This window comes from Parasteatoda tepidariorum, chromosome 2 (genome assembly GCF_982258835.1).
Source record: "Parasteatoda tepidariorum strain Cologne lab strain chromosome 2, Ptep-v5.0, whole genome shotgun sequence".
Taxonomy (NCBI): domain Eukaryota; kingdom Metazoa; phylum Arthropoda; class Arachnida; order Araneae; family Theridiidae; genus Parasteatoda; species Parasteatoda tepidariorum.
The window spans coordinates 126,453,935-127,012,380 of record NC_141756.1 but is presented as its reverse complement, the minus strand read 5'-3'; the positions used below and the strand labels follow the sequence as shown (position 1 = coordinate 127,012,380).

General features: G+C 30.0%; 4 protein-coding genes, 3 long non-coding RNA genes and 1 pseudogene across 29 annotated transcripts; 4 read left to right on the top strand and 4 right to left on the bottom strand.

Moving 5' to 3' along the window:
• Positions 1 to 93,998: 93,998 nt before the first annotated feature.
• Positions 93,999 to 372,095, top strand: LOC147816190 (calcium-dependent secretion activator 1-like). Of its 11 annotated transcripts, none has more exons than XM_087158355.1 (10): positions 93,999 to 94,242; positions 96,170 to 96,272; positions 98,225 to 98,323; positions 121,722 to 121,922; positions 129,234 to 129,381; positions 140,959 to 141,073; positions 148,261 to 148,382; positions 149,857 to 149,975; positions 151,524 to 151,679; positions 153,138 to 153,409. In XM_087158355.1, the coding sequence occupies exons 5-7, from the start codon at positions 129,350 to 129,352 to the stop codon at positions 148,291 to 148,293; spliced, it is 180 nt and encodes a 59-aa protein (XP_087014481.1). In that variant the 5' UTR covers positions 93,999 to 94,242; positions 96,170 to 96,272; positions 98,225 to 98,323; positions 121,722 to 121,922; positions 129,234 to 129,349; the 3' UTR covers positions 148,294 to 148,382; positions 149,857 to 149,975; positions 151,524 to 151,679; positions 153,138 to 153,409. The 11 variants fall into 11 exon arrangements, 10 of the variants coding, with proteins under 10 accessions (XP_087014481.1, XP_087014486.1, XP_087014487.1 ...); XM_087158353.1 differs by having other exon boundaries at positions 94,013 to 94,242; XM_087158356.1 differs by having other exon boundaries at positions 94,013 to 94,242; positions 121,722 to 121,926; positions 129,182 to 129,381.
• Positions 143,327 to 148,262, bottom strand: LOC147816194 (uncharacterized). The gene is made up of 2 exons (XM_087158352.1): positions 146,440 to 148,262; positions 143,327 to 146,378 (listed from the first exon to the last, which is right to left on the bottom strand). The coding sequence occupies exon 2, from the start codon at positions 145,812 to 145,814 to the stop codon at positions 143,820 to 143,822; it is 1,995 nt and encodes a 664-aa protein (XP_087014478.1). The 5' UTR covers positions 145,815 to 146,378; positions 146,440 to 148,262; the 3' UTR covers positions 143,327 to 143,819.
• On the bottom strand, positions 158,343 to 199,928 carry LOC147816193 (NBAS subunit of NRZ tethering complex-like). 4 transcript variants are annotated; one of them, XM_087158351.1, is made up of 9 exons: positions 199,727 to 199,928; positions 199,103 to 199,193; positions 198,660 to 198,778; positions 196,488 to 196,747; positions 195,063 to 195,118; positions 185,641 to 185,872; positions 171,882 to 171,949; positions 166,370 to 166,421; positions 158,343 to 160,168 (listed from the first exon to the last, which is right to left on the bottom strand). In XM_087158351.1, exons 5-8 carry the CDS (start codon positions 195,094 to 195,096, stop codon positions 166,390 to 166,392), a joined length of 366 nt encoding a protein of 121 aa, XP_087014477.1. In that variant the 5' UTR covers positions 195,097 to 195,118; positions 196,488 to 196,747; positions 198,660 to 198,778; positions 199,103 to 199,193; positions 199,727 to 199,928; the 3' UTR covers positions 158,343 to 160,168; positions 166,370 to 166,389. The 4 variants fall into 4 exon arrangements, 1 of the variants encoding a protein (XP_087014477.1); XR_015431867.1 differs by lacking the exons at positions 158,343 to 160,168; positions 166,370 to 166,421; positions 171,882 to 171,949; positions 185,641 to 185,872 and adding an exon at positions 189,731 to 189,990; XR_015431865.1 differs by lacking the exons at positions 158,343 to 160,168; positions 166,370 to 166,421; positions 171,882 to 171,949; positions 185,641 to 185,872; positions 198,660 to 198,778 and adding an exon at positions 189,731 to 189,990.
• Positions 209,300 to 213,985, bottom strand: LOC147816192 (uncharacterized). Its single transcript, XR_015431864.1, has 3 exons — positions 213,828 to 213,985; positions 212,650 to 212,802; positions 209,300 to 209,430 (listed from the first exon to the last, which is right to left on the bottom strand). It is a non-coding gene; the product is annotated as an uncharacterized LOC147816192 (long non-coding RNA).
• On the bottom strand, positions 215,742 to 237,649 carry LOC147816191 (uncharacterized). Its single transcript, XR_015431862.1, has 3 exons — positions 237,576 to 237,649; positions 225,284 to 225,331; positions 215,742 to 216,092 (listed from the first exon to the last, which is right to left on the bottom strand). It is a non-coding gene; the product is annotated as an uncharacterized LOC147816191 (long non-coding RNA).
• A 10,589-nt stretch (positions 372,096 to 382,684) lies between the features above and the next one.
• On the top strand, positions 382,685 to 388,156 carry LOC147816189 (uncharacterized). Its single transcript, XR_015431071.1, has 3 exons — positions 382,685 to 382,814; positions 385,538 to 385,657; positions 387,777 to 388,156. It is a non-coding gene; the product is annotated as an uncharacterized LOC147816189 (long non-coding RNA).
• Positions 388,157 to 407,259: 19,103 nt separating this feature from the next.
• Positions 407,260 to 473,802, top strand: LOC147816188 (nonsense-mediated mRNA decay factor SMG8-like; annotated as a pseudogene). Its single transcript, XR_015431869.1, has 27 exons — positions 407,260 to 407,503; positions 410,072 to 410,204; positions 410,539 to 410,565; positions 412,107 to 412,235; positions 413,794 to 413,877; positions 414,914 to 414,981; positions 418,190 to 418,356; positions 419,061 to 419,149; positions 420,179 to 420,312; positions 425,170 to 425,381; positions 426,222 to 426,361; positions 427,614 to 427,701; positions 427,785 to 427,946; positions 428,962 to 429,081; positions 433,411 to 433,618; positions 436,497 to 436,643; positions 446,512 to 446,578; positions 447,399 to 447,508; positions 451,120 to 451,313; positions 454,140 to 454,242; positions 455,935 to 455,998; positions 461,481 to 461,604; positions 464,732 to 464,860; positions 465,730 to 465,808; positions 465,891 to 465,941; positions 468,971 to 469,119; positions 473,502 to 473,802. The product of XR_015431869.1 is annotated as a nonsense-mediated mRNA decay factor SMG8-like (transcript).
• Positions 473,803 to 483,920: 10,118 nt separating this feature from the next.
• LOC147816187 (uncharacterized) lies at positions 483,921 to 556,531 on the top strand. 9 transcript variants are annotated; one of them, XM_087158346.1, is made up of 12 exons: positions 483,921 to 484,438; positions 485,422 to 485,525; positions 506,028 to 506,148; positions 514,371 to 514,459; positions 522,595 to 522,631; positions 528,643 to 528,755; positions 538,523 to 538,656; positions 542,541 to 542,652; positions 545,064 to 545,237; positions 545,347 to 545,379; positions 547,588 to 547,704; positions 556,246 to 556,531. In XM_087158346.1, exons 1-4 carry the CDS (start codon positions 484,372 to 484,374, stop codon positions 514,436 to 514,438), a joined length of 360 nt encoding a protein of 119 aa, XP_087014472.1. In that variant the 5' UTR covers positions 483,921 to 484,371; the 3' UTR covers positions 514,439 to 514,459; positions 522,595 to 522,631; positions 528,643 to 528,755; positions 538,523 to 538,656; positions 542,541 to 542,652; positions 545,064 to 545,237; positions 545,347 to 545,379; positions 547,588 to 547,704; positions 556,246 to 556,531. The 9 variants fall into 9 exon arrangements, with proteins under 9 accessions (XP_087014472.1, XP_087014471.1, XP_087014476.1 ...); XM_087158345.1 differs by having other exon boundaries at positions 545,347 to 545,532; XM_087158350.1 differs by having other exon boundaries at positions 483,921 to 484,413; positions 545,347 to 547,704; positions 547,855 to 556,531.
• Positions 556,532 to 558,446: the final 1,915 nt, after the last annotated feature.

Sequence of the window (558,446 nt, the reverse complement as noted above, 5' to 3'; positions counted from 1 at the left end):
TATATTATTTATTTAACGTGTTTATCGATGTTTTAAGGGATTCTATATATAAAAAATATTTTTTTCTGTTCGGGAAAATTCAAATAATGCTAAAAAACTGGAAAAAACCCGGAAAAGTAGTTTGTTTAAATTATATTATTTTTCTAAACTTGTTTTACGATATTTTCATGACAGTTTAGCATAGCAAAGGTGTTCTATGTATAAAACCAATTGTATTTCTTTGCAGAAGAACGCTAAATGGATTAAAAAATTAAATAAAATAAATTGGCGGGAAAAAGGCTCAAATTTCAAGACCGCCTAACTCCCTTAAATATTAAGCTATAATTTTCAAACTCGGAATGGAAGTAGGCCTCTATGAACCAAACCACCCTACTTAAGTAAATATTTATAGATAGATTAGGGAGGTCGCAGTCACCCCTCATGTCTTTTGTTTAACTAACGGGGAGAGGGTAATTAAAGCTATGTAGTAGCACGAACGTCGTATAAGCGTGGTCCAACGGCTAAGACCATGAGCTAGTAACTTACGATTGGAGCGTAGGGGACCGGGTTCGAACCTCGGCTGTTGTTGATTTTTAAATTTTTTTTTCATTTGTTTATTTTGCATTATATTATTAGTTAACGTGTTTATCGATGTTTTAAGGGACTCTATATATAAAAAATATTTTTTTCTGTTCGGGATAATTCAAATAATGCTTAAAAACTGGAAAAAACCCGGAAAAGTAGCTTGTTTAAATTATATTATTTTTCTAAACTTGTTTTACGATATTTTCACGACAGTTTTGCATAGCAAAGGTGTTCTATGTATAAAACCAATTGTCTTTCTTTGCAGAAGAACGCACAATGGATTAAAAAATTAAATAAAATAAATTGGCGGGAAAAAGGCTCAAATTTCAAGACCGCCTAACTCACTTGAATATTAAGCTATAATTTTCAAACTCGGAATGGAAGTAGGCCTCTATGAACCAAACCACCCTACTTAAGTAAATATTTATAGATAGATTAGGGTGGTCGCAGTCACCCCTCATGTCTTTTGTTTAACTAACTGGGAGAGGGCAATTAAAGCTATGCAGTAGCACGAACGTCGTATAAGCGTGGTCCAACGGCTAAGACCATGCGCTAGTAACTTACGATTGGAGCGTGGGGGACCGGGTTCGAGCCTCGGCTGTGGTCAATTTTTAATTTTTTTTCTTTTGCTTATTTTGCATTATATTATTTATTTAACGTGTTTATCGATGTTTTAAAGGATTCTATATATAAAAAATATTTTTTTCTGTTCGGGAAAATTCAAATAATGCTTAAAAACTGGAAAAAACCCGGAAAAGTAGTTTGTTTAAATTATAATATTTTTCTAACCTTTTTTTACGATATTTTCACGACAGTTTAGCATAGCAAAGGTGTTTTATGTATAAAACCAATTGTCTTTCTTTGCAGAAGAACGGACAATGGATTAAAAAATTAAATAAAATAAATTGGCGGGAAAAAGGCTCAAATTTCAAGACCGTCTAACTCCCTTGAATATTAAGCTATAATTTTCATACTCGGAATGGAAGTAGGCCTCTATGAACCAAACCACCCTACTTAAGTAAATATTTATAGATAGATTAGGGAGGTCGCAGTCACCCCTCATGTCTTTTGTTTAAATAACGGGGAGAGGGTAATTAAAGCTATGCAGTAGCACAAACGTCGTATAAGCGTGGTCCAACGTCTAAGAACATGCGCTAGTGACTTACGATTGGAGCGTGGGGGACCGGGTTCGAACCTAGGTTGTTGTCAATTTTTAAATTTTTTTTTCATTTGTTTATTTTGCATTATATTATTTATTTAACGTGTTTATCGATGTTTTAAGGGACTCTATATATAAAAAATATTTTTTTCTGTTCGGGAATTTTTAAATAATGCTTAAAAACAGGAAAAACCCCGGAAAAGTAGTTTGTTTAAATTATATTATTTTTCTAAACTTGTTTTACGATATTTTCATGACAGTTTAGCATAGCAAAGGTGTTCTATGTATAAAACCAATTGTCTTTCTTTGCAGAAGAACGCTAAATGGATTAAAAAATTAAATAAAATAAATTGGCGGGAAAAAGGCTCAAATTTCAAGACCGCCGAACTCCCTTAAATATTAAGCTATAATTTTCAAACTCGGAATGGAAGTAGGCCTCTATGAACCAAACCACCCTACTTAAGTAAATATTTATAGATAGATTAGGGAGGTCGCAGTCACCCCTAATGTCTTGTGTTTAACTAACGGGGAGAGGGTAATTAAAGCTATGTAGTAGCACGAACGTCGTATGAGCGTGGTCCAACGGCTAAGACCATGCGCTAGTAACATACGATTGGAGCGTGGGGGACCGGGTTCGAACCTCGGCTGCGGTCAATTTTAAATTTTTTTTTCTTTTGTTTATTTTGCATTATATTATTTATTTAACGTGTTTATCGATGTTTTAAGGGATTCTATATATAAAAAATATTTTTTTCTGTTCGGGAATTTTCAAATAATGCTTAAAAACTGGAAAAAACCCAGAAAAGTAGTTTGTTTAAATTATAATATTTTTCTAACCTTTTTTTACGATATTTTCACGACAGTTTAGCATAGCAAAGGTGTTTTATGTATAAAACCAATTGTCTTTCTTTGCAGAAGAACGGACAATGGATTAAAAAATTAAATAAAATAAATTGGCGGGAAAAAGGCTCAAATTTCAAGACCGTCTAACTCCCTTGAATATTAAGCTATAATTTTCATACTCGGAATGGAAGTAGGCCTCTATGAACCAAACCACCCTACTTAAGTAAATATTTATAGATAGATTAGGGAGGTCGCAGTCACCCCTCATGTCTTTTGTTTAAATAACGGGGAGAGGGTAATTAAAGCTATGCAGTAGCACAAACGTCGTATAAGCGTGGTCCAACGTCTAAGAACATGCGCTAGTGACTTACGATTGGAGCGTGGGGGACCGGGTTCGAACCTAGGTTGTTGTCAATTTTTAAATTTTTTTTTCATTTGTTTATTTTGCATTATATTATTTATTTAACGTGTTTATCGATGTTTTAAGGGACTCTATATATAAAAAATATTTTTTTCTGTTCGGGAATTTTTAAATAATGCTTAAAAACAGGAAAAACCCCGGAAAAGTAGTTTGTTTAAATTATATTATTTTTCTAAACTTGTTTTACGATAATTTCACGACAGTTTAGCATAGCAAAGGTGTTCTATGTATAAAACCAATTGTCTTTCTTTGCAGAAGAACGCACAATGGATTAAAAAATTAAATAAAATAAATTGGCGGGAAAAAGGCTCAAATTTCAAGACCGCCTATCTCCCTTGAATATTAAGCTATAATTTTCAAACTCGGAATGGAAGTAGGCCTCTATGAACCAAACCACCCTACTTAAGTAAATATTTATAGATAGATTAGGGAGGTCGCAGTCACCCCTCATGTCTTTTGTTTAACTAACGGGGAGAGGGTAATTAAAGCTATGCCGTAGCGCGAACGTCGTATAAGCGTGGTCCAACGGCTAAGACAATGCGCTAGTGACTTACGATTGGAGCGTGGGGGACCGGGTTCGAACCTCGGCTGTTGTCAAATTTTAAATTTTTTTTTCATTTCTTTATTTTGCATTATATTATTTATTTAACGTGTTTATCGATGTTTTAAGGGACTCTATATATAAAAAATATTTTTTTCTGTTCGGGAATTTTTAAATAATGCTTAAAAACTGGAAAAAACCCGGAAAAGTAGTTTGTTTAAATTATATTATTTTTCTAAACTTGTTTTACGATATTTTCATGACAGTTTAGCATAGCAAAGGTGTTCTATGTATAAAACCAATTGTCTTTCTTTACAGAAGAACGCACAATGGATTAAAAAATTAAATAAAATAAATTGGCGGGAAAAAGGCTCAAATTTCAAGACAGTCTAACTCCCTTGAATATTAAGCTATAATTTTCAAACTCGGAATGGAAGTAGGCCTCTATGATCCAAACCACCCTACTTAAGTAAATATTTATAGATAGATTAGGGAGCTCGCAGTCACCCCTCATGTCTTTTGTTTAACTAACGGGGAGAGGGTAATTAAAGCTATGTAGTAGCACGAACGTCGTATAAGCGTGGTCCAACGGCTAAGACCATGCGCTAGTAACTTACGATTGGAGCGTGGGGGACCGGGTTCGAACCTCGGCTGTTGTTAATTTTTAAATTTTTTTTTCATTTGTTTATTTTGCATTATATTATTTATTTAACGTGTTTATCGATGTTTTAAGGGACTCTATATATAAAAAATATTTTTTTCTGTTCGGGAAAATTCAAATAATGCTTAAAAACTGGAAAAAACCCGAAAAAGTAGTTTGTTTAAATTATATTATTTTTCTAAACTTGTTTTACGATATTTTCACGACAGTTTAGCATAGCAAAGGTGTTCTATGTATAAAACCAATTGTCTTTGTTTGCAGAAGAACGCACAATGGATTAAAAAATTAAATAAAATAAATTGGCGGGAAAAAGGCTCAAATTTTAAGACCGCCTAACTCCCTTAAATATTAAGCTATAATTTTCAAACTCGGAATGGAAGTAGGCCTCTATGAACCAAACCACCCTACTTAAGTAAATATTTATAGATAGATTAGGGAGGTCGCAGTCACCCCTCATGTGCTTTGTTTAACTAACGGGGAGAGGGTAATTAAAGCTACGTAGTAGCACGATCGTCGTATAAGCGTGGTCCAACGGCTAAGACCATGCGCTAGTGACTTACGATTGGAGAGTGGGGGACCGGGTTCGAGCCTCGGCTGTGGTCAATTTTTAATTTTTTTTCTTTTGTTTATTTTGCATTATATTATTTATTTAACGTGTTTATCGATGTTTTAAGGGATTCTATATATAAAAAATATTTTTTTCTGTTCGGGAAAATTCAAATAATGCTTAAAAACTGGAAAAATCCCGGAAAAGTAGTTTGTTTAAATTATATTATTTTTCTAAACTTGTTTTACGATATTTTCAGGACAGTTTAGCATAGCAAAGGTGTTCTATGTATAAAACCAATTGTCTTTCTTTACAGAAGAACGCACAATGGATTAAAAAATTAAATAAAATAAATTGGCGGGAAAAAGGCTCAAATTTCAAGACCGTCTAACTCCCTTGAATATTAAGCTATAATTTTCAAACTCGGAATGGAAGTAGGCCTCTATGAACCAAACCACCCTACTTATGTAAATATTTATAGATAGATTAGGGAGATCGCAGTCACCCCTCATGTCTTTTGTTTAAATAACGGGGAGAGGGTAATTAAAGCTATGCAGTAGCACGAACGTCGTATAAGCGTGGTCCAACGTCTAAGACCATGCGCTAGTGACTTACGATTGGAGCGTGGGGGACCGGGTTCGAACCTAGGCTGTTGTCAATTTTTAAATTTTTTTTTCATTTGTTTATTTTGCATTATATTATTTATTTAACGTGTTTATCGATGTTTTAAGGGACTCTATATATAAAAAATATTTTTTTCTGTTCGGGAATTTTTAAATAATGCTTAAAAACAGGAAAAACCCCGGAAAAGTAGTTTGTTTAAATTATATTATTTTTCTAAACTTGTTTTACGATATTTTCACGACAGTTTAGCATAGCAAAGGTGTTCTATGTATAAAACCAATTGTCTTTCTTTGCAGAAGAACGCACAATGGATTAAAAAATTAAATAAAATAAATTGGCGGGAAAAAGGCTCAAATTTCAAGACCGCCTAACTCCCTTGAATATTAAGCTATAATTTTCAAACTCGGAATGGAAGTAGGCCTCTATGAACCAAACCACCCAACTTAAGTAAATATTTATAGATAGATTAGGGAGGTCGCAGTCACCCCTCATGTCTTTTGTTTAACTAACGGGGAGAGGGTAATTAAAGCTATGTAGTAGCACGAACGTCGTACAAGCGTGGTCCAACGGCTAAGACCATGCGCTAGTAACTTACGATTGTTGCGTGGGGGACCGGGTTCGAACCTCGGCTGTGGTCAATTTTTAATTTTTTTTCTTTTGTTCATTTTGCATTATATTATTTATTTAACGTGTTTATCGATGTTTTAAGGGATTGTATATATAAAAAATATTTTTTTCTGTTCGGGAAAATACAAATAATGCTTAAAAACTGCAAAAATCCTGGAAAAGTAGTTTGTTTAAATTATATTATTTTTCTAAACTTGTTTTACGATATTTTCACGACAGTTTAGCATAGCAAAGGTGTTCTATGAATAAAACAAATTGTCTTTCTTTGCAAAAGAACGCACAATGGATTAAAAAATTAAATAAAATAAAATGGCGGGAAAAAGGCTCAAATTTCAAGACCGCCTAACTCCCTTGAATATTAAGCTATAACTTTCAAACTCGGAATGGAAGTAGGCCTCTATGAACCAAATCACCCTACTTAAGTAAATATTTATAGATAGATTAGGGAGGTCGCAGTCACCCCTCATGTCTTTTGTTTAACTAACGGGGAGAGGGTAATTAAAGCTATGTAGTAGCACGAATGTCGTATAAGCGTGGTCCAACGGCTAAGACCATGCGCTAGTGACTTACGATTGGAGCGTGGGGGACCGGGTTCGAGCCTCGGCTGTGGGGAATTTTTAATTTTTTTTCTTTTGTTTATTTTGCATTATATTATTTATTTAACGTGTTTATCGATGTTTAATTGGACTCTATATATAAAAAATATTTTTTTCTGTTCGGGAAAATTCAAATAATGCTTAAAAACTGGAAAAAACCCGAAAAAGTAGTTTGTTTAAATTATATTATTTTTCTAAACTTGTTTTACGATATTTTCACGACAGTTTAGCATAGCAAAGGTGTTCTATGTATAAAACCAATTGTCTTTCTTTGCAGAAGAACGCACAATGGATTAAAAAATTAAATAAAATAAATTGGCGGGAAAAAGGCTCAAATTTTAAGACCGCCTAACTCCCTTAAATATTAAGCTATAATTTTCAAACTCGGAATGGAAGTAGGCCTCTATGAACCAAACCACCCTACTTAAGTAAATATTTATAGATAGATTAGGGAGGTCGCAGTCACCCCTCATGTGCTTTGTTTAACTAACGGGGAGAGGGTAATTAAAGCTACGTAGTAGCACGATCGTCGTATAAGCGTGGTCCAACGGCTAAGACCATGCGCTAGTGACTTACGATTGGAGCGTGGGGGACCGGGTTCGAACCTCGGCTGGGGTTATCTTTTAAATTTTTTTTCTTTTGTTTATATTATTTATTTAACGTGTTTATCGATGTTTTAAGGGATTCTATATATAAAAAATATTTTTTTCTGTTCGGGAAAATTCAAATAATGCTAAAAACCTGGAAAAAACCCGGAAAAGTAGTTTGTTTAAATTATATTATTTTTCTAAACTTGTTTTACGATATTTTCACTTCAGTTTAGCATAGCAAAGGTGTTCTATGTATAAAACCAATTGTCTTTCTTTGCTGAAGAACGCACAATGGATTAAAAAATTAAATAAAATAAATTGGCGGGAAAAAGGCTCAAATTTCAAGACCGTCTAACTCCCTTGAATATTGAACTATAATTTTCAAACTCGGAATGGAAGTAGGCCTCTATGAACCAAACCACCCTACTTAAGTAAATATTTATAGATAGATTAGGGAGGTCGCAGTCACCCCTCATTTCTTTTGTTTAACTAACGGGGAGAGGGTAATTAAAGCTATGCCGTAGCGCGAACGTCGTAAAAGCGTGGTCCAACGGCTAAGACCATGCGCTAGTGACTTACGATTGGAGCGTGGGGGACCGGGTTCGAACCTCGGCTGTAGTAAATTTTTAATTTTTTTTTCTTTTCTTTATTTTGCATTATATTATTTATTTAACGTGTTTATCGATGTTTTAAGGGATTCTATATGTAAAAAATATTTTTTTCTGTTCGGGAAAATTCAAATAATGCTTCAAAATTGGAAAAAAACCCGGAAAAGTAGTTTGTTTAAATTATATTATTTTTCTAAACTTGTTTTACGATATTTTCAGGACATTTTATTATAGCAAAGGTGTTCTATGTATAAAACCAATTGTCTTTCTTTACAGAAGAACGCACAATGGATTAAAAAATTAAATAAAATAAATTGGCGGGAAAAAGGCGCAAATTTCAAGACCGTCTAACTCCCTGGAATATTAAGCTATAATTTTCAAACTCGGAATGGAAGTAGGCCTCTATGAACCAAACCACCCTACTTAAGTAAATATTTATAGATAGATTAGGGAGATCGCAGTCACCCCTCATGTCTTTTGTTTAAATAACGGGGAGAGGGTAATTAAAGCTATGCAGTAGCACGAACGTCGTATAAGCGTGGTCCAACGTCTAAGACCATGCGCTAGTGACTTACGATTGGAGCGTGGGGGACCGGGTTCGAACCTAGGCTGTTGTCAAATTTCAAATTTTTTTTTCATTTGTTTATTTTGCATTATATTATTTATTTAACGTGTTTATCGATGTTTTAAGGGACTCTATATATAAAAAATATTTTTTTCTGTTCGGGAATTTTTAAATAATGCTTAAAAACAGGAAAAACCCCGGAAAAGTAGTTTGTTTAAATTATATTATTTTTCTAAACTTGTTTTACGATATTTTCACGACAGTTTAGCATAGCAAAGGTGTTCTATGTATAAAACCAATTGTCTTTCTTTGCAGAAGAACGCACAATGGATTAAAAAATTAAATAAAATAAATTGGCGGGAAAAAGGCTCAAATTTCAAGACCACCTAACTCCCTTGAATATTAAGCTATAATTTTCAAACTCGGAATGGAAGTAGGCCTCTATGAACCAAATCACCCTACTTAAGTAAATATTTATAGATAGATTAGGGAGGTCGCAGTCACCCCTCATGTCTTTTGTTTAACTAACGGGGAGAGGGTAATTAAAGCTATGTAGTAGCACGAATGTCGTATAAGCGTGGTCCAACGGCTAAGACCATGCGCTAGTGACTTACGATTGGAGCGTGGGGGACCGGGTTCGAGCGTCGGCTGTGGTCAATTTTCATTTTTTTTTTATTTTGTTTATTTTGCATTATATTATTTATTTAACGTGTTTATCGATGTTTTAAGGGACTCTATATATAAAAAATATTTTTTTCTGTTCGGGAAAATTCAAATAATGCTTAAAAACTGGAAAAAACCCGAAAAAGTAGTTTGTTTAAATTATATTATTTTTCTAAACTTGTTTTACGATATTTTCACGACAGTTTAGCATAGCAAAGGTGTTCTATGTATAAAACCAATTGTCTTTCTTTGCAGAAGAACGCACAATGGATAAAAAAATTAAATAAAATAAATTGGCGGGAAAAAGGCTCAAATTTTAAGACCGCCTAACTCCCTTAAATATTAAGCTATAATTTTCAAACTCGGATTGGAAGTAGGCCTCTATGAACCAAACCACCCTACTTAAGTAAATATTTATACATAGATTAGGGAGGTCGCAGTCACCCCTCATGTGCTTTGTTTAACTAACGGGGAGAGGGTAATTAAAGCTACGTAGTAGCACGATCGTCGTATAAGCGTGGTCCAACGGCTAAGACCATGCGCTAGTGACTTACGATTGGAGCGTGGGGGACCGGGTTCGAGCCTCGGCTGTGGTCAATTTTTAATTTTTTTTCTTTTGTTTATTTTGCATTATATTATTTATTTAACGTGTTTATCGATGTTTTAAGGGATTCTATATATAAAAAATATTTTTTTCTGTTCGGGAAAATTCAAATAATGCTTTAAAACTGGAAAAATCCCGGAAAAGTAGTTTGTTTAAATTATATTATTTTTCTAAACTTGTTTTACGATATTTTCAGGACAGTTTAGCATAGCAAAGGTGTTCTATGTATAAAACCAATTGTCTTTCTTTACAGAAGAACGCACAATGGATTTAAAAATTAAATAAAATAAATTGGCGGGAAAAAGGCTCAAATTTCAAGACCGCCTAACTCCCTTAAATATTAAGCTATAATTTTCAATCTCGGAATGGAAGTAGGCCTCTATGAACCAAACCACCCTACTTATGTAAATATTTATAGATAGATTAGGGAGATCGCAGTCACCCCTCATGTCTTTTGTTTAACTAACGGGGAGAGGGTAATTAAAGCTATGCAGTAGCACGAACGTCGTATAAGCGTGGTCCAACGTCTAAGACCATGCGCTAGTGACTTACGATTGGAGCGTTGGGGACCGGGTTCGAACCTAGGCTGTTGTCAATTTTTAAATTTTTTTTTCATTTGTTTATTTTGCATTATATTATTTATTTAACGTGTTTATCGATGTTTTAAGGGACTCTATATATAAAAAATATTTTTTTCTGTTCGGGAATTTTTAAATAATGCTTAAAAACAGGAAAAACCCCGGAAAAGTAGTTTGTTTAAATTATATTATTTTTCTAAACTTGTTTTACGATATTTTCACGACAGTTTAGCATAGCAAAGGTGTTCTATGTATAAAACCAATTGTCTTTCTTTGCAGAAGAACGCACAATGGATTAAAAAATTAAATAAAATAAATTGGCGGGAAGAAGGCTCAAATTTCAAGACCGCCTAACTCCCTTGAATATTAAGCTATAATTTTCAAACTCGGAATGGAAGTAGGCCTCTATGAACCAAACCACCCAACTTAAGTAAATATTTATAGATAGATTAGGGAGGTCGCAGTCACCCCTCATGTCTTTTGTTTAACTAACGGGGAGAGGGTAATTAAAGCTATGTAGTAGCACGAACGTCGTATAAGCGTGGTCCAACGGCTAAGACCATGCGCTAGTAACTTACGATTGTTGCGTGGGGGACCGGGTTCGAACCTCGGCTGTGGTCAATTTTTAATTTTTTTTCTTTTGTTCATTTTGCATTATATTATTTATTTAACGTGTTTATCGATGTTTTAAGGGATTGTATATATAAAAAATATTTTTTTCTGTTCGGGAAAATACAAATAATGCTTAAAAACTGCAAAAATCCTGGAAAAGTAGTTTGTTTAAATTATATTATTTTTCTAAACTTGTTTTACGATATTTTCACGACAGTTTAGCATAGCAAAGGTGTTCTATGTATAAAACAAATTGTCTTTCTTTGCAAAAGAACGCACAATGGATTAAAAAATTAAATAAAATAAAATGGCGGGAAAAAGGCTCAAATTTCAAGACCGCCTAACTCCCTTGAATATTAAGCTATAACTTTCAAACTCGGAATGGAAGTAGGCCTCTATGAACCAAATCACCCTACTTAAGTAAATATTTATAGATAGATTAGGGAGATCGCAGTCACCCCTCATGTCTTTTGTTTAACTAACGGGGAGAGGGTAATTAAAGCTATGTAGTAGCACGAATGTCGTATAAGCGTGGTCCAACGGCTAAGACCATGCGCTAGTGACTTACGATTGGAGCGTGGGGGACCGGGTTCGAGCGTCGGCTGTGGTCAATTTTTAATTTTTTTTTCTTTTGTTTATTTTGCATTATATTATTTATTTAACGTGTTTATCGATGTTTTAAGGGACTCTATATATAAAAAATATTTTTTTCTGTTCGGGAAAATTCAAATAATGCTTAAAAACTGGAAAAAACCCGAAAAAGTAGTTTGTTTAAATTATATTATTTTTCTAAACTTGTTTTACGATATTTTCTCGACAGTTTAGCATAGCAAAGGTGTTCTATGTATAAAACCAATTGTCTTTCTTTGCAGAAGAACGCACAATGGATAAAAAAATTAAATAAAATAAATTGGCGGGAAAAAGGCTCAAATTTTAAGACCGCCTAACTCCCTTAAATATTAAGCTATAATTTTCAAACTCGGAATGGAAGTAGGCCTCTATGAACCAAACCACCCTACTTAAGTAAATATTTATACATAGATTAGGGAGGTCGCAGTCACCCCTCATGTGCTTTGTTTAACTAACGGGGAGAGGGTAATTAAAGCTACGTAGTAGCACGATCGTCGTATAAGCGTGGTCCAACGGCTAAGACCATGCGCTAGTGACTTACGATTGGAGCGTGGGGGACCGGGTTCGAGCCTCGGCTGTGGTCAATTTTTAATTTTTTTTCTTTTGTTTATTTTGCATTATATTATTTATTTAACGTGTTTATCGATGTTTTAAGGGATTCTATATATAAAAAATATTTTTTTCTGTTCGGGAAAATTCAAATAATGCTAAAAACCTGGAAAAAACCCGGAAAAGTAGTTTGTTGAAATTATATTATTTTTCTAAACTTGTTTTACGATATTTTCACTTCAGTTTAGCATAGCAAAGGTGTTCTATGTATAAAACCAATTGTCTTTCTTTGCTGAAGAACGCACAATGGATTAAAAAATTAAATAAAATAAATTGGCGGGAAAAAGGCTCAAATTTCAAGACCGTCTAACTCCCTTGAATATTGAACTATAATTTTCAAACTCGGAATGGAAGTAGGCCTCTATGAACCAAACCACCCTACTTAAGTAAATATTTATAGATAGATTAGGGAGGTCGCAGTCACCCCTCATTTCTTTTGTTTAACTAACGGGGAGAGGGTAATTAAAGCTATGCCGTAGCGCGAACGTCGTAAAAGCGTGGTCCAACGGCTAAGACCATGCGCTAGTGACTTACGATTGGAGCGTGGGGGACCGGGTTCGAACCTCGGCTGTAGTAAATTTTTAATTTTTTTTTCTTTTCTTTATTTTGCATTATATTATTTATTTAACGTGTTTATCGATGTTTTAAGGGATTCTATATGTAAAAAATATTTTTTTCTGTTCGGGAAAATTCAAATAATGCTTCAAAATTGGAAAAAAACCCGGAAAAGTAGTTTGTTTAAATTATATTATTTTTCTAAACTTGTTTTACGATATTTTCAGGACAGTTTAGCATAGCAAAGGTGTTCTATGTATAAAACCAATTGTCTTTCTTTACAGAAGAACGCACAATGGATTAAAAAATTAAATAAAATAAATTGGCGGGAAAAAGGCTCAAATTTCAAGACCGTCTAACTCCCTGGAATATTAAGCTATAATTTTCAAACTCGGAATGGAAGTAGGCCTCTATGAACCAAACCACCCTACTTAAGTAAATATTTATAGATAGATTAGGGAGGTCGCAGTCACCCCTCATTTCTTTTGTTTAACTAACGGGGAGAGGGTAATTAAAGCTATGCCGTAGTGCGAACGTCGTATAAGCGTGGTCCAACGGCTAAGACCATGCGCTAGTGACTTACGACTGGAGCGTGGGGGACCGGGTTCGAACCTCGGCTGTTGTCAATTTTTAATTTTTTTTTTCATTTGTTTATTTTGCATTATATTATTTATTTAACGTGTTTATCGATGTTTTAAGGGACTCTCTATATAAAAAATATTTTTTTCTGTTCGGGAAAATTCAAATAATGCTTAAAAACTGGAAAAAACCCGGAAAAGTAGTTTTTTTAAATTATATAATTTTTCTAAACTTGTTTTACGATATTTTCGCGACAGTTTAGCATAGCAAAGGTGTTTTATGTATAAAACCAATTGTCTTTCTTTGCAGAAGAACGCACAATGGATTAAAAAATTAAATAAAATAAATTGGCGGGAGAAAGGCTCAAATTTCAAGACCACCTAACTCCCTTGAATATTAAGCTATAATTTTCAAACTCGGAATGGAAGTAGGCCTCTATGAACCAAACCACCCTACTTAAGTAATTATTTATAAATAGATTAGGGAGGTCGCAGTCACCCCTCATGTCTTTTGTTTAACTAACGGGGAGAGGGTAATTAAAGCTATTTAGTAGCACGAACGTCGTATAAGCGTTGTCCAACAGCCAAGACCATGCGCTAGTGACTTACGATTGGAGCGTGGGGGACCGGGTTCGAACCTCGGCAGTTGTTAATTTTTAAATTTTTTTTTCATTTGTTTATTTTGCATTATATTATTAGTTAACGTGTTTATCGATGTTTTAAGGGACTCTATATATAAAAAATATTTTTTTCTGTTCGGGAAAATTCAAATAATGCTTAAAAACTGGAAAAAACCCGGAAAAGTAGTTTGTTTAAATTATATTATTTTTCTAAATTTGTTTTACGATATTTTCACGACAGTTTAGCATAGCAAAGGTGTTCTATGTATAAAACCAATTGTCTTTCTTTGCAGAAGAACGCACAATGGATTAAAAAATTAAATAAAATAAATTGGCGGGGAAAAGGCTCAAATTTCAAGACCGCCTAACTCCCTTGAATATTAAGCTATAATTTTCAAACTCGGAATGGAAGTAGGCCTCTATGAACCAAACCACCCAACTTAAGTAAATATTTATAGATAGATTAGGGAGGTCGCAGTCACCCCTCATGTCTTTTGATTAACTAACGGGGAGAGGGTAATTAAAGCTATGTAGTAGCACGAACGTCGTATAAGCGTGGTCCAACGGCTAAGACCATGCGCTAGTAACTTACGATTGGTGCGTGGGGGACCGTGTTCGAACCTCGGCAGTGGTCAATTTTTAATTTTTTTTCTTTTGTTCATTTTGCATTATATTATTTATTTAACGTGTTTATCGATGTTTTAAGGGATTGTATATATAAAAAATATTTTTTTCTGTTCGGGAAAATACAAATAATGCTTAAAAACTGCAAAAATCCCGGAAAAGTAGTTTGTTTAAATTATATTATTTTTCTAAACTTGTTTTACGATATTTTCACGACAGTTTAGCATAGCAAAGGTGTTCTATGTATAAAACAAATTGTCTTTCTTTGCAAAAGAACGCACAATGGATTAAAAAATTAAATAAAATAAAATGGCGGGAAAAAGGCTCAAATTTCAAGACCGCCTAACTCCCTTGAATATTAAGCTATAACTTTCAAACTCGGAATGGAAGTAGGCCTCTATGAACCAAATCACCCTACTTAAGTAAATATTTATAGATAGATTAGGGAGGTCGCAGTCACCCCTCATGTCTTTTGTTTAACTAACGGGGAGAGGGTAATTAAAGCTATGTAGTAGCACGAACGTCGTATAAGCGTGGTCCAACGGCTAAGACCATGCGCTAGTGACTTACGATTGGAGCGTGGGGGACCGGGTTCGAGCCTCGGCATTGGTCAACTTTTAATTTTTTTTTCTTTTGTTTATTTTGCATTATATTATTTATTTAACGTGTTTATCGATGTTTTAAGGGACTCTATATATAAAAAATATTTTTTTCTGTTCGGGAAAATTCAAATAATGCTTAAAAACTGGAAAAAACCCGAAAAAGTAGTTTGTTAAAATTATATTATTTTTCTAAACTTGTTTTACGATATTTTCACGACAGTTTAGCATAGCAAAGGTGTTCTATGTATAAAACCAATTGTCTTTCTTTGCAGAAGAACGCACAATGGATTAAAAAATTAAATAAAATAAATTGGCGCGAAAAAGGCTCAAATTTTAAGACCGCCTAACTCCCTTAAATATTAAGCTATAATTTTCAAACTCGGAATGGAAGTAGGCCTCTATGAACCAAACCACCCTACTTAAGTAAATATTTATAGATAGATTAGGGAGGTCGCAGTCACCCCTCATTTCTTTTGTTTAACTAACGGGGAGAGGGTAATTAAAGCTATGCCGTAGCGCGAACGTCGTAAAAGCGTGGTCCAACGGCTAAGACCATGCGCTAGTGACTTACGACTGGAGCGTGGGGGACCGGGTTCGAACCTCGGCTGTTGTCAATTTTTAATTTTTTTTTTCATTTGTTTATTTTGCATTATATTATTTATTTAACGTGTTTATCGATGTTTTAAGGGACTCTCTATATAAAAAATATTTTTTCTGTTCGGGAAAATTCAAATAATGCTTAAAAACTGGAAAAAACCCGGAAAAGTAGTTTTTTTTAAATTATATAATTTTTCTAAACTTGTTTTACGATATTTTCGCGACAGTTTAGCATAGCAAAGGTGTTCTATGTATGAAACCAATTGTCTTTCTTTGCAGAAGAACGCACAATGGATTAAAAAATTAAATAAAATAAATTGGCGGGAGAAAGGCTCAAATTTCAAGACCACCTAACTCCCTTGAATATTAAGCTATAATTTTCAAACTCGGAATGGAAGTAGGCCTCTATGAACCAAACCACCCTACTTAAGTAATTATTTATAAATAGATTAGGGAGGTCGCAGTCACCCCTCATGTCTTTTGTTTAACTAACGGGGAGAGGGTAATTAAAGCTATTTAGTAGCACGAACGTCGTATAAGCGTTGTCCAACAGCCAAGACCATGCGCTAGTGACTTACGATTGGAGCGTGGGGGACCGCATTCGAACCTCGGCTGTTGTTAATTTTTAAATTTTTTTTTCATTTGTTTATTTTGCATTATATTATTAGTTAACGTGTTTATCGATGTTTTAAGGGACTCTATATATAAAAAATATTTTTTTCTGTTCGGGAAAATTCAAATAATGCTTAAAAACTGGAAAAAACCCGAAAAAGTAGTTTGTTTAAATTATATTATTTTTCTAAACTTGTTTTACGATATTTTCACGACAGTTTAGCATAGCAAAGGTGTTCTATGTATAAAACCAATTGTCTTTCTTTGCAGAAGAACGCACAATGGATTAAAAAATTAAATAAAATAAATTGGCGCGAAAAAGGCTCAAATTTTAAGACCGCCTAACTCCCTTAAATATTAAGCTATAATTTTCAAACTCGGAATGGAAGTAGGCCTCTATGAACCAAACCACCCTACTTAAGTAAATATTTATAGATAGATTAGGGAGGTCGCAGTCACCCCTCATTTCTTTTGTTTAACTAACGGGGAGAGGGTAATTAAAGCTATGCCGTAGCGCGAACGTCGTAAAAGCGTGGTCCAACGGCTAAGACCATGCGCTAGTGACTTACGATTGGAGCGTGGGGGACCGGGTTCGAACCTCGGCTGTAGTAAATTTTTAATTTTTTTTTCTTTTCTTTATTTTGCATTATATTATTTATTTAACGTGTTTATCGATGTTTTAAGGGATTCTATATGTAAAAAATATTTTTTTCTGTTCGGGAAAATTCAAATAATGCTTCAAAACTGGAAAAAAACCCGGAAAAGTAGTTTGTTTAAATTATATTATTTTTCTAAACTTGTTTTACGATATTTTCAGGACAGTTTAGCATAGCAAAGGTGTTCTATGTATAAAACCAATTGTCTTTCTTTACAGAAGAACGCACAATGGATTAAAAAATTAAATAAAATAAATTGGCGGGAAAAAGGCTCAAATTTCAAGACCGTCTAACTCCCTGGAATATTAAGCTATAATTTTCAAACTCGGAATGGAAGTAGGCCTCTATGAACCAAACCACCCTACTTAAGTAAATATTTATAGATAGATTAGGGAGGTCGCAGTCACCCCTCATTTCTTTTGTTTAACTAACGGGGAGAGGGTAATTAAAGCTATGCAGTAGCACGAACGTCGTATAAGCGTGGTCCAACGGCTAAGACCATGCGCTAGTAACTTACGATAGGAGCGTGGGGGACCGGGTTCGAACCTCGGCTGTTGTCAATTTTTAAATTTTTTTTTCATTTGATTAATTTGCATTATATTATTTAGTTAACGTGTTTATCGATGTTTTAAGGGACTCTATATATAAAAAATATTTTTTTCTGTTCGGGAAAATTCAAATAATGCTCAAAAACTGGAAAAAACCCGGAAAAGTAGTTTGTTTAAATATATATTATTTTTCTAAACTTGTTTTACGATATTTTCACGACAGTTTAGCATAGCAAAGGTGTTTTATGTATAAAACCAATTGTCTTTCTTTGCAGAAGAACGCACAATGGATTAAAAAATTAAATAAAATAAATTGGCGGGAAAAAGGCTCAAATTTCAAGACCGCCTAACTCCCTTGAATATTAAGCTATAATTTTCAAACTCGGAATGGAAGTAGGCTTCTATGAACCAAACCACCCAACTTAAGTAAATATTTATAGATAGATTAGGGAGGTCGCAGTCACCCTCATGTCTTTTGTTTAACTAACGGGGAGAGGGTAATTAAAGCTATGTAGTAGCACGAACGTCGTATAAGCGTGGTCCAACGGCTAAGACCATGCGCTAGTAACTTACGATTGGTGCGTGGGGGACCGGGTTCGAACCTCGGCTGTGGTCAATTTTTAATTTTTTTTCTTTTGTTCATTTTGCATTATATTATTTATTTAACGTGTTTATCGATGTTTTAAGGGATTGTATGTATAAAAAATATTTTTTTCTGTTCGGGAAAATACAAATAATGCTTATAAACTGCAAAAATCCCGGAAAAGTAGTTTGTTTAAATTATATTATTTTTCTAAACTTGTTTTACGATATTTTCACGACAGTTTAGCATAGCAAAGGTGTTCTATGTATAAAACAAATTGTCTTTCTTTGCAAAAGAACGCACAATGGATTAAAAAATTAAATAAAATAAAATGGCGGGAAAAAGGCTCAAATTTCAAGACCGCCTAACTCCCTTGAATATTAAGCTATAACTTTCAAACTCGGAATGGAAGTAGGCCTCTATGAACCAAATCACCCTACTTAAGTAAATATTTATAGATAGATTAGGGAGGTCGCAGTCTCCCCTCATGTCTTTTGTTTAACTAACGGGGAGAGGGTAATTAAAGCTATGTAGTAGCACGAACGTCGTATAAGCGTGGTCCAACGGCTAAGACCATGCGCTAGTGACTTACGATTGGAGCGTGGGGGACCGGGTTCGAGCCTCGGCTGTGGTCAATTTTTAATTTTTTTTTCTTTTGTTTATTTTGCATTATATTATTTATTTAACGTGTTTATCGATGTTTTAAGGGACTCTATATATAAAAAATATTTTTTTCTGTTCGGGAAAATTCAAATAATGCTTAAAAACTGGAAAAAACCCGAAAAAGTAGTTTGTTTAAATTATATTATTTTTCTAAACTTGTTTTACGATATTTTCACGACAGTTTAGCATAGCAAAGGTGTTCTATGTATAAAACCAATTGTCTTTCTTTGCAGAAGAACGCTAAATGGATTAAAAAATTAAATAAAATAAATTGGCGGGAAAAAGGCTCAAATTTCAAGACTGTCTAACTCCCTTGAATATTGAACTATAATTTTCAAACTCGGAATAGAAGTAGGCCTCTATGAACCAAACCACCCTACTTAAGTAATTATATATAAATAGATTAGGGAGGTCGCAGTCACCCCTCATGTCTTCTGTTTAACTAACGGGGAGAGGGTAATTAAAGCTATTTAGTAGCACGAACGTCGTATAAGCGTTGTCCAACGGCCAAGACCATGCGCTAGTGACTTACGATTGGAGCGTGGGGGACCGGGTTCGAACCTCGGCTGGGGTTAACTTTTAAATTTTTTTTCTTTTGTTTATATTATTTATTTAACGTGTTTATCGATGTTTTAAGGGATTCTATATCTAAAAAATATTTTTTTCTGTTCGGGAAAATTCAAATAATGCTAAAAACCTGGAAAAAACCCGGAAAAGTAGTTTGTTTAAATTATATTATTTTTCTAAACTTGTTTTACGATATTTTCACTTCAGTTTAGCATAGCAAAGGTGTTCTATGTATAAAACCAATTGTCTTTCTTTGCTGAAGAACGCACAATGGATTAAAAAATTAAATAAAATAAATTGGCGGGAAAAAGGCTCAAATTTCAAGACCGTCTAACTCCCTTGAATATTGAACTATAATTTTCAAACTCGGAATGGAAGTAGGCCTCTATGAACCAAACCACCCTACTTAAGTAAATATTTATAGATAGATTAGGGAGGTCGCAGTCACCCCTCATTTCTTTTGTTTAACTAACGGGGAGAGGGTAATTAAAGCTATGCCGTAGCGCGAACGTCGTAAAAGCGTGGTCCAACGGCTAAGACCATGCGCTAGTGACTTACGATTGGAGCCTGGGGGACCGGGTTCGAACCTCGGCTGTAGTAAATTTTTAATTTTTTTTTCTTTTCTTTATTTTGCATTATATTATTTATTTAACGTGTTTATCGATGTTTTAAAGGATTCTATATGTAAAAAATATTTTTTTCTGTTCGGGAAAATTCAAATAATGCTTCAAAACTGGAAAAAACCCGGAAAAGTAGTTTTTTTAAATTATATAATTTTTCTAAACTTGTTTTACGATATTTTCGCGACAGTTTAGCATAGCAAAGGTGTTCTATGTATGAAACCAATTGCCTTTCTTTGCAGAAGAACGCACAATGGATTAAAAAATTAAATAAAATAAATTGGCGGGAGAAAGGCTCAAATTTCAAGACCACCTAACTCCCTTGAATATTAAGCTATAATTTTCAAACTCGGAATGGAAGTAGGCCTCTATGAACCAAACCACCCTACTTAAGTAATTATTTATAAATAGATTAGGGAGGTCGCAGTCACCCCTCATGTCTTTTGTTTAACTAACGGGGAGAGGGTAATTAAAGCTATTTAGTAGCACGAACGTCGTATAAGCGTTGTCCAACAGCCAAGACCATGCGCTAGTGACTTACGATTGGAGCGTGGGGGACCGGGTTCGAACCTCGGCTGGGGTTAATTTTTAAATTTTTTTTTCCTTTTGTTTATATTATTAATTTAACGTGTTTATCGATGTTTTAAGGGATTCTATATATAAAAAATATTTTTTTCTGTTCGGGAAAATTCAAATAATGCTTAAAAACTGGAAAAAACCCGGAAAAGTAGTTTGTTTAAATTATATTATTTTTCTAAACTTGTTTTACGATATTTTCTCTACAGTTTAGCATAGCAAAGGTGTTCTATGTATAAAACCAATTGTCTTTCTTTGCTGAAGAGCGCACAATGGATTAAAAAATTAAATAAAATAAATTGGCGGGAAAAAGACTCAAATTTCAAAACCTCCTAACTCCCTTGAATATTAAGCTATAATTTTCAAACTCGGAATGGAAGTAGGCCTCTATGAACCAAACCACCCTTCTTATGTAAATATTTATAGATAGATTAGGGAGGTCGCAGTCACCCCTCATGTCTTTTGTTTAACTAACGGGGAGAGGGTATTTAAAGCTACGTAGTAGCGCGATCGTCGTATAAGCGTGGTCCCACGGCTAAGACCATGCGCTAGAGACTTACGATTGGAGCGTGGGGGACCGGGGTCGAGCCTCGGCTGTGGTCAATTTTTAATTTTTTTTCTTTTGTTTATTTTGCATTATATTATTTATTTAACGTGTTTATCGATGTTTTAAGGGATTCTATATATAAAAAATATTTTTTTCTGTTCGGGAAAATTCAAATAATGCTAAAAAACTGGAAAAAACCCGGAAAAGTAGTTTGTTTAAATTATATTATTTTTCTAAACTTGTTTTACGATATTTTCATGGCAGTTTAGCATAGCAAAGGTGTTCTATGTGTAAAACCAATTGTCTTTCTTTGCAGAAGAACGCTAAATGGATTAAAAAATTAAATAAAATAAAATGGCGGGAAAAAGGCTCAAATTTCAAGACCGCCTAACTCCCTTGAATATTAAGCTATAACTTTCAAACTCGGAATGGAAGTAGGCCTCTATGAACCAAATCACCCTACTTAAGTAAATATTTATAGATAGATTAGGGAGGTCGCAGTCACCCCTCATGTCTTTTGTTTAACTAACGGGGAGAGGGTAATTAAAGCTATGTAGTAGCACGAACGTCGTATAAGCGTGGTCCAACGGCTAAGACCATGCGCTAGTGACTTACGATTGGAGCGTGGGGGACCGGGTTCGAGCCTCGGCTGTGGTCAATTTTTAATTTTTTTTTTCTTTTGTTTATTTTGCATTATATTATTTATTTAACGTGTTTATCGATGTTTTAAGGGACTCTATATATAAAAAATATTTTTTTCTGTTCGGGAAAATTCAAATAATGCTTAAAAACTGGAAAAAACCCGAAAAAGTAGTTTGTTTAAATTATATTATTTTTCTAAACTTGTTTTACGATATTTTCACGACAGTTTAGCATAGCAAAGGTGTTCTATGTATAAAACCAATTGTCTTTCTTTGCAGAAGAACGCACAATGGATTAAAAAATTAAATAAAATAAATTGGCGGGAAAAAGGCTCAAATTTTAAGACCGCTTAACTCCCTTAAATATTAAGCTATAATTTTCAAACTCGGAATGGAAGTAGGCCTCTATGAACCAAACCACCCTACTTAAGTAAATATTTATAGATAGATTAGGGAGGTCGCAGTCACCCCTCATGTGCTTTGTTTAACTAACGGGGAGAGGGTAATTAAAGCTACGTAGTAGCACGATCGTCGTATAAGCGTGGTCCAACGGCTAAGACCATGCGCTAGTGACTTACGATTGGTGCGTGGGGGACCGGGTTCGAGCCTCGGCTGTGGTCAATTTTTAATTTTTTTTCTTTTGTTTATTTTGCATTATATTATTTATTTAACGTGTTTATCGATGTTTTAAGGGATTCTATATATAAAAAATATTTTTTTCTGTTCGGGAAAATTCAAATAATGCTTAAAAACTGGAAAAATCCCGGAAAAGTAGTTTGTTTAAATTATATTATTTTTCTAAACTTGTTTTACGATATTTTCAGGACAGTTTAGCATAGCAAAGGTGTTCTATGTATAAAACCAATTGTCTTTCTTTACAGAAGAACGCACAATGGATTAAAAAATTAAATAAAATAAATTGGCGGGAAAAAGGCTCAAATTTCAAGACCGTCTAACTCCCTTGAATATTAAGCTATAATTTTCAAACTCGGAATGGAAGTAGGCCTCTATGAACCAAACCACCCTACTTATGTAAATATTTATAGATAGAATAGGGAGGTCGCAGTCACCCCTCATGTCTTTTGTTTAACTAACGGGGAGAGGGTATTTAAAGCTACGTAGTAGCACAATCGTCGTATAAGCGTGGTCCAACGGCTAAGACCATGCGCTAGAGACTTACGATTGGAGCGTGGGGGACCGGGTTCGAGCCTCGGCTGTGGTCAATTTTTAATTTTTTTTCTTCTGTTTATTTTGCATTATATTATTTATTTAACGTGTTTACCGATGTTTTAAGGGATTCTATATATAAAAAATATTTTTTTCTGTTCGGGAAAATTCAAATAATGCTAAAAAACTGGAAAAAACCCGGAAAAGTAGTTTGTTTAAATTATATTATTTTTCTAAACTTGTTTTACGATATTTTCATGACAGCTTAGCATGGCAAAGGTGTTCTATGTATAAAACCAACTGTCTTTCTTTGCAGAAGAACGCTAAATGGATTAAAAAATTAAATAAAATAAATTGGCGGGAAAAAGGCTCAAATTTCAAGACTGTCTAACTCCCTTGAATATTGAACTATAATTTTCAAACTCGGAATAGAAGTAGGCCTCTATGAACCAAACCACCCTACTTAAGTAATTATATATAAATAGATTAGGGAGGTCACAGTCACCCCTCATGTCTTTTGTTTAACTAACGGGGAGAGGGTAATTAAAGCTATTTAGTAGGACGAACGTCGTATAAGCGTTGTCCAACGGCCAAGACCATGCGCTAGTGACTTACGATTGGAGCGTGGGGGACCGGGTTCGAACCTCGGCTTTTAAATTTTTTTTCTTTTGTTTATATTATTTATTTAACGTGTTTATCGATGTTTTAAGGGATTCTATATATAAAAAATATTTTTTTCTGTTCGGGAAAATTCAAATAATGCTAAAAAACAGGAAAAAACCCGGAAAAGTAGTTTGTTTAAATTATATTATTTTTCTAAACTTGTTTTACGATATTTTCACTTCAGTTTAGCATAGCAAAGGTGTTCTATGTATAAAACCAAATGTCTTTCTTTGCTGAAGAACGCACAATGGATTAAAAAATTAAATTAAATAAATTGGCGGGAAAAAGGCTCAAATTTCAAGACCGTCTAACTCCCTTGAATATTGAACTATAATTTTCAAACTCGGAATGGAAGTAGGCCTCTATGAACCAAACCACCCTACTTAAGTAAATATTTATAGATAGATTAGGGAGGTCGCAGTCACCCCTCATTTCTTTTGTTTAACTAACGGGGAGAGGGTAATTAAAGCTATGCCGTAGCGCGAACGTCGTAAAAGCGTGGTCCAACGGCTTAGACCATGCGCTAGTGACTTACGATTGGAGCGTGGGGGACCGGGTTCGAACCTCGGCTGTAGTAAATTTTTAATTTTTTTTTCTTTTCTTTATTTTGCATTATATTATTTATTTAACGTGTTTATCGATGTTTTAAGGGATTCTATATGTAAAAAATATTTTTTTTTGTTCGGGAAAATTCAAATAATGCTTAAAAACTGGAAAAAACCCGGAAAAGTAGTTTGTTTAAATTATATTATTTTTCTAAACTTGTTTTACGATATTTTCAGGACAGTTTAGCATAGCAAAGGTGTTCTATGTATAAAACCAATTGTCTTTCTTTACAGAAGAACGCACAATGGATTAAAAAATTAAATAAAATAAATTGGCGGGAAAAAGGCTCAAATTTCAAGACCGTCTAACTCCCTGGAATATTAAGCTATAATTTTCAAACTCGGAATGGAAGTAGGCCTCTATGAACCAAACCACCCTACTTAAGTAAATATTTATAGATAGATTAGGGAGGTCGCAGTCACCCCTCATTTCTTTTGTTTAACTAACGGGGAGAGGGTAATTAAAGCTATGCCGTAGCGCGAACGTCGTATAAGCGTGGTCCAACGGCTAAGACCATGCGCTAGTGACTTACGACTGGAGCGTGGGGGACCGGGTTCGAACCTCGGCTGTTGTCAATTTTTAATTTTTTTTTTCATTTGTTTATTTTGCATTATATTATTTATTTAACGTGTTTATCTATGTTTTAAGGGACTCTCTATATAAAAAATATTTTTTTCTGTTCGGGAAAATTCAAATAATGCTTAAAAACTGGAAAAAACCCGGAAAAGTAGTTTTTTTAAATTATATAATTTTTCTAAACTTGTTTTACGATATTTTCGCGACAGTTTAGCATAGCAAAGGTGTTCTATGTATGAAACCAATTGTCTTTCTTTGCAGAAGAACGCACAATGGATTAAAAAATTAAATAAAATAAATTGGCGGAAGAAAGGCTCAAATTTCAAGACCACCTAACTCCCTTGAATATTAAGCTATAATTTTCAAACTCGGAATGGAAGTAGGCCTCTATGAACCAAACCACCCTACTTAAGTAATTATTTATAAATAGATTAGGGAGGTCGCAGTCACCCCTCATGTCTTTTGTTTAACTAACGGGGAGAGGGTAATTAAAGCTATTTAGTAGCACGAACGTCGTATAAGCGTTGTCCAACAGCCAAGACCATGCGCTAGTGACTTACGATTGGAGCGTGGGGGACCGGGTTCGAACCTCGGCTGGGGTTAATTTTTAAATTTTTTTTCCTTTTGTTTATATTATTTATTTAACGTGTTTATCGATGTTTTAAGGGATTCTATATATAAAAAATATTTTTTTCTGTTCGGGAAAATTCAAATAATGCTTAAAAACTGGAAAAAACCCGGAAAAGTAGTTTGTTTAAATTATATTATTTTTCTAAACTGGTTTTACGATATTTTCTCTACAGTTTAGCATAGCAAAGGTGTTCTATGTATAAAACCAATTGTCTTTCTTTGCTGAAGAGCGCACAATGGATTAAAAAATTAAATAAAATAAATTGGCGGGAAAAAGGCTCAAATTTCAAAACCTCCTAACTCCCTTGAATATTAAGCTATAATTTTCAAACTCGGAATGGAAGTAGGCCTCTATGAACCAAACCACCCTTCTTATGTAAATATTTATAGATAGATTAGGGAGGTCGCAGTCACCCCTCATGTCTTTTGTTTAACTAACGGGGAGAGGGTATTTAAAGCTACGTAGTAGCGCGATCGTCGTATAAGCGTGGTCCAACGGCTAAGACCATGCGCTAGAGACTTACGATTGGAGCGTGGGGGACCGGGGTCGAGCCTCGGCTGTGGTCAATTTTTAATTTTTTTTCTTTTGTTTATTTTGCATTATATTATTTATTTAACGTGTTTATCGATGTTTTAAGGGATTCTATATATAAAAAATATTTTTTTCTGTTCGGGAAAATTCAAATAATGCTAAAAAACTGGAAAAAACCCGGAAAAGTAGTTTGTTTAAATTATATTATTTTTCTAAACTTGTTTTACGATATTTTCATGGCAGTTTAGCATAGCAAAGGTGTTCTATGTGTAAAACCAATTGTCTTTCTTTGCAGAAGAACGCTAAACGGATTAAAAAATTAAATAAAATAAATTGGCGGGAAAAAGGCTCAAATTTCAAGACCGTCTAACTCCCTTGAATATTGAACTATAATTTTCAAACTCGGAATAGAAGTAGGCCTCTATGAACCAAACCACCCTACTTAAGTAATTATTTATAAATAGATTAGGGAGGTCGCAGTCACCCCTCATGTCTTTTGTTTAACTAACGGGGAGAGGGTAATTAAAGCTATTTAGTAGCACGAACGTCGTATAAGCGTTGTCCAACGGCCAAGACCATGCGCTAGTGACTTACGATTGGAGCGTGGGGGACCGGGTTCGAACCTCGGCTTTTAAATTTTTTTTCTTTTGTTTATATTATTTATTTAACGTGTTTATCGATGTTTTAAGGGATTCTATATATAAAAAATATTTTTTTCTGTTCGGGAAAATTCAAATAATGCTAAAAAACAGGAAAAAACCCGGAAAAGTAGTTTGTTTAAATTATATTATTTTTCTAAACTTGTTTTACGATATTTTCACTTCAGTTTAGCATAGCAAAGGTGTTCTATGTATAAAACCAAATGTCTTTCTTTGCTGAAGAACGCACAATGGATTAAAAAATTAAATAAAATAAATTGGCGGGAAAAAGGCTCAAATTTCAAGACCGTCTAACTCCCTTGAATATTGAACTATAATTTTCAAACTTGGAATGGAAGTAGGCCTCTATGAACCAAACCACCCTACTTAAGTAAATATTTATAGATAGATTAGGGAGGTCGCAGTCACCCCTCATTTCTTTTGTTTAACTAACGGGGAGAGGGTAATTAAAGCTATGCCGTAGCGCGAACGTCGTAAAAGCGTGGTCCAACGGCTTAGACCATGCGCTAGTGACTTACGATTGGAGCGTGGGGGACCGGGTTCGAACCTCGGCTGTAGTAAATTTTTAATTTTTTTTTCTTTTCTTTATTTTGCATTATATTATTTATTTAACGTGTTTATCGATGTTTTAAGGGATTCTATATGTAAAAAATATTTTTTTTTGTTCGGGAAAATTCAAATAATGCTTAAAAACTGGAAAAAACCCGGAAAAGTAGTTTGTTTAAATTATATTATTTTTCTAAACTTGTTTTACGATATTTTCAGGACAGTTTAGCATAGCAAAGGTGTTCTATGTATAAAACCAATTGTCTTTCTTTACAGAAGAACGCACAATGGATTAAAAAATTAAATAAAATAAATTGGCGGGAAAAAGGCTCAAATTTCAAGACCGTCTAACTCCCTGGAATATTAAGCTATAATTTTCAAACTCGGAATGGAAGTAGGCCTCTATGAACCAAACCACCCTACTTAAGTAAATATTTATAGATAGATTAGGGAGGTCGCAGTCACCCCTCATTTCTTTTGTTTAACTAACGGGGAGAGGGTAATTAAAGCTATGCCGTAGCGCGAACGTCGTATAAGCGTGGTCCAACGGCTAAGACCATGCGCTAGTGACTTACGATTGGAGCGTGGGGGACCGGGTTCGAACCTCGGCTGTTGTCAATTTTTAATTTTTTTTTTCATTTGTTTATTTTGCATTATATTATTTATTTAACGTGTTTATCGATGTTTTAAGGGACTCTCTATATAAAAAATATTTTTTTCTGTTAGGGAAAATTCAAATAATGCTTAAAAACTGGAAAAAACCCGGAAAAGTAGTTTTTTTAAATTATATAATTTTTCTAAACTTGTTTTACGATATTTTCGCGACAGTTTAGCATAGCAAAGGTGTTCTATGTATGAAACCAATTGTCTTTCTTTGCAGAAGAACGCACAATGGATTAAAAAATTAAATAAAATAAATTGGCGGGAGAAAGGCTCAAATTTCAAGACCGCCTAACTCCCTTGAATATTAAGCTATAATTTTCAAACTCGGAATGGAAGTAGGCCTCTATGAACCAAACCACCCTACTTAAGTAATTATTTATAAATAGATTAGGGAGGTCGCAGTCACCCCTCATGTCTTTTGTTTAACTAACGGGGAGAGGGTAATTAAAGCTATTTAGTAGCACGAACGTCGTATAAGCGTTGTCCAACGGCCAAGACCATGCGCTAGTAAATTACGATTGGAGCGTGGGGGACCGGGTTCGAACCTCGGCTGGGGTTAATTTTTAAATTTTTTTTCCTTTTGTTTATATTATTTATTTAACGTGTTTATCGATGTTTTAAGGGATTCTATATATAAAAAATATTTTTTTCTGTTCGGGAAAATTCAAATAATGCTTAAAAACTGGAAAAAACCCGGAAAAGTAGTTTGTTTAAATTATATTATTTTTCTAAACTTGTTTTACGATATTTTCTCTACAGTTTAGCATAGCAAAGGTGTTCTATGAATAAAACCAATTGTCTTTCTTTGCAGAAGAACGCACAATGGATTATAAAATTAATTAAATAAATTGGCGGGAAAAAGGCTCAAATTTCAAGACCGTCTAATTCCCTTGAATATTAAGCTATAATTTTCAAACTCGGAATGGAAGTAGGCCTCTATGATCCAAACCACCCTACTTAAGTAAATATTTATAGATAGATTAGGGAGGTTGCAGTCACCCCTCATATCTTTTGTTTAACTAACGGGGAGAGGGTAATTAAAGCTATGCAGTAGCACGAACGTCGTATAAGCGTGGTCCAGCGTCTAAGACCATGCGCTAGTGACTTACGATTGGAGCATGACGGACCGGGTTCGAACCTCGGCTGTGGTCAATTTTTAAATTTTTTTTCTTTTGTTTATTTAGCATTATATTATTTATTTAACGTGTTTATCGATGTTTTAAGGGATTCTATATATAAAAAATATTTTTTTCTGTACGGGAAAATTCAAATAATGCTTAAAAACTGGAAAAAAACCCGGAAAAGTAGTTTGTTTAAATTATATTATTTTTCTAAACTTGTTTTACGATATTTTCACGACAGTATAGCATAGCAAAGGTGTTCTATGTATAAAACCAATTGCCTTTCTTTGCAGAAGAACGCACAATGGATTAAAAAATTAAATAAAATAAATTGGCGGGAAAAAGGCTCAACTTTCAAGACCGCCTAACTCCCTTGAATATTAAGCTATAATTTTCAAACTCGGAATGGAAGTAGGCCTCTATGAACCAAACCACCCTACTTAAGTAAATATTTATAGATAGATTAGGGAGGTCGCAGTCACCCCTCATGTCTTTTGTTTAACCAACGGGGAGAAGGTAATTAAAACTATGTAGTAGCACGAACGTCGTATAAGGGTGGTCCAACGGCCAAGACCATGCGCTAGTGACTTACGATTGGAGCGTGGGGGACCGGGATCGAACCTCGGCTGGGGTCAATTTAATTTTTGTTGTTGTTTATTTTGCATTATATTATTTATTTAACGTGTTTATCGATGTCTTAAGGGATTCTATATATAAAAAATATTTTTTTCTGTACGGGAAAATTCAAATAATGCTTAAAAACTGGAAAAAACCCGGAAAAGTAGTTCGTTTAAATTATATTATTTTTCTAAACTTGTTTTACGATATTTTCACGACAGTATAGCATAGCAAAGGTGTTCTATGTATAAAACCAATTGCCTTTCTTTGCAGAAGAACGCACAATGGATTAAAAAATTAAATAAAATAAATTGGCGGAAAAGAGGCTCAAATTTCAAGACCGCCTAACTCCCTTGAATATTAAGCTATAATTTTCAAACTCGGAATGGAAGTAGGCCTCTATGAACCAAACCACCCTACTTAAGTAAATATTTATAGATAGATTAGGGAGGTCGCAGTCACCCCTCATGTCTTTTGTTTAACTAACGGGGAGAAGGTAATTAAAACTATGTAGTAGCACGAACGTCGTATAAGCGTGGTCCAGCGTCTAAGACCATGCGCTAGTGACTTACGATTGGAGCATGACGGACCGGGTTCGAACCTCGGCTGTGGTCAATTTTTAAATTTTTTTTCTTTTGTTTATTTAGCATTATATTATTTATTTAACGTGTTTATCGATGTTTTAAGGGATTCTATATATAAAAAATATTTTTTTCTGTACGGGAAAATTCAAATAATGCTTAAAAACTGGAAAAAAACCCGGAAAAGTAGTTTGTTTAAATTATATTATTTTTCTAAACTTGTTTTACGATATTTTCACGACAGTATAGCATAGCAACGGTGTTCTATGTATAAAACCAATTGCCTTTCTTTGCAGAAGAACGCACAATGGATTAAAAAATTAAATAAAATAAATTGGCGGGAAAAAGGCTCAACTTTCAAGACCGCCTAACTCCCTTGAATATTAAGCTATAATTTTCAAACTCGGAATGGAAGTAGGCCTCTATGAACCAAACCACCCTACTTAAGTAAATATTTATAGATAGATTAGGGAGGTCGCAGTCACCCCTCATGTCTTTTGTTTAACCAACGGGGAGAAGGTAATTAAAACTATGTAGTAGCACGAACGTCGTATAAGGGTGGTCCAACGGCCAAGACCATGCGCTAGTGACTTACGATTGGAGCGTGGGGGACCGGGATCGAACCTCGGCTGGGGTCAATTTAATTTTTGTTGTTGTTTATTTTGCATTATATTATTTATTTAACGTGTTTATCGATGTCTTAAGGGATTCTATATATAAAAAATATTTTTTTCTGTACGGGAAAATTCAAATAATGCTTAAAAACTGGAAAAAACCCGGAAAAGTAGTTCGTTTAAATTATATTATTTTTCTAAACTTGTTTTACGATATTTTCACGACAGTATAGCATAGCAAAGGTGTTCTATGTATAAAACCAATTGCCTTTCTTTGCAGAAGAACGCACAATGGATTAAAAAATTAAATAAAATAAATTGGCGGAAAAGAGGCTCAAATTTCAAGACCGCCTAACTCCCTTGAATATTAAGCTATAATTTTCAAACTCGGAATGGAAGTAGGCCTCTATGAACCAAACCACCCTACTTAAGTAAATATTTATAGATAGATTAGGGAGGTCGCAGTCACCCCTCATGTCTTTTGTTTAACTAACGGGGAGAAGGTAATTAAAACTATGTAGTAGCACGAACGTCGTATAAGCGTGGTCCAACGGCCAAGACCATGCGCTAGTGACTTACGATTGGAGCGTGGGGGACCGGGTTCGAACCTCGGCTGGGGTCAATTTAATTTTTGTTGTTGTTTATTTTGCATTATATTATTTATTTAACGTGTTTATCGATGTTTTGAGGGATTCTATATATAAAAAATATTTTTTTCTTTACGGGAAAATTCAAATAATGCTTAAAAACTGGAAAAAACCCGGAAAAGTAGTTTGTTCAAATTATATTATTTTTCTAAACTTGTTTTACGATATTTTCTCGACAGTTTAGCATAGCAAAGGTGTTCTATGTATAAAACCAATTGCCTTTCATTGCAGAAGAACGCACAATATATTAAAAAATTAAATAAAATAAATTGGCGGGAAAAAGGCTCAAATTTCAAGACCGTCTAACTCCCTTGAATATTGAACTATAATTTTCAAACTCGGAATAGAAGTCGGCCTCTATGAACCAAACCACCCTACTTAAGTAATTATTTATAAATAGATTAGGGAGGTCGCAGTCACCCCTCATGTCTTTTGTTTAACTAACGGGGAGAGGGTAATTGAAGCTATGTAGTAGCACGAACGTCGTATAAGCGTGGTCCAACGGCTAAGACCATGCGGTAGTGACTTACGATTGGAGCGTGGGGACCGGGTTCGAACCTCGGCTGTGATCAAGTTTTAAATTTTTTTTTCTTTTGTTTATTTTGCATTATATTATTTATTTAACGTGTTTATCGATGTTTTAAGGGATTCTATATATAAAAAATATTTTTTTCTGTTCGGGAAAATTCAAATAATGCTTAAAAACTGGAAAAAAATCCCGGAAAAGTAGTTTGTTTAAATTATATTATTTTTCTAAACTTGTTTTACGATATTTTCACGACAGTTTAGCATAGCAAAGGTGTTCTATGAATAAAACCAATTGTCTTTCATTGCAGAAGAACGCAAAATGGATTAAAAAATTAAATTAAATAAATTGGCGGGAAAAAGGCTCAAATTTCAAGACCGCCTAACTCCCTTGAATATTAAGCTATAATTTTCAAACTCGGAATGGAAGTAGGCCTCTATGAACCAAACCACCCTACTTAAGTAAATATTTATAGATAGATTAGGGAGGTCGCAGTCACACCTCATGTCTTTTGTTTAACTAACGGGGAGAGGGTGATTAAAGCTATGCAGTAGCACGAACGTCGTATAAGCGTGGTCCAACGTCTAAGACCATGCGCTAGTGACTTACGATTGGAGCGTGGGGGACCGGGTCCGAACCTCGGCTGTGGTAAATTTTTAAATTTTTTTTTCTTTTGATTATTTTGCATTATATTATTTATTTAACGTGTTTATCGATGTTTTAAGGGATTCTATATATAAAAAATATTTTTTTCTGTTCGGGAAAATTCAAATAATGCTTTAAAACTGGAAAAAACCCGGAAAAGTAGTTTGTTTAAATTATATTATATTTCTAAACTTGTTTTACGATATTTTCACGACAGTTTAGCATAGCAAAGGTGTTCTATGTATAAAACCAATTGTCTTTCTTTGCAGCAGAACGCACAATGGATTAAAAAATTAAATAACGTAAATTGGCGGGAAAAAGGCTCAAATTTCAAGACCGCCTAACTCCCTTGAATATTAAGCTATAATTATCAAACTCGGAATGGAAGTAGGCCTCAATGAACCAAATCACCCTTCTTAAGTAAATAATTATAGATAGATTAGGGAGGTCGCAGTCACCCCTCATGTCTTTCGTTTAACTAACGGGGAGAGGGTAATTAAAGCTATGTAGTAGCACGAACGTCGTATAAGCGTGGTCCAACGGCTAAGACCTTGCGCTAGTGACTTACGATTGGAGCGTGGGGGACCGGGTTCGAACCTCGACTGTGGTAAATTTTTAAATTTTTTTGTCTTTTGCTAATTTTGCATTATATAATTTATTTAACGTGTTTATCGATGTTTTAAGGGATTCTATATATAAAAAAATATTTTTTTCTGTTCGGGAAAATTCAAATAATGCTTAAAAACTGGAAAAAACCCGGAAAAGTAGTTTGTTTAAATTATATTATTGTTCTATACTTGTTTTACGATATTTTCACGACAGTTTAGCATAGCAAAGGTATAAAACCAATTTTCTTTCTTTGCAGAAGAACGCAAAATGGATTAAAAAATTAAATAAAATAAATTGGCGGGAAAAAGGCTCAAATTTTAAGACCGCCTAACTCCCTTGAATATTAAGCTATAATTTTCAAACTCGGAATGGAAGTAGGCCTCTATGAACCAAACCACCCTACTTAAGTAAATAATTATAGATAGATTAGGGAGGTCGCAGTCACCCCTCATGTCTTTTGTTTAACTAACGGGGAGAGGGTAATTAAAGCTATGTAGTAGCACAAACGGCGTATAAGCGTGGTCCAACGGCTAAGACCATGCGCTAGTGACTTACGATTGGAGCGTATGGACCGGGTTCGAACCTCGGCTGTGGTCGATTTTTAAATTTCTTTTTTTTTGGTTTATTTTGCATTATATTATTTATTTAACGTGTTTATCGATGTTTTAAGGGATTCTATATATAAAAAATATCTTTTTCTGTTCGGGAAAATTCAAATAATGCTTAAAAACTCGAAAAAAACCCGGAAAAGTAGTTTGTTTAAATTATATTATTTTTCTAAACTTGTTTTACGATATTTTCACGACAGTTTAGCATAGCAAAGGTGTTCTATGTATAAAACCAATTTTCTTTCTTTGCAGATGAACGCACAATGGATTAAAAAATTAAATAAAATAAATTGGCGGGAAAAAGGCTCAAATTTCAAGACCGCCTAACTCCCTTGAATATTAAGCTATAATTTTCAAACTCGGAATGGAAGTAGGCCTCTATGAACCAAACCACCCTACTTAAGTAAATAATTATAGATAGATTAGGGAGGTCGCAGTCACCCCTCATGTGTTTTGTTTAACTAACGGGGAGAGGGTAATTAAAGCTATGTAGTAGCACGAACGTCGTATAAGCGTGGTCCAACGGCTAAGACCTTGCGCTAGTGACTTACGATTGGAGCGTGGGGGACCGGGTTCGAACCTCGACTGTGGTAAATTTTTAAATTTTTTTTTCTTTTGCTTATTTTGCATTATATTATTTATTTAACGTGTTTATCGATGTTTTAAGGGATTCTATATATAAAAAAATATTTTTTTCTGCTCGGGAAAATTCAAGTAATGCTTAAAAACTGGAAAAAACCCGGAAAAGTAGTTTGTTTAAATTATATTATTTTTCTAAAATTGTTTTACGATATTTTCACGACAGTTTAGCATAGCAAAGGTGTTCTATGTATAAAACCAATTGTCTTTCTTTGCAGAAGAACGCACAATGGATTAAAAAATTAAATAAAATAAATTGGCGGGAAAAAGGCTCAAATTTCAAGACCGCCTAACTCCCTTGAATATTAAGCTATAATTTTAAAACTCGGAATGGAAGTAGGCCTCTATGAACCAAACCTCCCTACTTAAGTAAATATTTATAGATAGATTAGGGAGGTCGAAGTCACCCCTAATGTCTTTTGTTTAACTAACGGGGAGAGGATAATGGAAGCTATGTAGTAGCACAAACGGCGTATAAGCGTGGTCCAACGTCTAAGACCATGCGCTAGTGACTTACGATTGGAGCGTGGGGACCGGGTTCGAACCTCGGCTGTGGTTAATTTTTTAATTTTTTTTTCTTTTGTTTATTTTGCATTATATTATTTATTTAACGTGTTTATCGATGTTTTAAGGGATTCTATATATAAAAAATATTTTTTTCTGTTCGGGAAAATTCAAACAATGCTTAAAAACAGGAAAAAAACCCGGAAAAGTAGTTTGTTTAAATTATATTATTTTTCTAAACTTGTTTTGCGATATTTTCACGACAGTTTAGCATAGCAAAGGTGTTCTATGAATAAAACCAATTGTCTTTCTTTGCAGAAGAACGCACAATGGATTAAAAAATTAAATAAAATAAATTGGCGGGAAAAAGGCTCAAATTTCAAGACCGCCTAACTCCCTTGAATATTAAGCTATAATTTTCAAACTCGGAATGGAAGTAGGACTCTATGAACCAAACCACCCAACTTAAGTAAATATTTATAGATAGATTAGGGAGGTCGCAGTCACCCCTCATGTCTTTTGTTTAACTAACGGGGAGAGGGTGATTAAAGCTATGCAGTAGCACGAACGTCGTATAAGCGTGGTCCAACGTCTAAGACCATGCGCTAGTGACTTACGATTGGAGCGTGGGGGACCGGGTTCGAACCTCGGCTGTGGTCAATTTTTAATTTTTTTTCTTTTCTTTATTTTGCATTATATTATTTATTTAACGTGTTTATCGATGTTTTAAGGGATTCTATATATAAAAAATATTTTTTTTTTCGGGAAAATTCAAATAATGCTTAAAAACTGGAAAAATCCCGGAAAAGTAATTTGTTTAAATTATATTATTTTTCTAAACTTGTTTTACGATATTTTCACGACAGTTTAGCATAGCAAAGGTGTTCTATGTATAAAACCAATTGTCTTTCTTTGCAGAAGAACGCACAATGGATTAAAAAATTAAATAAAATAAATTGGAGGGAAAAAGGCTCAAATTTCAAGACCGCCTAACTCCCTTGAATATTAAGCTATAATTTTCAAACTCGGAATGGAAGTAGGCCTCTATGAACCAAACCTCCCTACTTAAGTAAATATTTATAGATAGATTAGGGAGGTCGAAGTCACCCCTAATGTCTTTTGTTTAACTAACGGGGAGAGGATAATTGAAGCTATGTAGTAGCACAAACGGCGTATAAGCGTGGTCCAACGTCTAAGACCATGCGCTAGTGACTTACGATTGGAGCGTGGGGACCGGGTTCGAACCTCGGCTGTGGTCAATTTTAAAATTTTTTTTTCTTTTGTTTATTTTGCATTATATTATTTATTTAACGTGTTTATCGATGTTTTAAGGGATTCTATATATAAAAAATATTTTTTTCTGTTCAGGAAAATTCAAACAATGCTTAAAAACTGGAAAAAAACCCGGAAAAGTAGTTTGTTTAAATTATATTATTTTTCTAAACTTGTTTTGCGATATTTTCACGACAGTTTAGCATAGCAAAGGTGTTCTATGAATAAAACCAATTGTCTTTCTTTGCAGAAGAACGCACAATGGATTAAAAAATTAAATAAAATAAATTGGCGGGAAAAAGGCTCAAATTTCAAGACCGCCTAACTCCCTTGAATATTAAGCTATAATTTTCAAACTCGGAATGGAAGTAGGACTCTATGAACCAAACCACCCTACTTAAGTAAATATTTATAGATAGATTAGGGAGGTCGCAGTCACCCCTCATGTCTTTTGTTTAACTAACGGGGAGAGGGTGATTAAAGCTATGCAGTAGCACGAACGTCGTATAAGCGTGGTCCAACGTCTAAGACCATGCGCTAGTGACTTACGATTGGAGCGTGGGGGACCGGGTTCGAAACTCGGCTGTGGTCAATTTTTTTCTTTTCTTTAATTTGCATTATATTATTTATTTAACGTGTTTATCGATGTTTTAAGGGATTCTATATATAAAAAATATTTTTTTCTTTTCGGGAAAATTCAAATAATGCTTAAAAACTGGAAAAATCCCGAAAAAGTAGTTTGTTTAAATTATTTTATTTTTCTAAACTTGTTTTACGATATTTTCACGACAGTTTAGCATAGCAAAGGTGTTCTATGTATAAAACCAATTGTCTTTCTTTGCAGAAGAACGCACAATGGATTAAAAAATTAAATAAAATAAATTGGCGGGAAAAAGGCTCAAATTTCAAGACCGCCTAACTCCCTTGAATATTAAGCTATAATTTTCAAACTCGGAATGGAAGTAGGCCTCTATGAACCAAACCTCCCTACTTAAGTAAATATTTATAGATAGATTAGGGAGGTCGAAGTCACCCCTAATGTCTTTTGTTTAACTAACGGTGAGAGGATAATTGAAGATATGTAGTAGCACAAACGGCGTATAAGCGTGGTCCAACGTCTAAGACCATGCGCTAGTGACTGACGATTGGAGCGTGGGGACCGGGTTCGAACCTCGGCTGTGGTCAATTTTAAAATTTTTTTTTCTTTTGTTTATTTTGCATTATATTATTTATTTAACGTGTTTATCGATGTTTTAAGGGATTCTATATATAAAAAATATTTTTTTCTGTTCGGGAAAATTCAAACAATGCTTAAAAACTGGAAAAAACCCGGAAAAGTAGTTTGTTTAAATTATATTATTTTTCTAAACTTGTTTTGCGATATTTTCACGACAGTTTAGCATAGCAAAGGTGTTCTATGAATAAAACCAATTGTCTTTCTTTGCAGAAGAACGCACAATGGATTAAAAAATTAAATAAAATAAATAGGCGGGAAAAAGGCTCAAATTTCAAGACCGCCTAACTCCCTTGAATATTAAGCTATAATTTTCAAACTCGGAATGGAAGTAGGATTCTATGAACCAAACCACCCTACTTAAGTAAATATTTATAGATAGATTAGGGAGGTCGCAGTCACCCCTCATGTCTTTTGTTTAACTAACGGGGAGAGGGTGATTAAAGCTATGCAGTAGCACGAACGTCGTATAAGCGTGGTCCAACGTCTAAGACCATGCTCTAGTGACTTACGATTGGAGCGTGGGGGACCGGGTTCGAACCTCGGCTGTGGTCAATTTTTAATTTCTTTTCTTTTCTTTATTTTGCATTATATTATTTATTTAACGTGTTTATCGATGTTTTAAGGGATTCTATATATAAAAAATATTTTTTTCTTTTCGGGAAAATTCAAATAATGCTTAAAAACTGGAAAAATCCCGGAAAAGTAGTTTGTTTAAATTATATTATTTTTCTAAACTTGTTTTACGATATTTTCACGACAGTTTAGCATAGCAAAGGTGTTCTATGTATAAAACCAATTGTCTTTCTTTGCAGAAGAACGCACAATGGATTAAAAAATTAAATAAAATAAATTGGCGGGAAAAAGGCTCAAATTTCAAGACCGCCTAACTCCCTTGAATATTAAGCTTTAATTTTCAAACTCGGAATGGAAGTAGGCCTCTATGAACCAAACCACCCTACTTAAGTAAATAATTATAGATAGATTAGGGAGGTCGCAGTCATCCCTCATGTCCTTTGTTTAACTAACGGGGAAAGGGTAATTAAAGCTATGTAGTATCACGAACGTCGTATAAGCGTGGTCCAACGGCTAAGACCTTGCGCTAGTGACTTGCGATTGGAACGTGGGGGACCGGGTTCGAACCTCGGCTGTGGTCAATTTTTAAATTTTTTTTTCTTTTGTTTATTTTGCATTATATTATTTATTTGACTTGTTTATCGATGTTTTAAGGGATTCTACATATAAAAAATATTTTTTTCTGTTCGGGAAAATTCAAATAATGCTTAAAAACTGAAAAAAAAACCCGGAAAAGTAGTTTGTTTAAATTATATTATTTTTCTAAACTTGTTTTACGATAATTTCACGACAGTTTAACATAGCAAAGGTGTTCTATGAATAAAACCAATTGTCTTTCTTTGCAGAAGAACGCACAATGGATTAAAAAATTAAATAAAATAAATTGGCGGGAAAAAGGCTCAAATTTCAAGACCGCCTAACTCCCTTGAATATTAAGCTATAATTTTCAAACTCGGAATGGAAGTAGGACTCTATGAACCAAACCACCCTACTTAAGTAAATATTTATAGATAGATTAGGGAGGTCGCAGTCACCCCTCATGTCTTTTGTTTAACTAACGGGGAGAGGGTGATTAAAGCTATGCAGTAGCACGAACGTCGTATAAGCGTGGTCCAACGTCTAAGACCATGCGCTAGTGACTTACGATTGGAGCGTGGGGGACCGGGTTCGAAACTCGGCTGTGGTCAATTTTTTTCTTTTCTTTATTTTGCATTATATTATTTATTTAACGTGTTTATCGATGTTTTAAGGGATTCTATATATAAAAAATATTTTTTTCTTTTCGGGAAAATTCAAATAATGCTTAAAAACTGGAAAAATCCCGAAAAAGTAGTTTGTTTAAATTATATTATTTTTCTAAACTTGTTTTACGATATTTTCACGACAGTTTAGCATAGCAAAGGTGTTCTATGTATAAAACCAATTGTCTTTCTTTGCAGAAGAACGCACAATGGATTAAAAAATTAAATAAAATAAATTGGCGGGAAAAAGGCTCAAATTTCAAGACCGCCTAACTCCCTTGAATATTAAGCTATAATTTTCAAACTCGGAATGGAAGTAGGCCTCTATGAACCAAACCTCCCTACTTAAGTAAATATTTATAGATAGATTAGGGAGGTCGAAGTCACCCCTAATGTCTTTTGTTTAACTAACGGTGAGAGGATAATTGAAGATATGTAGTAGCACAAACGGCGTATAAGCGTGTTCCAACGTCTAAGACCATGCGCTAGTGACTGACGATTGGAGCGTGGGGACCGGGTTCGAACCTCGGCTGTGGTCAATTTTAAAATTTTTTTTTCTTTTGTTTATTTTGCATTATATTATTTATTTAACGTGTTTATCGATGTTTTAAGGGATTCTATATATAAAAAATATTTTTTTCTGATCGGGAAAATTCAAACAATGCTTAAAAACTGGAAAAAAACCCGGAAAAGTAGTTTGTTTAAATTATATTATTTTTCTAAACTTGTTTTGCGATATTTTCACGACAGTTTAGCATAGCAAAGGTGTTCTATGAATAAAACCAATTGTCTTTCTTTGCAGAAGAACGCACAATGGATTAAAAAATTAAATAAAATAAATAGGCGGGAAAAAGGCTCAAATTTCAAGACCGCCTAACTCCCTTGAATATTAAGCTATAATTTTCAAACTCGGAATGGAAGTAGGATTCTATGAACCAAACCACCCTACTTAAGTAAATATTTATAGATAGATTAGGGAGGTCGCAGTCACCCCTCATGTCTTTTGTTTAACTAACGGGGAGAGGGTGATTAAAGCTATGCAGTAGCACGAACGTCGTATAAGCGTGGTCCAACGTCTAAGACCATGCGCTAGTGACTTACGATTGGAGCGTGGGGGACCGGGTTCGAACCTCGGCTGTGGTCAATTTTTAATTTCTTTTCTTTTCTTTATTTTGCATTATATTATTTATTTAACGTGTTTATCGATGTTTTAAGGGATTCTATATATAAAAAATATTTTTTTCTTTTCGGGAAAATTCAAATAATGCTTAAAAACTGGAAAAATCCCGGAAAAGTAGTTTGTTTAAATTATATTATTTTTCTAAACTTGTTTTACGATATTTTCACGACAGTTTAGCATAGCAAAGGTGTTCTATGTATAAAACCAATTGTCTTTCTTTGCAGAAGAACGCACAATGGATTAAAAAATTAAATAAAATAAATTGGCGGGAAAAAGGCTCAAATTTCAAGACCGCCTTACTCCCTTGAATATTAAGCTTTAATTTTCAAACTCGGAATGGAAGTAGGCCTCTATGAACCAAACCACCCTACTTAAGTAAATAATTATAGATAGATTAGGGAGGTCGCAGTCATCCCTCATGTCCTTTGTTTAACTAACGGGGAAAGGGCAATTAAAGCTATGTAGTATCACGAACGTCGTATAAGCGTGGTCCAACGGCTAAGACCTTGCGCTAGTGATTTGCGATTGGAACGTGGGGGACCGGGTTCGAACCTCGGCTGTGGTCAATTTTTAATTTTTTTTTTCTTTTGCTTATTTTGCATTATATTATTTATTTAACGTGTTTATCGATGTTTTAAGGGATTCTATATATAAAAAAAATATTTTTTTCTGTTCGGGAAAATTCAAATAATGCTTAAAAACTGGAAAAAACCCGGAAAAGTAGTTTGTTTAAATTATATTATTTTTCTTAACTTGTTTTACGATATTTTCACGACAGTTTAGCATAGCAAAGGTGTTCTATGTATAAAACCAATTGTCTTTCTTTGCAGAAGAACGCACAATGGATTAAAAAATTAAATAAAATAAATTGGCGGGAAAAAGGCTCAAATTTCAAGACCGCCTATCTCCCTTGAATATTAAGCTATAATTTTCAAACTCGGAATGGAAGTAGGCCTCTATGAACCAAACCTCCCTACTTAAGTAAATATTTATAGATAGATTAGGGAGGTCGAAGTCACCCCTAATGTCTTTTGTTTAACTAACGGTGAGAGGATAATTGAAGATATGTAGTAGCACAAACGGCGTATAAGCGTGTTCCAACGTCTAAGACCATGCGCTAGTGACTGACGATTGGAGCGTGGGGACCGGGTTCGAACCTCGGCTGTGGTCAATTTTAAAATTTTTTTTTCTTTTGTTTATTTTGCATTATATTATTTATTTAACGTGTTTATCGATGTTTTAAGGGATTCTATATATAAAAAATATTTTTTTCTGATCGGGAAAATTCAAACAATGCTTAAAAACTGGAAAAAAACCCGGAAAAGTAGTTTGTTTAAATTATATTATTTTTCTAAACTTGTTTTGCGATATTTTCACGACAGTTTAGCATAGCAAAGGTGTTCTATGAATAAAACCAATTGTCTTTCTTTGCAGAAGAACGCACAATGGATTAAAAAATTAAATAAAATAAATAGGCGGGAAAAAGGCTCAAATTTCAAGACCGCCTAACTCCCTTGAATATTAAGCTATAATTTTCAAACTCGGAATGGAAGTAGGATTCTATGAACCAAACCACCCTACTTAAGTAAATATTTATAGATAGATTAGGGAGGTCGCAGTCACCCCTCATGTCTTTTGTTTAACTAACGGGGAGAGGGTGATTAAAGCTATGCAGTAGCACGAACGTCGTATAAGCGTGGTCCAACGTCTAAGACCATGCGCTAGTGACTTACGATTGGAGCGTGGGGGACCGGGTTCGAACCTCGGCTGTGGTCAATTTTTAATTTCTTTTCTTTTCTTTATTTTGCATTATATTATTTATTTAACGTGTTTATCGATGTTTTAAGGGATTCTATATATAAAAAATATTTTTTTCTTTTCGGGAAAATTCAAATAATGCTTAAAAACTGGAAAAATCCCGGAAAAGTAGTTTGTTTAAATTATATTATTTTTCTAAACTTGTTTTACGATATTTTCACGACAGTTCAGCATAGCAAAGGTGTTCTATGTATAAAACCAATTGTCTTTCTTTGCAGAAGAACGCACAATGGATTAAAAAATTAAATAAAATAAATTGGCGGGAAAAAGGCTCAAATTTCAAGACCGCCTTACTCCCTTGAATATTAAGCTTTAATTTTCAAACTCGGAATGGAAGTAGGCCTCTATGAACCAAACCACCCTACTTAAGTAAATAATTATAGATAGATTAGGGAGGTCGCAGTCATCCCTCATGTCCTTTGTTTAACTAACGGGGAAAGGGCAATTAAAGCTATGTAGTATCACGAACGTCGTATAAGCGTGGTCCAACGGCTAAGACCTTGCGCTAGTGATTTGCGATTGGAACGTGGGGGACCGGGTTCGAACCTCGGCTGTGGTCAATTTTTAATTTTTTTTTTCTTTTGCTTATTTTGCATTATATTATTTATTTAACGTGTTTATCGATGTTTTAAGGGATTCTATATATAAAAAAAATATTTTTTTCTGTTCGGGAAAATTCAAATAATGCTTAAAAACTGGAAAAAACCCGGAAAAGTAGTTTGTTTAAATTATATTATTTTTCTTAACTTGTTTTACGATATTTTCACGACAGTTTAGCATAGCAAAGGTGTTCTATGTATAAAACCAATTGTCTTTCTTTGCAGAAGAACGCACAATGGATTAAAAAATTAAATAAAATAAATTGGCGGGAAAAAGGCTCAAATTTCAAGACCGCCTATCTCCCTTGAATATTAAGCTATAATTTTCAAACTCGGAATGGAAGTAGGCCTCTATGAACCAAACCTCCCTACTTAAGTAAATATTTATAGATAGATTAGGGAGGTCGCAGTCATCCCTCATGTCTTTTGTTTAACTAACGGGGAGAGGGAGATTAAAGCTATGTAGTAGCACGAACGTCGTATAAGCGTGGTCCAACGGCAAAGACCATGCGCTAGTGACTTACGATTGGAGCGTGGGGGACCGGGTTCGAACCTCGGCTGTGGTCAATTTTTAAATTTTTTTTTCTTTTGTTTATTTTGCATTATATTATTTATTTGACTTGTTTATCGATGTTTTAAGGGATTCTACATATAAAAAATATTTTTTTCTGTTCGGGAAAATTCAAATAATGCTTAAAAACTGAAAAAAAAACCCGGAAAAGTAGTTTGTTTAAATTATATTATTTTTCTAAACTTGTTTTACGATAATTTCACGACAGTTTAACATAGCAAAGGTGTTCTATGAATAAAACCAATTGTCTTTCTTTGCAGAAGAACGCACAATGGATTAAAAAATTAAATAAAATAAATTGGCGGGAAAAAGGCTCAAATTTCAAGACCGCCTAACTCCCTTGAATATTAAGGTATAATTTTCAAACTCGGAATGGCCGAAATGGCCAAGTAGGCCTCTATGAACCAAACCACCCTACTTAAGTAAATAATTATAGATAGATTAGGGAGGTCGCGGTCACCCCTCATGTCTTTTGTTTAACTAACGGGGAGAGGGTAATTAAAGCTATGTAGTAGCACGAACGTCGTATAAGCGTGTTCCAATGGTTAAGACCTTGCGCTAGTGACTTACGATAGGAGCGTGGGGGACCGGGTTCGAACCTCGGCTGTGGTCAATTTTTAAATTTTTTTTCTTTTGCTTATTTTGCATTATATTATTTATTTAACGTGTTTATCGATGTTTTAAGGGATTCTATATACAAAAAAATATTTTTTTCTGTTCGGGAAAATTCAAATAATGCTTAAAAACTGGAAAAAACCCGGAAAAGTAGTTTGTTTAAATTATATTATTTTTCTAAACTTGTTTTACGATATTTTCACGACAGTTTAGCATAGCAGAAGCATTTCTGTTAGCATTTCTTTGACAGTTTAGCATTTCTTTGCAGAAGAACGCACAAGGGATTAAAAAATTAAATAAAATAAATTGGCAGGAAAAAGGCACAAATTTCAAGACCGCCTAACTCCCTTGAATATTAAGCTATAATTTTCAAACTCGGAATGGGAGTAGGCCTCTATGAACCAAACCACCCTACTTAAGTAAATATGTATAGATAGATTAGGGAGGTCGCAGTCACCCGTCATGTCTTTTGTTTAACTAACGGGGAGAAGGTAATTAAAGCTATGTAGTAGCACGAACGTCGTATAAGCGTGGTCCAACGGCTAAGACCATGCGGTAGTGAATTACGATTGGAGCGTGGAGGACCGGGTTCGAACCTCGGCTGTGGTCAATTTTTAATTTTTTTTTCTTTTGTTTATTTTACATTATACTATTTATTTAACGTGTTTATCGATGTTTTAAGGGATTCTATATATAAAAAATATTTTTTTCTGTTCGGGAAAATTCAAATAATGCTTAAAAACTGGAAAAAACCCGGAAAAGTAGTTTGTTTAAATTATATTATTTTCTAAACTTGTTTTACGATATTTTCACGACAGTTTAGCATATCAAAGGTGTTCTATGTATAAAACCAATTGTCTTTCTTTGCAGAAGAACGCACAATGGATTAAAAAATTAAATAAAATAAATTGGCGGGAAAAAGGCTCAAATTTCAAGACCGCCTAACTCCCTTGAATATTAAGCTATAATTTTCAAACTCGGAATGGAAGTAGGCCTCTATGAACCAAACCATCCTACTTAAGTAAATATTTATAGATAGATTAGGGAGGTCGCAGTCACCCCTCATGTCTTTTGTTTAACTAACGGGGAGAGGGTAATTAAAGCTATGTAGTAGCACGAACGTCGAATAAGCGTGGTCCAACGGCTAAGACCATGCGCTAGTGACTTACGATTGGAGCGTGGGGGACCGGGTACGAACCTCGGCCGTGGTCAATTTTTAAATTTTTTTTTCTTTTGTTTATTTTGCATTATATTATTTATTTAACGTGTTTATCGATGTTTTAAGGGATTCTATATATAAAAAATATTTTTTTCTGTTCGGGAAATTTCAAATAATGCTTAAAAACTGGAAAAAACCCGGAAAAGTAGTTTGTTTAAATTATATTATTTTTCTAAACTTGTTTTACGACATTTTCACGACAGTTTAGCATAACAAAGGTGTTCTATGTATAAAACCAATTGTCTTTCTTTGCAGAAGAACGCACAATGGATTAAAAAATTAAATAAAATAAATTGGCGGGAAAAAGGCTCAAATTTCAAGACCGCCTAACTGTCTTGAATATTAAGCTATAATTTTCAAACTCGGAATGGAAGTAGGCCTCTATGAACCCAACCACCCTACTTAAGTAAATAATTATAAATAGATTAGGGAGGTCGCAGTCACAACTCATTTCTTTTGTTTAACTAACGGGGAGGGGGTAATTAAAGATATGTAGTAGCACGAACGTCGTATAAGCGTGGTCCAACGGCTAAGACCTTGCGCTAGTGACTTACGATTGGAGCGTGGGGGACCGGGTTCGAACCTCGTCGGTGGTCAATTTTTAAATTTTTTTTTCTTTTTTTTATTTTGCATTATATTATTTATTTAACGTGTTTATCGATGTTTTAAGGGATTCTATATATAAAAAATATTTTTTTCTGTTCGGGAAAATTCAAATAATGCTTAAAAACTGGAAAAAACTCGGAAAAGTAGTTTGTTTAAATTATATTATTTTTCTAAACTTGTTTTACGATATTTTCACGAAAGTTTAGCATAGCAAAGGTGTTCTATGTCGAAAATAAATAGTCTTTCTTTGCAGAAGAACGCACAATGGATTTAAAAATTAAATAAAATAAATTGGCGGGAAAAAGGCTCAAATTTCAAGACCGCCTAACTGTCTTGAATATTAAGCTATAATTTTCAAACTCGGAATGGAAGTAGGCCTCTATGAACCCAACCACCCTACTTAAGTAAATAATTATAGATAGATTAGGGAGGTCGCAGTCACCCCTCATTTCTTTTGTTTAACTAACGGGGAGGGGGTAATTAAAGATATGTAGTAGCACGAACGTCGTATAAGCGTGGTCCAACGGCTAAGACCTTGCGCTAGTGACTTACGATTGGAGCGTGGGGGACCGGGTTTGAACCTCGTCGGTGGTCAATTTTTAAATTTTTATTCTTTTGTTTATTTTGCATTATATTATTTATTTAACGTGTTTATCGATGTTTTAAGGGATTCTATATATAAAAAATATTTTTTTCTGTTCGGGAAAATTCAAATAATGCTTAAAAACTGGAAAAAAACCCGGAAAAGTAGTTTGTTTAAATTATATTATTTTTCTAAACTTGTTTTACGATATTTTCACGAAAGTTTAGCATAGCAAAGGTGTTCTATGTCGAAAATAAATAGTCTTTCTTTGCAGAAGAACGCACAATGGATTAAAAAATTAAATAAAATAAATGGGCGGGAAAAAGGCTCAAATTTCAAGACCGCCTAACTCCCTTGAATATTAAGCTATAATTTTCAAACTCGGAATGGAAGTAGGCCTCTATGAACCAAACCATCCTACTTAAGTAAATATTTATAGATAGATTAGGGAGGTCGCAGTCTCCCCTCATGTCTTTTGTTTAACTAACGGGGAGAGGGTAATTAAAGCTATGTAGTAGCACGAACGTCGTATAAGCGTGGTCCAACGACTATGACCATGCGCTAGTGACTTACGATTGGAGCGTGGGGGACCGGGTTCGAACCTCGGCTGTGGTCAATTTTTAATTTTTTTTTCTTTTGTTTATTTTGCATTATATTATTTATTTAACGTGTTTATCGATGTTTTAAGGGATTCTATATATAAAAAATATTTTTTTCTGTTCGGGAAAATTCAAATAATGCTTCAAAACTGGAAAAAAAACCGGAAAAGTAGTTTGTTTAAATTATATTATTTTTCTAAACTTGTTTTACGATATTTTCACGACAGTTTAGCATAGCAAAGGTGTTCTATGTATAAAACCAATTGTCTTTCTTTGCAGAAGAACGCACAATGGATTAAAAAATTAAATAAAATAAATTGGCGGGAAAAAGGCTCAAATTTCAAGACCGCCTAACTCCCTTGAATATTAAGCTATAATTTTCAAACTCGGAATGGAAGTAGGCCTCTATGAACCAAACCATACTACTTAAGTAAATATTTATAGATAGATTAGGGAGGTCGCAGTCACCCCTCATGTCTTTTGTTTAACTAACGGGGAGAGGGTAATTAAAGCTATGTAGTAGCACGAACGTCGAATAAGCGTGGTCCAACGGCTAAGACCATGCGCTAGTGACTTACGATTGGAGCGTGGGGGACCGGGTACGAACCTCGGCCGTGGTCAATTTTTAAATTTTTTTTTCTTTTGTTTATTTTGCATTATATTATTTATTTAACGTGTTTATCGATGTTTTAAGGGATTCTATATATAAAAAATATTTTTTTCTGTTCGGGAAATTTCAAATAATGCTTAAAAACTGGAAAAAACCCGGAAAAGTAGTTTGTTTAAATTATATTATTTTTCTAAACTTGTTTTACGACATTTTCACGACAGTTTAGCATAACAAAGGTGTTCTATGTATAAAACCAATTGTCTTTCTTTGCAGAAGAACGCACAATGGATTAAAAAATTAAATAAAATAAATTGGCGGGAAAAAGGCTCAAATTTCAAGACCGCCTAACTGTCTTGAATATTAAGCTATAATTTTCAAACTCGGAATGGAAGTAGGCCTCTATGAACCCAACCACCCTACTTAAGTAAATAATTATAGATAGATTAGGGAGGTCGCAGTCACCCCTCATTTCTTTTGTTTAACTAACGGGGAGGGGGTAATTAAAGATATGTAGTAGCACGAACGTCGTATAAGCGTGGTCCAACGGCTAAGACCTTGCGCTAGTGACTTACGATTGGAGCGTGGGGGACCGGGTTCGAACCTCGTCGGTGGTCAATTTTTAAATTTTTTTTTCTTTTTTTTATTTTGCATTATATTATTTATTTAACGTGTTTATCGATGTTTTAAGGGATTCTATATATAAAAAATATTTTTTTCTGTTCGGGAAAATTCAAATAATGCTTAAAAACTGGAAAAAACCCGGAAAAGTAGTTTGTTTAAATTATATTATTTTTCTAAACTTGTTTTACGATATTTTCACGAAAGTTTAGCATAGCAAAGGTGTTCTATGTCGAAAATAAATAGTCTTTCTTTGCAGAAGAACGCACAATGGATTTAAAAATTAAATAAAATAAATTGGCGGGAAAAAGGCTCAAATTTCAAGACCGCCTAACTCCCTTGAATATTAAGCTATAATTTTCAAACTCGGAATGGAAGTAGGCCTCTATGAACCCAACCACCCTACTTAAGTAAATAATTATAGATAGATTAGGGAGGTCGCAGTCACCCCTCATTTCTTTTGTTTAACTAACGGGGAGGGGGTAATTAAAGATATGTAGTAGCACGAACGTCGTATAAGCGTGGTCCAACGGCTAAGACCTTGCGCTAGTGACTTACGATTGGAGCGTGGGGGACCGGGTTCGAACCTCGTCGGTGGTCAATTTTTAAATTTTTATTCTTTTGTTTATTTTGCATTATATTATTTATTTAACGTGTTTATCGATGTTTTAAGGGATTCTATATATAAAAAATATTTTTTTCTGTTCGGGAAAATTCAAATAATGCTTAAAAACCGGAAAAAAACCCGGAAAAGTAGTTTGTTTAAATTATATTATTTTTCTAAACTTGTTTTACGATATTTTCACGAAAGTTTAGCATAGCAAAGGTGTTCTATGTCGAAAATAAATAGTCTTTCTTTGCAGAAGAACGCACAATGGATTAAAAAATTAAATAAAATAAATGGGCGGGAAAAAGGCTCAAATTTCAAGACCGCCTAACTCCCTTGAATATTAAGCTATAATTTTCAAACTCGGAATGGAAGTAGGCCTCTATGAACCAAACCATCCTACTTAAGTAAATATTTATAGATAGATTAGGGAGGTCGCAGTCTCCCCTCATGTCTTTTGTTTAACTAACGGGGAGAGGGTAATTAAAGCTATGTAGTAGCACGAACGTCGTATAAGCGTGGTCCAACGACTATGACCATGCGCTAGTGACTTACGATTGGAGCGTGGGGAACCGGGTTCGAACCTCGGCTGTGGTCAATTTTTAATTTTTTTTTCTTTTGTTTATTTTGCATTATATTATTTATTTAACGTGTTTATCGATGTTTTAAGGGATTCTATATATAAAAAATATTTTTTTCTGTTCGGGAAAATTCAAATAATGCTTCAAAACTGGAAAAAAAACCGGAAAAGTAGTTTGTTTAAATTATATTATTTTTCTAAACTTGTTTTACGATATTTTCACGACAGTTTAGCATAGCAAAGGTGTTCTATGTATAAAACCAATTGTCTTTCTTTGCAGAAGAACGCACAATGGATTAAAAAATTAAATAAAATAAATTGGCGGGAAAAAGGCTCAAATTTCAAGACCGCCTAACTCCCTTGAATATTAAGCTATAATTTTCAAACTCGGAATGGAAGTAGGCCTCTATGAACCAAACCATCCTACTTAAGTAAATATTTATAGATAGATTAGGGAGGTCGCAGTCACCCCTCATGTCTTTTGTTTAACTAACGGGGAGAGGGTAATTAAAGCTATGTAGTAGCACGAACGTCGAATAAGCGTGGTCCAACGGCTAAGACCATGCGCTAGTGACTTACGATTGGAGCGTGGGGGACCGGGTACGAACCTCGGCCGTGGTCAATTTTTAATTTTTTTTTTCTTTTGTTTATTTTGTATTATATTATTTATTTAACGTGTTTATCGATGTTTTAAGGGATTCTATATATAAAAAATATTTTTTTCTGTTCGGGAAATTTCAAATAATGCTTAAAAACTGGAAAAAAAACCGGAAAAGTAGTTTGTTTAAATTATATTATTTTTCTAAACTTGTTTTACGATATTTTCACGACAGTTTAGCATAGCAAAGGTGTTCTATGTATAAAACCAATTGTCTTTCTTTGCAGAAGAACGCACAATGGATTAAAAAATTAAATAAAATAAATTGGCGGGAAAAAGGCTCAAATTTCAAGACCGCCTAACTCCCTTGAATATTAAGCTATAATTTTCAAACTCGGAATGGAAGTAGGCCTCTATGAACCAAACCATACTACTTAAGTAAATATTTATAGATAGATTAGGGAGGTCGCAGTCACCCCTCATGTCTTTTGTTTAACTAACGGGGAGAGGGTAATTAAAGCTATGTAGTAGCACGAACGTCGAATAAGCGTGGTCCAACGGCTAAGACCATGCGCTAGTGACTTACGATTGGAGCGTGGGGGACCGGGTACGAACCTCGGCCGTGGTCAATTTTTAAATTTTTTTTTCTTTTGTTTATTTTGCATTATATTATTTATTTAACGTGTTTATCGATGTTTTAAGGGATTCTATATATAAAAAATATTTTTTTCTGTTCGGGAAATTTCAAATAATGCTTAAAAACTGGAAAAAACCCGGAAAAGTAGTTTGTTTAAATTATATTATTTTTCTAAACTTGTTTTACGACATTTTCACGACAGTTTAGCATAACAAAGGTGTTCTATGTATAAAACCAATTGTCTTTCTTTGCAGAAGAACGCACAATGGATTAAAAAATTAAATAAAATAAATTGGCGGGAAAAAGGCTCAAATTTCAAGACCGCCTAACTGTCTTGAATATTAAGCTATAATTTTCAAACTCGGAATGGAAGTAGGCCTCTATGAACCCAACCACCCTACTTAAGTAAATAATTATAGATAGATTAGGGAGGTCGCAGTCACCCCTCATTTCTTTTGTTTAACTAACGGGGAGGGGGTAATTAAAGCTATGTAGTAGCACGAACGTCGTATAAGCGTGGTCCAACGGCTAAGACCTTGCGCTAGTGACTTACGATTGGAGCGTGGGGGACCGGGTTCGAACCTCGTCGGTGGTCAATTTTTAAATTTTTTTTTCTTTTTTTTATTTTGCATTATATTATTTATTTAACGTGTTTATCGATGTTTTAAGGGATTCTATATATAAAAAATATTTTTTTCTGTTCGGGAAAATTCAAATAATGCTTAAAAACTGGAAAAAACCCGGAAAAGTAGTTTGTTTAAATTATATTATTTTTCTAAACTTGTTTTACGATATTTTCACGAAAGTTTAGCATAGAAAAGGTGTTCTATGTCGAAAATAAATAGTCTTTCTTTGCAGAAGAACGCACAATGGATTTAAAAATTAAATAAAATAAATTGGCGGGAAAAAGGCTCAAATTTCAAGACCGCCTAACTGTCTTGAATATTAAGCTATAATTTTCAAACTCGGAATGGAAGTAGGCCTCTATGAACCCAACCACCCTACTTAAGTAAATAATTATAGATAGATTAGGGAGGTCGCAGTCACCCCTCATTTCTTTTGTTTAACTAACGGGGAGGGGGTAATTAAAGATATGTAGTAGCACGAACGTCGTATAAGCGTGGTCCAACGGCTAAGACCTTGCGCTAGTGACTTACGATTGGAGCGTGGGGGACCGGGTTCGAACCTCGTCGGTGGTCAATTTTTAAATTTTTTTTTCTTTTTTTTATTTTGCATTATATTATTTATTTAACGTGTTTATCGATGTTTTAAGGGATTCTATATATAAAAAATATTTTTTTCTGTTCGGGAAAATTCAAATAATGCTTAAAAACTGGAAAAAACCCGGAAAAGTAGTTTGTTTAAATTATATTATTTTTCTAAACTTGTTTTACGATATTTTCACGAAAGTTTAGCATAGCAAAGGTGTTCTATGTCGAAAATAAATAGTCTTTCTTTGCAGAAGAACGCACAATGGATTTAAAAATTAAATAAAATAAATTGGCGGGAAAAAGGCTCAAATTTCAAGACCGCCTAACTGTCTTGAATATTAAGCTATAATTTTCAAACTCGGAATGGAAGTAGGCCTCTATGAACCCAACCACCCTACTTAAGTAAATAATTATAGATAGATTAGGGAGGTCGCAGTCACCTCTCATTTCTTTTGTTTAACTAACGGGGAGGGGGTAATTAAAGATATGTAGTAGCACGAACGTCGTATAAGCGTGGTCCAACGGCTAAGACCTTGCGCTAGTGACTTACGATTGGAGCGTGGGGGACCGGGTTCGAACCTCGTCGGTGGTCAATTTTTAAATTTTTTTTTCTTTTTTTTATTTTGCATTATATTATTTATTTAACGTGTTTATCGATGTTTTAAGGGATTCTATATATAAAAAATATTTTTTTCTGTTCGGGAAAATTCAAATAATGCTTAAAAACTGGAAAAAACCCGGAAAAGTAGTTTGTTTAAATTATATTATTTTTCTAAACTTGTTTTACGATATTTTCACGAAAGTTTAGCATAGCAAAGGTGTTCTATGTCGAAAATAAATAGTCTTTCTTTGCAGAAGAACGCACAATGGATTAAAAAATTAAATAAAATAAATTGGCGGGAAAAAGGCTCAAATTTCAAGACCGCCTAACTGTCTTGAATATTAAGCTATAATTTTCAAACTCGGAATGGAAGTAGGCCTCTATGAACCCAACCACCCTACTTAAGTAAATAATTATAGATAGATTAGGGAGGTCGCAGTCACCCCTCATTTCTTTTGTTTAACTAACGGGGAGGGGGTAATTAAAGCTATGTAGTAGCACGAACGTCGTATAAGCGTGGTCCAACGGCTAAGACCTTGCGCTAGTGACTTACGATTGGAGCGTGGGGGACCGGGTTCGAACCTCGTCGGTGGTCAATTTTTAAATTTTTTTTTCTTTTTTTTATTTTGCATTATATTATTTATTTAACGTGTTTATCGATGTTTTAAGGGATTCTATATATAAAAAATATTTTTTTCTGTTCGGGAAAATTCAAATAATGCTTAAAAACTGGAAAAAACCCGGAAAAGTAGTTTGTTTAAATTATATTATTTTTCTAAACTTGTTTTACGATATTTTCACGAAAGTTTAGCATAGAAAAGGTGTTCTATGTCGAAAATAAATAGTCTTTCTTTGCAGAAGAACGCACAATGGATTTAAAAATTAAATAAAATAAATTGGCGGGAAAAAGGCTCAAATTTCAAGACCGCCTAACTGTCTTGAATATTAAGCTATAATTTTCAAACTCGGAATGGAAGTAGGCCTCTATGAACCCAACCACCCTACTTAAGTAAATAATTATAGATAGATTAGGGAGGTCGCAGTCACCCCTCATTTCTTTTGTTTAACTAACGGGGAGGGGGTAATTAAAGATATGTAGTAGCACGAACGTCGTATAAGCGTGGTCCAACGGCTAAGACCTTGCGCTAGTGACTTACGATTGGAGCGTGGGGGACCGGGTTCGAACCTCGTCGGTGGTCAATTTTTAAATTTTTTTTTCTTTTTTTTATTTTGCATTATATTATTTATTTAACGTGTTTATCGATGTTTTAAGGGATTCTATATATAAAAAATATTTTTTTCTGTTCGGGAAAATTCAAATAATGCTTAAAAACTGGAAAAAACCCGGAAAAGTAGTTTGTTTAAATTATATTATTTTTCTAAACTTGTTTTACGATATTTTCACGAAAGTTTAGCATAGCAAAGGTGTTCTATGTCGAAAATAAATAGTCTTTCTTTGCAGAAGAACGCACAATGGATTTAAAAATTAAATAAAATAAATTGGCGGGAAAAAGGCTCAAATTTCAAGACCGCCTAACTCCCTTGAATATTAAGCTATAATTTTCAAACTCGGAATGGAAGTAGGCCTCTATGAACCCAACCACCCTACTTAAGTAAATAATTATAGATAGATTAGGGAGGTCGCAGTCACCCCTCATTTCTTTTGTTTAACTAACGGGGAGGGGGTAATTAAAGATATGTAGTAGCACGAACGTCGTATAAGCGTGGTCCAACGGCTAAGACCTTGCGCTAGTGACTTACGATTGGAGCGTGGGGGACCGGGTTCGAACCTCGTCGGTGGTCAATTTTTAAATTTTTATTCTTTTGTTTATTTTGCATTATATTATTTATTTAACGTGTTTATCGATGTTTTAAGGGATTCTATATATAAAAAATATTTTTTTCTGTTCGGGAAAATTCAAATAATGCTTAAAAACCGGAAAAAAACCCGGAAAAGTAGTTTGTTTAAATTATATTATTTTTCTAAACTTGTTTTACGATATTTTCACGAAAGTTTAGCATAGCAAAGGTGTTCTATGTCGAAAATAAATAGTCTTTCTTTGCAGAAGAACGCACAATGGATTAAAAAATTAAATAAAATAAATGGGCGGGAAAAAGGCTCAAATTTCAAGACCGCCTAACTCCCTTGAATATTAAGCTATAATTTTCAAACTCGGAATGGAAGTAGGCCTCTATGAACCAAACCATCCTACTTAAGTAAATATTTATAGATAGATTAGGGAGGTCGCAGTCTCCCCTCATGTCTTTTGTTTAACTAACGGGGAGAGGGTAATTAAAGCTATGTAGTAGCACGAACGTCGTATAAGCGTGGTCCAACGACTATGACCATGCGCTAGTGACTTACGATTGGAGCGTGGGGGACCGGGTTCGAACCTCGGCTGTGGTCAATTTTTAATTTTTTTTTCTTTTGTTTATTTTGCATTATATTATTTATTTAACGTGTTTATCGATGTTTTAAGGGATTCTATATATAAAAAATATTTTTTTCTGTTCGGGAAAATTCAAATAATGCTTCAAAACTGGAAAAAAAACCGGAAAAGTAGTTTGTTTAAATTATATTATTTTTCTAAACTTGTTTTACGATATTTTCACGACAGTTTAGCATAGCAAAGGTGTTCTATGTATAAAACCAATTGTCTTTCTTTGCAGAAGAACGCACAATGGATTAAAAAATTAAATAAAATAAATTGGCGGGAAAAAGGCTCAAATTTCAAGACCGCCTAACTCCCTTGAATATTAAGCTATAATTTTCAAACTCGGAATGGAAGTAGGCCTCTATGAACCAAACCATCCTACTTAAGTAAATATTTATAGATAGATTAGGGAGGTCGCAGTCACCCCTCATGTCTTTTGTTTAACTAACGGGGAGAGGGTAATTAAAGCTATGTAGTAGCACGAACGTCGAATAAGCGTGGTCCAACGGCTAAGACCATGCGCTAGTGACTTACGATTGGAGCGTGGGGGACCGGGTACGAACCTCGGCCGTGGTCAATTTTTAATTTTTTTTTTCTTTTGTTTATTTTGTATTATATTATTTATTTAACGTGTTTATCGATGTTTTAAGGGATTCTATATATAAAAAATATTTTTTTCTGTTCGGGAAATTTCAAATAATGCTTAAAAACTGGAAAAAACCCGGAAAAGTAGTTTGTTTAAATTATATTATTTTTCTAAACTTGTTTTACGACATTTTCACGACAGTTTAGCATAACAAAGGTGTTCTATGTATAAAACCAATTGTCTTTCTTTGCAGAAGAACGCACAATGGATTAAAAAATTAAATAAAATAAATTGGCGGGAAAAAGGCTCAAATTTCAAGACCGCCTAACTGTCTTGAATATTAAGCTATAATTTTCAAACTCGGAATGGAAGTAGGCCTCTATGAACCCAACCACCCTACTTAAGTAAATAATTATAGATAGATTAGGGAGGTCGCAGTCACCCCTCATTTCTTTTGTTTAACTAACGGGGAGGGGGTAATTAAAGATATGTAGTAGCACGAACGTCGTATAAGCGTGGTCCAACGGCTAAGACCTTGCGCTAGTGACTTACGATTGGAGCGTGGGGGACCGGGTTCGAACCTCGTCGGTGGTCAATTTTTAAATTTTTTTTTCTTTTGTTCATTTTGCATTATATTATTTATTTAACGTGTTTATCGATGTTTTAAGGGATTCTATATATAAAAAATATTTTTTTCTGTTCGGGAAAATTCAAATAATGCTTAAAAACTGGAAAAAACCCGGAAAAGTAGTTTGTTTAAATTATATTATTTTTCTAAACTTGTTTTACGATATTTTCACGAAAGTTTAGCATAGCAAAGGTGTTCTATGTCGAAAATAAATAGTCTTTCTTTTCAGAAGAACGCACAATGGATTTAAAAATTAAATAAAATAAATTGGCGGGAAAAAGGCTCAAATTTCAGGACCGCCTAACTGTCTTGAATATTAAGCTATAATTTTCAAACTCGGAATGGAAGTAGGCCTCTATGAACCCAACCACCCTACTTAAGTAAATAATTATAGATAGATTAGGGAGGTCGCAGTCACCCCTCATTTCTTTTGTTTAACTAACGGGGAGGGGGTAATTAAAGATATGTAGTAGCACGAACGTCGTATAAGCGTGGTCCAACGGCTAAGACCTTGCGCTAGTGACTTACGATTGGAGCGTGGGGGACCGGGTTCGAACCTCGTCGGTGGTCAATTTTTAAATTTTTTTTTCTTTTGTTTATTTTGCATTATATTATTTATTTAACGTGTTTATCGATGTTTTAAGGGATTCTATTTATAAAAAATATTTTTTTCTGTTCGGGAAAATTCAAATAATGCTTAAAAACTGGAAAAAACCCGGAAAAGTAGTTTGTTTAAATTATATTATTTTTCTAAACTTGTTTTACGATATTTTCACGAAAGTTTAGCATAGAAAAGGTGTTCTATGTCGAAAATAAATAGTCTTTCTTTGCAGAAGAACGCACAATGGATTTAAAAATTAAATAAAATAAATTGGCGGGAAAAAGGCTCAAATTTCAAGACCGCCTAACTGTCTTGAATATTAAGCTATAATTTTCAAACTCGGAATGGAAGTAGGCCTCTATGAACCCAACCACCCTACTTAAGTAAATAATTATAGATAGATTAGGGAGGTCGCAGTCACCCCTCATTTCTTTTGTTTAACTAACGGGGAGGGGGTAATTAAAGATATGTAGTAGCACGAACGTCGTATAAGCGTGGTCCAACGGCTAAGACCTTGCGCTAGTGACTTACGATTGGAGCGTGGGGGACCGGGTTCGAACCTCGTCGGTGGTCAATTTTTAAATTTTTTTTCTTTTGTTTATTTTGCATTATATTATTTATTTAACGTGTTTATCGATGTTTTAAGGGATTCTATATATAAAAAATATTTTTTTCTGTTCGGGAAAATTCAAATAATGCTTAAAAACTGGAAAAAAACCCGGAAAAGTAGTTTGTTTAAATTATATTATTTTTCTAAACTTGTTTTACGATATTTTCACGAAAGTTTAGCATAGCAAAGGTGTTCTATGTATAAAACCAATAGTCTTTCTTTGCAGAAGAACGCACAATGGATTAAAAAATTAAATAAAATAAATGGGCGGGAAAAAGGCTCAAATTTCAAGACCGCCTAACTCCCTTGAATATTAAGCTATAATTTTCAAACTCGGAATGGAAGTAGGCCTCTATGAACCAAACCACCCTACTTAAGTAAATATTTATAGATAGATTAGGGAGGTCGCAGTCACCCCTCATGTCTTTTGTTTAACTAACGGGGAGAGGGTAATTAAAGCTATGTAGTAGCACGAACGTCGAATAAGCGTGGTCCAACGGCTAAGACCATGCGCTAGTGACTTACGATTGGAGCGTGGGGGACCGGGTACAAACCTCGGCCGTGGTCAATTTTTAAATTTTTTTTTCTTTTGTTTATTTTGCATTATATTATTTATTTAACGTGTTTATCGATGTTTTAAGGGATTCTATATATAAAAAATATTTTTTTCTGTTCGGGAAATTTCAAATAATGCTTAAAAACTGGAAAAAACCCGGAAAAGTAGTTTGTTTAAATTATATTATTTTTCTAAACTTGTTTTACGACATTTTCACGACAGATTAGCATAACAAAGGTGTTCTATGTATAAAACCAATTGTCTTTCTTTGCAGAAGAACGCACAATGGATTAAAAAATTAAATGAAATAAATTGGCGGGAAAAAGGCTCAAATTTCAAGACCGCCTAACTGTCTTGAATATTAAGCTATAATTTTCAAACTCGGAATGGAAGTAGGCCTCTATGAACCCAACCACCCTACTTAAGTAAATAATTATAGATAGATTAGGGAGGTCGCAGTCACCCCTCATTTCTTTTGTTTAACTAACGGGGAGGGGGTAATTAAAGCTATGTAGTAGCACGAACGTCGTATAAGCGTGGTCCAACGGCTAAGACCTTGCGCTAATGACTTACGATTGGAGCGTGGGGGACCGGGTTCGAACCTCGTCGGTGGTCAATTTTTAAATTGTTTTTTCTTTTGTTTTTTTTGCATTATATTATTTATTTAACGTGTTTATCGATGTTTTAAGGGATTCTATATATAAAAAATATTTTTTTCTGTTCGGGAAAATTCAAATAATGCTTCAAAACTGGAAAAAAACCCGGAAAAGTAGTTTGTTGAAATTATATTATTTTTCTAAACTTGTTTTACGATATTTTCACGAAAGTTTAGCATAGCAAAGGTGTTCTACGTCGAAAATAAATAGTCTTTCTTTGCAGAAGAACGCACAAGGGATTAAAAAATTAAATAAAATAAATGGGCGGGAAAAAGGCTCAAATTTCAAGACCGCCTAACTCCCTTGATATTAAGCTATAATTTTCAAACTCGGAATGGAAGTAGGCCTCTATGAACCAAACCACCCTACTTAAGTAAATATTTATAGATAGATTAGGGAGGTCGCAGTCACCCCTCATGTCTTTTGTTTAACTAACGGGGAGAGGGTAATTAAAGCTATGTAGTAGCACGATCGTCGTATAAGCGTGGTCCAACGGCTAAGACCATGCGCTAGTGACTTACGATTGGAGCGTGGAGGACCGGGTTCGAACCTCGGCTGTGGTCAATTTTTAAATTTCTTTTTCTTTTGTTTATTTTGCATTATATTATTTATTTAACGTGTTTATCGATGTTTTAAGGGATTCTATAAATAAAAAATATTTTTTTTTCGGGAAAATTCAAATAATGCTTAAAAACTGGAAAAAAAACCGGAAAAGTAGTTTGTTTAAATTATATTATTTTTCTAAACTTGTTTTACGATATTTTCACGACAGTTTAGCATAGCAAAGGTGTTCTATGTATAAAACCAATTGTCTTTCTTTGCAGAAGAACGCACAATGGATTAAAAAATTAAATGAAATAAATTGGCTGGAAAAAGGCTCAAATTTCAAGACTGCCTAACTCCCTTGAATATTAAGCTATAATTTTCAAACTCGGAATGGAAGTAGGCCTCTATGAACCAAACCACTCTACTTAAGTAAATATTTATAGATAGATTAGGGAGGTCGCAGTCACCCTTCAAGTCTTTTGTTTAACTAACGGGGAGAGGGTAATTAAAGCTATGTAGTAGCACGATCGTCGTATAAGCGTGTTCCAACGGCTAAGACCATGCGCTAGTGACTTACGATTGGAGCGTGGAGGACCGGGTTCGAACCTCGGCTGTGGTCAATTTTTAAATCTCTTTATCTTTTGTTTATTTTGCATTATATTATTTATTTAACGTGTTTATCAATGTTTTAAGGGATTCTATAAATAAAAAATATTTTTTTTTGTTCGGGAAAATTCAAATAATGCTTAAAAACTGGAAAAAAAACCCGGAAAAGTAGTTTGTTTAAATTATATTATTCTTCTAAACTTGTTTTACGATATTTTCACGACAGTTTAGCATAGCAAAGGTGTTCTATGTATAAAACCAATTGTCTTTCTTTGCAGAAGAACGCACAATGGATTAAAAATTTAAATGAAATAAATTGGCTGGAAAAAGGCTCAAATTTCAAGACCGCCTAACTCCCTTGAATATTAAGCTATAATTTTCAAACTCGGAATGGAAGTAGGCCTCTATGAACCAAACCACTCTACTTAAGTAAATATTTATAGATAGATTAGGGAGCTCGCAGTCACCCCTCATGTCTTTTGTTTAACTAACGGGGAGAGGGTAATTAAAGCTATGTAGTAGCACGAACGTCGTATAAGCGTGGTCCAACGGCTAAGACCATGCGCTTGTGACTTACGATTGGAGCGTGGGGGGCCGGGTTCGAACCTCGGCTGGGGTCAATTTTTAAATTTTTTCTTCTTTTGTTTATTTTGCATTATATTATTTATTTAACGTGTTTATCGATGTTTTAAGGGATTCTATATATAAAAAATATTTTTTTCTGTTCGGGAAGATTCAAATAATGCTTAAAAACTGGAAAAAACCCGGAAAAGAAGTTTGTTTAAATTATATTATTTTTCTAAACTTGTTTTACGATATTTTCACGACAGTTTAGCATAGCAAAGGTGTTCTATGTATAAAACCAATTGTCTTTCTTTGCAGAAGAACGCACAATGGATTAAAAATTTAAATGAAATAAATTGGCTGGAAAAAGGCTCAAATTTCAAGACCGCCTAACTCCCTTGAATATTAAGCTATAATTTTCAAACTCGGAATGGAAGTAGGCCTCTATGAACCAAACCACTCTACTTAAGTAAATATTTATAGATAGATTAGGGAGGTCGCAGTCACCCCTCATGTCTTTTGTTTAACTATCGGGGAGAGGGTAATTAAAGCTATGTAGTAGCACGAACGTCGTATAAGCGTGGTCCAACGGCTAAGACCATGCGCTTGTGACTTACGATTGGAGCGTGGGGGGCCGGGTTCGAACCTCGGCTGGGGTCAATTTTTAAATTTTTTCTTCTTTTGTTTATTTTGCATTATATTATTTATTTAACGTGTTTATCGATGTTTTAAGGGATTCTATATATAAAAAATATTTTTTTCTGTTCGGGAAGATTCAAATAATGCTTAAAAACTGGAAAAAACCCGGAAAAGAAGTTTGTTTAAATTATATTATTTTTCTAAACTTGTTTTACGATATTTTCACGACAGTTTAGCATAGCAAAGGTGTTCTATGTATAAAACCAATTGTCTTTCTTTGCAGAAGAACGCACAATGGATTAAAAAATTAATAAAATAAATTGTCGGGAAAAAGGCTCAAATTTCAAGACCGCCTAACTCCCTTGAATATTAAGCTATAATTTTCAAACTCGGAATGGAAGTAGGCCTCTATGAACCAAACCACCCTACTTAAGTAAATATTTATAGATAGATTAGGGAGGTCACAGTCACCCCTCATGTCTTTTGTTTAACTAACGGGGAGAGGGTAATTAAAGCTATGTAGTAGCACGATCGTCGTATAAGCGTGGTCCAACGGCTAAGACCATGCGCTAGTGACTTACGATTGGAGCGTGGAGGACCGGGTTCGAACCTCGGCTGTGGTCAATTTTTAAATTTCTTTTTCTTTTGTTTATTTTGCATTATATTATTTATTTAACGTGTTTATCGATGTTTTAAGGGATTCTATAAATAAAAAATATTTTTTTTTGTTCGGTAAAATTCAAATAATGCTTAAAAACTGGAAAAAAACCCGGAAAAGTAGTTTGTTTAAATTATATTATTTTACTAAACTTGTTTTACGATATTTTCACGACAGTTTAGCATAGCAAAGGTGTTCTATGTATAAAACCAATTGTCTTTCTTTGCAGAAGAACGCACAATGTATTAAAAAATTAAATGAAATAAATTGGCTGGAAAAAGGCTCAAATTTCAAGACCGCCTAACTCCCTTGAATATTGAGCTATAATTTTCAAACTCGGAATGGAAGTAGGCCTCTATGAACCAAGCCACCCTTCATAAGTTAATATTTATAGATAGATTAGGGAGGTCGCAGTCACCCCTCATGTCTTTTGTTTAACTAACGGGGAGAGGGTAATTAAAGCTATGTAGTAGCACGAACGTCGTATAAGCGTGGTCCAACGACTAAGACCATGCGCTAGTGACTTACGATTGGAGCGTGGGGGACCGGGTTTGAACCTCGGCTGTGGTCAATTTTTAAATTTTTTTTTTTGTTTTGTTTATTTTGCATTATATTATTTATTTAACGTGTTTATCGATGTTAAGGGATTCTATATATAAAAAAAAGTTTTTTTCTGTTCGGGAAAATTCAAATAATGCTTCAAAACTGGAAAAAAAACCCGGAAAAGTAGTTTGTTTAAATTATATTATTCTTCTAAACTTGTTTTACGATATTTTCACGACAGTTTAGCATAGCAAAGGTGTTCTATGAATAAAACCAATTGTCTTTCTTTGCAGAAGAACGCACAATGGATTAAAAAATTAAATGAAATAAATTGGCTGGAAAAAGGCTCAAATTTCAAGACCGCCTAACTCCCTTGAATATTAAGCTATAATTTTCAAACTCGGAATGGAAGTAGGCCTCTATGAACCAAACCACTCTACTTAAGTAAATATTTATAGATAGATTAGGGAGGTCGCAGTCACCCTTCAAGTCTTTTGTTTAACTAACGGGGAGAGGGTAATTAAAGCTATGTAGTAGCACGATCGTCGTATAAGCGTGTTCCAACGGCTAAGACCATGCGCTAGTGACTTACGATTGGAGCGTGGAGGACCGGGTTCGAATCTCGGCTGTGGTCAATTTTTAAATCTCTTTATCTTTTGTTTATTTTGCATTATATTATTTATTTAACGTGTTTATCGATGTTTTAAGGGATTCTATAAATAAAAAATATTTTTTTTTGTTCGGGAAAATTCAAATAATGCTTAAAAACTGGAAAAAAAACCCGGAAAAGTAGTTTGTTTAAATTATATTATTTTTCTAAACTTGTTTTACGATATTTTCACGACAGTTTAGCATAGCAAAGGTGTTCTATGTATAAAACCAATTGTCTTTCTTTGCAGAAGAACGCACAATGGATTAAAAATTTAAATGAAATAAATTGGCTGGAAAAAGGCTCAAATTTCAAGACCGCCTAACTCCCTTGAATATTAAGCTATAATTTTCAAACTCGGAATGGAAGTAGGCCTCTATGAACCAAACCACTCTACTTAAGTAAATATTTATAGATAGATTAGGGAGGTCGCAGTCACCCCTCATGTCTTTTGTTTAACTAACGGGGAGAGGGTAATTAAAGCTATGTAGTAGCACGAACGTCGTATAAGCGTGGTCCAACGGCTAAGACCATGCGCTTGTGACTTACGATTGGAGCGTGGGGGGCCGGGTTCGAACCTCGGCTGGGGTCAATTTTTAAATTTTTTCTTCTTTTGTTTATTTTGCATTATATTATTTATTTAACGTGTTTATCGATGTTTTAAGGGATTCTATATATAAAAAATATTTTTTTCTGTTCGGGAAGATTCAAATAATGCTTAAAAACTGGAAAAAACCCGGAAAAGAAGTTTGTTTAAATTATATTATTTTTCTAAACTTGTTTTACGATATTTTCACGACAGTTTAGCATAGCAAAGGTGTTCTATGTATAAAACCAATTGTCTTTCTTTGCAGAAGAACGCACAATGGATTAAAAAATTAATAAAATAAATTGTCGGGAAAAAGGCTCAAATTTCAAGACCGCCTAACTCCCTTGAATATTAAGCTATAATTTTCAAACTCGGAATGGAAGTAGGCCTCTATGAACCAAACCACCCTACTTAAGTAAATATTTATAGATAGATTAGGGAGGTCACAGTCACCCCTCATGTCTTTTGTTTAACTAACGGGGAGAGGGTAATTAAAGCTATGTAGTAGCACGATCGTCGTATAAGCGTGGTCCAACGGCTAAGACCATGCGCTAGTGACTTACGATTGTAGCGTGGAGGACCGGGTTCGAACCTCGGCTGTGGTCAATTTTTAAATTTCTTTTTCTTTTGTTTATTTTGCATTATATTATTTATTTAACGTGTTTATCGATGTTTTAAGGGATTCTATAAATAAAAAATATTTTTTTTTGTTCGGGAAAATTCAAATAATGCTTAAAAACTGGAAAAAAACCCGGAAAAGTAGTTTGTTTAAATTATATTATTTTTCTAAACTTGTTTTACGATATTTTCACGACAGTTTAGCATAGCAAAGGTGTTCTATGTATAAAACCAATTGTCTTTCTTTGCAGAAGAACGCACAATGTATTAAAAAATTAAATGAAATAAATTGGCTGGAAAAAGGCTCAAATTTCAAGACCGCCTAACTCCCTTGAATATTAAGCTATAATTTTCAAACTCGGAATGGAAGTAGGCCTCTATGAACCAAACCACTCTACTTAAGTAAATATTTATAGATAGATTAGGGAGGTCGCAGTCACCCCTCATGTCTTTTGTTTAACTAACGGGGAGAGGTTAATTAAAGCTATGTAGTAGCACGAGCGTCGTATAAGCGTGGTCCAACGGCTAAGACCATGCGCTAGTGACTTACGATTGGAGCGTGGGGGGCCGGGTTCGAACCTCGGCTGGGGTCAATTTTTAAATTTTTTCTTCTTTTGTTTATTTTGCATTATATTATTTATTTAACGTGTTTATCGATGTTTTAAGGGATTCTATATATAAAAAATATTTTTTTCTGTTCGGGAAGATTCAAATAATGCTTAAAAACTGGAAAAAACCCGGAAAAGAAGTTTGTTTAAATTATATTATTTTTCTAAACTTGTTTTACGATATTTTCACGACAGTTTAGCATAGCAAAGGTGTTCTATGTATAAAACCAATTGTCTTTCTTTGCAGAAGAACGCACAATGGATTAAAAAATTAATAAAATAAATTGTCGGGAAAAAGGCTCAAATTTCAAGACCGCCTAACTCCCTTGAATATTAATCTATAATTTTCAAACTCGGAATGGAAGTAGGCCTCTATGAACCAAACCACCCTACTTAAGTAAATATTTATAGATAGATTAGGGAGGTCGCAGTCACCCCTCATGTCTTTTGTTTAACTAACGGGGAGAGGGTAATTAAAGCTATGTAGTAGCACGATCGTCGTATAAGCGTGGTCCAACGGCTAAGACCATGCGCTAGTGACTTACGATTGGAGCGTGGAGGACCGGGTTCGAACCTCGGCTGTGGTCAATTTTTAAATTTCTTTTTCTTTTGTTTATTTTGCATTATATTATTTATTTAACGTGTTTATCGATGTTTTAAGGGATTCTATAAATAAAAAATATTTTTTTTTGTTCGGGAAAATTCAAATAATGCTTAAAAACTGGAAAAAAAACCGGAAAAGTAGTTTGTTTAAATTATATTATTTTTCTAAACTTGTTTTACGATATTTTCACGACTGTTTAGCATAGCAAAGGTGTTCTATGTATAAAACCAATTGTCTTTCTTTGCAGAATAACGCACAATGGATTAAAAAATTAAATGAAATAAATTGGCTGGAAAAAGGCTCAAATTTCAAGACCGCCAAACTCCCTTGAATATTAAGCTATAATTTTCAAACTCGGAATGGAAGTAGGCCTCTATGAACCAAACCACTCTACTTAAGTAAATATTTATAGATAGATTAGGGAGGTCGCAGTCACCCTTCAAGTCTTTTGTTTAACTAACGGGGAGAGGGTAATTAAAGCTATGTAGTAGCACGATCGTCGTATAAGCGTGTTCCAACGGCTAAGACCATGCGCTAGTGACTTACGATTGGAGCGTGGAGGACCGGGTTCGAACCTCGGCTGTGGTCAATTTTTAAATTTCTTTTTCTTTTGTTTATTTTGCATTATATTATTTATTTAACGTGTTTATCGATGTTTTAAGGGATTCTATAAATAAAAAATATTTTTTTTTGTTCGGGAAAATTCAAATAATGCTTAAAAACTGGAAAAAAACCCGGAAAAGTAGTTTGTTTAAATTATATTATTTTTCTAAACTTGTTTTACGATATTTTCACGACAGTTTAGCATAGCAAAGGTGTTCTATGTATAAAACCAATTGTCTTTCTTTGCAGAAGAACGCACAATGTATTAAAAAATTAAATGAAATAAATTGGCTGGAAAAAGGCTCAAATTTCAAGATCGCCTAACTCCCTTGAATATTAAGCTATAATTTTCAAACTCGGAATGGAAGTAGGCCTCTATGAACCAAACCACTCTACTTAAGTAAATATTTATAGATAGATTAGGGAGGTCGCAGTCACCCCTCATGTCTTTTGTTTAACTAACGGGGAGAGGGTAATTAAAGCTATGTAGTAGCACGAGCGTCGTATAAGCGTGGTCCAACGGCTAAGACCATGCGCTAGTGACTTACGATTGGAGCGTGGGGGGCCGGGTTCGAACCTCGGCTGGGGTCAATTTTTAAATTTTTTCTTCTTTTGTTTATTTTGCATTATATTATTTATTTAACGTGTTTATCGATGTTTTAAGGGATTCTATATATAAAAAATATTTTTTTCTGTTCGGGAAGATTCAAATAATGCTTAAAAACTGGAAAAAACCCGGAAAAGAAGTTTGTTTAAATTATATTATTTTTCTAAACTTGTTTTACGATATTTTCACGACAGTTTAGCATAGCAAAGGTGTTCTATGTATAAAACCAATTGTCTTTCTTTGCAGAAGAACGCACAATGGATTAAAAAATTAATAAAATAAATTGTCGGGAAAAAGGCTCAAATTTCAAGACCGCCTAACTCCCTTGAATATTAATCTATAATTTTCAAACTCGGAATGGAAGTAGGCCTCTATGAACCAAACCACCCTACTTAAGTAAATATTTATAGATAGATTAGGGAGGTCGCAGTCACCCCTCATGTCTTTTGTTTAACTAACGGGGAGAGGGTAATTAAAGCTATGTAGTAGCACGATCGTCGTATAAGCGTGGTCCAACGGCTAAGACCATGCGCTAGTGACTTACGATTGGAGCGTGGAGGACCGGGTTCGAACCTCGGCTGTGGTCAATTTTTAAATTTCTTTTTCTTTTGTTTATTTTGCATTATATTATTTATTTAACGTGTTTATCGATGTTTTAAGGGATTCTATAAATAAAAAATATTTTTTTTTGTTCGGGAAAATTCAAATAATGCTTAAAAACTGGAAAAAAACCCGGAAAAGTAGTTTGTTTAAATTATATTATTTTTCTAAACTTGTTTTACGATATTTTCACGACTGTTTAGCATAGCAAAGGTGTTCTATGTATAAAACCAATTGTCTTTCTTTGCAGAAGAACGCACAATGGATTAAAAAATTAAATGAAATAAATTGGCTGGAAAAAGGCTCAAATTTCAAGACCGCCTAACTCCCTTGAATATTAAGCTATAATTTTCAAACTCGGAATGGAAGTAGGCCTCTATGAACCAAACCACTCAACTTAAGTAAATATTTATAGATAGATTAGGGAGGTCGCAGTCACCCCTCATGTCTTTTGTTTAACTAACGGGGAGAGGGTAATTAAAGCTATGTAGTAGCACGAGCGTCGTATAAGCGTGGTCCAACGGCTAAGACCATGCGCTAGTGACTTACGATTGGAGCGTGGGGGGCCGGGTTCGAACCTCGACTGGGGTCAATTTTTAAATTTTTTCTTCTTTTGTTTATTTTGCATTATATTATTTATTTAACGTGTTTATCGATGTTTTAAGGGATTCTATATATAAAAAATATTTTTTTCTGTTCGGGAAGATTCAAATAATGCTTAAAAACTGGAAAAAACCCGGAAAAGAAGTTTGTTTAAATTATATTATTTTTCTAAACTTGTTTTACGATATTTTCACGACAGTTTAGCATAGCAAAGGTGTTTGTTCTATGTTTAAAACCAATTGTCTTTCTTTGCAGAAGAACGCACAATGGATTAAAAAATTAAATAAAATAAATTGGCGGGAAAAAGGCTAAAATTTCAAGACCGCCTAACTCCCTTGAATATTAAGCTATAATTTTCAAACTCGGAATGGAAGTAGTCCTCTATGAACCAAACCACCCTACTTAAGTAAATATTTATAGATAGATTAGGGAGGTCGCAGTCTCCCCTCATGTCTTTTGTTTAACTAACGGGGAGAGGGTAATTAAAGCTATGTCGTAGCACGAACGTCGTATAAGCGTGGTCCAGCGGCTAATACCATGCGCTAGTGACTTACGATTGGAGCGTGGGGGGCCGGGTTCGAACCTCGGCTGGGGTCAATTTTTAAATTTTTTCTTCTTTTGTTTATTTTGCATTATATTATTTATTTAACGTGTTTATCGATGTTTTAAGGGATTCTATATATAAAAAATATTTTTTTCTGTTCGGGAAGATTCAAATAATGCTTAAAAACTGGAAAAAACCCGGAAAAGAAGTTTGTTTAAATTATATTATTTTTCTAAACTTGTTTTACGATATTTTCACGACAGTTTAGCATAGCAAAGGTGTTCTATGTATAAAACCAATTGTCTTTCTTTGCAGAAGAACGCACAATGGATTAAAAAATTAATAAAATAAATTGTCGGGAAAAAGGCTCAAATTTCAAGACCGCCTAACTCCCTTGAATATTAAGCTATAATTTTCAAACTCGGAATGGAAGTAGGCCTCTATGAACCAAACCACCCTACTTAAGTAAATATTTATAGATAGATTATGGAGGTCGCAGTCACCCCTCATGTCTTTTGTTTAACTAACGGGGAGAGGGTAATTAAAGCTATGTAGTAGCACGATCGTCGTATAAGCGTGGTCCAACGGCTAAGACCATGCGCTAGTGACTTACGATTGGAGCGTGGAGGACCGGGTTCGAACCTCGGCTGTGGTCAATTTTTAAATTTCTTTTTCTTTTGTTTATTTTGCATTATATTATTTATTTAACGTGTTTATCGATGTTTTAAGGGATTCTAAAAATAAAAAATAATTTTTTTTGTTCGGGAAAATTCAAATAATGCTTAAAAACTGAAAAAAAAACCCGGAAAAGTAGTTTGTTTAAATTATATTATTTTTCTAAACTTGTTTTACGATATTTTCACGACTGTTTAGCATAGCAAAGGTGTTCTATGTATAAAACCAATTGTCTTTCTTTGCAGAAGAACGCACAATGGATTAAAAAATTAAATAAAATAAATTGGCGGGAAAAAGGCTCAAATTTCAAGACCGCCTAACTCCCTTGAATATTAAGCTATAATTTTCAAACTCGGAATGGAAGTAGTCCTCTATGAACCAAACCACCCTACTTAAGTAAATATTTATAGATAGATTAGGGAGGTCGCAGTCTCCCCTCATGTCTTTTGTTTAACTAACGGGGAGAGGGTAATTAAAGCTATGTCGTAGCACGAACGTCGTATAAGCGTGGTCCAACGGCTAATACCATGCGCTAGTGACTTACGATTGGAGCGTGGGGGACAGGGTGCGAACCTCGGCTGAGGTCAATTTTTAAACTTTTTTTTCTTTTGTTTAGTTTGCATTATATTATGTATTTAACGTGTTTATCGATGTTTTAAGGGATTCTATATATAAAAAATATTTTTTTCTTTTCGGGAAAATTCAAATAATGTTTAAAAACTGGAAAAAAACCCGGAAAAGTAGTTTGTTTAAATTATATTATTTTTCTAAACTTGTTTTACGATATTTTCACGACAGTTTAGCATAGCAAAGGTGTTCTATGTATAAAACCAATTGTCTTTCTTTGCAGAAGAACGCACAATGGATTAAAAAATTAATAAAATAAATTGTCGGGAAAAAGGCTCAAATTTCAAGACCGCCTAACTCCCTTGAATATTAAGCTATAATTTTCAAACTCGGAATGGAAGTAGGCCTCTATGAACCAAACCACCCTACTTAAGTAAATATTTATAGATAGATTATGGAGGTCGCAGTCACCCCTCATGTCTTTTGTTTAACTAACGGGGAGAGGGTAATTAAAGCTATGTAGTAGCACGATCGTCGTATAAGCGTGGTCCAACGGCTAAGACCATGCGCTAGTGACTTACGATTGGAGCGTGGAGGACCGGGTTCGAACCTCGGCTGTGGTCAATTTTTAAATTTCTTTTTCTTTTGTTTATTTTGCATTATATTATTTATTTAACGTGTTTATCGATGTTTTAAGGGATTCTAAAAATAAAAAATAATTTTTTTTGTTCGGGAAAATTCAAATAATGCTTAAAAACTGAAAAAAAAACCCGGAAAAGTAGTTTGTTTAAATTATATTATTTTTCTAAACTTGTTTTACGATATTTTCACGACTGTTTAGCATAGCAAAGGTGTTCTATGTATAAAACCAATTGTCTTTCTTTGCAGAAGAACGCACAATGGATTAAAAAATTAAATAAAATAAATTGGCGGGAAAAAGGCTCAAATTTCAAGACCGCCTAACTCCCTTGAATATTAAGCTATAATTTTCAAACTCGGAATGGAAGTAGTCCTCTATGAACCAAACCACCCTACTTAAGTAAATATTTATAGATATATTAGGGAGGTCGCAGTCTCCCCTCATGTCTTTTGTTTAACTAACGGGGAGAGGGTAATTAAAGCTATGTCGTAGCACGAACGTCGTATAAGCGTGGTCCAACGGCTAATACCATGCGCTAGTGACTTACGATTGGAGCGTGGGGGACAGGGTGCGAACCTCGGCTGAGGTCAATTTTTAAACTTTTTTTTCTTTTGTTTAGTTTGCATTATATTATGTATTTAACGTGTTTATCGATGTTTTAAGGGATTCTATATATAAAAAATATTTTTTTCTTTTCGGGAAAATTCAAATAATGTTTAAAAACTGGAAAAAAACCCGGAAAAGTAGTTTGTTTAAATTATATTATTTTTCTAAACTTGTTTTACGATATTTTCACGACAGTTTAGCATAGCAAAGGCGTTCTATGTATAAAACCAATTGTCTTTCTTTGCAGAAGAACGCACAATGGATTAAAAAATTAATAAAATAAATTGTCGGGAAAAAGGCTCAAATTTCAAGACCGCCTAACTCCCTTGAATATTAAGCTATAATTTTCAAACTCGGAATGGAAATAGGCCTCTATGGACCAAACCACCCTACTTAAGTAAATATTTATAGATAGATTAGGGAGGTCGCAGTCACCCCTCATGTCTTTTGTTTAACTAACGGGGAGAGGGTAATTAAAGCTATGTAGTAGCACGAACGTCGTATAAGCGTGGTCCAACGTCTAAGACCATGCGCTAGTGACTTACGATTGGAGCGTGGGGGACCGGGTTCGAACCTCGGCATAGTCAATTTTTAAATTTTTTTTCTTTTGTTTATTTTGCATTATATTATTTATTTAACGGGTTTATCGATGTTTTAAGGGATTCTATATATAAAAAATATTTTTTTCTGTTCGAGAAAATTCAAATAATGCTAAAAAACTGGAAAAAACCCGGAAAAGTAGTTTGTTTAAATTATATTATTTTTCAAATTTTGTTTTACGATATTTTCACGACAGTTTAGCATAGGAAAGGTGTTCTATTTATAAAACCAATTGTCTTTCTTTGCAGAAGAACACACAATGGATTAAAAAATTAATAAAATAAATTGGCGGGAAAAAGGCTCAAATTTCAAGACCGCCTAACTCCCTTTAATATTAAGCTATAATTTTCAAACTCGGAATGGAAGTAGGCCTCTATGAACCAAACCACCCTACTTAAGTAAATATTTATAGATAGATTAGGGAGGTCGCAGTCACCCCTCATGTCTTTTGTTTAACTAACGGGGAGAGGGTAATTGAAGCTAAGTAGTAGCACGAAGGTCGAATAAGCGTGGTCCAACGGCTAAGACCATGCGCTAGTGACTTACGATTGGAGCGTGGGGGACCGGGTTCGAACCTCGGCTGTGGTCACTTTTTAAATTTTTTTTTCTTTTGTTTATTTTGCATTATATTATTTATTTAACGTGTTTATCGATGTTTGAAGGGATTCTATATATAAAAAAAAAATTTTTCTGTACGGGAAAATTCAAATAATGCTTCAAAACTGGAAAAAACCCCGGAAAAGTAGTTTGTTTAAATTATATTATTTTTCTAAACTTGTTTTACGATATTTTCACGACAGTTTAGCATGGCAAAGGTGTTCTATGTATAAAACCAATTGTCTTTCTTTGCAGAATAACGCACAATGGATTAAAAAATTAAATGAAATAAATTGGCTGGAAAAAGGCTCAAATTTCAAGACCGCCTAACTCCCTTGAATATTAAGCTATAATTTTCAAACTCGGAATGGAAGTAGGCCTCTATGAACCAAACCATTCTACTTAAGTAAATATTTATAGATAGATTAGGGAGGTCGCAGTCACCCCTCATGACTTTTGTTTAACTAACGGGGAGAGGGTAATTAAAGCTATGTAGTAGCACGAACGTCGTATAAGCGTGGTCCAACGTCTAAGACCATGCGCTAGTGACTTACGATTGGAGCGTGGGGGACCGGGTTCGAACCTCGGCATAGTCAATTTTTAAATTTTTTTTCTTTTGTTTATTTTGCATTATATTATTTATTTAACGGGTTTATCGATGTTTTAAGGGATTCTATATATAAAAAATATTTTTTTCTGTTCGAGAAAATTCAAATAATGCTAAAAAACTGGAAAAAACCCGGAAAAGTAGTTTGTTTAAATTATATTATTTTTCAAATTTTGTTTTACGATATTTTCACGACAGTTTAGCATAGGAAAGGTGTTCTATTTATAAAACCAATTGTCTTTCTTTGCAGAAGAACACACAATGGATTAAAAAATTAATAAAATAAATTGGCGGGAAAAAGGCTCAAATTTCAAGACCGCCTAACTCCCTTTAATATTAAGCTATAATTTTCAAACTCGGAATGGAAGTAGGCCTCTATGAACCAAACCACCCTACTTAAGTAAATATTTATAGATAGATTAGGGAGGTCGCAGTCACCCCTCATGTCTTTTGTTTAACTAACGGGGAGAGGGTAATTGAAGCTAAGTAGTAGCACGAAGGTCGAATAAACGTGGTCCAACGGCTAAGACCATGCGCTAGTGACTTACGATTGGAGCGTGGGGGACCGGGTTCGAACCTCGGCTGTGGTCAATTTTTAAATTTTTTTTTCTTTTGTTTATTTTGCATTATATTATTTATTTAACGTGTTTATCGATGTTTTAAGGGATTCTATATATAAAAAATATTTTTTTCTGTACGGGAAAATTCAAATAATGCTTAAAAACTGGAAAAAAACCCGGAAAAGTAGTTTGTTTAAATTATATTATTTTTCTAAACTTGTTTTACGATATTTTCACGACAGTTTAGCATGGCAAAGGTGTTCTATGTATAAAACCAATTGTCTTTCTTTGCAGAATAACGCACAATGGATTAAAAAATTAAATGAAATAAATTGGCTGGAAAAAGGCTCAAATTTCAAGACCGCCTAACTCCCTTAAATATTAAGCTATAATTTTCAAACTCGGAATGGAAGTAGGCCTCTATGAACCAAACCACTCTACTTAAGTAAATATTTATAGATAGATTAGGGAGGTCGCAGTCACCCCTCATGACTTTTGTTTAACTAACGGGGAGAGGGTAATTAAAGCTATGTAGTAGCACAAACGTCGTATAAGCGTGGTCCAACGGCTAAGACCATGCGCTAGTGACTTACGATTGGAGCTTAGGGGGCCGGGTTCGAACCTCGGCTGGGGTCAATTTTTAAATTTTTTCTTCTTTTGTTTATTTTGCATTATATTATTTATTTAACGTGTTTATCGATGTTTTAAGGGATTCTATATATAAAAAATATTTTTTTCTGTTCGGGAAGATTCAAATAATGTTTAAAAACTGGAAAAAAACCCGGAAAAGTAGTTTGTTTAAATTATATTATTTTTCTAAACTTGTTTTACGATATTTTCACGACTGTTTAGCATAGCAAAGGTGTTCTATGTATAAAACCAATTGTCTTTCTTTGCAGAAGAACGCACAATGGATTAAAAAATTAAATGAAATAAATTGGTTGGAAAAAGGCTCAAATTTCAAGACCGCCTAACTCCCTTGAATATTAAGCTATAATTTTCAAACTCGGAATGGAAGTAGGCCTCTATGAACCAAACCACTCTACTTAAGTAAATATTTATAGATAGATTAGGGAGGTCGCAGTCACCCCTCATGTCTTTTGTTTAACTAACGGGGAGAGGGTAATTAAAGCTATGTAGTAGCACGAGCGTCGTATAAGCGTGGTCCAACGGCTAAGACCATGCGCTAGTGACTTACGATTGGAGCGTGGGGGCCCGGGTTCGAACCTCGGCTGGGGTCAATTTTTAAATTTTTTCTTCTTTTGTTTATTTTGCATTATATTATTTATTTAACGTGTTTATCGATGTTTTAAGGGATTCTATATATAAAAAAATATTTTTTTCTGTTCGGGAAGATTCAAATAATGCTTAAAAACTGGAAAAAACCCGGAAAAGAAGTTTGTTTAAATTATATTATTTTTCTAAACTTGTTTTACGATATTTTCACGACAGTTTAGCATAGCAAAGGTGTTCTATGTATAAAACCAATTGTCTTTCTTTGCAGAAGAACGCACAATGGATTAAAAAATTAAATAAAATAAATTGGCGGGAAAAAGGCTCAAATTTCAAGACCGCCTAACTCCCTTGAATATTAAGCTATAATTTTCAAACTCGGAATGGAAGTAGTCCTCTATGAACCAAACCACCCTACTTAAGTAAATATTTATAGATAGATTAGGGAGGTCGCAGTCTCCCCTCATGTCTTTTGTTTAACTAACGGGGAGAGGGTAATTAAAGCTATGTCGTAGCACGAACGTCGTATAAGCGTGGTCCAACGGCTAATACCATGCGCTAGTGACTTACGATTGGAGCGTGGGGGACAGGGTGCGAACCTCGGCTGAGGTCAATTTTTAAACTTTTTTTTCTTTTGTTTAGTTTGCATTATATTATGTATTTAACGTGTTTATCGATGTTTTAAGGGATTCTATATATAAAAAATATTTTTTTCTTTTCGGGAAAATTCAAATAATGTTTAAAAACTGGAAAAAAACCCGGAAAAGTAGTTTGTTTAAATTATATTATTTTTCTAAACTTGTTTTACGATATTTTCACGACAGTTTAGCATAGCAAAGGCGTTCTATGTATAAAACCAATTGTCTTTCTTTGCAGAAGAACGCACAATGGATTAAAAAATTAATAAAATAAATTGTCGGGAAAAAGGCTCAAATTTCAAGACCGCCTAACTCCCTTGAATATTAAGCTATAATTTTCAAACTCGGAATGGAAATAGGCCTCTATGGACCAAACCACCCTACTTAAGTAAATATTTATAGATAGATTAGGGAGGTCGCAGTCACCCCTCATGTCTTTTGTTTAACTAACGGGGAGAGGGTAATTAAAGCTATGTAGTAGCACGAACGTCGTATAAGCGTGGTCCAACGTCTAAGACCATGCGCTAGTGACTTACGATTGGAGCGTGGGGGACCGGGTTCGAACCTCGGCATAGTCAATTTTTAAATTTTTTTTCTTTTGTTTATTTTGCATTATATTATTTATTTAACGGGTTTATCGATGTTTTAAGGGATTCTATATATAAAAAATATTTTTTTCTGTTCGAGAAAATTCAAATAATGCTAAAAAACTGGAAAAAACCCGGAAAAGTAGTTTGTTTAAATTATATTATTTTTCAAATTTTGTTTTACGATATTTTCACGACAGTTTAGCATAGGAAAGGTGTTCTATTTATAAAACCAATTGTCTTTCTTTGCAGAAGAACACACAATGGATTAAAAAATTAATAAAATAAATTGGCGGGAAAAAGGCTCAAATTTCAAGACCGCCTAACTCCCTTTAATATTAAGCTATAATTTTCAAACTCGGAATGGAAGTAGGCCTCTATGAACCAAACCACCCTACTTAAGTAAATATTTATAGATAGATTAGGGAGGTCGCAGTCACCCCTCATGTCTTTTGTTTAACTAACGGGGAGAGGGTAATTGAAGCTAAGTAGTAGCACGAAGGTCGAATAAGCGTGGTCCAACGGCTAAGACCATGCGCTAGTGACTTACGATTGGAGCGTGGGGGACCGGGTTCGAACCTCGGCTGTGGTCACTTTTTAAATTTTTTTTTCTTTTGTTTATTTTGCATTATATTATTTATTTAACGTGTTTATCGATGTTTGAAGGGATTCTATATATAAAAAAAAAATTTTTCTGTACGGGAAAATTCAAATAATGCTTCAAAACTGGAAAAAACCCCGGAAAAGTAGTTTGTTTAAATTATATTATTTTTCTAAACTTGTTTTACGATATTTTCACGACAGTTTAGCATGGCAAAGGTGTTCTATGTATAAAACCAATTGTCTTTCTTTGCAGAATAACGCACAATGGATTAAAAAATTAAATGAAATAAATTGGCTGGAAAAAGGCTCAAATTTCAAGACCGCCTAACTCCCTTGAATATTAAGCTATAATTTTCAAACTCGGAATGGAAGTAGGCCTCTATGAACCAAACCACTCTACTTAAGTAAATATTTATAGATAGATTAGGGAGGTCGCAGTCACCCCTCATGACTTTTGTTTAACTAACGGGGAGAGGGTAATTAAAGCTATGTAGTAGCACGAACGTCGTATAAGCGTGGTCCAACGTCTAAGACCATGCGCTAGTGACTTACGATTGGAGCGTGGGGGACCGGGTTCGAACCTCGGCATAGTCAATTTTTAAATTTTTTTTCTTTTGTTTATTTTGCATTATATTATTTATTTAACGGGTTTATCGATGTTTTAAGGGATTCTATATATAAAAAATATTTTTTTCTGTTCGAGAAAATTCAAATAATGCTAAAAAACTGGAAAAAACCCGGAAAAGTAGTTTGTTTAAATTATATTATTTTTCAAATTTTGTTTTACGATATTTTCACGACAGTTTAGCATAGGAAAGGTGTTCTATTTATAAAACCAATTGTCTTTCTTTGCAGAAGAACACACAATGGATTAAAAAATTAATAAAATAAATTGGCGGGAAAAAGGCTCAAATTTCAAGACCGCCTAACTCCCTTTAATATTAAGCTATAATTTTCAAACTCGGAATGGAAGTAGGCCTCTATGAACCAAACCACCCTACTTAAGTAAATATTTATAGATAGATTAGGGAGGTCGCAGTCACCCCTCATGTCTTTTGTTTAACTAACGGGGAGAGGGTAATTGAAGCTAAGTAGTAGCACGAAGGTCGAATAAACGTGGTCCAACGGCTAAGACCATGCGCTAGTGACTTACGATTGGAGCGTGGGGGACCGGGTTCGAACCTCGGCTGTGGTCAATTTTTAAATTTTTTTTTCTTTTGTTTATTTTGCATTATATTATTTATTTAACGTGTTTATCGATGTTTTAAGGGATTCTATATATAAAAAATATTTTTTTCTGTACGGGAAAATTCAAATAATGCTTAAAAACTGGAAAAAAACCCGGAAAAGTAGTTTGTTTAAATTATATTATTTTTCTAAACTTGTTTTACGATATTTTCACGACAGTTTAGCATGGCAAAGGTGTTCTATGTATAAAACCAATTGTCTTTCTTTGCAGAATAACGCACAATGGATTAAAAAATTAAATGAAATAAATTGGCTGGAAAAAGGCTCAAATTTCAAGACCGCCTAACTCCCTTAAATATTAAGCTATAATTTTCAAACTCGGAATGGAAGTAGGCCTCTATGAACCAAACCACTCTACTTAAGTAAATATTTATAGATAGATTAGGGAGGTCGCAGTCACCCCTCATGACTTTTGTTTAACTAACGGGGAGAGGGTAATTAAAGCTATGTAGTAGCACAAACGTCGTATAAGCGTGGTCCAACGGCTAAGACCATGCGCTAGTGACTTACGATTGGAGCTTAGGGGGCCGGGTTCGAACCTCGGCTGGGGTCAATTTTTAAATTTTTTCTTCTTTTGTTTATTTTGCATTATATTATTTATTTAACGTGTTTATCGATGTTTTAAGGGATTCTATATATAAAAAATATTTTTTTCTGTTCGGGAAGATTCAAATAATGTTTAAAAACTGGAAAAAAACCCGGAAAAGTAGTTTGTTTAAATTATATTATTTTTCTAAACTTGTTTTACGATATTTTCACGACTGTTTAGCATAGCAAAGGTGTTCTATGTATAAAACCAATTGTCTTTCTTTGCAGAAGAACGCACAATGGATTAAAAAATTAAATGAAATAAATTGGTTGGAAAAAGGCTCAAATTTCAAGACCGCCTAACTCCCTTGAATATTAAGCTATAATTTTCAAACTCGGAATGGAAGTAGGCCTCTATGAACCAAACCACTCTACTTAAGTAAATATTTATAGATAGATTAGGGAGGTCGCAGTCACCCCTCATGTCTTTTGTTTAACTAACGGGGAGGCGTATTGACAAAACATACCGTAGATTGTAAACGCGGCGATTGCAGGTGGAATTGGCGATGGATTACGCGTAAATGTGGAGGGAGAACGAAATTACATTAACCTAAACAGTGTAATTCGATATTCTTTTTCTCCTCCTCGTCTAGCCATAATGAATAAAAATAACTAATTAATTCTTTTTAAAAGAGAATTGAAAAAGAAAATAACCTTTTTATTATCAGGATCACTTTACAAATACACTGTATTCATATTTTATTAAATAATATAATTTATATTTTATAAAACGATCTAGTTTTTTGATATAACAGATTCAATTTTTTCACAAGAATTGTGTTTGCGAAGAAATAAAAATAATTTACTACTACTGAACCAATCACAAAAAATAACATAACATTTTAATGCTATGTTTTATTGAAACGCTATTTTGAAGAATTAATTCTATTTAACTTTTATTGTAAGAAAACATAACCTGTTTTATTTTAGTGATATTTTCTATTAAATCAATATTCTCCATAAAAGAATAATGCAAGCTTTTTTTATAAAGATTCTTTTTTTAGAAATTAGCAAAGACATATTATTTACTAGAAAAAAAATTAAGTATTCAAAAATGTTATCACGCTTTAAAGTAATAGTTTTTTGTAAACGAAATAATCAATATTTTTAAAATAAAGTTTGGAAGAGTGTTTCATTACTAGAAGCATTCCTTATAAAAAAAATATATATTAAATTACTTTTTTTTGCATAATTTTATTAAATAACTTTTTTTTTGCAATGAGATGAGATCTTAAACTTGAAAAATTGATTCAATTCCTTAATATATATAAAAGTCGGTAAATACTTCATTCACTATGGAGGTCATAGATAACTTGATACCTTTTCAATATAAGAATAATAAATGCAATTATGTAATAGAAAATGCACAATTTTAAAAATATATTTTATTTACATATATTGTTTGCAGGTTATTCTGCAACTATCATACTCATACGTAACATAAGTTTATAGATTCCTAAATACTGTTATATGAGTTTGGTAATTAAAAATATTATTAAAAAATAACACAATTAAAAAATAACATAATTAAAAAATAGCATAATTAAAAAAAATAACATAATTAAAAAAAATTTCAACCTTCAATTAAAAACTTTCTGTAGTCAAATATTAATAATAATTATAATTTTTAACAACTTTTTTGGGCACAAATTTTCAATTCTCGAACTTAATACTATCCTTCATATGAAAATATCAGAAAATTTATAAAAGAAAAACTATATTTTAAAATTGAGACATTGGCGTCAACAGAGGTTAGATGTATGTGCTGAGTTTAAATAAATTATATGTTATAAAACTCACATTTAAGATTTAGATCAATTTATTATCAGGTCATAAGATTGTTTTTTAATAAATAAATGTAGTGATTGTTTGATTTACAATTGTAAGGTCCTGGGTGTTTAATGTTAAGTTATACAACTCTTTAGAAATAATATTTGAAATATGCAAAGCAGGGCGGCATTCATTTCAACTTAAAAAACATCAACTTAACTTTCAATAACTATAGATAAATAAAAAGCAAAAGTTTGATAAGAACTTTAAAAGAAATACTTTTAGAAAAATTCTTTCTAAATAATATTTAAATAAAACACAATCACTACGCCTGAGTGATTTTGTAAGGAATTCTAAACTTTATAATTTTACAAGTTAGGTGAAAAGTAAATATCTACAATGGTGGTAGGGAATTAAGGAAATTCTTAATCTAAATTTTGAGTCCTAGAACGTAAACATCTGATCATTAGATCAAAAGTTAGTTTTAGATTTTTCGTTTATTGCTCACTGTACACTAAAACGTGATTTTTTTTTCTTTTGAAATTTTGATTTCAATGCCCTTACTTCAACCTCCTTCGAGTTATGCTTACTTTATAAATTTAATCTCTACTTTATTTTTCTTTTCACTTTTAAACTGTCGAAGACTTTTTTTCCATTTGTAAATTATGAAAAAGTTATTAATCTGATTGCAAAAACAGTTAATTTATTAAAATTGAACATTTTCAATTAATTCCTTTTAATAGCCATTTATATTATTAATAATAATTATTTGCACAAAATTATAATAAAGGAAAGTTTGATTAGAAATTTAAAAGTTCTTGCTGCAACAATTAGGGAATTTCTATTGACAAATTGAAGTAATTTTTTTTCCGGAGCAAAATGCATTTTTTTTATAAAACTATTTTTATAAAACTGTGTATAATGAACATTTCAACTAAAATAATTAGTACAAAATAGCTGCTAAAAATTCTTTTAAACATTTATAAATATTATACATTTATAAATTTCAGCATTTCGCATTATTGCTAAATAATCTCTACGTCGAAAAAATATTTAAGGAATTCCATAATAACTGAAAATTAAATAAAATTTTAAAAAAATTGTAAATGGTTATCGAGCAGAACCATTAAGTTTAATTAATGAATATAGAATTAGTAACAAAGTCCCTGCAGATCAATAAATTTTTTTTAATCTTTTAATTAAGCAAACTTTATTGTAATTAGTGGATGACTAGGTAAAGAAGTTCACTACTCGAAATACATTTAATGAAAGTTATAAAATACAGAAGGGGCTATGGTGGTAATAATATATAATTTTTTTATCTTAGTTTTATTGCGACCTTCTAAAAAACGCTAATAAACACAATTATGTTAACAAATACAAACGATTATGTCGGAGCTATAACAAAAAAATACGCTTTATATTTCATTTAATGCAGAAGAATCTAATTAAGATCAGCTTATTTGAAACTCTGAAATGTCACACCCATATGTAACTTGGTGAATGATAGATACGTGATACCAAAAACAAAACAATAACATAAGCACACAGCTGTTTGGCGATTTGCGAGACGCTCCTTTAACACCGATAGAAATTTTCGCCAAACCTTTTACAATCTACGGTATGTTTTGTCAATACGCAACGGGGAGAGGGTAATTAAAGCTATGTAGTAGCACGAGCGTCGTATAAGCGTGGTCCAACGGCTAAGACCATGCGCTAGTGACTTACGATTGGAGCGTGGGGGGCCGGGTTCGAACCTCGGCTGGGGTCAATTTTTAAATTTTTTCTTCTTTTGTTTATTTTGCATTATATTATTTATTTAACGTGTTTATCGATGTTTTAAGGGATTCTATATATAAAAAATATTTTTTTCTGTTCGGGAAGATTCAAATAATGCTTAAAAACTGGAAAAAACCCGGAAAAGAAGTTTGTTTAAATTATATTATTTTTCTAAACTTGTTTTACGATATTTTCACGACAGTTTAGCATAGCAAAGGTGTTCTATGTATAAAACCAATTGTCTTTCTTTGCAGAAGAACGCACAATGGATTAAAAAATTAAATAAAATAAATTGGCGGGAAAAAGGCTCAAATTTCAAGACCGCCTAACTCCCTTGAATATTAAGCTATAATTTTCAAACTCGGAATGGAAGTAGTCCTCTATGAACCAAACCACCCTACTTAAGTAAATATTTATAGATAGATTAGGGAGGTCGCAGTCTCCCCTCATGTCTTTTGTTTAACTAACGGGGAGAGGGTAATTAAAGCTATGTCGTAGCACGAACGTCGTATAAGCGTGGTCCAACGGCTAATACCATGCGCTAGTGACTTACGATTGGAGCGTGGGGGACAGGGTGCGAACCTCGGCTGAGGTCAATTTTTAAACTTTTTTTCTTTTGTTTAGTTTGCATTATATTATGTATTTAACGTGTTTATCGATGTTTTAAGGGATTCTATATATAAAAAATATTTTTTTCTTTTCGGGAAAATTCAAATAATGTTTAAAAACTGGAAAAAAACCCGGACAAGTAGTTTGTTTAAATTATATTATTTTTCTAAACTTGTTTTACGACATTTTCACGACAGTTTAGCATAGCAAAGGCGTTCTATGTATAAAACCAATTGTCTTTCTTTGCAGAAGAACGCACAATGGATTAAAAAATTAATAAAATAAATTGTCGGGAAAAAGGCTCAAATTTCAAGACCGCCTAACTCCCTTGAATATTAAGCTATAATTTTCAAACTCGGAATGGAAATAGGCCTCTATGGACCAAACCACCCTACTTAAGTAAATATTTATAGATAGATTAGGGAGGTCGCAGTCACCCCTCATGTCTTTTGTTTAACTAACGGGGAGAGGGTAATTAAAGCTATGTAGTAGCACGAACGTCGTATAAGCGTGGTCCAACGTCTAAGACCATGCGCTAGTGACTTACGATTGGAGCGTGGGGGACCGGGTTCGAACCTCGGCATAGTCAATTTTTAAATTTTTTTTCTTTTGTTTATTTTGCATTATATTATTTATTTAACGGGTTTATCGATGTTTTAAGGGATTCTATATATAAAAAATATTTTTTTCTGTTCGAGAAAATTCAAATAATGCTAAAAAACTGGAAAAAACCCGGAAAAGTAGTTTGTTTAAATTATATTATTTTTCAAATTTTGTTTTAAGATATTTTCACGACAGTTTAGCATAGGAAAGGTGTTCTATTTATAAAACCAATTGTCTTTCTTTGCAGAAGAACACACAATGGATTAAAAAATTAATAAAATAAATTGGCGGGAAAAAGGCTCAAATTTCAAGACCGCCTAACTCCCTTTAATATTAAGCTATAATTTTCAAACTCGGAATGGAAGTAGGCCTCTATGAACCAAACCACCCTACTTAAGTAAATATTTATAGATAGATTAGGGAGGTCGCAGTCACCCCTCATGTCTTTTGTTTAACTAACGGGGAGAGGGTAATTGAAGCTAAGTAGTAGCACGAAGGTCGAATAAGCGTGGTCCAACGGCTAAGACCATGCGCTAGTGACTTACGATTGGAGCGTGGGGGACCGGGTTCGAACCTCGGCTGTGGTCAATTTTTAAATTTTTTTTTCTTTTGTTTATTTTGCATTATATTATTTATTTAACGTGTTTATCGATGTTTTAAGGGATTCTATATATAAAAAATATTTTTTTCTGTACGGAAAAATTCAAATAATGCTTCAAAACTGGAAAAAAATCCGGAAAAGTAGTTTGTTTAAATTATATTATTTTTCTAAACTTGTTTTACGATATTTTCACGACAGTTTAGCATGGCAAAGGTGTTCTATGTATAAAACCAATTGTCTTTCTTTGCAGAATAACGCACAATGGATTAAAAAATTAAATGAAATAAATTGGCTGGAAAAAGGCTCAAATTTCAAGACCGCCTAACTCCCTTGAATATTAAGCTATAATTTTCAAACTCGGAATGGAAATAGGCCTCTATGGACCAAACCACCCTACTTAAGTAAATATTTATAGATAGATTAGGGAGGTCGCAGTCACCCCTCATGTCTTTTGTTTAACTAACGGGGAGAGGGTAATTAAAGCTATGTAGTAGCACGAACGTCGTATAAGCGTGGTCCAACGTCTAAGACCATGCGCTAGTGACTTACGATTGGAGCGTGGGGGACCGGGTTCGAACCTCGGCATAGTCAATTTTTAAATTTTTTTTCTTTTGTTTATTTTGCATTATATTATTTATTTAACGGGTTTATCGATGTTTTAAGGGATTCTATATATAAAAAATAATTTTTTCTGTTCGAGAAAATTCAAATAATGCTAAAAAACTGGAAAAAACCCGGAAAAGTAGTTTGTTTAAATTATATTATTTTTCAAAGTTTGTTTTACGATATTTTCACGACAGTTTAGCATAGGAAAGGTGTTCTATTTATAAAACCAATTGTCTTTCTTTGCAGAAGAACACACAATGGATTAAAAAATTAATAAAATAAATTGGCGGGAAAAAGGCTCAAATTTCAAGACCGCCTAACTCCCTTTAATATTAAGCTATAATTTTCAAACTCGGAATGGAAGTAGGCCTCTATGAACCAAACCACCCTACTTAAGTAAATATTTATAGATAGATTAGGGAGGTCGCAGTCACCCCTCATGTCTTTTGTTTAACTAACGGGGAGAGGGTAATTGAAGCTAAGTAGTAGCACGAAGGTCGAATAAGCGTGGTCCAACGGCTAAGACCATGCGCTAGTGACTTACGATTGGAGCGTGGGGGACCGGGTTCGAACCTCGGCTGTGGTCAATTTTTAAATTTTTTTTTCTTTTGTTTATTTTGCATTATATTATTTATTTAACGTGTTTATCGATGTTTTAAGGGATTCTATATATAAAAAATATTTTTTTCTGTACGGGAAAATTCAAATAATGCTTCAAAACTGGAAAAAAACCCGGAAAAGTAGTTTGTTTAAATTATATTATTTTTCTAAACTTGTTTTACGATATTTTCACGACAGTTTAGCATGGCAAAGGTGTTCTATGTATAAAACCAATTGTCTTTCTTTGCAGAATAACGCACAATGGATTAAAAAATTAAATGAAATAAATTGGCTGGAAAAAGGCTCAAATTTCAAGACCGCCTAACTCCCTTGAATATTAAGCTATAATTTTCAAACTCGGAATGGAAGTAGGCCTCTATGAACCAAACCACTCTACTTAAGTAAATATTTATAGATAGATTAGGGAGGTCGCAGTCACCCCTCATGATTTTTGTTTAACTAACGGGGAGAGGGTAATTAAAGCTATGTAGTAGCACAAACGTCGTATAAGCGTGGTCCAACGGCTAAGACCATGCGCTAGTGACTTACGATTGGAGCGTGGGGGGCCGGGTTCGAACCTCGGCTGGGGTCAATTTTTAAATTTTTTTTTCTTTTGTTTATTTTGCATTATATTATTTATTTAACGTGTTTATCGATGTTTCAAGGGATTCTATATATAAAAAATATTTTTTTCTGTTCGGGAAAATTCAAATAATGCTTAAAAACTGCAAAAAAACCGGAAAAGAAGTTTGTTTAAATTATATTATTTTTCTAAACTTGTTTTACAATATTTTCACGACAGTTTAGCATAGCAAAGGTGTTCTATGTATAAAACCAATTGTCTTTCTTTGCAGAAGAACGCACAATGGATTAAAAAATTAAATAAAATAAATTGGCGGGAAAAAGGCTCAAATTTCAAGACCGCCTAACTCCCTTTAATATTAAGCTATAATTTTCAAACTCGGAATGGAAGTAGGCCTCTATGAACCAAACCACCCTACTTAAGTAAATATTTATAGATAGATTAGGGAGGTCGCAGTCACCTCTCATGTCTTTTGTTTAACTAACGGGGAGAGGGTAATTAAAGCTATGCAGTAGCACGAACGTCGTATAAGCGTGGTCCAACGGCTAAGACCATGCGCTAGTGACTTACGATAGGAGCGTGGGGGACTGGATTCGAACCTCGGCTGTGGTCAATTTTTAATTTTTTTTTCTTTTGTTTATTTTGCATTATATTATTTATTTAACGTGTTTATCGATGTTTTAAGGGATTCTATATATAAAAAATACTTTTTTCTGTTCGGGAAAATTCAAATAATGCTTAAAAACTGGAAAAATCCCGGAAAAGTAGTTTGTTTAAATTATATTATTTTTCTAAACTTGTTTTACGATATTTTCACGAAAGTTTAGCATAGCAAAGGTGTTCTATTTATAAAACCAAATGTCTTTCTTTGCAGAAGAACGCGCAATGGATTAAAAAATTAAATAAAATAAATTGGCGGGAAAAAAGCTCAAATTTCAAGACCGCCTAACTCCCTTGAATATTAAGCTATTGTTTATTCATAACTCGACCTGCCCTATTTAAGGGCATACGATGAATATTAAGCTATAATTTTCAAACTCGGAATGGACGTAGGCCTCTATGAACCAAACCACCCTACTTAAGTAAATATTTATAGATAGATTAGGGAGGTCGCCGTCACCCCTCACGTCTTTTGTTTAACTAACGGGGAAAGGGTAATTAAAGCTATGCAGTAGCACGAACGTCGTATAAGCGTGGTCCAACGGCCAAGACCATGCGCTAGTGACTTACGATTGGAGCGTGGGGGACGGGTTCGAACCTCGGCTGGGGTCAATTTTTAAATTTTTTTATCTTTTGTTTATTTTGCATTATATTATTTATTTAACGTGTTTATCGATGTTTTAAGGGATTCTATATATAAAAAATATTTTTTTCTGATCGGGAAAATTCAAATAATGCTTAAAAACTGGAAAAAACCCGGAAAAGTAGTTTGTTTAAATTATATTATTTTTCTAAACTTGTTTTACGATATTTTCACGACAGTTTAGTATAGCAAAGGTGTTCTATGTATAAAACCAATTGTCTTTCTTTGCAGAAGAGCGCACAATGGATTAAAAAATTAAATAAAATAAAATGGCGAGAAAAAGGCTCAAATTTCATGACCACCTAACTCCCTTGACTATTAAGCTATAATTTTCAAACTCGGAATGGAAGTAGGCCTCTATGAACCAAACCACCCTACTTAAGTAAATATTTATAGATAGATTAGGGAGGTCGCAGTCACCCCTCATGTCTTTTGTTTAACTAACGGGGAGAGGGTGATTAAAGCTATGCAGTAGCACGAACGTCGTATAAGCGTGGTCCAACGGCTAAGACCATGCGCTAGTGACTTACGATAGGAGCGTGGGGGACCGGGTTCGAACCTCGGCTGTGGTCAATTTTTAAATTTTTTTTCTTTTGCTTATTTTGCATTATATTATTTATTTAACGTGTTTATCGATGTTTTAAGGGATTCTATATATAAAAAATATTTTTTTCTGTTCGGGAAAATTAAAATAATGCTTAAAAACTGGAAAAAACCCGGAAAAGTTGTTTGTTTAAATTATATTATTTTTCTAAACTTGTTTTACGATATTTTCACGACAGTTTAGTATAGCAAAGGTGTTCTATGTATAAAACCAATTGTCTTTCTTTGCAGAAGAACGCACAATGGATTAAAAAATTAAATAAAATAAATTGGCGGGAAAAAGGCTCAAATTTCAAGACCGCCTAACTTCCTCGAATATTAAGCTATAATTTTCAAACTCGGAATGGAAGTAGGCCTCTATGAACCAAACCACCCTACTTAAGTAAATATTTATAGATAGATTAGGGAGGTCGCAGTCACCCCTCTTGTCTTTTGTTTAACTAACGGGGAGAGGGTAATTAAAGCTATGCAGTAGGACGAACGTCGTATAAGCCTGGTCCAACGGCTAAGACCATGCGCTAGTGACTTACGATTGGAGCGTGGGAACCGGGTTCGAATATCGGCTGTGGTCAATTTTTAAATTTTTTTTTCTTTTGTTTATTTGGCATTATATTATTTATTTAACGTGTTTATCGATGTTTTAAGGGATTCTATATATAAAAAATATTTTTTTCTGTTCGGGAAAATTAAAATAATGCTTAAAAACTGGAAAAAACCCGGAAAAGTTGTTTGTTTAAATTATATTATTTTTCTAAACTTGTTTTACGATATTTTCACGACAGTTTAGCATAGCAAAGGTGTTCTATGTATAAAACAAAATGTCTTTCTTTGCAGAGGAACGCACAATGGATTAAAAAATTAAATAAAATAAATTTGCGGGAAAAAGGCTCAAATTTCAAGACCGCCTAACTCCCTTAAATATTAAGCTATAATTTTCAAACTATGAATGGAAGTAGGCCTCTATGAACCAAACCACCCTACTTACGTAAATATTTATAGATAGATTAGGGAGGTCGCAGTCACCCCTCATGTCTTTTGTTTAACTAACGGGGAAAGGGTAATTAGAGCTATGCAGTAGCACGAACGTCGTATAAGCGTGGTCCAGCGGCTAAGACCATGCGCTAGTGACTTACGATTGGAGCGTGGGGGACCGGGTTCGAACCTCGGCTGTGGTCAATTTTTAAATTTTTTTTTCTTTTGTTTATTTTGCATTATATTATTTATTTAACGTGTTTATCGATGTTTTAAGGGATTCTATGTATAAAAAATATTTTTTTCTGTTCGGGAAAATTCAAATAATTTTAAAAACTGGAAAAAACCCGGAAAAGTAGTTTGTTTAAATTATATTATTTTTCTAAACTTGTTTTACGATATTTTCACGACAGTTTAGCATAGCAAAGGTGTTCTATGTATAAAACCAATTGTCTTTCTTTGCAGAAGAACGCACAATGGATTAAAAAATTAAATAAAATAAATTGGCGGGAAAAAGGCTCAAATTTCAAGACCGCCTAACTTCCTCGAATATTAAGCTATAATTTTCAAACTCGGAATGGAAGTAGGCCTCTATGAACCAAACCACCCTACTTAAGTAAATATTTATAGATAGATTAGGGAGGTTGCAGTCACCCCTCATGTCTTTTGTTTAACTAACGGGGAAAGGGTAATTAAAGCTATGCAGTAGCACGAACGTCGTATAAGCGTGGTCCAACGGCTAAGACCATGCGCTAGTGACTTACGATTGGAGCGTGGGGGACCGGGTTCGAACATCGGCTGTGGTCAATTTTTAAATTTTTTTTTCTTTTGTTTATTTGGCATTATATTATTTATTTAACGTGTTTATCGATGTTTTAAGGGATTCTATATATAAAAAATATTTTTTTCTGTTCGGGAAAATTCAAATAATGCTTAAAAACTGGAAAAAAACCCGGAAAAGTAGTTTGTTTAAATTATATTATTTTTCTAAACTTGTTTTACGATATTTTCACGACAGTTTAGCATAGCAAAGGTGTTCTATGTATAAAACCAATTGTCTTTCTTTGCAGAAGAGGGCACAATGGATTAAAAAAATAAATAAAATAAATTGGAGGGAAAAGGGCTCAAATTTCAAGACCGCCTAACTCCCTTGAATATTAAGCTATAATTTTAAAACTCGGAATGGAAGTAGGCCTCGATGAACCAAACCACCCTACTTAAGTAAATATTTATAGATAGATTAGGGAGGTCGCAGTCACCCCTCATGTCTTTTGTTTAACTAACGGGGAGAGGGTAATTAAAGCTATGTAGTAGCACGAACGTCGTATAAGCGTGGTCCAACGGCTAAGACCATGCGCTAGTGACTTACGATTGGAGCGTGGGGGACCGGGTTCGACCCACGGCTGTGGTCAATTTTTAAATTTTTTTTTCAATTGTTTATTTTGCATTATATTATTTATTTAACGTGTTTATCGATGTTTTAAGGGATTCTATATATAAAAAATATTTTTTTCTGTTCGGGAAAATTCAAATAATGCTTAAAAACTGGAAAAAACCCGGAAAAGTAGTTTGTTTAAATTATATTATTTTTTTAAACTTGTTTTACGATATTTTCACGACAGTTTAGCATAGCAAAGGTGTTCTATGTATAAAACCAATTGTCTTTCTTTGCAGAAGAACGCACAATGGATTAAAAAATTAAATAAAATAATTTGGCGGGAAAAAGGCTCAAATTTCAAGACCCCCTAACTCCCTTGAATATTAAGCTATAATTTTCAAACTCGGAATGGAAGTAGGCCTCTATTAACCAAACCACCCTGCTTAAGTAAATATTTATAGATAGATTAGGGAGGTCGCAGTCACCCCTCATGTCTTTTGTTTAACTAACGGGGAGAGGGTAATTAAAGCTATGCAGTAGCACGAACGTCGTATAAGCGTGGTCCAACGGCTGAGACCATGCGCTAGTGATTTACGATTGGAGCGTGGAGGACCGGGATCGAACCTCAGCTGTGGTCAATTTCTACATTTTTTTTTCTTTTGTTTATTTTGCATTATATTATTTATTTAACGTGTTTATCGATGTTTTAAGGGATTCTATATATAAAAAAAAAAAATTCTGTTCGGGAAAATTCAAATAATGCTGAAAAACTGGAAAGAACCCGGAAAAGGAGTTTATTTAAATTATATTATTTTTCTAAACTTGTTTTACGATATTTTCACGAAAGTTTAGCATAGCAAAGGTGTTCTATGTATAAAACCAATTGCCTTTCTTTGCAGAAGAGCGCACAATGGATTAAAAAATTAAATAAAATAAATTGGCGGGAAAAAGGCTCAAATTTCAAGACCGCCTAACTCCCTTGAATATTAAGTTATAATTTTCAAACTCGGAATGGAAGTAGGCCTCTATGAACCAAACCACCCTACTTAAGTAAATATTTATAGATAGATTAGGGAGGTCGCAGTCACCCCTCATGTCTTTTGTTTAACTAACAGGGAGAGGGTAATTAAAGCTATGCAGTAGCACGAACGTCGTATAAGCGTGGTCCAACGGCTGAGACCATGCGCTAGTGACTTACGATTGGAGCGTGGGGGACCGGGTTCGAACCTCAGCTGTGGTCAATTTTTAAATTTTTTTTCTTTTGTTTATTTTGTATTATATTATTTATTTAACGTGTTTATCGATGTTTTAAGGGATTCTTTATATAGAAAATATTTTTTTCTGTTCGGGAAAATTCAAATAATGCTTAAAAACTGGAAAAAAACCGGAAAATTAGTTTGTTTAAATTATATTATTTTTTTAAACTCGTTTTACGATATTTTCACGACAGTTTAGCATTGAAATAGTGCTCTATGTATAAATTCGTTTGTCTACTTAGCGTCCGAGTTTGAAAATTATACCTTGATATTAAAGGGAGCTAGGGGTCTTGAAATTTGAACCTTTCTCAAGTCATTTTATTTTTTTATTCTTTTTTCTTTATTATTCCATTATGCTTTCTTTGCTGGATTTCACACACGGAAAACACCCCATGCATGCTAGATTATCCAAAATGATACAAAAGATGTCGAAAAAGAGCAAATTAACTGATTTTCCTGGATTTTTCCATTTTTTTTCCCATTTTCCCAATGAAAAAATCTATTTCCTACATGCAGAACCCTCCAGATTATCGAAAAACACATAAAAAATAATATAATTTAAAATAAACAAAAAAAGAATTTGTACGTCCCTGGGAATCGAACCCAGGACCCCTGCCTCCAGCAGCGAACTTGCATGTCTGGGGGCCTTCCTTTCAGTCCACGGTGATACAAGATATACTCTCTCCTCTCATCTTCGCAATATGCCTTTAGGGGTCCACTGTGGCCTATAAAAATTTACTTCGGCAGCCTTGTTTGGACCATAGACCCCTACTTAGGGTTCGAGTTTGAAAATTATACCTTGATATTAAAGGGAGCTAAGGGGTCTTGAAATATGAACCTTTCTCGAGCCATTTTATTCTTTAATTCTTTTTTTTGTTATTCCATTACGCTATCTTTGCTGGATTTCTCACACAGAAAACACAACATGCATGCTAGAATATCCAAAATGTTACAAAAAAAGTCAAAAATGAGCAAATGAGCTGATTTTTTTGGATTTTTCCAGTTTTTCCCCATTGCCCAATAAAAAAAATTATTTCCTACATGCAGGATCCTCTAGAATATCGAAAAACACATGAAAAAAATAATATAATTTAAAATAAACAAAAACAAAAAAAAGAAATTTTTTTGAAAATTTGTCCGTCTCGGGGATTCGAACCCAGGACCCCTCCCTCCAGCAGCGAACTTGCTTGTCTGGTGGCCTACCTTCTAGTCCACGGTGATACTTCAAGGCTACCACAGTTTCACTTCAAACGCTCTCTTCTCTCATCTTCGCAATATACCTTTAGGGGACCACTGTGACCCCCCTAATTGACCTATAAAAATTCTCTCCGGCAGCCTTGTTTGGACCATAGACGATGAAAAACCCAAAAATCGACCAAATTATACTTTTTTCAATTTTTGTTTCAAAAAATAATAGTTATATCTACCTACAATTTAAAAAAAAAAAATTTCAATTTCAGTCATTTTTTGAAAAGTTATAAGCATTTTAAGATTTGTAAACAAGGTTATGTAAACTGTCTGTTTTTATTGTTAAACTGTTTTTCTCAATGTTGTTTTTTACGATATTCAAACTTCGAAAAGTTCCTTGCGCAGCAGTTTTGAATAAATCTTTATTTTTTCTTCATATTTATGATTGGTCTAATGTTCCGTAACCAATGTGATATAAATAAAAGCTGAATACTCACTGAATATTTTTTAAATTACTTTAAATTGTTATTTAAATTTCAATTTTTAAGAATTATATAAAGACTATGATATTTTGATTTTTATTTGTTTAAAATTAAGTGCTAAGTTGTTCAAACATATCCAATTTTATTTATACTTATTCAAACAGTAATATAAATGAGTTTCATACAGCTACGATAAAAACTCATGCGCAAGAAACATTTTTAATTATTGGAACATTTAGTAATTTAACTTGCGGATAAATTTTAAAAAAATTATAACTTTTCAATAAATTAATATTTTTGCTTCAAATTTTGGGAATATCTTTCTAAATGCTTTACTCACAATCTATGAAATTTTCATTAAGCATGGTTGATATTTAAAAAAAAATCATTTTGAACCTGAAGTGTCCCCTTAAAGCAATCAGATCAATAGAACCTGAACATTTATAAATCGCAAAATGTTATACTAGATGCATTTTTTTTTTTTATCTTGAATTCAGCTTTAGTTACTTTTTTTTCTGTAGTGATGCCAATCTTTAGGGTAGATATAAAAAAAAATTATGAAAATTTTAGTTTGATGTATTGAATATGAAAAAAAATTTTCGAATCAAAATATATTTTCAGAAAATAAAGAGATGCTTTCAAAATTAAGGGAGCGTGAAGTATGATTCAAAAATGTTAAAGATTTTAACAAGCAAATAATGTTTACAAAATTTACATTTATTTTTTCTTCAGAAATTTAAATTTTAGTTAGAACACCCCTTTTGACATTTCCTTAAACCAAGTGTAAGTGTTTGGAAACTTAGAGTTAAAAGAAAAGTTTTAAATACGTTTGTAAAAGCATAAAAGAAGAGAAAGTTAAAAAAAAAAGAATAATAGTTTAATACCACTCTTTTTGTATTATTTTTAGAGAAGTCTTTCACTGCATTCGAATACAGTGAAAATTTTGAACAGGATCTTGTTCACAATTTTTAGATTTTAAGTTTCAATAGTTTTCTGCATTTTTTGTAATAATTATATTTGTGAATTTATTTGTATTAATGTTCTAAACAAGTCATGGAGTGACTCTTCAAAGGTATTTCCCTCTTCAAAGAAAAGATAAATTACAATTTAATTACGAAAAGGGATATTTATAGGTAATATATTTTTATTATTAAAAAATAAAACGTAATAATTTATGTCATTTTCTTTAATCTTTAGGTCAGCGAAATCCCCCTACTATACTCCAAACCACCTTATTTCGATAGGGCTGTCAAAAAGCACGCGAACCTATGATCCCAACCAGTGTCATGGAAGCATCTAATCCCCTCTTCAAAGGTCCAAACTGTGATGGCAAGTCTGAAAAACTTTTAAATACATATTTTCGCTGCCTCTTTTAGTACTTCTCTATACCCAAGTGTTTTGTTTTAGCCTTTCCCGCTAAAAGATTTCATTTACCAGGTTACGCTTCAAACCTCTGTCGTCCCGCAGTGGACTGATCGTTAAGACACGGTTCCCAGCAGATCACCGAAGTCAAGCATCACTGACTACGGTCAGTGTGCGGGTGGGTCACCACTTAGATCAGTCTGCGTAGGGACCGAGGGTGTGCCGTATTGGTCCTCGTTAAACTGTGCTACCGTAAAGTGCTCGACTTCGCGCGCAGGTCGTCGGGCTACCGAAGCGGGGGTGCCATCCCTTTCGCAGAGGATCAAAATTGTGATGGCATGGCTTCGGATCATCCTCCGGGATGTTTCCCAGACCGTCGCCAATAGCCCATTGTGCAGCTCTAGTGCGATGCAAAGTAACAACAACATCAAATCTCTGTCTCCCATTCGCGAATTTTTTCCAAACAGTGAGAATGGCCCTTGAGGTTAAACAACGGGTGAGCCAGTTGCTTTAGGTCAGACTGATCATGTATTTTAAAATTAAAGAACTCATGTAACAGAAATAGAAGGTCAGAAACGTCTTAATCAAAACAAATAGTTTACAAATTTGGCAAAAAATTTAATTTTTTGTTTTTTCAATAAGCTTCGAGAAATGAGATTAAAATGTTCTATTTTTAAAAGACTATGAAGAATGGACCTCATTTAAGAACTCCTTAGACTGCACCAAAACTATTGCTGATCAGTTATGAGATTTATCTATTTATATCATGATAACATCATATGCAGGTTTGAGTTTTTGTATTTTGAAATAAAAAAAGTTAATTTTAGAAGTAAATCATCTTTATAGATAAAACAACAAAAACAATTAAATTACTAAAATCAACTCTTAAATATAAAACATTTCTGACATTTATGTATAGTTTTTATGTTTTGTAAATGTATTTGATTTTAACGAATCTTTCTCAAGGTCAAAGGAAAGGAAAACGACCCTTAATACTTTTTATATTTTCTTTTTAATATAGGATGCAAAAGAAGACAATATTTGTTCAATATATGTCAACAAATAGTTCACAGCCAGTAGTACACAAATATTTATTTCACAATTTTTAAGAAATTTATTTATAATTTTTAAAATAAATGTTTATTTTACTTTATCTATTTACCTATATTTTTCTTATTTCAAAATTTTTTTTTTGTGTGTTTAAATTGGTATATTTTTATAAAAAATACTCTGAACTTTGAAAATTTTTTTAAAAGTTTTTAAATATTTTTCATAAAACTTTTTTTCAACTTTTTAGTACTTATTAGTTATTTCTTAGTGTGATCTATAATGTCATTTCATTTTTAATATATAACTGTGTTTGTTTCAGTTTTTTTCCCTTTTAATATTATAAAATGAAAAATAGGTATTGTAGCTTTTTTTTATTATATGTATTTGACGCAATTTTTCGCAACTTTAATTTGTCTCATATGACAGGGAAAACTGTTCTTTTCTAATAAATTAGATATAGAATTTTTCTTAAATTTATTTTTCTATTTCGATCCTTATGAAACATACACTTAATTGTAAAACTTATACTTAACATTTAAATTTTATTTATTTACTTTTAGTTTTTCTTTTCTTGATATTTATAATGCATATCATTATTATTAAAAAGATTTTATTTTTCATATATTATGCACACACAAAGCCACCAGAACATCATAGTGGCCCCACTCTCTTTCTTTTTGTTATCCAGCACAAAACTTGTTGAGAATAACCAAGAAAACCTTTCAGGGGCCTCAAACTAAATAGCACATTTAAATTCAGTGCCACATAATGTAATTGATATTAAGATTTTACGCTACACACAGTGCCATCTCCTTATTAGTGTGTGAAAACTTAATCATTAGATCTGAAGTTATTCAGTTTTTTATTTATTTTTTGTAAATGTTTTTCTTATTTGCAGTTACCTAAAAAACTGCATTATATTTTCTGAGACTACTAGCTTTTGGGAATTAGGTATTAAGTCTTTTTTCTTTTCTGAGTGCATTAATGTGTGGATCCATGCACACATTTTATACAACTCCCAACACTGTTTCTTCTGGATTAGCAATTTTGTAGTATGAGTGATGAATAAAAATGTCATGATGAATAAAAGCGAAAGAAATCACAATTATTTGCTAAAAATTATAGTTTGTATTTTAAAAAGTTATATAAAAATCACCTAAAATTTCCTAGAGTTAAAAAATTTATTGTAAGACATCCCACAAAGTCAAATTGTTTTTTTACTTTAAAGTTCATTAATATTTTTAATCATTAAATTGTTTCATTAATAACTGTTTTAATAATATGCCAATTTGTTCTAAGTTAAAACTTGCCAGCCATTTTTCAATAATAAAAAAAATTAATTTTAAAGTGTGTCATCAATAATTTCTACAGGAATTTGTAACTAACTTCCTAGAAAATTTTTACAAATATCTTTACGAAATCTTATGTTCCAATTTTGTTTTATAGTATTTGTGGCAATGATACTTTTTTATGCTAATATGCTTGATTTGATACTATATCAATATTCTCAAACCAATTAATATTGCACCTTAGTATGTGAAAATCTGTTCACCAGTTCACACAATTATTCACAGTCTTCTTTTTGTGCATTCTCCATAGTCTTTATGCTAATATATTCTTTTACTGAATTGTTATTTAATTGTTAGTATGAATTTTTTACAGACTTATTCTGAAGCTTTGTGTGATTTTTGGAAAAATTTGCTTAAGCTAAATGAAAGAAGAAAAGAAAACAACATAATTGTTCATTCTAATCCAGTTAACAAAGGTATTAATTCCCTTATTATTTTAAATATTATAACGGGAGAGTAGGGGGGAAACTGGGTACCTTGATTGTGTCAAAATTAATTTTGTTTTTCAGTGGGCAAACTCTGAATTACACGTCACTTGTCAAAAAGATGCACCTATCATATTGTTGGTGATTAATTCAATGCATCTGTGTAGATAAACTTGTTTTTCTGTATCAACTTTAATGTTCTTTTGTTTTTAAATCTAGCGTTATTACAATTATTTTTAGTACAGCTTAATAAAAGTAATTACTAACGATTCATAACAAACAATAAGGTTCATTAGTATCACTCTTCAGTAGAACCTTTACTCTTGGGGGTTAGACAGGGTAACACCCAATCTTTCCCTAGGCTGAGACCATGAAAGCTAGAAAACATTGAAGGAAGAAAATAACTGCATTCAAGATTGAACAAAAGTTTCATGGAACAAAGTTTATTGCTTCTATTTTCATATTTTGTGTAGTTTTTGAAGACAGCAGAATTGTAGTTTATGCTTTGATATAAAAAATTCTCTGCAATTTTCTTTTTAAAAAATGCTATAGTTTTCGTAATGAATTTTGGTCAGACCCCTAGATGTTTTGTCCCCCTCCCTTGAGTACAGTCTTGACTTCATCACATGTAAATTGCCTGCATAATTTCAGTAAATTTCCTTATAAAATGGAAATGTCTGCTACTTTTTCATTGAAATTCTAGCTTTTCTAAATTTCCCATAGAGTTAGCATTTATTCCTGGTCTTATTAATGGGGTGATTTGACTTTTTCTAGAAAAAAATCACTTATAACAAAAGTTATATATGTGTGACTTTTCATGACTGTTGTCTTGTACAAAACTAAACAAGGGATATCTGACAGCTTCTATGTTGAGCAGATCAACTCCAACACCCTTTAAATCTTAGCTAAACGATCTTTCCCCACTTTTCCTTACATCTGAGAATGAAAGACTATGATGTTGAACTAAATTTATGTATTATCTTTTTAATTATCCTTTTTTTAATAAACTTTTATAATTTAATAATATCTCACTGCCATGTATATTTTTTCCATAAAATTTTAATTCTCTATTTTGGTTGTGTTTTGTGGATAAATTTACAAATTAAGTCATTGAAATGTAACATCACAAAATTACTTATGTATGATCTTTGTGATGACTACTTGTTGTCATTCTATAATGTGGTCACTATAAAACAAAGATGGCAAACCTACGACACTCGTGGCACTAGGTTTTCAGATGTAATGGTGGTACACAACAAGTATACTATAAATTACTTTATTTGCTTACATTTACTGCAAAACGTTTTTAAAAAATCTCTAAGACTGACAGCAGCAAAGGTAGATTCAGAAACGAGCATTATTGTGTGCATAAGTTAATATGCATTTATTTTATGATCATTTGTCTATTTTAACTAGAATTCTTAAAATTTATATCTGAATGTGCTTTAAAAAATCACAAGTTCTCTGAGTTGTTACAGGAAATGGAATCTCAATAGGACAAACTTTTTACGTTGTATACAGTTTCTTCTCAAATTTGAAGAACTTTTAGATGAAATTTGATTTTTCATACCAAAAAAAGAATTTACTTAATTTATGGGTTCAATTTAACTGTGTGATTTCATGTTTTTTTTACATTTGCAGCACTATCAACAGATTTAAATTAGAAATTGAGAAGAAAAGTTTAAACTGAAAATATGTTGTTTGAGATCCCTGAAGTGCAAACTTGATATATATTCCTGAAAAGAATAGCGAGTTTCGCTGATTTATCTTCTAAAGGCAGAAAAATATTTTTAAGAGCTGTTTGGATATTACAAAATTCTGATGAAATATTATCAAAGCTATTTTCTATTTTCTCTATTTTGTAAATTTTAGAAAACATAAAAGTTTTGCTTTAAGATCTCCCTTTGCTAAAATGAATGATCATAAAATGTCACTTTTTTTAGTGGTTTGATATTTCGGAAAGGAAACTGACAGAATGGTCTTGGTAAAGCATTAGAAGAACTTGAGAATGCAGATTTGAAGAATTGAACACAAAAAATAGGGTAATTTAATCCTTAGAAAATTGAATATTTTCATACTTGTTTTTAATGTGATATTATATATTTATTTATAATGTAATATAAATGCATTTTGAAATGTAATAAGTGCATTAAGTTCTTAAATTGAATTGAACAAAATTTTTTTAGAAACTGGAAGAAAATAAAGGCAGATTAAAATAATATTTTCAGTTGTATTGATGAGTAGTATATGGGGGGGGGGGGGCTACAGGACACTTTGCCCCTTCCTCATATACTACTATTAATTTCCTATTTTATATTAAAAAAATTTAAAATATACCTATATTTTGCATTTTTATATGAAATATTAAACAAAATCAGCATATTTAAAAATTCTTATTTTTTATATTAATAATTTTTATTTTATTAATAATCCTGTATTTTATATGACTTTAGTAATCAAAATTCTTATTTTTATAGTAATAATCCCTCATTTTTTTATGAGTTTAGTAATAATCCCTTATTAATAAAATTTAAAATATCGTTTTTTATTTTACATGCAAATCATAATCGTAATATTTATTTTTACCTTTAAAATCAAAAATATATTTTCCACTATTATTTTTTCTTATAGCTTTATCAGATATTTCCCCTTGACATTTCGAGAGATAAAAATCTTTCTCATCATTGTCTACTTCTAATCTAGCTACAATAGAGTCACCGTATTTTGTATTTATTTTTCTCAGCGATATTAAATTATATTTACCTATCTCGAGTTCATTTAATTTGTATGTTTCAGGAAATCGTTTGAGGTCATTGAATTCTTCCATTTATTTAGAAACATTTTTTGCAATATAATTTCTGTAATACATACACTTGTATAACGAACATCCAGGTCCTAAAATTTTAGTACATTTAGGTACATCAATGTCAATAGATGGTATATTCAATTCATCTAATATCTCTTTTTCTAAAATACCTCCTTTATAAGCAAATGTACCACCATATAGTTGATATAGGTTATTTATATAATTTTTTACGTCTTGATGATTTATCCATAAACTATTCTTATTTCTAATAAATCTTAATCCGTGTACTTCTGAAGTGCATTTACGTACAATCTTCAATTCTTGATCATTCAATTCACAATTGGGTGTAAATACGCCAATATATTCACCGATTGGTAAATTTAAATGAACCCATCCTATCTCTCTTACAATCTTACGATTGGGAAAAATAAATCCCTGACGGTTTAGGATGACTGTAATCTTATCCATTTATTAAGAAACATTTTTTAAAAGCCAAAAGGCACAGTATCATAATTATCTAAAAGTCTACGTTTATCGTATCCAAAGGTATAACGTTTATTTGTTTTAATACTTGAATATTTCTATCTTTTTCGATTTTAAACTGATTGACTTCTACATCTAAACAATCTGTTTCACCTGTTATTATTTTAGTCCTATTATCAAAGTCTAATATGGTTTCACTCTGATAAGACATTTTAAATCCTTTTACTTTTCCATGTACAGATTTATCATTTAACTTATACCCATAATCTTTAAAGGCTCCAGCTATCGAAGATGTAATATATTTATCATTTCCCAATTCATCAGTCCATTCTCCTATCATGCATCCCGTTTCAATTTTATTGGTACCGTCGTCTATATATACTACACTATCTGTATCATAATAAAGTACTTTATCTCCTAATTTATCTAACATTTCATATAATCTAATTCTGGCAGAACTAGTTGTAAAAGCAGCTATATATACATTAGTATTGAAGTTATTTTTTTCAAATTTATCTTTCATTTTATAACTCATTTCCACACAATCGTTGTTTAAAAAATTCATATTCAAATCTTTAATAGTATCATTTAGAATAATTCTATAAAAATCTTCAATTTCCATCACATATTCAGTTTGCTTCATATTATTTCTTTAGCCAAACTTAACCCATAAAGAATTTAAACATATTTTAGCTATGAATCTCAAACCTGGATTTTCTTCAATTTTATCTAATTTAATATTTAATTTTTCCTTAACTACTTTTCTACTCTTCTTCATTTTTGAAATTATTTTTCCACTTATCACAAGTTTCTAATTTTATTTTTAAAAACATCTTGACATATTTTCTAAATAGTTTATTCGATTTATTTTCGAAATGCCACACTTCATAAATATTCAATATTTTATATCCTTTTTTAACAGCTAATCTGATCTCATTGGTAGTCCAAGTTCCAATAATGCATCGATCGCAATCATCGTGTTTACATTCCGAATTTCTTATCTCATGACACATTTCGCATTTCTTCTTTTCTAAAGTTGTTTTAAAATGATTGCATTTTATTGTTTCAGAGCAAGTTCTGCATAATGAAAATATTAATTTTTCTGCTTTATAAGGTAATACTGGATGATATAATTTTCTGGGTGGAAGTACTTTACATTTTATCAATCCATACCAATTTTCATTGTATTTTTTAGGATTAAATACTTTGATAAGATGACCTTTTGGATAGTTATCAAAATAATTTACAGTAGGATATAAAGAACATACGTCAATATATCTGCCTTTTTCATTACTTTTCATTTCATATTTTAATTTGGTAGATTCACATCTTCCACCATAAAAGGCATCTCTAGGATTTAAAGGTTCTATAAAACCTCTCTTCCATTCCTTTTTCATGTATTGTTTCATATCCTTATTATTATCAAAATCACACTCCCAGATATTTACCAATTCATAACCTGCTTTAATTATTTTTTTATTGATCTTCTTAGTTTGTTTATATAAATCTTCCATAAGCATTTGATTAACAGTGTTTACTTGTGTTACATCCATGCCAGAAACATCCATTAAATTGAAATACTGTATTTTTATAAAATCCATCTACCTTATAATATTTTTCAACTAATTGCAATTTTTTCTCTCCTCCATTCAAAGCATGACGTATATTAATATTTTCCTTTTCTGATATGTAATCTAACCAAGCTATTGATTTTTTACTGTACTGATCTTTTTGAATGACATTTTCATCAATAGCTATTGTGTTTTCTTTCAAGAATTTATCTCTGTAAATGGCCATACATAGACCAGCTAAAGTTACATATTTAAACGGATCTACATTCACAGTTTCTAAGAATAATCTTCTTAATTCTAAACAACCTTTTCTTAAAATATCTATATCAGATCTGCAGTATTTTATAAATTCCTTTTGGAAATCAAAGATTTCATGTTTAATGGAATCATACCATTTATCAAATTTTTTCTTGTCTTCATCAATCATATAATTATATCCATAGTAATATTTATCTGGATATTTACCAATATAATTTTGATTCTTTTGTTTGTTGAATAAATGAGGAAAATAACCCTTGGCCAGTTCATTTAAATTGAATGTTTTTGGAAATTTCTTGAGTGCACACATTGTAAAATTAACAGAATCAATAAACCTTATATTATACTCATCAGCTTTCATATATGCTAACTTATTTCCTTGATAAATTGTGAATATTTTTATATTTTTTTTAAAACAATACTTAGCTAAAAATTGAAAATCAAATCCTTTTCCATAATGAGCTATAACTGTATATCCAATGTGTTCCTCTCTAAATAACCACTCACAAAAATCGTTTTCATTTTTAAATTCTGTTTCGTTTCCATGAAAATCATGACATATAACTAGATTCACTTCATGAATTCCTGTATCTTGCTTGGTTTCAACATCAAAAAATAAGTATTTTTCTGTATAATCTGATTTACATTGCGTACTCCATTGTTTTTTAATACATTTATTTTTTACACAATTATCTTTACATACACCTCCTTTACTTTTTTCATGAAACACTCATGACCTTTAGTGACCCACTCCCAACAATTATTACAACGATATTCACCACATATATGTTTACCAGGGTCTCTTTCAAATCTTTTAATATTTCTTTTACATTTTAAACATTTCCATAAAACTTTACAAACACTAGGTTTCTTTGGAAATTCTTTTTTATGATTATCAAAACAATCTTCTCCTTTAAATTTACGGTTACATTTTTTACAAAATATTTCCTCTCCTTCACAATCAGATTCTTTAACAAAACACCTATCACATTTTAAAGGGCATTTATGTTGATTTGAACGTTTATAGCCCACTTTACAATAATTACAATAATTATTCTTACCTAAAAATCCTGTCATTGATGTAATGACATCGAAATGATTTCTATTCTTATATATAAAAATACATGTTGATTTATAATCACCATTATATATAATTTCATTACCATTTTCTCTGCAAACTATATTGATCTGAATGTCTAAAAAATTTTCAAATATTTTAACTTCTTCTAAACTGCACACTTCTAAAGGAACTTTGCATATATCATGTAATTTTATAGCTAATGTTTTTTGTAAAACACGACCTTTTTTAATATAAATTATATCATTACTTGATAATTTTTCAGTACATAATTTATCACTTAACAGTTCAAGATTTTGGATAGCTAAAGCTGTTACAATTGATCTAGCCAAACATATATTATCATAATTTTTTATTTGACAAATGCTTTTCTTTTTTGCTGGATCTGTTTCAGAATACATTTTTAAAGCCTTGTGTCTACCACCGTGAGGTAATTCGATGACATTAAAATCAAATATACACTCTGTTATATCGAGTTCTTTATATTCAATTTGGTTGGATAATTTATCAATGTATTCATTAAAAGCAGTTTTAGTTGACATTATTTTATCATGAAAAGGTACATTTAATTTGGGATTATGTATAATTACATCTACTTTTCCTATAATATTTCCAATAGCCCTTTTAAATATATTTCTTAAAATATTATAGTATTGTTCAGGTAAAATTTTAAATCCTACCACTCTATATTGTTTTCTATAAACTTTATATTTTTTAATATATTGACCTCTGAATTCAATAATTTTATAATCTGGTTTAAAGAAATTTTTAAGATTTACCTCTACTTTTACCTTATCTTTTATTTTTTGAGGCCTATACAAAGCATTTAAATTAGTTTCAGTTAAAATATTTTTTTCTGCTTTCGGTATAAATTTACCATCTTTATATTTTAAATTATGAGAATCAAACACTTTTTTTAATTCATTTCTTTGCTTAGGATATTTATTAAATAGTTTAGTTTCGCTTTCCATATAATAAGAAGCATCTAATCCTAAATAATCTGATAAAACAGATTTATAATTTCCTGTACTTTTGATATATGAAACTATTGATTCAATGATATTTGATTTTAATCTCTTATCAGTCAGGACAGGAATTTTAAGTTTAGTTATCAATTCTCTTAGTTTTTCAATACTGAAAGTTGAGAGTACATTACTCAAGTGTTTGAACTCCTTTGCCATGTTACTCATTTATAAGGAAGAAAATTTATAAATGCTTATTATCCAATTCCTTCATACGTTTTATATGAAAATTACTTTTAAAATGCCGTTGTTTATGTGAATAAGTATAATTTTCCCCACATTTGCATTCATAATATGTATATTTTCTTTTGAGATCACAATTTATACATCTTTTAAATAAATATTTTTTAAATTTGTAAAATTCGTCAGCTGATTTCAAAGTCTTACAATCACAACAAAATTTCTCTTCCATTTATTAGAAAACTTTTTTTTAAATATTTTCTGCAGTTAAATCTCATAGTCTTTAAGAAACGAATTCCAAATTTCATCATAAATGTTTTGCATTTTAGGACTACCTAACTTAATATTGTTAGAAATATTATAATATTCACATGTCTTTTTCATAAAATATTTATAATTTAAACTCTTTTTAAAATACATATAATCTAAAAATTTTAAAAACATTTCATCTGCTTCAACTGTAAAAACCAAGTTCAATTTTCTTTTTAACTTTTTAAAAAAACTAATTCTAGATGTGTATCTCTGTTTTAAAAAAATATCAAAATCATTTGAATCATAATAATATTTTTCTTCTTCCTTATCAAATGTAATTTTTAAATTTGAAAGGCTATTCCTTTTAATCTGATTAAATATTTCTAAATAATGACTTTCCATTTATTTACATAATAATAATTAAAACATTTTGAAACTTATCAGAGTGATGAAAATCGAAACTTTTTTCATGCCACTTTGCGGTAAAAATTGACTGCTTCGTGGGATTCTGACCGGAGAGTGGTGTGATTTTTTTATCTGATAATAATCTTCTTTATAAGCCACGTTGCTGAAAACATCTTTAGTTACGAAAAAAATGGCAGGTCAAAGTTGTGCCTCCAATGTCCATGCTCCTTCATCGTCAGAATTTATGAAAATTATGCAGGATATTCTTACTGAAACTACTGGTTCTTCTTTAAAAGATATTTGTTAGGAGAAAGATAAATTTTATTATTTGGTGATTTTAAAAATACTGGATAGAGTATTTAAATAAAAAAAAACTGGTAAAATTTTATATTAATAATTGAAAAAATAACATATGAAATTAGGGATTATAAATGGATATAGATAATAAGATTAATTTATAAAAATGTTTTGTAATAAAATGACTTCTTTAAAAGATATTTGTTATGAGCAAATTAAAGATAGTTATTATGATGGATTGTTTGGAGATTTTAAATTAATAATAGATAAAAATACTGGATATTTCAATGCTTCTAAGCTATGTAAATCAGGAGGTAAAAGATTTAAAAAGTGGTTAGAAAATAAAGAATCTAAAGAGTTAATTTTATATTTAGCTAAAATCCTAGAAGGCCCGAATTCGGGCCCTCTAGAAAATTCATTATTTTATGAAATTAAAGGTAGAAATGCAACTGAATTAAAATATAATGGGACATATGTTTCTAAGGATTTAATTACAAATATAGCTTGTTGGATTTCACCCAAATTTTTTAAAAAAGTAAACGATGTTGTAATTAATTATTATGCTAATGAATTTAATGAAAAATATAAAAATGATAATGATAAACTTCAAAAGAAATTAGATATAATAAAAATTAAAATGAATGACTTAAAAATAAAAAATGAAAAATATAAAGAAGACGTAGCACCTAAAACATCTCAACCTAGAAAATTAAACATGTTTACAATAATAGAAAATAATAAAAATGATTCTGATTATCATTATTATGTTATTAGATGTCAAAAAGGTTTATTTAATAAAACTATACGAGATTTAAAATTTAGATATCCTACTTTAAAAATAGCTCATGAAATTCAATATAATCCGAATGCTATTAATTTATTTAACAGAATAAAAGAAAATATTTCTTATATAGAAACTAAATTTAATCATTTAAAATTTAAAGATTATGATATGGAGAGACTTAAAAATGATATAAACAAATTAATTCCGAAATTAGATTAGACGATCAACTTAGTTCTTCCAACTTAGACTATATCACTTTTATTTATCCAACTATTTGACTAACACTTTATTACCTTTCTTTCTTATTATTTTTTCAATTTTAAATATTTCTTTAGTATATTTAACCAATTCTTTTTCATAATAAGTTCCTTTTATTTCTTCCCCATTTAAATCTTTAACTCTATAAGTTATAGGATCTGTTTTCAAAACTTCAGATATTATAAAAATTTCTTCTGTAAATGTAGGGTGATAACCTCTCGTAAACGTTTCTTCGTATTTTGAAATTCTTACTTTATCACCTATTTCAAATTTTGGTTTCTTAATCACTTTAGGAACATACAAATTATTATAGACTAAACTTTTATTTTCTGGTTGACTTGCTTCTGATGGTGTCATTTTGATAGATCTATGATAAGAATGATTATAGTTATAAATTAATTTATCTAGTACTTCTAAGTATTTATTTGTATTATTTGCAGCCATATATTTTCTTAATTTTCCATTTATTGTACGATTCAACTACAGAACACTTTATTTCAACATTTTCAGTTGTAAACCAGTGAATATCTTTGAATAATTTTTGAGTATCTTTATTAGTAAATTCTGTACCTTTATCTGTTTGCATTTTTTCTGGAATTCTTTCTTTAAAAATGAGTTGAAAGGCTTTCGCTACTTCTTTACCTGTTTTTCTTTTAATAGGAACACACCAAGCATATTTACTAAAAATATCTATAACTGTTAAAATGTAATTCACTCCATTATTATATTTACTGAAAGGTTTTATAAACAATAAATCCGCTTGCCATTGATCATCAATATGAGATACATATATTCGTCTTCTTTTAAATTTTCTAATGAGACGTTTATATCTAGTGTAAACATCTTGTTCATGTAAAAAAGTTGTTATTTCTTTTTGAGATAAACCTGTTTTTCTTTTTAATTCATTCATTCCACAATAGCCAGTTTCAGGTTCCTCAATAGCCATATACATGTTCTAGAACGTCGTTTTTTTAAAAAAAGAACTCTTTTTAGACCCACAAACTTCACATATTCCTTTCATCATAGATCTTCCATTTTTAGAAGTTACTTTATGAGCATCTTTAGTATTTGTAAAATTTTTACATTTTAGACAATATATAGCTCCCACACCAAATGTTCTTTTAGCTTTGATAATAGGTTTAACAATTCCTCTTTCTATTCTTTCACGAATGGTAGGATTTGGAATTGCATCTAACTCATTTATCATATTTGTATCACATACTTCATTTCTAGTTTTTGTATCTTTGTTTTTTAAATAACAAGCATTGTGTCTGTATGCAGCATCATCTACTTTATTTATAGGTTTTGACCATTCTTTATATGTTAAATCATCATTCAATCTCTTTTTTTCCTCGTAGTAATTGGATTCCAGGACCTGTAAAATTATGACCTGGTAAATGCATTTCAAAGGGTAAATTGTTAATAGCTTTATTAATTACACCCTTTCCTGTTTTACACTTGCAACTCTTTTTATTACACATTTATTTAGATGTAAAAATTATTTGTTGACATACTTGTAACCATTTAATTGAGACTTCTTTATATATCTTTCTGTAGGAAAATATTGTAAATTTTGAATATATTCAACTTCCCTCATATATACTTCTTGTTCAGTCACATTGTTTGATTTCAACAAATTTAATAGTTGTTTATAGAACTTAAAGGCTTGTTTATATTCACTTTTTTTAGCTGAAATCTTCAAAGATCTATCTATTATTTCAATTACACCAGCTGTTAAACTCAAGGCTGATAAGGGTAGAAAAACGAAACTTATTAAGCCAGAAGCACTAAATAAGAACTTTCCTACTGATAACGATAAACTCAATTTATTCATCAATTGATAAGATTTCCTGTATATATAAATTCTTTTTTCAAGATATTCTTCCACTTATATAGGATGAAATGTTTTATCTCGATATCTCATTTCAGGATTCACTAAATCCAACATTAAAAAATCATATGGTTTTACGATGTACTTTCTATACATTTTATTAAATTCTTCTTTAGTTAATCGACCATCTATTTCTCTTATTATTTGTCGAATTTCTTTTTGTTTCATCTCAAAAGGTATAAAGTAGTCACTATTACTTCTTATTGTTATAGGTATTTTATAATAATACTGACTTAAATAAATAATAGAAGCATTTTTCTTTCTTCCTCGAATTTAAAAATTCTTCAATAGAATGTTGCTCTTTTTCACAGATACAATCATCAAATACAACTAAATTCATATAGGAAGGATCCGAGTCATCTACGGTAATTTGGAAGAAAACAAAACTTGATATTTTTTAAATTTCTTATATTCTTTCAAAACTTCTTTTTTATTCTTTAAGCCTTTACATTTTTGAATATCTTCTAATTCTACATCATCAAATTGAGTATATTTTTCTTGTAATTTTACGTATTTAGATTCACATATATCTTTTGCACACACGTAAAGTCTGTCAAAGTGTAAATAGTCATATATTAAATTAACTAATAAATTTGATTTTCTGCACTTTGAGGGACCATTTATAATTACCGTATATTCCGGCGCATAACGCGCCCCGGCGTATAACGCGCATCCGTAATTTCTAATAACTTTTTTAAAATTTTAAGATATATTCTTCGTACAACGCGCACGAAAATTTGGATTGTACATGTGCAATATCTCGTCTAGTATCAATAGAAAACCAGAAAGCCTTTTAGTGTGGGAACTGTTTAGGTCCCACCTTACAGATAATGCAAAAAAATTGCTGAAAGAATGTAACACCGATATGGCAGTTATTCCGGGCGGATTGACACCATTAGTTCAGCCATTGGCTGCTTAAACAAACCATTTAAAGCCAATTAAGGAAAACAGAGGAACACTTGGATGTTGGAGGGCGAGAAAAAATTTTAAGGAAGGAGGACATATGCGTCATGCAAGTTTGGAAACAGTTTGCGAATGGATATTAAAAGTATGGGATGAAATTATGCCTGAGATGGTTAGAAAATCATTCAAAAAATGCAGCATTTCAAATAATCTGAACCGATCAGAAGATGACTGTTTATTTATGGATGAGGGTAACACAGATGATGAAGATTGTGATGACGTGCCTGAAGAAATAACGGAAGACGAATATAATGAACTATTTATGTAATACAAATATAGTAATGAACTATTTATGTAATAACGAAAATCAATAAAGTATATAGGTAAAGGTATGTTATTTCTTTAAAATAAAAATATTTTTCAATATTTAAATTTTTTTAATCTATAATTTTTTATATTCGGCGTATACCGCGCACTCGTAAATTCCAATGTTATTTTTTGAATTAAAAGTGCGCGTTATACGCCGGAATATACGGTAATCTAAAAGTCTGAATAGGTAGTAAAGGATGTTGATTTGGATCTTGAAATTCATTAGGTTCATTATAATCTCTTATTATAATTTTAGGATACATTTATTTCCTATAAAATTTTACTGCAAGCAGAAAATAATCTACTGCGAGTAAAAACTATTATTAAAACAAAAATTTCTTTAATATGTTATTTTTTAAAATAATTTATTCTTTTAATGGTTCATATAGCGATACTCGTGTATTGTGACAAATTTCAGCAAGAAGTATACAAACTATCCTTTCTTTGTTTGAATTATAAAATTCTTCTGGTAATATATTGTTTTTATTTTTTATTAAAAGACAGAAATCTATTTTAGAAACAAATTCTATTACAAAATCTTTATCAATATCTTGATATTGTATAATATAATCCCAATTTACATAATCTTGAAATCTTTTTATAAGGTTCATTGATAATTTTTGATATCTAGATGCAACATTCATATTTAAACTTTCATAATACTTTTCTATAAATTTTAAATCCAATCTTTGGAATCTTGATATTTCATACCAAGTCACTTTATCTAAATGTCTCTCAATAAAACGGATAGATAAGGTTTGATATCTACATATTTTTTCCCAATCTACATCAGAGGCATGTTTTTCAATAAAAGGTTCATTGAGTTTTTGATATTGAGAAATAATATACCAATCATCTGGTTGTGCATGCTGTTCTATTAACCTTTCAGACAATTCAGAATATTGAAACACATATTCCCATTTTAAATAATCTGCTAAACTTATAATTACATCTTCTGAAAGTTTCTTTCTAGAAAAGTCATCCCAATTTATTTCATTTGCCATTTATTAAGAAGAAAATTTTATCTTTTCAATGTGTAAATAAGGCTTTAATTTACAGCCTCCTCCTGTTAGCACTGATAATGTTAAAACTTCATTTAACTTTCCATATGCAAACATAGTTATTGCATCTTCATTAACATTTATCTCTTTATCAAGAAGTACTTCTTTCACTTTTTCTAAACGTATTTTAGGCTTTTCCCCTACTTTATCACAGGCTAAAAAAATTGTAATTTTCATATACATGTTTTGTGATAATTTAAAGTTTGAATCTAAAAGTTTTGAAGTAGTTTCGTTGAATTCAAAAGTCTTGTAACCCACACCTGTAAACTGAACAAGTCTATCTGTGGCAGCGCAAAAAGTTTTATTATCAACGTAATATTTATTAGCAACGTCGGTATCATTTGTGGGCCATTTTACACTCGATATTCTTTGGTTGTGAGCATAATAACTTCTATTACTTTTATCCCACAGTATACAATAATAATCGAGATGTTTTTTGGTAACAGCATCACTTTCTTTTTCAGGTTCTTTTACATTTGATATGATTTTATTTTTAGTTTTTAGCATCAAAATTATTTTCATCGTGTATTAAACTTTTGTCTTTTAATTCATCAACATATTTTTTAGTTGAAGCATCAATGCCCTCTAGAGGAATTGCTATATTTTTATACATTTATGTTTAGCATTAAAATAGCCGTTATTACGAATCAAACACTTATTTTTTAAATCATCTGCATATTTTTTAGTTGAAGAATCATTATCTTCTTGAGGATGTAAAACATTTTTTAAAAGTTTACTTTCCATATCATAATTACCATCATTCGTTAATTTTAATCCTACACCTGGTGGTCCTAAAGGTCCTTCTTTTATTTCATCATCGTAAAGTGGATAATAAGCAGCCATTTATTGGGATTAAGTTTTCAGAGTTTTAATCATTTTTATATCTTGAGTTGACATATTCAAGGAGCATTTGTTTCTTTCTTTCAAAATAAAGTAAAAAACATAATTTTTAGTAGTATTATTTCTCAATCTCCAATTGAATTCAATCATTAAATTACTATGTTGTTATAATTTTCATGGTTTGCCAAGTTGAAACAAATTATAGGATACTTACTGAAATTTGAATAGTTTATCATACAACCTGTTTCAGAATTTATATTATTCATTCCTCATTCTAAAAGAGCATAATATAATCGATTATAATCATTTTTATTAAAGTCCATCATATAACTTACTGTGGGAACTTTAATGTTATTAATCATTAACCAGCATTCTATCATATCCAAGTGATCAAACATCATGTTATTTTGATTCATGTTTTCATTTCTTTCATCATATTGAGGAATGACATATAAACTCAAAACTTCATCAGATGTAGCCAGAATAGAATAAGACCCACTGGCATTTTTATAAAATACATTTGATTTGATAATGTTATAATGATCCCAATTTATTTCTATAGGAGTATTTGATAATTTTAATTCATTGAATGTTACAGATGCTGAATTTTTAAATCTAACATAAGGTAACCAAAGTGATAAATCTTCAACAAGGACCTTAAAATCTGGATTTTGAATATCTGTTTACAGCATGTTTTTACTTTCATTTCTTTGAATTTCTATTTTAACTTGGAAACCTGTAATTACTTTTTTATATTCGTTAAAGAAATCAAATATATATTTTAAAGGAATCCATATTTTTACTGTTTGACTATTTTTAGTAAATTTGCATCTTTTTGAAAATCCTTCATTAAAACTTTCATTTAGTTTAAGGTTTTTAAAAAAAATCTGTTATTTTGGTAGTGTCTACCAGAGTTCCATTGTATTTCAAATCCTTTCTATCTACAGAATCAGCTGTATTTACATAAAAGAACATGTTGGTAGCTTCTGATGTTGAGTAATCAGGGGTGAAGTGTATCATCCCTAATACTTGATTCATAATGGCTTTATAATTTATAGTGGATTCAACTTCAGTATTTCCTATTGTCAACCTGTTTGAATTTAGGAGACCTCCTCCATTCACTAGGGTAACATTTTCATTACTTATTGCACGCCCATCTCCTTTTACAATTTTTAACTCTTGTTGCAGATATCCTGCAGAATATAAAATATTAGCATTTGTATCATTGATAAAGAAATTAAATGTAGCATTTTCATGAAGATAATTTCTATCTCTATTTTCACTTTTTATTTCCCTATATTCAAAACTTTCAACGTCGTTATTATAATAATAACTAGTGTCTTTCAAATCGTAAATTTTATCCATTTATTTAGGAATAAAAAGTTTCAATCCAGCACCAAGTTTCTTATTTTTGGAAAATATTTCATTCAATTTTTCTCTCACAAATTCTTTAGATTTTTCTTCTACAACTGGACTTATAAAGTCTGAAAAGAAGCCTCTTCCTTGTATTTTTTTACTCTTTCTGTACAATCTATGTTTATTCATTTATTTAGCAATAAATTTGTACTGTACTTCTTGTTTATTTAAATCAATTAGTTCACCTCTATGATTTGTAATTCTCATTCTAATTCGATTTATAGAATCAGATTTAACGGGAAAAAATATCAGTTTATCAAAATCTTTAAAATATAAACTTCCAGGTGGATTTGAAGATGTGAAAGAATAAATGACTTGAGATTGAAACTGATTTATGTAAGCACCATCCACTATATCACAGTGAATATAAATATTATCATTACCATTAGCTATATCAGCAATAAATTTACCTTCTTGCTCTTCCTCTTCATATATTTTGGGTTCGAATCCTAAAATTTTGTACAATTCACTTTTAGTTAAATCAATTTTATAATTCTTTTTAAGTTTAATACTAAATCTTTGTCTTTCTTCGATTATTCCAAATAATATTGGTGGATCATTTCCAAAGAATTTGACCATATATCGATTTAAACCTCTTATATTGTAATGACCATTTGGAATAATAAAATCTTCCCATTTGGCTCTGTCAAAGTATGAAAATTTATTGTTTTTCTCCGTAATATTATTCCATGAAATATACATTGAAAAAGACTGAAGAGCTATCTCTGTAAAATGAAAAGGTCTCGAATACTCAATGGTGAAATCTTCAGATTTATTTACGTTTTTTGAATCTAAAATAATATACTTCATTTATAAAGAACAATTTTTTCATTTTAATCACTAGGCTCTTGTGTAAATGAATATAAGACATCGATAGGAGATTTATTTTTATTTCTTTCAGTTATATATTTCATGCAGTAAAAACCACATTTTACAGAACTGGGGCTTTTTAAGACATTATTGTTATAACGTATTTCTTTTTTTGAAGTATTTAAATAATTTTGTATATTTTTAGGAAGAAAATCATTTATTATTTTTATAGTGTTATATTCATATTCTCCAAAAGGATCAAAGTATTCTATAAAAGAGTATTTAGGATCGTTATAATAACAAACCCAATGAGTGCCAGGACCTGTAGAAATATCTAAATTTATAATACCGTTTTCAAATTTTTTCATTTGTTTTGGTAATAAATCTGAAGTAAACACACCTCTGAAACTTTTTTCACCTTTCATGTTATTTTCAATCATTTCGTTGGATATTCCCAGGGTTGATAGACTCCCTTTCCACAAGTTTTTTTTTTTTTACCTGATCCAGAAATTTTGTCCAACACTTTTTTAGTACCCCAACCAGCTGCACCACTAGCTGCTCCTAATGCTAAAGTAGAAAGTAAAGGCACTAAAAATGGTAAAAACCCTCCATTCTTTTTCAGTTGAGTCTTTGATATTTTAATTCTTTTACCTTTATCAATTTGGTTAATTTGCGTAACTGTTAAAAGTAAATCAAAGTTGGGTGTTTTACTTTTATCTATTTGTAAACTAACTTCTTCACCATTTTTATAAGCTGATTTCAATTTAGAAATCTGACTGTCGCTCAAGTATACTTTTTTTACAATCATTTATTCACTAAGAAATTTCTTATAGTATTCCTTTACCTGATCGTTTGTCATAGTTCCCTCTCTTAATAGTGAATCCAACAAATCGACACTTTTATTATACAATTTTTTACTTTTAGAACCTTTACAAATTTTATCAGTCAAATCAGCTAAAATTTCCAATTTATCTTCTAAACCTTTTCCTGTGTAATATCTACCTTTTTTTAATAGCTGATAAAGCATCTATATATATTTTCATCATACTCATCTTATTATCAGCAATGTTGCTTTTTTTGATATTCAACTTTCTTTTCTTTAGTTGCAAAATTTTTATTTTTACTTTCATTTCCTTTCTCTCTTTTAAATTTATCTCTGTATTCTTTCGCCCTATAAATAACTTCATCAATTTCTTCATCAGTTTTATTCCACATTATTGAAGGTAATTCAAATTCTAATTCTTCTAGAACAGTTTTATCCACATCTCTGTCTATATCTATTTTTAAAAACATACTTCCTGCATCTTCAGTATAATCTTCCTCTGACTGATTCTCTATCTGTGGTAAAGTTTTATTAAAGTCATTCATAGTTAAAGATAAATCATCGACAGCATCTTTTATACCCATCAAATGTTGTTGTCTAGAAGTTTCTTGTTTTTCCATTTGATGAAGTACAGGTTCGTGAAATTCTGCCAATGATTTCTGTATTCCTATATCTACTTCTAATTTCATTTCATTATTTTTTAGAATTTCTGCTTGTAATTTAACCAACTTTATATCATTTTTCAATTGCTCTACCAACTTTTTATTACTCTCTTCGACTTTATCCATTTATAGGTAGTAAAAATAACTGTAAGGCTTTTTTGTCTAAAAAAAGTATTCTAAAAATGTTTCTTAATAAATGGATAAGATTACAGTCATCCTAAACATTCAGGGATTTATTTTTGCCAATCGTAAGATTGTAAGAGAGATGGGATGGGCTCATTTAAATTTACCAATCGGTGAATATATTGGCGTATTTACACCCAATTGTGAATTGAATGATCAAGAATTGAAGATTGTACGTAAATGCACTTCAGAAGTACACAGATTAAGATTTAATAGAAATAAGAATAGTTTATGGATAAATCATCAAGACGTAAAAAATTATATAAATAACCTGTATCAACTATATGGTGGTACATTTGCTTATAAAAGAGGTATTTTAGAAAAAGAGATATTAGATGAATTGAATATACCATCTATTGACATTGATGTACCTAAATGTACTAAAATTTTAGGACCTGGATGTTCGTTATACAAGTGTATGTATTACGGAAATTATATTGCAAAAAATGTTTCTAAATAAATGGAAGAATTCAATGACCTCAAACGATTTCCTGAAACATACAAATTAAATGAACTCAAGATAGGTAAATATAATTTAATATCGCTGTTAAATATAAATACAAAATACGGTGACTCTATTGTAGCTAGATTAGAAGTAGACAATGATGAGAAAGATTTTTATCTCTCGAAATGTCAAGGGGAATTATCTGATAAAGCTATAAGAAAAATTAATAGTGGAAAATATATTTTTGATTTTAAAGGTAAAAATAAATATTACGATTATGATTTGCATGTAAAATTAAAAACGATATTTTAAATTTTATTAATAATTATTACTAAATATAATTATTATTAAAGTCATATAAAAATGAGGGATTATTACTATAAAAATAAGAATTTTGATTACTAAAGTCATAAAATACAGGATTATTAATAAAATAAAAATTATTAATATAAAAAATAAGAATTTTTAAATATGCTGATTTTGTTTAATATTTCATATAAAAATGCAAATTATAGGTCTATTTTAAATTTTTTAAATATAAAAATAGGAAATTAATAGTAGTATATGAGGAAGGGGCAAAGTGTCCTGTAGCCCCCCATATACTACTTTGATGCATTTAGTTTTTTCATGTTATAAAAAATTAAAAACTTTTAACATTAACTATTTTTTTCGCTTATAACTGTCTTCTTCAGTACAATTTAAAAATCTTAATATTAAATTGAAATATTTTCAAAAAAATGTATTCAACTTATATCTGATACAATTTTATCCTTAAACAGAAAATTCAGTAATAAATCATAATTTGATAGTTTAAAATCACAGTAAGGGTTTAAATATGAGTTTTAAAACGAAATACAATTTGTGGTATACTGGACACTTTAAAATAACAAACCAGAACCATAGTTTCATTGGTAAAAAAAAGATTCATTATCCATGTTTATAGCTTAATTATGAAATATGTTTTTCATGAACCACTTTTGAAATCACCTTAACTCTATTGTTGAGATTTAAAAGTGTTTAAGTTTTAACAAAAATTTTTAACCATTCATTTTATGAATTTATAATTTTGTCATGAAAATTTCTTATTTGAAATTTTGATTAAAGGATTTAAAATAAAGAAGTTCTATAATTGCAGAAACTCTTTATTATTATTTAATAACAAATGTATAGTATATTGTACATTTACAACATCATGAGTATGCTAAGCATATTCTGTGGAATCCAATTTGCATGAAAACTATGGAAGCAGCTCTTATTCTTTGTGAGGTAAAACCCACATTTAAAATTCCTAATTGAAACCCGAAGACCATATATTGGACACTAGATGAACATTTTCAAATTCAAGAGGATTGATTCAAACAGGATACATAATGAACGAAACAATTGTTTCATTTATATTCAAATGCATATCATGCGTATTGAAATCAGTGTTATAAATTTACAACTGCATAAAATGAAGGGTTGAAAACTTTAAAATGCTTTCAAATATAATTGAAATAAGCTATGCTAGGCCAGAAACTGTAATTGCCTTATAACTAATAGATAATAAGTTGAGTGTCTACTGATAGGGACAGCTTTTTGTTCTATCTTACATCAAATACGCTGCAATTTATTGTTAACTAATTGATGATCAGTCAAGATCAGGACATACTTCCTTTATATTCTATTGAAAGTAGAATTTTTTAAAATTTTTGAATTATCATTAATAAAAGTAATGTTAATCTAGAGGGTCTGATTCAGTAGCCATTTCAGCATTCTTGCTCTTAATTCAGACGATGAAAAAATTATTTGAAGATATTATGAAATTGTAGGTTTGATGAAAAAATCCTTCCATCTCAATTTTTGAAGTGATTGATTGACTTTGACAAGAAAAACTGTTAGAAATTAGATATAATAAATATAAATTCAGTGATGATGAGTATGAAAACATTTGGTAAAAACAAAAAATCCTTTTTTATGTCCAAGTGTGTAGTATATTGATATTTCCATGAAACTATTTATTTTTAGAGAATAATTAAAACTCAACCACTAAAGGGTTTTCTTAAGGGTACTTGACTTTACATGTTTCAAAAGGATAAACAGAAATTATTGTATTTCTCTTGAAGGTGACGTTGATGAGAACAAGTAAATGAGGCATAAATACAATAAGCAGAATTTTATTTAACAACTGCAACTACTTGGAATCTCCCTCTATATTAACCACAAGTAAAGAAAGTATAGTTGTGAAAGAAGTTTTTTTTATAAAAAGAAATCCAAAAATCCTGTCTAAAAGTATATGAAAAATATCCGTTTAGATTTTTTATATACATATAATTTTTTATGTAGTAAATAAGCACATTTTGGCAATCTCTGATAATAAATCCACAACTTTCTCAATAAATTGTTTAAAAATTATTCTTACGTTAAAAATATTTTCTTGCATACAAATTGCTTATCTTTTGAGATTGTAATCTTGTTCCCAAACTGTTGAGCTGTAATGTATCTTAATTTTAAGTGAACTGATTGTTCATATTTTAGTGTTTTATCTACAAAGTGCTTACAAAATTCAATTTTTAAGCTCTATTAATTTACTATTTGTATATGAGCCCTGCTAATGTGTCTGGAATATATTTATGCTTTGAAATTAAATCGAGTGTATACCTGATAGCTCTTACTTTCATAAAACTAATATAGTCATATTTGCTTTTTGTAGTAATGATCTTTTTTTCTTTTCATCACAATCTTGTTATTTCAAAGGTTCAATATATCACAGATTTTAGATCATAACTGTTATTATAGTTTATTTCAACTGTGTGATGCAATTAATTTTATGATACATCATACATTCATAACTGCAGTTGTATAAATGTATAAGAAGGGTGCAAAAAAGTAATACAAAGTAAATTTGTAGCAACTTTTTGCAACAAACTTTTTTTAGCTAACTTTTTTCAAGCCTTTTGTGTAGTGCTAATTATGCTCTTCTTTTATGTGTACAAATCAACTGTTCTTTGAATGATATTTCAGTCCTCACATACTTGGTGGATCAACTATGTGATTTTTTTCCTCTCTATTTTTTTACATATAATGGACTAATTACTATGCATTCTCCATAATGCTATCTTACCTCTTAGTATAAACTAATTTTTGTCTCTTCAGTAATTTTTTTACTGATACTGAATGATTTTAAAATGAAAAAAATAATAATACGGTTTTTTTATTCCTTCTAATTAAAAGAAATCTTAATTTAGAAAAATATGTAAAATACTTCTAATACACTTTTCTACAATAAAAAACATAAATGAGCCATGCAAGCACATTGATTCCTATTGCCATTCTTTCCTTTGGCTTTGAAAGAATTAACTGGTTACTTCAAACTATTTAGTCAATTGCAGTCTGTGTGTTGTATCCTTTTGCTAAGTTACAAACTCACAAATAGATTTTCTATCTACAGAAGAAAAACTCAAAAGTATATTTTAAGTGTTTTATTTTGCTAATTTTGTGTTCTGATTATTTTTATTTTGTGAATTTTTAATTATTTTAAAATTTGTTTGCTGGTTTTAAAAAAAAAAACATTTCACACTATTGAAATAGTGTAATTATTAGTTGTTGTATATTATTGAATCGAGATTATATATTATTCATTTCTAAGAATATGTAAAAATAAACATTCATTATGTAACAAATGAAAGTGCTGTCAGAAACTTAAAGACTCATATCAATAAGAATATCTATGCCTTTTCAATTCAAAGAAATAAGAAATATTAGTTATTTGTACTTTTTCCTAACTTTGTCATTTGAGTAGTTGAATGATTGTTCTGGTAACTGAATCTTCTTTTTAAATTATTTTAAATACAAAAGGAAAATTTAAGACTCCTGCTTTTTATATATATTTTTTTCTAGTGTATATCATTGAGAAATATTTTAAAAAGGTATTAAATTTGTCAAAATATATATTCCAACATTTTATTAATTTTTCTAGGCAAAATTCCTTTAAATGTTTTATTTTTTTAAATTCAATCAAATTAGATTATAGATTTGTGCACATAATTTTTTTACAACTCATTCAAGTTCTTTGCTAGATTTAATTGTTATTCAACAATACTATTCACTAAGCTGGCAATATTTAATTATATATTTTTTTATTGAAATTACTGTTGTTTAAATATATTGTACATAGATTGTACAATGTTGTTTTTAGTTAATTTTTTTAAAGAAATTCTATAATATTGTATTTGAAAGAAAAATCGTATAATTCTTTGCTTAGGTGATGATAGTTCAATATTATGATTTTTACATTACATTTATCTTTTTGCATCTAGTTTAAAAACTTGTTTAAACAACTTCAACCAGCCATTACTGGCAGTACAGTTTATTTTATTTACGCTTTGAAATTTACAATATGAGTTAAATATTATAAAATAGTAACCTGAAGAAATACAATAATTTATATACATATTGAAATCAAAAGTTTTTATTTTAATTAATGTTACGAAATTTATCCTTAAAATATGAACTAAATAATGTGCCTTCACACCATAGTTACCTCTCAAACTAATTCCGAAACAATGATTTACATGATATATAAAACTATAATATGCTGGTATGATGAGCTAGCTAGGTGAGGCATTGTTTCAGACCTTGCCAGAAGTTCGAGAATGGCTTACTTAAATGTATTTTTAGGAAAGTGGGACAAGAAGATAAAAATGCCTTAAATTTGAGCTTTTTTTTCTTGAATTCTTAAAACTAGGGATTGTAAATAACCACTTTTCTCCCAAAACAATACCATTACTATCTAAGTTTTGTTCTTTTGGACTTAAGTGGAGGAGTCTATGATACCCTTATGAAAGATCAAGGCTGGCTGTCAAAAATGTATTTAATGAAATGTTAGCCAATATTTTAAAATCTATGTATTGATTTTTGAGATGTCAGACATAGAAAATTAAAAATCTGTACGTCAATAGAGCTGAAAGTGAGGTATGCAAACTGGTGGACAAAATTAAGACAACATCAGAACTGGACACAGCTTCAATGGGCTAATGTTCTCTTCACCGATGAGTCCAGATTCAGTCTACAACCTGATTCTGGACGGTTATTGATATGGAGGGAACCTGGAATCCGATACCATCCCAGCAACATTATCGAAAGAGACCATTATGCTGGTGGAGGACTCATGGTTTGGGCAGGGATCATGCAAGATACCCGCACACTGCTCCATGTGTTTGACAATGGTTCCGTGAATGCCCAGAGGTACAGGCAGGAGGTCCTAGAGCCCTATGTGCGTCTTTTCAGGGGCGCTGTTGGCCCTGAGTTCATTTTTATGGACGACAATGATCGATCACATAGGGCACTCATGGTTGATGAGTGTCTGGAAAGCGAGGATATTCAACGAATGGGTTGACCAGCCAAACACCCTGACCAGATTTACAGTTACAAATCATTCATCACTCAAAAGTTATTCCAATAATTTACTTCATTGAAAGTAAACATAAAATGTAAACTACTTTTCTTGTCGCAGTTATTTTAAAAATTTAAACAATGGTGCATCAAACTTTGAGTTTTTGTTTGATATCTCAACTTTATTAAGTAAATGAAGAAAAATTGAATAAAACTGAGTGACAAATTTTATTTATGTGTAACCATAATTTAAGTTAAATATTTTAAATTTTAACTTATGGAACTTTTGTCATTTGTTTTCAAAAGCAGATTGCTAGCTTATTTTTATTTGCTCACTCCCAATGAAATATTATCCATGTTGCTCGATGAAAATGAGAGGGAATGTTGTTTATAGGTCTTAGAATTTTGATAAAAAACTATCTGTTGTCTTTTGAAAAGAAGCATAATATTTTTATAGAAATAAAGATTTTGAAGTTATATAAATTTTGTAAATTTTGTAAAGAAAAAGTGAAATTCTAAAAACAAATAAATTATCCACTTTTTTCAATGATTTTTTTTTACTGTAAAATATGTTTTATAAAATAATTTTTTGGTAATCAAATTTACAACATCGAATTACTGTGTTTTATAGAATCAACCTCTCTTTTTTAGTAATTTATAAAATAGCAACCTCCTGTGTTTTTCACATTTTGTAATAATTATAAAGCAACAATACTGTGAATTCTGTTTTTCATTTAATTACTTAAATCAGGTTGGAAGATAAGACAAAATAATGATAAGTGGATAGTTGAAACCCTTTGAATGTAGTAATCATTGATAAAGAAAGGACAGTAAAAGAAAGTGAATTTTTATTTCTGTCTAAAAATAACCTTTTAAAGAACCTTTTCTTTTCTTTTGTTTTTTATTGTGGAAACCCTTTTTTTCTTATTTAGATAAAAGATACAAAAATTATTAAAGAGCATTATGCCAGAAAACTGAGATAAAAGCACATATATTGATAGTTATGATGTGATAAATATGTGTTCAGTTACATATTTAGATTATTTTATGGGTGAATAAACCCTTGATGCTTATTACAGTGTAGAGAATTTTAAATTTTGACTTACTGACCTCTTGGTAGACACTCTAACTGAATGTATCATTAAGAATTAATCTTCTCTATTCTGGGATTAAAGAAAAATTATATGATTATAGTCATTACATGTTTATAATCACTGTTAACTTTCCACTGCAATAAAGTTTCTCATTCAAACTTTTTATTCTTTCACAGGAATGGACAGCAGGTGAATGTATACCAGAATTTTTTCCCGATCATCTCATTTTTAATTCTATTCACTCAGACTTAAATGATCTTGGCATTCCATGGTGTGATAGTCCAGAAGATTTTGTGGCAAAGCATAGAAATGCTTTAGAATGTTCTCATGTATCTGAGCCGCTTCATCACTGGATGGATTCAACTTTTGGTTGTATAGTATGTATTCTTAATATTTCTCTTTTAAACAAATGGATTTATGTTTTTGGTGTGTTGAAAATTGTATTAATTTTCTGTACTGTGATTTTTAAGTAGCTTTTAGACTTACCATTATTTATATATATCAGTTTTTCAGGTAAAAATTTAAATAAATAATGTGAGAGTACTAATATTAACCACAAATATTTTTTTTTAAAAATTGTTTGTTACTCATTTTTTCAAAAAAAAAATTAATAAATAAATAAAATAGGAAAAAAAAGATTAAACTTCATAAAAGTAGATGTAAATTTTTTACTGATATTATAGCCTTTTTCTAACCAATGAAAAAAAATTTAAAAATATTTATAAATTTTTTCTATTAAATTTTTAAAAACATTCTGGGAAAATTTTTTCAACCATGACTTCAAAAAATTTTCTATTGTTGGGTTATTAATTTTTAAAGGGTAACCTAAATATCCTTACATATTGTTGCAGAAAATCTGGTTTTGTAAGCACTAATAACTCAAACGGTGAAAATGATACAATCTTAGTTAAAACTTGGAACTGAATTGTCTAAGTTTTTCATGTGATCAACATTTAGTTAACATATTATGTTACTTATTACTTTTTACATTTGATAAACATATTACGTTACTTTTTTAAAAAAAAAATCCATTTTTTTTAGTATTTAAATATCATTTTTAAGTTTATTTTTACTATGAATTTTAACCTTTTATTTTAAACTGCATACATCATAATCCTATGAGACAGGAGACTTAAGCTTTTTTGAAAATGTTTATTTTTTAAGGTCATTGTTCATTGGTGAGGTAGAAAAGAAGTTTTACATAATGTTGCTTAAATGTATCATACTGGTTATTTCTTATTAATTTGCTCTATGATGCAAATAATGAAGGATGTTGCCCTTAAAAATAATAGTATTGAAATTTTATTTCTAAAAGTATTGAGACCTTAATTCCTAAAAGTTGTATATTTGTAAGGAAATGAAAGAAGGGGACAAATATTTCCTTTTAAGGTGAACAATGAAATTAAAAGGAATAATGTATACATCTACTAAATATTTCATGACAATATTATTCTAGAAAACATAGAAGAGAAGAACTAAATTCTTTAAAATAGATTGAGTTTGTGCAGTAATATTGCAAAATTATATAGTACCTAATATAGTAATATTATAAAAATGGCCAAGCTGTTGTTATTCTTAATATGAAGAAATCGTAAAAAAAAGGGAGGGAGTGTAGTAAGCTAAGGAAGTAATCAACATGTATAACTTCATTCTTGAAAATTGCATGTATTTTTTTATTTGTGAACCTATCTTTATTTTTTTTTAATTTTAAAATAAATTTTTCGTATCATTATTTAAGTAATTTTTTCCATTCCAATGACAGTGCAAACACATTAACTGAAAAATAAATATGTCAAAATTAGTTTCCTTTTATTTTTAGTACTAAAGCGTTCAAAACAAATCTTTGTGAGAAAAAAAATTCAAATAATTTTTGGTTAAAGCAAAATATGGATTGAGCTAATTTTCGTTTAAATTTAGGTCTATATAGTTTTAAGGTAAAATCTAATAGTGAGCTATAAATGACTGAATTAATTTATCACTCAATCTGACTGCCTTGAATTCTGAGTTTCATAAACAGTCAATTAGCACTGCTTTATGCATATTTAGAAGTCCAGCATAGACACAATGTTCCAGATAATTGGTTTTTAACTATAGCAGTAAATATTAGAAACAAAGTAATCTTATTTTGGTTTTATTAACATTTTAAATAGGTAGGTAATTTCTTTGCTTGGAGCAATGAACTTAATATGGTTAAAAAATCAATTATGCTTTAAATATTTTTATTTTGTTCCATAGGTAATCTAATTTGTTTTTTTCAAGAGATTTTTCAGATCTCATGACTAGTTATCTTAATATGAACTCTCCCAAATAATGTCAAACACTTCAATGAAAATGAAAAATAATCTTTTTGAGTGTTAAAAATAGATAATAAAATTACGATTAAGAATAAGAATAATCAGGTAATTTTCCTTACAAATATTATTATTTTTCTGTTCTTACAGTTTCAAACTGATATTGTTTTAGTAATGTTGTAATACTAAAAAATTATAGTTAGGCAAAGAAAAAAAAAACTTAAGATAAAATTTTAAGTTCAGAAGGCGAAAGTTGATTCACATTATTTAATAAATTAATTTAAAGATTTTAAGTTATGAAAAAGTAATTTAAAGTTTAGGTGAGATTTTCGGGTGTGATTTTAAAATTCATTTAAGTTATAGAACTGCCAAAGTCTGAAATTGCTGGGGCTTAATTTTAAAAGTATAATTTTTTTATAAAAAAAAGTACTTAACAGGACATTTTCTTGATTGTAGCAGAAAAGAGAATAAACTCTTTTCGTTAAAATAATAACATTTTAAGGATCGGCATCTGAAAGCTATAAATATGACCGTGTTATTTATTTATTTATTTTTTTGTATCTTACTAATTATTTAGGAAAACTAAGTGTGAAATAAAATAAAATTTGCCTAACAAAATGCTTATTTTTCATACCTGACATGTATTATGATATTTTGTAACTAAGATTAAACATAAGAAGAAAATGATTTCCAGATCTGAAAAAAAATATAATTTGGAATTAAGTCTAGTCAGAGCTTATTCTAGGCAGTGTTAACAGGGCGCAGCACCTTGTTGCCCTTTTAGTCGAAAGGATCCACCCTGTTGCCCCCTGAAGTAAGTTAGTGCCCTGATGTAATAGACTCTATACCCTTTTTGCCTTTCTTTCCTCAACCTTTCTTTATTTTTTCCCCAAACTCTACAATGGATTTCTTAAGCTTTTGTTATTTTCATCTCTTTTTATTTAATTTGTCAGTGCTGTCAATACATAGATTTATATGGGAAAGGAAAAATAGCCATCACGCCCCCCTGTTGCACTTGTCTTTGAGTTGCCTTGAGTCCCTGTTGCAGTTACTTCCACTATCTTCCAGAGCAGAACAGTTCAATAGAGGCCTCTCAGTTGTCCATCAGGAATTCATTAGTGGGGAGAGGGATAATAAAATGCCTTTCTCTAAATCTTGGTTTACTCTTTTCCCTAAAAGAACATAAATCTTTTTTTCTCAAGCAATGTTCTATTGTAGGATTTGGAGAGTGGTCAGCAGGTGTGGAAGGGCATCCTTTTGGTATACCAGAACTATCTTTTGGAAAACTCACAGTTTTAGCAAGCAATCAAAATTCTTATGACTATACTTAAACTACCATAAATTCAGGAACACCACTTACAATTCAACTCCAAACAACGAAATATCGCTATAAAATATGTTCATTTGAGCAGATTTTAGGTTCAGGCTTATCTAAAAAATGGCGGAAATGAAATAGATCATTTTTTTTAATTGGTTTAATGTAACTATTTAAGAAAAACTTTTTATTTTATTTTAACAATATGCTTACTATAATCAAAAGCATAAATGGTAGTAAAATGCTTTATTGAATTTTGTATGTTATTTTTCAATTAATCTTAAATTTTTTTAAAAAAATTTGCATGGTATTGAAAACTGCTTTTATGAAAATATTTTTAATAATTTAAATTCTTATTTCTGTTACTGGCATAAATAGGTTTAAATTTAATATAATCAAAAAAATATAAAATGTTCTATTTTATTTTTTTTAAATTTGAACTTTACTAAATATTACTATAAAATATGTTCATTCAAGCAGATGTTAGGTTTAGACTTATCTAAACAATGCTGGAAATAAAAATAGACCATCATTAAGGCCATGTTTTGATAGTTTCTTAAATTGGTTTAATATAATATTGAAGGAGAACTGAGTAAGATGCTTCATAGAGTTTTGTATGCTATTTTTTAATTAATCTTTAGAATTTTTTTTGTTGATTTAAATGGTATTAAAAACATAAGTTTTAAATTATTTTTAATGTATAATATTTTCAATGTACATTATTTAATTTAATGTTGCATTTTTAATTATATTGTTATACTATTTAAAGCGCCTATAATAAAATTAATAACTGAAAAGTTAATTATTTATTAAATCATAACTACAGACACTTAAAAACATACATTTATTATTTTATTAATATATTAATAAAATAATATATATATTATTATTATTTATTAGCATTTTAAATAAATTATTATGCTTAATTAGCTCATTAACTTGATTTATTTGTTAATTTATTAATAAAAATTAGTAATTAATATGTTTGCTTTGCTACTTTTTGTAAAGTAAAAAGTTTTTTTTTTCTTCTGACAATGTTTTAATGACAATAGTCTGACAATGTTTAAAGAATTGACAATGTTTTTTAATAGAACTTGTAAAGTCATAGAAAGAAATTATTGCCTTTTTAGAATAATAATGCCCTTTTTTAAACTTTTGCACCCTGCCCTTTTTTCTTTTTTGCCTAGAATGAGCTCGTTGATCGACTATGATAAGTTATATGCTCTGTGTTTAGTGTGGCTTTGGGAGTTTAACGGAGAGGTTGTTTTGGCACGTTAGTGAAGCATTATTTTTTTTATTTTTTGTGGTTGGTTTTCAAAATTTTTGTTTGAATTTTTTTATGTGCGTGACTGCCAATATCTGCATATTGTGCTTATTATTTGTAAATATTTTCAATTCTATTTCATACATGGTACTACATATACTTGAATGGTATTCCGTTTTATTCCTTTTAAACTGCTATTTTATGCAATATGCCATTAATTTCTGAGAATATTGGTCAGACGCGCTGGAGCGTCAGTGGCACTGACGAAGACAGGTTGTGTCTGTGTGCCACTGACGCTCCAGAACGTCGAAGGAAAAAAAACGCTCTCTAAACAGCAAAATAATATGTTTCTTTGTTTTTCTGGTTTTCCTAGTAAAATATAAGGAACATTTGAACCATTAAAACCCTGTTTTGTAATCCGGCTTCTGAGAATGGAAACGTCATTTTTAGTGGGGATGTGTTAACGAGAAAGTGCATGGCAGTGTGTCGGCCGGAAAATGAGAGCGTTTCATTCCTTCTTGTGTATATGACAGTCAGCTCCAAACTGTTCAAGGAAGTGACTTCAGATATCTTAATTAATTAATGCATATGATTTTTTTGTTACGAAACCAGACATAAAACATACTTTCTCTGAATAAACTTACCTTTTTTGGGCAAATTTTTACCTTGTCCTCAAAATATTGGGGGTAGTTGTTATCTTAGAATAATGGTCAGGAAAGTGGTTAAAATTTTGAACCCTTTAATGTTAATTTTACTTTTTGCTTAGCTTGGAATGTTTTGAGAATTTCTGAAGTGAATGGAAAGATTTTTGCACACAATTATGGAATTGGTTTATCCAGAACTGATTTCTTGCAAAAGATAATTTTTATCCTTATTAATTGTTTTTTATTGTTTTATTTAATAATAGTTGAAAACATTTTGAATGGTAAGGTGTAAAAATTTTTTTATCTCTTTAAGAATGTAATTGTATTTAGAAACATACAAACTTGGAACAAAATCAGTTGAATTGTTCCTGAGAAATGGAATTTTAAAGAAGTCTTTTTATTTGAAATTCGAATTTCTACCGAAATATTTGACCAATTTCATTTAAATTTTGTATTTTATCATGAATTACATTTTTTAAAATGATGTAAAAATTTGTTTATCTTATATATCTAACAATGTTTATCTTATATTTCTGTATCTTATATACCTTACACTTCAGAAATTTTCAACTCTTATTAAATAAAATAATAAAAAAAGACAAATAATTATAAAAAATTATTTTTGAATTATTAAAAATTATCTTTGGAAGTTATCTTCAGTGGATCGATAAATGAGTACAAAGCATGCTTGGGAAATAAACACTGGGGGTTCTGACCACTCAACCGGAACATCTGTTCTTACACCTCAGAGCCCAAAGGTCAAGAAAACTGAGATGGGCACAGTAGGCCTTGGCCCTCTATGGGCTGCCGCGCCTCTGAGTTTATCTTTGGATATACAAATTTATTACTGTGTGCAAAAATCTTTCAATTCGCTTCAAAGAATTCTCGAGATGTAGCAAAATACGCAAAAAGAAGAATTAACATTGGACCGCTCTCCTAACTTGGACCATGCTCCAAACTTTGGACTGTTCTCATGGCAAAACTGTTGGGACCATATTTTCTAGATAGTGGCTTCTCCCTATATTCTGAAGGTCAGAATCCAAACCAATTGAGAAAAAAAAAAAAGTGTTTTTATTCAGAGGAGGTACATTTTTGTATTTGTGTCTGGTTTTATAACCTAAATTGTCATCTGCACTAACTAATTAGCATAATAGAGATCATCCCCTTGAACTAATAAGATTTAGTCCTAGTGATGAAAATATGATCATTAGGTAAGATATTCAGGGTATTTCATGTATTTGTTATGCACTGCACATAGCTTTTTCATTAATGCAATTTAAATGAAACAGCAATAGCATATTAATTAAGGACCAGCATTTATGTATAGTTAAAGCAGAAGTACTTTTAAGGCTTGTCCCATGGGAATCCTAAACTAAATTTAATTCAATGGAATAGGATCAAAAAGATAATTGTGCAACAGAAAATATTGAGCAAAAGGTTAAAACTGCAGCTTATTGGCATGAATTATTAAAAGAAAGGTTTGAAAGAAATGCCCATTCTATATAAAAGAAGATCAGAAAAACCTTAGCGAATAAATTTATTTGAATAAATAACGTATGCTATCTTTTATTAATGGATTACTACCATTAGTGTAAAATAAATTTTCATATGACACTAATTGTTACTATGTATCTATATATTAGACAAGGTTTATTCTTAAGAGAAATCATAGAAACCTTCCGTTTTATTTATCTCTCTATTATTATACTTTTTCTTATCTCTCTATTTTTCAGATTTTAGCTGTATTCTGCAATTTAATAAAGGACTATTACTACTCAATTCAATCTTAATAGATACTCTAAGTAGGAATTTTATAATGCAGTATCTTCCTTAAATAAAATTTGCAAAACTTTTTTAATTAAGCTTTTTTCTTTCAAATAGTTTTAAAAATTAAAGAGGAAAATGAAACGAGCTGCATTTATTTATCTAGGAATTTATAAAAACTTTAAAAAAAAACTAAAATTTATAATATAAAATTTTTTAAGAGTTATTATCTTATCTGAAATCCTTATCTTATTTAAAATTGATTTTTCTTTTAAGCAATACTTCTTTTTTTTTTAAATGTGAGTACTATTTATAAAACTTTTCATTATAAACTAATATCAGAACATGCTCTTTAAAGACAAAAATATTTTTGTTTATAATCAACTAATATATTTATTTTTATTATTTAGATCAAAATCTTCATCTGATCGCTCAGAATCTTGACCGGAAAACCAAATTATTGTTTTACCCAAGGATCCATTATCTTCCCATCTTGAAGCTCTGCATACTTTTCAATCTTGGTTTGATGGAGAATATCGTCATTTTAATGAATTTAAGGTCAGTCTTTAAGTACGGATTCAAACACTGAAAAGGATTTATTATATACTTTTTAAATTAAAGGTTCATTAACATTCTAAGTTTAAAAAAATATACCTTTTTATGTTTTTATGCTTCCCTTTATTGGCTCGTAAAACAGGTATGTCACTGGGAAACGTGGCTTAACATGCATTCCCTAAAAATGTTTGGTTATTGCTTAAAGATCGTTCTAGATCTGGTGTTAACTTTAAAACTAACGTAATTTCTTCTTCTTTATTGACGCTACAGCCCAGGGTGAACCTTATCCTGTTGCACAATATTTTGCCAATCAGCTCTGTCCCTGACCTTGATCTTCCAGTAGGAGATCTTGAATGTTTTTAAATCCTCCATCTTTTCTTCGGTCTCTCTCTTGGCCTAATGTAATGAAATTCAAACAATGTAATTTTATTGTTTGATAATATAATCTCTGTTATTCTGCTATACAGTTTTCCATCTAGGCATAAGCATTGTCATGAATGAAAATATTTATTTAGCAGAAAATTGTTCTCTATATTTATTTAACAGAATCATTTCGCCATGCTGTAGTTGGTTAAAATGAATTATTAAGTTTGTCTTCTTAATGTACCTTAAAAATTTTAAAGAGTTGTCCAGCTTTTGCAACCAGGTTCTTAATCTTCACCCTCTTTTTTCACTGTTCTTAAGTGCTGAATGTTGTTTTATTTCATGCTATTACTTGATTAAATCTTATTTTATATCGGATGATGTTTGGGTTATGAATGTTAAGTTTCTTGCAAAATACTCAGTTGCAGGGAACTTTTTCCGTTTTCTTCCTCTGTAGCACTCACATTACTAGCATAAATCTCCAATAGTTGTCTTGATTTAACTTCTAGTATAAAAGCACTCTGCCAAAATTTATCAAACAATTTTTCACAGTTTGTAGTGTCAAATCACTGTCTAAATAAACAGCCAAATTGCTCTCGTGTGTAGATATATATTACTCACACATTTCTGAAATTCATAGAACATTACAAATTGTAAATTAACCTTTTTATTGTCCATTTTTAGAACACCAATATTCAATCTTGTAGAGGCAAAGCACTCTTTCCAGTACTGGCAACACAACAGCCAAACAAAGAAGTGTCCACATCACCTAATAAAATATACTCTAGCGCCATCTCTGAGCACTGGACAAAAACTTTTTAAATGACCTCACACACACATACTCATATATATCTATTATATATATATATATGACAGTGGCGTGAAAATTTTCGGTAATCATTGCAATTATTTAAGCTTGTGGTGAAAAATTATTAACTCTAAAATGCAATGGTTGAATGTTCAAAAAAGAAACTTTAAATCTTACCTTCACTTATACATGAACTCCAGCCTTCTTGTTTTTGAGGCGAATTTGTTAGTGATTTTGATGTAGAAATCTTCCTTCTCCTTTAAAGACATCAACAGTTCCTTTTCAATGGACAACAAAGCCAAATTACTGAGCCTGTCTTCTGTTTGTGTGGGCTTCTTGTATGTATGAATCCTTTTAAGGGCGGAAAAACTCCTTTCTACTGGTGCTATTGTTGCAGGAATGGTCGAAATTAATTTGGAGAGTTTAAAAATTTTCTTGAAAGAACAGTGTAAATTTTTTTCTTTCAGAAATTTTATTAGTTCTTGTGGAATACAATCAGTTCATTTTTCCACACTGTCATATCAAAGGTTTGTGGATATAATTCTCCTAGATTAGTTAAAAGTCGTTCAGGGAAGCCATTTTTTTCTGAAAAATTCTTGGACTGTTTAGGATTTAGTAAATCAAAGAATGCCAGTTTTTTCAGAGAAGAATAGTTCTTGTGGAATACAATCAGTTCATTTTTCCACCCTGTCATATCAAAGGTTTGTGGATATAATTCTCCTAGATTAGTTAAAAGTCGTTCAAGGAAGCCATTTTTTTCTGAAAAATTCTTGGACTGTTTCAGAGAAGAAAACCGGCTGCTTAAGTGGCTAAGTAAATTATCTGTTGCTTCATAAAACAGCTTTCTATATTGTTGCTCTAAAATCAGAGAACTTTCGTTGTTAGCATGAACTTTTCTTATTCTTTTTGGTGTTCCTGCCACTGAAACAGTTTTTTCCCAAATTATGAGAAATCCGATAATGTCACTTTCTTGCATTCTCCAAGACTTCTTGAAAGTCTCTGATAACATTTAAGCAGGACAGTATATTGATACTGTCTGCCTGCAACATTTGAAATAATAAATCTGTTCGGGTAAACTCGAACTTCTTCAAAAACAAGGAGTACCCATTGGCAACACAGCTATCAGGACCATCCCAGGTATCATCAGAACTTTCATAAATGCTTGTAAAAAAATCAATAATTTGTTCACGGTACTGTTCTACCGTATTCACCAGTCTTGAGGTAAAGCGCCATCATGTAGGAGCAAAAGAAGGAATACTTTTTTTTAAGTATTCCTGCATTGCAAATGATCGCTTACTAGAAGGCGATGAAAATTTTGCAATAGCGCTTAGTGTTGAAAAGAATGTGTTGCATTCTAAAATATCTTTCATGCCCTGAGATAAAACCAAGTTTAATACATGAGCATAACAGTACGTGAATAGAGCTTTTGGATATATATCTGTAACCTTTTTGTGCGAACCTGACAAATGGCCTGACATTACAGCAGCACCATGGTACGTCTGAGCAACGAATTTATTAGCCAGTTTATATTCACTTACGGTTTTCTGTACGTGCTCGAGTAAACCATTAGATGTACGGTCTGCACTTACGTCGGTAAATCCAACGAACCTCTCTGTAACACTGCTGTCTCCCTTCACTACATATCTCTAAACTGTAGAGAGCTGTGACCTTCTTCTAATATCCAACGCTTCATCTAATATTAAAGCTGCAAAATCTGCTTCCTCAATTTCTCGTTTAATAGTTTCTATCAGTTCTTCACTAATAATACTAATTAGTTCGTTTTGTATATCATTTGAAGTGCCTTTAAAAACTGTAGAATTTTCAAAATGTTCTGCTAAAACTGGATCGTAGAGTTTTAAGAGATTTAAAGTTTCAACATAATTTCCTTGATTCAGAGAGGAAGTTTTTTCATTGTGCCCTCGGAAGGGTAATTCTTGTTTGGCAAGAAAACATGTCACATCTATGAGTCGCTTTAAAACTTCACAATTTTTCTTAACTGTTTGGTTATGCAAATTGCGATTAACTTTGAGGGTTTTGTCTATTCTTTCATCTATTCGTTGCTTTCCAAAATTATACAGGTCTGCTACACACTGAAGATGTGATTTAGAATTTTTGTGTTCCTTGGTTGATTTGGTTAATCCATTCAAATTACTGAAACCACTAAAATTCCAAACGTTTTTGGATTTGGAAAATAAAAGACAGGGCCAGCAAAAAAGTTTGGACAAACTTTCACTGCCACAGAGCCAAGTATGAGAATCATAATTAGAAACTGTAAAGTGTCAGGTATATTCTCTGTCTCTTTCTTTTACTTTAGACGATAAATTTTTGAGTGATGGACAAGGTCTACCATTTTGGACAATATTAAGTTTATCCTCAAATCTTAAGTTTTTTCTGGAGTTCTTGTATAATATCCAATTCAGCCATGTTTGAATCAGTAAAATGGGCATCAATGGGGAAAAAATTTCAGTTCATTTAATGAAAATACTGAATTATCACATACGAATATTCAAAGACGATGCAAAAACTTACCAAAAAATAATCAAAACACCATCTCAATTAATAAAAATATCTATGACACAGCAAGACAAAAAAATCACTGAACAACAAACCCGCCAAACAAACAGAAATATTTAAAAAAAACACGTGCACATCGGTAGTTGGCTGTTCTAACTTACGATCTAACTCCCTTGCCAAAACTTTCAATCTATTAACTAAACCATCTCAGTTAAAAAGCAGAATATACAATACAATGAAAGAGAAAAATTAATCAAAAAGTCCAGTCCTGCAAAATAAAAAAAATACCCTTTAAGAAAAGAGAAATTTTAACTGAATAACATTTCATAACAACAGGGAAGTACAGCGGATAACGGAACAGCAACGCTGTTCTAGTTTGAAATCTAACCCCTTCACTTGAAAGTGCGAGAGCTTCTTGGCTTCTGTCCAACAGAAGCGCAAAAATCTGCGGTGAGAGGCGTTACTTTTAGTTAGGTAAAAAGATATGGTGGGGACGGGGGATGAATGACTGAGGCAGGTAAAAAAACGTTATTTGGATGTGCTAAAGTTTGCGGATCGCACAAGGTTTCTCTTTGGTTTTTACAAATTTTTGATCTGGATTTTTTTTTGTTTTTTGGAAAAATCATATTTTTTAAATTATATTTAAACTCAAAATACTCTATCTAATTCTCTGAAATATTACTTGGTCATCGGACGCCACGCCACTGATATATGAGTATATGTATATATTATACAGACCTTCTAACTGCTATTTTTTGCAAAACTATGTTATAGAGTAGAGGCAATCAACATTTAAAAACTATAGCTTCCAAAATATTTTTTGGTAATTTTGCTAACATCTTAAAAGCCTCCCCATGAGAGAGTCTGAACAAAGTTACATTACGTATGAACTTTTAAATCATTTATATGTAGTAGTTTTGAAAATAACTTTGAATCAAATTTATAAAACAAAGAATCATACATAAAACTTAGCTACGATCACCATCTTTGGTGACACAACAGCCCTATGTCGCCTTCTTTAGAGTATTTTTCCATTCCACTCTTTTGCAGGCAGCTGTTCTCCAGTTCCTTACTTTAATTACAGAAATCTGAACAGCTTGTCTATTGTTGTTATTCTTATCGTAGCGTTTTATTACCGTAATTTCACAGAGAAGCGCCGCCCTGGTATATATGCCGCATTCTCAAAAATCGGCTGAAAGAAAAAAGCTTTTCACGGCGCGCCGAATTTTTAACAATTAACGAATTTTGAACTTAACGGAGGTATTGATTAAAGACTTAACACATGCTCTAAATACGCATATGTATATAATTTAAATAGTTAAACAAAAACCAATAAAAGGATATTGAATATACAGAAAAATATAAGCAATCCTAGTATATAAAATAGATTTCAATAGCTTTCTAAGTAATATTTTCTAATTTTAAAGTGAAGTAACCTTTAAAATATAAATAAAATAATTAATATATCAAAAACCATTAAAATAAGTATGAAAATATTTAAAACTAAAACGATCTTTCTTTTGAATCAACAATTCAATATCCTGTTTTAGAATTAAATGATAAATCCAAACAAATTTTGTTCATAGAAAAACTTAAGAATAATTTATTTAGATATCACCTATCACTATATATTCATATCACTGCATTTAAAAATCCCTCAAAATCAGAACTCTCTGTATCAGAGCAAATTAGGTTTACTAGTTAATTGTTTATTTCGGGTTAGTCTCCGTCACTCACACTTTCAGCCTCACTTTCGGTTTCGTTTTGTCCCAGAATGATTTCTGCTTTTTTGAAGTCATATATCACAGTTTCTTTTTCTCTTTTAATTGCTGACAGCTTAAACGCAGAAGTATAATTTTTCCTCTTTATGGGAGGCATTTAAAATGGAGAACTTAAATATAACTTATGTTAAAACGAAACGAAAATAGTATAAGCGAAACAAAATATTAACGAAAATAAAATATTAGTAAAACAAAAACTTATCAGAATTGAAGATTAAAAAAAATCATAAGTTGAGGAAGATGATCGAAATCAGACAGAAATATGAGCAATGAAAAAAAATAATAAATAAAAAGCTCTCTCCCAAGCATTTAAAACAAGTTTCTATTTTTAGAAATTTCCTCCCCCTATTTTCTCTTCTCAAATCAGGTTTCTTTTTTTAACCGACTCCGCCTAGGACGCTCTTTCTTTTATCCCTGTCTATAATTCTCACACACTTGGCTTTTTTCCCTCGTCACTGACCCTCAGTTGAATGTTGGAAATTCTTTTTCAACATTCTAATTGTAAGATTATTGAAGGTCATTCCAAGCTCATCAGCACCCTTTGTTCAACAAACATTCAAATGTTTTTAACAACCAGCTGAAAAAAAAGGGGAGTGGAGAGAGGCATCCATGACAAGTGAAAGAGACATATTTCCTGGAAAAAACAGAGTGGGCAGGGGAGTGTTTGTTTTACAGTTGAGGTTATAACTGGCTCCACCCTGATTTTCTTCATTCATTCCTTTCTGATTTATGCTTCTCCACTCCGCGCCTATTTCCTACACTCAACAGCTGTTCATATGGCAGAAGGGAGAGAGAGACTTTGTTCTCTTGTGGATAGTGGTCTCCAGAAAGTCATTCCAAGGAAGGATTGGGGAGTGTGGGGAGAGAAAAATTCCAGGTGCACTGACTATTCCTTGGAGTAACATTAGGCATGAAAAAATAAATTAAAAGCTCAGTAACAGGTGGAAAAAATGATGATGAAATTTCCAGTGGGGTTTCTAAAAAGCAAAATTTTTTAAAGGAAAAAAAGTAATACTATATAGGCTGCCCCGTTAGATACGCATTCCTACTAAATTTTCAAGCTTTATATCATAAGTGCTGCGGCCAATCTCCGTGAAATTACGGTTTATTGAGTGGCACTTAAAACTTTCAAGGCAGTTCTGTTTGAGTTCATCCTTACCATCTCCTTCTGTTTAGTCTTATTAATTTTATCATATCTTTTTCATATAACTTGTATATTTCCTAGATGTATCTTTCTCTTCAGACACCATTGTCTCCATCAAAAATAGTTCTGTGGACTCTTCTTTCAAATATCAAGATAGCATTTTCAGCTTTTCTTATGAGTAGACAGCAGATTATATGCACTAAATAAGCGACAAAATATGCATGCAAATATGCACTAAAAAACTTGAATATATGCTCTTAAAACTAGAAATATGCATTTAAAATAGAAATTAAAAGTTCAACTTATTTAAATACTACTACTTACTTTTTCCAACAAACACAGCTAAAACATTTTTTTGTTAAAAGAAAGAAAATCAAAATATTTCTTACTTGAATCTACACATTTCTGAAGAAAAAGCCTAAAACTGAAGTATGATAAATGAGAGAAGAAAAATCATTGCATTTTCAGAAAGATTTTATTAAACTGAATAATTTTTGTTGCAATACACAACTAAGTGTTTTTCCAAATTTTCAAGGGTGAATTGATGTCGTCGGTCATCAAAGATCATTTTGAAAGCAGAAAATGACCTCTCCACGTCAACCGATGTTATTGGACAAAACTTGTACAATTTCGTACTCATTGGTTTTACTTTCTCTGGAAGTTCAGTTCTGTTTCCATTGCGAAAATCTTTTATCTTCTTTACTGCTGCAAAACCTGAATTTTTGTTTTGAACGAAACACCATTTTTCTTTTACTTTCTTCCCAACTGAGTCTGGAAGAGCATTGATGCACTATTGAATTTTTTCAATTTCGAATATGGCCTCAGCCAGGGGAAAACCTCATGTTTCGAGCTTTGTTATTGCTCCACTTAAGAAAGAAAAGTGAGTGTCAATTATGGCCAAGTCCTTCTACAAAGAGATATCCTGTAGTAATTCTTTTGTGACATAAACTGAAGAAACACAGGAACTGTCAATTGCATCTACAACTGACTTTATTAAATCAAAATTATTAGCGTAAAAACGTGCAGCTTCAATCCATGTACCCCACCTAGTTATCACAGGCTGTGGAGGTAAGGGCAAATCAGGATACATTTCTTTATACAATTTTATGCGCACAGGTGCCTTGAGAAAAACTTTCTTGATACTAGAAATTAAATCATTCACAGAGGAGAATACTTCTCGAACAGTCTCAGCCAGTCTGTGAACAGCAGGAGCCAAACATGTAATACGAAGCATTCTGGGATAAAAAAATTTCCTGTGCTGCTGCAGATTTGACCATATATGGAGTGACATCACTGACAAAAATCAAAACATCTTCAGAACCATCTCTATCAGGCCTTAATAATCTGATAGAATCATTGACAAACCTTGCTATGGTTGAATGATTGACTTTTTCAAGGGCTTTGCTTGCTAGAAGATATGGTCGAGTAGGAATATTATCCATTTTTCCACAAATAAAATGAGCAATATAGCAACTGCACTTATCTGTCGTCTCATCAACTTCAATCCATATAGGGCCATCTCCAATATCTCGTCGAATATCATCCAGTACTTCGTTATATATCGGTTGAAGGTAATTCTTTCTTAAAGTCGATTCATTGGGAATGATCTGATTGTTTTTTTTTTATCTGAATATTTTTTTAAAAACTGTCTTAAGTTTGGAATATTTAACTTTTTTAAAGGAATATTGCTGCTTACTAAGGCTTTGCATAAATCACTAGAAAAATCACTTTCCTTTTTAGCTGCTTGAACAGGAATAGTTAATAAACTTTGAACAAATCCTTTTGTATTCTGCTTTTTCTTCGCTTCTTTGCGGAGTAAGCATTAGTCTTTATTGTTGATCGATTTGATACTTTTTTCACAGAAAATGTGTATTTGACAAATCACACAAAATACTATTTCCCCATCGGACGTAAAGTCCTTCCCATAGTCCGAAATCCATGTCTTTATTAAATTTGATTTAGTCGACTTAATTTTTGGCATATTATGAAATTCAGCAGTCAAAAATCACGTCCGAAGCTTCACTAACTATGTATTCAACTGATGGATGTCGAAACTATCTATCTATCGGATGGACTATCGAAATATGTTAGAATAGCAGCTCTCTACGAAAATGTATTCACTCCACCTTTTAACTAATCAGTCACAGGAAAGGGAGGTCATTTTCTACCTACCACAGAAGCCTTATTTTTCCGACACAGATTGACAATTATTAATTCCAGGAAAAGACATCCCCTCATAGAATATCTGACCATCCCTTTCTGAGGTTTCTATGACGAATGTCTGTTTGGGTGGGCCCTTTGTACCCCCCTTCCCTACACGCACCTCATTTCTACATCTTTTTCACGTGATTGCAATCACCCCCAGCAACATCAATCCAGCTGACCCTTTCAGGAGATGAAGAACGACAAAATTAAATTTAAAGAATAGTGATATGGTTTTAGGAGGGAAAAGCCATAAAATGCTGAAAATATGCATTTATAAGAGCAAACATACCTTTTTATGCATTTTTATGCACAAATGGCAAAAAGTGCTAAAATATGCAATTGCATATGCACGTATGCAATTGCATATTATCCGCTGTCTTCTTATGAGGGTCCATATTTTCGAAGCATATGTTAAAACTGGTTTTATAAGTGTTATGTAAAGTGGTACTTTAGTTTCATTTTGATAAAGTGGGATTTTAAGAGTCTTCTGAGTCCATAAACGCATTAAATAGCTGTTAAAATTCTCTTTTTTATTTCCATATTAACTTATATTTTGATAGATTAATTTTTGATTCTAAATCAGTGAATGGTATGCAGATTCAAATTTATGGTTCCAATTTCAAATTACATTTCCGATTGTACATATATATTTTTGTGACAAAAATCTAGGAGTACTTTTCATTTTGGCAAAAGAATTTATTAATATATTTTGCCAAGTTGAGTGATTTTTATGGTATTTTTCAGTTCCCTTAAAAACATTGAATTCTTTTTTATCGACACATGTTAAATTAACATACTAAAATTTGTAAGAAATTATTATTCATCAAAAAATGTCTCTACATTTTTTTTTAAATTAGGTAATTTATATGGTAATGCTGAACTCTAAAATTTTTGTTTGCATTGAGAATTTTTTTGTAATAAATTTAATTATTGCTTCTTATGAAAATAAGTTCAAGTTAATCAAGTTTAATAATTTATCATCAGTTTTTTCTTAGGTTGTTTTTAAGTTTTCAATGTAAATAAAAATTACACTTTAACGTAAAAAGATATATGTTCTATTACAATAAGTTAAGCATTGAAAGCAATGACTGTCTTTAAATCTTATACTGATTAGTAAGTATTTGTAATCAAATATTATTATTTCCAACGAGAAAATGAAGGAATCAACTTTGTTATGCTTTTGTGGGATTATTATCAGTATACAAAGTACATTTTATTATTATAAATGTATCAAGAATTATATTATTATAAATATCAAAAATTGTATCTGTTACAAATTTTGTTGCTTACATATTTATTATTGTAGTTTAAAACTCCTTCACTGTTTCTTATATGAATTTTTAAACTGTATTTGTTGTTACTTTTAAATATTATTAAACTTTTTAAACAAACAAAAACAAAAAAAAGAGGCACACAGTATTAACCAAAAAATCTGGTTTAAGCAAAAAAAATAATGTTTTTTTTTTCAACTCTGCTTTAAGAACTTCAAATAAAATGTAAATTTAAATTTTTTCTTTCTAAATTTATTTATACTGAGATGTATGGGAAATATATGAAAGATGGCTAATACATTTAACAACAAAAAGTAAGAGCAGAATTGCATATAATTCAAAATTCTTAATTAAATTGGTTGTCAGCAAATCAATGATATTTATGTTGCTTTTCAAACAAAAAACTTATTGCAGTTTGTTTTAATATTTATTTTTCATAAGTTTCTTTTTTGCAGTTTTTGAGCAGTCATAACTTCTGGCTACAAAATAAAATTAAACCTTTGAATCAAAGACAGATGTTTTACATCAGACGTTAAACCTTCCTCGAAATTGTTGACCGAATATTCTCAATAATACTCCATTTTTATTTTTGTTCTCTCCTAATAATGCTTTGTTTTCCTTTACTGAAAGCTATTTCTTTGCTAAGTTTTGACAAAAATCAATTCAACTGTTAAATATTGTATTAAAAACAAATTTATGCCATGTTCTTAAAAGCAGCCATAATTTCCAAACATAAATTATTATTTGAGGGAAGGGAACTGAATTTAAAACAGAGTTCAATAAAGAAATCATAAAATAATAATAAGTTACTTAAAAATATAAAAAATTGCTGACAGTATAGATGAAATGAATTTTTGTTTTCAATTAAGTAAACGTAAATTGATTTGACTATAATTAAACATTCCTATGCTCATCACCGTATGATCATTGATACTTTCCTAAATATTTAGTTAAATTATTATCAAAGTATTTGAAGCCAATGATATTTTTAATTTTTTTAAAAATTTTTTTATTAGTGTGGTAGTTATTTGTTTTGTTCTAAATTCTCACCCATTTTTAGAGGATTTCAGAGCTTAGAGATTTCAGAGAGATTACTGTGTACTTGGATAACAGAGATATTTTGCATCATGCTCTGTCTAGTCAACTTTTTTCATCCACTGAACTAGCTTAATTATCTACATATGGACCTGTTATCCATAATTGAGTGTTTCTTATGTACTTCTTTTTTATTTTAAATCCAATTAAATCAAAGAATTGAACTGATAGAACTCATAGTTTAGTTGTTATAAGATTTGTATGTGAAAGAAAGAAATCCATACTTATTAGAAATTTAAAAAAAGTAATAAGACTTAGATAGTTCGTTTAAATATTTTGAAATGGAACCTTTTCTACCAAAAATATTTTGAATATCATAGTTCAAATCTTAATTAATATCATTCGAATTCAATAATAATTATATCTCAAAATTAATATCAATGTTATGCTTTTTTCTAGAAATGAGGAGTCCATACAAATTGAAGAAGAAACATTTGAAAAAGGATGTCACGATACAAATGTATTAGATGGAAGTCCAACTGTTGAAAATAACAAAATAGATTTGAGTGAAGAGGTATTTTAATATCTTGGCACTGTAAAGATTATTTCATTATCCTTTCGGTCAGGGGTTTCCAACTTACATGAGGCTAGGAGCCAAAATTAAAAACGCAAATGAAATGGCGGGCTGCAACTTTATCAAAATTTTATGTAGGACTCTTTTATGTTTGAAGGAACATTAAATATTACAGTCAGATTTTAACCAAGTTGTACAAAACAAAAGTATTGAATTACAAATTAAAATAAGAAGTAGATTTTTAAAAATACTTAATTGATACTAATAATATTTTTTAAAATATTAAATAAATAATAAAAATTCGGGCTACAATAACTTTAATGTGCACCTATGTATTAAACAGTTAATGTGCAACAGATATCTAATTGTTAAGATATAAAACTTTAAAAAGGTTGGTATTAAAATTTACATAGTACCACACAAAATGTTCAATGAGAAAATTGAGGTTTGTCTGCTGAAACCACCAGAGAATAGATATTTACATTTAAAATTTACAAATGTGAATGTAAATATTTTCCTCCAAAATGAGTGGTTTCAAAAAGTTAAATCGGAGAATTTATTTGAGAAAATTTATGATACACACACGCTGAATTATATTCACAAAATACAAAAAAATGAAATAAAAAAGAGCAACATACATGATTATTTTGGTATTTGAATAAATATTTTCTTGGATGCAAAACCCAAGAAAGAAATTTTTTTGCATTGTTGGTATGTTAAATTTCACAAAAACGAAAAAATTAGGTTTCTATTAACAAGAAAACTATTTTAAACCCATGTAGATTTTTAAGAAAATTGTCTGCAAAAAAAATGACAACTAATATATTTTAGTTCGCGGGCCACAAAAAAAAAAAAAAAAAAGCGAGCCGGATGTGGCCCTTGGGCCGCCTATTGGAAACCCCTGCTTTCGGTTATTAACCTGTTAACTGATAATATACTTTTTGTTATAACTTTAACTGTCATTATAAAACCAAAAATATTATTTAATGTTATAAATATATTGTTGAATTATATTATAAGACTTTGAAATGCCTTTTTCAGAAATAGTATCATTAAACTCTTTCATTGCGACAGACAAGATAATTTGTCTTCTGAGAATAATCGCTCTGCTCCAGTGTTGTATATGGTTATTGATTGCAACTGAATATTATAATATAATATTATTTATTAAAGTAAAATAATCAAATTTTCAAGGAATATGCATTTTATTTCAATTTTAGTGCTGCAGGGGGAACTCTAAGTGCAGAGGGCGGGATGCATCATTGCCGCAGTGCAAGTGTTTAAGTTAAAACTTAACCAACACAAAAACATTATAAATGTAACCTATAAATAATATTTCAAAAACTAAAAAAATATCAGAAATATCAGTTTTAATTATAAATACTTCTTTCAGAGTGCACAGAAATAAAAACTGAACACATGTATTGCCAAGAAATATGAAAACTAAGCCAATGTCTAGTTAGCTGCTTTAACTGCTATATTAATATAACATTGTGTGTTCCATTCACATATTTTTTTCAACCATTCTGAAGTTGGAAACTAATGTTTTGTTATGAAATTCACCTATTATTTTATTTTGAACAGAGAAAAGTAGAATCTAAATAGAAAAAAGTCAAAAAAAGATATCGTAGTTTTTAAAACTAAATTTTTTACCGAAAATAGTATGTTTAAAATGTGCATTTAGTAATTACTTTGAATACCTTAGATTAACTCCAAAAGAAATAAAATAACATTTAATGCCATCATTCTAACTTTGAACTGGAAAGATATCTTAGCAAAACTGTCCATTCTAAGTCTATAGGGAAGAAATTCCATAAGTGCTTCCTGTGGTGTATTTTCACTTTCAGCTAATCATAAGTCTTTGTTTTGATGTCACTTCAGTTAGTTATGACTCTAGAACAAACAAAAGAAAATTGGAAGTGATTATAAGAATACCGGACAAGTCCATGTTTTCAGATTGTTAAAAAAGGATAACTTATTTCTTTATCTACTTCAATAGAACAGGTATCAAATAAAATGTTTCTTACCTTGTTCTTCTACCCGGGTCGGTACGTACCTAAATAAATCAAAACAGTGACCACAAACTCAATAAATATACTCCATCGAATTGGTTAACATGTGTATAGTAACAGCACTAAACACTACCAAAACAACATGATCTCTCCAACGAGAGTAACATAATCAAACTAATAAAAAATTGTTGTTCTTAGAGAGTTCTAAATCTCGTGGCGCCATCTAGTTTGTTTTCTAGCAAAGGAAAATGGTATTCTGTTTTTAACACTCCCCTTTTTGAGTTTCGGGGCATGTTGAACCGAATCTCAATACTTCATTGTCCAAATCTGGATGGTGGGCGAACAACACGTCCAACTCTGGTAGTAGCAGGAACTGAATCAGGAATGTCCGATGATGTTCTTTCTGGCTCATATTTGGAAGTCTCTGGCAACTGATCTTCGCTGTTGAGATTCTCCTCGTCCAGTTCTAATGGGCAGAGATTTTGAATTGGTCTGATCAGAATTCCGGATTTGGTCTTAACTTTGGCTCTTCTGTTCAGTCCATCTTTACTTGTGTAAACTGAGAGTATTCTTCCCAAGGGCCAATGTATTCTTTTGAGATTATCATTCCAAATCAAGATGATATCTCCAACTTTAGGGTAGTATGTTGGTTTTCGAACTGTCAGTCTATGATGTAGCTGACTCAGATATTCACTACGAAATCTTGCTCGTAAATCTGTCATCAGTCTTCTTCTCTACGCAAGTCTTTTGTTTAATTCCGTCTTGTCAGTTAGCTTCAATTTATCCAAGTCCGTAGTACTACTAGCACGAGTGTCTTTCTGGAATAAATCAGGTGTTAAAGGACATAAATCATCGGGATCATCGCTAACATATGTTAAAGGTCTTGAATTGAGTTGGCTTTCACAATCACACAAAACAGTTTCAATTTCCTGGTAATTTAAGGATGTATGACCTAGGACCTTCCTCAAAATTCTTTTCAAAAGTCCTATTAACCTCTCAAAAAATCCTCCCCACCATGGAGCAGTCGGAGGTAGGAATCTCCATAAATTTGGAGAAAAGGTTGTCTTCAGTCTTTCTAGGTTGATATTCTTCAGAGAGTTGTTAGTTTCAATAAAATTAGTACCATTGTCGGAGTAGATAATTGACGGACGTCCTCTGCGTGCGATAAATCTTCTCAGGGCAAGTATGAAATTATCTGTCGTAAGTGATGTCAATAGTTCTAAGTGTACTGCCCTATAAATCGCACAGGTGAAAATTGCGATCCACACTTTCTTGTTGTCCTTCATAAGCAACGGTCCAGCAACATCCACTCCTATAACTTCAAAAATTAAGGCGTTTTTTACTCTGTCCTCCTGGTGTATTCCTTCTGGTATTTCAGGTCTTTTCACATTAAATCGTTGACAAGTTATGCAGGTTTTCAGTACCTTTTTTACAGTTCTTCTAGCTTTTAATATCCAATAATCTTCTTTCAGAGCTACCATTAAAGATTGTACTCCAGGATGTCCGAGTTCTTGGTGTTTGTGTAAAATAAGGCTCTTAACAACATGATGATCAGATGGTAAAATAATTGGAACTTTAAAGTTTTCATTGTCTTCTCGCATAATGATTTTTGTTTTAATTCTCACAAGTCCATTAACGTCTGTAAATATCGACAGGAGTTTCACACTCTTCAATTTTTCGCCTTGGAATGAGTCTTCTTGAACCCTTTTCAAGATTTTGAGTTCAGCTTTAATAAGCTCTTCTACGGATAATTTTCCGGTTTTCTTACTGCTTGCTCTGGAATTTTCAAAAAATCTATATATCCAGCCTGTAATTCTGATTATTTTCTTGTAGGAAGATATGTTGTAGTAAAATTCGTCATTTTTCATACTTAAAGATGATATAATGATTTTCTTCTTCTCGGCATACACTATTTTTTCATCAGGAACTAGATCAAAATTAGGCCAGTTTTCTCTTGATTCTTTAAGCCAAGATGTTCCTTCGTGCCATTGTCTCTTCAATAGGGTTTTAACTGTGCAACCTCTTGAAGGCAAATCCGCTGGATTTTGGGTTCCCGGAACAAACTTCCAGTCACTAGCTTTTGAAAGTCTTCTAATTTTGTCAACTCGATTGGATACGAAAATCGTCCAAGGGCCTTCTTTCCTTATCCAATAAAGAGCGTCCATGGAGTCGCTCCAAAAAAATGTTTCAATATCTTCCAATCTTAAATCCTTTTTTACTGTATCAGCCAATCTAGCTCCAATGTTACATGCAAGTAATTCTAATCTTGGTATCGACACTTTTTTCAATGAGGCAACTCTAGATCTTGCTTGAATAAGTTGGCAAGTAACTTTTCCATCCCTTTTCGCCCTCAAAAAGATGCAAGTCGCATATGCCACCATCGAAGCGTCACAAAAGATGTGAAGTGTTAAGCTTGATTTAGAAAGATTTAAGCTTGAAAGTCTACGAGGAATTTTGAAGTTGCTCAATTCTTTTAATTCTTCTTTCCACTTTTCGAATCTTTTAATTATTTCGTCGAGCAATTTTGAATCCCAAGAAATTCCAATCTTCCAGCATTCTTGTAGAAGAAGTTTCGGGACCAACGTTATAGGACAAGTGAACCCTATAGGATCGAATAGCTGGTGTGCCATAGATAGGATTTTTCTCTTGGTAACTGGTTCACTATTGTTTTCTTCTTTAACCAACTCACAGGATAAAGTGTCATTTTGTTTGTCCCATTTTAGCCCCATACTGACACTTCCTTTTCACAGTTGGAATTATATTGACAAATATAATTCCAACTATGAACAAATAATTCATGGGCAGTAGGATTTCTTTCGCGATCATATTTCACTTCCCGCTCCCCCCTTTTGTGGTGGCGCCAACTACCTTCATTAATATTCGGATACAGCTGCGAATTTTGTTTTTCTTTCACTCTCATTAAATCAGTCTTCTCTTTTGCTATCAATTGCTTATTCAAAAAATTAATCAAATCAGTTAAAGAATATTTTTCTCCGAATTCTTTATTAAATTAAATTCAAATATTAAATCGTTTGGGATTGACTTAAGTATTACGGGAGATAATAAAGTACTAAAAGTATCTGATGAAATACCTAACGATTCTAAACTTCTTATATGGATTTGTATTTTATCAAATAATTGACGAAAATTTTTTACATCCCCAAAACGCTTTAAAGGGGAAATTTCTAATAATTGACTCATGTGGTTGTTTATCAATATTTCCTTTCTTCCGAAACGCTGTTCTAGCAAATCAATAGCTTTAACATAATTTTCTGAGGAAATAGCAAAACCTCCTATTGTTTCTAAAGCTGTTCCACATAGATGAGCTTTTAAATAGTTAAATTTACTACAGACAGATAGTAATTTTGCATACCTGCTCAGTTATTTATTATCTCTAGGTAAAAAAATTAAGTAACTTATTAATAATTTCTTATTAACTTTTCAATGATTTTCATCATCTATGCAGAAAGTAACATAATAAGCAAAAAAAAAATATTTTTCTTGGAAATATTCTTAAGATTAATACATTTTTCCTTCATTAATATTAATTGGCAAGACATAGTTTTGAGTACCTGCTCACTTTTTTTTTCTAAATCAACCAAACTTTAAGTGCTTGTGTTTGCATATTAACTTAAAGTTCATTTTTGCTTTTAGCTACAGCGAAAGAATTCCAGCTCTTATACCAAACATTTAAAACGAAACAGAAAAATATTTTTTTTAGTCGGAAGATCTTTATTTCTGTGTTTTATGTTTTGCTTTCTGTTTCAAATAATTTAAACTGTTTAAATCGTTTTGTCTCAAATTGTTGGTTTTTTGTTCAAACTATTTCTTTCTTTAATGCTATTTATCTAAGCTAAATTTTAGCATTATTTTATAGAAATTGTAGCACATTAATTAATTCCAAGCTTGGCAACAAGAATCAGATCATTGTTTTTATCCTAACTCAGTGAAGGCTCAAACTATCTGAAATTTAACTGACCAGAGTTTTTAAAATTTAAGTATTGTTATTATTTGCAAAAAATCAACCAGAATAATATGTTTTAGTAAAAACTACATTGTGAAAAATTAATCACACCAAAACTTTCAGAAATAATAAAACATGAGATCATTTTCAACATAGTGAACTTTTGTTTAGCTTTTATAACTGATAAAAATATCTGAAAACAAAAGCTTTTTTATGGTAAGTTTAAATTTTTATAGTTTGTATGTTTGTTAAGAATTTCATATTTTACTATAAAATTTTACTATGTATTTTTTATTTACAATGCACCAAAAAAAACGGACCATCCTGAATAACTTTTGATCCAATGTCAGATTTTCACATTTTAGGACTGAATTTTGATGGTTTGAAGGCATGACCTCAAATATGCTAATTAATTGGTGCAGACGATATTTTAAGCTACAATATGAGTCACAAAAACGTATCTTCTTTAAATAAACATACCTTTTGCAAATTTGGCCACATCTCAAGAACTATTCAAACAAACTAAAAAATCTTTGCAAACAATTATAAAATTCGTTTATCCTAAAATTTCTAGTACAAAGCTTATGCATTATTGGCATCAGTAATAATGCGGCGATTTTTTACGTTTCACCTAAACAAAAAAATACAACATTCCCATTAATTTTGCCTTTAAATACGTACATATTTTTTTCTGTTAAATTACTGTTGATTTTAAATTAATATTTTTTTTAGAAAAATATTTTAAAAGAAATATAAATACAATAAAAAAATGTGTGGTATCTGACAACTTTAAATTTGGTGACGTAGTCCTCGCGTGTTACCACATCATGTTGTTTATGTGGAAATGTTTTTCTGCTCTTTAGGAGGCATTAAAAAGGTTAAGAACATATGATTTAAACCAATTGAATAAAGATTCTGGATCTACATGTATTGCATCTCTTAGACATACACTTGGAGTAGTCTATCACTGTTCAAATTAAACTTCTATCAACCTGTCTCATGTGTATGCATGTAATTGCTTTTTTTTACTCTCCTTACTTTTGAAATATTCATAAATACCGTTCACAACATTTTTAGAATCATCTTGTTTAGTGAAATAACTTTTTTCTGCATAATTTTTTATGGTAGAAATATTCGTTAGATATGATTGTGATTGCTATTAAAATTGTTTGCATCCGCAAAAGAAAATAAATGTTAAATAAATTTTACAGGCTGGAGATCTTTTGATCATGGTTTGCTGTTGACATGGACAAAGTTTTAGCTGAACATTCTCCAGGTACATGGGATGGTTTTCCAGTCTTCCTAGTGCTGAATGATTATCTTCCAGTAGATGGTAATGAATTATATTCTTAACCATGTTTTTCTGTATGCACCACATGCTAAAATTCAATAGAAATGTTAACCGTTTGAATAGCATTTTACAATCATTTTGTCCTTACTATTTCTATTCAGAAAATTTGTCTTATAAACTGTATGGCTTAATGTGTTCTAAGAGGCATTATTTTCTTGTTAGAAGGGCTAGGCTAGTATGCCAACAAAAATTACTTAAAAAGGAAGCAAATTTTTGTTGTTGATATTCTTAAAATTGTTCAACATCAAAATTTGTTACTGGAGAATATTTAAAGTAACAAGATTCAATGCAAAATAATTACAAAGAAAAACTTAACTAAGAAGAAATGCTCTTAAAATCAATATTATTTACAAATACATAAAGAAATTATAAAATGGAAAAAATGACTTAAAACGTGAATAATCCTCCCATTACTTCTATCTTCAACATCCTAATCTTGCTTATTAGTATATCATGTGCATTTTTTACTTCAGCACCACTTTTCTGCAGAAAACGTATGCAGAAGGAAGTTCCATCAACATTTGCTCCCTAAGTTACGTGTATGTAATGGAATCATCTATTGATCAATCACTTCATAAAGGCTATGAAAAAGAATGATGGAAATTAAAAGGGCATTGATATTTATTTTATTTTACCACCTAATTTAGTGGCAATTTTAAATAATTAAAATATATATTATTTAAATATATTTTAATTATTTGAAATATATTATCTTATGTAGATATATACTCCACTTCAGGGGTTTGCCCAGGCCAAATTTTCTACCGTTTAGTGCTACCTTCACGAATTCAACTTTAGGGAAAACGGTAGTTTTACAAAATGCTTTTTCTTAAAATTTCCTTTTTGTATCCCGTAGGAAACAATAAACCCTTATTTTTACCATATTTTTGCATTAGTTTTTTAATATAATTTTTAATTTTCACAAATTGTGCCTAAATTTTCACAATATAGGTACCCCAGAAAAACCTAGACCAGACCTTGTTTCTATTCTTGCATAGTTTTTTATCTTAATTTCAAAGGTTTCCGCTCACTGTAGAGAAGACCTGGAATTCTTAGGATGTTTTAAAATACCAGTGGAAAAACTAAAAACCCATGAAAATTCATAATTGAATCTGGAAGTTCTTGAAGTTTTAGCATTATAATGAACGAACACAATTTTACAGTTGCAATATTGTTTGAATCTGTTATTAGGTATTAAAACCTGCTTTACATAATCTATCATAGCTTAGAAAAATATTTCCAGTGATACCATAAATTACTTTTCTTGTTATCAAATCTATTTTAATAAAAAATTCTAATTAATAATAATACCACTTTCTATTAAAAAAATAGTGCTTTCTTTTATTCAAATTATATTTCTTAAAGCATTAAGATTATACATTTTTTAAACTAACTCATATCGTGTTTCTGACTTTAATAATGAATTTAAAAAATTTTTTGTTTGTCTAATCTATAGTTTCCCAACTCTACTGGATTTTCCAGTAGACTGCTGAATTTTGCCAGTTTCTCCTGGTCTACTGGTTTAATAAAAATTCTCCTGGTTTTTGTACATTTTAGAAAATTCCCTAAAATTGAGTAAGTTTCCTTAAAAAATTGTTATTGAAATAGAATTTTTGTGCAGATTAATGCTTGTTTGAATATTTAAATAAGTGTCAATAATACATCATTTATAAAACTCAGCTAACTTCTTTGGTGAATTAAATGCCTATCACTATTTAAAATTATGAATAATACATAAAATTTTAAGATCATTTAATGTGAAATCACGTCTAAAAATATTGCATTTTTTCTATTTTGATGACTGTAAGAATTCCCTATGTGTAAAATATTTAGTATATTTTGCAACAATTATCATGAAATTTATATGATTTCATAAAATCCACTGAATTTTTTCCTATCTATGTTGGGAACTATGCTAATCATACCAAGGAGCATTTGACTTTATTAAATTTTTGTTTGACTCCATGAAACATTTCTAGGTATAAAGTAATAAATAGATTTAGAGTATAAAATTAACACTTTTAATTATAGGAAGAATTTCTGAAATTATTTATAAATTCTTAATGTGCATGTGTAATTTTTAACTTACTATTAAAAATCCACTTATTGAAATTGTGAAAATCAAAAAATTTTTCTAGTTTTACTCAGGGAAATAATATTAGTGACTTCTCAAAACCCAGCACTTGGAAAAACATAAATTGATCATTTACTGCTAGAATGTATTGAAATTTGTTGTTCTTTTTTTTCTCAAATTAAAATCTTCTGCATTAGCATTGTAAGGAAGAAACCTAAACCTTACATATGTATCCTAAAAGGTAATGCTGTGTGCAAGTGATCTCTAGTAATAAATTCAGGGGTGAATGTTCTCCGGGGGTACCCAGGAATTTCGGGGTTTTCGTATAATTTTTTCGGGTTCAAATACTAGAAACAATGCATGGACATTTTCAAACATTCTTCCGTAAATAATTGCGCCCTACGCGATTCTTTTGCCAATTTGATTGTTTTGATTTGGTTTTTGCTATTTTGAATATTTGGTAAAGCTACTGAATCTGGTAATATCTCGATTCTTATTCAGTAGATTTAAAAATCTATTATTGTGATTTGTATTTACTCTTTCTTAAAGCCCGCTATTGTAATTCATATTTACTCAAGTTTAAAATCCAAGGCTGCGATTCGTATTCACGCGTTTGTAATATCAAAAATCGATTTTTAAATTTTTTTTATGTGATTTAAAAACTATGCATTGCGATTCACATTTGAACGATTAAAAAATTCATTGTCACAAGGTGTATTTTCACTTTTTAAATTCCAATAATGCGATTAATATTAACAAGACTTTTTTTAAAATCTAATATCACAATTCTTGTTAGAGCTTCTTCTTGAATTAGTTACACTAAAGGTATGATATATTTTGCATTTGAAATTAATTTAATTATAAATGTTAATTTAAAAAAATTATTTTAAAAATGAAAGATCTATAAATTGATATCTACTTTTTTTGCAAATTAAATTTTCAGGGTTTTGCACTTTGTGCCACAATTATCCTTGTAAATTCAATTGTTGTGTTGTTATAATAGTTATTTCGTTAATCTGTGGCATTGCATCCTCATTTTTGTCTTGTAGGCATGGATGCGTTACTTTTGAAGATCCTTTTCGGAAACTAGATGCCTTGCAATCTTTCATCTGGGACTTGCATTGGCACAATGAAGTTTTTGCCAAACATTTGGAACAAAGATTAAAACTCATTGCATGTGATTTGTTGGAATCTTGTATTAACAGGTTAATATATATTATTGTTTATTTCTCTCACATTGTTAAAATTGTCACATTCTGTATTTAATCTTCATGTATTTGATCAGACCTGTTTTTTGCAGTACAAATTAGTTTTTATCATATTAGTTAATAGTCTGTGAATTTTACCTTGAAAAAGATTTACTCAATCTTGGTCTTCTGTAAAGAACTTGTTCATAGTTTGAATAATTAATTATTCTAATTATACATAATTATTCTATTAGTTATATAATTTTCTTGTTAAGGAATCCAAGTTATTTTTGTAATGCTGTAGAGAAACTGAGGGGGAAAAATGATTCAATGAAAAATATATGATTCTCTAATATAATTCAATTCTAGGTTATTGATATTTTTATTAGTTCATATCTGAAAGACGTTGATTAATTCTAATATTAAGAGAGTTACTAGTTTGTCCAACATATCTCATGTTGCAATACCCAGAGTGTAGCACATAAATAACATAATTAATTTTACAAACAGATTCATAATTTTGAATTACATGTGTTTTGTCAATATTAGGGCAAATTTTATCTATATTCTGATAAAATGAATGAACCTTAACTAACCTCCTATCGTTAACAACTATTTTCATGATATTGATAAATTCAACGTTTTTTCTGGTAGAATAATAAATGTGATCATAGATAAAAGTAAACTTAATTATTCATTTAAATTATGCTGCATATAATTTATTTAAAATGTCATGTTTAGTAAATATAAATTTTTAAAGGCATTAATTTTTTGAAATGTCAAGAAATTTTCAAGATTTTTGAGTTGGACTTACAATCATCCCAATTATTAAATGGCTCTTTATTTGCTTCTCCTAAATTAATGCATTTTTATCACCCTACATTCTAGCATGAGTGTCACAGTTTTAAGAAAGGCGAAACAAAAATTACATATTCACAATAATTTCCTAAATTCGCTCAAAAATTATAATTTTTTCTTTTAGAAGAAATTGTTCTGAGGTAACTTTTCTGTCTTCACTTGTCTTTGCATGACATATTTTTATTATAAGAATGGCTTTTTTTTTCTATAATTCCAAAACTGTCACATAAATATTCTAAATCAGGGTTCTCTGCAGGAAAACCTGAAAAATACCTGGAAATCACCTAAATCCACAGGGGAAAATGCAGGGAATTTTAAGTTTTTCCTCACAAATTGGGGAAATACAGGGAATTTTATTTCTTATTTTCTTTTAAAAGTGGTGACAACTCAAGTGGTCAGTATCAGTGGGATATATAAAAATGATATTTCATCTATACTAAGCTATTTCATTTACTATAGCATTATTTGTTTTATTGATCATTGATTTTACAATATGCATTAAATATAATTTTATGCTTTTTAAATTCGTAAAAATAATCTTTATTTTCCGGCACAGTTCTCAGTTATTAATATAATAGAAGTCTTAGATTGGATTCTGACATGATTTCTATTTTACAGCTGACTAAGCAGACTACAGTTATAACAAAGACTTTTAGCTGCTCCTTTTCTCAGGATGTTGCCACTAGTAGTGGTCATAGACCTTATATGATTGCGCCTTCATAGAGTCAAGCTGGCTTCCAATACTCTTTGTCTATTGTGAAAGAATGAAAAGAAATAGACATGCTTCAATTTTTTTTCCGATTTCATACTTCTTATATATGCTGTACTCTTACTTACCACTAAAAAATAAATAAATGAAAAGAAAAAAAATAAATATATTCAAAAGAAAACGTATCTCATTTATTTATTCTTTCTTGAAGATGTATATCATATCACTACAACTATTTCAGTTTAAATGAATCCCAAGTTAGAATTTAATGCTAATATATTTAATTAAAAACTTCTGAAAATTTAGAAAATGTCCAATAATTGATTAGTAAAAGTTATTTGACTAAAATACCGATAAGTATTGAACAAAAGCTTGTTCTTGTCTTGAGGAAAAGCCAGAGTTTCGGGACACGAAAAACAGTAGTTAACTAATTTTTATAACTGTAATTCAACATCATTTTATTTTCAACTAGCCGAATATCCGCTCTTCGAACAGGATTAATTAAATAAAAAAACAATAATTCGGTACTGAACAATGCAACGAAATTTTGGACAAAACTGAGCGGAATATACTGACATCCAAGAGAATTTTGACTCTCATGAACAAACTATCCATGATAGTTTTTGATGGTTTCACTACTCTTGCTAGTTCTCAGGAACAAACCATCAAAACAATTTGTTTTTTTTTTTAAGTTGGACCATCATAAATCAGTCCGAATTCCTACACTGGGATGGAAATTCATGATGGTTCAATGTGAACAAACCATCAAAACAAGTTGCTATTCTTTTGTTGGACCATCATAAATCAGTCCGAATTCCTACATTGAGGTGATGTTTACTGTCAAAAAATCTAATGGTTCATGATGGATGGTTACCATCACAATTATGTTGGTCCATCAATAAAAAACCATCAAAAAATTTGTATATATATATTAAATTGTATTGAAAGTAACTCTTGGTAATTTATAAGATTTGAATTAAACGTATTTAAGTCTGTTTTAAAGTTATGCTAAAAGCAGATTAATACATTTATTTTTATCGAATTCCTAAAGTATTAAAAATGATTTTTTAAATGAAAATTTTTCATACTAAATGTCTTATATTATTAAAACATGGTCTTTATCAACAGAATTGAATGCCTGATTTTGGTTTAGTTGTATCGAATAGAGTTGGATTTAGAAATCTTAGTATGCATGTAAATAACGACATAAGTTTTAAACTAAACGCAAACTAACCCATACTTATATCAACTAAGAAAATAAAACTTAATGCGAACAAAATTTACGATTTTAAATTTTTGTTACCAAACTTGACGAAAGTTTTGAGTGTTCGAACTAGTTTCGCAGCACATGGTTTTATTTTAAAATATAGAATGATTTTTGACACCAAACGATTCTGGATTAAAAAAATAAATACTGTAATTTGATCTAATATAGATTAAAAGTTTTCGAAATGTTACAGCTGTATTATGAATTTTTAAAAAAAAATCGAAATTTGTTTCTCTATCAATTAACTATGCTTCTGATTATTTATGAAATTAATCAGAGACATAGACTAAAAAGCCAAATTTATATTTTAAGGAGCGAGTTAAGCTTATTAGTAAACTTTTTTTTAAGAAACTCAGATTTTACTTTCGAATAAAGTAATGATTTTAATGCATTTGTAGTTGACAGAGGAAGAGAAATTTTTACATTTTGAATTCATAATTTCTAGTTAAAAACCTAGATTGTTGATAGTCAACCAGTCTTATCACAATTTGTTTACGTTTCAATGCATAATCTTTATCTCGAAGCCAATTTTGAATTAAAAAAAGTATTCTTTATTATTCTGAAATGCTCCGTCAGAGAATTTAAGACTTACTTTATTTTCGATGTCGTTCACTTATTATAATAAGTGATATACCTTAACGCTATAGCGTTAAGGTATCCTACTAGTTTCGACAACTTTTTTTAAAAATATTTTAATAAAATTTTAAAAACTAGTTTATTGCTAGTTACATAGTAAAACTATGTGTAAAAACATATAAAACTGGGGAAAAAATATTCTTTTTATATGGCTATTTTTAGGTTAAAATAAAGCATTTTTTCTTCATATTCGCTAAACAGTGTAAAGAAATCGCCTAAAACAAAAATCCTTTGAGGATTTTATTTAGAATGTTATAAACTGTTTTGAACTATTATCTCAGAAAGCGCATACACTACTGAATCAATGTTGTTAAAAAAGCAAAACATTTTTGAGAGAAAACATGCATAAAAAATGAACTTTTTTCTTAGTATGTAGTTCAAAACTTGCGAGATACAGTCAGACCTCGATATAAGGACATCACAAAAGTGACCTTATAAGCGGGGTGACCTTTTTACTGATTCATTAGCAGTTCGTAACTAAGCACGTAAATAGTACACATTATGATTTTTTAAAAATGGTAATGCAAATCGATCGGCCATAAATTAAATATTTAAGTCAATAAATTTTAACAGAATTAAAGAAAATTAGATTTTTAAAAAGAATTTCATTTGAATTAAAGCTGTTTCCAAATTTCCTCTAAGTGTACATACATACATTATATCTCGTTTTTGGTTTCATTTTTCGAACAATGTTTTCTAGATTTTGTAACTTCTCAAAATGTTCCTCAGCTCCCTCATGGTTTGTAAAAAAAATTCGTATGACATTTATTGCATTGAAGGCTTCCGCTTGGGTTACAGCTACAGTCTGGGGGTCCTCACTGTGAAACAATTTCTGAAATTGAGCTTGTTTGTTGGTTGCAACATTTTCATAGAACTCGAGAGGGGTAATTGCCTTGTAAAGAAGTTAAATAGGCTTTTGTCAGAAGAGAGCTCCCCTCGCCTCAGATAAAAATGACCTTATAAGCGATAACGATTTTTAAAACTTGACCATATATCCGATAATCTGTAACAAAAAATTTCCAATTCAGTGAGCCGGGACTTTGGAAAGGTGACCTTATATCGACTTAACCTTATTATATTTGACAGTATAATCATAAGCACTCATTAAAAATTAGTTTAAAAGCATGAGATATCGTGCTTAACGTGATGCTAAAACTAAACTCAGTGGCGCGACAGCCCGTAGAGGGCCAAGGCCTACTGTGCCCATCTCAGTTTTCTTGACCTTGGGCTCTGGGGTGCAGGAGCAGATGTTCCGGTCAGGTGGTCTGCCAAACGCGGAACCCCCAGTGTTTAGTTCCCAAGCATGCTTGGTACTCATTTATCGACCCACTGAAGGGATGAAAGGCTGAGTCAACCCTGCCCGAGGATCGAACCAGGGACCTGTGGCACGACAGCGCGAAGCGCTACCGCTCAGCCACCGGGCGTCGCTGTGATGTGACATGTGAAAAAAAATATCTGATTTTGAGATAAACACATGAAAGGCTTCAAATAATTAGTCTATCCACTGTTATCATCTTATACAAGCACTGCTATAATTTTTGTAAATAAGTGTAAAAGTAAAGTATTTTTAGAAAGCTAAGAGTGTAGGGATTCTAAATTACTAATAATCTAAATTTCAAAAATTTTGTCCAAAAATGTTTTTGCACTAGTCTTGCCTTAAATCCCGGCTGATCAAATGGTGATTTTTAGCAAATATTTTAAGAAAGTAGCTTAGATTATTCACAGGAAACTTTTTATGTAGTGTGCTAAATTAACTTTTAAATTCTGAGCTATTGTATCAGCATGGTTAATAAAAATGCAGGTTAATTCCATCAAAATCCTCAAATGCGAGTTAGTTCCATCGTTTCGGTCCTGCACGAAGACAAACTTTCTCCCAACGCTTGATTAAGGAGTCCCTTGTCTTGTAGAAGTTAGATAACTTATAATATTAACATTGGATTTTAAAAATTACCAAATTATATCTGATTCAAGAACCTATACAAGGTTAGTCGGTTCGAGTCAGAAGACTTATTTTTTAGAGCTGCTTAGCGGTGAGCGGTAGCACGCCCACTCTCTTTTGACCAATACTTGATCCCACTATTTTTCTATCGGTACACGAACTTGGTATTATTTGATCAGTAATCAGTTAGTAAATCAATTTGTTATCCTTCATTCAAACTCGCTATTTACCTCTTATCAGCCCCATTTGCTTTGAAATCTATGTTTCTATCAGTAATTATTTCAGCAAAACTAGTCGCGTTTATAAACTAGTCGAAAAATTAGTCAATAGTAAAACCTATTTAATTTACTTCTGTACTTCTATTCTGTGTTAAAATCCACTACTTTACTCTATGAACTTGACCATGTTATAATTTTGCCATTTTACATTACCAGACTCGTACTTACTAATTTGATTCTGTACTTTAATCTATTATTATTAAATTATTTTCTGAACTCACTCTTTTTTTAAATTTTTTCTTTATCAAGAATGGTTCTCGAGCCCGTTAAACATTGAAGAGTTTTTATAATCGAGTTATGTTTGTGTACTCCAATATCACTCATCTATACTCTCATTTTCTCAATACTTGAAACCTTAATATTTATATCGGTAGCCTAACCTACTAGCATAATCAATATTGAGGAACTCAGTTGCTTTGACAGTCCGCGAGTTAAATTTTGGTTTCGGTGCTACATATTAAAATAAATGAGATAACGGGGTATTTAATTTATTTATAATTAAAAATTTGAACTTATTTGTTTTTAGCATATGAAATTGTTACAGAATTTGTAAACTTATTTAGTTGCAGCTTACTTCCACAATTCTGTCTAAAAAATAGATTTCAACAGAAAGTAACCTGGCTGAACGAGCTGCAGTTTTCAGGGTACGGCAGTCAATCCCTATACTCAATTATTAATTTTATTTGAAATATTAAATTTATTTGCTGAGAGGAAATTCAGCATGCGATTGAATAATTTATTTACTTTGTATTTTCTATTTACCTTAAAAATTGAGAATTTATGGAATCAAGTTGAAATTTTTAAGTTTTCAACATAAGATTTCTGAAACTGTATATCTTCCTCCTTAAGCTACCTACCATCCTTTTTTAGCGAAAATATTTTTCAAATTTTATCCGAAGTAAATTTTGCACTAGAATCTAAATTAACTAAATATGTCTAACTTGATCAATCTTCTGCTCAGCTAAAATGTTATTCTTAAGTTGTAAATATGACACACACACGAAATAGTTATTTAATTACATCAGTGGCTTAGCCATATTCGTATTAAATACAATATAAATATAAGATCAGTTGAATCCATATACTTAAGAATATTTTGAGCAATCATATATGATTAATGTTAAACACATATACAGCATGTTTTTTGTATCGCATTAAAAATATACACTATATTAGACTGCAAAAAAAAAATTTCTAAAAGTATATTTTAGAAGATGTCTTGACAAGGTTCTACATTGTCCTATTTTCTCCATTTGTTCTCACTTCCATGAGTCTTTCTACTAATTTGTTCTTTTCTTCTATATCCTTGGCAATGATGATGAAGATATGAGGGGTACAAGGTTTCACCAAGAATCTTTCATCTCTCCCTGTAAAACCTCTGACGTAAAGATTTAACTGATGTTGCCCTTTCAACTCCGCTTGCGATTTCCCTCAATGTTACTCTGCGATTATTTTACGTTTTTCAAAGTTGTGACGTCTTTCTAGTCTCGAACCCTCTGCAGCACTGTCAAATTTTTGAGGTTACCAGTCTCCACCTGCTCTGCCCTTCTGTTATTAATCTGTATAGTTCAGAGGTAAAAAAGTATTAATAGCTGCTTTTCTAGTCATTCGTTCATCTGATATACCCTCAATTTTTGTCGGATCAGATTAAATTTAATATTCTCTCGGTGTTAAGTCTAGAATTAGTAAAGGAGGAGATTTGGTAGGCGAATGAAACAGATATATGCTAGTTTTCCCATTTACTTTCACTGCAGTGATACTTAATATTTAACAATTAAAGATGATTCATTGTATCAGTAAGACCTTAAGTCTGAACCATACACCTCATCTCAGGACCTTGTATTTTTCACTGATAGTAGTAAATTGCACTCCGGTAGGTTTGGCAACCTTGTCTACGCTGAATTAGAGGTTGGTTTGAATTTTCATCGCAGGTTTCACAACACAGACAACTGTTCGAATGTTCGCTCAGATCTTGCCTGAGTTTCGCCCTTCATTCTGAACTTACTGACACTTATATTCAGATGGACGGCAATTGTTGAATCAAATACTTACAAAACTGGACGGAAATTCTAGAAAAAATTGCACAAGATGTAATTTTCAAAATGTTTATACTTTCAGTCAAGCTTGCCTCCAATGAATCTCTCCCCACGTCGGGGTCTATGAAAATGAGGAGGTGGGTATGGGGAATTGTCAACCGTCTTCTATGAAAAAAGTACCCCATCATAGAATCGAGTTAACAAGTCTTATATACTAGTGAATTAGAATTGTATTTTTGTAGCGGTGGATACGCTACAGTATTCCCCCACCAGAATTACATCTGATAGAATTTGATGAACGCATACCAATACTTCACTCATTGCTGTTTTGTGAGAAGCCGGGAAAGCTGTATTAAATTCACGGTCATGGTTGCTGCTATTAGCAGTCGAGTGTATACAGGCCGACGTTGTGTGTGTAATTGAGACTGAGTGGCAATAGCGTGAAGAGGTGAAAAATGCCGCAGTCACAAGTTGCAAGTCAGATGTTCAATGTGGACCATCCATTAAAGTAGGCGTGTTCAATTCGAGGTGGGAGTTTCTGTCAAGATAGGGGTGTTCATATCAAAGTGGGAGTTTCTATCAAGGTAGGCATTTTCACATCACGTCCGGGTCACCAATGTGGGGATAGTAGTTATCAACCATGTCAACCTTCATCTATGAAAAGGCACCCCACCACACTTATCTCCGCAATTTGATGATCTGCAGCACAAACTGCATTAGCCAGTTTACGAAGCGGCTACATATAATGTTTGAAATTCGTCGTATTCACATGTATCGACAGATCCTGAAACAAGAAGTACATTTTTAATGTCTTTTCATAGCATGTTATTACAATTATAAAAATCATAACTACTGTCAAAACAACATTTCTCTCCAACAACTTACTGTAATATCTGAAAATGAGCAACGACTGACTTTGTTGTTCAAACTATTCTCTCTATCATTTGAAGGCTAAATTAAAACTTGTGGTTTTATTGTCAAAAATTATGCAAGACTTGTTTTATCCATTGCGTTTTATTTAAGGTTAAAGTAATAAAAGTTGTTGGTTGAGGGGATGACATTTTGAGGCAAAATAGTGATTACTAGATCATATCAACTAAAACTTTTCAAGACAAAATTCATTCTTGCATATGTGCTAACGGTATCGTACTATACATTAATGCTTGGAACCAAATTAAAAATTTCAGTTTGTAGGTCAAAAATGGGCTAACCTTTGTCCTAATCACGAAATGTTTTAGAGGGTTAGCTAACTAACATTTTTGATGAGTTTTTAATTTCCCAGAATGGGTCAACAAATGGCGGTGAAATTCATACTTTTGGTTTTATAGTTAAAAATTCTCGAAGTTATGTTTTGGTCGTAACTTTTTTTTCAGCGATCCAGCTAAGGAAATGGCAAAGCGAGCAAACAATTTTTTTTATTAGACTAACAAATCGGATTAAATATCTGAAACTGTTTGAAAATTGCTTTGATTTATTAAAAATTAAGAAAAATTTATTTTGAATATTATTTTTGGGATCAGGTTGCCTATTGTAGGTAAAAAACTTCTACAGTAGGGCGAATGTTAGGAGGAAAGATTTAAGCTTTTAATTTTTATTAAAATTTAAATTTCCTTTAGTCTTAATATATTTTTATTTATCTTTTGGCTAGAGGAATAGTCATTTCCTGCAACGGACTAACGCTTGGAGGCAAAATTCTAGCTTCTGTTATCCAGGTCAAAAATTAGTTAAACTTATTTTTGCCTTAACTTTTGTTTAGTTTATTATCTAACAATACTTTTTTGCGAGTGAACGAGGGCTACGTTTTAAAGCAGTTAACCGCGGGAGTTTTTTCTCACTCTGTAACACAAAGGCAGGTGAGTTCCTTCAAAACGTTTTCCACGAAGGTTTCATTTATCCAAGAGCTCAAACGCTATTTGACGCCGGCCATAATATAGAATGAGGCAAGTTTTTTTGAAGGGTGGGCTAACGAAATTTAGATAAATTTCACACCAACTAACAGTTCCGAGCAAAATTCGTTAATTTGGTTCAAAAGTTAACTGAAGCTGATAAGATGTTTTAGCCAAAAATTACTTATAAGCAGGTTAAAAACAAACATTCCCTCAACAGCATAATAGGTTCTAGGGAAATAATCATGAGAGCATCATGCATTGACCGCCTTTACTTTGAAGACGAGCTGGTACAAATGGATTTGAAGCTGGTGGACCTGAAGACTTTGGGGATCGAGCCCCGGTTCTCCCCAAACACAGCTTAGTGCCGTTACCCCTGGGTCATAGTGGCTCTTTCTTTATCGTGTCCAAGAGAAAAAAATTAAATCTTGTCGCCTAACAAGTTTTTTGGAGGAAAACATGGGCTTACGATATCAGTTTTAAAATTGTCAGTTTCTTTAAAAGCTAATAAAACGCTGTTTTAACCGTTTTTCTCATTTTGATTAAAGATTTGTTCTTACAAACGTTTGGAGGTCAAATACAGATCCTTGGTTTCTAGTTCAAAAATTAAGTGAAACTTGTAATTTTAAAATATTTTAGCCGTCTAGAATGATGGACGAAAATGAAGACAGAAATATTTTGATGGGTTATGCAGGGCTGGACAATACGTGAGACAAATTGCTTGCTTAGTAATTCTGAGTATAAAGTCACTGATGAAAATGATAAAACGTATGAATAAAGTAGTACTCATAAAGTAGTATTTATAAAGTAGCACGTTTAATGTAGTACTTCTATCCTTTTATTTTATAATGTAGTCAAAGATTATGATATATAAGAAATCAAAAGCAAAATTAAATTAATAGCAAAATACATTACATATTACTTTGTCATTTTAAGATTTCAACAAAGTAAATTGGTAAGAAGTATAAAGTCGGTACAATTGTTACATCAGTAACCAACGTGAGATCCCTTTGTATTCGATTACATTTTCCAATCTCACATTCATGGACCCAGATAGCGTTCGTAAAAAATTGGTATCAATATTTTTTTCCAAACATCTTGATAGCATAAATCGAATCCGAGTTGTTCTTGAATTGTCGATCATATCTGTAAAAGTGTCTTACTAATATCGTCCAAAGATTTTCTACCGGATTCAGATCTGGGCTACGTGATGGCCACTAAACCGCTTCCCTGATCATCCCGAGTTAACTCGGGTACGTATATATTGCAAATATTGACTATCCCGAGAAAACCCGGGAGTAGTAGAATTTGTCGGTACGTTTTATTTTATCCCGTTTTAACTCGGCCCCAAGAAAACCATAATCTACTGTGATTGGTTTGGAAGTTTGACAAGTTTTGCTGTTGGAGTGTGGAACTGCACACATCTTTTGTGCGATTGTACATACGATGGTTGGTGAATTTACATAGAAAGCCAGTCGTTTAGAAAGTATCACTTTGTGTTGTTCCATCAAAGACTAATATTTAAGTTTTTTCATTTGTCCGAGATAACTGAGGATAGTAAACTGATGGTAGATTAAATGTGTTTTAAACATTAAAAAAAAATTCAACTTAGAACTTTTGTACTATGTTTTGTTTTAGTTCCTTGCATTTATTACTGAAATAAACAATATATAGATTTTTTGCATTTAAAAAAAAATGGTTAAGGGAAGTGGGATTTAGTCTCATTTGCTTTCATCCAGTTTTTAGTTGAATATGAAGTACGGCATTGTCTTGATAAGGCTCTGTCTTCGGATGTTATAAGAGGAGCAACAGGAAATAAATTATATCCCAATATATCCTGATATATAATGGAATTCATTTTGGTTCGTATAAATATAATTTTCGTCAGCCATCTAATTCATCCAAATTAAACGTCCACGTCACTCCAATTCGTACTGTGCTTTTTTGTAAATACTAAACGAACATTTTTGTGTCATTTAACAAACGGAGTTTTTTTTTTAATATTTTTAAATTGAATGAACGGATTATTACTTAAAAATTTCTGCGGCTGCTGCGTGGTAATTTCATTTCGTTATTTATTGTGCAGATGAAATCTTTCCGTGGCAGGCAAAGGTTTTTCTTACCCATCCAGTACGCTGTTTACGGCTTTCAGGATTTCTGAGGTAACTATTCATTGTAGCCCTTCCTATTTTTCTGTCAACTTGAGAATCACTCAAGCCAATTTCTTTAAAACCTATCACGTTTGCCTCACGTTAAAAAGAGTTCCCCTTGGCATTGTATTGCGCGTGAAAGCTACCTGCTTTTATACAACTCTGATTGGCTGCTTGTACTGGAGCAAACCACTTTTTAGCATGCCTGACAATGACGGAATCAGTATCGACTTTACTTTTTTCAGAATTGTTTTTCAATGATTATACCCATTTTGCCATAATTTGAATAATATGAGAAACAAAAATAAAATTATCACGAAAAGAAATTAGGCTTAACATTTTCAAGAAGAAAATAAATTTGCCTATTCAGTCATAACAGTAGTGTTTCATATTTGGCAACTTTTTGCTCAGTTTTATATTTTTATTCAGCACGCTATAGACAACGTTGAATAATATCAAGAAATGACAAGTTTTTTTTAAAAATTTATTATAAATATTTTCCTTGTAATTTCTGTTTATGAATATTTGTTACTTACCCATTGCTGATAAACATCATTAAAAACACATACCATTGCTCACTGATGAACATTTCAAAAACCTTTATCTTCTTTCACCTTTCGATTCGCAATTATCCATTGCAGAATTGGTGAAAATTAAAACAGTCATCGGTATAAAGTTTTTCAACGTTATTATTGATAAGGAACGCGAGAGATGTAAGTAATAACTATAAATAAATCTCGATGTATTGGACGCAATGGTTTGAGGGCCAGACCAAAAATATGCATGTAAACGATATTTTAAGTTACGGAATCGGACACAAAAACGTACACTTTATGAATAAACATAAATCCTTTTCGCTTAATTCAAATTCTTTGCGGTCGAAAGTTTGGACCCGTATATGTTAATTTTACTCTTTGCGTATTTCGTTGTATCTCGCGAACTTTTAAAGCGAATCGAGAACGTTCCTTTTAATCCCAGTCTCAGCAATGGTTGGAAGAACCAGGCTCAAATCTGTTTCAAGAAGATCTTCACCGGCTGTGCCCCTAAATGCTGCCTTTTCTTTTATACACAGGTCTCGTGCCCACTTTTGGGAAAGTGGTTTGCATTATGTCTATGGAAGTTAGCCTTCTTCCCTGAATAGTTCTTTGGAAATGGAATTCTACTTCTCAGGAAGTATTCCACCCATTTCGTTCAAATTTTATATTTTGCAATATACACCGAAGAACCATTACATTATGACCACACTGCTAATAACATGTAGGACCACCTTTAGCTCTCAAAACTGCTAGCACCCGCCGTGGCATAGATTCCAGAAGGTGCTGATAGGTAGTCTGAAGTATCTGGTATTAAGCGCTCACCAACTGGTCCTGCAATTCCCTCACATTGCGAGGGGGTAGCGTGGCAACACGAATTTGGTTTTCCAAGTAGGACCACAAATGCTCTATTGGATTAAGGTCAGGTGAATTTGGGGGCCAAGACATGACTTGAAAGTCACTGCAATGTTCCTCGACGTTTCGACCCTTATGAGATGGTGTATTATCCAGTTGGTAAACACCATCCCCCGCAGGAAAAACTGTTGCCATGAATGGGTGAACCTGATCTGCAACTATGTTCTAGTAGCTTACAGACGTCAGGGATTGTTCTATGAGGATAATGGTTCCTAGGCGAGCAAATGAGGTACCACTACATAAATGCGATCATAGCACTACTGCTATAAGATGTCACAGACTACTGCGTGGCAAGGTGTGCGAGAAGAGCTTAGCTATCATCTCATAACTCATTTGCATATAGGTGTTGCTTTTTATTTATTTATTTTTTAAAAAAAACGTTCCTTCCTTTAATTGGTTTTATCAAAGTAAAGTGATATTCTTTGAAGTGACGTAGAAATTAGAATACCATACTATTAAATTTTTTTTCCCTAATCATTAAAGAAAATAAAACATGATAAATAGTTATTAAAAGTAATTTTTTGCATGGAATTATCTTCGGATAAATATATTTTATAATTATGCACAAAATATTTTCAATTCGCTTAAAAAGTTCTCTAGATATTGGGAAATACGCAAAAGGTAAAATTAACATAAAAGGGTCCAAACTTTGGGAATCATATTTTACAGATTGCTGCTATTTCTTACATTTTGAGGGTCAGAAAAAGTACGTTTATTCAGAGAAAGTACGTTTTTTTGTCTGATTTTGTAACTTTATATATCGTCTGCGCTAATTAATTAGCTTATTTAACCCTCGAACCATTAAGATCTAGACCGAATACTTGAAGATCCAATCATGAGATTAAAACTATTCAGGCTGATTTGTTTTTCTTCTTTTATGCACTGTTCATCAAAATTAAATTTTATTGCGGAAATAGCTTTAAAGAAGTCTCATTTCAGTTGAAATGCGCAGTTTTGAGAAAAAAAAGCCAACAAAAGAAATTGGTAGTAATATTAACAAAAAGGAGTGATACTTTTTAAAAAAAAGCATAAAAGTATTTCTACTGCAACTAAAATGATGAACTGGTGAAGTTGTTTCAGAAACTTTAGTGTTGTTATTATAGTTCATTCACGCCGCACTAGAGCTGCACAATGGGCTATTGGCGACGGGTCTAAGAAGCATCCCTGAGGATGATCCGACCATCAGAATTTTGATCCTCTGTAGAGGGGATGGCAACCCAACGACCTGCGCGCGAAGTCAAGCACTTCACGGTAGAACAGTTTAACGAGTACCCATACCGCACACCCTCGGGTCCCTATGCAGAGGGATCCAAGTGGTCACCCACCCGCACACTGACCACAGCCAGTGATGCCTGACTACGGTGATCTGCTGAATGATCAGTCCACTTGCGGGGCCTGAAACTTTACTGAGAAGTGAAAGTTTGAAAACTTAATTTTTGGTAAAAACATGTGTAGACATGTGTGTTACAAAAGTGATAAATCATGAGAAGGATATTCTTACCTGACATATAGTGTACGTCATTATACAGCTAATTTAAAGCCACAACTCTTCCCTATCAGAAAAATAGTTACTTTAGTAGAACCATAACTGCAAAAAAGCAGTCTAAATAATGTAATCAGAATTGAAGGGTGTGTCACAATTCCGCCCGGAATTGGAAATAAAGTTGGTTTGATCTCCAAATTTAAATCCCTGAGATATTTTTTATGGGGTTACATCAAAGATTTTATATTGATTTCATAGAATTACGAACATGGACCACATCCGCCACCATTGATAGTGATATCTTGCACCGAGTGTGTGCAAGAATTTTAATTCTGCCGCATCACCAAAGATTCTCATATTGAACATTTTTGGGGAGAAAAAAAATGTTCCTTTATCAAGTGAAAGTAAAATTTGCAGAGGTATTGATAGTATTTTGTTTGTTATAAATCTTCGAAGCACTGAATGAAATTGTGACACTCCCTGCATATAATTGTTGCCTTGAATAATAAAAGTAAGACACTAGTTAAAAAATATACATATAATAAACAGTTTATTGGGTTCATTATTGGATAAGTTTGCAAAGCGCTGTTTGAATTTGGTATAAGAAAGTTCCGCCCTACATACTCTTTAATCCCGATCATGTGCTCTTCTACAGTTCCAAAAACGCATGGTACATATGTTAGTAAGCATAAATCACCATACAATCCATGGTCCTTACGCAAGTCGCTAGAGGGTGCCTCCCAGCGACCGCCATAAAAAGGCTCTTTACAGTAACTGTTTTCATTTGCTCTGTAGATCTCCGATCAGATGGATGCGTTACTCAAATCAGGAAAAGATGCATTGCATGCACGGAACTACGTACGACAATGCAAGGGAAGTTCCAAAGATTGCACGGATATCGTTTTACAACATGTCCATGTTGTAAGAATATTTCAACGACTGAATCAACAACTATGCGAAAGGGGTTCTTTTTCAAGTTGCACGCAGTTCTTTTTCAAGTTGCATTAAATTTTGCAAGTACATAAAAGTAGTTTTGTTTTATATTTTGACATTACTTTAAATGATAAACAAACTTTATGATTTGCATTTAATCTTTTTTGTACGTAACTGTATATTTGTTAGTATTCGCCGAATTAAAATGTAGTTTTTTTTTCAATTACTTTGCTCTTTCTATAGTTCCGATAAGATTATACTAGCAATTATTCTAGAGTTATTACTGAATTCAGTGATTTTGAATGTTTTTTTACAAAGGAAAAAATTGCATTGTAAAAAGTAAACTTTTCTGAAAACTTACTCATGCCTAAACAATAAGCTGACAGAATTAATTTCTTTGTATTATTTTATTTTTAAATTGTATATTTGTCAGGATTCGCGGGATAAAAATTTGTTTTTTTTTTCCAATTACTTTGCACTTTCTATCAGGGTTCGACAAGTGGGCCCACCTTGAAAAGACCTACTTGGGACGCTAATTGGGTTTTATTAAAAAAAAAAATGTTTTTATTAAAACTTATTGATTCACATTTAATTTTATGTAACTTATTCTGTAGCATAAGTTTGTCAAATAGATTTGCATGCTTTATATGATTAAGTTTTTAATATTTGTAAAGTTGAAGAAACTTGAATCTGTAATTTTATATTACTATTAAAAACTTTAAGCGGGTTTTTTCAAAAAGTAATATTTAATGAAATTATATTAGATAGAAATTTAAATAACATAGTCTGTAAGGATCAATTTTTCAAATGCAGTTGCATGCTTTATATTATTAATAAGCAGGTTTTGAATAAATTATGAAGGAAGTTGAAAATATTTTTTTACCCGTTAAAGCACTTAACAGGTTTTTCAAGGTAATATTTTTAATAAAAAAATATTAACACACGTTTAGCTTTAAATATACTAATATGTAGGTACTTTTTATATCTGCTTTTTTCATAATTTAATAGATTAATTTATTTTTTGAAATTAAAGATAAAGTTAAAATTATTTATCTAAAAATGAAGTCTTTTTCTTACAGTTAAATATTCGAAAAAATGGGACAAGTAACTGATACTCCTAGTAATTATACATAATTTTAATTTCACTTTCTATTAATCTTATTATAAAAACATGGAAGACCATTAAAAATTTATTTCAGTTTTTACTGATTGTAAACAACTTACTCATACCTTAACAATATGCTGACAGAATTAATTGGTTGGTATTATTTTATTTTTAATGACTGTTCCTTATTGTCTGTTGCCTTAAATACACTTGCTTCACCTTTCTTAATAAATTTTTTTACTTGTATTGCAGCAAAGATGAGTCAAAATTTTGAACAAGCGCCCGTTGGGGAAACTTTTAAATTGAGTATCGAAATGGAGAGCACATTTATTGATCTCTTGAAGAAAAAAGAGAACATTTGGAATGTAACATCCAGCCACCACAGGAAACATCATTTAAGAGCTCATAAAAAATCAATCGAAACTGCTTTTACATTTCTTTTGGAATAAATTGTTCACTTTTATCAGTTCTTGTTTTTCCTAATTTTTAAATAGTTTGTGTTTATTCATGTTGAACCTTTAACAAAATAGTGCCGTTTAATAGCTTTCTTTTTTTAAAAATTCAGTTTCACATAAACTTTTAATTTTCTATAAATAGCAAAATTTTTTTCAAACTAGAGTATTTCACTAAACATATCTATGGGTCATTCTCACAAAAACAGTCATTTTTATGTCCCCAGTATATTTTATGTTTGTTTTACAGCTTACGAAAAAAGAAAATTCAGTTAAAGTGTCCTTCAGAATGCAAGCTAACAAAAGAATAAAAATAAAATTATCAATTTTTATTTTTTATTTATTTTAGGTAATTAAAATATACCAATATGTCATTCCCTCACTTGTCCCCACTGCTGATTTAAAAAAAGAAAAAAATTGTTTCTGAAATAAAATTTTTTTTTTTACAAATTCGTGTTTTTTATTTCAGAATACTGAAATATAGAATTCAGAAAATCAATTTTAAATTTAATTTCTGATAAAAATATTAACACAGCACTATTTTAAACTTTGTCCCCAGTGTTTCGCGTCATTCCCTCACAACAATGTTCTTATCACCTGCAATCTTCTTAGAATAAAAATATTTTAATAAAAACTTCAGAAGTTAACAACTGGCATCATAGAACAAAATTGCAGTATGTTTCCATCTTCAACTTAAAGAAGCTTTGCTGTGGAATAAATTTGAATGAATCAAACCAGGTAAAATTTTTTACATTTGTCATTCCCTCACTTCATTTTTTAGAGTAAAATAAAATACAACTTCATCGAGAAAGTGGATAATTATATGATGCTTTCTTGTATGCATATAATTGTATGTGATTGACTTCAGAAATTAATAAGGCCTAACTGTTATTTTTAAATTTTATTGAATTCGTCATTCCCTCACTAGTGTATAAAGTGAGGGAATGATTCAAGATGAGTATATTATTAAATTTTTTTTTTGTTTCAATTATGCCAGCCAATTTTATTTCCCAAACCTGTAAAAACTATTAAATATATAAGAGTAAATTATAATAAATATTAGATATACTTAGTATGTTATCATTTTCAAACTTTAGGTAGATGTAACTTAGATAAAAGCATGTATTAAAATAAAATATCATTCCCTCACTATTAGTGTCCTTCCCTCACTTTTTAAATAGCGAAAATAATTCATTTACTTATTAATTAATTTGAAAAATAAATTAATAAATTAATTTATTTATTAAATTAATTATTAATTATTATAAATTAATTAATTATAAATTAATTAAAAAATTAATTAATTTAAATATTAAGTATATTTTATAGGATATATACTTTCTTTATAATGCCATTACATATTTCTATTAATATAAAAAGTTTCAGAGCTTTTTATTCACTTTACTTTTTCGGGATTTTATGAACTGAAAAATGACAGTTTTCGTGAGAATGACCCATATAATAATACTTATCGAACTCTTAAAAAACTATTTTAATAATTTTTCAAAAATTTAAAGTCAACATTAAAAAAATAATTGTTATTGCATTAATTTGGTGCAAAAAATTATCAAACTCCTAAATTTTGTTCTTACTGTTTATTTTTACTTTTATATTAAATTTTGTTTTCTCCGTTGTAAAATATACATAGTAAATATAAATTGCAAAAAGCTATATTTTGTTATTAAATATATGAAAAACTTAAAGATAATTTATTTGAATGATTTAAAATAAGCATATGACTAAAGGTAAAAAATAATTTAAAAATATTTTTATTAACTAAAGATAAAAATCCACTGCGACTTATGTGTTTAATTTATGATAATAAGTGAAATTAATACAGCATGCAACGAATATATTTATAACAAAATGGTGATTTTTTTTCCTAATTTACTTTTCCAATATTAAAACTAATTATATATTTTTAACTTTTATGTCTAAGATTTCACAAATGAAAACAAACAGTTCTCTCAATTAATTTTCATAACAGCCTAATATCTGTCCTCGTAAGCGCCATGCTTTACTCCAAAGTGTCCTTCTCTTATCTGTTTTTTTTTCTTTATCAAACTGTAAATGATCAAGCTTGAAATTGCTAAGGAAGGATCCATTGCCGTCGATTAAATTAAATTTAACTAACACACGAGCTGAGTCTTTCGATGAAAAATTTTATCCGTCTATGTATAAAGTGCTAAATCGCCTAAAAAGAAAGAAATCACTCGTTTACCAATGGTCAACTCTTTTCAACCGTATGGCAACCATAGTTCAACTGTTTCAGGTGGTTGTTGAACAGAAAGTCGAAGTTGGGGTTGAGTTGATGGTTGAATTGAACGAATTTTCGCTATGTGTGATATTGCCTTAAGAATGCCATTTGTAACGGACGAAATTGTGCACCATATTTTGACGTGCGAAAATCAAGTTTCGATCGTAAAACTACGTTGTTTTAATCTCTTTTTTTTCAACCATGGTTTTTGACACTCCACTATTTTCAACCTATTACTATACTCGAATTCCGAATTGTAAAATAATCACAGTCTAACAAGCTTAATTTAGCGACTATTCTATCGTGAATCCATGTCGTTTTTTAATCATTTCCTCTTTAGTTTTTCACAATCCGATATTTTTTGTAAGAGATTAGGACGTTGAAATTCGAATTACAAAGTAAGCACATTCTGATGTATTCACTAATAAATCGACGTCGTTTACATTGTTTATTTCTGTTTCGGTTTTCTTTTAATATAAGATTCTGATATATGATATTTCGACGCGAATTATCACTTTTCTGAATTATCACTTTTTGATTCACGACGCTTTTAATACAAATTTGTTTCCGTGCATTTTTTATCAATTTATCCTTTGCTTTTCAGCCATTTCATATGATTTTCTTTAAATCTGATATTTTATACAAATATGTTTATATATTATGACGCAACTTACTAGTTTGGCAATAATAATTTCCTTAAATTAATCTTTCTTTTAAAGTCTTCTTTTTTCTGTTAATTGTAACTTTTTAGCTATTTTTTGTTAAAATAGTAGGTATAGTTACCTCTCATTGAACTTAGTAGCAAATAGTTGCCATTGCAGGCTTTCTCTTTTCTCTTACAAAAAATAAACCTAAAATTGAAATGTAAACAATTAGAAATCAAATATAATATATAGTATATAATAAGCATTACAATATATGTTAAGGACGGGGTTACATTTTAGTATTAAGAAAACACTTAAAGAGAATACAAAATAAATAATTATAGCTAGAACATCTTCCAGAGCTGTCTCCCCGTTGCCGTTTCGAGAGTGAGCGTTTGAAGGGAGTCTACTTTACTACAGATGGCGCTGCACGGCGTACGCAACATATATAATAAGTACTTTAAAGCACACAAGTTCGGAAATCAACTCAATCACAGGAAACTCAAAAGAGATGGATAAAATTCTCAATACATTTTTGTCTGATAGGCTTACAAAAAATTTGGTTGGTTAACGATTTTCTACAAAAGTTTAACGTTTCTATTCGATTTCTTTTTTGACGGTTTGGCAAACGAAAATAGCAAGTGAGCTCAGCTAATAAAGTAATTAGACTACAGTTTCAGTTTTAACAATCGTAATTGTATTTAAATGTAGTGAATATCTATAAAAAATTAGGAAAAAGTAGCCATAATGATAATTTTCTTTTCAAAAGGTTGTCTATCGCAGAATAAACTTTTCTACAATAGGTCTACGATAGGAGATAAAATTTAAACTTTAAGTTATTGTTAAAAAGTTAAACTGGTTTTAGTCATACTCTATTTTTTGACACGTGGAAAAACTATTTCACACAACAGTCTGAAGCTTGGTGATAAAATTAAAACTTGTGGTATTTAAGTCAAAAATTCGGTAGAACTTATTTTGGCCACAATTTTAGGGTGAGCGATGAGCTAACGAAAATATTTTGAGGGAGAACGTAAGTTAACGATTAATATGGATTACGTTTGTTCGCAGATTTTGAAATTGCGAGTGGAACAATTTTCGAAACATTTTTTTTTGGTACTAACAATGGGTACGATTATTTATTTAGACAATAAGAGTCGCGGGAGACAGAGGGCTTCTCGTCCTAAAGGGGTGCCCTAGGTTAAAATCTCAGAGGAGGCTGGTCTTAAATAATTCTACTCCTGGCTCTCATCACAGACGACACTGGCGACGAAAAATACCCTCGATGGCAGATGGATCATGAGTTCGAACTCCCTTGCAGTCGGACTTAATGTGAGAGGCTTTCGTGGTTTTTCTCTCCATGTTTCGCGTTTTTCCTTACCTTGTTTTCCGCTTCTGATTAGTTTCTTCAAAAAATCCTTCACGAATGCTAGTTTTATTCCAATACTTGATCCAGGAGTTTCCCTGTCTTCTGAGATGGTTTCAAAATTACAAGGCTATGGAGTTGGACATTGAGAGTCATGAACTCAGAAGTGGATTGGCTGTTCGACGCTAGCTATGAATTGGTAAACGTATTGAGACGAGACAAAGATCAAAACTATTCTTTCCTGACCAAAAATCAGTTCAAACTTGTTGTTGAGGCTCTTTTTTTTTAATGGCTGGGCTGGCGAAAGTATTTGGCGGATCAATATAAGATTAATTTCACACGTGCTAACAGTTCCAAACAAAATTCGTAAATTCGGTCCAAAAATAAGCTTAATCAGCTATGAAAGTTGTTATGGCTTCAAAATACATGCAAGCAGGTTAAAAGCAAGCATTCCTGGTATAGCCAAAACTGTTATAAACTGAGGGGGGTAATGGAGGTTAATGGTTAATTATTTCATGGACCAATGCACTGTGGGCCAGAAGACTATCATCTTTGGCCAAAAGTTAAAAATTAAATTTTCTACTAAAATAAGTGTAGGCAGTTTTAATATAGTCCAAATTAAGTATTAATAATTAAAACATTATAATTTAATTAAAACATTATTTATCATTATCATTCCAAACATTATAATTTACTTTTTGAACCGACGAGAGTACAATGTAATGAAAAATATATTAAAATTTTTTTTTTTAATTTTTATTTCAGAAACATATATGGGAATTTCACCTTACTGTTACATTTTTATCAGAATAATTAGTCTGAAATTATAGTACAACTTTTCAATTTGTTGGATTAGTTAATACTCTTGACAAACTTATAGTTTGTATCTTATCATTTGACATTTTACAATGTTTGAATGACTTTCGAAACTTAGCTAAATATCTCGTAGAACTTTTTGGAACTATTTTTTTGTTGTTGTCTTTTTTGATGTTTCTTCTTTCGAAAAAACCTGCCCATTTGGCCCCTATTGCACAGGTGAACTAAATATACCAAAAAACAAAAATAATTTTTTTTTCCTGTTTTCGTGTTATTTTGTAATATTACCTCGGAAATATAATTTGCTTTTCATTTTCAATATAAAATTACGAAAATTATTATATTTTCATTGCTATATTTAATTATTTAAACATACTATATTATTATTTTTATTTTTGCTCGCCATATTTCAGCCACCATTTTGGGGGGGGGGGGGTATTTTCAGTGTATTTCAAAATTTTAGTTATGAATTCAATTTACCTGCACATGAAAGCCCCTATATACCCCCCCCCCTCATTGCTATATATAATAATTTTGAAACAAAGTTTATCGAAATACTAATTTTGGCCACGAAACCTTGGATGCTGGTCCACTGCGCAATGGCATGATGGTGATGTAGTAGCCGATCTCATTGAAATCGATCTGAAGACTGCAAGAAGGTCATCGAACCTCAGTTCTTCCCAAAGACCCACTGAGAGACATCGGGGGATCTTTCCTTATCGTGGTAAAAAAATTTAAGCTAGTTGGCTAATGAAAAGTTCGCTGTTGTTATAAGCTTACGATATCCTCATATACACTAATTATTGCTGGTAAAAGTTTAAATTTTACTTCCAAATTATCAGAATTTTTAAAACTTAACAAAACTCTTATTTCGGCCGTAATTCTTATGTTCGAACAAAATATTTATTTTGCTAATGATATCCAATTATAAATTTAAATTTGGAGGTAAAATTCATTCTTTTGAAGTTCTCTGTCAAAAACTTATTAAAATTTGCTTTAGCTATATTTTTTTAAAATTTATTTATATATTTTTTTTGCTGTTTAGCATACGAAACTTTTTCATGGGATAAAATTTTACTAATTGGCTTAAGTTCGATAGAAAAATTCAATTTTCTCGTTTAATGATCAAAAAATATCTAGAGATTGTTTCTGAAATAACTTTTTATTGGAAAGAAAATTTTTGGTGGTCTAATATGTAGGGCTAAATAATGTAGGGCTAATAATTTCTTACAATGAGCTAATTTTTAAATACGATGCTCACTTTTTTAAACTTTGGTAATGAACTTGATTCATTTTTTATTGCGAAATTCATTTTCTTGCAAATGATTTTAGTGGTTAAAATGAAAAGGCGAATTTACACCTATCCCTAAACTAACGCAAGCTGTTTCCTGCAATGGGCTTAAACTTCGATGCAAAAATTTAAACATGCGGTTTAAAATCCGATAAATATTTGTCACCGTCATATTTTCATGACATCTTGGCCAGAAAAAACGTTAAGGGGCTAACGATTTCTTTTAATAAGCTTCTGTTTCATGGTGAATGGGCTATCAGAGGAGCGAGCTATCAAGCAATGGTTTATCAATTTTAATGGATTATCATTTCGAGTGGGCTAATATTCGTTCAACTTTTTGTTTTAAACATATCTTTGTATTATCTTTTTATTGGATTTCCGAATGAAAACTTTTGAAGGACTAAAGTAGAGAAACGAAATTTCTACGAGCAGCTAACATTTTGAATAAAAATTAAATATTGTGCTTTCTAAAATTCTAAGATTTACTTCATCTTACTATTTATGCTGTTACATCAAATATTTGTTGCATATTTTAACTTATAATCTCTGTATAACCCCCTCGACTGTGTTGCGGTTCTACTTATCTTTCTAAAATTCTAAATAAAAGATTAGTTAACACTTGTTACTGGTTTTTTAAACGGTAGGTTTATTAGATCGTTAAATTTGTAAAACCAATTTCAGCCATAACTACATTTTAGCAAGTGAGCTAACGTACAGGGTTGCCGGATTTGAGCCAGATAAAACAAAGCTGGTGCGCTTTCTGTTCAAACCACAGGGATCTGTTTAGAAGAAATTTGGGTCCGTTAACGGACCCTTCACAAAATATTTTAACTTAAAAAAGGACTCTTCACAAAATGATTTCTCTTTTAATCGAACCCTTCACAAATTTGTTTATCTTCATTATTGTTTTGTTAATCGAACAGACCCTTCCCACGGCAGAAAACAAGAAAGATGGATTAAACGAATTAAGTTTTGTCTCCAGCTGACGATTCTTCAATTATTAGTCGGAAATGAATATTCTGCTTTCAGCAGTATAGGCTAAATACCAAATATTTGTATGTATATGTTGCATCTCTAATTTAGAAGCAGCAATTGCTGTTTATTTTTGAAAAATTTATTCTTTTTTATTATAATTTCACAGTGTCGAGCATAATCTTGTATCTATCTACAATTTAAAAACTCATTGAAAAAGTTTTTTGCAATAACTGGACACTATTTGCACAAATTCGTAAAAGCGGAACCTGGTTGAAAGAATGTGAGTAATTTTTTCACAATTTCACGAAAACCGGACCTTTCACAAAATGTCTGGACAGACCCCTGAACCACTAAAATAAAATCTGCTAAAATAAATAAAATACAGGCTTTAATGAAAACAAAATATTTTCCAAAAACCCAGATAACGTAAGAACTTGATTTTAATTACATGGTACAGTGAGCAAAAAAAAAAAAAAAAAAAAAGATATCACCCTGCTGAACAACTTTTGCTCTGATGATCGTTTTTCACGTACTAAGTGTCAATCTTAATGGTTCCTGGGGTGACCTCAAATATACCAATTATTTAGTGATAACTATTAATAAAGTTACGAAATCGGACGCAAAATATGTACTTTCTCTGAATAATGATACATTTTTTTTGCATATTTGGATTTTTAACCTTCAAAATATAGGTGGTAGCCGCAGTCTGGGAAACTTGGTCCCATAGTTTGGTTAGGAGATCGCTCCAAAGTTTGAACTCCTTAATGTTTATTTTACTTTTTGCATTTTTAGTGATATTTTTAAAACTAATTAAGCAATTCAAAAAAAATCGCCCCCACTTGTAAAACCCATTTAGCCAAAGCTAATTTCATAAAAAAAATAATTTAATAATTATTTACTATTTTTTATTAAATTTAATTCTGGATTAAAAAAAATTTGAAATGTGAGGTATAATTTTTTTATAACATTTTAATCTACGTATTTTTCTACATCAAAATCTGAAGTTTCAACTGTTTTTAGTAGAAGCCGAAAAAAATTAAAATTGTTTTTAAAAAAATAATTTGTCGAAAATGAATAAATATTTAAATGGGGGTGATTAATATCTAAATGTAGATAATTTACGAGAGACTCAACTTTATTCGTAATTTAGTAAGGAAATTTGAGTAAAACATTTTATTAAATTAAGAAAGTTTCATTCAATGAATGTCGAGCTTTATAAAGGCATGTTCATGATAGAATGTGATTATTCATCAGCCTTTTTAAATTTATTTTTTTGTTTGTTTTTTTCAATAATTGATGCAATTTCAATAATGTATAATACATTGTATACGTATGTTTAACACGAATACTTTGTATTTTGTATACATAATACGTATGCATAGATTTGGAACAATTCATCTTATACATCGTCTTTATCTTAAAATAAATTTTTTACCGAACGTGTTTCGCAGAACTATTTAGCCAATTATCTAATTAATTTAAACATTTCTCAAAATCTTTTTCTTCGCGCTACCACGTATATTATTGTTTTATTAATATACCGAGAATTTTTATAAATTTTTTTAATTTAGATTTTCTTTAAAGTAAAATTCATTTTCAATTATTGTCAAGTTTTTATTAAAAGAAAATTTAGAATTATTGCTAGATAGCTGGGAATTAAATCTTGTTAAGAAATAAAATATATTCTCCTGATCAAAATTATTCTACGCTAAACAGCTGACTATTTACTAGGCATACTATTAGGGATACCTGTGAAGTAATGTCGTTTCGGTGCATTTGATATTTGTCATCACGATTTTACTTTTAATCAATGATGTATTCACCCTCGTTAGTAACAACCTTTCAATGCCGGATCGAAAATGAGTAGATGAATTGGTTTTTAAGAATAACGAATATTTAAAGAGCCAAAACGACATTACCTTCCGGTCCCCAACTTATGTTTTTTAAAAAATGAAAATAAATTATTGTTTTTTTTATTGTTTATTTATTTGCGTAATGAAAAGTAAATGCAGATATGTGCACACCAAAAAATATAACAGATTGCTTTGTTTTTTAAATGAACGAAAAATTATGCTCACACAATTTAATTTGATGCTCAAACTTATTCTCGTCAGTTAACTTTAAGAAATTGCTCCCTTAAAAAGGTTCATGATGAAAAAATTTGCTTAAAGTTAAAAACTCACCTTTAGAACAATAAAAAACAAAATTTTTTTAGAAGGAAAATGCTCGATTATGCCTTATTTTGTGAAAAAGCAAACACTAAAAATAGAAAATTGTAAAAAGATTCCAAAATCGTGATATTTTTTAAAGTAATCTTAAGAAATTGTTTTTCTAACTTTAGAATTTCCTTAACCCTTTGCGGTCGCATTAAATTTATACATGAGTGTTATGCTGGTCGGAATTTATTTTCGTTGAACGATCGTAATATGCAAGATTATGAAAGAAAAAGAAAATTTATTAATTCTTTTTTAAACTTTAGATATATGTAACACAATAATATGTTTAAATTTTGATTATAAATTATATTTTATAGTTCTTACTATATAGATATCTTTCAAAGCAGTCTCCAATATGAAGCCCTGGTTTTCGAGAACATATGTCGCAAAAATAATAAGCTTGGCCTTTAATTTTTCTGTTTAAACATTCAGAACAATCTTTACAGTACCGCATTATATGTAGTTGGCCATTAAGCTGTGGCTAACATCTTTGCTGAGAGCAGTGCGAGAGAGCTTACTTGTGGCTGAGAGCAGACATATGTTTGGAACGGTAAAAAAGCGTTGGTGGCTGAGAGTAGACATACGACAGCAAAGGATTAATACTAAAATAAGATATATCAAGGGATTTTTAGATAACAAAGTATTTTATACCTGTAATTAATATGTTCAGCAAATAATTTTAATGTACTTTTTATCGAAATCATGAATAGAAATTGTTCTTTAATTTCACCGTAAAAAAGACAAGAATTTTAATGTTTCATTTATGATCAATTGATACGTGACAATTAACCCCAGAATTGAAATTTGTTTGGAAGTAACATTTAATAGCCTGAAACAGTTAGAAACAATTAAACTTATTAAAATAATAAGATTAGAAACTAAACGTATTTCTTTATTTTGTTAAGAGCAGCAGGGAAGATGAGGAAAAGTAGTCCATTAAGATTGACACTTACGTGAAAATTATGCTGGTCATTAGAACGAAAATTATTCAGGATCATACTTTTTTTTCTTTCTTTTTTCTTGGCGCACTGTATATTACATGGTATGATTTGATATGGAGTTTTTTTTAGAATAGGCAGACTTTTGTTGCTACCCTGCTTACTATGGATTAACAGTTTGAAGACGCCATTTCTGGTGGGATAAAGGTTTACTACTGTAAGAAACTGGCCACTAGACATCGCAGAAAACTTTCTTTTAGGCTTCTTTTTTCCTGAAGAGAGAGGAGTCGAGAGTAAAAAAAAAAGATGGATGGCGGTTTCCTTTAAATGTTGTGTTTTTGCTAACATTTTTATACGTCTGTGATGTGCATCTATAGTTTTTTGAATAAATGATTTCAAGATACAGGCTACTAGTCTTACTTTCAGTTTTCGAATTTTTTTTAAAATTTCTCTAAAAATACTTAGAGGATTATTTTGTAATTTTAGAGGTGTTTAGTTCATGCGATTTTTCTTACCTTGCAATAAAGTTTCAAGCTTTCAGAGGTTTTTAAGGGACCGACAAAAAATTACGAAAGAAAACAAGTATTTTTAAATGCTCTAATTCAAGGATAAATTTGGAGCTTACTGAAAGGGAATTGAACTTCTCTCATTTCATACTTTTTAACTCAATGCTCAGAACTTTTGAGAATATATAAAAAAAAATTTAATTTGCGATCATTAAACTTATCGTACGTAAAACGATGTAATAATCTAATATAAAACCTAGTTTTAAAACCATTTTTTAACCATTGATCAAAAAGCTTCTGTTCTGGAAATTTCTCGTCCATATCATTCAGGTAAGTGCACACATCTGTGCTGAAGTGGGCTGGCGCCTCATCATGCTGACATCACACGCGGTTACGAATAGCGATCGGAACATCCTGCAGTAGTTCTGTTAACACCTGTTCTAGAAAAATACGATAACATTCGCCATTAAGTCACGTCGGTATGGACCAATCAAAAAGTCGTTGACAATACCAGCACACTTATTCTCACAGAATTGTTGATACGCATGTGGTCACCTTGCATGCTGATTCTCGATTTCCCACGCATGCGAATTGCGCGCATTAAAGACACCCTCGTGAGTAAACGTCGCTTTATCTGTAAATAGCACACGAGCTATGAAGTCCGGTTGCAGCGCACATTGCTGTACCACCCACTGGCAGAAGTTCTGGCGGAAAGGATAGTCTGCCGGATTCTAAGCTTGTAATCGCTGAAAATGGAAGGGATGTAAGTGATTTTCGTTTAACACTCTACAAGCGGTCTGATGACTCATACCTACGTGATCAGCAACAGCTCTTGTACTTGACTTGGTCTATAAGCAACAGCATTCAAGATGCTTTCTTTTAGGGTTGGATTGCGTACAGCCCTTTGTCGACTATCTTCATGACTGGTAACGTGGAACGAATCTGTTTCATGACGTTAACTATGTAACCGTTGAAAAATTCGGTGATCCGGCATACGATGATCAGGAAACTGCGCATGGTACATTCGTTGTGCAGCTCTGAATTTACCATTTGCACGGCCGTATATGTAATGCATGTCAATTTTTTCGGTATGCGTAAAGTCTCCCATCGTAGACGTCAGCACAATTGCGAATGGCTGTTTTCCCTACTGAGACGCATCATATTGAACGGCGTGTAGACATTTACTGCCCTCTACCGGCAGTACAACCAATCAATAACTCGATTTTCTTTTATTTCCCCCGCTTGCGCCCGTTGCCTGTGCAATCCTATACAATAAATGATTATTACAATGTCCTGTATCTACCCTTAAAGTTTGTTCCATGAATTCGGGATCATCTTGATGTATCTTCTCTCGTATGCCCTTAAATAGGGAGGGTCGAGATTCAAATAAACATAATATATGTACTTAACTAGAACAAAAAACATTCTTTTTTAAATAGTTGACATTTATTAATCAATAGGGGAGAGTGGGGTCAATTGTAACAGAGTGAAAATTTCTAGTGTCGGGTTCTAGATCTGGTTCCTAGGTGGCGCACAAGGTGTATTTAACAAATCTACATGTACACCCCTGATGGCAACCATTTTTATGTACTTTTGAAAGAGTTGCATCACAAAAGATATTTTCGCGCTACTTAAGTACTTTTTTTGGTATATGAATATTATATTGTAACAAAGTAATTTTGCTTAAACAAATAAAAATTAGTAACCGAATATGTTAGTGGACACCTTAATTAACATTTCAATAAAAAAAAGATTAGTTTTGCTAATTAACTAGCATTGTTTTTAACAAATGAAGCTGAAATGGCGTCTTTGGGACGATTGTAACAATAAGTAAAGGGACTATTGTAACAGCTGAAAATAAATAATCTTATGTTTACAAATCATTACTTAACTCTTTAAGAACCACCAATAGTTTCCTATATCATTTATATTATGTTGCATGTGCATTATTTTATTTGTCACCTTTCACAGCATAAATTAAATTTTTAACTCCTTAAAGTTAAAAGTTTAACGCTTTAGGTCTCTGCTCATTATTATTTTCACTTCTAAAATATCACTACTATTTTGATCAATAAAAAATATATATCACAACTATGATAATATGTATAATTAACTATGTTTTAGTTGAATTTATGAACTGTTACAATTGACCCCGTAAGTGGGGACAATTGTAACAAGTGCACGACTGTCAAAAATTGTTAATAACTAATATAATAACATTTAAAATCAGGTATTTATTTATTTTTTCTGTTAGAGGATAGTCTACTTTACTCGTCTGTCAATTAATACTAATAATATATTAGATTTCTTGTTAGTTAAAAATAGTTAAGTAAAAAATTTTACAATTGATGATCCCAAATTTTAAAACTGTAAACATTGAGATAATGTAATTTTTTTTTAAATTACTGTAAATTAAAAATAAGTTTGAATTGAATGCACTCTCTTAGTAACAAAAACATACAATCTATCATATTTTTGAGTGAATATTATGTATTTTTTTGATGAATGCTGTGATTTGTATAAAAATTATAATATATTTAAATTTTAAGATTTTGCATCAAAATTATTACATTCTGTGTATGTATACAAACATCAAAGTGATTGTAAATGAATAAATTATGTTTGAATATCGATCTAGATCTGTATATTTTTTGTTAATATTTCCATGTCATTATTTTTACATTTCTTAATTTACTTCAAATTTATTATTTCCATACGCCAATATATTTAATATTGAAATGCTTCCTTAATTAGAGATTAGAGAATGACCTATCCAATATTTGTCTACTTTTTTATATAAATCTTTACATGTGAAAGTAATATTTTCATTTTTAAATAATTTCAAAATACATTAATAAGAATTTGAATGAGCCTAAAATTAAAATTCTCTTTAAAACATTAGTGGTACTAACTCTATAGCACCTTTTGGTTCTTTGACGAATGAATTGAAAAAAATGATTTTAATTTTAGATAAATCATTTTGAAGAAAGAAAATTTTTTTTATATGAAGGACAATATTTTGAAAGCGCTAAAAAAGCAGAAAAGGTTAGCATCATTATTAAATTATTATAAAAAAAGAGACGATAATTTAAGTCAAATTCACATAAATCAAATTATAATTTAATTACTTAAATCCATAAAAATTAAAAAAAAAACTTTTAATTTTAGATGTGTTTATTTATATATATGTATATTAAATGACACATTTAAAATAAAAATAGTGTTTTGAAATTTTCATAAATTTAATTAATTAAATTATAATTTTATTTACATAAAATTTATTTATATTATCGTCTCTTTATTTTATATTAGGTTCTTTCAAAATACCCATGTTTGGTGCAACCTTCTCTCGTTGTCTGGAGCTAGTAAGAGCACTAATATATAGTAAAACTGAACACGAATTTATGTAGCCAGCAAATGAATACCAATGTTAGGCGCAACATAGCTCGAAATGTTTTACAGCGCAGCTAGGTATGATTGCTTTAGGATATTAATTTTCGATTAATAATACATGAATTAAGAAAAAGAAGCCAGTACTTCAAATATTAAGTTTCTTTCATTTTTTTTTCATCTTTGATATATGAATAAAATAATTATACACGTATTTTTAAAATTAGGCTGTATATACTCCTTTTTCTGCAATATTTACTTAAATTCTTTTATGTTGTTTTACTTGTCAATTGTAATAGCTTGTAATTATGTTAACAATTATTTTACGGTATAAAAACACTAAAATGCTTATACCGTTCTGAATATTTTTTTAACATTATAGGAGGATATATAGAATATTTTTGAAGAATAAAAAAGTTGCGAGCTTAGAATTGGCGTCATTAGTAAGATATGCATATAGTAGTGCCAATATACCATAAATCATAATCCTAAATTTATCCTAATGCATAAATAATCATATGTGAACTATCTAAGAGCAAATAACATGATTTGTTTTAAATTGTTTTGCAAATTTATCATTTTTGTTACAACGAAATGAATATTCTATTATTGTTTTTTGTTAATAATCTGAAAATTTACTCGAATCACACAAATGCTCTGAATCTTTATTACATTTTTTAATATTAGTTAAAACGTAAGGCATTAATTTTTATATTTTATTTGATGCAATCTAGCATATGGAAGGCTACTGCAAAAATTCACCAATTTTCTACAAATATTAAAAAGAACAAATTTTATGTTTTATGTAGAAAGTGAATTCTACCTGTGTTACCTCTATCACTACAAAATTCCAATAAATATTCACTAGTGTATATAAGACATATTAACTCGATTCTATGATGGGGTACCTTTTCATAGATGACCGTTGACATATTCGATAGCTACCATCCCATGTTAGAAATTTATTTTGTTATAGTTTATAATAAGCTGCCAACCTTGTTGGATTAAATAATAAATTCATTTAGGAAATCGTTATATTAACAGAAAGTTTTGTTCTCCCACCCATCAATAAAAGTATGGCCAAAACAAGTTTTAGCTAATTTAGTACAAGAAAACTGTAAATTTTTGCCAAAAGTTCTAAGAAACTGTTGGCACCACAAAATTTTTCGTTATCCCACCTAGAAAAAAATATAGCCAAAACAAGTTTATGCAAACTTTTAATCTAGAAAGAATCTCAAAACATAGGCTGACTTCACAAAATTATTCGAGCATATGGTGCTTTAACAAAGCGTATCGTTAGCTGTCCCACCAGGAAAAGTTATGGCCAATGCAAGTTTCTCAAAATGTACGACTTAATATTTATAACCATCGTTGAACAGCCGGCCCAATTTTTCGGGTTTATGACTACAAATGTTAAACTCCATAGCCTTGTAATTTGGAATCCAGTCCAGAAGAAGGGGGAACTCCTGGATCAAGTATTGGGAGAAATTTGCCTTTGTGGAAGACTTTTTGATGGAACTCACCAGCATTTGTGTTACGTGGAAAGGAAAACCATGACAATCTACCACGGTCAGCCTGGCGGCAAGGGGACCCATGATCCGTCAACCTCTCAGGGTGTTTTACGTCAGCACTGTGTTCAGTGCAACCTGGATGCGGAATTCGTTTCGACCAGATATAGCTGGGATTCGAAACCTCGTTGGAAGACGAACGCTCTATCCACCGTGGTTCTACGACTTAATATGTACGAAACCACAAGTTTGAATTTCGCGATTAAACGCTTAACTAAATACTCTTAATTTTTCTTCTTCTCAAGAACTTAAAATAATATTAGTAGATTCAGACAAAAAGCAAAAGTATAGTGTGCAAAATAAAAAAAAAATGACCACTTCTATATCTTTTGGCCTAATGATTTTATCTTCATGTGCTAAGATGCTAAATTAATAGAATTATTAAGATAACATCTTAGTGCATGAAAAATTATAAAGGTGCTCGCTTCTTTATTTTGCACATTGTACATAACACACAATTAACAAGCGCATTTAATCTATAAATTTATGAAGGATCCACAGTAGGAACTCACTTGTAATTTTTACTTTCTTTTTAAAGAACTTAGACCAATATTTGCAGCATTCCTAAAGTAACAATATTAAGAAAGCAAACACTTCAATATTTTTTTACTTAATAATTGAATCTTCATTTACTGAGATGCTATCTTAATTAGATAGCCTCATTGAGATTATCTTAATGGTTTGATTAAGATAGCTCCTTAGAGCATGAAAATCCAACCGTTAGATCAAATGTTATTAAGGTACTTGCTTCTTAATATTGCACACCGTACATAGCACACTGCTTTAACAAACATTTAATCTATAAATTTATGAGGCATTCACAATGGGAACTTACTTGTAAAGAGGTAACAGAGACTGGTAATCGGAAGGTGAAGTGGTCTCAGGAAAATAACTGCGTATTCCCAGGCGGTGGGACAATGTTTCTGCTCCCATATAAGTGAAAAGCGTTGCTACCGCTTCCCAATTAGAGTGAAAAGCAAACTGAATGGTCGCTTCCAGGCCACATTGAGATCGGGATCGTTTGAAAAACTTGGGATCAAAATGCTGTTGTGCTGCAACAGCACCACCTAGAATTATCCAGAGAACATAAAATTAGAATAACTTAAAGTTAAAAGCTTGACGATGCTCACATTCATTAATTAAAATAATAAACCACAGCAGTATCTTGCAAATTTTAGCTAAAAATTTGAAGCACCCTTAATTGATATTTTATTGTATCCTGATTGAATCCTAGGTGGTATTCCTCACTCAGATAAATCCTAGGTTTATGGTATTCTTATTGAACTATCTAGTCTAATATATTTACATACCTAGACTTATATTTTCTAACTGAATGAAAAAAAATTTCAAAATTAAAATTTTATTAAAAATTGTTTTTTTCAAATATGGGATATGCAGGGCAATTTAATTTTTAATCCTTGAAGCCCATGCGCATAAAATAGTCAGGAGTTCTTAGATGGTACAGGGCAAAATTAGGAAAATTTGGCAACAGTCAGTTGTAACATTTTCAACAGTATAAACTTTTTCAAAAATAGAAAATTTTAAATGGTTAAAAATTGTCAATAAATAATAATATCAGGCATTTCTTTTAAAGCATCTCTCAAAATATGGTAAATATTACAATTGAAAAATGCAGAAAAATTAAAAAAAAACAAGTGTGAAATAAAATAATTTCCTAAGTGTTATGACATATTCATATTAGTTCCATATTTATTTAAAAAGAAAACCAATAATAAAGTGTACATGTTTCACATTTTTAATAAAAGGTGGCAACTGGCAATTAAAGTTTTAATCACTATTTGTAGTAGTTAGCCATCCTGTGGCGATCGTTAATTTTGACGTAAGCCCTAATTCATAATCAAAGATAAAATATTATTGGCTTAATAGTTGTTAAATTTTGATGAATGAAAAAATTTGAATGAGAGATGACATCGATTGAGAACATAGTGAATCTGACAAATAATGACAGGTAATGAAACGGAATATTTTTGTGTGATATAACATGCAGTATCTGCAAAACTAGGGGTGCACAGCTTGCGGCCCGTGGGAGATCCTAAACAAAATGAAATTTTCAAAAAATTATTCAAAAAAAAAAAAAAAAAAAAAAGAGAATGTGTAAAATTTTAAATCGCATTTTTGAGTCATCACTTTTTGACGCCCTTAATTTTCACAGATTTTATAGTAAATCTATGTCATTCCTAAAATCGCATTTTCAGCAGTTATTGTATGGAATTTCACAAGGTTTAAAGAAACCCAATGTTTTAATACGATAATGATATGCTAATTTAAAATTTTGGTGATCAGTTTTTGAGACCAGCTTTATTTTTACCAATTTCATCATAAATCAAAGAGACCTTTCGATCTTACAAGTACCGATAGGTGGAGTTTTTCTTTAAAATGTTGATAGTATGAATACAAAAATATTATGAATTTCGAAGTTGAATCACAAATTTAAATAATCACATTTAAACGCACTTTCTTTAAGCCAATTCTATCGGAAATCCAAAAAAAAATTTAAACAGTAATTTCTATGCTTTTCCACATGATTTGAAAATCCTGTATTTTTACGTAGACATTATTACGCCAGTTGAGTTTCAAATTGCACATTTAAGTAATCAATTTTTGATGTACTATATTTGTGCTAATTTCCTCTAAAATCCCTAGTTATTTTTCAGCAGTGAAAACATCGTATTTTCATAAAGTTATGAAAATCTTGATATTTTTAATGTGATATGAATCTTGAAGTTGAATCCCAACATTAAATAATCACCTTTTTACACGTTTTGTGCCGATGTTAATGAAAACCTAAATGATTTTTTAAGCAGTTATTTTCGCTTTTCGAGTTGAGATATCACATATTTCAAGTTCTAATATCACATATTTTTATTACAATATTATTACCATATGCGAATTTCAAATCTCCTATTTAAATAATCATTTTTTGACACACATTTTTAATGCCGACTTCATTGTAAATCTAAGTAATTCTTTATCTTTTATTGCACTTATTTCTTTCTATTTTTCAAAAATGTTTTGAGGCAATTGTGCTATGCATTCACACGTAGTTTTAAAAATTCAAAAATGTTTAATACAGCATTCAAATTTTTTATCTTCCTTTTGACACGCTTAATTTGTGCTTATTTCATTCTAAATTTAAGTTTTTTTCCTTCTTTTTTGACATAATTATTTCTATCTTTTTCCACATGATTTTGATCCTATTATTTTTACTACTATGTTATTACGACATATGAATTTCTAAGCGTGCATTTATATAAAAGCAGCATAGCAACATTTAAACCGCAATTTCAATGCTAAAAATAATATTTCCGGAAAAACCTATTCATGAAACAAAGTTAAAAATAAAGACTATCAGAAACTCTATTAAGAATGCTGTGCTATCATAAAAACACCAATAAAACTAAATATAATATATGAAAGCGAAATAGAGAAAATAAAAATGTATCTTAATTCGCAAAAGGGAATTTTAAAGTAGAAAATCTCAGTTTTCCGATTTTCGAGAAAAAATGTTAATGAAAATCTAATGCCGAAAAACTTAACATTGCCACATTTTTAGAAAAAAAATTTGCTGCAAAATAAAGTTTATTGGAAACGTTCTTTAAAAAATGCTGTGTCATAATAAAAATGCTGATAAATGAAAAACTATTAGAAAGAACAAAAGAAAAAATTAGGAAAAAAATTATTCTTAGTTCCCAGAACAAACATTAAAAATCGCAGTTTTCTATGTTACCGTTTTATATACATTACAGTACAGGAAAAAACTGACAATAAACAAATAGTCTAACTGAAACGTTCCGTTAAAATGCCACACTATAATAAAACATGCAAAATGAAACAAAAAAAAACATCTCAATTATTTGAACTAAAAGTGTCTAAAAAATGACGAAATTGACTATAGTTAGATAATGGGGAAGAAGTACGAAAAAGTATGGTTTAACATAAAGTAATCTATTCAATCCTTCAAATTTCATTTTTCTATTAATCTTCCAGAAGATAAATTTGCAAGCACATTAATTTTAAAACTTCACAAATATGTGAAAAAACTACTATGTCTAATAGAGTTAAAAATACTATTTCAGATTTTTTATTATGTCTACACAAATTCCAAAAAAAAGAACTTAATAGAAAAATACTTTTCCAAGAAATACTCTGCTGAATATTCGGCCAATCATTCTTGCAATTACATTTTTGACAAAAGAGCATAATATTTGTTACATCCCTAGTTATATTACAATATTATTACTAAGTTGAAGGATACAATATTATAATACAATATTATCGCAAAGTGGAAGAAAACGTGAATTTTAACTGCTCACTGCTTGTAATTTTGATCTCAATTTATTGTTGCTCAAATGATTTTATAAGGGAAAAAAATAAAATATTTACTGCATGAAAAATCTAATCATTTAATAAAAAGAAATAATAACTAAAGTTTATTACCAAATGATTATTAAATCTTATTTTGAACAATAACGTTTTGTTTTTATTTTAGGCTTTAGCTTAAACCTTATGAATTTTCTTCAATTAAAATTACGCAATATGTATTTAATTTTTTTATACTTTCCATTTGTGAGCATTTTTTGTTATTAGAATTAATTTTAAATTGAGCTTTTGTATTGCGTGATAGAATAATATAAAAAAAATTTTAAACAAACATTTTTCCTCAATGCTTATTTATTTTATATTTTATTTATTTATTTTCTTTTGATAAATCTATTTTTGATATAAAAATTATTTTTTTAAAAAAAAAAGGCATTAATTTTTTTTATTTTTGAACAAATTTTAATAATTAAAAGCATTTAATTTTCTGCAAATATATTACTAAATTTACTGTGGGATGGAGAGAGGTCGCACCCCGAGAGGTTCCACTGTACATAAAAGAATACATTGTTATTACCAACATCGTTTGCAGTAACAGAGTGATCTGAAACTGAGACATCTGATGAGTTGCCTTGAGATTTGACAGATGGATTTTGTTGACTAGATGTAGAATACAATGATGACTGTGAATGAGAAACTTCACGACTAAAGGTTGTTTCTACTTTTGTATAACTTTCAAATGAAGATTGAGATATTACTTCGCAAGACTGTGATGTCATTACTTGGGCGTGGTTGAAATCAAGTTGATCAAACATGCATATGTCATCTGAAGAAGCACTTTGATTTACTAAAACATACAAAAGAAATGCATATAAAAAGCATTTGTTTAAAAGGAAAATTTTAATATTAGCTAGTAAAAAATTTGAAATTTTAGCAAATAATGCATTTTAAATTTGTTTTTATCAGGATTGGACGAGTTGAACTGAATAAAATTTGTCAACAAAAAAAAATCTCGGCAGATTTTATAGAATTTTCTGATTTTTGTATTATAAGATTTATAACATAATTTTTCAGTTAGGCCTTATTCTTAAACATAAAGTATTTTACTAAACACTTATATGTGCCATTTAAGATTGAAAATAAAAAATGTTTTTTTACAAATCCAATTTTTTTGGAAAAAAATATCAAGCTTTAAGGCACCTCAAGCATATATTTGTTCATTTTCTAAGAAATTTTGGGCATTTCAGTTGAATATACTGACATTTATCCTAATTTTACACAATGATAAAATTCCTTGACTTATTTCTTTTTGGTGGTGACCCGGGAAAAAATTACCATAATTTTACCCCACAAGTTAAATATTTTTTGAAATAATAATAATAATAAGAATGCTGATAAGAAACTATAGAAATGTTTTTTAAAACAAATTCACTAGTTTGGAAATATTATTCAGTCCTACATCATTTTCTACTAACTGATATCAGTAGGCAGTTTTTTGATATTCTTATGTGTCTAAGATGCTGAGCTAAATTGCCCTAAAATGATGACAAAAATCTTTCAAAAATTTATAAAATCCTAAATTGCCAGAAAGACTGTGAATGCAGAACACTAATTTGATTGATCATTATTATTTAAGAAACTTCTTTAACTATAAGTTGAATGGAATTATTATTAAAATTTTAAAACTAAGTAAAAATGGTGTAAAATTTAAAAAAAAAAACCTAGTTTTTAAAAAATACTTTTTTTGTAAATTATGTATGTTATATTTTAAATTGCAGTTTGCATAAATTTTAATTTAAAAAATTGAATTTCAGAATCTTGAAAATACAATGCAAGTGCGAAAATATCCATTTCATAAAAATGAACTTGAACTTAAAAACATATTTAAAAATCACATTTAGACAGCGGTTTGGCTACTGATCATATTGTTTAAAGAAATAATATAGTGAATTTTCTCAGAAAAAAACTCTAAAACTTTTACAATTTTCATTTTACTATTTAAGATAATAAGGTCTGACTTTTACATGAACAAAATATTACTAGAAATACTTTTTAGTTAAATAAAGATAAGGAACATAACAGTGGCCTCATGAACATTTTTCACCACTAATGCTTGAACTTTTTTTCTTTCATAAAAATATTTTGACAATATCCAAGGAAAGGTTATATATTGAGAAAAGAGAATGTCACATTAACAGACATACAATAATTAATAACTAAACTGCTGTTTGTAGAAAATGCAACACCATGAAGGAATCATCAGAATCAAATGAAAGTCGCAGCAAATGTTAATTATAGGATATTATGCAAATTAATAAAGTTTCAGAGCCATTGCGCGTGCGTGGCGCGCGCAGCGCCCTCTGAATTGATGCTGAAAGCGTATAAATAAAGTGCTGTAGCGGGACGTTGAAAATAGTCTATGATTATTTGTTAGTGGCAAACGTTTAGTGAGACCTGAGTATGCCTCCACGACGGAAGAATAAGAAATTCAAGCAACTTACGGAGTTTGAACGAGGGAGGATAATCGGCCTTCGAGAAGGAGGATTTTCCTATCGCGCAATAGCAGCTCGTATGCAGCGGAACAGTTCCACAGTGATGCGAGTTTGGAAGCAGTGGACCGACGAGCACCGAACAACTCGAAAAACAGGCACTGGACGACAGAAGGTGACGTCAGAGCGCGATGATCGACACCTGCTCCGCATGGCGGTGAATGATCGCACAGCTTCCTCCAGGCAGCTGGCAGCACATTGGTCTACTGCTACAGGTGTACAATTGTCGGCTTCGTCAATTCGTCGTCGTCTGCTGCGCCGTGGATTGCGTGCAAGGGTGCCATTATACAGGATTCCCCTCACGGCGGATCATCGACGGCTGCGTCGGCAGTGGGCTCTTGAGCACAGAGACTGGCGAGCTGATTGGCACCAAGTTGTCTTTTCAGATGAATCACGCTTCAATTTGTGGACCCATGATGGCCGTGTTCGTGTTAGACGTTATGCCGGTCAACGCTGCCTTCCTGAGTGTATTATTGAATGACATAGTGGTCGAACACCCGGAGTTATGGTCTGGGGTGCGATTTCGTATCATGGACGATCCAATTTGATACGAATTGAGGGTAATCTCAATAGCAACAGATACGTCCGTGAAGTGCTACAGCCCGAAGTCGTTCCTTTCCTTCAAGGCATCCCTGGAGCTATCTTTCAGCAGGATAATGCACGCCCACATGTTGCGCGGACTGTTAGAGACTTCTGTTCAGCACAACGCATGCAACTTCTTCCTTGGCCTGCTTATTCGCCGGATATGTCGCCTATTGAGCACGTGTGGGATATGGTTGGTCGGCGTCTCACTCGTGATCCGCGTCCTGCAGTTTCCAAAGACGAACTTTGGTTGCGCATACAAGCGATATGGAATTCTCTTCCTCAAGCAGATATTCAACATCTGTTTGACTCCATGACACGTCGTATAGCAGCACTTATTGCAGCGCGTGGTGGCTGCACCAAATACTGATTTCGGACGCTTAATTTGTTTCTTTTGTTTTGAAAATTTCATCATTTATTTGTATCAGTACAAGTCGTTTCTGCATTAAATTTCATTTGATTCTGATGATTCTTTCATGGTGTTGCATTTTCTACAAACAGCAGTTTATATTAAAACCATAATAAACTACAGTTTTAAAATACAGGCTGAAAGGTGTGGTTGATGACACTATACCCCTGCCACACCTGCTTCTTTTCAACCTACTTTTGTTTGATTATCTTGTGCAAACTTGCTTTCTCTACCCTGCTAATCCACTCCTTTGTTTCTTGTTATAACATGTTTGAGATTTTCTGCTGCATCTCAGTGTTTCTTTCATTCTGTGTCTAACACCGAGTAAGTACAGTATGCCTGTTAGTGGCATATTATTTGTGATATTTTCAAGTAGTTAAAACTTCATCCATTTAACAATATATTTTAGTTTCAAATTACTTGTGAGAAAGTATAAATATAACATTTAAAAAAATTGTTTTATTCTAGCACAATTTAAAAACTCAATTTTCAACTAATTATAATAAAAAAAAACAATAAAAAAGAATTTAAGAAAATTTAAATAAAGAGTAAGTACAAAAAAATATTCTTAAATATTTCAAAATAAGAAAGTAATAGTTTTACAACAAAAACTTTGAATAACATTTAATGTGTTAAAAAACTTTTTCTAAAGTCATAGATTTAAATTTATAAATTTCAAATAATAAATAAAAATACAAAGATATGTGTGCAAACAACTAGCATTTCCTAATATAATTCAATCCATTGAAAATTTTTCAATTGAAAATATTTCACTGGGAATGGTTTTAACTTAATCATTAAATAATATGGGCAAAATTTCATAAATCCGCAGTAATTTATGTAATGAATAAATCCTTAAAAATTCAATATCTTTTTTTATTAAGTGTAGAGGTAGTTTAGTGGTTAAGTATATTATGTGGGGGGGGGGATTCAAATTTTGAAAATACTCAAATCCTAAGAATAGGTTAGAATTTACTTTTACCAGTTTTCAGTAAAAAAAAAAGATGATTTGTAACCAGGTTTTAGAAATTTCCATACAATATTAAAATGCTTTTTATAAATCACATAAAATGTCACAAAATATTTTTTACAAGGCTTGTTCCTCAAAAGCAATAGGTAGCATTACAACTAATGATTAAGTTGACTTCGATATAAAAAAAAAACTTTCTAATTTGTCACATAAAAGTGTAGAGTTAATTTAATTACATAAATACGATATATTCTCAATAATAAACTGGCAAAATTATATTCGTAAACATAAACTGTCGGCCATACAAACTTAAATTATTAAAAAATAGATCAAAGTAGCTTAAAAATTAAAGGTAAAATATAAGTTACAGTAGATTTTTTAATAATCTCCTAAATAAAATAAGTAATGAATGTGGTAAATCATAAATTAATATAACCAAATCGTGTGTTTATAAGTTGTTATATTATCATACATTGATTCCGTTTCACGCAATCCAATTATATTAAATAATAATCCCAAGAAACTGAAGCGGTAAGATATTGCTTGATTAAAAACATCATTCGCTTCAGAAATAAAAGATATGAATAACTGACAAGTCCTGAAAATTGACACCTTTTTTTTGAGCACTTAAAAATGTCGAATATTATCCCCAATTTGTATACTTTTGAAGTGAAGTTTTTAATCAAGTAAAATCCAATTATGCGTTTGATATTGTTATTTTGTTGAACAATGTGACAATTATAAGAAATTACTAGCTTGTTAATTATTTTTATCAAATAATATGGAATAAAACTAATGATTTTAATATTCTAGGAATGAATTAAAAATAGTGGATTTAATGCAAAAATAGTAATTTAAACTTTTTAAAATTTTTTTTAAGGAATCTCAAAATCAAAATTAATGAGAAATGCCTTATCTGAAAATATTAAATAAATAAATGCAAAAAGATGTGAAAATGCAAAATAATTACTAAAACATTAAATTTATAAAAGTTACTTTTTTTTAAAATATTTATACAAAAAAAATTTTTTATGGTACTTTTCTGATACACGTGTGGCTTGAAATAATTTTTCCTGTTGCTTGAAATAATTATTAAATGTTAATTATAATAATTATTATAGAAATATAATGTTATTAAAATAATCATAAATATTATTAACCAAATTTGAATTCAGAAGACTACAGGAATTGTTATTTGTTTAAATATGTTATAGTTTACTTGTTTTATGATATACAAAAAAATCTAAGTACTACTACTATTAGAATAAGTTTATTATTGTACACAACAAGAAGGTTGTACTAGTTTTCATTCCTTTAATTAATTTTTATTTTTTTCAGCATGTGCTGCCTTTAAGTGTGCTTTTTGTGTGAATCAAAAGTTTAATATATGAAGCAAAACTTTTACTTACTGGAAACTTTCTTAAGGATTGATGAAGATATCATAGACAGAATTTCTATCAGGCGACTGGAAAAAATAAATCATAAAATGTAAAAATAATTATTTTAAAAAATATTAAAGAATAATTTAATGCAAGTATAAAGTAATGTGAACTCTAAGATGGATCATGTTACAGAAGTTTAACAAGATATACTTAATGTGCAGTGCACAAAAACAAAAGAAAACAGACCACCGTGAATAGCTTCAACTAAATGACTTCACATTCTGGGACTTAATCTTATTGGTTCTAGGGGGTGACTTCAAATATGATAATTATTTAGTGCAGACGATATTTTTATGTTGCAAAATCAGACACAAAAACTTACTTTCTTTGAATAAATATGCTTTTTTTTAAAAACAAATTTGGATTTCTAACCCCAAAAATACAGGGGTAGCCGCACTCTGGAAAATATGGTCCTAATAGTTTAGTCAGAACAGCGGTCCAAACTTTTGACCCCTTAATGTAAATTTAACTTTTTGCACATTCCGCCATATCACGAGAATTTTTTAAAGGTATTGAAACATTTTTGGATACAATTATAAAATCTGTTCATCTAAAGATAATCTCATGCAATATTTTTCACTATTTTACTTAATAATAGTAAAAAAAAAATTTGAATTGTAATGTATAAAATTTTTTACACCATTATAAAGTATCTAATTTTAGTTGGCAAAATACAAAATTGAGTGAAATCTCAGGAATTATTGAAACGATTGTGCTCAAATTTTGTAGTTTGCCATGTAAAATCAGATATTTTAAAATGAAGTAAAAAATTTTAAACCTTACACTTCAAAATTTTTTTGACTACTTTTAAATAAAATATTAAAAAATAATAAATATTTACTAAATTTATTTTTTGCATGGATTATCTTTAGTTAATTTTATAATTGTGTGCAAAAATCTTTCAATTTAATTTCTCGAGATATGGCGAAATACGCAATAAATAAAATGAACAGTAGGGGATCCAGACTTTGAATCACTCTCCTGACCAAACTATTAGGACCTCATTTCCCAGAATGCGGCTACCCCTTTTATTTGGGAGGGTGGCAGAATACTAAATCTGCGAGAAAAAAAGATAGGTTTATTCAGAGGAAATACATTTTTGTGCCTGATTTCGTAACTGAAAATATCATCTTCACTAAATAATAGTATATTTGAAATCATCCCGTGAACCACTAAGATAGAGTCACAGAACGCGAAGATCTGATCATTAGATCAAAAGTTATTCAGTGTAGCCGGTTTTTTTTCTTATTTTGGCACACTATACAAAAAATGAGCAAAGTATCCTCCAGAAAAATAGAAATTTGATAAATTAAGTATGAACAATTATGAATAATGAAATATATTTCAAAAACAAAATAATTATTTAAAATACTGATTACAGACATAACTTACAGAATCGGACAATGATTGATTCTTAATAGACGGGGACTGTCTGTTAGCTAAACTGCCTTTGTTTGCCAATTCAGCCTTTGCTTTAGCTGCACTTGTATCAAGTAGCTTAGTGTGAGGAACCGCTGTATCAAATAAAATTTCACAATCTGGTCGTCTTTCTAATGTGGCACGTTTATCACAATACTCATTATCCGGACTAAATGGGGACTGCAATTCACTATCTGATGTTTCACTATCAGACAGATCAAAGCACTGAACTTCTAAAAAAATAATAAATCCTTTTGAAATCAGATGTAAATTTCATTTTAGTAATTATTAAAATCATTCACAAGAAAAATATACATATAAAGTATTGTTTCTTTAAACTGGATATTTTTTTCAATAACGTTTAAATAGTTTGCTAAATACGGCGGTATTATTTAGCCTACCTCAGACTGCATCTCTTCTTGTTAGTATTAAAAGGCAGTTGCAACATTTATTTCACACTAATTACACAAAAGTTAATATATAATATATTGTACCTCTATTCTGATTAAGTATAATTTCAATTACCATAGAATAATTCTTGTAAGATTCTCAATTATGCCTTATTTTCAATATGATTCATAATAGTTCGTTATTCTAAACTAGTATACTGAAATAAGTTATTTAATGCTTTTCTTTCTTAAATAAAAATTTTTAGAATTCAAAATTTAACCTCCTACATCAAAAGAAACACATTGTTATATAACTGCAACTATATTACAGAGTGAATCATAACAGAGCTGAACTTTTGGCTATAACATTCTAACAGAACTATAACATTCTAAAAAACATTATAAAACATTAGCTAAGTACATTAATTTCAAAAATTTTATTACAAAAAATTATTTTAAAAAATGCAAAAAAAATTTCTCACTATTTCCAGTAATAAAAATAGAATTAAATTGGTTGCAAAAATAAAAAATTAATAAAAAATGGACAATATTTTATTTTTTGAAGAACATGTCATGCTATAGTTATCATTGAATTATTTCAAAATCAAAGGGAAAAAATTAGTCTTTTCTAACTAAAAATGTCTAACTGTGATGAGCAAATAACCTCAAAATAATATATATAATAAGTGCTTTAGAATAATCATTAAATATACTAGAGACTACAATTCTAATTCATTTGAACATTTTATTAAATTTTCCACAGGATAATTGGGTTGCCTTGCATAGTTTTTCCCTATTTTGATGTAAAATATAATCTATTAAAATTAAATAAAAGTTTAATATAACAAGAAAAACACATTAAATGAAGTCTACTATTAAGACAAATTTTCAAGTCATTGTCAAAATTATAATATTAAAAATACAAAACTGGAAAGTTTTTAAGAAATTAAAAATAACTAGCCCTCCCATGACAAATTTTTTTAGGGAAATCTATTTTTATGTTTAAACGAGAAATATAATACCAAAAAGTTTAAATAGAAGAAAACTTAATTATTTCCGGTATTGATAGAGAAAAGTGAAAAACTTTTTTTTTACAATCTTAACTCCTTATTTTCATAAGGCAACCATGCACTAGAAAAGAAAGTTACTTCTTTTATCACATATCTATAATGCCCCTTTTTTCTCTTCTTGCCAGCTTACTATTAAAATCAACATTTACTTATATCACTAACATTAAAACTGTTAGTGTATTTCATTTTATTTTCACTTTTCAAAAGCTTGAGGCAGTTTTCAAAAGGTACAATTATGTTACTAAAATTTAGATTCTGTTGTTCAACCAATCCTGTGTTATACATTCCTGCCCTTTCCAAAATGCAAAGCAATGTCATTCAGAATAAAATCTATATGCAAAAACAGTCTACTCTAGATACATATTTTAAATCTACATTGTTCAAAACAAAAAAAAAGAGGTTAATATGTCTAATTCATTTTAATTGCTATTTTAACATTAAATATATGTATTTGGTTATAACAAGGATTTCAGCAACTTTTCTGAATTGTTGATAGAACAGACTTTTACTATACATTAAAAATATCTTTTGATGTCAAAATTCCTATCATAGCTTTATAATTACGCAATACTACAAGATCATATTACTTGCACTACAGTGAAAATACTATGGTGGGGAGAAAAATACAGCAGCACGAGGAATGAAAGATTAATTATAAAGTGAAAAGAGAAAACTAAAAAATTTACTTAAAAATTTTGGTGGGCTGACAAGATTTCTACATTGTGGAGTGATCGGCTTTAAAGGTGTATTATAAGGAAGACCAGTTGGAAAGAGTCACCACAAGAGTCTGTTCAAGCAATATTACCTGAAAAATATTTTAAATTTCTTTTAAAATTTAACTACAAATTTATTATTAAAAAAAAGATTTTTTAATATCTAAATACAGAAACAAAGCAGTAAGATCTTATACCATAAAAAATTATAATAAATCAAAATTCTAGCACGACAGAAGTAAATAACTAAAGTAAGCTTTATAACAATAAAATACAACTAATTTATCACTTTAAATATTTTAAAAGTAAAATAAGCTATCTACGTGATAAATAAGTAAATAATTTTAAATTGAATTAAGTGTCATTATAAAAATGTATATATTATTGATTATAGTTGTAAGCAATGTAAATCATACCCTGTCCTTTAGAGCTTTTACCAAAGCATTATATTCTTTCTCTTGCAGTTGTTGAACATGATACTCTTGCCACTGAATAGGCTCTTTTTCTCTGTAAAAATAATTAATAAGCACTGAGCACGTCGTGTATAAAAATTATTAATAATGCCTTTAAAATAGACTTTTATTTTATGAGGAGAATAGACCTTAACAACATTTCAAAATAAAGAGGAAAACTATTTTCATTCTAAGACCTAAGCACTAAATGCAAGGAAAAAAATAATGTTTTTTTACCAATTCTTTCTGAAAAAATTATCAGAACTAAATAATTCACTCTACATAAAATAGTAAAATAATTAATACATTAATAAAAACTATAGTCAAAATTAGAATTTAATTAAAAAAAGCTAAGCCATTACTTATTTTAAAAAAATCCATAAAAAAACACAGCTAAAATGGATATTTAACAAGATGGTCACAAATTTCTTTAAAAAAGAAAAGAAAAACCTTTATTGAATTTAGCATAAAAAGTATATTTTTATAAGTGTTAATAGTGAATGCTATATGTTTAATCATAAAAAAAATTAACAAATATAAATAAAAAATTTAAAAAAAAATAATTTTAAAAAATTCTGTAAACTTTACCTTTTTTGAAACTCTTTTATAAATTTCTTGGCTCTGCTGTATTTCTTTTCAAGTGTTGAATATTTGCATTGTAATGCATCTAAGTCACTTTTGCTTTGCAACAGCTCTTGTTCAACATTCTGTAAACTAAGACTTAGTTCTTCAACTTGACATTGAGCCATGTCTAACCATTTTCTGTAGTCACACTCCATGTGCTCCATTGCTTGTAACTTTAACAAAAAAGTATTTAAGAATATTAAATTTCAGAAACTTTAATGGCAAGGAATACCCTAGAAGTTTCTCAGATCAAAGCGAAATTCCTTGCAAGAAAACAAATGAAAAAATTACTTAAAAGTGATGAACAGCAATTTAATTCAAAACAATGAAAACTTTCAGATAATACAATATCATTTTTATTTATTTATGTGTTAGTTCATTTCTAAAACATAGTTCTCCAAAAGACTAAAAAATACTCTTGAAATTTTTATTACTCAAAATTCTCAGATTTTCTTTAAAACCCCAAATCACTACAAACCTATAAGTCACGTATCATATAATCACCTTTCAATGTGAGTGTTCGTTAACAAAGATTTAAGCAACTAACAAATTTGCTTGAGTTACCCAGCACTTAAAAACCTAGCCATGTGACCAACATTGTTACTATAGCAAGAAAAATATATTGCAAAAGCATAAAACTGACAAACCTGAAAATTGTATTATACAGTAGTTAATTAGCAAAGAAATAATTACTAAATGTAAAATATAATTTTAACTTAAAAATGTAACTGTAGCATTTTTTTAAATAGTTTTTTTTTTGTCTGGTTAAATTTTTACCAATCTTGAATAGAACTTTGATAATCAGAAACAAAAATGTAGATTTGTAACTCAAATGTGTTGAAAAGTATATCCAATAGATTTGCCTTTTTGTAATGCAGTTTATGTAGTTCAATCTTACCTTTTCATTTGCTTTTTTCAGTTCATTTTATGTAATCACACTAGCAAAATGGGCCTAAAAAGTACTGAATCAGTTTGATAAAATAATATAACTGATATTAAATTATAAAGACAGAAACTATTTTTTAACAAAGTCAGTTTTGAAATGAACGTAAAAATTTTATTTCGCACATAAAAAAAAACCAATGCATTTAAGGAGCGATATTTTGTTTTTCCTAACTACACAATAAAGAGAGTACTAAATGAATAACTAAAATTACATTCCAAAGCACTGAACTTACGGAGCTTACCAAGTTTTAATACTAAACTTATGAAGTCTAACTTATAAGAATTAAACTTATACAGTCTGAAAAATAAGTACGATGAGGGGTTCCTCATAAGTTCTATAAGTAGCAAATAGGTAGTTACATAACTAATACTATTTTTTAACAAAGTAGTTTATATCATTTAGTAAATAAATGATATAAACACTCTGCACAAGTTGAACCAGTATTTATATTATTTTAAAGTTATGTGACGGGCGTAACTTTCAAATAATAAACTGATTAGCAACTGGTTGGTTTGAATAATAAACTGATTAGTATTAACAATAAACGAAGAGCAATAGAATCTTTTATAATAGGACAAGAATCTGATTAAAATAATAATTAGAAGAAATGCAAGAATCTGATTTTAGGAAAAAGGACAACATACCTAAACTTTAAAATAAATACCATTCTACTATATATGAATAAAAATATTTAAACTAATTAGAATTTCAAGTAATACTACTTTTCTGCTATAAGCATAGATAACCATATCTTGAATTAACAGAGTGATTTTTATATAGGGTATTTCATATTAACAACCCTAAACAGATATAACAAAACTTCTATAAGAAATCATCTTTATACATCTTCTTCATTATGACACTGATTTTTTAAACTATCAATTTAATGTTTAAATGTCTTCTAGAAGAATTTAGTCTTCTAGAAATTGTATTGTCTTTCGAATCAGTAAAGTAGACAAAGACAAATTCCAACTCACTTAGAGGAGCTTTTATCCACATTTTCAGCAACTGATCGTTAACTACAGCTAGTGTAAAGTGTTTACTTACCTTCTTCATACCTAGTGGCACATAAAGCAATCATAACTGGTGCAAGTAGAAGACAATATTATCACTGGGGCAATAAATAACAATTACGGTACAAGAGTCTGATAAAAATAATATAAACACTAATTTTAGTGCTTATTATTATCGCAAAGTTTAACTACTAATTTGAATATATTATTTGGCTAAACTTTTATCAAGAGGTGAAAATTCTAGAAATGATCTGTTATCTTAATGACCAATTTTGCACACAACAGTGAAAGGTAACTAGATGTTTCCCTGTCTTTTTAGAATCACTGTCAAAAAAAATTTACGTAGACTTTGGAGACTGCAAAGTGGTATTAAAATGGGAAAAAAGCAAAAAACCAATCAAAATCTGCCTAATAACTAATAAGAAAAGTAGAGTAAAAAACATAAAAATAAATTTGATTGCTAAATAAAACTTAGAGATGTTTCTAAAAGACACCATTTATTTCCATTTCCCTCTGACAATCAAACAGTAAGACAAATACAAGATTACAATTTAAGTTTAAACTAAAAAACTTTGCATTAACAAAATAAATAAAAAATTTATAAAATAAAAAATTATCATTTAAAACTATTTGTTTCACAAAAAGACATTAATTGAAAAATTACCTTTAATAAGATCAACAGGAAAAACATCCATTTTTTCAATTCTTTTCTCTAACTCATATTCAGCAGATGCAGATATCGGATCAACGTCTTCATTCCGTCTATCATAGTCTTCCGTAGAATGAGTGCTATAAACCTAGAAATAACAATACTTTTAAAATTAAAACTGATATGGGAATATACAATGTTAAGGGCAATAGTTTATGACATCAAGAAAAGTCTATTAGGAGTTTAAAATGTATAATATGTAATTTTTCTGTGGACAATTGCTACATTCATTACACATAATCTAAAACCTAACTGAATATTTTACAACATTTATATCATTTAATAATCAACACTTGGAGATGGATACTATTCAAAAAAGGAAAGTCAGCTAATTGGCCAAGTCCATAAGTTAACTGGTCAAGCCATAATTAATGAACCCTTTTTGTACTGACAGGACTTTTAAGTCCCACTAATAATGTTTTCTTGCAACAATGCAACAGAACAAAATATTGCATTAAAACTCGTCTGTACCTGTAATATGACTTTTCATTTAACATTATTAGTTGCAAACACATGATTATTAGAAGTTGAACATCAACATGGTACTATTTAGTTTTTGATATCGTGTTTGAGGATGCCATTTTATAACTTCTCAGTTCTCTATCTTGATCAATTCCATAAATCTTTCATACTTTTTTATTGATTCATTAAAATTTAAAACTAGTTATAAAACAAAGTGTTAAATGTTTCGCTTTAATTAAAATTTTATATTCATTATATTTATTATTTAGCATGTTAATCTTATATTTTTTTTAAAAATATTCGTCAAAAGTGCAAAATAATAATTTATTTTCAGCTAGACAAACCAAATTCTATATTGCTTTCCAAACTGAATCCCTAATCTAACAAATGAGCAATTTAATTCAGACAATAATGTGAAAATGAGCATGTTCTGACAGAATTAAAACTTAATTCTAACCAATTTTATTTTAGAAAGTTAAAAATGATGTATATATTGGATAGAAAACATCAGAAACCTTAAGTTAGTTTGAAAGAAGGTTGAAAAAATCCATTCTATATTAAATTAAAGGCGTGATATGCAATTATACTAAAGTATTTCAACTGATAACAGATACCATTACCAGCTTAAAGTTAGTTGTATAATATGCAGAACAATACAGTGCACTTTTGGAGCCTTGCCTAATATTTCAAATTTTAAAAGGAAATTCTAGTTATGCTTTGTTATATGGTTTATTACAACATTTCTTCCATTTCGCATGTTTCATTTAAACAGTAATTAGCAAACTTTACATCTAAGCTATTTAAATGAACTCAGAATACTTCAAAAGCATTAGAAAAATGATTAGACAATTTTTACACCGAAATTTTTAAATAAAACTCATAAGTTAGAAATTAATCGTAAGTTATCTTTTGCCATATAATTTTTTTCCATAAAAAATTTATAGTTTCTTTTTAAAATTTATTTTATCAATATTATTCTTGCTATATTAAAACCAATTAATCTGTGACTCAAACAAAGATAAATTTTTAAATAAGAAAATTTTATAAATATATATATTCACTACACATAGCAATAACTATAGTAAAAATGGGTAGGTACCAGGGCTTGAAAATTACATAGCATGGCATATCTCAGGGATTCTAATTGGGCATATATCCTTTTTTTACAAGCCGGGCATGTAAATATTATTTCAATAATTTGCTAAGACAGTGATTATGGGTCCCTAAAAGTTTGATTATAAATAAAAATTTATGTGAGAGCAAACATAGGAATGATATCATTATAAGAACTCTCAACTTAACATCTACTTTAAATCTTTAAGCAATTTTGCATTGCGCCCTCTTTTTTAATATGAACAAAAGTTTCCAAAGAAGTTCGAAAATTCCTCACATAACAGATAAAAGTAACCAATTAACAGAAGAAAAAAGGAAATTACTTTAATTGGATTCGTGCTAAATGATATTTTTATAGTTCGACGAATTGGGTGTTCAGGATCAGGTACGTCATTCACAGGTTCTAGTTGGCAATTATCTTCAATCTCTGGAGGAGATAAACCAGGATATTCGAAATAGTAGTGGCCATCTTCAAGAAAATGATACTCTGTACCATCATGTATGAGCGTAGAATCAAATTCGCCTTGAGTGAATGTGACATTCAATACCTCCTTCTTGCAATTATCATTTAATGTTTCTTAAGCCACATCTTAATGACTTTCATCAGATCTAGATAAAAATAATACTACTTCTCTTGCCTCCTCATCACTTAACAATGCTGGATGTTCCCTAGATAAAAAAAAAGACAGTCAAAGATATCTTAAAGAAAACAAAAATGAAAATTTATCAAGATGGGATAAAAAGTGCAAAGACTAGATTAACATATACACTATTAAAAGTAAGTTAAAATTAGATATACAAAAAAGCTGTTAATTGACTTTTTTACGTAAAAACAGTGTTTTACTTGCTACTTAATAACTCAGCAGCTCCATCTTTACTCAGTAACAACAAAAAAAAATTTACATACTTAACTACAAAAACTAGGATAAAATATACAGCTTAAAATTAAGCTAAAATTAGATATAATAAACAGTTAATTGACTTTTTTAGAAAAAAACAAGGCTTTACCTGCTACTTAATAACTTAGCAGCTTCATTTTCAGTCATTAGCTCTATATATCCAAGATTGCTATTTTTTGTTGAGCTGATATCCAAAGGCTATAAAAAATTTATTGAATTTCATTATTAGAGAAGAAATACAATTTGTAAGTAATGGCTGTTTATACTCTTAAGTTTTTAAAACTTCAGGTATTTAACCCGGAAAAAAAAATTCCAATAAATATAAGGTTTTAAATATTACAATGAAATACCACCTTTTAAAAATGGTATTCTTTACAAACAATCAAAAACTCTTAATAAGTTTAGATTTTATAAAATAAAAATATTATTTCAACTTCAAAAAAGATATTTAAACTTTCTGAAAGGGATAAAAAGGAAAGTTTAAGCTTTAAAATGAATTGATTTTATAAACAAGTAATATAAAAAAAATAAGTAAATAACTTCATCTCTTGCAAAGCTGACAAACAATTAAAAGAAAATTGTTACAAATTACATACCTGGTTTATTTAATTTTGATTTAAAAAAGTTGAATTTAAAATAACAAGTAATAAAGAGAACACTTACTTGTCAAATTCATTTTCACACCAGTCAGGCTCTCTAAGTTTTTGTTCATGCTACGGATAAAAAACCACATCTAAATCCCTGCCAAGAAAAAAAAAAGAGAATAAAAAAATTCATTTCATTTATCATTACTTTGAAGAAATAATTTAGCTCAAAAGACAAATATTTCCAAATGCTGTGAAAAGACTAAAATATCTTATAATACAAAATTAAAAAAATGTTTTTTTAAAAATTAAATTCAATAACTTTTTAAGGACTACAAGTTGCACTACCCTGGTACAAAGTTTTCTTTTTATAGAATTGATGGTAATGTAAAAAATTATTAAAGATTATAAATTTTTAAAAAAGAAATATTAAGTTCATAACATCTATCATGCCTTCTGCAATATAAAAGTTGATGCATTTGTATACAGTATGTAAAACAATAACTAACAGTCATTAGAAGCATTTTTTGTCCTGAAAGCACAAAATGATTGCCACTTGTTAAGGCAGTGAGGCTAACTTGGCCCCTGTCCTGCAGGCTGGTAGAGCCTCATAGACATGTAGTCAAGTGCAATCTTTTAGTCAATGGTCCTTTAAATCAGTAACTAAATACTCTTATTTTTTCTTCTTCTAAAGAACTTAGACTAATATTGGTAGCTTTATACAAAAAGCTACAGTTTAGTGTGTAAAATAAAAGAATGAGCACCTCAATATCCTTTGGCCTAATTATTTTATCTTCATGTGCTAAGATGCTAAATTAGTAGAATTATTAAGATAACATCTTAGTGTAGGGGTGCACAACCTGCGGCCCTTCGACTACTGAAGTGCGGCCCGTGAAAGCTTCTAAACACAATAAAAAAAATTTAAAAAATGGCAATTTTTAGTCGCACTTTTAAGTCATCACGTTTTGACACAATCAATTTTAACAGATTCTTCAGTAAATGTACGTTTAACGCGCTTACTTTAAGCCGATTTTTTTTAAAATATGAATGATTTTCTTAAAACAGTTATTATGATTTTCTTAAAACAGCTTTTCTACGCGATTTCAAAAATCCCGACTTTTTATTACGACGCAAGTTTCAGATCACCCATTTAATTAATCACTTTTTGGTGCACTTTATTTGTGACGATTTCATCTTAAATCTAAGTGATCTTTAATCTTTTTTTTTTTCGCAATTCTTTCTGTTTTTCAACAATTTTTATTGGCAGTTATTGCTATGAGTTCCCACGTATTATAAAAAATTCCAATTATTCTATTACGACATGCAAATTTTAAATTGTGCATTTGACACGCTTTCTTCATGTTGAGATCAGCATAAATATAAGTAATTTTTTGCTCCCAATTATTTCTATTTATTATGATGTTATTACGACACGTGATTGTTAAGCGCGTAAATAAATAATCACTTTTTGATACGGTATTTCGATGCAGTTTTATCGTAAATCCTAGTTATTTTTTCTTCGTTTTTTTCCGCAACGAATATGATTTGGTCGAATGTGGTAATGAATTGTGATTTGGTCAAAAACCAAATATTCGGCAAAAAAAAAAAAAAGAAAAAAAATCAACTGAACACCGTACACTTGGGGCCAAATAGCAAAATCTTTTAGCAGCATAGCAACACTAAAACTAAAATTTCAATGCTCAGAATAATATTTCCTGGAAAAACGTATTCATAAATTAACTCGAAAAAATAAGGCCAATCAAGAACGATTTTGAAAATGTCGAAAAGCGAAACAGAGAACATAAAAATCAATCTTAATTTTTGAAAGAAAATTTTGAAGCTGAGCATCTCAGTTTTCCAATTACCAGAAAAAGCCAAGAAAAATGAATTAAGTCAACAGAAATGCTATTAGAAATTACTGCGTAATAATAAAAACGTCTAAATAAAGTTTTTTTTATTTAAAGAAAATAAAAAGTTAGAAAAAACGTTCTTAATTTTTTAAATGAAAATCTTATGCTGAAAATCTCAATTTCAATTTGTCTCATTGCCATAATTTTAGAAGAAAAAAATTGCTATAAAATAAATTTTATTAGTAACTTTATTTTTAAAAAAAAAATGCTGAGCCATAATAAAAATAACTAAAAAAAGAAAAAACAAATTTTTCTTAGTTCCTGAAACAAAACTTTAATACTGAAAATCACACTTTTCTATGTTACTGGTTATTTATATTACAGTACCGGGAAAGAGTGATAATAAATCAATAGTATGAGACGTTCTGTTAAAATGCTGGGTTATAATAAAAACAGCAAAAAAATGGGAAAAAATCCTTCTCAATTTTCAAAGTATCGGAAAAATGACAAAATTGACTTGTCTGATTATAATTTAAAAAACAAAGTAATATCTATAAAAATTCAAAAATAAAAAAAACTTAAAAATGCATTTCTAAAAAATATTCTGCCGAATATTTGACTGATCATTCAACCAACTGAATTTTTTACAGAAGGGCCAAATACTCGTTGCAGCCTTAATTTAAATGCAATGTTATTGCAACTTGAGAAATCATAAAATGGCGGAAAACGAGAATTTTTATACTGCTCACTGTTTGTAGTTTAGATTTAAATTTTTTGCTGCTTAAGTGATCTTTTTCAATAAAAAAGAAGAAAAATGCTTACGATATAAAAAAAGTCTAATGATTTATAAAATGAAATAATAAAATACATTACAAAATAAGCATTGAATTTTATTTTGAACTATCACAGTTTTGTGTTTATTTTAGGCTTTTGTTTAAAACCTATAAATTTTCCTCAATTAAAATATTTAATTTGAATTTATATTACTTAATTATGACTAAATTTTTTCCTACTTTCATTCTGTGGGCATTGCAATTTTTTTATTAGAATTTAATTCTAAAATGAAGTTTCGTATTGCATGATTTGTTAAAAAAAACATTTATTTTCTTCAATATTTATTTATTTTGATAAATCTATTGTTCATATGATAAAAACAGCAATTTTTTTTTGTAAAAAAAGGTATAAGTTTGTATTATTTTTGAATTAATTCTAATAATGGAACACCTTTAATCTTTTACCAATATATTACTAAGTTTATTGATAAAAAAATATAAAGCCAATGTTTAAATAAACATCACTACATTTGTCATTAACATGTCTAAATACATGTGCGGCCTTTCCTTAGCCAACCTGCTGTGCAAGTGGCTCTTCACTCAAAAAGGTTGTGCACTCCTATCTCAGTGCATGAAAGATTATAAAGGTGCTCGCTTTCTTATTTTGCATATTATGTATAACACACTATTGAAAAACAAATTAATAAATATTTAATCTATAAATTTATGAAGGATCCACAATAGGAACTCACTTGTAATTTTTACTTTTTTTTAAAGAACTTAGACTAATGTTTGCAGCCTCATTCCTAAAAAAACAATATTAAGAAAGCAAACACTTCAATATTTTTTGACTTAATGATTGGCTCTTCATTTACTAAGATGCTGTCTTAATTCGATAGCCTCTTAGAGATTATCTTAATGACTTGATTATGATTGCTACTTAGAGCATGAAAATCCAGCTGTTAGATCATATGTTATAAAGGTACTTGCTTCTTTGTATTGCACAAATTACACAGCACACGGTATTAACAAACATTTAATCTATAAATTTATGAGGGATTCACAATAAGTACTTACTTGTAACGAGGTAACAGAGACTGGTAATCGGAAGGTGAAGTGGTCTCAGGAAAATAACTGCGTATTCCCAGGCGGTGGGACAATGTTTCTGCTCCCATATAAGTGAAAAGCGTTGCTACCGCTTCCCAATTAGAGTGAAAAGCAAACTGTATGGTCGCTTCCAGGTCACACTGGGATCGGAATTGTTTGAAAAACTAGGGATCAAAACGCTGTTGTGCTGTCACAGCACCACCTAGAATTATCTAGAGGGAAAAAAATTACTTAAACAAAGTTAAAAGCTTGACGATGCTCACATTCATTAATTAAAATAATAAACCACAGCAGCATCTTGCAAATTTTAGCTAAAAATTTGAAGCACCCTTAATTGATATTTTATTGTATCCTGATTGAGTCCTAGGTGGTATTCCTCACTCAGATAAATCCTAGGTTTATGGTATTCTTATTGAACTATCTAGTCTAATATATTTACATACCTAGACATATATTTTCTACTTAAATGGAAAAAAAATTCAAAATTGAAATTTTATTAAAAAATTAATTTTTTTTTAAATCTAGAATATGCAGGGCAATATAATTTTTAATTCTTGAGGCCCATGCTCATAAGATATTCAGGAGTTGTTGGATGGTATAGGGCAAAATTAGGAAACTTTGGCAACAGCCAGTTGTAGCATTTTTTTTTAATAGTAGAAACTTTTTCAGAAATAGAAAATTTTAAATGGTTAAAAATTGTCAAAAAATAATAATATGAGGCATTTCTTTTGAAGCATCTCTCAAAATAGGGTAAATGCTGCAATTGTAAAATGAAGAAAAATTTTATAAAACAACTGTGAAATAAAATAATTTCCTAAGTGTTATGACATATTCATATTAATTCCATATTTATTTAACAAGAAAACCAACAATAAAGTGCACATGTTTCATATTTTTAATAAAAGATGGCGACTGGCAAACAAGTTTTTAATCACTATTTGTAGTAGTTAGCCACCCTGTGGCGATCCTTAATTTTGACGTAAGTCCTAACTCATAATCAAAGATAAAATATTATTGGCTTAATAGTTGTTAAATTTTGATTAATGAAAAAATTTGAATGAGACATCGATTGAGAACATAGTGAATATTTTATCTTGCATTATAACAGCGTTGAACAGCGGACCCAATTTTGGGTTTACAATTACCAATGTTCCGTAGCCCTGTAATTTTGATCACAATCCAGAAGACAAGGGAACTCCGGGATCAAGTATTGGGAGAAATTTGCCCGGAGAACTTTTTTTGATAGAATTAACCTGAATTTGCATTACAAGAGGACGACACCACAAAATCTCCCACGGTTAGCCTGACAGCAAAGGGACTATAACCCATGATCCATCTATCACTGAGGATATTTTACATAAGCACTGTGGTCGGCGTGAGCAGGGTGCTGAATTTGCATTGACCAGCCATTACTGGGATTCAAACCCGGTTCACCTCATTGGGAAGTGAGCTCTCTATCCCCTGAGCCACTGTGGCTATCTTGAGGGCAATATTCTAAACAATAAGTGCTGAAAATATTTTAAACTGCAATATCAAACACTAAAAGGTTACAAACCAAGATTAAACATTTCTCTATGACATACAATGATGCCATCTTTGTATCATCATTATATCATAAGATATTCAAGGTGAGTAGTTTTTGTGCTCCGTACTTGAGCTTTATTTTATTTCAGAGAGCTAATTTTGCCTTTTCTTAAACTTTAAGTTGCCAACATTCTTTCAAGAAATAAATTGTTTATTTATCAAAGTAAAGCAGGAAACAATATGTATGGCTTTGATTGGAATATTGAAGCTTAGAGGCTCAAAATGAAAATGACCAGTAAAACAAAGGATAATAGAGGAATATTTAATGCAAAATTTGCTTAAACATTTTTAGTCACTTACATTTTTGCAGTAATTAAAAAAAAAATTAACTTGATTCCTCTATTCTCGAAAGGAATAAATATACATAACTCAGCTACTGTAAATATAGCTAAATCCTATAAGGGATTGGCAAGTGAAGAGTACAAATTCTTTTTATTTACTTCTTACGCTATTTTCATAGCAGTCGTATAACTAACAACAACACTTAATTAACAATTGCATCCAAAAGTATATTTCAATATTAAATTTTGACAAAATTTAATGTCTTTCAGTAGAAAAGGGCTAAATTTTATTGATCAGAGCAATCAAACAATTCAAATTTGAAAGTCAGACTAGAAAAGTTATATCATTCAACTTTGTAGTGCTAATTAAAAGATTTTTTCAAGAATTTTATATCCTTAGTTTATTTATTTTAAAATATTGACATTGATTATTCTTGAATTAGGCTCTAGACATAACATGTATCAGTATAAATACTAGTTTAAAAAAGCAGAAATAATATGTTTTGAGTAATGTAAACATGTGTTTAATTGCCTTTAAACTACAAAGAAAAAGAGAAAAAATGCTAAATGAAAACAATAAAATTTTATTTTAATCAACCATTAAATGAAATTTTAAAATTTATGAAACTCTTTACTTCTTTAGAAATACATAAATTAAGAGACAAAACATTATGAGAAAAAATTTAAGAATAAATGTAGAAATAAAAGAAAACTAATGCTACCTCATATGTAGTTAGCCTGTCAACATAATTTAGAAGCTTCTCCTCCAGATTAAGTCTGAAAATTAATAATAGATATTTTGCTACACACTGATTATGTGTGGACCCTGTTGTAAAAAGTCATAATAGTTTAGAGATAAAGCAGATTTTCCTAAAATATATATTTATTATAACATATTTCTGCAAGGAAAACTTAATTGCTTAGAAATTGCAGAACATTACTTGAGCAAAATGGATTAATCACTTTTAACCTATGTGGTCTTCATCTAATCAATTTATGTTATTTTATAGTAATTTTGAAAAATGTGAGCAAACAATGTTTTACCATGATTACTTCTACACCTTTTGAAAAATATAGCTTAGATAATTTTTATATTGTTTTAGTTAAAATGGTTACAAAATAGTAAGGATTTAAAAATTTTTTTATTTATTTAAAATTGGGCATAATAAATTTTAATGGTTTGCTTTTAAGTAAAGCAGAATATTATAAAACATTAATTACAATACAATTGTTTAAAATTTTAATGAATACTATTTTTAACTAAAACATGCAAATTTCCTCATAATGAAAATTTTAGTAGATATTAACTAATGTTACACAAAAAAGAAAACTTCAACAATCTTGTGAATTAAAAACAAATTCCTTGACCATGCCAATACAATAGTATATATTTATACAACCTATTTTTCGCACTAATTTTACTATAAACATAATTTACATTAAGCTATAATCTAAATATCAATCTTACTATCAATTCTAGCATGCATCATTTTAATCAATCCAAATATGAATTATCATATATCAATTGCTATAAGAAAGGTATGAAGAGTTAACAGCTATAATTACTTTGTAAAAATAACCTCTTTCAATAACTCAGCTCTCTTTTTCTGCTGTTTTATCCTTCTCGTCTCATAAATCTCACCAGCATCATAATTGATGTCGTAAGCAAAATTGACCATGTATTCATTATCAAACTCATCATAAAATGATAAGATAAACCTAGAAATATTTAAATGTACTTAATATATTCAACAAAGCAAACAGCAAAGGAAATTTTTTCAACTAACTCATAACAATAAGCTATATATACAATAGATATAAGCTAATGTGACATGTGTCCTTCTCAATAAGTGATTTACGAAGGGGAGTTCGCCTAACTGCTTGAATCAAGTGTTCTCTTGTCTTCTGAGTTTTCTTCAAAATTAAAAGTCTATTAGATCCGCTATAGATTTGTTATTTAATGTCAATTAGAAAATATAAAATAAATGCTTTTCCTAAAAATTGTCTAAAAAATTTTAATGCATGACTTGCCCAAGTTATGCAAAAGTTCCGAACATGGCAATATTTTTTTATACTTATATGCCGACCAGGAATGAAAAATTTATTCAGGAATTGCGTAAACTTTAATACCGAATTATTACCCCTTCCAATTTGACAAAAAATTGCAAAGATGCTGCATAAACTGTACCAAAGAGAAGGAGAGAAATCTATTGCATACAATAAAACCTAAAAGTTACTTAACAACTTAATTATATAAATGAGAAATTATAAAGTTTCTCTTTTTATTCTGCTAGTCGTGCTTATTTTTATAACAACAGTCAATCACTGTGCATAAAAAAATTATAAATATACAAGTTAAAATTGAAATGTGAAAGGAAGCATACGCATCTTAAGACAAGTAAAAATTTCTTTTGGGTATGTATTTTTTACACTAATTTGTTAGAAAGGTAAGTAAACTTAGAAAGGTAAGTAAATATTTTGAGATTTTACAAACCCCAGAGAAAATTGATATACCCTGTGATTTATAGAAGGGTAAGTAAATATTTTGAGGTTTTACAAACCCCATAGAAAAGTGACATACTATATAGTAATTTATGGGAAGGTAAGTAAATATTTTGAGGATTTTACAAACCCCAGATAAAAGTGACATATTATTTAATTCATAGAAAGGTAATAAATATTTTGAGATTTTGCAATCCCTAAAGAAAAGTCACATACTATGTGATTTAAAGTACAATTAATACCTTCCTTGATCCTCGCCTCTACCAACGGCAACGAGTGGTTTTACATCAGTGCCTCCTCTCATACCATAGTCAATAAGTTCTTTGGCAGCTTCAAAATTCTCCGACACTTTTTCTAGGCATTCATGGAGAACCCAGGATCGCTTTTTGATTTTACTCTAAAAAATTAATACAACAATGATAAAAATGATGAATAAACAAAGATAAATAAAACAATGATGCCAAAACTCTGTGTTTAAAGAAATCTTTTTTTATTTAAAAACTGTTGTAGGAGATGTAACTATATATTTTTTTTTTATAAAATTATCTAACATTCTCAACAAAAATTTATTTTTAGAACACTTTAAATGCAAAAGATTTTAACCTAAATTTATTAACAGTAACAGTATTTTAAAACATTTTTCAAATTCAAAGTAAATAATTTATTTACCAAAGCATATAATATTAAATAATATATGCTTATCAATACACTGTTTTTATTCATTAAAAACTTAGAAAACTAACAAATTTTGAAATATGATAGAGATAAAGCATTTATTAACCTCATTTTAACTATCTAAAATTTAATCATGCATTATAAATTGCAAGCTTCAAGAAAAGTCAAGAGAACGAAGAACAATAATACCAAATTTTTAAATTATTATAACTCAATCAAAATTTTAATGACATTACAGTTCAACTTAACATATAAAAATTTGATATCAAAGTATTATATTAATAATGCATATAAAAGAATGAGTTCTTCATGTGAGTCAGTTTGAAGAAAATGTCACTCTTGAACATTACTAATTAAGCATTATTAATTAATTATTAAGTGCATTTTAACGATTTATTGCTCAATAAGCATAATTAATTATTATTAACGTCTTATTAGCATAAATATTAAATACTGAAGCAATAAATAAGTTTTAGCACTAATGATTTAATAATAAATAAAGAATAAACTACTTTTTTGAAAATTATTTTTAACATAATCAAGGTTTAGCCATAACAATGCTTATAAATAATGCTAATATTACGCATTAGTGCTAATATTAAAAAATATATGCTGGCAATATAAATTGATTTGAAATATTTTTCAATCTTCCAGAATTATACTTTTTTATATAAGCATTGTATTTTGAAAACATTAGAATCATAAATAAAATAATACAGTATACATACAATAAAAATTTGTTTACACTGGTAACAGAAAAATTTTAAAAAATCTGTAAAATAAAAAACATAAAATTCAGAAAAGGACCTCTTTCCCTTGGATTGTAGAATACTGCTTGGAAATATAACTTCAAATAAACAAAGACTTGCAATTGGAGAAGAAGTGCTATATCCTGAAGAAGCGCTGTCTTACAAACACACATAGCTTCAAAAATTGTTCAAATTCATCAAAAGTTGGCTAGAAGGTGGTTTTAGTCAAAAATTGGATAAAACTTTTTCAATCTAAACTTTACGGAGTAACGAAATTTCCTAGTGCACTGCGATACTTTTTTAATTATTTATTTTGAATAAGAGATTCTATTCTTTTGAATTTTTATTTTGAAATTAAAAAAAAAAGATATATTCTCGCATTCTCCCGGTTAGTTCAAGTCTGACCATTCTAAAATTATCTTTCAATAGGACAGGTCTCATCGTTTTACAACATCTGAATTATATGATTTCCGGTATTCATAAAACTATATTATGCTGGTGTGCAAAAATTAAGGACGAAGCGGTTTTTAGAACGTAAGTTTGAACAGTAGTACTAAAAATTGATAAAAATCATCCCATAGAATCCTGAAGAATAAGGGGGAGTAAACAACTTGCCGAAAAAAAACATGTAATCCACAGGAACAATAAGGTACTTGAAAAAAAGCTAAAAACATAATTATACAAATGACAGAAACGTCAATGTTACATGGGATTGACAAGAAAATTCTAACCTTTAGTAATGATCACATCTATGCAGGATTGGCATCGTCTACACATGATGAGGACCAGGTTGTTGAGAAGCTTTTGAGAAATTGCTGCCAATCCTGATGTATTGCGTCCCACACGTGTTCATGTTCAATGGCCTTAAAATCCGGGGACCTAGTCGGCCATTCCATGCGTCCAATATCTTCTCTCTCAAACAGCTCTGTGACAGCCACTGTACGAAAAGGTGTAAACATTATCGTCCATGAAGATGCATTCACAGCACCTCTAAAAAGACGCTCTTGAGGTAGAAGAACCTTGGTACAATAGCGGGTTCCAATTACTGAAGGACCTTGGAAGGCGTGCAGATCAGTACGGGTACTGTAACGAATCAAACTACATTAAATAAACAGCTCTTTTTTATAACAACTCATTCAAACACACATCAACTAAATTATATTTTAAAAAAAACCGTAAGCAAAATAAATGGAAAAACATGTAACCGGTTTGTATGAATCTTAAATACAAAACCTTTCTGATGTTCCATAAATTCTTTTGCTCTTTTATTTTGTGTAATCTTTTTAAGTGTTTTTTTGTTTCATGCTTGTGTTAGCCAGATTTTTTTTTAAAACTGAATAACTCCTCTCCCCTTTGAAGAACTTTTCCAGAGGGGAAAAAAAAACAGTTATTTATGAACTTATTTATGAACATACATCTCCAAAATTTAGGTTGAAACCAATGCATTATGATGCAATTAAAACATATCACTTTTAAAACTTAAGTTGAACTAAAGTTTCTACTAAATTATTTTTAGACTCAAGCAGTAAGCAATGGTAAACAATTCATTTGGTATTAGATATCAAATTAAAATATTCAATAAAATATTAGAATGTAAATAAATACCATAATTTAACTTCACAAGAAATATAAACAACGAAAGCACCTATTTACAAACATATAGCCATTTCTAAAGACTGAAGCTAATTAGATCTTTTTTTTTTATAAAATCAAAATGCTTTGTTTTATCTTATCCTGATTAGTTTTGAAGCCAAACAAAATAGTACTTAACAGTTTTAAACTTCACAAAATTAGATCCAACAATCTTTTTAATTATTTATATACATAACTTAAAAATATTATTTAGAAACACAATCACTTTTCTCTACAATTAAATTCGTTTAACACCAATGTTTTTCAATTTTCAAGTACAATAGTTTTGGGTAGACTATATTTGAGGGTGCCCCTTGATTCTCGCCAAGTTGTGATCGCGGTCGATCGCTAAGCTGGGCGATGTTGAAACCCAATCGTGATTCTGATTGGTTAAGAATTTAGCGTTATTTTTAAATGTTCAACGGCATGTAATTTCAGAGGTCCGTTAGTTCTACTTTAGATACCGGCTGGTAAGGTTACTTTTGAATCTGGTCAATAAGATCGAAGGCAGTCATAAAAAGAGATTTAAGAAAAAAATGTCACCTCTAGTCCGGTATTATAGACGCCATTTTCGATTCGTATTTCGTCGAATTTATGTGGCAATGGAGATACACAGATTCTAGTCATGATAAATTTAGATAATATCCAACTGTTATTACATAATTCTGTGCACCTAAATCTGAGAATATTTAAGCTTAATGAAGAAGTGAGTTGTTTTTTTCCTTTTCTTTCTGCGACTACTCCATTAATTTTTGCTTCGATTCAAAATCCTTTTCATTGGATTTATTAATTTTGCTTACATTGGGTTCATTGCAAGCTTTATCCGATGTTTTGTTGAAATTTTTCAATATTTTACTGAAAAATCATTATGTTTTGGCAGTCATTCCTGTTACCACGGTGTTCCGCTCAAATAGGAATGGCGCTAAACATAAGATCCCAATTTCGCCAAGGGACACCCTCAAGTATATTTTTACCCTTTTGCACTTATACTTGTATTCTTTGATTCTATGATGAAAATTACATTTTGGTTCTTAATGTTTTCAGGTTAACCTTTATTCGTAAGAGTTTTAATTTTCCTCGAAATCTTTTCTGATTCAGTTTCAATCGTGTATGGATAGATTAATCATCAATCATACTATTTCGTGACTCTTTTAGATTTACTCTTTGCATAACACCAATTCTATCAAAGTATTCTTTTAGTTTTTTTTTTTTTTGAGTTGATGTTTCGCAGTCAGGTCATTTTCTTGTCTCTGCCAAATTGGTTTTTATCATGAAAGAGGTTTACTTGTTTAGCATTGACTGTCGGTTTCTTTCTTCTGTTCATTCCTACACGACAAATGAATCACTTGCTGAGTTAAAAAATTAATTTACATCTTAAAGTGGGCATAAATTTCGAGACCAATTTAAAACGATTAGTTCTTATTGACTGAAATGAGATGGTTTCACACAAATTAGTTTTTTTCTTCCCATATTGGGGAATCAATATACTTTCAAGCAGCTTAACGCAGAGGTGACAAATGCATGAATTATGAATGACATGCGAAAGTAATAAAGCTAAAAGCGAATAAATACTAATACAGAAATTTAAAAAAAGTTTTCAAAATATTTCTTCCTTTTTTTCAATCGAGGAATATGTGTTAGTTTCCTATTGCTCTTATTTAATAATCTAATTGAACCAATATCATTTATCACGGACAGATGGACATTTTGAAAGAATTTAACTGCCAACGATTTCAAATTCATCACCGTATATTTGAGAAATGGCCATAATTTTCTTTTACTTACGAAATGGCCATATTTAGGCAAACGAAAATATTTGGTGAGCTAATAATTTTCTACAATAGGCTAACATTTTGGAGACAAAGTTCAAACTTTTGGTTTTTAGATTATGAATCAACCGAAACCTCAGTTTCACTACTTTTTGACGAGTGTCATAACGATGCTCCAAAATTTGTTAACGTTTGAATCAAAATTCTAGCTAAATTCTAGCTAGTAAAATAATCAGAAATTCGATAACTTGATTTGGTCATTTTTTTAACGTTCGAAAAAACAGAAAGTTTTGATAGATTAACGATAGCCTATAATGATCTAACCTTGTGAGGGTTGTTGAAATTATCATTGTCATCACTGTATACATTAGACTCTTCTTTATCAATATCACTGTAAACTTTAGGAAATAATTTTCGATATTGTGTTCGAGTGTATACTATAAATATAGACGTATACTACAAATATAGACCAACAGATACTAAACACTTACTTTTCAAACTTAATTTCAAGGAGATAACTCAATGAAACGGAACGGCTCAAATGATGCTTCTCAAATAAATTATTCCAGTAAATTATTTATTTATCACATTTAATTCAAAAAAAATCTTGGATTCAGTAGCATAACTTACTTTAAACATTTAAACTTTTAGAACACCAAGAGCAATCGTTGCCATGAGAACATAAAATGAACTAAAGCAAGTCATTTGAACTTACGTAAAAAATAAGTATTGTTTATGCGAACCTAGAAAAAAGGTAGCAATTTTTAACATTCATTTTCATTCCTTATTTTAGAATTGCTTTTTGGCGAGTTTTTTCTTTTTGTTGCTGTACGCATAAATATTTGATGCTGAATTTAACGAAAACTCATTTTGTATAAATTGTTAATAGGAGTTATTAAATGTGTTTATTCATCAAGTTATTCATTTTGCTTCAATCCTACGCCTAAATTTCGACTACGAGAATCCTTCTAAGAGACGTTTTTAGATAGTTGTTTCGTAGACGTCTCCTAAGGTCCACCGCATATTTTATCCATATTACGTCTATCATAGTTATCCATCAGACGTCTGTGCTTAAGCCATTTTAGGTTATACATTTATAAGTTATTTGAAAATAACTAGTAGTAAAAATTCTTTAAATATTGTTTCAACAATAATTTGTTGTTGTTGCTGAGCTAACGAAAATAGCAAGTGAGTTAAGCTAATTCCTTCGTTCGATTACTGATTCAGTTTTAACAGTTATAATAGTATTTAAATGTAAGGAATAACTATGAAAAATTAGGAAAAAATAACCACAACGATAATTTTGTTGCAATAGGTTGTCTATCGCAAGTTAAATTTTTCTACTATAAACCAGCGTTTGGAGGTAAAATTTAATCTTTTAGTTATCGTTAAAAAAGTAAAGCTAGTTTCAGTCATAATCTATTTTTTTTGGCATGTTGAAAACCATTTCACAAAACAGTCTGATGACTGGAGACAAAATTATAACTTGTCAAAAATTCTGCAGATCTTACTTTGGCTACAATTTTAGTTTGAGCAATGAGCTAACGAAAATATTTTTGTGAGAGAAAGGCAGCTAACGATTAATATGGGTTACGCTTTGTTTCGGATTTTGTAAATGTAAAAAAAATTCATACCACATTTTTTTTGTTGAAGCTTGCTACCTACAATGGATAAAATTATGCATTAAGACAATAAGTCGCGCTGATTCAGGGGATAGAGGGCTTTTCCTCCCAAAAGGGTGACCTTGGCTCAAATTCCACAGGTGGCTGATCGTTAAGAATTCTACTCCTGGCTTTTACTGACGACTGTGGTGACGTAAAATATCCTTGTTGGTAGATGGGTTCGAACTCCCTTGTACTTAGTGTGAGAGGCTTTCGGGGTTTTTCTTTTCATGCTTCGCATTTCTTGTATTCTACTCCATAAGAAAAATCCTTCACGAAGGCTAGTTTATGTCAATACTCTTGATCAAAGTGTTCCCCCTGTCTTCTGGGATGTTTTCAAAGTTACAAGGCTAGGCAGTTGGACATTGGTAGACATTAACTCAAAAATAGATCGGCTGTCTGATGCCGGTTATAAAACAAAAGGAATCGGTAAACGCATTGAGAAAAAATCAAAATTATGCTTTCCTGGAGAAAACTTACTTTAAACTTCTTGCTAAAGCTTTTTTTTATGGGTGCGCTGACGAAAACTTTCGGCGGATCAATGTATGAGATTAATATTACATGACCTAACAGTTCGAAACAAAATCAGATTAAAAAAATAAGCTTAATCAGCTATAAAAGCTGTTATGGTTTCAAAAATGCATGTAAGCAGGTTAGAAGCGAGCATTTCTGCTATAGACAAAATTGTTCTTGGCTGAGGGGGGATGGAGGTTAATGGTTAGTTATTTCGTAGACCAATGGCACGATAGTGGCAATTTAGTCAGCATTCAACACAGATCGCCATTTCCGCAGACGATCGAATGGAAATCGACCTGAATCTGTATGGGTTTCATGAAGCAGCCCACACACAGTTTTTCCCAAAGATAGTTCAGTTCCTGACCCACTGAGACATCGGGACTCTTTTCTTATTGTGGTAAAAAAAAAATAAGCTAGCTGGATGATAAAAAGTTTTAAGGGCTGTTATAACTTACGATATTCTCATATAATCTAGGAATTTGTGGTCAAATGTTAAACTTCACTTCAAAAAGTTGCAGAATTTTTAAAACTTAACAAAACGCTGTTTTGCAGTAATTATTTGGCATAAGATTATATATATATATATATATATATATATATATATATATATATATATATATATATATATATATATATATATATATATATATATATATATATATATATATATTTAGCATACGAAATTACGAAATTTAGCATACGCTTAGCATACGAAACTTTTTCCTGGCATAACGTTTAACTAACTATCTAAAATTCGATGGAAAAATCTACAGATTATCTGGAACTTAAAATATCGTCCGCACAAATTACCTTGTTTGAACTCACTCCTGGAAAACATTTAGTTTGCGTCTTTGAACATCAAAAACCGATAAATGCATAAAAAGTTATTCAGAGTGGTTCGATTTTTTTGCACCACGTACTTGATATTTATAATTTAATAAAAACTTAAATTATTCATATATTTTTAAAAACCAAGTTCAATTAAAATTTAAACTTCTACAGCTTGAAGACATGAAAGTATCTATTAAATCTTCATACAACTTGCAGTGGGTAAAATAGTGATTGCTTCTGTCACATTATCTGTTATAACATAATATTTTAACATGTATTATTACAAACTGCAGCATTAGATATCATTAAGTATTATATTATAAAAAAAATAATTTGTAGTTTTTACTGAACAGCATTCAATAAATTTAATTTAAATGCAAGGCACAATACGTTTATACACACAGGTTTATTTATTCATTTATTTATAAGCGTCGTTGAATCGCCAACCCAAGACTGATAATGTTCAACTCCGTAGCCTTGTTATTTTGTACCCAATCCAGACGACAAGGGCACTCCTGGATCAAGTATTGGGAGAAATTTGTCTTCCTGGGTGACTAATTTGATGGAACTAAACCGCATTTGCGTTATTAAGAGAAGAGAATCACGAAAACCCTCCACGGTTAATCTGACTGCAAGGGGACCCTAACCCATGATCCTACTACCTCTGAGGATATTTTACGTCAGCACATAGGTCGATGCAAGAAGGATGCGAAATTAATATCGACCAGCAATCGGGATTTCACCTCATTGAATCACCTCATTGGAAGGCAAACGCTCTATGCCCTGAACTATCACGGCTCCACACACATTGGTTTAGAAAAATAAGATAAAAATAAAATTAAAACTATCCAATTAAAGTCAGCTTTTTTTTTAAATAAAAGATTGCTTCCTAAAGAAAATCCTCTTGGACTTTTTTAGAAAAGGTCAACTTTTATAGCTACCCTACTAACTAATGCTTAAAATGGACAAGCATTTCGAAACCACTATTTGTGGTGGAAGAAAAGGTTTACTGCCTTTGGGTTTATCATTTGATGGCAAAATTCAAATTTGTCATTTTAAGAACAAAATCTTTAACAGTTTGCTCTTGTTATGTTATATTATTTTGTGGGCAAGATAAAAATTTTAGTCAGGTTGATCTGTAAACTAATAATTTGCTTTTGATAATACGGATTATAGCAATTACTAATGAAGTATAACTGCCTATTTTGGTTCATTTTTTAATCATTAAATAAAGCAGCGATTGTAAAAAATATTAATTGCGATATTCATCCAAAAAAAAAATTAAGCTTTCTTATGAAATTTTTTTTTAAAATACTGAAGCGCTCAACGCTGTTGTTTAAATTGTATTGCAAAGAAAATTTCGAAAAAAATCAAAATAGCGATTAAAATAACAGCTAGTGTTTTTACTATTTTTCTAAATTTATACAATGTCAAAATAAAGAGTGGACATCCTGAATAACGTATGATCTAATGGTCGGATATTTTTTTCTGGATTCTAAGGACTCAATCTTAACAGTTTACGTCTTAGCCTATAACATTTAATTATCGGAAGATAATTATGGCTAAAAAATAATATCTGATAAATATTTATTATTTTATTGAGTAATAACCGAAAAAAACTTGATTTCTGAGGTATAAAAAAAAACCTTACATAATTTTAAAGTATCTAATTTTAGATAATCAATAAACTAATTTGATAACTTTAATTTATCAAATTTCAATACAAAAATCGAACAAAATCGTTCGAATAGTTTTTGAGAAATCAAATTTTGAATATACGATTCAAGATATAACATTAAGAAAAAGAGATTTTGAAGAGTATTTCGGTGACTAAATCTAAAACCAATATGAAAGTTTGATGATGCATTTCTTGCTAAACTTTCTAGAAAAATAACAGCGATAAAGCTGGAAATCTATTAAGTTATGAATGAAGCAAAAATAAATTCTTCTTAGCCTAACTAATTAACAGAGCCATTGGCATGTAATAAACACTAAATTACTTAATATTTTCACAAGAAATTTCAATGCATATAGAACGAAAAATTTGAAATTTCAACATTAATTGCTGTTATCATTAAGATAATTTCAACAGCAAAATAATGAACAACGACACTATTTAATTGCATTTATTTTTGATTTACCAATGCCCATATTTAAAATTGATTTGTCATAAAGGCTTGATGGAGTGCAATTTTTGAACCTAATCCAAACATTAAAATCCCAACATGCATGGAGTAATTCCAAGGATAAATAAAAATATTTTCAGAAGAGATTGCAATTAGCATCAAATTATTTTAAAAATTATGTAATAGTATTTTTAATTTCAGAAAATACTTATATTTGTATTATATTAAATTTTCAAACACAATTTTAAGAAATCTATTTTAACAAAAAATAAAAAAAAAATGTTTTCAAATCTACTAAACCAAAGGTTTTTTCAGTACGAAGTTTTTTTCATATTTTTTCAACTTAATAGTAAAAAATTAACAAAAATTATAATACTTTTAACTGAATATGGCATGCGCAATTGTAAAAATTGTTTTACTGTTGTATTAATATTTTAAGAAACGTATAGTTGTAACAAATTTTAACATATCTGACGGATGTAAACAAATCGGGTAACACTCAATGCATTTATATAAATGTTTAGAAAAAGATTACGTAGTCATTCTTACTTTTCAGGATAAAATAAAAATCCAAATTTTTCTTTTTTAAATTTTCAAACTGTAACGATATTAACTACATGCATCTTTAAACATACATCTCACATCTGTTTTTATTTTCCAGAAAAGAATGGGGTCTTAAATTGTTTGATGGCTTTAAAATAGTTGTCAAACAATAGACGTCTCCTTAGTATTTATTATAAGGATTCCTCATCTTGGCCCTCTGTGGATGTATTTTTTCTTTGTTCTCACCAATTTACAAAGGTGAGTCGTGGGGGCTCTGGGGATAAAGTGTTGGGCTCGAACCCTAGCGATGGCTGATCAATACGAATTTCGCATCCGTCTCGCATCGATCACAGTGCCGACGTAAAATATCCTCAGTGGTAGATGGATCATGGATTAGACCCTTGCCGACAGTCTAACCGTGGGAGGTTTTCGTGTTTTCCTCTCTATGAAACGAAAATGTGGGTTAGTTAAATCAAAAAATACTTCACGAAGGCAAATTTCTCCCAATACTTGATCCAGCAATTCCCTTGTCTTCTGGATTGAGTTCAAAATGACAAGGCTACGGAGTTGAACATTAGTAGTCGTAAATCCCTAAAGTTGGGTCGAATGTCCAACGACGGTTATAAAATAAAATTTACAAAGGGGTAGGAGTTAAATCAATTCTACAGATTCGGAAAAAGCTTTTTCAAAGAGATTTTCACAACTGATCAAATGGTAGTTATTTAAGCATATCCCTTGTTGTTTGATGGGCATTGGACAGGGGGACATTTAATGACCAGCGTGTAAAAATACGTACTTTTTACTTTTGTTAAGAGTAAGAAAATTGCCAAGCATGCATAAAAGCGAAAAAATTTCTTGATGGTATTTTCCCACTAACTATTTGGATAAAAAAAAGCTCTTTTTAAGTTAAGGAAAATGAAAAAGATTGTGAACATCAAAATTCAAGTTTATTGGAATCAAAGTTTAAGAAAATATTCCTCGTGTTCTGAAATCTGTTGTTTTGAGCGGAGAAAGAAAGCTAACAAAAAGAACTAGCAAAGTTATTAAGGGTTTTATATAGTATAAATAGTATTACTGTAACTAGAAAAAAAAAACTAAAAGTGTTTTTGAATCTTAATTGAGAAGTTAAAATTGATTTTTTTATGGAAACAGGTTTAGATCTTAAAATTTATGGAACATGAGAATAAAATTCTTACCTGAATTATGGAGTATCACATTATCAGAAAAGAAGGCCGCAACTTGTTCTGTAAAAATTGCAAATAAAATAATGTATAAATTTGTTAATAGGCATTTCAAACCATAAAATTCAATAAAAAAATTCATTAAAAAATTAATGATACTTATATTTTACAAAATGTAAGTGTGCACGGTGCAAAAGATCATAAGAGCAGGGAAAAACGAGACAGTAACTTATAGTTTGTCTATATAAAGAACTCCCCTTAGGACAAAGTCTAAAACCGTCTACTGTTATGGAAATCAGAAAACAGCAGAAATAATTAATCACAAGAGGGTACTTTTATTAACGTCAATGTTTCATTAAATTTGGTAATAAGCACTGCCGATATTATGGTAATTGGTGTAGTTTTAATAGGTAGCAAAAATACTAATGGTACAGTGTATTTTATTAGTCTATTTGGTACCTATTAAAACTGCATCAATTCTGCGCAGTTTTATAATAGATATTGTTATTATAGATTTGTATTACTAATGTGAATTATTTTTATACCCTCCAAAGGCTCAATTTTAAGAACTGATTGGATGGAAATTATAAGTAAATCAAACAAGCAATTTATTTCTCATTATTAGTCGTAAGTAAATTATACTTTCACAAGCTTTTAACTAATGTACTTTATTATACATGCATATACCTATAAATTAATTATATGTTTTGTACTCAAATAATCATCTCATTTTCAAGAAAGTTGAATCTCAGTGAAAATAAATTTTAATTTAGAAAATTTTATGTTTGATTGTCTGCATTTTTAACATTTTAAGACAGTAGTTTAAAAAAAATCTTAGTAAAATTTAATGAAAGTTGTTGAAAAATTCACTGAAAATTTGAAAAAAGTTCAGAGGGAATGTATTGTCTCCGATTCTATAACATAATTTAATAATATATATTAATTATTCAATTGTTAGCATTAATTAGTTAGCTCTTGAGTTCACCCTTTTGAGCTGTTAAGACCGACACTTATTAGTTTTCATAAATCCGATCATTAGAACAAAAGCTATGCAGAGTTATCTCACTTTCTCTCTCTTTTTTTTAAGTGGTCCATTTGAGCTGCTAAATTTGAATGAAATCAGAATGGGATGTTATTCATGCAAATTCATTGTTTCTACAGCAAAATTTATTCTTTTAGTTGCATTTGTTTTTGCTATTATTGTATGAAAGGTTAATACTTTACGAACTTGATATCAAAACAGTTTAAAAAGATGGTACAATCGTGTCGATTTATTTATTTTTACAAATGATTTTTTTTAAATAATAATTTAATAATAATTTAAATAATAATTTTGTTTCTTTTTGGTAATTTAGTATATTTAATGTCACATTCATCATGATGCACTTTTTTTGGATCTTGGTCCAATAGATGCGACTTTTTATATAGTAATTTTGCCAAACGTATTTCATTTTTTGTTTTAATATTTATTTTCAGCCAGATTCTTCAGAAAAAAAGAGCCAGAATGCTAATTTTTATCGAGATGATTTATAGAATACCTACTTCTCTTATTTACTAAGGAAACATGATATATACTTATTACTAAATTATATGAATAATTGATAAATTAAGTTATTAATTAATATCAGAAATTAATATTCAATTTTATTAATCAATTAACAGAATAAGATAAATCTATTTTATTAATATGAAGAGATTGAGTCGAAGAAAAATAGAACTATAGTCATGAATATTAAAAAAAATTCTTTAAATCTGAAACAAGTCTTATAGTTGGAGGTTTTAAGGCAATTGTTTCGCTTTCAAATTTCAAACTTCTTCAGACTAAACTTTCAAACTTACTCAAGTGGAAATTGGAATTTAGTTAATTTTTATATCTGAATGACAAAACTACCCATCGAATGTTTGGGGGCTATTTCTATATCATGACGCCCGGTGGCTGAGTGGAGCCACAGGTCCTTGGTTCGATCCTTGGGCCGGGCAAGGTTGACTAAGCCTTTCATCCCTTCAGTAGGATCGATGAATGAGTACCATGGGAACTAAACACTGGGGGTTTTGCGCTCGGCTGACCCCCTAACCGGAACATCTGCTCCTGCACTCCAGAGCCCAAGGTCAAGAAAACTAAGATGGGCACAGTAGGCCTTGGCCCTCTATGGGCTGCCGCGCCACTGAGTTCAGTTATTTCTATATCATCAGTCCAGAATCTTATTTTCAATCAAGATTAATAATAATGTTCTTTGTAGTCTTGGAAGTAAAGGAAATGTCTTTTAGCTGTCACCGACGTTTGTGATGCTGTAGTGTGTCTACCAATACATAAATACAATTCTAATATCACTAGTATGTAAGATATGCTAACTCGCTTCAATGTTGGGGTACCTTTTCATCATGGAGCTAGGAGTAGATGGAGGAGACACTAGCAGAAATTCGTGAAGTCGAAAGCTCGGCAATGTTAACCGCGAAATTAACCGTCGGCCATCTTACATACTTCAAAACATTGACAGTTGTAGCTCGTTTATGCTTGAATTGTCGTATGTGCGGACAGTCATTATCATTTTTATTTTATTCGTTATTCGAGTAGTCTTACTTTGTCTTATTATTTTTTCTTGGACTTCTTATTATTTTAATTATATTATTTTAATTATGACTTCTTGTATTTTAAGGTTTTATGTTACTTTATAAAAATTTCAGCTGTAGTTTTATTTATTTCCGTCGAAGTTATTCATCTAAAAATTGATATTTTTTAATTAATATTTTTGATTAAATTGATATTTTTTAAAACCAGGAAGTATCCCATTGCATTCCAAATATGAAATAGATAAAAAAAATAAAATATTTGAAAAATCTAATATTATATACAAGTGATTGCATATAGTATTAGATAATAATAAAGTACTCCATGATTATATACATATTTATTCTAAGCTTTATAGCGATGTAGTTTCTGCTCAATGTTAAGGTATTGATAGTTTTTGTTCTATATCTTCATTTAATGTATTTCTTCTAAAAAAAAAAATAATAATAATTTTTATTAAATCGTAGGGTTTTCTGATCCTTAAAGGAAGTCCTTTTTTAAATCAAAGTGATTTGATTTATTTTAAATTTAGCAATAATAAATTTCCTATTTATAGAGAATATATATATATATATATATATATATATATATATATATATATATATATATATATATATATATATATATATATATATATATATATATATATATATATATATATATATATATATATATATATATATATATATATATATATATATATATATATATTTAAGGATTTGTGAAGTTAAACCTTTTTAAAGAAATTGTTTATTGCTCTCAAGGCTAAGATATTTTGAGTTAGTCACTAGAATACTGTGATAATATTTTCTCAATCTCTAATTTTTATTTGTTTTTAAGAAATATTTTGACGCAATTAAAAAGCAATGTAAGCTTAGTAAGCAATTAAAAATGTCATATTTTAAGTACTCATAAAATTTTCATAGTATAAATTATTTAGGTATATTAATATGGATTTGTATAGACTAATTTTTAGCAAGAGAAATGAACATAAATTATGTATTGCACTCTCTGAAATTCTTTTTTTAACAAGAAACATTTTTCAATATTGTGGTATTCAATTTTATTTTCTATATTGAGCTATGAGTTAGCTCCATGGATGTGACATATTCATAACCGCTCACAGCTTGTTCTTTAAATCCTAATTTTTCTTAACGTAATAAGTTTATCTTCCTTTACTAGTATAATAATTAAGTTTGAACTCTTAAGTTTGAACTTATAAAACTCTCAGGGTGGTTGAAATTTTACAATTCTTAATAAATTTAATTATATTTTTTAAGTTGTATTGATAAATACATAGCGATTGTAAAATGAAATAGAACTATTTTTGTTTTAAAAATTCTCCAAGTTAAAGTATTTTTTTTTCTAAATGTTTTTGTTGTATACCTTCATTGAAAACATTAAATGTGTTTTTCTCTACATTTAAGAATCTTTTTCTGGATTTATAAAGTTCAATGCACCCCTCTAAGGAAATTGTTAGTTGCTTTTTGTTGTATACATTAAATGTACATACCTTCATTGAAAGCATTGAACATGTTTCTCGCTCAATGTATATATATATATATTATTATAGTTTTTTTTAATGCATAATATTTTCTAATCCCTAAGCTAATTTTTTTTCTTTCAAATTTAATAATTTTGAAAACAGCTATATTCAATTTATAAACAAAATATATGTATATATTTAAGGATCTGTTTCTAGATTTTTCAATGTGTCTTTGCTCAGGTCTAAGAATTTTTTTTTTGAATAATCACTAGAATACTGTGATAATATTTTATTAATCTGTAACATATTTTTCCTTTCTTTTAATAAACATTTCGACATATGTTTTTTAAAATTGATTTACTTTGTATGCAATTAAAAATGTCCTATTTAAGTATTCATAAAACTCTCAAAGTATAAATCTTCATATGTATAGATTTATTTTTAGCAAGAGAAATTTGTATAAATTTATGTATTTCATTTTCTGAAATCATTCTTTTACAATAAACATCTTTCAATATTGTGGTATTCAATTTATTTCTATATTCAGCTTGGAGTAGGTTCCATGGATGCAACACATTCATAACTACCTAATATTTTTTTCTTGTCTTTTCTTAAAATAATTAGTTACCTGACTTTATGGACCTATGAATTAAAACTATCAGAGTAATATAAATTTTAAATTTCTAGATAATAAACTTTTTTATCTTCTTGAAATTGTTTTGAAAAGTGCATAGTGATTGTTAAATGAACTTGACCTAATATTAACTTTACCAAGAATTCCATTTGTTTTAAAAATTCTGTCAAGTTGAAATGTTTTTTCTAAAAGTTAGAAATACGAAAATTCTAACGGCTAAATAAAAAATGGAGAAAGCTTGGATGGATGGATCTCATATTTAACTTAAAAGACTAAACTTGACATTTTAAATCAAATTAAGAACCCTTCAAAACCGCCCTCCAAGCTCCGTTAAAAAGCATGGATTAACTAGAAATAGAAAGATGTATGAGCGCACAACGACGCAGCAAGTAAGATGGCGGAAAATTGTCGCGGTTGCTTCACCTTGAAAGGAGTGGGTCAATGGGAGTGTCTTCTCCACTTACTCCTAGCTCCATGCTTTTCATAGATGAATTGTCGATATGACTCTCCCCACGATGCAATTGATATTAAACAACCTTGCAAATTTTATTTTTAAAGTTTTTCTGTTTAATAAAACTTATTTTCACTTTTGTTTTACTTTAGGTCTCATGTATTTCGTTTTTGAAGATTAAGTTATAAATAATTTTGTGCTCATCTTGTAGCTCACTCGAGAATAAATTTTTTTTTTTTTGTGGCATCTGAATTTTTTTTTACTACTAGTTATATTTCTATAATGAATTTTGTTAGGTCTGAAAGTGAAAAAAACTGTAAGCAAAAATTAATTATTCACGCATCTGCCTTGTAAAATTGTTTTTGTGAATGACCTAAAAAGAATGATCCTAAAATAAAATTTTCCTTCAAGCCTGCGCAATTTTAACAAGTTTTTATATTAACTATAAAAATGTAATAATCAAACAAAGAAAAACTATTTAGTTTCAAAAGATTAATAAAGACAAAAAAAATAAAATTCAAGTTGAGATATGTTTGGCATCTTTCTATTATAAGCTACATATCGGAAATAAATGTTTTTCAAAAATGAAATTTGTTTTATCAGTTTTAGAAAAATCTATTTCAGCGTTTATAGCATTAGCAATAGAGAGAAAACAGTTGCGAAGCCACTTTTTATTGAAATCAGTAACGAACCACTTGCATTGTTTTCCATATTGCAAGACAAAACTGGAGCCAAAGTAAAATTGTTGCTAGGGTTAGGGTATTGTTTTTGGTTATTATTTTTTATTGGTGAGGCAGCTAACCAAAGATTTTGGTGCGATAATGGTTTTTTTTATTATTATTTTTTTATACAAAAATCTGGCGCTGTCGGTAAAATCTAAATACTGCAGTTTGAGAAAAATTATATGAACTTGAAATTAATTAACTTTACATAAACTTTAGATAAATTAGACTTTGTTTGGGTGAACGGGAGGACAAAATTTTTTAAAGGGCTAACAATTTGCTAAAATGGGAGACAAAGTTCTAACTGGTGTTTTTTGATCGGAATTAAGATAAAATTCGTTTTCTGGGAAAAAGAATCGCAATATTTTGTCAAGGCCATATTGTAAGAGAAGTTTAAGTTAAACGAAACGTTTTAGTGGGGTAAGGATTGCCTACTATGGATTTTGTTTAAAAGCAAAATTCAAGCCTCGGGTTTTTTTAAGTTAAAAACTTGTATTGGCCATTAATCATTTTAATTTACAAGTGGGTTTCCCTTATATAGCTTAAATTTTAAGGCAAAAATTCAAACTTTCTGGTTGTAGATCAAAAATCGTCGCTTTGAAACTAAACCGTGGTAACTCAAAAGAGCAAGTTTTTCAGGAGAGTGATTTCAAACTTTCCGCGCTAATGCTAATCGCGGGAATGCGATGACGATTTACTGCTCTCTAAATTAACTTTATGGAACTATAAAGATAACAGTTTTTCTAAAAGGGTGACTTTTTTTTACACAAAATGACCCAAAAATCTCATTTTTTGACTTTTTTGAGTTACAACTGTTTAGTTTCAAAGCGACGAAATGATCTAAAACGTTTCTTCGTAAATACTATAATAGACTAAAAATATTTTTCTGGGGGTAATGGTTTGTTTAGTGATTTTCTATAATGCTATTAGGTTAAAAAAAATAACAAAACTTATTACACTTGATGACTTTGGAGAAGCTAATGATAATTTTTTTGATAGGATAACGATTTACAATGAGTACGCTAACGGCAAAATTACTTTAGATTAAGCGACGATGTTTGGAGGGCGGACGTGATCTAAATGCTTCTTACAATGCGTTAAATTTTAAGACAAAATTCAATTTTATATTTGCCCACTTTACAATTTAGGCTGAATTTGCTTTTTACCGAAAATTGTTTGGAGGGATAACGGCTTCCTACAATAAACTATAATTTCAGGCAGACAATGGTGCTGGTGAAATGGCTTATGGTGTTTCAGATAATAACTTAACTATATCTTAATTTGAGCCGTGGTAGTTCAGGGGATAGAGCCTTCAAATGAGGTGAACGGGGTTTGTTTCCCAGCGAAGGCCAGTCGATACGGATTCCGCACCTGGCTCGCACCGACCGCAGTGCTAACATAAAATATCCTCAGTGGTAGACCGATCATGGGTTAGAGTCTCCTTGCCATCAGTCTACCGTGAGAGGTTTTCAAAAAGTCCTTCTGGAAGGCAAATTTCTCCCAATACGTTACACAGGAGTTCCCTTGTCTTCTGGATTAGGTTCAAATTTACAAGGTTATGGAGTTGAACATTAGCTGTCGTAAACCCAAGAAAGTGGATCGGCTGTTCAACGACCGTTATAAAATTATAAAATATTTCTTAATTTGATAACTGTTTTTGGATGGAAGGCTTAACATTTATCTACAAGAAATTAATGTTAAATTGCAAAATTCAAACTATTTTTTTTAACCCAGTTAGGACCTCTTTTTGCTGTAGTTTTTTAAATTTTTGATCGACGGCTTAGTGGAAATTTTGACGAAATAACACAAAATAGTAATTTCTCACAATAAGCTAAGAGTTATGAAGAATTTTGGTTCAAAAATTAGCTTAATCAATCATAAACTGCTTTGGCTAAAAAACACTTTTGGGTAGGTTAAAATAAAACATTCCTGCAACAATAGAACAGTGGCTCATAGATATCAAAGATCTACAATTTCATGACCAATGCAATGATGTTCAGCATTTACTTTACTTTCTGGGCAAGTTCGCAAAAAATAATTTGGAGTTGGTGTGCTTCGAGTAAACATCTAAGCCAATCCATCCCAACATTATCACAGTGAGACTTTTTTAAAAATCTTTTTGTTTTAAAGAGAAATTTTTTTAAGTTGGCTGGCTAATGAAAGTTTTTGATGCCAAACAGAGGCTTACGATATACTGTTAGGGTTCAACTGAGTTGTTAAATTTGAATCTTCTAAAATCGTGAATTTTTACTTAACAAGAAAGTTAACAAGACTGCTTTCGTCATTATTTTCAGTTGGATTAATGTTTTTTTTAACTATTTATAGGTGGAGTGGGTAACAAAGTTTTAGTTGACAAATGTCTGGTAATTATTTCCCACAATGGGCCAAATTTTGAACTCAAAGTCCGATTTCTTTTTATTTTATATCTTAACCGTCGTTAAACAGCAGTACGAATTTTCAGTTTACGGCAACCAATGTTCAACTCCGTAGCCTTGTAATTTTGAGCACAATCCAGAAGACAAGGGAACTATTGGAAGAAATTCCCTTTCATGGATGACATTTTAATGGAACTAACTCTCATTTGCGTTACGTGGAGGGAAAAACCATGAAGACCTCCCACGGTTAGCCTGGCGACGAAGGGGACTCTAACCCATGATCCGTCTATCACTGAGGATATTTTAAGTCAGCACTGTGGACGGTGCGAGGCGGGTGTGGAATTCAAATTAACCAGCCTTCACCGGGATTCGAACCCAGTTCACCTTATAGAGGGGCGAGTGCTCAATCCCCTGAGCCACCACGGCTCAAGTCCAACTTCTTGTTCAATTCCATAGACAGCAAGTAGCTAAACTTGTTAAATAACTTGTGAAATAAACATATTTAGCGTTCAGGACGCAAATATAAATAACACAAATGCCATTAGAAGGTATTAAGTGGGACAGGCAACACCCGTTAGCAGTACTACGTTGAACAATGATTAACAAAGTTAAGAAAGGGAGATTTTTTATTTATTTATTATAAATCATTTTAGTTTAAGAATATGTTTCACCTACTGTCACAGTAACACTTTGTGAAATGTTAACAATTTACTCTTTTATTTAAATCTTATCTTTTAATTTTTTAATCCTTTATTTCTTTTTTATTTATGGAATTTATTTCACACGAAATTTCCCTAGTGATTTTCTTAAATTAGGGTTTTGTCTTCTCGATTTAAATGCAAATAATTTTTTTAAATATCCTGTTTGGCAAAACTTCACTTTTCTTATTATAAAGAATATTAACTTTCTGTTCTCTCCTCTTCGCTGGTCATCGCGGTTATTATACTTCCTGTGGGGAGAGATGCCCCTCTACACCCGCCTTTATTTTTTCTTCATTTATTTTTTCAGGGGGGCTTAATCAATTTGATTCGTCTGATTTTCAAACTCTTCGCTCTTTAAATTTAGTAGTCTCTCGCTTTTTTGGATCAATACCAATTAACGAATTTTTTTAAAAGATTTAACACTTTAGGTCCGAATCGAGAGAAATTTTTTTTACATCCTTTTTCTTTGCTTTTAAGTTTAATAAAATCCTCGAATCGTACATTTCTGTTAATTGAATATCTACTTTTTAAAACTTTAATTTTCTTTAACATTAAAGACCTTTTCAAATTTAAGCATTCCTTCTGCATTTATCTTAATGATCATCATTTAAATTTGTCTTTTTCTTGTATCTTATTCCGATGCGCGACACTTTATGTTAAATTCTCTTGTCCCCCATTTCTAATTCAAGGCTTTTTTTTGTTAAAATTGTGTCAAAAGATACGTTTTACTGGTAAAATTGTGAATTTGTTCTAAATACATGTTGTGCTAAACTAAAAGAATGTGGGAATACACCATTTTATTTGTGTTCATTTTTGTGATGGCTTTTCATTTTTTTTTTATTTCTGTATGCGGTGAGTAATTTGATTGTTGATTGGTTGTTATTTTGAGTAATGTTATTGATTTGAGTACAGGTTTTACTTCACTTTGGAAGCATCTCACCTTGTAAAATACTAAGCTTGTGTCTGACTATAGCACGTCATTGTCTTATTTATTTATGATCATGATTAATTTTAGTTTTTACCTTATTTCAAATTTGGTGATACCAATTTATCCAAACCTCACACTTTGTGACCTATTGGGTTATCCAACGACATCATTGTACCACTTTTACTTAATGATCACGTTCATCGTCATCATAAATGGCTCGACAGCCCAAGGCGGGTCTTGGCCTTCTGAAGAAGTTTTTTCCATGCTAAGCTTTTTCCTGCAACCGAATTTCCAGTCCTTAGTTTTTAAGACCAAAAGGTCTTTTTTTAAGCCATCTGTCCATTTCAAATTCGGCCTGCCTTTTTCTCGTGATCCAACAGGTCTGGCATTGAAGTTTCTATTTTTGGTACGATTTTCATCCATTTTGAAATAGTGGCCTGCCCATTTTATTCGTCGCTTAATAAAGTCAGTAATATCAGGCTCATTATATGAGTGATAAGGCTCTAGATTTGTCCTTCTAAGGTTTTTTAAATTCCTCCAAAAATACTTCTCAAGTCCTTTCTCTCAAAGGTACCCAACATAACCTCCTTTGTACAAGATATGGTCCAGGTTTCAGAAGCATATGCTAAAATTTACCTTAAAAGAGATTTATATCATAAAACTATCGTTTTTCTACGATTTACATTTTTTAAATTTATTTTCGAATTCCATTAAAACAACTATTGGCATATTGTTATATGATCACGTTCCCCTTAATTTAATTAATCTTGATCCTATTTCCGGCCTTAATTCGTTTGTGTGTTACATACTTATAAAACTCACTATTGCCTATTTTTAACTCAATGACTATATCCAAATGCAAGTACAAATTCCAAGATATAAATATTATTACAGTATCAAAAAAAATATGTAAAAAGGAAATCGGTGTTCAATCTAAGTCAAATGGTCAAACTTGAGTCATTTCTTTTCACTGCAAATTTTATTTCAGTTGATTTTTGAGAATAAAATGAAGTTCATTCAAAGATTTTCCCACTAAAGTAAAAATTAAAACTTGTGGGTTTTTTGACAAAAAATTAGTTTAATTGTTTTTGGAATTATTTTTTAACGGGTAATGCTAACAAAACAATTTCGATGGGTATTAGATTTCCTGCAATTTGTTTGATTTGGAACCAATGTCACTATCAACTATAACTTTTTTTAAGGGTAGTGCAATTATTTCCTACAATGGACAAATACTTGGAAACAAATTAAAACTTGTGGTTTCTAGGTTAATATTAACATGCGCCAGCCAATTTTTTTTTAAAAATTAATTAGAACTTTTGGGTGTGTTATTGATTTCCCACGATGGGTAAACATTTGAAGAAGGCTAATGTACGTTCAAACTTTTATTTCTTAGTCAAATATTAGCTAAGATATGGCTTTGCATGTCTCTTTTGGTAGGTTACCTGATTTAGCAAAACGTCTACTGAGAAATAACATTTTGAGGTCAAATTCGATATTGTGGTTACTAGCTCAAAAATTAATTAAAACTTGTTTTGGCTATTTTTATGAAGTCCGGTTTGTAGTTCATACAATAGGTCAAACCAATTTTGGCCAAAAACTACATTTGAGCAAGTGATTTAACAATGCGAATATTTTGATTCCAGGAATTCTGGGAACTGCAAAGGGTTACGTTTAAAGAAAAAATTCAAATTTGAAGATTTAAGGACAATGTATTTAGAGTGTATTTTGCCCTGCTATGATGTTTGGGTGGATGGACTAACAAAAATTCAATTCGGACTAGAATTTACTAATATTTTTCTACAATGGGTTACCGATTGGAGATAAAACTGAGCCTGTTTTTATGTTAAAATGTAGTTATAACCTATCAATCCAAAAACTTTTTGAAAATGGGTTAATCTTATGGTGGTGACTTTCTCCTACGAAGGACTTAACCAGGCATTGTAAATGGCAAAATTCATATTTGTGATTTCTTTTGTCAAAAAAAAGAGCCGACACTTGTTTATTAAAGCAATATATAACTTGTAAACTTTCCACTATTTTTTCTGAAATTAGCTGTAACTTGTTTAGGACATTTTGTTCTATAAAAATGGGCAAATAAAAATTTCTGATGGACTAAGGAGGGCTAGCAATTTCCTACATTCATTGCTGTCAGTTAAAACATATTTCATAACTTCGGTTGTGTTCATGAAAATGTATGTTTTTTTTAGTAATTAGTATACGCTTTTCAGTAATTTAATGCGAGGTTTTTAAAATATTAATTCGATTATCTTTAAATAATTTAGATATAAAATTTCATAGATTATATCACTCCAGAAAATGACATAAAAAAAACTGTGTTATACAACATTAAAGAGTATTGAAGCAATAGTTTCATTGAAAATGTGGGTTGCAATTTGCAACACGCAAAAATTTGAATGAAACAAGGGTTAAAATCTTACCAGAACTAGGTCGCTCTACATTATACAATTTACTCACTAACTTCCCTTCCAAAAACTAAGGGTCACAACTTTTCCTGCAAAAATTACGAAGAAAACATTAAGCAATGTTTAAATAAGCCTTTCAAATCACAAAATTAAATTTAAAAAAATTATATTCAAAACACTTTTAATAAAAAAAAACAAATATATGCATGGTGCAAAAGAAAGAGAAACAAGTGAGTAACATAGAAGAGGTGGCTTAAGTTTTTAATGCATTCTTATAACACTTGCTTGATTATTTCATAAAGATGTATATTGAACAATAAAAATGAATTAAGAATTATTATGCAAAAGAATTGGTTTATCTTTCCCTCACAATGCATGCATGTGATTTACCATTAAACAGATATAGACAAGCTGACTTACAGGATTGGGAGGATTTTCCTTTTATGTAAATTTCCAGCTGTCTCTTGTTTATTAAATCAAAAATTCGCTGTAACCGAGGAAAATTTTCAGTTAGCTCACGATTTTTTTCGATGGGTTAATGGAGGATTCCCAAAAGGTGCCCCGTCAATGGATCGACCTCTACAGATGTCCGTGAAAAGAAGTACCAACACTTAGAACTTTTAATTTTTTTTTTAATTTTTAAAACCTATAATTATATTTAGGTAGAATGCGCAAAAAAAACGGACCACCCTGAATAACTTTAGATCGAATAATTTTTACGTTCTAGGACTCGATCTTAATGGCTTTAAATTCAACAAAATATCGTTTTTAAAAAGTTAATAAATATATTTTTCATTAAATCTAAATAAAATTATAAATAATAAAAAAATATTTAGATAATAAAAAAATATTTAGATGGTCATAGGTCAATGAATTATTATTATTTTGTAATTTAACCACATTTGCGTTTTATGAGGGAGAAATTCTGTCAGAGAAATTCGGAAATTCTGTCAGAGAACAGAAAAGCGCCATCTATGATTTTGAACACACTTGTCAAATACATCGTGTTGCGTGATTTCAAGGCTTTTAAAATATTTCCTGTTTAATTGCTGTATACTGAAATTGTTAATTAATTTCACTTTATTGCTTAATATCTATTTATAGAGTTACAAGGCCTCCTAAAATGTTTATATTAAAAGACACTGAAAAGCTAAGACATTTAATTATATATGCAAAAATATCCCACTTTTTACACTAATAGAGAGGTTATGGAATAATTTATTTTGTTGAACTTGTTTTAATTTAGTTTTGAGTGAAGTTAACCTACAAATAGGCAAATGGAAATTATTCCGTTATAGTTTATTATAACCTACCAACATTGTTAGGTGAAATAATAAATTAATAAGTAATAAGTTAAAATCCTTCACTGGCATGAATAAATAAAATTAAAGTAATAAAATATAGAAATCAAATCTTTTACTGGAGAAGCTATTCATATAAAATGGTATAAATTACTAATAGAATTTATATGGAGTTCAAAAATTCTGATTGTGATCATTTTTAAAAATAATTTCTTCTTTAAAAAGTAGACGGGGGGGGGAGGTGAAAATCCTTTTGCACTAAGGATGATGCTTTTAAGGAGGGCATCTTTTGGGAGATCTTAAGAGAGTTAGAATCTCCAATAAGTTATTAAAAAAAACTGTTCCATGACTGGTGTGTAAAATTAAAAAATTGCAATACATAAAACAGTTAAGACAGAAAAATAAGGATGGAACTTTCTACTTACAATCTTTATCTTTCAAAAGCTGCCACTCCTCTTATGCTGCTTCACAAAAAGGAGTCAGGCAATGCTGGAATTAATCTGGCTGAATCCAATGAGTCACACTTATTCATTTATGTGGGGTAATTGAGCAAATCCTGAAAAGCTGAAATAGAATAAATTTAATAATAGAAAATAGAAACTAAATACTGCTATGAATTGGAAAAACACAATGGAAAGAAAAGAAAAAAAAACAGAATGGAAAAAACCCACAGGAAAAAAAAAAGAAAAAAACACTGAAATAATGGAAAATAGCAAATGGATAACAAATGCGAAATAGAAAATAAACGCTGCAAAGAATTGGAGAAACACAATGGAAAAACCCACACGAAAAAAACGGAAAAAAACACTGAAATAATAGAAAATACGAATGGAAAATTGCAAATAGATAACAAATGGGAAATAGAAGATAAACACTGCTAAGGATTGGAAAAACACAATGGAAAAAATAGAAAAAAAAAACAGAATGGAACAACCGAAAACAAAAAAATAGAAAAAAACACTGAAATAATGGAAAATACGAATGGAAAAAAGCAGATGAATAAAAAAATGGGAAATAGAAAATAAACACTGCTAAGAATCGGAAAAACACAATGGAAAAAATAGAAGAAAAAAGCAGAATAGAAAAACCCACTGGAAAAAATAGAAAAAAAAAACACTGAAATAATGGAAAATAGCAAATGGATACGAAATGGGAAATAGACAATGAACACTGCAAAGAATCGGAAGAACACAATGGAAAAAATAGAAAGAAAAAAAACAGAATGGAAAAAACCCACAGGAAAAAAATGGAAACACTGAAATAATAGATAATACGAATGGAAAATTGCAAATGGATAACAAATGGGAAATAGAAAATAAACACTGCAAAGAATTGGAAAAACACAATGCAAAAAATAGAAGGAAAAAAACAGAATGGAAAAAATCCACTGGAAAAAAATCGAAAAAAACACTGAAATAATGGAAAATAGGAATGGAAAACAGCAAATGGATAACAAATGGGAAATAGAAAATAAACACTGCAAAGAATCCGAAAAACACCAGGGAAAAATAGAAACAAAACAGAAAGGAAAAAAAATGGATAAAAAAAACACTGAAATAATGGAAAATACGAATGGAAAATAGAAAATGGATAACAAATGGGAAATAGAAAAAAAAACACTGCTAAGGATTGGAAAAACACAATGGAAAAATAGAAAAAAAAACAGAATGGAAAAACCCAAAACCAAAAAATGGAAAAAAAACACTGAAATAAAGGAAAATACGAATGGAAAATAGCAAAAGGATAACAAATGGGAAAGAAAAAATAAACACTGCAAAGAATCGGAAAAACACAATGGAAAAAATAGAAAAAAAACAGAATGGAAAAAACTCACTGGAAAAAAATAGAAAAAGAAACACTGAAATAATGGAAAATACGATTGGAGAATAGAATATGGATAACAAATGGGAAATGGAAAATAAACACTGCTAAGGATTGGAAAAACACAATGGAAAAAATAGAAAAAAAAACGGAATGGATAGAACCCACTGGAAAAAAATGGAAAAAAACACTGAAATAATGAAAAATACGAATGGAAAATAGCAATTGTTATCCAATAGCAAATGGATAACAATTGGGAAATAGAAAATAAACAATACAAAGAATCGGAAAAACACAATGGAAAAAATAGAAAAAAAAAACAGAATGGAAAAAACCCACAGGAAAAAAAATAGAAAAAACACTGAAATAATGGAAAATACGAATGGAAAATAGCAAATGGGAAATACAAAGTAAACACTGCTAAGGATTGGAAAAACACAATGGAAAAAATAGAAAAAAAACAGAATGAAAAAACCCACTGGAAAAAATAGAAAAAAAAACACTGAAATAATGGAAAATAGCAAATGGATACGAAATGGGAAATAGACAATGAACACTGCAAAGAATCGGAAGAACACAATGGAAAAAATAGAAAGAAAAAAAACAGAATGGAAAAAACCCACAGGAAAAAAATGGAAACACTGAAATAATAGATAATACGAATGGAAAATTGCAAATGGATAACAAATGGGAAATAGAAAATAAACACTGCAAAGAATTGGAAAAACACAATGCAAAAAATAGAAGGAAAAAAACAGAATGGAAAAAATCCACTGGAAAAAAATCGAAAAAAACACTGAAATAATGGAAAATGGGAATGGAAAACAGCAAATGGATAACAAATGGGAAATAGAAAATAAACACTGCAAAGAATCCGAAAAACACCAGGGAAAAATAGAAACAAAACAGAAAGGAAAAAAAAATGGATAAAAAAAACACTGAAATAATGGAAAATACGAATGGAAAATAGCAAATGGATAACAAATGGGAAATAGAAAAAAAAACACTGCTAAGGATTGGAAAAACACAATGGAAAAAATAGAAAAAAAAACAGAATGGAAAAACCCAAAACCAAAAAATGGAAAAAAACACTGAAATAAAGGAAAATACGAATGGAAAATAGCAAAAGGATAACAAATGGGAAAGAAAAAATAAACACTGCAAAGAATCGGAAAAACACAATGGAAAAAATAGAAAAAAAACAGAATGGAAAAAACTCACTGGAAAAAAATAGAAAAAGAAACACTGAAATAATGGAAAATACGATTGGAGAATAGAATATGGATAACAAATGGGAAATGAAAAATAAACACTGCTAAGGATTGGAAAAACACAATGGAAAAAATAGAAAAAAAAAACGGAATGGATAGAACCCACTGGAAAAAAATGGAAAAAAACACTGAAATAATGAAAAATACGAATGGAAAATAGCAATTGTTATCCAATAGCAAATGGATAACAATTGGGAAATAGAAAATAAACAATACAAAGAATCGGAAAAACACAATGGAAAAAATAGAAAAAAAAACAGAATGGAAAAAACCCACAGGAAAAAAAATAGAAAAAACACTGAAATAATGGAAAATACGAATGGAAAATAGCAAATGGGAAATAAAGTAAACACTGCTAAGGATTGGAAAAACACAATGGAAAAAATAGAAAAAAAACAGAATGGAAAAACCCAAAATAAAAAAATAGAAAAAACACTGAAATAATGGAAAATTCGAATGGAAAAAAGCAAATGAATAAAAAAATGGGAAATAGAAAATAAACACTGCAAAGAATCGGAAAAACAGAATGGAAAAAATAGGAAAAAAAACAGAATAGAAAACACCCACTGGAAAAAAGTAGAAAAAAAAAACACTGAAATAATGTAAAGTAGCAAATGGATACGAAATGGGAAATAGAAAATAAACACTGCAAAGAATCGGAAAAACACAATAGAAAAAATAGAAAAAACAGAATGGAAAAAACCCACGGGAAAAAAATAGAAAAAACACTGAAATAATGGAAAATAGGAATGGAAAACAGCAAATGGATAACAAATGGGAAATAGAAAATAAACACTGCAAAGAATCCGAAAAACACCAGGGAAAAATAGAAACAAAACAGAAAGGAAAAAAATGGATAAAAAAAACACTGAAATAATGGAAAATAGCAAAAGGATAGCAAATGGGAAAGAAAAAATAAACACTGCAAAGAATCGGAAAAACACAATGGAAAAAATAGAAAAAAAAAACAGAATGGAAAAAACTCACTGGAAAAAAAATAGAAAAAGAAACACTGAAATAATGGAAAATACGAATGGAAACTAGAATATGGATAACAAATGGGAAATAGAAAATAAACACTGCTAAGGATTGGAAAAACACAATGGAAAAAAATAGAAAAAAAAACAGAATGGAAAAACCCAAAATAAAAAACACTGAAATAATGGAAAATACAAAATGGAAAAAAGCAAATGAATAAAAAAAAGGGAAATAGAAAATAAACACTGCAAAGAATCGGAAAAACACAATGGAAAAAACCCACTGGAAAAAAATGGAAAAAAACACTGAAATAATGGAAAATACGAATGGAAAATAGCAAATGGATAACAAATGGGAAATAGAAAATAAACATTGCAAAGAATCGGAAAAACACAATGGAAAAAATAGGAAAAAAAAACAGAATAGAAAACATCCACTGGAAAAAAGTAGAAAAAAAAACACTGAAATAATGGAAAGTAGCAAATGGATACGAAATGGGAAATAGAAAATAAACACTGCAAAGAATCGGAAGAACACAATGGAAAAATCGAAAAAAAAACGGAATTGAAAAAATCCACTGGAAAAAAATCGAAAAAAACACTGAAATAATGGAAAATAGGAATGGAAAACAGCAAACGGCTGACAATTGGGAAATAGAAAATAAACACTGCAAAGAATCCGATATACACCAGGGAAAAATAGAAACAAAACAGAATGGAAGAAACCCACTGGAAAAAAAATGGAAAAAAGCACTGAAATAATGGAAAATAGGAATGGAAAATAGCAAACGGATAACAATTGGGAAATAGAAAATAAACACTGCAAAGAATTGGAAAAACACAAGGGAAAAAATAGAAAAAAAACAGAATAGAAAAACCCTAAACAAAAAAAAATAGAAAAAAAACACTGAAAAAATGGAAAATACGAATGGAAATTTATTCATTTGCTTTACGCAAATGAATAAAAAAATGGGAAATAGAAAATAAACACTGCAAAGAATCGGAAAAACACAATGGAAAAAATCCACTGGAAAAAAATCGAAAAAAACACTGAAATAATGGAAAATCGGAATGGAAAACAGCAAATGGATAACAAATGGGAAATAGAAAATAAACACTGCAAAGAATCCGAAAAGCACCAGGGAAAAATAGAAACAAAACAGAATGGAAAAAAACCCACTGGAAAAAAATGGAAAAAAACATTGAAATAATGGAAAGTAGGAAAGGAAAATAGCAAATGGATAACAAATATGAAATAGAAAATAAACACTGCAAAGAATCGGAAAATTACAATGGAAGAATAGAAAAAGAAATTGGAAACAATTAGAAAGCAATAAAAAAAAATAGAAAAAATTACGAAAAAAAAATATACGAATTGAAAAAAAAAATATAGGAAAAACATATGGAAAGAAAATGGAAAAGAAACAATGATAAGCAATTTTAAAATGCATCAATAAAAAAAATTTATAAAATAAGCTGAAAAAAGAATTGGAAAAGAAACAATGAAAAAAATAAAACGTGGAAAAAGCACAATGGGGAAAAAAGCTTAAGAAAAGTGGAGAAAAAAAGTAGTAAAAGTCTTAGAACACAAAGAAAAATTAAAAAGAAATGGAAAATACTGTGAAAAAAGAGTAACCAAAATATGAAAGCGCAAACGCAATAAGATGACGGAACGACCAAATTTCGTTGCATGTAACGCAAACGTAGTAATGATGAATTTTTCGACTTAACAAGCGGCGATGTGAGACGGGATCCCTCGAACGAAAATGTACCAAACGGGGAAAAAAAGAAGGAAAAAAAAAACCGGACAAACTGTTGCCTTTTTTTCCCGAAGAAAAACGGCAATATTAGATCAGCCACTCTGCCTTCTTACGATTACTTTGAATATCACAAGAAACAGAAATTCAGGAAAAATAAATAACTTACCTTAAAATTAAGAATTATTAGTAAGCTTACGAAGAGTATCATACTATTTCTTGAATACATAGAGCCTCCTATTTTTTAAGCTAGTAAAACTTACCTGTAGTTACCTTACCTTACTATTAATGAGTGTTAGATGGGTCTTTACAAGACTTCTTGCTCATTTTTCTTGATATCCTGAGGGAAAATTAAAGATCATTATATTAAAATCATTACATCAATGTCGTAAAAGTAATAGAATGATTGTATTTTAATAGAATATTTTTGTCCCCTTTCTTAAATTTCCTAACATTATGAAAACTAAGATGTCAGAATCGAAAATCTCTATCTAGATAATTTGCAGATTAACCGAACTGCTCCGTTAAAGAGGAGAATCAAGTGTTTTCCTCATTGTCCCAAGGTAATGAGATCATATACGGCTTCATGTGGTTAAAGTTCAAAAGTTTGTTAACTAATTGGTTGGCTATATTTACTGACTTGATTCTAAAAATAAACAAATGACATTACGATTTTCTTTCTTTAATTGTACATATTGTAATAATTAATGTGAACAAGTTTGAACATTACATTAATAATAAAAGGAAGTGTTTGTGTCCGTGTGCTCCTCTATAAATCCAGAATCGTTTGCGTAGAAGGGCTCTAAAATTTGGATAGCGGCTTCGAGGAGAAATTTTAACCTCCCTTCCTAAAAATGATTCAAGAAATTTCACTCATTTGTTGGGAAAAGACGTTTAAAAAAAGAATATTTCTTATGGGATATGCATTAGCCATTGTTAAAAATTAAACTGTTGACGATTCTGTTTTAGTACTTCAAATATTTAAAACATGCAATCATTTTCAGCTTTGCAATATTTATCACGGTGAACAACGATAATGCTTGAGTTGAAAGAACTTAATAACGAAAGGATTGAAGAAAAGTTGGACTGTGGATATTGTTTGAGTTACGTGTTTTATTTGTATGATAAAGAGTCAATATTCTGATCCTTTTACAAAACGTGAATCAGTGCGCGTTTTTTTTTTTATAAAAAAATTTATATTCAAAATCAAACTTCTCTATAACTATTTGTCTATTTCATTGAAATTTTCTACATGGTAATTTAAAATTATTTCTTTAAAATTATGTATAACTTCGCATACCTGACGATTCAAACTTTTATCAAACATTAGTAAATAAGATGATAAATAATTATTTAAAATACTTTGTTGCATGGAATTGTCTTTGGATAAATGAATTGCATAATTGAGTACAAAAATTATTCACTTTGTTTAAAAAGTTCAAGAGATCTGACAAAATACACAAAAATTAAAATAAATGCTCCAGGGTTCAAATTTCGGCCAGCTCTCCTGATCAAATTATTGAAACATTATTTTCCTGATTCTGACTATCCCCACCCCCATATTTTAAGGGTCAGGAATCCAAATCAGTAGAGGACAAAATGTTTATTCAGAGAAAATGCGTTTTTGTATCAGATTTCGTAACTGGAAATATCATCTGCACTAATTAATTAGCATATTAAAAATTTGACCCTTGAGCCATTAAGATTGAGTCATACTACGTATAAATGTGCCCATTAGTTCAGTTTTTCTTTTCATTTTGCGTATTGTACCATTTCAAAAATACTGCATTTTTCTGAATTCTAGTGGATTTCACTCAATAGTAAATAAAATATTTAATTTAGTTTTTATGTAAATGGGTCTTAAATTATTATGAATTCATCACTATACAATTGTTAAACTTACCTAACTTACAAAAAGACGAACTTGGAGAATTTTTCGAATATTTCTTGCTCTCTTCATCTATGCAAACAAAAAGCCATTCATCCATGCGAATAAGATCAGAGAACACTAAACAACGACTTCGATAAGCTAAAAAAATCTATAATATTCATTAGTTTCACCTGTAAAAAGAATTTAATATTAAAATCATAAATGAAATACTTAAAAAGTAGACAATGCACAACAATTTTTAAAGAGTAAAAAGTAGACATATGACTATCGATGTAGTAAATTTGATAGTCAATCGACAACAAATATTTTCTCTTAAATTTGGCGATTATAAAATTCTTTCAGCGTATTTTCTTTCACTAAGCGCAACCGTTTGCGGTTGATAACACAACACATTAATATCACTAATTTGTAAAATAATATACAAATTTTATAGACAAATCGCAATTCTTTGATTCGTTTTTGCTAGACGTATGTGAGAAGATGTTTGATAATCAATTTTTTGACCATTAGATCAATCAACTTATTTACATATTTACTGCATTATATACATATTTGTTTGAAACATTGAACTCAGAAGGCATTAAAAACATTCCATTATCCACATTTACTTAAAATATTACTGTCTGTTTTATGTAAAGCACAAAACAGAATAAATAAAGTTAGCTACACATACAGAAGAGTTCTTTCATAGACTAATAATATAGGTAGACTGCTCATCTATGATTGCCAATTGGCAACCAGGAAGTTTCTTCACCAAACCTAACTGAGTTTGGGTAGGGGCGGACTAAGCAATCGCTAGGGAGTGCCAAATAAAATGGGCAGAAAATTCATTCGCGATTTCTTTAAAAATATTACAAAAAAATGTTTCTTTACTTTTCATACGTGTTTCTTTTAATTTTTTTGACACTCTGTTTTCTGATAATTTCCATTAAAAAATTTCATAGGCGATTAATATTTTCTTTAATGTTAAAGCAAGGTAAAATTCGAGTGATGGTCTGTTTTTGCATCCATTGCGCATATATATTATTGCTTGTAGAACTCAACGCGAAAGTAAGATGGAAAAAAAATCAATATTTTTTAACAAAAGTTACTGTGTCAAGATGTTTTGTCTGAGATAATCACTAGACAAATCAAAATGAAGTTTTTTTTTTATATTTCACAAATTTATTTATGATTGTATAATGCATTACGAGTATTTAATAACACGTTTATGAAAAAAAAAGATTAGTGCTTTAAAGTTATTTTTAAAATTTATTTTTATATTCACTTCAATAAAATTGAATACAAAATAATTGTATCGATATTTCTTGAAAGACAATTTAAAGACTTTAAAGCTGCATTTTTAATTATCTCCTTATTGAAAAAATTATGAAAATTTGCACGAAATTATTTTGAAAACTTGTAATTTTGTGTTCAATATTTTGTCTTAATTTAGATAAAAATTTAAGATATAACCAAAACTCTCCAAGTTTATATTATAGTTTGCTTTACTTAGTTACTTTACTAGTTTAGGGTCCTTGAAATAAATGTAAGATAATGTAAGAGGAAAAAATAAAAAATGTAAGATAAATATAAGATAAATGTAAGATAAAAATAAGAAATGTAAGAGGAATTTAAACAAAAGTTCAATAGTCCCCCGGCATCAAATTTTGGTTTCACATTTAACTATTTGAACTGAAACTGTATACAAAAAATAGGGATTTCATAATAAAATATTTCTTTATTAAATTCAAAATTCAATTGAAAACAATTAGATTGAAATTAAATTTATGAAATATTTATTTGAAAGAATAATTATACTTTGTCCAAACTCTTCGCAGTTACAAATTCTTTTCAAGTACCTACATTATATTTTGCTCTGCATAAGTAAATTTTACTTTTTCTTTGCTTTAATTTTAATTTTACTTATTTTAATTTTACTAAATTTAATTTTACTTATTTTAATTTTACTCAATTTAGTTTTAATCTTTTTAATTTTACTAATTTTTATTTTACTCATTTTAAATTTACTTCCTTTCATTAAATTTTATTTTCTTTCATTTTTCTTAAAGAAAATCTTACAATTTTAATATAGACGAAACTTACCACTTAAATAAATTTGTTACTCATAAAGTTTAACATTTATAACTCAATTTAAAACTATATGAGTTGACTAGATGCAGAGAAAAAAAAATTAATAAAATCGTTGAACATTGAAAAATAACTGTCAATTTTTATTTTTATTTTATTTATTTATTTGTTTATTTTTTTTTTTTGCTTTTCAGTTTAGCTTTTCCATTTGTTTAATCCACATAAAATTATTTTAACGAAACCAACCAAAAAAATATGCTTTCTAAAAAAATATTTTAGCTGAACTTGAAAACCATTGAATCTTTCTAAAAAATTAATTATTCCCGGAGCCTGGTTTGATTAATTTAATGTGATAAGGGGGGAAAGATAATTTTTTAGGGTAAGCTTGTTTTAAGAGGAAGGGTGGTTTTTACGATTGGGGTAACAGTCTAATCCGATTTTATTTGTCTATGGGTAATTTCAAACTCCTGATTTGAATGTTAAGCTAACAATCACTTTTTCTAGAAGCTTTCTATTTCGGAAAACACATATTACAAAACATATTTGAGAGGACTAATATAAATTATAAATACTGAAGGCACATAATAATAACTCAATAGTAATAGATTTACACAATTATAAATTCTTAATTTGCATAACTTTGGTCTCAGAAGAGCACTTTAAAAGCTCTTTAGAGAACAAGTGCAATAGTATCATTAAAGCCACAAATCCGAAATTAGTTTTTTTCTATACTGGAACAAAAATTTAAGTTTTTAAAATCAAGGAATTAAAACTAAAAATAAATAAAGAAGTGCCAACTTTCTAAACTAGATATCAGTAATATACAATAATATATACAATATACAATAATATATATAACCTAAACATATATAACATATGAAATAACATATATAACTTAAATAAACTTCAAATTAACTACTTAATTCAATATAGGTATATACCTACTATTAATGATATTATGTATATTTAATACTTAATTGATACTTTTTTCGAATATTTGCTGTAAACGAAAAAAAAAAAAAAAGATAATTGTTTTCAGCAGATTATTCGGAAAATAATATCGTAAATAATACCAAGCTGTAATATCGTTATTTAGACTAAAAGAAACTTCAGTTATGGATAAATTGCAATAGTTGGCGCTTCTTTAAATAGAAGAAATAAATAGAAAGTTTCAAAATATAGAGCTAGTTTACTTCATAATTGTATCAAAGATTTATTTTTTAATTTTCCGAAGCCAAAATTTTTACATTTCTTAAATCTTAGAAAGATTTTAGGATGTTTTATTCCAGTCTAATTAAAATGAAAATAAAATTGGAAAATAGGTGCTACGAACACCTCAAACAATAGGTGCCTCCTCAACACCTTTCAAACACGCATTTAAGTTCGTAAATGCTGAAAATGTTTAAAAGTAGCGTTTCGTTGAACGCTGTAAGTTTGTCAATTATAAAATGACATCGTAAAAACTTGTGTTTAGAGCTGGAAAATATCGCCAAGATTTTTTTTTTAAATTTAAATATTTACTAACAAAAAGAATTCATTCCTATAAACAAACTAATACATTCAACAAACTTGTTTCACTCTTTTCGAAAATTTTTGCTTGTTGTTGCTGCACGTGGTTGATTATGAAACTTTTTATTTAAAACTCACGTTTTAAAACAATTTAGACAAAAACATCCTCTAATCATAAGCACATAATGAAACAAAAATTTATGTATTTACATGGCACAATATTGTAAATGCGCAAAAGTCAGAATTACAAAAAAGATTCAAAATTAAATAATAGTTTGACTCTTTTAAATCCAGGAAAGAAAGAAATATTCGATTGAATCAATTACTAAAATTTTCCTGTTGAAACGTCTTAATCTGGTAAAACGCGCGCAATACATGAAATAAAATAGAATTGTTTTTTCCTAATAATTCATTGTAACAATGTAAATACACAAATGTAACAATCAGCTTTTAATGAATAAATTTCTTAGTTATAACTTTTTAATCAAAGGAAGCAGCAGCTTTTAAATATTTTTTAATTGAGAAGATTTTGATGTTTAATTTAGTTAAAACATTAAATAAAAGAAAGTAAATTTAATGTTCTTCAAAGATACATTTTAGGCGCATAATATTCTGTATGTGCAAAATTGAAATTCGAAAATAACAGATAAGACATTTTGGCTTCCTTTTTAAGATATTCAATTTAAAACCATCTCGTGGGAGATAAAAGCCATGATTTTTATTACCAAAAAACTCAAACAATTTAGAATGACAGCGAGTTCACTGCAAGTATTTTTTTTTTGTCTACACAAGCATTCCTTTTTCATATTGTAATGTAAAGCAAATCTCTTGAACAAATCATTATTTTCAGAAAGGTATTTTGAAATAATGATCTGAATCAAGCAATTCTGAAACCATCAACTGTGATAATTAAATACTTATTCAACCATCATAATTAATATTCACAAAATGGAAACTTTCCATACTCATGTATTAAAAAACTTATAAGGAAAATTGTTTCAAATATGAAAACAATGAATACTGTGGAGAGTATTTTAATATAGAAATTAATCAAAATAGATAATCCAGGTCTTATGAAAACAAACTTGCATTTAAGTTTTCAAAGAAATTTTATTCCATTTAAGGATTTATTTTGTTTACCTTAAAAATTTCAACAACACAGTAAGGATTTGTTGAAAACTTTGCAGTTTTTCAAAGCATAGAACATAAATACATATACAAAAATTTATTAAAGGAATGTTTCTGCACTTAAGAAAGCTGTTTTTATTGCAGCTGTTTCGAAATAAAAATAGAAAGACAACTTCTTCTCTTTTTTAAAAAAAAGTAAGATGATTAATACTGTGAGATATGCATAATTTGTAAAATAAATAGAAGGATCATAACTTTTAACCGCACACATTTTTTGTGCTCGGTTTTAAAGCAAAATACAATTTTGCGAACAAATAGTTTTATATGTTGTGATTGAAAATAGCTGCAAAACTTCTTTAAATTTAGAGCAGAAACTTTCAATGTGGAAAAACAAATGCATTGGAATTTAAGTTGGGAAAACATTCTATTTTCACTCTTTAATCAAACGACTATAATAGCAGAAAGAAATTGAGGTACAAATTTTTTGGATGGATTTTTTCCAGGTAGGTTGGTTTGATTTAAAAATCAATAATCATAAAAATTCATTAAAATAACACATATTATTAATGAAACTTTTTGGAAAATATTTCCTTCTGAGGGCATTTGTTTTTCCATACATTAAAAATATCAAAAATCTAACTACATAATAAGAGTGAATAGAAAACTCTAGAATTTTAAACCCATGAAAAAACAAATATTACTGGATTTTTCTTTCAAATCAGTTTAAACTTTCCTTTTTCAAAAAAGTTTTTTCAACAATGCAAATTGAATATGTTTTTAATAATATGTCTAATAATATATTTTAAGCAATACAAATCAAATACATTAAGTAAAAATGAATAATGGAAAAAAATTTCTAATTCATTCAACTTTCCACTTATACAAAATGAATATTTTTATTTCCATTATTATTAAAAGCCAGATATTAAATTTTTTTTCAACTAGTCATATTTGTTTAATGGAGTAATAGTTTTAAGTTTTTGGGGGCCATTTTTTGTAATTGAATAAAATCTTAACTAATATCTAAAAAGTCACCGAGAATAGTTGAAAAATTAGTTAATACGAAAATACTGTGTAACGATAAGAAACCGTCCACCTTCATTTTTATGGGAGAAATCCGAATTTATTGCAGAGACATCAGACATGATGGAATTTATTCCAAAAACACTTTCGAACTATTTAAAAAAGCATAATATAAACAATAATTGAGCCTTAAAATTTCTTTTGACATTTACATATTTATCAATTATTTTCTTAAAAAGAATCAAAATTAAAATTCTAGTCATTAAAAGTAAATATTATAGAAATTTATTAAGCATGATTTACGCCAATAATTACTGATGTAAATGAAGATGGACGTCACTGGGGCACCCGGGTGCGTGGAGCCCGTATTTGCTTAACACTACAATTTAAGCCGATGAAGTAACAACTGAAGATCCATGGAAGGGACTGTTTATGTACATGAAAGCTGATTCTGAGAAAAACGAATGTCAAGGTTTGTGAATTTTTCAGGAGCTATATGATTAAAATTAGAAAAAAAATTTAAAAAAAATGTTAATTTTTGATGTTGAGAAAAGTAAATTATAAAATCTGGTTGGACAAGAATCGCTTTTTCCTCAAACTTCATTGCCATATATATTTCCTCAATAAGTATCTTGTCTTATTCACGATACTTTTCTTAGTTCTTCCCGTTCATGCATTGATATATGAACCGTTTTTTTCCAAACACAGTCCATCTTCACTGAGTAAAAACTCTCGTGAAGATTTCTCATGTTAATGATTTGTCAAAAATTAGCAACCCTCATATGGACAACATGACGATCCAATCTAAATTTTTGTAAAAAAAAATGGACATAAGCCGTTCTTCTCTTTTGATCTTCAATTTTCTTTTTCCTCTTATTGATTTGATCTTCAATTTTCATAGTTTTTTTTAATATTTAAAAGGTAAAAAATTTGACTTTTAAACTTCAAAAATTTCCTAAAAAATTTGCAAATAAATTTTAAGACTTTCTGAAATTTGAAGTACAAAAATTTTGAAACTGATAAATTAAGAAAAAAACAGAACATTTTATTTATTTTCTGATTTAAAAAAATTTATTTTCACTCTTAAATGGGAATGTTTTTTTTTTCAAGATAAGTACACATGAACAAAAGCTAAATGTGAGTATTAAAAAAAAGTGAAAATTCAGAATATAGTAAAAGAAAAATAATAAAATAGAAAATCCACATTGTAGGGTTAAGCAAACCCCCTGGGGGAAATTTTGATTTAGTTTGAAGAACAATTAGCCAAGTCGAACACACCTTCTAGTAAAAAAAAACTTAACCTTTTGAGGTTCGGATTCCAGCTTTGGAGTTTACTGTTTCGTGTGTGTTTTAAAAAATATCCCTAATAAACAAACAGATCATAACAGTCTCATCGGGATTATACAAACGGGACTTTTCTTTCATATTCCTTCTTTGATTATAGTTACTATATAGCTCTATGTAGTTGCTTTTTGCCTTCTGAGTTCCGTTCAAAATTACGAGGATTTATAGACAAAACATTAAATCTATAAAAATTGCTTTGTGAGATTCCACGTCGATTTTGCATGTCGTTCAAAATGCAGGGAAAGCAATTCGTGGAATTTGTCAATTATTCGCATTTGTAATCAAACATATATTACGAAACTCTAATTTTAACTGTAACGCTATTATACTGACTAAATATGATGATTCCAATCAGATTTCCAATCAGATTATAAGTAAAAAATATTTTTTAATATAAAATTTTAAAATGGACATTTAATTGATTATGCATTTTCAAGAAAATTTCAAGCACTGGATTAATAAGCAGAAATAATAAACTGTAAAATAACATGCATAAAATATGAATAAAAAGTAAGGTATAGGTATATAACGCGTTATTAAAATCTAGTTATTAGAAATAAGCAAAATCTATGGAGAGAAAGGTAAAAAGCAATTATGATATAAAGCTAAAGAGAAAAAAGAAATGATTATTTAAAAAAAAACAATCGAAATTAATAATATTTAATAAAACTGGAATAGCAAGTTTAAAAAAAAATAACCATAAAAAATAAATCGGGAGATTTAAGAAGAAAAAAAATATGCAAAAGGAAGTAAATATGCGGGAAAAATTTTTTAAATATACATCTAAATTAACCCCCCCTCCCATTTTGATATTATACATTAATATGAAAGTAATTCAAGAAGTAAGTTAAATTTAGTATTTTCGCAGGAAAAGGAAGGAAAAAAATTTTTAGTGCGGCCTAATGTATACTCTTTGAATATCTATCGCAGCCTCTCATCAATGGAATGTCACAGATCATACATATGAAAGCACTACTTTATGAAAGCACCATCGAGGAAACTGTGGCGGAGTGTGACACCCTATAAATTTCAGGATTCTTCAATGATCAATGATGCACTCATAGAGAAGTACGTTCATACATTTGCCTCCCCGACACACCATTGACTGAGGCAATGATGAATATTCCACACGTTACCCGGGGCATATGCAACTGGGAGCATCGCATCTGATACGCCTAGGCTACTTCTGCAAATATACAAAATTTGATTTACTTTTTGAGTTACTTCTGTTTACTTCCTTTTGCAAACAGTAACCATGAATTTTAAATTTGATTGCCCGATAAAGAAAACAAAGAAAAGGAATTTGTATTGTATTTAAGGTCTAGATATTTTTTTTTTGAGTTCATTGAGTTGACCAAGAAACTCCATAACTTCATTCATGATGGGGGAAAAATGGAATTTTTCAGGGGCGCATTCTTAATATTCGTGTTAGAAACCCTTCTTACTTTTTCTAGCATTCGAAACAAGCAATCGAACATTCTTATTTTGATTCTCCCTCACACCATCTCGAATTCTGTCATTTTCATTGTCCACCGTTGTTACATTTTTCTTTCTTTCTGTCATTGACCCACTGTTTTTATGCTAATCACTCTTTTCATTGCTATTCCTAACCTTTTCACTGATAAGAAAATGAAAGAGGGAATTTTCTTTTCAAAATAGATCGTTGGCATACACCCAGTCTTGCTTATTTAATAGTGTGACACTTCATTAATTTAAAACAAGTGTTAAGAATATATTAACCTTGTGTATTAAAATTAAACATAATTAAATTACGTCTAGTTATTCCTTTCAATCAATTTTTAAGCAATCTTGAAGCTTCCTTCCTTGGTGAAAATTAACCTGATATTACTTGTAAATACTAATTGGACACAATTTCAGTACTGCATCTCAAATCTGGAAAATATTTTCTTGTACTAATTTGATTATCACACGAGCTCAGGGGTCCAGACCAGCGCCCCAAGCAAGCATTAAGCATGTATAGTGCACACCATTTGAGCTCAGTCAACAGGTTCAAATAAATTCATTGTCAGAAACAACCTATTCTTGTATGATACATATTTAGTAGTCAGAAACTACCATATAAGTGTGATAGAGAAAGGGATAAATAAGCGAGGAAATTTTATCCAAGCGATTATGAATATTGAAGGCGAAAATATTTTCCCCTCAAATTTATGGAATTTCCCGGTTTCGCTGTATTTTACTGGCTTGTTAAGAAACAATTTGGTGAGAAAAGATTAACTCTTCTAGATCTAGCTCCCAACTTACAATATTTTCTTTTCAATCTATAAATTTCATTATATTCTAAAACATCATAAGAAATAGTTTAAAAATTTTACTAACAACATTATAGGTTTAAACAACAACTGATTACATATCGAACATTAAATTTGGAATAATATGAAGCTTTGAAATTCTTTCTCTTAGGTAACGTAAGCAACCTAACATTCACGCTGCGTTATCGATGCTTTTTTGTATCATCTTGCAAGAGAAGGCATATATCCAATACCAATCCTAGCAAAAATGTCATGTTTAATAACAAAAATTGTTGAAAAAATCCAATATTGATTTCCATACAGTTGACTCATTTGAACTGAAGAAAAATGAAAATGGTGTTTACGATATTCAGATTAACACACTCAACAATAAGAACGAGGTTGGAGAATGTTAACGGATGCAAACCATGGACGGTAAAGGGATTTACTGAACAATTAATAAAAATACTATATCTATTTTCATGAACAACCTTTCAGATATATTTTCTATAAAGAATGTCTAAAATTGTCCAAGAATTTCGAAATCTAACATTATCTAAAATTATGAGAAAAGATTTCATATTTTTGAATTTATTAAAATATTTCATTAGTAAAATAAATAGAAAATTGAACACTTTATTTTTGACCTTATCAAAAATAAAAAAAATAAAAGTATGAACTAACAAAATTAGTACATTTAAAGTTATTTGACATTTGTTATGGGTGAAGTTCACGCGATCAACCCAAATTAGACAAAACTCAGAGAAAAAACCAAATTTGACTATCCAAAATTTTTGGAAAATAATAAAAGGAATTTTTTATATTTTTTGTCAATTTTCTTTAGTTTTAAAGTTTTTAGCTAAATAAAAAAATAAGTTTTAGTTAGTTTATATATCTGCAAATTAGATCTGAACTTTAGATGAAACAAAAATTTTTGCATCTACAGAGGTAGTAATCCTCCCCCCCCCCATAGTACTTAATACTTACCCTTTTTCCAAAATTTTCTTTTTTTTTCTTCATTTCTAACATATAAAAATTGAAGTTTTCTACAATTGCAAGACATGCAAAATTATCTGAAAAATTTTTCTTTAGTTTTAATTTAGTACAGAACGAACAATTTATTTTTGCTTTTCTGTCAATTCAGCTATATATTTTTGATTGGAAATTAGTTTAAAGACGTTTTAAAAAAATAGCCTAGTTGAAAATGGATAGCTTTGGTAACAACAGTTTAATGTTGAAACATTCTATCTTTTCAAAGACAAATTTTCTATTTCACCCAAGAAGTAAAAAAAATCTGCAGTGCCCGTGATCATGCTGCACGGTTTCTGCTTACCCTGTTTGCAATATATATATATTTATATATAGCTTTTGAGACATTTTTTCCTCCTGTAGTTGCTGATTTTTTCAACGTTCATTTGCAAATTTATTTTGAATAATTTGAAACAGAAGTTTACTAAAAACTTCAGTCAAGCTTGTTTCGAGACTTAACATCTAGTTTTATTTACAATGTAATCATGAACTGAGGAATGAAATTAAAATGTATCTTACGTAGCTGTCAAATACTGAAGGTTTATCCAAGCTAGATTACTTGCAGGGCCATTTATTAATTGCTTCATTTCAAACTAAGGTAAGCCAAAAATCAAGCAACTTGAAGTTATAAAAACAAAAGAATAGGTAGAGACATCATAAGTTCAATTCTTCTCTTTTTCTGGGTCTAATCTGCTAGTTATTTATTAGTTTCTAGTGGGCCATTGTGCAGAAATCTTTGCGATGATTTTAGTGTAATTGCCGAAATCTTCCCCATTCAACGGATAGTGGTAACTGATTTTGTTAACAACGACGCAAGTAGTATTTAATACTGTTAAAGGATCTCAAAATAATTTTCAATAAATGTAGAAGAGCTGTTTATAACATGTATTAATTATTTTTTTCAAAATCAATACTGTTTATCAAAACTTTGATTTTTTAACCCTTAAACTCTTTTTAAAAAAATTATAAAACTTTATCTTAACTTTAAAAAAATGCTATTTAAAGTTATCACACCAAATACAACTGCAATTTATACTTATGAAATATTTAACTCTCTTTAGTAAAATGTATTTAAAGGAACGTCACGCTACAAACATTAGATTAAGTTTTCATAGTTCAATTAATAACCTATTATTAGAAGTAATTAGTTCAATTAGCCGGATCAATTTGGAATTTTTAGCTCAATTATTTTCCTACTAATCATGGGATTCATCATTAATAAGGATGAGCCTCTATGATAAAATTAGTAGAGATTTGTAAATAATATTCCATTTAAGTCGGTAACTAAATAGCACATTTTAATCATTCTAGTTATTTTACATGATGTCATTTAAATCAATGATTTTGAAATTCTTTCAAATTGATAATAATGTTCAATATGACTTTTTTATGACTTTGAAGATGAATATCAAAATAATATTTTACAATATTATATCAAAATAATATTTTAATTATAATTAATTAAATAATAAGAATCTTACTTGTGTACAATAAAATTTTATTTGCCGTTATCATTTGATTTTTTAAATATTTTTAAGGCCACTTTCATAAAAACAGTAATAATTTGACAAACGTAAATATCAATTATCGTATTGCTTCAAATCACTATAAATCAGAAAATATCTACTTTACAAAAATAGATGAGCAACCATTCGAAGCTTTTAACTTGTATGCTTATTTTTATCAATAAGAGTAGAATAAAAAATTATAGTAAAGTTTTCTCCTTTTGAGAAAAGAAAAACAATTTTAATTTATTTTTTAAACTTGTTTTATTGCTATTTTTATTTTCAAAATATAGAAACGGTAACTAAAATCTGTTGATAAGTTATCGTTGCTTTATTTACTTGACTATCTTATGTTTTATGACAACCTTTCTGAGAACGGATTGATAGAATAAATAAATAAAATAAAAAATAATAAAGAGTTTAAGAAAATTTGAATTAAAAAATGGCAGTTTTCTTCATTAAGAAATTTTACCTTCTAAAAAACAACTGCAAATATGTTTTGCACCAGAGATATAAATATTACCGGTCTAAAACTCTTTTCTATTAATCAAAATATTCGGAATATATTTGTTTTGAAAACTATTAATCTTTAAAAAAGATGAATCTGAAACTTTTTTTTACTAATAAGGTGCACCAATATAAAGCGTGTCAGAAGATATTTTTTCTCCTTTTAATAATGAAATATAAAACGCATAAAAAGACTCAAAATATTTAGTTTCTGGGTCTTTCAAAATATTTTTCGTTCTGATGAACGATGCCGTTAATGATCTGTATATTCCCAGTTTCTCACTTTCTACCCTTTTGCATTGAATTGTTGTGAGAAGTTTTCTCACCCATTGTGGGAGGCAGCAATCAAATTCATAAGTGAACAACACTCCAAGAAAACTGATTAAGGGGACTGGACAATGTGAATTTAAAACAAAAAAAAATTGTGTCATTTTTTTTCCAATAATTTTGAACTTTTTACAACATATTGTCATCACTAATTTGAGTTTGTTTCAGAAATTTTATAAAACTCTTAATTTGTTAAGTTATATTCTTTTTCTAAAAATAACTAATGAGTTTTAAATAATATTTTAGAAAAAATATTTGAAAGAAATAGTAAGTATATAAACACTTAATCTAAATAAGTGTTTTGAGGATAAGTGCAATTATCTAATGGAAATGTTTCACATGACAAATATTTTCAATATCACATGACAAATATGTCAATATTTGGTGAATATTTTCAAAATTAATATCGAAAATATATTTATTTCACAAGCGTTTCATATTAATAAAATTATAAATTTTTTTTACAAGAAAGTATAATCCACGCGCTTGTTTATAATTTCTAAATAGAACACTTGACATTATTGTCCTTCCAAATTTCCAAAGAAATTCTTTCTTTTAAAAAAATATTAGCGCAAAAGAAACCATTCAGTTTTATGTTATTTATAAGCTATTACTTTGCAAACTACATTAAAATATTAGACCAAGACAGTAGCTATAAATTAAAAAAAGTAGTGAACGTAGGACAAAGAATATTTAATTTGAAAAAATTAACTTTTATGTAGAAAAAAATAAAATAAATTACGCATTGAAATAAATAATCCATTCAAATTTATATTTTGCACTTAAAATGAGCCTGAGAAATAAATTATTTTGTACCTCTTATTTTCTCAAACTTGTTTTATATCACTGTATGATTTCATTGCATTGAGCACGCAGCGATGTTTGGGCTGTAAGAGTGTCTGCAGCACTTGTGCTATTAAGCCCAACATTCAACAACAACGATAAAAGAAATACTAATAAACAACATTTAATTAATCAGTAGTAGGAAAAATAGTATTAATTATGTAAGTATGGCTGAGCACATGCTACAACGTAACACCGTTAATTAACACCATTAATTTTCTTTCTTAAAAGTTAAAAAATAGTTTATACAATCATTATTACTAGTTGAGACATTTAAAGTAGTTTTCTAAAAAGATGAATTGCACAGGTCTTATGAGCTATATTTGTTGATCACTAGGTTATACTATTGATTCTTCAAAAAAAACATAATCATTGATTTTATTTATGTATGCATTTAAATTTAAAATTTTTATATATATATATTTTATATTTATATATATTTTAGGTAGGATATTATAAAACGCACCAAATTAGACTTCATACTAGAGTAGATAATTTGAAAATGCCCAATCATATTTACTAAAACTACATTGTTTTCACAAAATTATAAATTAATGGTACAAATAAGTTATTTTTCTAGCATTTACTTTCTCAAAAATTTCACCTCTTATTAGTCTTTTCCTTTTCAAATTTAATTTGGCAAATTTCATTTCATTAAATCTCTTAAGTTCTCAAACAAATCAATGAATTTGCAACTTCAAAAAGTTATTCAGAGAAGTGAAATCATTCGATCCAGCCAGATTGGGTACGCCCACTTAATATAAACTTATTAAATTTGAGGAACACAAATCTCTCCTACTTTTGTAAATTTTAAATAAGAAAAAGAATCCGAGAATTCTTTTGGAACGTTTTTTTCTTTATTACTCTAAAGGGTTCAAAACTCATGAAAACGTATTGGCAATTTCTTGGATTTTGCATTTTTATTACTTTAAAAAAGACCCTAGTACTTTAACACAATTTCGTACATCGGAAGAGTATCGAGAATTTGTATAGATTTATCACTAAATCAGTTTTATTAAGTTTAACAGTCACAAATTCAGAAAATAACACCTCATTGACAGTTCTATGGATTTTGCCTTTTCTTTATCGCTCTAAAAAAAGCAAAATACGTTTACTAGAAGGAACTTCTCACAGATATTTGCAACAACGCTGAGAGTAATATTATTTAAAATGCTTTATGCACTTACCAATTAATAATGCTTCATTTTGAAATAACATTTTTAATTTTCAGATTTCTTACACTAACAATAAGAAAAAAATATAAAGGGAGGAAAGAAACTGAAAAACCATACGTGTGGATTATTTTCGTGAATTTCAAAAAATTTGGGTAAAAATACAGCAAAAAGACTTTAAGAAAAGTTTAAATGCAAAATTTGTCGTTTTATATAATGTTGAAATGACAGTTTGCAGGTAAAGCGTCAATCACAAAGAAAAGAGATTTTACAAATTTAATATATTATTAAGTGTATTAAAATTATTTGAAATAAAGAAAATAGAAAAAAAATAGAGATAAGTCGTTTGTACTTATGTTTGATCGGTTTAGAGAAATCTATGTTGTTAAGCTCATCAATCAGTTGATAATGGTAAATATTCTTCTAGCAGTCTTTTATTAATTCAATTTCTGAATCGATATTTAATTTCTTTTATGTATTTTATATAACGGCATAAAAAAGTATTTTCCCTTAATGAAGTTTCATACTTAGTGAAATGGTTTCATGAACACAGTAAAGTATATAAAATACCAAAAAATATTGGTTTCGTTTCAGAGATGTGTGTAGATAGATTTACTAGCAGCTTAAAAATACTAAAATTTGATTGTTTAGGAACGCCCAATAAGCTTAAATTGAGCGTTAACTAGTTAAATTTTAATTATTGGTTATCAACAAACTAAAGCGTTTCTAAATTTTTTGTAAAAAGACCTGGCATTTGTAAAACATTTTTAACTCCTTTGAAAAAATGATTAATTATTAATTCGCAAGTTAAGAAAGAATTGACAGTTCCTTGTTTAAATGGAAGTGCTTTTAATTGCAATAAATTTTCATTGCATTCAAGCTCTAAAAATATTGATTAGTACACTATTAAGAGAATAAAAAGGATTTTACACAATAAGTTTTAAAAATAATACATTTATGAAATATTGGTTTCTTTTTGACGATATGATTAACCAACCAACGACATAAAACTCTAACAAATTTGCAGTAGTTTAAGGAAAATAAATTACTGTTCACCACTGTAGTTTATATACTGGTCAAATGCTAAACCATAGGGAGGACACAGATTTAAATTAAAAATATAATTATACTTGAGATATTTTTATTAAGCTGTAATAATGCCTATGTTTAGCAGAGACCATCAATTGCTGTTATAATTATTGGTTTAATAATTAAAAGCAAGCATTGAGCTCATTAACATTAAAAATTCAGGGTACTTGTTTCTTTCTGCCAGTTTTTCTAACTTGGAAATAGTTAAAAAAAAATTTATAAAAGGAACAAGCGCGAACTTTTTAATTAGTCAAAAATTCAGTTTTAATCATTGGTAAAATATAAGATCAAAGAGAGGAAGCACGTTTAAACAAGAAAAACGTTATATTTAGAATACTAATTCTCTTTAAGAAATGTGACTCTTCAATTTAAAAAGTCACATGTATAAAAGTAGTTAAAAAGTCTAAGTTAACCCATTAATTACAACCCAAAATATGATATAGATACCCATTGCCAAACTGAGAACAAACTGCTTTTTTTCGTTGGTTTTTTACACTTTGCTTTTTGAAGTGAATACCTTCCGTACATAGTCAGTAGTGTTTATTTTAATATTTTAATCTAATAATTTTAAGTAAATATATTTAACTAAAACATTTTCGAAATAAATGTCTGAGAAACTGAGTTTTAAAGTTTGAACTAAAAATAAAAAACGTAAAAATATATTTTGTATGGTAGTTACTCTTATTCACAAGTTTTGAAAAAGTAATGAATGAGTTTTGCAAAAATGTGAAAAAGAAATCAAACTATGAATAATTATCATTAATTACTGCAGATAAATTAAACATTCAACAACAATTATTTAGTAATAAAATTTTAAAAATAACAGTACATGATTAGTTCTTTCATTAAAAAATATTTTATTTCAGAAATCTCATGAATGAGTAAGGAGCCTTAAAAATTTCAAAACGATATCATAGTTTTGTGAAAATTTAATATTTTAAGTACTTTTTTGCTTAGCGAGCACCTTTTTTTAAAAAAATTTTGATTAAATATTCATTTTTCCTCTCTAAAATCATAAAAAAGTGTGCCTCAATAATACAGAAGACATGATACTTTATAAATAAAGTTAAAATAAAAAGCTTAGATTTAGAATATAAACGTTTCACCCAATTCTTGTATTTTTACCCACGGAGACTGAAACAATTTAAAGATCATTTGAGAAACTATTAATGCTTCCTGTTCATCACAAATTGAAATGAAAAACTTTTAAATGTAAAATTTGATAATAAATTTCAGTATATTTGAATTAAATGTATCAAAATTATATTCTTTTATAATTTAAAATTTGTAATGACAAAAAATGTTCCAAATATCAATATAATCAATTAATAGAACCGAATCCTGGTTCCATAGTAAGGTTTTGATTAGATTCCTTATCCTGAGTCACGTGGTATACAGGTCAGGTATAAAATTATCCCAGGAGTAGATGAATCATTATTTTAAAAGTTCATTACTTTCACATTAATGGCGAAATTTTTTTTCTAAAAAAAATCTCCGTCAATGGCACAGGTAAATGCAACTAGCTATTTAATGCACTCCTTAAAAATAAGATAGATATGTAAATGTTGTAAATCAACAAGCCTATTGCATCTTTTCTGAAATTGATAAGCATCAGTTATGGAAGAAAACTACTTCAAAAATAAACTATCTATAATAATTATTAATAAATATTAGCTTTCAAGACTTTATTTTGTTTTAGAAAAATTTATAAAATTAAATTTTTGATAATAATTCACAGCATTAGTTACAAAAACAATTTTATTTTAATCAGGGAGGCTGATAAATACACAAAGAAGAAACATTTTCTGCCAATGTCTAGTACGAATTAAGAAAAAAAAACAGACAAAAAAATAAAAAGCTCAAAACTAATAAAAACGTTCATAAAAGTTGAATTGTTAATATTATTAATATGATTATTATTATAATTAGAGGTCGCGGCAGGCACAATACCGTAACTTAGCTAAATCGAAAAAAAAATAAGTTTGTATTTTTACCTATGCCTAAACATAAGAGGTATTAATGTGATTTTTAATCAACTCATTTTCATTTTTAAATATTGATTTCTGTTATATTTTAACTTTTATGACAGAAAATGACTTTAATTAAGAAATTTTTACAAATTTTAGGTTTTTGTCAAACATTATAAAAATTTCTCATAAACATTTTTAAAAAAAAAACAATTCTGGACATTTTTTGTCAATTGGTGTTTCTGATGAAAAGTTATAAAGTTATATAGTTACTATATAGTACTATATAGTTAATTGAACAGTAAAGAGTATTTTATTAAATATTTATTTACTTTGAGACCTTCTGGAATTCATGCAAGAGGATATCGTGAAAAAGCTTTGCCATCACTTAAGTACAATCGCTTAAGCATGAGCGTGAACAACGCCACAGGAAGAAAAAAAAACAGATTAGGTTTTAGTCAAACAAAAGTTTCAAAATAGAACTTGAATAAAAGTTTAAATTTTGAAATTGTATTTCAAGGATACCAGTTAAGAAAGTCGGCGAAGAAATCTTATTGATTAATTTCCTGCGTATGGAAAAAAGTTTTCACTTCAAAACGAAACACTTTCCTTCACTCCGTGTTTAAAAGTACTTTGAATTCACAATTTCGTTTTTAGTAATTGGAACAATTAGTAAAACGAGAGGTACCGCTTCGCCCTGTTTTAAAAAGAATTTTAGTAATTTCAAAGTAAATATTTCAAATAACAGTTTCAACTTTCGAAAAACGTCCTCTTAATATCATTTTATCACCCTGTTGATCATAGTTAAATATTATGTAAATATCAATAAAAAAGCTTCACAAATCGTTCATTTGATTCAATTTTTTTAAGGGTTCCATTAACCGATTCAAATCAAACGTTCGTTCAAATAATTTTATTTTTTAAAAAAGAGGTTATAGAAAAGAAATATTTTTGTTTATAATAACAATTACAAAGACTATTTTTAATTATAATCATTAAAATACAATAATCATGCACTATTTTCCCTTCAAAAATATTTCCATACAAAAAATAGCTTTTTAAAATAATATCTCAGAGAAAATATTTTTAGTGATAAAAAAATAACCAAATTAACTAAATTTATTTTTTCTTATATTTGAAAATTAAAGAAGTGCTTTTAAACCTGAGATTGAACAGAAACATTTTTGGAATTAAAAATCTCAAAAAATTGTTTTTTAAAAATTTCATTTTTTAAAAAGGCATAAAAATTTCTTTCATGGAAAGATAATTAGCAAGTTTTAAAAAAAGAACATTTTTAGAATAAATTTCTGAAAAAAAATCAAACTATATATTAACATTAATTGCTAAAGTTAACTTAAATATTTACTTACAATCATTTACTAATGAAATTCTGAAAATAACAGCAAATATGACTAATATAAATAACAGTACATGATTAGTTCGCAAATAGATAATCAGAAAAATAATTTGCTTGATAAATCCCTGTTTTCTGATTAATAAAGCTTTAGGGATTATTTTAAAACTCCTAAACGGTGTTGTGCAAGCTTCATTTTTGTAATGCATTCTTTAAGCATAGTGTGGATTCCTTTTTATAATGAATATATTCTTTGTCATTAAAATCATAAAAAAGGTTTGCATCAAAGTAGAAACTATACGTTAATATATATAAAACTAGAGCAAAAATATTAGTTTCATGCTTATAAACTTTTCACTCATTTTTGTGCATTAATTGGCAAACACGTATAGCTGAAACAATTCGAAAACACTTTAAATAAACGATTGAAGTTTCATTCAAGAATAAATATTTCAAAACTTATATTTCTTATTCATCACAAATTGAAACAACTTAGTAAATTTAAATTTTTACAACTAAAGGCGCACTTAATTATGCTTAAAATTAATCCATAAATTACATTCTCTTTTTAATCAATAAATTTGGCAGCGTAAAAAATACTGCAAGATATAAATACCCGTTAAAAGAATCTAAAGGCAAATCCTGGTTCCATAGTAGTATTTTGATTAGATTCCTTATTTGATTAGATTTAGATTTATAGTAATTCACTTGCTCGGTCCAAGCCGGATGCGGATTCGTATTGACCAGCCATGCCATCGCTGGGATACGAACCCGGTTCACCTCAATGGAAGGCGAACGCTCTAGCCCCTGAGCCATCGCGGCGCAAGATTTCCAGTAATTCCCTGTGGTCGGTGCAAGCCGGATGCGGATTCGTATTGACCAGCCATGCCATCGCTGGGATACGAACCCGGTTCACCTCAATGGAAGGCGAGCGCTCTAGCCCCTGAGCCATCGCGGCGCAAGATTTCCAGTAATTCCCTGTGGTCGGTGCAAGCCGGATGCGGATTCGTATTGACCAGCCATGCCATCGCTGGGATACGAACCCGGTTCACCTCAATGGAAGGCGAGCGCTCTAGCCCCTGAGCCATCGCGGCGCAAGATTTCCAGTAATTCCCTGTGGTCGGTGCAAGCCGGATGCGGATTCGTATTGACCAGCCATGCCATCGCTGGGATACGAACCCGGTTCACCTCAATGGAAGGCGAACGCTCTAGCCCCTGAGCCATCGCGGTGCAAGATTTCCAGTAATTCCCTGTGGTCGGTGCAAGCCGGATGCGGATTCGTATTGACCAGCCATGCCATCGCTGGGATACGAGCCCGGTTCACCTCAATGGAAGGCGAGCGCTCTAGCCCCTGAGCCATCGCGGCGCAAGATTTCCAGTAATTCCCTGTGGTCGGTGCAAGCCGGATGCGGATTCGTATTGACCAGCCATGCCATCGCTGGGATACGAACCCGGTTCACCTCAATGGAAGGCGAGCGCTCTAGCCCCTGAGCCATCGCGGCGCAAGATTTCCAGTAATTCCCTGTGGTCGGTGCAAGCCGGATGCGGATTCGTATTGACCAGCCATGCCATCGCTGGGATACGAACCCGGTTCACCTCAATGGAAGGCGAACGCTCTAGCCCCTGAGCCATCGCGGCGCAAGATTTCCAGTAATTCCCTGTGGTCGGTCCAAGCCGGATGCGGATTCGTATTGACCAGCCATGCCATCGCTGGGATACGAACCCGGTTCACCTCAATGGAAGGCGAACGCTCTAGCCCCTGAGCCATCGCGGCGCAAGATTTCCAGTAATTCCCTGTGGTCGGTGCAAGCCGGATGCGGATTCGTATTGACCAGCCATGCCATCGCTGGGATACGAACCCGGTTCACCTCAATGGAAGGCGAGCGCTCTAGCCCCTGAGCCATCGCGGCGCAAGATTTCCAGTAATTCCCTGTGGTCGGTGCAAGCCGGATGCGGATTCGTATTGACCAGCCATGCCATCGCTGGGATACGAACCCGGTTCACCTCAATGGAAGGCGAGCGCTCTAGCCCCTGAGCCATCGCGGCGCAAGATTTCCAGTAATTCCCTGTGGTCGGTCCAAGCCGGATGCGGATTCGTATTGACCAGCCATGCCATCGCTGGGATACGAACCCGGTTCACCTCAATGGAAGGCGAGCGCTCTAGCCCCTGAGCCATCGCGGCGCAAGATTTCCAGTAATTCCCTGTGGTCGGTCCAAGCCGGATGCGGATTCGTATTGACCAGCCATGCCATCGCTGGGATACGAACCCGGTTCACCTCAATGGAAGGCGAGCGCTCTAGCCCCTGAGCCATCGCGGCGCAAGATTTCCAGTAAATCCCAGTGGTCGGTCCAAGCCGGATGCGGATTCGTATTGACCAGCCATGCCATCGCTGGGATACGAACCCGGTTCACCTCAATGGAAGGCGAGCGCTCTAGCCCCTGAGCCATCGCGGCGCAAGATTTCCAGTAATTCCCTGTGGTCGGTCCAAGCCGGATGCGGATTCGTATTGACCAGCCATGCCATCGCTGGGATACGAACCCGGTTCACCTCAATCGAAGGCGAGCGCTCTAGCCCCTGAGCCATCGCGGCGCAAGATTTCCAGTAATTCCCTGTGGTCGGTCCAAGCCGGATGCGGATTCGTATTGACCAGCCATGCCATCGCTGGGATACGAACCCGGTTCACCTCAATGGAAGGCGAGCGCTCTAGCCCCTGAGCCATCGCGGCGCAAGATTTCCAGTAATTCCCAGTGGTCGGTCCAAGCCGGATGCGGATTCGTATTGACCAGCCATGCCATCGCTGGGATACGAACCCGGTTCACCTCAATGGAAGGCGAGCGCTCTAGCCCCTGAGCCATCGCGGCGCAAGATTTCCAGTAATTCCCTGTGGTCGGTCCAAGCCGGATGCGGATTCGTATTGACCAGCCATGCCATCGCTGGGATACGAACCCGGTTCACCTCAATGGAAGGCGAGCGCTCTAGCCCCTGAGCCATCGCGGCGCAAGATTTCCAGTAATTCCCTGTGGTCGGACCAAGCCGGATGCGGATTCGTATTGACCAGCCATGCCATCGCTGGGATACGAACCCGGTTCACCTCAATGGAAGGCGAGCGCTCTAGCCCCTGAGCCATCGCGGCGCAAGATTTCCAGTAATTCCCTGTGGTCGGTCCAAGCCGGATGCGGATTCGTATTGACCAGCCATGCCATCGCTGGGATACGAACCCGGTTCACCTCAATGGATGGCGAGCGCTCTAGCCCCTGAGCCATCGCGGCGCAAGATTTCCAGTAATTCCCTGTGGTCGGTCCAAGCCGGATGCGGATTCGTATTGACCAGCCATGCCATCGCTGGGATACGAACCCGGTTCACCTCAATGGAAGGCGAGCGCTCTAGCCCCTGAGCCATCGCGGCGCAAGATTTCCAGTAATTCCCTGTGGTCGGTCCAAGCCGGATGCGGATTCGTATTGACCAGCCATGCCATCGCTGGGATACGAACCCGGTTCACCTCAATGGAAGGCGAGCGCTCTAGCCCCTGAGCCATCGCGGCGCAAGATTTCCAGTAATTCCCTGTGGTCGGACCAAGCCGGATGCGGATTCGTATTGACCAGCCATGCCAGCGCTGGGATACGAACCCGGTTCACCTCAATGGAAGGCGAGCGCTCTAGCCCCTGAGCCATCGCGGCGCAAGATTTCCAGTAATTCCCAGTGGTCGGTCCAAGCCGGATGCGGATTCGTATTGACCAGCCATGCCATCGCTGGGATACGAACCCGGTTCACCTCAATGGAAGGCGAGCGCTCTAGCCCCTGAGCCATCGCGGCGCAAGATTTCCAGTAATTCCCTGTGGTCGGTCCAAGCCGGATGCGGATTCGTATTGACCAGCCATGCCATCGCTGGGATACGAACCCGGTTCACCTCAATGGAAGGCGAGCGCTCTAGCCCCTGAGCCATCGCGGCGCAAGATTTCCAGTAATTCCCTGTGGTCGGTCCAAGCCGGATGCGGATTCGTATTGACCAGCCATGCCATCGCTGGGATACGAACCCGGTTCACCTCAATGGAAGGCGAGCGCTCTAGCCCCTGAGCCATCGCGGCGCAAGATTTCCAGTAATTCCCAGTGGTCGGTCCAAGCCGGATGCGGATTCGTATTGACCAGCCATGCCATCGCTGGGATACGAACCCGGTTCACCTCAATGGAAGGCGAGCGCTCTAGCCCCTGAGCCATCGCGGCGCAAGATTTCCAGTAATTCCCTGTGGTCGGTCCAAGCCGGATGCGGATTCGTATTGACCAGCCATGCCATCGCTGGGATACGAACCCGGTTCACCTCAATGGAAGGCGAGCGCTCTAGCCCCTGAGCCATCGCGGCGCAAGATTTCCAGTAATTCCCTGTGGTCGGTCCAAGCCGGATGCGGATTCGTATTGACCAGCCATGCCATCGCTGGGATACGAACCCGGTTCACCTCAATGGAAGGCGAGCGCTCTAGCCCCTGAGCCATCGCGGCGCAAGATTTCCAGTAATTCCCTGTGGTCACTCCAAGCCGGATGCGGATTCGTATTGACCAGCCATGCCATCGCTGGGATACGAACCCGGTTCACCTCAATGGAAGGCGAGCGCTCTAGCCCCTGAGCCATCGCGGCGCAAGATTTCCAGTAATTCCCTGTGGTCACTCCAAGCCGGATGCGGATTCGTATTGACCAGCCATGCCATCGCTGGGATACGAACCCGGTTCACCTCAATGGAAGGCGAGCGCTCTAGCCCCTGAGCCATCGCGGCGCAAGATTTCCAGTAATTCCCTGTGGTCGGTCCAAGCCGGATGCGGATTCGTATTGACCAGCCATGCCATCGCTGGGATACGAACCCGGTTCACCTCAATGGAAGGCGAGCGCTCTAGCCCCTGAGCCATCGCGGCGCAAGATTTCCAGTAATTCCCTGTGGTCGGACCAAGCCGGATGCGGATTCGTATTGACCAACCATGCCATCGCTGGGATACGAACCCGGTTCACCTCAATGGAAGGCGAGCGCTCTAGCCCCTGAGCCATCGCGGCGCAAGATTTCCAGTAATTCCCTGTGGTCGGTCCAAGCCGGATGCGGATTCGTATTGACCAGCCATGCCATCGCTGGGATACGAACCCGGTTCACCTCAATGGAAGGCGAGCGCTCTAGCCCCTGAGCCATCGCGGTGCAAGATTTACAGTAATTCCCTGTGGTCTGTCCAAGCCGGATGCGGGCTCGTATCTACCAGCCATGCCATCGCTGGGATACGAACCCGGTTCACCTCATTGGATTGTAGATTTTTCTTTTAACCACAGTTACGACAAATTAACAGAAAGTGGCAAAACATTTTCTGCCGTTCCCTCCACAAAATTGCTTTGCATAAGTGAAAAATATATTTCTCTGCGAAGACAAAAATTTTAAATATTCATTAAACGACATTGTGGTGCTACTTTTTAATAAAGCATTAAGTTGTAGACTGCGATTTTAATTTGATTAAAGCTGGTGACAAATAAAATACAAAAAATTATTCTAAAAAAGATTAACAACTTAAGAGACTTCGATATCCAAATACGATTTAAACAAAAAAGCAATTAATGCGTCATTTAGTCTTAGTATTGTTTTTGTTTTTAACAGTTTATTTCTACATTTTAATTTTACAGACAGAAAAATTAAAAATGTAATTTAGATAATTTTATAAATTTTATGCTTTTTCAAAATATTATGAAAACTTCGCACACCTAATAATCGAAACAAATATTTAAAAATCTTTAGTAAATGGTTGCCTTAATTGAAATATTTCAAAGGAAATAATTCAAGATAGTTAATTGAACTGGAAAAAATAATTATTTCCTTACTTTGAAAACATCTGGTATTCAAGTAAGAGTATTTCATGATAAAAGTTGGTATTTCAGTAAGAATATCTCACGATAAAGGCTGGTATTCATTAACCTGCATTCAATTATGCTCTAGTTTCGTCCCCCCCCCCCGAAAAAATCTGCACTGTTTAATTGAATTGAAATTTAAGTCAAGCTCAGTTTAACAAACTGAAGTCAAATTATTTTTTCAATCGAATTTACACTTGAATGGATTTGAAGAATTCCAGTTAATAATATCTGCTCATAAAATTTTTTTGCCTGGCTTCCTGTAATTGAAACGGTGCGTTAATTGAGAGGTATTACTTCGCCCTGTTTTTCTAAGGAATTTTTTGACTTGATAATACAGGTTTAAAACTATAAAATCACAGGTTCAACTTTTTAGAAAAAAGTCCTCTTAATATGATCTAATCATACTGTTGATTATAGCTAAATATTGAATGGATGATCTGAGCAGAAATACTTTACGAATCGTTCATAAATTCAATGTTTTTAGGACTTCATTAATCCATTCGACTCTATTAGTTTAAAGATATTCAAAAATTGACAAACGAAATTTTTTTTGGTTCGAATCACTTAAATTCGTTCTATCCATACTCTATTCTTCATTTAAAATTTAATTCGTAAAAATATAACCTTATGCTTTCAACATTTCCGGAATTAAAACATAATACATCACTCAATTCATAAAGTACAGCAAAAAAGTATGAAACACTGATGCAAAGATTTAATGTTTTTTAATTGAACAAAATGATTAAATAAAAAAAGTTTAAAAAAAAATTATTTAACAATAAACTATAATTAAATGAAAAAATGAAAGCTGTAAAAAATAGAAACTTTAAATGTTAAACTCTTGCTTTACATATGAAAGTACTCTAATTAAAGAAAAATTTTCAATGTTTATAGATAAATATAATGATGTAAACAATTTTTAAGTAAACAGAATACTAAACACAAAAAATGCATACATAGTATTAATTTGATAACTCTTTAGTTGAATACTACAAAACATTTTAATCATATAAATTGAAAGGTAAGTACAAAAATATTACACAAAATATTATTACCACAGTTTGCTTTTTTAAATTTTTCATATTTTTTTATATTTTCATTTTTTTACCTTTTTTTTAATTTATTTTTTTAAATTTTTTTTGTTTTATATTTTTTCTTTTATATTTTTTCTTTTATATTTTTTTCTTTCTTTTTTTTTCCCATTTATATTCTTTTTTTCTTACATTTTTTTTCCTTTTATATATCTTTCTTTTACATTTTTCTTTTTTTTTTCTTCATAATTTTTTTTTTTTTTTTTTTTTTAGAAGCAAACTGTCAGGTTGTTTACATATATATAATACAATTGATTACAGTCAAGTAAACATTAAAACCAAAATGAATTTGCAAGGTTTCATGGAGGTTGAATTGGTCAGTTATATTGTTTACATATATAATAACTGAATTTTTGAAGAAATTTTTTAATAAATCGTTTTTAAAAAAAATTGAGTTTGTTTCCACTGAAACACTGTTTTAAACTTGAAAAAAAATATTCTTAATAATAGCAAACAAAAATATGTTTCATACCAAATAATGTAATAAAAGTACCAAAAATGATTAAAAAGAGATTATCTTTCTCTAATAATAAAATAAAGCTTTCTAAAGTAATGAAAATCCCATTTAGTTCATTTTTTGACTACTCATTTAAAGAAATAAAAAACACTTTAAATAATTTGGAATAAAAGCTATATGCAAATTTTTTTATTTATTTATTTTGATGGGTTGAATTGGATTTTTATTTTCTTCAATAATAAAACAATGTTTAAGATAGGGTATGATGCAAATAATGACAAAAGATGAGAGAAATGTGAAACATTTGCAGATGATAAAAATATAAAAAGATAATGTGATTTAACTAAGTATAAAACTTTTAAAATACGAACGAAAATCCATTTAGTCCGAAATAAATTTTTTTCAAAAAAAAAAAAAGAATAATTCATATTTAGAGAAATAAAAAAAGGTAAAAAATTGTCTTTAAACCCCATCTTTTTTTTGTTACGATGAGAGGGGATGGATTTTCTTAATTACAAGAATTAACTAAATAAGTGAACTAAGTAAGCATAAAAACAAAAATTTAAGAAAACCCATTCAATCCGATAATAATTTTTAAAAAAATAAATTACATTTAAAGAAATAAAACAAATTAAAAGAATTTAGTCAAAAAAAATTTTGCCCTATCTTTATTTTTTTTTTGATGAGTTGGAATGGATTTTCTTTTACTTAAAGTAATTAAAACAACAATGAAATATTAAACACTTTTAGAACAAGCCTCCATAAAAACTGTACATATTTTACAAAGTATCCAGTACATTTACATAGAAAACACCCCAAGAAAAATAAGCAAAAATTACAAGCTTTTGAAACGAAAAGGAACATAATAAATAAACTAAAGCATATTTCTTCAGTCAATTAGTCAATTTTTTAATCACCCCCATTTTATTTACTTCCTTGCTTCAGATAATTGAAGTTCGTGGAATTTCACAAGATGCATGCATCAAATTTTAATGAAAAAATACTCCAGTCACTAAGGTATATGATCTTTCTTCTCATTAGTCTACTTTTTTCATATACTACGCAGTTTTTACACCAAGTAGATTCAGTGTCCATTATTTTGTCAGAGGGGGAATCACATTTTGGTACTGCTGTTCTCTGCAGAATTATTAAGCAACTGTCCATATGATTGTTGGTATGAGGAAATATATGCAGGAATGTTCGTGGAATTTCACAAGATGCATGCATCAAATTTTAATGAAAAAATATTCCAGTCACTTAGGTATGTGATCTTTCTTCTCATTAGTCCACTTTTTTCACATACTACGCAGTTTTCACACCAAGTAGATTCAGTGGCCATTATTTTGTCAGAGGAGGAATCACAATTTGGCACTGCTATTCTCTGCAGAATTATTAAGCAACTGTCCATAGATTGTTGGTATGAGGAAATATATGCAGGATGTTCGTGGAATTTCACAAGATGCATGCATCAAATTTTAATGAAAAAATATTCCAGTCACTTAGGTATGTGATCTTTCTTCTCATTAGTCCACTTTTTTCACATACTACGCAGTTTTCACACCAAGTAGATTCAGTGGCCATTATTTTGTCAGAGGAGGAATCACAATTTGGCACTGCTATTCTCTGCAGAATTATTAAGCAACTGTCCATAGATTGTTGGTATGAGGAAATATATGCAGGATGTTCGTGGAATTTCACAAGATGCATGCATCAAATTTTAATGAAAAAATATTCCAGTCACTTAGGTATGTGATCTTTCTTCTCATTAGTCCACTTTTTTCACATACTACGCAGTTTTCACACCAAGTAGATTCAGTGGCCATTATTTTGTCAGAGGAGGAATCACAATTTGGCACTGCTATTCTCTGCAGAATTATTAAGCAACTGTCCATAGATTGTTGGTATGAGGAAATATATGCAGGATGTTCGTGGAATTTCACAAGATGCATGCATCAAATTTTAATGAAAAAATATTCCAGTCACTTAGGTATGTGATCTTTCTTCTCATTAGTCCACTTTTTTCACATACTACGCAGTTTTCACACCAAGTAGATTCAGTGGCCATTATTTTGTCAGAGGAGGAATCACAATTTGGCACTGCTATTCTCTGCAGAATTATTAAGCAACTGTCCATAGATTGTTGGTATGAGGAAATATATGCAGGATGTTCGTGGAATTTCACAAGATGCATGCATCAAATTTTAATGAAAAAATATTCCAGTCACTTAGGTATGTGATCTTTCTTCTCATTAGTCCACTTTTTTCACATACTACGCAGTTTTCACACCAAGTAGATTCAGTGGCCATTATTTTGTCAGAGGAGGAATCACAATTTGGCACTGCTATTCTCTGCAGAATTATTAAGCAACTGTCCATAGATTGTTGGTATGAGGAAATATATGCAGGATGTTCGTGGAATTTCACAAGATGCATGCATCAAATTTTAATGAAAAAATATTCCAGTCACTTAGGTATGTGATCTTTCTTCTCATTAGTCCACTTTTTTCACATACTACGCAGTTTTCACACCAAGTAGATTCAGTGTCCATTATTTTGTCAGAGGAGGAATCACAATTTGGCACTGCTATTCTCTGCAGAATTATTAAGCAACTGTCCATAGATTGTTGGTATGAGGAAATATATGCAGGATGTTCGTGGAATTTCACAAGATGCATGCATCAAATTTTAATGAAAAAATATTCCAGTCACTTAGGTGTGTGATCTTTCTTCTCATTAGTCCACTTTTTTCACATACTACGCAGTTTTCACACCAAGTAGATTCAGTGTCCATTATTTTGTCAGAGGAGGAATCACAATTTGGCACTGCTATTGTCTGCAGAATTATTAAGCAACTGTCCATAGATTGTTGGTATGAGGAAATATATGCAGGATGTTCGTGGAATTTCACAAGATGCATGCATCAAATTTTAATGAAAAAATATTCCAGTCACTTAGGTATGTGATCTTTCTTCTCATTAGTCCACTTTTTTCACATACTACGCAGTTTTCACACCAAGTAGATTCAGTGTCCATTATTTTGTCAGAGGAGGAATCACAATTTGGCACTGCTATTCTCTGCAGAATTATTAAGCAACTGTCCATAGATTGTTGGTATGAGGAAATATATGCAGGATGTTCGTGGAATTTCACAAGATGCATGCATCAAATTTTAATGAAAAAATATTCCAGTCACTTAGGTATGTGATCTTTCTTCTCATTAGTCCACTTTTTTCACATACTACGCAGTTTTCACACCAAGTAGATTCAGTGTCCATTATTTTGTCAGAGGAGGAATCACAATTTGGCACTGCTATTCTCTGCAGAATTATTAAGCAACTGTCCATAGATTGTTGGTATGAGGAAATATATGCAGGATGTTCGTGGAATTTCACAAGATGCATGCATCAAATTTTAATGAAAAAATATTCCAGTCACTTAGGTATGTGATCTTTCTTCTCATTAGTCCACTTTTTTCACATACTACGCAGTTTTCACACCAAGTAGATTCAGTGTCCATTATTTTGTCAGAGGAGGAATCACAATTTGGCACTGCTATTCTCTGCAGAATTATTAAGCAACTGTCCATAGATTGTTGGTATGTGGAAATATATGCAGGATGTTCGTGGAATTTCACAAGATGCATGCATCAAATTTTAATGAAAAAATATTCCAGTCACTTAGGTATGTGATCTTTCTTCTCATTAGTCCACTTTTTTCACATACTACGCAGTTTTCACACCAAGTAGATTCAGTGTCCATTATTTTGTCAGAGGAGGAATCACAATTTGGCACTGCTATTCTCTGCAGAATTATTAAGCAACTGTCCATAGATTGTTGGTATGAGGAAATATATGCAGGATGTTCGTGGAATTTCACAAGATGCATGCATCAAATTTTAATGAAAAAATATTCCAGTCACTTAGGTATGTGATCTTTCTTCTCATTAGTCCACTTTTTTCACATACTACGCAGTTTTCACACCAAGTAGATTCAGTGTCCATTATTTTGTCAGCGGAGGAATCACAATTTGGCACTGCTATTCTCTGCAGAATTATTAAGCAACTGTCCATAGATTGTTGGTATGAGGAAATATATGCAGGATGTTCGTGGAATTTCACAAGATGCATGCATCAAATTTTAATGAAAAAATATTCCAGTCACTTAGGTATGTGATCTTTCTTCTCATTAGTCCACTTTTTTCACATACTACGCAGTTTTCACACCAAGTAGATTCAGTGTCCATTATTTTGTCAGAGGAGGAATCACAATTTGGCACTGCTATTCTCTGCAGAATTATTAAGCAACTGTCCATAGATTGTTGGTATGAGGAAATATATGCAGGATGTTCGTGGAATTTCACAAGATGCATGCATCAAATTTTAATGAAAAAATATTCCAGTCACTTAGGTGTGTGATCTTTCTTCTCATTAGTCCACTTTTTTCACATACTACGCAGTTTTCGCACCAAGTAGATTCAGTGTCCATTATTTTGTCAGAGGAGGAATCACAATTTGGCACTGCTATTCTCTGCAGAATTATTAAGCAACTGTCCATAGATTGTTGGTATGAGGAAATATATGCAGGATGTTCGTGGAATTTCACAAGATGCATGCATCAAATTTTAATGAAAAAATATTCCAGTCACTTAGGTATGTGATCTTTCTTCTCATTAGTCCACTTTTTTCACATACTACGCAGTTTTCACACCAAGTAGATTCAGTGTCCATTATTTTGTCAGAGGAGGAATCACAATTTGGCACTGCTATTCTCTGCAGAATTATTAAGCAACTGTCCATAGATTGTTGGTATGAGGAAATATATGCAGGATGTTCGTGGAATTTCACAAGATGCATGCATCAAATTTTAATGAAAAAATATTCCAGTCACTTAGGTATGTGATCTTTCTTCTCATTAGTCCACTTTTTTCACATACTACGCAGTTTTCACACCAAGTAGATTCAGTGTCCATTATTTTGTCAGAGGAGGAATCACAATTTGGCACTGCTATTCTCTGCAGAATTATTAAGCAACTGTCCATAGATTGTTGGTATGAGGAAATATATGCAGGATGTTCGTGGAATTTCACAAGATGCATGCATCAAATTTTAATGAAAAAATATTCCAGTCACTTAGGTATGTGATCTTTCTTCTCATTAGTCCACTTTTTTCACATACTACGCAGTTTTCACACCAAGTAGATTCAGTGTCCATTATTTTGTCAGAGGAGGAATCACAATTTGGCACTGCTATTCTCTGCAGAATTATTAAGCAACTGTCCATAGATTGTTGGTATGAGGAAATATATGCAGGATGTTCGTGGAATTTCACAAGATGCATGCATCAAATTTTAATGAAAAAATATTCCAGTCACTTAGGTATGTGATCTTTCTTCTCATTAGTCCACTTTTTTCACATACTACGCAGTTTTCACACCAAGTAGATTCAGTGTCCATTATTTTGTCAGAGGAGGAATCACAATTTGGCACTGCTATTCTCTGCAGAATTATTAAGCAACTGTCCATAGATTGTTGGTATGAGGAAATATATGCAGGATGTTCGTGGAATTTCACAAGATGCATGCATCAAATTTTAATGAAAAAATATTCCAGTCACTTAGGTAAGTGATCTTTCTTCTCATTAGTCCCCTTTTTTCATATACTACGCAGTTTTCAGACCAAGTAGATTCAGTGTCCATTATTTTGTCAGAGGAGGAATCACATTTTGGTACTGCTATTCTCTGCAGAATTATTAAGCAACTGTCCATATGATTGTTGGTATGAGGAAATATATGCAGGAATGTTCGCGGAATTTCACAAGATGCATGCATCAAATTTAACTGAAGAAATACTCCAGACACCAAACAAGCATATGATCTTGTTTCTATTAGTCCACTTTTTTTTGTATCCTTCTTAACTTTCGCATCAAGTTGCATCATTATTTTTTTCAGAAGAATAATTTCTTGGTGTTTATTTTTCTCCTCTGAACGTTTGATGTCCATTTCTCTGCTAGCTCTCAGGCAGTATTACTGGCTGTGTCGATTCTTTACCATTCCATTTATATCTTTGCAACTATTATAATCTTTTATCTGCTCAACTGAGACTATTTGTATTATTTTTAAAGACAGGCGAGACCATATCAAAATGTAAGTCCAATAGCCAGTACATAAATAAAAATGCCCTCGATCAGTGAGTACAGGACTCTTCCAAATTGGTTTCGTGCAGGTTTAAGCAACCCCTTAGATAGTCTCTTCCTTTTTAATATATAAAATGGACTCAAATTCACTTTCTTTAAAAGATAAAAATGAATTTTGCTATCCTTTTCCCTGATTTTTGTTTTAATTTATGAGTAACGAAAATTTGAGTTTTATTAGATATCGCCTAAAGTGTCTTTTCGATTTTAAAATTGAAAATCTCCATCTTATATTTAAAATTTTGAAAGTTATCTTTGAATCTTGCAATTCTTCCTCCTAAAATTGTGAAAGTTATCTTTGAATCTTGCAATTCTTCCTCCTAAAATTGTTTAACTAAGTTACTTTCTAGATGTTTATTTTGACGAACAGTTGGATTTTCCACTTGGGTTTTCTTTTTCTTTTTACGCTTCTTCTATTTTTAGAGATTCAGTATTTCCAGTTGATCCTGTATATTTTCAAACTCACTGTTCAAGAAACTACTCAATTTCGAGCTCTTGTTCAGTGAGTTTTCGAGCAGAGTCCATACTATTCTTGGAATTCCAAAAGTATGATCGTAGTTTGGTGGAAATTTAAAAAAATAGTAAAAACAGTTTTTTTTCTAAGAAAATTCAGCTTATTGACCCGACTTATTGGCTTCAAATTTTTAATCAGTTTGGGATGGGGTGCTTATGAAATTCAGATATTTTTCTAAAAATGTTCATTGATCTTCTATAGTTATCTTCCTTTTTTGTTTATAATAAAAATAAATAGGTCAGCTTTTACTTATAATGCAGAAAGTATAATAACCTATGCACTTTCCCCTTAAATTGTAAATATAACCATATTCAAATATACAAGTATAAAAACTTAGCTTTTAAATATAATATTTTAGAGAAAATTGGATAAGAACATTTTTTACACAGTTTGTTTCAAAAAGTACCGTGCTCTTAAAACTTAAAATATTTTTTTAAAGTTCAAGTATTGTTTAATAATATCAATTCATTTAGCTACAAAAGCTAGGGTATCAACGTAGAAAAGAAAAAGTTACTTTGGGAAATAAATTTTCTAGAGAAAGTTTCAAGTAATTTAAGTATGAAACATTCTAAACTTGGAAAATGCTTAAAATAATCAGAAAGAGTTTTAAAAAAATGTACTACAAAAATGTACTACAAAAAATTTACAGATACTCTGTAATTTTTATTTGTGCGAAATATTAAAGTTGAAAAGGTTTAAAGCTTCCAAAAGATTGATATTAATAACAGTTCATAATAAATTAGTTCATTTTTTTTATTTATCTATTAACATAAAACACAGCTTCATGATTTTCTTAAAAAAGGCTGTTGTTTAAAACTATTTAAAAACAAAAAAAAATAAAAAATAATAATAAAATAACTACTCAGATAATGCTTTTAAATAAAATCTATACATCATTTTCCATACTTTTTAAATATTTTTTTATATGTTTAAACAAACAAGAATTGAAATTCGTTTCTAACTATTGAGTGATAATACAAGTTTTTGAGTGATAGTACAAAAATTTTGACATAGAGATTTGATATACATGTCGGCGGAGCTGACATGCTTTGAAGTAATTGCTATGATCAACAGCATTAAGAGGACGTTAAGGGAATACCGTTGAAACCCAATCTAACCCTTAAAAAAATAATAATTTTCTAATTATTTTTTATCTTAGAAGAATTACTCGGGGCGAAGATTCATATATAGCAATAGGAGTAAAATAAAGATACTTAAAAGAGTTTGCTTTTTAATGCAAAAAGCAGGTTTACAAAACTTTCAAAGCCTTGTAAAAATAGAATTTTGTTAAGAACTTTTCTATACCACAATCGATACATACGTTCCCAAACGAGAAGCCAGCAAAAATATTATGAATATCCAAAACATAACTCTCTACAAATTGATATTTCGTATCTTTGGTATAAGATGGTATCTTTCTTAAAAAAGGCGATGAAAGTACACTCATATGAATATCGTTAGATATACCAGTCTTTATCACGAGCAATTGTTTAATACATGAATAACTGTCAAGAGTTGGCACAATATTATTCATTAAATAAGTCATCAGGGAACATTAAGGGAAAAAAAGGTTTTTCGTTAGTGATCGCTTAAAATATTGACGCAACTATTTGATACTATAAGTATTGTGTGCTATAGAAAAGGGGTTAATATTATCTAAGATATTTTAGAGCTGTAAAATATTTTTAAACTACGAAACGAAACAGGATTTTACAAAAGATTTGCCATTTTAAATTGCTTTTTACCGTTCTGCAACTTGCTCTTATGATAATTATGCTATCAAGTTTAAAACACATATCGGATTAAGAAAAACTCCTACTAATCATGTAAAATTTTAGAATAAAATATTTTCCGACAAAGATTTTAATCATAGATTATTATTTATATAACTAAGAACAGGACAGCATAAATAGTTTTTAAGCAGCTTGTTGTGGTCAATTCGAAACTAGAGAAGTCTCCTTGTGGTCGAAAATGCTTCACTTTTTGTTAAACCTTGCACTGGAAAGCATAAAAAATTTACTAGATCGTTTTATTACCGATCTTTATTAAGGATTTCTTACCGAGAAAAAAATCTGAAAATTGTCATTTTTATAATTCGACTCCCAAAATTGAGCATTCATGCACAACCCGACAATATTTTCAAAAGTATTTATTGTCCGTCAAAATGCATTTTTCTCAGTTTTTAATGCATAGTTACTAAATATATATTGCATTCAATTAATAAAGACCTAAAATTTTTTTATAATCTGTGACTGTCTATTATATACGCCAAAGTCTCAACGAAATTTCTAAAAACGTTCACTTATCTTAAATAAGTATTAAATCCCTTATATCAAACTACATTACAGTTTGAGACCAACATTTCTTTCATTGGTAAATGAAACACTTTTTCAAATAAATAAAATCTCTAAAATTCATTAATTTGATTTTCCCACAAATCAGAAACACTAAGATGAATTTCAAGCATTTATGAAGCAAGCAAAGGCTACGAAAACGTTAATTTCTGTGTGATGCACTCGGATGGCTACGAAGCTTGTTTAAATTTTAAGCATCAAATTAAGAAATGTCATTTTGTTAACAACAATCTTAGATGCAAACTTAATTTCTTTCTTTCTTAACACAGTGCATTTATTAAACACTTTTTCAAATAAATTAGCACTCAAATGACATCAACAAATTAGCTAGCAGAGAACATGGAATAGTTGACCTTCTCTGATAGTTCATAGTTGTAGAATTTTTTCATTTTTTTTCTCACGAGATTAAGGGGATGTAGGTTTTTTAAGAAAATTATAAGTTTCTCATGAAATGATTTAATGAAAAATCTAATAAATAGAAGGGTTACCTTAATTTCTTAGCTTCATCTCGAGATTTAGCTTTAAAATTACATTTGCAACAAATTTTTCTTTTCAGTTTCTTCAGGTTTTGGGACGACTAATCATGTACTGATTTATTAAAATAATGTATTACTACATAAAACTGTTGAAAAATTTCTTAAACATATCTTTTTAAATCAAAAGAGGCACTAAATGAAAAGTAAGAGAACAGTAACATTAAAACTAACTTATTTTTAAACAAAGGCCTCAAAAATTTATTGATCCCTTTCCAAATAATCAGTTAATATTTTTTTTAAATATTGCTCTAAGAAAATTTTTAAAAATTCTTTATTTTTTTAGTAATATTCAGATTTTTTTTTGTTCGAAAAATCTTTGCAAGATGATAAATTTAAACTTTTTTAACTTCTTTTATTTTTCAACCAATAAGAGCTAAAATTTAAGTTTTAAAAAATTGGCACAATTTTTGGGTGAGATCACAGGCTTTTTTTAACAATGAGATTAATATTCTAAAATTTTTACATAAGCAAATCCTTTAAACAAGCATATATATACTTTTCTGGCATTTGTCGAACAAAATATTGAGTTTAAAAATGAAATGACATAACATTATTGAATTGCTATCCAGATTGCATTATCGTAAATAAAGATACTATCGGTCAGATTATGTTAAGCAATGTAAGATACTGTGCCAATAATTTTACCGAACTATTTTTTAAACAAATTAACACCTTTAAGCAAATTGTATTCACTGCTTAATAATTTCCATGTAAAAAAACCTTTCAAAGCTTTCTCAACCGTGCATTATTGTATAAAGAGGACGTTACTCGGATGCAGTTGAAACTAGTTATAAACTTTTCAAAAAATAAATACTTTCTAACTATATTTATTCATAAAGAATTACTCGGGGCAAAGCATTCACTAAAAAAAAAACGTAATCAAAATAAAAAAGTTTAAAAAAAAAACGATTCTTAAGAGAATTTATGCCTTTTTATGCAAAAAGAATGTTTACAAAACTTTGTTTTATAATTCTAAGTTTTGTAAAATATTAAATGTTGTTAAAATTTTATTTACCTCAATCGATACAAACATTCACAAATGGGAAGGCAAGAAAGTCCAGAACTTACCAACTACTCACTACCAAGTAATACTTCATTTTCATTTAAAAAATATGTTAAAACGTGATGAGATCACTATTTTAAAAAGCAACGCAACACTTAAAATTCAATCCTTTTCTTAAAAGAAAGGATATTTATTTAAAATAAAGGATATTAATAAAATTGCCAATAAGTTACAGAAAAACCTTTTAATCGATTAATATTCAACATTAATAAATTTAAAATAACTGAATTAATTTTATTTTACTTCAGAGAAAAAATAATTTGCTAGATTAAATAAAAATGTTTCAACATGAAATTTTTCTAAATAATTTTTTTAAAGCGTTTTAATTTCCTTTTTTTTCGAATTATTGATTATGAGTTAAATTAATTAACGAAAATATAAATGTAATGCCATTATAATTCAAATGTGACATTAATTAAATGAAAATATCAGCATTTAAAGTACTTAAATGGATCGATTTTAGAAAAGGTCTCAGGTTCAAACCAAAATTAAGACATTTTAAATTACACTTTTATTACGATGCGGAAGTAAAATTTGAGATATTTAAATAATATAAGATAATTGACGTTTTTTTTTTAAATTAAAGCTCAGTCAAATGTGCAACACTCATTATTCGCGTTACTTCTTCTGACAAATTAAAAAATCGTAAATACAAGTTTTTGTAGAAACTCTTCTAGGTATAAACAATAACAAATACAAAAACAGGTTCCACACACTATTTCCAAGCAAACTTGAAAATATCTTATTTTCAATTAAACAAATTTACAGAATTAACAGAAGCGATGGACAGGAAATTTATTACAGTATAGTTATCTAGTATCATCGGGTTAACAAACAGAGGGTTTTCTGTCCTGTATAGTCAAATAAGGATTAATTATTCAAAAAGCTCCATAAAGTGGAGTTTATATGGATATCTATTTGTCCCTAAGTCCTAAACTGTGTTAAAATATAAGGTGTTAATAAATGAATAATTTGGTGCTTTGAATGTATAGTTTAACAGCGAACTGCACTAAATCTGGAAGCAGTTACTGCGTTAATCACAAGCTTTATTAATTAGTCAATGCAGCGAAATCAAACGGTTTTAAAAACTAAGTATTGACCAAAAAGGGGAGAATGTTTTTATTCTCTGGTATTTGAGTCCATAAAAAGGGAACTAATTGTATTGTGTAAGATTTTTCAATGGAAAATAAACTTGATTTCAACTATTAATGAAGTTCAAATTGAGTTTTCGAAATTAAATATTTCTTAAAGACTTATGATTGCATTTTGAAATGAATGAATAATAAAATATTCGGAGCTAAAATATACGTTAATATTCCAAGAAGAAATATTAACGTAAATGGAAATTCACTCAATATTCTAAAATAAATATGATTCTCCGTTATGATTGCTGAAAACTTACAAAAATTTATGGAACAAAAAAAAAGAGCAATTTTTTAAGAGAAGGCTTATCGCCTTTTGCAATGAAAGATAATATTAGTAATAAGGCTTTTATGATTGGTCTTAAGAATGCTATTTTAGAATTCTTAGATAAATTTAAATTCTAAAATTTCCATTGTCCATAGCTTACGGCTAGATGTAAAACTTTTTTAAAAAAAAGTGTTCAATTTTTTAAGAAATATTTTATACGCACAAGGGAGCGCTTTAACAAATTCAAGCAATTAAGAATTTGAACTTTACAAATTAAGAACTCAATTGTAATCTGCAGTATAAAATTAAAACCATAATTTTCTGAAAATAATGCGCAGTATATACAATTTGAAAATTATATCCCATATTTAAAAATAATATACCTAGTTGTGTTAAAAAGCAATTAAAATGTTAACATTTCGAGGGAAAAAAAAAGACTTAAAAAGTAAAATATATAGGTTGCTCATCATATTTGCCTGTCTGTAAAATACATTGTAGAAACAAAATTCAGTTTCAAGCATAAATGTGCAATCTGCAATCATAAATAATTACTGCAGTTGTTCATGATAAATCAAGTTCTAATTATCACAATTTTTCATTTTAATTTCTCATTGATTTTTTCGTTTTCTTGAATGCAGAAAATGTTTTGGTAATGACAATATTTTGTACTTAAAAACATCGTCAGAAAACTGCAAAAATTAGTAACTTCTGTTTAGCGCTCTTTCACAATGAGAAACATTACTGTCATTAACTATGAACTTTTTAAATATTGTTAAAGATCGTTTTCAGAAATCAACAATTATTATTGCATTTTGGAATCCTTCTTCGAAGAGAGAAAAATCGAATTTTTTTTTTTAAATACATTATGAAAAAAGGTTTTCCAAAACCGATCAATATTTTATCAGAAAACGTACCAGGTGCCACAATACTTGTTCGGGGGTGGGGGGATGTACAAATTGTTTTTAATTGCTCACTATTTTTTTTTAATTGATAACATTTTTTCGCTACATTCATAACCCAAATTTACACACAAGGCCTTTAAAATTGAAAAACATTCACTGATTAATAATTGTTTAATAAACGACATAAGAGTTTAATTGTATATAACCTCTTTTACAATAAACCAATTTCAGTGCAAGTTATCTAGCTTGGATAATACAAGTAATCTAAGCATATTACACTAAATAGAAAGCTCTGTTAATCGTTAATAAACTTAACTCTGTTAATAAACTTTTGCTAAACTCGTTTTACAATGGGAACTTTTTTTCATAGTTTTAAGCAATATCATCACATCTTAAGTAATTTGCAGGACGAAAAATGACGCCATATCTATTGTAGCTCTCTCATGACGAAATATCTCGTTATACTCAGTAAACTGATTGAATTCGATGTTTAATTTCGTTATCTATGTTCTTTTTTTTTTAAAAAAATATAACCACTCAAAAGACATTCGTTATAAACTAACTTCTGTTCGGGAGAAGCTTTACAAATGAAATTCTATTTTTGAGCATTTTTGGAGGGAGGAGAAATTAAAATAAGCAATTTTGTGTCTCAAGTATATAAAGTGTTTAGAACAAGATATTTTGATATGAGATACTACTAGTTCTAATTCGAACGAAACGATTCTACTGAATGAAATTCTTAATCAGTTGTAACTAAAGCAAACAATGAAGAACATCAATATTTAAAAAAAATTTACGTTATGTGAAATAATCCAATTTTAGCATGAATAAACATCTTATTAATTATGTGCGTTAGGTATGCAACATTTAGAAAATAAACAAAAGATTAAGTATAAGGAAGTTTAAAAGCATTCTCTCTCTTTTGAAGCTTAATTAACAAATAATAGCGTCATACTTTGCAGCAGAATTCGTGCAGCATGGTTTATTTATTTTGCCTTACAGACAAAAAATATCTAGTTTAGCAGAAAATTTTTTTTCATGGTGTTGTAAATCATTACAACATTTTCTATTGCCGTAGCCTCACAAAGCATTCAAGAGACAGTTTGAAAACTTTAAAATTAATCTCTTCAAAATTTCTTTCAAAGACTTTGAATCACTCGTAAACACCATTTTAGATTACATGAAATCGTAGCAAAATACAACTTAGAATCAATTTTAATTCAGTTCTTTTACGTAGAATAAACATCTTATTAATAAACATCTTATTAATTATGTGCGTTAGATATGCAACATTTAAAAAATAAACAAAAGATTAAGTATAAGGAAGTTTAAAAGCATTCTCTCTCTTTTGAAGCTTAATTAACAAATAATAGCGTCATACTTTGCAGCAGAATTCGTGCAGCATGGTTTATTTATTTTGCCTTACAGACAAAAAATATCTAGTTTAGCAGAAAATTTTTTTTCATGGTGTTGTAAATCATTACAACATTTTCTATTGCCGTAGCCTCACAAAGCATTCAAGAGACAGTTTGAAAACTTTAAAATTAATCTCTTCAAAATTTCTTTCAAAGGCTTTGAATCACTCGTAAACACCATTTTAGATTACATGAAATCGTAGCAAAATACAACTTAGAATCAATTTTAATTCAGTTCTTTTACGTAGAATAAACATCTTATTAATAAACATCTTATTAATTATGTGCGTTAGATATGCAACATTTAAAAAATAAACAAAATATTAAGTATAAGGAAGTTTAAAAGCATTCTCTCTCTTTTGAAGCTTAATTAACAAATAATAGCGTCATACTTTGCAGCAGAATTCGTGCAGCATGGTTTATTTATTTTGCCTTACAGACAAAAAATATCTAGTTTAGCAGATAATTTTTTTTTCATGGTGTTGTAAATCATTACAACATTTTCTATTGCCGTAGCCTCACAAAGCATTTAAGAGACAGTTTGAAAACTTTAAAATTAATCTCTTCAAAATTTCTTTAAAAGGCTTTGAATCACTCGTAAACACCATTTTAGATTACATGAAATCGTAGCAAAATACTACTTAGAATCAATTTTAATTCAGTTCTTTTACGTAGAAGCGACTACACAGCTTATATGGCATTACACATATACATGCTCATATGTTACTATATTACTCATATGGCATCCTCATGAGGCGAAACTCATATGGCATACCCTAACCCAAACAAAATCAAATAAAGTTATAACCAAAATTTTATTGAACTAGCTTTTAATCTGGAAGTTCCTATTCGTAGGGGAAAATGTACCTTCTCAAAGGGAAATATTTAATAAATTTGCAAAGGAAATACCTCATCATGGGAAAAATCGCAACTCCCACTTTCAAGTTGAACATACACAAAAGTGTTCCAAACTTTAAAAAAAAAATGTCGAATTTCTGTGAATCTTAACTCTCTATTTTAGCGTAATTATAATAAGACATTGGGTTAAATCTTTTCTCGCCAAATATTTTCCTCTAACTGCAAAACTTTCATCAACTACAGTAAAACAGAACATCTATTAGCTTTTTATCGCCGTAAATCTGGGTATTAAAATGTAAACTTTCAATCCCACCTCTGATATTTCTTCCTGCCTTTCTAACATTTCAATCTAAATGTTTGATTTGACTTGGCTTTAGCAGAGGTGCTAACTTTTCAAACTAGCTATAAAAATCAGAGGAACACAATGCATACAGTTAAGTGTTCCCGGAACTCAAATTAGAGCAATTTTAAGCTGACTATATACAACTTAATTTTTTTCATATGCATCTAATATTAATAAAATCATGCATGCATATACTATTAAATAAAATGCAACGTTTATAATGTACTAAAATAAAAATTATCCAACGAGAAAATTTTAAACTTCATTAATAGATGGTGCAATTCATTGGATTCATTAAAATCAATGTTCAATTTTTTGGTTAAACAAAAACGAGCCTTTTTATCATCATTCAGAGACTAAAAATTTTGGCTCACAGCATTTCCGATTTGAGTTTATGTTCTTTTCAATAAGGAGAGAAGATTAAGTTTCTGAGTAGTTTCTTTGGAAGGATGAGATTTATTTCCTTTTTTTTTAAATTTATTACTTCGATTAGAATATTAAATTCGATTAGAGTATTCTAGTTGTTTTAAAATCGTTTAAAGAGCAGTAAAAAAATTAGATAAGTTGTTGATAAAGTTTTACAGCTCTTGATAGTTAGGGGGAAAATAAACAGATTGAAAAAATTTACAAAAATTTTAATTTTTATTACTTAAGCGTGACAGTGAAAGCGTAATAATAACGGGTACATCTCAATACCTCTGCTTTAATAGAAAAATACCCTCTCTCCCTACGAAGAACTGACTTCAGGGTTGCCACTCAAATCAGAAAAAAACTATTCCCTATGTTTTCCCTGAACACAATATATTTAGAGGAAAAATACTGTGCTCTTGAATGAGCTAATTGCTAAGTTTTAATTGCTAGGGAAAAAAGAAACAGCTGAACATACTTGAAACAAATAATGCTATAGTAAATGAAATATATAGTATAACTGAAATATCATCGTTTAATATCCCAAATCCCGAGTGGTCACCATTTTTACAAAGACGAAAATAAAAATTTCCTACATTTTTCCAGTTTCTAAAGAAACACTCGAAATTCCCAGCTTTTTTCCTATTATTGTATGTGACTTTTAAATTTCCTGTGTTTTCCAGGTTTTCTCTATTCTCCCTGTGGAGTGGCAACCCTGTAAGTTACTTCACCTCCCGTTTTGAGTTTAAAACGTTGCTTGTTTCGAACTAGAAAAAATAAAGCATCGCACTCCCAGTGGCACCACATCATATGCGCAACTTGTGCACCATAAAAAAATTTTTATTGCTAAATGTGGTAAAAGTGTACTTTGCCTTTAAATAAATTTCTAACCTCAAAATCTTCATTTGCTTGTCTAAAACTTAAAGAAAAATACAATTTTGAGCTGTGAGAACGGTTTCACAAGTTGCACGAGGTCATTGCAGGAGCTTATTGTGAAATTTTGTCACGAGCAAATAACTTTTAATTCAGTTAAGAAATTAATTTTAGTAGTACTAATATAAGAAACCACATTTAGAAAGTTTCTTCAAAAGAAACATTTGTTCAGGTTTAGTTTTTTACCTGCATATTTGCGTCGAATTAACTCAAAAAGATCAGTAAAATACTAATATCAATCACAAAAAGTGTTAACACAATTAAGTTGACTTTCTTTCTCTCAGAGTTTGACACGGTCCGGAAGTATGTAAAGTTTACTTCCCTCCAGGTGTAGTTATAATATTTATTATAGTTAAATAATTAATTTCAATTAAATTATTTGCAAATATGGCTACCCGAAATAATAAAATTTTAGCAATCATGTTTGTGGATCCAATAAGTTTCCATGCCGCTTTAATGGTGGGCCGCCATTAAGGGTTAATTCCTCTTTTTTTCAGCTTGTTTCACAACAAGCTCCATTATTCTTAGGGTTTCTAACACGTGATTCGTAACCCCCTTTCTTCTTTACTCTTCCCAACTGCCAAATCAGTTTCATCTTCATAAACTACGGAACATATCCATTCAGTGTTAAAATCCCACCTAGTAGTAAATGGATATTTAAAATTCTTAGTAACATAATTAAAGCTACAGAAGTTGCAAAATAAATTTTTAAGCTAAATTTGTACGAATCAATCTGCAAATGTTTAAGCACCATTGACCCATACCATTATTTACTTTGATTTGTTCATTTACTTATTTCATTACACTAAATAAATTTTGAAAAATGGTGTAAAAATTCGAATTTTTTATGACTTTGTATCATTGTATATACATAAAGCGATGCGCATTGAATTAGGTCCATCATAGTTCATTCCAGAATTTAGTTGCAAATTCCTAATATTATTTTGTACATTAAATGTTGTGAAATCGATTGGAAAACTAGTTTAAAAAATCCAAGCTAAAAACTTTGGTTTATTTATAAAAATAGAAAATTGCATTACATTAAAACGCTTTGAGATTTGAGAAAAATAATAAAATTTCAAATTATGGGAAATGTCATTGTGAAAGGAAGTACAATAGATGTATTTGCTAAATTGCAAAAATATCTATTAAATGTATATCATTAATAATGAAAACCGCTTGTCATTGATAAAATTCTAGAAAAAAAATATTCTAAAAAGATTTTACGCTAATACTTATTTTCTGAATATATATCATGAAATTTTAGATAATCCATTCGTCAAAAAATAGTTTTCACTAACGTTGTATGTAAAAAATAGTACGTGGTTTCGATGACTGCAATTTCGAGTGCAAAAAAATGAGCATTGCCACTGTATAGATTTAGAATTTTTGACAGTTATACTTAAGATAATACAATATTAAAAGTCACTCATTTCGAAACATGCCTTTAAGTAAGTGACAAACCTTTCTCTGTTACTATTCGTCCAATTTAAGTTAATTTTGTATCTTTGTCTTCAGCTATACTTTGCGTAGTATTTAATCTTTTTTAATTTACGATTTAAATTCAATATTTCCCAATCGATCAAAAACTAGTTTTCAGATTGGAAATTCTGTACATAGAGTTGGCTTATTAAATTTTTTTTCTAACTGAATGTCTAAATAATAATGATGTACCTTACTAATTTTAATTCATTTTTTGTCGCCCTGAGTTGTTACCACAGAACATAGTTTTAAGTCCCTTTTGCCCCAATACAACCACCTTGTATATATGTTCCCAATCATTTTTTCATAGAACATTTTTATAGATCACCGCTGAATTTTTATTCTTTTCTTTTTTGTTATTTTTTTGTTTTGCAAAATATGTAACCTTTTAACTTAGAAAGAATAAGATTTAGTAAACAGTTAAAAAGCTTTGAAAAGTTTGCAAGTGAAATGATTATTGCTCACGGACGAAACATTCAGTAAACAATTTAATTTTTGTGTGGGTGCAATGCGCATCGCTTTAATTCGCAATAGAATTTAGTTTTAAGTAGAGCTGAAGGGGTTACGAAAAAAATATTTTTCCTCCTATCTCCCTGAAAAAATCCATTTTCCCTTAAATGATGAGATGGAGTTACAAGATCGCATCAATTACTACCAAAAAAATTATTTAGACATTAAATACTATATAAATTACCCTTAGCGCGTGCAGAAGGGCAATTTTAGTAGAGTAAACAAGTTAGAGTTAGAGTAAACAACATTCAAGAATATATAAAGGTTAAAAGATCGAGAGAGTTATTAAAGAAGAACTGAGTAAAACACAATATTTTGGATTGAAAATGCATAATCAATTAAAAAGTCATTAATTAAAAAAAAACTAAACTGTATTTTTTTTAAATGCGAAACTTCTTTACTACGATGTCTACTTTTTCAATTTAAAAATTGTCACACAAATCAGAATTGTCACACTTCACTACCTCTAATCCATTTTCAATACTTCCCTTTTCTTTTTTCTAAGAAATACATTAAGAAATACATTCCAACTAATGAATGTTTTATAATATTTTATTCAAAAAAAAAAAAAACTATTACAATATACAACATGTTCAATGCCAATCGGCAGTAGGGTGGTCAAGGAGCTGACCTAAAGACAGTAAGTCCCGGTTTGAATATCGGTTCTTTCCTTCAGTCTTTTGTATTATCTCATAGCTGCCAACTGTTCCTATGAAATCATATTTGTTCCGAATTTTTAGCTTTGTTCCGAAAATACGATTTTAGATCAAAATGTTCGGATTGTTCAATATTATAGCAACTTTACACTTCTTATGCCAATTTTCTTTCAACCCAGGAAAGGTTTAAAACCTAGAAACAGGGCATGTGATTTTTTCCTCGAATTTCGCAGATTTCCGCGTATCTCAAGACCATTAATCAGCGGACTTCCTTGAATTAAAAATTTATAATCCGACGAAACTTTGTAACTTTTGCTAAATCACGCTAAACGAGACATTTATGATTCTTACGCCCATTTGATTCCTTTGATTTAGCTGATTCTTTTATATCTCAAGAACTCCGTCAGAATCTGCTAATATCGCTATTCTTGTAAGAAGTAAGTTTTTTTTAATTAGTTACTATAAAGTTGTGTTATTCTTCATTAATAAGTAATTTAATTAAAACAGTAAACTCAAAAATTATGTTATATATGAAACGTGCATAGTCTATAAATTGATATTTTGCTACTGATATTATGATTTTTTAAATTTTGTGTCATTACTTCCCGATTGGCTTATCATGCTTTGTGTTCCTATTTTTGTTTTTAACAAGTTGGCAACTATGTTATCTGTCCATCCTTCTGTCAGAAAAAGGTTGGCCCACCTGATATGGTACTCTTGTGGCCAGCAAATCTGCTCCCCTGATGCCCGAATGACGAGAGTCAATACCCCAGTGGGTATCAGAAAAAAATTTGCTGAAATTAATTTGCTCCTTAATTTTCCTTTGATTAAAGTTCTGTCATTGATCACTACCGTATTCTATTAAATTTTCGTAAATACAATTTTATTCCGTTTGTACTGAATCGACATCCACACAATCTCATCTTGAAATTGTATATCTTTGATAAAACAATCCAAAATTTTCTAAAGTAGACCAGCTGACGTCTAAACTTTGGGGGAAGCGAAACCCTATTTCGAGGTACTCGCTGGTGTTCAATTTTTAGAGTTCTTTGTATCATTTCTAACTATCTTCCCATGTTTGCAATTCTTAAACTCCAGAATGTAATCTTTCAGCAGATTGAATCTCAGATGAATACGGATCAATACTCTACGATCCCATCTTCTCAATGCTTGATTGGCTAAAATGGGCTCAGCAGACGAGTGATTCAAAACCAAATATTATTAAGTCCTTCAATTTTTGTATGGCCAGTTAAGACTTCATTTTATTCAGCTGCCCTAGAAGTGACTTTCTTCCTGACCAGTAAAACAGTTCGATTGGAAGATTTCAATAGTTTTCTTTCGCTTCCATAACTTCAGCATGAATTACGAAGAAGGATGTTTTGGACTTTCATTAACATTTTCATGTTTTTGAGGTTTTCCAAAGGTCTCCGACAAACTCTTGATAGTTCTTTTAAGCGAATAACGAAAAATTTTTTTTAGAAAGTACTTTCCGTAAACTTTAGTTATAGAAATTTTTGCGAATTAAGAGTTTGGGGCAATACACACTTTTTTTCCTTAACTTGAACTTTTTGTTTTCCAGATACACTTTAGAAGTTTCCTGAAGTTTCACTAGATTACAACTCAATAACGTCCTATAGTCTGAATATTTAATACTAAAAAGAGTTCTCCTGGTCCATTTAAAAATTTATCTTAACTCCCCTCAACTGAGAGCTATTTTAAATTGATAGTTGTTTTCAATTAATGCAACTTGACGGAAACAAAAACTCTTGTTTGAAATGGAAACAGATTCTATCCCTTGGAAATTCTCTAACGCAGTCTTCAAGTTTCATCGTCTTCGGCAATAGCTCAGAGCGCAACACTAGTGCGATGTAAGTAAAAAATAACTATTTTCCAGTTCTGCTTGCAACATACACACATTCTCCAAATGGAACAACTTATGACAACACTCCTGTAAACGATCAAATACACTTTTCACCACAATTTTCGTTTTGTGGAAAAATTCAAAATTCGTTAGCTTACTTTTACGACCAGTGTTCAATGTGCAAAATATCATTAGGAATAACTTCGGTTCTATTGATTGGATTTCCTAGAACTAAGTACTAACCATTCAACCTCATAATGGTTTAAAGAGATGGTTTTAAGTTTACCCTAACATCTACAAGTTACAGAATTAAACACAAAAACGTATTTTCTGAAGAAAAAAAAATTTTTTTTTGATGGATTCAGATTTCTAAGTCTCAAAATATGGGGTATATTTAAATCATATTTCAATAAACACCATTTTATTTACTAGATATAAACAATATTTTTTTGTTACATATGTTTATTCGGAGAAAGTGCATTTTTGCGTCTGAATCTGTAACTTAATAGTTAATACAAGTTCAATATTTGAGGTAGCCCTTTAAACCTAGATGATTGATGTTTAGCTCGTGAAAATCTAGTAATTAGAGCAAAAGTTATTCAGGATGATATCGTTCATTTTGTGCACAGTACAACGCAAAAGTAAGCGGACTTTACAAACAGCTGCGGGACGTAATAAACTATAGCAGGTAACGCTTATTCACGATAGGTAAAATAAATGGAGATGTATTGAAAATGAGAGGTAGTGTACATAATGAAACGGCAAAAATGAATCACTTTTTGATATTTCGGGGATAACTTTTTTATATCAAATACAAATTTCTGCTATAAAAAAAGATAAGATATCCAAAGATGATATGACGTATTCGAAAGAGGTTTATTTCAAAGGACTTCATGCTGCTCTGGAGTCTGCAGCAAATGTGTGAGAGGGGAAAATTTTCGTACCTTTACGGTGCGTATGCCAAATTAATCGCCACAAATTGGTAACATACGGGAAGTAGTTCACAAGGTATTTAAAAATCCCAAATGATAACCAAATCAAAGAGTATAGCTAGCGTCGGGCAAACCTCTACTTATATACATTTTAATTGTTTTGATTTTAAAATACCTTTGCCCCCTTGCTATCGTAGTTGGCATTAACATGTGGGGACAAGTTGTTACCGTCCATGTCAACTGTCATCTATGAAAAGGTTCCCCGTCATAGAGTCGAGTTAGCATGTCTTATATACTAGTGAATTGTAGTTGTAATTTTGTAGTGGTAGATACGCTACAGTACTCCCCCACCAGAATTATAGCTGTGATAGAATTCGATGAACGGATACCACTAGTTGAGTTATTGCTGATTTGTGAGAAGCCGGGAGAGCTGTATTAAGATCACCGTACTTTTTGAGTGCTGAATGTGAGAGGTGTATTAACTTCACGGTCGTAGTCGCTCATGTGTTGCCTTAAGCAGTCGAGTGTATACGTTGTGTGTGATTGAAACTGAGAAACAACAGCGGTAGGATGTGGATGATGTAGCAGCCACAAGTAGCAAGTCTACTATTCAATGTGGACCATCCAACGAAATAGGAGTTTCCAGATCGAAGTGAGAGTTACTGTCAAGATAGGCGTGTTCATATCGAAGTAGGAGTTTCGGTCAAGGTAGGCGTGTTCACATCACGTCCAGGTCACCAATGCGGGGACTAGTTGTTACTGTCCATGTCAACTGTCATCTATGAAATGATACCCCGTCATAGAGTCGAGTTAGCGTGTCTTATATTCCAGTGAATTGTAGTTGTAATTTTTGTAGTGGTAGATACGCTACAAACAAGTACCGATGCGAAAATATTGGCCAAGTGATAGAATATAACCCAATATTCGCGTTTTTCCTATTTTCAGACGATAGATCCATGATTTCTTTACCGTGGGTCTACCTTAATGAACTTAATAATCTGTGTTATGATTCATAGAAATGAATTTAGATTTCCATCTCAAGCGATATCCGAACATATTTAGAGAAGCAGAGGCAAACGAGTTCTGGCGACAACAGTTTTGATCTTTAAAACTATAACCCTGTCAATAGCAAATCGATGGATCTGGATTCTTTTTTGAGCCAATATCAGTTGCAGAAAAATATCTCTTTAAAAATTTCGAAACGTTACACGGTAGAATGTTACACGATGTCTGACACGGTAGAACAGTTGAGAAAGTAGGCTGTAACCACAAGCTATAGCGCTTAGTTCACGTTCGTGGAAGTTCGTACTAAACTTTAAAAAAAAATACAATATGGAAGAAACAGTAAAGGCATAAAAAAAATTAATTATAACAAGAGATCCCATTAACATTTCATTTGGGGCCTTTTTATGAGAACGAACAAAATTTAAAAATATTATTAAATGTCTCTAAACACCTGTTCATTACTTTAAAGTTACTAAATATTATTTCACCAAATTTGATGTGAAAAGTTATCCCCGAAAAATCAAAGAGTGCTGTTTTTTCAGCCGCCACTAATACAACAATCACAAAACATATAAACACAGCGAATACTTACCTACAATGAACTTTTCATTTATAAAACGAATTATTTGCCCGCAACGAAAGTCTACCGAAAAATATACGATAATAAACAGCAGATTAAACTATTTAAAACAAAACTTGAAGTCGCAGAACTTATTAGTTTTATGATTCATTACTTCGGTTTTCTGACCCTCAAAATAAAGTGAATGTTTGGAAATAAAGTCTTAATAGTTTAGTCAAGAGACCGGACGAAAGCTTTGAGTCTAAAACCTATAAAATGTTGGGGGCAAAGAAAGGAGCAAATGCAGATATTTTTCTTTTACTATGAAACCCAGAATTTTAAAATAAAGTTTATTACCAGCAATGAATATTCAAAAGACTATAAATTAATTTGTATATCATTAGAGCAAAAAGTCAAATTTTTCTTCTATTGTTTTGAATCGGAGAGGTAGGTAAAATGTCAGGCCGTTGAATTTGCAGAGCTGGAGCCGATTTTAATTCTGAATTTCTTTCTGGTACACGCATTAATTGAATAAAATAAGCTGAAATATGTCTTTTCGAAGAAAAGAAAAACAGTTACAATCTTTAAGGGCGTGACATCAGAGCAACATAATTGTCGATTTTTAAATGGAAAAGTTAAATAAGAAATGCTTATGCATCATGTAAAATGAGTATTGTTGGAAAATAGTATATAATTTGGTACTTCGATATATTTTTTATTAACTGAAATTTTACAATAAAAAATTTCATAAAAATATTTGAAATATTTACGAGATTTAAAAAAATAAGCCTAACTCCCGGAACTCCAGTTATTCCACCCAAGAACCTTAGGATTCCATCCGTGAAACCAGAAGGCTAGAGCATTTTATTCCACTTTAAGCACATAGTTTCATTTCTTAATTTTAAAAAAAAATATTTACCTGTGAACAAAATACAATAGATTAATTGCTTTAAACTTCCTTGAAAAAAAGAATTGTAAATACAGATTCTAGAAATTTTATTAATCTTTTCCACTTAACAAAACTTAAAACTCAGTCATTTATTCTAATTCAGATTACTTTTTTTTACCATCTAATTTTCAATATTAATGAAATTTAATATTAAAAACATAAAAAAATTAAGTCATTTTTAGATTTTTTTAAAAAAATTTTATTTAAAAATCATCTATTTAAAAATCATCAAAAAATGGCGTATAAAACGGTTTATAAAAAAAATATTAAAGAGCGGGGGAAAAAAGAGTGTTTTGTAAAGTGGGTGGAGAGGCAAACAATTTAAAAAGCCTATGTTCGTTTTATTTTATTCTCTTTAAGTAGTTTTCCAATAAAAAACTTACTAATATTAGTATTTATCATTTAAAAATTTTGTACTCAGAAATGGTATTAAGGAATTTTTACATCGTATCAAAATTTATCTACCTGTCGATTCAATAACTAAACTTTAAAAATATGGAATTATTTTTGAGAAAACAAATTTTTTTTTGTGGGGGAGGGAAATCGCTATGAGAACAATATGTATGAGATAGGTGAAACAGCATAATCAGAAATAACATTAATGGCCTCATACTTTAGAACTGTCTTTTGCCCAAACTATTGAGACAATAATTCTATAGATATACTTCGGAATCGGTGTAATGACATCATATTTGCATCTCATAGATGCGCCTCATAATTCGAGAACCGAATTAGTCGTAAACCGAGCCTAAGCAGAACAAAATACGTGATCTGTACGTCAAGTCAGAGAACTTGCTAAATCCGAATTTCACGAAATTATCAACAAAAAAAAAGAAGAAGTTTTAATTGAACCAAAGAATGATCGATTTCAAGAAGGAAGAAAAGAGATAAGTTTACTCTTTTTTTTTCTTAAAATATTAATGCAAAGTCTTTGCATTTCACATTTTTACCAACATTATACACTATACATGGATAAGGCGAAATTTAAAAATTAATTGTGTCAAAAGGTACTTATCTATTTCCTGCTCAATCCACAGCGGGAATAGTCCTTTATGCAGCTCTAGTGGGGCATACAGCAATCCACAGCGGGAATAGTCCTTTATGCAGCTCTAGTGGGGCATACAGCAATCCACAGCGGGAATAGCCCTTTGTGCAACTCTAGCGTGACCTGAACTATTCCACAACGGCATGCTGCCCTTTCTTGTCTGCAAAGACAAAACACAAAATATAACAAGAAATCAATTAACAGAATTAAAAAGACAAAAACTATTTTTCTATCGAAATAGGTTTTTCATTTCGTTTATTTAAAACTTAGGATTAAACAAAATTTTACGTTCCGAACTTAAATAACTAAACCAGTGAGAAGTATTTCATGAAATACTCTCGTGTCTATTATGAACTAATATTTTCAATAAACAATTCAAAATAGAGTCATTTCACGTCAGATTTACTTTTTGTCCAACCCCTCTGCTTTTAATAAAATTTGATGGATGTGAACACACATGAGTAATTCCACCATGTTTTAGATTTTTTTTTACTTGAAAATCGTCAAAGTAATGAACTAAATAAAAAAAATTTCCTAGTTATAAAATCACAAACTTTTATCGATATAAATGGCTGTAACTTTTTATCTAGAGGTGTACCAGGTCTTAAACTTTTGCTGGGTCCTTCTACCAAACCGGTTCCGGGTACCCGGCAAGAATTTTCTTAACTTGTCGACTCAGACTATCCGGTGAAAATGTTATTTGTTACCTAGCCGATTCCGAGTACATGATAAAATTTAGATTTATAACCCGTTCGGTTCAGAGGACCCAGCCTGGCATTAAAGCATTTAGGTATAACATTAGAAAAATCGCGACCAGCGGTAAACTGATCATGGTTAAAAGTCTCCTTGCTGTCAGGCTAACCGTAAGAGGTTTTTGTAGTTTTACTGTCCATGTAACGTAAATGCGATTTAGTTCCATCAAAATGTCCTCCACAAAGACAAATTTCTTTCACTTCTTCAACCCATAGTTCTCTTGTCTCCTGGATTAGGCTCAAAATTACAAGTCTACGGAAACCCAAAATTGAATCAGCAGTTCAACGACGGTTATAAAAATCTTATTTTCTGTCGAATTAATATTTTACAAGATAAGAGTTCTAAGCAAGTTTATTGTGCACAGATATAAAAAAAAAGTTTTTAGATTTTCTTAAAACTTAATTTTTGAAACAAGTTACTTAAAAAGTTTGAGATGACTGGGCTATCAATCTAAATCTTTGCCATGACATAAATTCATTTGTCTTTAGTAGACTTAAGAATTAATTTTTCATTTGATTGTTTTAAATTTTCAATAGCATTTATTAACGTATCTTTAATAACGCAAAGTAATAATAACGTGAGGATATTTAAAAAAATATTCAATACTCTGAAGAATTTATTAAATGAAAAACGTTTTATTTATCAGGGTTTTAATTTTAAATCAAACTAACTATATAACATAATTTAAGTGCCATGATATCTAACTAATACAATATCAAACTTTTTGATACTCGGTGAGAAATTTTATGTGGCCCTAAGTTGAACAGTTTCTTGTGGTTTTGATATTCTTAATGTTCCGTATCATATTTTTGTGCTCTGTAATTTGAACCCCATTATTTGAATTTCAAACCCCGAAAATATAAATTCCTAGATCAAGCAACAAACAAGGAATAAGTTTACATGATTAAAAATTGATTCATTCGCTTCAAAAGTAAATAAATAAATAAGATACAAATCTGAAATAACCGTCGGCGTGATTCAAGCGCTAAAAAATAGGCGCCCATTTTGAAGACTTAACAGAAGTAAGTGCGAAGTAAAAAAAAAAAACTGATTTGAAATGATCGTCCGTGGAAATTGTCAGTGTGATTTTTCTTGTTATATTTTTCCTATATTTTCCTCTCTCAGCTACTGTGGTACTACTTTATAATTTCAACTTCTTGGGACTATTTATTTATTTAATAAAGGTCAAGTTTGTTTTCATTAAAAACTTAATCTGCGAAACTAGCATACATTTGTAAAATAAGGAGAAAAAACATTCCTAGATAGTAAGAGAATTGAATTCATTCAGCTAAATGTTCGAAAAACTTCATATATCTTGCGTTCTGCTCAATGGGTTATTGGCAGGGAAACATCCCTAAGAATGATTCGAAGACATGCCATGGCGTGCATCGATACATTCGGTCCCGTATTTTGACCGCTCAATGATTTCTGGGAACCGCGTCATATTATCAGGTGGGAGGAAACATGCTTTATTTAGTTTAAAATTATCGATGGTCTCTTCTTTCAAATATAGAAGTAAATCATTTTGTTCTGAAAATGCGATTCCGAATGAATTTTTTTGTTGAGTTATTTAACACTGGGTTGCCCGAGGAAGTCATTTTGACTGCTTTTTAATTTCAATTAGAAAAACTATAATAGCACAATTTATTAGAATTCTGTGACTTTTTGTACAACATATAATTTTTTAATGTTAATATTTACTAATAACATGTTATATAAACTGTAAATAATGTAAAAAATATTAACAATTTTAAACAAATTTCTTTACACATTAGTTATTTCTTAACAATCCAATCATTTTGACTGCTTTTGGGCAATATAGGTATTCACTAAGTTTCAGTCTTTCTGGTGTTAAAAATAATGAAGTCTTTCCATTTTTTAAAATAAAAGCTGCCATTTTGCATTTACTTATTTTCTGAAAGTAAACTTGGTATGAGTAACACAGACAGTATTTCTGTTATCTTTGAATTTCATTGGTTATGATTTCATTAACTTAAAATAAACATGAATGCAATTCCCTAAATCTAAATTTTGATTTTTTTTAAACTATCATATTAATTTTTAATTATTAACTATATTAATTACTATATTAATTACTATATTATTAACGATATTAATTTTTATTTCAACTATCATATTAATTTTTTAACTATCATATTAGTAAAAACAGATCGAATATTGTTTGTTTGAAAACTTTGGGTGGTGAGGACTTTATAATTTTGGCAAAAATAAACATGAATTGTGAAAGCTTCAGTTTGTATAGCATTCAACAAAACATAGTAGTTGGCAGCATTAGATTTTAGAATTTGCATAACAGCAGGCATCTCTCTCTCTCTACATATATATATATATATATATATATATATATAGCGAACACTTAACAAGATTTTCGCTGCATGAATATCTGCACAATAGCAAAATACGTCGTGTCTAAACCAGTTATTTTATTTATAAATTTTCTTTTAAAAAACTGTTTCTTCTGTTTCATGACTCTACTTTTCAGAATACTATTTTAGAACATATTTTTCTACTTTTTAGAACGTATTTAGCTCTGAACTTGTTAGCTCGAAAACTCGCTGTCTTGAAATTTTTTTTTAGCATCCCTTCAATTTTGAGCTATTGACAGTATACTGTAATAAAGCTTACAGATAAACAATTAAGAGAACTGAACCTTTTTTTCTAAAAAAAAAATAATCTAGTTTTTATGGATTAATAATTCACTTCTCAAAACATTTTTGCGGTAATTTTTAAAATAAAAACCCGAATAAGAAAAAATGAGAGAAATAAGGAAATTTAACCAAAGAAGGAAAAAAAGAAAATGAACAAAAAAAAAGCAAAAAAGAACAGAAAAGAAAATGAAGTTATGGTTTCAAAGTCATTGTAGGTTATTAACTTTTAAAAGCTTTGTAACAAACATACGTAAAATTTTATGAAGAGTAACAATATATTCAAGTTTTGTCAAATCCAAGTAAGTATAGCCCAAGTAATCCCGGAAAATAAAAAAACGTTTAATTACTATAGAAGAAGAAAAATAAAATCCACCATTAAAGAGAAACGAGAATGGGCAATTTATCGGATGGTCACTGACCACAAGAGGTTAGATTTTTATTAGTTGCGTCCCCTTTTCAAATGTTTTCTTTACTTTTTTCCCTCATTATAAGCACCTTAATTATGATTTTGCTTCTAAATTCTTATAAGATATTTTTCTTAATTAAAAAATTGCTTTTTAAATTATAAATAAAATGTATTATATAATTTATTATAACATGTTTTAAGGAACAAATAATTTTTTTAAAAGGAAAAAGATATACGTTCGAGTTTAGAATATTTTTTGTCATAATCAATTTGAAACTTCTCTATCAGAATGAAATAATATAACTTTTTGAAAAATTAAGCTAATTAAACATAAAATATAAAGGTTAGAATTTCTGCAACTTTTGCTCTCAGCTTTATCTCTATTCCTTCATTCTTCATTTTTACTTTTATCGTTTTCATTTGACTGAATTTTTAAATTTCCTTTTTTTAATTCCAGATAAATCTTATCGTTCCGTCATTGCCATGTTCTTTTTTATATTATTGTTTTCCTGAGGAAATTTAACTTTTGGGGGTTTATTTACTATTTTCGCTTTATTTAATTATGTCGTTGAACAGATGTCCCAATTTTGAATTTACGACAACTAATGCTCTCGTAATTTTGAGCCTAATCCACCTCGGGAGCCTAATAATTTTGAGCCTAATAACCTGGTAAGAAAATATTCATTGAATTCAGCTTTTTATATTGTGGGGGAAGAAGTTTTAGACCATCTCTACCTCCATCTACCAAAAGGTAAGTAAAAATTGAATAAATTTAGTATGTCTTATATACTAGTGATTAGATGCTTAATAATCGTAGTGGTAGTTAAGGCATAATAATCCCCACCAGAATTTTATCTGGGATAGAATTCGATGCACGGATACAACAACTTGCGAAAGACCGAGAGAGCTGTGTTAAGTTCACCGGATTTTGAGCACTTGTGGTGAGAGCTGTATTAAGTTCACAAAGTTTTGAGCATTGGTCGTGAAATATGTATAAAGTTCGCGGTTATCTGTGTGGTCTCTCTGTGTTGCTATTATCTGTCTAATGTGTGCAGGATACCATTGTGTGTAAATGATACTGCGAAGCAACAGCGCAAAGAGGACGATGACGCAATCACCAACAGCAAATCAACTTTTCAATGTGAACCATTCATCAAAGTAGGCGTGAATATTTCACGTCCGTAAGTCACCAATGTGGGGGGAAGGAATTTTAGACCATGCTAACCTGCATCTAACAAAAGGTTCCTCAAGATTGAATCACGTTAGCATGTCTAGTGAATTGACGTTTAATAATCGTAGTAGTTACGCCACACATGTTTTATTAGGATGAAAAGATTTAACAAATATTTTTTGTAAAACCAAATGGATAAAATTAAAATTGTCAAAACAAGATTATAAGACTGACGATAATATCAAGTTGGTATCATGCGATGCAACAAAAAATATTAAAGCAATTTATCCCCCCCCCCAAAAAAAAAAAATTACTTGAAAAAAAAATGAGAAAATTAATCTTTGGATTAATTTTATCATTCTTTTTCATTCTTCAATTGGTATTAAGTATAGAAACAAATATACAAAATAATTATCAAAAATTTTCAGAAGGAAGAAAAGAACAAAAATATTTCGCACTCAAACGCCGATTTTAGTTTTCCAATTACAAATGAAATTTACCAGGAGCAATTAGCTGATCTTTAACTGAATATTTTTAATGAAAAATAAAATGTTTCTTCGTGTCTTCGAATTTTAGGGTTGCTATAATTAATTTTCCCCTCGAGAAAATTGAGATTGAGTGAAACTCGCCTGCTCAGCTTCATTTCTTAATTTTTGAATTGTTATTTTTTGTTATAAATAATAAGCTTATTAATGTTTTAAAAAAAATTGATTTTACTTAACACATTGATAAATCCTAAAGTATGCTTATTTCAAAATTTACATGTAATAGATTAAATTTTACAAAAGATTATCCATGTAAATAAAAAGGTTAATGTGTTTTTAAATCAAAGAAATTTTTAAAAGACTCAGATTAGTATTCGGGCCATAATATTATTAAAGTGTCTTTTGATATTGCATCAAATAACACACTATTACGTATTTTTAATAAACACGTAATAGCTGATTGCTATAGACTTAAATCTAGACAACATTTTCTCATTAAAAAAATAAAGTGATGCTTGTCAGTAATTAAACCGATTTTCAGAGTATTAAGCAATTTCCTCATAACAAAAAGATAATTAACAAATAAATTGTTGTTCAATTTATTTACATTATTAATAGTGATCAAAATATTTTGTTAAAAATGTTTAAGTAAATAATTTTTAACGAAAAATCCAAAATATCGAAAAAAAAATTTAAAAATAAATTTAAAATTATATATGTTTTTTTTTCTCTGGAATCAACGTTGTTAAATTTTAAGATTTTGACAAACAAAATAGCATACTATTATAAAAACAACAACTTGCATTTAGATTATCAATCATATAGTTAAACTAGATAAAGAAAATATTGTATTTTTTTGCATTAAATTAAATTCTGATGTAAATATATGTTTCAATCGAAAATTTGTTTTGAATTCGTTTTTTTTTTCTTATTCGTTTGCCAAATATGTAAAAGAATTTAGGCATTCAGTCTTTCTTTTGACTTTTTAAGCCAAATTTTCCAAGTTGGAAATTTTTAAATTTAATACTTCAGTTACGCAATCATTAACAAAAAAAGGTACTTAGAAATTCTCCGAGGATTTAAAAAATACTTAGTGTTACAGTTTACATAATATAATTTAATAAGTGCATACAAAGAATGTGATTTTAGCCTTTCTAAACGTAACTTACATTTTAAACAAGAGAGATAATAAAACAAGAGAGAAAAATAAATAAATAAAAACTTACCAGAAAAATAAGATCCAATTCTATAATTGCAGCATAAGTAGAAGCTACACAATTTTCGACTGAATTCTGTAAATATAATGACTTTAGTCAGCATTGATAGCAAAAAAACACATCTCGTCAAGAAAGAATTGAAGGTTTTCAAAAATCGACGAACTAGCAATATTTCACAACAATAATATTTCATTTAAAAATGGCATTCGATTGGGTTACCACTCAATAACACAATCGTGCTAGCTATTTAATCGCCAAACTGCGCTTCACAATCACCTACCAAGAGTTATAAATTTCTTTTTTAATTCTTCGCCAAATTTATTTTACTGCGAAACTATTGTATCATTTAAATTAAAAGGTTTCTTTTTAAATTTCTCAAAAAATGCTTTACCAGAAGATTATTATTATTATTTCTTTTTACGTTAGGTAGGAGAGAACAAAAATATTTTACGTTTTAAATTAGTTACTTCAAATTTGAATACTGCAATAGAAATTCTAAATAATCTAAAATAAAGACAATTTTTGTTTAAATATACTATACTTGGACACATAAAAAGAGAATTTAACGTGAATAGAATTAAAATTTTGAAAATTACGTTTTTCAAGTCGAAGTAGCGGAAGAACAAAACAATTCTATGAAAATGAAAAATGTAGGGCCCAATATTTTTCAGTATTAACAGTTATTACAAACTAAACTACTTTCTCCTTTTAATCAATTTTAAAAACATTAAAAAAATGGTTGAAATTTCGATTGAGGATAAAAATGGAGCTAAATTATAGTTCACAAATTTAAAAACGAAAATAGTTGTTGCAGCCGAGGTCAGAGCCCCATTTGAAATCTAAGAACTCTAGCTAGGTGAAAAGTGGTCGAAATGTTTTCTTGTAATAAATTCTAATTTGCAAAAAAATTAAGGCGATAAGGCATTTTTTAGTACACGTATTATCAATTTTGTCATGAAGCTCCAGTTGAGATTTGAGTACTCCACCTAATCGGAATAATGTCGATATTTCTATTGACCATAAATGCTTCTTTTAGCGAACAGAAAAATGATCAAAACTGTCATTCAGAAAGAAGTTCGAGTTAAAGTTTGAGTGCTCTAGTTCGTCAGAGAGAGGTCAAAATTTTAAAGATTCCAACCATATACAAACGAAAACGATTTATTAAAAACGAAGTAAAGAATGCTTAGAACTAAATAATTGCCTATTTAGCGCATATTTTTTAAAGGTATCCCCCCAAAATTCATGCAAACGATTGATATCTGGATATAATTACTGACAAGTATTTCAGATGAACGGAAGCATAAAATATATATATTTTAAAGGGCATATCGATTTTTCGCATCGTTAAATTCAAGTTTAGTTTCAAAACCAACTCAATAGAAGTTACATATGAAGAAAAAAAATTATAAAAAACTTCACGTTATTTAAATTTTTATTTTAATTCTCATTATCAATTCTAATAAAAAATAAATGAATTAGTAAGCGAGTAAACAATATAAATGATTGGAAAACATTTCAAAGAATATAAATGCAAATACTAGAGATAAAACTTTTAAAAAAAATTGAGAAAACGAAATATTTTGATTTTTTTTTTTTTTTTTTGGAAAACAGTTCAACAGCGAAATAGGGTTTATACGAGGTCATTCAAATAATACGTAAGCAGCAAACGGGGGAAGGGGGTTTGTTCTTTGATAAGGGGGTAAGGATACGAGCAATTCTCACATTTAAATTCCCTTATTTTCACATTTTTTTAAAAAGCAAAAAAGAAAAATACAAAAAATATCACACATTGAAAAATTTTAACTGTAGAATAAAAGTTGAATAAAGACAAATATTGGGACAAACATTCTTTTTATCAAAAGGTAAAGTATTTTAAACACAAAAGGAAAAATACAGTTACCTATAATAACACTAAAATGATTACACTATACATTTACAGTTTACAAAATTTAGAAGATCGAGATTTTAAGGAGCATTATACTTAATTCTATATAGGTTTAGTATAAATAAAATTAAGCATGAATTATCTATACAAATAAAAAACTTAAGGTACTAAATTAACAATTATTTCACACTGAAATTTTATATTTTATTGAGAAAAAAATTTTGAAACTAAACTGAGTACTCGAATTCGCTTATATTATATTTTTATTTTTCTCTGAATTTAAAACACTAGAGTTTTTTGCTCAGAGCTTTAAAAATTTGAGTTCGATTTTTTTCGAAAAGGGAAAAAGATTACGTCACAGAAGTGCTTGTTGAAAAGAGGGAAATGTGATATTTCTTCGCTATTTTTATTTTTTGATTCTAACAAATAGTTTTTTTTTTTAATTGCTTAAGAAGTAACAAAAATTATCGCTGATTAGTTGCGTACAACAAAATTTCAGGCAGTTAAGTGAATAAAACTTTTTTTTAAACAGATTATAATAGAATTTTGACATGATGATTTTAAAGAAAATCCTTAGATATATTTTTGGCCCAGTACAGGAAAGAGGCTGTTGGCGAATCAGATTCAACTTTGAATTATATAGACTCTATGGACAGCCACAGATCGTGTAGGTTATCCGAAGCAATAGATTAAGATGGTTTGGCCATATCTGAAGATTTCCAGAAAATAATGCAGTCCGAATCGCCACCTTTAAAAATCCTTCGAGATCTGGGGCTAGAGGAAGACTTCGAACTAGATGGCTAGATGACACTGAGGTAGCCAAGACCTGTAAGGGGCTGTCGTACTGAAGAAGAAGAAGAAGATAATGGAATTTTTCAGAAGTCGTAAATTTTATTACTTAACAGCAAGACTGTAATCTTGAGTATGTATAGTGATAATTTCGAATGATTCATAATAGTTATCACTCCTGTATAAACATTGGGTTCGGTGGTTTGATTATTCTTGCTTTCAAAGAGAGGATTATGCATTTTGTATTATTTGAACAGCTCTTACCGAAAGAGAAATGATTTTCTTAGCAACATAAGAAAAAATGTCGGACAAGCTGTAAATGGAAAATGTTTAAAAAAAACTTTCAAATCATCTTGTGAACAGAAAAGCAAAGTTCAACGATGCAAGAAAGTAATAAGCAAACGTTTTAGTTTGATTGAATGAATATGTTAATGATTAAAGAGTCAGAAACGGCTTTACTGCTCACATCAATGTATCTCATATATAAGGCAAGAAATTCATATAGTGACAGAAATTACATCTGTTTAAACACTAAATAGGAAAACTAGTAAAATAAAATGATTCTTAGAGGAATTAGGGGTCGTGAGTCACGTATTAACCTGAAGATAAATCACCAACAAGTGAAAAGAATTTGTATATTCTGTATAGAATTACACTAATAACGTTTTTTAAAGTACTAACTTTCTTGAATTTCAAAAATTCTTAATTTTAGATTCTTAACTTCATTATACAATTTAAATATACGTGTTTTGTATTATAATTTGATACGACACTATCTATGTTGCGCACTTTTTGTCAAAAAAGCCTTATTCTTCATTTTGTATTAGAGCTTAACTTAACTTAGATAACAATATTCAAAATAAATAGTGAGTCTATTTGAATAAAGAAACAGTAGTTCTAAATTAAAATAGCACTGATGTTTGAATCAGTGAATTGAGCTGAATTCAAACATCACGCGCTTAGGGTAAAAAAAATCTTTGTTCTAAACTATGTCTGAAGAATAAAAATACTTCGATCGTTGAGGAACGTCTATACTTTTAGTAGAATTAATTTAGCCCTGTAGGGAAAAAAATCTAAATTTAATTTAGCACTTTTAATTTGTCGCTTTCATTTAATCAATCAACTCATAATATTTTTCAAAAATACTTCAAAACATTTGAAAAATATGGCATTAAGGATGACAATTGTTCGAAAATAGATTTTATACCAGAAAAAGAATTGTTAAAACTAAAACTTAAAGTAGATTGTTATCAGAATAATTCACAGATGCTGAAGGGGAAAAATATACTTGAGTTGGAGGGGGGAAAATCACGTCTTGGGTGTTTTGAGAAAGGGCGACTATTATAGGGCACTCGAAAAATGTCAATTTTTACCACCTTCATATTTTTGAAGCTAAAGAAGTTTTATATTATCAGGAGCTGTGATGGCTCAGGGGATAGAGCGTTCGCCTGCCAATGATGTGAACCTAGTTCGATTCCCAGCAATGGCTGGTGGATACGAATTCCGCATCCGACGAAAGTGTGGACTTAAAATATCCTCAGTGTTAGACGGATCATGGGTTAGAGTCCCCTTGCCGTCACGCTAACCGTGATAAGTTTTTGTGGTTTCCCTCTCCGTGTAGCACAAATGCGGGTTAGATCCATCAAAAAGTCTTTCACGAAGACAAATTTCTCCCAATACTTGATCCAGGAGCTTCCTTGTCTACAGGATTGGGTTTAAAATTACAAGGTATACAGAGTTGAGCATTAGTCGTCGTAAACCCGACTGTTCAACGACGATCATTAAAAAAAATCATCAAGTATAACAAAAGTGTAGTTAATTTTTTTCTTTATTTTAAAGTCTCCCCACGAGTTAGTAAAAAAAATGGCGATTTTTGTGAAGAAAATAAATTAAAATAAAATTTACTAATACAAGAATTATTAATAAAACAGTTTTGTTACCACTAGAAAAAGTCTGCCAATAAAACAGAACAAGTTAGTATCCCTAATAAACACGATAATTCAAAATGTTCATAAATAATTACAACTAGAAATATTTAAACAGTGATTGGTTGTAGCGCGCCACAAGTAGCAAAACTACTGCCGTAGTTATTTTTTCCCGTCGTTTGTAGTGTAGTGCGCTAATTTTTAAAATAAATAGAAGTGAGTAGTGTGATACAAAGTTTAAACTTTGTATCACAATTCGCGATTCATTTTAACTATTTTCAACATTAGTTAAGTATAGAAAAAAATCTAATTCAAATCTGATCGGTGCAAATACTTCGTCGGTCCATCCGCGTATGGACCGATGGTGTGCGGTATGGGTCCTCGTTAAACTGTTCTACCGTAAAGTGCTCGACTTCGCGTGCAGGTCGTCGGACTACCGAAGCGTGGGTGCTATCTCCTCCTTAGAGCATCAAAATTGTGATGGTAAGTCTTCGGATCATCCTCAGGGATGTTTCCCAGACCGTCGCCAATAGCCCATTGTGCAGCTCTAGTGTGACGTAAATGAACTACAACAACTTCGGGGGTCCATCAACGTTCGCAATGAGAATGACACTGTGGCCGAGCGTTGATCTGATGCGCGGAAAAATCGGTGTGAAATCGGTTGAATTGTTCCTAAGAAATCAAATTTTAATTATTCGGATTTCTTAAAATTTGATTTCACAGGAACTATTAAGTACGTTTTTACGTGTAATTTCGTAACTTGAAATATCATCTGCAAATAATTAATTAGAATAATTGCGGTCACTCCCTCAAACAATTAAGATTGAGTCCTAGAAGGTGAATATAAAATTATTAGATCAAAAATTATTCAGGGAGGGGATCAGTTTTTTTTTTCGCACTGTACTTAACTTCTTGGAGGATATAAAAAAGCATTGATCACTTAAATCTCAAATATTTGATAATTTCTGAGAATTTTTTAAATCACTGTAGGGAAAAGCAGAGCTTGAAAGTTTAAAGAACAAATTCCTAAAAAGTGCCTTAGAGTAAAAAACTATTTCATGTAAACATGAATTAAAACTTCTTGAAATCGCCTCATATTTAACCAAGACAATTTGTTATACAAAATCATTTTGAACATTGGTGAAAATTAAGTATTCCAGTTAAATTCATGTCTTCAAAAGGTAGCGAAGTAGTGACTAGATTTCTAAAGTTTGTAGTCGCTACATTAAAAAAAAAGTAGTTGTAGTTGAAGTTAACCACAAATATTATAATACAGTTGCAGTTAACTACAAAGAAAATGTAGTTTTTCCGACCACTACATTTGTCAGAAATGTAGTTTTTCCGACCACTACAATTTTATTAAAGATTATGGAACAAAAAAGAAAACCTAACTAATAGAAGGATTTTTCGAGAAACATTTTATAATTGTTTTGCTTAAAAGTTATGTTGAGATATTGAAAATTTATAAGGAACAAAATTATAATTTTAATGAGTTACGTTCTTCAATTTCGAAGTTCCAGAATAAGAAGAACTGAACTCCAAAATGAAAAGTTAAATATTCTTAATTTAATAAATTTCTAAAACATTTAATATTACGACTTATTAACTATTTTTCGGAAGTATAATTAGTTTTTGAAATGCCGTAAAAAAAACTCTGTATTCATTTTCATGATAAAATACATTTATTCTTTAAATTATTTGAAAACATTAAAAAAAATAATTTTTTTTTTTAAATAAACTAAAAGATTTGAAATACCTAATTCCATACTATCACATCCTCAACAAAATTTATCGCTTTTACATAAAATATATTTTTTTAAACGAACAAAATTCATGCCAAGTGAAAGGAAGAAAATGAAAGAAATAAAACTAATCCGTACAAAAACAAAAAGGGGAAGATAGCAAACCCTTAATGATCGGCTAATTTTCAAGAAAATGGTCATAAAAGTGCCTATTTTTTTATCCCGGAAAATTATATAAAAATATGTCTATGAACAATGTATATATTCATTTTTTATTTGTTTTTAGCTTGAAATTTTAAAAAAAATAAATTTTAGGAAGCGCCAACATTCAGGGATACTATGACTTAATGTTGGTTTTCCAACAAGCAAGGAAAATTTAAAAAATATGTGTTTTAAACATTAAAAAAGAATTTTAATTAGATTACGTATAATATAAATAAAGATTAGTAATTTTTTCTTGCGTGATAAATTCCAAAGCATGATATACAGAGGCCAACGCCACAATCTGGACAGTAGTACCGAGTTTCCTTCCTGCATCTCTTATTGTTTTGATCTCTTCTAATAAAACAAACTATATACAATTACCTCAAAAATATCTTGCTACTGCCATCTGATGAATAAAATGAGAAATAAAATGTCTTCCAGGCAAAAGAAATGAATTAGTTTTATTCTTATTGGCACGTTACTACTGAATTATCCAGTCCGTAAGTATCAAGGGAACGAGAAATCGAGCTCACTCCGTCATTTTCACGGAAACGAGAAGGAAGGGGTTAACAAAAATGCTCTCTCACATTCGAATTGACTTATTTGCCATAATAAGAAAAAAAGGAAATGTTTAAAATGATCTTTTATAAATATCGCCAAATCTAACTTTTACAGCGGCTCCATGCTTACGCTGAATAGGAAATGCTAAAAAAATTTTATTTTAACTGTATAGATGCTGATTTTTTATTATTGATTCTGAATAAATCAATTTTTTTATGCTGCCTATGACCTTTTCTCAACAGAACTGATATAATTTCGCATCACTGATTTCAGATCCGTAATCTGTTTTTATAATAATCCGTAATATGTCTCATAAATGTTACGAGGAACATGAAGAAGATATAGAGCATATCATCAAGATTAAAACTGCATAGAAACCCATGCCTAGAATGGTCGTCATACGCCGATAGGGGCACTTCTGTATTATGAACTGTTTCTTTGAGTACTTCTAAATAGCTCAGAAGAGGGAACAGGTCTGTATCTTCAAGCTACAGTTTGTTCTAAATTGGTTTGTATCTGCACAGAAACCCCAAGGGTAAATGGATCGTCATACGCCAATAGGGGCACTTCCGTATTATGAATCTTTCCTTGCGTACTTCTAAACAGGTCATAAGAGGGAAGCGTGCTTAGCTGCATACGACAACAATACAGGCAAGCTTTCCTATGCAGTTTTAATCCCGATGATGTGCCCCGATTCCCCTAAAAGTTCATCGTACATTAGACACTGTTATACATAAAGTTTCTAAACTTGCACATTTCGTTGAAAATTGACTAAAAATGCCCTTTTAAAACATAAACAGGATTTATAATAAAATTAGTTTTATAATAAATCCTGCATAGTGAAATTAGGTTAAGTTAATTTATTATATCTAATCACAATCCGGCGACATTAGGTAGTTTTATAATTGTAACAAAAACAGTCAGTGTAACGAATGTGTGTTAATGAATAATAAATAAAAATGTATGTTAATTAATAAAAATATAGTATGTTCATGAATAATAGATAAAAATGTATGTTTGATTCAAGCACAAAATATTTAAGGTAGAATATTATCAAACAGACGAATGTTATAAAAACATTAACTACAAAATTTTAATTTTTATAAAACTCTAAAATTTTCTTAGTAATATTAAAAAACATTTTTGAGAAAGTAATTTATTGTGTGAATGTAAGTTTATGTAAAAAATTTAGAACATATTTTAGGGTATATATGTAAACGAGTAAATGTAAACTTCAGAAATAATTTCAACATTAAAGAAGATTTAAATATGAAGAAAAAAAAATGATTCTTCAATAATTATTTCATATAAACTCGTGCAAAAACATAACCATTAAAACACTACAGCGTGCCGAATAATTTGATCTAATTATTATAATATACTAATATAATACCTGATGTAATAAATATTTATATAATTATCCCTTAATTGATCCTATCCTTAAATTTACATGATATATCGTCTAATTTAAACAATTGATACTCGCAAGTGCAAACTGATTCCAGTCTCGTAAAAATAATAAAGCTGTATACTATCACCTGATAATTAAGATTTTACATAAAATCTTACAGTGCGTCTAATAACTTGGCCAGGGATTGTACAGGTACAGCCTAATTACTCACGCAAATTAAAATCTCGAATAAAAATGAATCTTCAAGTGAAAAAAAAAAAATCATCAAAGCCACAAAATACGATAAGAACGTTACAAAACAGTAAATAAAAAATCATAGATTACTTACATTCAAACATTCTACTTTTAAAACTTCTTTACTCCTACAGCTCACGAGCAAACCTTAGAAAAAACTGAATTTTCATTTATTTAGTTATTTTTTTTAGAATACAAAACATCTAAAAGACATAAAAAAGAAGGAAGATGCAAATTAAGCTCTTTGTGGGTTTTCGATTCGCTGAGAGTTAGTGACGCAAAATCAACAGTTAGAAAATGAGACCGATTCTCTCCCCTCCTGCCCCCCCTCCCTGTTTACAATCGTAGTTGAGAGGAAGAGCTTTAAAATGTTCATTTTGAAATTCCAACTTATATAAATCTCGCCAATCTTTTTTTTTTTTAAATAAATATTATTTCAAAATTACATTTTTACTTTTGCAAAAATTACAAACTATAGTTAAAAACTTATTACTTGACGTGTGTTTTGCAAAAGTTTTATTTAATATAATAAACAAGTTTAATTATTTATTAAATGCTTAACTTATTTGTTTTTTTCCTGCGATTACAACTTATAAAATCGAAGGATTGTTTTATGTGCTTAAAAAGTAATAATTATTGAAGCCAATGTTTTTAAAATTTTATATAGAAACCTTTCTTACCTCACCCGCTACATTTTTAAGGAAATTATAACGATTCTAAGCAGAACTTCTATTACGAGTAAAATATAAATATGTATAGATTCTAATTTATTCTCGACAAATGTAGTTACGCATTTAAAGTAATTTGGTTCCTTACTTTAAGTGTGTCTTAAAATTTTTCTTTTTTTACGTACCAAAGTTTAGGTTAAGTTTAATTTGCTTCAAAGAAAAGTTTTCAATTTGAGATCCAGTAACATGTGATCAAAAGTATTCCATCTACCAGCTGTTCTAAATAAATTACATTTAAGAAAACTTAAAATTTACAGTAAAAAAATTAGCAGAACCTTTATGATTAAGATTGATGATTTGCTTTATGATTTGCTTTTACAACGCTTTTCTGAAAAGAAAGTGTTTTTTGCAACGATTTCTTATGAATCAAATTGTTTTTTGAACGATTTTGTGTTTAATAATTAGAGGAGAGAGAGAGCAAGATTACAGAAGAAAGACCCTTCAAAACATTCAGAAAAGTAACTTTTTCTTCATCCCGGGTTAAACAAAAGCGAAATTCTGAAAGACCAATTTGTAGCTGTAACATCAAAGTTTCAACGGAGCAAGGTGATTTGAAGAAAGAACCTTCTTCCAGTTCTCTAACGGAACCTATTTTCGCCCATTAAGCGTTTCCTAATTTGTCAATAAAAATTTTCTTGGGTGAAATTAAACTATAAATTCCGGCAGAGTTTGAAATTTATAGGTTCATTTTAAAAGGAATTATGGGGTTTTTACTTGCGTGGGCCGCAGCACTCCATTTTACTCTTTTATTCTCTTTTCAACAAAGAAAGATGCTTGTCTTTTACATATAGAAAACTTATTCACGCTAATCCATCGAAAATATTGAAAAAGAAGTTTAAAAAATTAATATAAAATTAAATAAATAAATATATAAATCAATAAATTATCCCGAATTTATCTGTCTTCTGCCTAGTATTCAGAGAAAAAAGTATTTATATGTATATATTAAAATATTTTTATACACTTAAATCGTGTTAAGATACCGGAAAAACATTAAAAATTTATAAAAAAGAAAAAAAAATATGTAAAAATCGACCATCCCTGCGATTTGAACTCAGTTCCTCAAGGCCTACAGATTTAACTTGGCCAGCTAATATGACGGTAAAAGGCTCAACTTTCAAGACCACGTAACTCCCTTAAATATTAAGTTATAATGTTCAAACGCGGACCGGAAGTAGGGCTCTCTGGGACCAACCACCCTGCCAAAAGAAATTTTTATAAAGCAATTAGGGGGGAACAACGGCTACCTAATCTCTCTTAGTTAGCTAACCTGTTGAGGTTACTTGAAGCCAAACAGTCGCACAATCCCCGTATAAGCGTGGTCTAGTGGTAGAACGCTGGAGTAGTAACTTACGCATGGAGTGGGGCGGAGCAGGTTCGCATCCCGACTATGGTCAATTTTTTTTTTAAAAAAAATTTGTTTATTTTACATTATTACATCGTTTATTTGTTTATTTTCATTATCTCATGTGTTTTTAGATATTTTAAAGAATCCTACATATAAAAAATAATTTTTTTTATTCGCGAAATGGCAAATAATGCTCAAAGACAGGAAAAAACCAAGAAAATTAGTTTATTTGTATTATATTACTTTTTTTAAACTCCTTTTACCATATTTTCACGATAGTTTAGCATGCGAAAGGTGTTTTATATATAAAATTAAGCAACTTTCATAATTAAAGAACGCACAATGGAATAAAAACAATAGTAAAAACGTCACGTAATGGTTCAAATTTCAAGACCGCATAACAACTTTCAAGACCGCTTTTTTACAAACCTATAAAAATTTCCGCCGGCTGGCACGTTTGGACCATGGATCCCTATGTGTTTTTCGATATTCAGGAGGGTCCTGCATGTAGGAAATAATTTTTTTTATTGGAAAAATGAAAAAAACTGGAAAAATCCAGAAAAAATTAGTTTATTTGCTCTTTTTCAACTTTTTTAGTAACATTTTGGATATTCTTTTTGGGATTCCCGGAGATTCGAACCCAGGACCCCTCCCTCCAGCACCGAACTTGCTTGTCTGGTGGCCTAAGCTCCAGTTCACGATGATAAGTGAAGCCTACCATAGCTTCGCTTCAAAAGCTCTTTCCTCTCATCTTCGCAATATACCTTTAGGGGCCCACTGACTCCCTCCTAATTGGCCTATAAAAAAAATTTCGGCAGCCATGCTTGGATCATAAACCCCTACTTAGGGGTCCCGCAGTGGACTGATCGTTAAGACACGGTTCCCAGCAGATCACCGAAGTCAAGCATCACTGGCTACGGTCAGTGTGCGGGTGGGTGATCACTTGGATCAGTCTGCGTAAGGACCGAGGGTGTGCGGTATTGGTCCTCGTTAAACTGTGCTACCGTAAAGTGCTCGACTTCGCGCGCAGGTCGTCGGGCTACCGAAGCGGAGGTACCATCCCCTCCGCAAAGGATCAAAATTGTGATGGCATGTCTTCGGATCATCCTCCGGGATGTTTCCCAGACCGTCGCCAATAGCCCATTGTGCAGCTCTAATGCGACGTAAATTAACAACAGCAACAGCAGCAACCCTACTTAGGGTCCGAGTTTGAAAATTATACCTTGATAAAGGGAGCTAGGGGGTCTCGAATTTTGAAAATTTTTACTCACGCTGAAAAATGAAATGTAAAAAAAGTTAACTAAAAGAAAAAGAAAAAAAATTAAAAATTATTGCGTGATCAGCACCGAACCTTTGACCACCGGGTCTACAAACTTCTTTACCCGTGGCGCTAACAACCACACCACAGTTAACACGTTGCTTCCACGAATATATAGCTTAAAGAACTTTCCTCTGGTTAATTAAAAAAATCTATTTTGGCCCATTACGTGCCATCTAATTAGTGTATAAATATTCCATTTGGTACGATTGTTTGGTATATAAAACTCTAACTTCAGGCACAGTTTGAAAATTATAAGTTAATAATATAGTAAGTTACGGAGTGAGTCAGGTGCGTAGCTCCGGAGTCGAAATTTATCCGTTTTTCAGCTATTATTCCCTCTTTCCAAAAGAAAAATAATTATTTTTATATATATAACACTTTAGTCAAGTTGAAATATCGAAAAATTATTTTTAAAAAATAAAATAAAGTAAATAGAAAAAAAAATTAAAATATAACCCGACACCAGGACCGATCCCCTGACCTCCGGGTCTACAAACTTCTTTACCCGTGGCTCTAACAACCACACCACAGTTCACATGTTGCTTCCACGAATATATAGCTTAAAGAACTTCATTCCGGTTAATTAACAAAATCTATTTTGGCCCATTATGTGCCCCCTAATTAGTGTATAAATATTCCCTTTGGTACGATTGTTTGGTATATAAAACTCTAATTCCTGGCGCAGTTTGAAAATTATAAGTTAATAATATAGTAAGTTACGGAGTGAGTCATGTGCGTAGCTCCGGAGTCGAAATTTATCCGTTTTTCAGCTATTATTCCCTCTTTCCCAAAGAAAAATAATTATTTTTATATATATAACACTTTAGTCAAGTTGAAATATCGAAAAATTATTTTTAAAAAATAAAATAAAGTAAATAGAAAAAAAAATTAAAATATAACCCGACACCAGAACCGATCCCCTGACCTCCGGGTTTACAAACTTCTTTACCCGTGGCTCTAACAACCACACCACAGTTCACATGTTGCTTCCACGAATATATAGCTTAAAGAACTTCATTCCGGTTAATTAACAAAATCTATTTTGGCCCATTATGTGCCCCCTAATTAGTGTATAAATATTCCCTTTGGTACGATTGTTTGGTATATAAAACTCTAATTCCTGGCACAGTTAGAAAATTATAAGTTAATAATATAGTAAGTTACGGAGTGAGTCATGTGCGTAGCTCCGGAGTCGAAATTTATCCGTTTTTCAGCTATTATTCCCTCTTTCCCAAAGAAAAATAATTATTTTTATATATATAACACTTTAGTCAAGTTGAAATATCGAAAAATTATTTTTAAAAAATAAAATAAAGTAAATAGAAAAAAAAATTAAAATATAACCCGACACCAGGACCGATCCCCTGACCTCCGGGTCTACAAACTTCTTTACCCGTGGCTCTAACAACCACACCACAGTTCACATGTTGCTTCCACGAATATATAGCTTAAAGAACTTCATTCCGGTTAATTAACAAAATCTATTTTGGCCCATTATGTGCCCCCTAATTAGTGTATAAATATTCCCTTTGGTACGATTGTTTGGTATATAAAACTCTAATTCCTGGCACAGTTTGAAAATTATAAGTTAATAATATAGTAAGTTACGGAGTGAGTCATGTGCGTAGCTCCGGAGTCGAAATTTATCCGTTTTTCAGCTATTATTCCCTCTTTCCCAAAGAAAAATAATTATTTTTATAAATATAACACTTTAGTCAAGTTGAAATATCGAAAAATTATTTTTAAAAAATAAGATAAAGTAAATAGAAAAAAAAATTAAAATATAATCCTAGACCGATCACCTGACCTCCGGGTCTACAAACTTCTTTACCCGTGGCTCTAACAACCACACCACAGTTCACATGTTGCTTCCACGAATATATAGCTTAAAGAACTTCATTCCGGTTAATTAACAAAATCTATTTTGGCCCATTATGTGCCCCCCAATTAGTGTATAAATATTCCCTTTGGTACGATTGTTTGGTATATGAAATTCTAATTCCTGGCACAGTTTGAAAATTATAAGTTAATAATATAGTAAATTACGGAGTGAGTCATGTGCGTAGCTCCGGAGTCGAAATTTATCCGTTTTTCAGCTATTATTCCCTCTTTCCCAAAGAAAAATAATTATTTTTATATATATAACACTTTAGTCAAGTTGAAATATCGAAAAATTATTTTTAAAAAATAAGATAAAAAAAAATAGAAAAAAAATTTAAAATATAATCCTAGACCAGGACCGATCCCCTGACCTCCGGGTCTACAAACTTCTTTACCCGTGGCTCTAACAACCACACCACAGTTCACATGTTGCTTCCACGAATATATAGCTTAAAGAACTTCATTCCGGATAATTAACAAAATCTATTTTGGCCCATTATGTGCACCCTAATTAGTGTATAAATATTCCCTTTGGTACGATTGTTTGGCTTATAAAACTCTAATTTCAGGCACAGTTTGAAAATTATAAGTTAATATTATAGGAAGTTACGGAGTGAGTGAAGTGCGTAGCTCCGGAGTCGAAATTTATCTGTGTTTCAGCTATTATTCCCTCTTTCCCAAAGAAAAATAATTATTTTTATATATATAACACTTTAGTCAAGTTGAAATATCGAAAAATTATTTTTAAAAAATAAAATAAAGTAAATAGAAAAAAAAATTTAAATATAATCCGAGAGCAGGACCGATCCCCTGACCTCCGGGTCTACAAACTTCTTTACTCGTGGCTCTAACAACCACACCACAGTTCACATGTTGCTTCCACGAATATATAGCTTAAAGAACTTCATTCCGGTTAATTAACAAAATCTATTTTGGCCCATTATGTGCCCCCTAATTAGTGTATAAATATTCCCTTTGGTACGATTGTTTGGTATATAAAACTCTAATTCCTGGCACAGTTTCAAAATTATAAGTTAATAATATAGGAAGTTACGGAGTGAGTCATGTGCGTAGCTCCGGAGTCGAAATTTATCCGTTTTTCAGCTATTATTCCCTCTTTCCCAAAGAAAAATAATTATTTTTATATATATAACACTTTAGTCAAGTTGAAATATCGAAAAAATTTTTTTAAAAAATAAGATAAAAAAAAATAGAAAAAAAAATTAAAATATAATCCTAGACCAGGACCGATCCCCTGACCTCCGGGTCTACAAACTTCTTTACCCGTGGCTCTAACAACCACACCACAGTTCACATGTTGCTTCCACGAATATATAGCTTAAAGAACTTCATTCCGGATAATTAACAAAATCTATTTTGGCCCATTATGTGCACCCTAATTAGTGTATAAATATTCCCTTTGGTACGATTGTTTGGCTTATAAAACTCTAATTTCAGGCACAGTTTGAAAATTATAAGTTAATATTATAGGAAGTTACGGAGTGAGTGAAGTGCGTAGCTCCGGAGTCGAAATTTATCTGTGTTTCAGCTATTATTCCCTCTTTCCCAAAGAAAAATAATTATTTTTATATATATAACACTTTAGTCAAGTTGAAATATCGAAAAATTATTTTTAAAAAATAAAATAAAGTAAATAGAAAAAAAAATTAAAATATAATCCGAGACCAGGACCGATCCCCTGACCGATCCCCTGACCTCCGGGTCTACAAACTTCTTTACTCGTGGCTCTAACAACCACACCACAGTTCACATGTTGCTTCCACGAATATATAGCTTAAAGAACTTCATTCCGGTTAATTAACAAAATCTATTTTGGCCCATTATGTGCCCCCTAATTAGTGTATAAATATTCCCTTTGGTACGATTGTTTGGTATATAAAACTCTAATTCCTGGCACAGTTTCAAAATTATAAGTTAATAATATAGGAAGTTACGGAGTGAGTCATGTGCGTAGCTCCGGAGTCGAAATTTATCCGTTTTTCAGCTATTATTCCCTCTTTCCCAAAGAAAAATAATTATTTTTATATATATAACACTTTAGTCAAGTTGAAATATCGAAAAATTATTTTTAAAAAATAAAATAAAGTAAATAGAAAAAAAAAAATTAAAATATAACCCGACACCAGGACCGATCCCCTGACCTCCGGGTCTACAAACTTCTTTACCCGTGGCTCTAACAACCACACCACAGTTCACATGTTGCTGCCACGAATATATAGCTTAAAGAACTTCATTCCGGTTAATTAACAAAATCTATTTTGGCCCATTATGTGCCCCCTAATTAGTGTATAAATATTCCCTTTGGTACGATTGTTTGGTATATAAAACTCTAATTCCTGGCACAGTTTGAAAATTATAAGTTAATAATATAGTAAGTTACGGAGTGAGTCATGTGCGTAGCTCCGGAGTGGAAATTTATCCGTTTTTCAGCTATTATTCCCTCTTTCCCAAAGAAAAATAATTATTTTTATATATATAACACTTTAGTCAAGTTGAAATATCAAAAAATTATTTTTAAAAAATAAGATAAAGTAAATAGAAAAAAAAATTAAAATATAATCCTAGACCAGGACCGATCCCCTGACCTCCGGGTCTACAAACTTCTTTTCCCGTGGCTCTAACAACCACACCACAGTTCACATGTTGCTTCCACGAATATATAGCTTAAAGAACTTCATTCCAGATAATTAACAAAATCTATTTTGGCCCATTATGTGCACCCTAATTAGTGTATAAATATTCCCTTTGGTACGATTGTTTGGCATATAAAACTCTAATTTCAGGCACAGTTTGAAAATTATAAGTTAATATTATAGGAAGTTACGGAGTGAGTGAAGTGCGTAGCTCCGGAGTCGAAATTTATCTGTGTTTCAGCTATTATTCCCTCTTTCCCAAAGAAAAATAATTATTTTTATATATATAACACTTTAGTCAAGTTGAAATATCGAAAAATTATTTTTAAAAAATAAAATAAAGTAAATAGAAAAAAAAATTAAAATATAATCTGAGACCAGGACCGATCCCCTGACCTCCGGGTCTACAAACTTCTTTACTCGTGGCTCTAACAACCACACCACAGTTCACATGTTGCTTCCACGAATATATAGCTTCAAGAACTTCATTCCGGTTAATTAACAAAATCTATTTTGGCCCATTATGTGCCCCCTAATTAGTGTATAAATATTCCCTTTGGTACGATTGTTTGGTATATAAAATTCTAATTCCTGGCACAGTTTCAAAATTATAAGTTAATAATATAGGAAGCTACGGAGTGAGTCATGTGCGTAGCTCCGGAGTCGAAATTTATCCGTTTTTCAGCTATTATTCCCTCTTTCCCAAAGAAAAATAATTATTTTTATATATATAACACTTTAGTCAAGTTGAAATATCGAAAAATTATTTTTAAAAAATAAAATAAAGTAAATAGAAAAAAAAAATTTAAATATAACCCGACACCAGGACCGATCCCCTGACCTCCGGGTCTACAAACTTCTTTACCCGTGGCTCTAACAACCACACCACAGTTCACATGTTGCTTCCACGAATATATAGCTTAAAGAACTTCATTCCGGTTAATTAACAAAATCTATTTTGGCCCATTATGTGCCCCCTAATTAGTGTATAAATATTCCCTTTGGTACGATTGTTTGGTATATAAAACTCTAATTCCTGGCACAGTTTGAAAATTATAAGTTAATAATATAGTAAGTTACGGAGTGAGTCATGTGCGTAGCTCCGAAGTGGAAATTTATCCGTTTTTCAGCTATTATTCCCTCTTTCCCAAAGAAAAATAATTATTTTTATATATATAACACTTTAGTCAAGTTGAAATATCAAAAAATTATTTTTAAAAAATAAGATAAAGTAAATAGAAAAAAAATTAAAATATATTCCTAGACCAGGACCGATCCCCTGACCTCCGGGTCTACAAACTTCTTTACCCGTGGCTCTAACAACCACACCACAGTTCACATGTTGCTTCCACGAATATATAGCTTAAAGAACTTCATTCCGGTTAATTAACAAAATCTATTTTGGCCCATTATGTGCCCCCTAATTAGTGTATAAATATTCCCTTTGGTACGATTGTTTGGTATATAAAACTCTAATTCCTGGCACAGTTTCAAAATTATAAGTTAATAATATAGGAAGTTACGGAGTGAGTCATGTGCGTAGCTCCGGAGTCGAAATTTATCCGTTTTTCAGCTATTATTCCCTCTTTCCCAAAGAAAAATAATTATTTTTATATATATAACACTTTAGTCAAGTTGAAATATCGAAAAATTATTTTTAAAAAATAAAATAAAGTAAATAGAAAAAAAAATTAAAATATAACCCGACACCAGGACCGATCCCCTGACCTCCGGGTCTACAAACTTCTTTACCCGTGGCTCTAACAACCACACCACAGTTCACATGTTGCTGCCACGAATATATAGCTTAAAGAACTTCATTCCGGTTAATTAACAAAATCTATTTTGGCCCATTATGTGCCCCCTAATTAGTGTATAAATATTCCCTTTGGTACGATTGTTTGGTATATAAAACTCTAATTCCTGGCACAGTTTGAAAATTATAAGTTAATAATATAGTAAGTTACGGAGTGAGTCATGTGCGTAGCTCCGGAGTGGAAATTTATCCGTTTTTCAGCTATTATTCCCTCTTTCCCAAAGAAAAATAATTATTTTTATATATATAACACTTTAGTCAAGTTGAAATATCAAAAAATTATTTTTAAAAAATAAGATAAAGTAAATAGAAAAAAAAATTAAAATATAAACCTAGACCAGGACCGATCCCCTGACCTCCGGGTCTACAAACTTCTTTTCCCGTGGCTCTAACAACCACACCACAGTTCACATGTTGCTTCCACGAATATATAGCTTAAAGAACTTCATTCCAGATAATTAACAAAATCTATTTTGGCCCATTATGTGCACCCTAATTAGTGTATAAATATTCCCTTTGGTACGATTGTTTGGCATATAAAACTCTAATTTCAGGCACAGTTTGAAAATTATAAGTTAATATTATAGGAAGTTACGGAGTGAGTGAAGTGCGTAGCTCCGGAGTCGAAATTTATCTGTGTTTCAGCTATTATTCCCTCTTTCCCAAAGAAAAATAATTATTTTTATATATATAACACTTTAGTCAAGTTGAAATATCGAAAAATTATTTTTAAAAAATAAAATAAAGTAAATAGAAAAAAAAATTAAAATATAATCTGAGACCAGGACCGATCCCCTGACCTCCGGGTCTACAAACTTCTTTACTCGTGGCTCTAACAACCACACCACAGTTCACATGTTGCTTCCACGAATATATAGCTTAAAGAACTTCATTCCGGTTAATTAACAAAATCTATTTTGGCCCATTATGTGCCCCCTAATTAGTGTATAAATATTCCCTTTGGTACGATTGTTTGGTATATAAAATTCTAATTCCTGGCACAGTTTCAAAATTATAAGTTAATAATATAGGAAGCTACGGAGTGAGTCATGTGCGTAGCTCCGGAGTCGAAATTTATCCGTTTTTCAGCTATTATTCCCTCTTTCCCAAAGAAAAATAATTATTTTTATATATATAACACTTTAGTCAAGTTGAAATATCGAAAAATTATTTTTAAAAAATAAAATAAAGTAAATAGAAAAAAAAAATTAAAATATAACCCGACACCAGGACCGATCCCCTGACCTCCGGGTCTACAAACTTCTTTACCCGTGGCTCTAACAACCACACCACAGTTCACATGTTGCTTCCACGAATATATAGCTTAAAGAACTTCATTCCGGTTAATTAACAAAATCTATTTTGGCCCATTATGTGCCCCCTAATTAGTGTATAAATATTCCCTTTGGTACGATTGTTTGGTATATAAAACTCTAATTCCTGGCACAGTTTGAAAATTATAAGTTAATAATATAGTAAGTTACGGAGTGAGTCATGTGCGTAGCTCCGGAGTGGAAATTTATCCGTTTTTCAGCTATTATTCCCTCTTTCCCAAAGAAAAATAATTATTTTTATATATATAACACTTTAGTCAAGTTGAAATATCAAAAAATTATTTTTAAAAAATAAGATAAAGTAAATAGAAAAAAAATTAAAATATAATCCTAGACCAGGACCGATCCCCTGACCTCCGGGTCTACAAACTTCTTTACCCGTGGCTCTAACAACCACACCACAGTTCACATGTTGCTTCCACGAATATATAGCTTAAAGAACTTCATTCCGGTTAATTAACAAAATCTATTTTGGCCCATTATGTGCCCCCTAATTAGTGTATAAATATTCCCTTTGGTACGATTGTTTGGTATATAAAACTCTAATTCCTGGCACAGTTTCAAAATTATAAGTTAATAATATAGGAAGTTACGGAGTGAGTCATGTCCGTAGCTCCGGAATCGAAATTTATCCGTTTTTCAGCTATTATTCCCTCTTTCCCAAAGAAAAATAATTATTTTTATATATATAACACTTTAGTCAAGTTGAAATATCGAAAAATTATTTTTAAAAAATAAAATAAAGTAAATAGAAAAAAAAAATTAAAATATAACCCGACACCAGGACCGATCCCCTGACCTCCGGGTCTACAAACTTCTTTACCCGTGGCTCTAACAACCACACCACAGTTCACATGTTGCTGCCACGAATATATAGCTTAAAGAACTTCATTCCGGTTAATTAACAAAATCTATTTTGGCCCATTATGTGCCCCCTAATTAGTGTATAAATATTCCCTTTGGTACGATTGTTTGGTATATAAAACTCTAATTCCTGGCACAGTTTGAAAATTATAAGTTAATAATATAGTAAGTTACGGAGTGAGTCATGTGCGTAGCTCCGGAGTGGAAATTTATCCGTTTTTCAGCTATTATTCCCTCTTTCCCAAAGAAAAATAATTATTTTTATATATATAACACTTTAGTCAAGTTGAAATATCAAAAAATTATTTTTAAAAAATAAGATAAAGTAAATAGAAAAAAAAATTAAAATATAATCCTAGACCAGGACCGATCCCCTGACCTCCGGGTCTACAAACTTCTTTACCCGTGGCTCTAACAACCACACCACAGTTCACATGTTGCTTCCACGAATATATAGCTTAAAGAACTTCATTCCAGATAATTAACAAAATCTATTTTGGCCCATTATGTGCACCCTAATTAGTGTATAAATATTCCCTTTGGTACGATTGTTTGGCATATAAAACTCTAATTTCAGGCACAGTTTGAAAATTATAAGTTAATATTATAGGAAGTTACGGAGTGAGTGAAGTGCGTAGCTCCGGAGTGGAAATTTATCCGTTTTTCAGCTATTATTCCCTCTTTCCCAAAGAAAAATAATTATTTTTATATATATAACACTTTAGTCAAGTTGAAATATCAAAAAATTATTTTTAAAAAATAAGATAAAGTAAATAGAAAAAAAAATTAAAATATAAACCTAGACCAGGACCGATCCCCTGACCTCCGGGTCTACAAACTTCTTTTCCCGTGGCTCTAACAACCACACCACAGTTCACATGTTGCTTCCACGAATATATAGCTTAAAGAACTTCATTCCAGATAATTAACAAAATCTATTTTGGCCCATTATGTGCACCCTAATTAGTGTATAAATATTCCCTTTGGTACGATTGTTTGGCATATAAAACTCTAATTTCAGGCACAGTTTGAAAATTATAAGTTAATATTATAGGAAGTTACGGAGTGAGTGAAGTGCGTAGCTCCGGAGTCGAAATTTATCTGTGTTTCAGCTATTATTCCCTCTTTCCCAAAGAAAAATAATTATTTTTATATATATAACACTTTAGTCAAGTTGAAATATCGAAAAATTATTTTTAAAAAATAAAATAAAGTAAATAGAAAAAAAAATTAAAATATAATCTGAGACCAGGACCGATCCCCTGACCTCCGGGTCTACAAACTTCTTTACTCGTGGCTCTAACAACCACACCACAGTTCACATGTTGCTTCCACGAATATATAGCTTAAAGAACTTCATTCCGGTTAATTAACAAAATCTATTTTGGCCCATTATGTGCCCCCTAATTAGTGTATAAATATTCCCTTTGGTACGATTGTTTGGTATATAAAATTCTAATTCCTGGCACAGTTTCAAAATTATAAGTTAATAATATAGGAAGTTACGGAGTGAGTCATGTGCGTAGCTCCGGAGTCGAAATTTATCCGTTTTTCAGCTATTATTCCCTCTTTCCCAAAGAAAAATAATTATTTTTATATATATAACACTTTAGTCAAGTTGAAATATCGAAAAATTATTTTTAAAAAATAAAATAAAGTAAATAGAAAAAAAAAATTAAAATATAACCCGACACCAGGACCGATCCCCTGACCTCCGGGTCTACAAACTTCTTTACCCGTGGCTCTAACAACCACACCACAGTTCACATGTTGCTTCCACGAATATATAGCTTAAAGAACTTCATTCCGGTTAATTAACAAAATCTATTTTGGCCCATTATGTGCCCCCTAATTAGTGTATAAATATTCCCTTTGGTACGATTGTTTGGTATATAAAACTCTAATTCCTGGCACAGTTTGAAAATTATAAGTTAATAATATAGTAAGTTACGGAGTGAGTCATGTGCGTAGCTCCGGAGTGGAAATTTATCCGTTTTTCAGCTATTATTCCCTCTTTCCCAAAGAAAAATAATTATTTTTATATATATAACACTTTAGTCAAGTTGAAATATCAAAAAATTATTTTTAAAAAATAAGATAAAGTAAATAGAAAAAAAATTAAAATATAATCCTAGACCAGGACCGATCCCCTGACCTCCGGGTCTACAAACTTCTTTACCCGTGGCTCTAACAACCACACCACAGTTCACATGTTGCTTCCACGAATATATAGCTTAAAGAACTTCATTCCGGTTAATTAACAAAATCTATTTTGGCCCATTATGTGCCCCCTAATTAGTGTATAAATATTCCCTTTGGTACGATTGTTTGGTATATAAAACTCTAATTCCTGGCACAGTTTGAAAATTATAAGTTAATAATATAGTAAGTTACGGAGTGAGTCATGTGCGTAGCTCCGGAGTGGAAATTTATCCGTTTTTCAGCTATTATTCCCTCTTTCCCAAAGAAAAATAATTATTTTTATATATATAACACTTTAGTCAAGTTGAAATATCAAAAAATTATTTTTAAAAAATAAGATAAAGTAAATAGAAAAAAAAATTAAAATATAATCCTAGACCAGGACCGATCCCCTGACCTCCGGGTCTACAAACTTCTTTACCCGTGGCTCTAACAACCACACCACAGTTCACATGTTGCTTCCACGAATATATAGCTTAAAGAACTTCATTCCGGATAATTAACAAAATCTATTTTGGACCATTATGTGCACCCTAATTAGTGTATAAATATTCCCTTTGGTACGATTGTTTGGTATATAAAACTCTAATTTCAGGCACAGTTTGAAAATTATAAGTTAATATTATAGGAAGTGACGGAGTGAGTGAAGTGCGTAGCTCCGGAGTCGAAATTTATCTGTGTTTCAGCTATTATTCCCTCTTTCCCAAAGAAAAATAATTATTTTCATATATATAACACTTTAGTCAAGTTGAAATATCGAAAAATTATTTTTAAAAAATAAGATAAAGTAAATAGAAAAAAAAATTAAAATATAATCCTAGACCAGGACCTATCCCCTGACCTCCGGGTCTACAAACTTCTTTACCCGTGGCTCTAACAACCACGCCACAGTTCACATGTTGCTTCCACGAATATATAGCTTAAAGAACTTCATTCCGGATAATTAACAAAATCTATTTTGGCCCATTATGTGCACCCTAATTAGTGTATAAATATTCCCTTTGGTACGATTGTTTGGTGTATAAAACTCTAATTTCAGGCACAGTTTGAAAATTATAAGTTAATAATATAGTAAGTTACGGAGTGAGTCAAGTGCGTAGCTCCGGAGTCGAAATTTATCCGTTTTTCAGCTATTATTCCCTCTTTCCCAAAGAAAAATAATTATTTTTATATATATAACACTTTAGTCAAGTTGAAATATCGAAAAATTATTTTTAAAAAATAAAATAAAGTAAATAGAAAAAAAAAATTAAAATATAACCCGACACCAGGACCGATCCCCTGACCTCCGGGTTTACAAACTTCTTTACCCGTGGCTCTAACAACCACACCACAGTTCACATGTTGCTTCCACGAATATATAGCTTAAAGAACTTCATTCCGGTTAATTAACAAAATCTATTTTGGCCCATTATGTGCCCCCTAATAAGTGTATAAATATTCCCTTTGGTACGATTGTTTGGTATATAAAACTCTAATTCCTGGCACAGTTTGAAAATTATAAGTTAATAATATAGTAAGTTACGGAGTGAGTCATGTGCGTAGCTCCGGAGTCGAAATTTATCCGTTTTTCAGCTATTATTCCCTCTTTCCCAAAGAAAAATAATTATTTTCATATATATAACACTTTAGTCAAGTTGAAATATCGAAAAATTATTTTTAAAAAATAAGATAAAGTAAATAGAAAAAAAAATTAAAATATAATCCTAGACCAGGACCGATCCCCCGACCTCCGGGTCTACAAACTTCTTTACCCGTGGCTCTAACAACCACGCCACAGTTCACATGTTGTTTCCACGAATATATAGCTTAAAGAACTTCATTCCGGATAATTAACAAAATCTATTTTGGCCCATTATGTGCACCCTAATTAGTGTATAAATATTCCCTTTGGTACGATTGTTTGGTGTATAAAACTCTAATTTCAGGCACAGTTTGAAAATTATAGGTTAATATTATAGGAAGTTACGGAGTGAGTGAAGTGCGTAGCTCCGGAGTCGAAATTTATCTGTGTTTCAGCTATTATTCCCTCTTTCCCAAAGAAAAATAATTATTTTTATATATATAACACTTTAGTCAAGTTGAAATATCGGAAAATTATTTTTAAAAAATAAAATAAAGTAAATAGAAAAAAAAATTAAAATATAATCCGAGACCTGGACCGGTCCTCTGACCTCCGGGTCTACAAACTTCTTTACCCGTGGCTCTAACATCCACACCACAGTTCACATGTTGCTTCCACGAATATATAGCTTAAAGAACTTCATTCCGGTTAATTAACAAAATCTATTTTGGCCCATTATGTGCCCCCTAATTAGTGTATAAATATTCCCTTTGGTACGATTGTTTGGTATATCAAACTCTAATTCCTGGCACAGTTTCAAAATTATAAGTTAATAATATAGGAAGTTACGGAGTGAGTCATGTGCGTAGCTCCGGAGTCGAAATTTATCCGTTTTTCAGCTATTATTCCCTCTTTCCCAAAGAAAAATAATTATTTTTATATATATAACACTTTAGTCAAGTTGAAATATCGAAAAATTATTTTTAAAAAATAAAATAAAGTAAATTGAAAAAAAAATTAAAATATAATCCGAGACCAGGACCGATCCTCTGACCTCCGGGTCTACAAACTTCTTTACCCGTGGCTCTAACATCCACACCACAGTTCACATGTTGCTTCCACGAATAAATAGCTTAAAGAACTTCATTCCAATTAATTATCAAAATCTATTTTGGCCCATTATGTGCCCCCTAATTAGTGTATAAATATTCCCTTTGGTACGATTGTTTGGCATATAAAACTCTAATTTCAGGCACAGTTTGAAAATTATAAGTTAATATTATAGGAAGTTACGGAGTGAGTGAAGTGCGTAGCTCCGGAGTGGAAATTTATCCGTTTTTCAGCTATTATTCCCTCTTTCCCAAAGAAAAATAATTATTTTTATATATATAACACTTTAGTCAAGTTGAAATATCGAAAAATTATTTTTAAAAAATAAAATAAAGTAAATAGAAAAAAAAATTAAAATATAACCCGACACCAGGACCGATCCCCTGACCTCCGGGTCTACAAACTTCTTTACCCGTGGCTCTAACAACCACACCACAGTTCACATGTTGCTTCCACGAATATATAGCTTAAAGAACTTCATTCCGGTTAATTAACAAAATCTATTTTGGCCCATTATGTGCCCCCTAATTAGTGTATAAATATTCCCTTTGGTACGATTGTTTGGTATATAAAACTCTAATTCCTGGCACAGTTTGAAAATTATAAGTTAATAATATAGTAAGTTACGGAGTGAGTCATGTGCGTAGCTCCGGAGTGGAAATTTATCCGTTTTTCAGCTATTATTCCCTCTTTCCCAAAGAAAAATAATTATTTTTATATATATAACACTTTAGTCAAGTTGAAATATCAAAAAATTATTTTTAAAAAATAAGATAAAGTAAATAGAAAAAAAATTAAAATATTATCCTAGACCAGGACCGATCCCCTGACCTCCGGGTCTACAAACTTCTTTACCCGTGGCTCTAACAACCACACCACAGTTCACATGTTGCTTCCACGAATATATAGCTTAAAGAACTTCATTCCGCTTAATTAACAAAATCTATTTTGGCCCATTATGTGCCCCCTAATTAGTGTATAAATATTCCCTTTGGTACGATTGTTTGGTATATAAAACTCTAATTCCTGGCACAGTTTGAAAATTATAAGTTAATAATATAGTAAGTTACGGAGTGAGTCATGTGCGTAGCTCCGGAGTGGAAATTTATCCGTTTTTCAGCTATTATTCCCTCTTTCCCAAAGAAAAATAATTATTTTTATATATATAACACTTTAGTCAAGTTGAAATATCAAAAAATTATTTTTAAAAAATAAGATAAAGTAAATAGAAAAAAAAATTAAAATATAATCCTAGACCAGGACCGATCCCCTGACCTCCGGGTCTACAAACTTCTTTACCCGTGGCTCTAACAACCACACCACAGTTCACATGTTGCTTCCACGAATATATAGCTTAAAGAACTTCATTCCGGATAATTAACAAAATCTATTTTGGACCATTATGTGCACCCTAATTAGTGTATAAATATTCCCTTTGGTACGATTGTTTGGTATATAAAACTCTAATTTCAGGCACAGTTTGAAAATTATAAGTTAATATTATAGGAAGTGACGGAGTGAGTGAAGTGCGTAGCTCCGGAGTCGAAATTTATCTGTGTTTCAGCTATTATTCCCTCTTTCCCAAAGAAAAATAATTATTTTCATATATATAACACTTTAGTCAAGTTGAAATATCGAAAAATTATTTTTAAAAAATAAGATAAAGTAAATAGAAAAAAAAATTAAAATATAATCCTAGACCAGGACCTATCCCCTGACCTCCGGGTCTACAAACTTCTTTACCCGTGGCTCTAACAACCACGCCACAGTTCACATGTTGCTTCCACGAATATATAGCTTAAAGAACTTCATTCCGGATAATTAACAAAATCTATTTTGGCCCATTATGTGCACCCTAATTAGTGTATAAATATTCCCTTTGGTACGATTGTTTGGTGTATAAAACTCTAATTTCAGGCACAGTTTGAAAATTATAAGTTAATAATATAGTAAGTTACGGAGTGAGTCAAGTGCGTAGCTCCGGAGTCGAAATTTATCCGTTTTTCAGCTATTATTCCCTCTTTCCCAAAGAAAAATAATTATTTTTATATATATAACACTTTAGTCAAGGTGAAATATCGAAAAATTATTTTTAAAAAATAAAATAAAGTAAATAGAAAAAAAAAATTAAAATATAACCCGACACCAGGACCGATCCCCTGACCTCCGGGTTTACAAACTTCTTTACCCGTGGCTCTAACAACCACACCACAGTTCACATGTTGCTTCCACGAATATATAGCTTAAAGAACTTCATTCCGGTTAATTAACAAAATCTATTTTGGCCCATTATGTGCCCCCTAATAAGTGTATAAATATTCCCTTTGGTACGATTGTTTGGTATATAAAACTCTAATTCCTGGCACAGTTTGAAAATTATAAGTTAATAATATAGTAAGTTACGGAGTGAGTCATGTGCGTAGCTCCGGAGTCGAAATTTATCCGTTTTTCAGCTATTATTCCCTCTTTCCCAAAGAAAAATAATTATTTTCATATATATAACACTTTAGTCAAGTTGAAATATCGAAAAATTATTTTTAAAAAATAAGATAAAGTAAATAGAAAAAAAAATTAAAATATAATCCTAGACCAGGACCGATCCCCCGACCTCCGGGTCTACAAACTTCTTTACCCGTGGCTCTAACAACCACGCCACAGTTCACATGTTGTTTCCACGAATATATAGCTTAAAGAACTTCATTCCGGATAATTAACAAAATCTATTTTGGCCCATTATGTGCACCCTAATTAGTGTATAAATATTCCCTTTGGTACGATTGTTTGGTGTATAAAACTCTAATTTCAGGCACAGTTTGAAAATTATAGGTTAATATTATAGGAAGTTACGGAGTGAGTGAAGTGCGTAGCTCCGGAGTCGAAATTTATCTGTGTTTCAGCTATTATTCCCTCTTTCCCAAAGAAAAATAATTATTTTTATATATATAACACTTTAGTCAAGTTGAAATATCGAAAAATTATTTTTAAAAAATAAAATAAAGTAAATAGAAAAAAATATTAAAATATTATCCGAGAGCAGGACCGATCCCCTGACCTCCGGGTCTACAAACTTCTTTACCCGTGGCGCTAACAACCACACCACAGTTCACATGTTGCTTCCACGAATATATAGCTTAAAGAACTTCATTCCGGTTAATTAACAAAATCTATTTTGGCCCATTATGTGCCCCCTAATTAGTGTATAAATATTCCCTTTGGTACGATTGTTTGGTATATAAAACTCTAATTCCTGGCACAGTTTCAAAATTATAAGTTAATAATATAGGAAGTTACGGAGTGAGTCATGTGCGTAGCTCCGGAGTCGAAATTTATCCGTTTTTCAGCTATTATTCCCTCTTTCCCAAAGAAAAATAATTATTTTTATATATATAACACTTTAGTCAAGTTGAAATATCGAAAAATTATTTTTAAAAAATAAAATAAAGTAAATAGAAAAAAAAAATTAAAATATAACCCGACACCAGGACCGATCCCCTGACCTCCGGGTTTACAAACTTCTTTACCCGTGGCTCTAACAACCACACCACAGTTCACATGTTGCTTCCACGAATATATAGCTTAAAGAACTTCATTCCGGTTAATTAACAAAATCTATTTTGGCCCATTATGTGCCCCCTAATAAGTGTATAAATATTCCCTTTGGTACGATTGTTTGGTATATAAAACTCTAATTCCTGGCACAGTTTGAAAATTATAAGTTAATAATATAGTAAGTTACGGAGTGAGTCATGTGCGTAGCTCCGGAGTCGAAATTTATCCGTTTTTCAGCTATTATTCCCTCTTTCCCAAAGAAAAATAATTATTTTCATATATATAACACTTTAGTCAAGTTGAAATATCGAAAAATTATTTTTAAAAAATAAGATAAAGTAAATAGAAAAAAAAATTAAAATATAATCCTAGACCAGGACCGATCCCCCGACCTCCGGGTCTACAAACTTCTTTACCCGTGGCTCTAACAACCACGCCACAGTTCACATGTTGTTTCCACGAATATATAGCTTAAAGAACTTCATTCCGGATAATTAACAAAATCTATTTTGGCCCATTATGTGCACCCTAATTAGTGTATAAATATTCCCTTTGGTACGATTGTTTGGTGTATAAAACTCTAATTTCAGGCACAGTTTGAAAATTATAGGTTAATATTATAGGAAGTTACGGAGTGAGTGAAGTGCGTAGCTCCGGAGTCGAAATTTATCTGTGTTTCAGCTATTATTCCCTCTTTCCCAAAGAAAAATAATTATTTTTATATATATAACACTTTAGTCAAGTTGAAATATCGAAAAATTATTTTTAAAAAATAAAATAAAGTAAATAGAAAAAAATATTAAAATATTATCCGAGAGCAGGACCGATCCCCTGACCTCCGGGTCTACAAACTTCTTTACCCGTGGCTCTAACAACCACACCACAGTTCACATGTTGCTTCCACGAATATATAGCTTAAAGAACTTCATTCCGGTTAATTAACAAAATCTATTTTGGCCCATTATGTGCCCCCTAATTAGTGTATAAATATTCCCTTTGGTACGATTGTTTGGTATATAAAACTCTAATTCCTGGCACAGTTTCAAAATTATAAGTTAATAATATAGGAAGTTACGGAGTGAGTCATGTGCGTAGCTCCGGAGTCGAAATTTATCCGTTTTTCAGCTATTATTCCCTCTTTCCCAAAGAAAAATAATTATTTTTATATATATAACACTTTAGTCAAGTTGAAATATCGAAAAATTATTTTTAAAAAATAAAATAAAGTAAATTGAAAAAAAAATTAAAATATAATCCGAGACCAGGACCGATCCTCTGACCTCCGGGTCTACAAACTTCTTTACCCGTGGCTCTAACATCCACACCACAGTTCACATGTTGCTTCCACGAATAAATAGCTTAAAGAACTTCATTCCAATTAATTATCAAAATCTATTTTGGCCCATTATGTGCCCCCTAATTAGTGTATAAATATTCCCTTTGGTACGATTCTTTGGTATATAAAACTCTAATTCCTGGCACAGTTTGAAAATTATAAGTTAATAATATAGTAAGTTACGGAGTGAGTCATGTGCGTAGCTCCGGAGTCGAAATTTATCCGTTTTTCAGCTATTATTCCCTCTTTCCCAAAGAAAAATAATTATTTTTATGTATATAACACTTTAGTCAAGTTGAAATATCAAAAAATTATTTTTAAAAAATATAATAAAGTAAATAGAAAAAAAAATTAAAATATAAATTGAGACCAGGACCGATCCCCCGACCTCCGGGTCTACAAACTTCTTTACCCGTGGCTCTAACAACCACGCCACAGTTCACAGGTTGCTTCCACGAATATATAGCTTAAAGAACTTCATTCCGGATAATTAACAAAATCTATTTCGGCCCATTATGTGCACCCTAATTAGTGTATAAATATTCCCTTTGGTACGATTGTTTGGTGTATAAAACTCTAATTTCAGGCACAGTTTGAAAATTATAAGTTAATATTATAGGAAGTTACGGAGTGAGTGAAGTGCGTAGCTCCGGAGTCGAAATTTATCTGTGTTTCAGCTATTATTCCCTCTTTCCCAAAGAAAAATAATTATTTTTATATATATAACACTTTAGTCAAGTTGAAATATCGAAAAATTATTTTTAAAAAATAAAATAAAGTAGATAGAAAAAAATATTAAAATATAATCCGAGCCCAGGACCGATCCCCTGACCTCCGGGTCTACAAACTTCTTTACCCGTGGCTCTAACAACCACACCACAGTTCACATGTTGCTTCCACGAATATATAGCTTAAAGAACTTCATTCCGGTTAATTAACAAAATCTATTTTGGCCCATTATGTGCCCCCTATATAGTGTATAAATATTCCCTTTGGTACGATTGTTTGGTATATAAAACTCTAATTCCTGGCACAGTTTCAAACTTATAAGTTAATAATATAGGAAGTTACGGAGTGAGTCATGTCCGTAGCTCCGGAATCGAAATTTATCCGTTTTTCAGCTATTATTCCCTCTTTCCCAAAGAAAAATAATTATTTTTATATATATAACACTTTAGTCAAGTTGAAATATCGGAAAATTATTTTTAAAAAATAAAATAAAGTAAATAGAAAAAAAAATTAAAATATAATCCGAGACCAGGACCGATCCTCTGACCTCCGGGTCTACAAACTTCTTTACCCGTGGCTCTAACATCCACACCACAGTTCACATGTTGCTTCCACGAATATATAGCTTAAAGAACTTCATTCCGGTTAATTAACAAAATCTATTTTGGCCCATTATGTGCCCCCTAATTAGTGTATAAATATTCCCTTTGGTACGAATGTTTGGTATATAAAACTCTAATTCCTGGCACAGTTTCAAAATTATAAGTTAATAATATAGGAAGTTACGGAGTGAGTCATGTGCGTAGCTCCGGAGTCGAAATTTATCCGTTTTTCAGCTATTATTCCCTCTTTCCCAAAGAAAAATAATTTTTTTTAAATATATAACCCTTTAGTCAAGTTGAAATATCGAAAAATTATTTTTAAAAAATAAAATAAAGTAAATAGAAAAAAAGATTAAAATATAACCGAACACCAGGACCGATCCCCTGACCTCCGGGTCTACAAACTTCTTTACCCGTGGCTCTAACAACCACACCACAGTTCACATGTTGCTTCCACGAATATATAGCTTAAAGAACTTCATTCCGGTTAATTAACAAAATCTATTTTGGCCCATTATGTGCCCCCTAATTAGTGTATAAATATTCCCTTTGGTACGATTGTTTGGTATATAAAACTCTAATTCCTGGCACAGTTTGAAAATTATAAGTTAATAATATAGAAAGTTACGGAGTTAGTCATGTGCGTAGCTCCGGAGTCGAAATTTATCCGTTTTTCAGCTATTATTCCCTCTTTCCCAAAGAAAAATAATTTTTTTTAAATATATAACACTTTAGTCAAATTGAAATATCGAAAAATTATTTTTAAAAAATAAAATAAAGTAAATAGAAAAAATGATTAAAATATAACCCGACACCAGGACCGATCCCCTGACCTCCGGGTCTACAAACTTCTTTACCCGTGGCTCTAACAACCACATAACAGTTCACATGTTGCTTCCACGAATATATAGCTTAAGGAACTTCATTCCGGTTAATTAACAAAATCTATTTTGGCCCATTATGTGCCCCCTAATTAGTGTATAAATATTCCCTTTGGTACGATTGTTTGGTATATAAAACTCTAATTCCTGGCACAGTTTGAAAATTATAAGTTAATATTATAGGAAGTTACGGAGTGAGTGAAGTGCGTAGCTCCGGAGTCGAAATTTATCTGTGTTTCAGCTATTATTCCCTCTTTCCCAAAGAAAAATAATTATTTTTATATATATAACACTTTAGTCAAGTTAAAATATCGAAAAATTATTTTTAAAAAATAAAATAAAGTAAATAGAAAAAGAAATTAAAATATAATCCGAGACCAGCACCGATCCCCTGACCTCCGGGTCTACAAACTTCTTTACCCGTGGCTCTAACAACCACACCACAGTTCACATGTTGCTTCCACGAATACATAGCTTAAAGAACTTCATTCCGGTTAATTAACAAAATATATTTTGGTCCATTATGTGCCCCCTAATTAGTGTATAAATATTCCCTTTGGTACGATTGTTTGGTATATAAAACTCTAATTCCTGGCACAGTTTCAAAATTATAAGTTAATAATATAGGAAGTTACGGAGTGAGTCATGTGCGTAGCTCCGGAGTCGAAATTTATCCGTTTTTCAGCTATTATTCCATCTTTCCCAAAGAAAAATAATTATTTTTATATATATAACACTTTAGTAAAGTTGAAATATCGAAAAATTATTTTTAAAAAATAAAATAAAGTAAATAGAAAAAAAAATTAAAATATAATCCGAGACCAGGACCGATCCTCTGACCTCCGGGTCTACAAACTTCTTTACCCGTGGCTCTAACATCCACACCACAGTTCACATGTTGCTTCCACGAATATATAGCTTAAAGAACTTCATTCCGGTTAATTAACAAAATCTATTTTGGCCCATTATGTGCCCCCTAATTAGTGTATAAATATTCCCTTTGGTACGAATGTTTGGTATATAAAACTCTAATTCCTGGCACAGCTTCAAAATTATAAGTTAATAATATAGGAAGTTACGGAGTGAGTCATGTGCGTAGCTCCGGAGTCGAAATTTATCCGTTTTTCAGCTATTATTCCCTCTTTCCCAAAGAAAAATAATTTTTTTTAAATATATAACACTTTAGTCAAGTTGAAATATCGAAAAATTATTTTTAAAAAATAAAATAAAGTAAATAGAAAAAAAGATTAAAATATAACCGAACACCAGGACCGATCCCCTGACCTCCGGGTCTACAAACTTCTTTACCCGTGGCTCTAACAACCACACCACAGTTCACATATTGCTTCCACGAATATATAGCTTAAAGAACTTCATTCCGGTTAATTAACAAAATCTATTTTGGCCCATTATGTGCCCCCTAATTAGTGTATAAATATTCCCTTTGTTACGATTGTTTGGTATATAAAACTCTAAATCCTGGCACAGTTTGAAAATTATAAGTTAATAATATAGAAAGTTACGGAGTTAGTCATGTGCGTAGCTCCGGAGTCGAAATTTATCCGTTTTTCAGCTATTATTCCCTCTTTCCCAAAGAAAAATAATTTTTTTTAAATATATAACACTTTAGTCAAATTGAAATATCGAAAAATTATTTTTAAAAAATAAAATAAAGTAAATAGAAAAAATGATTAAAATATAACCCGACACCAGGACCGATCCCCTGACCTCCGGGTCTACAAACTTCTTTACCCGTGGCTCTAACAACCACATAACAGTTCACATGTTGCTTCCACGAATATATAGCTTAAGGAACTTCATTCCGGTTAATTAACAAAATCTATTTTGGCCCATTATGTGCCCCCTAATTAGTGTATAAATATTCCCTTTGGTACGATTGTTTGGTATATAAAACCCTAATTCCTGGCACAGTTTGAAAATTATAAGTTAATAATATAGTAAGTTACGGAGTGAGTCATGTGCGTAGCTATGGAGTCGAAATTTATCCGTTTTTCAGCTATTATTCCCTCTTTTCCAAAGAAAAATAATTATTTTTATATGTATAACACTTTAGTCAAGTTGAAATATCGAAAAATTATTTTTAAAAAATAAAATAAAGTAAATAGAAAAAAAAATTAAAATATAACCCGACACCAGGACCGATCCCCTGACCTCCGGGTCTACAAACTTCTTTACCCGTGGCTCTAACAACCACACCACAGTTCACATGTTGCTTCCACGAATATATAGCTTAAAGAAATTCATTCCGGATAATTAACAAAATCTATTTTGGCCCATTATGTGCACCCTAATTAGTGTATAAATATTCCCTTTGGTACGATTGTTTGGTGTATAAAACTCTAATTTCAGGCACAGTTTGAAAATTATAAGTTAATATTATAGGAAGTTACGGAGTGAGTGAAGTGCGTAGCTCCGGAGTCGAAATTTATCTGTGTTTCAGCTATTATTCCCTCTTTCCCAAAGAAAAATAATTATTTTTATATATATAACACTTTAGTCAAGTTAAAATATCGAAAAATTATTTTTAAAAAAAAAAATAAAGTAAATAGAAAAAAAAAATTAAAATATAATCCGAGACCAGCACCGATCCCCTGACCTCCGGGTCTACAAACTTCTTTACCCGTGGCTCTAACATCCACACCACAGTTCACATGTTGCTTCCACGAATATATAGCTTAAAGAACTTCATTCCGGTTAATTAACAAAATCTATTTTGGCCCATTATGTGCCCCCTAATTAGTGTATAAATATTCCCTTTGGTACGATTGTTTGGTATATAAAACTCTAATTCCTGGCACAGTTTCAAAATTATAAGTTAATAATATAGGAAGTTACGGAGTGAGTCATGTGCGTAGCTCCGGAGTCGAAATTTATCCGTTTTTCAGCTATTATTCCCTCTTTCCCAAAGAAAAATAATTATTTTTATATATATAACACTTTAGTCAAGTTGAAATATCGAAAAATTATTTTTGAAAAATAAAATAAAGTAAATAGAAAAAAAAATTAAAATATAATCCGAGACCAGGACCGATCCTCTGACCTCCGGGTGTACAAACTTCTTTACCCGCGGCTCTAACATCCTCACCACAGTTCACATGTTGCTGCCACGAATAAATAGCTTAAAGAACTTCATTCCAATTAATTATCAAAATCTATTTTGGCCCATTATGTGCCCCCTAATTAGTGTATAAATATTCCCTTTGGTACGATTGTTTGGTATATAAAACTCTAATTCCTGGCACAGTTTGAAAATTATAAGTTAATAATATAGTAAGTTACGGAGTGAGTCATGTGCGTAGCTCCGGAGTCGAAATTTATCCGTTTTTCAGCTATTATTCCCTCTTTCCCAAAGAAAAATAATTTTTTTTAAATATATAACACTTTAGTCAAGCTGAAATATAGAAAAATTATTTTTAAAAAATAAAATAAAGCAAATAGAAAAAAAGATTAAAATATAACCGAACACCAGGACCGATCCCCTGACCTCCGGGTCTACAAACTTCTTTACCCGTGGCTCTAACAACCACACCACAGTTCACATGTTGCTTCCACGAATATATAGCTTAAAGAACTTCATTCCGGTTAATTAACAAAATCTATTTTGGCCCATTATGTGCCCCCTAATTAGTGTATAAATATTCCCTTTGTTACGATTGTTTGGTATATAAAACTCTAAATCCTGGCACAGTTTGAAAATTATACGTTAATAATATAGAAAGTTACGGAGTTAGTCATGTGCGTAGCTCCGGAGTCGAAATTTATCCGTTTTTCAGCTATTATTCCCTCTTTCCCAAAGAAAAATAATTTTTTTTAAATATATAACACTTTAGTCAAATTGAAATATCGAAAAATTATTTTTAAAAAATAAAATAAAGTAAATAGAAAAAATGATTAAAATATAACCCGACACCAGGACCGATCCCCTGACCTCCGGGTCTACAAACTTCTTTACCCGTGGCTCTAACAACCACATAACAGTTCACATGTTGCTTCCACGAATATATAGCTTAAGGAACTTCATTCCGGTTAATTAACAAAATCTATTTTGGCCCATTATGTGCCCCCTAATTAGTGTATAAATATTCCCTTTGGTACGATTGTTTGGTATATAAAACCCTAATTCCTGGCACAGTTTGAAAATTATAAGTTAATAATATAGTAAGTTACGGAGTGAGTCATGTGCGTAGCTATGGAGTCGAAATTTATCCGTTTTTCAGCTATTATTCCCTCTTTTCCAAAGAAAAATAATTATTTTTATATGTATAACACTTTAGTCAAGTTGAAATATCGAAAAATTATTTTTAAAAAATAAAATAAAGTAAATAGAAAAAAAAATTAAAATATAACCCGACACCAGGACCGATCCTCTGACCTCCGGGTCTACAAACTTCTTTACCCGTGGCTCTAACAACCACACCACAGTTCACATGTTGCTTCCACGAATATATAGCTTAAAGAAATTCATTCCGGATAATTAACAAAATCTATTTTGGCCCATTATGTGCACCCTAATTAGTGTATAAATATTCCCTTTGGTACGATTGTTTGGTGTATAAAACTCTAATTTCAGGCACAGTTTGAAAATTATAAGTTAATATTATAGGAAGTTACGGAGTGAGTGAAGTGCGTAGCTCCGGAGTCGAAATTTATCTGTGTTTCAGCTATTATTCCCTCTTTCCCAAAGAAAAATAATTATTTTTATATATATAACACTTTAGTCAAGTTAAAATATCGAAAAATTATTTAAAAAAAAAAAAATAAAGTAAATAGAAAAAAAAATTAAAATATAATCCGAGACCAGCACCGATCCCCTGACCTCCGGGTCTACAAACTTCTTTACCCGTGGCTCTAACATCCACACCACAGTTCACATGTTGCTTCCACGAATATATAGCTTAAAGAACTTCATTCCGGTTAATTAACAAAATCTATTTTGGCCCATTATGTGCCCCCTAATTAGTGTATAAATATTCCCTTTGGTACGATTGTTTGGTATATAAAACTTTAATTCCTGGCACAGTTTCAAAATTATAAGTTAATAATATAGGAAGTTACGGAGTGAGTCATGTGCGTAGCTCCGGAGTCGAAATTTATCCGTTTTTCAGCTATTATTCCCTCTTTCCCAAAGAAAAATAATTATTTTTATATATATAACACTTTAGTCAAGTTGAAATATCGAAAAATTATTTTTGAAAAATAAAATAAAGTAAATAGAAAAAAAATTAAAATATAATCCGAGACCAGGACCGATCCTCTGACCTCCGGGTGTACAAACTTCTTTACCCGCGGCTCTAACATCCTCACCACAGTTCACATGTTGCTGCCACGAATAAATAGCTTAAAGAACTTCATTCCAATTAATTATCAAAATCTATTTTGGCCCATTATGTGCCCCCTAATTAGTGTATAAATATTCCCTTTGGTACGATTGTTTGGTATATAAAACTCTAATTCCTGGCACAGTTTGAAAATTATAAGTTAATAATATAGTAAGTTACGGAGTGAGTCATGTGCGTAGCTCCGGAGTCGAAATTTATCCGTTTTTCAGCTATTATTCCCTCTTTCCCAAAGAAAAATAATTATTTTTAAATATATAACACTTTAGTCAAGCTGAAATATCGAAAAATTATTTTTAAAAAATAAAATAAAGTAAATAGAAAAAAAGATTAAAATATAACCGAACACCAGGACCGATCCCCTGACCTCCGGGTCTACAAACTTCTTTACCCGTGGCTCTAACAACCACACCACAGTTCACATGTTGCTTCCACGAATATATAGCTTAAAGAACTTCATTCCGGTTAATTAACAAAATCTATTTTGGCCCATTATGTGCCCCCTAATTAGTGTATAAATATTCCCTTTGTTACGATTGTTTGGTATATAAAACTTTAATTCCTGGCACAGTTTCAAAATTATAAGTTAATAATATAGGAAGTTACGGAGTTAGTCATGTGCGTAGCTCCGGAGTCGAAATTTATCCGTTTTTCAGCTATTATTCCCTCTTTCCCAAAGAAAAATAATTTTTTTTAAATATATAACACTTTAGTCAAATTGAAATATCGAAAAATTATTTTTAAAAAATAAAATAAAGTAAATAGAAAAAATGATTAAAATATAACCCGACACCAGGACCGATCCCCTGACCTCCGGGTCTACAAACTTCTTTACCCGTGGCTCTAACAACCACATAACAGTTCACATGTTGCTTCCACGAATATATAGCTTAAAGAACTTCATTCCGGTTAATTAACAAAATCTATTTTGGCCCATTATGTGCCCCCTAATTAGTGTATAAATATTCCCTTTGGTACGATTGTTTGGTATATAAAACCCTAATTCCTGGCACAGTTTGAAAATTATAAGTTAATAATATAGTAAGTTACGGAGTGAGTCATGTGCGTAGCTATGGAGTCGAAATTTATCCGTTTTTCAGCTATTATTCCCTCTTTTCCAAAGAAAAATAATTATTTTTATATGTATAACACTTTAGTCAAGTTGAAATATCGAAAAATTATTTTTAAAAAATAAAATAAAGTAAATAGAAAAAAAAATTAAAATATAACCCGACACCAGGACCGATCCCCTGACCTCCGGGTCTACAAACTTCTTTACCCGTGGCTCTAACAACCACACCACAGTTCACATGTTGCTTCCACGAATATATAGCTTAAAGAAATTCATTCCGGATAATTAACAAAATCTATTTTGGCCCATTATGTGCACCCTAATTAGTGTATAAATATTCCCTTTGGTACGATTGTTTGGTGTATAAAACTCTAATTTCAGGCACAGTTTGAAAATTATAAGTTAATATTATAGGAAGTTACGGAGTGAGTGAAGTGCGTAGCCCCGGAGTCGAAATTTATCTGTGTTTCAGCTATTATTCCCTCTTTCCCAAAGAAAAATAATTATTTTTATATATATAACACTTTAGTCAAGTTAAAATATCGAAAAATTATTTAAAAAAAAAAAAATAAAGTAAATAGAAAAAAAAATTAAAATATAATCCGAGACCAGCACCGATCCCCTGACCTCCGGGTCTACAAACTTCTTTACCCGTGGCTCTAACATCCACACCACAGTTCACATGTTGCTTCCACGAATATATAGCTTAAAGAACTTCATTCCGGTTAATTAACAAAATCTATTTTGGCCCATTATGTGCCCCCTAATTAGTGTATAAATATTCCCTTTGGTACGATTGTTTGGTATATAAAACTTTAATTCCTGGCACAGTTTCAAAATTATAAGTTAATAATATAGGAAGTTACGGAGTGAGTCATGTGCGTAGCTCCGGAGTCGAAATTTATCCGTTTTTCAGCTATTATTCCCTCTTTCCCAAAGAAAAATAATTATTTTTATATATATAACACTTTAGTCAAGTTGAAATATCGAAAAATTATTTTTGAAAAATAAAATAAAGTAAATAGAAAAAAAATTAAAATATAATCCGAGACCAGGACCGATCCTCTGACCTCCGGGTGTACAAACTTCTTTACCCGCGGCTCTAACATCCACACCACAGTTCACATGTTGCTGCCACGAATAAATAGCTTAAAGAACTTCATTCCAATTAATTATCAAAATCTATTTTGGCCCATTATGTGCCCCCTAATTAGTGTATAAATATTCCCTTTGGTACGATTGTTTGGTATATAAAACTCTAATTCCTGGCACAGTTTGAAAATTATAAGTTAATAATATAGTAACTTACGGAGTGAGTCATGTGCGTTGCTCCGGAGTCGAAATTTATCCGTTTTTCAGCTATTATTCCCTCTTTCCCAAAGAAAAATAATTATTTTTATGTATATAACACTTTAGTCAAGTTGAAATATCGAAAAATTATTTTTAAAAAATAAAATAAAGTAAATAGAAAAAAAAATTAAAATATAACCCGACACCAGGACCGATCCCCTGACCTCCGGGTCTACAAACTTCTTTACCCGTGGCTCTAACAACCACACCACAGTTCACATGTTGCTTCCACGAATATATAGCTTAAAGAACTTCATTCCGGTTAATTAAAAAAATCTATTTTGGCCCATTATGTGCCCCCTAATTAGTGTATAAATATTCCTTTTGGTACGATTGTTTGGTATATAAAACTCTAATTCCTGGCACTGTTTGAAAATTATAAGTTAATAATATAGTAAGTTACGGAGTGAGTCATGTGCGTAGCTCCGGAGTCGAAATTTATCCGTTTTTCAGCTATTATTCCCTCTTTCCCAAAGAAAAATAATTATTTTTATATGTATAACACTTTAGTCAAGTTGAAATATCGAAAAATTATTTTTAAAAAATAAAATAAAGTAAATAGAAAAAAAAATTAAAATATAACCCGACACCAGGACCGATCCCCTGACCTCCGGGTCTACAAACTTCTTTACCCGTGGCTCTAACAACCACACCACAGTTCACATGTTGCTTCCACGAATATATAGCTTAAAGAACTTCATTCCGGTTAATTAACAAAATCTATTTTGGCCCATTATGTGCCCCCTAATTAGTGTGTAAATATTCCCTTTGGCACGATTGTTTGGTATATAAAACTCTAATTCCTGGCACAGTTTGAAAATTATAAGTTAATAATATAGTAAGTTACGGAGTGAGTCATGTGCGTAGCTCCGGAGTCGAAATTTATCCGTTTTTCAGCTATTATTCCCTCTTTCCCAAAGAAAAATAATTATTTTCATATATATAACACTTTAGTCAAGTTGAAATATCGAAAAATTATTTTTAAAAAATAAGATAAAGTAAATAGAAAAAAAAATTAAAATATAATCCTAGACCAGGACCGATCCCCCGACCTCCGGGTCTACAAACTTCTTTACCCGTGGCTCTAACAACCACGGCACAGTTCACAGGTTGCTTCCACGAATATATAGCTTAAAGAACTTCATTCCGGATAATTAACAAAATCTATTTCGGCCCATTATGTGCACCCTAATTAGTGTATAAATATTCCCTTTGGTACGATTGTTTGGTGTATAAAACTCTAATTTCAGGCACAGTTTGAAAATTATAAGTTAATATTATAGGAAGTTACGGAGTGAGTGAAGTGCGTAGCTCCGGAGTCGAAATTTATCTGTGTTTCAGCTATTATTCCCTCTTTCCCAAAGAAAAATAATTATTTTTATATATATAACACTTTAGTCAAGTTGAAATATCGAAAAATTATTTTTAAAAAATAAAATAAAGTAGATAGAAAAAAATATTAAAATATAATCCGAGACCAGGACCGATCCCCTGACCTCCGGGTCTACAAACTTCTTTACCCGTGGCTCTAACAACCACACCACAGTTCACATGTTGCTTCCACGAATATATAGCTTAAAGAACTTCATTCCGGTTAATTAACAAAATCTATTTTGGCCCATTATGTGCCCCCTATATAGTGTATAAATATTCCCTTTGGTACGATTGTTTGGTATATAAAACTCTAATTCCTGGCACAGTTTCAAAATTATAAGTTAATAATATAGGAAGTTACGGAGTGAGTCATGTCCGTAGCTCCGGAATCGAAATTTATCCGTTTTTCAGCTATTATTCCCTCTTTCTCAAAGAAAAATAATTATTTTTATATATATAACACTTTAGTCAAGTTGAAATATCGGAAAATTATTTTTAAAAAATAAAATAAAGTAAATAGAAAAAAAAATTAAAATATAATCCGAGACCAGGACCGATCCTCTGACCTCCGGGTCTACAAACTTCTTTACCCGTGGCTCTAACATCCACACCACAGTTCTCATGTTGCTTCCACGAATATATAGCTTAAAGAACTTCATTCCGGTTAATTAACAAAATCTATTTTGGCCCATTATGTGCCCCCTAATTAGTGTATAAATATTCCCTTTGGTACGAATGTTTGGTATATAAAACTCTAATTCCTGGCACAGTTTCAAAATTATAAGTTAATAATATAGGAAGTTACGGAGTGAGTCATGTGCGTAGCTCCGGAGTCGAAATTTATCCGTTTTTCAGCTATTATTCCCTCTTTCCCAAAGAAAAATAATTTTTTTTAAATATATAACACTTTAGTCAAGTTGAAATATCGAAAAATTATTTTTAAAAAATAAAATAAAGTAAATAGAAAAAAAGATTAAAATATAACCGAACACCAGGACCAATCCCCTGACCTCCGGGTCTACAAACTTCTTTACCCGTGGCTCTAACAACCACACCACAGTTCACATGTTGCTTCCACGAATATATAGCTTAAAGAACTTCATTCCGGTTAATTAACAAAATCTATTTTGGCCCATTATGTGCCCCCTAATTAGTGTATAAATATTCCCTTTGGTACGATTGTTTGGTATATAAAACTCTAATTCCTGGCACAGTTTGAAAATTATAAGTTAATAATATAGAAAGTTACGGAGTTAGTCATGTGCGTAGCTCCGGAGTCGAAATTTATCCGTTTTTCAGCTATTATTCCCTCTTTCCCAAAGAAAAATAATTTTTTTTAAATATATAACACTTTAGTCAAATTGAAATATCGAAAAATTATTTTTAAAAAATAAAATAAAGTAAATAGAAAAAATGATTAAAATATAACCCGACACCAGGACCGATCCCCTGACCTCCGGGTCTACAAACTTCTTTACCCGTGGCTCTAACAACCACATAACAGTTCACATGTTGCTTCCACGAATATATAGCTTAAGGAACTTCATTCCGGTTAATTAACAAAATCTATTTTGGCCCATTATGTGCCCCCTAATTAGTGTATAAATATTCCCTTTGGTACGATTGTTTGGTATATAAAACTCTAATTCCTGGCACAGTTTCAAAATTATAAGTTAATAATATAGGAAGTTACGGAGTGAGTCATGTGCGTAGCTCCGGAGTCGAAATTTATCCGTTTTTCAGCTATTATTCCCTCTTTCCCAAAGAAAAATAATTATTTTTATATATATAACACTTTAGTCAAGTTGAAATATCGAAAAATTATTTTTAAAAAATAAAATAAAGTAAATTGAAAAAAAAATTAAAATATACTCCGAGACCAGGACCGATCCTCTGACCTCCGGGTCTACAAACTTCTTTACCCGTGGCTCTAACATCCACACCACAGTTCACATGTTGCTTCCACGAATAAATAGCTTAAAGAACTTCATTCCAATTAATTATCAAAATCTATTTTGGCCCATTATGTGCCCCCTAATTAGTGCATAAATATTCCCTTTGGTACGATTCTTTGGTATATAAAACTCTAATTCCTGGCACAGTTTGAAAATTATAAGTTAATAATATAGTAAGTTACGGAGTGAGTCATGTGCGTAGCTCCGGAGTCGAAATTTATCCGTTTTTCAGCTATTATTCCCTCTTTCCCAACGAAAAATAATTATTTTTATGTATATAACACTTTAGTCAAGTTGAAATATCAAAAAATTATTTTTAAAAAATATAATAAAGTAAATAGAAAAAAAAATTAAAATATAAATTGAGACCAGGACCGATCCCCCGACCTCCGGGTCTACAAACTTCTTTACCCGTGGCTCTAACAACCACGCCACAGTTCACAGGTTGCTTCCACGAATATATAGCTTAAAGAACTTCATTCCGGATAATTAACAAAATCTATTTCGGCCCATTATGTGCACCCTAATTAGTGTAAAAATATTCCCTTTGGTACGATTGTTTGGTGTATAAAACTCTAATTTCAGGCACAGTTTGAAAATTATAAGTTAATATTATAGGAAGTTACGGAGTGAGTGAAGTGCGTAGCTCCGGAGTCGAAATTTATCTGTGTTTCAGCTATTATTCCCTCTTTCCCAAAGAAAAATAATTATTTTTATATATATAACACTTTAGTCAAGTTGAAATATCGAAAAATTATTTTTAAAAAATAAAATAAAGTAGATAGAAAAAAATATTAAAATATAATCCGAGACCAGGACCGATCCCCTGACCTCCGGGTCTACAAACTTCTTTACCCGTGGCTCTAACAACCACACCACAGTTCACATGTTGCTTCCACGAATATATAGCTTAAAGAACTTCATTCCGGTTAATTAACAAAATCTATTTTGGCCCATTATGTGCCCCCTATATAGTGTATAAATATTCCCTTTGGTACGATTGTTTGGTATATCAAACTCTAATTCCTGGCACAGTTTCAAAATTATAAGTTAATAATATAGGAAGTTACGGAGTGAGTCATGTCCGTAGCTCCGGAATCGAAATTTATCCGTTTTTCAGCTATTATTCCCTCTTTCCCAAAGAAAAATAATTATTTTTATATATATAACACTTTAGTCAAGTTGAAATATCGGAAAATTATTTTTAAAAAATAAAATAAAGTAAATAGAAAAAAAAATTAAAATATAATCCGAGACCAGGACCGATCCTCTGACCTCCGGGTCTACAAACTTCTTTACCCGTGGCTCTAACATCCACACCACAGTTCACATGTTGCTTCCACGAATATATAGCTTAAAGAACTTCATTCCGGTTAATTAACAAAATCTATTTTGGCCCATTATGTGCCCCCTAATTAGTGTATAAATATTCCCTTTGGTACGAATGTTTGGTATATAAAACTCTAATTCCTGGCACAGTTTCAAAATTATAAGTTAATAATATAGGAAGTTACGGAGTGAGTCATGTGCGTAGCTCCGGAGTCGAAATTTATCCGTTTTTCAGCTATTATTCCCTCTTTCCCAAAGAAAAATAATTTTTTTAAATATATAACACTTTAGTCAAGTTGAAATATCGAAAAATTATTTTTAAAAAATAAAATAAAGTAAATAGAAAAAAAGATTAAAATATAACCGAACACCAGGACGGATCCCCTGACCTCCGGGTCTACAAACTTCTTTACCCGTGGCTCTAACAACCACACCACAGTTCACATGTTGCTTCCACGAATATATAGCTTAAAGAACTTCATTCCGGTTAATTAACAAAATCTATTTTGGCCCATTATGTGCCCCCTAATTCGTGTATAAATATTCCCTTTGGTACGATTGTTTGGTATATAAAACTCTAATTCCTGGCACAGTTTGAAAATTATAAGTTAATAATATAGAAAGTTACGGAGTTAGTCATGTGCGTAGCTCCGGAGTCGAAATTTATCCGTTTTTCAGCTATTATTCCCTCTTTCCCAAAGAAAAATAATTTTTTTTAAATATATAACACTTTAGTCAAATTGAAATATCGAAAAATTATTTTTAAAAAATAAAATAAAGTAAATAGAAAAAATGATTAAAATATAACCCGACACCAGGACCGATCCCCTGACCTCCGGGTCTACAAACTTCTTTACCCGTGGCTCTAACAACCACATAACAGTTCACATGTTGCTTCCACGAATATATAGCTTAAGGAACTTCATTCCGGTTAATTAACAAAATCTATTTTGGCCCATTATGTGCCCCCTAATTAGTGTATAAATATTCCCTTTGGTACGATTGTTTGGTATATAAAACTCTAATTCCTGGCACAGTTTGAAAATTATAAGTTAATAATATAGTAAGTTACGGAGTGAGTCATGTGCGTAGCTATGGAGTCGAAATTTATCCGTTTTTCAGCTATTATTCCCTCTTTTCCAAAGAAAAATAATTATTTTTATATGTATAACACTTTAGTCAAGTTGAAATATCGAAAAATTATTTTTTAAAAATAAAATAAAGTAAATAGAAAAAAAAATTAAAATATAACCCGACACCAGGACCGATCCCCTGACCTCCGGGTCTACAAACTTCTTTACCCGTGGCTCTAACAACCACACCACAGTTCACATGTTGCTTCCACGAATATATAGCTTAAAGAAATTCATTCCGGATAATTAACAAAATCTATTTTGGCCCATTATGTGCACCCTAATTAGTGTATAAATATTCCCTTTGGTACGATTGTTTGGTGTATAAAACTCTAATTTCAGGCACAGTTTGAAAATTATAAGTTAATATTATAGGAAGTTACGGAGTGAGTGAAGTGCGTAGCTCCGGAGTCGAAATTTATCTGTGTTTCAGCTATTATTCCCTCTTTCCCAAAGAAAAATAATTATTTTTATATATATAACACTTTAGTCAAGTTAAAATATCGAAAAATTATTTTTAAAAAATAAAATAAAGTAAATAGAAAAAAAAATTAAAATATAATCCGAGACCAGCACCGATCCCCTGACCTCCGGGTCTACAAACTTCTTTACCCGTGGCTCTAACAACCACACCACAGTTCACATGTTGCTTCCACGAATACATAGCTTAAAGAACTTCATTCCGGTTAATTAACAAAATATATTTTGGTCCATTATGTGCCCCCTAATTAGTGTATAAATATTCCCTTTGGTACGATTGTTTGGTATATAAAACTCTAATTCCTGGCACAGTTTCAAAATTATAAGTTAATAATATAGGAAGTTACGGAGTGAGTCATGTGCGTAGCTCCGGAGTCGAAATTTATCCGTTTTTCAGCTATTATTCCATCTTTCCCAAAGAAAAATAATTATTTTTATATATATAACACTTTAGTAAAGTTGAAATATCGAAAAATTATTTTTAAAAAATAAAATAAAGTAAATAGAAAAAAAAATTAAAATATAATCCGAGACCAGGACCGATCCTCTGACCTCCGGGTCTACAAACTTCTTTACCCGTGGCTCTAACATCCACAGCACAGTTCACATGTTGCTTCCACGAATATATAGCTTAAAGAACTTCATTCCGGTTAATTAACAAAATCTATTTTGGCCCATTATGTGCCCCCTAATTAGTGTATAAATATTCCCTTTGGTACGATTGTTTGGTATATAAAACTCTAATTCCTGGCACAGTTTCAAAATTATAAGTTAATAATATAGGAAGTTACGGAGTGAGTCATGTGCGTAGCTCCGGAGTCGAAATTTATCCGTTTTTCAGCTATTATTCCCTCTTTCCCAAAGAAAAATAATTATTTTTATATATATAACACTTTAGTCAAGTTGAAATATCGAAAAATTATTTTTGAAAAATAAAATAAAGTAAATAGAAAAAAAAATTAAAATATAATCCGAGACCAGGACCGATCCTCTGACCTCCGGGTGTACAAACTTCTTTACCCGCGGCTCTAACATCCACACCACAGTTCACAAGTTGCTGCCACGAATAAATAGCTTAAAGAACTTCATTCCAATTAATTATCAAAATCTATTTTGGCCCATTATGTGCCCCCTAATTAGTGTATAAATATTCCCTTTGGTACGATTGTTTGGTATATAAAACTCTAATTCCTGGCACAGTTTCAAAATTATAAGTTAATAATATAGGAAGTTACGGAGTGAGTCATGTCCGTAGCTCCGGAATCGAAATTTATCCGTTTTTCAGCTATTTTTCCCTCTTTCCCAAAGAAAAATAATTATTTTTATATATATAACACTTTAGTCAAGTTAAAAAATATCGGAAAATTATTTTTAAAAAATAAAATAAAGTAAATAGAAAAAAAAATTAAAATATAATCCGAGACCTGGACCGGTCCTCTGACCTCCGGGTCTACAAACTTCTTTACCCGTGGCTCTAACATCCACACTACAGTTCACATGTTGCTTCCACGAATATATAGCTTAAAGAACTTCATTCCGGTTAATTAACAAAATCTATTTTGGCCCATTATGTGCCCCCTAATTAGTGTATAAATATTCCCTTTGGTACGATTGTTTGGTATATAAAACTCTAATTCCTGGCACAGTTTGAAAATTATAAGTTAATAATATAGTAAGTTACGGAGTGAGTCATGTGCGTAGCTATGGAGTCAAAATTTATCCGTTTTTCAGCTATTATTCCCTCTTTTCCAAAGAAAAATAATTATTTTTATATGTATAACACTTTAGTCAAGTTGAAATATCGAAAAATTATTTTTAAAAAATGAAATAAAGTAAATAGAAAAAAAAAATTAAAATGTAACCCGACACCAGGACCGATCCCCTGACCTCCGGGTCTACAAACTTCTTTACCCGTGGCTCTAACAACCACACCACAGTTCACATGTTGCTTCCACGAATATATAGCTTAAAGAAATTCATTCCGGATAATTAACAAAATCTATTTTGGCCCATTATGTGCACCCTAATTAGTGTATAAATATTCCCTTTGGTACGATTGTTTGGTGTATAAAACTCTAATTTCAGGCACAGTTTGAAAATTATAACTTAATATTATAGGAAGTTACGGAGTGAGTGAAGTGCGTAGCTCCGGAGTCGAAATTTATCTGTGTTTCAGCTATTATTCCCTCTTTCCCAAAGAAAAATAATTATTTTTATATATATAACACTTTAGTCAAGTTAAAATATCGAAAAATTATTTTTAAAAAATAAAATAAAGTAAATAGAAAAAAAAATTAAAATATAATCCGAGACCAGCACCGATCCCCTGACCTCCGGGTCTACAAACTTCTTTACCCGTGGCTCTAACAACCACACCACAGTTCACATGTTGCTTCCACGAATACATAGCTTAAAGAACTTCATTCCGGTTAATTAACAAAATATATTTTGGTCCATTATGTGCCCCCTAATTAGTGTATAAATATTCCCTTTGGTACGATTGTTTGGTATATAAAACTCTAATTCCTGGCACAGTTTCAAAATTATAAGTTAATAATATAGGAAGTTACGGAGTGAGTCATGTGCGTAGCTCCGGAGTCGAAATTTATCCGTTTTTCAGCTATTATTCCATCTTTCCCAAAGAAAAATAATTATTTTTATATATATAACACTTTAGTAAAGTTGAAATATCGAAAAATTATTTTTAAAAAATAAAATAAAGTAAATAGAAAAAAAAATTAAAATATAATCCGAGACCAGGACCGATCCTCTGACCTCCGGGTCTACAAACTTCTTTACCCGTGGCTCTAACATCCACACCACAGTTCACATGTTGCTTCCACGAATATATAGCTTAAAGAACTTCATTCCGGTTAATTAACAAAATCTATTTTGGCCCATTATGTGCCCCCTAATTAGTGTATAAATATTCCCTTTGGTACGATTGTTTGGTATATAAAACTCTAATTCCTGGCACAGTTTGAAAATTATAAGTTAATAATATAGTAAGTTACGGAGTGAGTCATGTGCGTAGCTATGGAGTCGAAATTTATCCGTTTTTCAGCTATTATTCCCTCTTTTCCAAAGAAAAATAATTATTTTTATATGTATAACACTTTAGTCAAGTTGAAATATCGAAAAATTATTTTTTAAAAATAAAATAAAGTAAATAGAAAAAAAAATTAAAATATAACCCGACACCAGGACCGATCCCCTGACCTCCGGGTCTACAAACTTCTTTACCCGTGGCTCTAACAACCACACCACAGTTCACATGTTGCTTCCACGAATATATAGCTTAAAGAAATTCATTCCGGATAATTAACAAAATCTATTTTGGCCCATTATGTGCACCCTAATTAGTGTATAAATATTCCCTTTGGTACGATTGTTTGGTGTATAAAACTCTAATTTCAGGCACAGTTTGAAAATTATAAGTTAATATTATAGGAAGTTACGGAGTGAGTGAAGTGCGTAGCTCCGGAGTCGAAATTTATCTGTGTTTCAGCTATTATTCCCTCTTTCCCAAAGAAAAATAATTATTTTTATATATATAACACTTTAGTCAAGTTAAAATATCGAAAAATTATTTTTAAAAAATAAAATAAAGTAAATAGAAAAAAAAATTAAAATATAATCCGAGACCAGCACCGATCCCCTGACCTCCGGGTCTACAAACTTCTTTACCCGTGGCTCTAACAACCACACCACAGTTCACATGTTGCTTCCACGAATACATAGCTTAAAGAACTTCATTCCGGTTAATTAACAAAATATATTTTGGTCCATTATGTGCCCCCTAATTAGTGTATAAATATTCCCTTTGGTACGATTGTTTGGTATATAAAACTCTAATTCCTGGCACAGTTTCAAAATTATAAGTTAATAATATAGGAAGTTACGGAGTGAGTCATGTGCGTAGCTCCGGAGTCGAAATTTATCCGTTTTTCAGCTATTATTCCATCTTTCCCAAAGAAAAATAATTATTTTTATATATATAACACTTTAGTAAAGTTGAAATATCGAAAAATTATTTTTAAAAAATAAAATAAAGTAAATAGAAAAAAAAATTAAAATATAATCCGAGACCAGGACCGATCCTCTGACCTCCGGGTCTACAAACTTCTTTACCCGTGGCTCTAACATCCACAGCACAGTTCACATGTTGCTTCCACGAATATATAGCTTAAAGAACTTCATTCCGGTTAATTAACAAAATCTATTTTGGCCCATTATGTGCCCCCTAATTAGTGTATAAATATTCCCTTTGGTACGATTGTTTGGTATATAAAACTCTAATTCCTGGCACAGTTTCAAAATTATAAGTTAATAATATAGGAAGTTACGGAGTGAGTCATGTGCGTAGCTCCGGAGTCGAAATTTATCCGTTTTTCAGCTATTATTCCCTCTTTCCCAAAGAAAAATAATTATTTTTATATATATAACACTTTAGTCAAGTTGAAATATCGAAAAATTATTTTTGAAAAATAAAATAAAGTAAATAGAAAAAAAAATTAAAATATAATCCGAGACCAGGACCGATCCTCTGACCTCCGGGTGTACAAACTTCTTTACCCGCGGCTCTAACATCCACACCACAGTTCACAAGTTGCTGCCACGAATAAATAGCTTAAAGAACTTCATTCCAATTAATTATCAAAATCTATTTTGGCCCATTATGTGCCCCCTAATTAGTGTATAAATATTCCCTTTGGTACGATTGTTTGGTATATAAAACTCTAATTCCTGGCACAGTTTCAAAATTATAAGTTAATAATATAGGAAGTTACGGAGTGAGTCATGTCCGTAGCTCCGGAATCGAAATTTATCCGTTTTTCAGCTATTTTTCCCTCTTTCCCAAAGAAAAATAATTATTTTTATATATATAACACTTTAGTCAAGTTAAAAAATATCGGAAAATTATTTTTAAAAAATAAAATAAAGTAAATAGAAAAAAAAATTAAAATATAATCCGAGACCTGGACCGGTCCTCTGACCTCCGGGTCTACAAACTTCTTTACCCGTGGCTCTAACATCCACACTACAGTTCACATGTTGCTTCCACGAATATATAGCTTAAAGAACTTCATTCCGGTTAATTAACAAAATCTATTTTGGCCCATTATGTGCCCCCTAATTAGTGTATAAATATTCCCTTTGGTACGATTGTTTGGTATATAAAACTCTAATTCCTGGCACAGTTTGAAAATTATAAGTTAATAATATAGTAAGTTACGGAGTGAGTCATGTGCGTAGCTATGGAGTCAAAATTTATCCGTTTTTCAGCTATTATTCCCTCTTTTCCAAAGAAAAATAATTATTTTTATATGTATAACACTTTAGTCAAGTTGAAATATCGAAAAATTATTTTTAAAAAATGAAATAAAGTAAATAGAAAAAAAAAATTAAAATGTAACCCGACACCAGGACCGATCCCCTGACCTCCGGGTCTACAAACTTCTTTACCCGTGGCTCTAACAACCACACCACAGTTCACATGTTGCTTCCACGAATATATAGCTTAAAGAAATTCATTCCGGATAATTAACAAAATCTATTTTGGCCCATTATGTGCACCCTAATTAGTGTATAAATATTCCCTTTGGTACGATTGTTTGGTGTATAAAACTCTAATTTCAGGCACAGTTTGAAAATTATAACTTAATATTATAGGAAGTTACGGAGTGAGTGAAGTGCGTAGCTCCGGAGTCGAAATTTATCTGTGTTTCAGCTATTATTCCCTCTTTCCCAAAGAAAAATAATTATTTTTATATATATAACACTTTAGTCAAGTTAAAATATCGAAAAATTATTTTTAAAAAATAAAATAAAGTAAATAGAAAAAAAAATTAAAATATAATCCGAGACCAGCACCGATCCCCTGACCTCCGGGTCTACAAACTTCTTTACCCGTGGCTCTAACAACCACACCACAGTTCACATGTTGCTTCCACGAATACATAGCTTAAAGAACTTCATTCCGGTTAATTAACAAAATATATTTTGGTCCATTATGTGCCCCCTAATTAGTGTATAAATATTCCCTTTGGTACGATTGTTTGGTATATAAAACTCTAATTCCTGGCACAGTTTCAAAATTATAAGTTAATAATATAGGAAGTTACGGAGTGAGTCATGTGCGTAGCTCCGGAGTCGAAATTTATCCGTTTTTCAGCTATTATTCCATCTTTCCCAAAGAAAAATAATTATTTTTATATATATAACACTTTAGTAAAGTTGAAATATCGAAAAATTATTTTTAAAAAATAAAATAAAGTAAATAGAAAAAAAAATTAAAATATAATCCGAGACCAGGACCGATCCTCTGACCTCCGGGTCTACAAACTTCTTTACCCGTGGCTCTAACATCCACACCACAGTTCACATGTTGCTTCCACGAATATATAGCTTAAAGAACTTCATTCCGGTTAATTAACAAAATCTATTTTGGCCCATTATGTGCCCCCTAATTAGTGTATAAATATTCCCTTTGGTACGATTGTTTGGTATATAAAACTCTAATTCCTGGCACAGTTTCAAAATTATAAGTTAATAATATAGGAAGTTACGGAGTGAGTCATGTGCGTAGCTCCGGAGTCGAAATTTATCCGTTTTTCAGCTATTATTCCCTCTTTCCCAAAGAAAAATAATTATTTTTATATATATAACACTTTAGTCAAGTTGAAATATCGAAAAATTATTTTTGAAAAATAAAATAAAGTAAATAGAAAAAAAAATTAAAATGTAATCCGAGACCAGGACTGATCCTCTGACCTCCGGGTGTACAAACTTCTTTACCCGCGGCTCTAACATCCACACCACAGTTCACATGTTGCTGCCACGAATAAATAGCTTAAAGAACTTCATTCCAATTAATTATCAAAATCTATTTTGGCCCATTATGTGCCCCCTAATTAGTGTATAAATATTCCCTTTGGTACGATTGTTTGGTATATAAAACTCTAATTCCTGGCACAGTTTGAAAATTATAAGTTAATAATATAGTAAGTTACGGAGTGAGTCATGTGCGTAGCTCCGGAGTCGAAATTTATCCGTTTTTCAGCTATTATTCCCTCTTTCCCAAAGAAAAATAATTATTTTTATGTATATAACACTTTAGTCAAGTTGAAATATCGAAAAATTATTTTTAAAAAATAAAATAAAGTAAATAGAAAAAAAAATTAAAATATAACCCGACACCAGGACCGATCCCCTGACCTCCGGGTCTACAAACTTCTTTACCCGTGGCTCTAACAACCACACCACAGTTCACATGTTGCTTCCACGAATATATAGCTTAAAGAACTTCATTCCGGTTAATTAAAAAAATCTATTTTGGCCCATTATGTGCCCCCTAATTAGTGTATAAATATTCCTTTTGGTACGATTGTTTGGTATATAAAACTCTAATTCCTGGCACTGTTTGAAAATTATAAGTTAATAATATAGTAAGTTACGGAGTGAGTCATGTGCGTAGCTCCGGAGTCGAAATTTATCCGTTTTTCAGCTATTATTCCCTCTTTCCCAAAGAAAAATAATTATTTTTATATGTATAACACTTTAGTCAAGTTGAAATATCGAAAAATTATTTTTAAAAAATAAAATAAAGTAAATAGAAAAAAAAATTAAAATATAACCCGACACCAGGACCGATCCCCTGACCTCCGGGTCTACAAACTTCTTTACCCGTGGCTCTAACAACCACACCACAGTTCACATGTTGCTTCCACGAATATATAGCTTAAAGAACTTCATTCCGGTTAATTAACAAAATCTATTTTGGCCCATTATGTGCCCCCTAATTAGTGTGTAAATATTCCCTTTGGTACGATTGTTTGGTATATAAAACTCTAATTCCTGGCACAGTTTGAAAATTATAAGTTAATAATATAGTAAGTTACGGAGTGAGTCATGTGCGTAGCTCCGGAGTCGAAATTTATCCGTTTTTCAGCTATTATTCCCTCTTTCCCAAAGAAAAATAATTATTTTTATGTATATAACACTTTAGTCAAGTTGAAATATCAAAAAATTATTTTTAAAAAATATAATAAAGTAAATAGAAAAAAAAATTAAAATATAAATTGAGACCAGGACCGATCCCCCGACCTCCGGGTCTACAAACTTCTTTACCCGTGGCTCTAACAACCACGCCACAGTTCAGAGGTTGCTTCCACGAATATATAGCTTAAAGAACTTCATTCCGGATAATTAACAAAATCTATTTCGGCCCATTATGTGCACCCTAATTAGTGTATAAATATTCCCTTTGGTACGATTGTTTGGTGTATAAAACTCTAATTTCAGGCACAGTTTGAAAATTATAAGTTAATATTATAGGAAGTTACGGAGTGAGTGAAGTGCGTAGCTCCGGAGTCGAAATTTATCTGTGTTTCAGCTATTATTCCCTCTTTCCCAAAGAAAAATAATTATTTTTATATATATAACACTTTAGTCAAGTTGAAATATCGAAAAATTATTTTTAAAAAATAAAATAAAGTAGATAGAAAAAAATATTAAAATATAATCCGAGACCAGGACCGATCCCCTGACCTCCGGGTCTACAAACTTCTTTACCCGTGGCTCTAACAACCACACCACAGTTCACATGTTGCTTCCACGAATATATAGCTTAAAGAACTTCATTCCGGTTAATTAACAAAATCTATTTTGGCCCATTATGTGCCCCCTATATAGTGTATAAATATTCCCTTTGGTACGATTGTTTGGTATATAAAACTCTAATTCCTGGCACAGTTTCAAAATTATAAGTTAATAATATAGGAAGTTACGGAGTGAGTCATGTCCGTAGCTCCGGAATCGAAATTTATCCGTTTTTCAGCTATTATTCCCTCTTTCCCAAAGAAAAATAATTATTTTTATATATATAACACTTTAGTCAAGTTGAAATATCGAAAAATTATTTTTAAAAAATAAAATAAAGTAAATAGAAAAAAAGATTAAAATATAACCGAACACCAGGACCGATCCCCTGACCTCCGGGTCTACAAACTTCTTTACCCGTGGCTCTAACAACCACACCACAGTTCACATGTTGCTTCCACGAATATATAGCTTAAAGAACTTCATTCCGGTTAATTAACAAAATCTATTTTGGCCCATTATGTGCCCCCTAATTAGTGTATAAATATTCCCTTTGGTACGATTGTTTGGTATATAAAACTCTAATTCCTGGCACAGTTTGAAAATTATAAGTTAATAGTATAGAAAGTTACGGAGTTAGTCATGTGCGTAGCTCCGGAGTCGAAATTTATCCGTTTTTCAGCTATTATTCCCTCTTTCCCAAAGAAAAATAATTTTTTTTAAATATATAACACTTTAGTCAAATTGAAATATCGAAAAATTATTTTTAAAAAATAAAATAAAGTAAATAGAAAAAATGATTAAAATATAACCCGACACCAGGACCGATCCCCTGACCTCCGGGTCTACAAACTTCTTTACCCGTGGCTCTAACAACCACATAACAGTTCACATGTTGCTTCCACGAATATATAGCTTAAGGAACTTCATTCCGGTTAATTAACAAAATCTATTTTGGCCCATTATGTGCCCCCTAATTAGTGTATAAATATTCCCTTTGGTACGATTGTTTGGTATATAAAACTCTAATTCCTGGCACAGTTTGAAAATTATAAGTTAATAATATAGTACGTTACGGAGTGAGTCATGTGCGTAGCTATGGAGTCGAAATTTATCCGTTTTTCAGCTATTATTCCCTCTTTTCCAAAGAAAAATAATTATTTTTATATGTATAACACTTTAGTCAAGTTGAAATATCGAAAAATTATTTTTTAAAAATAAAATAAAGTAAATAGAAAAAAAAATTAAAATATAACCCGACACCAGGACCGATCCCCTGACCTCCGGGTCTACAAACTTCTTTACCCGTGGCTCTAACAACCACACCACAGTTCACATGTTGCTTCCACGAATATATAGCTTAAAGAAATTCATTCCGGATAATTAACAAAATCTATTTTGGCCCATTATGTGCACCCTAATTAGTGTATAAATATTCCCTTTGGTACGATTGTTTGGTGTATAAAACTCTAATTTCAGGCACAGTTTGAAAATTATAAGTTAATATTATAGGAAGTTACGGAGTGAGTGAAGTGCGTAGCTCCGGAGTCGAAATTTATCTGTGTTTCAGCTATTATTCCCTCTTTCCCAAAGAAAAATAATTATTTTTATATATATAACACTTTAGTCAAGTTAAAATATCGAAAAATTATTTTTAAAAAATAAAATAAAGTAAATAGAAAAAAAAATTAAAATATAATCCGAGACCAGCACCGATCCCCTGACCTCCGGGTCTACAAACTTCTTTACCCGTGGCTCTAACAACCACACCACAGCTCACATGTTGCTTCCACGAATACATAGCTTAAAGAACTTCATTCCGGTTAATTAACAAAATATATTTTGGTCCATTATGTGCCCCCTAATTAGTGTATAAATATTCCCTTTGGTACGATTGTTTGGTATATAAAACTCTAATTCCTGGCACAGTTTCAAAATTATAAGTTAATAATATAGGAAGTTACGGAGTGAGTCATGTGCGTAGCTCCGGAGTCGAAATTTATCCGTTTTTCAGCTATTATTCCATCTTTCCCAAAGAAAAATAATTATTTTTATATATATAACACTTTAGTAAAGTTGAAATATCGAAAAATTATTTTTAAAAAATAAAATAAGGTAAATAGAAAAAAAAATTAAAATATAATCCGAGACCAGGACCGATCCTCTGACCTCCGGGTCTACAAACTTCTTTACCCGTGGCTCTAACATCCACACCACAGTTCACATGTTGCTTCCACGAATATATAGCTTAAAGAACTTCATTCCGGTTAATTAACAAAATCTATTTTGGCCCATTATGTGCCCCCTAATTAGTGTATAAATATTCCCTTTGGTACGATTGTTTGGTATATAAAACTCTAATTCCTGGCACAGTTTCAAAATTATAAGTTAATAATATAGGAAGTTACGGAGTGAGTCATGTGCGTAGCTCCGGAGTCGAAATTTATCCGTTTTTCAGCTATTATTCCCTCTTTCCCAAAGAAAAATAGTTATTTTTATATATATAACACTTTAGTCAAGTTGAAATATCGAAAAATTATTTTTGAAAAATAAAATAAAGTAAATAGAAAAAAAAATTAAAATATAATCCGAGACCAGGACCGATCCTCTGACCTCCGGGTGTACAAACTTCTTTACCCGCGGCTCTAACATCCACACCACAGTTCACATGTTGCTGCCACGAATAAATAGCTTAAAGAACTTCATTCCAATTAATTATCAAAATCTATTTTGGCCCATTATGTGCCCCCTAATTAGTGTATAAATATTCCCTTTGGTACGATTGTTTGGTATATAAAACTCTAATTCCTGGCACAGTTTCAAAATTATAAGTTAATAATATAGGAAGTTACGGAGTGAGTCATGTCCGTAGCTCCGGAATCGAAATTTATCCGTTTTTCAGCTATTTTTCCCTCTTTCCCAAAGAAAAATAATTATTTTTATATATATAACACTTTAGTCAAGTTGAAATATCGGAAAATTATTTTTAAAAAATAAAATAAAGTAAATAGAAAAAAAAATTAAAATATAATCCGAGACCTGGACCGGTCCTCTGACCTCCGGGTCTACAAACTTCTTTACCCGTGGCTCTAACATCCACACTACAGTTCACATGTTGCTTCCACGAATATATAGCTTAAAGAACTTCATTCCGGTTAATTAACAAAATCTATTTTGGCCCATTATGTGCCCCCTAATTAGTGTATAAATATTCCCTTTGGTACGAATGTTTGGTATATAAAACTCTAATTCCTGGCACAGTTTCAAAATTATAAGTTAATAATATAGGAAGTTACGGAGTGAGTCATGTGCGTAGCTCCGGAGTCGAAATTTATCCGTTTTTCAGCTATTATTCCCTCTTTCCCAAAGAAAAATAATTTTTTTTAAATATATAACACTTTAGTCAAGTTGAAATATCGAAAAATTATTTTTAAAAAATAAAATAAAGTAAATAGAAAAAAAGATTAAAATATAACCGAACACCAGGACCGATCCCCTGACCTCCGGGTCTACAAACTTCTTTACCCGTGGCTCTAACAACCACACCACAGTTCACATGTTGCTTCCACGAATATATAGCTTAAAGAACTTCATTCCGGTTAATTAACAAAATCTATTTTGGCCCATTATGTGCCCCCTAATTAGTGTATAAATATTCCCTTTGGTACGATTGTTTGGTATATAAAACTCTAATTCCTGGCACAGTTTGAAAATTATAAGTTAATAATATAGAAAGTTACGGAGTTAGTCATGTGCGTAGCTCCGGAGTCGAAATTTATCCGTTTTTCAGCTATTATTCCCTCTTTCCCAAAGAAAAATAATTTTTTTTAAATATATAACACTTTAGTCAAATTGAAATATCGAAAAATTATTTTTAAAAAATAAAATAAAGTAAATAGAAAAAATGATTAAAATATAACCCGACACCAGGACCGATCCCCTGACCTCCGGGTCTACAAACTTCTTTACCCGTGGCTCTAACAACCACATAACAGTTCACATGTTGCTTCCACGAATATATAGCTTAAGGAACTTCATTCCGGTTAATTAACAAAATCTATTTTGGCCCATTATGTGCCCCCTAATTAGTGTATAAATATTCCCTTTGGTACGATTGTTTGGTATATAAAACTCTAATTCCTGGCACAGTTTGAAAATTATAAGTTAATAATATAGTAAGTTACGGAGTGAGTCATGTGCGTAGCTATGGAGTCGAAATTTATCCGTTTTTCAGCTATTATTCCCTCTTTTCCAAAGAAAAATAATTATTTTTATATGTATAACACTTTAGTCAAGTTGAAATATCGAAAAATTATTTTTAAAAAATGAAATAAAGTAAATAGAAAAAAAAATTAAAATATAACCCGACACCAGGACCGATCCCCTGACCTCCGGGTCTACAAACTTCTTTACCCGTGGCTCTAACAACCACACCACAGTTCACATGTTGCTTCCACGAATATATAGCTTAAAGAAATTCATTCCGGATAATTAACAAAATCTATTTTGGCCCATTATGTGCACCCTAATTAGTGTATAAATATTCCCTTTGGTACGATTGTTTGGTGTATAAAACTCTAATTTCAGGCACAGTTTGAAAATTATAACTTAATATTATAGGAAGTTACGGAGTGAGTGAAGTGCGTAGCTCCGGAGTCGAAATTTATCTGTGTTTCAGCTATTATTCCCTCTTTCCCGAAGAAAAATAATTATTTTTATATATATAACACTTTAGTCAAGTTAAAATATCGAAAAATTATTTTTAAAAAATAAAATAAAGTAAATAGAAAAAAAAATTAAAATATAATCCGAGACCAGCACCGATCCCCTGACCTCCGGGTCTACAAACTTCTTTACCCGTGGCTCTAACAACTACACCACAGTTCACATGTTGCTTCCACGAATACATAGCTTAAAGAACTTCATTCCGGTTAATTAACAAAATATATTTTGGTCCATTATGTGCCCCCTAATTAGTGTATAAATATTCCCTTTGGTACGATTGTTTGGTATATAAAACTCTAATTCCTGGCACAGTTTCAAAATTATAAGTTAATAATATAGTAAGTTACGGAGTGAGTCATGTGCGTAGCTCCGGAGTCGAAATTTATCCGTTTTTCAGCTATTATTCCCTCTTTCCCAAAGAAAAATAATTATTTTCATATATATAACACTTTAGTCAAGTTGAAATATCGAAAAATTATTTTTAAAAAATAAGATAAAGTAAATAGAAAAAAAAATTAAAATATAATCCTAGACCAGGACCGATCCCCCGACCTCCGGGTCTACAAACTTCTTTACCCGTGGCTCTAACAACCACACCACAGTTCACATGTTGCTTCCACGAATATATAGCTTAAAGAACTTCATTCCGGTTAATTAACAAAATCTATTTTGGCCCATTATGTGCCCCCTAATTAGTGTATAAATATTCCCTTTGGTACGATTGTTTGGTATATAAAACTCTAATTCCTGGCACAGTTTGAAAATTATAAGTTAATAATATAGAAAGTTACGGAGTTAGTCATGTGCGTAGCTCCGGAGTCGAAATTTATCCGTTTTTCAGCTATTATTCCCTCTTTCCCAAAGAAAAATAATTTTTTTTAAATATATAACACTTTAGTCAAATTGAAATATCGAAAAATTATTTTTAAAAAATAAAATAAAGTAAATAGAAAAAATGATTAAAATATAACCCGACACCAGGACCGATCCCCTGACCTCCGGGTCTACAAACTTCTTTACCCGTGGCTCTAACAACCACATAACAGTTCACATGTTGCTTCCACGAATATATAGCTTAAGGAACTTCATTCCGGTTAATTAACAAAATCTATTTTGGCCCATTATGTGCCCCCTAATTAGTGTATAAATATTCCCTTTGGTACGATTGTTTGGTGTATAAAACTCTAATTTCAGGCACAGTTTGAAAATTATAAGTTAATAATATAGTAAGTTACGGAGTGAGTCATGTGCGTAGCTCCGGAGTCGAAATTTATCCGTTTTTCAGCTATTATTCCCTCTTTCCCAAAGAAAAATAATTATTTTTATGTATATAACACTTTAGTCAAGTTGAAATATCGAAAAATTATTTTTAAAAAATAAAATAAAGTAAATAGAAAAAAAAATTAAAATATAACCCGACACCAGGACCGATCCCCTGACCTCCGGGTCTACAAACTTCTTTACCCGTGGCTCTAACAACCACACCACAGTTCACATGTTGCTTCCACGAATATATAGCTTAAAGAACTTCATTCCGGTTAATTAAAAAAATCTATTTTGGCCCATTATGTGCCCCCTAATTAGTGTATAAATATTCCTTTTGGTACGATTGTTTGGTATATAAAACTCTAATTCCTGGCACTGTTTGAAAATTATAAGTTAATAATATAGTAAGTTACGGAGTGAGTCATGTGCGTAGCTCCGGAGTCGAAATTTATCCGTTTTTCAGCTATTATTCCCTCTTTCCCAAAGAAAAATAATTATTTTTATATGTATAACACTTTAGTCAAGTTGAAATATCGAAAAATTATTTTTAAAAAATAAAATAAAGTAAATAGAAAAAAAAATTAAAATATAACCCGACACCAGGACCGATCCCCTGACCTCCGGGTCTACAAACTTCTTTACCCGTGGCTCTAACAACCACACCACAGTTCACATGTTGCTTCCACGAATATATAGCTTAAAGAACTTCATTCCGGTTAATTAACAAAATCTATTTTGGCCCATTATGTGCCCCCTAATTAGTGTGTAAATATTCCCTTTGGTACGATTGTTTGGTATATAAAACTCTAATTCCTGGCACAGTTTGAAAATTATAAGTTAATAATATAGAAAGTTACGGAGTTAGTCATGTGCGTAGCTCCGGAGTCGAAATTTATCCGTTTTTCAGCTATTATTCCCTCTTTCCCAAAGAAAAATAATTTTTTTTAAATATATAACACTTTAGTCAAATTGAAATATCGAAAAATTATTTTTAAAAAATAAAATAAAGTAAATAGAAAAAATGATTAAAATATAACCCGACACCAGGACCGATCCCCTGACCTCCAGGTCTACAAACTTCTTTACCCGTGGCTCTAACAACCACATAACAGTTCACATGTTGCTTCCACGAATATATAGCTTAAGGAACTTCATTCCGGTTAATTAACAAAATCTATTTTGGCCCATTATGTGCCCCCTAATTAGTGTATAAATATTCCCTTTGGTACGATTGTTTGGTATATAAAACTCTAATTCATGGCACAGTTTGAAAATTATAAGTTAATAATATAGTAAGTTACGGAGTGAGTCATGTGCGTAGCTATGGAGTCGAAATTTATCCGTTTTTCAGCTATTATTCCCTCTTTTCCAAAGAAAAATAATTATTTTTATATGTATAACACTTTAGTCAAGTTGAAATATCGAAAAATTATTTTTAAAAAATAAAATAAAGTAAATAGAAAAAAAAATTAAAATATAACCCGACACCAGGACCGATCCCCTGACCTCCGGGTCTACAAACTTCTTTACCCGTGGCTCTAACAACCACACCACAGTTCACATGTTGCTTCCACGAATATATAGCTTAAAGAAATTCATTCCGGATAATTAACAAAATCTATTTTGGCCCATTATGTGCACCCTAATTAGTGTATAAATATTCCCTTTGGTACGATTGTTTGGTGTATAAAACTCTAATTTCAGGCACAGTTTGAAAATTATAAGTTAATATTATAGGAAGTTACGGAGTGAGTGAAGTGCGTAGCTCCGGAGTCGAAATTTATCTGTGTTTCAGCTATTATTCCCTCTTTCCCAAAGAAAAATAATTATTTTTATATATATAACACTTTAGTCAAGTTAAAATATCGAAAAATTATTTTTAAAAAATAAAATAAAGTAAATAGAAAAAAAAATTAAAATATAATCCGAGACCAGCACCGATCCCCTGACCTCCGGGTCTACAAACTTCTTTACCCGTGGCTCTAACAATCACACCACAGTTCACATGTTGCTTCCACGAATACATAGCTTAAAGAACTTCATTCCGGTTAATTAACAAAATATATTTTGGTCCATTATGTGCCCCCTAATTAGTGTATAAATATTCCCTTTGGTACGATTGTTTGGTATATAAAACTCTAATTCCTGGCACAGTTTCAAAATTATAAGTTAATAATATAGGAAGTTACGGAGTGAGTCATGTGCGTAGCTCCGGAGTCGAAATTTATCCGTTTTTCAGCTATTATTCCATCTTTCCCAAAGAAAAATAATTATTTTTATATATATAACACTTTAGTAAAGTTGAAATATCGAAAAATTATTTTTAAAAAATAAAATAAAGTAAATAGAAAAAAAAATTAAAATATAATCCGAGACCAGGAGCGATCCTCTGACCTCCGGGTCTACAAACTTCTTTACCCGTGGCTCTAACATCCACACCACAGTTCACATGTTGCTTCCACGAATATATAGCTTAAAGAACTTCATTCCGGTTAATTAACAAAATCTATTTTGGCCCATTATGTGCCCCCTAATTAGTGTATAAATATTCCCTTTGGTACGATTGTTTGGTATATAAAACTCTAATTCCTGGCACAGTTTGAAAATTATAAGTTAATAATATAGGAAGTTACGGAGTGAGTCATGTGCGTAGCTCCGGAGTCGAAATTTATCCGTTTTTCAGCTATTATTCCCTCTCTCCCAAAGAAAAATAATTATTTTTATATATATAACACTTTAGTCAAGTTGAAATATCGAAAAATTATTTTTGAAAAATAAAATAAAGTAAATAGAAAAAAAAATTAAAATATAATCCGAGACCAGGACCGATCCTCTGACCTCCGGGTGTACAAACTTCTTTACCCGCGGCTCTAACATCCACACCACAGTTCACATGTTGCTGCCACGAATATATAGCTTAAAGAACTTCATTCCGGTTAATTAAAAAAATCTATTTTGGCCCATTATGTGCCCCCTAATTAGTGTATAAATATTCCTTTTGGTACGATTGTTTGGTATATAAAACTCTAATTCCTGGCACTGTTTGAAAATTATAAGTTAATAATATAGTAAGTTACGGAGTGAGTCATGTGCGTAGCTCCGGAGTCGAAATTTATCCGTTTTTCAGCTATTATTCCCTCTTTCCCAAAGAAAAATAATTATTTTTATATGTATAACACTTTAGTCAAGTTGAAATATCGAAAAATTATTTTTAAAAAATAAAATAAAGTAAATAGAAAAAAAAATTAAAATATAACCCGACACCAGGACCGATCCCCTGACCTCCGGGTCTACAAACTTCTTTACCCGTGGCTCTAACAACCACACCACAGTTCACATGTTGCTTCCACGAATATATAGCTTAAAGAACTTCATTCCGGTTAATTAACAAAATCTATTTTGGCCCATTATGTGCCCCCTAATTAGTGTGTAAATATTCCCTTTGGCACGATTGTTTGGTATATAAAACTCTAATTCCTGGCACAGTTTGAAAATTATAAGTTAATAATATAGTAAGTTACGGAGTGAGTCATGTGCGTAGCTCCGGAGTCGAAATTTATCCGGTTTTCAGCTATTATTCCCTCTTTCCCAAAGAAAAATAATTATTTTTATATATATAACACTTTAGTCAAGTTGAAATATCGAAAAATTATTTTTAAAAAATAAGATAAAGTAAATAGAAAAAAAAATTAAAATATAATCCTAGACCAGGACCGATCCCCTGACCTCCGGGTCTACAAACCTCTTTACCCGTGGCTCTAACAACCACACCACAGTTCACATGTTGCTTCCACGAATATATAGCTTAAAGAACTTCATTCCGGTTAATTAACAAAATCTATTTTGGCCCATTATGTGCCCCCTAATTAGTGTATAAATATTCCCTTTGGTACGATTGTTTGGTATATAAAACTCTAATTCCTGGCACAGTTTGAAAATTATAAGTTAATAATATAGTAAGTTACGGAGTGAGTCATGTGCGTAGCTCCGGAGTCGAAATTTATCCGTTTTTCAGCTATTATTCCCTCTTTCCCAAAGAAAAATAATTATTTTTATATATATAACACTTTAGTCAAGTTGAAATATCGAAAAATTATTTTTAAAAAATAAAATAAAGTAAATAGAAAAAAAAAATTAAAACATAACCCGACACCAGGACCGATCCTCTGACCTCCGGGTCTACAAACTTCTTTACCCGTGGCTCTAACAACCACACCACAGTTCACATGTTGCTTCCACGAATAAATAGGTTAAAGAACTCCATTCCAATTAATTATCAAAATCTATTTTGGCCCATTATGTGCCCCCTAATTAGTGTATAAATATTCCCTTTGGTACGATTGTTTGGCTTTATTTATTTTTTAGTGGTAAGTAAGAGTACAGCATATGTAAAAAGTATAAAATAGGACGAAAAAAAATTTATAAAATTGGATCAGACAATTTGAAGCATGTATATTTTTTTCATTTAATCTTTCTATGTAATATTTAGGTATAACGAGTTGCTTTGCACTAATTGGTATAAAATAGTTGCTATATGTTCTTTATGTCCATTATCTGATATAGCTGTAGTTTAAAATTGTTCTATGCTATCCCTTCGAAAATAAATTTGATATTGAAGTACATAAATGATTAAAACAATTTTCTACTCCTAATTTTAAAAAAAACTATATATCTATTTTCTCATTCTTTAAACAAGTTTTTTTTTATCAAGCTTAGTTCTTTGAAAGAAAATTTCATTGATATTTAAAATCGAACAATTTAAATCAAATTAATTTAGATATCGTTTATTGATTAGTAGATGTAGTTTTAATCTGTTTATCAAATATATGCCTTTATGTATATGTTAATATGTTGTTTTATTGTTGTGTTATTCTAGGTCCTGTTTTATACCAAGACGTACTTATAGAAGCTAATGTTGGCTGGAAACTTGTAATAAATTGTCACAATTTTTTTTACTGATAAATGAATTGTAGTGGTATCATCAATGAAGAATTTTCTACCCCATATAAAAGTTGGATAAAAATGAAAATTATTATTAGAATATCTGGTTATTGTAACTAAAATTGTCCGCAATATAAGGAAATGTCTACCTTTTTAAAATGTTTGACTTATGAGCAGGATTGTTGATTTTGCAAATTCTTATGAAAAAAAGTCAGCTTTTATATAATTTATTTTCGTTTTGTTAAGACATATCTCCTAAAAAATGCATAGAAGGAAAATTATTCAACAATCGAAGAATATTTTCTAGTTAAGGATTAAGCTTTTACTTAAATATATCATTATGCAATGAGAATTGTGTATTACAGTATGCACTCAATATGTTGAAAACCTTGTTATGTCAAAAAAATATTTTTCTCCTTGACATTATACATCCACCAAATGCTAATTTGAATTCCTATGTTGTAGAATTTCTTCTCAGAACATTATGTTAATTTTTTTTTAAATAAAAGATCATTTCTATTTAATGCATAATTATTTTTGTCTCACTTTTAAAAATAAAATTATTGTTGTGTTTAAAATTATATGTGAATGTACATTTCTGAAGCATTGATGTTAATTCAATAGAAGGGAATATATACATTTTCTGTAATTTTTTAATCACTTTGTATTTTAGAGTAAAAAAAAGCATTAAATCCTTCAGGATCACAAAGACCTCCAAGGTCCGATAACAATTCAGTGTGGCTGAATGAATGGAGTATGAATGGGCCCTCCTGAAAAAAAACGGCTGTGGCAGGTATGTGACTGAAAGTTTATTCTTGGCCATAAATTGCACCGCTGAAAAACAAGACATGAACCCTCAGCCTGAAATTCGTTTGGTTTTCCATTGTTGGTATTGGCAAGTGGCATAAATAACAGCAACAGAAAACTTATGTCTGACCGAGGTATAGTAAACCACCAGAAAACCCAGCAAAATCTACAATAAACAGCGTTTCACAATATAAAAAATCTTTGAAAAAATATTTTTTTCCAGTATAATGCAGAGGGAAATAGTGTGATTGCAATAGTATATAGTTTGCTTCATAAATTATTAACTAACTGAATAAGTGGAGTCAATCTACAAAAAATAGTTTCCTTACACAAAATTTTATCATACAATGAAATTTTATTCAGAATGTTAATATTAAGCCATTTATTCAAAATATTTTTTGTATAAGGAAATGGTTGCCTCCAGGGCTCGAAAAAACGCAGAAATTTTACCCGTCCCCGAGGACGGCTTGTCCAACAATGTACCCATCCTCCTTTGAAACTAACCCGTCACTTCTAAATAAATAAAAATATGATTTTCTCTTATTTATTACAAACATTTATATAAATTGCACAATGAATTAGTAGTTACTAGGATTACAAATACTAGGATTACATTATACAGTGATAAAAGAAATACTAGGTTACTAATAGTAAAACCTAGTATTTCGATTGTGAAATAATTTATTTCTTTGATGAAATAATTTAAAAAACAAAGGTTAAGTTATCTGTCAATTATCATGTCAATTTATCCGATGGTACTGCGTTTTTTAAATGAATCAAATGTGATGCTTGCCAGTTCCACAATCAAGTCAATGATTTACAGAGGTTTCTGCACAGAAATCTGAAAGAGGTTCTCCATTTAGATAAATGTTCATAAATTCGTTTAACGCTTCTTGTTTAAGACCAGTAAGTAATGTGTTTTTTTGTAAGTTCATTGCTGAAAAGCCCCTTTCAACCGCCGCAGTACTCCCAGACAGAGAAAACATCAATTCCACCTTGCGCAGTATGTTGCTGTATTTTGAGATTAGAGGGTCATTTTAAAAGTGAGGCGCTAGACTCTTGTAAGATAACAAAAATTTAAATTTATCACGAACATTAACGGGAAAATGGCCGTCCGCGCGGACGCCGGATTCGAGAAATTTCTTGTCCGCGGGGAATTTTTGACTGCCGAGGACGGGCGGTTTTTCGAGCCCTGATTGTCTCTGATGATGTATGGTAACTATGGAACTGTATAGTGGCTATAGAACAGGGGCTGAATAGTGACTAAATGTTCCATAACAGGGGCTGTATAGTGACTATAGAACATTTAGTCCCTATACAGCCCCTGTGGCAGAACTTTTTCGAGCTATCTACAACAAAACTCTCTATCACTAATATCTTTCTCCAAGATACTTTCAATAATAGCAAACACTTATGTTACTAATTTAAAATAATAAAAGCGCTGTGTTTACAAAGAAAAAAAACTATATAATTTCTTTAATTGAACATGTAACAATTTTTTATTCTAATATTGTGGGTGACATTCTCGCCTTTTGTTGGGAGGGGGAGGGGACACACAAATTATTTCTCTCTTCACATTTTGTAAAGAATCATCACAGTAATAAAAATAAAAATCATGAAATCCACTCAGTGGTAATTGCCGAAAAAAAAGATTGACGACAAAATCACGCTAATCGGACTCCTCAAAAGCACGTTTTGTTTCGAGATTAGGTTGCTGTAATAAATAATATTGTATAAAAAATATCGGATTTAAAAACTAAGGTATAACTAACTAATAGCAATAGCTGCACAAAATTTGGTAGAATCATTGCCTTAAAAAAGTATTAACTCAAATGCGCGATTCAAATTTTCCATATTGTTTGAAATATATCGGAATATTTAAAATCCACGTGTTGTTGTTGTTGTTCATTTACGTCGCACTAGAGCTGCACGATGGGCTATTGGCGACGGTCTGGGAAACATCCCTGTGGATGATCCGAAGACATGCCATCACAATTTTGATCCTCTGCAGAGGGGATGGCACCCCCGCTTCGGCAGCCCGACGACCTGCACGCGAAGTCGAGCACTTTACGGTAGAACAGTTTAACGAGGACCAATACCGCACACCTTTGGTCCCTACTCAGGCTGATCCAAGTGGTCACCCACCCGCACACTGACCGCAGCCAGTGATGCTTGACTTCGGTGATATGCTGGGAACCGTGTCTTTACGATCAGTTCACTGCGGGACAAATCCATGTGAAAATCAATATCAGTAACTGCCAAAAAATACAATCGGAACATAAAGGCAGGATTAAAATATTACAAGTAAACTGAAGAAGAGCAATTATTTTCACTTTTCAAAAGAAAAAATCATTCTTCAAGAACTCTAACGTTCTGCGACAATGTCACCGTGTCGCTACGATTCTGCCTCAGGGTATACAGCATACGGCCTTTTCGCCCAATATTCGGTTGGCCTGATGTGAATAGATTTAATAAGGAATAATCTAAAATCGCATATTTTACTCCACATTATTAGAGATTGTTTCTTTACATATTTAAAGTTTTATATCTTGTTTTATGTTTAAAAGAAGAATTAATGTTTTTGTTCGATCGATGCACTCTGCTACTGTCTTTTTTGAGATCTACTCGCATTATTCATTTTAACGAAATGACTTACCTTAAACACTCCTTTACAAGCGTTCATTTTTAATTAAAATTCATAATCATTCACTTTTGAACTTATGACATTGACTAAAATTGTGAATATTTATTTAAATACCTTAAAAAAGGGAAATTAAAGTTCAATAAACTTTTTACATTTTTTGGAAGAACATATTCTGCAGATTCTGTTGTTGTCCAAGTGCTTCACATTCAGCTTCCTTGTGAATTTGATCAATAGTTTTAAGGATTATTTGCATCTCATCTAGGAACCCAATCATTCTAAAAGACAAAAACAAATTTAAATACTCAATTTTAAACTAAAACAAAACTTATAGTGGTAATTTGATATGGTATTTAATGACTTACCCTTTTTAAATCTATAACATCTTGCAACATGAACCTGACCCTAGAGCTAGTTAACCGTTTGTCTACTATCTTTTGCATTTGTGTGAAATAATTTTCCATCTGAAAAAGAGAGATTGCCAAAATATGGGTTTAAAATAAGAGAAAATATGCTAAAATATGGTTACTTACAATATATATTACATCAGTAATAGATTATGAAAATCAAATACACCAGTTTATATAATTCCTTTTGGTAAAAATAGAAGCTAACAATTTCTACTCATTGTTGGTAATTTAAATCAATAGGATAAATTTTTGAACTGTAATGTGTAATATTTTTAGCATCATATTAAATATAGTAATATAGGATAGCAAAATCCAAAATAAAAATAATTACTATTTTAAGAAGATCATCAGAAAGGTTAATAATAATCGTTAAGTTATACAAATGCATGTGTATATATATATATATATATATATATATATATATATATATATATATATATATATATATATATATATATATATATATATATATATATATATATATATATATATATATAATATATATATATGACGTAAATGAAGAGCAACAACAACATGGATTATTGGTTCATGAGAATCAAACTTCTCTTGATGGTTTACCACCAATAGTATTAAAGTTGCATTTTCCATCACGGAATAGAGGAAGTTTGTTGGCATATCAAGCACGAAAATGTTTGATGATGGTGACCATCATGCTGTTGTAGATCATTTACTCCACACCAAAGCTACACAATTGACTATTGGCGACGGTCTGGGAAATATCCCTGAGTATGATCCGTAGACATGCCATCACAATTTTGATTCTCTGCAGACGGGATGGCACCCCCGCTTCGGTAGCCCAACACCTGAACACGAAGTCGAGCACTTTACGGTAGAACAGTTTAACGAGGACCAGTATCACACACCCTCGGTCCCTACGCAGACTAATCCAAGTGTTCACCCACCCGTACACTGACAGCAGCCAGTGATGCTTGACTTCGGTGATCTGCTGGGAACCGTGTCTTAACGATCAGTCTACTGCGGGATGAAGCCAACATTAATCACGAAAACTTTTTGATGGGACCATCAAGAATTTTGACTTGAATATGCTACAAGGTGTCTTCATAAACATCTACGGTGGGGATGGAAATCGAACCCGGTACTTAAAATGCCCTGTTACGCTTGGTGGATGCTCAATAACCCGTGAAGTCTCTCTGCTGATATATGTTTGCCATTTCTAACAAAAATACAACTAAATATCAAGATGCATATAATACAGTTTTACAGAAGTACTCATTCAAAAAATATTGATAACGCATAGATTTAGCGCTTGCGAAAAATGTCAACTGCTATGTAAAAAATTAGCCTAATTCTCACCTAAAACTTGTTTTTTTGGTAAAAATAGCTCAGTTACAAAGTGATTGCGAAAGACCTGATTAAAATTACACGTTTTTTTAATTATCGTGTTTCACCTCCTCTCAATTACCTCCGTAAATCAAACAGGTTTTGGATGGTTTTTATCTCGCCTCCTTTCTCTTCAGTTATTCGTCACTTTCTGATCTAATTATTCATTTTTTTGGGTGCTCTAATGTTATGATCCTTATAGACTATCATTTTCTAACTTCTATTTTGACCAGGATTCTAGAATTCTTCTGGGGATTATGGAAAATTCATTATAAAAATCTAAGACATCTAAAAATAATGTAAAAATATTGTTTTTGTTTCATAAGGCGTTCTGTTTCGACCATATATTATATATTTTTTAGAATTTTGGAATATATTTATAATATATTTTCAGAATCTTTGTAAAAAAAGGCAAAGATAAGACACATTTGGGATTGATTAAAATTATTTAGGCGAGAATGAAAATTTTTTTTTTATTATTTAAAACAAATTTTTTTAATGTTATTTACTTCATATTTTATAATCAAAACTTCTTTGTAAAATGAATCGACCAAATGTGTACATTTGCTATAAAAACATAAATCTAGACTCATTTCATAAATAATGTTATTTACTTCATATTTTATAATCAAAACTTCTACGTAAAGTGAATAGACGAAATGTGTGCATTTTGTTAACTACCGTAAAATGACTCAAGTAAAATACATACTAAAGATTTTGTTACTATATCAGCAAAAATTATTTAAATTGATTTGAGAGGTTTACGTGGTTTTATTCTTCATGTAACGCAAAGGCTATTAAATTCTATCAAAAAATCTACCGCAAAGGTTTAGTCTTTCCCAATTTTTAATCTAGTAGTTTGATTGTCTTCTGACCTTAGCTCGAAATTACAAGGTTACAACGTTGAACACTGATAGTTATAAACGATAACAGTTGTATTAGCGAGAGCATATATACCTAGTGATTTCAAGATCATTTCGAATTATGCAAAAAAATTTTAAAAAAAAGTTTAAAAAGCATAAAAGTTTAAAATTTAATGATATCGAGTGAATTTTAAAACTGAGTAAAATTGATATATTTTTTAGATTGCCACATTATAAATTTAATTTTTTGTGTTTTTTTTTTGGTAATTCCAAGTATAAAAATTAAAATAACTTTTGGTAGAATTTCAAGCCTTTAATGGTTCAGGGTCCTTTGAAAACTTTCAATCTTATTGCCGAGTATGAAAAATCGCATCTCTAAAGTTATTAAATAATCTTTGAAGTATTTCTTGAGGAATTTTGAAAAAAAAATGCCAAAAATGGAAAGTGTCTCTTCTATTATTGTAGGTTTAGTGTACATGGCCCTTAATAATTTCTATTACCCCATAACTTTTACATTCGGTCGAGTGTTATGTTATAACTAACCACATACACAACTTGTTCTAAGTCAGACGGTCAGGGTTTAGTGGTATGAAGCCACAAACTGTCCGGACATGATCCATATTGAACAACCATATTCAGTAAACAAAAAAAATCTGTGTATTTATTTTAATGGATTGAAACGCATACTTAAGAGTATTATTTTTAAAATATTCCTATACTTTTAGGTATTACTTTTTCCTTTTCTAAGTGCGTTAATTACACAAAACGTAAAAATGAAGAAATTGTTGCTTAAATACTGTATATATAAATGGTTCTATATCTCCCCATATGATTATTTTGCAATTTTCAAACAACGTCAAGAGTTAAATTATAGCATACCATACTAATGGAAATAAGTATAGACCTAGAATATGGGGTAGAAAGTTTGCGTATACTTCTTAGTGCATAAAATAGCGCTAAAATGAAAAAATTATTGTATATATCTCCTCTAGAACTTTCAAACTCGATTGGGGGTTATATTATAACAAACTATACAATTATTTCTTAGGAAATAATTTTAGACTAATTTGGGAGTCCACAATGTGGTACAATATGTAAGTCTGTATGTATATATATAAAATGTCTATAATAACGTTAAAATTGAGAAATTGTTGCTTATATATATATATATATATATATATATATATATATATATATATATATATATATATATATATATATATATATATATATATATATATATATATATATATATATATATATATATAAGGCCCGTAACTTACCTTAATATTAAGCTACAAGTTTCGAACTCGGTCAGGCGCTATATTATAACATACTATACTACCCTTTTAAAGGAAATAATTGTAGACAAATTAAGGGCCCCACAATATGTAAGTATGTATGAATATACCTCAAAGTGCCTATAATAGCGTTAAAATGGAGAAATTGTAGCTCACATCTATATAGCCCCAAATCTTTCCTTTATATTTACTTCTAACTTACAAACTCGGTCAGGTATTATATTATACCATGCTCTAATATAGAGAGAAATTCGGGAAATCACAATGATGCACAAAAAATGGTCCCGCAGAGGACTGATCGTTAAGACACGGTTCCCAGTAGATCACCGAAATCAAGCATCAATGGCTGCGGTCAGTGTGCGGGTGGGTGACCACTTGGATCAGTCTGCGTAGGGAACGAGGGTGTGCGGTATTGGCCCTCGTTAAACTGTTCTACCATGAAATGCTCGACTTCGCGCGCAGGTCGTCGGGCTACCGAAGCGGGGTTGCCATCCCCTCCGCAGAGGATCAAAATTGTGACGGCATGTCTTCGGATCATCCTCCGGGATGTTTCCCAGACCGTCGCCAATAGCCCATTGTGCATCTCTAGTGCGACATAAATTAACAACAACAACAACAGCACAAAATGGTTCCATTGATAAACAGCAGAAATTTCTCATAAACTTGTTTACAAATCGAACGATCAGACGGTGGCCGGTTGTGCTAAGTGACATGAAATCGAAAATCATAAGATCCGTGGTTACTTGGTTTGAATCCCGAATATTGTCATTATTAATAAATAATATTAAGCATAAATTATTATTTTTTTAATTATTTAACAATATTGTAAAGTAAATAAAATATTCCTTTATTTAATTCTTTTCTAAGTGCGTATACTATAAGCTTTAAAATGATTATGTTGCTTGAATAGTGTGTGTGTCTATATATATATGGCCCCATGTCTGCCCTTAAAAATGATCTATAATTTGAAAACTCAGCTAGGTATTATATTATAACATGCAGTGCTAAAGGAAATAATTATAATAAAATTAGGGGGACCAACGATATGCAAGTATAAATTTTTTAAGAGGGAATAATGACTTCAATGAATAGAGAAATTGTTGTATAATAATGTTGTGAGAACTGTATATATATATATATATATATATATATATATATATATATATATATATATATATATATATATATATATATATATATATATATATATATATATATATATATATATATATATATATATATATATATAAGGCCCATATCGCTCATTAATATTGAGCTGTAATTTTCAAACTCGGTCAGGTGTTGTATTATAACATTCTAAACTACCTTTTTAAAGGAAATAATTATAGACAAATATATCTGGGCTCGATCCTCGCACATGATCAATATTTAAAAATTATATTTATAAAAAAAAAAACTTATTTTACAATCTCGTAACGCAAATAAAATATTCCTAAAATTTTTCTCTTTTTCTAAGTACGCATATCACTAAAAGCGTTAAAATGAACAATTTGTTGCTTGTGTACTGTAACTGTATCCAAATCTACCCTTCGCATTAACCTATAATTTTCTAACTCGGTCAGGTTTATTATAATATACTATACTACCATACCTAAGAAACAATTGTAATATGAAAATTTCAAAGAAAAAGAATGGTGAAAGCATACTCCTCTCCGGACTACTAGTCTCCCCATACTAGTCTACTAGACATACTAGTCGCCAGAAGACAAAGGGGATTCCTAGATCAAGTACTGGGAGAAATTTTACCTTCGTGGAGGACTTTTTGATGGAACTATCCCCATTTACGTTACATGGAGAGGAAGACCACAAGAACCTCCCATGGTTAGCCTGACGGCAAAGGGACTCTAACCAGTGATCCGTCTACCACTGAGGATATTTCACGTCAGCACTGTGGTCGGTGCAAACCGAATGTGGATTCGTATCGATCAGTCATTGGTGGGATTCAAACCCGGTTCACCTCATTGGAAGGCGAACGCTCTATCCCCTGAGCTCAACAACCAAACTGTTGTCTATTAAAATATTGTACCGTTCTATTAATTTATTTATTGTCTTCAAATGCATATGCAAGCTTGTATGCTAATTTGAAAGTACGGCTCATCAACCCTTGTCAATATCAAGAACAAATAGCTCAAGCTTGATATAGGCAGATGGGTATTTAATTTACGTCGTACTAGAGCTGCACATCGGGTTATTAGCAACGGTCTGGGATTTGAAGACCTATCATCACAATTTTAATCCTCTGTAGAGGGACGGCTTGCATCCGAAGTCAAGCACTTTACCGTAGAACATTTTCACGAGGACTGATATCGCGCACAATCGGTCCCTACACCGGCTGATCAAAGCGGTCACCCACCCGCTTACTGACCTCAACCAGTAATACTTGACTTTGATATTCTATTGGAAACCGTGTCTTTACGATCAGTTCACTGCGGGACAAAAACTCGAGAAGGATATTGCAATGATACATTCAGGATGGCGGTGGAATCCGTTACTTCCAAGATAGAGTGCGTTTGGTGGAATGGTGAGATCACTTATCCAGGGAGGCCCCTTTTCTCGTTCTCTAAAAATGTCATTTCCTCAGCAACTTTTGCTAGAATTTTTCCCAACCCTTAAAAGTCACCTCATCTCACTCAATTCACAGAAGATATATTACAAACGAGTATTTTATTCATTGATACATGCATACTTGTGTGCTCAATTACATGCATGTTCTCAATTACATGACATAAATTCAATTACGCAAGCACTGGTTTTAAGTCTTTATCAAACAGGTACTTTATTTACGTCACACTAAAGCTGCACAATTGGCGACGGTCTGGGAAATATCCCTGGGGATAATTCGAAGACATGCCATCACAATTTTGATCCTCTTTAGAAGGGATGCGAAGTCGAGCACTTTACGGTGGAACAGCTTAACGAGGACCCATGCAGCACACCCTTGGTCCCTACTCAGACTAATCCAATTGGTCACCCACCCGCTCACTGACCTGCTAGGTAATCTGCTAGGAACTATGCCTCTGCGGAACCTTTATCAAGTAGAAAGACAGATAGTACAATTTAAATAAAGACAGAACGAAGACACATCCATGGTAGGATAAGATTCGAACCCGCTACCTCCACACTACAGAACTTTTGGCAGGGGATAACGCTCGGCCTCAAAAAACGCGGGTGGCATGGATCCTCTTCATCATCAACTCAATTTGACTTTGATAGACAATAATTGCCAATCGTTATCGATATTAAGGGATATAAAATACGGGGCAAAACTGGTACCAAACGAGCTCTTCGTATCTCTGCTTTGTTGTTGTGAGTTTTTTTTTTTGTGAGTTGGTTGTGTATTTAGTCTAATTTTAGATACAACGAAGGAAATCATGTGTCTTTCTAGGTGTGGTGTAATTTTTACTGAACTTTACAGTAAGTCTTTTTCTAATTTTCGCTACTTTTACATACACTTAAAGTTTTTCGAGATAATTGATGGTATGCTTGTAATTGCCTAAATTTCGGAATAATTAATATATCTCTTTTATTAACTTGGTTCAATTGTAAAATCTAAAAATAGTTCTTTTTCGAATATTTTGATAAATATTGGCTTATTTAGAGTATTACTTTTAAAATATATTTTCACGGGATTTAACGTGATTATTAGTTTTTGAATACTAGACATTGCACATACTTTAAATACTGTATCTAACAGTCTGCTTTCTAAACTTAGTAATTTTTTCCCTCTCCGATATTGAATTGACTTATAAAGTTTTGTGACTGTTTCAGACTTAATAGACTTCCCACTAAATTCCAAAATATTGTATATTCAAGCTTAATAATGGAGTTTAGTGTTATAAATTTTTTTTTAAATTTAGGTTGCATAAACTTTTAATTTTGTTAAACAAAGTCTTTGTGAAGTCCGAGCTTAGTTCGTTTCTACCTTAGAACCATATATGGCAGTACTTTTACTTTCGTTATTTGTACCGCCGGTACAAGTAAAAAGTGCGTACTTTTACTTGTAATTCGTTACTTTTAAAATTTAGTACTTTCGTTACTTTTTTAGGGAAAAAGTACAAGTATTTGTAACGGAAATACCAAATTAAATCGTTACTTCTTTCTAAAACTCTGTAAGCTTTCTAGAAAGAAAAAAAAAATTTTAAAAAAATGCTTGCATTTTTGCGGAAAATGATTTTCTCGCATGACTTCAGCATTAGCCATTGTTAAAAATAAAACTGTAGACTGTTCTGTTTAAACTTATACTGCACGTTCAATTATTTTTTACTAGCTCAAAGATCACAAAGCTATCTGAAACCCCGTGTTTGCTTTGTTTATGTTTGTGCTTTTAAAACTAGTTTCTATAGAATAAAACAATTTTACATCAATGGTAATTTAAATAAATAAAAATAATAAACTAAAAATTAAAATCAATTGATAAAATTTCTTTTTCGGGCAAATCCATAAAAAGTTTGATATTAAAATTAAATTTGATTTTAAAATTGTATTATACGATTATATTATAAAATTATATTATAATCTTCCGAATTTAAAAGTAAATTAATGTCCATAACTTTCAAAATTAAAAATAATTAAATAAATAACAGCAATTTTGCAAAAACATTAAAGAACATAAGGATATTATTCAATAAAATTTTAGGTTACTTTGAATTTTCGATTTTCTGGAAATCTACTTTTAAATCGTTACTTTTTTTAAAAATACTTGTACTTTTACTCATTACTTTTTAAAAGTAACGTTGCCATATATGCTTAGAACACTGAATTCACTATTTTCCTGATGAGTTCTAGTTTTTCACCGATAATGACTTCAGTCGAGTGAGGGAAATGTGGCTGGGGGTTTTGGGATATACCATACTGTAAAGTATATGTAAAATTTATGTATTGAAAATCATATTTTTTTTATGCTAGTTATATTATATTTACCTTTAAAATTTTGTTTAATTGAATAAGGTGTGTGTGTGTACAAGTGTGTATGCAACAATTATAAATACAGTAGTTGTTGCATTTAAAATGTTATTTTTGTAACAAAACCATTTTAGCTTTTATAATAATATAAAGAACAAAATTGAAGAGTCAAATTTTCCATTTTTCGTCAATTTTTCTGAAATATTACGTTTCGTATGTCTGCTCTTCTAGAATGACAAACGCTCTTTGGCTCCAATCTACGGCTATTCTATGAACTTCTGCTTGCAACATTTTACCAATTGAAGCTGTATGAGTTGGCTATTACCATCAATTTATGTTTTGTGGAACAAAAATAGATTAAGTAAAAACGTCATCAGTACTTTGTTATAAAAGGATTCGCCACGGATCGGCGAGTTAAAATTCTATCCGCTGACCGATTAAAACATTCCTGCGGGCAGCAGTTTGCCCATCCCTGCCCTAGAGTGAAGAGAAGCTACCCTCCTTGAAATGCGCTATTGTTTCCATAGCAGCAGTCGGCCTCAGACTTTGTGGCGGGGGTAGTTTTTACCGTAGACAAACTATAGGTTTACAAGTCCATTTCGTTTTTATTCGGTTTCGCTACCCCATATATGTCTAGGATCTCTCCTCTTCTGTTTCCTTAAATCAGGAAAGTTTAATATCGTTATACAGTTAATTAGTTCGTATGTAGTTACTCAAATGTGATAACCTTCAGCCGGTGCGATTAATTATAATGAATTTTACCTAGAGTGCTTCTAATATGGCCAGGTACTAAAAGATTCTTTGTAAAATCTTGCATATTATCAATATCATCAATTAGCATATTATCATTTTATGTATAATCGATTTCATGATTTTATTCGGGATTTCAGGATTCGGGATTTACTTCTGAAGTAAACAGATTAAAAAATTCGAAACAGTTAAAATCTCATTCAGACAAGAAATTTGTCGGAGAACTGTAAAATGAACTAAAATATTAAGTCTTTTATTTTTTCAATTCTTCTCGGAATTGGAGATTTAAGGTTAACCGCCTAAATATATAGCATCGAACACTAGTATTGTAGCAGTATTAGTTTAATTTCATTTTTCTATTAGTAATAAGTATACAACGTTCATCAACGAACTTGAAGTATATTTCTTAAAAGTATAAAAACATACTTCACTGTATATGCAACAAATTTTATATTTTTAATGACAGGTTTCCCATTTTCTTGCAGGATCCAAGAAACTACCTGAAAATAGATGTTTGATACTTTACTTCACAAAGTTTTTTACGCTAGATTAAAAATCTATTCCATACAGAAGAATGTTGGTCATCATTATCCGATTTAGATTGGGTAAGGAAGTTAAGATTTATTTTGATCTGATCAAAGAATTGTTTAATAGAAATTTTATTCTATGAGTCTACTGTTTAACATTTCATCATTCGAACGTTCGCTTTTGAAAACCTTTTAAATTTTTGATCCATCTTTTGAAATGATATTAATTTTTCGCACTCACAAATGAAAATGAAAGTAGACTCGTAAAGACACTTGAATATTTTTAAGCTTTGATAATTTAACCTTTTTAGTTTGAATAAATTAAAAAATTAAACTTTCAAGTTATTATATATTATATAAACTTTATATAAAGACATATCCTTTTCTGAAAATTTCGAGTTTTTGCCCTCAGAATTTTGTTACAATTTAAATGCATTTCCAGAACGTAGATTTTTTACTCCAGGACACATAATAGTTTACTTTAGACTTCCTTGAAACTTTGCATGTAGATTTTGTATAATGTTGGAGATGAACTAAGAGCTAGGGTGGAAGCGTGAATTTGTTATTTCTATCAAGCCTTAAGAATATTAAATTTTTCATTAAAGGTTCAATATTAATGTATAGTTAATTCTTTTTGAAATTACAAAATAGTTAAAAACTCGGGTAATAACGTTAATTTAGGTACTTTGAAATTTATGAATTAGAATTTACTGTAGAGCCTTTAGCTTGGCATGAAACATGTGTAGTTTTGAACTTATTTTGACTAATATTTCATACATTTTTAAACTTTACATTAAATTTAATTTTAAGTCTTAAAAATTGCGTAAATCCTTCCACGATCAGTCTGATGGTATCGAGCTTCTAAACCATGAACAGACTGAGGATATTTTACGTCAGAACTGTGGTCGGTTACAGCGAAGAGCAGAATTGGTATCTCTCAGCCTATGCTTAGGTAGCATCATTGGAAGGCTTACTCTCAGGGGGGGGGGGGCACCACGGCTCTTAATTGGTTTTTTAAGGCTACAGTGGATTACTCCTAGAATCGTGAAACTCTCTTAAATCGATTTTCTAACATTGACCATTTTATAATTAAATGATATAAAAAGCATAATAAAATCTCAAAAATTTATAAAACATTTGACAATATTAGTGTTATTTTGCTTTTTATTAGAAAAACATTTTTCTCGATAAAAATTTTGCATTGAACTGAAAATTGAATAAGTTCCATGCTCTACAATTTTGACTATCCCATGAGACTTTTTTGACACTCTAGATCAATAAAAAAAACTTGTGCCAACTTATTTTGAAATTTTCTAGCTGCAACATATTTTATAGTAATTTCAATGTTCCAAAACGTTCATAAAGGTACTATTTTCATGTTTTTTTTTTTCAAAACTTTCTTTCTGCTCAGTATGGAAATTAGTTGAAAAATGCGTAGATTTTTCCCTACAATCTAAAAAGAAATGTAAATAGAGTTGAAATTAACAAATCTTTATATTTAAAGAGAAATTTAGTGCAAAGAGCTTATTTAAACTTAAAAATGGAACTTTTTTTAAAAAAATTGAATTTTCTTGTTATAGCATGAAATACGTACCAAATTGTTTTTTAATATTCTCTATAATTATAAACAATCTCTTTCAAGTTACAGCAATGTAACAGTATTTTTAAGTACTATTTAGCAATGTAAAGCATTTGTGAGTCATTTTGTTACTTGGTTGTATACTTCTGTTGATGAAAGCCAATTTATCAACCAATAAAAACCAATTATCGATGATCAGGAGGCTAATAAAATTTGGTAATTTCTCCAAAGCTCCAAAATAACTTTTACGAATATCTGACTGTAAATCTCTTAATTTCGTGGTTATTTAGAGTTTTTGGTAATTGAAATTTCGTTCTCATTCAAATTTCGTCTGTCTTAATAGATCTCTGTGATAAATATTTGAAAAGCAAGCATATAGTTCAGAGGTCCTGCGAGTAGAAATTAAATGTTCGGACTGATATGGACATAGTTACAAGTTCTTAAGAATTTTGTAAAATGAAGATTTTGTAAACGACTCGGGAGGTTTACTGAGATTTGCGTAGCTAATAGTTATAAAACTTCACCCAATAATATCAAACACTGCCTCTAACTAAAGTAAAATCCCTATGTTAATTTGACCATAAGAGTAAGGACATTTTGTTTTATGTTTAAAACTAGGCTTTGCATTGAGTACTTCATCGTCATATAGTCTCCTTGGGAACCATATTTTCAAAGACATCCGTTGCTGACGTCCGTTGCTGACCTATCTGCCATGAGGACCGTAGTTTGCCAAGATGTCCATTGCTGACCTATCTGCCATGAGGACCGTAGTTTGCCAAGATGTCCATTGCTGACCTATCTGCCATGAGGACCGTAGTTTGCCAAGATGTCCATTGCTGACCTATCTGCCATGAGGACCGTAGTTTGCCAAGATGTCCATTGCTGACCTATCTGCCATGAGGACCGTAGTTTGCCAAGATGTCCATTGCTGACCTATCTGCCATGAGGACCGTAGTTTGCCAAGATGTCCATTGCTGACCTATCTGCCATGAGGACCGTAGTTTTCCAAGATGTCCATTGCTGACCTATCTGCCATGAGGACCGTAGTTTTCCAAGATGTCCATTGCTGACCTATCTGCCATGAGGACCGTAGTTTTCCAAGATGTCCATTGCTGACCTATCTGCCATGAGGACCGTAGTTTGCCAAGATGTCCATTGCTGACCTATCTGCCATGAGGACCGTAGTTTGCCAAGATGTCCATTGCTGACCTATCTGCCATGAGGACCGTAGTTTGCCAAGATGTCCATTGCTGACCTATCTGCCATGAGGACCGTAGTTTGCCAAGATGTCCATTGCTGACCTATCTGCCATGAGGACCGTAGTTTGCCAAGATGTCCATTGCTGACCTATCTGCCATGAGGACCGTAGTTTGCCAAGATGTCCATTGCTGACCTATCTGCCATGAGGACCGTAGTTTGCCAAGATGTCCATTGCTGACCTATCTGCCATGAGGACCGTAGTTTGCCAAGATGTCCATTGCTGACCTATCTGCCATGAGGACCGTAGTTTGCCAAGATGTCCATTGCTGACCTATCTGCCATGAGGATCATAGTTTGCCAAGATGTCCATTGCTGACTTGGCTGCAGTGAGGATCGTAGTTTGCCAAGATGTCCATTGCTGACTTGGTTGACATGAGGATCGTAGTTTGCCAAGATGTCCATTGCTGACCTAGTTGCCATGAGGATCGTAGTTTGCCAAGATGATCTACTTCAGTTGCCTAGTCGTCATGACATAACAGAAACGCTGATCATATTTCTTCAAATTAACACGAGGTTTATTTTTATTCTCCTTGAATTATATGAAAATTCCATATTCAATATTTTGATTATTTGAATTTAAATTTTTTTCTTATAAGAATTAAGTTCTATAATTATTTTTAATTAAATCTAAACATATATTTATAAATTATATGAAATTTAAGTGTACATCTTTTAAAAGTTTATTTCAGAGATTTTTCTTAAGCGTAAAGAATAATTAAATCTTATTTACCTAAATATTCCTTTTTATCATATCTAAGTTTTTTGGCTTAAATTATTTTGAGTCGTATTAACCCATTAAATATTTTAAATTAAATTTAGTCTCTAAAATTTAAATGCACCTTCTGTAATGTCTATATACGTACTGTTAATAGTCTTAAAATTATTAAGACAAGCTTATTGTTATCTATCGCTCGTTATCAGCTATGACATAATATTTAAGAAAAATTAAATATTAGCGCAAAAGAACTAATTTAGATTTATCTGTGGTTTTCCTCAGAACTATTGTCCACTACACTAACTAAAATCTAAAAATTGTACTATTCAAAAGAATTGTTTTGGTGTGCCAGTTTAAATTCAAATCATTAAATTCAGAGAATTGTTAAAAATTTCGTTCGGTTCTCAGACGAAACTTATTTAGATGAATAAAATTTTATATCTGATTTAATTTTGGTATTACAAGTTTTTAAATTCTTTTTCAATGTATTTCCACCAAATACATCATGCGTTACTTTCATATTTTAGAATCGTAAATGTGTGTGTGGGGAAGGGGTGAGTTAATTTCAAAGTCAACTGTTAAAATACACTTAATCTGAAGTTTAAGCAAAACTTAAGTAAAAAAGATTTGAGGAATTAATATGATAGACAAAATTCGTACCTAAAATTTGCAGGATATTATTAAAATAAACTAACTCTTAAACTTGTTTTAATCTTTAAAAAAAATTTCAGGGCCCGGGTAAAAACCGGTATTTATTAAATCAACATTTTAAAACTCTTTGAGGTAAGAGGATGCATAGAAACCGGAAAACTAGTACATAAAATATCAAATTTAGTGTTAATAAAACACTCGTTATGAAATTGATAGTTATCAATTGATCCCACCTCACCAGTAAAATACTATTAAATACCAGTTTTCGTATTTAAGGTAACCCGTACTGTTCGAAATACCAATTTTATCTTACTATTCCGGATCTGTCTGTTTGTGTACCTATCACTTAAATTATTTAAAACCCTTCATGCTATAAAGACTAGCTGTCTCGTCATAGTATCGCATTTTTGAAATTTTATTTTTCTCCTCTTAGTTAACTGTACAACATTAATTGTTTGCTATCAAAGCTAAGTTGGCACTTCACACATTAGGTCTTATTTTCATTTACGTAACTGTATTAAGATAAATTTCACAAAACCAATTTAAATTTATAATTTGTCGATCTATAGTATCTATAGGCAATAACCATTTTAGGTATTTATTCCAAATTTAAAAGAATGTGCTTCATATAAAGTTTGAGAACGAAACTATTAATAAAAAAAATTATGAAAAATCAAAACTGTCTAGTAATTAATTTAGCGTAGCGGAACTCGTTAGGTTTGCTCAAGAAATGTTATAATTTTTACACTCAAAAGAAAACTGATCGCTAACACGCTTTGGCGTAACAGTAATTTTTATCTGTAGATCGAACTAATTATACACATTATCGCATGCACTGAAAATGTTAGACAAGTTAGAATTTTGGTAAATAAAATATTTCAACTTGCCAGTTGATTTCTTAAGATAAACTGAAATTATATATCTAATAAGAAATTTGTAATACAATGATAAATGGGTCTCTACAAAACTAGTCTTGTTTTTAATCTTATTTCTCCGCCGAGTCTTTTTGCATAACGATAATCTTTAAATGGATTTGCCTCAATTTGCTTCATTGCCTCTTAAATATTTTTAGCTGTTTTGATACATATTCAGTATCAGAAGTATCTGTTCAAATAAAAATTTCAACACTGAACAATATTTATTACGGATGATTCCGTTAGTTTAGTTATCCGAAACTGGCTATGAGCATAGCACGTGATAAAAGGATATTTTAAAAATTTAAAAGAATCTGTGACACTATCTAGCCATAGTTTCAAAAAGTAAATAAATTTAGAAAATTTTCCCTTTTAATGTAAATATGCCTGAATGAGCAAATTTGAAGCAATTCATGTTTAAGGAATTTAGTTATGCATTCATATTTCATGTACGTTATTTCTGGCTAAATACTAACATAAGACTAACATAATACTAACTATAACATATATTTTATCCATAAGCTAACATTAATTCATTGACTCGGCGGCAAAATAAGTTTAAACAATGGGGCATAATTACGCGGTAAAAGTTTTTATATTAAGAGTATACATAAAATTCATATTTTGAAATTAAATTTTTATCAATTATGATATAGAAAGTTTTTTTTAATTAGGGTTATGCAGTTTCGATCATTTTCAGTTATTTTATTAAGTTTAGTGAAAATCGCGTGGAAAAAACTTTTTTAGAAATACTGAAATTCAGCTTTGTTCGAATTTTGAAATTTCTAATTCGGATAAAATTGTCACAGGTGCATTAAAGATACCAATTAAGTTTTAAAAACTTGCATCTATTTTAATAACTATTTACGAAGTCAGAAATTGAAAATTTTATTTTTAAACTAAAACAAATTCTTAACTCGGAAGACATTTTAGAACTAGTGATTTGTACTAAGACTGGATGACTTATTACTTATACCAAAAAAGCTAAAATTAATAAAATACAAAACACAAATTAAACTTTCTAGCTTTAATTTTGAAGACAACATAAACAATAAATACCCTGAAACAGTCTTAGTTCGTGAATCTTTTTTAAATGCATAGTCTTGTAATTGTCCATGCTCTTACACATTTCTGAATTATTTTCTTACAGTAAGAATTTTGAAGAATAAAATATAAATAAACGTTTAAAATTTTATAATTATTTTCATTAAATGTTGAATTAGTTAATATTTTATTAAAAGTGAAGTGTTAAATATTGGTCACTTATGCGCAATTCAGGAAAAAATGTTAATTGGCTGTAAAATTTGATCAAAAATAAAAACATGTTAAAATGACGTATGGTTGAAATTTTTCCCGGAGTAACTCTTTTGCAGAGTTACTCTTATCACAAACCATAACATTCTCATAGTGGATGCACGGTTCCAAATGTTAAATTCCCGAGCCTGACTAACCAGGCCCTAGTTAAATAATATTTTAGCTCTACAAAGTTACGCAAGAAAATCTGAATTCATTTCTGAATTTAACGCGTTGGCAGAGCGTAGCAGTGCCGAATTGATTAGCGGGTATATGAAATCGTTATACGTTTAGTGTATAAATGAATAAAACAAATCTTAGTTTAATGCGAAGAATGTTAACTTAGTAAAAATACCAGATTTATTCGACCTATCCAAATTCAAGATAATTTATTAAAATTTTAAAATATATTTTTAAGGAAGGGGTTTAAATCTTTCAACATTCATGTTTCTGATAAAACAAAATGCGTATTTATGTGTTTTTAAAAAAATAATTGGTTCAACGTATTCACGTATAAATTAAATGTTGCCAATTTAAGATTTGAAAAATCGTAAGTATGGTGCTAAGTAAATAAATAGAGAACTTTTGAAACACTCATTTGAGTCGAAATCTAACTCTTATTTTTAAACTGAACTATCTCTTTTAATTATACCGATCTTGTGCAAAAGTGCTAAAAATATAGGTTCTTGGTCAGAGAGGGCAAAAATTTCGGATAGAAGTTTGAATCTACTATTTGAACAGATACCAGAATAATCTATAAGGTAAAGTATAAGCAAATTTTCTTAATGTGTTCATTTTTATATCTAACAGCAAAATTTTGAATAATTTTCAGATTCTCATAATAAGTTGCAATTGCGTTTAATACATAGATAACAAAAAGCTTGTTCAATCCTTAAATGTTGTCTGAAATGCAGATTTGCAAATTCCAAAAAATGATTCATTAATCTTCAAATTTGTATTGATTTGTGATCTATCCTAAGCGGATCATTGTTAAAACTGGTGAGAAATGTTCTCTGCAAATATAAATTCAATAGAACTAGTGAGCTGCGCCCCCTGCTCCCTAACGCTCTCCAACCCCGAAAATTTCTGCGCAATCTTGTATGGTTTGCTTCGCTCGCTACTAACTTAGGTACATTGCAAATGCACAAAATTCTAAGAATTCAAAACAATCATTCAAATCCATATAACAACTTTTTTAAAAAAATTACATCTTTTTAGTAAACACTAAGTCATTAAAATAAATTTGGATTCAAATAAATGACATGGAATTCGTTAAACCTATTAGAAATGTGCTATAGTATAATTCGTGATATGACTCAAAAATTGTCAAATAAATTCGTAATATATAAATTCGTGGAAAAAAGCGCTTTCGACGAAATACTAAAGTAGAGATCTATCGACAAAGACTACTCACTTCTGCCTAGCTTAATAGTACGAGATTGCCGCAGCTGATGCTCTCTGGTTATTTCAGTTTCCGTTTTTAAAAGCGCTATATGTTGAGCCACCTCAGCTAGGTTTGGCATGTGACATTTTTAGCGGCAATCATTGGTCGATTCGCCGTGTAAGAGAAATAGTAAAGTAAACAAAACAAAGCAAACGTTCCACCGGTGGAAGAGAAATAAAGCCAAAATTTGGGAGCCACGTAAGATAATTATATATATTAGAAGTCATAAATGATACGAAATCAGGGTCATATAATACAAAACGTTACACCAGCTTTTGGAATCTCTAATAGTGTTTACCTATATTAAGTTAAATTGTCTGAAGTATAATTTCTATGAAATTCTCATTATCTACTTTTAGATGTAGGTTCAACTTTTGACCGTTTGAGTGCTGAAGAGTTTTCTTATATATATGCTAATACTAGTGCGGAATGAAATGCGTACAACACTACTAAACAACTACTACCAACCAACTACTAACCAACCTATACTAACCAACAGCAACGTCTCAGAATTTTCGGTACATAGCGCTTCTCCGAATTTTTGGCGCATAACAAGCGATAGCTCTTCCCCTCACTCAAACGGTTAATATAGCACCACTTAACTCAAAGCAAACAAAGAGCAACAAAGTAACCAAATTCACATGGTAATGCCATTAGAGATTCCATCGTAAACATCTGATCCTTTAGGCTAAATTTTGAGATACTACATCGAAATTGCAACTGTATTATATGTCCCGCAGTGGACTGATCGTTAAGACACGGTTCTCATCAGATCACCGAAGTCAAGCATCGCTGGCTGCGGTCAGTGTGCGGGTGGGTGACCCACTTGGATCAGTCTGCGTAGGGACCGAGGGTGTGCGGTATTGGTCCTCGTTAAACTGTGCTACCGTAAAGTGCTCGACTTCGCGCGCAGGTCGTCGGGCTACCGAAGCGGGGGCGCCATCCCCTCTGCAGAGGATCAAAATTGTGATGGCATGTCTTCGGATCATCCTCCGGGATGTTTCCCAGACCGTCGCCAATAGCCCATTGTGCTGCTCTAGTGCGACGTAAATTAACAACAACAACAACAACAGCAACTGTATTATCATTTTATAAATGTCTAGAACCAAATTTAAGCCTAATAATACGCAAATATTAAGACTTCGATTGAAACACAGCTGAATGAAGTGCAGCCAGTATTAGCTCGGTTATAGTCGGTGATATAGTAGATCTGCGCAATTTGGGAATATCGATCTGCTACATGAGTGTGCAAGTGTGAATCGGAAGTTTCGGAATGTTTTAGACGAGTGTGGAATATGACGTGGAGGTGGTAGACGGCCGTTCTGCTTTCTCGTCATGTTTCACACTCGTCCAGACGTTTCGGAGCTTCTCGGTTCACACATGTGCGCTTCTGTGGTGGATCAGTATCCTTGAGCTGTGTAGAAACCCTGAATCTTCGTAACGGTAGTGTCTTGTTTTAAGAACTTGAAACTAGTTGTTCTTTTTTGATGTGTGCTCGTTGAGCTTTGACTCTTACATAATAAAAGGGATACCACAGTGACTTATCGAACGCAAGAGTTCCCCGATTTCTTCAGACACTATACTGATCGTCTTTTCAAAAATCAAACTTTATCTATTTTTTGCTCGAAACACTAAGTAGCAGTAAATCTTCAGGATTTTACTATACGCCAGACTAAAGGTGAAAAATCCGTTCTTAGAAAACGTAGCTAAATTTCTATAAAAATTTACTCTTTTAACTGCCCTCTTCGGAAAGTTATAAATTAACAGTTTAAATTTTATAGTCTCATAACTTGAACTGAAAGTAAAATCTAGTTCCAATTTCATGTAAAATTGCTGTCTAAAATCTAATCTAGTGAAAGCCTAAATGTGCAAATCTGCATTTTATATAAATTAGTTTTAAATTATATTTTGAAAAATTAAATTTTTAATTTTTCAGAAGTTAAATTTCAGGTGCAATAGAGACTTCTTAATTTTAAAATTAAAATATTTTTTCAAAAACCTTTTTTTTTGAAGATTTTTTTCTTAGATACTATTTAAAATTACAAAATTGAGAATAAAATTTTAATGCATTCAGGTTCATTCTTTTTGTTCTGATACATGTTTTTACAAGGAGAATTTGCAATAGATTAAAAATATTTGACTCTTGCATTGTGTAATTAAATATCAAAGATATATGATAGCATTTTGTATATTTTAAGAAATCCATGTTAATATTTCGTATTATGTGTAAATAAAGCGCAAGTTTAATGTGAAATGTTGCTAACCAAAACTCCATTGTAAATGTTGTTAGAGCTCCATGTAAAATACGGAAGATATTGTTTTAAAACTAATTTGTAAATGACAGTAAGATGTAATGCCTAGATGCAGTTTGAAATATATGCAATTTATAAAATGTTTTAATAAAATTATTTGAACAAATTGGTTAGTTTTATTTTTCGTATTAATAAGATTTTCTTTTTCCGTACTAATAAGTTCAGTTTTAAATTACCACTTTACAGATAAGACAAATTTGTGAATATTATTATTGAGATTTTATTTGAAATTTGCATTAGGGAAATATTATGATGTTACTTGAACTAGTCTTTAAATACTTTACAGATAGCTATCAAAGATTTCATCAGAACCGAATTTAGTTAATTGCTAAGACACTAGACAAGTATTTAGAAGAATTTCCATGCCTGACAACTTTAAAGAGTATTCATGAACTTTTCTTAGTGAAAAATCGAATTCAAACAAGTAACATCGACAGTAAAATTCTCCCTACTAACAAGAATATGTGCTTTTATCTGATATACATTTGTTTTCCTTCATGCTCTTGAGAATTGAGATCCAGATTATGTTCTTCGACACACAATTTTCATAAAACAGAAAGGGGCTGATTCCCCTTTCGCTGCCTCTCACCAACCCCTATGATTGCTTCGCAATAATTGTTATTTATTGAGATGAAACAGTATTTATTCTAAAGTTAAAATGATTCATTTACATATACGTACTAAAAATAATTCCGTTTGCTTACTCTTGTGCCTCTATTTCCATGTCCAAATATTATCTATTAGTATTATAAATATTTAGATCTATTGGTGAACAGATGTAATTTCTCCAAGTAATCAGTTTTTAAACTAACATTTATACTGTTCAAACATTTTGTTGCTCGAACAAATTTGAGTCCGTGACAATTATTTAATATGACCAAACGGGCGGATAAGTTAAATATCATTTTTGCTTGCATCACATTGTGCATGAAGCTGATCTTTAAGTTCTAAATCATTTAAAGAATCTCGAACTGTATTTATAACAATCAATATATTAATGATTGCAGAAAAGTAATTATAAAACTTTTAATAAGAATACACTTTTTAATAAACTTTATTTTAAAATGTAGTCCAAAATTCCGTTAGAATAATAAAAGAAAATAATTCTCATAGTCTTAAACTCTTGAATTTGAATTAAAAGCGTAATAATAGCAGTAGAGAAAAAGGTTTTAAATTTATAGATATTTATAGAAAAACAATACCTTTGACTTTTTATGCTGATAACAATATGGAAAAACTATATCCTACCACGTGATTTTTCCAGTCAATAAGTGTTCCGACAACAGTGGAAAACTGTCAAAAATTTGTTATATAGATATATTTCATACCTTTTTAAGTTCAAAACGGACGAAAATATATTAAGCATTTTAATTTTTATCATAAAATACAAAATGAGACAGTACTTTTTGCTCCTGTAAAGGTAAAATTTTTAAACAGCGGCTCACTTCCATTTACAAATTTGCTTTCATTTGCAGTTATTTAGATCTAAGAAGCAGTTATTCATCATTTAAACTTATGTAATGTACAAAATCAAATTTTTGAAATATTACAAATTTTTTATTTCGATTTTTTTATTTTAGTATCAAGTACCGATAATCTAACCGATTTTTTAGTAACTACTAAACTGTTTTTAGAATTAAAAATAACAAAATATATTTTTACTTGTAATTATAGAGATTGAAAAATACATGAAAGGAATACCGATGTCCCATCTGCGTCAAAAGTTAAAGAATTATTTTCATTGTGTATTAGTAAGAATAACGGAATTTAGTTTGTTAATCATTTAATTCTTTTTGTTCACTGACATCTCTTTTGAACAAAGTTATTAAATTAAAAAAGTTTTTGTATTTAAAGATTAGATTAATAAAGTTTCTTAAATTTTTAAGCATGTTTAAAACTTTCAAAAACTTTAAAAAAAATTAAAATTTTATGAATAGGTTAAATGGAACAATATTTACTAAATGAAATCAACTGTTCACTCAGTTTCTACAGAATTCTAATTTTCCAAATGCTGAAGGGCTGGGAAGAGACCTTGTCAAAACCTTTACTAAATTTCAATTTTAATTTTCCATTATTATTAGAACGTAATATTTTAGTTCTATAAATTCTCCACTATGATAAGCAATCTACTGACTAAAGTGCACACATTTTCAATAAAGTTAATGAAGTGCTAACTCTTTTATTTTTCATTAAAAAGTATAAAAGTCAAAACAAATGAAAATAATATATTTAACATTTTGATCATTTCTGGTTATGAAATAAAGAATGTCATTTTTTTTTTTTTTTTTTTTTTTTTGCTGCTGTAAAGGTAAAATTCTTGTACCGCGGCTCACTTCAAAATTTACAAATTTACACTTATTAGAAATTAATTACATCTAAGAAATAGTAATTCATCATTGAAGTTTCCTTAATTAACAAAATCACTTATTAAATTTTTGACTATAAATGAAAAAATTAAAACTACTACTTGAATTATATATTTCAGAATAGATTTCAGATTATTTAAGATTTTTAGTAAACATTAGACTGACTTTATGATTTATTATACCGAAATATATTTTTACTTGCAATTACAGTGTCAAAAATATAAAGGGAAACTGTCTCATCTGCGTCAAAGGTTAAGGAATTGCGTATTGGTAGGTTAACAAACTAAGTTCCGTAATTTTATGTAATTCTTTTTATTCATTGAAAGCTCTTTTACGCCTAGTTTCCAAATTTAAAAAGTTTTTGTATTTAAAGATTAGACTAATAAAGTTTCTTAAAGTTTAAAATAAAAACTTTCAAAAAAATTTTGAGTAAAATTTTGTGACTAGGTTCAATATAACAAAATTTAAAGAATTAACTGCTCAAAGGGTTCCCTTAGTTGCTTTAAAATTTTCCAAATGCTGAGGTGGGGGGGCGGAGATCTTTTTACAACCATTATTAAATATCAACCCTAATTTTCCATTATTACAGGTAATTTATAAAATGAAATTTTTGAAATATGACTGAATATTTTACACTTGGATTTTATATTTTAGTATAAAGTACCGATTTTTCAGTAACTATTGCATTGTTTTTCGAATTCAAAATATATATTTTACTTTTAATTAGAGAGCTTGAAAATAAGGAATACCGGTGTCCGATCTGCGTCGGTTAAAGAATTTTTCTCATTGTGTACTAGCATGTTATCAAGCTAAATTCCGTTATTTCATGTAATTATTTTTATTCACTGAAAGCTCTTTATGTACCTGGTTATCAAATTTAAGCAGTTTTTGCATTTAAAAATTAGACTACTAAAGTTTTTCGGAACATTTTTAAAACTTTCAAAATCAAAAAAAAAATATATATATATATGTTTAGTAACATTTTGAGACTAGGTTCAACAGAACAAAATTTACTGAATAAAATCAACTATTTTTGAAGTTCAGGATTTTATTTTCTTTCTATTTGTACATTTTTCCCCCTTCTATTTTAAAGTGTGGAGACGGTATCGATTTCAATGGCGAAATTTTTAAGCTTCTTAAAATAAGAAAGAAAAAAAAAAGAAAGAAAACATGAAACATAATTCATTGCAATCTAGTACATTTTACAGTTTATTTGATATCACCTTTATGTTTTCTGAAATAAAACATGGAAAATTGAGTTTCCTCATTTTGTGTTTTAAAAATAATTCTTGCCAGTCACTATCGCGCAAGCTGATATTTAACTTCCACTGTTAAATGTTTGCAGTCAGATAAGAAACCTCAAAATGAATATAGAAAACAATGAATGCATCGAAATGAGTTTTAAAAAAAGAATGGTAGTTACATCGCCGCCTTGACGTCACTGACTGAAATCGGAGCGGCACGTGTCTCTTCAAAGGAGTGAGCAGAGAGAGAGAGAGGAAATGAGAGTGGAAAAATCCCAGTGGTGGTCAAATGTATAAACAAGATACCGGTGACCGAGGAGGTTATTAAGGAACATTAAGAGGATGAATGAGATAAGGTTTGTGAGGGAAGGGGACAAAAAGTACCTTGCAGGCGAGAATTCCGACAAGAGAGGAGTGCGCATCACTCTGGGGGGTCCGGAGTAGTGATAGTATTTTATGAATCCTGGAAACTGTAACTGTAACTATTAAATTTTTTCAGAGTACCTAGCCTGATAAGGCTGTCTGCTCTTTCATCTCGGTTGAAAAGGAGGAGGAAGGGAAGGGGGAGCGTCATATAATCGCATGATTAAGAAATCGCATAGTACATGAGTTAACAAATTTGAACTGGGTTATATAATATAAATCGCAAAATACATATAAAGCATTAAATAGGGATGATAATAATACGAAAGATAATAATAAGAAACGGAAAAATTATTTACAATATATACAAGGACTCCTGGAAAGAAAGTAGGAGATAAGGAGCAGGTGGCGAAGGATTGAAGTGACTGATAAATCAACGCTTCTAGGAGAGTGGAATTACCCTGTGAGAAAAGAAATGTAGATTTATACACAGTTGCAAATTCGGACACCCCCGATATAAAATTTAAAACCAATCCGGTGTAGGCTAAAATATGAGTTTGTTTTCAGAAAGGATTTGAAAGAAAAAAGTAGAACAAAAGAGATAATACCACGTGAGAGATAACAGCGGGGGTTATGTGGAAAGGGATGCTATGTAATTTTTACTTCATAGCAATACTTGTAGTTTGGAATTTTTAACCAGAATATTTTTTTTATTTACGTACAGGATGAATTAAAAAGTCAAGTTAATAAAAGTCCATGTTAGAAGTGATGTCAAAATTGACAGGGTTTTTGGGAAGAAATAAGGTCAGTACCGTAACTTCACCCTTCAGGATTTTCGGCCGGGGCCCATTCTAAAAATGTGTGTACTTCATCTCTTATCGTTATTTTAGCTATTTATGTATCATGTTGTCTAATACAGGGTTATTTATAATTCCCTCCGGGCCGGAACTGGACTATCGCATTGATGTATGCCATGTGACCAAGGGTTCACACATAGAACACCTGTAATGTATGTAAGTAAAACTTGAATAGTTTCGGAATAATTTCACATGTTTCTTTTTTTCATATTCGTCTTCTTTTTTTTACTATAACGCTTCGAAACCCCGGTGGGAATTATGAATAACCCTGTATATTTATGAAAATGACTTACTTGTTCACATATAACTGGGACTACAAAATATTGTAAATTTAACACTAGAATCAGGGCTCGAAAAACAGCCCGTCCGCCCGTCCTCGGCGGTCAAAAATTTCCCGCGGGCAACGAATTTCTCGAATCCGACGTCCGCGTGGACGGCCATTTTCCCGTTAATTTTCGTGATACATTTTCAATTCTTGTTATTAGAATTGATGTTTTCTCTGTCAGGGAGTACTGCAGTGTTTGAAAGGGGCTTTTCAGCAATGAACTTACAGAAAAAAAACCCACATTACTTACTGGTCTTAAACAAGAAGCGTTAAACGTAATTATGAACATCTACCTAAATGGAAAACCCCCTTCCGATTTCTATGCAGAAACCTCTGTAAATCATTGGCTTGATTGTAGAACTGGCAAACGTCATATTTGATTCATTTAAAAAACGCAGTACCCTCGGATAAATTGACATTCCAGATAACTTGACCTTAGTCATTTAAATTATTTCATAAAAGAAATACGTACTAGGTTACTATTATTAACCTAGTATTTCGTTTATTACTGCATAATATAATCCAAGTAACTACTAATTCATTGTGTAAATTTACATAAATGTTTGTAATAAATAAGAGAAAATTATAATAAATGTTTGTAATACATAAGAGAAAATTATATTTTTATTTATTTAGAAGCTACGGGCTAGTTTCAAAGGAGGACGGGTACATTGTTGGGCAAGTTGTCCTCGGGGACGGGTAAAATTTCTGAGTTTTTTCGAGCCCTGACTAGAAAGTAAAATGTTATCCTATTTAAAAAAAAATTCCTTTTTGGTTACGAAACACAAATAAGTGTTTAAAGACACACCTAAGAATAATTACAAAACACATACTAAATACAGATTTTAAATGGTTTGATACACTTAAGTTTATTGAGAAAGATTATACATCAGTTTGCATTAAAATGAATGTCTGTCATAAAGATTTCACATTTAAAAATTTAGATTATTTTCACTTTTTAAAAATATTTAAAGTAAATTGTAAAAAAAGATTTCGTAGCAATAATTTTTTTTTTTAAAAAGCTATAAAAAAAAGAAAATTAATGTAAAATTTTAAAAAAAATCATAAAATTAATGTTTATAATTTGCGCAAAATATAAATCCATCCATCATTTGAAGCACAACCCACTAAATTTTCTAATCTGTTGTTAATTAATAAAAATTAATAATAAAATCATTATTTTTTTTCTTCTTCAATATTGTTTATTGACCGGGAAACTTTATTTACTTCACCGGATTTTTTTTTTTTTGAGCAGTAAATTTTTAATCAAATCAACTGTTTAATGTGGACCATCGATCAATGTTGGAAATCACGCTCAAGTCACCACTGAAGTGTCAACCTTCATCTATCAAAAGGTAGAATCAATGTCTTATATACAAGGGTATTTAATATTTATAGTGGTAGTTCTTTCCTCTTCAATAAAGCAAGTTGAGACATCCAACTCCTCAAAAAAAAATTTATAATGTAGAGAAAATCCTTTCGGCCACGCCTACTGGTACAAGGTTACTGATATCAATCCAATAACTAGTGAGGAAAGCGAGATCAAAACAACTAAGGATATCGAGGAAAGCTTGAAAATTTTTCTCCTTATCGTCTTACAACCCCTCTTTTTCTTCCAGCCATCAAACGTGTTTTGAAATCTTCAGTCCCGCTTTCTTCTTTAGTAATTCAAAGAATTTCGTAATAATTTTTTGTTTTAAATTGCTTTAAAATTAATTTGATTAGTTAGCCCTATTGCGTGTACCTTAGATGATTCTAAAAATATTCATCTTTAAGCCTGGTTATGAGTGAAAATATCTTAATAAAAGGGTAAACATAGAAAAACGCGGTAGTTTAGCGTAGTCAAGACGATAGTTGAATAAAAAATGGCAACTATAACTGCTTTATCTAGTTAAAGCATCTCATTTCTTCTCTCTTTATAGAGTTTCTGGCCAAATCATTAGACGCTGAGATTCTATGTAAAATCTTAACTATCAGGCGATACAGTTGTATTGTTTTTACGTGACTTTTTGCACTTGGCTACGGTCGTGTATCAATTGGTTACATTAGAAGAGATATCATATAAATTAGAGGATATATTATATAAATATAGAATATTTATTATAACACATATTATATTATAACAATTAGACCAAATTATTGCACTAGTTTATACTTTTATATTTGAACATACATGTAATGGATTTTTATAGAGGAGATTTGTTACATTTGTATTTATTTTTGACGTATTGCATGACAATGTTAACCCATTGATACACTAACGTAAGCAAGTGCAAACCGGTTTCAGTCACATAAAAATAATAAAACTCTATAATATTTCATTATAATTAAGCTTTTACATAGAATCTTACAGTGCGTCGAATTATATGGCCAGGAACTGTATATCAAACAAAGTTATTTACTTTTAAATACTCAATTTTTTCAGATCTTCGCTGGGCCCATATCCAAGAGGTCGTGGGTTCGATCCTCGCCGGCCGAAGACTCCCCGTGTAGTAAATGGATACTGATGCACGCTAAATCTGTCGAGTCTCAAAGTCCTCCATGCTCCCACAACAAATCAATACCTCTGGGGGTACTGATCCAGGAGTTTCCCTGTCTTCTGGATTGGTTCAAAATTACAAGGCTACGGAGTTGAACGTAAGTAGTCGTAAACCCATGAAATTGGGTCGGCTGTTCAACGACGGTTATAAAATAAAATAAAAAAATATAAAAGAGAGGCAACTTCAGTTCATTTCAATCAATAAAGATGAAACGTTTTGCTATTACCACATGATATACATGAAAATAAATTATATTTCGACCACCAGGAGATATATCTATAAAGCATTTTTGAAAAATATTTTATTCTGTCCTTGTCTCTCTCCATATAATAGTTAGCACAGGCGTCACTGAAATCGAGGATGGTGTAAAATAAGATATGAATCGGTAACAATATTCTGTATGGCCTACACTTAATGTATAATGTATACTATTGTTTACTTCATCTATAGGTATTCCTCTCTAATTATTATTGATTGCTGGTTTTAAGGGGATCATTTGGTGGACACTTTAATAATTTTTAATACTTTTTGGGTTCAACTGACAATGTTGATACTAATACCAGATCAAAGGTTAGCTGTCGAAATTTCAAAAAATATATACATAAGCTGAGAAATATTTATAAAGCATTTTTAAAAAAATATTTTATTTTGTCCCTGTCTCTCTCCATATAATAGTTAGCACAGGTGTCTCTGAAATCGAAGATGGTGTAAAATACGATATGAGGCGGGAACAATATTCTGTATGGCCTACACTTAATGTATAATGTATACTATTGTTTACTTCATCTATAGGTATTCCTCTCTAATTATTATTGATTGCTAATTTTAAGGGAATCATTTTGGTGGACACTTTAATAAATTTTTATACTTTTTGGGTACAACTGACAATGTTGATACTAATACCAGATCAAAGGTTAGCTGTCGAAATTTCAAAAAATATATACATAAGCTGAGAAATATTTATAAAACATTTTTAAAAAGTATTTTATTTTGTCATTGTCTTTCTCCATATAATAGTTAGCACAGGTGTCTCTGAAATCGAAGATGGTGTAAAATACGATATGAGGTGGGAAAGAAATTCTGTATGGCCTACATGTAATGTATAGTGTTGTCTATTTCGACTATAGGCATTCCTATCCATTGCTTTCTAATTATTTTTAATAACTGGTTTTAAGGGGATCATTTGGCGGACACTTTACTAATTTTTTTATAATTTTTCGGTTCAAATGACAACTTCGATACTAATAGCAAATTAAAGGATAAGTGTCAAAATTTCGAAAAATATATGCATATGCTGAGAAATATCTATAAAGCATTTTTAATATATATTTCATTTTGGCCCTGTCTTTCTCCATATAATAGTTAGCACAGGTGTCGCTGAAATCGAAGATGGTGTAAAATAAGATATGAGGTGGGAAAGAAATTCTGCATGGCTTACATGTAATGTATGGTATTGTCTATTTCGACTATAGGCATTCCTATCCATTGCTTTATAACTATTATTAATAACTGGTTTTAAGGGGATCATTTGGTGGACACTTTAATAGTTTTTTATAATTTTTCGGTTCAAATGACAACTTCGATACTTATAGCAAATTAAAGGATAAGTGTCAAAATTTCGATAAATATATGCATATGCTGAGAAATATCTATAAAGCATTTTTAATAAATATTTCATTTTGGCCCTGTCTCTCTCCATATAATAGTTAGCACAGGTGTCGCTGAAATCGAAGATGGTGTAAAATACGATATGAGGAGCTAACAAAATTCTGTATGGCCTACATTTAATGTATACTATTGTCTACTTCGTCTATAGGTGTTCCTTTTTAATTATTATTGATTGCTGCCAATTATTAATAATTTTTTATAATTTTTGGATTTAACTGACAACGTTGATACTAATACCAGATCAAAGGTCAGCTGTCGAAATTTCGAAAAATATATGCATATTCCACTAAGAAATATATATAAAGCATTTTTAAAGAATATTTTACTGAATAGACCCCTGGATCAGTACAGCCAGAGATATTGATTTGTAATGGGAACTTGGAGGACATTGTGACCTCGATAGATTTAACGTGCAGAAGTCACTATTCGAATGGAAATATTAGATCAAAATTTAAATCATAATTTTAATACTAAAACTTTTTAAAGCATCAGGTCCTCTTAACGCTGCAAAAGCGAAGAGATACACAACGGAAATATTCTAAGCACTTTCAGAAAACTGCATATTGGCGATCGATCGAAATCGGCTACAGGTGGCGCAGAGCTAAACTGTCTACCTTTCCCCCAATGGTAGGCACTGAATTTTAATATTTGCCTATGAAGATGCCGGAATTGTTACTCATTTAACGTTACCCAGTGGGCACCTGTGAACCAAAGTCACGAAGGCGAGCAACATTGCCCATAAACTGTCTACCTATTGGAGATCGAAATGGGCTGCAGGTGGCGTAGAGTAGAACTCTGTACCTATGGCAACACTTCACATGCTTTCCTCATTAGCGTTTGGAAAGTTACAGAGGAAGGAAGAAGGTTAGTTTCTCTCTTGATTTTCATATAGATTAGAATCTTTTAGCTTTGAAAACTATATGGAACTGAAAACTGCATTAAAAATAGTTCTGAAGAAAGGTATCACGAAAATTTTAAAAAGTATTTTTATTACATAAAAAGGAAAAATATTAAGAAAAGGGAAAATATCGTAGTACATTCCTATACAACTGAAAAGAGGGGGAGAGGGAAGGGAGAAGGGCTGAAGGCATGAAACCGGTCTCTCCCTGGCGTATCCAAGTGTTGCGATCGCCAATGACAACACTTTACATGCTTTCACCATTACATTAGGGTGTGATGAGTCATTGGAGAAAGAAGCCGTTAGCTAATTTTAAATTAGGGAACATTATATGGAATCGAAAACTACATTGAACATAGTTTTAAAACAAAGCATCGTGGAAATTTTGAAAAAAATATTTTTGTCAATGAAATCAACAAATTTTAAGAGTTGGGAATATCGTAGATATGTAGTAATATGTATATACGTGCGTAGATATGTATCAAAATATCGTAGAGCAACTGATAAGAGAAGGAGAGTGAAGGAGGATGGTCAAGCATGCCTTTATCTTAGCGTGTGGAGGGTCATAGGAGAAGGAAGTACATTAGCTTCAGTCTTGATTTTCAAATAGATTAAAAAATTTTGCACTAGGAAATTGCATGGAACTGAAAACTACATTGAACATAGTTCCAAAAAAAAGCATTATGGAAATTTAAAAAAATATTTGTGGTAAATAAATACGAAAAAATGTTAAGAAAGGAGAAAATATCGTAGTACAGTCCAATACAACTGAGAAGAGGGATAAAGGGGAGGGATTGAAACATGGAATCGAAAGGTGTTCTTCCCAAATTACGTGTCCCGCAGCAGACTGATCGTTAAGACACGGTTCCCAGCAGATCACCGAAGTCAAGCATCACTGGCTGCGGTCAGTGTGGGGGTGGGTGACCACTTGGATCAGCCTGCGTAGGGACCGAGGGTGTGCGGTATTAGTCCTCGTTAAACTGTTCTACCGTAAAGTGCACGACTTCACGCGCAGGTCGTCGGGCTACCGAAGCGGGGGTGCCATACCCTCCGCAGAGGATCAAAATTGTGATGGCATGTCTTCGGATCATCCTCCGGGATGTTTCCCAGACCGTCGCCAATAGCCCATAGTGCAGCTCTAGTGCAACGTAAATTAACAACAACAACAACAGCTCTAGTGTGACGTAAATTAACAACAGCAACAACAATAGCAGTGTTGTTTGACTTCGGTAATCTACTGAGACAATTGCCATCGTTAACTTTCAGTGAAGAACACATAACTGGAGCAGAAATAAACAGGCGATAGCTTCAAAACAGTATTTTCCTCTTTGCAGCAATTTCAGATGTGTTGTTATTAACCGATGAGGTGTTTCTGGTTATTTAAATTTTACTACTTTTAAAAAGAATATTAGAAGATTTTTATGATGTCAACTCCAACAGAGGATGAAAACACTATAGATTTTAGTTTATTTGATCTAGTCAATAAAGATTTAAAGTAAGGCGTGCTTTTAATTATTTTTTAAATTGCTTGAAAGTAATTCAATTATTGATCTCTGCTGAAAATTTTTTAAAATGAAAATTGGGGTGATTTCGTAATCAGTATCTTCATAATAATTTCGCCCTAAAGTTCTTTGTTGCCCTTCTAATCTTGAATAAGAATAATAGAATTTCCGTAAACATAAACATTGGTGGTTCTAAGTATATTGAAGCATTCTTTCCAAAAAAAGATGTAAATAATTATTGTGGTTCCTGATCAGAGTACCGCAGAAAAATCTGAGAATGTTATCAATCTGGAAAACCTGATAGTCTTATCAAAATACTTCCAAGAAAGGAGAAAGTGATATTTTGTGCTATGTACACTACAGCATAAAGCACAAATTAACGAACTTAAATTCTCATACTATAGTTTCAACTCAATTAACAAGAACCTTAGGATAGTTCTTTTAAGAATCAGAATTTTGTAACATAAAAATATTATAATTTTAAGGCTTAATTGAAGTAATTTTTTTATGCACTTTTAATAAATTTTCCTTTCAATGTTAAAAGGTACATGATTATGGTACAATGTTAAAAGGTAAAATTTTTTAAATTTAATATTTTTTCTAGACACATTGTTGTAATGATATCTCTGCAGAAATGGTTTTATTTAATAACCGTGGTTGAACAGCTGCCTAATTTTTGAGTTAACGACTACTAACGTTCAACTACGTAGCTTTGTAATTTTGAACCCAATCCAGAAGACAAAAAAATGCCTGGATTAAGTATTGGTAGAAATTTGCATTTCTGAAGGACATTTTATGGAACTAATCATTTTGCTGTTTTTCACAGTTAGCCTCACTACAAGGAGACTTTAACCCATAATCCGTCTACCACTGAGGATATTTTATGTCTGCACAGTGGCCTGTGCAAGTCGGATGCGTAATTCATTTTGACCAGCCATGGCTGGCATTAGAAGACAAACGCTCTATCCTCTGAGCCATCACGGCTCTGCACCCCTACATTTAACCAAAACAGAAAATAATATGCCTTCGCTAAATCAGTTGTCTTCTCTTGTATGAATTGTTTACCCTTTAGTTTTTAAAACCAAGTAGTAGCTCATGAAAAACAAAAAGTCAGAACTATAAAACTAGTAGCCTATTCCATGTAATTTGGCTCGAGCAGATACTGATCTGGAAATATCTCACTTTATTGGAAGAAAAAAAAAATAGATTAACAATATGAAATATTGTGACCCCACGTAATTCAGAATCACTCTGTTTCTGGGGCAAATAATGATCATCTAAGTCAGTGACTTCCAAAGTGGTCTATATCGATCCCCAGGGATCGATGATAACCTACAAGAAGTTCATGTCAAGTGAAAAAAAAATTGAAGGTCGTTGAAATGAAGATGGGGATCAACGATAGTGGATCTCATATAAGCAGGTCGTAACTTTTAATTTTGGCATTTCATGAATGGACTAATCAGCATGCACTGATAATGCATAATTACTTACATTATACTACCTTATAATATGAAGATATATATCTATCTACATTCTACATAATTTATAAAAGTAGCTATGAAGTAAAAATTTTATTAAAATTTAAGTTATTAGGATTATTTTTCGATATACGAAACTGAATTATTATAAACTAGCAGTTGCCTGCAGCTCCGCCCGTGTACGTTTTTATTTTCTCTGCGTGTATGGTTTTGTTTTGTAACAAAAAAGTATTTTTCCGCTGTAAATTGTAGCCTCCCAAGTGTGTCAACTCTTTAGCTAACTACACCTCCAATTTAATCTGCGCACAAGATATGGGAGATTTGTTGCTCAGTTTTTACGAGAAAACTTAATAAGCAAACCGGCAGTACACTACTACGGTTTTGTATACAAACTTATTTCCCCAATTATAATATTAGTAACGGAGTACAGGTTTTATAGTGCACTATTTTATTCCATTTACATATTAATTAAATTAGTTTGAATTTAATTAATAAATGCATAAAATTAATGTGTGTTTTTTTCTTAAGTTTTTCGCACTACACTTCATTACAGTTAGAAATTTAAATCTTTCACAGTAAATAGCACTATACCAGCTGTCAAAAATGTATTTAAAGTTGATGAATTTACAAAAAATCAATATCAGGTAAGCAGGGGGTCTGCCCAAAACTGAAAAACATGGCAAGGGGTCTACGGGACAAAAAAGTTCAGGAACCACTGATCTAAGTTTTATTTTTTTTAAAAATTATCATAATTTTTTTTTTAAATTTGAGACTTGGGCAAGAAACCTTGTACACTTTAATAAATTACAACTACATTTACTTAATAATAATTTTTTGTTTAATCTAATAAAATAAGTATTTTTAAAACTACTATCTGTATTTTCCACTTTGAAGATGGGTTTCTAAAAGTGCACATTTCCATAAAGAAAGCAGTTTTCATGACTGAATTTATTTTTCTTAAAAGTTTAAAATTGCTGCTACTTGAAAATCTATATAATGCTGTTTTACTTTTTCATTGCATTTTCTGAACATGAGAATTCATCTGGAAACCATTGTTACTAATAATTTTTATTTTATGTTTAGAAAATTCTTTTTGGAAGAAAAAGTAAAAAATGAGAAAGTTGTGGTGATATCATTATTTGGCAAGACTTCCCTGAATTCATCTCAATTTAAGGAGCATCTCATTGCTGAGGCTTTGAATAAACATATTTTTGAGGTTAATATTAAGTCATTTTAAAATTAAGTGTAATATTCATATATTCATTTTCGAAATTATTTCCTTAAAGAAAATCTCAAGTAGCTTTTTATATTATAGAAATTTACTATTAGTGTCATTTAAGTAATTATAACTCTAAAGTGAACAGTAATTACTTTAAATTTACCAATGTCAGTTTAATATTTCATTGTACTTATAGTTTATAGTTCTTTTTTTTACTCATTAATCAGTTTGTGATATCTAATCTGATTAATATGCTGTGTTATGGTGAAATCTTTTTTAATGTGTAATTTATTAAGAATAGTACTTAATTGTTATTTTTTTTATTCTTTAGAATGAAGAAGCTTGTCAGTCTACTTCTGTAAGAAAATGTTTATTAATTTATACTAGTTTGGCAATCCACTGTGTAATGTATAGTAATTTTATTTGTAGTTTTAAAAATGCAAAGAATATCATTAGATGGAGATAGTCAATGTAGAAATGTAACTCTCCCTGTGGCAGAATTTTTTTAGGTTTTCTGCGACAAAGACTCTCTAGCGCTAATATCTTTCTACAAGATACTTTCAATAATAACAAAGATGTAGGTTACAAATGTAAGATAACAAAAATGCTGTGTTTACAAAAAAAAAGCAATGTTTTTTTTTTAATTGATTTATGTAATATTTTTTTATTCTGATATTATAGGCGATATACTTTAATTTTGTTGGGGGGAGAAGCATACTAATTCTTTTCTTTACAAACTGGGAATTCAATTTTTATTTTTGTATTTTTTTTTAAAAAAAGGTGACCACTCAAAGAGCATTTGATATTTAGGGAAGATATTTCAGCTATACTAAACTATTTCATTTACTATGGCATTATTTAAATTTGTTCAGCTGTTCCTTTTTTTCCCTCAAAATTTTAATTAAGACTAGCATAGTTAGTCGAATTTAGCTACACACAAAAACAATGATTTTGTTTCCTCATAATATAGTGTGTATAATATGTACAGGGAAAACACAGTTAATTTTTTTTCTCCAAATTTGAGTGGCAACCCTACATTAACATTGATTGAGCATCATTATCGTCAGTTAAAGTATGGCAATGCTTATTTTTTGTTGAAAAATCTGGCTATGCACCCTATTTCATCCAAAAGCTGACGCTTACCATAAAAAATTCAACCTATTCTTAAGATAAGCACAGGGCTCCTTTTGTGTAATTATTGTGTAATAAAACCTTTGTTTAAAGTGAGAGAAACACATTTAATAAATGAAGTTTTGATTGCATATTTAAAAAAAAAATTTATTCACACATTATTTCAACTATTAGTATTTTATTTTTTGTCTTTTTTGTGTAATACTTTGTCTATTAAAACATTTATAATCTATATCTTTTTTACAGAATTGCCACTCCACAGGGAAAATACAGGGAATTTAAAAATCACCTAAAATAACAGAGAAAATGCTGTAAATTTTACATTTTTCCTTACAAACTGGGAATTTTACTTCTTATTTTTGTCTTTTGAAAAATTCAGAACTCTCAAAAAACAATCTATGGGATATTTAAAGATAATAATTCAGCTATTATTTCATTTATTATACCATTAAGTATGTTCAGCTGTTCCTTCTTTTTCCTCAAAGTTATACCAGCAATTTAAACTAGTATAGTTAGCCCAAAATAGCTCACAGAGGTGAACAATAATTGTGTTTCTTCTTAATATATTGCATATAACATGTGCCAAAAAATTTTTTTCTTCCAAATTTAAGTGGCAACCCTGTTTTAAAAAACTTAAAATTTTTTTTAAAATTAAGTTTGTCAATTCGTTTCAATAATGCTCTCAATAATTATTTGAAATGTATATTTTTATTAATATAAATTTACAGTCATTCATAACCATCATAATACTGATCTTTTACTTTCAAGAGGAGTTGTGAAGTAAAAGGATATTACGATCCTTCTGTCAGCGCCATATTTCTTCAAGCAACTGGCATATCTGATACAAGTGTTTTAGTTCGTAAATGTAAAGAGTTAGGAACAGAGTTGGAAACAAAGGTAAAAATCAAAATTTGTGTTTTAATTTACTTCACTTGTTTTATTTTCACTCACTTGGTTTATTGATAACTAAGCATATATTTTAATTACTTTTCGGGGTTTTTTCCCAACCCTTTTAAATATTGACGAAGTTGTTCTCAGTGATAAATTGTCAGGATTTGCTGTCATCGATTGCACAGCTCTAGTGTGACCTTAATAATCAACCTTAATTAGGATAGATTTAGTAGAAATATTTCGTCTAATATTAATACCAAGGCAGTAAGAGAATTAAAAAAAGATAACTTATCAACATTTTTATTTATAATGGCACCTATATTAATATTGGGTTAATGCATAAGTTCCCACGTTTGTTTTTTTTTAAATTTTTTATAACTTAATTTTTTTACATAAAATAACAGCAATTTAATCAATAAGGTACTCTTCATTGTTGTTTACGCCTTCCTCTCAACATTCAACTAGTTTTTCGATGCCTCTTCGACAGAAATCACCCGTAAGCGTCTCAAAAAAGTCGTCCAACCAAACCCATAATTCGATGTCAGTATTGAATGAAACGCCACGTGAAGCATTTGAGCAGCTCTCTCTAGCAGCTTCTGTGGCTTTGGCACCGCGATTAAGCGCAAAATGAAGGTGGCGTCGGAAATGCTCATTTTTGTCAACTTGACACTCCATTGCTTTAAAAAGTAACAAAAATAAAGTCAACGAAAAGCGAAATACACTATTTTATAGAGTGAAAAATTCTCTTTTGAATAACACAAAAGATTATGCCAAAACATTTCCTTTTCAGCGCAAATTTTTTAAATTAAACAAAGTGCGGGAACTTGTGCATCAACCCAATAAAACATGTATATTAATTATCATTAAATTTGCTCTTATTTCCTTTTCAATGGTTCAATATCCAGGGGTGAGCTCAGGCTTTCTCCAGACATTCCTACTTTTCACAACTTATTAGACTCTTGAGTCATGATGGCTCGGGGGATAGAACGTTCACTTTCCAATGAAGTGAACCAATTATTAATATTTTTTTGTCATACTAATTTGCTCACTCTGTAATTTTATGTTTTCCACTTGCTTCTCTCTTCTATCAGTATAAATAGTGTGGCTTTATTAAATTTTACAATATGAGTTAATTAGGCCGGGATAGCATGGTTAGTAGTCCAAGAGTTCTTGGGTTTGATCCCCCCAACCAAAGACTCCCCATGTAGTAAATGGTGACTGCTGCGCATTAAATCTGTCGAGTCGCAAAATCTTTCATGTTCTCATAACAAATCAATACCTCTGGGGGTACTGATCCAGGAGTTTCCTTGTCTTCTGGATTGATTCAAAATTTACAAGGCTGCATAGTTGAGCATTAGTTGTCGTAGACCCAAAAGTGGGTCAGCTGTTCAACGACGGATATAAAATATTAATTAATTCGTAGCTTGATTTTTCCAGTACAACTTTTAAAAAAGTAATAGAAACATACCTTAATCTCTTTAAGTAGTTGACATTTTAATGTTTAAACAAAATAAGTTTTTTCTTTCATGTATCAATAAATAAATAATTAAGTTTATATTTTTAGAGCTTCTTAGAAGTATGGAATGATTTGCATTTGGATTTTGCTGAAATATTACTTACTCTGTTCTGTGTTTCTCATATAATCATTGTAAGTATAAAACATTTTTTTTTTTTTTTGCTTCTTTATCGTCTATTTAATAAAAAAAAATAATTTGCGTGTCTGTCCAACTGTGTATCAATCCTATAACTAAAAAATCATTTGTGTTGAAGTTTTGGAATTTTTAAAGTAGGTGTAAAGAGGAACTCCCTCGAGCCTAAAAGTTTTCCTAAAAGGTCAATCAGTTTGTTTGAGAAGGTCATTTAAAAAGTGAATTTTTCATATTGTTTCAACATTAGACATTGCTACAAATTAATCTGTATACAATTCTTTTTCAAACATTAAGAGATAACATCTCTGATGTTTGCTTGCGTATAGCTCTGTTTGATCAAGAGCCACATTTATTGCATACACTTAGTTCATTATTTTTACTCATTATGTAAAGTAAGCTTAAGGATCAATAGCATGTAAAGGTTTTGTCACCGTTTTAGTATTTCTTCTTAAATTATCTGAAACCACATGTTTATTTTGTTTAATTAGGCTTTTGAAAAATGGTTCTATAAAATTGAATAGTTTAAAATTAATAGTAGTTGAAATAAAAATATCATGTTAAATATTAAAAATCAGAATAATTGTGAAAATTGTTTGATTTTAGTGTACTATGAATAACATGAGTTAGAACTAGATGATGCTTAAATTTTAGCTTGATGGGATAAACTTATGAAATCATGTTTTGCATAATATAATACAATCTAATATAATAATTTGCTTAATCTTACAGAACTGAAGATACTAAAAAATAAATAAAATTGTGCAATTATTTTAGCTTTATTAAATGTGTCAATGTATGCCTTTCAGCTTGAAACAATATTTTTATATACCAATTAATTAATTACTTACTTTCTTTTTTATTTTCTACAGGCAATCAAAGATCAGGCAGTAAGTAAAATCTAAAAAAAAGTAGCATCTAATTAACCAATGTTCTTTTTTTATTTAAACTATTTTATTCCTTTCAACATACTTAGTTTATGTATCGATTTTTTTTTTAATTGAAGAACTTAATCTTTTTCTCAAATCTTTTTTTCAGATAACACATCCAAAAGCAGGTTTTGATGTTAGCTACATCTAGCTTTTCAGAGCTCTAGACACAATTAGGTATTCTTATTTCATTTCTTTTTTCAATATGCAGTACTTATATGCTTAAATCTGGTTATGGCTGCTCAAGAATCTAATAAAATAAAAAGATAATTAATCGTATTCAGCAATCTATAAAAATTTAATCTACGAGATTCACCCTATTTTAATCCCGCTATCTCCACGGAAAGTAAAGGACAATTTTTAAATGGAGAGTGGTTCATGTGGGATTTCGATAAAGAGATTATTTTAATCACTTGCGTGATATTTTTTACTTTCTTTAGTTGAAGGCATGAAAATGATGGACATTAAATTTCTGACATAATATAAAGCCATCTGATGAATAGGCAGGCATATCCTCTGGAACCTGTAATTCTCTAGCTAGAAAAAAAAAGTAGCTCACATGAAAATTCATGTCAAAAGTATTAAACCAAATAAAAAAAAAATTTGTATTTATAACAGGAAAAAAATGAAAATAATTTTAAGTATCAAATCAAATTGTTGCTTTTCCTTGATGTAAGTGTTGGATCAGTTTTAATTAAAAACATTAATGTTAAATATTGCTCTGTTTGATTACTCTGTATTATTGTTTTGTCAATCAATTGATGAGGTTCTTATAAATGTACAAAGAAGCAGACTACCCTAAGTAACTTTTGATCTAATGATAACATCTTCATATTCTAGGGCTCAATTTTAATGGTTCAAAGGTTTGACCTCAAATATGATAAATAATTAGTGCAGATAATATTATTTTAACATACAAAATCAGACACAAAAACATACTTTCTCTGAATAAACATAGCTTTTTTCCAAGGGATTCATATTTCTGTACTCCGTAATGTTAATTTTACGTTTTGCATATTTCACCATAGCTCAATATAATTCCATGCAATATATAACTTTTAGTAAAGATTTATTATTTTATTTAAAAGTGGAAAATATTTTAAATTGTAAGCTATACAATTTTTGTACATATTTTTAAAGATTATAATTTTAACTGGAAAAATACAAAATTTGTGAGAAATCGATTGAATAGTTCCTGAGAAATCGAATTTTGAAAAAGTTGCATGTTTTAAATTTGATTTATCAGTAAGTATTCAACTGAATTCGCTCAAATTTTGTATTTTGCTGAAAAGAGTTATCAGATAAAAAGCCAGGCTCTTGATAAAAATTTTCATATATTTTCTTACTACCTTCAAATCAAACATATAGTTCAAAATTATATTATTCGATTATATATGTCTGAATTTTTTAATACAGTTTAACCTGTTTATCTCGAATCTCACGGGAAAGGCAAAAAAATTTGAGATAAAGAGGTTTCGAGTTATACAGGTACTTTAAAAATATTTAATTTAAATAAGAAATTCTATTAAAAGTGCTTTGTTTTTAGTAGAAAAATATAGGCATTTCTTCAAATTACTTATACCACATATATTTACATAAAATCTATTTACATAATATTTTTTTAACATACATTTAACACTGAAAGTAATTTTTAAAAGATTTTTGATGTATAACTTTATTTGTTTCGATTATTCTTTTAAAGATTAGAAAGAGCGCAAAGCCCAAATAGATAACATTTTCCTGGGATTCAAGAATATTTTATTAGAATTCTACAGCTTTTTTCTACCTCTGTTGCATTCACTTTTGGTTCATTAATATGATCTTCAGCTTCTTCCTCATCATCTGATATTCCTTTGACATTATCTATGATATCTGCATCTGTCAATGTTCCGCATGTTGCCAGGCCGTTGTTCACTTGTAAAATTCTTCAAAATTAATGCCAACATTAAATCCAGATTTTATTGCATTCCATTCTGGCAAATCTGGCACTGTATTTTCAGCATCAGCAGTTTCTTCTTCTTCACTAATGCCTTCAACCTCTTGTTCATCATCTGCACAGCAATTCTTAAAACCATTTTGGATAAATTTTAGAGACACATTTCTCCAGGCAAAACAGTAATTTTGATAGCATCCAACACATTTAATTTTGGAAGAGAACTTTTTTCATCGATGGCATCTACAAGTTTGCATACCAACTGTTTTCTACAGTTCACTTTAAAACTCCTAATTATCCTTTGATCCATTGGTTGCAATTTTGAGGTGAAAATGAATTCTTAGCTTTCATATCTATGCTGAAAAGTTCACCCCTGGTGGTCTGGTCACTACTCATTAACCCCTCACTTAATGCCAGAATCATTGTATTCTTCTCTAGTTAAAGAAAGTGCAGGGATAGTGATTGAAATTCCAAGAAACACCCCAACCAGTTCATCCCTACTTCCTGTGTGTTCACAAAATGCATCTCTGTAGCAAGTTCTACTGATAAAGAAAGTTTTGACATTTGTACTGTATTATTAGAAATTCGAGAAACGGAGGATTTGAAGGGGGGAAAATTTGACATAAACATGAAAAATACATTGATTTTAGACAGTAAATGTAGGGAATTTTAGAAATATCGAGATATAGGGGTTTTCAAGATAAACAGGTTCAACTGTATAAGTAATTTAATAGTTATGATGCTGTTATGGTCCTTACATATTTCCTTGCATTAAAAATTTCTTTAATTTTATGGTTTAATTTTTTATCTAATTTTATTAAAAGCAACTTTAAATATTCTTATTATTTTCTTAACAATCAATGCGCAGCCTGCCTTTTAATTTAATACGAATGTATAACTCATTAAAAGAGTGTTAAGTTAAATATTCTATGTTAAGTACAAAAGAAATTTTCACTATTACCAATTCTTCGACGATAATAGTATCAAATGTCATGGTTCAAAAATAGATCATCTCAAATAATGTATCTTATATTTACCTAAATTTTGGTTTATAATTTTTTAAGAATTTTAACCTTTGTTTTGCAAATTAAATATTATCTTGAGTTTGTATTATCCCACTGGCAGTTTAGCAAATGAGTAAAATTAGGAGGAATGTTTTTCTCCTATATAGTAACATGTAAAAACCAGTTTTGCTATGCAGAGAAGACTGCACATTAAAATGCGACTTTTTACATGCAGAACTGTCAGTGGGTTAAAAGTCTGAGTGGGTTTATACTTTTTAAAACTGAGCGTTAGCCCATTTGTTCTGGGCATGTTTTTGACAGACATAGTCAGCTCAAATTTAATGCCATTGAGTACATGTCTGAATATTTTGTCGTTGTTTAGTGGTTGTTATTTTTACTATCTTGCGATATTGTATTTCATGTGTATTAGTGTTTTTCCTTCTTTCAGATTGAAAGCATTGCCCTGTTTTAAAGAAGTTCTATCCGATTTGGAACTTTCTGCAGAATGGAAGACCATGCTCTCCCCGTGTTCTGTTTGTGTTTGAATCTTCTCCTTTGTACACTCCACCCGACAATTTGACTTCTGGCGAATTTTCAACAAGACCAAAACCAAACGTATGTTAAAAAATTACTGGCATCCAGCTTGCACTGGCCACAGTATTGACGTGAAATATCCTCACTGGTAGACGGATCATGGGTTAGAGTCCCCTTGCCGTCAGGCTAACTAGGGGAGGTTCTTGTATTCTTCCTCTCAATGTAACGTGAATGTGGGTTAGTTCCAGCAAAAAGTCCTCCACAAAGGCAAATTTATCCCTATACTTGATCCAGGAGTTCCCTTGTCTTCTGGATTAGGTTTAAAATTACAATGCTATAAAGTTGAACAATACTAGTCATAAACCCAAATTTGGTTTTTCTGTTCAAAGACGGTTATAAAATAAAAAATAACTTTAAGAGGCTTGGTATGGTTTTACATTTATTTTCAATTTAAGAGCTTTATTTTCTTGAAGGACAGATATTTTTTGGAATTTTTTCGCAAAATTAAAAACAAGATTCTGGCTGAAGGACCCAATTTATCATTATTTTAGATTATCATAATTATGAGTAGATTCTCATAATTTCATAGAAAAGGGAATTTTTATAAAAATTCTGGTTTAAGCCCGGATAATTAATAGTATTCAATTTCGTTTACTTAATTTATATTTGCTTGTTGTTCATTTATGCTATATTCATGTTGTCTCCCAGTAAAATAGCCAATTCTCATTTGAAGTTTTATGTCTTATGTGATCATGTACAAATATTATTTTTTTAAATTTCTGTAGAAACAATCCCCTCTCAAAAAACTTGAGCACTCATTGGAGGATGAAATTTATAGAATATTGAGAAAAAGCAGAGTTATAACTAATGCCAGGTATTTAATTTCTATCAATATTTTCTTAGAAATCTACAGTGAACTTTTTGGTTCAGTCAACACGTTATGTTAAGTTCGTAATTTAAATTACTGAAAGTGCAAATTGATTAGAAATTTTTTTTTCATATTATTATATGCATATTTTATTATTTTTTGTCACTTTTTTTATTAAACTTTTACAACGTTAAATTTGATTTTAATGCACTTATCTTAAAGTTAATAAAAAATAAATTAATAAAAAGTTAAAAAAGAAATTAATTATAGCAACAAATCAATATATTTCCATTTCAATAATAATTGCACTAAAAGTAATCAAAAAACTAAAATGATAATTGCACTAATTGTAAAAAATTAAGTAAGTCTATTTCAATATTCTTTGCAAACATCAGATATTTCGAATTAAAAAAAAAGAAAGGAAGTATACGATAAAGTGAAAATTTGTTTTTTCTGCTCAAAATTATAATTTCTACTTTAATATATTAATATTTTCTTATTTATATTTATATATTAAATATATAAATAAAATATTAATCTGAAATTAAATATTATTTATTAGACTATATCTATATTTTAAATATTCTTTAAATACTATATAGCCAATAAGTCATGCATTGCCATAGATTATATACATATAGAATATTTATCATATGAGGTTTTATATTATTATATTGTAATAATTAGACCAAATTATTAGATGCATTGTAGTTTTTCAAAAATTACATGTTTTGCAAGAGTTTGCTTGCAATACTCTTATATTTAAACATACATGTAATAGGCTTTTACTCAGGTGATTTTTTAATATACTTCCTATTTGTATTTATTTTTAACGTATTGCATTACAATGATAACCCATTGATACACTAATGTAAACAAGTGCAAACCGGTTTCAGTTGCGTAAAAGCAATAAAGCTGTATAGTATCACCTGATAATTAAGATTTTACATAGAATCTTATAATGTGTCTAATAATTTGGCTTAGGGATTGTATATATACACACATATATTTATTACATAAATGTTAATTTTGCAGTGGAAACTCTCTGTTTGCGGTTCCTGCTAATCAACAGTTTGTCTACATATTCTCCAGAAAGCGATATCTCTCAGATTTTATTGGATTCTTTTTTTCTCAAATAAGGTTCCACTGCCAAATGACTAAAGACTTGGGTATGACTTTCATTTAATTTCGCTTATTAAACTTCTTTTTTTGCAGGACAAATGTTTTCGAAGTCAACCTCATTTACAATAATTATATCTTATTATCTCTTGTAACATTAAACTTTTTTTAAATCTTGACTATACATGTTTTATCTTATACTATAATACGAGGAATGGTTGCCAAGTCGTAAATCGCCCCAGAATTAATAAACTCCGGTAAACTTGGGGGTCTGTGGTTTTTGACCACGAGGAATCGATTGGCGCCGGTTTTGAAGCGCTACGGTCGAGTAGTTCGGAGTTACAGATAGGATATTTTCAAACTTTATTAGTTCGCCATAATGGCTATAGATACTTTTCTCCACTCTTATAAATGTATGCTAATGCGAACCTTACAATTGAAATATTAATTTTCGACAACTTAAACCAATAATATACGAAGGAATTAATAATTTAATTGTAAGGTTCGCATTAGTTTACATTTATCAAAGTGGAGAAAAGTTTAACTTTTGTGTTAAAATCTCCGTCAACAAAGTCCGACATTTTAACATTCATCAGATTTCAAGCTACATTTTCAACATGCAGAACGCACCTCTACATGAAATTCTTCAAGGAGCCGGAATTTTGGAACAACAAGCGATCAACTCAATTCTGCCCGCAAATGGACAACTAGAAGATACCGTCATTGTCAGAATGCTTCTCCATTACGCCGAACAAGCTTACCCGACCGTCAAAGTTGCCGTACTTCACCCTGAATTTGTCGCACGCTTCTACGTTACAACAGCGGATGGCGCTTATGAAGGAATGGCTCTTCTCAACGATATCAGCGACCAGAACAAGGCTTCCAACTATCTATACGGCGTTCAACAAGGATTCGACGTGCTACTCATTCCCATTCACAAGAGAGCTCAAATGGATAGAGACGAGCACTGGATGCTAGGAATTTACGAAGCAAGCTATAGAGAACGTCAACTATTAGTCTGCGATCCAGTCGACAACCCGCTGCCCATCGATGCAGTTTTGAGAAAAATACTGCGACACGTTTTGAATACCGTTGTTACGAATGAAAAGCTGAAAGGATGCATCGTGAAACCTCGCAACGATTACAACCACCAAGATGACGCGTCTTCCTGCGGAGTTTACATCGTCTTTTATGCTCAACAATACCTCTCTCATCGACGGCTTTTCCTGGACAAGAATTTTCAAGAAGTGGATGAACGGAAGCAAATTTACGAATTCGTTGTGACCAATTGAACATGTCGGGACCATCTGAAGCCGCATCTTTCACATCTTCGACCAATATGCACGCTTTGAATATCCAAGACCCGATGATAACGCCTTTGTACCATTTCTTTAATTGTATAATTTTTTGTTATCAATTACATTTTATTTCCTATGACTTTTCAAACTTTACCTTTGTATAGAATAGTTCCCTTTCCAAACTCTAACTTTGTTTAGATAGTTTACAATGGTGCACTTTAACCGGTTATCTTTTCACAAATGGTTTCACAAATTTTCTTATGGCATGTATTGTTTTGATAAATCACAATTGAAAATTTAAATCTTCGAGTTAGCTTCGATACCTGTTTTCTCCGAGCGGAGCTCGGTCACCCGCTGGTAAATGTAAATGGGAAAATCACCTAGAAAAAGTGAATTGCCTCATTGCTGAAGAAAACAACAGCATTTGCTATAGAATATTATTAAAAAATGTTGTTATTTTTGCAATTTTTTAATTTTACAACAAAATTTTTTTTTTTTTTTAAAAAAAATACAATTGTAAGAGTTTTTTTTTTTTTTTTTTGTAAAAAGACTTCTTTCATGAATTATTCTACTTCTTGTTCTGTATTTTACTAAAAATTTCATATTTGAATTGCAATATAATATTTATTTCCGTTTTTCATTGGTAAAAAAAGGAGACTACTAATTTTTGTTTATAAAATAACTATGTAATTAATTCAAGATTTATTTTCTGGCTTACTTTTTTCCTTGAAGACCACCTATTCTAATCCTAGGAGACCCTATAGTTTGTCTAAAGTAAGAACTCCCCTAACTCATTTGTCTAGACCCGTGGCAGTAACTATGGTAACGAGGTATAACTATTTCAAGTAGGGGTGTGGGGTCATTATTTAGGACAGGTTTCGGCTCTGGTCAGCGGAAGAAAGGGAAACTTTTTTTCCAGTCTACTACCCTGTGACAGAATCACGGCGACATTGTCGCAGAACGTTACAGAGTTCTTGCAGAAATTCTTTTGAAAAGGACAAATTTTGAGTTTTCTCGTAAATTTGTCTCTTGAATTCCACGTAATGTTTGAATCATACATTTAGATAATCACTTTTTGACGTGCTCAATTTACGCAGATAGTATCGTAAATTGATGTAATGTTTTGATTGAAGTTTCGGTAGTTATTGATTTTCACGTGGTTTGAAACAATCTGAAATTTTTCATATTGTTTAATATTTCAAACAATATGAAAATTTTGAATCGTGTATTTGAGTATTTGATTTTTAAGGCAGTAATACTATTGAATTTTTAGCAGTTATTGCTATTGATTTTCTCCATAGATTTTAAATCCGATATTTTATGTACGATATTATTTATTACAACCTAATCTTGAAACGAAACACGGATTTGAGGAGACCGATTCGAGTGAGTTCGTCATTGAACTTTTTTTCGGCAACGGATTTCATGATTTTAATTAATTTTTTTATTGTGATTATTATTTACAAAATGTGACAAGGAAAATAATTAGTGTATCCCCCATCCAAAAAATACAAGAATATCACCATATTAGAATAAAAAATTATTACATGTTCAATTAAAAAATATAATAGTTTTTCTTTTTTTGAAAACACAGCACTGTTATTATTTTAAATTAGTAACATATATATGTTTATTATTATTAAAAGTATCTTGCAGAAAGGCATTAATGGTAGGGAGTTCTGTCGCAGATAGCTTGAAAAAATTCTGCCACAAGGGTTAATTGTGTTAATCTTAGAGTGAAGAGAAGTTACCCGCCCTGAAATGTGCCATTCTTGTTTCTATAGCAGCAGACTTTGTGGCGGGGGAGTTCTTAAGGTAGACAAAATGTAGGCATAATCTATGGTCAAAAGAAATTTTAAATATATGGTTTACTTACCACCACATAGAATTTCAAGTGCACTTTTATTTAAAAATCAGAATCTCCTGTATAATCATAACCTTTAAAATTTTCTATTCATCAATCATATTTTTCTTGTTTTAAAATTGCTAAAGGCCAAAGATCAAATTGTTCTAATTTCATGACGTCATTCTCACAAAGCAATATTTCAAAATCTAAAAAAGATTTATTACACATTAAAAAACAAACCCTATAAAGGACCATTTATCGCTATTTATGTCTACAAACTGCGATTTGGTTAAAACAGACCCATTACTTATGCTTGAAAGAGAAAGTTAAAAAAAAGAAGTCATATTTCTAACCCATCTTGAAACTTTCGTCCAGACAGAATCATGCAATGACCTCTGATAGTAAAGTAGAACGTATGAAAAGTTAAAATTATTTTCCAAAAGAGAGGTTAAATATTGTGAGACTGAAAAATAGTGGTCATTTTTTTAATGATTAAATTAAGTAAAATTCCCCTAATTCGGAAAAATCACTTGAAAATTTTGCATTGAATTAACTAAAATTATTATGTAATTAAGTGTAAATGAAGCTTTAAAATATTAAAAAGAAAAGATAGTGATTGTGTTGTGACATCTGTTATTAATGTGCTATGACATATGTGTTATAATTTATATTTAATAATGTTCTAATCATAATTATATTATAAAATTTCATAATTTTAAACCTAGGCAAAAAGTCGTGAAGTCTGCTATTATTACTAAAATGATAGCATTGTAAATTTTTCACGTTTTCTGTGATTCACAATTTAAAGAATGTTTTTTTGAAGGGTTTTTGCAAAGGAAAATGAAAAGAAACCATTATTAAATTTCTAGTTACATTAAAGATATTTTTCTCAAACTTGAGGTAAAGCTTTAATTTGAAACTGTATAATGCTTTTTTGCTGAATGGAATTTATTCGATTTTAAAATAACAAAATATTTTTGAAAAAAATATTAAGCATTTTTATGAATTTTCTAAGTTTTGTAGAACTTTTTCACCCAGAGAAAAATCTCGTTAAAATCAATGAATATTTCATATTTTTTTCATATTTTTATGAACCTTTACAATGCAGTGATGAAGTAACTTTTGAAATATTAAATAATTAGGGCATAACAGCTTTATTTAATTTATTATTTTTTAAATTAAAGTTTTGGATTTTTCTTCTTTTTGAAAATAGTTTTTTACTTTGAAATTTTTTAGTTTTGAAGAGAAATGTCACTAAATAATTTAGCAGATACAAACTCACAACAATTTTTAAGAAGTGTTATTTTATTGGAATCAGTTATAAAAGTTACATATTATTTATTAAAAATTGATGTTTCATATGAAACAGTTATAAAAGTAACACATTATTACTATAATATTGTTTCATATTAAACTGTTTGAAAATGCCATATTATTACTGTTTCATTTGAAACAGCAATAAAAGTGACATATTATTTGCCAAAATTTGTTGTTTCATACTAAACAGTTATAAAAGTGTATTTGAAGGTGTAGGTAAATTAATGAAAGACATATTTTTGCAGCGCCTTTGAAAATGACAAAAAACAATCTTGCTATATTAAGAAAAGCATTCTTAATATGTCATACTTGGCAATAGAAAAATTAATATTCTTCTGATCATTAAAGGGTTTTTTGTTTTATTTTGTTGAATGTGTTTTGAATAAAACTATTCTAGATTTTCATTTAAAGATACTTTGTTATAAGATTGTTTTTACACCTTGCAGATATTTCTGATTCCAAGTCAAAGAGCAAATCTAATATCCTAGGAAATAATTTAAGTTTTCCGTATGTAAATGGTTTCACATTTGAGCCATTTTCAACCAATGATAACTCTGAACTTAGTTTTTCCAAGTTTCTGTTTCAACACATAAATCTAGCCTTGACAAAGGGATTCGATGATAATGTTGGTCAATTTCCGGTTCCTGCTTATTTCGAGGTAAGTTCCTCAATACCTTCATCAAAACTCCTCTTTGTATGTATCTCATGTATTTTTTTTAAAAAAATCTTATAGCTTCTACCTAAGTTCTTATTTATATATTTCTTTTTTGATTTTTAAATATTATCATACTCAAAGTTATTTTTATTTTTTGTTTCAATTTTTAAAAAAAGTTTAAATGCTTTTGCTTCTGATCAGGAAAATCATTGTATCATTTTGTATTTTCTTTTATTTGAAGATGAAGGAAAAATTCACTTGATTTAAATCATGATTAAGATATCACTTTAAATCACTTGATTTTTCAAAAAAATCATTAATTTATGTAAATTGTGATGTTTAATTTTAAAAAACATCACTAACTTAAACCAATTGATTTTTTTTTTTAAATTATTTAACTAAGCCTAAAATATTTTTGAAAAATATATATTTAATTAATGTAATTTTATATAAGTCTATAAGAATATATATTAATATATTCTTATATAAGTTATTCTTACATAGTCTGATTTCATTGAAAATATAATATTAATTGGTATAGCTTGAACAAAAATAACTATGATTTTATTAAATAATAATGTTAACCAGTTATTAACTGTTTTAGCTATATTGTTTTTAAATAATATTAAGTATTATTAATGCATTTTTGCATATGCTTTAATTGATATAATTGTAAAAATAAATAATAATAATCTGATTAAAATTCTACCAAATATGATTTAAATTAATTCAATTTTTTTTTAAAAAAAAGATCATACTTGCTAACTATCAAGATATAGTAAAATTCAAGCAAGAAAAAGGCAATTAATAAGTATAATAAGGAATTAATGTATATACTTTTAGCTGGCTCCTGTCCAGACTTGGTTTGAAGTAATTTGTAAGCTGACCAATGCTATGAATGGAGATCTGAAAGAGGGCAAAAGTCGACCCTTCTATCAAGCGATGAAAACTACTTTCGATACTGATGTGAAATTCTCTGAAGGGTAATATAATTCACTCTAATCATATCCTCCTTTGTTATTGAACCTCTAAGGGAGGATTTAATGGCAAATCTATTTATTATGAGTGAAAAGCATAAAAAACATCCATAGCTTGCTACCACATAACATTAAGTGTTTAATGAATTAATAAAGAAAGAACAAACACACAAACAACTCTGGTTTTTGGATTGTTAGTACAGTCGAAACTCATTAATGTGAAACCGCTTAATGTGAAATATCATTTTACATGAAACACATGTTTGGTCCTGTGAGTCAGCAATCCATTATTGTTGTATTTAACAAGAAATTTTCAAGCTGATTATTGGTTAACATGAAAGGAAACTGGACACAACACAGATAATAAGCATGTGAATAAAATCCTAATCATTCATTTTGAGAAATGCTATTTCTATTTTCTTCCTCCGTTAGAGGTAGCAGATGGGCAAATAAACAAAATAGTAAAAATAAAGTAGTTAAAATTTTTAAGATTGTTTTATTTGGTTCATAATAGTAATGTTTGCTTATATTACTGTAGTACATAACATGTATTAATAATGCGTAAGAAATTATTTTAATAACGTGTGGTATAAAACAAAATTCAAATATATTTTTACAGCTTTTTCACCGTTTGTTTCATTTGTCTGTCGCCTTTCATTTCAAAGATTTTAATATCAGTCAGTCATCCTCTGTATCTAAACTATGTTGCAATTTGTACAAATGACATACTTAATACATTTTTATTAACAAAAACAGTCTTAAAATTCTTCTCTGAGTTCTTATTGCTGTCTTTTTTATTCTTTTCTCTTTCAATTAAAAAGAAGATTTATTTAAACGTTTTTAAAATGATAAAGTTGCTTTAAAGAATGAGAAGCGGCTATCAATGATTTTTTTTAAAAAACCAATTATCACTTTTTATCAAGTGCTCCATCTACTATTACCAATAATTTCCAGAATGAAGCATTTAGACCTATCAAATACGCTCTGAAATTTTAGATAGAAAAAATTAAAACTAGACACAGAGAAAAATTCTGGAACTTGTCAATGATAGCTTGTGAGGCTGTGTCTTTCCAACTAAATACAAAAATTTTCTGAATATGTTTTTACAGCTTTTTTACAGTTTGTTTCATTTGTCTGTCGCCTTTTTAATTTTGTTAAAAGTTTTATAATTTTGAAATCATTCAGTCTTTCACTAGACATCCTGTATTCGATTCCTTTTTTTTTAATGTTTTTTTTCTTATCTTTTTTATCATTTCAGAAGGTGCAATAAAGTTTTGCCCTTAGCCTCTGCTGCATACCAAGAAAACCTACCCACACATTACACTGAGGATTATCATGAAACTAGGGTTAAAAATGATTTTAATAATTCCAAAAATTGTATAACTATAAATGGAATTTTTCTCTGATTCTATTTGTAATTTACTTTTAGCTTGCTCACGCTTTACACGTATTTAACATCCACGCAAGGGGTCCGGCCGCGCTGAGATTCGCTCAGCAGCTGATGGAAGACTGTGAAAGGCTCTGTAAAAACGGACATGAAATATGCGAAGTTCTCAGCCTTACTGGAAGAATGCTTGTACACTTTACTAAAGTGTAACTACATTTACTTAATATTAGTTTTTTTGTTTAATCTAACAAAATAAGTATCTTTTAAACTGCTTTCTGTATTTTCCATTTCAAAGACAGGTTTCAAAATGTGCACATTTCTGCAACACTTCTCTTAATAATAAATATTTTGAGTTACTTTCTTTTTCTTTGATATAAAAATAATGTAAGCTTTTGTTTAATTGTTTCACATTTATTGTAAACATTATAATTGATTATAGGAAACTATATCAAATGTTGCCCCCTACAGATTGGGTAATTATTGATCACTGGGGTAATTCCTGATCATTGTCATTACTTTTTATAAATAGTATAAAAAACAGCTAATAAATAGTTAATTGTCTTTTCTTAAATAACAGTTCATATTTTTAAATAAATCGTTTTATTAGCTGCTTAAATATACCTTTTTGGTTTATTTGTTTGATCTTGATGTCTTATTTGTTAATTACCATTGTATAATTATTTTTAAACAGCCCCTTTGCTATAAAAACTGGTGATCAGTAATTACCCCAGAAATGATCAAGAGAAGGGGTAATTCCTGATCACTAAAAATTTAAAATCTTTTAAATTCTAATTAGATTTTCAAACATAAGAAAGTAGCATGGGTATTTATATTCATCTTTTGTAAAAATTGGTGACCACTCCAGGTGCGATCTATGGGATATTTTAGGATATTTCAGCTATACTAAACTATTTCATTTATTTCAGCATTATTTGTTTTAAGTATGTTGAGCTGTTCCTTCTTTCTCTAATTTTTTCCAGCACTTAATTAAAACTGGTACAGTTATCCCAATATAGCTTACACAAGATCACAGTGATTGTTTGTTTCTCCTTATAATACTGTGTATAATATGTACAGGGAATTTTTTTTTACAGATTTGAGTGGCAACCCTGCTACTATAAAACTGAGATCATTTATTCTATCTTATAGTAGTAATAATGGATTTACTCCTATTCAGATTCATAGAAGTGATCAAGATGAGGAGGATGACGATGTTGAGGCTGATGATGTTGAGGATAAGTCTCTTCCCGTGATGTCTCATTGCAGTCAAGTGAAAATAGTGTCAACATGTGAATGTGGAAGAAAGCAAGCCACCAGAGAGGACCCATTCGATATTAAGGTCAGTCTTTTAACTTAGGGACTAGAGAAAGCTTTTATTTAATTTAAAGGATCCTTAAAGTGATGCTTGAAAATACTAGGGATTAAAAATGTTTTCATAATTTTCTAGTCTAAAGAAAATTGAAATAATAATCTGAAAGAACAATCTTTTGTCGATCTAAATTAAATAATCTGATAGAAATAATAATCTGAAAAAATAAACTCACTTTTATATTAATAAATATTCTTTTTGGCTTCATTCCCTAAATTACATTAACGTAATGTGAATTTATTAGAGTTTTCTTACTTTGCTTAATTCTTTACATATCTTTATAAATTCAGTATGATTAATAATAATCTTGTTAATGTTTTGTTGAATATGCTTTTATAAATAACTTTCATTTAAATCTAAAAAGTACACTCGATAATGTTTTAAAATAATAGTTAAAAATTAATTATAATTTTGAATTATTCATTTACATAATTAAATAAATTACTTATTAATTTAAAAATAGAATGAGCCACTTAATAATGAATATCTTTAAAATTGTGTATAAATTGTTTTTATGGTGGCTAATATAATCATGAAAAGAGTTCTTTGTCAGAAATTAGTTATTTTATCATGATCATGTAAAGTTTTAAGACATTATTGTGCATTTTATGAATGTATTTATGAAGAACTTTCAGCAATAGTAAGAAGGAAATAATTTTTTTTAGTACGCATATCTTAATTACAGGGTTGGAATTTCGATGCTGTTCAATGTGTTTGTCTTAACATGTCAAAACCTGTCAAAAAGTGTCAAAAATTCTCAAAATCTGATAAAAAAAAATGTCAAAAACTTGGGACAAGTTTCATTTTATTAACATTGAGATCATTTTATTAGACATTAAATCATGAACAATACTTGCATTATAAACTATAATTATACTACAAACTAAACTGCCCGACAGCCCTTAGAGGGCCAAGGCCTACTGTGCCCATCTCAGTTTTCTTGACCTTTGGGCTCTGAGGTGCAAGGACAGATGTTCTGGTTGGGTGGTCAGCCCGACGAGGAGTCCCCAGTGTTTAGCTCCCAAGCATGCTTGGTACTCATTTTATCGACCCACTGAAGGGATGAAAGGCTGAGTCAACCTTGCCCAGCTCATGGATCGAACCAGGGACCTGTGGCACAACAGCGCGAAGCACTACAGCTCAGCCACTGGGCGAAACAATAATTATAATTTGTATTAATATATCACTTTTATAAAAAATATCGCCAAAACCATTAAATTATTAATTGGTTTTTATAAAAGCATGGTACTTTTAATATATTATAAGTAATAACTGTAAGTTGTTATAATTATTATTAATCTAAATATTGATTTTAATTATTTTATGTCACAATTCAGGCAGATTTTTTAGATTAAGTAAAACTTAAGTAGTTGCCAATAATTGTCTGATCTCAACTAATAAAAAAATATTTTTTGATATGTAATGTTTGCTATTATTACTTATATGCAGGTTAGCAGTATATGTCTAATCATGGGAACGAGGTTTTGAGAAAAATTCAGGCAGCCAAAGAAAAATTTTCTGTTTAAAAAAATGTCTACAAAATTTTTTGATTGTTAAAAAATGTGTCAGTTTGAACATTTTTTACCTTGTTAAAAAACGTAAAATGTCAAGTTGTGTATTTATTAGTTTGAATTCCTTAAGTTTAGGAGTAATTTAATTTAATAAATTATTACTATTTCAGCATATTTTGATTTCTAACAATTTTTAACATATGCTCGTTTATTCAAGAATTGGGAAAAATCAAACAAATTTTTATTCTTATGTAAGCTTACCTTCCAAACATATTTTTTTTTAAAAAAAATATTGTATTAAAGCAAAATGAATGAAAAATGTTAACATTTTGGGGGAAATTTCGATCCAAAAAAGGAAAAGAAAAAAAGAACTTTGTTCTGAGGGACTAAGAATTCTTCTGCTTATATGTACTTGATTATTTACTACAAATCCTAAATATAATATATTCCCTGATAAGAAAACTAATTATAATTTACAAAAAATATAATTTTTTTTTAAATGATTTAATAATTTTTTTCAATCAATTCAATGGTTTAATTAAGTTAGCAGCAATATTTAGTACAGTTATTAGAATAAATTTCTTAATTACATGTTATTTTATTACATTATAATAAATTAGTAGGTCAACATTCTAGTCCATACAGCTTAGCATCAATGAAGAAACATTTTCAAATTTCGTTTTTATTCATACAAAACTGAAAACTGAACTTAGTTCTGTGAGCTTCAAAATCACTTTTGTTGTAATGGCTTGCTTTGGGAAAAAGAGGATTTAAAATGGAAGTAAATGAAAACTGATTTTGCATATTAAAAGAATAAGATGATTGTTAAGTGATATTTTATAAGATAATTTTTTGTGTATTTTTATTTTTAATAGTTAAACAAATAAAGGGATTGGATAAATTGCAATTTGACATTTTTATTTATAATTACATATTTATAATACTATAACAGGGATCTGTTTAGAAGAAATTTGGGTCCGTCCACAAAATGTTTTTTCCTTAAAACGGACCCTTCACAAAATAATTTATCTTTTAATCAGACCCTTCACAAATTTGTTTATCTTCATTATTGTTTTAATCGAATAAACACTTCCGAGGTGGTTGGGGGCGAAAGAAAGATGGTTCGAGAGAAACAAGTTTCCCTAAGTTTAAATTCCAAATGTAGTATTCTAAGAAAATATTTGTACTTTTGCAAACATCGTGTGCACATTCTTATTAATGTCAAATCATAATTTTTTTTGTAAATAAATCATTGATCAATTTATATTTATTCATAAAATTAATTAATAGAATATTATATAAATAAAAATTAATTTCTGGCAATTTTTTAAATAAAATATTATAAATTTAAGAATTGTTTAAATTTACTTAATGCATAACACATTAAAAGTGATACATTACTAAGCTGTGTTATTTAAAATATGTCAATTGAAACTATTACAAATGTGAGTGATTTTGTTTCTATCATTCGTCGGAAATGAATATTCTGTGTTGACCAGTATAGGCTAAATACCAAATATTTGTGTGTTGCATCTCTAATTTAGTAGAAGCAATTGTTGAGCAGAATCTTGTATCTCTTTACAATTGAATGACTTCTTGAAATGGTTTTTATCAATTTTTGCAATAACAGGACCCTATTTGTACAAATTCACAAAAGCAGGACCCTGGTTAAAAGAATATGACCTAACGCTTATTTTATATTCACAAATTATGAATTTTTTTTTCACAATTTTGGAAAAACAGACCTTTCACAAAATGTCTGGACAGACCCCTGTATAATGTAATACACATTTATATTTTTATGTATATTATAATACACATTTTTATTTATAATTATCTAATATTTTCTACTCTAAAATCCTGGTTTTTGACAGTAATTTTGAAAACAAAAAGAGTTTTATGTTAAAATAATTCAAGAACATAATATTGATGGAGCACTTGTAATTTCACATGTATGTTAATTAAAAAATACTTCATATTTATTATAGCCAAAATTTTTGGTTTTCGGCAATTGTCAGAAACTTGCCACCCTGTCTAATTATGAAAATTTTTTAAAATGCTGAAAAATATTTTTTGTTTGCTTGAAAGTGCTTATTTTTTGTTGAGAAATTTGACTATGCACACTGATTGATAAAACATTATGAGTGATGGATTAGGAAGTGGGTTCGAGCATTTGAAGATGGTCATACAAATGTGCAGGATGACGAACAAGGTGGGCGACCTTCAGTCACTACTGACAATTTGGTGCAGAATGTTGACCAAACAGTGAGCAAAAATAAGTGTGCTTTAGGACTAAGTCGTTATTCTAGTTTGTCAAAGTGCTCTTTATGTATTAGGAACTGAAGGATTAGGAGGATTTTTTTAGCCTAATCATTACAGGGGGTGAAACCTGGGCGACCTACAGTAAACCTGAATCAAAGCATCAATGAATGGAACAGCAGGATTCAACTTCATCCTCGAAAGTGAAGTTTAAGCAAACAATCTCAGCCCAGAAAATCATGTGTACCATGTTTTGGGACAGCAAAGGGGTGTTGCTTGTGTTTTCCTTTCCGTCTAACGCAAGTGCGTGTTAATTCCATAAAAAAGCCCACCATGAAGACAAATTTCTCCCAATACTTCATCCAGGAGTTTGCTGGATTGGGTTCAAAATTACAAGGCTATGGAGTTTAACATTAGTAGTCACAAAACCCCAAGAAATGTGTCGGCTGTTCACCGACGGTTATAAAATATCAGTCTGATACTAATGTGTTTGATGTTCAAATTCTTCATTTATTAATTGTCATTTTAGGCAGCAAACTTCTACGTTCTACAGAGAAATCAGTGTTGTCGTGATTTAGACAGGGTAGAGTTTCCAATTTTTCAAGCCATTTCAGATGTGGCTCATCCGGCTCCATCTTCCTCCTCCTCTCCTCCCCCTGATAATGATGTTCCATCTGAGAAGTCAAGGGAAATCATAAACTCCAACATACCTGTTGCTAAATCTGAACTCTCTGAAAGTATGACTGTATTGCAATTGCCCATCACATTGTATATTTTATGTTATGGTGAATTATTTCATTATCTTTCATTTTAAAATAATATAAAAAAAATTTATAAGTATCTTTTTTTTTCAATCATCCTATGTTTTCTGCTTTTGTATTTGTGTTACACTTTTTGTTTTTCATTTCAAGAACTTTTTTTTTCAATGACTGAAAGTTTATAGTATAAAAATGAAATGAAGCAAATGTAAAATCAGATATACAGAAAATCATTACCTCATTAGGCTTCTTGCCAATGAATAGCTCTCAGTTATCAAAGTTCCATGAAGACCTTTGCACTGAATAATGTGGTGACCATCCATAGGAGAAAGGCCACCAAGGAAGGAACAATGAAACTAATAGAATAAAAATAATAGAATAAAAAAAATTTATGTTTAAAAACCATTTTTTTTTTCTAATTTTATTAATCACGCATGAGATTCTTCCAATTTTTGGAGATATTTTGAACTAAAAATAATAAAAGAAAAAGCTACGTTAAGTGACTATTTTTCTTAATATTTCTACATTGTTTTGTTGATTTACTTTATTATTATTTTATTTTCTTTAATCGTGATTTATGTATGTAAATCTTAACAAACAGTTTTTAATTTTTTTAACTAATCTTAAGTTCATTGTGTTGTCAATGCACACATATAGCAAAAAATAATAAGTATGTAGTTAATTTAATTTTTTTCTTTCAGTAAAAAATAGTTTCACACTCTTGTTCATTTATTTTTTTCTTGATTTGACTTGATAGATACTTATAGACTTTTTTTTATTTTCCCACTCTCATGCTAATATGATATTAATAATCTACAATATTTTAAGACAATCGAAACTAAAATTTGTTTTGTGTAGTTTTCTATGAATGACTTTTTTTTAAAACTTTAGATAAAGGAAATCTTATGAGACAGCCTTCCACTACAGAATATCTGCCTGGTATGTTGCATTCAGTCGACCAGGATTACTTCCAATGTTTTCCTCTTGGTCCCTAGTGTGTGTGGGACCCTCTAATCTCTACTCCCATAACATTGATGAGAGTTCTTTCTGTCTCTGTATAGTTATGAAATTTGTCTTCATTTAATCATTTCAGGGCAACAAAAGAGAAGAAATATTCAGCTCTTAAAAATACAACCATAACTTTTAATTTTTATTAGATCCGTATCTATTTTATCTTGACTTCTTTATTATTCATGCACATTTATGCTCCTTTTTATTATCTTAGGAAAGATAACTTTTTCCTTCTGATTAAAAACAGGGTTGCTACTCCACAAGTAGAACAGGAAAATTAAAAATCACCTAAAATAACCAGGAATTCCCAGCAAACTGGAAAATTACAGGGAATTTTATTTGTTATTTTCGTCTTTGGGATATTCAAGGTGCAATTTTTATGATATTTAAGGATGATATTTCAGCCGTACTAAACTATTTCATTTACTATAGCGTTATCTGTTTTAAGTATGTTATTTCTTAAAGCTTTTCCGGCAATTAAAACTAGTATAGCTAGACTAATATAGGTTTCTCAAGAGCACATCAATTGTGTGTTTCCTATCAATATATTGTGTATAATATGTACAGGGAATTATTTCTCAGATTTGAATGGCAACCCTGTAAAAGAAGAGTAAAACAGTAGTTTAAAACCATGTGTGGAAAAATTTGTTTTCTATTGTCAGTATTGTTTGCATTGTCAACATATGCATTGCATTCTAATGGTTTAATAATGAAAGAATCTAGGTTCACCCTTAAAGTTTATTTATTTCTATATTTATTATGACTATTTTGATTCTGTACTTAAACTTATGCTGTTCAGTTAACCTATTTATTTTTCAGATTCTGAGTTGTTTGTAAAGAAAATTTACAGTTGCAGTTTCTTGTAAAATATCTGTAAAACTCTTAAACAGGAAAGATAGAGTGAATCTTATGAATGGTATAGAAAGGAATTTAACCACAATGAGGAAATAAATAATATTTCCTCGACAGGCGGCATCAAATGATCTACAGATGCTTCTCGCAAAATTCTTACGTTTGCTTACATTTCCAGTTTTATTGTTAACACCTGAGTAGTTTGAATAGTTTTCTGCGGGATTTTAATTATTGATTGATAAATGAAAGAAATTTTACTTTTGAAAGCTCCTAATTATCTTAGCACCTATTTTTGGAGTGTTTTTCTTGGAATTAATCAAAAATCAAACAAAATTTTTATTGCCTTGTTTGAAAGTAGGGTTCAGTTCAGACGTTCTTAAGGGGAAGCCATACTGTGGTAGAAAATTTTCATTGCAAAATCTCCTTCATTACTAATTTAAAAGTAAGAAAAAGTAAGTTCGGGCATAAAGTTTCTGTTGCTCAAAAAAATACTTTGAAGTATTAAAATGGAAACAAATTATTAGAAGAGAATTTCTCAGTTACGTAATCCTAAGTTATTATCTCATAATTTATTTTCATTTGTATATTTTAAAATTTTCTTTTTAGTATTTGAAATTCATGGCTTACTCTAGGTTTCTTTGAACTTTATTTTTCTACACTTTAAATTAGAATTAAAGGAGAAAGAGAATTTGCTATAAAAATTTTCTTATGGCGTCTTAAGGGCGTTAAAATAAAATTGCGTCTAGGGACCAGCAAACAGGACTCATGCAGTGGTCATTATAATGAAAGAATCATACTAATTGAGTCATGCTAAATGTTGGCTGAATTTTATGTAAAAGCTTAGTAATTCTATAAGTAAATGATTTATTTACATATTAAGATTAAGTTTTTGTTTTCTTTTCTTAAATAGTATAATGACTATTGGATTTTTATATTGTAAAATGTTGTTTTAATAAATATTCTAATCAGCTTGTTGCTATTAAATCTGTAACAGGTTTGCAAGATCAGCCTGGATTCATACCTGGAACAAATTACTTACTTCCTTGAGATGTGGCTGTAAAATTGGAACAAAAAGAACGCTGGCCTGCATTGTGGGAAGGGAAGAGATCGTATGGTCTGAAATCTAAAAAGACTGCTAGAGGTGATTTTTTTTTAAATGCATTTATTTTTAGAGGTTATAGATAACATAAAAATGCTGCTTATAGAATTATGTTCTTTCTTATTATTCATCTATTTTATTTCATCAATATTCAGCTCTGTTTACTACTATGAACATCTATCAACTAATCGAAATTTAGAATTTCTTAAAAACCTTCAATTATTATTATTATTTAGAAAAAAAGTATAACTGTTGTGACTAGGGTTGGTGAAATTAATGTTTTTTAAAAAAAGATAAATTAATTAAAAATTGAAATAAGTTTTTTTTTAAAATTTAAATCAGATTTTTTTCATTTTTTAATCTAAACTATGATAAAATGTATTAATAATACTTAATTTTATTCAAAAACAAATATGTAGCTAAAATACTTTATTTTTCCAAACTAAAATAGTTAAGATTATTATTTAATTACAACAATATCTAATTACTGAATATAATCAAAATAATTTTTATTAAAGCTCAACAATCTCATGAATTGTTTATGTACACAAACGACATATTCTTAAAATTTTAAAATACTTGAATTTATATAAATTTAAAACTCAAGATTATTATTTAATTACAACTATATAATCACTCAGTAAAATCAAAATTTTATTCAAGTTCAACAACCTCATGAATTTCAATAAAATTTTATTTTTTTATAAACACAAACTACATATTTATAAAGTTTTAAAAATACTTGAATTTAAATAAATTTAAAACTAAATGGATATAATTGAAACATGTTCATTAAACAGTGAATTGTTTTAAAAGTTTTATACTACTTTTATCCACATTTAAATTTTTTATTTATTTTTTTTTTTTTAATATCAAATAATAATTTACAAACATCGCTGCCCTTTAATTATTTCTTTTGATGAAACCTTCTTGATGGACTTTATTAAGAAATATCTTTTACACACCTCATTGTAATATCCTTAATTAAAATGCCGAGATCTTCCAAAAATATCTAACTTGATCTTTCAAGTTTTTAAAATGTTCATAGCTTCTTTGTCCCATTGAAAAACTATTATCTTCTGTAGTAAAATGGTCAATAATGGTGCAACATACAATATAAACATTTTCTACAATGCATATATTTTTGTACAATATATACACATATCAGACTACTTTTGAAAAGGATAAATAACAAACTAAAAAGAGACATATATTATTGCAGACATAATAAAATGTATCTTTATTATATATTTAATTAAATTTTGCAGTTAGTTTAATGTTTTTTAACTGTTTGTTGTTGTTAACTTTTTAGTTTGTTGTATTACAGATACAATAAAATATACTGTTTTTAATTTCAATTTTGTTTAGAACAGAAAGTTTTCACAGTTTCAATAAAATTTTATTAATGGAGCAATGAACAACTCATAATAGTTTGACATCAATATTTTAGAAGATTTAAATGGTACTGTTGTATAAAAAAAATACAAGTTTCCATTAGTTAACCTCTTCTAATGCCAATATTTAATTAAAATTTATAATTTAGTTGAAAATTTCTTTAATTAAATAATTTTAAAGTAGGGTTTAAATAATTTCAAAATAAAAATTAAGTGAATATGCAACTCAGCATTTGTGTTTAAGAACAATTTTGTGGATAAGGCATCTACTCCTTAATTAAAAATTATACAATATGATTATTGTACTATTGATTAGAATTGTTCTTTTTTTAAATCATATGAAAAAGAAAAATCGACGTTAGTGAAACTATTAAACTCCACCCTAATGATTTCTTACTGCATTTACTAAAAATTATAAATTAGCTCATAAGCTCCTAAATTCACAAAATAAATAAAAAAAAATGAGAAAGCAAAATTGTTACTTAAGTTTTTTTTTCCTCATAAAATGAAGGAATTCTCAAAAAGTTAGAGAAAAAAAATCCTATGGGTAAGGCCATGAACCATGTATATAGTTAGTGGATGGTCTCTAACCTAAATTTGGACAATTTAATTTTGCAGTTTTTGCTAGCATCATTACTTAAAATAAAAAGATGTATCAAAAATCCAAATCTTTTGACTCTTCAAATCTATTATTTTAAAATCTTCATTTATATTCATGTTTTGAAGAATCAAGAGTATCAGGACAAAAAGTTATGCATCTTAAAAAATTTAACAAATAATAAATAATTGAAACAATTTAGAATATCATTTGAAAGCCAAAACATTTCTTTTAATTTTTCATCCATATTGTATTTCTCATTTTAGATTAGTTCAGTTCAAACTGTGAAATTGCTTAAGGACTGAAAAGCAGAAATAGTTTCTGTTATGTTTAAATATTTTAATACAAAGAAATGAAGAGACATTACATTTATATTTTGCATTTGAATGAAGATGCATTTTATTTCGTATCTATGAATCGTATTTTTGTTGTTAATATTTTATTTGTTAAACATTTTGTTTATTACAAAAGAAAGATTAAGTTAAATAGTAAACATCTAATTATTTATTAAATGTGAATGCATATTGTAGAGATATAGAAATATATAAGAAAGGATATTCATACATAATTATCAATTACATTTAAATAATTCCTTTGTGTTCATTAAAATCTTAAATCAAGTACTTTGAATACTTAAAAAACAACTGTTTAAATTTATTATCTTTTTTCATTCATTTTAAAAGCAAAATGTATAGTAAAAAAAAAAAATCATAATTTTTTGTACCATGTGCAACAAAACAATATGTGCTTTTCATTTCATAAATGCTTCTAAAAATACCATTCTTTAACTTAAAAGCAAGTTATGTGTTTATTTAATTCATAACTAATCACATAACTTATTATTCATGAATCATTTTAGTAATTGTATCATTATGCAATCATTTACAGGGCATAAAAATGACAAATAGTTAATCTCCTAACTGTTTCTTCCTTTGATAATAATCAATCAATCCTTATTATGTATATCTAATATTTATATTTAGTATGAATGTAGAATATTCTTGAAAAAACTAACTTATCTTCGGTCAGGTCTTTTCGTGAAACCCACTTATCCCCTGACAAAATTGGGTTTTTTTCTCGAAAAAACCCATGTGGGCTGGGTTTTTTTTTCAAAAACCTGCTTTAAACTGTTCTAAATTTAATTTAGCATTCACTAAAACATTAAAGTTTTTTAAATCTTATTAAAATTTCTATTTCTTGAACATTGTTACTTAAAAACAGAGCAACATCTTTATACTTTCGAGAATGCAAAAATCAGGAGTATTTTAGTAAGAACTTCATTATTATGCAACAACAAAATGAAGTAAAATGTGCACACTGAACAAATGACTAAATTATTGTGTAAAGAGCAGTTGCATACACTGTATCAAAAATCTATACTCATAGGCAATGATCTCAGATTATTTGTCTTATAACTATTTATTTGGGGAATTGAAAAAAATTCTTGATCTTCAGTGTGTAGATATTTTTCTGATGGTGTGGCACAATATTTTTAAAATGAAAGAAAAAATCAAATAAAAAAAAAGTTCTAGCCTATCACAGATCAAAAGAAAACACTTTTCTAATTTTTCTCTATAACAAAGTTCACTGCTGCATTGTAAATTTCTTACGTAAAAATCAGAATATGAGCATTATTTATTTCTTACTTAAATAGCAAACATGGTAAAAAAAACTAACTTTTTACTTAATAAATCTTTATATAATCATATATTTTGAAAAAAAAAGTGCACAAAAAGTATTGGTTTTACTCAAAAATTTATTATTAAAATTCTCTCTTACTTATCAAATATGTTCATAAAATTCTTAATTATTAGTCATACTTTTTGTAATCTTTTATTGGTTTCCATTTTGTAAAAGCTAATTTATGATGTAAAATCAGAGAGTGTTATGTCAGTAACACCAAATGTTAAGCCAGTAGCAAATTTATATGTGCTTTTTCTTAATTATTGAGAGTCACAATCTTTAGAACTTGAATGTCTTCAAAAATGTTATTATATTATCTCTTGATATGAAAAACTTTTGATATTTGTGTCTGTTACGTCCATAACAAACAGTTTTTATTTTCTTAAAACATTCGCGGAAGTTAAAAAGTTTCAGCACAAGTGCATAAGACCTCAAGAGTTATCCTTACAAAAAATATTTAAAGTATTTTAGGATTTTTAATTAAGTTAAATGCATTTCAAGTTTACAAATATAACATCAGTATTAGTAGAATTACCCTATTTTATATGGAATTTTAATTACTTAATATAAAAAGTTAAATATTGCCTTAATTTTACATTAAAATTTTTATTGTTTCAAACAAATAAGAAAAAAAACAAGAAAGATTTATATGATATATAGATGAAACTAATAATATGATATGTAGGTATACAGTAAACAAATGACAGTAATTAAATAATTCTAAAATATGATATTTTTATAATACACACAGGAAGGGGCAAAATTACTCTTCAATATTCAGTTCTTTTATTTATTATTATGTTAGCAAATTTGAAGAACAAAAAATTATATTTTTGAATTGCTTATTGAAAAGTAATATTCTTTTCGATAATATTCTATTTAGAAAAGTTTATCGAATAAAAGTAATATGATTAAGTAATAGTTAAATTAAATACTCCAAGATACTTTTGGATGGTTTAGTTAGTTTCAATTAAGGACTTAAAATATTATTTCACATTTTATTTTTGTTTTAAATGGTTTTAACAAAAAAAAAAGCTTTTCTTTTCAAAAGCTTATGAGACCGGAACAATGTATCACAACGGAAGATATTTAGCAAAACCATTTTTGAAACCTTTTTTTCTTCTTTTAAATGAAAAGCTATTTCATCAAATTTGTTCAATATTTTCTTCCTGTATTGAATTGATCAGCACATTGAAAAAGCAATTTGTTGTAACTGAAAAAAAAAATATATTCCAACTCATGATCTCAACTAAGTATGGCTGTTAAGAGGACGCAATACCTACCCTCTCAATGCCAGCAGCTAATGCTTTTTCTATGGGAGCTTCATTTACTAATAACTTTTTTGCATTTTGATATTTTGAAAAAATTCTTTCAGCATTTGAAACTTCATAGTTTATTCTAAGATTTTGTGAAATCACTTTTTGTTTTACTATAAATTTAAAATTATTAATGGAGGTGAAAGATCGGTAATAGAGTTATCTTCTGGAAATACGTTTTTTATCAAAATTCATTCAGTAAATCTTTATTTTTGAGTTCACGTAATCGAACTATACATTTCAAGCTTCCGAAAGAAAAAATTCGCAATTATTTTCTTCAATTATGAAATGTGTTATTGTAAAAGAAAGATGAAAAAATTCTTAAAAAATTTGCGAAAAGAGCCTAAACCACGCCTTCCATCTGTCCTCCCTTCATTTACCAATACGGGTATAAGTTCTAGTAGGGGGGATCTTTTGGTGGTTAGGAGAAAAGCCTCTTCACTTTCCTTGAATAGTTGAGGGGTTAAATAGCCTGGGGTCTTCTATTGTGGTTGAAAATAGTTTTTATTTCATTCGCTTTCTTTAAAATGAGTTAGAATGGAAGACTTTCTTTCGAATTTTCTTATGTTTCTTATTATTATTTCTTCTTAATTTTGGCAATAGCAACTTATCAAAACATTTTAGGATAAATATATTTAATTAGTTAGTAATAATATATATATATATATATGTATATATATATATGTATATATATATATACTAACTAAGCAACTGCGAAAAAATTTCGTAATTACCCCCATAGACAGAGTAAACAATAATTATGCAATCTTCTGTAAGAAATTCTATGTAGAACTTTTAAATACGGAGTTAGTTAAAATTTTAAACTTCGTAATTTAAATAATAATATTATCATTAAAACTTTTTTTAGCTTTGTATAGGAGGTTAAAAATTTAAATTAGCAATATACAATTTCCTTACTTAAATATCAGTCCTAAATTTTGTAAAATTACTATAAATTTCAGAACAGTCACAAGTGGGTCTAATACTTGCCTAATTAAACTTGGCAACTTTTTCTTTAACTACTTAAATAAAATTATGAACAATATTGTTAGAGAAAGTTTTTCTTGGATTATCACTAATAATCCACCAATTTTGGAATTTATTAAACATAATAAATTTAATTCTATTGCCATTTATGATTTCCAAGATCTTTTCAATAGCATTCCCCTTTCTAAACTAAAAGATGTCCTTTTGAATTATTACTATGATTTGAAAAAAATCTCTAATTGCGATTTTGATTATTAGGAAATTCCAATTAATTTTAGGCTATTTAATAATTATCTTTAAAATGGAAAAGATATTTTTTTTTTCTAATTGAAACAATATCAGAAGGATCTAATTTTTCATCTCTCTTAACTAATTTATTTTTGCAGTAAAAAAAAATTGTACTCTTAATATCGAACTTGTTTTTATATTTATTGATGATTTAATTATCTTCAATTTTCATGAATATACTTTTTTATTAAATACTATTTACCTCTAGGAATTAACCTCGCTTCATAATCATGATAATTTTAATTTTTTGGATCTGGGTATTATAAAAGAAGAAAATATCTGCTTTGTTGGTCTATTGGATAATAGAAATTATTTTTATTTTAAGACAAATAAACTAATTACTTGGAATTCTAATGTTCTTAAAAACATCTATTTAAATACCATTTTTAATCAAATGAATAGAATTAAAAAATTATGTAGTAATGTTTAGTTATCCAAGAAACAAATAGACAAAATTTGATAAAAAAAAAAACAATGGTTATCCAAATAAAGTAATTAAATTCTATATAAAAACATTAAGTTAATTGCATGCTACTGTTAATAAATTTACTAAAAAACTCCTTTGCTAATTTATACAATTTTTACTGTTTGCAAATCTATTTCGGGCAAATCAGAATTGCTTAGTATCATGAGTTTTCTCAGTAAAATTTTACTTTTACAGTGTCAACGATTCATATTATAATTTTCCTTCTAGCAAATACTCTTTTTTTCTCAACAACGCATGTTGTTGCTCGGCATTTATTTTATTTTATAAAGTATTGATAGATATAAACATGAATATTATATTTTTTAATTTTTATTGTCTGTGCATTATAATGCCTATCTGCTTTACATATTCTTGCCTGACTTTATATTTTAGTTCTATATTTTAGTATTATTTTCTTCTTTTATTTTGACTTTTTGTCAGCATTATTCACAATTATTGAATCAAAATTTATAATTCTCTAAAATAAGTAGTATTTGCAATTAAAAGTCGTTACTTTATATGTATTCAAATAATCATCGCTAAAACTACATTTTAAATAAATCAATTTTTAATTTATGTCTCCATTTGATTTATTTTAATCCATTAACACATACAATAAATGTAATAACATACAACGTATTCTAAATAATTTAATCATTAGACAATGGGGATCGGGGAGTATGTTGGTGATATTAGCAAGTTGTATTAAAATTTTAAGAAAAAAAATATATAATACAAATTTTTAGTATTTTATTACAAAATAGGTTTTATCTTTAAAAAAACCGCTAATCTTTTGTTGAGAAACTCTTTTTTAAATCGTGCAGGAAAATTCGATGACTATTTAAAAATGACGGGAAAATGTTAAGAATATAAATGTTCTCTTCAACTTTTAACTACTAGAAAATGCCCATAATTAATTACCATTGTATTACTTACTATGCCAATTTTACCTTTAATTATCTTTTTGATATTACATTCCTTTTTTCCATCTGTGATAAAATAAGAGTTTTGCTTTTGTTTTTAGCCCTTATTTTGTCACCATATGTAAACGTAATAAAATATTCCCAATTGTAAATTTCTTGTGACTCAAGTTATACTGCTTGTAATACACATACACATGTAAACTATTTATATTTTCTCTATTTTGTATTTTTGCTATTTATATTTTTTATTTTTCTCTTTCTTATGTTTTTATCTTGATTATACAGAATTAAAAGATCAGGATCGTATAAAAAAAAATATATGATTTAAATTAGAGATTTTTTTTTAATTGCATGCTTTGCCCACAAAAATGGAATTTTTTGTATTATTGCACAGTCATTTTCTCTATTTTTGATTTATTATTTATTTTTGTGTGTGCGAAGCTCTGACATATGTCTACAAACTTACCTGCGTTATAAATAAATTAATATTTCATTATGTAAATAAGAAATACATCAAAAAAGTAGTTCGAGAACATTTTTTTCACTAAATTTAGACCCCAAAAATGACACACTAGTGATCATTTTTTGTTTGAAATATTATGCCTCTTAGCTTTTATATGTATCTAAACAGGTGTGTTTTCGTCGATACACAATTAAAATGAAAGTAGAGAATTCAAGATGGGATCAAAACAAAATTTTAAAACTGTAGACAGAGTACAATAACAAAATAAATAAATAATTTAAAAAAAAGTTAATTCGCTGATTATCAAACTACACGCTAACAGATGTTTCATCTGAATTCCATTTTTCTGAAGCTGAAGTAATATGGAACTTGTGGTGCAAATTCACTTTAAAAAAGGAGAGTAAATAAATAATACTAAAATACAAAAATAAATAATACTCAAACAGAAAATTTAATAATTCAAATAGAGATTGAAATTTATGAAACAGAAAGCAAATAAAAAATTATTGAAACGGAAAAAAATATAAAAGTATTTTTGTGTAAAAATATTTTTTATGTATTTTCTTTTTCCTTTGCTTTAACACACACACGTATTGAAATGTACGTATGTGTCTTAAACTATGAAAAATGAAAGGAGAAAAATTCTCAGACAAATACAAAACATAAACTTCAGCAAAATTGCAAAGCAATAGAAATAAATTATAAAATTTATTGAGAAATTATTATCCTTATTTACAGAAAATTAAAACTTCCCGGATGGTGAATGTAAGATTGAAAAAGATACATTAAAACAAAAATTTTCTTTGATGCAACCTAAAAAGCGTTTGATTTTTCTTTTATCATATTTTAAAATATAATTATTATTTTTTTTATTTAATTTTTTTATTATTAACTTTTTATTATATTAGTATAAGTTTTAATCATTTTTTAATTCTGCATTATGACTTTATAAATTGCCTACGTTTTTAGAAATTGTATTTTTCTCAGAATTCTTATAATTATAATTCTTCATATATTTACAGCTACTTAGCAGTTCTAGCGCCGATTATTAAAACTAAGTTACTTTAATTAATTACATTAATTCCAGACACAAATAAAAATTAATATTCTTCTTGGTGTTTGAATTTGAAACGAATTAATTGTAAGATATAAGTTAATCCCCATTATCTTGTAAACACCTATTAAATATTTACATGCAAATAAATAGTTAGAATGTTTATTCTGGATATTTCACAATGAAACTAAGAAGTTTAAAAATAAAAGACCGCAAACCCAGAATCACTTTTCGAAACTAATGCTTATATTGTTCAGTTTTGCTTAGGGAAGGATGGGATAGTTTAACTGACCATCTATCACATATCAATGTCACTGTACCAATTCACTTCTCCCTCAAAGAGACGCCCCCAAAGTGTGAGACTTACAACTGATTTTGCCAATTCGGTTTTTTTTTTATCTGGGTATGGCGTCCTCCTAAGACTTTTAATTTAGTACATTGATCACCAAAAATTCTGGTAAATACTTAATATTGAATAATGGATTTTATACTTATGTGGTTTCAAGTTTATCTATTGATGCAAAAATTAAAATGAAAAATAAATTTCGGATGACTTAAAGAATGTTTAAGAATTTTTAAATTACTAAGCTTATGTTTTCTGCAGGGGAAAAGAATTTGAAAAAAGTTACTCATTGGTATTATTTTTATTGCAATTCATATTCATACTTAATTTAATTTTTTTTTCAGAAATAAGTGCTTTATGTTTTAATGAAAATTATTTTGAAAATTACTTCACAGGTATTTATTTGCACAAGGAAAGCAAGTTAGGAAAAAATGGAAAATAAGATATTTTTTGCTGGTTCAGGTAGGTGTTTTTATTGTTTATTAAAATGTCTTAAGATGCACACTGATCCATGACTAATAGTTGTAAAAAATTATTAAAACATAAAAGTTTGGAAATTTTCAAAATTTTCTGCTATTATTATTTAGCTAATTTAGCTGCTATTATTATTATCTGCTATTACTTATTTAGTAGGCATTAGATACTTTTTTAATAAGCAAGCAAATTTTGAAAAACATTGCGCTTACAAAATGGTACCTCACCATTTGAAAACAAACTGTAGACTGATCACTTACTGGCTAATTTTGACAATTAGATAGGAATGTTGTCTAAATATCACCAACACTGTCATATATCATTAAGAAAATTACATTAAACTCTTTTTTTTTTAACTATTCTGGTTTGAAATGGTAATTAGTTTAGACTGTTTCAGATTTTGAAGAATTTGCTATTGTCTAATTATTTGCTTTTCAATTTATGAATAATTTAGGTGATTAGTATTTAGTTGTAATATATTTCAAATGTGAGTTTTGAAAAACAAAATAAAAACTAAAACAAAAAATATCTATTAGCTTTTATTATTACTATAATAACTTGCATTTTTTTGTGTATGTTATGTTCAAGCTTGTATTTTTTCCCCCCAAAGTAATAGAGTAATATCAAATTCTTGCTATATAGTACATTATTTACAGCCTGTTTTATTAGCATCGGTATCAATTCAATAAAAATATAGATGTTTGCTCAAAAAATATCATGAAAAATATCTTGTTTTGCTATAATCTTTTTTCAATTTATTAAACTTATGCATGTGCCTTTCTTTAATATTATCTTTTAATATTACCAGTTATCCTCAGTATAGTTTTGCAATGTGCAGTTACAGAGAAAAGAAATTGGAACCTACGGAAATGATGCAGCTGGATGGATATACTGTAGATTATGTTGAGCCAGTACTTGGTAATAAATTTTCTATTTTTTACTTTATTTACTTAGTTTTTTAGTTTCTATTTAATTTATAAGCATAAACTCCAATAACTAAACATTTATATCTTTATGAATTATTCTAAATAATTTGTCCAACCAATTTAATAGACCTTTAATTGAAAGGAAAAAAAAGCATATAACATGATTATTACCCTTAACAACTAATCTGAAACAATTAACAGGTCAATTCAATAAATGGCAGAATTTTAAGCTTTAGCAATTAAAACTAAACTTAAAATAATTCTTGATGGATTTTTCTTATTCTGGTCTATTTTGAATTTAGAGTTTTATAAATAATCAGTGCTGAACTGCACACATAGTGGAGTGGTGGTTATAGTGTAGCTTAACAAATATGAACTCAAGTATAAAACAAAATTATTTGGGGCCAGAAGGCCTGGGGTTATTCAGACTGTGTTTTTTTTTAAACATTTTATTTGTAACAAATGTCTTATTTATAAATTATATTGAATTTTTTACTTACTTTTGATATGGAATGTGCCCATTTTATGATTAAAAAAATACACATTAGTTTTGTGTATTATGAAATTTGATTTAAACTAAGATGGGTAAAAAATTTTATTTTTTATTTTTAACAGTCGTTGAACAGACGACCCATGTTTTTGGGTTCATGACTACTACTAATATTCAACTCCGTAGCCTCGTAATTTTGAACCAATCCAGAAGACAAGGAACTCATCTCCAGAAGAAACTCATAAATCAGTATCCCCAGAGGTATGATTTATGAGAGAATGGAGAACTTTGTAACTTGACAGATTTAATGTGCATCAGTCACCATTTACTACGCGGAGAGTCTAGGGTTTGCGGAGATCGAACCCATGACCTCTTGCACATGGGCCCGGTGTCCTACCAACCTGGCTTTCTGGCCCTTTGGTATAAATCTTGTCATTTTTTGGAGTGCAATTTGTTTTTGGGTTTGTTCAGTATGAAATGAACTAATTTATTGGTCAGATTGTTTTTATCTCCCCAGGATCTGATATGAATCACCAGTTAATGTTTCATAATAAAATTAATCTTCATTAATGTGATAGTGATTTTAAAAATTCAGGGATGAGATTTTTCCGCTTTTTAGCGGGTTTCCGCATTTTTTACTTTTATCTCTTAAATTTCAGCTTTTTTATCAAAAATTCAGATTTTCTAAAAATTTCACTTTTTTTTTTATAAGTATTTCGCTTTTTCAGAAAGTTCACCGATTTTCAAAGAGAAACAGAAAATTCAAACAATCCTTTCTCATTTTTGCTTATTTTAGCTATTTTCTCCCCTTTTACACGCAGCATATAAGATTTTGCGAATTTTTTACCCGCCCTCCAGATAGATCCGATTTTCGCAGTTCAAACGACACTGCTTCTGACAATCCTTTTAGAGGTCCCAAAGCCTGGAATCTGCTAATATCTCGATTCTTATTCACACGATTTGAATATCAAACATAGCTTTTCATATTTGCGTGTTGCGATTCTTATTCACGCGATTTGAATATTGTACGTTGCGATTCTTATTTACGAGATTTAAAAATCCGATATTGTGATTCGTATTTACGCCTTTTTAAAAACCTATGTAGCGATTCGTATTTACGCAAGTTTAAAATTCAATATCTTGGTTTGCTCATGCGGTTTATAATATCAAGCATTGATTTTCGTATTTATACGTGATTTTAAAATAAGGCATTGGGATTCGCTTTCACTTGAATCTAAAAATTATGCATCATAATTCTTATTTATGCAATCTAAAAATTAAGCATCATGATTCGTATTTAAGTGATCTGAAAATTATGAATCGTGATTTGTATTTACGCGTTTTAAAAATTCTATATCCCAGTTTGTATTTTCTCATTTTCAAAATCGTATATCTAGTTTCATATTCATGTGATTTCAAAATCCATAATTGTTATTCATATTCACGTAATTTTAAGATCAACTATCGTGATTCTTGTAAGAAGTAAATATTTTTGTTAATTAGTTACTGTAAAGGTGACTGTTTTTTTAACGACGATTATTAGTACATGTAAGTGTTACAACATCAGAGAAACTGAAAGGGAATATATTCAAAACTTACATTCTGTGCTAGCAAAGAAGAAAAAATAGGATTAGTCACAAGATGTTTGAAGATGGACTAACGACTAAATATAGCAAACATAAAAGATATAGCAAACGAAAGCAATCACATAAAAAGGGATTTAATTTTTTTTTTTGGGGGGGAAAAGAGTTAATTAACTCAACATCAAAATTTTATTTCCAATTGCTGTTATTTATGCTATAAAATACAAAATTCTTATCAAATAAAAAAACAATTATCTAAGCAGTTGCTGATTGTCATGTAATTTTTCAAACTAAAATAGCAATTTTTTTATGTTAAGGAGTAACTATATAATTTCTAATGTTTCAGAGGGCTCTATAGTTAGATTAGACTATAATATGAACATAATGATTCGGTCCATTGTTAAAGTTTTTTTTTTTTCCAATATAATTTAAAAAGTAATATTACTGATATATTTGCTATAAATCACATAACAGTATTTGTTAAAAGAAATGAAATATTAATGTATATTCTTAGTAGTTTTAATTTGCTAAACCAGGTAGTTTTTCAAGTAATAATTGTCTCTTATGTGAACTGAGGAAAAATATAATTTCTAGCTTTATTTTTTTAATTGGTAATTTTTATTTTCACGAAATGTTAAGTATCAATGTAATCATTTATATAATAATAGATTAGTACACAATTGTATGTCAACACATTATTTATTACCTTAAACTGTCTGGAATTTATTATTAAAGGGTTGCGCTTGCGTAAAATTTACTATCGTGGAAATTCAGCTTTTTTGCCTTTTGGCTAATCTCATCCTTGAAAATTACTCATAGTTAATGGTGTTCTAACTAGTTTTACTTCCTTTTCATTTAATTAAAAGTGTCTTCTGAAATCTGTTACTGTTATCTGGAGAAAATCTGTTGCTGTAATATTTTTATTAATCTTATTCAGGGTTGCGAAAAACCCCCTTGCCCAGAGAAACCCGGTCAGGTTTTACTAGGTAAAACGCACTCTGAAAAGCCCAGTAAAACCCACCCTAAAGTGGGTTTTTTTAAGATTGATTTCTTTTTTATCCTCTGTTATATTAAAGAGCTATTCTATTGAAATATATATGTAGTCTAGCCTAAGAAAATGAATCTATGGTAAAAAAAACTAACAACAATCTGCAAAGAAAAATTATGTGTGGAATTCATGAAAAAAAAATTTTTTTAAAAAACAGAATAATTTGACTATAAATCATACAATAAAAGTTATTCCATAAGGGTTTTAATTACACAGACTGAGGAAATATATTAAAAATTCATCAGGTTATCAGTGTTATAATTCATCTATCTTAAATGTCTATGTATTTTAATGCCTTTTGTACACCCAGATTTTGTATCCAAGATTCTTATTAAAATTAATGAAATAGAATTTAGTAAATTGAATATTTAGAGCAACTTCAGTTAGTGCAAAAAAAAAAGATGGCATCTCTGAACTAGAATCTACTTTTGTTTGAATAAAATCTCTTTTCCTGTTTTGTTTAATGCTACTTTAAATTTTAGATCTTAAAGGTGGGAGATTTTTCTTCAATGTAGGCGAGGAAGGTAATAGCGGACTTTATGCCAGTGGCGATGAAAATGAGTGCCATCTATGGATCATGGCCATGTACAGGGCTACAGGACTATCTCGTAAACCAATTCCCCTCGTTTAACCTCAAACCAGCAAAAACTTAAAACCATATCTAGGTTACAAGGAGGTATGTAGCAATATTTGGCTTCAAAAATTAGCTCATATGATTGAAACTGTAAAAAATGGATATTTTATCTCCTCTAACGTTTAGAGTAGAGATAGGACATAACTCCTTCCCAATTATTTTAAGATAGTTCTCATCTCACAAAAAAATATTTTAATCTACTGATAAGATAGACTTTAAGCAAGTTTTTATACAAAATACATTTTTCTTCAACTGTGGTAGAAAAACCTTTTAAATATTTGTTTAGAAAATTAAAGAATGAAGAAGAAAAAATCTGGGTTTGATAATTTTTTCTTAAATATAAGAAAAAGCAGCTGTTTTTAATCAAAACTGTTTTTAGTAAAAACTACTGAATTACAGAAACAGGGGGAAAAGAGTAACTGGTTCAAAAAGAAGTTAAATATTATTAAGTTTATATTGTATTATTAGGCATATATATGTGTTATTTTTCATTGAAAAGCATTGCTTCTTTTTCCTTTTTAGAACTAGTGCCCCCTTCAATATTTTTCAGTGAAATGAACTTATACAGGTTTAAAAAATTAGATACAAAGAAACTTGTTTTAGATTGACACTTATTATTTAATATTTATATGTAAAAAAATCTTTAATTTCTTTCACATGGTAGAAAAATTATTTTATAGTATTATGTGATATTGTTTATCCTTTTACGTGTCTACACTCTGCCATCAAAGCTTTTTATATAGTCCAGTCACATGTCTGATCACGGTAAACTGAAACAAGTAGGTTTTAAAATCAATTTTACTTGCAATTGATTACAATTTACTGTTTCTCGTTCCTGCAAAAATAACGAGACGAAATTTTGCCTTCTAAAGTTTTATTGTGATATTTCTAGGTTGAAGTAATGTTCCAAAAGGATTGAAACAATCTGTTGCTTATGCCCTTAAACATGTTGATTTCTCTATGTTTCAGATAGCAACACTAGACTATTTGTAATGCGTTTTGAGAAAGTTTATTTTAAACTAGATATCAGCATGCATCGAACATATAGATTTGCGATTAAACCATAAATTAAGAATGAATACATATTGTAAATGCAATTCGTTTTTTATATAATTTTCTTGAATAAAAAAAATTTGGCACTTATATGATTGTTTTCAAAATTATGCAACCATTACAGGGTTAATAGACAGATTAATAGCTATGTAGATTGAAAAGATTAAATAAAATTTCTCCAAACTTAATTACTTTTCTAGTCTCTTAGTTACTGATAATCTCATAATTTCCATTTATGCCTCTAATTTTCCATCAGCTGTGTGAGCAACATCTAAATCGACTGTGCCAATAAGTTCCTAAGCTATTATTGTTGCATAAGTGCTTGAAACAAATTTTCTCCTGAAATTTAGAATCACTGATTTATATTTAAAAATCAAATTTATAATAAGTTTTATTTATAGTTATTTCAAACTTAAATTTTGTTATGGTATCCTTACCTAGTGTTAAGAATTAAACTGATCGAGAAAGCACTTTTTTTTAATAAATTAGTTTTTGGATGAATAGGAACTGTGATAAGGAACATTAAAAAATAGTATTTATTGTAAGGAGGGCAAAAAAGCAAAACAAATTGGTAAAATTTTTCCTTCATTATATTTAATTTTTGGGGTAAAAACAAAAATACTTTTTTCCTTTATAATAATTTCATGTTATAATTTTCGTTTGAAATCTGATAAAATAATGTACTTAATTTAAATTTAGGAATTAAAGTTGTACTACATAACATTTTCAAAATAATGTTTTTTTTTCTTTAAAAAAATTATCAACACCAATAAATGTATTCCAAAATTATCATTGTTGATAATAATTTCACATTAGTTTTTTCATTTAACAGCTCAGTTTCTTTATATTGTATTCTTTTCTATTGTAGCTCATTAATCGATTATATGTGCTCAAAAAATAAACATTTTTTTCCATTATTCTGTTAAGTTCTAAGTACTTTTAAAGAAAAAAAATTCTTTTAGAAAAGTTTTAGTTGTACTGCGATTTTTTTTTTTTTTTTTTTTTGGATACATCTTTAGTTTAAATATTAAGAGAAGAAGAAAAAAACTATTTCGCCTATTAGAACCTTGATAATTTTGTAGTTCTTTAGATTTATACTGTGAGTTTTGTAAAATAAAATGTTTTAGTTGCATAGGTTAGTAGTAGAGAACAATTGCAGTGTAAAGAATTTTTTACAAAAAGTTTTACTATTCTTTGAAAAGTTGTTCAACTAATTAAACTTCTTTTTGCAATGAAGTTTTATTGTGCGTATTTATTAAATATTGAAAACTGATTTAGAAATCGGTGGTAAAAATAGAAAATCATCTCAAAAATATAAATTATTTACATTCATACTAGTATCGTTTTCAATTTAATTTAAAATTTGCATTATCATTCCATACTTTACATAAAAATAAATTGTTGTACTATAAAAGTTAATTTTTCTACTTATGCATTACATTTGGATGGTTTGTTCAGTGTCTAAAATATTGTCGAAACATACCTAAGTTATTTTTAAAAGCTTAAATTGTATGAAACAGTTGGACATGAATGTATAAATTACATATTAAAAGAAATCTAAAGCTTTTTTATGTATCATTTACTTTATATGAATGATGCTTGATAAAAATTTATAAGAAACAATATTTTTTTAATTAATTTTTTAATTGTTAGCCATTTTTAAATACACTTCATAGCTTATTATGAAGATTGTATCAATGCTAAGAACAAGTTTATGTATATTATAAATAATTAAGTATACTAATTTTATTGTAATATTGTGTGTGCTTTACGAAAATAATATTCTAAAAAAGTGAAAGTTATTTTCTACCTAAGGCCGGGCGGCATTGGAACTGCGACTGTTGAAAAGAAAGATTTTTTTTGCCGATATTAATGAACAATAAAGAATACTTCTCGAAAACCAAATTACTCATTTTAGGTAAATATATTACTCTTTTCTTTATAATTTACTCTAAATTAGCTTATTGTTTAAAATCCACTCTCAAATTTGTTTTTCAGTTATCCTCTTAGAGGTTGTCTCTAATATACTCACTTTTTTTTCTCGCTCTAGACTTAGTTAATAGTAAACTTTTATCAGTTTTCCCCGAAGCAGATAATATTGTTTACATTTCATTCAGTATAGCTAATTTTTGAAGCTCTTCTCATAACTCAACTTTTTTTTTAAATTTAAAATATTGTATATAAGAGAGCCATTCACTGTATTCAGAAGTTATTTTATTCATCTATCGTAACTTTTGATTTAGTATCTGCTGTGGAGCTGCAGAACAAGAAACTTTGTGGATTTTTCCTTGAATTGAATTTCCCTTTTCTTTAGAGTTCCTTAAATGTGCTTAATAGAGTATAATTTTGCATCATGGAAATTAAGCACTGTTAAAAGTTCTTACTTGTTCTTCAAAAGAAAAAACGTAAATAAAAGCTTAACTTTTAAGTTATATTTTGTATTATTATTTTTTTCCCTTTTCAAAAATTTGATTCTTTTTTAATAAGTTGTTATGTCATGCAAATTTCTGTAATGTATTTTTGACACGTATTTTCTAGCTTTATAATATAAAAAAATATTTTCTAGTTTTGGTTAGTTTGGTCTAGTTTTTTAATATTTTCTAGTTAACCCACGAAAAAAAATCTGCATAAATCAAAAATCATAAATCTGAAGGGGAAAAAAATTATGGCTTTTGAGAATATCTGTAATAATCTGCTTGAAACCAAATTTTCTAGAGCTATGAAATTTTATTGTTTGCAACTAATCTACGATAATTTTTTCTACTTTTTGGGTAATTTTAGAAGGAATTAATAAAAAACCAAAACAATTTGATTGAAACGACTGTATTCTTGTATGGAAATACTGTATTGTTTTTATGGAAATTAAATCATCATCAAAATTAAATAAATGCTGAACATTTTGTTCTTTCATAAACAACAAATCTTTCCAAAAAATAAACAAAGAGGAATTTCATTTTTTTCTAGCTTTCATGAAACTAACTTTCTCTCTTTATAATGTAAACTTAAATCTGTAATTTTGTGAGGGAAAGTTTTTAGTGCTTCAAGTATAGGATGCTAGAGAGACTAATTTAACTTTAAGTTGCAACATTGGATCAATTTTATATTGAACTATAAGTTTTAATTTTCAATATAGTACCGATATCTAAATGTTATTTTTTTTATTTAATTATAAGTTCATGCATAATTTTATTAATATTACATACCTGTGAAGAATTAAGCTGCATGTGCATCTTAAAATTGTGCGGAATTAAGCTTTGTAAACGCTAACTAGTAGATATTTTTGTGTTTATTTATTTTTTAAACCCTGAGCATATTCATAATTACACAAATATACATTTAAAAATTAGAAGATAGTGTCTACTAGCAATGAATGATTGCTTCCCTATTTGATAAAAGTGGGCTTTTTCTAAATTAATACAGTTATAAGTACAAAAGAAAAAGTTTTAGTAAAACGATTCACTGTTTATTTTGTTAATACTTATTTTATATAAGTATTTAATTTATTTTGTGTAATTGGAAAATGTTAATTCAAAAAATTTTGTTGTTAAGCTTTGTGTTTTTCTTGTTATTAATAATCTGTTTTTAAAATACTTTTTACTTTTTTTTTTAGTTTTGATGCAATTGCCCCTACCTTGATGATGAAAGTGCTTACAAAAATTAATAACTCACCAAAGGTAAGGGGTCTTTTATACTTCAGATCTCATTGAAGGAGACAAATGAATATGTTTCATTTCTTTTAAATTTTAGGTGTATTCCAGCTACAAAAAACTAAGCAAGTCTGAAATTGAAAATATTGTTGGATGTATACGGAATGCCATAAATTTTATGCATGTCTTATACATTATTTAGATAATGATTCACATTTTAATAAACATGTGATTCTCATTTTGTGTGCAATAAAGACACTATGGAATTGATAGGGTTATCTTGGAGTTGACTTTTATTTTTATTGCAATTTTTAGAAATCACTTAGAAACATTAGTAAAGACTGTCATATAAAAATAAAGAAACTTTACATTTATTCCCTTAAATGTTTTTATATTTCTAAGAGTTTTTTTTCCAGTTAGCACAAAAACTTAGAGAGTGCAATACAAATGTTTGAGAGTATAGAGTGATATGAATATTGTTTGTTTGTAAAGTGCAAAAGATAACTTTTTAAACTTCATGCCTATGCAGAAATGCTATGATACACTTATTATATAATGACTAAAACATTTCAGAAGCTCTTAGCGATATGTTATCTAAAACAAAAAGAAGAAGAAATGTGTGAAAAATCTTAAGTTGAAATTAAATATATTTAAAGCATAAAAAATCTTAGATAAAAGAAGAAAATTCTCTAAATTACTTAGTTTTTAACATAAAAGAAAAGAAATTCCCATTTAAAAGTGAGAAAGTAAAATTACGAAATTTATTCAATAACTTGAGTGCAAAAAAATCCAGATGGAAAAAAAAGAAAATATAAATAAAGTTAAAAGGAATACAAAAATGGCTGAATAATATTACAGTTGACTTTTAATTAAAGAAATTAAATGTTAACAGAAAAAGTGGATAGAGAATTTGTCATTCTTCGTTCATTAAGCTTTTGAAATTAAAGTTATATTTTTTTCTGACGTTTAAAAAGCCACATAATATTTTTTGGCATTTCTGTTTTAAATCAGAGTGCAAATATTATTCTTATAGGAATTTCATGGCTGTTGTAGATTCTTGTATGTCGCAATTTAAAACATTTTAAGAAAAGGTAGATTTTTCAAATTATTTTGCCAAAAATCGACGTGAGGAAAATGAGATGCTTTGTGTAATAAATTGTGTGAACTTCATGATGAGAAAAAAAAAACATGACCTTTAGGATGTTTAACACTTTATTTTGTATAATTTAGTTAATAGAATGTCTTAATTTGTAAAAATACTGCACATATTAGAAAACAATCTTAACATATTGTGTCATGAAAAATTAATTAATCTTTGAAAATTTTTCTTTCTCTTACTTTTAAGAGTTTCAATATTTATTTTCAAATTAAATTTGATGTCTCTAACTGCAACTGTTTGCACTCACTCCACCCATAAAAATCTTGTGTGGATTATCAGCTTCATTTTGCTGTTAATTTTCTTTTCCTGTTTTAAAATTATCAATATTTTTTTAGACTTTAAAAAGCCCTTAGCAAGAGAGTGTTTCTTCCTCTTAAGATGGGAGTAAAAGGGATTCCTCTCTGTTTCATGCAATGGGAAAAATTCTTTACCCAAAGCGTAGGTTTAGTTTATTTCCTATGGGATTCAATATTGATTTTGGCACTTGCTAAATAATTTAGATGTTGTTTATTTTATTTAGGTGATGCTTCAAATAAGTCAAATTACAATGTACAGTCCGCAAAAAAAAAAGAAATCACCCTGAATAACTTTCGTTCTAATCATCGGATTTTCACAAACTAAGTATCAATCTTAATGGTTTCTGGGGGTGACCTCAAATATGCTAATTAATTAGTGCTAACTATTAATAACGTTACGAAATCAGACACAAAAACGTACTTTCTCTGAATAAACATATATTTTTTTTTACATATTTGGAATCTAGACACTTGAATTAGGGGGGTAGACAAAATTTTTAAAAAATTGGGTGGTAAATTGGGTAGCAATAAAGGTTTATATATTTGGCGATAGTCCAGAAAACCGCCAAAAAAAGTCGCCTGCGCAAATGAATATTTTAAGATAACCCATTGACTAATTCAAAAGAGGAATGCTTAATTTTACTAGGTTGCTAAGCAACCAAAATCTGACCGTAAAAAAATTGAAATAAAGTTCTGTGATTGCTTTAAGAGGTTTTATTAATTATTAATAGAAAATATCTCGAAGTTTCTAGGCAATAGACAATTTTTAAGCTGATTTCTGTCCAAAAAGCAAAAAAAAAAATTTTTTTTTAATCCCCTTTGAAAAGAAAATTTGAATCGATTTATAAATTATTTATTACGTTCTGAGTTTTTAGTATTTAAACACATTAACTTTTCATCTGATATTATTTAGATTATGTTGTTTTTGCTATATTTATTCGAGGATTTCATACTAAGATCAAATTAACATAACCTATTATAGCTATGTACAAAATTTTAGGGATTATCATTTTTGAAGGGAAAAAAAGTGCTTGAAAAATAAAATGTAGATTGTATAATAATTCTAATGCACATTCACAGAGTTTTCTATAATTTACGATATTTCTTTTTTCTATAACTCAAAGAATTGCTGAATGTTTAGTGGCATTTTAAAAACATTGAAATATGTTATGTTTAAGAATAAGATATTGAAATAATAAATTGCATATTGTATGATTAATTGTTTAAAAAATCACTTCATTCTGCTAGATATTTAGGTTACATGGTTTTCTTTGGATAAAGATGATTAGAAAATAGCATCCTCATGTTTCGATACATTCTGAAACTTACGTTCTCAAATTCACCATTAAGTGTCGCACAGCATATTCTTCAATTACGATAAGCTACATTTACCACCAAATACTGCTCCTATGATTATTTTTGTTTCCCTTATGTATATCTGATACTCTCTTTCTAAACAGAGCTTGTAAGATATTTAAGATACTGAAATAGGGGCACAAAAACTTTAAAAATAAAATATTTAATTTCATTAACTGAAAATATCTGATCACAAAATTTTAATTTTTAAGTTAAATATAACTTTTACAATATTGATGCTCTTACGTTTTTAAAGATCACATGAATCCTGTTAAAATATTAAAATGCATATGTTTACTTTAACGAGTGTAAAATCCTTATCAAAATAATGATCAAGACTCAACTGTAAAACAGTATAATTGACAATAAAAAGTCAACTGGCTTCAAAACATATGAAGAGGGTACTAAAAGTCGACAAGTTTCGAGCGTTCAAATATAATCGCCCATTCTCAAGACTTGTCAGGTTTGAATAACTTGTGACTTTTATTATTCTACGCTCAAAACATGTCTATTTTTACTATTATCTATTATTTTTTTAAATCAATGAAGTTTTTATATTTTCGATTCAGTTTCTTGGGATTATCCATTTAGTTACACAAATCTTAATAATCTTAGTAATCGATTTTTAGAAGACTAAAAAAGAAACATTGTATTTTATAGTTTAAAAAAATAAAAATGAAAAGTTTAGCAAACGATTATTAGCGAAAAAAATATGAATGAAATTTTACGCGATGCGCGCGAAGTCAAGTTCTCGCAAGTTTATCACATTTTAATATTAATCGCCCCATTTAATCATTTCTTTATTGTCGCCAAATTAATTTTTTTTAAATAATTAATTTTAATTTTTCTCAGCTTCTAATAAATAAAAAAAGTTGAAACTTTAGATTTTTCAATTGAAAAATATGTAGATTAATATGGTATAAAAAAATTCATACCTTATAATTCAACATTTTTTCATTTTCAATTTAATTAAATAATAAAAAATAATTATTATTAAAAATTATTTTTTTCATGAAATTATCTTTGGGTAAGTGATTTTTATGACTGGGTGAAATTTTCTTTGAATTGCTTTATTAGTTTTAAAAATATGACTAAAAACGTAAAAAGTGAAATTAGCATTAAGGGGTACGAACTTTGGATCGCTCTCCTGATCAAACTATGGGGACCATATTTCTCAGATTGCGGCTACCCCCTATATTTTGAAGGTTAAGAATTCAAATATGTAAAAAAAAATATATGTTTATTCAGAGAAAGTACGTTTTTGTGTCTGATTTCGTAACTTAATTAATAGTTAGCACTAATTAATTAGCATATTTGAGGTCACCCCCAGGAACCATTAAGATTGACACTTAGTTCCTGAAAATCCGATCATTAGAACGAAAGTTATTCAGGGTGATATCTTTTTTTTTTTTGCGGACTGTACTTCCTACTTGTCTAAAAATGTTTGAGAAGAATCCTTTCATTTCTAATCCTGAAATAAACAATTCAGAAATAAATACTCAATACAAATCTAAAGTGCTTTCAAGTCTAAGCCACACTCCAAATTCTTAACACGTTTTGTTTCACGCAAAAAATAGTTTAAAACGTTTTATTGATATCAGACATGGACTTCAGGAATTGAAACCAGGATAGCCTGGTTGGTATGGCACTGCACTCAATTTCGTGAAAATGGGAATCCGAATCCAGCCTGCCGAAGACTCTCTGTATTGTAAATGGTGACTGGTGCACGTTAAATCTGCCAGGTCACAAAGTCTTCCTTGTCCCGATGACAAATTACACCTCTGGGGGTTTTGGAAAGGAGATTGATCATTCTATGATTCTGGTCAAAATTACGACATGACACAGAAGACTGCAAAAGAATGCATTACACATTTTTAATTCTTAATAATGAAGAGTAACTTAAATTCCACCATCCTTTTCACCATAGAATACGTTGTGGGATTTATTTATAGACTATTTCAACCATCATCTATCTAAAGGTACCTCATGATAGAGTCAAGTTAACATGTCTTATATAATAGTGAATTGGTATTTAATATTTATAGTGGTAGTTATGCCACAACGTCTAATTTAAGAAATTATGGTTCTTTTGTACTTTCATATGGAATTCAATATGCTCTATGTTCATTTGCTCTAATGTCAAAAAAATAGGTGGACTTCCATGAAACTTTTGCTATCCATTGAATTTTTGCCTATGAAAAAAAAAATTTTTTGAAAGCAAAAATATTTAACTCCTGTTTTTGACATGGTTTTCTTACAAAAAATTAAACAAAAATTTCATGTTATATTGGAATGAATAGTTCAACATTTATCAAAAGTAAGATTAACTTTCATATTGAAAATATACCAAAATGTTGCATATATATGAAAACATCTGCTTTTTTTGTTGTTTTTGAAAATATTATGATTTTTTCTACTACTGAGTGCTTTCATATTTTCATTATTTTAAAACCAAATGTTTAAAAGCGCAAAAATATTTAACACCTGTATTTGATGTGATTTTCTTATAAAAAATTAAACAAAAATTTCATATTATATTGGAATCAACAGTTCAATTCAGATTTTCTAACTCACGTTAACATAATATTGTGTCTATTAAATAGATGTATTGGTCGCAGTAATGACTGTATTTAATAATTATAGCCTTAATTCACTTACACTTACTGGTGTTTTCTAATCTTGTATTGTATATTTTTAGGAGGTGTTTTATAGGACATCAATTTCTGCAGAATCTTTCACTTTGTTTTTGAAAGAGAATTCCCTTTGTTGATGACATTGAAGCAAACTTTGAATGTGCACTTTGGTTAAGTGATGCTGATTATGTGAGTGCTCCATAGATTGTATGTATCTTTTTTGAAACTGCTAATAATATAATTAAAAATTTTGAGAAATAGTGATCAAAGCTCTTATGTATCTTTCAGTTCACAAATTTTTGAGAACAATAACCCCCAAAATAATTCTCTTCTGAAAGCCAATCACTCTGTTTTTATGGTTACATTTGCTTAAATTTCAATGGAGTGCCCATTAGCTTTTCCAAACTTTCTTCTACTCAATTTTTGCTTTAACAATTACTACTCAATTAACAATTACTAATGCTCTACTCAATTTTAACTTTACTCATTTAGAAAGTAATGTAGGAATTTCAATACCCAAAGGCTCTATGATTGAGGAGTTTTTTTAATGTTATATGTTCATTAAAGAAACCATTTCGTAAAAACTTTCTTGAAAAATTCTTGTTTCTAAATCAATTTGTTTCTTGTTAAAAAAAAATCTGCGACTGAAAGTCATGTGACATTTGATTTATTTGCAGTACTCCACTCCCTAATTTTAGAATTACTTGTTTCTGTTGAATTTTTTTTTTTCTGCGTTATTTAATTTAGTTAAGGAAAATCTCTGAGCAGTATAATAAGGAGTTTTTAAAGTCACATATTCATATGTCTGATGATATGCATTACATTTTTCTTCCTTTTAAAAAACATCAAATTGGTCTTAGAGTTATTAAATTTAGTTTAATCATTATTTTCTTAAGAAAAACTTATCTTGATCATAAAAAATCATGTCATATCAAATCATATCACAATCAGAACTTATCATAAAACTAATCACATAAAAATTATAATTTCTTGCAGCCATGTACTCTTTTGTCTGAAGACTAAATAATCTTTGCCTTTTTTTAAAAAAAATTTCAAAATATTTAACGAACAACTAATCTTAATATTTACTTCATTTATTCATTTCTTTTTTTTTGGGGGGGAGGGTTTCTCAATTAAACTCATTTATGTAATTTTGAAAAGTTAGCTGAAAATTCCTTTTTTCCATTTTCGGAAGTTATCATACCTATACGGTCTACCTTCAATATGAATTTTCTTGAATTAGTTTAATCGGAAAACTAAATCATTTATATTTATTTAAATGTAGAGAGATTTTTAACTTATCAAATAGAAGGATTTTTTTGTTCTGACCTCCCATCACCATAACATTGCATTAGTCACATGTCAGCTGATAACAGAAGGAAACTCATTTTATTTGTATCAATCTATCTTCTTTGTAATTTCTATATATATTTAAAAATAACTCATCTTTTCATGTAAGTTATTTATAACCAGAGTGAGTATTATTCCTTCAATTTATGAATTATACAATGATCTTTGCATTCAGATTGTTTTCAAATTACTTATCATGATTTTTATTCTAGCAAATTTAGGAATTTTACATTCTGACATGAAGACACATTGCATTTCATTTTGACATGAATTATAAATAGCACACATCATGTTTGAGAATTTATAAATCAGTGATTTAGCTGATTATAGAAAACCATAATGAAGATTAAATAGGTTTTAAATGAAATCTTTAGCAATGTATTGAGTGTCTGTTGCTACTATTGCCAACTGGCAGGGGGGTTAAATTACAGAGTATGTAATATAATTTGAATCAAGATAACTGATTTTTTGTTATAATCAGGCATCTCCTGTTGTAAATGTTTTTATTAGCCTCAATGTGAAAATAAATAAAATCCTTTTTTTTTAAATATTTTCCTTCATTTAAAAAAGTAATCAGATTTAGTTTGTTAATATATACACACTACCCTAAAATAATGGTAGAGACACTTTCAGTTTTTGACATTTTTTAAAATTTCTCAATAAATGCTTAGAAAACTATTTATTAACTTTAGAGATGTTTAATGCTTTCAGAGATTTGAGGGACTGACAATAAATTACAAAAGAAAACAAGTATTTTTAAACATCCTATGACAGATAATCAAGAACTAAGCTTATAACTTGTATCAATTACTTTGATTGGTATTTTACTTTGAAATAGCAACACAAAATTTCCTAAACTTAGCCTAAATATTTCTGGAAATATGGACAATTTTATAAAAAATGTATCTTTTTGTTTTACGTTAACTTTAAGATTATTCTATAAAATTAAGCAAATTTTTTGGAACATTTTAAAATTTATTGCAAAATAAAAATTATAGTTTTAAAATTTGAAATAAATTTGACAAAAACTGCATAAAATATGAGTTTATAAAGTAATTTTTTTATACTGTAATTTTGTAAGGAATTGTATTTAGCTACTAATGAAAAGAGTATTTCAATATCTCAAAAATTTAAAACGTTTCAACCAATTTTCTAAGTAATTTTTGTACTTTTTTAAAAAAATTACAAAACCATTAGGAGTTTTCACAAATTTCATTTTGAAGCCACAGCTGTTTTTGCCGGTGACATTTTTAATAAATCTTGTTTCATAATACAAAATGAAACTTGTAGAAAAACCCTTATCGTTTTGAGCTTACTTTTAAAGAGTACAAAAACTACTTAGAAAATTGCCTGAAATTTTTTAAATTTTTAAGATACTCAAATCAGAATATTTTCATTAGTTGCCAAATACAATTCACTACAAAATTCTGAAATTTTTTTTTAAAACTTTTCTCTGAATGCGCAGTATTAAAGAACTACTTTAAATACTCATATCTTAAGCAGTTTTTATGGAAGTTTTTTAAAATATTAAATCAATAGTTTTGTAAATAATCTGAAATATCTCTAAAAATTTTGTTTACTTGTGTAGAATATTTTTAAAGTTACAGCAAAAAAACATGGGACAAGGAAAAAAGTTTTTTATAATCTCCATAAATATTTAGCATAATATAAATAATGATAACCAAAATAATCAATACAAATTAAAAGCTTCTTAACTGAATTCCTGGCATAGGGTGATCAAAAATACTATTTTTCTTTTTGTAATTTATTGTTGGTGTCTCAAACTTTTAAAAGCTCTAAATTTTATTGCTAAGTATAAAAAATTTAATGAGCTAAAGAACCCTGAAGTTACTAAATAATGCTCTAAGTATTTCTCGAGAAATTTTAAAAAAATGCCAAAAATTGAAAGTGAAAAAACTAAAAACTCTTCCATTACTGTAGGATTGTTTATATATATTTGTTTCAGAGTCATGACACAATGAATGATTATATGGTGTCTTTGGCATCTAGAGGTCTGATGTTCAATTTATTCTCTGTGAATAATAGGAGGTGTAGAGGACTGCACAAACCTCAGTTTTATGAAAGTTTTTCTAAGGTATAAATGAAGATTCTTAGCCAAAATTAATATTATGTAATTTTACATCTGCTTTAATTTTTTTGTTTCTTATTAATTTATTTATTATTATTATTTTTTACCTTCCAGCAAAGGCGATTGCAAAAATCTCTGTAACATGCTTATAGAGGCTAAACCTTATTTTGATAGATACCCCCCCCCCTTTTTTTTCCTTCCAGGAATGAAAAATTATAAACCCAAAGGCTGTCCCTCTTAATAAAAAATATCTGAACTTCACTGTACTTATGTGAGTGGTTGAAGGTTAATTGTCGTTTTGTAATATGAATTTTGTTATTTTTGTTTTCATAATATTACAATCAATGCTTCCTTGCTTGAAAATATTCATTAAATTCTATGAAAATAGTTTTTTTTTTCTTGGAAAAAAAATTATTGTTTTATTTTTTCTACTACTAAAACAGATACTTTGTCATACTGCCTCAATTCAAAAGGAACCAAAGATCATTTCAAAAGCTATTAAATCTTCAGGACATTATAGTTGGTATAAAATTTGTATGGGCATAAATAACATCATTTTTTTAATAAAGTTTCATTATGCGCAAAATCTTTTAAAATATTCTTACTATATCTTTAAATTCTCAGGGAAAATATTTCTGGAGTTAATTTTCATTATAAGGAAGCGTTGATCTTTCTGGAAAGCTTTAAATTTTTTAGACTTGTGAATTTTATGCTAGATTCCTAGATCCAGCTAAAATATTCAAAATTTACATTTATTTGTTTTTAAAATGGGTATTTATGGTTATGAATTGTTGGTAACTTTTTAATTTGTATTTTATTAGACAACTTGGATTTTTTGCAGCTTAAGAATTAAGTGTTTTATATATTCTTTTCAGGTTCTTCTCTTAGTATGAGACAACTACAAGTTGACTTAGTTCCTTATCTTTCAAAATTCCAATTGAAAGATTTAAACTGGTATTAACACTTTAATATTATTGTATTTAAAGAAGAAAAAATTATAGATAAAAAATTGATTTAATTTCTTTTTTTAACTTAGGTAGCACTAACGAAAGAATTAGGAAATATGAAAATAAAAAAAGTTTTTTAGGTAATTAATTATAATTTTATGTTCTAATTTTTTAATTTTAATCCTTGTAGTGATACAATCTACTAATTAAGCTATATTAAGTCAATTATTCTTTGAAACAATTAAATTCTCTTCAATTTGGTTTTTATTGTTATTTATTTTGTTTTGAAACATATCAATTATATTTTAACAAAAATGTAAAATATGTTTTGAAAAAATATGCATTACTAGTTATTTTTACGTCTAAAAATATTTAGACTTGTCTTAAAGGTGAACACATATGATTGCTATTACTTTGTACTTGCATATTTACTATCTTTCTTTTATTCTCTAATGTAGTGTATTTGCCTGTAAAATATTGTCTTTTTTGCGGAATTTTGTTTTTAGTTACTTTTTCTCGGTAACTAAACAGTACGGTAATATAATACGTGGTCCAATTTGAATACAGGGTGTTTATAAAGTCCCGGACCCATTTTGATGTTTAATAACTCATAAAATAATAAAGATAGATTAAAATTAATAACATAAATGGTTAGATAGACTCAAAAAGTTTCCACCCTTGTCAATGAACTTCCACGTGTGCCCCCTTCTTTTTTAGAGGTTTACAGCAGATATGGTAGGAAGGATAGAAGATGGTGCTGATTTTCTGAAGTGCATAATGTTCTCCGACGAAGCATCCTTTCATGTTTCTGGCGTTGTTAATTGCCTTAATGTACGCATATGGGGATCTGAAAACCCCATGAGTACCATGAGACACAAAGGGACACCCCAAAGGGTAATGTGTGGTGTGGACTAATGCACGACCGAGTCATTGGGCCTTTCATTTTTATAGAAAAGACGGCCTCATTAGTCGTATACTTAGACATGTTGGAAAATTTCGTATTTCTACAACTAGAAGAGCTTCAGCCACATGTCTTTTTGCAACAAGATGGTGCACCACCTCATTGGAGTATCATCGTTCGTTGTTCTTTGAATGACCATTTTCCAGGAAGATGGATTGGGCGAGGAGATCCAATTCCTTGGCCACCCATATCACCTGATATAACGCCGCTGGTTTTATGTTTACAGGAGAATCGTGTCGAACATTGATGACCTAAAAGCCAGAGTTACAACCGCAATAGCTTCTGTGGATGCCGACATACTTGCCGCTAACCTGGTGTGAAATTGACTATCGACTTGATATTCTCCCTGCGACGAAGGGGCACACATGGAAGTTCATTGACTAGGGTCATGAAACTTTTTGAATCTATCTAACCATTTATGTTATTAATTTTAATCTATCTTTATTATTTTATGAATTATTAAACATTAAAATGGGTCCGGAACTTTATAAACACCTTGTATTATGGACAATATTGTTATACATAATATTGACTACGAATTTCTTCATTTTAAGGCTATTACATATATACATACATTGTAACCTATAGGGCGACATTGTGGGCCCCCTATTAGGCCTATAATTATTTCCTCTTGTAGGGTTCACTAGTTTCTGGTACTGACTTCGAATTTCTTCATTTTAACGCTTTTCAAAACATTATTATATATAAAATGTTATAAATTTATTTATAACATTCAGTTATGCTTTATTCTGTACCCATTATTTACAATACGTACTCATTACATGACCCAGCTATACTAAAGCACCTTGCTTAGTTTTACTGTCCTTTAACAGCTTGGGCAGCCCTTTACACACAATCTCACCATTCCATCAAACGATGGGTAGTGTATTGGTAATGGGGTCGAATCCCATTGTAACCATCTTTGAGATGATGTTATTTAATTTATGTTATCTATTCTTCAACTAAAGCTTTTAAGCCATGACATGCAGTCAACAATAAATAACTTAATTTAACGGCAGTAGTTGGAATGAAACATTATTTTAGGCCTAGTCAGATAACGTGAACAGTTATTGAGTTGGTACTTTTCTGTCTAAACTGTCACATTATACCAACGAGAGGATAGTTTTTACTTACACCTTGTTGTGTGAATGCGATGAGGTTAGTTTGACGCTAAGATGGAATTAACGAACCTGGCCTGTCTCACAGCGATGTCCTTAGAAAATATGTCACCGGAGTACTTACATACACCTGTGCTCAAAAGACTAGTGAGTCTTTGTCAAATTTCAAGAACAGATTGTACAAGCTACGGAAGTTGATCGAAATAATATAAGAGATCAGGAGAGGCTTCCTTAAATCAAATATCTTCAGTGATCACGGGGAAACGAACCAGCTACCAATTTTGTTGCATTTCAAATTTCACCCACCCCGGGCTCGTCTTAGAAAGGCTTAGGAATCCTATATTGTAAGACATTTTTATGATTTAAAAAAGTTCTTAAATGTGGGATAGAATAAAGCACATTATATTGAGGTACCACAATATTTTTCCAGTGTTGGGATTTTGGACTTCCTAAACTTATTTTGGACAGGACACGTGGATTTTACTGCCCTAAACTGACTAAAACTGTCTTAAAGTGTCCAAAACCTTGAACATTGGTAAAAGGTAATTTAATTCTATATGCGTAACAATTGTAGGCATAATAATTGTATAGATTATTAAATATTTGATACTTTTTACACAATTTGCTTTAACTTGTTAAATTAGAATGATATAATAGGAAAAGATTTATAATTTGTGAATCTCCACAATTCAATGAACAACAAAAGTGAATACTTTTAAATATGACTAAATATGCTTTTAATACTGTTAAATAATGTTTTTGCATAAGGATAAATAATACAGTATTAAAAATAATAATAAACTTTTTTTAATAAAACAAAAACTTTGGCTTAATTTTTCCTGTGCAAAAAGTAACTTTATTTTCCACAATACTTATTTTTAATTGCGACATAATTTGAATAAAAGGATTTTTTTCGTGTTAAAAAAGTTTTGAGCAAGCAAATTTTAGACAGGACAGTTTAAACCGTGGTTTAATCCATTTTGTCCTAAACCTTGCCAACTCAGTATTTTTCTCTAATTTTAGTAATTTTATTCTATGACATGTTATACAGAGTTTTTTTTTTTTTTTTAAAAAATGTTTATTATTTTAGAAAAGGAAGGACATGCTGAGGAAAAAGTAAAAGTTCCTCCCCGAGTGTTCACCTGTCATTTTCGAACCATAAATGTTACCCGTGATAATGATTACATCCAGATTGTTTTGAAAATCACCAGAGGGAAATCTATATTCCTCACTCATGAGGTAATATTATTATTATTTGCAGCATTGATACAATTTAATTAGCTCTTGTAATATCTCATTCATGCGTAAAAAGTGTTTTTCAAAGGAAAAAAAATACTCTAATACAGGGTTGGGTTCCCATGGTCCTTAAAAGTCCTTAAAAACTGCTTAATTTTTATTTTAGAAAATAAGGTCCCTTAAAAGTACTTACAGGGTATCCGCGCACCTGGAAAGTCTGAATTTCGGTATTTAACAAAATATGTCATGATTTTAACTATTTTTTTATAAAAAAATCATGGATTTAGGTCGCCGAAAATTTTATTTTTAAAATGGAATTCCCCCCCCCCCCCCCCAATTTCATGGTGTTCCGAATATCTGAATATCCGAATATCTGAGCTAATTATAATAGATTTAGTTACTGAATAAATTAAGAAAACTGTCTTAAGATGCATAATAACTCCTTTTAGAAATTTTGTTTAACAACTTGGTATACATCAATGATTTTTGGGTCATTCACTGCAAATAAGCTATTTTACTATTTTCAGGTAGTGATAGCTAAAAAAAATTGTGTCTAAAATTTCTAATTTTTTTGTAGTAAGATATGACAGAAGGTTCAAAAACAAGAAAAAAACATGGCTGTCACTCTTTAATATTTAAAAAATATTATTTTTAAAGTGTGGGAATGATAATTTTTGTTTATGATAAGCTATTAAAAATAATTTTAATGAATGTATTTAATTATATGACAATCCTTTGCTTTAAAAAGTATTAAAAAAGAACAAAAATATCTTTCTTAAATAGTCATTAGAAACATAAAATCAATCCCTCACAAGTGTTATTTTTTTCTTTGTAAAGGAATGATAATAGTTAGGGAATGAGAAAATAGTGTTGTTTATACCCACAAATCGAATGAAATAGCAGTGTCTATTCTTAAACCATCCCATTAAAGGAAATTAAAACTTTCTTAAATACATTTTTAGAAAATAAATTACCTTCATAAATTTAAATGAAGGAATAAAAATGTTATCTTAACATCTGTCCAATTTGCTCATTCAGTTTCTTTTTACATACTGTAGCCCAAATTAAATGAAATTTCTTTTGCAGTTTTCTCAGAAACATTTCAAATCACTATGAGTGTAGGAATCATGAGTTTTGAACTATTTTGCCAAATAAAAATCCATTTTTTCTTCTTCTTCGTCAGCGCAACAGCCCCTTGTGAGCCTTGGCTACCTCTAGGGCTGACAAATGCCAGCGCCTCCTATCCAGAGCAACACCCTTCCAATTTCTTATCTTAAGGGTTTTCAAATAATTTTCGATGTCCTTGAGCCATCTAGTAGGGGGTCTGCCCCTGGGGCGTGATCCCTCAGGATTCTCAAGGTGACGATTCTCATGGCGTTATGTCTCTATTGATGGCCCAGCCATCTCAGCCTATTAATACAGAAATAATTGTGAAATTTGGGGCTGCTTATAGAGTCGGAAGAGCTCGAAGTTATTGCCCTTTCTTGAATTGCACCAAAGATGGCTCTCAGGACTTTTCTTTCAAAGGTATCTAGTGTCTGCTGTATATCTGAGTTTAGGGTCCAAGTTTCCATAAAGTAGAACAGGAAGTATGAGTGTCTTATAGAGTTTTAACTTTGTTTTTCGACTGAGAAGATTATATCATAGCGCTTATTAGCCATTTTGATTCTATTGTCGATTTCTGCTTTAAGTATGTTTGGATCGTTAACATCAGTGCCAAGGTATTTTAATTCGTTAACCCTTTCAAAGATATAACCATTAATATATAAAGGGCACTGTAATTTACAGTTAAGGACGAAAATTCCACAAATTTTGTCTTATCTTCGTTAATAGAAAGGCCCATCTTTGTGGCAGCAGCTACGAGAGCTCGGAAAGTCTCTTTGACATCCCTTTCTGACCTTCCAGAAAATCCTTCTGAAAATTCATTGGCGGACCAAAAAATTTACATAATGCATAGATAGAATGCTACAAGCGTTGATTTTAAGGATAAAAATTGAAAAGAAAAGTATATGTATTTGTAAGATGCTAAGAGTTGCATGCGAGGAAATGAGATTTTATAGATTTCAAAATTAATGAAAAATATTAAATTCAAGTAATACTTCCATAGCTGTCAACTCTACTGGATTTTGCCAGTTTCTCCTTGTCTACTGGTATAATAAGAATTTTTCTGGATTTTGTGCATTTTTGAAAATTTCCTAAAATTGAGAAGGTATTCGAAAAAAAATCCCTGGTGAAATAAATTTTTTACTCAGTTTATTGCTTGCTTGTCTATTTAAATAAGTATTACTAATACATAATGAAGCAAGCCTCACTTTTAGAAATCAGTTTAAAGCTTTTCTTTGTTCTGAAATTTTCAGATTATTTTTATACAGAACTCCCTTTTTAAATTACAAAATATTTTAATCATCAATAATGTCTACTACTATTTAAAATTATATGTTACCATAATAAAAAAACATTTCAAATTCATCTATTGTCAACCATTTATAGTTATATTGTCAACCAATATTGCAGACCATTTATAGTTTTTAGTGTAATCAAATTTTTGTATTTTGATGACGATAAAGATCCCTAAAATTCCCTATATGAAAAATATTTTGTATACTATGCAACAGTTATGAAATTTATATTATTCCGTAAAATCAACTGGATTGTTTTCCTATCCATGTTGGCAGCTATGTACTTCAGACTCAGGGGATAATCTAAAAAGGACCATCTTCAAACAATATGGAACTACATTCATTTATCTATAGTTAAAACTGAAGTACGTCATTTTAGTCTATTTGTGTGCAGAGAATTACGCTTTTCTCAAAAATGCTATACTACTACATTACATAACATGATTCTTGTACACAAGTTAATTTTTTATTTTTTATATAGGGATATTAAAGACGAAGCCACTCAGTATGTTGTTTCTTCTTTTATTCATTTTTCTAACTATATTTTGGGACTCAAATGCTGATAACTCATTAGTTGCTCTGTTAGATCTAATATCTAATGTAGCATTATTTAAAATTCATTTTAATTTCAAAAATTTAATTTCACCAGTGAATTCAACTAAAGAAAAGACAATAAACCAACAGAAATTTTTTTTTTTTTAAATGTGTATTTTTTGTGAACTTTTTTTTTTCATTTCCTACTATTAGTTCACGCTCTCCCTATATCTTGTTCAAATTTTCAATTGTTAATAAAAATATGTTTTATTCATCCACTCAAATTCAAATACATTTTTTAAAACGTATATTGGTTGACACTCGATGTTAATATAATTTTTTTTTTTTCAAATATTAATTCGTTAATTAAATTTTATATAATAAAATTTAGTTTTATGGGGAAGAAAAAAATGTATTGTTTAATGAAAAGTAACTAAAATAAAATTTTTCTTATATATATATATATATATATATATATATATATATATATATATATATATATATATATATATATATATATATATATATATATATATCTTTTATATATATATATATATATCTTTTATGTATATATATATATATATCTTTTATATATATATATATATATATATATCTTTTATATATATATATATATATATATATCTTTTATATATATATATATATATATATATCTTTTATATATATATATATATATCTTTTATATATATATATATTGTTTTATAGTAGTTGACTGCAAAATCCTGAGGTTTGGTGTCTCTAATCTTAAACATAAATGGCCTTTTAAATTCTTTTTCCTTAAATTTACAAAAATATTTGTTCTGATTCTTCAGATTAGCATTTGATTCTTAAATACTTTTTTTTTTTAAGTAAATGATGTTTTGAAATTTTTATCTTCAAAAAAATTTTATAATGATGTTATATAACACAATAGCCTTTACCTCTGCTTTAAAATTTCATTTAAAGAATAATTATTTTTCTCTTTTAAATATTTTTTCATTATTTCTTACACCTAAGCATGTTTTGTATAATATTATTAAACAAAAAAATTTTGATTTAATTTTCTTTATTATTGAATTCCTTTTTTCTGATTTATAATTTTGTAGTATATTTTTTCTCTATACCTTGTTAAAAGATTTGAAAGTTTAATGTAGGGAATATGTTTAAAATTCTAAAAAATTTGGAGAAACTTTTTGCTGTCAACCTCAAAATCTAAATAATTTTTTTTCTCTATTACATTTTTTTCTCTGCATCCTATTTAGAGAGTTAATATTTTTATACTGAGAATTAATGTAGAATTTTGGTCAAAAAATTTCTTTTACAGTTAACTTCAAAGTCTTAAGTTAATTTCTTTTGAAAACTTCATTTCGATAAAATATGTAGTAATTCAATTTAAATTTTTTTTTAATATTTTACTTGTTTAAGAATATGATTTTATTTTTTAATATTGATTAGAGTGTGCAAGCAATGAAAGCAATGATAAAGATGCGATTGCACATTCAACTCCCCCTGGTGTTGGAGACGGAGGCGAAGCTTCTACCGCAAATGTGGCTTTCTCCCACCTGCCAAAAAGCCATTCAAAGTGCATTGAATTCTGGATTCTTTGAGGACTGTTGATGATATTTTGTTGTTCCTCGTTTCATCCTATAATCAGTAAAAGTACATTTTAAATAAACATTATTTTATTATCAGAAATGTAAATAATAATGCTTTTATCAATATGTTCTATTGTGTAAATAAACTATATCTCAATGTAGACTCTGTCTCTCTTATTTATAATTAGTTGTGTGCAAGTTTTCTGGGAAATAAATTCAGTGTTGCCACAGGGCAACTAAAGTGCCGTTGAATTCAAGGTTGCAAAAAAACCACCTACCCGGTTAAGCCCGGGTGGCTTTTATTGGGTAAAACCCACCCTAAAGAGGGTTTTGATTAGTAAGAATATAAATAAAAAATAATCTTGTGTCAAAATAAGTTTCAAATGTGTGATGTATGTGAGTGTATATAACATTTTGTATTGGGATGTCAGAAGAAACTTCTTTCAGACTTTTGCATCAATTTATTTGTACTAGTTATTAATTACCTATATGTGAAGTCAATTCATAAAATTAAACTTAATTATTACTAATAAAATAAGCTTTTTTGAAATAAGATACTTACTTATCCTTGCCCTCTCTTTTGAAAAAAAACCCAATAAAACATGAAAAGCCCAATAAAACCCACCTGTGTTGGGTTTTTCTGGAAAACCTGGGTATTTTGCAACCCTGGTTGAATTGCATGCCAACTGAAACCAGTATTGAATTTTCAATGTTTCAGCTATATCCTAGTATTTGGTATCATTTTAAAGAAAATTTGTTGTAATTTATGAATTCAAACGTTGTTTTTTGGAGTTGTGCATGATTATAGTAAAATTTATCATAAATGGAGAGCATTCATGATTTTGATTTATTGTACCAAATAAAAACTATTTTAAAGACGAATAAGTTATTAAAAATATTACGATTTTACAAATAGTTTGATTTATATTGTAAAATAAACTGTTCCTGAGTCTAATTATGCAGTGATTACCGTCAAAAAAAAATTTTTTTCTTCTTATTCTTTTAAGTTTATTTTATTCATTACACAAAAAACTTTTTTAACTTAATATTTGGTTTTTACAATAAAGTCTATTAATACAATCATGTTATGTTATATTTTTGAAATTTTTTTTTTAAAGTTTCTCATGTAACAGAGAGGGCAAAACTCAATTACACAAAATTGATAGGTTGATAGTTCAAAAGGAACTCTAGGAATGTAAACAAGTGCCAATGCATCTTGATTCAACTAGTTTAAACTAGTTTCTCCATTATAAGAGCACACTTTTTATACAAAGCTGTGCCGTTTTTATTTAATAGTGTGTTTAGTTTATAGTTAAAAGTTTTTTAAGTGAGTAATTAATATGGGGAAAACAGCAGCTGAAAGAATGAGAGAATATAGAATGTTCCAAGTAAAAAAGATATTTGTATGAAGAAAGCTAAAGAATATAAAACGAAAATTTAAGAGAAAATTTAAATTTAAAAAAATAAAAAGGCACTGATACAAGCAGAAGAAATTCAGGAAGGATATTCTCTTTATAATATTTCATAGGCATTGAAGAAAGCTATTATAAAAGCAAACCGTGTATTACCTGTATCTCCAAGAAAACATTGTACTGTTCTATGCATACTCTGTAACCTTACTACCAAAACAAAAGAAATATAGCCTAGTAACAAAGTTTCTGATGAAACAAAAAAAAACTTGTAATAAATTTTTATTCATCTGATAAACTTTCTTGCCAGACTTCTGGTAGAGCTGAGTGCATGATTATCAACGAAAATGGACAGAAAGTCCGCAAAGCCAAATGTGCACCTTGATGGAAGCATATCAAGGCAGATGCACCAAACTTAAAAATTGACGAAGTTTTGCTGTACTATGACCTATCCATATTTTGTGCATAGGTAAACACCATATAAAATGCGTATGCGCTATTCACGAAAATGTGAATTTTCTATTAAAATCACAATTGTTTGCCTAACACTTGCATAAAATTACTAAATATAGCGACTTGCAACAATCGCTCAATTGACTTTTTATTTTATAACCGTCGTTGAACAGCAGATCCAAATTTGAGTTAACGGTTCCCAATGTTTAGCTTCATAGCCTTGTAATTTTGAATCTATTCCAAAATACAAGGATACTCCTCGATCAGTACCCACAGAAGTATTGATTTGTTTTGGGAACTTGGAGGACTTTGGGACCCGACATATTTAATGTACACCAGTCACCATTTAAAACACTGGGATTCTTTTGATGTTGCTGTAGATAGTTTTGCAAGTGTAAAATTGTAAGGAAAAAATTGAGTAATTAATTTTGTTGCCCAAATAACTGAAATTGAGAAAGAAACAAAGAATGCACTTTTTGTTTTTTTAAACAGGGTCTGGTAAAATAAAAACTTTGAAATATAACTACAAAGAAGTAGCATGGGTTTCAATTATAGCAGTGCTGCCAACTTCAACTTTAAATATTATAAGAGTATGATGATTTATTTTACCTTGAAATGTGATAATTAAAGAGAAAAAAAATTTACAGATAGTGTTTAGGATAGTCCAAATCACAGAATTAAGCATGAATAGCAGTGCATGTCAAAAATGTGGTATTTTATTTGTCCCCTCTGTTACAACTACATATAATTAACGTACAATTTAATTATGAGGCTATTTTATGCCTATTAATTTAAACACTGCACCTTAAAGTAGCATATTCTAGAAGAGTTTTTGTTTTCAAAAATATTTAATACATTTTTTAGAATAAAATGCTTGTGTGATTTACCCTCTGTTACAATTTGAATTCAACTGCAACTATTTTCAGCATGAGGCGAGTATGGCAACTTTTTTGCATTAAAAGACTAAAAAAGAAACTGTTATCAGGAAAAGTAGACTATTGGAAGACTTTTCTATACTCCTGGCGATGTTTGTTTTTTTTAGCATAAATTGAAATTAAAACACTAGGATTCTTTTGATGTTGCTGTAAATAGTTTTGCAAGTGTAAAATAGTAATGAAAAAATTGAGTAATTAATTTTGTTGCCCAAATAACTGAAATTGAGAAAGAAACAAAGAATGATTCTAGCTATTCTATTGTTATATACAGAACACTTTATTTAAGTTGAAATATCGAAAAAAATATTATAAAATAATTTGAAAGTCAACCATTGCAGGGTTTCGTACCCAGAGCCTCCGGGACTACATATCTAACTTGCCCACAGCGCCACCAACTGTGCCACGCTTCACGTGTCAGTCCAGCCAATATTTAGATGAAAAACACCACCTCCGGTTTAGTCAACAAACTTATTTTGGCCCTTTGTGGGCCTACTAAACAGTCTATAAAAATTTCCATTGGTACAATAGCTTGTTGCATTAAACTCTAATTTCAGGACGAGTTTGAAATTTATAGGTTAATACTATAGGGAATTACGGGGTGTGATGTGTGCGTGCCTCCTGATATGACTTTTGTCCCTTTTTCAGCCATTATTCGCTCTTTAACAAAGAAAAATAATTCTTTTCACATATTGAACACTTTATTCACTTAAAAATATTGAAAAAGAAGTTAAAAAAATAACATAAAATAAAATAAATGAATAAATAAAAATTATCCAAAATTTATTCGTTTATTAGCTATTATTCGCTATTTCCCAAAGAAAAAATAGTTATTTTTATATACAGAACACTTGATTCGCGTTATAATATCGAAAAGTACTTTTGAAAAAATAATATAAAATAAATAAAAAAAATTTAAAATCGAACATCGCAGAGTTTCGAACCCAGGACCTCCGAGATTACACATCAACCTTATACACAGCGCTACCAACTGCGCCACGCTTCACATGCCAGCCTCACGAGTATTTAGCTTAATACACCTACTTCCGGCTAGTCAACAAAACTTATTTTGGCCCTTTGTGGGCCTACTAAATAGTCTATAAAAAATCCCATTGGTACAATAGCTTGTTGCATTTAACTCTAATTTCAGGCCGAGTTTGAAATTTATAGGTTAATATTATAGGGAGATACGGGGTGTGAGGTGTGCGCGCCTCCTGATATGAGTCTTGTCTCTTTTTCAGCCATTATTCGCTCTTTAATGAAGAAAAATAATTCTTTTCACGTATAGAACACTTTATTCACTTAAAAATTTTGAAAAAGAAGTTAAAAAAAATCACATAAAATAAAATAAATGAATAAATAAAAATTATCCAAAATTTATTCGTTTATTAGCTATTATTCGCTATTTCCCAAAGAAAAAATAGTTATTTTTATATACAGAACACTTGATTCGCGTTATAATATCGAAAAGTACTTTTGAAAAAATAATATAAAATAAATAAAAAAAATTTAAAATTGAACATCGCAGAGTTTCGAACCCAGGACCTCCGAGATTACACATCAACCTTATACACAGCGCTACCAACTGCGCCACGCTTCACATGCCAGCCTCACGAGTATTTAGCTTAATACACCTACTTCCGGCTAGTCAACAAAACTTATTTTGGCCCTTTGTGGGCCTACTAAATAGTCTATAAAAAATCCCATTGATACAATAGCTTGTTGCATTTAACTCTAATTTCAGGCCGAGTTTGAAATTTATAGGTTAATATTATAGGGAGATACGGGGTGTGAGGTGTGCGCGCCTCCTGATATGAGTCTTGTCTCTTTTTCAGCCATTATTCGCTCTTTAACGAAGAAAAATAAATCTTTTCACGTATAGAACACTTTATTCACTTAAAAATTTTGAAAAAGAAGTTAAAAAAAATCACATAAAGTAAAATAAATGAATAAATAAAAATTATCCAAAATTTATTCGTTTATTAGCTATTTTTCGCTATTTTCCAAAGAAAAAATAGTTATTTTTATATACAGAACACTTGATTCGCGTTATAATATCGAAAAGTATCTTTATGAAATCAATATAATATAAATAAAAAAAAATTCAAATCGACCATCACAGGGTTTCGAACCCAGGACCTCCGGGACTACACATCAACCTTGCACACAGCGCTGCCAACAGTGCCACGCTTCACATTCCGGCTTCACGAATATTTAGCTTAATACACCTACTCCCGGTTAGTCAACAAAACTTATTTTTGCCCCTTGTGGGCCAACTAAATAGAAATAACTATTTTTCCTTCATGAAATATCGAATAATAGCTAATAAACAGAAAAATTTTGATTATTTTTTATTTATATAGTTATTTTATTTAATGTTATTTTTTTAACTTCTTTCTCAATATTTTTAAGTGAATAAAGTGTTTTATATATGAATAGAAATATTTTTCTTTGTTAAAGAGCTAATAATGGATGAAAAAAAGACAAAAGTCGTATCAGGAGGCACGCAAACATTACACCCCGTTACTCCCTATAATATTAACCTATAAATTTCAAACTCGGCCAGAAATTAGAGTCTAATGTAACAAACAATTGTATTGAAGGGATTTTTTATAGACTAATTAGTGGGCCCACAATGTTCCAAAATATTATTTGTTGATTAACCGTGAGGAGGTGCTTAAAGCTAAATATACGCGGAGCAGGTAAGTGAATCGTGGTGCAGTTGGTAGCGCTATGGACAAGGATGATTTGTAGTCCCGGAAGTCCTGGGTTCGATACCCTGCAAGGGTCGACTTTGAATTTTTTTATTTATTTCATATTATGTTTTTTAATATACTTTTCGACAATTTAGCGTGAATGAAGTGTTCTGTATATAGAAATAACTATTTTTCCTTTATGAAATTGCGAATAATAGCTAATAATCAGATTAATTTTGATTATTTTTTATTTAGTTATTTATTTTATTTAATGTTATTTTTTTAAATTTCTTTCTCAATATTTTTAAGAGAATAAAGTGTTTTATATATGAAAAGAATTATTTTTCTTTGTTAAAGAGCGAATAATGGCTGAAAAAAGACAAAAGTAGTATCAGGAGGCACGCACACATCACACCCCGTTACTCCCTATAATATTAACCTATAAATTTCAAACTCGGCCTGAAATTAGAGTCTAATGTTACAAACAATTGAATTGAAGGAATTTTTTATAGACTAATTAGTGGGCCCACAATGTTCCAAAATATTATTTGTTGATTAACCGTGAGGAGGTGCTTAAAGCTAAATATACGCGGAGCAGGTAAGTGAATCGTGGTGCAGTTGGTAGCGCTATGGACAAGGATGATTTGTAGTCCCGGAAGTCCTGGGTTCGATACCCTGCAAGGGTCGTCTTTAAATTTTTTTATTTATTTCATATTATGTTTTTTAATATACTTTTCGACAATTTAGCGTGAATGAAGTGTTCTGTATATAGAAATAACTATTTTTCCTTTATGAAATTGCGAATAATAGCTAATAATCAGATAAATTTTGATTATTTTTTATTTAGTTATTTATTTTATTTAATGTTATTTTTTTAAATTTCTTTCTCAATATTTTTAAGAGAATAAAGTGTTTTATATATGAAAAGAATTATTTTTCTTTGTTAAAGAGCGAATACCAGGCTGAAAAAAGACAAAAGTCGTATCAGGAGGCACGCACACATCACACCCCGTTACTCCCTATAATATTAACCTATAAATTTCAAACTCGGCCTGAAATTAGAGTCTAATGTTACAAACAATTGAATTGAAGGAATTTTTTATAGACTAATTAGTGGGCCCACAATGTTCCAAAATATTATTTGTTGATTAACCGTGAGGAGGTGCTTAAAGCTAAATATACGCGGAGCAGGTAAGTGAATCGTGGTGCAGTTGGTAGCGCTATGGACAAGGATGATTTGTAGTCCCGGAAGTCCTGGGTTCGATACCCTGCAAGGGTCGTCTTTAAATTTTTTTATTTATTTCATATTATGTTTTTTAATATACTTTTCGACAATTTAGCGTGAATGAAGTGATCTGTATATAGAAATAACTATTTTTCCTTTATGAAATTGCGAATAATAGCTAATAATCAGATAAATTTTGATTATTTTTTATTTAGGTATTTTTTTTATTTAATGTTATTTTTTTTAAATTTCTTTTTCAATATTTTTAAGAGAATAAAGTGTTTTATATATGAAAAGAAATATTTTTCTTTGTTAAAGAGCGAATAATGGCTGAAAAAAGGCAAAAGTCGTATCAGGAGGCACGCACACATCACACCCCGTTACTCCCTATAATATTAATCTATAAATTTCAAACTCGGCCTGAAATTAGAGTCCAATGTAACAAACAATTGTATTGAAGGAATTTTTTATAGACTAATTAGTGGGCCCACAATAGTTCCAAAAAATTATTTGTTGATTAACCGTGAGGAGGTGCTTAAAGCTAAATATACGCGGAGCAGGTAAGTGAATCGTGGTGCAGTTGGTAGCGCTATGGACAAGGATGATTTGTAGTCCCGGAAGTCCTGGGTTCGATACCCTGCAAGGGTCGACTTTAAATTTTTTTATTTATTTCATATTATGTTTTTAATATACTTTTCGACAATTTAGCGTGAATGAAGTGTTCTGTATATAGAAATAACTATTTTTCCTTTATGAAATTGCGAATAATAGCTAATAAACAGATACATTTTGATTATTTTTTATTTAGTTATTTATTTTATTTAATGTTATTTTTTTAAATTTCTTTCTCAATATTTTTAAGAGAATAAAGTGTTTTATATATGAAAAGAATTATTTTTCTTTGTTAAAGAGTGAATAATGGCAGAAAAAAAGACAAAAGTCGTATCAGGAGGCTCGCACACATCACACCCCGTTACTCCCTATAATATTAACCTATAACTTTCAAACTCGGCCTGAAATTAGAGTCTAATGTAACAAACAATTGTATTGAAGGAATTTTTTATAGACTAATTAGTGGGCCCACAATGTTCCAAAATATTATTTGTTGATTAACCGTGAGGAGGTGCTTAAAGCTAAATATACGCGGAGCTGGTAAGTGAATCGTGGTGCTGTTGGTAGCGCTATGGACAAAGATGATTTGTAGTCCCGGAAGTCGTGGGTTCGATACCCTGCAAGGGTCGACTTTAAATTTTTTTATTTATTTCATATTATGCTTTTTAATATACTTTTCGACAATTTAGCGTGAATGAAGTGTTCTGTATATAGAAATAACTATTTTTCCTTTATGAAATTGCGAATAATAGCTAATAATCAGATAAATTTTGATTATTTTTTATTTAGTTATTTATTTTATTTAATGTTATTTTTTTAAATTTCTTTCTCAATATTTTTAAGAGAATAAAGTGTTTTATATATGAAAAGAATAATTTTTCTTTGTTAAAGAGCGAATAATGGCTGAAAAAAGACAAAAGTCGTATCAGGAGGCACGCACACATCACACCCCGTTACTCCCTATAATATTAACCTATAAATTTCAAACTCGGCCTGAAATTAGAGTCTAATGTTACAAACAATTGAATTGAAGGAATTTTTTATAGACTAATTAGTGGGCCCACAATGTTCCAAAATATTATTTGTTAATTAACCGTGAGGAGGTGCTTAAAGCTAAATATACGCGGAGCTGGTAAGTGAATCGTGGTGCTGTTGGTAGCGCTATGGACAAGGATGATTTGTAGTCCCGGAAGTCGTGGGTTCGATACCCTGCAAGGGTCGACTTTAAATTTTTTTATTTATTTCATATTATGCTTTTTAATATACTTTTCGACAATTTAGCGTGAATGAAGTGTTCTGTATATAGAAATAACTATTTTTCCTTTATGAAATTGCGAATAATAGCTAATAATCAGATAAATTTTGATTATTTTTTATTTAGTTATTTATTTTATTTAATGTTATTTTTTTAAATTTCTTTCTCAATATTTTTAAGAGAATAAAGTGTTTTATATATGAAAAGAATTATTTTTCTTTGTTAAAGAGCGAATAATGGCTGAAAAAAGACAAAAGTCGTATCAGGAGGCATGCACACATCACACCCCGTTACTCCCTATAATATTAACCTATAAATTTCAAACTCGGCCTGAAATTAGAGTCTAATGTTACAAACAATTGAATTGAAGGAATTTTTTATAGACTAATTAGTGGGCCCACAATGTTCCAAAATATTATTTGTTGATTAACCGTGAGGAGGTGCTTAAAGCTAAATATACGCGGAGCAGGTAAGTGAATCGTGGTGCAGTTGGTAGCGCTATGGACAAGGATGATTTGTAGTCCCGGAAGTCCTGGGTTCGATACCCTGCAAGGGTCGACTTTGAATTTTTTTATTTATTTCATATTATGTTTTTTAATATACTTTTCGACAATTTAGCGTGAATGAAGTGTTCTGTATATAGAAATAACTATTTTTCCTTTATGAAATTGCGAATAATAGCTAATAATCAGATTAATTTTGATTATTTTTTATTTAGTTATTTATTTTATTTAATGTTATTTTTTTAAATTTCTTTCTCAATATTTTTAAGAGAATAAAGTGTTTTATATATGAAAAGAATTATTTTTCTTTGTTAAAGAGCGAATAATGGCTGAAAAAAGACAAAAGTCGTATCAGGAGGCACGCACACATCACACCCCGTTACTCCCTATAATATTAACCTATAAATTTCAAACTCGGCCTGAAATTAGAGTCTAATGTTACAAACAATTGAATTGAAAGAATTTTTTATAGACTAATTAGTGGGCCCACAATGTTCCAAAATATTATTTGTTGATTAACCGTGAGGAGGTGCTTAAAGCTAAATATACGCGGAGCAGGTAAGTGAATCGTGGTGCAGTTGGTAGCGCTATGGACAAAGATGATTTGTAGTCCCGGAAGTCCTGGGTTCGAAACCCTGCACAATGTCGTCTTTAATTTTTTTTTATTTATTTTATATTATGTTTTTTAATGCACTTTTCGACAATTTAACGTGAATCAAGTGTTCTGTATATAGAAATAACTATTTTTCCTTTCTGAAATAGCGAATAATAGCTAATAAGCAGATAAATTTTGATTATTTTTTATTAAAGAAAACGAATAGTTTGGGGATGAATTTAGACGAGAGAATTTTTTTTTTTTTTAAGTACATAAATAAAAGAAGCATTGTCATAATATGAGTAAGCAAAGTAGCACTATTTCGAAGAAGCTAACATGGAACTGGGAAGTTAGCAATTTTTTTGTGGGGAGATGGGGGCCACTGGGTACATCTCGTCTGCAGAGGATCAAAATTGTGATGGCGTGTCTTCGGATCATCCTCAGGGATGTTTCCCAGACCGTCACCAATAGCCCATTGTGCAGCTCTTCTGCGACATAAATGCGACTACACCCAAAAAATCTAAAAACGTCATAGAAAACAAGTAAGCTAAGAGCGTGAAAATACTTTCACACAATCTTTCGAAATTAATTCAAAGCCAACAATTTTTTTTTTATTTGCAGCATTTGAATTTGCCTTTAGCATTGGTTGATATAATTACCAAAAGAGTATTTTTAAATCAGAAATTTGATTAAAATTAAAAAAGGTTTTTGAAACTTAACTAAATTGTAATAGCTCTGCTGATGTTGACCCGTGTTAAAGTTCTTGTGCTTGTCCTGCTGGATGTTTCTTGTGACTGCATTGTTGATCATGAATTTTTAATGCGCTAATGAATTTAATTTATGTGAATGTTCGTGAAATTATGTAAACATGTCATTTAAGCCCAGCAAAATTAGTTTTTAAGTAAAAGTGCTATTTTATATTTTATCATTTCGGTTGTTTCAAGTAGCAGTTTAAATTATGCAGGGATATATTCGTAATCTGACCTGTGAAGCCAACTAAATTTGCCAAGACCCAGGTTATCCAGGAAATACATCCAGAAATAAAAGTATATGCTGGGATGGGGCGTATATGGATATCATCAGATCGAAATAGTATTTCGATTTTTTCTTTATTTAGGTCGATAGTATTTTTAAGCTAGTTTTAGTTTAAATTTATTATAACTGCTCTCTTTTATTTTGAAGTTTTATTTGGGGGTAAATTACCGAACTGTGTAGGATATTATAAATGGTGTAAACCTATTTAGTGTGATCTTGGCAAACAATAATATACAATAATATAATACCTTAATTCTGGTGGCCAAGGGTGTGATAAATATGTATTATATTCTGTAACGATGTAAACAAGAAATTTACTCAATCCGGAAAGATAACAAAACTCAAATAATTCATTTGCTAGTTTAAGACAGTGCTAAACATTCAAGGAACTAGCTCATTTGTTTATTTTTTTTCTGAATAAATTTGTGTGTATTCTGTAATACTTAGCTTTGTTAATCTGAAATGTTCTGATGTTTTTAAACATTATTATTTCTCAGAATTCCAATTGCTATTTTTAATTGAAAGATAATCTATATTTCATTGTTCTGTAACTTTTATATTAAGATACTAAGAAAATGTTCATTCTAGACCTTAAAAAGGGCAGGGCACAAGAAGCTTGAAAGAGCCCCTAAAAAAGGGCTCACATCATAAAAAAGAGCATTATTTAAGAATATTTACTTTACTTTTAGGACACCCAAAATATAAAAAGTTTTTAATTTTATCACTAAAAAAATTTTTTGTAGTTGAAGTAATTAGTTTAAAATAATTCCCTTAATTCAATTGGTACATTCTATAAGTTGATTTTAAAGTGAGCGTAATTATAAAATTTTGAAGCGCATGATAAAATATCTATATGGTTCGAGAGTTGGTGCGAAATTTACATTTTTGTAAAATCCTAATATTGTTTTTCTTTTCATGTTGATAACTATGCTTATTTATACACTTAATTTAAAATATATTTTTCCTTCCTATCTAGATGATGAAAATCAGATTTTTTTTCTTTTCATGTTTATAATTATGCTTATTCATGCATTCAATTGAAAATATTTTTTCTTTCTTATCTAGAAGATGAAAATGTTGGACATCCTTTTTGGAAGATTGTAAGCATGAAAAAATTGATGGTGGTATCCTTGGTTGTCAAAAACAAGAAGCTATCAGCTGATATAATGGTTAGTCAGTAATTAACAATAAATTTAATTTTTACATTCATTTTGGTGTACTTACCCATTGCAAGAGTAAATACCCTACCCACTGGATATTTACCTGACCCTCATTTATAGTTACAATCTCAATAAATCGAACCTCATCTTAACTACAGTGAAACCTCGAAAATCCGGACTGCTGGGGGGTTTGGAAGGTCCGGATTTCCGAAATTTTTGGATTTTAGATACCTTACTTGAATTGATAGAATTATCGAAGTGAAATATTTGTGCCAGATTCTTGCTCTTTTTCTGATTTTCTGAAGTCATTTTTCAAATTTTGATAAATTTTTTTTCCTAGATGGGGAGAATGCTTTGAAAAAACTACTCACAAGAATTTACAGTAGGCAGTTAAAGGTATTTACATAGGAAAATATTTACATAATTGAAAAATAACTTAAGCCAATAATTCTCTTTCGTGTGTGTATTTATAACAACTACTGAAATCAAACTTTAAATTTTTTAATTGATAAAGAACGAGTTCATGTGCCAACAATATGAATTTTTAACATGTGGGTAATTTATTTTTGTAACATAATAGACCTGCTAAATGTAACTAAGGTGCTGGTTTTCAGTTTTGCTATCTAAATTCATTAATTTAATATTACCTTCATTACTACTTACCTTTAACTACCTTAAATAACCTTTTATATATTTAACATTCTATTATGTAAACACTTTTTGAATGGTATAGTTACATATTGATCAATTATTTTGTTAAAAGTGTAAAATCATCCTATCATTAATTTTACTTAGTGTTAAATTCTTCTAGTCTATTTCTTATAAATGGAATATGAATTTATAAATACCATACCCATTTATATATACACCAATACCCATTTATAAATACCATACTTACTGGGTATTTATCTGACCACATCTATACCCATGCAGTGTTTGGCTAAATTTGAATTGATAAAACTCTTAATAAATATAAAGTAATGACTATAAAATATGTAAACTTGTAATTGCTGCAATTTTTGTAGTCTTTATCAAATTTTCTTATTTATCTTCCTTCTCAGTGACGTTACATATTATATAAAAAACTATTTTAAGTTTGAAATTTTTTTTTGTTTATAAAAATAAATAATTATAATAAAGTTTGCATAAAACACTGAAAAGTTAAAAATTTTATACCTTATTATTTTGAACTTTTTTTTAAAATTTTTTCATGCAACAAATTTGTCCTAAAAAATTTTAAGCAGAGGAACTTTTTTTAGAAGAAAGAAGAGGAATTAGGTGATTGAATGTGCCTAAAAGTTTAGCTTTTAGGCTCATTCAATGACCTAATTATTCTTTAGTTTAATGAGAACAATCACAAATTTATCTTTAAAATGATAAAAATAGAAAGTTAGAGCAAGGTTTATGTGTCATGTAAACTAAAAAAGTAAATTAATGTTATTAGTTTTACCCATGCTATTTTCTCTTTGCTTAATCAGATGAAAGTATACTGCAAAATAAAAATCTGCCATACCTTTTTTGGTAGAATATAGATTTTAAAAATAATTGATTATTCTAAAATTCTCAATAATTCTCATTAAACTTTGTTCAGCAGTTTAAGCTTCTAAAAATGTTTTGAAGAACCTAATTTTATTATTGATTTTCTGAAAAATGAATTTTCTCCTACAGAATTTAAAAGAATAAGTTTTATTTGGATAACGAAATAGCAGGGTCTAGTACTAATTCTTATTATCGGCATTGCAACAGATTTGTGTCTTTAAATATTTGTACAAATATTTTAAAAGCAAAATACGCAAATACGAAATTGAAAAAGTCATTATAATGATCTATTATATAGCTATTATAAAATTATAAAGTTCCTAAAAAACCTCAAAATTTAGATTTTTTGTCTTCTATATTTTTATATATTTCTTTTTATTCTTTTCAACAAAATCCTTCTTAAATTAAATAAATTTCTTATTTAATAACAAATCCTTTTAGTTAGTTTACTTTGACTTATATAGTGACTTATTCATTTGAATTTTGTTTATTAATATGAATTTGAAACAAATGAGATTTTTAAAAAAAAAGAATCACTTCTGACTCGTGTCTATATAAATAGGAAATATATTGTATTACAGAGTTCTCCCTACGAATAAAATAGGGTTGGGCGCTTCCTCTCTGAAAAAAGCTTTTTGAGTTTTGAAAGGAACTCACATTAAAAATTAAAATTGGTAATATTATGTTGTAAGTGAATTTTATCCACGACAATTTTTAAATTACCTCATACTATCATAAATTGTCTCATACTATCTTATAAGTATATTTCAAAGGTAATTCTCTCTCATTATCAAAATCTGAGAAGAGATTGTTGTTAATGAAAATAATTAAAGGTATGCTAACAAACAAACTCTGTGCATATTTTTTTTCAATTAAAAGTAAACTAACAAAAAATGATTAATTGATAAACAGCTTGATAGCGTTTTTTAATAATTTTAACTAAAAATTATAAGAAAATAAACTTTAAAATGTGCATTTTTTGAAAAAAAAATATTTAGAAATTAGTTTTAAAATTACTTAAAAAAATTAATATGCTCCTCCCCGACCTCCCCCTAAAAAGATACTTCTATTATAGAATGTTAACCAGTTGAGAATAGTCCAAACAAAGTAAATGTTTGTAAAAGTAATCTGAATTTAACCTATAAACACATAATTTTACCAATGTGTAATTGTTATTTAAGCAATGAATTAATTTTTTTCAAAATGGAATCTGAATAAAAAGACAATATTTTTAAAAGAGAGTGTCTTATTTTTATAAAAAGGGCAAAGAGCATTTATTGGGGTCAAAGGGCAAGCTGAAAGGGTTGCCCTTCACAAAAGGGTTAAGGAGAACACTGGTATTAAAATATACTGTTAATGAATTTCTTATAACAAAATAACTAAATGTTGCGTTTTTAGAATGTTTTTCAATCCCCTTGAAAAATTATAATTATTGGAGATAAGATTTTGTTTTTTCCGATCAATAATATAAAAAATGTTGTTTAGTGTGTCTTAAGGAGAATTCTCAAGCTCTTCCAACACTTATGTATCTTTGAATTATTAGGTATGCTCTATCATTAATAATGTTAAAAGTATCATTGATGTATTAATTTTAAAAGAAAAGTTTTAAATTACCTTTTTTCAAACTTGTGAAGTGTCTAATAGTCTTCTAACAGCTGAACCTTGATTATTTCCATTCTATTTATCCTTTTACTGTTATTTCCAAAGAGTGAATGTAAGCAATTGATAACTGTTTTTCCAAGTTTATATCTTCTTGGTAAAGCTCAACATTATTTAATAATTTCGACCAATTTTTTAAAAATCCATTTTGATGTTCATTTGATCCTTTTACTGTTACATTATTTGGGCAAATTATTAATGGTTGTCCCTACCATTATCGCATTATCATTACTTTAAATTAGAAGTCATTCAAATATTATATAAGCATATTTTTGGCAATTTCAAACACCTCCCATATCAGCAAAATTAAACAAATTTCAAACCTTTTTCCATGTGTCAGGATATTGCATCACCCTCTGGTTTTTACTTTCTTTTCAGTACTAATTTAATTTAAGGATAAAATTCTAATAAAAGATATTAACTTTATGTTAAACAACTATTGTATACAACTAATAAGCTACCGTGTGATCTGTTTTTATCCTAGCAAAATCATATATTACCCCTAAAATTTTTTGAAAAAAGTTCCTAAAATTACCCTAAAATTTTAAAAAACTTTGCTGCTACCCCTGTAGATTGTGCATGTTTTACAAGGAGATGCCCCAAGGGTAAAATATTACCCTTTAAAGTTTCAGTTCATTTACCTTTAAATTTAGAAAAACTTTGAAACTCACCTGCAGTTGTGGTGCAGCATTTAGACTTTCCATTTTCTGTTGAGAGGTTCGGATTTCGATAGAATATTTATTATCTTTAACTTTCTTTTCTAAAAATGAACTATTTAACATGTTTTATGCAATTTGTAAATTATTTTAAAAACAAAAAATATCAGTACCTGTTTAATTTTATCTTATTAAAATATATGGATTAATTAAAAAATGTGTAATTCAAGTTAAAATTTTGTTGTTATTTTTTTAAATTACAAATTTAAGTTAAGAAATTTTGTAATTTAAAATTCGCATTGAAATGTTATAATTAGTTAAAAATTAATTCAAATATTTTGATTAAAAAATAAGAAAAATAAACCATTTATAAATTTTTGTCTTAAAAATTTAATTTTTTTAACAAATTAATTTTGATTAAAAAAATTATAATTTATAACTTGAATAAAACTTACTAAATAGTTATTAACCTTTTTAGATAAAGAAATTTGAATTGAACTCCTGACCTCACAGGTAGAAGGTGAACAGCCTTACTGTTACACCACGAAAGAAAAAAAAATTCAACTAAACCAATATTAACTTAGTTTTAAAATAAACTAAAATACGCATTTGAAAATAATGAAGTTATATTTCTTGAAACTAATAAGAAATCAATTATAAATGATTAAATAAAAATAAATAAAAAAACTTATTTTAAGAAAAAGTTTTCAGCAATTTTTCAAAATTGCCTCATGCAATACTTACCATCTCCCTCCCCACAAACTGTGATGACATTTTCGACCAATAACTTGTCTTGGCTATTCTTAAATATTATCACACGTTTAATTTGTGCCCTATCTTAACCACATGCTCCTTAATTTAAGCTTAATTTTGTTTTAATAGGAATTTTCTAGATGTGTTCCACCCTTGTTAGATACAAACTTGTGCGCATACAATCGCTTGTGAGAACTGAACAACAATATTTGGGCATAAGCTTACTTTTCTGGGTTACACCAAAAATCGCAATTGAAATTGCAAGCATTCTCTAAAATGTTTAATCCTCTTTGAATAGAATTAAATTAATTTTGTTCAGTATATTGTGAACTGATAACATATCGATAAGACTGCTTTAAAACTCTACTACGCTTTTTAGTTTGTCTCAGAAAGATATTTTTGAGCAATTATATAGTTTTTTTTTGCAAATTCAAGAATGGTATTTATTATAAGGATATTTTTTGTGCTGTCTAATTTAAACATTTTTAGATTTTGTCCGTTTTATTTTCTAAGTATTCCTTTTGTGTATGTGGATAAACAATTCAATACTGCTGTTTGCATTACTTTGAAAATTTTCATTTTATACTTCAAGTAAACTTATTTAATTCTTGTACATTTCCATTATTTCACAATGATTTGTTTATAATAAATATTTCTATCAGGTGGAATATTTTTCTAACTTGTATCTAAAATTTAACAAGAGTTAACTTAGAAGTTTCAATTGCTATTGTGTCTTTTGAAGACTTTTATTTATCTTTCAGGTTTTGAAGTGGTTATTAACTTGTTATTTCTTAATTTAAAAGTTCATGTATTTCTCTTAATATGGTCACATGCATTTTTCTTAATATGGTCATATATTTTTCTTAATATGGTTATTAAAAAAATCATATAGTATTTTGATGAATATAGAACCATAGTTTTTGATATATATAATTTTCACAAGATTCTTAAAATAAGATCCTTAATGCATTGACCTCTAATAATGTTTTAAGATTTGCTATTCCTTTTTCTCTTCAATAAGAATTTCTCTTCACTTTTTATATTGACACTTTAAAATATATATATATATATATATATATATATATATATATATATATATATATATATATATATATATATATATATATATATATATATATATATATATATATATATATATATATATATTAACAACAAGCTGTAAAGTTTCACATTTATCAAAAGCTTCTTATTTTCTATGTTTGCAGTAAATTTTATTGAATTTTAAATAACTGGTAGATTCTTAAACTGATATTCAAAGAAACATTTAAAATATATTTTAAAATTTCTCTTAAATACTTTTTAGAGAGGGGTTTAAACACTGCTAACAGAGAGCTTGATGACATTTTTTAATTCTGTTACATTTGTTTGAATATTATAAATAGTATAAATATCAAAAAATCAAAAATACATGTTACAAATTGAAAATTGTATGCAAGTTTCAATTAGAGTGCACAATTGTATACAGTTACATTAAATCATCTTTAATGCAAAGTACAATGCAGAAAACATTGCAAAAACAAATGTTACAAATAGTGTGGAATATTTTAATCAGCCTATGAGAAAGGGCTTAAATACTTAAGAAAAATCAGCCTAAATTTTTTTTTACTGCTCTTTTTATTTTATTTTTTAATTCAGTTATATTTGTTTTCAAAATTTTTTTTTATACCTATTTGTAATGTTTTTCTGTAATGTGCTTTTTACCAAATATAATGCTCCATCATAGTTTTGATGCTTGTGTATTATTTTTATGGTTTTAATTTGTTTAGATTTTTTGTATCTCTTTTATACTTATCAATCTTTATATCATAATATTAATTACTTGTAAGACTCATCTTCACAGTCCTGCTTCACCTATAATTAAATTGTTTTGTTGGAAAAAGATGATCAACTTGAGATTAATCATGAAACAGTGTGGGAGAGGATGAAGAATACCTCTACAGTAAGTTTTAAATAATATAAAACTTGTAAATTTCTTTATTACATATACAGATAACCCAAGTGTTGTGCAGACTTGGGTGACCTCCTTATTACAATATCCCCACACTCCTTAGAAGTCCTTAAAAACTGCTTAATTTTTATTTTGGGAAATAAGGGCTATTAAAAGTACTTAATTTTGGTACAAGGTTTTTAAAAATATTTAATTTTTCAGCATCACTATAGTTGATGGGAACAATTTTTTCAGTTCAATTTTTTAAAACAAAAAGTTGATCTTTTATCACCTAGAATTAGACTATGGTAGAGCATTTAAGAGAGACAAGTGTCTGAGGGGGCTACAGCATATTTCATTCATATACTGGTTCTTTCATTAATATATTCTGCATTTTGTCTAAAATCTGTTCCAAACCTTTTGTTATAAATGTGGATTAGAATAAAATTCTAACTTAGATTTTAATAATCATTTTATTGAGTTAACATTGCAACTTAAAATGTTTCTTCTTCTTCTTTTAAAATTTCTAATTAACTTTTGGTAGCAAAATTAGTTCATGTTTTTCATCAGATTGTTTAGTAATCCTATGTAAAGTTAATTCCTAATAACAGTTTTGGCTGGAAATAATTTTATGTAATCCTCATTATAAAAGTTGAGGTACCGTAAACATAATATGATAAAGTGATATTGCAGGATAAGAAAATGCCACTAATAATGAAGAATACTGTTTTGTTTTAAACTGTCAATTTGCAATAAAAATAAAATATCAAATCATAGTAATAGTAGAGAGTAATATTAAGAATGATAGAGGATAATAAAAAATATTACAAGTAAATGTCTATAAATGATTAAAAATTAAATAATTTACCAGTATTTATTAATTAAGTAACCTTATCAATTTTCTGCCTAAGGAATGTGTTGATACCCTTAAAAAATGGTTTTAGAGCCTTTTATTAATAAGTTTCACTGAAAAGCATTGGTTTGAAAATTATAAGTTTTCTGAACATAATTGTGTTTTTATTCTATAAAAATTTCATAAAAATATTTATTTCAGTAAAATTAAAAAAAAAAGTTCAAACCAAATGAAAAAAAGTGAATGATTTAAGGTGCTTAAATACCAGCGTTGTCTGTTTTTACTTGAAAAAGGACTTAATTTGACATGACATATTAAGAAAACTACTATCATGCATGACTCTAATTATACTTTTTAGTATTAATTCTTTTAATATTCATTTGAAACATTTTATTAATGGAAAAGAAAGAATTTTTTCGGCATAACTGAATATTTAGCGAGATTGGCCCACAACTAAATATGTGATGCATGTCTAGCATAGTTGCCAACTGTTCCAGTTAAATCGCGTTTGTTCCGATTTTTTAACTTTGTTTTGAAACTACGGTTTTAGGCCAAAATATTCTGATTTTTCGACATTCTAGTGCCTTTTCACTCCTTATACCAATTTTCTTTCAACCCAGGGCAGGTCTAAAAACGAGAAGCAGGGCATGTGATTTTTCCGCAAATGTCACAGAATTCTGTTAGACCATTGGTTAGCGCACATCGCGAATCAAAGTTTTATAATCCGACGAGATTTTGAAGCTATTGCTAAATCACATTGACGAGACGTTTATGATTCTTCTGCCAATTTGATTCCTTTGATTTGGCTGATTTTCGCCATTCTAAATATTAGGATCTCCATCGGAATCTGCTAATATCACGATTCTCATTCACACGATTTTAATATCAATCTTCAATTTTGATATTTAGCTAATTTAAAAGTTATGCGATGTGATTCATATTCTCGTGATTTAAAAGTTATGCATCATGATTCCTATTTATGCGATTTAAAAATTCAGTATTGTAATTTGTATTTTCGCTTTTTTAAAATCCAATTTCACGATTCATATTCACTCAATTTTTAAAATCAAGTATTATGATTCATGTAAGAAGTAAGATTAAAAAGAATGAAATTAATTATTTTTAGCATGAAACATTTATAAATTGATATTTTTATATCAATAGTTTAGTTTTTGATATTTTGTTTTCACTTTGTGTCATAATTTCCCATGATTAGCTTATCAAGCTTTGTGTTCCTCTTTTTTTTTTTAACAAGTAGGCAGCTATTTTCTAGAAACCGCAATATAAAAACTTGTTGTAATAATTTTTTCTCAACTTTATTTTTTTAAATATATGAAAAGAAAATTGCAAATCTTGATTTCACCAATTAATTTTACAATTCAATTTCAATGAAATTATTAAAGATGGAATACTGATTAGTTTCATAGATATTGTTAACCGTTAACAGTCTGAAAATGTTTTTTTTTCCCCTTCAAAAATCCGACTTAGGTTTGCAAAAATTACTCGGTCTCACTTCGACGAGCCCTGTTAGTAAATACAATTTTATCAGTACTTATATTAAAGTTGCCTTTTATTGTTTTTTTTTTATTGATTGATTTTCTTTTTCAAGAAAGGTCAATAATTGGCACTGTCACTGGTGGTATATATGCATATTCGATGATAAATAATCCTATTATTTTTAAAGTCCTTTATTTTTGCTTTCTTAAAAGAGTGGGAATCCTGTATTAAGTACATTTGAATATTTTTTTTAAAATTCATTCAATTACTTTTGTAAAATTGTACTACATTATTACATACAAAAACTTTATATATTAAATTCCATGTAGTGTAGCCCTTGTTGCTGAACTTTATTCAGCCCAGCATTTGCTCTGTTTAATAGCATGTACAAGAGTAACTGTAATCTGGTACAAAACTTTTTTTAATTGATTATATAAAATTCATCATTCAATTTACTTCTGCAAATGTTTTCATATTTTGCAATATAATATGAGTTCACTCTTTGCATCTTTTTCCACCCATGTACCCTATATGTCATTCTCAGTCAATTAGGAATTCATATCATAATTAACTAAATGTTGATAATTTTTACATTAAAACTGTTGATTGAAGTCTGCAAATCAATGACTAGCAATAAAGAAACTTTAAAACAAAAATTTAGTTAAAGTTTTAAATTGCCATTGCATGAGAAAATGTAATTAATTACTGCATGCTCACTTAAATGCTTTTAAAACATACAAAGAAAATAATTAACTTTTTTCTTATCAATAAATAATTTATTAAAAAAACATGAAAAATATTTTAAATGATATTTTTTTGAAAAGTTATTGAATATTTTTAAGAAAATAAATAATATTGCTAGGAAATATGTAAATGACAGTTCATCTCACTTTTTGAAAATTTGTCATACATTTTGTGCCTACAACCAGTAAACATTTTCATTCAAACAACCCATTAATGATAATCTTATCTCCATAATTTTCTTTTGCATTATCCACAATACCTAAACACATAGCAAAATATACTTTTACTTTATTGTCTAAACAATTTATTATAAAAAAATAAGAATGTTTTTGAATCTGTATTACTAAGTACTTGATTACAAATTGCTATCATAAATAATCACAACCACTAACCACATATTTTTTCTTAAAAATGAAAAAAATATTTTTGAATTTATTACAATATATTCTTGAAAACCAATTCCTATTATTATTATTATTTCCAATTACAGTCGAACCCCACTATAGTTAACCGTCTGCGGACTCAGTAATGTGTCCACTATAACCGATGGTTCACTATATCCAAATTTTTTGAAGAATATTTTTTGCATAAGACTGTTGAATGATTGAAAATTGGCTTTGCAATTTTGCATAAGTTATTTAAAAAATTATTAACTAATTAACGGATAATAAAGCAAAAATTGATGAAAAAAGTAATTACGTCGCTAAATATTAGTTTTATTTTCACTTTTTATGAAAAAAATTTGTGATTTTTGATTGAATACAATTTGATTTTAAATTGAGTTCATCAATTTTCTTATCTACAATGTGCAAAGAATGCAAGATTTTTACATTTTGAACAAGATTTCGAACCATCTTAACAAAGTATCTTCTACGTTTTCTCTTTCATCTCCACGCAGTTTTTTCGATGAAACCATGTTTTTGTCGTATGCTGCAAGAATTGCACTTCGATTTTTCCAAATGTTTGAAACTGTAGATTTTGACAAGGAAAATTCATTACACAGTGTCGATTGATTGGTTCCATCATCAATACGCTTTACAATTTTAACTTTGTCCTCTATCGAAAACACTTTTCTCTGTAGAGAATTTGCCATTTTCACTGCTTTTGAAATAAAAATCTTGTCTCAAATAGATAATGTAAGAATATGAAGAGAGCAGCTGTAGAATGAGTTAAATTGTTCCCCTTCTTGATTGTCAAGGGGTGATTTGTAACGATAAGAAAATTCCAAAAATTCAGCAGGTGGCCAAGTTAACTAGTTGTAGAGCAAGCTTGGGGAAAAGAGATAAAGCGACGCTTGTCAGGGAGGGGGGAGTATAAGATAAATGATCTGTTTGACATTTATTACAGTATAGTTAAAAGTGATAAGCATAAAGGAGAGTAATATGACACATTTTATTGGAATGCATTCATTTTCAAAGATGTTAAAGATGGAGGACTGAAAAAGATATTTAAAGAAATGAAATTTGAGTTCACTATAACCAAGTTTCCGAGTTCTAAGCTGTTCACTATAAGCGTTAAAAATAACATTATTTAAATAGGAATACGGACGGGACCGCTAAAAAAGTTCACTATATCCGAGTGTTCACTATATCCCAGGTTCACTGTATTATTATTATTTCTTGAATAAAATGTAGACTTTTGATGAAAGTAAAGCATAATGTTTATAAATTAAAATCATTTTCCTAGTGAGTACTTGCAAACCTAACACTGATTTATTTGCTTTATTCCATACTATCTGTTGGAGTTTCAGGATGTTTGGAATAAAGTTCATTTGGCAATAATGACTCAGGATTTTCAGTGCCATTCTTCGTTACTGTAAAAAGTCATACCTCTAAATAACTATGCAGGTATTTGCATCGATTTTTATGAGGATATTAATGTTAACTTATTCTTAAAGGGCCTAGCCTATTTTTTTCTAACAATTCTTGCTACTCTTTTTTTTCCAAACTAGCACATTGTGGATTCTTCCTATTTATATGTTAACTTAGAAGCTCATAAGTTAACTTTTTATTGAGTTTTGATAAATATGCATGCTTTGTGTAATCTTTTTATTTATGCCACGTTTGTTCTTCACTTTTGGCATAAGTAGAACTTTTATTCTTGATATTGATTTTATTACCCATATTTATGCAATTGTTTTACAGTAAACTTCCGATTATCCACAGGCAGATAATTCAGATCATCAGCGCTTCACCTTTTTTTCACAAGGACAAACAACATAACGTTTAGAATTGAGAACTAATAAATTCATAGAGATGAAACTATTTCAAGACTTTTGAGAACAACATACTAGCAAAGATTCATGTTTGTAGTCTAGATGTTCGCAACTAATCAAATAATAGGTCTACACTGAAACATTGCAGCTTCAAGTGCAATAAATTAGTTATAAGGAGCACTGAAAATGGTGAGAAACAGCAAAACAATGTGAGTCATGATTTACAGTTGTGGAACTACGAATACAGGATGAAGTTCAAATTTCAATGAATAGATTCCATCAAAGCAGTTTCTTCTCCTGGATGGTATTGTTGCTATTCAAAGCAATAATATTGATAGCAAAGTTTTTCCATCTTGCCTTAATTTGATGACTGGGAATGTATTATCCTCATGGTCATGTATTTAGTCAACACATTCTTGGAACCCTTAACAGATTATCCCCAAATTTGCTTATCTGCGCTTCAGGGGTCACTCAAGTCAGTAAATAATTGGGAGGTTACTGTATAGTTAAAAACTATCAACAAATTACTAACTTCTAGGTCATGGGGAAATTGTTTTTCTTTTTTTTAAAAGAACCGAATCTTTGTTTATTATATGTAAAAATATATAATATTAATAACTTTTTATAAGTAGAGCTAACTAAAAGATCCAAATTGAAATTACAACATTTAGATCTTAATCTAATTAAAACTATAAGTGAAACTTTTTATGCAAATATTCTAAATTTTTTTTGGTGCAAAAAAGAAAGAAATATATGTTGAGCAAACTTCCAATAAAAATTATGAAAATAAATTTAAAAAAATACATCTAGTTTTGGATATAGTTTTTTTAGCTATTCAGTTTATTTGTTTTTTACAAAGCTCACGTTTTTAAATCAAAACTATCTGTGGGACACAAAAAATAATGTATTCATAATTATCCAAACACTTTTATTTAAATTTTTTTAACGTTTTCTCAATTAATAATATTTATATCTTATTTGAATACAATCCCTTATTTGGCAGTCATTTTCCTAATGTAATTATTTCGGTAATTATGCATTGAAAGAAATTGCTATAAAAGTAAGTTATTATATAGTTTGTACAAATTAATTTTTTTTTTACTCCCAATTTATTGAAGAAAGCTGGGGGGACAGTAATTACACTCAATAAAGTAACACATTGAGTTTTTAAGATTAAGTAAAACTTATATACTATGAAAGCAAACTTTAATATTCTTTCAAGAAAAATGCTCTTTATAACCCGGGAATTTTATTTTATTCATCTAAAGCCACCAATTGAGTTTTATTGCCACTTTATGTATTTGGGATAGTTTATACACAAATATTGGGGATATATTCAAAATTATGTGTAGAACAAAATACTCAAATTAATCTATGAATATGAATCATGTATACTTAAATCAATTAGAAATTCATACTAAATCAGATTAGATGTGAATTCATCTATAGATTTCTTGATTAATGTAATAAATTACTTAAAAGTTCAAAATTCCATTTTGGGAACAAAGGAACAGTTATGATATTTCATTTGCATTATTTTCTTAAAAATTTAATTTAAATACAAAGTGTAATTGGTGCATTTTTTTTTTTGCTCATTTAGAATTTTTAATCACAGTTTAACATGAAATAATAGTAATTAAAATAAGACAAATAAAAAAGAATGCTTTAGCATAGACAAGTTAAAGAAAAGAATTCAGAAAAATGACTATTTTAATTTTTGACATGTATGAATTTGGTGACACGATTTTCCTGCTCATTATAAAGCATCAATATAAACAAGATTTGACCCTTCTACTAAGTTTTTTACAGTTCTTTAAAATTTGTTTATTTTGTAAATAATAATAGAATATTTTTTTGTGAAATTTTTTTTCTATCACTTTAATAAGATTCCATTACTTTTCATTATTTTTTAAGCATGCTACCTTTTTTCAATAAGTCAATATAACATTTTCATGAAATAGTAATGTAATACATTTAATTAATTGTGTTAAGCAAAATCAAATACAGGGAAACTTTAAATATTAGTTAAAGTAGTGCAAATATCAAACAATTCTTTATTCTATTGCCTTAAAGTCAAATTTAATATTTATTCATTCACTGTGATCATAATTATTGATAAGCTTGCTAGGGGTTAAATCTTTATTTAAAAAATTGTAATTAAATCTGAAGAATTGAAATATATTTTGTCTCCTGAAATCTTAAGTAATATTCTGTGGATACCTGAAAAATGAGCAAAATCAAATCTTCATTTTAAACTCTGCTGAATTTCTCTTAACATAGTACAATTTTGATATTTTGAATCTCTTCTGGCAAGAAAAAAAAATTTAAATATCTTATGCTATTTGCAAATAAGTTTAGTTAAATTTAATATAGTTACTAATATCAAAATAACTATCCTTTCTTACTATGCAACGTACAAAATGTATATCACACATTAAAAAAAAAAATTTATTCATAAAAATCATTTTTTCAGTTATATTAACATTTACATGAATGAAATAGTTTAGTTTTCACTATTTAAATTATGAATTCTAAAAGGAATAAAACTTATTTCTCATTGTTTAATATTGTTTATTTTTGGTATAATTTTTTTTTATCAAAGCATTTAATGAATTTTTCAAAATTCTTATGCAATATTTAAATTTTTTTCTTTTTTTAATTAAGTTATAACTCAGGAAACTGATTTATTTGTAAATCTATATATATATATTTCTCTTACATGGCGACAAAAAAAGCCTCATTGCAACTTCCCGAGTGGCAACGCTAGAAAATCAACCAATGATTGCCGCTAAAAATGTCACATGCCAAATCTAGCTGATGTGGCTAAACATATAGCCCTTTTAAAAACGGAAACTGGAATAACCAGAGAGAGCATCAGCAGGTTGTTCAATTCAGCTGCGGCAATCTCATACTATTAAGCTAGGCAGAAGTCTTTGTTGATAGATCTCCATTTTAATATTTTGTCAAAAGCGCTTTTTTTCACGAATTTATATAGACTGAACCAGTTTTTAGTCATGGGCAACTTTATGTTGTCCTCTCTAGGGTTAGATCATTTGACAGCCTAACAGTGATAGCTCCAAGTCCAGAAATTTATAATTGTGTGTTTAAGGAAGTTCTTAATCTTTAATAGTAATTATTTTTTGTTATTAACAAAGCCCTTAATCTTTCTCAGTATTTGTTCGTATTTAGTATTTATTTCAAATTAATGTTTAGTATCTGCAAGTTTTTCTTATGTATGTCAAAGTTCAAAGATTTATTCTTATGTTTTTAACAAAGTTGTGAATCGTTCATGGTTATTATTTTTTAAAAAACATAATGTTTTGTTTATGCAGGTTTTTCCATTGCAATTCACTTATTTCAATTTTTAATAGACTTAATTATAGCCAAAATTTTAACCTTTTTAAAGAGATATCAGTTTTAGAAATTTTATCTTAAGATTTTATACTATAGCACATTTCTAATGGGCTTAACGAATTACATGTCATTTATTTGAATTCAAATTTATTTTAATGACTTAGTATTTACTACAAAGATGTAATTTAAAAAAAAAAAAAAGTTGTTATATGGATTTGAATGATTGTTTTGAGAATTTTGCGCATTTGCAATGTACCTAAGTTAGTAGCGAGCAAAACGAGCTTGGCTTGCGAAGCAAACCATTTAAGATTGCGTAGCAATTTTCGGGGGTTGGTGAGCATTAGCGAGCAGGGGGCGCAGCCCACTTGTATATTTTATTTCTTTAATAACTTGTTCCATATATCTATGTAACTTATATTGCCTACTTTTAAATAAAATTAATTTTGTAGCAGTTTTTCTATGTACTCTTGAGAGTAATGGGCATTTCTACATCAATAATTCAATAAAAAAAATTAAGGTCAATAATTTGGATAAGCTAAACATGTTTGAAATTTTGAAAATTTACAAATTTTTTACAATTTGTAAATTAATAGATAGAGAGTTGACCTAGAGAGCTAAATTGTGTGATATTTTGTTAAGATTTTCAGAGCATTTTATGGCATGTAGCATAGCTAAACTATGAAAAAAAATTTTTTTTGACTTAAATGTAAATATTAAAGCTTTAAATTTTTTTAAAATAATAAAATTTAATTTCCTTTCTCTGTTTTGGAAAAGTTGACACCAAAAAAATAAATTAATAAATAAAAAAACAGCCAAACTAGTCTTTAGTTTATCATTTACATAAACCAAGTAGTAGTTAAAATCGCAAAATTCGCTATTAAAAAGAAGTTTTATTAAAAAGTGGCTTCTTCATTTGAACTACTAATTTTCATAACCTATTCTGGTCAAAATTGTGATATTTGTTATTCCTTTTATTAAATAACTCATAATAAAATAATTATACCCTAGGGAACAAATTTTTTGTTGTGTTTATACAAGTACTTGATCTTAATTAATTCCAATGTATGAATTTCATATATGTAATTTCCAGTTTTGTTTCTGTAAAGCTGAGTTCACAACTATATAAAGAATGTATTGTATATATATATATATATATATATATATATATATATATATATATATATATAAACTGCTGTTTGTAGAAAATGCAACACCATGAAGGAATCATCAGAATCAAATGAAATTCACAGCAAATGTCAATTATAGGATATTATGCAAATTAATAAAGTTTCAGAGCCATCGCGCGTGCGTGGCGCGCGCAGCGCCCTCTGAATTGATGCTGAAAGCGTATAAATAAAGTGCTGTAGCGGGACGTTGAAAATAGTCTATGATTATTTGTTAGTGGCAAACGTTTAGTGAGACCTGAGTATGCCTCCACGACGGAAGAATAAGAAATTCAAGCAACTTACGGAGTTTGAACGAGGGAGGATAATCGGCCTTCGAGAAGGAGGATTTTCCTATCGCGCAATAGCAGCTCGTATGCAGCGGAACAGTTCCACAGTGATGCGAGTTTGGAAGCAGTGGACCGACGAGCACCGAACAACTCGAAAAACAGGCACTGGACGACAGAAGGTGACGTCAGAGCGCGATGATCGACACCTGCTCCGCATGGCGGTGAATGATCGCACAGCTTCCTCCAGGCAGCTGGCAGCACATTGGTCTACTGCTACAGGTGTACAATTGTCGGCTTCGTCAATTCGTCGTCGTCTGCTGCGCCGTGGATTGCGTGCAAGGGTGCCATTATACAGGATTCCCCTCACGGCGGATCATCGACGGCTGCGTCGGCAGTGGGCTCTTGAGCACAGAGACTGGCGAGCTGATTGGCACCAAGTTGTCTTTTCAGATGAATCACGCTTCAATTTGTGGACCCATGATGGCCGTGTTCGTGTTAGACGTTATGCCGGTCAACGCTGCCTTCCTGAGTGTATTATTGAACGACATAGTGGTCGAACACCCGGAGTTATGGTCTGGGGTGCGATTTCGTATCATGGACGATCCAATTTGATACGAATTGAGGGTAATCTCAATAGCAACAGATACGTCCGTGAAGTGCTACAGCCCGAAGTCGTTCCTTTCCTTCAAGGCATCCCTGGAGCTATCTTTCAGCAGGATAATGCACGCCCACATGTTGCGCGGACTGTTAGAGACTTCTGTTCAGCACAACGCATGCAACTTCTTCCTTGGCCTGCTTATTCGCCGGATATGTCGCCTATTGAGCACGTGTGGGATATGGTTGGTCGGCGTCTCACTCGTGATCCGCGTCCTGCAGTTTCCAAAGACGAACTTTGGTTGCGCATACAAGCGATATGGAATTCTCTTCCTCAAGCAGATATTCAACATCTGTTTGACTCCATGCCACGTCGTATAGCAGCACTTATTGCAGCGCGTGGTGGCTGCACCAAATACTGATTTCGGACGCTTAATTTGTTTCTTTTGTTTTGAAAATTTCATCATTTATTTGTATCAGTACAAGTCGTTTCTGCATTAAATTTCATTTGATTCTGATGATTCTTTCATGGTGTTGCATTTTCTACAAACAGCAGTTTATATATATATATATATATATATATATATATATATATATATATATATATATATATATATATATATATATATATATATATATATATGTTATTTTTAAACATTGAAAAAATTAAAAAGTAACATGAAAATTAAAAGTAACATTGCACAATGTATTTTTGAATGAAATAATAACATAACATAAGAATAAAAATTGATGTGGTCCAAAATATTAAAATATATACGGTGCCATTGTGATTTTGTATCAAGCAAGATCTTGAAATATTTTAGTGTATGGTGTGAGGCTAGTTGAAAAATAAAATCATCTTCATTTGTGCTCATGCAATTCCATACTATCACACCAGCTTCATGCACTTTTTCCGATTCTATTGTATAAATGCATATCCAAACTCAAATGCCTTGATTTTCATAAGAGGCACAGAACATAGTTTCGTCACTAATATTTTCTTTCAGTCTTTCAATCCCCATAACAAACATGATTTGTATCATCACTTTCTTTTAAGCTTTTGTTTTATAGTCTTACATAGTTTTGTTTGAGAAAAATATGAAATTGAAGGTGCTGAATTGATTTTTTTTAACTTCACCATTCAGTTTTTTTTTTTTTCAATTTATGTTTGATTTTTGGTACCCATTAAAATTATTATTTCTTTTTATTCTACTGATACTGCTATATGATTCTTGGTGAGAATAATGTGAACTGTTAGCTATATATATTTGAATTTTACTTGTTTGATATGAGTTATTAACTCTAAGTTTTATTGATTCTGAAATATCAGGAAAAACGTTCCCTTTTGAAACAAGCATAAAACACAGAAAATCAAAATAATCGTTTAACAAATCAATAAATTAGTTTTTTTCTTGGATATTTAATATATATTTCAGTAAAACAAATTTTTTTTTTTAGTTTGCCTTTTGTCTTTTTTAAACGTAGTCTGGCATGTATCTGCTGTTATAAAAAATTTCCTTATTTTTTTCTTTAATTTTTCCTTAGCCCATTATAAAGCCTGTATTGTATGACATATTCTGTTTTCCTATGTTTTAATTTATTTTTTCTCAAGTGCAGTCTCACTTTTCAAGTCAAGATCATTATAAATAAAATACATTGCTCATATCGTTATAAATAAAATATTAAGAAACTATTCCAACATAAAATTATAATAACTATGTATTTGACTAGTAAAATAATCTTATTTTGCAAAAAATATCGACCTTTAAAAGAAAAGCTTATTTGAAAATTGACTAACCCTGAATTTTTATTATAAAAACTTTTTGTTCGACTTCTAAACTTATAAGTCCATATTCAAATACTAACTAAATGTATAACTTTAAATTTATAATTTTTATTCAGTAAGGGTCAGATATTCCATTTAAATGTTTGACTTATGTTTATTTTGTCCTAAATTGAAGTACATCAAAATCAGAGGAGCTTCATTATAAAGTAATAAACTAATGCAGTATATATACCTGAAACTCTGTAAAGTTGAAGTCTCTATGCACCCTTTTAACTTTCAAACAGCTGAAGCTATTTTAAAATGTCTGTGGCTATTATTGTGTCTAGGTATTGTAAAGTAGCTAGTACTGCATGATTATATTATTTAGAATGCCAACCCGAAGAAAGTTGGGGATTTGTCTCGACAAGATATGCGCTCTATTTTTAAGAGATTAGGGGGAAAGTAATGATCATGTAAAGTCTTTGAAAATTATTTCTCATTTTGATAATGTATATAGTGCTTAAAAATATTTTTTAAGTGCTTAAAAATTACTTTTTTTACTTATTTTTGTGTGATTACGCTACACCCCCTGGAAAAGCTCTTTGAGTACTTAAACTGATCATAGTACAGTAAAAATTGCTAAATCCCAACTCTTTCATAAAAAGTAAATATGTTCAGTTAAACCTATTTGCACATAAAAACCCTTATAACTTCCAAACTATGAAACGTTCAAACTTCATTATCTTTACTTGTCTTTATGTCTGACACATATTAATTGATATTTTGTAAATAAATAGTAATTTAAAAGTTTTTATACGAAAATGGCTGCAGAAGCTCACTTTGAATTTAAAATATCTGCATTTTGCTTTAAACTATAACTTTTGAAACATTTAACAGCTTTGTTCCAAATATTTTTATGTTCACTTATTTTGGTAGAATGATTCTAGAATTTATTTTTCTTCCAATTTTAAGTAATAAAGTCTCCTAGTTTTACTAGTTCCTTAGCTTTGTGATTACATATTTGAGATTAAAAGAGTAAATATGATGTAAGTACTCATTTTTCCAAACATGGAAGTTATTTAAAATTTTAATAGCGTCACTGGGAAATAAAATTATATATATATAGGAATGAATGTCTGTATGTCTTTGTGCTAAGTCTGTGTTCCAAAAATAATGAAATTTGGCATGTTTATAACTCACAGCACTAAGAAGGTCAGTGTCATAGCATTCTATGACGAACTGTTCAAGCGGGATAAGCAAGCGACAAATTTCATAGTTAATTTGTCTTGCAAGGTACAAGAAACGTTACTGTTATAAATGTTAAACTGGCTAATAATGAAACCCAAAAACCATAAGATAGTGCGATTCTCCAAAAATGCCTTTTATTTAAAAGTATTCTTGTTCTGAAGGTTATATTTTTCTTCAAATTGTATTTTCATGTATCTGACATTCATTGCTTGAAAATATTTTACGTTTTTCAGCAGGTGAGCTACACTGATTTGCTTCTAACAGATCAGCATTTGAATCCCAGTCCTCCTTCTACCAGTTCCTCTTACTGGTCAATGTCTTCTTCTGTATCCTTACCTCCAGGCAGAGTCAGAAGTAAGTTAGTTAGTTGTCTATTTTTTTATTAATTTAATTCTAAAGGCTTTTTCTTATTCCATTATAGAAATTTTTTTTTCATAAGATTTTTTTTTCTTATTGTAATTTAAACAATAGCTTTCTTGATTTTTTGGTGGTCAGCCAACAATTATCTAATCCGAATTCAACTAAATTAAAGAGCATTTTTACACTAAATTAATTTATGCATTTTATAAGGTATTAATCATAAACTTTTGTAGAGAAGAAAAGGAAATTCTTACTTTTTGAAGCCACAAACTTTTTATGTTCTACATTATTTTATGACTCATTTTAGTTAATTTTTACATGAAAGATTTAACTAAATTTCCTTATGTATAGTGCGCAAAATAAAAAGGACAACCCTAAGTAGCTTTTGATTTAATATTATCGGATCTTTACCTTTTAGGACTCAATCTTAATGGTTCTTGGGCGTGACCTCAAATATGCTGATTAATTAATGCAGGCAAAAATTTAAGTTACACACATAAATGTATTTTCTCTGTATAAACATACTTTTCTTTGTTGATGGTTTCGAATTTCAAACCCCCAGAATATAGGATCTAACGGTATTCTGGGAAAATATATTCTGGATAGCCTGGGCAGGAGTCACTACCAGAGTTTGAACCCCTTAATGTTAATTTTACTTTTTACGTATTTCACCATCAGTCTTAGAACTTTTTAAGCGAATTCAAAAGTTTTTGCTTATAATTATGTTAAAAAAAAATTATGAAGATTCTATACAAAATACAACTTTTAGTATATATAACTTTTTTTTAAATTTAATAGTAATAGTCAAAAAACTATTGGATTGTAAGGTATATAAGTTTTTAGATCATTTTAAAGAATGCAGTTGTAAATTGCAAAATGCAAAAATTTAGCAAAATTGTTCGATTAGTTTTTGGGAAATCAATTGCATTACTGTTAAGTAATATTAAATAATATTTGTACATTTTAGAGTTCAGATCCTTAATAGTTAAAATAATTTAAAATAAAAAATCTTATTGAAGTAAAATTTATAATATTTAATATATATATCTTTCTTTTAAACAAAATCTGATTTTTATGTACCCTGATAAAATTGTCCTCCGATGTTTCGTTCAAGGCTGCTACAACCCTAAACACGAAATCACCTGGTATATTTCTTTGCTTAGCAAGTTAATTATTTGTTTGCTAAAACTACTTCGGCAGAGAGACCTTATAAAAAAAGTTCTTTATATATCATTGTTAATAAATCGGGTTGATTTTGGTTAATTAGTTTTAAATGGTTTGCATTAATTAAATAATATTAACCTTTTTTTTATTACTAATATTAAGAATTTTAGTGTATTTTTATAGTTAAATGGTATTTAGTATTTATACATCTTATTAGAATTTTAATCATTAAACACAAAAAGAATTTTAAAAAAATTCTGATTGAAATAAAATGTTAGACTGTTAAATCTGTATTTCTTAAACAAAACATGATTTTAACACTGATAAAATGTACACAGCATAAGTTAATTCTTATTTTCTTTTTTTTTACTAAAATTACTAATGCAGAAAAATCTTAAGTACTAATTTTGTCAATTTGTGTAACAGAACAGGAAAACTTAAAAGATAGTTTATGTTTTCTCAGAATTAAGAAGAAACTTCAAAAACCCATTTTTTTTCAAAATAGATTAAAATAAATGTAAAATCTGCCTCATTGATTTAGATTTTTTTTTAAAACTCAAAAGAAAATGTTTTAGTTTATTATATATTTGATTACTTGATTATTTATTTCGTTATTTATTTGATTTGCTGATTAAACAAAGTATTTTTAGTCATCAAAATTTAATTTTTGAATGATCAAAATGTAAAAATAAAAATTTAAAATGCAAAATGTCAAAGTGAAATGTACATTGATGTACAGTCCGCAAAAAAAAAAAAAAAAAAAAAAAAAAGAATCACCCTGAATAACTTTTGTTCTAATGATTGGATTTTCACGTACTAAGTGTCAATCTTAAAGGTTCCGGGGAGTGACCTCAAATATGCTAATTAATTAGTGCTAACTATCAATTAAGTTACGAAATCAGACACAAAAACGTACTTTCTCTGACTAAACAATTTTTTTTTTTTACATATTTGGATTCTTAACCTTCGAAATATGCAATCTGGGATCTGTAGCCGCAATCTGGGAAACATGGTCCCCATAGTTTGATCAGGAGAGCGATCCAAAGTTCGTACCCCTTAATGTTAATTTCACTTTTTACGTTTTTAGTCATATTTTTAAAACTAATGAAGCAATTCAAAGAAAATTGCACCCACTCATAAAACTCACTTACCCAAAGATAATTTCATGAAAAAAATAATTTTTAATAATTATTAATTATTTTTTATTATTTAATTAAATTGAGGATGAAAAAATTTTGAATTATAAGGTATGAATTTTTTTATGCCATATTAATCTACATATTTTTCAATTGAAAAATCTAAAGTTTCAACTGTTTTTATTTATTAGAAGCTGAGAAAAATTAAAATTAATTATTTTTAAAAAAATAATTTGGCGACGATAAAGAAATGATTAAATGAGGCGATTGATATTAAAATGTGATAAACTTGCGAGGAACTTGACTTCGCGCGCATAGCGTAAAATTTCATTCATATTTTTTTACTCAATAATCGTTTGCTAATCTTTTTATTTTAATTTCTTTCAAACCATAAGATATAATATTTCTTTTTTATTCGTTTAATAATTTATTTACAATTTAGTAAAGAAATTTGAATGAAGCATTTTGAATAAAAAACACTTTATTCAACGAATGCCTAGGTTTATAAAAGCATGCATCTGATAGAATATGATTTTACATCAGATTGTGCTTATTTAATGTGATTATTTTTTATTTTTTGATTTTGTTTTTCAAACACTGATACAATTTCAATAATATTCATACGTATGCATAGATTTGGAATAATATATTTATCAATTTCTTGAATATATATTTCATAAATACAAATAAAAATACACAGTCAACATTTTTAAGCATGTCTCACATCACAAATTTCTCAACATCTTATAGGGTAAACTAGCCAATGAAGGAACATTTAAGCTTAGCTTGCCTTTAAAAAAAATCATGAACATTTCAAAATTTTTAATTTTAGCTAAATGATGTTGTCAACATATTTGTTATTAAATGAGAATTAGGTAAAAAAAAATTAGATAACTTAAATAATATTGTTTTAAGCTTTTGGTGGTTTAAATAATATGTAGTAAGATAACCAAGTGAAGGAACAGTTCTTACCAGTGAATAAACACTAAATTTTCCAGTGAATGAACACTTAATTTTGAGAATGTTTGATGCTCGTTAGGAATTCATAGGCCACAAAAGTTTCTAAAAACAAGATTTTACTTGGAATTACAACATATAACCACAGTTAACGTGGAAAATGTTACTTTTTTTTAGTCATGGAATGGAAAGTAAAATATGTTTGAATACATAATTTAAAAAAAAAATATTTCATTTTTTTTCCTCACAGTTTAATAGTCTATTCTAAATTATTAATGTTTATTTTTTTGTTTACTCTTTTCCCCATATTTTTTGAAGCTTTTTTTTAATCTTTTTAAGTATTTTTTTTCTCTTTGTCATACTTTCTGCTTTAACTTTTTTTCAGCTCTTTAAATTTTCGTTCTTTTTCTGAAGTTAATGCAAAAAAGTAATTTATTTCTTTTTCTTTTGATTTAACCTTCTTCTTTTTTCCAAATTTTTGGCTAATGTAAATGTATCTTCGAAATTTCTTTTGATTTTTCAGTACCATTTCTAGAATTCCTCACTGGATAATAAATGAGAAAAAGGAGTTTCGAAGTTTGAGTAAAATCCATCTCTCATTGATTTATATCTAGTAGGTCTTCAGCAGTACTTACCATTTACTTAAGGAACCAATTGTTTTTGCAACTAACAATGCCTTAAGAGGACTTATCTCAAAATCAGTTTTCAAGATACTTTCATTATCAATGCTAGTTGTATCAGCTTCAGTGCCAAAATTTGATTAACCAAATGTTCTTTTTGAAATAAATTCTTCCATATGGAGAAAAGCACAGGCTATTGGATATTTGGGAGATTAAACTTTTCTGTCAATGTTCTTTTAAAAATTTGCAACAGAACTTGTGAGATTTCCTTCTCAAGCTCCTGAAGAAATAGTGCATCGTTACTCTCGAAGCACGTGTTTTGTTGATAAGCTGTCTTGCTCATTAAATCTTGGTGTCTGTTTTGCATGCATTTGATAAAGTCAAAGTTTTCTACATCGAATGGAAAAATATCGCATTTCATAGAAGCATTTTAACTTCATTAGTTGATACCTCAAAATCTTATTTAAAAATGGATGTAAAATGTTCTCGACATATTGTTTTACAATTCTTTTGTTTTCAAGATCTAACGGGAGATTTCCATGAATTAGGTAGAAAACTAAACCAGAAAATTTGTTTTGATGAACGAAACTTGCTCAGTTTCAAATTGATATGAGATTTATACCTAGGGAATAGGGAATTTAATAGCATTTTTAATTACCCATGGGTAGTAACATTTGCAATATATTTGTGAAATGTTGCTGCAGTTATCGTTTTATTTAATGAATCGCTTTTTCCAATGAAATATTTAGCAGGGACTGATTCTGTAATATCTCAAAGAATTCTTCAGTAATTCTTTTATTCTTTTGAATTCTTTTCTGAAGTTATTTAAGCCTGACAAGTCTTGAATGGGTGATTATATTTGAACTCTCGAAACATGTCGACTTTTACTTCCCTCTTCATATTCTAATGCACATTCGTAAGGTTTTCTATAATCTACGATATTTCTTTTTTCTATAACTCAAAGAATTGCTGAATGCTTAGTGGCATTTTAAAAACATTGAAATATGTTATGTTTAAGAATAAGATATTGAAATATACGATAAAAGCCAGTTGAGTTTTTATCGTCAATTATACTGTTTTACATTTGGATCTTGATCATTATTTTGATAAGGATTTTACACTAGTTAAAGTAAACATATGCATTTTAATATTTTAACAGGATTCATGTGGTCTTTAAAAACGTAAGAGCATCAATATTGTAAAAGTTATATTTAACTTAAAAATTAAAATTTTGAGACCAGATACTTTGAGTTAATGAAATTAAATATTTTAACTTTTAAGTTTTTGTGCCCCCATTTCAGTATCTTAAGGATCTTACGAGCTCTGTTTAAAAAGAGAGTATCAGATATATACAGGGTGATTCTAAAAAGATGGGCAAAATTTTAGTAAGTGATAGTACACACCCAAGCAAACGATTTTCATCAAAGGATGCATGGTCGAAAACAAAACGCAAAACCGCTAAAGGGCGTCAAAGTTCATGTTCTTATATGAGGCAAAAACACACAAAGAACGATGAAATTAAGTTATAAAAGCAAATTTAATGGCATGTGATTACAATAAATGTTCAAAACAGTGGCCGGCAGCGACTATGCACGCAGTACAACAGCGAAGAAAAGATAGTTGAACATTCTGAAACACACCAAGCATATCACGAACTTTCCCTGCAGCGGCCGAAAGCTTAGCGACAAGTTCATCTGCAGTTTCAATGGGAGTCTTATGCATAAGATGTTTGCATCAAACAACTTTCCAAATGCGCCAGCACCTTTGCGTTTTGTTTTCGACCATGCATTCTTTGATAAAAATTGTTTGCTTGGGTGTGTACTATCACTTTCTAAAATTTTGCCCATCTTTTTAGAATCACCCTGTATAAGAAAACGGAAATAATCATAGTACAGTATTTGGTGGAAAATGTAGCTTATCGTAATTGAAGAATATGCTGTGTGACATTTTATGGTGAATTTACGAACGTAAGTTTCGGAATGTATCGAAACATGAGGATGCTATTTGCTAATCATCTTTATCCAAAGAAAACCATGTAACCTAAATATCTAGCAGAATGAAGCGATTTTTTAAACAATGAATCTTACAATATGCAACATTATTTCAATATCTTATTCTTAAACATAACATATTTCAATGTTTTTAAAATGCCACTGAACATTCAGCAATTCCTTGAGTTATAGAAAAAAGAAATATCGTAAATTACAGAAAACCTTGTTAATGTGCATTAGAATTACTATACAATCTACATTTAATTTTCAAGCACTTTTTTCCTTCAAACTTTCTTGCCTCGAAGACTGTAAAAATGCTGTAAAGCTGTAAAAATGATTATTCCTGAAATTTTGTATATAGCTATAATAAGTTATGTTAATTTGATTTTAGTATGAGATCCTCGAATAAATATAGCAAAAGCAGCATAATCTAAATAATATTAGCTAAAAAGTTCATGTATTTAAATTCTAAAAACTTAGAAAATCATAAATAATTTGTAAATCAATTCAAATTTTCTTTTCAAATAGGATTAAAAAATTATTTTTTTTGCATTTTGGACAGAAATCAGCTTAAAAATTGTCTATTGTCTAGAAACTACGAGATATTTACTATTAACAACCAATTAAACCTCTCCGAGCAATCACGAAACATTATTTCATTTTTTCTACAGTCAGGGATTGGTTGCCTAGCAATCTAGTAAAATTAAGCATTCCTCTTTTGAATTAGTCAATGGGTTATCTTAAAATAATCATTTGTGCTGGCGACTTTTTTTGGCGGTTTTCTGGACTATCGCCAAATATATAAACCTTTATTGCGACCCAATTTACCACCCAATTTTTTAAAAATTTTGTCTACCCCCCCCCCCTAATTTACATGTCTAGATTCCAAATATGTAAAAAAAAATATATGTTTATTCAGAGAAAGTGCGTTTTTGTGTCCGATTTCGCAACTTAATTAATAGTTAGCACTAATTAATTAGCATATTTGAGGTCACCCCCAGAAACCATTAAGATTGACACTTAGTTCGTGAAAATCCGATCATTAGAACGAAAGTTATTCAGGGTGATTCTTCTTTTTTTTTGCGGACTGTACACTTCCATGCAATTGTAAAGTTAGACTGAATATTTTTGTTTAAATTTGTAAAAGAGGGTTTTTAAGGTGCAAAAGAAACTTTTATATTTTCTCTTTTATAGCATATTTTATTTTCATTATTTCAAAAGAGGTGCCAATAAGTTTAAAATTATACATTTTTGCCTATTTTGATATTACCTTTTGCTCTGTATATTTTCAATTAACCAGTATTAAGCTTAAACAAATACAACATGTCTTCATGCTACTAGTGTAGACAAATGGTGGTATGGGTAGTGTGGACAATGACTCTGTTCAACTTCCAATGGAATAAATGTTTATTGGTTAAATATATAATTCATTTGATATTGGTTAAATATATAATTCATTTGATATTGATTAAATATATAATTCGTTCATTTCCTAAATCAAAATGATTTTGCAAAATAATATACCTTTACAATTAATGATTTCAATATTTAGCACAAAACCTTTAGATTAATTCATCCCTTAAAAGTTTTAAGAAAATTTAAAGGTGGTATTTTATCAAGTTTGATAAAAGAATACCATTCAATATAGATAAATTAAAGAATTTTTGCCATACGTTAAATTAAAACAACAAATGGTTCTCTTTTGCCAGTAGTTTTCATTACCCCAGTGGGGGAAATATCACTAAACCATGTGCTCCTCGTGTTATCCATTCAAACCATTACATCATCAAGTTAAAATTATGGTTATTAAAACTGATTCAATTTTAAGTTGATTCAATGCTATCAAATAAATTGAATTAAATAGTAATTTTTAATGTATTGATTTTGTTTAAAATGTCTTTTTTAGTTAAGTGAAATGCCCTCCAATAAGGCTTAGATTGTAATTGATTTCATTTTTGCTTTAGATATACCATTCTGAGTTATGATAAATGACTACTTAATAAATTATCAAATTTGTAACTAGCACCTTAACTTGTCCACATTAGTCCGGTGTAGTAAAGATAGCGAGGGGGGAAATTACTTCAGAAAACTTAAACAACTTTGTAATTCTAGATATAAACCAGAATACAGGTTCAGATTATTATTGAAAAAAATTCTTGACTAGTTAAAAACTATATTTAATAAGATTTTTAGACAAATTTGTAAGAAATGTATCTCTCCAAAACTAACCACCGGAAGGGTGTATGTTAACACACATAACCAAACCCTCACCTCCTATAAAATATTTCACCTTAAAAAGTTCATTAATAATGTTTGAATTGTCAACTAAAAAATGTTTATGTTTTCAGCACAATTTGGACACTCCTCTGATACTCCTTCTGGCATTCTCTTCCCTTTTTATGATCATGATACTTGAAAGGTGTATCCTGCTGGAAAGGTCAAATATTTGCTTGATTTTCTTTCTTTTAAAATCTTGAACAAAATAATGCTTTTTAATGAATAATATGCTATTTTTATAACTATTAAGAGTTTGGAACATCTCAGGGTTCTTAGTTGTCCTGATATTCTTGATATTTTTGATCATATATTGTCCTGATTTTTATCTACTTTGTCATGATATTCCTGATTTTTGTGTGTTCAGAATATTCCATTTTTTACAAATACAAATCATGTTTATAATTACTGAACTGCCCATAAGAGAGTTTGAATTTTCTATTATTTTGGGAATGGTTAAATTATTTTGAAAAAATTGAATTTTCAATCCAACATCTTTTAAAACGCACACTATTCGATGGTTCAAATTTATGAACCACTAACTTATATACACTATTAAGTCATACAACCTTACCTGCAGGATACTTTGTTTCAAATTATTTAGTAATGCAGTCACTTTTAAAAAAGATACTCAATAAATCTTATGTAGTATCAAATTTTTATGGTAAATAATTCACGGTTCATAAACTTATTTATGCAAATACAATAACAAACATTAAAGTGTTGATTTTTGTAGTTTTAAAAGTTATATTGATTTATCTCTTTCATCTAATTTAAAAAATAATCAATACTTATCATGTCGTAACATTTTCAAATGGGAAATTGAGGTATTATCCACTAAATTACTTTTGCACAAAAGTGTTAAGAAACACATTCACTGCGCTTTTGTTTCAAGATTTGTATCAAGAAACCCTACTTGAAACTTATTTGTTTAATATGTTGACTGCCACATCACCCATATTCAGATATCAGCTTAGTTTCTGATCAGACCACGTCACCCATATTGGGGTGGCGCTTATTTAACTCCTTGTGAAGGATATTCGTATGTATTTGAAAAGATATTTCACAGGATGTAACAAAACCACCGAATTTTTATAAAAGTAGTACAAAAATGATTTATTAAAGGAAATTATTCTGAGCCTCATAAAAGCTTTCTTCTTCACTTCTATTTGACTCGCTAAGAAATAAGTTTTCCATTTTCTTTTCAAAAGTTTAACTAGTTAGAGTAAAGATTTTAAGTAATATTCCTCATTGATCCGAACTGATTGTGTGAAGTGGCGAGATAAGAAGCAACGGACACAAATAAACAGACATGATACTATGGAAACACACAGAGCGATATATTATTCTCGTGATCTCCAGAGACTCACGTTATTGAAATATCATTGGAAGCAGAATACGCTTTACTCATGGCGTGAAGGTGATTTCACTGTAAATGCGTGTCTATGTGTTAAGGAAGTCTTGAACTCTATTATAAAATTTAATTAAACATTGGTATAAGAGAATGTTAACTGATTGATACTGATTATTTATTTTTTTATTTCATTGTAACAGCACTGTAAAATTGTATATGTATTGATCTCTAAATCTTATGAATTGTTCAGTACTCCATTAATGGAATTATACTGGATACTGTTAAACTATCTGACTAAACAAAGTTTTGAAACTAAAAATAGTATATTGTGTAATTCTTTTGCTATAAAATTCACTTTTAATGTATTTAAGTTAATCAAAATTTGCTTCTTTTTTTTTTTAATAGTGTGGTATATAAATACTTTGCAAAAAAAATGTTCTGAATTTTTTTTCTTTCGCTGTCCCAAAGACGGAACAACTGTTAGTTCACCATTTGAGTATTCTTAGTCTGCACTCTTTATGCTAATTATGAAAATGGGACAAAATGTCAATATGAAGAAGAGTCACAGTTAATGGAAATATAAAGCAATTGTAATCTAATTTTTTAATATTTGAAAAACTACTGTAGATTGCATTTTCTAAGTTTGCAGAACTTCGAATAGAATTTAAGAATTATTCTTTGATTTTTTATAATTTTCTTGTTGGTAGAAAAATCTGGCCAAATTAAAGGCTTTTAAAAAAAAAGTTTAAGATTCTTTTTTTTTTTTAATATTTAAACTTTTTTTTGTAAAACAATGACGCTTCTTTACAGCAAGATAATTTCTCTTTCTCTCTTTATAAATATATAACACACAGTGCGCAAAATAAAAGACAAACCACCCTGAATAATTTTTGATTTGATGATTCAGATCTTCACATTCTAGGGGTTAATTTTAATGACTTCAAAAAGGGACTTCAATTATGCTAATTAATTAGTGCAAATGATATTTTAAATTATGAAATAAGACACAAAAATGTACTTTCTCTAAATAAACATATCTTTTTCGATGAATTAAAATTTCTGTCCCCCAAAATTATTGGGGGTAGCCGCAATATGGTCTCAATAGTTTGACAGGAGAACGCTCCAAAGATTTGAACCCCTTAATATTTTATCTTTTTGCTTAATTCGCCATATCTGGAGAAAGTTTTAAGTGAAAAAAGGAAAAAATTTGCTCGCAGTTATAAAGTTCGTTTAGCCTTAGATAAGTCCGTGTAAGCAATAATGTTTAGGGAATATTTATTAATTTTTATTACTTTATTTAATAATAATCGGGAAAAAAATTTAACATTAAGACATGCAATTTTTTACATTGTTTTTAAGAATGTATTTTTGAATTGCAAATTACAACATTTGAGCAAATGGTTCCTGAGAAATCGAATTTTAAAAATACAAAATTTTCAGAGGAGGATTTCTCGGAAACCATTGGACCGATTTCACTCAAACTGCGTAGTTTGGATTTTAAAATTACATTCTTTAAAATAATGCAAATAACTGTATACCTTACAATTCATAAGTTTCTTGACTATTAAATAAAATAATAAAAAGTAGTAAATACTCGCTAAAATTTATTTTTTGCATGGAATTATCTGTGTCTAAACGGATTTTATAATTGCGTCCAACAATTTTTTTAATTTGCATAACAATTTCTGTTCCTATGGGGAAATATGCAAATAGTAAAATTAACATTAAGGGTCCAAATTTAGACTGCTCTCCTGATCTAACTTTAGTGGCCATATTTCCGAGATAGCGAGAAATATTCCCCTTCATTTAGGGGGTAAATAATTCTAATTTGTCAGAAAAAGGGTGTGTTTGTTCAGAGAAAGTATGTTTATGTGTCTGATTTTGTGACCTAAAATATTATCTGCTCAAATAACTTAGCATATTTGAGGTCACCCACTCAAACCATTGAGTCCTAGAATATGAAGATCTGATCATTAGATAAAAAGTTATTCAGGGTGCTCTGTTTATTGGTTTATGCAATGCACATTAGGTAATTTTCTATGGATTTTGAAATTTTATAGCATTTAAAATTATAACTTTCATGTTTGCTGCATTGGCTTTTATTTATTTTCCTTTGTAAAAGAATTTCCGAAAACACTCTTAATCTTGTAGGGCAAGAGTTTTTAATTGGTAAACAAAAAATTGTCTGAAGAACTTATTTTTAAAAAATATTTTGGAAATCATTCCTTGCTCAGAAAGGTCTTTAGCAGTTAAGAAATAAAAAATCAGACAGACATGTATGCAATTTTACAACAGTAATTATTGAAAAGATCGCTGGTGCCATGCCAGGAAAATGGTTTTTGAAACTTAGCATGCATTTTAATCACATATAATTTTTAAAATCATTCATTCTAAAACGGTAAAAACGTTTAAATTTTTAAGTGTACAAAATCATTTTAAAAGGTAATCAATAATGGTATTAACTCAAAGTTTAATAAAATTTGTAATTTATTGTATGATATTAGAGGTCTGTGGCAATCACACTAAATTGTCGCATTTGGTTATAATCATCCACAAGGAATGTTTAAAAATTTTGTAGAAAACGTAACCTGTGAAACATGTCAAACAGAGAGGTGAAAAAAATCTTCGATATCTTCATCAATATTTCCCTCCTTTCTATTTTGCTGTCCTCACTCAAAGTTTTTAACGTTATGAAATCGCCCTCCCCCTAGCCCTTGTTTGGATATGACTTTGATTCTGGTATATTCTGGTATTTCTCAGTTATTGTAAGTCCTCGTATAGTCTTTCACTCCCTTTTTGCTTGAGATAGTAAACAATTAACAGATCTAAAACAGATCTAATAGATCGTAAACAGATCTAAAATAACAAAATACTAAAGAAAGAAAATTTGTTTTGATACATGTGCACCGTTAAACATTGTTCATAAATAAACTTTCACAAAAGGCTAGATTTAGAGGGTTTAGATTCATATTTAAATAGACTGTACTTTTGTATCAGCTGTAAGTTAACTTCGAAGTTATTTATAACTAGAATAGTCTTCTAGACTTAATTTCTGTTTAAGGTGTAAGAATGATATTGGTATTTCCAAAAAATTTAAAAAAAAAATACATTTGCTCTAAAAAGGAAAAATTACCTTCCAGAAACAAATAATGTGCCCCAAAAATTGAAAAACTTTCTCTAATATTGCAAAAGTATCCAAAACTGCAAATGCCATCAAAATCTTTATTTTAACTATAATATGTTGTAGGCCAAAAATGGACCATATGCCATTGAAATTTACAATGCCTTTAAAATTGTCTATAATCATTTTTAGTTTCATCAAATAAATTTTATGAAGTAGCTGTTGCTACATTTAATGACTATGCCTAATATTTGTCATATGGTATATGAAGCATTAAAAAAGCTTCATTAATTATGAATTATAACTATTTAATTTCTGAAAAGAGTTTAGTTAAAATAATATAATTAACTGTATTTTTAAGCATATTTTAAAAGTATGAATTCATTTATGATTTGTAAAATTATTTTGTTAAAATTATTTTCTCCAGCAACTGTGCTTAAATTACTGTTTTGTTCATAATATTTTGATGAACTTTAAGGCCTGCTGCAATTGTTAGAGAATTGGATTTATTTTTTCTTATAAAATTTCCTTTTTATTGTGAAGTTTCTCAAATTTTCTATTAATAATTCCTTTTTTATTATAAAAGCATACATTTTATTTGCTATTCCTTTTTAAATTTTTTTTTTTTTTTTTTTTTTTTTGCTTTTCATTACTAAAAATTACATTTATACATTAACCATCATTACTCTAAAAATAGATTTGTACTAAAAAATATGCATATGATGTCTAATTTACATTAAAATGATTATTTCTATTTACTCTACAGATACTGTTATATGATTCTTGATGAAAATAATCTGAATTGTTAGCTATATATGTTTGAATTTTACCTGTTTGATATGAGTCATTAACTCTGAGTTTTATTAATTCTGAAATATCAGGAAAAACTTTCAATTTTGAAACAAGCATAAAACACAGAAAATCAAATTAATTGTTTCACAAATCAATAAATTATTTTTTTATATATTTCTGTAGACCAAATTATATGTTTTTTAGTTTGCCCTTTGTCTTTTTTAAAAGTAGTCTGGCATATGTCTTCTGTTTAAAAAAAATTTCTTATTTTTTCTTAAATTTTTCCTTAGCTCACTATAAAGCCTGTATTGTATGACATATTCTGTTTTCCTACGTTTTAATTTATTTTTTCTCAAGTGCAGTCTACTATTTTTCAAGTCAAGATAATCGATCATATGATTTTAAATAAAATATGAAGAAAATATTCCAACGTAAAATTATAATAATCATGCACTTTACTAGTTAAACAAGCTTATTTTGCAAAAAATATCTACCTTCAATAGAAAAGTTTATTTGAAAATTGACTTACCCTAAATTTTTATTATAAAAACTTTTTGTTAGATTTCTAAACTTATAAGTCCGTATTCAAATACTATTTAAATGTATAATTTTTAATGGATAATTTTTATTTAGTAAGAGTCAGATATTATTAAACCATTTAAGTGTTTGGCATATGTTTATTTTGTCCTAAATTAAAGTACATCAAAATCAGGGCAGCTTCTATATAATGAAATAAACTAATACAGTATATATACATAGTGCTCAGTAAAGTTAAAGTATCAATGCACCCTTTTAATTTCCAAACAGCTGCAGCTATTTTAAAATGTCTGCAGCTATTAAAGTGTCTAGGTATTGTAAAATAGGCAGGTACTGCATGATTATATTACTTAGAATGCCAACTGGAAGAAAGTTGTGGATTTGTGTTCCTATCTTTACAAGATATGGGATCTATCCTTATGAGATATGGGGAAAAGTAATGAGGATGATAATAATTTTAAAGTTTGGAGTTCTTTGTTAGAAACTAGTTATTTTATCTGGATCATGTAAGGTCTTTAAAAATTATTTCATATTTTGTGAAAGTATATAGGGCTTAAAAATATTTTTTGAGTGCTTAAAAAGTACTTTTTTCACTTATTTTTGAGATGTTTGGCTACACACCCTGGGAAAGTGCGTTGAGTACTTAAAATGATCATAGTACAATAAAAATTGCTAAATCCAAACCTGTGCATAAAAAGTAAATATGTTTAGTTAAACCTATTTGCATATAAAAACCCTTATAACTTCCAAACTATGAAACTTTCAAACTTCAATACCTTTACTTGTTTTTATATCTGATGCATGTTAATGAATTTTTTTTAGATAAATAGTAATTTAAAAGTTTTTATACGTAAACTTTTAGTTTTGTATTCTTGGCTTTTTTTTAAATCATATTCAGAACAAAACAATATGCAGGACCTATTTAATAGCAATTTTAAGCACACAAATGCGTAAAATTGTATTTTTTTACACACTTATTTCTTTTCTCTTTTATTTTCTTATTACTTCTAAATTTTAAAATCTTGGTTTTTGGGTCTTGCCTTTTTTGATATTACGTAAAAAAAAAGCACATGAAAAAATACATAACTTCGCTTGACAGCTAAGTGTTGAAAAGTGCAAATTAAAATACAAAGCTTTTAAAGCTCTTGTCTTTTGAGAGAAATTATTATTTCATCATTGACTATTTGAATGTCTTCAAATTCTGTTCTGGCGCCAACTACTTGGTTCGGATTTAAAAACAACATTTTTAATTATTTATTTTCTTTTGATCATGTTCAATTTAGAATAAAGGAAACTTACGAAACATTACCTCACTTGCCCAGACAGCAGCGTCTGATGCTTAAATATTTATCAGTCTAAATTTGTATTGTTTTTTTCTTCATTAAATCATATTAACTATTAAACTTTTGGTTCTATCCTCACATTACCTCACTTGCCCAGACAGCAGCGTCTGATGCTTAAATATTTATCAGTCTAAATTTGTATTGTTTTTTTTCTTCATTAAATCATATTAACTATTAAACTTTTGGTTCTATTGACATGAACAAATTCATCAGAAACTACACCTCCCTGTCTAGATAGCATAGTTTAAGTTTTGTACCACTCTGACCTCTTCTGTAAATTCAAGATAGCTTCAAAAGCTCACATTGAACTTAAAATATCTACATTTTTCTATAACTTTTGAAACAATTAACAGCTTTACTCTAAATATTTTCATGTTCACTTATTTTGGTAGAATTATTTTAGAATTTTTTTTCCAATTTTAAGTAATAAAGACTCCGATTTTTACTAGTCCCATAGCTTTGTGATTAACGGAGTAAATATGATGTAAGTACTCATTTTTCCACACATAAAAGTTATTTTAAATTTCAATAACGTCGCTAGGAAATAAAATTATGTATATATAATATTGGATCATTAAATCAAGCATCAGCATTGGCGCAACAGCTCTTTGTGAGCCTGGGCCTTACTCAGAAGCTTTTCCCATTCTGCCCTTCTCCCAGCAATTGATTTCCAGTTCTTTACTTTTAGGATGGCAAAATCCTTATCTACACCATCTTTCTATCTCTTTTTGGGCCTTCCTCTTGGCCTTTTATTGGAGGGGGTTGCAATAAAGACTCTTTATGCTGTATGTTCTGGGCTCATTCTCACTACATGCCCAGCCCATCTCATTCTACTTAGTTTAATAGATTTAATGATATCATCACTATTAAGGATCTTATATATTTCAAAATTATATCTTTTTCTCCAGTTGTTGTTTTCGAGGATAGCGCCAAAGATGGTTCGTAGGACCTTCCTTTGGAAGGTTGCTAATAACTTCTCTTCCCTTTTTGTTAAAGTCCATGTCTCTGAAGCATAAGTCAAAACTGACCTGATTAATACCTTATAAGTAAAGTAAAATCTTCGTCTTTCTTTTTCTTAAGTGAGATTTCAATAATGATATTAAACCCTAGAAACAGCGATTGACTGTGATTATTTTTTTTTCTGATTTCAGGATTAATGTCGTTTTGATAGTTTATTTCTGAACCTAGGTAAGTAAATTCTTTTACAGATTCAAATTTAAAGGAATCTATTTCAAACAATTTAGGGATGGTTTCAATTGTACCACAATACATATATTTTGTTTTCTCCACATTCACTCTTAAGTTCATTTTTCTAGCTGATTTTTCCACTGCCAAAAATACCACTGCTTTTGATTTAATATTATCCGATCTTCACCTTTTAGGACTCAATCCTAATGGTTCAAGGGTGATTAATTAGTGCAGACGATATTTTAAGTCACACACATAAATGTATTTTCTCTGTATGAACATACTTTTTTTGTTGATGGTTTTGAATTTCAGACTCCTAGAATATAGGATCTAGCGGTATTCTGGAAAATATAGTCCCAATAGTCTGGTCAAGAGACCCGTCCAAAGTTTAAACCCCTTAATGTCAATTTTACCTTTTGTGTATTTCACCTTCAGTCTAAGAACTTTTTAAGCGAATTGAAAAGTTTTTGCTTATAATTATAAAATTTTTTTTTTAAAGATTCCATGTAAAATATAGCTTTTAGTATGCATATATTATTTTTTTTATTTAATAGTAATAGTCAAAAAAACTATTGAATTGTAAAATATCTAAATTTTTAGATCATTTTAAAGAATGCAGTTGTAAATTTCGAAATGCAAAATTTTAGCGAAATCATTCAAATAGTTTCTGAAAAATCAAATTTTGACGAAGATTTATTTTTAAAATTTAATTTTTCTCGAAAGTATTCGATCAATTTTGCTCAATTTTTTTCCCAGGAAAAACTACAATCTATCTTTAAAATAATGTTAAAATTGTATACCGTACGATTCAATTTTTTTACTACTAAATAAAATAATAAAAAATAGTGAGTACTCACTAAAAATATTTGTTGCATGGAATTATCTTTGGCTAAACTAAGTTAATAATTATAAGTAAAATTCTTCAATTTGCTTAAATATTTTTCGAGATATGGCAAAATACGCTAAAAGTAAAATTAACATTAAAGGGTCAAAACTATTGAGGCCATATTTCCCAGACTGCTGCTACTCCTATATTTTAAGTGTCAGAAATTCAAATCCATTAAGTTTAGTTCTAGAACTGATCATTAAATCAAAAGTTATTTAAGGTGGTCCATTTACTTTTTTGTGCACTGTATATATTCATCATCTTTGTAGTTATTAAAATAAAATAAAATAGCCTAACAATCCCTGAAACATTATTTTATATAAATTTAATGGTAATAAGATACAAATCTTTCAGTCTATAGAACTAAGCAGCACTTGTTTTTGTAAGTTCTGGAAATAACTCTTAGATTACCTCTGAATTTGAGAATCTGGATACTGTTAAAATTATATGACTAAACAAAGTTTTAAAACTAAAAATAGTATATTTTGTAATTTTTTTGGGATAAAATTCACTATTAATGTACTTAAATGAAGAAAATTATTATTATTTTTCTTTTTAAAAATAGTCTGGTATATAAATACTCTACAAAAGAAATGTTCTGAATTTTTTTCTTTGGTTATCACAAGGACAGAACAACTGTTAGTTTACAATTTTTGTCATAGATAAGACCTTTCAAATAATTATACTAAGTGAGTATTTATTAATTTTTATTATATTATTCAATAATAATCAAAAAAAATTTTAACAGTAAGACATACAATTTTTTACATCGTTTTTAAGAATGTATTTTTGCATTACAAATTACATATTCCTGAGAAATCGAATTTTAAAAATACAAAGTTTTCAAAAGATGATTTCTCGGAAACCATTGGATCAATATAACTGAATTGTTGTACTTAGCCCTTTAAAATTACATTCTTTAAAATAATGCAAATAACTGCATACCTTACAATTCAAAAGTTTTTTTACTATTAAATAAAATAATAAAAAATAATAAATACTCACTAAAATTTATTTTTTGCATGATATTATGTGTGTCTAAACCGATTTTATAATTGTGTCCAAGATTTTTTTTAATTCGCACAAAAATTTCTGGTCATATGGAGAAATATGCAAAAAGTAAAATGAACATTAAGGATCCAAGCTTTTATCATCACATTTCCCAGATAGCGAGAAATATTCCCCTTCATTTTGGGATCAGTAATTCGAATTCATTAGAATAAGGGTGTGTTTGTTCAGAGAAAGTACGTTTTTGTGTCTGATTTCGCAACTTAAAATATCATCTGCACAAATTAATTAGCATATTTGAGGTCACCCACTCAAACCATTAAGATTGAGTCCTCGAACGTGAAAATCCGATCATTAGATCAAATATTATTCAAGGTGCTTTGTTTATTGATTTGCGCCCTGCAGATTAGGTAGTTTTTCTATGGATTTTTAAATTTTATGGCATTTAAAATTTTAACTTTTATGTTTGAGGCACCCAGGCTACAGCTTTTTTTTCTTTTTCTGTGTAAAAGAGTTTCCAAAAACACTCTTAATCTCGCAGGGCGAGAGTTTTTTATTTGTAGACAAATAATTGTCTGAAAAACTTAGTTTAAAAAATTATTTTGGCAATCATTCCTTGTTCAGGAAGATCTTTTGCAGTTAAGAAATAAAAAATCAGACAGAGATGTATGCACTATTGAAAAGCAGCAATTATTGAAAAGATCACTAGTGACATGCCCGGAAAATGGTTTTTGAAACTTAGCATACATTTTTAATCACATGTAATTTTTAAAATCATTCATTCTAAAACATTAAAAAATGTTTAAATTTTTAAACGTGTAAACTCATTTTAAAATGTTAACAATAATGGTATTAATTCAAAGTTTAATAAAATTTATAATTTATTGTATGATATTAGAGGTCTGTGGCAATCACACTAAATTGTCGCATTTGGTTATAATCATCCACAAGGAATGTTTAAAAGTTTTAGAGAAAACGTAACCTTTGAAACATGTCAAACAGAGAGGTGAGAAAAATCTTCAATATCTTCATCAATATTTTCCTCCTTTTTATTTTGCTGTCCTCACTCAAAGTTTTTAACGTTATGAAATCGCCCTCCCCCTAGCCCTTGTTTGGATATGACTTTGATTCTGGTATATTCTGGTATTTCTCAGTTATTGTAAGTCCTCGTATAGTCTTTCACTCCCTTTTTGCTTGAGATAGTAAACAATTTTTTGGTGGGAAAGTATAGAATGTATGTAAGCAGTTTATAAATAATAATATTTTATTATAATGATAACAGAATTTTTGATTAACAGAAAATTATCTAGATCTGAACATAGGCAATAAAGAGCTATGATTTTGTTGAAGGAAATTTCTTGAATTTTTCTTAGCTTGATTTTAACTCATTTCATGGTTTGATACTAACATGATTTGTTTCAAATATTTTTTTTTTAATCCAGTGTCATACTTCCTTTTAATGTTCAGAAAAATGACCAAATTATTTCTGTTATTTCTAAAAGTAATTCTGTAATATAAAATGCCCATGAAAAACATACCTTAAATGCTCTTAAAATGAAATAAAAAAATAAATAAATCCTTTGTAATTAAATAAAAATTTTAATCTGAGACATTGTTTTCTTTCCTGAAATTTCATATAACATACAATTGTATTTAAACAATTGAAAAAATGAGATGTAATTTGCATTAAACTTTGAAATTAATATGAAGATCTAAAATAACAAAAGACTAAAAAAAGAAAACTTGTTTTGCACCGTCAAACATAGTTCGTAAATCAACTTCTACAAAAGGCTAGATTTAGAGGGTTTAGATTTTTATTTAAATAGACTGTACTATAGAAATTAACTTAAGCTCTTTGAAGTTATTTATAACTGGAATAGTCTACTGGTGTTAAATTTTGTGGAAGGTGTAAAAGTGAGATTAGTACTTTCAAAATTTAAAAAAAAAAAAAATACCCTAAAATTAAAATATATATATATATATATATATATATATATATATATATATATATATATATATATATATATATATATATATATATATATATATATATATATATATATATATATATACACATTTGCTCTAAAAAGAAAATTGCTTCCCAAAAACTTATAATATGCCCCATTAATCAGAAGACTTTCTCTAATATTGCATAAGAAGTATCCAAAAATGCAATCATTATTTAAATAAATTTTTGACTGGCTTCCTTAGTATGGCCTCTGTATCATATCCAAAAGAGATCTGGGTGTTTTGAATGTGAAATATTTTGTTTCTACAAACTGCATGCTGTCAAACCACTCTGTGAAACGATTTCTATGATTGTGCCGAGAAAAATAAGTTGTTAATAAGTCATATTAAGTAAAGTATTTATTTTTATTTATGATGCAATATCCTTATAAAATTCTTATAAAAGTATATCAGTTTTAAAATTATAAGAAGCTTGAAAATCTAATAACTTTTGTGGATAATATGCTGTATAACGATTGAGTTATTATTGAGAACTTAACTATCTGGAAATTCAACTTTCTTGGATATAATGAAAAACTTTCTTCCTGAAAAGAATAGTTCTACAGATGTTTATACTAATATTTGAGTAGCCAGGATATTAATTGGGAAGGGCTGATATATTGATATGTTCCTATCTATTACTTTATATTTTATTTTTATCTCTTTAACTAGTACATAATATGATCTGGGCTAAAAATATGTAAATGAAAGTAAATAGAAAAATTTATTTACAGATTTTTAACGAAAGGGCATTTTTTTTCGTGAAATTCATAGATCTAAGGAAAGAAATTTCATAAATCTAAAAATAGATTTGTTCTAAAAAATATGCATATGATGTCTAATTTATTGCATATTATAAAATCAATGAAAGTTTGCGTGTTTCTTGGCCTTAATTTCACTATAAAATGTTTTTGGGGTTACTGAGGCGTTATCTTAGGGTAGCTTAGGCAGAGTAATCCAGGTCAGAGGGAAGATACTGTACAAAGATAACTTTGGGGGTTTAGCACAAGGTTGATCACTTTACTAAACCAAATTTCCCCAACTACTTAATAAGGAAAACAGTAAAAAGAAGCAAAGGTTACCCACAAGATAGCCAGATCTAAAACAGATGGAGATTCATAGTGTTCGATTATTGTCAGGTGAAGAAAATGAAGGGTTGATGTACAACAGGCTGTAGTGCTTACAAGGTAGAAGTGCTGAAATACCTTTAGTAAAATATCACATTAACTACTAAGGATGCTTTTGTTTCTTAAAAGAAAACATTCAATAATTTAAAAAATTGGTACCGAAAAAAATTTCCTCCTCCGAATTTGAATTTACTTTCTCGAAAACTCCTTCCGAACCTTGTTAATACAAAATTGGCAGGACTATCATAATTATTTATGTTAACCAGTTTCCATCTTATCCGATATCTTATGAAAACAATTTATTACGTACTATTTATACTATGCATATGTACCAAACAAATTAAAATAAGCTTAAAAATTTTAATAACTTTATTTAACTATTTTATTTATTTGCCCATCTGCTACTCCTAACAAACATGGATAATAGAAATATTCCTTAAAATGAATAATTGACACATTATGCACATGCTTCTTATCTGTGTTGTGACCTTTCACATAAAGTGATAAACAGCTTGAAAATTTCATGTTAAATACAGTAATAATTGATTGCTGACTCACGGGACCAAACATATATTTCATGTAAAGCAATATTTCACGCTAAGTCATTTCGCATTAATGAGGTTTGACAGTATTTCCTTTTTTTTTTCATATGAAAAAACTTGATGTTTTTACCTTTTTCGTTCATGTGGGAAGTGATAAACACAAAGGAATAAAAGATATTGTAATCAACATGTTTGCAACTAACTTCGTAACTACCCTTGGAAATTCTCTTTAAGTTCTACTTTTGAACACAGAATTCCGTTTTTGATTTTAGTTACTATTTTACCCTCTGCCTGATAATGTATTCCTGTCATGATATCTTATTGTAATTGTTGCTTAACTTGATGGTATTTCTTGATTTTGCACACTAAGTAACAAAAATATATTGTAACTAGTTTTAAATATTTACTTACATATCATACTCAAAACTTATATTTAATTAGTCTGAACAATTTCAAGAAGATTTGTTCCTGACATTGCTGCATCTACTCCATCACTTACAGCTAGAGAATGGCTGAATGGAAAAAACAGAAATCCTATTCTGATATCTATGAAGGTAAATTAATAGTCATTATGTGTTTCGTTATAACTCTAGATGTAAAAAAATTATTTAAAATGTATAGCTGCCAGCTTTCATATAAAGATTGGAGAATTCAAAAATTTTGAATTATACTTATATATAGGTATTTTGTGTGAAAAAATATAAATTGATTTTTCAAAACACAAGAAACATTTTTAAACAAATCTATATATCATCTCTACATATATTCAATTTCATTGAAGATATTTAGCGATATCACTATTGACAAAAAAATATCTAGATTCATAATTGTAAATATTTTGTAATTTCAAAAATATATTTTCAAAATGTTTCAAAATAATCAGTCACTTTTTCAATGATAATATGATAAAACAAAGAAAACTAATGAACTTTTCTGAAACACAATTAATTAACTTTTAAAAAGAAACATCTATGTAAATAGCATGTTAATTTCTCTCTGTGTATTAGTTATGGATTAAAAGTATGTGTAATGAAATATTCTTGCTGCATTTTGTATTTTTTAAGTTTGAAAATGTATACATTTTTTAAAAAGTTGTACTATTTAAAAAATATATATATTTTTATCAGAATTATTTATTAATGAGAAAAAAAAGGTATAAACATGATAAGATATGTACTAAAAAATAGTATTATCTAGTAACATATTTTTAAATTAATGAAAGTTATCAAAAAAATTAATTATGTGTATAAGAAACTCATTCAGTTTAGTTTTATCCATACCAATGTTGATACATTTAAAATAATAAGTTAATTGTGTGATTAGTTTAATTGCCTTAGAACCAGTTGTCCTAGAGTTTCTGATTCTAAGTGAGTTTTAATGGTATCAAACTTTTTCAGTTTTACTTTCTAGCCGATAATCTCCATTTCATTCCTGTTAGTAAATTGAAAATTATGTGCATTGTCAGGGGTCTGTTTAGAAGAAATTTGGGTCCGTTAACGGACCCTTCACGAAATATTTTTTCATAAAAACCGACCCTTCATAAAATGATTTTTCTTTTAATCAGACCCTTCACAAATTTGTTTATCTTCATTACTGTTTTGTTAATTGAATAAACCCTTCCCAGTGGCGAAAACAAGAAAGCCAGATGTAAACGAATTAAGTTTTGTTTTCGGCAGGCGCTTCTTTTATTCGTCCGAAATGAATATTCTGAGTTCTGCAGTATAGGCTAAATACCAAATATTTGTATGTTACGTCTCTAATTTTGAAGCAGCGATTGCTGTTTATTTTTGAAATTTTAAATTATAATTTTACAGTGCTGAGCATAATCTTGTATCTATTTACAATTTAAAAACTCCTTGAAAAAGTGTTTTGCAATAATTGCACAATACCTATTTGCACGAATTCATAAAAACATGACCCTGGTTGAAAGAATGTGACCTAACGCTTATTTCATATTCACAAATTATGAGTCATTTTTTTCACAATTTTTCAAAAACCAGACCTTTTACAAAATGTCTGAACAGACCCCTGATTGTATATAATATGAAGTGAACTGTTTCGTTTTGATTATACATTTATTAGATGAAGATTAATAAAATAAATAAACTATATGCATGAAGAAAATTATTAGGGCTGCTGCAATCGCAGTAAACAATGAAAAACAGTTCATGTAACAGTAAACAGTTTATGAGAGAACTTCCCAATGTTGAAAGATGCTTGATTCTCTCACAGCAATGCAAAGTGTAGTGGGGGGGGGGGCAGTGATGAAGATTAGAGAGGTAATCGTACATTTTTGATACCTAACATATTAAGAGAAAAGTCCCGAAATTCTTAATTAGCTGTCTATTTTTTTCTGTAGAATAATCTATTTTAGTCAGTCATTGCTCTGCAACACCTCATGTAGACAGCTCTGTGCTATTGATGTCATTATTATAATTATTTTCTTTCTTCAATAAATTTGTTACATTAATAATTGTCTTTTTTTTTCCTCCTTTGCTCTACAAATCAAGGCCTTCGTGTTTTCATTTCAATTAATTGTAATCATAACAAGTAAATGAAAAACTTAGAAATAATTTTGTTTCGTTTTTAAATTGAATTTTTTTTTAAAGCTATGAAATATTATATACTGGGGCTGGTAGTTTTACTATTTACTAAACATTTTCTTTGTTAATTTATGTAATTTTCCCATGTGCAAATCCATTTCGGGTAAATCCATTGCCAAAATTATTTACTAAATAATTTTTTTGTTAATTTGTATAATTTTTCCATGTGCAAATCCCTTTCGATCCAATCTGTGGCTAAAATTATCTACTAGAAATGTTTTTATTAATTTATAAAATTTTTCCATGTGCAAATCCATTTCGGGCAAATCCGTGTCTAAAATTATTTGCAAAACAGGCAATTTATGTTTCTCTTTTCTATTTTATATTTGTTCTTAAATAAACATCTATTTTCTAAAACTATTTATGGTCAACTTTTTTAAATTACCCAGTATAATATTACCTTGCGCACATCCTTTTCGGAACCATCCTAGGTAACTAACAAATCAATGCACAGAATAACAAATCACTTCAGCAGTGCAGTAAGAACGGCACTTTAAAACCCTCTAGTTACACTCAATTTGCGCTTTTGTTTTCATATGTTGTAATCTGGCAATCATGTTGCGAAAACATTTTAAAATCATTCTTGAAAAATTTCCCGTCCATGTAAGTACATCTGATTTGCTACTCGCTTTATAGTCTATGTTTCATACTGTTTTTTCTTTTTCTTTTATTTTACTTTCTGTTTTTTAGTACACATTATTTTTACATATTGTGTTCTATTTTATTTGTTGTAATTTTTGTAAAAACATTTTTTGAGTGCTCCTCACACTATTGTATTAATATATTTTGATTTGGCTATATTGATACAATATCAGAAAGTATTCTTTTTTGCGGATATAATCGTGTGGGCTGATGAAAAGATTAGATCTTTTTTTTTCTGGTTTTTTTAAATAAAATTTCATCTTTTTTTTTTTTTTTTTTTAAACTGTTAGTTATTTTTTTATTTATTCCCCCTCTTTTTTTTCATATGTCTATTATTTTTCTTTGTTTTATTTTCATTTTGAACTATATATATATATATATATATATATATATATATATATATATATATAATAAAACTTTTTTCAAAATAATTGAATGCTAGACATTTTTAACTCCTTATAAATATATACTTTTTGTACTTTTGAAATCACTAATTGTCACAATAGCAGATTTATATTAATATGTTATACTCATTAAAGCTTTTACTGTATTCATAATTCCATATTTAAAAAAAAAAAATTTGTTTCTGATATGGAATTTACTCATAAGTTTGAAAAATATCTACTATAAAGCATAATATTATTCTATTGAAATGTGTTACATCTTTATCAAAATAATTGAATATATACATCCCGCTCTACCTATACATAATAAAAACTGAATTAATAATTTTAGTGATTCAAATAATTTTTGTTCAAAATAAATGATTTCTGCATGAGATATACCCATATTTCTAAAGTAACTTAAGTATCTAATATTTCAGATATCTTTTGTGTATTTCTGCATAAATATCGTTCTTGAATATAATAGAAATATTCAACATTGCAGATTCTTTTATGTTTTCTTTTTAATTATTATATTTTTTTTATAATATATATTATATGTATATTTGATAAATTATTAAACCCAAACCAATTTAAATAATTACTATTTTATAAGAATTTAGTTTTTAAACTGATGCTGTTCATTTTTGGCAATTTCAGTATTGTTTTATTATTTTGTTTGCCAAATAAGCTTGCTATAAGCTATGCTTTAATCGCAATAGTGTAGTTTTCTGTGCAGGAACCTTATATTTACCATTCCAATAAAATATTGGAAATTTCCTGAATTTTAACATAACATTCAAAAATGTATAGATGTCAAATTCAAAAATTTTTTTAAAAAAAGTTTCTGTGGGTGAAAATATTTCTTAAAATAATATAAATCAAATATTTATTTTCAAATATGAGATATAAATAAATTTTTTGTAAAAGTTATCAAGAGAAAAAATGTGCTAAGAACTTACTATAATGTAATTTGATTATAGGAGAAAATGTTATATACTGTTTTATTTTTCACTGTTTCAGACACTGATATTGAACATCAGTGTTCCATATTAAAAAAAATACTTTGTTTCTGATATGGAATTTACTTAAGAGTTTGCAAAGCAAAGGGACTAATCTTTTAGGATTCTCCAGTTCGAGCAACAGATATATTAAAGTATTTTGATTAGATATAAGTCTAGAAAAGTTAAGTCGTTGTAAGAGTGAGAAATTTTAAAATGTACAATGAATCCTTGTGTTTATCAATTCCCCAGGGACTCATTCTTTGAGGTTTCATTCTCAAAGTTTCATTCTCAATGGTTAAGTTTCATTCTCAATGAGGAGATTGAGGTTAGTCTGCTGGAACCACCAGAGAATAGAAATTTTGCATTTAAAATTTATAAATGTGTGTGTAAATATTTCCGTCCAAAATGAGTGGTTTCAAAAAGTTAATTCGGAGAATTTCTTCGAGAAAATTTATGATACACACACGCTGAATTATATTCACAAAATACCAAAAAATGAAATAAAAAAGAGCAACATACATGATTATTTTAGTATTGGAATAAATATTTTCTTGGATGCAAAACCCGAGAAATAAATTTTTTTGCACTGTTGGTATGTTAAATTTCACAGAAACGAAGAAATTAGGTTTTTATTAACAACAATAGTATTTTAAACCCATATAGACTTTTTACGAAAATTGTCCGCACAAAAAATGACAACTAATATATTTTAGTTCGCGGGCCTCAAAAAAAGGCTTCCGCCAGTTGGAAACCCCTGCTTTAGGTTATTAACCTGTTAACTGATAATATACTTTTTGTTATAACTTTAACTGTCAATTTAAAACCAAAAATATTATTTAATGAGACATATGTTATAAATATATTCTTGAGGAATCTTGAATTATATTATTAGACTTTGAAATGCCTTTTTCAGAAATAGTATCATTAAGTTTTAACTCTTTCATTGCGACAGACAAGGTAACTTGTCTCCTGAGAATAATCTCTGTACTCCAGTGTTGTATTAGTGAATATGGTTATTGATTGCATTTAAATATTATAATATAATATTATTTATTAAAGTACAATAATCAAATTCTCAAGGAATATGCATTTTATTTCAATTTAAGTGCTGCAGGGGGAACACTAAGTGCAGAGGGTGGGATGCATCATTGCCGTTAGGTTAAAACTTTAACATCACGAAAACATTATAAATGTAACCTATAAATAATATTTCAAAAGCTAAAAAAAAAAAAAAAAATCAGAAATATCAGTTTCAATTATAAATACTTCTTTCAGAGTGCGCAAAAATAAAAAATGAACACGTGTATTGCCAAGAAATATGAAAACTAAGCCAATGTCTAGTTAGCTGATTTAACTGCTATATTAATATAACATTGTGTGTTCCATTCACATATTTTTTTCAACCAATAAATTCTTCAGTTGGAAACTAATGTTTTGTTATGAAATTAACTTATTATTTTATTTTGAACAGAGAAAAATGGAATCTAAATGGAAAAAAGTCAAAAATAGATATCATAGTTTTTACAGGGTGCATACAGACTCCTTATACTCCTTAGAAACTTCTTTGAAATAAAAAAGTCTCCAAGGAGTACTTGGAACTACTTAGAATTCTAAATTGGTACTTAGATTATTGTGTTGCATAAATGAACTTACTAAGTATGCTGATGATTTTGTTGTCCAAACAGGGAAACTAAATGTTATGTCTTAGCTGTCAAAATCTAATAGTTTAAGAAAAATTTTAAAAGAAAAAAAATTCAATTGCAGGAGTTAGAAGAAAAAAATAACAGCAAATAATTTTTATTTTACATGTTACAAGCAAACTTAATTAATAATTTACTGAGATTTTTGTTGTTGTATAAAATGCCTTAGATTTTCAAATTTAAAAATATAAGATTTGTAGGTTTTTATGTTAATCTTTAACATCTGTACTTTAACAAGATTTATTTAAATATTTAAAACTGGAAATTGTATTTATGTGTAAAAGTGATAACTTTATTTATTTTTCTTGATGAAGTTTGACAAAATTTATTTCAAAAGGGCTAAAAAAAATATGCAAACTATAAATTTTTGCAAGTTCCTTATAATAACTGCTTTTTAATTAAAAAAAACAAACTGTCTAGTTATCTTTTACACAAAGTTTTTTAATTTCTGATAAGTCCTTAAACTATTGAACTCCTTGGATCTCTTCTTCTGATCTCTGTTTGAACCCTGTTTTTAAAACTAAATTTTTTACAAAAAATAGTATGTTTAAAATGTGCATTTAGTAATTACTTTGAATAGTTTAGATTAACTCCAAAAGAAATAAAATAATGCCATCATTCTAACATTGAACTGGAAAGATATCTTAGCAAAACTGCTTCCTCTGGTGTATTTTCACTTTCAGCTAATCATAAATCTTTGTTTTGACGTCTCTTCAGTTAGTTATGACTCTAAAACAAACAAAAGAAAATTGGAAGTGATTATAAGAATACCGGATAAGTCCATGTTTTCAGATAGTAATTTTGCATACCTGCTCAGTTATTTATTACCCCTAGGTAAAAAAATTATGTAGCTTGCCTTGAAAATTATTTCTTATTAAATTTTCAATGATTTTCATCATCTATAAAGCAGAAAGTAACATAATAAGCAACAAAAAAAAAAATGTTTTAGGAAATATTTTTAAGATTAATACATTTTTCCTTCATTAATATTAATTGGCTAGACATAGTTCATTTTTTCTTTTAACTACCACAAAAGAATTCCAGCACTTATAACAAATGTTTTAAACAAAACAGAAATTTTTTTTTTTAGTTGGAAGATCTTTATTTCTCTGTATTATGTTTTGCTTTCTGTTTCAAATCATTTAAACTGTTTAAATTGTTTTGTCTCAAATCATTTGTTTTTTGTTCAAACTATTTCTTTCTTTAATACTATTTATCTAAGCTAAATTTTAGCATTACTTTATAGAGATTGTAGCACATTAATTAATTCCAAGCTTGGCAACAAGAATCAGATCATTGTTTTTATCCTAACTCAGTGAATGCCCAAACTATCTGAAATTTAACTGACCAGAATTTTTAAAATTTTAAGTATTATTATTATTTGCAAAAAATCAACCAGAATAATATGTTTTAGTAAAAACTACGTTATGAAAAATTAATCTCACTAAAACTTTCAGAAATAATAAAACCTGAGATCATTTTCACCATAGTAGACTTTTGTTTAGCTTTTACAACTGATAAAAATATCTTAAAACAAAAGCTTTTTTATGGTAAGTTTAAATTTTTATAGTTAGTTTGTGTGTTAAGAATTTCATATTTTACTATAAAATTTTTCTATTTATTTTTTATTTACAATGCCAAAAAAAACGGACCATCCTGAATAACTTTTGATCTAATGGTCAGATTTTCACATTTTAGGACTCAATTTTAATGGTTTGATGGGGTGACCTCAAATATGCTAATTAATTGGTGCAGACAATATTTTAAGCTACAAAATCAGTCTCAAAAACGTATCTTCTCTGAATAAACATACCTTTTGCAAATTTGACCATATCTCCAGAACTTTTTAAGCAAACTGAAAAATCTTTACTAACAATTATAAAAATCGTTTATCCTAAAATAAATTCATGCTAAAAATATTTATTATTTTTAGTTATTTTATTTAGTAATAGTCAAAAAAATTTTGAATTGTTAAGGTATACAATTTTCTACATCATTTTAAAGTATCTAATTTTACATGGCAAAATAAAACTTTTTGAGTAAAATCGGTTGAATAGTTCCTGAGAAATCAAATTATAAAAAAATAATACATTTAAAATTCCATTTCTCATAAACTGATTGATTTTCCTCAAATTTTGTATTTTGCCATGTAAAATTAGATATTTTAAAATTACTGTAAACTTTATTCTTTGCATGGAATTATCGTTGGATAAATGAAGTTTACAATTCTGTCCAAAGATTTTTAAATTTGCTTTAAATGCAAAAGTTGAATTTCTTACCTAGGGCTATACATTCTTGCTTCATAATTATAGTATAATTGCAACAGAAATTTTCTAAATTATTTTAAAGCATATTACAAAAAATTGAAACAAAATTCATTTCTCTGTATGAAGTTTTATTAGTTGAAAAATAATATCTTAAAAATTTGAAAAAAAATCTGGATAACTTAAACAACTTGGACATTGTTTCACGAAAATTTCCTTTCCAGGCTTAGAATCAGCAATTCCAATAGTACATATTTTAACATATTAGAAATGGAATGTTACGAATTTAATTTTTTAACTTTTAATAAGAACTTATGATATAATGATCGACATCATAGGTTCCTTACCTTTTTTGGATTACCGCCACTTTGCAAGTCAAAAAATATTCAGTGCGTTCTTGCAAAATAATAATAATAATAATAATAAAAAATTTTTTGTCTCATTTTACGAATTTTAATATTTTTGTATGGATACTCTAATAATTATGCCTAACAGGTTTAATGATCAATGTATTTGTTTGGAAACATCTTTTACTTAAATTTTGGTGAACTAACTAATATGTAAAATTTTTAAGTACTTGCACATCACTTTAAAGTTTAAATTAAATACTTAAAAAGATGTGAATGAAGTGATGTTATGTAAGAATGTAACCAAGTAAACCTGCAATTCATTTTGTGTGTTTAGTACAGAGAAACATATTTCAAAATTAAATTAGAGAATTATATGTTATAAATTGACAATAAGAAATTCCAAAATAATTATGTTTTAATTTATTTCTTTTGAATGTTAAAAAAGAAAATGGATTTATTAAAAATATTCGAAACTTCTTTTTAAAATTTGTCAAAATTAAAAGAAGAAAAAAAATTTAATACTTTCAAGTTCTCAAATAAAAAATTTATGAGCTTCTGAAGGGTAATATAAATAAACCACAGTCACAAAAGTTGAATTGATACTAAGATCTCAGAGCCATTTAACATTAAAATTGTTTAGTGTGTTTTACAGTATTTTCTACACATGTATTTATCTGTTTTTATTATGATATATACAGTGTGTATTACAGTATTTAAAAAGCGTTTTTTTAATTCAAACAACTTTAACAAAATAACTGCTTTGATAACAAATATTATATGCTGAGTTAGACATTTATATAATTCTTCAATATAAAACAAAAAATGACTGAAATTTTAAATGTACTAATTTCATTTATATTCATTAAATACCTTCTAAAAGTAATACTGCTCTAATGCCCCCAATTGTGCTAGCACCACATTAAAAGTCATCATCGATTACTGGGGGGGGGGATAATGCCCATGTTTTGAACCTATGTGATCTTTAAAATATCATTTTTTTAAATCTTTTTTCTTGTTGAATACTGATCTAAAGTTTCAAATCTAATGTTTTTAGTATCATATAGAGTTGTTGTGTCAATGCCATATTCAATTGCTATTTTGTTTCTTTTAATGTCTTTCTTCAATATTTTAACAATCTCAATTTTTTTTATGTAATGATAGAGAGACTATTTTGTGCTTTTCAAACATGTTGGAAAAGTCCTCTTACACCTACAAAATTAATTCGAAAAAGTAGCATGTGTGCTCTAGAATGTGCTTTGAAATAACTTGAAACTGGAAAAAAAAACTTTCCTGTCTAATTTTAGAAGGAAAAAAAAACTTGTATAATTGTGAACATACAATGTTTATATGATAAACTTTATTATATTTCGATTAGCTTTGAATGTGATTGGAAAGAAACAGCAAAATGCTCTGATATATTGAGATTAGAGTGGTCTCCGGTGGTTTATACTTATGTTCATGCTTCAATTCTCTCTATGATGGTAGAAGAAGGAAAAACAGAATTACAAGGTACTATTTCAGAAATGATGGAGTAAGATTTATTTTAGTAATGATTATAGAAATGCTTGTCTTTATCTGTGAATGTAATCTATTAAGAATTCGTGCATTCTTAAGAGTTTCTTGGATATCTTTAGTTAATAAATGAATAATATTTTCAAATTTTCTTGAAACTGCTTAATCTTTGTTTTTTTTTTTAAAGAATTAAAAAATTAAAAAAAATTTCTAACTATACAAACATAATTAAAAATGTTAAAATAATTAAAAATGTTTTCTAATTATAAAAACAGGTTCTTAGGACACTCTTAATGACATAAGTATTTTAGAGGAGCATGATTCTGATGATCTTTTTTTATTTAAAAAATAATTTTTGTTCTCAAATATTGTTTGTTAACATGCGTTCAGTGATTATTTGAAATTTGAATAATTTAAACTGAAAAAAACATTAAAATATTTTTAGAATTTAATTTTTTTCTGTTTGTTTTTTATGTTCATAAATTACCAGGCTGATATGCCTTCCAATTATACCTTTATAGCTGTTTTATAAATAAAAGAAGTTTGAGGAAAAGTAAAATACTGCTGTTGTGTATATTTTATGTACTTGCAATGTTGTTTATTTTGTCATATCCTTACTTGTTCATCATTTATTATGTGGTCATCAACAATTTATAATTGATAATAAAGTTTAAAAACACTATTATTTAAGTTGGTTAGGGCTATTGTTTAAGAACTGAAATATATATTATAAAGCAATTATTTAGGCAGTTACAAAAATAAGTGCTTATGTTAATTATTTTTTTAATTTCCATTCTATGTTAGGTTATTCTTATTTTCCATTAAAGGTCTTGCTTATAAAACAAGACTACATTTAAATATCATTGCGGAAAACTTTTTATGATCATAAGTTTTTAAAGTAATATAATTTTATCTCATTTTGGAACTTTAGCTCTTTTTTTCTGCAACGTAGCATTTAAATTATTTTTCTTGAATTTTAAAAATATTAAGCAGTTTATTTTATGTGCTGTTTTAGGAAAGTTCCAAGCTTAAAACAGTGATTAGCTGGTAAATCAATATCTTTAGAAAAGTATGTAGTATGAAAATCTGTCAAGTTTGTGTCCCAGAAAGGTCGTCTGATTGTTCCAGCATTATTAAGTTTAATGACTTAAAACATTATTTTCATGGGTAAAACCAATATTTGATTAATATCTGATACACATGATATTTGTATTTGTAATTTAATAATAAATCAAAATTATAAATAAAAAATAAATAATTATAAGTAATTATTTGTATATACAAAAAGCAGTGTGAACTATTTCTCTTGTTATTTCTACTTCATTTTTTGAAAGAAAAAAATTTTTGAAAAAAATTAAAGTTTAGTTTTTATATTAAATTTTTGAAAATGAAAGAATATAATCTTTGACCCAGTTTTTTTAAAATTCTTTTTTCTAAATATCATTTAACCATATTCCTTTGTTATAAACTCTTTATTTCTTTATATTGGCTATTAAATTACCAGTCAAAAATATTCAATGAGTCTGTTTATATTCAGTTTCAGTATTTTTTAACATATATTCTTCATGTGATGTCAATTTATATAAAAATGTAACAATTATTTTATGTTTATTTTTAGCTTTTATTTTGATTATACCATATTTCATAAATTAAATTTTTTTGTTAAAATCAAATTGAAATATCAAAATTAAAATATGTTAGTTATTAATTGTTAAGATTTTATTGAATTAGATTTAAAAAAAACTTGTTTTGTTTAGTGAAAGCTTATTTATTATTACTTTAGTTATATATATATTATTTAGTTATATATATGTTCAATTAATGGCAAATTATTTTGTTTTTAAAAATGAAATTGATTGCTTAAGAAAAAAGTGAAAATTAAATATTTTAAAATTACGTGTAGTATAATGAATTTCTTTGAAACTATATTTGCCTAAGTTAAAATTATTTTTTGTTTACAAACATTATTTTTAAACTTTTAAGTTTAGCCTAATTAAACTTTGATTATTTTCTGTTACATTCTTAAAATATCAAACAATTTTAAAAAGTTTACATTTTACAAGTTCTACTCTCTTTATTTTCTACTATCATTATTTAAATAAAGATTCTTGATATCAATTTTTTTTTAAATAAATTGATTATTTACTTATGAGCTCATTGTTGTAAAAAAATTTGTAAATTGAATATTTTACACACATTCTTTCTTTTAAACTAAGTCATTTATCTGGCTGTTGTAAATATTTTCAAATTTCGTTTAATAACAAGTTTTTATTTCTAAACACAGATAAATATTAAAATGAAAATGTAAAGAAATATTTATTGCATTTCTAAATTTTTAGTATATCATGAGTTTTGTTAGTATACCATAGGTATCACAAGTTTTTCATATCATCTTTGAATTATATCACTTATTTTTTTTAAAAGAAAAGAATCTGTGTTCTTAAGCTTTATAATTAGTTTTTTTAAAAAAAATTTATTACCTACTACTTGTTAGTTTCTAAAATTATTTTCATAATTTGTTTTTCAATGAGAAGTTTCATATTCTGTATTTTGTAAATTTGGTGTTTATTCATACGTGAAGAAGATGGCGTTTTGGCTAAAGTTTTCAGTTTTTCACCTGCCTAATATTATACCCAACTACAATTTTTGTGTTGATGAATTTTTTAACAAAATATAATTATAATTTAAATGCAAGTATAATTTTTAAAGATAAGTTTTAATTACGGAAATAATTACTTTAAACCTCAGTGATTTTAAAATAATATTTAAATTGCAATTTTTATTCTGGTCATATGATTCATTTTTTATGATTGGCCATGAGAAACATGAAGAAAATATTAGGTGTTACAACTTTAGAAAATTGAAGAAAAAGAAATTTATGTTAGGAAATTTGTTAATAAAGACTTTTTAAACTATAATCTAAATTAGCTTTCAGATTTATTTTTGATGTATCTAGAGAAAAATACTGTACTTTGAAGGGAAATTTATTTCAAAAAACAGTAATTATTTTGACACATCAGTTCACTGAGTTCACTTCATTGCTCACTGAGATCTGTATTATTTATTTTAATGAATTCATGAATTAAGTATAAATAATTACCTTATTTTTATTCAATATGTGATTTAAAACTATCCATTTTTTTTTGTTGTAAATGTTTTACATAATGAATGTAAATGTTTAGTATTATTTTAGTTATAAATGAGAAAACAAGATAACAAAGAGTATTATGAAAATATTTCTAAATTTAATATACTTCTATTTTTTATGAGATAATTGATATTTCCAAAAAAAAATTTTCATTTACGTAAAAAAAAAACTTCTGGGGGGAACTTTTTCAGAAAAAAAAACATTATTTGGCGAAATTTTTTACATGCTTTATGTGTATTTTTAATAGGTTATTTGTCTTAATTAAGGACAATTGCTTGTTACCTAATCTTTCCTCCGGTGGGTCAATATTATTTTTCAGCTATTTTTTGTTAAATTGAATTTGATTTTTTTTGTGCAGAATTTATTTTTATTATTGTAATTTTTTTTATTTAAAAATGTTTAGCAAAAATCTGCATTACACACAAAAAGAAATCTTATGGGTAACTAATGTGTCTAGAGCTGCCGTTTTTACTAAATATTCAAATTGCATTTTTAATCTCTAGAATACAATCGTTATATATATATATATATATATATATATATATATATATATATATATATATATATATATATATATATATATATATATATATATATATATATATATATATTGCTGATTAAATGTGTTAAACTGTTTTATTCATTACACTATAAATTATTTTAACATTTATTCATAACATTATAATTTTGTAACTTGTAATATTTCATTACAGCTATATATTGTTTCTTTTAGGAATTGGTGTATAATTGGAACAGTTTTCCAATGATAGCAAAATCTCGCGAACTTACTGAAAATATTCTTTGCAAAATCAAAACTATATTTTCTAGTCTTTGAGATGCCAAAGGTATGTTTTTTTTAAGATAAATTCATTGCAGTTTTGAATGTAAACAGTAAGGGCTAATAATGTATAGGTAGAATCCTTTTTATTTATCTACTATTATTTTTTTAATATATTTGACTTATTCAATTTGATTTTTAAAATTCATTTTAAATTGGGATTATTTGGAATTTTTGTTCTTATTAGGCATGTGTTTCTTCTGTTAATTTGCAGAATTCCGCGAATCTCAAGATTATTGATTCACGGACTTTCGTAAATCAATAATTTATATTTCAACAAAATTTTCTCGGAATTTCGCTAATCAAAAACTTAAATTTTACCACTTACACAAAATCTAGTTAACATGAAATTTATACCTCCTTTACAAGCACCTCTTTTTTTCTTTTTGAGTACTTAATGAGATCCAAAAGAACTTTTTTTCAGCAGATTTGTTTGAGTTTCTATGCTTTATATCTGTAATAACTAACTCTTATAAAACTTTGCATCTGTAATAACTTCTTCGGTAAAAATTAATGAACCACGGAGGCGAATAGAAAAATAATTAAGTTGACGGTCTTCAAAGTAATTCTGAAATGGAAACATTTCAATTATCGTTCCCTAGAAAAAAAAATGGTGTTTTTTTTTTCATTCCTTTTAAACTTTGATTTTAAATATGTCATAAATTCCGATTTGTAATAAAGGAATTATTTAGTCAATATTATATATTTGCTCTCGTTTTTTAATTGGATGCAATTAGATTGAATTTTTCATATGATAACTGTAGATGGAGATTTCAACTCGCTGGATATCATTATAATTCCTGATTCCGATGTTTTATTTTTTCTTTTGCAGTTACTGCTACTGATTTTCTCATGGTTCTTAAAATTCCAATATTATTGTGACACACAAAATTCAATTCATGTATTTATTATTATCGTTTGTTTTACGAGGACACTACCAAGTTTTAGTTGAGGTTTTTAAAGTTTTTGCTACTTGATATCATCAGGATTTTTTAAATCGTGATATTTTCATACAATATTATTAAGAAGCGAGAAATTCTAATCACGTATTTATTTGTGTAATTGATTTTTCGCAGACTTGATTTAAGTTTTTTTTTTTTTTTGGAGTTCATGGAGGACATGATATCTTAAAACACAGATATTACTATGATACAGAAAATTCAAATTGCGCAACTGAATATTAATAATCTTATACGATAATTCTACTGTTGTTTTTCTATCAATTTTTCAGCAGTTGTCACTGCTAAATTTTGAATATTTTTAAAATCTCAATATTTTTAGTACAGTGTTATTAATTATAATATGTGAATCTCGAAACATACATTTGATTAACTTCTTTTTCACCTGCTCAATTTGTGCGATTTCGTAGTAAATACTTGAGGTTTTTATCATCAATCTTTTTTCAGTTATTGCAATAGATTTTACAAACTTTAATATCTTTTTTTCTTCTTTTTTTTAAAGCCACACTTAGTTCAACTATGGAGGAATTTGTTTGTTTTAATGTTTCTTTTGTCTGTAAGTCTTTTATTTATTTTTTATATACGAAAAGATAAAAAATTAAGCACTAAAAGAAAACAACATTGAAGAAAATTCAGATAATTTCTTCTTTCAGGAATCATTTGTCTATCTTATAAATAAAAAAAATACACTAACATTTATCATGTCTGAGATTGATACTTTGGTTCCTCAGTGAAAAATACAGTATTGTTATCAAGTACTAATTTCCATTCTTTGGAGTCTGGTGTGGGGCTCATTTTTTTTAAAGTTCTTATTCCTTAAAATCGTTCTTCATGAATTCTTTTTAATTTCTTAAAACATTTTTCCTCCTTGATTCTTATTTTTTAAAATTTTTTAAGTACTAAAATTGTTTTATTCTTTTTAATTTTCAAAAATATTTATGTGTAGTCTATTGTGCTGTCACTTAGTTTTTGTGCATCGGTCATTTTGCCACAATAGGCATATATTTTGCATTCGCTCTCATAACTCAGCCTGATTGTGATAAAAAATAGTTTTTAAACTTATATCAAAAACGTTGAATATCGAAGTGAAATTGTCCCTAAGAAATTATATATATAAAAAAAGCACTTATATATATATATATATATATATATATATATATATATATATATATATATATATATATATATATATATATATATATATATATATATATATATATAAAAGCACTAGTTTTATCACAGTTGAAAACTTGTTGCATCTTGACTCATTGTGTAACACTTAGCTGGCAAAATCAGTTTTAGATAAAATTTATTTAAAACTTCATCTTGTAAAATACTCATAAATCAAGTTTCTTGTGAAGTTTCAAAATTAATGACATTGCACTTTTTAAAATGTTCTTACTTAACCAATTCAGTGAATTTTGTGTGTTTTTAGTTATTGTTAATCATATTTATCTAGATATAGCGGGCACACGACATGATTAATATTACTGAGAGGTGTATATAATTTGGTCGAGTCAGCGGTGCTAATTTGGGTCGCATCAATCAAGTTGAAGATTGTTTCCGTGGAGTCATTTCTTGATACGATTTTAAACGACTGAATTTTAAAATAATTTGAATGAATAAATTATTGGTAATTAGCTTTATTTGCTATTGTGTGTTTTTTTTATTTGCACATGCAATATTATAGACTGACTAATTTCATTTGCGTTTTTATAAATAGCTTACATTCTTTTTTGTAGGCTTCCCTATTGCATAGACCTCTTCATTAAAATGTAAGATATGAAAGTCCCATTTGATGCATGCAATGTTATTTTACTGTTCATTATACTTGCTGTCAGAAAAATGACCTAGAATTTGAAATATTAACTAAAGAAAAAATGAAGGTGATAGAATTACTTGCTTTTCTACTGTTCTTAAGAAACTAGGTAATTTTTTAGTTTCAAAATTAGTTGCACATAATTGAACAAAAGTTCTGATAATATTAAAAGACAACAGAAGGAAATTTTTCTAAATGACTACCATATGCAGCAAAACCTGGCCAAGTTTAAGGACATTAATTTAGACATGACATTCTTGCAAATACTTTTTTAGTTGGAACAATGGTGTTTGTAGCCATAGATTCCATCTGCTGACAATCTTAGTATCTAATTTTGAAATTAAACAAGAAAAATGTTTTAGTAAATATCCTCCATTCTTTGCTTAATTTTTCGAATCATACGTAATTTTTGGCACACCTGGTTCCATGAAACTTTCCATAATAGCATTTGAAATTAAATGTCTTCATTCCTAAAAGAAGTATTTAAAGAGAAGTGTTTTATCTATTTTTTAAATTACAGAAAAAAATGTATCTACCTCGTAAGAATTATTAACAATTAAATTTTTAGAACCTTTATTTTATATATGTTACCTCACTATACTATAATTTAAGTGCTCTGTTTAAGTCAGCAAGAGTCCTTATATTGATTGTTGGCTGTTTGGGTTTAAATGAAAACTCGGTTTAAAATACTGTATAAAACTACTTAAGTATTATAGTCTTTAGTTAACATGCACGTAATTTACCGCTGAATACTTGAGTGATTTACAAATTAACGAATAAAAATAAAAGCACAAATACAGTTCAATTAATATAATCTAGAAACAATGTACAGGTGCTTATTTCTATAACTTGGCTAAAAACTAAATCTGTAGATCATATTGTAAAATTTTAAAATCTTTAATACAAGTTGATCAATTTCTAACAATAACAATTTCTGCAATTTAATTACAAGAGAATGTATCTTTAAAAATATTCACTCTAAAATATAGTTCAATCAGTAGACCAGAGTCCATCAGTAGTCTACTGATCTTGACTGATAATTGTCTCAATTAAATTACAATTATTACAATAATGAAAACCAGTGTTTGTTTTTTTGTTAATTTGTATATTAAAATAAAATACGTTGAATGAAATTTATTTTAAAATTATTGATAGCTAATTTATAATTGATGTGACTAATTCATCAATCCCATTTGTTTTATTAGATTCTGACGCCTATGTAATTACTGGCAGTTTTTAATTTGTGATTCATTACTTAAATAAATTAGTTCATATTAGCTTTCTTATAAATTTTAATCAAAGTGTTTTCCACAATTTACATTTTAATAAGAATTGTGCACAGCTTTCTCCCAGCTTCTTGATATAAAGATTTATATTAGTAAAATTAATGTTGATAAAAGTTTAAAAATGGTTGTTGCATTATTTAAAAATATCTTGTTGAAATGGACTTTATTAATTTTCATGCTTTGAAAATTTAATTTCTATTTTTGTAATATTTTTTCTATGTTTTTAAGCTATATTTGATGTCCATTATTTTTTCAAACTTTTGTTATACTCTAAAAAAGATGATAATAAGCATAAACATATGAATCACAAAGTAGTTGGTTGATTTTGATTTACTTATTAACATAAAGTTTTAAGAAATTTTGTTTTAAAAGAAACTTTTTACTTCCTTTCCAAATAATAGTTTTTCCCTAGATAAGAAAAAGAATGTTGGATATTTTTCTACAAAAGGTAACCATTAATATTTACTGAGTTTATTTAACTAAAGACAAGAAAGTTTATGGAAGTGGAGAAAAATTTCTAATTTCTAATGAAGTATTATGATTAAGTGAAAATTTGATTCAAAAAAGAGGAAGAAAAAAACTATTTAGTGAAGGATTAACATTATACATTATAAGACTTATATTACATGTTATTATTTAAAAACTTCTTTTTATGAATTTTTATGAATATTTTCAAACAAAATATAAATTTGCTGCATTTTGACCTCAAAAGAATAATAAAAATACTAAAATATAAGAAATAATTATTTCGTGCTATATGTGAATGAATAAAGCTAAACAATACAGAAAAACTTATGATTTCATTTCAAAAGTCCTTTAGGATTTTTTGGTTGTTTAATTATATTTTTTGTGATCCTAAACAATTGGAAATATTTCAGTGAAAAGTGAGTTAAAGATGATATGTATTTGATACCTTTCACTATGACTGAATTGGCATTGATCAAGTTAAAGCAGGGAGATGGTGTAACTGCTAAAAAACTCTTGGAACCAGCTCGGTATGTTGCTTAACATGTTAAATTTATTGTTGTAACTTTCATACCTGTTTGTTCTTATTATTATTATATGACTCTAAATAATTTTCTTTAATAAATTTATAGATATTTCTTAAAAATAACGCTAACCCATTATTTTTGTGTGTTATTCAGGATCTCCTAGTGCTTAAAAAATTTCAACATTTTAATACATGCCCTGCTTAGCATGTTGGATTAAAGAATACATGTCTGAATGAGACTTTTGCATGCACCAACATCTTTTCTTAATGCCTATTTAAAATATATGAATGTACCAGTTATTAATATGTTAAAAAGATAACATTATTGTCTTTATTTCGGTATGAATCAGAAATATCAAACATTGTTAACAAGGAATTATTTAACATGAATAGGTATTGAAAGAGGAAAAATCATAATTTAAACCACTTAGATTTTTTTTTTTTTAAATGTCACTGATTTAAATTTAAAAATTTTTTTTAATCTAATTTGTAGCTAGTTATCATTTTTGAGTAAAATTGAATGCTACTTAAACCTATTTATCATTCATATAAAATCTATATTTATAAGTTTATATATTTTTGGAAGGTAGGGTAAACCATTTTCAAATTCTTTTATGTTCAACGGCAACAAAATACCTTTCTCTTCATGTGTTCTATTCCAGCGGCGGTGCCAGAATTGTTCCTTTTCATTTGTTGTTATCATACCAGAACTGCTCTTCACTACAAATAAAAAAGAAAAAGTGATAGGACTTCTATTTCTTAGCCTTTTATTATAATTATTATAATTAGTTTACATTTCAGAGTTAAAAGGAAAAAAAAATTTTTAGCTAAGTTCACAAGAAATATTTTAGTAATTTCATGACATTAATTATGAAATCACAATAACATTTATTATGCAGATCTTTTCTATGAATATTTTTGAGGATGTTGTTGCATCTCAAATGCTTCCAATTTAATGATGAACCATATATTTAGCCATCTAATATTGAACAGATAACAGAAGAAAAGTTTACTTATGTCTCTGTGAGAGGCTTGCTTTTTTAATTTTGATAAATGTCCTAGTATACTCAAATGAAAAATAAAGTGGAAAATGAAAAAGCCAGGAAGATAATATTTTTAATTTAAAGTCCACTCGTTAATTATTTTTATAATAAACTAAATGCATCTGAATTATTTGATTTGCTATGAAATTTTTATTAGTTTTTATCAATATTGCAAATGACATATTGGACAATAATTACTATTATCAAATAGTTAACTTTATAATGTGATATTTAAATTATTTTAATACATGTATATTTAAAAGAAATATTATTTCTAAGACCTTTGAGTAATACTTGAAATTTTAGTCAAATATTTCAATTGCATTTAAAATACATTTATTCTTTTATGTTCATTACTTTCCATTTCAATCACATGCTTTATGTCTGCAAAAAAAATTTAATATTTTTAAGAGGTCACAGTACCCAAAAAATGACCAAAGTATCGAATTTTTTTATTGCTTATAATAAAACTTTAAACTATTTCAAATTCACTGAAAAAAAGTCATCTATCTATCTACATTTTTAAAAAAGTTATGACTGATTTTAGATTGTCCTAATACAGAAACTTGCACAGCAGACAGATTTTAGAGTGCTTTTCCTCATTGATGATAATTTTGTGTTTTAATCTTAATTAAATCCCTAAGGAATTTTTTCTATTTAAGTATTATTACTTTTTTATCTTGAGTATAATACACTTATTTAAACTGTGCATGGAATAAGCATTTTATGAGGTATTAAAATTTTTACAGCATGTTATATATACCTAACAGGAATTTTTAACCTTTTTTTCTACATTTTTACAAAATAATCTATCAAAAATATTCTAATTGATTAATCAACAAATAAATGCACAAAATTGTTAAGATGAATATGGTAAGCACCAAGGGAAAAAAATTTTTTTGAAAATATGTTCAAATAAAAAAGCCTTAGGGATTTAAAATTTTTGAATTTTTTCAAATTTTTTTAAAATGTTAAAAAAATTAAACAGTTTAATTACTTTTTGAAGATAAATTATTGATTATAAGTTAAATGAGCATGTAAAGCATCCACAAAATGAATGATTATATCTTTATTTAAAATAATTGTTGCAAAGGTACTGTGACATCTTAAAAACATACTAGACATCTAATAGAAATTAACTTAATTAGTGCCTGGGTGATTGTAAATAGCATAATAGCATAATTAGAAAATATCTCTCTTTCTCCCTAAGAGATTTCAAATCATAAATTATTTAAAATCCTATTATAGAGTAATGCTTTACATAACATCATTTTGAATGAATTTCATGTATTATTTACTCAACAGCTAGCAATATTTTGTTACATAGCTTAATTATACTTAATTATTTCAATTAAAGTAATAAATGTATTATGAATTATTAGCTCGTATAATCAGACTGAAAAGTTTTTTTTTTCCAATGGCAGGCACTGAATTTGAATCTACACTGAAAAGTAGAATAGGCAAAATTTAAATAATAGTTAAATCACTTAAATGTTGCAATTTCTTTTTATGTACTTTCTATCAGTAAGCTATTTTTACAAGAATTTAAATGACTTATGGAAGATAGCGTATTATCCTTCTGAACAATGACTTTAAGTTTATGCAATCGCTTTATAGCCTTTCTTGCATACTTCACATCCTCTTCCCTTACGATAACAAAGCTTTCCTTATCGTAATATAGTTTTCTGTACTGATGCGCTCGACTTGAAATTCTAAAATTTTTGTTTAGAATAAACTTTGTGTAACTCGACCACCAAGTGAGCTTAACAATGTTCGGATGAATGTTGTTTTCCTTTCCCAGAATAAGATCAACTTGTTTAGGTGCAAGTTGATTCAACACTATTTTGACTGCGATTCTACATTCCAATTTGAATTTCTCTCTAATCGACCGATAACACATCTCGGTCAGTCTCTCCCTGACCCTCGTCCTAAATTCGGTTTCAGAGAGTGACGTGAAATCACTTTTCAAGACTTGAAAGATTTCGCTTAAATCGAATCTGACATTGTGCGATTGAATATTATTAACGGTGGCATTTTACCTTAAGTGTTTTTTTTAAAACTGTATTGTTATAGTGTTCTGTTTGTAAATTAAAATTTTAATAAAATAATTAAGTTCAGAATAATTATCTTTTGATGTTTCCCAGTATTTGTCTTTAATCAAATGCAGGCTAAGAAAAATACATTAAGCTGGTTGGTTAGAAAGAAAGGCTGGTTAGTATCTTCCTCCTTTATTAATAAACAATAAATGTATTATATTGATTATTTTAAAAAAATTATTTCTTTTTTCTTTATCAATTTTTAAAAATTTATTATTTTAGCATTCAATTTCTATCAATAGGGAGAAATAAAATTAATGTCATTTTTAAAAGTATTTAAATCTTACTTCATAATAAATGATGAATTGTCATGTATCAATATTCAGTAGGATTGATTTTGACTTATAAAACATTCAAAATAATATAAGGTCTCTCTTTTTCACCCTAAATCAAATGCGGGCTGAAGAAGAGAGGAAGAAAAAAAACTATGTCTGGAAGTTAATAAACTTTTATTACACAGGCCTTCGATGAAAAAAATTCAAGGGGTCTGATAGCTGAACTTAATGTATTTTTTGGTGCTGAAATGGAAAATAATAATGAAAACTTTCTATCACGTTGCGTTTTTTTGAAAAATTCAGTTTTACTGGAATTTTTATGAACATTTATCATAAAAAAATTTCGTTTTTGAATTGCTTAACTTCTTGACTGACCAGCATTCTACTTAGGTTAAATCTACAAAAGCAGCCCTCTATGACTACTCTGTCACAATCTCTCTCTAACAATAGCGTCGCGAGAATTTTTATCTAGGTTCGCTGACCTCTCAGAAACACTAGCAAACGTAATAGGGAGTGACTTTAACGTCTGCTTTTTTTCTGTGTGTTTCGTGAAACATGACTTCGAGTTCGAGACATTGTAAAACTTTCCCAGGTGGCTTTTGTTATGTATGCGGCGAGTATAGTGTTGTTAAAAATTGCATGAGGAGCATTACAGACTATGTAAGACAACTAATGGAGCATATTTTGGCATGAAATTAGGAGACCAGAACAAATCGTGGGCTCTCTATAAAGTTTGTGTGTAGTGTTTCATTTGGAATTCCTATGACATGGAGGGAGCCCAAAAACCACTTTGATGATTGTTATTTTTGTTCCTGCTATGTTCGTGGGTATAACCAGAAAAATCAAAGGCTAATATCTTATCCTGATAGTATTAAATCGGCTATATGCCTCGTTCCTTATGGACCTGGTGAGCCTGCGCCTCCAACTGAATTGCCAATCATCTCTTCAGACTTGAAACATCCAGAAGTTCAAGACTCCGATATTGAATATAAGCCACCTGTAGCCAGTTCACCTCAGCCCTTCTCTCAGGTTGAACTTAATTATCTGAGCAGTGATCTTGGCCTTTTGAAAGAGGCAGATGAATTGTTAGGCTCCAGACAGAAAGAAAAAAAAACTTATTGGCCAAAGGAACATCATTTTATTAGTACAGGAATCGTGAAAAGGAATTTATTAAGTACTTTGATGAAGAGGAGAACTTTGTATATTGTTCTGATGTTCCTGGATTGATGAGCAAATTTAATGTCATCTACGAAAAAGATGAGTGGAGGCTGTTTATAGATTCATCTAAAAGAAGCCTCAAAGCTGTTCATCATGGGAGCCAGTATGCATCTGTACCAGTTGGACACTCAGTATATTTAAAAGAATGCTATGAAAACCTGGTATTCGTCCTAGACAAACTAGTTGGACACAGTTGGACCATCTCCTGTGATTTGAAAGTTATCTCCATGCTTCTTGGTCAACAAGGTGGATTTACAAAGTTCCCATGTTTCATTTGTGAATGGGACAGCCGTGACGAGACTCAACATTGGGTAAAAAAAAGAATGACTGAAAAGACAAAATCTTGACCCAGGCACCAAGAACGTTATTCGAAACAGCTAAGTTGATTCGAAAAAAGTATTGTTACTTCCGCTACATATAAAATTAGGTGTAATGAAGCAGTTTGTCAAGGCTGTTCCAAAATATGGCGATTGTTTCAAATACCCGTTCGAAAAGTTTTCAGGTTTATCCCAAGCCAAGTTGAACGGAGGAATCTTTGTTGGTCCAGATATCCGCAAACTCATGAAGGATAAAGAATTTGAGACACGGCAGCAACGGAAAAGGAAACTTGGGTTGCTTTCAAAGATGTCGTCAGTAAATTTCTGGGTAATTACAAGGATCCTGATTATTAGGAAATTGTAATGAAAATGCTGGACAAATTTAAAACTTTGGGTAGCTTCATGAGTGTAAAAATGCATTTCCTTTGCTCACATGTGAACTTTTTACCCGATAATTTAGGAGCAGTCAGCGAAGAACAAGAAGAAAGGTTCCATCAAGATATCAGATATATGGAGCGTAAATATCAAGGAAGATGGGACAAGAACATGCTCGCCGACTACTGTTCGATGATAGCTCGGGATAGATCTGAGATTTAGCATAAAAGAAGATCATCAAAAATAAGTTTCAGAGGAAAACGAGTATATCCTTAAATAGAAACTTTTCTCCTTTTTACGTTACCTTTAAATTACCAATAAGTTTTTTGCTTGTTTTGTATTTGTTTCAAACTTTCATGTACACATACACAATATTTGCTATTTTTGGTCAATCGTCAATTTTACGTAAGCTATCTTAATAAAAAAAAATTAATTAAAATTGTATGTTGGTGATTTTTTCCAGAAACTGATATAAAAAGTTTAAACGCAAGGAACTTATTGTTTTTCTCTCGACCAGAGGTGACTTGTGTGGTCTGGTAACAGTATTTTTTATTCATTTTGACCTATAAAAAATTAGCTGATAGCTCAAAAATCAATTTTCTTTCACAAGATTAAATTTTACATAGATCAAAATGAATGAAGAGAACAGTTACTGGATAGTACTTGAAAATTTGTTTGAGAAAATTCCTTTCCAAATAGGATTTTAGTAAAAACATTAATATCGATTTTACAAAAAATCCTAATGTGATTAGGAAAAATGAAGATCATTTTCGAAATCAGCACATCAAATAACATATAAATCAACAATAACTTCTCTTGTATTTTTCAAAAACTTCAATTTCGCAGGCTTGTGTTATTAAACCATATTTTTGTTAATATTGGTGTAATGCTTTAGTTATTTTTTGAAGATTTATTTTTTCTCCTTTAAGGTTAACATTGTTCTTGTATCAGAAAGTTAAGTTAGTTGCTTATGTAAATTTTTTAAAAAGTTAGTTATTTCTGCCATCAGTCTGTAAATGTGTCTGTTCTAAAAGATCAAAATAAAGAATTAAGTTTGCAAGTTGTGAGATATAAGAGCAGTCTAAAAGAAATATGGGTTTCCTTGTTTAATGTTCTATTTAAGTTTTACTTGATGATGTAGTAAAGTCTCTTTAGCTTAATTCATAACACAAATATTTATCATATTTTTAGATAAACTTCAGTTACAGAGTTTTGACATAGTTATCCAGTTGCACATTTTATTACTAGCAGTTTAGATGCAGAAACCATTAAGTATTTCTTTCTCTTAAATCTAAAATTCCAAACCTAAATTGTTATTGTATAATGACTAATAATAAATTTACAGCTGATCCATTCAATACGATTTTTGAAAAGGTTTCACGTTTGCTATGTAAATGGCACATTCACAGGACCTGGCAAAGACAATTATCAGCTAATGTTAAAGATGTATATTTACAAAATGAACTATACACAGACTTATTATCTCTTACAAAAGCGAAATCTTTTATCATTTTTAAATAAACTTCAGTTGTTTATACAAAAGCACGAAATTGTTGCTCTGCTGTTTACCTCTTATTTTGTACAAAATTATTGTTCACCACAGTTCTGCAACTAAGTTCTACCGTAGGCAGTGCACCCGCCGATCAAGCAGTTGGCCGTGAGCTCATTTATGTCATATGCAAAGAAAATAAATTTTAAAAAAATCTGTGCTGTGACTAACTATTAAATGTTGTGATGTAATATCCTGTGATTGTCTTGTTCTTTAAATGCTGTTATTTATGTCTAAACTCTGATGGATTCTGCAATAGAAATATTAAATAAGATTAATCAGACACTACCCCTCTCTTTCAGTCGTAAATAACCTGATTAAATGGAAAACCTGCAAAAGAATTGAAAATAAGAAACCGAGCATCAAACCTCTCGTAACAATAATTTATTTAATTTTAACAATTTAACTCTCAATGTAACTTTGTAACCCAGTAACCTATCAACACTTAGACATAACTTAAAATTGTAACAATGAGAACTATCTTCCTTTAGTTTTTACTTCTTTTACTAGACTGTAACTATGTGATTCAAAAATTCATTTTTGCAAAACCCATTATAACTATAATACTTGAGTGAGCACCTGAATGCTAGAAGATTGAGTTGAGAGAATTAGTTCAACCTCATGACAAGTTAAACATGCATGGAGGAAGTGGGCCAATTTTTTATTGTTAATAAAAGCTTTTTGGTCGACTAGCAAAGCACGAGAGCGATTTCCTAAATTGTGGATGTGTGCTCCAATGTTCTGTTAACTGCGTCAACATGCCTTCAGATATTAACACCCTTTTCAACTCCTTTTTTATGTTTAGATTTTTTAAGTGACGAATGCACCAAATCCCAAAGTATGAGTTGGAGTAGCACTTCCACCCAAAAGTGTAGTGAAACTACTCTGACGGTGTCGCAAGTAGTCCCGGAAGATGTTGGATGAGCCAGGTTTAATAAATCGTGGGCATTTTTTATTTTATATATATATAATTGTATGTGTGCATGCTTATAATACTTTCCTGGTTATTAAAAATTTTCTCATAAAATCTATACTTTTGTGTTAAATGTCCCCTTTCACTCTGTTACTCAAGTTGATTCAAAGTAATGTTTTCAATCTTTTTTAGATTTACAATTTAAAAAGCTGTGCTTTAAGTTATATACTTAGCCATCCATTGAAATTTTCACAAGGTATCTTGAGTGCAATACTAATTTGAAGCAACTTGTTCTCTTCTAGCTTTTACCTAGATTTTTTAAGGAATTATTCTTTAAATATTTAATATAATTTGTTTTTAATAAAAAAAATTTTTAGTATTTACATTGCTGTTTGTTTTACTGATGATTTACAATTGTCCCGGAGAATAATCTCACAGCATTGTCTGCTTAAAGCTTTTCTGTGAGATATGTTTACCAGGACTTCATGTTTCTACTATGATTTATGCAGATACTCATTCACTTTGAAGAATATCTCTGTGCCATAACAAGTCAAAATTTAGTCATTAATTTTGTTATATGTAATAGATATAATTGTAAATTTTTTAAATTCATAAAAAATAATTAAGCTCTTTATTATTTAGCATAGTTGTCTGATATTAATATAATGTATGTCTTAGATTAGATTCTGACCCACTGCAGAACTTTAAGGTAACATGATTTCAATTTTTTTTATCAAGAAAAATGCTTCTATTTTACAGCTGAATAAGCAGACAAGACTTTTAGCTGCTCCTTTTCTCAGGATGTTGCCACTAGTAGCTGTCATAAACCTTACGTGATTGCACCATCATAGAGTCAAGCTGTCTACCAATACTCTTTCTCTATTGTATAAGAACAAAAAAAAATAGACATGCTTCAAATTTTCTGATCCAACTAACATATTTTTTTTTCGTGTGTCCTATTTTGTACTTTTTACATATATGCTGTGCTCTTACTTACCACTAAAAAATAATTAAAAAGGTAAAAATAAAAATTATCAAAATAAAATGTATCTCATTTATTTATCATTTCTTGAAGATACATATTATGTATCTTACATTTCACATGCCAATTCATCATCACATCTTCACATCACATGCCAATTCTATACATGTAATTATATTCTTCTCAACAAAGATTACAAATTCAATAGTATACAAATCTTACTTTCTGTCTTAAATTAATTATAATAAAAAAAAAAGTTGTGTTACCTGCCATAGTAGGCAAAAAAGAAACGAAACTTGATTTGCAGCATTTTTGAAAACAATGTACCATAACAGCTCCTTTTTTTAAATTAACTTTTATTGAGTACACACTTAAGTACATTAATATTGATCAAAATGATTCAGAAATTAAGCATTCAATGTACTTTTTATTCCCATTTAAAATATAATTGATTTATTCTAAGAAGAAAGAATACTGTTTTCCACTTTATTAAAAAAACAAAGCATTATTAATTCAGGCTATAAAGTAGCAGTAAAGCATAAGCAAACACAAATAATTCATATAATGAGTATTAAACTCTATTTAAGTTGATTTGAAATGAGGTCAGTAATCTCCAAAGACAGTATGTGGCCCCTTTTAATCAAATAGTAAAGGAATAGAATATAAATGCCCTTTTAACACAAAAAAGACAGTCTTACAGTAACAATATTTTACGAAATCAGACACAAAAATGCACTTTCTCTGAATAAGCCAGCTTTTTTTTTTTTTTTTAGTGATGTAAATGTCTGGCCCCCAAGATATTGGGGGCAACCGGAACTCTGGAGATACGGTTCCAATAGTTTGGATCCCTTCATGTTAATTTTTTTTTTACTACTTTTCTTTTTTTTACTTTTTAAACGAATTGAAAGATTTTTGTTCACAATTGTAAAATTCGTTTATTTAAATTTAATTCCACTCAAAATATATCTTTTAGTAAATGATCATTCTTTTTTTATTTAACATAAGTCTTAAAATTTTTGAATTGTATAGTAGAAAATTTTTTTACATCATTTTAAGGAATGCAATTTTAAATAGCAAAATTTCAGTTAAATCGGTCAATTAGTGAAAAGTTAAATTTTGAAAAAAATTTCTACCTTGCAGTTATTAATATATATTATTATAAATATTTTTCGACTATTATTATATAAAATAATGAGCATTTACTATAAGTTATATTTTGCATAGAATTTTCTTTTGGATAAACGAATTTTATAACTGAGAACAAAAATGTTTCAAATTCTTTTTATAATTTTTTGAGATATAGTGAAATACACAGAAAGTAAAATTAACATTAATTGTTTTAAACTTTGGACTGCTCTCTTGACGAAACTATTGGGACATTACCTCCCAAAACTACAACGTACTGCTGTGCTAGTTTTGGAGCTCCGTCTTTCGATAGCGCTATGCATACTCTCCAGAAAAACTTTAGTTATATAGCAGATAAATGAGAACGATAAAGTGTAAGCTCGGTCACATTTTCATTATTTATTCATTTTGTACACGAAACTAGCGTTAAGGTAATATATAAAACTTTTTAAATTGAAAATGTATAATCCAAAAAGCAGAACCGTTTTGGGGGCCCTCGGGCTCTTTATGAGTAATTTCAAAGAAAAAATTTTACTTTTGAATAATTTTTGGTTTAAGAAAATAAAACATTGATACATTATTATAAAAGTTTTAACTACATTTTTTTCACCAAAAGTTTAAGGTAGCAATACTTTTTACGCGTTTTGAGAGGTGAAGCCTTCTATTACATTGCTAAAATCTATTTCCTACACATCATTTTCAATGATTATTGAAAATCATTATTTAAGTCATTTTTAGTTCATTTTTTATCAAGTTTAGTATGGAGAATGAACGTGCGCCACTACATCTAGTTATCATGAGTGACAATTGTCCAATGTCACGCTTGAAAAAAATATGACAAACGTCAATGTAT

What these genes read in the sequence shown, in the direction of transcription:
- LOC147816193 (XM_087158351.1), bottom strand. Translation starts at nt 195,096, where the DNA reads ATGATATCTTCATCAATCCTTAAGAAAGTTTCCA. An exon ending in TCTCTGTTACCTCTTTACAA is followed by an intron (nt 171,950 to 185,640) that starts GTAAGTTCCCAT and finishes TTTCAATTTTAG; the next exon opens with GTTTATTTTTTGTAAGAGAA. An exon ending in GCTACTAAGTTCAATGAGAG is followed by an intron (nt 166,422 to 171,881) that starts GTAACTATACCT and finishes TTTTTCTGATAG; the next exon opens with GGAAGAGTTGTGGCTTTAAA.
- LOC147816190 (XM_087158354.1), top strand. An exon ending in AGAAAATTCCCTAAAATTGA is followed by an intron (nt 149,976 to 151,523) that starts GTAAGTTTCCTT and finishes TTTGTCTTGTAG; the next exon opens with GCATGGATGCGTTACTTTTG.
- LOC147816187 (XM_087158342.1), top strand. Translation starts at nt 551,877, where the DNA reads ATGACATGGAGGGAGCCCAAAAACCACTTTGATGATTGTTATTTTTGT.
- LOC147816194 (XM_087158352.1), bottom strand. Translation starts at nt 145,814, where the DNA reads ATGGGGCTAAAATGGGACAAACAAAATGACACTTTATCCTGTGAGTTG.